Below are 576,716 nucleotides of genomic sequence, written 5' to 3' on the forward strand. Positions count from 1 at the left end.
ATATGGAAGCTCTATGTTTAGTAGGTCCAGAAATCTCCACACAGCTCTCCATAGTGGTTGGACCAGTTTGCACTCCCACCAGCAGTGCAGGAGAGTTCCTTTTTCTCCACACCCTCGCCAACATTTGTTGTTGCTAGTTTTTTTAATATGTGCCATTCTCACTGGTGTGAGATGGTATCTCATGGTAGTTTTGATTTGCATTTCCCTGATGACAAGTGATGTTGAACATTTTTTCATATGTCTGTTGGCCATTTTCATTTCCTCTTCAGATAAGTTTCTTTTTAGCTCTTCTGCCCATTTTTTGACTGGATTATTTTCTTTGTTGTTGTTGAGTCTCATCAGCTCTTTGCAGATTTTTGTGATCAGTCCTTTATCATTAGTGTTGTGTGCAAAAATGTTGTCCCAGTCGGTGGGGTTTCTCTTTGTTTTTGTTATTGTCTCTTTTGCTGTGCAGAAGCTCTTTAATTTGATGTAGTCCCAGCTGTTTATCTTCGCCTTCACTATCACTGCTTTGGGTGATGTGTCTGTAAAGATGTCTTTAATGTGCATAGCATGTAGTGTTTCGCCTATATTTCCTTCTATGTATTTTATGGTTTCAGGTCTTATGTCTAGTTCTTTAATCCATTTTGTTGAACTCAGGACTTTTAAATGCTTCTCTCCAACCGGATGACTGAAGGCAGGGAGCAAGACTGCGAGGAAAAGATATCCAAAGAGACAAGACTTTTTTCCCTTACCCTCTTTAACTGCCACTTTCATGGAACAACATCTCCATCTTGTGATATTTCATAAAGCAGGTTGGTAACAATTTGGATTTTGCTACAATAGGCGATCATTTAGAAGCAACCAAGAGTTAAAATATATTTTCTTGTTATTTGTTACAGAGATAAAATAACACCAAGCCAATAAATTAAAAATCATAGCTATAAGGAAAGAAATGTCTTCTATTAGCAGCTATAGTACGTCTCCTCCCCCGACCCCCACAGAAGGGTAATGCTATTACAACCTCTGACTTGAAAATGATGTCTTTCCTTAAGATGAGTGAAGATCATATATTTTGGTTGCTTCTGCAAGGAACTTTTGTATATCTGAAGGATGGGATAGATGATTTTTCACTGAATATTCTTTTATATTAAAAATGTGAATATATAATCAATTCAAAGCATAAATTAAAAAACTGAAGGGTCAAAAAATATAAATGTATATTTCTTATCTTTTTAAGACAAGTTAGAATCTACAATTATGGTACTACAGAGAATAAAATGAATTCTCTTGGTTTTTCATTTTTAGTTATAATTGCTCTATATCCTTAATTATGAGGCTGTAGCAGCAGAAGAGAAACACAGTCTAGGAAGAACTCAGTTAAGAAATGACAAGCTACCAGGTGCAAGATAGAATGGGAAGATGAACGCTCCACAATGGAACATATGACTATAGGAATGAATATATTTCTAAATAATCCTATGGTCTAGATTTCAAACAAAATCTTTTGAGTCACTTGAAAGAGTATAACTAATTTTTTAATAAGGTAGCATTGACATAAAGAACAAGTACTGTACTGACATACTTTTACTAAAAAATTATTTGTTGTCTACTTGTAATTCAAATTTAACTGAGTGTCCTGTATATTATCTGGCAACCCTAACTGTACAGCCACTGGGGGAAAAAAAAAAAAAATCAGACAACTCATCAATTTACCAGCAGATGGCTCCCCAAATCTAGTTTAAAGTAAAATAGTATACTCAAACAGAAGCAAGGAGTTGTTTCATGGCTTTTATTGTTTTGAATGTTTATTTGTTTGATCTAGTGTGGCTGGATTAGTTTTTTGGGAGAGGGGTGAAAAATTTATTGATTTACATAAAACCATAAAAATACCCTCCCTTCCATGTCATTTTGTAGAACTCTTCATGACCCTTCATTTTAGAATAAAATGGAATTAAAATTAAATAATAATTTAATCTTTAATATTTTTATTTTATATTTACTCAAGCATTTTACTGCTATGGCAACATGTACAATTACAGAGTAAAGTAACTCCGACATTTCACAAAAGCATCTCATACCTATTAGATTAAGTATGCTGAGCATTCAGGCAAGTATCTCTGTGTAAACCCCACCTTCCCCTCTCACATAGTCTGACTTGCTAGGATTTTCTACCATGGAGACATGATCATTGTTCTGGCCCCAAAACACACCCAGTGCTCTTATTGAAATCATTGATTGAACAAAAATTTCAGACATGGCACAATTTTATTAATCTTTCACCAATGCCAGAATTCTTGATCCTTCTCCTTTCTTTCTTACCTGTTTTGAATTTCTTGTATTTTCTCTATCTCACTTTAAGAGGAAGCACTGTTCCTCTAACTAAACCTTGAACTCAAATCTCCTAGGGCCGGAAAATGGAAGGCCAGCACCTCTGAAAGGATGGGAGATTTGAAATGGTATGCACACTTAGCATTGGATAATAATTAGTCACAGTGAGGAAGCTGCTTTACCTAGTGTTCTTTTGACCCTTCTCAAAAGGAGAAAGTATCATTTTTGTACTGGTGTGTGACATCTCTCTGACATTGCCCTTCTCTTTTTTAACAAAGAGCAGTCAAGCTAAAGCCTGGAGCATTTTCACAACTGTTTCCAGCTGGAAAGTGATGACATTGTTTTGCTTTTGTTGTGGTTATTTTCATTAATAGCAAATCATGCTAAATCTTACATTTATAGTTTTCTACATAAGAAATGAATCTGTTTTCATCCTGACTCTTCCACAAACACTTCATCCACAAAACATTTACTGGCACCTATTCTGTGCCACTCTCCTGGGGCCTTAGCTTAAATACAGTACTTTTTTGTCTTCAAGTATGAGTCCATAGTGGGGCAAGGGGTTGGGCACCACACTGTGGGGCAATCCGCAGCCTCCGCAGCAGACCTCTCCTGTCTTGCCCGCTGCTCCCCTCAGCAGTGTGTTTCGGTCAGTCTGCCTGTTCTGTTCCCTGCTCTATCTCTGGTGAATCCTCTCACCCCCCCGCACCTCTGGCCTGTACCCCAGTTCTTGTATGCATGAATGAATAAATATTTCAAAAAAACAAAAAGAGTCCATAGTGGGTAGAGGAAATAGACAAGGTACAGTGTAGTGCTATGATAGAAATCCAAGTTATCCCTCACATTTTCTAATTGGACATGATGGCTGTTCAGCCCCTGCATGGTTGGGAGGTGGGTGCTGCAGGAAGGGAGGAAGGAAGGAAGGTAGGAAGGAAGGGAAAAAGGGAAAGAGGGAGGGAGGGAGGGAGGGAAATGTGAATCTGATTTAAAATTAAATATCAAATAGACAATATAAATGGTTATAGATGGATGCAGGAAAAAGTCATGAAAGTGGTGCTTGGATAACCAACTCTGGGAAATATTATTAGTGCAATCAATTACAATGGTTGTCCAGTGTAATCCTTCCTTCGGCTGGGCCACAAAGGACAGTTAAGGGCTGGGATGATAAGTCTGAATCCATTTTCCTCCTATTCCCAAGATAACTCACAATGTTAGATGTGGTTATCATTTCTGCTTCCAAATGGCACTGTCTCTGAACTGCTGTGTTCTAGAGTTCGGCTCCTCTCCTCCTCCACCCTTTAGGACTGCTTGCTCACGCCATTCTTCTGGGCTTCCAAATTAAGGGAGATGCTTTTTTCCCCTAGTGACTTTTTGACTATTCTTCGATGGTCTTGTGTTAAAACGCACACAATCATATATTGTTTTTCCAAAGGCTTCTTTACATTATCAACTTAGCATTTCCTTCTCAATTTGTTTGGAACAAGTTTTCCACAAGGACTGGGTAGGAGGGCTTTTAAATAAAGCTAACCTTGAGCATATGCAAAGCACTCCTTTCAACCAACTCTCACCCAGCATCAAAGGATGGTGTTCATCAACCTCAAGGAGAATATCTTGCCTTTTGGCATCTCCCTCTCTCCACCTCTGGGGATGGATATTTAATATTTGAACAAATGTATCTTACCCTTGAGTCCTGAGGATCCCTCAGACAGATCCCCTGCCCCCAAATTCTAAGTTGGGTATAGCCTAAGGCCACAATGGAACACTAAATATGAGATAACTTCATAAAATAAAAAAAAATGTGAGGAAAGGAATTGTTGCAAAGAAAACTGTACTAAACAGCAATAATTATGACTCAAGCCTTAATGTTTAAGAACACAAGTTAAAATTCTTTATGCTTCATACGTTTTTTTATATTTCTATAACAAGCTTCAGTGGAACTGAACACATTTTATATGCCTAGATCACTTTGAAGCAAGTGAGCAAATGCATTTTGAATACCTACTTGGTTAACACACCCTAGCTGCTCTGAGTCAAATGCAAGGAATGTTAATTTACAAAAATTTCAAATACCACCCTCTGGGGAATGAAAATCACTCCTTTAAGTTCTTTTGGCAGAAAGCTCCAGGCTACTAACTTTTAATTTTCTACACCAGCCCTGATTTAATGTTCTGATTATATTACAGAGTGTGACTTACACAGAGAGTACATTTTTTACTACCTTGCTTTCACAACAGTCGAATCCACACACCTATCTCTATGGTTACTTTTGTACTGTGCTCACTGAGATTTTATATGCACCCCTCAACCCCTGGGGAACTTCCCTCCACAAAGTGGCCATAAACCAGGACTGAGAGGGAAGGAGGCAGGATTATACACATGATAGAGTAAATAGCAACCATGAATTCACTAATGCACAACTGTTTGCCTAAGTTTTACTTTAGGGAGAGACTCTCTCTTTAAATCTTGTTTTCATACAATGAATTGTCACTCACATTGATCTATCATTTAAAAAAAAACAAGAAGCTCCTCAAATTATGTTTTAAATGACTGTAGTATTTTAAATTTTGTAACTAGCTTTTGTTTCCCATTTTTACCAGATTGCCCTGTGTGTGCTGTGTGCTATATAATAAAATGTATAATGACCTCTAAGATATCTTCATCTTTTTAATCTTCTGTGTGTGTGTGTGTTTGTAAGAAAGAGTGATATTTTGCTAGAATTTGGGACTAAAAAGATATAATATATAATAAAAATAAAAGGATATAATAAAGCTATTTTAAAGTGTATGTGTCATATGCATTGTAAGGGCAGAAGGATAGCAAGAGAAGGAGAAATACAGTATATACACAAATGTTAATAATAAAAACCAAAGGATGCCAAAATACAAGAATATCCACCATTAATTTCTTGAGGATAGGGTTCCTGATCATGTCCATACATTCATCTTTTACTTTCAGAGGTAAGCTTAATGCCAGGTATACAGTAAGAATTTAATTTAATGTTTGCTGCGTTGTATGAGTGATTTTCTCTAGGCATCTCAAAAATGAATATATGCTTGCACCCACAAGATGTAATGGGACTATAGGAAGGGGATACCTGACACTCTGTGAATAATGGAAATGATTGAATTGGTGGGTAAAAGGGGTCTGCATAGAGGTTTATAGCAGGGATTCCTAATTGTTCCCAATTTCTCTACTTCTATAATAACAGTTCCCTTGATTTTTATCTGGACACATTTACCCACACCTTTTGCTGCTAAGTATGCCATGTGACTAAGTTTGGGGCCGATGGAATGTGATCAAAAGGGATGTACACCTCTCAGGGAATGCACTTGAAAGGAATAGGCAGGCCTCCTTTTTCTTCCTTCTCCAGCCACTGGCTAGAAATGGACATGGTGGCAAGCCATTTGGGACTAAGCTGCCAATGGCAAAGTCCTTACACACAGCCTAAAACAGGAGCTGGGTTCTGATGACTTTGTGAAGGACAGTCAAAGGGCCTATAGAACTTGGTGTCAGAAATACACTTCTTTTCTATTGCAGCCATTGGTTATTCTGGGCCTCTGTCACAGTTGTTAAATTAACATGGTAACTGATAGAAACATTAGGAAAACTTGTATAGAGGTGTGCTTACACTCAGTTTCAAGATGAAGTGGGAGTTCACAACGGGGACAAAAGGAGAAAGGCTCTCGAGACTACGGGAACATAACCTATGTCAAGATACAGACATTTGGGGGAATGGTTTTGATAGGGGTTGGGGCGGAGGAGATCGGGTGAGACACTAAGCTGGTATAGCAGGAAATCTGCACACACATATTGCTTATGGCCTGTCTGCTCTGAGTTAATTTTCCAGCCCAGGGACACGAGTGGAGGGGTGCAGGGAGCTAGTGCTATGTGAAGACCAGCCTCAGCACACTAGGACGAGCCTGAGGCCAGGTGTCCAGGAGGTCCATAGGAGCTCGGGGACTGGGCATCACAGGCTCCTGGCAGCAGTGAAGTCCTACTTACTGCTGAACTCTCTTTGTTCAACTCACTCTAAAAAGCCAGCTGGAAATGAAATGTTAAGGCTGTTCTTTAGGGTGCGCCCCTCCCACCCCCACAGTCCCCCATCTTACAGCTTGCCCACTGGCTGATTAAAGTGCACTTTAAAGATTCAATTCCTGTCTTTACTTTACTGGCATTCGGTGGTGACAGGTGGCCCGAACTCCAGTCTTCTGGTTATAGTTTGATGATGTCAAGCAATGATGCTGGAAAGGCAAGGAAGGGCCAGGTCGCAGACACCCTGGCCTTCCTTGCTAGATGATTTGGATTTTTCCCAGTAGACAGGAAGAAACTGTGAGGTAGGTGGGATGGAGCGTGGGAAGATTCACATTAAATATGGAGTGTTAACAAGAAGGCTATCTATGATCGCACTAGTTTTAAAATCCTTAGACTACTACTCTTTTTTTTTTATTTTGTATTTTTTACATCATTTTTCATTTTTGTACAATATGCATTTTCACCTCGGTTATTGTCCGGGTGAAATTCCCACCGCCCATTCACCAGTGATCTATCGCCACGGTCCCTTGTACTCTTCCCACCCTTGTTTTGATCCTACTCCCTTGTCCCACTGGCAGAATGTCTCTGATTTATAATTGTCTGTTGATTTTGATTTTTAATTTATTATAGTTACTTTTTCTTTTTCCTGATCCCTTCTTTGGATCCTCTACATTCCTCCTGTAAGGGAGACCATCCTGCATTTTTTTCTTTCTGGCTTATTTCACTGCGTAGACTACTAGTCTTATTGAAACCTGCTAGACAAGTTTCAAAGTAGAAATACAAATGGTATCTATTGGGGGGAAAAGCAATTTTTTCCTTTCCTTTTCAGTTTTAGAACATGTGTTCTGGAAAGAAAATGTTAAAAGGCTATCAAAGAAGCGCTGAAAATGCACTCAGCAGAAGACTTACATCTCAAGTCACTTGGTTTTATTCTAGAAATAGAATAAAAGAATTTTTTGTTTACGTTCAACAATTAGTATAGCTGACTTATTTTCCTTTGATGCATGAGGATGATTGTCTCTAGGCATCTCAAAAATTAAAGCACCACATTAAAATTGTTTGGGGAGGTTATATTTGTTCCCAGTTCATTCTGTAATTTGGAGGGAGGGGCAAATTAGATCTTTCATTTCAGCAACGTCTTTCTTTGCAGACTTTTTCTGGAAAGGAGAGATGCGGTCTTAACTTCACTAAGACCTTCACAAACTTGCCCTGGAAGAGTCTGTCCAACGTCACGTCCACTGTTTTCAAGAGCCTGTGTAGCGGCAGGAGGACATGGAGCAGGTTCTCTATGATCCAAGCAGACGGGTGAGGGAGGAGTCCTGGAGTCCTCAGTGGCTTTTCAGGCTTATATTGGGATTTTACTGGGTACTCTGCAGGCAGAGGTGGGTTGGGAGGAGGCTGGCAGGCCTCCCAGCCCCCAGCAAGTCTTCCCTCTTTCTGGACTCTCTGCTCTACTGGCGTCCCCATGATGCCACCCTTCCAAGCCCAGTCTCTCAGCACAGGTGTCTCCACTTACGCATGCCCACACCATCAGGCATGCATTCAGAACCACAAGGCTCCATCTTCCATCCTAACTGCGGGAGGGCAGAAAAGCCTGAAAATCACTCACCCTACAGCATGGAAATAAAGCTCGTCTTTCCCCCACTTTTCAGCAGGGCTGCGTCCATCTGTTTAAACACTAACTGCTAAATCCCTGCTAAATCCACCGAGTTGGGTGCCATCAGCGACACAAAATTCTTCAAGAGCACCGCAGGGGGCGAGTCAGGAAAGAGGGGTCACTCGTGTTTCGTGGGTCACTCGTGGGGGGGGGACCCTCGGGTTGGGGTGCTCCGACTGTGCAAGGGCCTTCGGCGTCTAGAGGGCCCAGCACAGGTGTCCGGGCACCGGAGGAGGAGCCGTGCGCCCAGCCAGAGGGCCGCGGGGCCAAATCCCGCGGGAGCGGCCCCTGGGCTGGCTGCGCGCGTCCACTGCGCTCCGGTTGCCTTGGAGACGCGGGTCCAGTGCGAACTGACCGCTCGGGGCTGGGGAGGCCGAGCTCCCCGCCACCTGCGCCCGCGCGCCCCGCGGCCCCGCGCCCCACACCGCTCCGCCTCCGCGTCCGAGCGCCCCTGCGCGTGGCCCGGCGAGGCGCCCAGGCGCGCCCTCCTCCCGGGCACCGGAGCCAGCGGGCGCGGGAGGCCGCGACCCCCTGTCCCGAACCCGGCCGGTGGGACAGGCTGCATTTGAACCAAACGGCCTCCGCGGGCTGCCGCTGCGCTGCGGTGCAGTCCCGGGCTCCGTGGGCTCAGCTGCCGGCACCAGCCGCCGGCGCCCGAGGTGCAGCGGTGCAGCGTCTCGGTCCCCAGAGCCCCGGCAACATCCGCCCCTGGAGTAAGAGGGGAGTCGTGGGAGCGGGTAAAAGGGGCGCTCCTGGGGCTGCGGACGCGCCTCACTGGGGAGCTCCGTCCCCAGAACGGGCCTCGGGAAAAGTTGCTGCCCCCCAACACACACACCTCGCCCCCCTTTTAGAGTGTGAAGGTTTCGCTGGGCCTTTGTCGGGCCCCAGCTCTGGGCTGCACGGATCCGCCGGTAAATGCCACCTTTCCGCCTTTGAGACCCAAGCGAAGGCGGCCTCCGAGGGTGGCCCTGCAGAAATGATGGTTCACCGAGATGAGCTTATCTTTTCTTTCGCAGAGACGATGCTTAAGGGGAAAGGAAAGCCACTTCTTGGAATGTCTGAGTTGTAATTCAGGCTTGAGTTACGGTCCGGGCAAACATGCTGAACCCCACAAGTGAACTGGAGTTTGCAAACCAAGAAGATACCGAGGACATCGCCCAGTTCGCGCCCCTGGCACTGTCAGGTGGCGAAGCATCCAACGAAACAAACATGGCCCCTGTACCCGAAAAGACTGGCTATCCGGACTGCGTTTACGTTATGGCAGCAAATATTTTTCAGGGTATTCGAATGGAAAAGTCACCAGAGAAAGTCCTCATCAAGTACGGGAATGAACCCCTTCCATCCTTGTCGGAGTCTGGGGACGAATCCTTTCAACGTTTGTCCTATGAGCTGGCTTTCAGTACCCTGAAGTGTGAGTAGTACCATCTTAAAGATGAAGTCTAAGAAAACAGTGAGAATTTGCAGAGCTCGTCACCCCCCTTACTCTCCGCACACATGCAAACACATGCTTTGTTGTTACCCAACATGCTTGTCTTTGGTCTGTTGCAAAGGGGAAGGAATTGAGAGAGTTGGAGTAAAACAAGCCCTTTTCACTGCTAATATCCCTGTGCCTGTCCTTAGTGTAATACACAGATATTCAACTGGAGGAGGAGACAGGTCCTTAAGCAGAAAGGAAAATCCATTAAAGTATACAATCATAGTCTTCTCTCTATTTCTTTCCATTCTTTGTGCTTATTTTCTGTTTTGTGAACTTTCACAGAGAGAAAACCAGTAAGGGATGGGAGAAACAAGAGATGGAATAAAGAAAAAAAGGTGCAGTGTTTAAAAAGAGCAATATCAAAATTAAATCAATTCCAATTAAGATGATCCCTTTCAGAGGCAATAGCTTTAATTTTGGGGGAGCTTGTATATTCCTCCAAACTCATTTGCCTGGAGGGTTTTCGGTGCAGTGTTTCAGATCCTCTCGATAGTGGTTAATTAACTTCTGAGGATGATACTAAATTAGAACCAGATACTATAATAACAAGAGTGAGCAGTCAAGGGGTCTGGAGACATTTATTTTTGTACTAGGTATAAACTGAACTAATATACTGTAGTACAATACACTGTAATACAAACTATGAAGTTTTCATTGGTTTGTAAACTGACTGATTATAGTACCAAAAAGAAGTTCCAGAATTTGGAGTATGTTAGGATGGTGGAAATGATGAGCTTTCAAAAAAGACACCTTGAAAGGGAAACACTCTTCAGGACATATTTCCTTAGTATTAGTACTTAATGGGCCTTGCACATTCTACAGGCACTTATCAATTGCTTGGTTGAATTAAAGCTTTCTTTGTTTTTTGTTTTTTTAGTTTCATTCTTTTTCTCCTGCTTGTGATTTTTTTTTTTGTTTGTTTTAAAAATCTCTCTTGTTCATATTTCCTCCTCCAAATTAATCTTCAGTTTGGTTTCATCTCTTCCCTCCTTTCCATTAAAAAAAAATGTAGTTTTGAAGACCAACCAAGCGTTAGACTTTAAATATTGAGTTATATCAATATTTTTTTTTTTTTTTTTTTTTTTGCAGCAGTAAAATACTGACTGGGCATCTAGGTTTGTTGTTGTTTCCTAACTTTAATGACAAAACTCTCTTATAGACTTTGTTTCCCTACTAGAGTATTGAGTCTTACCTTTAGAAATCAATAACTTGAAAAAACTTGAAAAAATTCTGTGTAAAACCAGTGCATTAACTAGATGGCCATGCCATAGTGATATGGTAGTATGCTATCTTTTTCTTTCTCCAAATTTTTATTTCTGTTTTAAGAAAAGGTTTTGTGACTATCTGATCTTTTTTTAATGACACAGAAAACTCCATTCAGAAAATTATTTTCTTAGACCCCCCCAGATCTGGTTTTCCTTGATATGTCCATCTTTTATAAGTTCAAATTCTAAAATAAGATGGATGTTTGTTTACTTGGTACAAGTATTTTCTTCTTTTTTTAAAGATTTATTTATTTATGCATATAAGAACTGGGGTACAGGCCAGAGGTGCGGGGTGGTGGTGGTGGTGGTGAGTGGATTCACCAGAGACAGAACGGGGAACGGAACAGAACAGGAGGAATAACTGAAATACACTGCTGAGGGGAGCAGCGGGCAAGTCAGGAGAGGTCTGCCGTGCCATGTGAGTAGCTCCCTGGCCGGGGATAGAACTCGTGCTACAGTGGCTGTGGACAGCTTCATAGGTTCTGTCTTAGCCCCTTGCACCACCAGGGTGGCCTGTATTTTCTTCTTATAATAATATCTTGCTTTCTATTATCATCTGAATAATTTTTGAATGTCAAATGGAATAAAACTAGAATTCTGAAATGCAGTGGGTTTCTAAGATAATTAGAAACTTTAAAACATTGCTGGGTGTTGTGTCTTTCATCTTTATCTTCTGGATTATTAGTGTTTCTTCCATGTGATAGTTTGTAGATGTAACATTTGTATGGCTTAGGTTCAGGGAATCACTGTTCAGAAAAGAAAAGGCAGGATTTCTTTCCAAAGGTTTTATAGGAGCAGTAAAGCTGAAAAGGTTAATGTAAAAACTAAAGAGAACTTGGATAATGGTCCCTTTTATTGGTGAGTTTCTGGTAGGTAATTAGATCAAATTACCTTTTTTTTTTTTTTTTTTTTGAGGAAGTAGAAGAAAAAATGATAGAAAAATCTCTTCGCTAGACAAATGTGAAATATATTCCTTTGGTAGTGTTGCATGTTTTTCAGTTTTATTGTTTACTTCTTGTTGGTGTTCTTTATGTATAAGCTTTTCAAAGCAGAGAGTGTGTTTATCTGATTAACCTTTTAAACTTTTAAAGGGCTCAGGGTAATGTTTTTTTGAAATGAAGATCTACTAGTCCTGCTTTAATAAATAGCCCCGAGGTCAATTTTCTATTATAGAAGGTAATGAAGAGTAGCACATTCTTACTGAGTGTGACTTCTATCAAGGAAGTAGATTGCTAGTAGCCAGTTTATTTTTTCAAAGACTCTTGGGATATTTCAAGGAATGCTAAATATTAAAAAGGAAGAAAAATTGGCAAAATGATTTTTTAAAAATATATTACTGAGCAACAAATGAAGAGGGAAAGCGAGGAGAGGTGTCCCTGAAATCCTGATCTTATTCTTGACTTAGTATTTCCCCATCCTTCTAGATATACATAGCCGTCAGTGAACTTGCCGTCCCATGAACTGACTGTGAAAAATCTGTTAGTGAATAACATAGCAAATGCTTAATGTATGATTTGGTTATGGCTTTGGGAACTAGTAGTTGGAGCTGGGACAAGACAAAATAAACCATCCTCAGGTTCAATGATTCATTAGGACTCACAGAACTGAGCAAATCTACTTATACTCCTGGGTTACCATTTGTTCCAGAGAAAGGATACAGATTAAAATCAGCACGAGAAAAATTTGTGTAGGGCAGAGTTCAACAGAGACCAGATGCAAATTCCCTAATGTCTTTCCCAATGGAGCCTTCTGGACAGTCCTTAATTCTCCCAGCAACAATAGGAGACAACATGGATGAAGTATTGCCAAGGGAAGCTCAATCATGCCTTGCTGGGCAAGGTTTTTATTGGAGTCAGTCGTGTAGACCATGAGTCATATAGCGCCTATAGACCGTGAGCACTCTCCTGGCTGACCTTACTCAATCCCTAGCTTTTCCAGAGGTCAATCTTACTCAATCCCTAGCTTTTCAAGCTTAAACTGTGGGCCAAGGCCCCATGTGTACAAAGACAATTTAATCAGGTAAGATGTCCACTGGATTATGTATCAGGAGCCAGTTGAGGGCCAAACCTTTGTTTGGAATGTGTGGGGTTTGGCCACCCAGGCCTGCTGATTTAATTGTTGATTGCACAGCTGTTCATTAGGAAAACAATCTAGCTCAATAACCTCTTATGTTCTGAGCATCACGGAGAAGTTAAAGCAATTCTCTTGAGTGACAATAATAATACCTTGTATTTGCATATCACATTGCAGCTCACAAAACCACTTATACCTTTTGATATACCAGTCCTTTGAAAAGAAAGATTCTCACTTAGCATATAAAAAACTTGAGGGAAGCTTAAGAAGAGATTAAATGATATACCCAAACAAGGAAGAAGAGTAAACGATGAAAAAAATCTCCTCTGGTATAAAGGAAGCACCCCCGCACCCCAATTTCTAATTCTAGTGTTTTCTGTGGTTCACATTGTTTTATTTGTATTATGTAATTTTGCATTTGGTGATGCCAGCTTCTTTTCCCTGGTATCTGCTTTTCTTAAATCTTCTTTCCAACGTGTTAGTGACAGTTACTACTTTGTCAAGAAGACTACAGTGATTGTTTCAAGTCTCCCTTTTCCCTCAATCACAAACCCCCACTCATCTATATTTTATAATTATAGGAGCATCTTAGCTTTCTTGAAGTGAAGGTTCTAGAGATCTCTCATATGAAGGAAACTACGAAAACATAAAAATAGGGAGAACCTAGCGGAGAATCAAAACAAGAAGCATGTTCCACTTTACGGCTGGAATGGGAGGGATGATGAGAGAGAGAGAGAGAGAGAGAAAGAGAGAGAGAGAGAGAGAGAGAGAGAGAGAGAGAGAGAATTGGAAATACAGGGGCATTGGAATTAAGAGTTTCCTTCAACTCTTCAACAGACTGAAGAGAAAAGACTTTAATCAGTGGGGCTTGGGGCATAATTGGAGCTGTTGTGCTTAACTAGGATAGGTTTGGAGTCTTCAGGTAAGTCCTGATAACCCACATCAGGCATTAGCAGTATGTTTTATTTAGCCATTCTTGTGTGTTATGAGTGAGATGAGGAAAAGCTGCATAATGTCGTGGTGAAGCGCGTGTAATTTGGTTTCAGACTACCAGGGTCTGCTCTGCCAATTGCTGTGGGGCTGTAACATCTTACTTAACCATTCCTTGTCTTATTTCCTACTCTATAAAGCAGGGATAATGATGGCACCTAATTCACAAATATGTTATGAGAATTAAATGAGTTAATATCTGAAAAGTGCTTAGAACAATGTCTAGCACCTAGAAAGTTCTATCTGAAATATACAGTTACTATTAAAGATTATGGTACTATGTGAGGATGTTACATGAACTGCAGATATGAGAAGGCAATGCATTCCACACAGTATCTGGAACAGGCCAGAGATGATAATGGTTTTGACAAGAACCCTAGAAAAATAGTTCATTGTTGGCAAAAAAACATATTCTGTCTGCTTTTCCTTCACAATGCCTCCTGTTTTGTAGGAGTCCAGCACTCCGATACGCAAAGTTCTACAGCTGACGTAGTCATGTTGTCTTAGAAATTCTTCATTCTTGTGGTGACCATATTTTCCATGACAAAAATTGGAAGTCTTGTGGAGAAACAATGAAGCAGATAGAAACTGGTTTATAAATATGAAGGGTGTGAAATTTCATTTTCCTTAAAAGTTAAATGGGGGAGGGTCTCCCTGGTATCGCAAGGGGTTAAGATGCAACCTATGAAGCTGTCCGCAGCCACTGTAGCACGAGTTCGATCCCTGGCCAGGGAGCTACCCACATGGCACAGCAGACCTCTCCTGGCTTGCCCGCTGCTCCCCTCAGCATTGTGCTTTGGTTGATCTGCCTGTTCTGTTCCCCACTCTGTCTCTGGTGAATCCTCTCCCCCCCCCACCTCTGGCCTGTACCCCAGTTCTTGTATAAATAAATAAATAAATCAATAAATAAAGTTAAATGAGGGATATGACCCCTTGTAGAGTACAGCCACAATTGTAGCTAAAATATTGATAATGGTATGCAAAGGATTTCTTACAAAAACTGTGCTCCTAAATTACCTCCTTTTAATTTTCCCACCCCCCCCAGTTAAAAATTGAAATTCATCATGTGCTGTGCATATAGTTTCCCATAAATGTTAGATGAATTGAACTAGCCTAACTTTCTGTACAAATGACTAAAGCATTTTTTATGTGATGTTTGTGTGTGTGTGTAAAGTTGTATTGTTGTCACAAAAGGAACACATGCAGTCTGTGGTGTAAAAATATGTCCACTTGTTTGCACTTAGTATCTTTGCAGTTATCCCTCTGCCTAAAGTGCTTTCTCCCCCTAGATCTTCACATGGCTGACTTCTTGTCATTTGGGTGTTAGAGTAATCGTCACCTTATCAGTGGCTTCATTTTGAGTTATGCCAAATCTTTAAGTAAGAAATAATACTAATCTAACACAAACTCCTTGAGAGAATAAAGGAAGAAGGAACACTTCCTATTCATTGTGTAAGGTCAGCTTCACCCAGATAACAACATAAACAAGGAGATTACAGTAAAGGAAATAATAAACCAACATCCTCCCTGACTTTAACATGAAACAAAATCCTAAACAAAGTATTAGCAAACTAAATGCAGCAATACACACACACAAAAAATAAAGCATTATAAATTAGATCCTCTTTAGTGTATTTTAAAGGACATAAAGGTTGGAATTCCTTATTTACTGCTTTGAATATTCAGATAGTGCTTCCTTGACTGTGGAGCCTGGGTCACAAAGATTTAGGATTTGTAAAGACTGCAAACATTTCAGCATGGCATTATAATTGAAATCTTTATCAAGAATTGAGCTATATTTCAGCTAGGAAAGTAAAAACTACTGTGACATTGTCAGAAGTATATTGTGATGTCAAAGTTTTCATTTTCTGCCTTGATGTTTTCAGTGACATCTTTCTTGTCTTGCAGATCAAGATATTTTGGAAAGTATATTAATAGACAGCTATATCTATTCAAGTACCACAATAGTAAGTAGACAACTCTATATAGTTAGTTCTTTCATGATAGTTATTTAGAAAGTATTAAAAAATACTCAAATAACTAGTTTACTTAATGCTGAGACTGCTTCAAAATACATCTTCAGCTCTTTCCTGCTTCTAACACTTGCAGTACAGACCCTTCTCCTTTGATTCTGATGAACATACCAAAAATAGTCTTCTTGGAAGCGTTTGGTCTTTACAGTATTTTTTTTTTCTATTTTGAATTCCTTCTATATCTCCTAATACAATGAGACTATGTAAAAATTATCATCCTCCTGATTTCTTATGAAAACTAATGGAATGGGAAATACTGCTATTAGATATTGTTTGCCTACTTCTCTTTGTGTGTTTCCTGTGGTAGCCAGATCACTTGAGCTGCCTTATTATTGTGATGCTGTATGATTTCCAAGATAGAAAATTTCAACCTCGTCTCCTTTCTGATAACGAAGAATCGGTAATGGAAGTTCAAGAAGTGGAGAACCTCCTTAACAGGTAATTATAAAAGTGAAAAGAATGTTTGACAATAAATTGCTATTAGTCTCTTCTTTGGTAAAATATTTAAAATTTATACAGACAAATGTAAAAGTGTGTAAGTTTCTTCCTTTTTCAAGCTGTCCTGAACTGGTTAAATATTCTGTTTAAAATCAAATTGTTTTTGAAAATTTGAATTGTAAGATCCAACTTATAAACATGTGGAAAATCATGAAAACATTAATTTTTTAAATTTTTATATTCCCCATATAATTGCAACCCCCTGATTTTGACCCAAATCCCTCCTTCCCCCCCGCCCCCAAGTGTGTCTCTGGTTCATAGTTGTTTGTTGATTTTGATTTTTTCCTTTCTTATAGTTATTCTTTTTCCTGGTCCCTTATTTAGGTTTTCTAGATTCCTGTTATGAGTGAGACCATCCGTATTTTTCTTTTTCTTTTTGGCTTATTTCGCTAAGCATGATCCCTTCCAGCTCCATCCATGTTGCTGCAAATTGCATGTGTTTATCTTTTTTGAATGCTGAGTAATATTCCATGGTGTACATGTACCACATCTTCTTGATCCAGTCATCTATTTTTGGGCATTTGGGTTGTTTCCAAAGCTTAGCTATTGTAACAGTGCTGCTATAAACATAGGGATGCAGGTGCTCTTTGGAATTGATGTTCTGTGTCCTTTGGGTAAATACCTAGGAGTGGAATTGCTGGATCATTTGGAAGCTCTATGTTTAGTAGGTCCAGAAATCTCCACACAGCTCTTCATAGTGGTTGGACCAGTTTGCACTCCCACCAGCAGTGCAGGAGAGTTCCTTTTTCTCCACACCCTCGCCAGCATTTTTGTTGCTAGTTTTTTTTTTTTTTTAATAATTTTTTATAGAGGCATGTTTTTATTTATTTGTTTGTTTGTTTGTTTGTTTATACATGCACTGGGTACAGTCAGAAGCGCGGGGGGTGAGAGAATTCACCAGAGCCAGAGCGGGGAGCAGAGCAGGCAGAAGGACCGAAGTACACTGCTGAGGGGAGCATGTTGTTGCTAGTTTTTTAATATGTGCCATTCTCACTGGTGTGAGATGGTATCTCATTGTAGTTTCAATTTGCATTTCCCTGATTGCAAGTGACGTTGAACATTTTTTCATATGCCTGGTGGCCATTTGTATTTCCTCTTTGGAGAAGTTTCTTTTTAGGTCTTCTGCCCATTTTTTGACTGGATTATTTTCTTTGTTTTTGTTGAGTCTCATCAGCTCTTTGTAGATTTTTGTGATCAGTCCTTTATTATTAGTCTTGGGTACAAAAATGTTCTCCCAGTCGGTGGGGTTCCTCTTTGTTTTGGTTATTGTCTCTTTTGCTGTACAGAAGCTCTTTAATTTGATGTAGTCCCAGCTGTTGATCTTTGCCTTCGAAATTCATATTAATTTTAAGCACATACAAAAACTAAATTTCATGTGCTGCTGCTATTATTTAAATATCCCCAGGAATTTGATTGGTTCTTGAAAATGATCCAATCCTCCAGCTGGATCCTCTGCACATCTCATGGGACTTGGGATTAGACACTGTTTTCCCCACAGAAATAGAACCATTCATACCTTAGTGTATTTCTATGGAGGAGATAAAGACTCATTTTGAGAGATTCTAGAGAAGAAAGTAATTATGTAGCAAGAATTGAATGAGAATGATTCCTCTTCATGACATTGTGTTTGACCTTTGTTGTTGATGTCTCTCTCAAGGACCTTTTCTTTAATCACACTTACACCTATGTGTGCCAACTTGTATCTTTTTCTCCATTTATTCGTGACTTTGGATTTATAACCCAGGATGATACCTATGATCATTTTTGACATATGCAAGATCTTATATAAAATGCAACTATCATTATAATACTATGTGAATAGGTTAAAAAACAATCACAAAAAGAGGTCACAGTCTCTACCTTTCTCACTTTTAGTGCTCTGACATTAGTCTTAGAATCTGTTACCGCCTTATAATTTATTGGACTTTTGTGAGACAGAATTGGAGAATAAGGCAACTGGAGCAAGAAGACTTGGTAGTCTGTCCTCCCAAACTACCCAGACCTGTGCATCCCGAAGTCTTCCTGATTATAGTTTAGGCACCACTATCTACCTGCTGGTCATCTGGCTCCTTGTATCCCTCATTCTGTAACTTCAGTTCAAAGACATGTGCTGAATTTGTCTACTTTTCCACTCTTACCACCCAAGCACCATAATCCGTCACTGGTACCACTGCAAGAGCTTGCTTGTTTCCCAGCCTGCTGCTCCTACTGTCCCCCAATCCATTCTACACAGCAGGTACGGTGGTCATTTTAAAATGTGATTGTGTGGTCATGAGAGAGTATCTTGGATCAGACTTATCTTCCGACACCAGATAAGTAGAAACGACTAGGAAACTGGACAAAATGTATGAGGCAGAGGTTTTGGACATTAGAGAAGCAGTACAGAAACTTGATTCCTGAGAAAATGAAAACCAGTGAGGTGAGCCCTGGAATCGTTCTGGCTATATGCCTACAGGCACTTTCTAACTTTCATACAGGAAGGGATCCCAAGGGGAGAACCGTAGTTTTGCTAAATTAAGAAAACAGAGATTTAAGTTTTAGAAAGCTGAAATGATCATTTGGTTTTGTCTTCTTTGCTACTGTGGTGAGGTGATTTACATAGAATTTTTTTTTAAAGATTTATTTTATTTATTTATACATGCACTGGGTACAGTCAGAAGCGCAGGAGGGTGAGAGAATTCACCAGAGCCATAGCGGGGAGCAGAACAGGCAGAGTGACAAAGTACACTGCTGAGGGGAGCAGCGGGTGGCAGGAGAGGTCTGCGCGCCATGTGGGACCCTCGCCCAGCGGCCGGGGATCGAACCAGTGCTGTAGAGGCTGTGGGCAGCTTTGCAGCCCAGTGCTCAACCACGCCACCAGGGGAGGCCCCAGAGGATGTTTTGAGTGTTAAATCAACCATGTTTTCATGGGATAAATAATATTTGCTCAGCTATATCCTTTTTCTTGTTTTCCCTGTTCTCTAGCCCTTGTAATGTTCCAGAGCCTCTTATTTGCCAGATGCCCCCCTAGATCCTTTAATCACTCATTTTCTTGTCTCTCCTTCTTTAGAAAGTCTTAGTCTATTTCACTGACCTAGGGGATGGGCTGAACAGTCATCAATATGGTGTCTGCTTTTATATTTGTATGGGGCATTCAAGCTGTTCACTGGAGATTATCTTTTGGCATTAAGAAAAAATTCAATTTGTATTTAAAGAGAATTGCATTTCTGGTGTTAAGAATTAGTAATGACACTCAAAAACGTGTGCTATTTTGTTCATTTAATATAATTTCTGAAAAATTTGAAATCTAAAAGAAGTAAAACATCAAAAAAAAACCTCATGTATTAGTTAGGATTCTTTCTTGGCAACTGTGTCCCCACTCAAACTAAATTAGGCAAAAGGGAAAATTGATTAGACAGCATCTCATGAAAAGATGAACATTGAGACTGCAGGGAGCGTGAGTAAATCCTGTGACTCCTCAGCTCTAGTCTCAGCTTCTACCTGTGCTTTGTTTTCTCTCTCTTTTTTTAAAGATTTATTTATTTATACAAGCACTGGGTACAGTCAGAACCGCGGGAGGGTGAGAGAATTCACCAGAGCCAGATGGGAGAGCAGAGCAGGCAGACTGACGAAGTACACTGCTGAGGGGAGCAGCGGGCGGCAGGAGAGGTCTGCGCGTCATGTGGGACCCTCGCCCGGTGGCCGGGGATCGAACTGGCGCTGCAGAGGCTGCGGGCAGCTTTGCAGCCCAGTGCTCAAACGCTACGCAACCAGGGAAGCCCTTTGGCCTCTTCTTTTTATCCTTTTCTTCCCAGAGTCAGATACTGGTGGGGAGGACTCAGAAGTTTCCAATCTCAGCGCCAAACACTAGAAAGATTGACTTGACTTTGTTTCTATTTGGTATGCTAAAGAAATCTCTTGACCCTGAGGTGGGTCAAGCGAGGCCCAACCTCTACCACTCAGCTATGGCCGAGGACCAGAGTCAGAGACAGCTCCCAAGAAAAGTACATGGATCGTAGTCAGGAAGGAGGAGGGACATTTTTCAGAAGAGGAGAGGTTCTATTCCCAGAAGGGCAGGTGTGTTTAGACTACACACCAGTGGGTTTCTACCATAAATGGAAACATTGGGGATAACTTTGGTTTTGGCTATTCTTTCTTGGGACATACTATATTGAGTATAATTTGATATTACATTAATACAAGTTTATTTCATTCTGACTGTATGAGGAGTGTTGTTAAGAGGAGATAGTCGGGCAATTGTCTGATAACATTCCCATTGTAACAGGAGATGGACTTCTGGATCAAGAATATGCAAAGATTTCCTTTGAGTCAATGCTTTTGCCTTACAGCTATGGGAAAAGTTTTATAGTAATCACAGGATATTTCGTGACAGTAGTAATATGTCTGGTTATCCTAATTTGGATTTGGCCTCAATCTGATATTGTATATTTACATACAAATCTCTACAACTGTATACATACCTTAAATTACTTTTGAAGTGATTAAATTATGGTAAGAGTCACAATCCAAATGTTTGCTACCTGGAAATTTATAAAATGATTTCTCTCTGTACTCCCCAATATACACAACACGTGTGTATATTTTTCCAGGCTTCATGTCTCTCTAATGATTGAATCATTCAGACAATAGCATTTATTATCCTAAATTTAAACTAAGTAGGTGTTTGGAGGAATATTAAATCAAAAATGGTCTGGATGGAGTGGGAGGAAGAGGGAAGTGGAGGAAAGCGGTTAAAAGGCAAACTTCCAGTTATAAGTAAGCCCCAGGGAGCCTCCCTGGTAGCCCAGGCGGTTGAGTGCAGTGCTGTGGAGCTGTCCGCAGCCTTCGCGGCACGGGTTCAATCCAGGCTGGCAGGGAGCTACCCACATGGCACAGCAGACCTCTCCTGTCTGGCCCGCTGCTCCCCTCAGCAGTGTATTTCGTCAGTCTGCCTGTTCTGTTCCCCACTCTGTCTCTGGTGAACCCTCTCATCCCCCTCACCTCTGGCCTGTGCCCTGGTTCTTGTATGCATAAATAAATAAATCTTTTTTTTTAAAAAAGTAAGCCCCAGGGATGTGATATATAGCATGTGACTATAGTAAACTGCTATGTGATATAGAGGCAAGCTCTTAAGTAAGTAAAAAAGTTCCCAAGTAAGTAAATCCTAAGACTCTTATCACAAGGAAAAATATTTTTTCTTTTTGTTGTATCTGTATGGGATGATGGGCACTAGACTTAGTGCAGTAATCACTTCACAATATATGTAAATCAAACTATTATGCTGTATGCCTTAAACTTAACAAGGTGACATATGTCAATTACATTGTAATAAAACTGAAAAAAAAATAATCAGCACTCAGAAACATCTCATGGTGTATAACATAGAACGTTAATTCACAGCCTTTCTATTAATTTATTCTTTGATGGGCATTTTGTATTCTATAATTTTTGTGTCCCTTATTGCATCTTCGAGATGTCAGGCAGAGCATGATACAAATTTAATTTCTTGTCGTTCTAGAAGGTGTAATGTTTGCTAACCCTTCCTCCCCAAGGGCCCTGTTTTTTTTCTCTTCTCCATCCCACCCCTCATGCACACACACACATAAACACATTCTGAGGGGCAAGGCTCTTGCTCTGCTGGGTAGATAGGAAGCTGAATCTTACTGAGCGTTCTACAAGCACACACAGCATTCAGGCTTTTCCTTTATGGTGCCTCTTTCCCATTTCTCATTCTCATTCAGGGTTACAGTCGGGCTTCACTTTTCAGTAGATTCCTACTATAAAAATGTTCTGAAGATAGGTCAAGAGAAACTTGTATTTTCATTGAAGTTTTGGCTGTGAGATCAAGAAAGACCACCCACCGGTCTTCATGGTGATGCTATGTTTCTGTCACTTGGAACTTTGAGGTGTAGAATATTCAGAACCTTCAGCTCCAGGAAGGACTTGCTACAGAGCCATGAATGTTCCTTAACTTAGCCAGACTGTACTGTTGCCCTCTGTGGGAACAGCACTAGCCTATAGTGCATGTCTGCTCGGCGCCATGCACTGTGCTAAATATTTTGCACGATTGGTAATCACTACATTAATAGCAAGGTAAGTTGAACACATTTGCGAGATAAAACAGACAGAGAAAAGAGGTTCAGACAGAACCTGAATTTAACTTCGTATTTGTCTGACTCTAATTCCTCCACCTCTTTCACTACATAAAAATGTTCTTCAACCAGAAATTGATATAAAAATCTAAAAATATGACTAACTCTTTGGGGCAGCTAAAAGTGATGAAAGGAAGCGGGATTTTTGGATTTCTGTTTTAAATAGGGCAAATTTTTATTTCAGACTTCAAAAAAATTGAAATAGAATGATAGAAGGGTATATTAAAATTCTAAGTAGAATTTGTTATTATTTCTAGTGGGAAACTGATAATCTTGTCTTCAATGTAGTAGTCACCAAGAATGAATTTTCTGTCTCTAGTTTTAAGATAAAATTGGCTGCGGCATTGGCAAGATATCGAATCAAACATGATGCCCTTTCAATTTACCACATTCTTCCGGAAATAATTAGGAAACAGGAGCTAAGGGCCTCCACTTTGCCACTTTATGCTTGGATTAATACTTGTAAAATCAGGTAAGAATTTTAAATGAATTCTTTATTCCTATTTAAAGCTGCTAACCTTTCAAATTAATGTGCTAATTAATCATTACCTTTTTAGTGGGTAGGAGTGCACATCTGAGGTAGTAATTGGGGAATCATAGTTTATTTCAGGATCTTATCACCAAATTACCAAAGATAATTACATAAATATGTTAACTTTTCTGTTTCTAATTACCTTTTAGCTTATTGTTGGCTAAAATTATAAGTTCCATTAAGATGATATTTACTGCAGGAAAAAGATGCTAGCGTTAAATATATTTTTGATGTATTATCTTGTAATTGCAACCCAATGTTGTATATTCACAGCCCTGAAGAAGTTTATAACATTTTGAAGAAAAAAGGCTATAATAAGGTCACATCTGTGTTGCATGTTGATGATAAAGTCTTTGCTGTGGATCAACATTGCTATGATGTGTTAATTTTTCCATCTCACCTTAAAAGTGATCTTCTAAATATAGATCTTTTCAAAGATTGTAAACTTATATTTCAGGTAAACTAACATTTGCTTTAATTGTGATTCTCAATAATCCTACTTACCCAAAGAATCCCTCCACTTGAAAATAAAACCTAACAAACTTGTAGATTTTTTAAAAATAAATTATTAGGGAGGTTTATAAGGCCTAACTGTCATCTTGAATGAAATGAATACCTTTACAATCAGTGTTCCTATTATTCTTTGACATCCTTGTCCCATGTCAGGTTGCAAAGAACATATCTCCTCCTCAGACTCCATAGATGGAAGGAGACTTGTGTTTCTGGCAGCTGAAAGGCTGTATCTTTTTCTTCCAAGGGAGATGCAGGAGAAGGTACAATGATACCTTGTCATCCTTCTATCTTTTGAGAAGATGCTAGTGCCATCCAGTATTTGAAAACCCATTATCTCTTTACTATAGTCTTGCAGCTTTGTTGTTTAAGAAGAGTACAATGGCTGTCAATGAAGGAAGTAAATGTGAGGTACAATGTAATTTCATAGAACGAAAAATAAAAGGCCCCCCAAATTAAGTTGAAGTCATGTTTATGACTTTAGTTTCTAATTATTGCTTCAGCTCCACCTTGGTCTTCTGTTCATCCCTTCACTCCACCCATATTCTTGGGCAGCCTCTCTTGGACTTATCTATAGTGGTACCCTAATAACGAAACCCAGTCTGTCTATCCCCCTTTATAAGCTTGTTAACCGTCTTACTTTTAATCTCTTGGTATTGTCAACACTATATAAAAGTGAAATGACAAGTCATAATTTAGGCCAAATAAAGTTAGGATCTTTGTTTTCAATTTAGTTTATATTAATTATCTTCTTCAAGATTCTTACCGAGTACTTACTTTTACCTAGGGCAAAAGAAAGTAAGTTCATGCTTCTAGTCAAACCTTTTGAAATCTAATCATGTCATTACCTTATAGGACAAATCTCGAAGTCTTGCTGTCCACTCTGTAAAGGCTTTACTAAATATGGATGATGATATCTTAATGGTCAATACAGGTTCATGGTACACAGTTGCCCATATGTCAATATTAACAAATAATAATACCTCAAAAATATTTGTGTGTGGAGTGCAATCACAAGCTAAGGACCCAGACCTGAAGAAGCTTTTCACAAAAATGGGATGTAAAAGTATGTACAAATATTTGTTTGGTAATCAATGTTCTACAAGATTTAGAACTGTTAAAAATGTGTGGGTATGTTCAAACGCTGTTGGGGAGACTGTAATTTTGTACCACCACTTTGAAAGACCAGCGTAAGTCACTAACATTATATGTGTATGCATCTATATAACTCCTATGACCCAGCATGTCACTTTCAGGTTTACTACAGCTCTGAATTTTTATCTACCTAAGAATTTTTACCTAAGAGAGGATAGGAACCACTGGGTAGCCAAGCAGCAGAAGAATAGTTTCTCCTTTTTAGAAGTATTCCAGCTAATGAATCAAACAGGGATGACAGAATTTGAATGTGACTACTCTGCAACTGCTGTCCTGGTATTGAAAAGGCAACTTAATGAATGAATATGACATCACTTTTGAGGATTAGTTTTGCTTCCCTCTCCCCTCAAAAAATAAGAAAAGAAAAAGAATAGAAATCTAATTAAAATTCTAAAGATTTTGGGCCTCCCTGGTGGCACAAGGGGTTAAGATGGTGTAAGAGACACTGTGCTAAACCTAAATGCATTATCTCAGTCTTCCCACAATTAGATGAGGTAGGTATTAATGTCCCACCTTATGAATAAAGAAATGGAGGTTAGAAAGATTAAGTCACATAGCTTGTAAATGGTGAAGTTGGGAGTCAGACTTGGTTATTTCTGCCTCCAATGCACATTTCTCTTCACTCCAGCTTACTACTTTAAATGGAATCTGATGTTCAGAGTGGAAAATTTAAATTATGTTTTCATAGAAAATATTAAACTTCAAAACTGTTAAGTGAAGGAGAAAGCATTCCAAGAAGAGAATTCATGTATTAACTTTGGGAAGTTATCAGAGAAGAATAGCCCTTTTCTGACTACATTAAAATGACCTTTTGTGGAGTTGAGGATTTAAAACTGAATAATAGATATAATTACATATTGCAGTGACATTTTTTAATGACTATTTCTACATCAATTTTTCTGTTTTTTTTTTTTTCTTGGTCCCAGATATTGAAATACTTCATGAGACATTTCTTAACATTGAATCAAAGAATCTTAAGTTACAGAAAGTTAAAGTGATTCTGCTGCTACCTCGTTGTTCAGGACTGGGTGTTAGTAATCCAGTGGAATTTATTTTAAATGAACATGAAGGTATTTGTTTTAACTTTAAGCTTCTCAGTCATTGCAATTTGTTGATAGTAGTATTAAAAATAAAATTCTGTAAGATCATTAAAATGACATCAAATATATTGATTAATGTCTGGCTATCGTGTATTTACTGCATATAAATTACATCCATAACCTCACTTAATCTTTACACACTTTGAGATATGAGCAAGGGGGGAGTATTCAAAATATATAATAATTGGAAGGATTTAGGCAATCAAAACAGATGCTGGCCAGTTTACTATTCTGGTATGTATTAGAGCTCAAAATATAGGCATTAAAACTCAGCATCTCATAGATGAAAAAACTGAGGTTCCGAAAAGAAAGATTAGTTTATTTGTATAAGCTCACATGGCTACTTAACAGCAGAGGGAGGATTTAGATCTGAGCTGCCTGACTCTGGAGCCTAAGATCTCAAATGATCCTAATTCGAAGTAGACGATTTCAAACTCAAGACTTCTTTAACCATTAGTATGTATGTTTGCTAATATGAATACCTCAGGATAAATGTTATTTGCTTCTTTAGTAGAATTGAAATTATTAACATTAACGTTTATTGAGCACTTACATGTAAGACACTGAGCTAATCACTTTACTTGGTGGTTTCATTAAATCCTCACAAGAAAATGAAATAGGTAGTTACCCTATTTCTTTTCACAATTATGCAATCTGAGGATTCAAGCGGTTGGCACCTCCCAGAGTCCTTGTACCGGCAAGCGTCATAAAGTCATAGAGCAATGTATATAGAGTTGCGCACTATTATCTCAGCTCATATTATCAAGAAATATCTTTAAATTTATACATGTATTTGCTTCCTTGAATTTTTTTCTTCCAAATTCTAAGCTTGTAAGTTAATGTTTTCAGTTGTATCCTTGTGTGTGCTTTGCTACTGAGATCTGACAACAGCCTACCAGTTTTGACCTTAAAATGCAAATCCTCCCTTTTCTTCCACTAGAGCCCACACTGACTGTAATTTCTCTTCTGCACCTAAATGACTTATCTGGCTAGTTGGAAGACTATGCATAAGTATTTGGATAAAAAGGAAAATAATATTAAAGCTAAATAAAATTACAGATATTTCGTTTTAAAGTTTTTAAAACACTATTTAGTTCTAATATTTTCCATGAAAACTTTCATTAATAGGGAAAATGTTTAAAAATTGATATACTATAAATATGTGAAAATCATTTAATAATGATATATTAAAAGCATTTCTTTGCTTTTAGATCTAGATTTACTTAAAGATCTCTCTCAAGGAGGCATATCAGAAGATAAACTTCACGTTTTTGCTGAACAGCAATATGAACAGCTAAAACATGCAATGAAATGTAAGTTTGTTATCAGTGCAGTCGTTAAATATGCTATAACTCTTAGAAATATTAATGTTCCTTTTATCTACTATAATCAGATGTTGAGGTATGAACCAGAAGTAAATTTTCTAGAAGTCTAAGTACTTTCAAATGTCAAGATATTTATTTTTATCAATTTAATTTTTTTAAAAATATGCTTTACTCTAATTTTGAACGTAGGCTAGAAAGTATTGACAGAGTCTTAATGTTAAAGTGAAAAAATTATGAATTTCTATTATTATACAGTTTTATCTTCTCTCTTTTCTTTGGGTTCTTGATGTAATTTTTATGTTTATTTGTCCATAATAATTCTAGAATTCTACTTTTAATCAAACTATTTCTTGTGGTGCTAAGTAATGAATAGAAACACAATTATAGTCAAAAAACAGATTTCTTGACTTGATGTCTGAGTAACAAAATGTCCTTATGTATTTCTATTATTGCTTCAGTCACTTCATTAGAATGGAGTACCATGTAGATCTTGAGTAACTCTGCCCTCCGTACATAATGTGGAAATCTAGAAGTCTCTGAGAAAATTATATAAAATTTTATTAGTTCAGCACATCTTTATCAAGTGTCTATTCTGGGTCAGGCATCAAACCATGGATGTTAGGGATACGCCTGTGAATAAATCTTGACTTGCAAATGCTCAAAGATAAGTGTGTGGGTATAGAATGGTCAATAATAAAGAAATAGCAGGCATGAAGTAAAATAGCATGCATGCTCTTCAGTAAACTGAAGAGGTCTTCCCCTCCAGTTGATGCTACTAATAAACAGGATTTTGAATATGATAGTGTATATACAACTATGAAATCCATTGGGCTGTAAGATTAGGAAATTGATAAATAATAAAAAGTTTTTTTATGCTTTAACTACTTTAAAATTATAGTCTCATCTTCTAAACGAACTATTCTCTTTCTGATATTTTCTCTATAGCTATATCATTTCCTTACCATACTGTATAATTCTATTCAGCTATGTCTTAGCATCTCAATAAAACATAGAAAGGAAGTTCCCTAGGGGTAGGGATTTTTGTGGTATACCTCAAAGGTCTGAAACAGTGCCTAGCACATAGCTGCTGCTTGATAAGTGTGAATAAGTGAGTTCTAATAAAGAAACTGAGAGTCTAAGTCTCTTTCCCAGGTTCATTAGTAGTCAGTAACAGAATTGGGATCCACATCTAAGTCTGTTGCTCTCTTTTATTTTTTAATTAACTAATCAATTAATTTGTGGTAACTTTGGTTACCTCAGAGGACTAGGTTCACACCTTCTGGAATGTTTCCATTCCTTTGTTTTGTTTTTTTTATATTCCACATGAGCAAAATGATCCAGTATTTGTCTTTCTCTCTCAGGCTAATTTCACTCAGCATCATCCCTGCCAGTTTCATGTTGTCACAGTGACAAGACTTCATGTTTTTTATTTTGTAATAGTTGAATAGCATCCCATCATGTATATGTACCACATCTTGTTAACCCAGTCATCTGTCTCTGGGATCATAAATTGTTTCCATAACTTGGTTATTGTAAGTAGTGCTGCAGTGAACATAGGAATCCATATTTCCCTTTGAGTTTTTGCATTTTTGGGGATAAATGCCAAGGAGTGAAATGACTGGATGACATGGTAATCTATTTAAATATTTTGAGAAAACTTCATTTCATACTGTTTTCCAGAGTGGTGAACTACCAACATATATAGGGGTTCCTTTTTCTCCACATGCTTGCCAAACAAATTTGTTTCTGTTTTTTTTTTTTTTTTTTAATGGGTCACACACACACAAAAAACCAAAAACGTGAGGTGGTGGGCCTTCCTGGTGATGCAAGGGGTTAAGCAATCTGTAGCCTCTGCAGCACAAGTTTGATTCCTGGCCAGCCAGGGAGCAACCCACATGGCACAGCAGACCTCTCCTGTCACACCCACTGCTCCCCTCAGCAGTGTATTTCAGTCAGTCTGCCTGTTCTGTTCCCCACTCTGTCTCTGGTGAATCCTCTCACCCCCCGCATTTCTGGCCTGTGCCACAGCTCTTGTATGCATAAATAAATAAATCTTTAAAAAAAAAAAAACCAAAAACCTGAGGTGGTATCTCATGGTTTTGATTTGTATTTCCCTGATAAAAGTGATGTTGAACATTTTACTCATGTGCCCGTTGGCCATTGTATGTCTCTTTGGAGAAGTATCTATTTAGTTTTTCTGTTTTTTTTTTATTGGATTCTTTGTTCTCTTTTTATTAAGTTGTGTAAGTTCTTTTTGTAAATCATGTGTATTAGCCCCTTATGGGATATATAGTGTCCAGAAAATTTCTCCCATTCAGTAAGGTATCTTTTTGTTTTATCAATAGTTTCTTTTGCTGTACAGATACTTTTTAGTTGGATTTAGTCCCATTTTTAATTTTTGCTTTTATTTTCCTTGTCACTGGAGTTGAGTCCCAAAGACACCACTGAAAATGTTGTGGAGTGTTTTACCTGTTTTCTTCTATGTATTAAATGGATTCTGGTCTTTGATCCAAGTCTTTAATCCCTTTTGAACTGATTTTTGTGTATGGTGAAGAGAGTGGTCTGGTTTCATTTTCCTGCACGTAACTGTCCAGATTTCCCAGCACCACTTGTTGAAGGGACTTTCCTTTCTCTGTTGCATACTTTGACTCCTTTGTTGTAGATTAAGTGTCCACGTGAGTGTGGAGTTTGTTTCTGGAATCTCTGTCTCTTTCTAGAGTCCTCTTAACTAGGTATGTGAGAAGGCTTATAGAAGCATGGCTAAAAGTTATTAAGCTCATGGTAATCTGCAGTCTTTGTGTTTGTAACTAGGTTGAATTTTCAGTTTCTATAGAATCATGTTTACTTTACTTAGTGGCCACAGTCTACATTACTAATAATACACACTTTAAAGGGAAGTCATACAAGCATCTATGGAAATTCCCATCAAAACCATGTTGTGGTCTTAGTCATCAATTAGATGTGTGGAAACAGATTTGTTTAGGGCTTTTAATGGGAGTCATTATAGTAATTACATCTTCTTTAAATATAGTTACTAAAGTTCAAGCAGTTGTTTACTGCACATGTTCAGTATTTCCGGAAGAAAATGAAGCTGTTGTTAAGAAAGCACTGGAATTTCAAGATCTTGGGCTTAAAGTGCAACCTTATAGGTAAGAAAGGAAAGAGTCGTCTAAACAACTCAATGTATTATCTTTGCAATTGAAAAATTATGATTTTGTAATTTGTATAAAGATGTTTCACTTCCTTTTTGTTGTATTTTAATATGACCAAGTAGCCTAACTTGTTACAACTTTAAAGTATTTATATCATGTGGAGCCTTTGAAATGGCTTGGCATACTACACACTAAAAGATTATTATTGGTGTTGTTATTATAGTTGGTAAAGTGAAAGGTATTTTGGCTTAGACTTGATTGGTTTCTGGAAAAATTGGGCCCAAAATTTTTATATCCCAGGATTTAGGTACACCTGTACCTCAGTAGAAGAAAAATAAGTATGTAAAATAACCTTAGAAAGTAGAGAGAAGGGCCTCCCTGGTGGCGCAAGGGGTTAAGCACTGCACTTTGAAGCTATCCGCAGCTTCTGCAGCACAAGTTCAATCCCTGGCCTGACAGGGAGCTACCCACAGGGCACAGTAGACCTCTCCTGTCTCACCCTCTGCTCCCCTCAGCAGTGTATTTCAGTCAATCCGCCTCTTCTCCCCACTTTGTTTCTGGTAAATCCTCTCACCTTTTCCTCCTCCACTTCAACGCCCCCCCCTCCACCCACACCTCTGGCCTACACCCCGGCTCTTATATGCATAAATAAATAAAATAAATCTTTAAAAAAAAAAACCTTTCTGTAAGGATAAAGCATGGTAAAAATGGAGGAACATCCATATTTTATTTCAGGTAAGCCATGATTAATTATTACTCCATAAGGTGGTATAAAATATAATATTTAAAGACATTATAAAGACAGAATAATCTGGGATTTGGGCTAAAATTGGAGAATGTACATTCAAGAGGTGTATAACTACTTTTTGGGGATGGCTTGTTAAGGGAAGTACTCCCTATGGCCTCTGAGAATTATTTCTTAATTCCCAAAGTGGTAGAATTTAGGGTTAAACACTTGTAAGTCAGCTAATTAGCTATGTGTTGTTTAAATTTCTTTTTCATATGCTGGAAACATGCAGCTCATTTTGGATTTTAAACATGATGCGACTTACCTGTGCAACGTATTTTTCTTGCCCCCATTCTAAAACCTGATATTACAGAAATACAACTTTAAAAAGAATAAGTTTTCCCATCCTTTTCCATTCTCAACAGTTGATTTCTAGTCTTCCAGATTATTCAGCACCAACAGTTGTGTACATTTTAAGTTTTACTTGGGTATTGTCAAATTATCCCCCAAAATATACATGCTTTTCCTCAAGGCCTCTACATTTTGTGTTGTATTGATTCTTACCTTGTAAATGTTTTTGCCAGCTTTCCTTTAGTATTTTTATAATATCATCTTTTTACACTTAATCGACTTACTAGCTGTTTATTTTGGTAAAGGCATAAAGTACAAGTCAAGCTTTATTTCCTCCAGAATCCTTTCTCACCAACCCCAGTGATGTAAAAGACACCTTCTTATATATAATCCTGTATATACTTCCGTGAGTGTCTAACTCTGTTCCACTGATATTTGGCTATTTCTACACTAATATGACAGTGCTTTAACTATCATTTTAAATGGTTTTCTTCTCAAATATTATTTTTTTAATTACCAGAACTCCTTCCCACACTTGTATATCAAATAAAACAATCCAAAGATGCACCATGAGGTTAATAACTTCCTACCTGCAAGTCTCGGCGTCCCATCAGCAGCTGGAACGGGGTCCTGGAAGTCCCTTGAACAGCCAGATGTAATCCTCTGCTCCTTCTTATTGTGTGAAGGTCTGGAGGGGCACAGGGAGAACTGGAGGGGCTAGGGGCACCAACCACAGAAACAATATTTTTACCACCAGGACAGACAGGCCGAGTAAACCACTTGACCACCAGCCATATGGATGTATGCATGTAGTCTGTTACAAATTATTTATACATTAAATATATGTAACTTCTTATTTACTGTTACATTATTATTTTTTTTTTAAAGAGGCATGTATTATTTATTTGTTTGTTTGTTTGTTTGTTTATACAAGCACTGGGTACAGTCAGAAGCACGGGAGGGTGAGAGAATTCACCAGAGCCAGAGCGGGGAGCAGAGCAGGCAGAAGGACCGAAGTACACTGCTGAGGGGAGCAGCCGGCGGCAGGAGAGGTCTGCGCGCCATGTGGGACCCTCCTCCGGTGGCCGGGGAGCAGCCGGGGATCGAACCGGCGCTGCAGAGGCTGCGGGCAGCTTCGCAACCCAGCGCTCAACCGCTGCGCCACCGGGGAGGCCCTACTGTTACATTATTGACATATAATTCACATACTGTGACATTCATCATTTTGGTGTATAATTCACTGTATAATTTCCGTATTCAGAAAGTTGTTCAACCATCACCACTATCTAATTCGAGAATAGTGTCATCACCCCAAAATGAAACCTCCTACACATTCAGCAGTCATTCCCTTTGCCCTATTAAGTCCCTTCAAACTCTGGTCTGCTTTCTGTCTCTATGGACTTGCCTATTCATTTCATCTAAATGAAATACAATCTGTGATGTTTTGTGTCTGCTTCTTTCAGTTGGCATAATTCAAGTTTCATGCATGTTGTAGAAAATTATCCAAACTTCTTTTTTAGGCCAAATAGTCTCCATTTCTGTTGTAGGAATATGACACAATTTGTCTATTCATTGGCTGATGCCACTTCAGTTGTTTCTGCCGTTGGGATATTATAAATAATGTTGCTGGAAATATATGTGTACAAGATTTTGTGTGAACTAGGTTTTCGTTCCTCTTGGGTATATGCCAAGAAAAATTGCTGAATCATATGTCAACTCTATGTTCAATGGTTTGAGGAACTGCCATACTGTTTGTCAGTGTGGCTGCATCATTTTACCTTCCCACCTGCACTGTAGCAGTGTTCTGATTTCTCCACATCGTCACCAACACTTGGTCTTACCTGACTTTTGACTCTAGCCAGCCTAGTGGGTGCAAAGTGATATCTCATTGTGATTTTTGTTTGTGATTCCCTGATCACTACAAGGGTTGAGCTGCTGTCCCTATATTTACTAGCCATTTGTATATCTTCCTTGACCAAATGTCTGCTCAGATTCTGTGCCCATTTTTAAGGTGTGCCATTTGTCTTTTAGTTTTTAGGGTGAGAGTCTCTTGTATATTCTGTATATCAGACCCTCATCACAAATATTATCCCCCATCATATTATTGTTTTGATAGTGTCTTTTGATTCACACATTTGTACTTTTGAAGAACAGGTTATCAGTTTACTATGTTGTTACCTGCGCTTGAGGTATCATCTCTAAGTTGTTGCCTAATTCAAGGCCTTGAAGAATTATGTCTATGCTCTTACAAGCATTTTATAGTCCTGGTTCTTGTATTTATTTATTTATTTATTTATTTATTTATAATAAAGTGGCTTTGTTCACTTTTTTTTAAAAATAAGATTTATTTATTTATTTATTTATACAAGCACTGGGTACAGTCAGAAGCGCAGGAGGGTGAGAGAATTCACCAGAGCCAGAGGAGAGCAGAGCAGGCAGAAGGACCAAAGTACACTGCTGAGGGGTGGCAGGAGAGGTCTGCGCGCCATGTGGGACCCTCCTCTGGTGGCCGGGGAGCAGCTGGGGATTGAACTGGAGCTGCAGAGGCCACGAGCAGCTTCGCAACCCAGCGCTCAACCACTGCGCCTCCAGGGAGGCCTGGTTCTTATATTTAAATCTCTGATCCACTTTGATTTTTGTATGTGACATAAGTAGGCTTCCAACTTCCTTCTTTTATATGTGGATTTCCAGCTATCAGGCACTGTTTGTTGAGAAAGCTATTCTTTCTACATTGAATGGTCTTGTCCTTGTTGAAAAATCAATTGACTGTAGATGTATGGGCTATTTGTGTTTTCTTAATTCTATTCCATTGATCTATAAGCCCATACTTATGCCAGAACCACCATAAGAGGCTTTCAAGATCACTAACGGATGCCTTGTTTTAGCAAAAGCCTTTGTAGCATTTAATGATATAATCAAATGGTTTTTTTTCCCTCATCTGATATTTTAACATGATGATGAATTAATGTTGTGTTTTCTAATAGTGAATGATCTTTGAGGGCTAGTTTTGACAGACTGTGTTCTATATTTTGGCTTTCTGTTATCCAGTGAAGGGGGAGGGTAGGGCAGGTGAACAGTGCACGAGGAGCCCAGGATTGCTGGCCCAGTGTTGGTGCCTCTTGTGATAATCAGTAATCACATACACCAGAAACAAATCTCTTGGGCCTCCCTGGTGGCGCAAAGGGTTAAGATGCAACCCATGAAGCTGTCTGCAGCCACTGTAGCACAAGTTCAATCTCCTGGCCAGCCAGGGAAAAACCCACATGGTGTAGCAGACCTCTACTGACTCACCCACTGCTTCCCTCAGCAGTGTATTTCAGTCAGTCTGCCTGTTTGTTCCCCACTCTGTCTCTGGTGAAACCTCTCACCCCCCACACCTCTGGCCTGTACTCCAGCTCTTGTATGCATAAATAAATAAATCTTTACTAAAAAAAGAAATAAGTCTCTCTTGATTCTGGATCCTGCTATCCTCATTGCTGTCAGTGAGCCCAGTTCTGTTGTGTCCTCTTCTGTCAGCACTGACCGCTTAAGGACAAAACCACCACTGATCTGCATTGCTAGGACCCTCCCGTGGCATATTCCTCACTGCTCTGACGAAGGATACATCTTCCAGACCTCCTTTCCACATAATTCTCAAAGGATTTTCCAGCCTTAACAGCACATCCATTATAACAAGCTCATGCCTCTGCAGCTTCTAGTCCTTTCTTCCCTTGTCTGCCATGGCAGTCCAACTTGTCTCCTCATTTAATGTGAGCCATTGTGTAGAAATAGTTTCTACACAATAGAAATAGTTTCCTATTTCTATTTTAAGAAATTACCACAAATGTAGCAGCTAAAGACAACACCCAGCAATTACCCATCTGTCCTGTAGATCAGATGTCTGGTGTGGTGTGGCAGGTTTCTCTGTTCAGGTGATCAGCATGATGAATTCTTTGCTGCAGGCTCTGGGGTGGGGGGAAGTTCATGTCCAAGCCCATTCTTGTGGTTGTAGAACTGAGGTCCTCATTTCTTACTGACCATGACTGCCCTCAGCTCTCAGCTTCTAGGGGCCACCTTCATTCATTGCCACATAGCTGTTCCATCTTCAAGTCAGCAATAATGCATCATATGCTTGTGGTGAGAGTCTCTGATTTCTTCCATTTCTGACTCACAGACTTGGATTTAAAGGGCTAGTGTGATCAGCTCATGTCTACCCAGCTAATACCCAGAGTCTAAGGGTATCTGATGTCATTACAGCTGCAAAATTCCTTCTGTCATCTGTACTAGTTTTCAAATTATCTGAAACTTGGAGGCTTTACAACTATAAAATTTCATTCTTTCACGGTTCTGGAGGCTAGAAGTTCGAAATCAAGGTATTAGCAAGACTGGTTCTTTCTGAGGCCTCTGAGAGAGAATTTGTTCCATGCTTTTCTCCTAGATTCTGGTGTTTGCTAGCACTTCTTGATATTCCTTGGCTCATAACTGCATCAGTCTACTCTCTGTCTCCATCCTAACATGGCCTTCTCCTGTGTGACTCTGTGTATCCTCTCTTTTTTATAGAGATGTGAATATTGTTTAGACACTAATCTCCTCCAATATTTCTTCTTAATGAATACCTACAGAATCCCCATTTCCAAATAAGGTCATTCTGGGGTTTTGAGTGGATACGAACTTTAGGGGTTACACCATTCAATCCATTAACAAATCCACTCTGGCCCCCAAACTGATATTCACCCCATCTCAACATCCTCAAAATCTTCACCCATTCCAGGATAATTCTATATCCAAAACCTCATCTAGATATTTTCCACTTCAAAAATCCCAGCTGTCACTAAATCGGATATGAGTGCAACTCTGGGTATGAATTTATTTTATTATTCAAAAAAATGGACCATAAGCAGAAGTTTGGAAATCATTTTAAGTAGGAGGAATTTCTGTAAAGTAACTTGACTAATCTTAATTTTTGATTATTACCATTAAAAACAACAGCATATTTGTATCTAAAATATGTCATAATCATCTACTATGTAGCCGGTACTCTTCTAAGTACCAGGAATATATCTGAATTAAAACTGACCAAAAAAACCCAGCCTTCGTATTTACATCCTGGAGTTAAATATGTTCCAAATGGGTAAAAACCAATTATTGCAGAGAGCATTCTTTCCCTAACATATAAGTGAATTACTTCTTTTTGATGGTTTCTATTTGGGTGAAGAGCATATGTGAATAAGCCTTAGACATTCAGTTTGTTGGTTACAAGGTTGGCGAGAGGAGCATCCAGCTCACTTGCCTTTTCCTCGGGCACAATGGTCATGTTCATCTTCGTTTGGCATAAACATGAACCCTCCACTGGCTTGGCCCTTTGGCATGTCATTGGAGCACCTGTGTTCCTACCTGCATCCTGAGCGACTTCTACCTTGCCTCAATCACCTTATGGGCCAGCCACATGGAAATATGTGCTCCACCCTGAACATACATTTTCAAGGCATTTGTGCTTTTGTTCATGTTCTTCTTACTGCCTAAACTCACTTTCTTTACCTGATGAGAAACCTACTTAGTCTTCAAGATGTAGCAGCGACGCTACATCCTCTGTGAAGTCTTCATATTTGCTCTCTCAGATTTGACTGTACCTTGTATCTGTATCCTACATAATTGTGACTCTACTTAGCTGGGCATTCTTACTGGATCTTCTTTATTTTTTTGTAAACTGATTTGTTTCTCCAGCTAAATTGTAAACTAAGATTAATTAATATTTATGTGCTTCGCACATGCTAGGCAAATAATGAAGGGATATAAATATTAAATGACTTTGAATTCATAATATTAAAGAGATTATTAATAAGATTTCCTGATACTTAAATCTGATTAAATATATTTAATTGCAAAAGCATGAGAATATAAAATTATGCATGAAGCATTTAGTGTTGGATGAGGAATTAAATATTAAATTTGAAAAATGAAGATTTTATTTTAAACATATTAGTGACTAGAGATTTTTGTCATATACTTTCTTAAACACTACATAACTTATCCATTAACACTAAAAACAATTGATATTCACCCCATCTCAACATCCTCAAAATCCTAACCCGTTCCAGGATAATTCTATATCCAAAATCTCATCTAGATAGTTTCTACTAGTTAAAATGATAGGCCATATTTATATATTGTAATTGTATAAAAAGTAACCAAAAGAAAGTCATACCTTTTGTATTTTGACAACTTTGGGGAGTAAACGTTATTTTGGATTGTACTTTTGAGATTACTATACATAGTTACCTATATTGATTACCTATATTACCTATTTATTAACATATTAACAACACAGGGAAGGTATTTGTCAAAAGGATGTTACTCTTGGCAAAGTTGAGAAATAGAAATGAGTTGAAATATCAGAATTTTTAATTTATAATAGTATTGTACTATTCTAATAGTATTGTACATTTTGTCCTTATTTGGAATTGTTATTGGTTAAACATAATTGAAGAAAATGTGTTGCAATTTACCTTCTTTCAATTAGCAAATAAGCCATTCTAATAATTGACTGTTCGCTCATGTCTACTGCAGGCTAAGTCCTCCTGTTCTTCCACTGTGCTCCGTAGAGGAAATACGTTTGTCTACTGATAAATTTTTCAGAATGGAACCATCTGAAGTTACCAATAGTTGCTTTATTTCTGTTCTAACAAGAGAGGTAAGGAAAAAAAATCCCAACCCATGTCAAACTTTGGAATTAAGAAACAACAAAGCCTCATAAAAAGAACCTAGGAACTTGGCGAGCGTTTTGCAATGGTGTGCTTACTTCATAAATGGCCTAACGGGCAGGAAAAAGAATGATTGCCATCTGGCAGAAAGTCCCTATTTTTATCTTTCATGCTCTTCTGAGTGTTTCTCCCTGCCTGCTCTGCACCCCCACCTCTCCAAGCAGTGTGTCAGCATCTAGTTCTCCTTAAGTCACATACAACAAATAAGCTCTGTAATCCTTTTTTCCCTCTATTAGGGTGACAAGTGGGGACGTTTAAGTACACCCAAAACGTTAATTTGTTGTGGCTTATGGGATGTATAGGGACTAAAGGGCTTAGAAGTCACTTTTTCAAGTAAGCATAATTTTTAAATTTTTTCTGAAATGCTGATAAGTATAACACACACAGTACAGTGACCTCCTTGTGTAGTAACTACCTCTTTAATCATAGCGGGACCCATCTGAGGCCGTTTCTGTGAAGGACGTTTTGGCTCGCGCCGCAGCAAAGGGACTGCTGGATGGGATTGAGCTGGGTAAATCTTTAAAGCGGGACAAGAAGAAGAAAAAATCAAAAATAACCTTGCCAAAATCTTCCACTACCGATAATGACAACCTCCAACTGAAAATTGCTGACTTCCTGAGTCGAGAAAGTAACGCAAATGCTAATGGATCAGAGACATTACCAGCAAAAATTTCTCTTCCACAGAAAAACACAACTCAAGTGGGTCCTTCCTCACAGGTCAGAAAATCTAACAAGGCCACCTCCAGTCCTTTAGTGCCCACACTCATGAAAAACATACCCCCCTCCAAGTCATATTTAAGGCAAACACACTTCACAAGATCTCGACCAGAAGACAAAATGGTTGTCCTGAAACCCATAGAGATTGTTTTGCCTCCAGTAATGTTGCCATTTTCAAGTGCCCCAGGGGTCAGATCTCAGATACCAACTCATCAATTTTACTGTCCTTGGGCTGGACCCAACAGTTACGTTCCCAGCTACTTTTCCACACCATTAATCAAAAAGAAGGAAAAGGCTAAAGAACACTTACCTTCCTCCACACTCAGGCACCCTCGCCCATGGCTTTGATTGCCTTGTGCTTTTTTTATAGAGTCAAGAGCAGCTGATTTTTTTCCCCAAAGCCTGCTACTTCTCTGAGGGTTAGACATCCCTACAAAAGATACCCAATCTTTCGGTCACTTAGTGTTTTCTAAATGTGATACTACCTTCAAGGGAATTAAGACTACAGTGAGAAACAATAATGTAGGCAATTAAGGAAAACAGAATTCAGAGATTCCAACAGCTCAGTGCTGATCTGTTCTAGAATGCCCAGGTGTAGACTTAGTAGCAGCTGTTAGAACTTGACTCAACTCACTCCTGTTAACTTTCAATTTGGGCTTAGGACTCCAGTTTTAAGATGAAGTTGCCACAATTTTTTGTGAAGGTCAATACTGTTTGCCTTTTAACAGACTTCAAACTCACTCTGTGAAGGCAATCTATTAGATAAGGCACAGCTACAGCAGAGATGCTGACCCTCCCACACCCACTGAGATTGCGCTGCAGTATCTAGCCCTTTTCAGTTTAGCATTTTTCAGTCACTACTGAGGTTGATTCCCCACCCCCACCATCAAAATCTTTAAACAGTGGATGATGAGTTTTGTAGTGTGACTGAGGTTGAGTATGAGTAGGCGGAATAGGAAGGTCCAAAGTCCCAGGTGTGGGGAGTTCAGATGATAGCTCTGTTGACAGAGAGACACCTGTTTCTCAGTGGAAGGGCTTCCAGAATTTGAGCACATTGAACATAATCAGCCATTCCTTCCGACAGCCCCAAGTACTGTTGTAGAAAAGTGACTGTCGGCAATTTTCCTACTTAATAGTAATAATTCTGTGGAAGAGCAAAACTGTTGAATACGAGTGACACCTATGATTGAAGGAAGCCATAAAATGTCTGATTCAACTCAAAGATCAGGTGAAACAGTAAAATACACAAGTCATTTCATATGGCACACAGTAATCAACTTTGGAAAATCATTTCTGATGCACAATTAAAATATACTGTAGCACTGTTAATTATATTGCAAGTCAATTCATCTTGAATGTATTATCAATTGCCTACCAAGAATTGGTATGATTATCACTTCTGGGTCTACTGATTTTTTTTTTTTTTCATCATGATGACAGAAATTGTTTGACATTAAATACGTTGCAACTAAAAATTCTATTGTTAAAAAAATGTTGATAGACACATAAAGTTCAAGTTTAAAGTGCTGTTTTCAGAATCCAGTTGTGTTGAACAGTGTTATGTACATTATTAAATGTTCAATTCGGGTGGCATGGTTTTAGTAGAACATTATCTTTAAGGTGAATATTTAGGACTTTACCACCTCTAATATTCTACTCTTTATTTTCTCACTTGCAGTGAAGATTTTGAAATGATTTCATTTTATTAGTAATAAATGTTTACTTTAGCTGAAGATTTTCATTTATCTGTAAAATGTGTCAGTCAAGAAACAAAACTTTTTGCACTTGAACCAGGCCTGTTCTGAATCTCAAAAGTATTCTTATCTGAGTCTTAAAAAGCACAAATGTTTCAAATGTTTAGCTTATTTTACTAATTTCAAAAATCAAAATACTCAAGTCTTTGCTCTAAATATTGTAGCACGTGGTTCACCGTCTTTCTCCCACCCTTCAGCTGGCTTGGAGCATTGCAGGCCTCTTGGGCACAGGCATGCAGCAGAACTGAACTCTGTTCTGCAAAGAGCTGTGGTTTCATTCTATCCTTTTTATCCCTTCCCTACTCTCTTCCCCCGGCCTCAGATTGAATGGAGTCCATCGTCCAAAAGTGTTGATAACAGTTCTGAGTTTTTCACCTTAGGTAGTAAGTTATAAAAAGAAAATTCCAACTGTTGTGTAATAGTTCACATTCTTCTTCTGATCACACCAGCTGCACAAACTCCCGTCATTTTACAACCTTAGCCACTTACATTTTCAGTTCCTGATGACAAGCATCTGGTCACTGAATTACTTTTTTCTCTAAAGGTATATAGAGATTCTGAATTAAACCATTCAATCGTTAAACGCGCAGCATTCTTCTTTGAGAATCTTCTATGAAGTACATGATCTGTTATTAAATACTTTGGTAGAGTAAAAGGGGGAAATACTTAGGATAACAGCAACATACAAGAATTCTAATGAAGGGGAATGTTAATTACACTGACATTTTGCTGAGCCTTTTTGAGAAAAATGCTGCAAAGATAGAAAGGAGCAAAATACCGGTATTTAGATACTCCAATAGCAAATTCAGATATTTATCTTAATTACTTATCACTATATAATACTCGAACCAAAGTGGAAATTTTGCTCCTTGAGAACTGCCTCTGATAGAGTAAAAGATAAAACTACTAGGGGAAATGCAGGATGAACAAAAAGCGGGTACATTCTTCAAATTCTTTTTATCTTCCTCCATTTGCCTAATAGCTCAACCCACTCAGATGCAACAAATTTGTTTTTCTAGTACCTTTCATTTTGGATATTGTACCTGAACAACTCTGTATTCTTTGAGGTCAGGTTTTCGAAGCAATGAAAGACTGTCCTAATATCAGACTGCTGACCCAGACTTGTGTTGGTGACGCCTCGTGTTGGCCTCTGCGCCCACAATGCCAGGTGTCCTTCCTGATCAAATAGGGACAGTGTGAGGAAATACTCAAAATTTAGTGACTTTCCCATCCTTTCCAGGTGGGCATAGGCCATAAATAATGAGTCTTCGCTTACTTAAATGAGTTCTACACAGTTTAATTTGAAAATAAAATAACTGGCATGGAGATACTAAACTTGTAATTCTATCCCTGGATATATATGACTGAGATGTCCGATAAATGAGCCAAACATTTTATGCAGCTAAGTTTATTCTCACAACATGTTACATTTAAATGTGTAAAAGTGGTCAACAGCAAAAGGGCCGAAAGGAAAACCCAACGTTCTTTTCAGGATAAACGAGCTGCTGCAGGTGGCAGGGCGCATGCTCTTGTTGATAAAGTGCGAGCAGGACCTTTTTCCCTGAAGCTGAAATAAATTGAATTTCATGTCACTGTCTATATAACACACGTTAGCTCTGTATTAGGCTAAGGAAGCCTGGCAGACCAGGGAGCCAACGGTCCAACTAGTTAATTTGTGCTAATAGCTGTGAGTAAAATGTTTTTCATGTTGCTTATGAAATCTTGAATTTGTGTTGCGATGCTTATGAAATGAATGTGTCATACAAGAGGAAAGATTTTGAGCTTCTAGCAGAATTGTCTTATAAATGTTCATCCTAAAAATCATAAAATGGATTTTAAAAAAAGTAGCAGTGCCAACAGTTTATCACCAAGAACTTATTTTAATAGAAATGGGTCTAGTATCCCTTCATGCAATCAGACAGACACAAACAAAAAAACAATGGTCCTAATTTGCTATGGGTGAGCGTCTATCCAGGTGGAAACAAACAGCGTGTGGACATGTGTTGATTTTTGCGTTTAGATGAGTTCACACATATTGTGAAGGTTATAAAAATGAAGCACCAAGCAGTGCTTTTAAGTTTGCAAAGTAAAGTTTTTAGCCATAGGCAGGTTGGCTATTCCCCTTGATTCGGCCAAGGAGCACATATATGAGGTGGCAAGTCTGTGTCTATCTAGCTGCTTTTTAAAAAATAAAAGGAACTTTAAGCATTTTGCCTTTTCTTCTACATACTCCAATAAAAATGTAACTACAAATCATTACAAAACCACCTTTTAGGCAATGTATAGTTCACTGAGATTACTTAGACCTGGATACACTGTCAGATGCTATCCAGGAAAGATAATACCTTAACACAATAATGCAGTATATTTCAGTAAAAATAGAATAAATAAAATAAAAATATTTTAAGCTGTATTTAACAGGTTAATTAAAAAAATGATAAGACATACAAGGCATAGTGAACATGGCTGCCTGTTTACCAAATCACAGATATAAAGAATGCATAGATAACCGAAGTCACTACAACATCAGGTAAAACACCGGCATCCTTTCACAGAAAATACACACATTCTTTCATACATACTTTTTGGCCATGGCAGAAAGTGTCTGAACATATTGTGAAACATAATTTTACAAAATTAATTGCATTTAGTAGGCAAAGCTATTTTCAAAACAAAATATCTGCAGTAAAGTTTCCAATATGTAAAGGCTATTATTATTCATCTTTAATGCATCCTATAATTGCATATATAAATCAGTTTGCTACTTAAAGCTAGCTCAGTATTCTTGATCCTGAAAACAAACATACCTTAAAAAAATGAACAGGGGGTTCAGGTAGAGCTTTCCATTATAAAAATGGACTGGTTGTTCAGAATTTTGAAGTTTACCACACTAAGTGTTTCATTGTGGAGATCAAGATGCAAGATCATCGGGACTGAATTTCAAACAGCTTTCGCAGGGCACAGTAAGGATTTTCTTAACGCAATAATTTTATAATGGCACTGGTCACTTCAGATGTAATAGGAGATAGGCTGGTGAGAAGGACAATTCATTTTTCAGGTAACATCTTTTTTTACTAGAACACTAGGGTACTAGCAAACAATTCTACAATGTTGAGAGGGAAGAGAGGCAGGGGCCACCTACTAACCCCATCTTCTCTGGTGGCTACACACCACTGCTTAGGAATCCACCCCGGGGAACATCTCTGGGAAATCTTGTGGGTTGAGCTGGCCATCCTGCGTGGAGACTCCTGTCCCCCAGAGCACACGTGAGGCTCACTGTAGGGAAACCGCCCTGGACTGAGTGAGGACAGTGGTCTGCAACACCACCGCGTCTGCAATCTTGAACACGTCCCCCACTCATTCAAGGAATTCTGGGATTTCCTGACAATAATTGGATCCACCAAGAGTCATTTCTGGAAAGGCTCTTCCTGACTGGTGTGGAAACAGAACACAGAACTGGGAGCTGGGAACCCGGTTCTCTCATTACTTTTATTAGCTCTTGGGCCAGGTCACTGAGCCCCTTGGAACTTCTTATTTTTATTTCTCACATGTGTCTAATACCCTCTATATTTTATAAGGCTCAAATGTGATCTGAAAGTGGAAATTATTTTGACAAGTACAAAGCAGTGGATAAACATAAAGCATTACTTTTATAATGGATGTTGTAAAATGCTCATTTTGACATTACAAAGTAAACAAGGCTAATCTTTAAAGTGATTTCCTTAGCAACTTCCTTTTAAACCAGCATTGTCAGCAAGAGTTTAAATGTGTTTATCTTTATAGCTAAGTTTCTTAACTATATAGAGAGAGGCAGGAAAGTGCCATTTGGGGGAAATTTGCTAAATAGTCTATTGTTCCTAGGTAATGTTCTGATATGAAAGTTTCGAACCTTGCAAATAAATGGGAAAAAATTGAAAAATATATCCAGTAGAGCTCAACAAATTCTAACATTACATAAATTCAAGAAAGGTTTAATTTAATGTAATTTGTTGCCATGGACAATGCGTGATGGACAGACAGCTTTCTGGGCAAAAAGCATTAGGGTAAGACTGAGCTAGATACAGAATCCCAGCAGAATGGTTTAGCCAGGAGACGGACTGACAAAATAACGTGGTGCTGGAGATCTAAAATATAAATGCTGTTCCCTCAACTCCAAATTGCATATTGGCTAATTATCCAACTAAAGATGAAAGGCTTGCGAGGAATATTTCATTTTAATATTGTTTCTGTAGAGAATGGCCATAGTGAACTATAATTCTCTAGCTGCATTGTACAATATAAGGCAGAAGTTTGAAATATGTCCCACCCGAAATGCATTATGATTTTGTTAAATCTTTCTCTGCAAAGAAAGGCTATTTTTTGTTCGATTTTAATTTCTCAAATTTAGTTTTTCAGTTTTCACTTTCTTCCAACATCCCACAAACAGCTGTAGACATGAAATGGTATCCAGGTGTCAAAGCGCTCATCAAGGAAAGCTGCCAGTTGGTTTCTGTATCAATGCCAACAGCCAAGTTTGTCAACCGAAAGGTTCAATTTTATGAAAAACTGAAACAAAAAAGTCACCATCCTATTTTTACAGCAATTCAGTGGTATCTGCTATGCAGTGTCTACTCCAATACTGGAAACAGGGCAAAGTGCTGTAGGACGTAAGAGTTGCTCATGACAGATCCAGTCAAGAGGACAGAGAAACGAAGTCAGGCGTCATTCACTCCGAGGACTCGACATTCGCTCACTGGGAGGGGTGCGGCCACATTCTTCTCTGTGTGTGTGATGTTAAGTAATGGTCACGCTATTTACAATAAGAAAGAGACCTTCCACTGTTCATGATGTAACTTACTGACAGCAAAAAAAATTTAGTCATGCTTCTTTTCATATCATGTGATGGAGGCAAGATGAGAGAACATGCTTGTCTAACACTGTTTGGTTAACGATAAATTCTCTGAAGACAAAGCATCAGCAACTGGATGGAAGGCCGGAGAGCAGTTCATCTTCTTTAGTGTAGCTCTTCAATCTTCAGGTACAGAGTACAGAATCCTCTCACATGGGAAGCTATGGCGTTTCTGTGACAGGGCGTTTCTGTTTCAAAGTGTCAATGAGGGATAAGACCCCTCGTTTTACATTGGTTGTGACTCTTCTGGTCACTGAGTCTGCTGGCGGAGGTGGTGGTCGAACTTTCTGTGAAGGCGGCCTGGCTACCAAGCACTTCTGATATCGTAACTGAAATGGAACAGAAAACATGGCATGGTATTAATAAGGTGTCATCCCTCCTTGTTGAACACGCTTTCAACTCGTCATCAATCCATTTGCTCCCCCAAGTTAACGACTAGCCCCTAAACACAAATCCTAGTGCTTATTGTTTTTTGTCTTAATGTGTGTTGTAAATTCTCTTAAAAGATCACTAGGCTCACAAGGGTGTCCTGAGTTCTGCCAACTTTTTCCTCCATCCCTCTGCACCTTCTACTTTGTTCTCTGCATCGATAGGTTGCAAGTAATAGACCTCGCAGTCGAAGAGCGAGTGAAAAGAGAAAGGTCTGGGAGAGAGTCCTAATTCTATTCTTCACCATCGACATGTCCATCTAGGTACACAGATACACAAGGCAAGTGCCTGTGGCTAAGTGAGAAAAGGCAAAGCTTGAATCCAGGCTCTTAGCACTTTATGGCCCCAGGCATGTTATTCTCTCGGAGCCTCCACATCTTCAACTATAAAATGGCTGAAGAATAGAGATCTTTACAGAAAGCCTTATGACAAAGGAATAATTGTAGAATACCTAAAAGAAGACTAGCAGTGCTAAAGACATTCATCAATGTTTGTTCCCTTCCCTAGTTGCTGGTTTTTTGTTTTTAAAAGAACAATGTATTGAGATTTCAGGATACACTTTACATACAACTACAAAATCCTAATGAGTTAATTTTTTGAAACTCCATTAGTATTGACATCACAGATGGTATCTATCTTTCAGAAATATAGCACAGTCTACCTTCCCCCTCATGCTCACTTTTATATTAACGCAAGATAAATAGCTCTTCAAAATTAGATTAAAAGGTTACAACTCATTAAATGTTTTCTTTCCTTTTCTTCTCAAGTAATTTTTTTCGAATCCAGGCACTATAAAATAATCCCATGACTAGTTTTTAAAAATCAACTTAAATGTTAATAGGATCCATCATACAGTTGGGAAACAGTCTCATTATGTTTATATTACTTTTCCCCACTAAACTATCTACAAGACTGTGTCACAAAGCCCTGTCATAGCCCATAGGCCATAAAACTAGCTCCTTTCAACACAATCAAAGGAAAAACCATTTATCACATGTCTCCTCTATGTAGGGTGTTTTGCTAGGTCTCCATCACAACCCAAACCACACACTTCTAAACACAGATTTATAAATGGGCAGGTGTGGCAATGGGATGGGGGCTGGGGATGTCTAATGTCAGCTATGTACGTCCATGCGAATCAGAATTGTGTCTGGTGAATTTCATTAAGGATGCCTTTCTTGTTTGATTAAAAATTTCATCAAAATATCTATATTTTGTCAACAAGTCTTATTGTAAAGTTCACCAAAATATAAAAACATGGACCTATTCTACACAGTTGCAAAATGTCTGAAAATTAAATAGATTCAAAAGAATGTGTTTAACACCATGTATATCTTAGATGGTATAATTCACATATAGATGTTTCAGATGGAGAATCATGCAGGTTTGAATCAAGAGGAAAGCCTCTGCCTTAGAAACACTGGATTCAGGGTGTAAAGAAGGTCTGATCCTCTGAGTGCCTTGTCCTGGACGGGAGCCACTGCAGCTGGTTGCCCTAATACACTTAAAATAGTAAGCAAATGAGGAAAAATTGTTTGTAAGAGAGAAAATGAGTGTGGAAATTAGAAAACTGTAACCCGTGATAAAGCTAATTATTTAATTGTCATCAGTGTTTAAAATGTATAATTAAGACTGAATGCCATTCATTATGTGACTAAAACCATCTGTTATGATCCTTTTCAATTTTATGAAGTACCTAAATAGTCATCTTCCATTTTCCCTGATTTAACTTTTTTTTTTTTTAAAAGATTTATTTTATTTATACAAGAACTGGGGTACAGGCCAGATTTGCGGGAGGGTGAAAGGATTCACCAGAGACAGAGTGGGGAGCAGAACAGGCAGACTGACGAAATACACTGCTGAGGGGAGCAGAGGGTGCGACAGGAAAGGTCTGCCGCGCCACGTGGGACCCTCACAGGCGGGCCAGGATCGAACCGGTGCTGCAGAGGCTGTGGGACAGCTTCACAGCGCGGTGCTCAACTGCCTGCGCCACCAGGGGAGGCCCTAACTCTCCCATTTTTGGCCCACCTCCCCTTGTTTTTCCCACTATCCCATCTCAATTTCCTATGTCCGGTCTGGGGGGTTCATTCTGAGTCCTCTATCACCACACTTCTTCCCTGAAGCCCTCCCCCTCCCCCCTGCACCTTTATATACATGCATATTTCAGTTGGAATCCTGAGTCCACAACACTTGAGAGGAAATTGTACTTCAAAGAATTATGCTAAGAATGAAATACCCGGGTCTTCCCTCCCGCCTCCCTTCCTGCTCCATTTTGAAGGCATCTTTTAAGCTAAAAGTCAATGGCTCTCTTTCTCATTCCCCATCTTTGCCACATACTATTCTTATCCTTTTCTCTCTGTTTAAATCTAGCAATGCACTGGATGAAAAAACAACAAAATAAACCAGAGCTTCCCCTCAGTTCCTCAAATCACACCCATTCTTGGATTCTTAAGTGTCTTCTGGCTTCTCTCTACCCCTGGTGTGAGGTTAAGTCCAGCCCTTGCTCTTAATCTAGACTTTGCCCCACCAAGACCACCACGACCTTGGCCCAACAAAATACATGTATGACCCCAGTTAGGCTCATTTCCCTCAGCCTAAGAGATGTATGAGCCCTTCCTCCTTCACATCCTAAAATAAATGAACAAGCCTCTCAAGGTTGTACTTCAGACTCCCCTTCACTGTGAGATTTTTCAATTTACTTTCTGTGCCTTCTTTTTCTTTTCAGTCACTTCTCAATCCATAGCAGTCTTATTTATTTATAGCACTTTTTACACCATAATAGAATTTTGGTTCATGTATCTCCACCCCCCTCCAGTCCTAAGCTTCATAAAGCAAGGAACATATCTCAGCCCTACTCCAACTTCCCAGAGTCCAGCCCATAAATGGTGCAGTGAATTAAATGATGCACAGATGCTTCAAATCCAGCAGCCCTCATCCCCAAGACAGATGCTGCTGTATAGCATCCCTCAGCTCTGTGACTCTGGTTTAGATTCTTTTCAACTCTCACCAGAACCAGCAAATTGGATGATCTCCCCACTTTAGTCTTATGCTTCCAACTTATCCTCCACTTTAAACTGGAGCACACTTTAAAAACCTAATACATGGCCTCCATGATGGCGCAGCGGTTGAGCACTGGGCTGCAAAGCTGCCTGCAGCCTCTGCAGCACCGGTTCGATCCCTGGCTGCCGGGTGACTGTCCCAAATGGCACGCAGACCTCTCCTGTCTTGCCCGCTGCTCCCCTCACTAGTGTACTTTGTCAGTCTGCCTGTTCTGCTCCCCGTTCTGGCTCTGGTGAATTCTCTCACCCTCCCGCGCTTCTGACTGTACCCAGTGCTTGTATAAATAAATAATTCTTAAAAAAATAAATAAAAATAAAAACCTAATACAATCAGCCCACTCTCCTGTTTAACGGTCTTTGCTGAGACAAGATACTCTGATGTCACCTTTCATGACACAGACCTCCCTTCCTGCCAGTTGGCTCCAGCAACCCTCCCTGCTGTTGCTAAATATTCCATGCACCCCACATGTGAAGTCTACATTCACACATTCCCCTCATTTTTATCAGAACTTGCTCAGTTCCTGGCATAGCAGGTGCTCAAAGGATATTTACAGAATGGATAACAAGGTCTTTGTGTTTGAAATCATACACTGTGGCACAAAGAACACTAGCTTTGTGACCAGACATCTGTGGGCTTCACGCAGGCTCTGACACCAACTCTGCCCTGGCGGGGACCAGTCTTTCCTTGTTTGCTCACAAATAAAACACAACACTTACTTAACAGGGTTGTTATGAGTTAAAAGATATAAATGAATTATGTAAGAAAAATGTACTTCAAGCCAACTATCTGAAATAAAAATCACTCAATGTACTGCATTTTAAAAAAAAGTACTGAGTTGGTTCTAAACAGCACCAACTCATGCATGACTAACATTTTTTGATCACATACTGAAATTAATTAGTGATCAGGATTTGAGAATCCTCCAATTTGTAGTTTTTAAGATCGACCTTTCAACGCTACCAATCTCTACAGAACTGGGCTCTTGCTTCTCTCAGGGGTCCTGGCCTCCGAGATGGTGAATGGCTGGTGCTGACTTCATGCACAGGAATGAGTGCCTTCCACTGAAGCATTCCTGTAGAGATTTGAAGTTTGTCTTTTTAATTAGTAACACATCTCTAGTTTACAGCATTTAAAATAAAAGCAGGGGGCCTGCGTGGTGGTGCAAGGGGTTAAGTGTCAGCACTATGAAGCTATTGGTAGCCACTGCAGCATGAGTTCGATCCCTGGGCAGGGAGCTGCCCACATGGCACAGCAGACCTCTCCTGTCTTGCCCACTGCTCCCCTCAGCAGTGTATTTCAGTCACTCCGGTTGTTCTGCTCCCCACTCTGTCTCTGGTGAACCCGCTCACCCCTCGCACCGCTGGCCTACACCCCAGCTCCTGTATGCATACATAAATAAATAAATCTTTAAAAACATAAAATAAAACAAAACAAAGGCAGGGGCACAGGCGTGGGATGGGATCACTCACCATGCAGGCAGCCTGGACCGCTTCTGACACGTTAGCAGCGTTGGGCTCACACCAGAAAACATGGCACTCAAAGCGCTGGTTCCCAGTGTCCATGATGAAGGCAAAGGTATGGACGTCCTTCCCCACGCCCATGAAGGACAGGAATCGCACACGACACTCCACAAGGATTTCCTCTTCATTCTGCAAGACACGTTGTTCAGTTGCCCACACTCTCTGGGAAGCCAGCACCTCAGACACATTCAGACCTTAAATCAGGCTTAGAGTGGTGACATGAGGAACTCGTATTAAAACACAGTCAGACGGAATGTAGAGGAGACTTAAGGCAAGTTTCTAAATGTGTCTGGAGAGCCCATAGTTAGTGTGAGCTTTTCATTTTGGCGCTGAATCACACTCTGAACTATATTGACCACACACTGAGCTGTGTTCTGTCCTCCATTACTCTGCTTCAAGCCTGTGAGTTCACAGTGGGTAGAAACATCATCATGCATTCTCCTTCCATCTTGCCTGCAATCAGCATCCAGTGGCTTAAAATCCATTTGCCCAGGTGAACCCACTGGCCACCAAGCCCTCTGGGAGATACTGTAAGCAAGTGGCATACAGTTCCCTCTGGCAAATGATTTCAGTCTCTCAGGTACATGAGGTGAATGAATCAGGAGCTCCACAAAAGAAGCTTCGGAGTCCAGAGGAAAGTAAAGTTGTACAGAGATCCAGACACAACAGGCAAAATCATTTTTAAAAAACGTAAGCTCTGTCAGTTACTGGCAGAACTCTCCAAATGCCAAATCTGGGCCCTGTGTCTAAGTTTCATGGATGATTACTATATCCTCAACCTCTCCGTAACCCAGAGAGGACACCCCTGGGGATCCATGGTCCTTCATACCTTTTCACTGATGACAGTCACAGTAGCATCGGCCACATTCATGTTCACCGATGGCCAATCCTCCTTGTTGGATGAGGTCATGAGACTCTCTATGGCATCGTTCAGGGTATCCATTCCTGTGGGTGGAAGGCATCAGTGAAAAAGGTCCAAAAGCTATTTATCACATTCATAGTTCTCAACCACCCAGCAATATCAGCTATATCCACAAGACGAAACCTATTTTTTAGCTCCACAAGACGAGACCACTCACTTGTGCATTTCACTGCTTAAAAAAAAAAAAAAGAAAGAAAGAAAGAAAAAGAAATGGCAGCTTTTTCAAAAGAGAGACGACTCATGAGAACTTCCAGAGTATAGTGTGTGATGCCCTGCTTGACTAGACCACGGTTCTCTCTCTCTGTCTCTCCCTAGCCATGAGTGTATCAACAGTACTCAAGCAAATGCTACCTTTTTTAAAGCAAAGAACCCAGGGAAAGGGGACCCAACAGAAGCCAGCATTTGCTGGAATACCCTGATCTTCCTTCATTTTACATTGTGCATTAAATGAGGCCAAGTTTGGATGGTGCCTGTATGTGAGTACTATGTGCTATTAAATGGGGTTCTTTTGCTGGGTGTCCCCAGAGTTGTATTTTTTTTTTTGGAGGGGGGTGGACTGGGGTGGTAGGATAGTGACTTATCATACAACTTAAAAAAAAAAATCAAGAAATGGGCAGAAGAGCTAAATAGCATATGGCCAATAGGCACATGAAAAAATGCTTCTCATCAGTTGTCATCAGGGAAATGCAAATCACAGCAACATAAGATACCACCTCACATCTGTGAGAATGACCCATATTAAAAGCACCAGAAACAAGTGCTGGTAGAGGTGTGGAGAAAAGAGAGCACTTGTAAACCATTGGTAGGAATGTAGACTGGGTCCGCTACTATGGAAAACAGTGCAGCAGTTTCTCAAACTACGAAAATAGGTCTACCATATGATCCAGGAATCCCACTCCTAGGTCTCTACTCAAAGAATGCCAACGTATGGAAGTATACTTTATCTAGCCATTCATCAGCTGACAGATATTTGAGTTGTTACCACTTTTTGACTCTCATGAATAATGCTGCAGTGAACATCTGTGTACAGGTTTAGCATGGACAGATGTTTTCATTTTACTTGGCTGCAGGCCTAGAAGCTGAATTGCTGGGTCACAGTAATTCTATGTTTAGAATTCTGGGGACCTGCCGGACTGTTTTCCAAAGTGGCCACACCATTTTGCTTTCTTCCCCGTCATGCATGAAGGTTGTGGTCACCCCTTAAAAGGAGAGTGATGGCTCCCTAGGCCCTTTCTCCCTGTTTGCCAATGGACAAGGATGCAAGCTGGTGCCATGGCCCCAGCGATGGAAGCCCCATGGAGAATGGCAGAGGCTTTCTGCAGCTATGGATTGACCTCTCTGGACTGGGTGGTGTCTGCCTTGTTAGATCCTAAGATTCTGGGGATCACATGTCAGCTCATAGGCAGCTTAGCCTGTCCTCTGCTGCTCTTTGTTCAGGACTCTTTCTATGGTCTGGCTCATGGCAGTGTGAGCCCCTGATCAAGACAAAGCAAAGGGCAGACCCCACCCTCTGGGCGAGGAGAGCGACATGGGTGTTTCACATACCGACTGGTTTGTCTACAGGTAACATGCCCAAGTACTGCACGTGGAACTTCTGGACCAGCTCAGTCTTTGGTGTTGGAAAATCTACTATAGGGAACAAAAAGCAACACGTTTTTCTCAGTGGTTCCCACTCAGACATAAAAAACAGCCATCACGGTGTCACCTGCAATGCTTAGAACCTTCCCTGTGCCATAATATCCTGCTTCTAGACGTAAATGTGGCCGATTGTTCTATGAGAACAGACATTGGGGATCTGTCAATAAAAATCTCATTCAACTTTCATTCCTAGGTAGGAAAGCATTTGAAAGCAGGACCTGGAATCTAGATGGAACAGCTGCTACCATCTCTTTGTTGTGTGCTAATAAAACACAGCTTTTGATGTCCTATTTGTTAGGTGCGGTTGATGCCCAGAGAAGATTTAATCAGAAGGGACATACTGAGAGACAGGAAAAATAATAAATGGAGTCCCCCCAAATATCAACCCATATATTTTTAAAGTAGTTGACCCTTACCCCAGGCTGTATATAAGTTATAAAATCACTGAAACGAATATTCCTTAATCTCACCCAACAACAACAAAACTCATCCTGGCCCTTTGTGCCTAATCCTACTGACACAGAATCAACTCTATGCACAAGGCACCGAGAGTGCATGCTCAGCATGGGTTTGCTGAGTGGAGCGTGGATTTTAAGGAGACCTGAAACCGCAGGCAACCATCTGAGAAGCCTCGGATCTTGACTCTGGGAAGGGAACACAGGGCTGACCTACCTTGCAAGGGCACGTCGAGATTCACATTGGTTCTTTCCTGTAAGGAGCTGCAGGCCAGGGCTTTGGCATTCTTCCGCTCGGCCATAATCTGAAGAAGAGAACAGACAGCATTGGTTACAGACCCCTCGTCTTCAGTTATTTCAGCCAAGAAAGCGCCAGAGCTGATTTCACTTCCCCGTTACATTGACTTCAGTCTATTCCCTGGCTTCCTGCCTTCGTATCTTCGGAGCTACACAGTTTGAAAACTGTACTAAATTTCCTGGGGCTAACAGGTGAAAGACTATTCCTCAGTGTTACAGTTTCCTAATTTGGGGGAATTTATTCTTCCTTAGGCTCACACCTGTACTCAAATGACCCAAGTAAATATCCGTGGCTCTTCCTTGTTTTGTAGATGAGTGATTTTGGACCAGTTCCTGACACTCGAGGACCCTCTAACATGCTGGTTGCTTCTCCCTGGACTTGAGGTGCAGCGCCCTGCCACCCTTTCACATCCCTTCCTGCTCATGCAGTGAGCAAAGAGAGAAGAATGGACCCCCAAGGGCCACCTTACCTTGGAACAGATTTCGTGGAGACTTGTGGCAATGGCTTTTGCTGGTGTGTCACATCGAAATACATGACATTTCAAAATTCTTGTATCTTTGTCTCTTGCTACATAGGCAAAATCTCTGTGCAAACAAAATTTATCAGTACATTAGTCAAAGGAAACTTTGCCAGCACACACTCTGGTGATGAATGTTAACTGAGTTAGCAGCCAGCATGTCAGTGGTAAACAGAGGATGACGTGGTTAAAAAAAAATTAAATTTCAACAGCTACCTAAAACAGCAACAATTTTATGGGCATGAAGAATTTATTTCTGAGCAAAATAACTACAATCATCCCTAAACCTGGTCTGCTGAACTCTGGGAATTACTAACAACACTTCATGAAAACAGAATTTTAGGGGAAATTTCTGTCAAAAGTAGTAACAAATATTTTGATTCTAAAACAGAAAACAGGCTTGGGAAAAGCATGAATTTGCACAAGTGATATTATGACAAACACAGTGATGTAGCAGAAGCAAAACAAAAGGCTCTGATGTGCAAACATGTGTGCAGAGAACGGATCAGACCCACGGCTGCTTGAGAGAGTCGATGGGCAAGCGCAGGGCGGGCGGGAACACAAAGACATGGCAGAGCCCGCGGCCTATCAAAGGCATCGGAGCCTGTGAAACAGGATTCTCACCCTCCAGGGCTGAGGCGACAGCAGCTGCCTCACACTCTACATGGCTGGCTCTGCCACCACGGGGAGCAGGCAGCTGTGCTGGATTTTAGCATCTGTTCTACTGATGAAAAGGATACTGACTGGAACATTACCTGGCTTCAGAAAGACCAGGGAGGCAACTAAATCTCGCCCTGCTATGACTGGAGGATGGTGGCTTTAAGATCAAGTGTTCATGAAAAATCAGTGCCCAGAGGCACCTATCTTGTACTTAGCCTATGCTGCTAAGCAAGGACACTGTAGCCCAAGCCACACACAGCTATTTAATTACTTCTCCTAATAACTGGTAGTCATGGCACACGTTAGATATTTTCCCCAAATGGGGATGTCCTGTTTTCCTTAGGAAGGCACAGAGGTCTACCCTGAAGGCAACTGGCCCTCAGGAAGGTGAAGCAGGGAGAGGCTGGTCCCCACTTCCCACCCCAGCCCTGCCAGGCCCCAGGCAGCCCCACTGTGGCTCCCTAAATGCCCGCTCCACAGCAGGGCCATCTTTACTCAACTCTCCTCAGCCTGTCCACACCTCACCTCAACATCTGCTCTTCCCAGGCTTCCCCTCCTTCCTCATGTTCTGTCTCAGCTGGTGTTCTCCACGCTAGAACCAGGAGGCATTCCAGACTCCCCCCTCACCCTCCATACCCAACCCCCACATCTGGTCTATTTTACCTCCTGAAATATCCTGTACCCTCAATCCCCCACCCGGCCCCCCGTCCTGCCCAACCACCAGCTCCACCACCACCCCAGCATTCTAAGCAGGTCCTCCGCACCTGCCTCTGCTCCTACTCTCCCCACGCCCTTGTAGGCTTTAGGACTTGGCAGAGCTGGGGCTGCCCACCCCACTCCTCAGACACTGCCCTTAACTCTGGGTGCCCTATGTGTCTGCTTATGTCTTTTCCACAACTACTGGAGATACCATGGAGATAATTTGTGCCTAATCCATACTCAAGACACAGCTCAGGCCTGCCCATAACCAGTATAATAAATACTTGTTGACTGAGAGCTTTCTCTTCCCCAAAGCAGAGGGTCTGCAGAACACAGCCCTGCTTCCCGTCAGCAACACTGGCCCCCAGAGGCATGAACGTCCCAATAGTGGGCAAGGGGCGGGTCTGAGCAAGGAGCTGGGCTCAGACTGTGACAGGTGGACACAGTGTCACTCCACACTGGGTTCCACAGGCCTTTCGATCTATGTCTCAACCACCATCAAGGCAACACGCTACTTAAAACAGAAATGAAAGCATCACTTTGGGGGCGGTGCTCTAGGGGGGCCTGTTTTGGCCCCCTTCCCTCTGGCTATTCTTTTTTCTTTGATGAACCATAAATAAGTACAATGTCTAACCACACATACTCTTTTCCTCCATAACTCCAAGCTCAGCCACCATTGTTCCGAGGCTCAGTCTCTCAAAGCTCCACGGACACCCATGGAGAAGTTCACAAGTGCTGGTCTGCATTTCAGGAGTTCCAAAATTTTTTGCACCTGCTCTTCCAGTGCTAATCCTCCAGCATCAGAGCTTGGCCCTCTGCTCCAGAAAGGTGGGTGTCCAAGTGCACTTGTGGGGTCTCCTTCTGCTGCCCACCGCCCTCCTGCACTGTCTGCAGGTCACAACCCTTCTAGTCTGAACAACCCCGGCACATCAGCCTGCCTCGCCCTCTGGCCTAACTGCTTACAGCGCTGAAACTCCTCCAGCTCTGTCCTTTGTGGTTACTGCACAGGTCTCAACTGTGTCTGTGTTCTCTCAGAGAGAGTACGGGACAGCCAGGGGCAATGAACTGGGACTCAGGCCACCAAATTCTAGTCCCATTCCTGATTCCACTGAGCTATATGACTGTACCGGTGTCTAACCTCAATGAATGAGGGGTCAAAAAACATGATTTCTACGGTCCCTCTGGCTGTGATACTCTGATGTAAGCTTCCGAGCTCCATTCTTTCCCTGTGCGTGCTGGCAGCCAACAGGTGGGGCAACTGCAGGGTCTCAGCAGGAGAATGAACTGGCCCCCAAGCAGTGGGCAGGGGGGTGGGGCCTACACACTTCAGCCCTGGCCCTTTCTCTTTTCACATGTAACAGCCTAGGAGTAATTTCTTTTTAAACATTATTATTAATCTTTATTTTCTTCTGGCTTGGAGGAAGGTGATTGATTAATGTCTAAGGGCAGCCACCTGGGACCCACAGAGGAGAAACTTGAGCAACCGTAGGTTTGTTTGGCAGTTTCACTTTGGACAGTGTTGGACAGTTGTTTTACAACCATATCTTCTCCTGTTTCCTGCCAGGCACTAGGCTAATAAAGCAGAGAGGTAGGAATGTTTTGGTCCAGCACAGCGGGAGAATCTAATGACAAATCCTCTAGGGGCTAATCTGCTAGTCTGCTTCCAGAAAGAAAACAAACAAACAAACAAACAGATTTTCTCTGCTCCTCACTGTGGAGGTCAAGTGACTTTGGTATCACCTATTTTATTGCCAAGAAACTTCTCCCGGAGCACCTTCAAATAGATGAGAGCCCCAAATGTGGGGCTTTATGAGAGGGAGCAAGGCCCTCGGTCAGACCTGCAGCAAGGTAAGTTGAACAACTTCCTTTGCATGTGATGAAATACATAGCTGAACTAACCTCATCATTATTCGGAACAGAATCCAAACATCTCTGGACTGGGCATTTTAAAAACCGACTTCTGATAAAGTTCACAGTCCGAATGCCCAGAATCTACAAATATGTTATCTTAGAGGACGAAAGACAGGAATGATCTAGATGAGCTGCCAGCCTGGATTACCTGGGTGGGCCCAACGCAATGACAAAGGGAAGGAGGCAGCACTTTTTACAAGTGAAAAAACAGGAGCAGGACCCGGAGCCCAGGCGGGCAGGCAGCTCTAAAAGTTGGAAAAGGTCAGGCATGCGTTTCTTGTCTTGGAGTCTTAGAAGGAACACGGCCCTGCCAACTCCGTGGCTGTAGCTTCCAAAACTGTAAGAGAATAAATTCGTGTTGCTTTATGCCAGTTTGCAGTGATTTAGTACAGCAGCAATGGGAAGTGAATGCAGCTGCCAGTGGGCTTTATGTTCTCATTAAAGTATGCTGTGATATTAAAGATTCGGGTATAAAAAAATGATTCAATTCACTTCCACAAATACCGTCTGAGCCACTTTTAAGTGCCAGGCACCAGATAGGCAAACACAGGCAAGGCTGAGCTCAGGAAGCCCACAGTATAAAGTTCCAATGACCTCTGAGTTTCCCTGAGGTAGACGAGGGACCTCACCAGAGCAAGGGGCAGCAGACAGTTCAAGAATATTCAAATGGGCATGGCAAGGAAGGCTCTGGGAAACTGTGAGGACTTTGGTCGTGCTGTGCTGTCATTGGAGCTGGTGAGGTCAGGTGCTGTGTCTGCAGGGGCTGGGACAGTCACCCAGAATCTGTGCACTGAGCACCTTTGTCCTGTCAGGTCCACCCTTACCCTGAGTCATCGAAGGCCAGTGACTCCATCTGACACATTTTTAAATTTTCTTCTAGAGGAATAAAGTGGATCGAAGGAAGGAGACCACTAAGGGCTGCCACTATGGCCTAGGTGAGGGAGGAAGAGCCAGGCTAAGTTACATTCAGGAGAAGAGGAAAAGAGGGGACTGACGGGAGAGGTACTGGATGGACAGCACTAGGACTGGTAGTTCTGCTAGATGAGGGGGAGAATTCAGAAACCCTGGGGTCCCTGCTGGGACAACTGATCCCTTCACATTGGGGTGGGAGAGCAGGTTTGGTGAAGGAAGCAGATGGACTCCATATTGGGCATTAGATGTGGTTGCTTAAGATGCATGTGGGTGGGAGGGGAGGGCACTAAGCAGGTGGACTCAGTCCCTGAGCTCAGGCCTGTGGTCTGTGATGGAGGCAAAGACCTGAGAGGCAGCTAAAGACAGGGCAGCAGAGGAGCGTGTGGAGAATAAGACAGACAAAATAAGGCCTGAACCTCCAAGGAAGAAAGGCATCCAAAGATTGAGTAGAGGCCAAGTGCCCTGTGGAAGTAGAGAAAGATTCTGGGGAGGGCAAAGCCCAGGAGAGACTGGCTGTAAAGACACCAGGGAAAGGATGTTTGTGGGGAGTGGAAGTCTTCAGAGCAGCAGCAGACAGACTGTTCATTTACAACAGGGAGGAAGGTCGTGGTGACCTTAGTGTCTTGGGCCCTTTCCTTGGAAGAGGGAGTTCTGGGTCAGGAGACTGAGGAATGTAGGTGTTAAAAGAACAGAGAACATCTATCATTTTTTAAAAAGCTTCTCATTCTGGAATCTTCAGTCATTGAACTCCCATGTCCCACCACACAGCTTCAGCAATGACCAACACATTGCAACTCACTCATGCAGAAACGTTTTCCTGTTCATTGTTAGGACCCTAGAAGACCTTGTGCTCATGCATATGAGCAATTTAATATTTTCTAGAACTTCTCCTGCATTCCATGGGGGACAATAAATTGCTTTATGGTAAACCTCCACAGTCAGAGAATTCCTGTCAGACTATTCTGGCACCATCAGCCATGTTAATTTGGGAGGACAGAGAGGACAGGACAGGGTGCCACTGGGCACCACAGAGTCAGTCAGGGCTCTCTCAGGGGCCTTTTAGGAGCCTTCACCCATGGAGCCCTCAGGGGCTCACCTCCTACCCTGCACTCTTCTTTCTTCTCACAGGCGCCAGTGGCCCTCACACTGCAAAGAGATGGGCTTCTACCCAGGCACCTGTTGGCCTGCATGGTTCAGGGCCTCAGCGGGCTCGTCTATAAAACTACAGAGCTGGCACAAGTGAATTCTCAGGTCCAGTCAGGATTCCATCTTTTCCAACAAAGTCTTCTGCATGTCTGTCTGCCTGCTTGAGACATTGTCCTGACACTCAGCAGCAAGAACCATTTTTGTTCTGTGCTCCAGCTCACTCCATTTATAATGCTGGATGAGGAACCTTTTGCTAAAAGAAGCACCGGTCCCTTCCCTCTCCTCACTCAGGGAAGGGGACACTTTTTCTTTTATACACCAGGAAGAGGAAGGTTTACAGCTGCAGCTTGTTTTGCCTCAGCCTTGAACTGTAACAGGAGTACCTTTCCCGGTTTACTGAGCCCTTGTGTTTGCAACGCTTTTGGTTCCTGTCCTTTTGCTGTTCTCCCTGTAATCACATCCCCAGGGGGCTGGCCTCGGAAGAATGTCAGTGCTCACACATCTTACGTGACAGCCTTAAATTTCTTAATGGCAAAGAAGACAAAACCTTGCTTTTATTGTTCTTAGTTGAACAACATTCTGCTCACCCGGTAAGGTCTTGATCCATCTTTGTGGAATGAATAAACAATTCTTTATCTGAGTGGGTTCTATTGAAAAATAGCAAAACAGAACCACATAACTCTTTCCTAATAATCTCCCCTGCAACACTCTAATGTAAATGGAATTCACTTATGTGTTTATCCTTCCTCAGGAGTTAAGGAGCACATGCAGACCTCTTAAAGGTTATCTCGGTGACCTTTCAAAGTCCCATCAACAGTGCCTGGAGAGTTGCCACCTAGAATTTTCAGTGATATGAAATTCCATTTACATAATGAATCAGCCCGTTCTGTTGCTGGAAGAATCCAGTGAAGCAAAATACAGTTTTATATAAATGATGAACTGAAACTTGCCTTCCTGTCACTTTTGTTTGTTGGATTTAGCTGTGCTTTCTGGAGCTGTCTGGAACCAGCTGACCATGTCAGTTATGTGATAGTCCAGGCAGCAATTCCTCCCCCACAACAGCCTCCCTTTCCTATTAAACTCACTTCCATTCAGGCTCTCCCCAGATCTCCTGCTAGCATCTCTTGCCCAGTCTTCACAATATGATAACGACTCCCACAAACTCGGTATTTACTCAGGTCAAATACATGTTTTATCTGATGCCAGGAATTAGGGGAGACTGGCACAGGACAGGTGTTCCATTAATGGTGGTTATGATAAATAAGGAACAAGAAGTCAAAGAAAAAGCCCACTCAAATACTGTCTCCATAGGGATGTCTTAATAAATATTGGCACCCATACGAGCTATATTAAGACTCAATGAAATGGTCCTTCCCTCCCAGCTTATCTTCCCTTAGAGGGTTTAAGCTACCAGAGTGGTTATTACAGCAGGAGGCAGGTCCCACCTGCAAATAAGGACAAAAGTGCAGCAAAGATTTGTGGTCCAAGCGTCCCATTTTAGTTCATTATGGTAATGAGGTTTCTCTCCTTCGTTTCACCTGCTCACAGCCCAGAGCAGGACTCCTATTTTCAAGACTGCTTCTTCTTTGCCTAACCAAGCTTATTTTCTGATTATACTTTGACAATCTTGTTTCGGGGGTTGGAGGAGGGAGGAGGGAGAAACACCATTCTGTGGACATCACTAGTTCCACAAAGCTCAGGTTCTAGCTTGGTAAACTCAACTTGTTCTCTTCTTTCTTGCAAGATGAAGAAGATGCTAAGTGCCGAAGGGGGCATCTTTGTAACCCGTCGGCTGGGCAAACGCATACACTCTGCAAGAATCCTTCACTGGGGGCTTCTTCTTCTAATATACAGTTTAAATAGTATATTAGAAATTTTACTGCTTACAAATAATCAAGGTGGCTTGGGCAGACCAGAATTTGTAGCTCTCTCTGGAACAGAATCTTGATGCTAATATTCAGAGCAACTGCTTCTCACCTCAGGATAAACATGTGGGGGTAGGAACCAGCCAACATCTGAAAATATCCTCTCCACTGCTTAGACAGGACTCGTTATTTTAGACGAAGGAGCTCTCATCCAAATGCCCAGCTCACTTCCTCCAGAAACTTCTACCACACCTCGAGAGGTCAGGGCCTCCTCAAAAGTGACTGGAAAGTCACTCAAGCCTGCAAATTCTCTTAATCAAACCCTCTGGAAGACCGAAGGGAAAGCCCCACCCAGTCTGCACTATTTCTCTTTCCCTCCACAGCACAGAGCAATGGCGCAGCTTCTGCTAAGCAGAAAATGGCTGCTGGCCACGCCAGTGGGGAGTCACTGAGGGCAACTCACTCACAAAGAGGGGACTGCCTGTGTCTCTTCGCTTTGTCAATTGGTCATCAGTCATTCTTTCAAGGAGAAAAATTTCAAGAGTTTCTTTCCATCAAAGATAGAGTTTGTAGGGCCTCCCTGATGGCGCAGGGGGTTAAGCAACGCACTGTGAAGCAATCTGCAGCCTCCGCAGTACGCGTTCGATCCCCCAGCCGGCCAGGGAGCAACCCACATGGCACAGCAGACCTCTCCTGACTCACCCGCTGCTCCCCTCAGCAGTGTACTTCAGTCAGTCCGCCTGTTCTGTTCCCCACTCTGTCTCTGGTGAATCCTCTCACCTCCTCCCCACCACCACATCTCTGGCCTGTGCCCAAGCTCTTGTATGCATAAATAAATAAATCTTTAAAAAATAAAAAATAAATAGAAGATAGTCTGTATTATTAAGTAATAGAACGAGGAAGAGAGGAGTTGAAAGTGCCAGCCAAATGGGCGGGCTGACATCCAGAGCCTGGGAAACAGACCCACCTGAGAGAAATATCTTTCACTCCAGAATTACAGTCTTTCCATCATTGTGTTCTTCTCCAGGTGGGAAGAATTCCATGTATTTTGACTAACTGGGATTGATATTGAGTCAGTCTTTGGCTATTAGACTAGAGCCAAACCTGATGCCAACAAAACTCTGGAGAACATCGTGTCATCAAATCCTCAATTTAAATCTTCGAGAAACACACAAGGCCCCTTATACCACCTGGCACAACCTACTTATTTCTATCACATTTACTCCCTAGCATGCTCATCAGCCTTCTCTTCAGTCGCTAGTGAGTATTCCATAAACTTAATTACTCTGACAATCATCTTCCCCAAAGAGTCAAACATGACAGAGAAGTAGGGACTCCAGTGCAATTCCATACTGGTTTAAATGTAGCCCACATAGAATGATGATGTCAAAGGTTTAAATCAAACAAAGTTCTGCCTTTCAAAGACAACCATGGCTGTGATGATGGCAACACGGCATGAAAAAGCAAGTGAGCTTTGCCAGACACTTAGAACACCATGAAGGGGAGAAGTGAAAATCGGTTGGTTACCTCTCTCTGAATCCGGGAAGGCATGAGGGAACAGAGCAGAAACAACATGTTAGCATTCACACAGCATCCGGTAAAGAAAACAGTCCCGTTCGCAGCAATGCCGAGCGCTGACATCCCATCTCATTTCCCAACTTTGCTGCAATTAATAGCCTTTTCGTGCTTATTTTAGCTGAACTCTATTCGCACAGAAGTGTGTATTTTGAGCCATGTTACGATGAAGCCAAGAGATGCCAGCTGAGTTTAGAGGCAACATTTCAACCGGGGGAGGTAATCAAGCTTAAAATATCATAGTCAAATACGGGAAGCTGTTTGCAGTAAACACTGGCAGAGTACTTATCTTCATCTTCCAGTTCCACCTGCTCCCAATAAAAAACCTATGGGAACAATGACACAGAAGCAGCCTTACCTGTTTTACTAACACTCCTGACATTCTATTAATAGAGTTACAACATTGTAATAGAGGCAATGTCACTGAAATGCATCAAGAGAGGGCAGCAGAGGAGGAGGGTGTGGAGACAGAGAAGTGGGAGGACTCAGCACATGAAAGTTCCTGGGGGTGGAGGCAGAGATGAGCCAGGGAATAGGGGTGTGGAAGTGGCAAGGTGAGCAATTTGGGGTTTGTGGCCCAAGCACTTTGAGTTCCAACCCCTGAGCTTCCCTGAGTCCCCAGAGTGACTCCTAATGAAGTCACTTAACCTCTGACCTGCACTGCTTGCCATTCCCTTCTGGTAGGTCACAGGCAATTGGAAGGGCTGCAGCGCACAGCCCCCAGCTGGGTCACATGCCTGCACTACACACAAAGCACCTGGCCTGAAGAGGCAGGGGCACGGGTAACCAGGAGGAAAGGAAAAGAAGAAAGCAACTTTCACAGAAACCTGTTCTTTCAAGCACCCTGGGGCCTGGGTCACACAGCAGCCTTGGGGGTCCTACAGAGATGGAACCACGTGGGAGACAGCAAGCAGGCCAGACAGAAGCACAAAGGCATTAAGCAGAAAGGCAGAGCTGTGCATCCTGACACAGAGCAATGCCCATGGGATATTAAGTGTGTGTGGGGGGGTGCGGAGGAGGGACAACACACAAGCAAACACTGCAAGTATGAGGTCTCATAGGAAAAAGAACAAAGAAGCCTGTACATTTTCATCTATGCACAGTAACAAATGTGGAACAAGAAAACATCCCAACTGGTACCTTTACCTAGATGGGGACATGGAGGATTTTTTTAAAAACCATATTTGAGTAATATACAATAAGCACATGTGACTGCTGCACTAAAACGTGCAAATACCTACTCATTGTTTGAGGGGAACCTCTGTGATTGCATGCCTTAGGCACAACACTAGAATAACTCACTACCACGGTAAGACTCCTAACAACTACTTTATTGAGCGCTGTCTACCCTAACAGCAACCTCAACTACTGTTCTCACTGAGGAGAAATGAGAGGTTCAGAGAGGTTGAGGAGCTTGACCAAGGTCACACAGCCAGGATCTGGTGAAGTCAGGGTTCACTAGGCCTACAAGGCTCTGATTCCTGCCTTCTTGGAATGCACCTACGATGGGTGCCACACATTTCTTTGCAGAACTAGCCAATGGTGTGTCTCCCAAATGACCCAGAAAATTGCTATGCACAGCTGTTCAAGAAAGGGCTGAAGGGTGTGGCTAACAACCTGGGTTAAAGATGAATAGTGTAGCCCCAGTCCATTTTCCTGACCTGAGAACTTCTGGATGGGGAGAAGGCAGCTGAAAACCCCCAAGCAAGTCCCTGTGGGCTGAGAGAATAGACAGAGCTCTTCAAATCCTGCTGTAGCTGTGTTCCCTGGGGCATGTGACTTAACTCTTCTCTTTCCTGGCTACACTGATAGCAGGTGGTGTGCCCCTCGGAACCTGCTTCCTTGCCAGTGAGAAGGGGAGAAGGAAACCTGGCTTGGGGTAATCATGAGAGTTCAATGTGCAGAAGAGTCCCTGACAGGCAGGTAGCAAATATCTCCCAAAGAAAGAAGGCCACCCTAGGGGAGTACTGGTGGCCTGCACCTCAGATTGCTGGACACCCCTTGTCACGGGATGAGGCCACATGTCCCTCTGTGCTGCGTGGGCCCCATGCAAGGTCAGTCTTTGAAGACACAGGATCCAAAGATCTGGATTGCAGCCCCAATCTAAAGTAACCCTCAGTATATCCCTTAGCTGCTCTGAGTCTCTGGTTTCCCATCTCAGCCCAGATGCTCTAGGATTCTCCCAGTGCCCAGATTTTTTTTTTTTTTTTTAAGCAGAGAAGGTTGTTTTAAGAGTTTACTCCTACTACAAAGAATAAGTGGGTAGCATTTCTTTAACTAGTTTTCAGTTGATGCCAGAGGCTTTTAGTTTTTAAAATTCTTAATAAAAAGTCTATGCTGGTTCTCCCTGGTGGCACAAGGTGTTAAGTCTCCGCACTACGAAGCTATTGGCAGCCACTGCAGCCTGAGTTTGATCCCCAGCCAGAGAGTTAACCCACATGGCCAGCAGACGTCTCCTGTCTCTCCTGCTGCTCCCCTCAGCAGTGTATTTTGGTTAATCCACGTGTTCTGCTCCCCACTCTGTCTCTGGTGAATCCTCTTATTCCCCCACTCCCACCCTGCATATCTCTGGCCTATACCCCAGCTCTTGTATGCATAAATAAATAAAATAAGTCTTTTTTAAAAAAAGTCTATGCCAAGAGTATGGCTAAACTCTACCCAATAATCTTAACCCTAGAAACTTGAAAATATAATCTGTTTCTTTTGTGTAATTACTATGGGAGTCTTGGATATTTTTAATATAGTGATTCACTTAAGGAAGGAACATTCAGATGTAGCCACTGAGTTTCTCCCTGAAGAAAAAGCTCAGAAAAATGATATTGCAAACTTTTAACAAGGCTAATGCTTTTGAGGTTAACAGAGACTGCTTGACTTTAGTATGGCAGTGAAAATTAGCCTTAAATAGGGACTTCAGCGTGATCTTTGAAATGTCATTAAAAATGTAGGCGAGTCACAAAACAGTGGTACGCACAGTTGTTCCACCGGTTTCATACCTTGTAAATTAACCGAGGGGAAAAACCTCAGCCCAAGTAGGGCTTCTGCATTAGTGGAGCAATTCTGACAGCAGAGGGGGCTAAATTTAGAGCCAAGCACAAACTTACTCCCTTTTCACAGTACAAGATGCCAGTGGGAAGAATTACACCCCAAGATGAGTTCCGCACCTGCTGCACACCCCAGATCAGCATGCTTTTGGTGGCTGTTTCTTGGGAAAATGGATGTGGGAGTAGCTGGCAACGAATTCAATGAAATAATAGAATTTTGCATGTGTAACTGGGCATACAAATGAATAGGAAATGCCCCCCCCCCAAAAAAAAATGCACACCAGAATGACAAAGTCTGTTCCATTTTTTGGGAAAAGGACACATCTCCTAATCCGGGGTGCAGCCACCTACTTCTCATGCAAAGCATAACCGTTCACTTTTTAACTAACTGAACAAGGAAAGCAGACACGCCAGTGGCCTTCTCCATCCATCTTCGCGAACCTGCTGCTTCGTGCTACTTTTTCATAGCTTGTTTTTCATAGCTTATTTTTTGAGCACCTGTGTTAGCCTCATGACCATGTATTAAAAACTATAAGACTTCATTTCATGAAAATTCTCACACCAACTCGTGAGCTGTTATAGAGCAGTCCCAATATTAAACGGGTTCCTGGCTGTGGGTCCTCACCCGCGCGCTTTAAAGGGACTTATGAATACTCTACTACACACACACACAAAAGGTTAATAAAAGGTTTATTTACAAGAGAAAAGGAAATAAGGAAAATGTACAACTCAGGGAGAAGATAGGGAAATAAAGTCTTTAATGCATCCTACCCGATCCGACGACCTGGAAACCCAAAGTCACTCTCAGAGCTGGCCAGACGCTGCGAGCTGGCGGAGAGCCAAAAATGGGGGATCCTCCAAAGCCCACGTGTCTGCCTTTTCTATCCACCTGGCTGCTTAACCCCACCCTCAGGTCCCAGCCACCTTCCCTTTGGTGGTGATGGGATTTGGAGTTCCCAGTGTCTTTGGCTTTGACCTGGGGTGCGGGTGGAGTCCACAAAGCCTGTATGGAATTAGCTTTGGGACATCCTTTTCCCCCTAACAATTCCCTCAGCTACAGGGTTTTGGTTTTTGTTCGTGATCAATTAGCTTCCTGCCCTTGGTGGGGGCCCTTATGAACCATTTTTTCTTCAGTTTCTGCATCTGTAAAATGGGAATAATGGTGTTTACCTCCATAGAGCGCCAGAGGATTATATTATCCTGTAAGACTCACAGCGAGAGGGCACGCCGTGTGGCTCTAATGTACATCCTCAGCAGAGCTGTAACCAGGTAGGGGTGAGGAGGGAGTGATTTGACAAGAAGAATCCTAACCTGTTTTGCACCATGGACCATTTGGAATCTGATGAAGACACTTAAGAAAAACAAAAGGTGCACATCCCCCTAACTTTCTACACAATTTTGGGAAGTAGGAGAGGAAGTCTGTAATCTCATTTGCAGACCCCTTTAAAATCCACACCCTGCAGGCAAAAGACCTCTGAACTGAACTCACATCATGCAAATTCACCATCTGGTCTGGTGATTTTTAGAGAACTCATCTCTGCTCCTTCTCAGGTCCAAAAGTTGAAAGAAGCGCCTTTCTCTGACCACAGGTGTCTTAGCTTTGTAAAGTAAGTCCCCTTCCATCCTTCTGTTTCTATCCCTAAACCCTGAAGCCTGTTAACTGTTAACCCTCAGACACAGGAGAGAGAATTTCAGCATCAGTAAGTGCAAAGCTGAGAATCTAGTGATTTAAGCCATTGAAATTCCTGGCACATTCTTCTAAACAAAGGACTTTCTCATGCCACTGGGGAGAAGATGCAATAGTTATCAGTCAGCTTACTAATGAAGGAAAAAAGGATATTTGAGAGCAACCAGGAAATGACTATTTTTTTTTAAAGTCCATTTTTGATGAGAGTCAGAATTAAGGGGCATCTACTTACATCTGTGCTATATTACAGTTTTTATAAAATCACCAACTTACCTTTCTGAGTATCTGAGAGAAAAGAGAACACACACACACACACACACTTAAATTTAGTTCTCAAGTGACAGAAAACTAGAGCTGTGTTAGGGTTTAAGGTTATGAAGTTTAGGGCATCACCCAACAATGAAGTTATGTAAATGCCACCTAACTGATGAGACCACAGGCTGGCTTCCTTCCTGAAAGGAGAGATGGTGAAAGCAAGCCAAAAAACCACCGATACCCAGAAGGCTTCTCCTATTCACAGGTACCTGTGAATATTTGGAGAGTTTGATACAGAGGAGGGAGGATGATAGGTCTTCACACAGGAAAGTAGTTTCTTTTTTAAAAAAAATTATTTATTTATGCATACAAGAACTGGGGTACAGACCAGAGGTGCAGAGGGTGAGAGGATTCACCAGGGACAGAGTGGGGAACAGAACAGGCAGACTGCAACACGAGACAAGTTCGATCCCCAGCTGGCCAGGGAGCTGCCCACATGGCGCAGTAGTTTCTAAGCACAAAGTGACACAAGCAACTGACTAGACAGACAAAACTTCTGGTTAGAACCACAGTGAGCCTGTGGGTGGATTCCTTTCAACACCACACACCCAGCCCCATCGAGGGCTTCTTGAGGAAGGCATATTCTTTGGTTTGTTTCTAAATTTTTGAGAGGATTTACAGCTCTCAAGATACAGGCAACCCCCATTTCTTTGTGCAGACAGATTCAGAGTACCGGTGTGGACACCACAAAGCCTCGCCGATGTGCTTTCATACAAGTATCCCTGATAGTCTGTAAACTCAATACTAAACAAAAATAGACATCTACACAAGGAAGATTGATTGTTAATAACAGAGTAAGAATAGCAGCGCCTATTTATTGACCCAGGAGGCTCCGTGCTTGGTGCACATTATTGCCAACCTACACAATAACCCTGCAGGGGGAGCATCCAGACTCTTGTTTTATAATCGAGGAATGTAAGAACGGATAATCCAAGGGACCTTGCTCAAACCCTCACAGCTGGAAAGCGGTGATCTGCAAAAGGAACATAAGTCTGAGTGGCCGGACTTTTCTTTGCTGGGTAGTTTTCTTGGGCACCTAAAGTGGCCTCCCTCCAGATTAATTGGCTCTTAGGACCCCACACCTGCTTAGGAGCGATGGTCTCACCCTCCTGGCCCTGTTTCTGTCCCTACTGGACTGCTGGTTCCACCACTGCTGGGCGTGGTGAAAAAAAAAAAAGTGTTGTGTGGTCACGGTAACCTTCCAGGGCAAAGGCTGAGGACTGCAATCTTTACGCAGCAGCCACTTATTCTGTTACTCCTCAGTGTAGCATGGACCACCCTCCCTAAATTCCTTGGCTCCCTAAGTTCCATGGTTCTCTCTCTAATTGGCCATCTCTCCTAGCCACACTGTCTAACTGGCTGGACTCCAGCCACGCTTGAATCTTTCTATTCTCAAACACGCAAGCCTGTTTCTGCCTTAAAGCCTTTTGCACTCAGTGTTCCGGCTACTTGGATGCTTGCTTATTCCCCAGCTTTCCCAGGGAGGACTTCTCCTTATCATCACTGCCTCCAGAAACCCCCTCCGGACTGCCCAGGCACCACCAGCACTCACAGCCTTCTGAAAATACCCTGCACATTTGCTCATGTCTGTCCTTCCCTCTCCCCTGCAAGGAATAAAATCCAAGGGAGCAGGAACCTTTCTGTCTGTTTCCTCAACTCGCCTGGCACAAAGTAGGGAAGCAAAAAGTATTTCCAGATGAATGAATAAATAAATCACTGAAGAGGGCCAACAGAGAACTCTCCTTCTTTCTGATCATGTTGGGGAGAGCTAGAGAATGATGCTGTAAATAGTAGAGGGTTGGTTGTTTTTTTTCTCCTGCTATTGTTTATCACACACTGCACTTTAAAAATGACTTTAGTTCATATTCTGTTTTCATGTCATCTGAAGCAATGTTAATAAAACATATTTCATCTGAATGGGCAGGAGGCAAGTGTTGAGAAGATTATTAATCTCTCGTGACTATTTGAAACAAAGCAGATCTATCCTCTGTTCTTCTCAGGCAGAAACAGCGGTAATGTTTCCAGAGCCCCTAACCAGATATGTTTCCAGAGCCCCTAACCAGATTCCTTCTTTGAGAAATTAGTTGAAATGAAAAACAGCTCCTCTGCTTCTGCAGAAATCAATGTATAAATTTCCCTTGTGTATTGATTTCTACCAAGATTTACCAACTCTCCAGATGGTTATTTTTATATTTTTCCTTTTAAAGAAATAAGCCTTTGCTTATCGTTTAGGGGTGAGGCCCCAGACAACGCACTCTAAGAGTGTAGACACCCGGAAAGTATGAACACTGGCACCAGGAGGCATCCCCACTCCCCCTAGAGGTATTACAGTCTCTTAGCAGGGGTTCAGGTCTCCATGCAGGTTGAAAGAACATCTAGTCTTCCTGTTCACCAGGCTGCTTTTCATAGGCGGCTGGTCTCCTTGTCCCAGCAGCCTTTTTCTTACCATCAAATAAATATAAGCAAGCTTAAAAAGCAAAAATACACTCTCATAACATCTATTTTTACCACTCTGAGTTTATCTTCCTTTTATTGTCCATATCTGTTCATATTTAAAAAAACAGAATATACCATCGTGAAGAAGCTCAAATGTGGGCCTGGGGGTGTTGGCATTATAAGGGTTTGACACAGAAGCACCTAAGCAGGCCAACACCCTCCAAGAATTCTCTGTGGACACTAGTTTGCAGAGTGCTTTTCAGAACACCACAAAGCTGGCCAAAGGTGACCGAGCCTTCTTCCTTTTCTTTCCCTGTTGTCACTATGGGTTTCACTTAGGGTCTCTGAATCCGGAATAGCAAACCATGGCCCCAGGTTCACAGGCCATACCCCCCATCACTGGAACAGACACATCCGTCTGCTTACTGTTGTCTAGGGCTGCTTTTATGCAACCAGGACAGAGCCGAGCAGCTGCAACAGAAACCATATGGGCCACTGAGCCTAAAATATTTCATCTGTATTTTTCATACAGAAAAATTGTCAAGCCCCACTCCAGATGACAACCTGTGCAGCATACAATGTGGACAAACACGGAGTTTGGAACAGCTAAATAATTTGTGGGCCTAGTGGAAAAGGAAAATGTGAGCCTGTGTGTAAAAACATTGAGACTTTTAAGGTAACAGCAGAGCATTTAACCAAGCGTGCATTAAACCTGTGTGACTGGCTGAGCTGGTGAAATAATAATCCTTGTTAGAGTGATAAACTCCAGGGCCAGTTAGTACCCATTCCACCCAGAGGCAGGAAGAAGAACTCTTCCAATTGGTAGTTTCTTTAGAACCCAAAATCTTTTGCTCAACTGAAATCTTACATGGATGCTCAACATGTAAGCCAGATCAATATGGAGCACTACCCCAGATATTTTATTTCAAAAAGGTCACCAGGAGGCCATGAGTCTGCTTAAGAGTGTCTCAGTGGGGAGGAGGAGGAAATAAAAAACCAAATGCACTAGGATAAGCCCTAGACTCCTTGAGAGCAGCATTTTCATGTCATCTGACAAACAGATGCATGCTTTGACATGACAGAATCAGGCCAAATCAGTCCCAACTGTCAAGTGTGCTCCCTGCCGCTGCGCTGCCTCTATCATAATTATTTCAACTGTCATAATTTATTCATCCCCGACAAGCGTACATGTTCTGGGGCAACCCGTCCATGCTTCCAGATCAGAAAGGTTGGCAGCCCTAGTCACTCCAATCCCTAAGCATCTACCTAAAATGTACACTGCAGAAGGAGTATTTCTGGCATCTATCAATCTGTAGACACAGACAGACACAGACACACACACACACACACACACACTGCAAAACCAGACCACAGTTGGTTTCAAAACTAAAGTTCTATGACAAAGTTTTCAAGTTCACTAGGGGAAGTGGCAAACCCCCCCCCCCCGAAACCATCATAGAATATACATTCCTCTACTTTATAGATACAAGGAAATAACTTGTCTAACTCACAGAATACTCAGTGAATTTCCTGCAAAGTCACTAAGGAACTTGACTTCCTAATTTGAATACAAAGAACACATTTTATTTATAACAGGTGTCAGTTATCAACCATTTCTTACAAAACGGAGGAAAGGTGGAGTAATTATGTATGGCTTTAAGCTTAAACTTGTCTTTTTACTAACTTTGATCCTTTATTTTTATGACAGAAGAAACAAAAAGTTCAAAGGTCAGATCACCAGCTGAGGATAGTCAAGGCAATACAGGGTGACAATGTCTTGGAAAAATGGCCAAATACACAATCACTCCTCTGGATATAGCTGCTCCTCCATACAGGAGAAAAAAAGAAAATTAAGTCAAGGTCTTGATGCAATATAAATTCAAAGTCAACTGCTGCTCCTTTGCCTAATAACTTCATTCTTACCTAGTCCCGGTCTCTGTTAATGTGTATTTCCAACAAAAATGAACTCAACCTGCAAGTCCAGGTGGTTCCAGATTACCCTTCTTGCTGCATCTTCTGCAGTCAATCCTCCCAGTGCATCTCCCCAGCTTATTTCTCTTGTCTTCTGCCGCTACTTACTTGATCTTTCCTGGACCAGGATTTGCTCACTGGTCCCCCAGCCTCCACGTCTGTCCCCGACATCTATTCCCTTTAAAGTGTTCACTGAGATCTTTCCTATAAAAAAATAATCAAGATGCTCCATTCGATATCATCTTTCAAAGGCTTCTCTGGTGGTGCAAGGGGTTAAGTTGCAACCTATAACGCTGTCCGCAGCCTCTGCAGCATGAGTTCGATCCCTGGCCAGCCAGGGATCCCTGGCCCACATGGTGCAGCAGACCTCTCCTGACCTGCCTGCTGCTCCCCTCAGCAGTGTATTTCAGGCAATCTGCCTGTTTGTTCCCCACTCTGTCTCTGGTGAATCCATTCACCCCCCACACCTCTGGCCTGTACCCCAGTTCTTGTATGCATAAATATTAAAAAAAAAAAAAAAGGAAAACCCAAATCTTCACCCATAGCCAAAAAGCCCTGTGTGCTCTTGTCCCCAGTGCACAGCACTGAGTGTGACTCGCTCAGAGCACACTACTTGCTCGCTACACACCTGGCTTCTCAGCCTTCAAGCTCAACTCAAATGTCACCTCCTTAGAATGGGCTGCTCCCACCCCCCCCCCCAGTGCCCCCTCTCCCCACTGACCTACTCTGTTGTATTGTGCTTTTGACGGGTCTCATGGAATTTTTATAACTGAGATCATCTTGCTTGCTGAATTTTTCTTCTAATTTACCTCCTGCCTCTTTGAACCTTGTCTGCCCCAACCCTTCAAGTACCTCACAAGATGGCTGACACACACAGATGTTCCACATCTGCTGAACAGCAAATTCACCCACAGATTATAAATATCAAGTACATGGATGGTCACAGTGAAATCCTAGAAATAAAAATGAAACATTCTCAAGTATATTAAATCATATATAATAAATTATCTGCCCATTCAACAATTCATGGAGCTCATCCCCTGCCAACTACCAAGTAAGAGCCAGAGAAATCCAAAGGTCTGTGAATTTCTCAAAAATTTCTGTGTTTCATGCAATTTGCAGCAACATGGATGGGGTTGGAAGGGATCATGCTCAGCGAAATAAGCCAGAAAGAAAAAGAAAAATACCGGATGGTCTCACTCATAGCAGGAATCTAGAAAACTTAAATAAGGGACCAGGAAAATGAATAACTATAAGAAAGTGAAAATCAAAATCAACAAACAACTATGAACCAGAGACACACTATGTGGGGGGGTGGGGGGAGGAGGGATTGGGGTCAAAATAAGAGGGTTGCAATTGTATGGGGAGTATAAAAATAAAATTAAAAAAAATTTCTGTGTTTAAAATAAGCACTTAGAAAAGAACAAGTTACACCACTTTCTAGTATGAGTTCATGTGACCCTGGGAATTTGTGGAAAAGTCTAAAAACCCAGAAGAATAAAAAGTAAAATTTCCAAAAACCCATATGAAGTAGAGCGGGAGTAAATAGGGGTCTTCCAAATGTGTTCCAGGTCTCTAAACTAGGAGTTACCACACTTGGGGGACAGTGGGCAGATGTAAAGCTTTGCTCCGTCAGTGGTACGGGATGAAATTAATTTCTCTGAGCACTGGTTAACATAAAGCAGTGAGATGGGAGCAGGAGAATGAATGTTTTTGAAACAGGCCAGGAATGACACATCCAAATAAACAATGCTACTGTTCAAATTCAGGCCCACTTTGCAGTCCCAGAGCCCTTTGAGAGGTATCCCTGATCAAGGTGATAAGCTGGTTCAAGAAGACAGGATCCAGGGCTTGGGGGGGAAGGTGAACTTGACTCATCTGTTTATAGCTACAGGCCCCGGCTAAGCTGACCTCAAATGGGCAGCAGCCAACAGCAACTCCTTCTGGCTCAGGGTCAACACACTACTTCCCAGGTAGGCCCCTGTCTTGAGGAGCTGCAGTCAGCCTACACCAGCAGGGTGAATGCTCCAGGAAAGGCGAAGATACTTGTTGCATTCCCATTCAATCACTGGTGCCACTGCCCAGCACGTAACAGGTAGCCAACAAGTACATTAAATAAATTGTCCTCATTGCTCAAAAGCTAGGACTTGCTAGAATGCACCAAGAGTCAGAGGGTGAGGCTCCTGACTAACCAGCACCTCGCAACCCAAGCCCTCACTCTGCACCTCACTCACTGTGGAATGAAGGACAATGGCCCTTCCTCAACATAACTGGGGATGCTTTGTGGAAAGTCTTTTTCCCGTTGAGCTGTTTATTCACTTTTCTTTTTGAACAACCACAATCACTGATAACTTTTTACAAAATTATAGACAAAATTAACAATTACGAGTTTAAGACTATTTTCCTCATAGTGTATCCTACCTCTAACTTCTTGGGGAACGTCTCAGGACACCTAAGATGTCTTTCACAAAGCAAATAACTTCAAGACAGATACGGTCTTTGGGAAGAAAACTTACACACTGCTTTGGTGTCAGAACAAGGCTGAAAGAGGCGCTGGCTGCTTAACCGGTTAAGAAAAACAAAAAGAATGTAAGGAAAGCAGGCAGGACCCACCATTCATGAAACAAATCAAAGCCAGGCTGCAGCTGCAGTTACCAAAAGAAAGAAAAAAGACTAATGGAATTGCCGCCTCCTGTACCTCCTCCCACCCAAGGCAGTAATGAAGATTCACAGCTAACATATTAATTAGGGAATCAATAGACGGGCTTTGTTATCATATTAGTGGGGGGGAACAGATAACAGACCAAAAAGGCAAGATTTCCTGAGAACCTGATCAACTCTTGTTGAATTTTTAAAAAGGTTTTTCCTAAAAAAACCCCAAACCAAAACCACATTTTTCAATGCCAAGGGAAGGCACGTGGTAAGTTGGGTGCTTTTCCACATTTTGGGAATTTGAGACATATTCTCACATGCAAGTCACACCCGATATTCTACATCATTTAACAAAAATTATTTGGAAACCCAGCCTCTCTACACCGAGGAACACGGCTTTAATCCAAACACGAGTGCACCAAGATCCTGCAATTATTTTTCCCTCCTCATACACACAAGAAGCCACACATGTGGCTTCACCAGGGGGCATGTGAGATGAATACACTCCTTTACTCACTCACGTAGTAACACTGGCCTGGACAGCAATGCCCCGTGCAGACAGGCTGAGCAGCCCGCCACCAGACCGCTGCCTCCAGCGCTGGCGAACTGGGATCAAAAGACTTGGCACAATCCCCCTGAGAGCACCCCCCTTCTCCATCTCGCCCCCATGCCAAACAACCCTCACCGTTCCCTCCAGCGAAGCAGAAAGACCCCTTTGCGAGCCCTCCAGCCGCCCCCCAGCCAGCCCCTCGCTAAGCGCAGACTTGCGGGAAGGGAGGGCGCAGCCTTTGTCCCGCGGGTCTCCGGCCGGGCTCGCCACCACCGCACGCACCTGCAGACAAAGGCGCGCGGCCCCCTCCGCACCTCCCTCACCTTGGCCTCCGGATGGGCCCCGGGGTTGGGCAGGGGTGCCGCCTCCTGCGCCGGGACGAGGCTGGGGGTGCACGCAGCAGCTGGCCTCCGGCGGTCCCTCCCGCCAGCAGCAGCAGCGTGCGCCTTCCCCTCAAGTTGAAGCTGGTGGCGACCGCGCCTCCCCGCGCCCAGCCCGCCCGCCGAGTGCCCATTGGCTGCAGGGGAGGCGCGTGGGCCGCCACCCGCCCACCCACGCCGCGTCCCGGCCAGGTGCTCCCGCCAGGTGCTCCCAGCCTCCCCACGGCTGGCCTGGCCCAGGGCAAACAAAGAGTGGGGGGGCAATACCCACTCTGGCACCCCCATTCTATGAGGTGCATTTACCTTTGTGTACTGACAGGGCTTGGAAAGTTCATCCTGATCCCACTGAACCTTCCCAGAAAGTTGATGTCCCGGGCCTGGGCATCTGGTTCCGAACAGGACCCTGCCTGATCCATGCCCAGGAGGGTAGGCTGGGGCCGAGGTGCGAGTCAACCCACCGCTAGAAACCCTTTGTAATGTCAAGACAAAGCAGAAGCAAACTGCAGCTTGGTAGCAGAGTAACTGATTCCGAGAGGCAGCAAGTTTTGAACTGAACTGGAAGGTATTTTTTCAGATACCTGCAATTTACACGAAGCAGGAAAGAGTGGTTCGCCCCTGCACACCATTCGGCCCCACCTCTCTAAAGGCACTTTTATTTTTTTTTTTTTTACTGCTGACTTGAAGTCAAGGTGACACTTGGCAGCCTCATATTGTCATCTCTAGCTGAGAATCCCCTCCCCCCATATACCGGGGAGCATAAAATTGTCCAGCTGGCTAACTGACAGCATTTAAATTAGAGTGCTGGCCAGCAATGGGCCAAAACAGAGTTTGAAAAGCAAAGCCAAGGTCTCTGTCTATATTTTCTGTGCACTGAAAGTACTTCCTCTTTCTGTTTCTGGGCAAGAATAAGTTATTTAATGGAACGGTCAGCAAAGTGAAATAGGCAGGGTCCATCGGTCATATTTTCTGCTATATTCTAAGTTCCATACATTCCTTTTATAGGGAGAGGAACAGAAAATACAAAATACACAGGGAAATCAAGGAAGTAACTAGGAGGTCCTGTCTGGATTTAGGAACGCACACCACAAGGGTGCTGTAAACTCTTTAATGTTCATGTTTTAAACAGTTCATTCATTCAAAATGTATTAAGCTTTTCCTACTGCCAGGTTTTTCTGTTGACAGTTATATATGAGGCTTTTCTGGTTAACACTTAACTTTGGCAGCAGGGGCTGGGGTGAGGGAGTTAATTCATGTTGTATCTGAAGCTATGACCAGGGATACCCATTTTTTTTTTTTAATTTGTTTACAATGAACTACTCTGGCAACCACAGTTACTTGAAACACAGCCCAAACTGACTGGGTGTTACAGTGGGCTTGAGACTTGGGGTTCAAGAGCCAGAGACAAGAACAGATTTCACAGGACTGCACCTGTCACCCTCAGAGGCTGACGTTCCTTCCATACACATGATTCTAGTTAGTTTGGCTATCTGATTCTCTGCCGACAGCAGAGTGGAAGGAACAAATCAAATGGGGCAGCCAGATGCCCGTAGGGGACAGCAGTGTGACAGCTGAGGGTCTTGCTGGCAGGGAAGTCATGCTTGACAAGTCGTGCCAACTCTGCCTCCAACTGCTCTCCCAACTCACCCCTCTTTCCAACTCCATTGCCACCACCTTATTTGAAGCACTGTTTTCTCTCATCAAAAAGGCTGCAGTAGTTCTAACACTCATGTCCCTGACTGGCTAGTCTCCTAGCAGCCACACATCTGTCCCCTTAAAAAATCAAATCACAAATCTGAGTGGTCATGTGCCTCCTTTAAAACCCTATAATTGTTATAGGACAGGGAGAGGGGCAGCCCAAACCTCGCAAACCTGCCTATTCTAAATGGGTTCTGCCATCCGCCGCATCAACACAAAACATATGAGACTTTAATGGGAAGGAACTTTAATACAACTAGGAAACAATACAGGAAAGGCAAAGAGTCTAGTTTCTAAATGAAGCACCCAAAGTTACCCGTCCCCTCGTGGGTAAAAGTCCATCCAAATGGGATTGGCCCAGAACAAGGCCCCAAAGCCTGCTACAAGTCTAAAGCATCTTCCAGTGGGGACCCACAGAAAAGGGTCAGAAACAACCAAACAAGCCCAGAAGGAAAAGAGCAAAATCAACATCAAGATAAAAGCTGCCATTGTCACCTCCCCATGGGTCTCACCCACATCTGTGTCACCCAGTCCACAACCAAAAGACAAGCACAGTTTCTTCACGTGTCTCTAGGCTCCATGCGCCTCCTCCAGGTCTCCTGGCTCCATCCTGCTTCCTTCCTCAGTCTCTTCTCCAGTTTCTCCTCTTCCTGCTCAGCTCCAACCTCCCTTGGGTGGGGCAGGGAACCTCCCCCTTTCCTGGGGACCACCCTGTTACATAATGACTTCCTGTTGACTGAAGATAAAGTCCATAGTCATTTCCAATCTCTCTGAGGCCACCTGGGACCTGGTCCTTACTTTGTCTCTAAGCGACACTGCAGCTCTGTTATCTTCTCTTTCTCTCAGCTCCAGCCTCACCTTGCATTTTTGGAAGCTACTTCCCACCTCAGAACTTCTGTAGTGACTGTTCCATCCTGACATGCTGTTTGCCTGGCTAATCCTCACCTTTTAGGTCTTGGGAAAATTTTCCAAACTGGCAGTTTCCCTCCCCTCTCCATTTTCAAAGCACCTCCAACTTTTCCTTCATAGTCCTTGTTTCCACTTGGTGAGTTTCATAAACTTATGTAGGGTCTGGTTTTGTTCCTGTCCAATAAAGAATTCAACCTTGATCAAAGAGAGATCTGGTCTTTGCCCTCAGCTTCTGGGAGGTAATTTCTAAGACCATGCAATGTCATGCATGATTAAGAGGTTTTTTTAGCTGCGGTCTTGGGTCACACTAGGTGGTCTAACAATGTGACTCATGGTGTGGGGTTTTGCATTACTGAGCATCGGTTCCACCTCTGGAGGAGCTAGAGTCTGAGCTCAGTCATACGGACAGTCAACCATGTCTCCATGATGGAGTTCCAGTGAACCGGAGGCCAAGGCTTGGCTGAATTTCCGGGGTTGGCAGTACCTCGTGCATATTGTCACACATTAGTGTGAAAGTTACGTAGTCCATGACTCCTTGGGGAGAGGACAACTGAAGCTCCATGTTTATAAATTTCCTGGACTCTGCTCTATGTACCTCTTCTCTTGGCTGACTTTAATCTGTATCTTTTAGCTGTTAACAAACCATAACTGTGAGTATAATATCTTGTAATGTAGTGAGTTCTGTGACTCTTTCTAGAAAATTATCAAACCTAAGAACGGTTTGTGACATGTTTCCCCTTATAACTGCAGCAGTAAGCACATTTCCTGGCACATAGCAAATGCTTAACACATTTGATAATGACCAGATGTAATAAATTATCAGTTTTCCTATAAGTACTTTAAAAATGAGCATATAGTCAGCAGGTGGTACCTGTACAACTTAATAAATTGCTATTTTGCAAACTCCTACTTCCAGATCAAATGTCACCTTTTTTATGAAAGAGAAAGACATGGTTGACAGTCCATATGACTGAGCTCAGACTCCATGTGACTGTCCCTACGACAGAGCTCAGACTCTAGCTCCTACAGGCCTGTCATTTTTGCCTTTGTGTTCTCTGGTCTATTGCCTGCTTTCATAGGTGTCAGTGACACTGAAACACATGTTTTGGGAGGGACCTTTGCTAGATTAACTATAGCACTGAGGGTGTTGTTGACACAGAACAAGTACACAAAAGGTGTTGCAGAATGAAGGCAATTAAAAAAATTTTGCTTTATAAAAAGAAAAGTTTGGTTATCTGTGAAATTCTGGTACATATTTACAGCTCACTCCCTGGAAAATAAGGTAGTTTGTTACTGTAGTAACTGAATATCATAAGAGTGTTCTACTCTGGTGTTTTTGTCTTTCTAAAAATAAAAATGTTCCCTCAACGTTATTAACCACTTTAAAAATCTGACAAGTTTTAAATAAAAATATGGAAGCAGATTACTAAACTTGAAAAGTCAACTGATTCTCTAATTAGAATGAAATATTACAGGTTATTTACATAATACATTAAGAAAATAAAAAAAAAAAACAACCACTAATCTTTCTCTCGTCTGTATAAACCTAATTGAAAATTCAACTAGCATACCAATAGCCTACGATGTCCCCAAGTCGCATGGAAAAATCAATTTTATTTCCTTCAGACCTGCATTTAAACTAGATAATAACTGCTATAATGTGTAACAACCATAATCCAATTTCAATTTGTTTGATTAGATGAATATAAACATTAAACAAGAAAGTCACGGGATTGTCATAACATTGTTCATGCTGTTAACTTATTATAGAACAAAGCATTTTAATTTGCTTCTAGAAAACATGCTGTTAGAAAATACATAAATATGAATTTGAATGATCCTGAAATATCATCCAATAAGATCCTGCCATTGCCTCATGCAAAGATAAAAACGGCTTTGAACTTGGAGGTTACTTGAAACTCTTACTGAATTCAGCATAAGGAAAACCCTGAATGATTCTTTAAATAGTGGCAATTGTATTTAAAGATTCCTTTGCATCGCACTGCATAATCACTGGACCATACCAAAACAATACCCGGATCAGAAGTTCTCAAATAATAATGTGCACAAAAATAATGTGCACAATAACCAAAATGAAGTTGCCAGAATCACCCTGAGATTGTGGTCTAGAGTGACCCCCTGCTCACCCTGATCTATTTGATTGTGGGTTTTTTTTTTTTTATAGCCTAACTCAGCATCAGGCACTTCCATTTATGAAGTTCATCTGCAGCGAAGTGGTGGGCACCCACACTAACACCTACATGGACATCAGGATTCACCAGAGGGTTACACCTGATGTCAATAAAGTTATGATCCAAGCAGGAGGGCTGTTTGGGAGACCCTGGCCTGATCAATCCCTTTCAAATGCATCCTCTTGGAATTTAATTCAGTGGGTGGGGCCTGCATGTCTAAGACTCCCCGGTGATGCTCATATTCTAGTCCAGCAATTCCTCACTGAGTGACAAGAACTCGGATGCAAATTAGCCAAACAGGTCTTAGATCTATAATGAGCCCTGAAATCAAAGCCAGAGAGCTGTGGGCCAACAGTAATATTTACCAATTTATTTTAAAATACTCTGCACCTGGTGGTAGCTCTGGGCCGAACCCACAGCCACATCTGTAAAAACAAACCTCAACTGCCCCATAAACCTGATCAGATACACAGCACCTTTCATTTGCACTCATATAAAGATGTGACCATATTCTAAAAGACCTCCAGGTTTTACCACAGTCTCTTTAACTTAGCTCTAACAAAACATTTGAGGGGAAAAAATTCTCTTGCCCAATGGCCTGTAGTATTCCTGTACTGCCCGACCAAAAGCAGACTATAATAAATGTATAAAACAAAATTTTTGTAATTGGAAGACATTTTCAAACCCTAGGCAGGGAGCATAGCTCATTTTCTTTATGCAATATTTAGCAGACCGAACCTCCTACCAGAGCAAAGACAGTGGGCCATTCCCCCTAACGTAAAGAGGTTTAATTTCTCCCTCCTCCTCCCACCTCACCCTTTAGTTTCTCACATTTTAAAGTGCTAAGTGGTGGTGGAGACAAGCATAAATGGTTACCCTCTGTGATTCAGAATCCTAATAGAAACAGCTCAACAATGAATTCTTAAAATGCATCCACTCAACCATCTAGAAACTCACCCCTCTCCTTACTCCCCACTTTCTCTCGCTAGCAAGTGGAATCGCAGGGAGGTACAGGGGCACTGAACCCAGGCAGATGAAGACAGTCAGACTGCTGCATGTCCATTTAAGAATGGAAATGGAGGGTCACGGGAAATGACTGCTATCTGGTCATTTCCATCATTAGAGGAAAATCACATTTGTGTTTCTGCATTTAAAACTCAAGTTTAAACTGATACTAAGATGGGGGCAGGAGTGAGAGGGTAAGGGATGGTGGATTGAATTCTAGAATTCTTGGGAATAAAGCCGCCCAGTGATCTGACTTCTGAACCTATAGTTTTGCCTTTTCCTAAATGCCATAAAAATGGAATGATATCCTATGTCGCTTATTAGAATCTTGTTTCTTTCACTGAACATTCTTGCTTTGTCAGTAGTTTGTATTGCTGAGAATTTCTTTGTATGGATGCACCATAGTTTATCCAGTTGATGGATATGTGTGTGTCTATGTTGTTCTGGCTTGGGGCACTTAAAAATAAAGCCACAAAGGGCCTCCCCGGTGGCGCAGCGGTTGAGCGCTGGGTTGCGAAGCTGCCTGCAGCCTCTGCAACGCCTGTTTGATCCCCGGCCGGTGGCCAAGAGTCCCCACATGGCTCACAGACCTCTCCTGCCGCCTGCTGCTCCCCTCAGCAGTGTACTTCGTCAGTCTGCCTGCTCTGCTCTGCTCTGCTCCCTGCTCTGCCTCTGGTGAATTCTCTCACCCTTCTGCGCTTCTGACTATACCCAGTGCTTGTATAAATAAATGAATGAAAAAAAAAAAATCCACAAAGAAGAAAACAAACAGCCCAAGTTTTTTTTTTGGGACCCTGGCCGGTGGCTGGGGATCGAACTGGTGCTGCAGAGGCTGCGGGCAGCCTCGCAACCCAGCACTCAACCACTGCGCCACCAGGGGAGGCCCAAAACAGCCCAAGTTTTTAAATGGCAAAAAATTTAAAGATACTTTACCAAAGAACACAATATAGTTTTCAGAAGCACATGAAAGACATGCATATCCCTCAGGACTTGAGAAAAGTGTTAAAACAAGTTACCAGTTTACAAGCTTTAGAATGCTAAAGTAACCACCACAAAATCCACAAAACAAACAGAAAAACTTGGCAGGACCACGTGTTAGTGAGCATGCTGAGCAACCGGAGCTCTTTCCCCAGTAGGGAAGGGTGGGTTGCAAAGAGATACAGCTACTTTCAAAAGCGGTCCAGCAGTTTCTTAGAATGTTAAACATACCATTACCATACAACCTAGCAATTCACTCCTAGTATTTATGTCAAAAGACGTGAAAACTCATGTTCATACAGGAAACCTGGGAGTGTTCATAGCAACTTCATGATTAACTTCCTTTTAAGATGTGTACGCGACTAACTGTCTTTTAATGGGTTTCCTAAAATTCCTTTGGTTTATTTCAGGACTTGGGCATCTCAGTGATCTTTGAAAAAATAACTAGGAGATTCACTTAATTAACAACCACTTAATGAGTTGCTAGTGAAGAGACTGATTATTTAAAACTGGTCCCACCCTCTTTTCTCTTAAAGCTTCGAGACCGGAAAGCATTGATGCCTATTGGCAGCGAATTTTCTCTTTAGCCTAGTGATTTAGAGCAGTGATTTCCAGAGTGTGGGCCACGGGTAAAATTAGCCTTACTTGAGAATGTGTTAGAAATACAAGTTCTTCCTTCTCCAGACCTACTGAATCAGAATTTCAGGATGGGTCCACTTGTTTTTGCTTTATAAAGACCCACAGCTGATTCTGATTCTGTTCAAAATGGAGCATCATGGGCCTCCCCGGTGGCACAGCGGTTGAGCGCTGGGTTGCGAAGCTGCCCGCGGCCTCTGCGGTGCCGGTTCGATCCCCGGCTGCTCCCCGGCCACCGGAGGAGGGTCCCACATGGCGCGCAGACCTCTCCTGCCGCCCGCTGCTCCCCTCAGCAGTGTATTTTGTCAGTCTGCCTGCTCTGCTCCCCGCTCTGGCTCTGGTGAATTCTCTCACCCTCCCACGCTTCTGACTGTGCCCAGTGCTTGTATAAATAAATAATCTTTAAAAAAAAAAAAAAAAATGGAGCATCAGTGATGTACTAGGCCCACAGATCCCACTTCCCCACTCATGTAGCAACATTTTAGAGGAACAGAGGGGCAATCATTTCATTTAAACAAGACTGATAATTTCTCTTTAGAAGCACAACAATTTACTGACCAATTTTATACTAAGCAATCTAAAATTTGACATGTGAAATGTGTCAGGATTAATCAGAGAGGAGAAGCAAATGCTGGCAGCCCAGTCTACTCTGCTGACTTTTGAGCACACTAATAAATTAAATGAATTCATGATTTATTAACCAAGTGGAAAATATATATTTAAACACTCCTGATATAGTCAGAAGAGTGAACAGTAATTGCAAACTCTGAATCATCTTAGAAGTTGAAGGAACTTCCCCCAAAGGAGTTAAATTACCGCCGGCAAAATTCCTTATTTTCAATGAGTGATCTTTTTAAACACCAAAGAGTGATTTTATTATTTTAACCACCAAGGACCTCTGATTTTAAAATATGTCTCTTATACACACTACCCTGATTTGTCTCCACATTACTTTTCTCTGTTAATTAGAGGACTATTTGGTTACTAATCATAACTTCTAAACAGGGTTAGCTACTCACTGTTGCCATTCTGAGTTGATGTATTTCCTCATCAGAAGCAGAGACCCTCAACATTTCAGTTGACCCGTATAGCTTTATATTATACAAATGCACAATTTTTACCTTTGATCTCTTCAGCTACAAAATGCAAATAATGACTCCTGCCTCCTAAGGCAATTGTAAGGATTAAAATAAAAATACAATAAGATAAACAAATAAAACCAGATATCCTATAATTAAGACTGTGTCTGGCAAATGACTGCATCCAAGCACGGCAGCTGCTATTTCTACAATTATTAATTAGGCTGCCTGAATCCTGCAATGAGCTCTCAATAACCGAACCAGGGAACTTAGTCAAATTGATAATATGGATGATGGAAGAGTTGAAAAGCAAACATCGAGTGAGGCTCTCAGAATGCACAAGACTAGGAAACAACCTCCCACCCCCAGGCTGAACAGCCCAAGGAAAAAGGTGATAGAGCCAGGGCTCAGGGTCAAAGCTACCCACAAGGAGCCCCAGTGGTGTCAGGCCTGGGCTAGGGTAGCAGGAACCTTGAGGAGACAACTAAGACTCAGACACAGAGGGGAGGCAGCCTGGCTTCTCCTTCCTTCAGCCTCTAGCGCCTCCTAGTGGCCAAACCCAGGAAAAGCCTAGAAACAGCTTGCAGGGCCAGCAAGGCCCAGTAGTAGCGAAGGGTGAGTACCCTAAACACTGCTGTCAACTCTTATCGAGGTTAACACATTTTCTCCTAGGTGGGGGGCAATGTTATTAACTGATGAGAAACCCGAGGTATCGAGAGCACATAAAATAATAAACAGCAGGATAAGGAAGAACCAAAATCTTAAAAATGTTTTTATTCGCTCTAGTTGTGTGGCAAACAAAAGGCAGCATTGTTGCAAGTGCTTGTGTCTGATGTTGGCCAAAGAAATCAATGTAAAAATGGGGCGAATATTTTCAAGCACTGCATTCACACAATTTACTCACAAACAAATGAACAGTGTTCTTGGTTGTTCTAAACACAGCATACTGCTCTGTGCAGGCAACCAGTAACAAAAATCAGAGTTCCCTGATTCACAATCAGGTCCTAAAATTGAGTTTTCTAGGAAAGCAATTCGTCCTTTCTTCCTTTAATAGATATTTATCAAGAAATTACTAAATTTCAGCTATATTGGGCATATTCAGAATTGGATCCTTTTTGTTGTTGTTTTACCTTTCCTATATAGAATGTACAGGTAACCGACGGCTCTGGGGGCAATCTGACTGTGTAAGGGCCTAGATGAAGTACATTCCAATAATGACTTGTTCAATAGTTGTGCTATGTCACCTCTCTCCTCCAGCTCCATGTCCAAGGCAGACATCACTAACAGATCCCAGAACTCCTTACCAAACCTGCTTTTGGTCTCACAGTTCTTCTCTACTCAGCCTTTATATAAGAGCTCCTCATGGCATTACAACAGAGGTGGTGAAGAATCCCTACATATTATCACAGCATTAAGATAAAAATTTCCTAAAAATAAGGCAAATGTCTAAAGGCACTGCTTTATAAACAAACTGGGCCACAATTTTTGATACTGAATGGGGATAATGAATATATATGAACCACAAAAGTTTCCAAGAAAGGGCCTCCCTGGTGGTGCAAGGGGTTAAGCACCGCACTATGAAGCAATCCGCAGCCTCTTCCACAGCCTTTGCAGCATGAGTTCGATCCCCAGCTGACCAGGGAGCAACCCACATGGCGCAGTAGACCTCTCCTGACTTGCCCGCTGCTCCCCTCAGCAGTGTATTTCAGTCAGTCTGCCTGTTCTCTTCCCCACTCTGTCTCTGGTGAATCCTCTCACCCCCCCGCACCTCTGGCCTGTACCCCAGCTCTTGTAAGCATCAATAAATAAATATTTAAAAAAAAAAAGTTTCCAAGAAAAAAGGCTGCTATTTCTTGGTTTGTAACTGTTTATTTTTTCTTTATAGGCTTATTACTATGAAGATTTATTACTTATGGCATTTATCATTAAATATATAGTATTTAGTAAACACTAACATTTACTAGAGTTTATATGGACTAACATATCAGGTACTGTACACCATCTTGGAAATAGAAAAATATGAGGTCAAGGTGAAGTGGAAAATGGCCAAAGTTATACTGAAATTGACAGTGAAGGGGAAAGCAAAGAAACAATTGATGCAGTAAAAAGGCCCCATCAGACAAACATTCCCACCTGGTGCAATTAGCAAGTTTACCTTATCTTTTGCAAGGTCTCCTCTTGTCTAACAAGGCTGCAGTCCAAGAGGAGGGGGGACAGCAGTGCGACTTATCTTCCCCCTCCCCTTTAGTGAAACTCCCCTTTTGCTCATCTTCCGTCTGACCCTCAAACTGTAATCTACCCAAGTAACCCGTGTTAAACAGTATAAAAGGAAACTTTGGTGTATGTTCAGGGCCCAGATCTTTCAAGAGAGAACTCTCTCCTGTCTGGTGCCCACTAGTGTGATAATAAAACCTGTACCCTTTTGGTCCTTTCTAGCCTGGCAGGATAGTTTTGCATAACAAAGGAGTGGCCCAATCACTCTCCTCTGTATCTCTTGAAAGGTACAAAGTGCAAATGAATATGCACTGTAGTGCCTTACAAGTTTAAATGGCAGAGAGAAAATACAAGTGTCTAAAAACTTGATACCAAATCATGTTATACATCATTCTGGAGGAAGGCATAGTTCTCTGGCAAGAAACTGCTCACCCATGAAATGAAATAACCCTTCCAGGAAAGGATGATTAATTATTTAATAAACACATTGTATTTTTAACTTCACTGAGAAAAACAAATGGCAAGAGGTGCTCCAGAAACCTCCACAGCTGCCCCTGCCTCAGTCTACTCCTCCCAACACTCTGGATGCAGGGAAGGGAGAGCCTGGGTGTGGGGCAGTGCAAGGGGGATGGCATCTGGCTTGTGCTGGATGCCTGTGCAGGGACTTCTCTCATTTATTATCTCAAGTCAAGCTGCAGGTAGGTTCTAAAGCCTCCATGTTTACACAGGAGAACATTAAGGCCCCAAGTGAGTAACTAGTCCAGAGAACTTCTAAGGACACAAGGATAGCAATGCATAGGGCTGGGTGGTTAAACACAAAGTGCTTCATTGCATACTTTGTAGCTCTCATGAAACACAGATTTTGGAGTTCTTGGTCCTAGTTGCATCCTTTGTGGCAAGCCCAGGGGTTGACACATAGCGGAGACTTGTTCAATTGTTATGCTGTGTCCAAGGCAGACATGACTAGCAAATCCCCAGAGAAATAGACAGGATCATACAACAGGAGGAGGAAGTAAAGAACTGAGCTTGCAACCTCAAGGTAGGGATAAGGACGATGTGACCTTGGGCATGATGAAAGCCAACTTTACAGATCACTTTAAAACACACAGGTACAATTATGCTTAAAAGACTATGATAAAGCTTAAAAATATTGTAACCCTCTGGATGATGACAGCTATTTCTATTCTCCTCCTGCCTGATTAACATACTTTCTTGGTATCATCTATTCTAATAGCACCGTTCCAAGGCCAAAGAGGATAAATCACAACATAATGATTAAAAGTGACTCAAGATTAAGGGACTTAAGATATATACCATCTTCTCTCTTTAAGAAGCCCTCTAATTTGTACAGTACAGACATATTAAAACCTTATCTTTTATTAAAAAAAATTCCCTTATATTTTCAACCCTTGACATAGTGAATTTAATAAGCAGGATTAAGTTTTACCTTTCTTAATAAATCTTTTATAGCTTGTCTTGTGTCAATAAAATAGACAAGGAACTGTTTAGCTAGAAGGTATATAGAGATATATCAAAACATTTTCTTTAGGCAACAAAGACAATTATTCTAGGTCACCAAATTTGTAGGGGAAATGTATTAATATCCATTAGATGGAATGCTTTCAGTAATTGCTGCTTATTTTTGTAATAGGATCCATGTTGGTGGAGAAAACTAGTCTGGCAAGCAAGTACCTTTGGGGCAGAGGTGGTATCTATGACATAATTTATTCTCTAATTCATATAAAAGCCACACTGTCATTTGAATTAGTCAATAAATACTAATTGACTGTAGAGCTATATATTCAATTTGCTTTTCTTTAGCTGCTCAGGGATTTTACAGGAGGGGGAAAAAAAACCTAAAAATACTCTTGTTGCAGAATGAATGCATAGCATTTCTCAATTACTGAATAATAGAGAAGTCAGAAAAAAATCTGAATTTTAAGCACCCTATTGGCTCGTGGGGCATTACAACTGAACTCTGAATTTATTATGATTTATATCCCATTTGCCTCTTAAAAGACTTAAGAGGTTTAAAATAACAGGCAAACATTCTTCAGGCCCTTAAATTAGAAAAGCAAAATTTAAAGCCAAATAGAAGAAATAATTCTGGAAACCAGTTAGGCTAAATATTAGTTTGAACTACATTCAACCACTTCGACCCACAAGAAAACAGTGGTCATATGATTCAATCTACTATTATTACTGCACTTGAGGATTTACCTTGAAACATCCTGGCAAAAAGGGAACATGACAAACCACACAATTTTCACCAGTAACCAAATTCTGTAAGAGACAATATTCACTGACTGCAATGAAAGTTACTGAGAAGAATACACTTTTCAATGAAGGCAGGCGGGTTCCAGAGCTAAGCAAACAAAAGTCTGAAAATATAGCCCTGTTATAATAGAACTCGATATGCAGTTACATCAGAATCCCTGGTGCTCTTCATTGTTTTCTCACCTGGCAGAGCTCCAAAATGCTGATCCTTTGGAATTTTAGGTTTGAAGCAAATGATATATTTCACGCTCACACAGTGGTAAGTGCAGTTCAGCGCCCTCACCAGCTAAGCTGGGAGTTGGGGGCTTTCCCTGAGTGTAAGGCACGGCACAGAGTGTTTTCCAAAATTATTGACCATGGAATCTTTTTTTTCCTTAAACACCAATTATTAAGTAGGTAGAATGTTCTGCTCAAAAGCTTTTTGGAAAAGTTCACCAAGATTAGTGTTATTCAGACTATGGCCAATTAGTGGTAACAGACAACATTGGAAAAGTTGAAAAAATAGAATAGCAAAGAAAAAACTCAAGGGCAGAGTACATAGTGAAGATAAGTATCTTGCAAAATTTGTGTTTTGTTTGTTATATGCGAGCAAGTAAAGGCGAGAGAGAGAGAGAGAGAGAGAGAGAGAGAGAGAGAGAGAGAGAGAGAGAGAGAGAGAGAGAATGATTAGATTGTGTCAAACTCTATCTCTTATGGGCTATATAACAACATAGCTTGAAGGCCAATGGCAGAAAAATAGATGACTATAAAGAATGTAGGGGCTCACATTATTTTTAAAAAATCTTGTAACTACCTTTGTAAAATGTATTTTCATTTTCATGTAGGTAAGCACACACAGAGTAAATAAAGCTTCCTGCAGAGGTGCTGGGTGTAAGTTCCTAGGAGGTGCTGGTGCCCAGAAGAGGGAACGAGAATGACCATTTTAGGAAGGAAACGCAAAGGTTTCAGGAGGAGGCTTTAGGAAATGGCAGGCAGGAATGAGCAGCCAGGACAGAGAAGTTGCAGGGCAAAGGCACCATCCCAGCAGCTGGGTGCAGAGCACTCCACTGCCATCCTGAACCCCAGGTAGAGGGTTCTGGGGAGAGGCAAGTGGAGCAGCAGGCAGGAGTGAAACCGACTGTGCAACGAGGACAGGCAGGGTGGGATGGGGAACATTCCATTCTGTCAGGAGCAGGGAGCATGTTTTTGCCTTCAGAAAGATTACTTTGGTTGCAGTTGGCAGGTTATTTGGAGGAACAATAGGGGATGCAGAGAGAAAGATGTGGGGGAGGAAGGGATTGAAAGGGACAGAAATCTATAAGAAGTTTTGAGAAAAATTAGCCAAATTTAGGAATAAAGCAAAAGGAGGGCCGTGTACCTTTTCAAAATCATAGTGGAGCAGTATTTAACAGCCCCTTCTCAGGGCTGCTTAATTCTCTAGTGTTGTGATGTGTAATAGAAATACAATGCAAGGCACATCTTAAACTACAGGAAGAAGCAAGTGAAATTAATTTTAATAATGTATTTCAATACACCTAGATATTCCCATTCACCATATAGCCAATATGAAATATTGCTACAAGATATTTACATTTGTTTTTTCTCTTTGGATGTCTATTTTTACTCTGGGTGTGTAATTTTACACTTCACAGCACATCTTAATTCATACCAGCTGTATTTCTAGTGCTCTGGAGTCAGGTGATAAGTGGATACTGCAGGGACAGCTCCTTCCTAGGGGGAATGTATCTTTGACTTCCTTTTTACCAGTGATTTGGACTAAGATTTGGAGAAGTCAGTTGTTTAGTTGATGAATATTAATAAATTTAAAATATTTTCTGCAACTTTCTTCCAAAAAAAAAAAGCAAAGCCAAAGGTGAAGGTTTTATGGCCAGAACATTAACCAGCTTTGCATGTGTGTTAGTCATCTATTTTAACACTTTCTCTAGCTGTTATCAGGATTTCTGTTTTATCTTTGACTTCAGCCATGTCACTAGGATGTGCTTAGAGGGTGTATGTGTGTGTGTGATTCATATTTTTTGTGATTCTTAAAAGCACATTTTCTTCTTGGTGACTTTATTATCAGTTCTAGGGGATTCCTAGCCTTTCCTCTATTGCTTTGAACAGTCTTTGGTGTCTTGCTAGGTTCCTAAATTATAAGCTAAAGAAATCTTTGACATGTTACTCACTGTATATTTTTAAAATTACATTTTAAACAGCCACATTGAGGTATAATTGATATACACTAAACTGCCTATGTCTATACAACTTGATAAGTTTTGACATATATAGACCATGGTGAAACTAACACCATGGTTAAGACAGTAAATATATCTATAGCTTCCAAAGACTCCTTTTTCCTTTTTATAATCCCTGTCTTCTATCCCTCTCCAGGTATCACTGATCTGCTCTCTGGCCCTACTAGTTTACTTTGATTTTTCTATAAATGAAATCATAGAGTAGATACTCTTTTTTGGTCTGGTTGCTTTTACTCAGCATGATTCTTTTGAGATTCAATAGTGTTGTTATGTATATAATTATCAATTCCTTTTTATTCCTGAGTTGATGTCCCTTGTCTGGATAGGCTTGTATGGACAGGGGCATGGACAGGACTTTGTTGGTGGATATCTGAATTGTTTCCAGCTTTGGTTATTATTTACTGGATATAAGAGAGTCTGGTTTTAACTTTAGGAAGATTATTCTTTGACTCAGTTACTAGAGAGGTAGTATCACCAGGGCTTGACCCATTCCCTGCATGTGGGGAGGTCAATGAACCCCAAGTAGTTGACTTATGAAGGCTATTCAATGGCAGAGCTATTAACCACAGTGGATTCAGCAGGAGCTGAGCAAAAGAACACTCACGGAAGCCAGTGAATCTAGACCAGAGGTTGGTTAAAGATGACGCTCTTCAGCTGTGACCACACTGCTTACACAATCTATTAGAAGCTGTTACTAAACCCAGAGGACACACGACTTAGTCCTAAGTTATCCAAGTTGGGGCCATGTGTACTATATACGGACTCACGTGATGCAGTGAAGAGAGACGTTTCTTTTGAAAGACATTGGAAATGGCCAACTGAATTCTTGGGAGTTCAGACAGATGCCTACAGATTTAGGAATGACTTTGCACCCTCTTATCCCAGTTGCCATTCCACGTATGTACAAAGGCAAATGGGGGGCTGGGGGAAATGAGTACTTTCAATCTGAACTAAATGCCTGTATCACAGATTCAGTAATCAAGAAGGATTAACTCCTAAAAAAATATGACATGGGTGCCTCTGTTGGTGCTGGATGTAAAATTCCTATTCCTGTGAGCTATTTATTGTTTCCTATTTGGTTAGTCTCCAGGGTCTAGTTTCAGTGCCCAAGAGAAACGCTTGGTTCCACTGAACTAAAGTTTGAGACTGAATATTTTCTAGCTTTGTTTCCAACAAATTTATACTTAGGAATTCTCCTCTAAGGGCAAGGAAGGATTTAGGAATCCAGAGGCAGGAGTCATAAATAATTTTCTAGTAACAAAGGGACTCAACCCCATCGTGACTGGCCACATCACAGCCTGGGCAGCTTGAGGTGTGGATCACAGGCCCAGGATACTTGCCTGAGGGCCAGGGCTCTCTGTGCAGGAAAAAAGAGGTCTTGAGAGTGTAGCCAGAATTACTCACTTGAGGGAGTAGACCAGGGAAAGACAAGGCCTCAAGAAGCAATTAAAAACCTAAAGTGTTGTCTGCAGAGAGAAGAGCAGACCCTGTCTCGTGGACTATTACTCATGGCATTCTCCCTTCCCACTACCTGACCCTTCTGTCTGCAAAACTTACACAGTGCCCCCGGGTACCCCCAGTCGCCTTTAGAGACTATAACTGAGCACCCATACCTCAATATAGCCCACCGAGCACTTTTAAACACATCTTCTGGCATAAAATATATGACCTAGTTATATTTTCTCGGTTTTATTTTTCTTTTACTCACCCTCTCTAACCCCCTTTCCTGGTGTTAGAACCAGTCTGTCACTTTAGAACCACTCTGGTCCTTTATTCATAATCAAAACGATTCTTCTTGGGTTCAGAGAGATCTGATCTTTCCACTGTCAATTATCTGGATCACCAACTCATCAGTCAAGCCTCAGGGGAAACCAATAATGGATGATGTAGATATTTCGGTACAAGAGAGAAAAAATGTTAACTTTGGTACAAAACCTGATCTGCCTTTTCCCTCCTAGGCCACCAAGACCACACCCTGCAGGATTCTGCCTCAGGACTTTTTCTTTACCCTCAGAAATTGGGTCCTTGCTTAAGGACCATGAGTTAAATTTACTCAATTCATGTTTCTTTTTTTAATTCCCTCTCACCTCTTCCTTTTTCTAAAGAGCAGTTCTAGTTTCTCAGTGTACAGCTCAGGGGAATAGCCTAGAAAGAAAGAATTCCCAGTTGAAATTTTAACAAAGAAACATGGCGCTGGTGCCTGTGTCCAAAGGGCATGTGCTGCTAAGAAAGACAGCAGAGAGCCTAACACAGTTGTCTTCTTGCCTCAGGAGAGAAACGAGCAAGGGGGAGAGCAGAAAAGTGGGTCCCAGTGGGGAGTCAGAGCAGCTCCAGCCTCTTGCATGACAGTGGCAGGAAGCCACGGACCCCAAGTGACTAGACTGAAAACTCATTACAGGATTCTTTCATCAATCCTCACTTGTCTTGATTGAAAAAATAACTCCTCCAAATGTAATTCATTCTTAGGCTTTAATTCACAGTTGTGATACTGAAGTGCCATGTCTATTTAATAAGGTCAGAAAAACTACAAATGGGGAGTTTGGGGGGGCACTAAACTTCATGACACCTTAGCCTTTGAAGAGGCATTAACTCATTACTCAAGCCTCACAGGAAACCAATAATGGATGATGTAGATATTTCGGTACAAGAGAGAAAAAATGTTAACTTTGCATGTTTTGAAATTTCTTCTGATTTTTAAAAATATATTCTGGTTCACTTAGGGCAAGATTTCAAAGAAACATTACCACTGGGGACAATACATGACTCTTCCATGGAGACACCAACCTCTCTGCTACCCCAGCCAGCCAGACACCCCACTGCAGATGGAGAGGCTGGGCCCTTCCAGCATCAGTGCAGGGAGGAACAATGTTTAAATCACAGTTGTTGGTGGTGGGGTTTGTGGGGATGGTGGGGGTTCCTAAAACAGAATTTCTTCTCTTGACTGATTCTAGATCTTAAAAATCTGACACAATTGTACCCGCGAGACTCCTGAATGTCCACCTGATGTTTTCAGATTCTTCTTAGTGACTAACTGCTACTGTGAGATTCTAATAAAACAATGGATATATATTTCATCTTCACCCCCAGCTTCTGACACAGTGCTTTCAAAACCCTTATAATTTTCTGAGTGATAGGTTTATCTTTTGTTATGATATTTGCTCATAATCCCTGATTCCTGATAAATGACCTTTGAAAACTCTTGAACCTCTGGTGTCACCAGTGTCTTTCATGGGCTAATAGGTTGTTGCTGTTGTTTGTGGTGGTGGTGGGGTCCTAAGTAGCTTCAGGATGGTGGATGGTTGCCAAAACAGTATGATTAAGGGGTTGAGACTTTCAGCATCACCTACCGGAGAGTCTACAGTGGATGGACATACAATTAATCAACAGTGGATAATTATTTAATCAGCCAAACCAACGTAATGGAACCTCCACAACACCCCTAAACAATGGGGTTGAGAGGGCTTTCAGGTTTTCGAATGCACCCAGATGACAGGAAGATGGCGTACCCCACACTCCACGGACACAGAAGCTCAGTCCTGCTCACAGCCCTCTGGGTGTCATCCCATGTACCACTTCATCTGGTTAATCATTTGCATCTTGTATAAAAAGCTGGCAGTAGGAGGTGAAGTGTTTCCCTGGGTTCTGTGAGCCATCCCAATAAATCACTGAACCTGAGGAGGGTCGTGGAAACCTTACATACAGCTGGTCAGTCAGAAGTTATGGGGCTCCAGGACTCGTGATGAGTGTGTGAAGAGGGGGGCAGTCTTTGTGAGGCAGAGTCCTTAACCTATGGCCTCTGCACTAACTCCAGATAGAGTCAAGACTGAATTAAATCGCAACATAAAGAATATTCTCAATCATTGGGACTCACCCTCAAACCCAAAATCTTGAATGATTACATTTGTGTGAATAGAGTCAAGGTGATGAGTTGTGTATGAAAAACTGTGACTGCCGATTCATCTGCAATAACATGACAGCTATAGCAGTTCATCAAATACTAATCATTATGGAGCCTATAGAAACTAGGCTAGACATGCCCCCAAACTAGCTAGGCCCTGGGAGACGAGTTACGCTTTTTCCTACTCTCTAAGATACTAATCCATGTTCATGTGGGTTGTCAGACTATTTCTCCACTCCTTCTGATCCTGGAACGATGCAAGTATTCCAAGAAGACTGTAGTTCTTTGATGACTGACACACACAATCACTGCAGCCAAGTATGATTGATCATCCTCATGTTGTGTCCAGAAAGGTTCACTCCTTGCCTGGCATGGGACTCAGGAGATGCACGAGACAAGTTGCTCAGGGGTCGTCAGGATTTTCTGTTCTCTCTTGGCACAGAACCTCAAGCCCCCACACTCCACCGTCTGGCGCTGAACATGCTTATGAGAAACCTACACAAGGGACTGACCAGGTTCTGAAATGGGTAACGTGACACACAGAAGACGTTCTTGTTTTCATATCTTCACAAGCAGGCACAGCAGCACCATGAAAGATCTGCTTGGAAATGCCCGTGCATGGGCCTCCCCGGTGGCACAGCGGGTTGAGTGCAGCACTGTGAAGGTGTCCGCAGCCTCTGCAGCGCAGGTTCGATTCCAGGCTGGCCAGGGAGATTCCCAATGGCGCATCAGACCTCTCCTGTCTCACCTGCTGCTCCCCTCAGCAGTGTATTTCAGTCCTTCTGCCTGTTCTGCTTCCTGCTCTGTCTCTGGTGAATCCTCTTACCCTCCCACGCCTCTGGCCTGTACCCCAGCTCTTGTATAAAAATAAATATTTTTTTTTTTTGAAAGAAAATGCCCACACACATCCCTCTGAGGGAAACTTTCTTTGGATGATGACTTACAATGTCTTTCCTTAAAGGTTATTCTAAGCTGAAGTATCAGCAAGCATCCCGGTGTGATTAATAGAAGACAACGAAGCCACTTCTAAAGAGATAAAATATCACTAGCGTGTAAGTCAGCAAAATGGTCAAGTAAATCCTGATGTTTCTGCTTATCATGGGGCTGTATTAAAAAGAAATTAACTCTAGAGGTCAAGATAATACTGAAGCATAGGGAGAGAATTATTGCTCTCTCCCTGAAGACTTTTCTCCCGGAGGCAAGACAGCACATACCCTAGATTAAACTTTCATCAGCAGATTGTGGAATTTCATCAATCTTGCATTACTGTCTGGCTCAGAGAACCTTCTGACTAGATGTCATTAGGAAACTCTCCATCCTCCATAGGGAGAGACACCCCACTCTGTAATTATTCCTAGAAAGAGAAACAATGGCAAATGAAAGAGATAACTTTCAGATTAGCTCAAAAAACCAAGAGGTCCACTATTTCTAAGTCCCTGTCTCTAAAACAGAACTGCCTTTTATCACTAGCAACTTCTACCAGTTTAGAAAGGAAGTCTCTTTGGCACGGTGTTGTGTGCTTAGTTGGACAGAAACAGGGACCACACTGATGTGCTTGCTCAAAAAAACAGCACCCCAAGTGCCTTCTTGTGGCAGACATGCCCTCTGCACGTTGTCTGAGCGGCTGCCTCCTCCAGCCAGTGCTAAATCCATTGAAGGGTCAACAAGGAGCATGTAGGGAGGAGAGAGAAACCACACTGGTTATCTACTTCATTTAAGCTGCATACCTTGCCCAAATGCCGTCAGTTTGTGAAACGTAGAGCCCAAATCATCTTGGTAGTTTGCAAAGAACAAGAGTTCTGTAGTCAAGCTAGTGAGGATTCAAAATCTGGTTGTGCCAGTTAGAAAGAACCCAGCACTATCCTCAATCTGTGAGACCTCAGCTCCACTGTGGATTGGGCCTTTAATGGCTTTTTTCATTAAAAGAAATGTAAGCAGGCAGCTAAAAAGGCAAAAAGGGGACAGGATGACGTTATCAGGGAGGCAGCAATTCCAAGAGGGGGCTGTAGTTTGAAGGGTTGAGGGAACAAAGGGACAGGGTTGGAAGTGCCAAAATGCTGAGCCCCACTCAGCTGTGCTGGCATTTCTAGGCTTCGAGCAGAGGCTTCAAGGGCCGGGGACCCAGACCTTTAAAGAGGGCACACCAGCCAGTAGTGCGGTGTGAAGTTCTGCATTTCCCCGGGCCCTGGGAAAATGGCAAGCAGAGTCAGAACTGATGCGGTAGAAGTTTTTCCAGGATGATACACTAAGAGCAGGAAGCAAGGGAAGGCGCAAGCTGTGAGGGCCCCCGGCCCGCTCCCTCCTCTAGTCCTTTGGTGCCCAGGTCAGCCCACGAGGGCACACTGGAGAGGCAGGAAGGCTCTGTGCAGTGTCCTGGCCCCAGCCTCACAAAGCAGAGTGGAGAAGGGTGGGTTTGGCGCTGAGAGACAGCAGCTTCATACCCAGCACAGGAGGGGATCGATCAGGGGCTGGAAAAGGAGAGGTGAGGTGTTTCTGCAACACATCAGAATGCCAAGGGCTTCACCTCTTCTTCTTAGGTAGTGTTAACTTGGCAACTGTCAGCCTAGCTAGAGATTCCACTTCCCAGATTCCCTTGCAGCTGCCTGTGATCAGAATATGAGCGTTAACTGTGGTGAACAAGTTCCAGAACACCTTTGATTTAGAGACAAGTCGCTTGGTACAGTTAGACAAGGGCAGCCCAGGAGGGACAGATAAGCAACAACCTAGAAGGAGCCGGAGTCCATGTGGCAAAGAGCTGCCCTCCCCACCAGACTGCACTGCCAGTGCACAAATCCAATTTAGCTCACAAAGGTTTAGCTCTACAAATAGTATCAGGGCTGAGTAGGTACAGCCCTGGCAGAACTTTCCTGAGACAAGGTAGGAAAGGAAAGAGACAGTTGAAAGGTTGTTTTTTTGTTTTTTTTTTCCCCATAAGGATTTCCCGAAGTAGCCACAAGGATCACCTAATTCTATTCTGAGTTCACTACTATTCAAATGTTCTTTCTGTAGAGATCAGGGCCATGCAGGACTCCGTACCCCACCCCCAGACCTGGGCCCTGGATTTCTTCTAAACAATTCATTAAAGAAGTAAAAATCATTCTTAACTCAAGACCATACAAAAACAGGCTCCAGGGCCATAATCTGTCAAACTCTGCTTTCAATTCACACCTGTGGTCTTATATACTCAGTAAGAAGCCAGATCCCGAAGGACAAGGAACAGACCATTGAGTGCCCCGGGCTCCTTGCTGACGCAAGTTATTTCAGACCATCTATCTCCTCGTCACGATTAACAGAGGAGCTTCCAGTTTGAACACATGGAAATATCATCAGCCTGTTCCTGCCCTGTGACAACCAGATGACCCTCTGAGGTCAGTCACATTAGTTTCCTAATCTCTGAAATAAAGAGGTTAAGAAAATCAGGACAATTTTCTAATTCACATTGACAGAAAACTTATAATAAGCATAAAATTTAATTTGCATTTAAAAACTTAAAATTTATTACACAAGTGATATGTTTTATAGGATTTTAGAAATTAGTCCAAACCATTAAGAAGAAAATCTAGATTGCCCATAATTACCCCCTCTAGAAGACCAAGAGTAAAACATCGCAGTGTTTTAGCTTTTGAAGCATTTCCCTCCTAGGTGTTAGCTCTGGGGGTACACACACACACACACACACACACACACACACACACACACACACACGTATATAGATATGTGCATATATAGCACATTGTAGCAGGAAGCTTGATATATGAATAAATTCACTTTTTAATTAAGTATGTAAAAAGTAATAAAGAGGTTAGAAGGCAGTGATGACCAGATTACCTTTTCAATTTAAAAGCCCGTGATTTAAAGTTTTGCACATTCTAACTATAATAATTAACCCCAGTATTATTCAAGACCCCCCCAATTAAGCAATGCTTTCAAAAGAAATAAAAAAAATACTAGCAGAAAAATAAGAACATGATCCATAAGTGGCAACAGCCTTTTAAAGCAACTTAAACTAGGGTGTTAGTGGATAAAACCAGTTCTAGGAGAAGAAAATGTGAAGAAAATATTCAGTACACTGGAGACATACTATGTTCTTTAGATAAAAGTTCCCTGAGATTTTAACCAGACAAAATAATATATTAAGTCAAAGATAATCTCATTTGGAAATCTATGAATAATTTATTATACAAGGTGGAATTAAGCAGTGTTCCCCCAAACCAGAAAAGATATATGAAACAGCTTCTAGAAAGAGAGCTTTGCCACACAAACTGAAAGTGTAAACAACAGCACAGGATCCACATTTAGCCTGCGTTGATCCACAAAGCCCTGCATGAAAAGCGCGGGTGCGTAGCCATTGTAGTGGTTGCTATTAATTATGAAGGAATTTTATCTTCATTAGAGCAGGCCCAACAGGGTCTTACTTATAATAGCTATTTATTAAAAGTAACCCCAATTTTTCTTAAAAACAGAAGCAGCAATCTAGCATTGCCACTAACTGAAATTAATGCGTTTACAGACCAGAGCGGCACTCCCCAAAGTGTGTTGCTTGTGCTTCGATTTCCATGAAGAGTTTGCAACATTCTCAGAGAAAAGGGGTCTGTTGCACTTTGTTTCATCCGGTTTCCAGGTGACCCCAGAATCTTTTCTAGGAGCACCTTATCTGATTAGTGCTCACGGGGCAAAGAGCTGCTTGGGAAGATCCCACTTAAGGGGTCTGAAGACCCTCTGATGGCACCACCCGCTCGTTTTCCTTTCTCATGGGAAACAGATGCGATCGGCAGGCTCCTCCCTGGCCGGGAAAACACACTGGGATTGATGTGCCCTTTCCAGTAGATGGGCCAGATCTGCCACAAGGGCAAAGGAGAGGCTCTGTGTAGAGTCCCCGCCATTCAGAGCCTATGTTTGCTGCCTTCTGATCCTTCTGTGGAAAGAATAAGAAGATGATTCCCAGGGTCCAAATGAGTAAGGAGAGAGCTGAGGCTGGGAATCAACAAGGGTCCCTAAAGTTTAGAGTACAGTGGACCCTTGAATAATGTTGATGGGGAAAAAAATCAAATCCAGAAAGGGGTTACCATCTGCGTGGAGTTGGCAAGTTCTCCCACATCTGTCTGGGTTTTCTCCAGGTACTATGGTTTCCTCCCATATCAAGGACATGCATGCTAGGTGAACTGGTGCGTCTCAATTCTTCAGACCTGAGTGAGTGTGGGTGTACTGGAGCACACACCCTGTAGTGGACGGGGGTCCTGGCTCGGGTGGTGTAGGGTAAAGAAAAGGTCAGGCTTTTCTGCCCTCCTGCCATCAGGATAGATGATGGATCATTGAGGTCCTGAATGCATGCCTGATGGCGGGCACCTGGAGTAGGGTGTGGGCAGATGTAGATAGGATTCACCTGGGCTAAGACTGTGCTTTTAAGGGCAGCGTCACGGGGACGCCAGCAGAAGCTGAGAAAGAAGCCCATGAGAAGCCAAGAGAGAAGCAAAGCAGCAGAAGCAAAGCAGAGAACACCAGAGAGCCCAGATAGAGTGAGGATTTGCTTGGGGCTGGGAGGCCTGCCAGCCTCCCGGCCCCCCAGTGCCCCTGCCTGCCGTGTACCTGGTAATCCCAACAAAAGCCTGCAAAACCACTGAGGACTCTGACTCCTCCTTTACCCGGTCTGCATGGGATCAGAAAACCTGCCCCGTGTCCAGTCCTGCCCCTACAGGTGGGTTCCCACCTTGGCTGTTGGGAGAGGCTCTTGCCACCTGAGACCCTGATTACCTTTTATATTTAAGAGCCTATGAATTAAAGTTTTGCACATTCTAACTATAATAATTCCAGTATTATTCAAGACCCCCCCCCAAATTTAGCAGTGCTCTCAAAGGAAATAAAAACAAAATAATACTAGCAGAGAAGCAAGAACAATAGTGAATTGGAAAGTGAATGCATGAATGCAAGTATAACAGGAGAGGTGTTCTTTTTTTGTAAATGTTTGATGATGCCTTCTTGTGAGCAGCAATATGCAGTAGGGCCACTTTTTAAAAATGTCACTATACATTGCTTAGTTTAAAATTGCAGTTGCTACTTTTTAAATTTTTTTTCACCACCACCTCTTATCCCCCTTTGACCTAAACCTCCTGCCTCCTAACTTTGGAAGGTTCACTTCATTGATTTGTAGTTTTAAAAGTATCTTGCTCTGTTGACTCCACTATAGAAATGTGCAATATTTGTGTTTGTGGCTTTGACTTGCTTTACTGTTATACACAATTCCCTCGAGCTCCTTCCATGTTGCTGTAAATGGCAACCGTCCCTCTTTCCTCACAGCTGAATAGTATTCCACTAAATAGTATTCCAGCTGAGTAGTAGTCCATTTACTGTGTGAATGGACCACAGCGGCTTGAGCCAATACGCTACGAGTGGGCACTCAGGTTGTTCCTGAGAACCTATGAGTGATGTGAAGTGAGGACTTCTTGCACCTGCTGCACACCCTGGCCCACACCTTATTTAACACACACAGTTTTAGTTCCAGGATCAGTAACAGAGGTGAGTGCCATGAAATCCCTCCACACCATCTTCGAATGGCGGCCTGGCAGGTGTTCTGAGACAACGTGAGAGGTGGCACTCTGGCTAGGGCCTCCATCACTGGAGGCAAAAATCCCAGTCTAATGGTCCAGAACCAGCCACACACGTGAGGACACCTTCCTCCTCATGGGTGGGAGTGGCGCAGGGCAGTGTGGGTGCTCTCTGGTGCTGCATTTGATTGGAAATACAAGGCTCTCACCAATCCCCACCTCCAGGAACTTTGACCTTTATCTCACAGTCATCAAAAAGAGTCAAAGTACAGGATAGGCAAGAGAGAGGTGGTTAGTGCTTTGCCAGGCAGAAATGCAAATGTGCTTCAAGAAACACCATCAGAAAGTGGGGTGACTCTCTAGGACAAGACACTTCAGTCCAGTCATAACACCCCACAGAGACTCAGCATCTATGGGACTGCAGCTACTTAGGCCGTCCATCCTAAGGGGCTTCTCCAAATCAACCCGAGTGAATCAGCGGGCAGCAAGAAGAGAGATCGCCTCATCACCCAGAGTAACTTGCCCCATAAGGAATTTCTTCAGAGCAAATCAAAAGCACTCGAAATCTTAAAATGCTAACTCCAAACCAACACTACAAATTCTGAAATTATGTGGCTCAGTGAAGCACTCTGATCTTCAAGAACGATTCTGTGCTCTTCAAGCCTCTGGTGTACCTACTTTTCTTACTCATTTTAACCACATCAAGAAATCCCCTAAGAGATTCCATTTTTCTCAGCAAGGAAAGTTACAAAAGAGAATGCGAAATGGGCTCGTTTTTTGCAAGCAAAATGAAACACTTTTATGTTTTATTCATGCAAAGTGAAAACCCCTTTCCTTTGCAGCATTACAAATTGAATTTGCTCTTGTAAATTGCTGTTAAAAAAATCAAAAGCAAGTGTAAAAAAAAAAAAAGGCAGGACTACAAAGGTCCCTTCTTCCCTTCTTCTAGGGAATGAAAACTCGGGGGAAACATGGGGGAGAAAATAGGGACTTTCACTGTAGCACAAGGACCACCAGCCAGCACATGAGCCTGCTGAGGTCGACAGCGGATGTGGAAGCCCAAGAGATTCCTAAATGACACCTATCGGCAAACATTGCATAATAAGCAGTAGTTTAAAAAACACGAATAACCTGGCTCACATTTCAAACACATAACCAAGGCAACGTAACCCAGGTTAAGCTGGTAATACTGGGGTCTCTTGCTGTTCGGTAGGACAACTGAGCTCCTCATGTCTGGGATGGACTCCCATCCTCTGTATCAAATGAAGCCTCGCTGACTTCTCATCCTTTCCAGAACCGTCCTGTCTTTGAAAGGAAGCCATGTAATTAATCACCTCTGCTAGCACATGATGCTTAAACAAGTGAAGAGCTAATATTCGTTCAGCAATTGCCACGTCCCATGACTACGCCATCACTACACACACAGGCACAGAGACTCAGTGTGTGGTCTTTATAATGATGCCCATTTTCCAGATGAGATAAATGGAGTCCCAGGACTTGACTACTTTTGTCAATTCGAGTTTGAATCATTTTTTTCCCCTCCATGAACATGCAACTTTGGGTCTCATTTTAAAGTGGGGGCGGGGGGGTGGGGCCTCCCTGGTGGCGCAAGGAGTTAAGACGCAACCTATGAAGCTATCCGCAACCTCTGCAGCATGAGTTCTATCCCCAGCTAGTCAGGGAGCAACCCACATGGCGCAGCAGACCTCTCCTGACTCGCCCACTGCTCTCCTCAGCAGTGTATTTCTGTCAATCTGCCTGTTCTGTTCCCCACTCTTGTCTCTGGTGAATCCTCTCACCACCCCCACCCACCACACCTCTGACCTGTACCCCAGCTCTTGTATGCATATACAAATAAATCTTTAAAAAAATAAAGTGTGGGGGTAAGCTGAATACTTCCTCAATGAATCCTTTCAATCTAACCTTAAGGAAACACAACCCCATCCTGTGAAATGAATGTCACCTTGGCTCCAGCCTTAAAAACAAACAGAGGATAGGAACCAGGAAAGAAACAAGCATCTGGCACCCTTCTATCAAGCTAAAGAGTTTTAATGGATGACCAAATAGCATCAGGTACTTTCCTTGTGAAATTAATCAATGCATATCAGGCGTCAACTCCATTGCTACAGCTCAGCCAAGCAAGTGAGGGACAGGTGTGTGCCAATAAAATACCCACTCACTCCCCCCACCCCCACCACCCCGCAGCACCCCAGCAACTGGCCCAGCTGTCACCGCTCACTCTGCTACAAAAGCTCCGAAACACAACTGTGCTTCCAGGAAGGTTTATCCAATCACCAGTCAGAGCACACGGCAGCTCTCTTTGTTGTAGACTATTTCTCACGTCTGGTTCCAGCAGAAGGGCTTGTTCTTTGATGGATGAATGTTTAACCATTTTCCCTTCTGGCTTACAAATTGGAACTGAATCAAAAGACCATCAAATCTGCCAAAGCCCAGCCTTAGAAGACAAAGGCGAGGATAAGCCAAGGCAGAGCCCCTTAAAGAGAACCCCACGAGCTGATAAACCAGAATGCTCCGGAGATACAAGTTGAGGAAAGCCATGTCTCTGTCATCTGGGATTTTTCACCCGCTTCTGCAAGATGCTCTTTTCCATTTTCAACAAAGCACTAGTTCAGTGTGGCTCATCCCTAAATGCTTGGAGATCCTTAATTAGGTACCTTGACAGTTGCCAAAGATAAACTATAATTTAAGAGTTAAATGCATTTAATATAGTCAAGTACTTGACATTGGTGTCCAAGTGTGATGTTTGTGACAACTGCCACTTTGTTGGTTGGGCTCTGTTTCCAGTCATGCTGGAGAACAGAAAATCCACAACACATCTAAGTAGAAGCAGTTGCTATAAATAATACATTTTCAGTAAAGTTTCAGAAAAATACACAATGAATGGAATTTTGATACAAGATTTAATGATCTACAGATTGGAATTAAAGACGGTACAACCTCTCCCTGCGAGCAAGCCCTCTAGGAAGCAAACCGCAACAAGAGGACATTGGAAGTGGCCAAGATGCAACTGAATGAAACGGAGGATCAAACAATGAGGGGAAAAAAGGCGGGGATTCAGAGAGCCAGGAAACTTCGATGCATGAGGAAGAGAAATACAGAACCCCGAAAGAGCTGACGAAAAGTTCGAGGTATAGAAATGAGGAAGGGAAGTATCTTGGCGGGTTTATGAGGCAGGGAAATAGAAACATGCTTGAATTTCTTGCATTTCTAGACGGAGTCTAATGCCAACTTTCTTATCAGCGCATAAGAGCAGTGACACCGAACTTCAGAGCAAAGCTAAGCCCAGGGCACTCACCGGCCATTGTCGCGCCCCACGCCCCACACGCGGATGCTCACGATGGGCTGCGAGTGGAGCACTGTGCGGTCCATGGGGTCCACCAGGCTCAGCGTGTCGTTCTCCAGGATCAGGTACATGTCCTTCCCCTGGGATTCAGCAAGAAAACAAGTTACCATCCTTGTGAAGCTCTTCAGCCTCACGGTGCTCATGACTCTAAGGGTATCATTTCAATGGTTAAAACAAGCCACCTCTGGGTCTACAACTTGTTTTCCTAAGAGAAAAACATTCTTTTGTGACGAAAATATTCATAAGTCTTTCCTGTTTACCTCATAGACCAATTTCTCTCTTCCTTGCCAAGTCCTCTGAAATGTATCCCTTGCCTGCTTTCCACTTGGCTCTGAATTTTAATTATTATTAATACGAGAATTTTTAAGAAAAAAGGTTAAATAGTAGATATCTGGAAAATCTGGTCTTTTACCAACTCTGTGCCCAGCATCCTCTGGGCAGACCCTGCCAGGGATCCGTTTGATGGTCTGTCTAGGCCCACAGCGATGTCGTATTCTTCAAAGTTGACACCACTTCATCTCTGCGTGATTTTGCTGACAAACAACAGGCAGAGACAGTGACTTTGCTTTGACTTAATCTCACATCCTCTGGCACGAGCTTTAGGTACACTGGCTTTTCAACTCTCTGACTCACCCTGCAAGCTTGACTTGCTGGCAGACAGGGAACCTGAGGTTTTTAGGGGAAGTCAAGGCCCAGGCTCTGACAGAGGCTACATGGATGGACCCCAGCACAGGGGAGCAGGGGTGTCTTATATTCTGCTTTCTGTTCAGGTTTTCAAGGAATTGAAACCTCTCTTCATATATGTGGGCTCTCTCGGGGGACAAATCGCTAGATTATTCAACTTGACTTCCTGTGCAATTCCTCAGGCAGAATTTTTAAAGAAGTGATTCAACTTTGCTGTACAACTGAAACACCATGTCTCCTGAAGGCCACAGTCACCCAGATGCTGTAGCACTGACGGTAGGGCGGTCCACCTGGGCAGGGCAGTGAGGCTTCTTGGTGACATTCAAATCCCAAACCTGCACAGATAAACTGCTCTTTGATCTGGTTTTTGAGAATAAAGTTTTAGATTTTCATCAAAGGTGCTCAGAGTAAAGTCCTACTGTGAGGGTGGCAGATATGTGCTTTTCTGAGACTTGGCTTGCATATATATTTAAGCTCCCAGTCTATGGCTGTGATCCAGGATGATCTGAAACCTTCCCAAAACCCCCTCCTGGTGGGAGGACTGGCAGAAAACAACTGGGGTGGACTTGTAGCTACAGACCCCACTGAGCCTGGAGCAGCAGGCTGGCTGCTTAGGTGACAGCGCCCCCAAAGCCTTTGCTGCAGAATTGCAGCTCATGCGAGTTGCTGCAGAGCAGGGTGTCACTCTGGGGACATTTCAAGGTCACAGCTGTGTCCAGATCCTGGGCAAAGACCCAACGCTAATTAACTAGTTTGCAGAGTAACATCGAGGTGCAGGTGCTGGGGAGATTCAGTTTTCTGGCTCCTTACAGCAGCTGAGCAACCTGACCCTAAAGCAATAGTTGGCAGAGCCAAGGGGAAGAGCCAAGCTGCAGTGGTGGGCTGCAGCCCCCCCCTCAACCTTCCTCTGAAGGTGGGACTCCTCTTCCCCTGCCTTTGGCAGAGGGATGCACAATCACAGGGCTGCAGAGCTGGAACCCAGAGTCGGGCAGGTCCCAGTCCTGCCAGCAGGTGAGGAGTTTGGCCATAACTGAGTGCCTTCTGGGGGTTACTTACCTCTCCCCAAATGCCCACTGTATCTCGGATGTCATTTTTGCAGTAGGAAAGCTGCCTGATGCAGTTGTTGACAGCGACGCTGCTTTTACCGGGAGCGAGGTCTTCCTCGGCCATCTCCACCCATCCCAGGGAGCGCACAGCGAAACACTAGCAGACAAGTCAAAGAGAAGAGATCTCACTCACTGGTCACAGCCTGACAAAATCCTCCATAAAATATGTGTGATGAGCCTTTAAGTATTTATACAATCATCTCATTTAGCTAATGGATCCTCTATTGTTGGGAAATTTAACTGTGTTTTGCTAATTAAAAAGAATAGTGATAAATATCTTCTTGCCCAACTTTCTATGTAGTGTGTGTGTGTGTGTGTGTTCACAATCTTTCTTAGACTAGATCAGCAGGTGTAGAACTATAGGGCAACGGATAAAAAAAAAATTCTAAGTTCCCATTATCTAGGATAAGGTCATTTTTTTTTTTTAAAAGATTTACTTATTTATGCATACAAGAGCTGGGGTACAGGCCAGAGATGCGGGGGCAGGGGGCAGGTGAGAGGACTCACCAGAGACAGAGTGGGGAACAGAACAAGCAGACTGATTGAAAAGTGCCTCTCAACAGGCACCTTGCAAGGCTTCCAAAAGTGATCTTCATAATAAATGAAGAAAAGCAGCCAAATGTCCCACAGTGACCACATTCAGTCCAGTTCAGCCTTTATTGTTTAGCCCCCATGCCCAGATAGGGGTGCCTCTTCCGAGTTGCAAGTCACACTCTGGGGTCAGGGGGTGGGAAGCATCAAAACACAGAAGGCATCCCACTTAGGGGAACAGTTATGGGGAGGTCCTTATGTACTAGAGGGGAAGCACCCAGGTACCTGTGTGACCCTGCAGCAAAAGATCTGAGCAATAAGGGTGCATAGGGTGTTTTTTACAGATACCTCAAGAAGAGGTCATCCCTGTGACAAATGCAAAAGCCGCCCACTATCCTGTGTCCTGGGCAGGTTCTGGGAGGTGGCAGAGCACGAGCAGCCACACTGGAAGTCACCGGGGTGACTGCGGCCAGTTGAGGGCCAGCTCCTCGCCAGCATCTAGGATGTTTGGCACTGGCTGCCCGCCCCATCTGCAGCGCTGCTTTCTTAATCCCAGACTCAGCCATGCTTCTTCAGGTGGATGTAAACCACAGGTGCACACCTCCCCTGTTTCATTAAAACCCACAACTTCTTGGGCCTGAACCCATCAAGTGCCCCTCTCTGCTTCTCCTGGTGGCTCTTTGCCCCTTCATTGTAGTTTTGCAGCAACTTAGTTAAATCACAATGCCACGTCCCATTGCCTGGCCAGCTCTTTTGATTGGGCTATCTACCCAAAAAAAAGAACAGTGCCCCCCACCCAGCATCAAGAAGGGAAAAAAAAACTTGATAGGAAGAATATCTGTATTATCCCAAGCTACTTTAATAGCACAAAATGGGCACAGCACAGTTGTATCATCTGAGGCAGGAAACAAGGCATTGATCAAACCTCAAAGGTAGTTACTTGTTTCTCACCTCAACCCTCTGAGGTTGCTACTAAGCTACTGTATCCATTTTACAGATGAGGAAAGTGAGTGAAGCACAAGTTAATAACTAGGATTCAAGCCCAGGCAGCTGACTTTTGGGCTCCCCCTCTCCATCACTCAGCTATATGCCTGTGATTGTACAGGTGGGACAGTATCCCATGGGGCCAAAGTCCACAAAGAAGGTTCAAGAACATAGCCAGTGACATCCATTAAGTGTAGAGCATGTAAAAGTAGGGACAGTCTGGATTCAGATGTTGGCTCTGATCCTGGGCAAGTAATTTAGAAGTCCCAATTTTTTTATCTGTAAAAATAGAAATCATAATAAGCTGATAGGGTTCTTATGAGGAAACAATAATATAATACAGGTAGAAAACCACACAGAAAACACTCAGTGAGTACGGCTGCCTGAAAGAGCACATGGACACAGTGCCACAGCCAATGTAATTGGAAGCATCAAAAGAGGAAAATGAAAGGAGCAGAGGGTTTGTAATGAGTGTGACCACATGTTTTAATTGTCCCAGAATAACTCTGGTTTATGTTTGTTGTTCTGGAAAATTATTAAGAGTAGCTTTTATTTAAAAAAAAATTTTTTTACTCTCAAAATGTGCCCCAGTTTGGATAATAAGCTATTAAAGTCACTGTAGTCAAAATTCCAGTGATCTCAGTGTCTGGCATGGAAACCAAGGCTGGGATGAGACACACAGGAGTAGGACTGGAGATCCAGACCCACAGTAGCTGTTACCAAAATCTTGGTTTTCCTGGTGCAGGTGAACCCTGAGGCCCCAGTACGACTGTGGGATGGATGTAAGCTCTTAAAACTAGAAGCCAGGAACACATTTTTCTACTTTCTCTAACTACCTACCACAAAATCCTATACCCCGTGAATACACAAAAGAGTTTATTAAAAATAAAGAAGGTAACAAAAAATACTGGCTGTTTTTCATCTCAGAAATACATGGATTTCAAACTAAACAAGCTCTTTGTTGGCTAAGAAATGGGATCACTCAATGTCACCACAGGACTTTCAGTACATTGTTTTGTCATGCTGATTTTACAAAGCAAGAGCCCTAACTATGCCACTATAATAAATGCATTTAAATGGTCCTTGTGCAGACCTGCTGTTGTCATTTAGTTTCTGATCTGAAAAACCTCATTCCTTTGCAGGCAGCTAAGGTTAGAAGAAACTGGTACATGGGAATAATCCAGTTCCACCAGCGAGCAAGCTGGGGCTGCCTCCCACCCAACACAGCTGCAAACAGCAACCTGCACTGTGTGGTGCTGCCCCCTTGTGGCCAGGGAGGTTAATAACCGCTTTTCTCTAAACTCAGGAAATGATGGTTTATGTCATCGGCTCTGAGAATATGGGAAGAGCTCAAAATATTAATCAACCTGCTTTTAAAATGCTTCTTTTCAATTTTTAAAAAATAAATCAACACTTTCATTTCTTCAACAGCTCTTAATCAAAATGGCAAAAAAATGAGCCATGGATCAAGGTATGGACTGTGTAATGAGGTGTCTGAATTCAAATCTGACTTTATTATGTACCAGATGGTGACTTTGGGCAGGTCACTTCAGGTTGCTAAGTCTTAGTTGCTTCATCTGTAAAATGGGAATAATAATAGTACCTCTACTTTATGGTATTGTTATTTAGAGTACCGTTATTTCTAAATGAGATACTGTAGGTAAAGTGCTTTGCATAGTGTGTGGCATATAGTAAGGGCTGAATAAATGTTTATTATCATTATTGATAAATTTTAACTCTTCTATGTGTGTATTTTAAAGATTTTTCTAGTGTAGGGTAAGGAAAAATGTCAGGCTTTTCTGCCCTCCCGCCATCAGGATAGATGATGGAACCCTGCAGTCCTGAATGCATGCCTGATGGCGGGCACCTGGAATAGGGTGTGGGCATAGGTAGATGGGATTCACCTGGGCTAAGACTGGGCTTATAAGGGCGGCGTCAAGGGGACACCAGCAGAAGCCCAAAGAGAAGCCGAGAGAGAAGCAGCAGAAGCCAAGAGAGAAGCAGAGAATGCCGGATAGCCCAGATAGAGTGAAGACTTGCTGGGGGCTGGGAGGCCTGTCAGCCTCCGGCCCCCCCAGTATGCCTGCCTGCTGTGTACCTGGCAAACCCCAATATGAGCCTGCAAAAAGCCACTGAGGGCTGAGGACTCTGACTCCTCCTTTACCTGGCCTGCATGGGATCAGAAGACCTGCTCAGTGGTCCTTCCTGACTTGATACTACATCTAGTTTAACAGATTTTAGCCAAAGCTACCATGGAAAAGAGAGGTAAAGATTTGAGCACACCACCCGGAGGGCACCCCCAAAACAGAATCCTGGGTCCCATCACTATAGTCTGATTCAGCAGGTCTGTGTTGGGCGAAAGAATCTGCATTTCAGCTGATGCTGATGTTGCTGGCCTGGAGACCACACTTTGAGAGCCACTGCTGTGCATGGTGACCCTTTCCTACAAAAGTCATGCTCTCCCTAAGACTGGTCCTGAGAATAAAACCTAGTGCAAACCCCAAGACTTCCATTTATTATTTGTGATCTTGGACAAGTTGGTTAACTTCTGTTTCCTCATCTGTAAAATATGGATATTAAAAATACCTGTCTCACAACAGCCTATGATGTGTTGGGAGGATGAACAGGGCTAAATGTGAGCTTGCAGCTGCTCCTGCTGCTGTTGTTTGTATGATGGGCACTGAATGGAACAGGGTCCTGGCTTAATGCAAAGGGACACAGCTTTTGGCCTGAGGCTTCCTTCTCTCCCATTAGTTCCATCTTCCCCTGCACTGGAATCAAGTTTTCCTATCTTGGCTGCAAACACTCAACCTGTTTCCCTTCTGTTTCTTTGGGTTCTGTATTAATAGCAAATAATATGTCTGGACAAAACCTTCTGAAACACGTGTAGAGGGACAGAATAGGGTGCCAAGGCTTGGTTTCTATGCCAGCTGGTCCTGAGTTGGAGTCCTATATTCCAATCAGCAGTTCCGCAGCCTCATGAGCACAAGTTTATTGGATTGAAAATGCTAATCACACTATGCTCACAGGACTTCCAGGAGAGCCCAGGATCTGAGGAGGGCTCACAGGACTTCCAGGAGAGCCCTGGATCTGAGGAGGGCTCACAGGACTTCCAGGTGAACCCTAGGATCTGAGGAGCGCAAGGTGCTGGCACATGGCAGGCCACAGCAGATGTTTGCTTGGTGCTGGGTTGTCTGCTCCAGGAGTCTTTATCCTTTCACTCTGTGTTGTCCCACAGGGCTTCTAGTTTCCTTGCCCTGAGCTTTACTGAGGATGAACAAGATGAGAGTGCACTGACAGAAAACTGGGGACCTGGTCCCTGCACCGTGCAGTGGGGTGAGGCTGGGGAGGGGAGCTACGGGAGAAGAGGGTGTCAGCCTTGCCGCTGGCCAGGTGAGCAGCCTCACTGCACAGGACGATGGGGCTTAAATCTGCCAATGTCCACAAAGCTGCACATTCAATAAAACAGCCATGTTCTATCACTGCTGAGGGACAACAGGTAAATGACCCCAGAATCGCCAGGAACACTACATTATAGATGCTAAAAAAAACCTATAAAAATTCACAGAGAAAAGCTAAAATTTGGTCTAGCGCAACAAATGCAGTCTTAATTAATGCTCATTGATAGGAATTACTAACTCCTGAAGACTAATTACCCTGCAGCACCGTAACAACTGTGTGTTCAAGTCAATAAACGTTTATTGAATGCCTGTTCGTTCCTGGAGACAGGGAGAGATGAGGCAGACACAGCCCCACTCTGGAGCAGCTGGGAACAGAGTAGACACAGCGTAATCTAAACCACGACATGAAGGAAGGAGACACGGAGGCACATGTGTTACTGTCATGCCTCAACCCAGCAAGCTTGGGTTCGTGGAGGCCAAGGACCTGCATTGGTTGCTTATGGAAGAAGTTTCTGACTTAAAAAGAGGGAGCTGCAGACAGCTTCCTGAAGGCTGTGGCCCTGAGCATGTAGGATGGGTGGATTCATTCACTGAGCAAATATATACTGACGCCTACCATCTGCCAGGTGGGGAGACACATCAATGAGCCAGATCAAATGCTCTGCTGGGGTACAAGTTGGAAGAGCATCACCATTTGGCTGTGACACAAAGGGTCATGAGCTCCTGCAACACCATCCAAAAGGAGGAAGACACACGGGTGTGTGGGTATAGGGTTAGTGATTATCAGGCTTTTCTGCCTTCCAGCCATTAGCATTAATGATGGATCCCAGTGGTCCTACATGCATGCCTGATGGCGGGCACCTGGAGTGGGGTGTGGGCATAGGTAGGTGGGAACACCTGGGCTGAGACTGGCTTATAAGGGCGGCATCACGGGAACAGAATCAGCAGAAGAGAGAGAGCTAGAGAGAGAACGAGACCATGAGAGAACGCCAGAGAGCCCAGGAAGAGTGAAGATTCACCAGGGTCTGGGAGGCCTGCCAGCCTCTTGGCCTCCCCGGAACCCCTGCCTGCCGTGTACCTGGTAAAATCCCAGTAAAAGCCTGAAAAAGCCACCGAGCACTCCATGACTCTCCTTTACCGTCTGCTCCATCATAGAGATCCTGCTCTGAGCCCTTCCTGCCTCTACAGTGGGGGAAGGGCAGGGAGCTGGGTTTCAAGTTACTGACCTGGAATCATCCCAGATTACCTACTGCCTGGTGTGGTCAGGGACAAGTGATGCAATCTTGCTGAGCCTAGGTTTCCTCAGCTGTTGCAGTGGCCTCCTGGCAGGGGATTAAAGGGGATGGCCTATGCCCAGCATGTTACCTCCAACAGTCAGCCAGTCCATACTGTTTTGCTTTTCCAAGTAGTGATCAAGCATCACTAGGGACACACCTTGGGTGGTTGGGGAAGGGCAGAGGCCAGAGAGGAGCCTGTCTTCTTCATGACAGGCTCCATCCTACCTGCCGACCTCAGGTGTTTTAACCCAGAGTCCAGGCACCTGGGTGAGCACAGATAGGCTTCAGGAAATTCTACCCCCCGCCCCGAAAAACATAGCCCAAATTGTGTGTTTGCCTATTATGAAAAGAGGGTTCAAAGTTTTCACCAGCTGTTCAAAGGCTCTGGGAATATAAAGCACTTTCAAAGAATCCCAGATACTCAGTTATCAAGATATCAATTGAGGTACACACATTGGGGGCAGAGAAAGTTTACCAGTTAGCATCAGAGTTCTTCTTTGAGAAGCAGATGAGGAAAATGTCTAAATGGTTCTACAAAAGGAATGAAGAAGAATTTAGTGGAATACAGAAGAAATCATTATGAAAGGGAAATAGGTAGAGACAGGGCTGCACAACCTCTGGAGAAGCATAACCTCTGAGTAGGCAGGTGTGTCTGGGCAATTTGTAAAGACGGGGGAAGCTAATATCAAGTTTTACAACCGGTAACTGTTTCGGATGCAATGTAAACCCCCTTGATATTAACCGTGATGCTCGAGTAAAGCAGAGCCAGAAAAACCCAGCCATGTAGGGTATGTTCGCTGCCTTTTATATCCTGTGTTCTGGGATGTTTCCCTAAGAGCTAAGAACAGCCTCTGCCCTTTGATTTCCCAGTGACTGCAAGCAGGAGACAGCACAGACCTAATTTCTGCCCCCAGGCAGGTCTTCTGATCATCCAGTTTTTGCTCAGAAATACAGCCTCCAGTACGCAGAGGGCTGTGGCCTCGAATGGCTTTCAGTCTGCTCTGAAGATGCAAAGCCTTTTCAAGGATCAAAACATCTTCCTTGGACATTGCCTTGGTAATAGGGAAGTGTTTAGTAAATCCATGTGTGTGAGTGAGTGCGTGTGAGCACAGGCACACACACGGTGTGTAGGAATATAGATCATTGTCCTCATGGACACAGTTTAAAATAGATTTTCTTTGTCATTGCTTTTCTTCAAGATACAGAAATGCTTTCCAAGCCCAGTGTATCAGTGGGTTTGGCTAGAGTGGTGCCCGGGACTCTGGAGGAGAGTTCGACCCAGTTTTCTATCCGCTGAAGCCAGGAACCAGCCTGATTATAAGGAATCAGCCTGATTAATTATGCAGCGATGACCCGGGCAGCCAGGAAGACCCAGTGAGCATTTCCCCGCTGACCACAGTGAGCGCGTCAGCTGATTCTGCTGTTCCACCCTGACTATGGGGAACACGATGGGCATGTGGGCAGAAAACAAGACGCCTGGCTCTGGGGCTCTGGCTCTGCTGGGCCATTTACTTCATTTTTTTCTGCCCTGTTTTTCAGAACAAGACAAGCTTACTGGAAAAGTCACCCTAACCTACACCCAATGGGGGCTGTCCACAAAGAGGACAGTCATAACCACAGCCAACACCAATGAGGTGCTTTACCACGTGGCAGTTCCTAAGGGTTGAGCCTTAACTGAATGCTCTGGAAACACTTAAGGCTAGGGGGCAGGAACACCAAATCCTTCCCTGTATTTGGGAAATGCCCTGGGCTTAACACTATGATAAGGAATCAAATCAAAGCTATTATAAGTTATTTAACACAAGGGGGGAAAAGCTGTGCAGTTACCACACAGAGCTCTTAATCTTCCCTCATGAGCATGGAGAACCTTGCAGGTTGTTGAGATTTAAAGCTTGAGTGATTTTAAATCCTTAAATGAAAACGTAAGGATTCTTTCAAAGCAGATGTGTCTTTATTTCTTAGTTCCATTCCTAAGTCAGCTCCCGCCTGTGTCATCTGTTCCTAACCAGCTCCCTCTGCTATTAAAAAATGCTTGTCAACTCTCTACTATGACACAACATGGAGAAGAGCGATGGCTTTGAGTCTTAGAGAAACCGAGGTTGGACCCACCGATGTGTTGCAGAAAAGGGAGACTAAGTAGCTGTGCATCCTGGAATGTCCCAGGGTGGGGTTCTGCGTGCACTTTAAGTATTCACCTGCTGTTGGGGGAGGGGGAGAGATTATTCAGGTGAAGCAAAAACTCCCCATCGCTTCCCTGTGAGAGATCTTTCTGGTAAGGACAAGACAGTCCAAATGGGCAAAGCTCTTCACATGCTCTCTAGAGGCTGGAGGGGAGGGGGGCCTTATGGTGGGTGGGCATGGTGGGGTTTTGGAGGTAGGGGGAGGTGACCAGTGCCACCACACTGGGTTTTGACTTTTAAATCATGATATCAGTTTTACTTTAAATTTAAGAAATAAGCCATGCATGTTTGCTCAACAATGAAATCATGACATCAATGTGCCTTAAACATCTTCTTAAGTATTTATTATTATTTTTAACACAATATTCTCACTGGAACTTAGGTGATGAGATTTCAAAAACAGAAAAAGATTCTGGTATAAACATAGATACATGGATCAATGGAACAGAATTCAAAGGGCAGAAATAATTCACATACATACCAGCCCCTAATCTATGATAAAGCAGCTATCACCATAAAATCGGGACAGGACAGTCTCTTTAATAAATGATGCTGGGAAAATTGGAAAGTCACCCATAAAGAATGAAGTTGGATTACTGGCTAACCCCATACACAAAAATAAACTCCAAATGGATCAAAGGCTTAGAAATTAGACATGCACCAATAAAATACATAGAAGAAAACACTAGCGATATATTCCATGGTATCAACAATAAAGGTGTTTTTGGTGACTCAGCTCCTAAGTCAAGGGAATTAAGAACAAACATACAAATAAAATAATGGGATAACCTCAAATTAAAAAGCTTCTATAGCAAAAAAATCACAATATGATTCAATGACCTATTGAACAGGAGAAAATATACAATATATAACCCATAGGGATGAATATCTAACACATATAAAAAATTCATACAATTCAACAGTAAAAAATCCAAAAAAACCTAATTAACAGATGGCAGCAGATTGAACAGCAATTCACCAAAGAGGCTCTCCAGAAGGCCAAAAGACAAGAAAAAATATTCATGTTGCTTCTAATGAGATACAGATTAAAAATACTTAATCTATATGGCAATATCAGGTAGATGTTACTATTCCTATTTTATCGATGAGGAAACTGAGGTACAAGTTGGTTGTTCTGGACTGAATTTTGTCCCCTCAGAATTCATATGTTGAATCCTATCCTCCAATGTGACTGTATTTGAAGGTGGGGTCTAAAGAAGAGATTAAAGCTAAATGAGGTCAGAAGGGTAGATCCCAACCCACTAAGCCTGTCAAACTACTAAGAAGAGGAAGCCACAGAGAAAAGACCCAGTGAGGACACAGAGAGAAGGAGCCGGGCCATGGAAAGAGGCCCTAGGAGAAATCAAACGTGCCCACACCTTGATTTCAGACTTCCAATGTCCTGAATTATGAAGAAATTAGTTTTTGTTGTGTCAGTCACACAATCCGTGGTATTTCGTTATGGCAGCTGGAGCAGACTAACACATAAGGCAAGCAGCCAGCATGATGGGGGCTGGCATTCCAAAATAGGTTTATGCTGATAAGTTCCCAGAACCATGCCACGCTGCTCCTCGGAGCACCAACTATGCTGGTTTTTCTAAAGGAGAAAGAGGGAGGCAGGCACACCCCACTCTACACTGAGAGAGGAGCCCAGAGAGCAAGGAACCCACAACCCCTCACAGGACACTCAGGGCACCCACATCTAGGCCAGGCTGATACCAGAGGTAAGGAACGCCTGGTCCCAATGTAAACCCTTTCACACAGAGAATTCAAAGCCAGGAATACATAGAGGAGAAGGAAATGCCCCCCTGAACAGGAATTAAGTATTTCAAAGCCACCCAGGTCTAGATTTACTGCTGCAGGCTGGTCCTGAGACTACTCAGAGAACCTGAGTACTAACTAGCCCTGAGGTGGTCTGGGTGCCATTGTGCACAATGTCCACCAGGGGGCATCACAGCTCTCTCGCTCTCCCCCTCCCTCACTCCCTCTCTACCCACCCCCCGCCCCCCCACCCCCCCATCCCCTACTTCCTGTACATTATAGTTAAGGAAACTCCATAAGGCAAAGGAAATACACCTGTAGCCTGGTGCCTATGCCCTGGTCCCTCTGGTCACAGCAATGCTGATCACACCGGGTTCTGGAGAAGACCTAGGATTGTCAGGCTCAAGAACAACCTGCCAGAGGGCCCTGAGGTGTAACCCCAGCCTCCAGGCCTCCAGCTACCGCAATCAGCTCTTATCCTTGCACAACAGGGCTTCTGCCATTACAGAAAGGCCAGTGCTATGTGGCAACAACAAGCGGGTTACAATGCCTGGTCCTCAAGAACTCTCCCGAACCTGCTGGGTCAGGCAAACATCACCACATTGTCAGGAACTCACATAAATTTAAAAATAAAATTTGGACTGTCTATTCACTAATTTACAGAATTAAATGTAAGTCTGCCTGATGCTTGGGTTGGTTAGCAGGAGGGTTTGCTCTCTGGAGGAAATCCACTCAGTTTTTGATCACCTGCCCACTGCACTGGCCAGCGAAGAGGCAGGCAGGGGAGCTGACTTCAGCATGGAGGTGGTCAGGACCCTGGGAGAGTCATCCCCCAGGCAGAGAGTCCTCTGGGCTGTGGTTTAATGCATAAATGGCTCATTGTATTAGTCATTTCCTGCCTGGGGAAACAGGCTGGCATCAAGGAGGTTATTTTTATCCAAGGAGAAGTTGAGCAGAGGTGGGTTCAAGCAAGAGACTTAGGTTTCCAGAATATTACAGAACAAATTATGTATATGTATAGATTTAACATGAAGTTGCAAACACCCCATCATTTTACTTGCGGTGACCATTCACTGAGGGCTTAGTCTGCTGAGCATTTTATACACAAAAGGAAGAGTCTGGACTTGGTGGGAAAGCACTAATTTGATCCTCTGCTCAAAAATGTGCCCAGCAGGTGATGGATGCCACAAGAAGGATGCCACTTAGGTCTTAGATAAAGTGCAAATACAGTGGATGCTCACATTGTTTGTGGATCCTGTATTTGGAAATTCACCTACCTGCTAAAACAAATCAGCAGCCCCCGAGTCAGTATGTCCTAAGAAGTGGCCAATATGGCCCAGGACAGCCCAGAGTCGGCACTGATCATCTCCAAGAATCACTATCTGACAGGAACCACAGAACTTTCCGAGGTAGAACAAGGAACAGGTGATACAAAAGGGAACTTCTGCTACTGGAGACACCCAAATGTCAAAACAGCAAGTCTGTGGCAGCCGGCCTCAGATTCACAGTCGCTCTCACAGCCGGAGTGAGAGCCCAGGCGAGTCCAGGCCAAGGCACGGGGCTGGGGGTATGGCGCATCTATTTCTGCAGATCAGCAGCAGACGCCCCCACTCCTGGGAAAACAGCCTTACTCCTTGGAAGTGTGAATGGTATTTTCATTTTCCCTTATGGGAGTCTTGGAAGAGATGGAAAGGCATGTTCTATGGTCCGCACAGTGATTGACACTATAGATTACACAGCTGCTGCTATAAATGGAGAAATGTGATTTGCAGAGTAAGCATAGAGTAAAGTCGTAATGCACACCCAAGCGCTGCACGTAAAGCAGGCCATTTTCTTTTGCTGGGAAAAGCCAGATGGCCATGGGTGTCTAGAGGAGAAGCTGACCTGCAGAAAGGAGCAGAGGGAGGCAAGACACAGGCTGGACTCCGCAGGCTGGGGGCTGGGAGGTAGAGGTCAGAGCAGGGACACTGGGTAGTCACACATCCAGTCTCTGCTAGCAGCAAGTCTAGTTGTGTTAGGGGGAAAAGGATGTCCCAAAGCTAATTCCATATAGGCTATGTGGACTCCACCCCCACCCCAGGCCAAAGCCAAAGACACTGGGAACTCCAAATCCCATCACCACCAAAGGGAAGGTGGCTGGGACCTGAGGGTGGGGTTAAGCAGCCAGGTGGATATAAAAGGCAGACACATGGGCTTTGGGGGATCCCCCCCATTTTGGCTCTCCATCAGCTCGCAGCGTCTGGCCAGCTCTGAGAGTGACTTTGGGTTTCTAGGTCGTCGGATCGGGTAGGACGCATTAAAGACTTTATTTCCCTATTTTCTCCCTGAGTTGTACATTTTCCTTATTTCCTTTCCTCTTGTAAATAAACCTTTTATTAACCCTTTTGTGTGTGTCTGTAGTAGAGTATTCATAAGTCCCTTTAAAGCGCACGGGTGAGGACCCACAGCCAGGAACCCGTTTAATATCGGGGCTGCTCTATAACAGCTGCAATATGGAAAATGCAGTACTCAAATAAACAAGGATATCAGTCTTCACAATGGTTAGCCCAAAGCAGACTCTCTAGGCAGTCTCAGAGGCATTTCAGCACTCATTCGATCCTCTACTCAAAAAATGTGCCCAGCAGGTGACACCACCAAAAAGGATGCCACCTGGGTCTTGGATAAAGTCCTTCCTCTCAACAGCTCAAGTGCAAACACAGGGGATGCCGGTTGTTTGCAGATTATGTATTTGAAAATTCACCTACCTGCTAAAACAAATTTGCAGCCTTCAAGTCAATACTCAAGGTGCTTTTGCGGTCACTTGTGGACAGGCAAAGATGGCAAAAAACTTGAGTTGTTTGACACGTGTATTCCCAGCTGAGCTCGAGCAGGGCGACGCTCTATCCTCTGGTTGAGCTCTCACACAAACAAGCCTCCTTTCAACAGAATGGTGGGTACTGGAGGGGTAGGAGGGGGAGCAAATGGGCAGAGGGGCTGACTGGTTAGTGGTGGATGGTGACTGGACATTTGGTGGTGGGAGAGGTGAGAAAATGTAATCTGGGATTCTCTACAGCACTGTAAACTGTTAGCCCAGTGGAACACACACAAAAGTATGCTTTCCATGGTTTATTTAGTGCCTCCTTTTTTTGTACTTTTGTGCTTTTCATTGATGATTTTACTCTTTAAAATGGCCCCCAAGAGATTAGCAATGGTGTGAAAATTGGGGGAGGGGGAAGTAGTTACTAAAATCAACTTTTTCTGAAGTAATCATCCATTTACTTCAGTAAAGGTTAAAATGAGTCATCTCTCTCTCCCTGTGTCTCCCCCACCCACCTCCTCCACAGCTCTTAGAAGATTCTGGAGTGAAAACAATAGCCAAGAGTCACTGCAGTCACAAGTTACTGATGGCTACAAGTGCATGATCACAAACAAACAAAAAATTGTTTATAGGGCCTCCCTGGTGGCGCAGGGGTTAAGATGCAACCTATGAAGCAATCCACAACCACTGCAGCACGAGTTCAATTCCTGGCCGGCCAGGGAGAAACCCACATGGAGGGACAGACCTCTCCTGTCTCACCCGCTGCTCCCCTAGGCAGTGTATTTCGTCAGTCTGCCTGTTCTATTCCCCGCTCTGTTTCTGGTGAATCCTCTCACCCCCTCCCTGTACCCTGCATCTCCCTGCATCTCTGGCCTGTACCCCAATTCTTGCATAAAAATAAATAAATCTTTAAAAAAATTAAAAAATAAAAAAAATAAAATGGCCCCCAAGAGCTGATGTGCTATTTAGGGTATTTGAGCGCAAAATGTGCTTATGGAGAAATATGTGTGTTAGACCAGCTTTGCTCAGGCACACATTAGATTCAACAATATATATTAAATAAGGTGTCTTCACATACACACGCGTGCACACACACACACACACACACACACACACACACACACAAGGTTAGGACTTGGAAGGTTGATGGATAACAACGCTGAAGAACCAAATCCTGTATCTAATGGGGAGCAATGCTTCAGCAGGTGCTAATTTAGTGTTGGCAGTGCCTGGACAGAACTTTATAGGGCTTGACAGAACCACCACAAGGAAAGAGAATCAACCATGTCTGTCCTTCATTCCACAGCAAGGATGGAGGGGTTGGGGCAGGGGAGGGGGGGCTGGGTTTCCGCTCAGCCTTCTGGATTTTGGTGTAGGAGGGTGTAAGTGGGACCAGGAACAACAAATTCCCGGCTTCTTGTCCTGCTGTGGCTACTAACCGATGACCTTCAGAATGTTCCATGAATTATGACATGAGGGGGTTAGGTGGAGAACTGAGGACAGAGGAGGGTTTGGACTAAAAGACTCTCAGCACATGTCCAATTGTACAGGATCTCTCAACTATTTTAACCCACCCGTGTCCCCACCGGTCCTTCAGCTCCAGCAGCCCTGGCCTCCAGGGCTGTTGTGCCTGGTTCTCTCCCTCAGTAGCTAATCGATGTCATCTTCTTAGGGGGCCTTCGACTTTATTGCTCTCCACAGCAAGTGTTTCCCCTAATGTCCTCATAGTCCACGTCTGGGTTTTCTGTTCTCTTTCCCCTTCTGGAAAGTAAATTCCATGAAGGCAGGGATTTGCTCTGCAGTATCCCCTGCCCCCAAGCGTACAACCCAACTATTAAAAGGAGTCAATGGGTTCCTACATATAAAGTCAGGCTTGGAGGGGCACTGAGTGCCCCGTAAAAGTGAGCGAAGGTCATTATCTTCAATATCATCATCACTGCAACTGATGGTACTTTTTATTGTTGGTTTATAAGGTTTTATTGCACTCCTCACAGAGAACTGAAAAATCTGCAACTTTTTACAAAATGTCTGAGAACTCAGCGAGCTCATCAAGTGCAAAGACCAAGAAGACCTCATTAAAAGCACTGCTGTTACCAACACGAAAGAGAACATTTATAATGGTTGGTTCTCAAAGCTGACTCCTCAGATGTCTCCATGGTACTCGCCTGGGTAAAGCATTTAACCTCAGCACACACCCACAGCACACGAGCCCTGAGGACCCCCACCTGACCAGCTTTGTCACAAGTGATTACACCCACGAGTCTTGCTAACAACAACAGTGAGAGTCTACCAGGCATGGGGTAGAGCCCGTGGTAAAGGTCTCCTTAAAGGGTGCCCTTTGTAACCACTCCTGGCTGAATGTTCCTATACCAACTGGTACTTCTGGTGTCATGCAGAGCTGGGGGTGTCATGCAGAGCTGGAATGCATAAGGACAAACACTTCCAAGATGTTGATAGCAATTCAAAAAGAATTTTCAGTATCTACCTCTAAGAATTTGCTTTAAATTACATGTATTGAATTCATAGGGTAGGAATGATGTGCAGAGAGAGAATAAAAAGAGAACACATTCAATGATAGACTAGAAAAAGGTAGAAAACCTAATCCCAGAGATGACCCCGAATTGAGGAACAGACACAGCTAGGACTTCATCTGAAGTCTGACGTACTGGAGAGACCTCTTGTGGCTTCTCCTTGCTTGCCTGGCAAACCTGTTTTATAAAGACAAATCAATTTCCTGAGGTGGTGACTTCCTGCCTGTTCTTCTCCCGGAGGTGGATGGCTCCTGCCCTGGTCAGCTGAGCCGTGTGTCTCAAAATGCAAAAAGAGGTGTTTCTACTTGAATAAACCAGCTTTGGCCATGTTGACTTCTGTGATGGTTAATGTTCCAAGTGGGCAAGTGGACACTGTGAGTGTGTGGACGCAAGGAAAGATGGAGAGAAGGAAGCCCCTGATTCTATGAGCAAGTGGTCAACCCTGGTGATCACACAATATAAGCAAGGAGAGGAGGGAACCCGAAAATACTGCAAGGCCACGATGGCCAAAATTCCAAGAGCAATGAGTATGCAGATGGAATTCTGTGACAAAGCCCCTGGGATGGAAATGAGGTACAGGAAGTACGTGATTATGGAGGCAAGACTAGACAGAGACATACAGAGGACAGAGGGCAGGAGAACTTCCTATCAGTTCTCAGCATACACGGTCAACACGCCTCGGGCCTGGTCTTGGCCACAGAGTAGACTTCTGCAGACTTCCTTAAGAGGTCAAGGGTCCAGGCCAATTCCTGCTGCCACCTCCCCCTCATTATTTCTACCAATGAGACAGCTGGGGCTTGGTGCCTGGGTCGGATTTGGAGCGAGTCTAGTGATTCCAGATCCTGCCAGAGATTGCTGACTAAGTCCAAGGAGAAGGCCTCATTCCCAAGTCCATCTCCCCTTGCCTGAACTCCTGTTGTGACCCATAGCTCAACTCTTCTATTCTCTGAATCAATTCTAGCTCCACAGTTAGTTTTTGAGACTTGATTTCAGAATTAACCTGTTAGAGTGCCACTAGGGGTAGTCAGAGACCCCAAAACTTGTACTTTCTAAAGCGGTCTGGCCATCTATGTGTACAAAGGCAAAGGATACTCTTATTGTGAAAGATCTTTGATGGAACTAGTGTGCAGAGAGAGAAGAAAATATATTTTTCCAGAAAATAACCCCAGATTACCCATTCCCTCGTGGTTAATGCTCAGCCAAATAGGGGCGGCTGAGGCCTGAAAGCTTGCCAGAAGTTCAAGTGTGACTTTCCATTTGAACAGGAATGACTAGACCAGAGTCCGGGAGTTTATTGTCTAGATTATGATTACCCTCTAGATTATGACTCTGTCTGCAAAATGCAATCTCTGTGAAGTGGATCCCACGACTATGCACCGGAGCTGCCCCACGCCATTTTTTAAGTTGCTCTAGAAAGTCTTCGCGTCTTGAAGGAGAGGATGGTCATTCACACTTGAGCACATGATAGAGGCCCCAACATTTGTTTTTTTATGCCTCCAGGATGTCTTCACGTATCAACAATGCGACAAGCTCTGGGGGTGCCGCTGTCGATATGGTGGGAACAACTCACACAGCATCACCCCCTAATGGCAGTTACTGGGTATAAGCAATCTCCTCAATGGAGGCCCTGCATCCGTCACAGAGGGTGGTCTAGAAGAACAAGGGATCGGAAGATGTTTCACGGGAATATATCTAAATATCCTCGTGGGGCATTGGGAAATTTCTCAGCTTCTTGTGCCCACCCTCCCCACCCCTATTAACTTTTTAATAAGTTTAAAAAAGAAAGGGAGGGCCTCCCTGGTGGCGCAAGGGGTTAAGCACCGTACTATGAAGCAATCCATAGCCACTGCAGCATGGGTTCGATCCCCAGCCGGCCAGAGAGCAACCCACATGGCACAGCAGACCTCTCCTGTCTCGCCCGCTGCTCCTCTCAGCAGTGTACTTAGGTCAATCTGCCCGTTCTGTTCCCCACTCTGTCTCTGGTGAATTCTCTCACCCCCAACACCTCTGACCTGTACCCCAGCTCTTCTACGCATAAATAAATAAATCTTAAAAAAATAAAATAAAAAAGAAAGGGAGAATTTTGGGAAGAGGCTTTATAGGTACTACATTATTTATAATGTCTGCCAATAAGATTGCTTTAATGCTGTTAATGGCAGCAGGCCAGATTTGGCTGTAATTCCCATTTTTTGGCAGTCCCTGTAATTGCCAAATCATTGCAGCTGAAAATCACTGCAGACACAGGGAGCAGAGCAGACCCAGTCCAGGGGCACACAGACAATCGATAGTTTCCTATAAAATGGGAGCAACTCTGATGTCAATGAATATTTATGTAAAACTTTGGAGTGCTTTCTTTTATTTATTTTTTATTTTTTTGCGGTACCATTGGATCCAACACCATATATGATTTAGGGGAATAAGTTCAGATTATGTCATGACACCATGCCCACCATCAAAGTACCCATAATTCTGTGCCATAGTCCACTGGACCTGTTTCCCCCCTCCCCCAACCCCACCATCTCCCTCTGGAGACCTCAGTTCTGCAACCACATTTCTGGGGTTTGTTTTGATCTAGCTTTGTCTGTTTTGTTTCTTTATAGCCACACATGAGTGTAATCATTGGGTCTCAGTCCTCTTTCTAGCTTATCTAATTGAACATAATCCCCTCTGGATCCACCCATGTTGTTACAAATGGCAAGATTTCATCTTCACTTATAGCTGAATAGTATTCCATTGTGTATATGTACCACATCTTCTTACTCCACACACCTGTCACTGGGCACTTAGGTTGTTTCCATAAATTGGATGAAGTCAGCAACCTGATTGTTTATAATTAGTACAAAGCCCGTATTTACAGAAGCCCAACTCTTTTCAACCAAGAGTTTGGAAGCTGAGACTAGATTGGGCTTTAACCAGAGCACTATGAGAACATGTGAATTTTTGAACCACAAAGCCCCATTCCCATTTGGGCAGGAATTCTGCCCACGGAATTGATGAATTGATGAATGCTTTACATAAATGTGCTTGAACATGGCGGGAGTGGGGAGAGTTATTGGTTCCATATAAGAGGTAAAATTATACACACATGCTTACAAAATACAGCCAGTCAAAAAGCCATTCCCAAGACTTGTTTTGCCTAGAAGATGAGGCAACAACTCAATTCCATCGACACAGAGGAAGTTCTTTATACACATCATCACCATCTCTTCTGGAAATGAGATGAAAACTTCCTACATAACTTACATCATCAGGGGCCATTTGCACTTTTGTTAATAACCAAAGTGTTCCCAGACATTTTCCATTTCCATTTTTAAACAGGTCTGGAAAAAAGAAATTTATGCTGCTTACGTTAGTTAAGCTGTGACACCGTGATACTCCAATTGTTAAAATGATTTCCAGCTGGGGACCAGTGACTTGATGGCCTCATGGTCTTACAGAGAAGGGACCTGGGCTGAGCACCCCACACTGTCTCCAGCTGACTTTACACACCAACAAAAATGGATCATTCACCATGACTGGTGGGACTGTTAGCAATTATTACACCAGAATTTTTAAAGACAGTTTTGGAAGACTGAAATGACATGTTATGTTTACGAGGGCTGTAACATGGTCAAAGTATTTCTCTAACATCTTATTTGATCCTCACAATAATATGTTTTCTCAGACAAGGCCTCAGATCACCTCATTTTACAGATGCAAAAAGCAAAGCCCAGAGAGGCCAAGTGACATTCATCATCACACAGCTCATCCCTGACAGAACTGGCCCTGGCACCCAGGTATTCCAGCTCCTACTTCACACTCTGTCCACTGGAGACATGTCTTTGCCTTAGAGAAAGAGATTCTGTTTGGTTTTTCCTTTTTTGCCATTCACTGGGAGCCAAATGGCTTGGGTATGCCACTAAAAACAAAAACACAACAAGAAAGAATTTTATTTTTCCTCTCAACTTTTTTTTTTTTTAAAGATTTATCCATTTATGCATACAAGAGCTGGGGCACAGGCCAGAGATGTGGGGGTGAGAGGATCCACCAGAAACAGAGTGGGGAACAGAACAGGCAGACTGACTGAAATACACTGCTGAGGGGAGCAGTGGGCAAGAAAGGAGAGGTCTGCTTCACCATGTGGGCTGCTCCCTGGTCAGCTGGGGATCGAACTAGTGCTACAGTGGCTGAGGATTGCTTCACAGTATGGTTCTCAACCCCTTGCGCCACCAGGGAGGCCCCGTTCCTCTTAACTTTCAAAACAGTTGACATCTTCAGTGAACCTGAGCTAGTGAACTCCCATAGGGTTGCAAACCTATGCAGCTGCAAGCCCATGCGAAGGCCAACCCACACAGGAGGCAGGATAGCTCAGTGAGTAAAGGCTTGGGCTGTGGAACCAAATGGCCTGGGTTCTAATCTCAGCGCTGCCATGAACCAGCAGTTGGCAAATCACCTAGAATTCTGTGCCTCAGCCTCAACTAAAAAGAGGAGTGAGAGACCATAACTTATGGGGCACGTGTAAGAAGAGAACAGTGGGTATCATGGCGCTGGGGGCTCCCTTCGGACTTTACAGAGGGGCTAGATGAACTGTGCAACAGAAGACCGAGCTTGCCAACAACAGCCCCTTACCAGCTTGGTACAGTCAAGTCCTGTACGTACTACTCACTGAGCCTTAGCTTTCATCATCATTTTATTATCAGAAAGAATGTGAGCTTCAGTTTGCCTTACTAGGTTCAAATTTTACCTTGTCTATATAATAGGTTATCTGAATCTCAATTTCCTCAACTGTAAAATGGGAAGAATAACATGGTTGTTCTGAGAATCAGGTGAGTTACTACATGTAAGGCACCAGGGGGGGTGGGGGGGTAGAAGGGGTGGGGGAGCGGGCATGTGGCTGGAACTGGAGAAATGCAGTGGCCTTCTCCACCTCCTGCCCTTTGGCAAATGGTGAAGCTGGTGGTCTACCTGTTCCACTGTCTCTAGAGCTCAACCAAAACATGGAAGATACATGTAAGAACATCATACAGGTGAGATGAGGCATCAATGGTATTTTATTTTATTTTATTTACTAAGTGGCACCAGTCTGTAGCATTAGTGAAAAGGGGAAAATCTGAGTTCTTTCTAGAAGTAAGCTCTGGGTTGCTGCAGATCTGAACTCACAGCTTGGGGAAAAATTCACGGCTTTCAGGAGCAGGGCTTCCTGAGAAATTGAACATATTTGGCTCTCCACTCCATGTGTTACTCTGCAGCTTTGCTAGAGAAAGGGGTCGCTGGCCAGTCTATCTGCCCATGTGGTTGCAGCAGGAAAGTGGGCCCTGAGTACCCCTCCCTGCTGAATGGGAGACTGTCACAGGATCTCAAGGGACACATGCCTGCTCTGTGCAAGCAGAAGGGGAAGCAAACACTGGCTAGAGATCTGGATTGAGAATGTCTTGGTTCAATAGCTAAACACTCTTAATGAAGTGACATTTAGTCTGAGGGTCTCCTACAGGCCCTTTGTAGTTATGTCCTGTTATTGCTCAGTGAACTGATCTCCAACTTTAATCTTCCTTCTTTAATCCAGCAACCTTGTGCCATGGTTCTTAAATGTGCCATGGTTCTTAAATGAGGTTAGCATTTTCTCTGCTGTGTCCATTCCTCTTGCTCCCCTCCCCAGTCTAAGTGGTCTCACATCACCTTGCACGGAATAGCTGTTGGATAAATAAATGCCAAACGAGGATGGATCAGATGCAGATGGCTGATGGTTAAGGACTATTGCTCTCATGTCTATGCAGAGACTGAAATATGGTCACTCAAAGATGCCAGCAGTTCCATGTAAGCACCAGAGCCGGGGCAGGAAGAACTGGGATCTGACTCCTGTGGCCTTATACTTGGTTGAGATCTTTGCTAGGAGTGAGAGGAAGGTGTGGCTTAGCTAAAATGGTGCAGCCTCAGGATTATAATAATAGGCCTGTAGGAGGAACTGCCCCTTCTCTGTCCATTTTATTAACTACAAATGGCTCAGAAATGTTTGCCTTCCTCCGTACCAATACTGGTGTTAAGTTCTTAGGCAACTATCCCAAAAGAACAGGGTGTGACATATTTGTTGGTGATTTTCCAGTGATCACAGAATGCCAACTTTGGGACCCCAGGTCTTTCCCAGCTGTCTTTTCCCAGAAGACTCAGTCATGTTGGAAGAAGGCATGGCTGCCACTTCTGTCTAGGGCTGTTCAGTTCTCTATGCACGGCCTAGAATTTTGTCAGAATCCCAAGGGGCGAGGTTCACATACCTGTTGCCCTGGCATCTCAGCTGCCCATCCTAAACTGCTGTGGTGCTGGCTACCACTGCACCTGCTTTAGGGGAAGAGGGAAGCCAGTCTGTCCTTAATTTGCCTCTCCAAGCAACTGCCCACTACAGGCACAGCTGGCAGCAGCTGGAAACACCGCATCTCTGTTCAACAACGTCCTGCAAAACCCCGACTTACAGGGCTGCCAATTCCTTAACTACCCATTCAGGCGACTGTAGTGACCAGGTATGAATGAAGGAAAGGAAGCTGTGGTTCTGCCAGGAACACGCCATTGTGCTTGGCCATGTTGGCAAACGGGGAGGAAAATAGTTTTAGAGACACAGAACTTGTCCTCTGGGCTAGGAGGCAAAATGAGCACCCAGGCCAGAGGTTTGACCGATGGCCTTGCTGTTAGATGCGCCTCATGACCAGCTGTGTGCCCCTGGGCAGGTCTCTGTGCCACTCTCTGTTCCTTCCATGTCTCCCAAGGTTTAAATGAGATGGTTCTTACTTTCTCTTCATAAATGTCAGCCTCAAAGTCCATGTGAAAGGGAGAATCTCATTCTGCCAGAAATCAGTATGTTTTGTCGCTGGCTCTGTGCCTTGGCTTCTTGATTCAACTGTGTTGATAATTGTGCCCCTCATTGAATGACGGAAATGTGCCAACGCCATTTGTGGCAGATTGTTAAGTTCCCAAGATGGCAGCAATAAAGCTTCTCATCCTAGTGTTCTCCTCAATGGGATCTTGCCACTCACCCTCAAGAAGTGGGGCCAATTTCCTCACCCTTGACTCTGGGCTGTGCCTGCTCTGATCAGTAGAATGTGGTGGAATGATGTGGCCATCTTCAGGGATAGGCTTATGTATCTTACCTGGTGGCTTAAGTTTCCTGCTTCTTGGAAGTCAGATACCATGTGAAACATATACCTGCCTACCCAGACACCACCACTGCGAGCAGCCCAGTGGCCACCATACAGAGAAGCCCAAGCGACATGGAAAAGATGAGATTCCCAGAAAAGAGAGAGAAACCAAGAATCCAAGAATCACAGAGCCAACAGGGAAGTGGGGGAAGCCATCTTGGAAGTGGCTCCTTCAGTCCAGCTATTCCAGCTGCCTCCCAGGGATCAGAAAGGAACTGCACCACTGAATCTCCCCAAATTTCTGAACTCACAAAATCATGAGCACTTTACAGGTAGATTTTTTTTTCCACCCTGGCCTCCTCCTCAGCCTACTCAATATAAATGAGGATGAAGACCTTCATGCTGATCTACTTGTGACTTTCTTAGCACTCTTCTCTAGTCTACTTTATCGAAAGAATGTATATCCTATAATACATGTAACATATGAAATATGCTAACTGATGTTTACGTGACCAGTAAAGCTTCCACTCAGAAACAAGCTATTAGTAATTAAGTTGTTGAAAAGTCAGAAGTTATATGTGGATTTTTGACTACAATGGGGGGGAAGAAGGGGTGGGTATCCCTGCTCCCCATGTTATTCCAGGGCCAACTGTAAATGGTTGTGGGAAGCTGCTGAGGGGGTCACAGAGCACTTACAAGTAGAAAACAAAGATATTAACAGTGCTGGACAAATTCACATGAGCATCATCTTAATAAATCTCTGTTCTAAAACCTTTTGCAGACAACGAACACAAATTTACATATGAAATTATGTTTGAATCTTCTGTACTCACATTTATGGAATGGGAGAGCTCACTAAATCCTGTTGCTTTGCAAGTAAAATACAGGGGAACAAAAATCTACTATCCTCAAATATACCTTTGGCCAAAGCTAGATTTTAGGAAGGGACTCTAAAGTTTGGGTAGTGGCTGCTTTGGATATTTGTATCTAAACTTCTCTCTGTAAGAGTCTATCTATTCCAGGTCTCCCATGGTGGTGCAGCGGTTGAACGCTGGGCTGTGAAGCTGCCCGCAGCTTCTGGAGCATCAGTTCAATCCCCGGCCACCAGCGAGGGTCCCACATGGCACAACAGACCTCTCCTGCCATGCACGCTGCTCCCCTCAGCAGTGTATTTCGTCAGTCTGCCTGTTCTGTTCCCCACTCTGGCTATGGTGAATTCTCTCACCCTCCCGCGCTTCTGACTGTACCCAGTGCTTGTATAAATAAATAAATAAATCTTAAAAAAAAAAAAAAAAGAGTATCTATTCCACGAAGATCTAATCCCTCATCTCTCTTTTTGCACACAGCACTCAATTGCCATCTTGGTAATAACCAGTTGGGTTCATTTATGTGACTATTGATCTCCCATTTCATTTCTGGAAATAGAGCAGAGTAGGGTGCAGGTTTCATTCCCTAAACATACTGACTTGAAGTTAGGGTAATACAATCTTTCTCAAGTTACCATGGGTATTTATTTTGATAAATCCATCATAAGTTGAAGATATCTTAAGTTGAAGATGCATTTAACATACCTAACCTATGGGACATCACAGTTTAGCCTAGCCAAACTTAGGCTCAGAACTGACATTAACCACAGCTGGGCAAAACCATCTAGCACAAGACCTGTTTCATAATAAAGTGTTGACTAGTTCATGCAATTTGTTGACTATCGTACTGAAAGAGAAAAAGTTGATAGAGTATCCACTGTTCATCTCCATGATCATGGGGCTAACTGGGAACTTTAGTTTGCTGCCACTGCCCAGGATCGTGAGAGAAGCTATGTCACCAGCCGAGGAAAAGATTAAAATTCAAAATTTGAAGTATGGTTTCCATTGAATGTCTATCGTTTTACACCATCATAAAGTTAAAAGACTGCAAGTCGAGCTATTGTGAGTTGGGGAGCCTCTGTAAGAGCTAATGCATAAAGAATGTTTATCATGTGCCAGTGAGGATTCCAAGCCCTTGACATATAACGTATATCCATAATACACCAACTCATTGTTCACAATGGCCATGTGAGATAGGCACTATTTTTATTTTCATTCTACAGATGAGGAACAGAGGGGCTCAGTAACTTTCCTGAGGTCACCCAGCAAGAAGGCATCAGAGCCTGAACCCAGGAAGTGTGAGTCCAGAGTCATGTTCTTAATCATCTTAACATACAGCTTCTCCTTTAGCATTAAGCATTCAATAAATGTTTTTGACTCAATTAATGAATCAATAGCAGAATACAAATCCAAATTTCTCCTACAGATCAAGATTTCTGAAAGAAAAAAACCTGTGCCTCACAAACAAAATCAATTATAAGAGCTACACGCCAACATAAAATCCCATATAAATGCTAAGTAATGATAATGAATTTGCTACACAAACCAGAAATACATCTGAATGAGAAGAGATACTCCCTACCCCCTTCTTGTTTATCTATTAGTGCTAATCTAGTCAGTAGCTACTAATATAATTACTTCATGAAAATCTATGTTAATAGGAACCAAGGGAAGGCACAGATAAATAAAGCTCACAGACGAGTATTAGAATCTCACATTCACTCACCATTCATTGCAGAAAGTTCCTCTACCAAACCTAATGACCCACTGATCTGTATCTTCCCCTTCCCTTTCTCTCTATCTGGGGCAAGTTATAACAAAGGGGTAAGGAGACAAGCAAAGCTTTCACAAAATTCAGTATCTGGAGAAAAATTCCCAAAGCAGCTAAGAACTGCTTGCAAATGCTATAACAACTAGAAAGTACAAGGCATGGAATAATATGCAGTGTCCTATTCATCAGGTCGCAAACATTTCAGTGCAGTGACTTAGGTGTTATATGTGGACCAGCAGCACCAGCATGGCCTAAAAGCATAACAGAAATGCAGTCTCTCACTCAATTCTATAACAACTGAAGCAGGACTTGCCAACATGTGCAGGAAATCAGAAAGAATTGCAAAGGATTGGACCACGTGAGTCTGGAGAGGATGAAAACAAAGGGAGGAATCTTCCCTCAAACAAGGTGCTCCTATTCCCTTACCATCCCTACCACCGACATCTCTGCTACCTCCACCCAAAACATCTAGGCAGCCCAAGTGACCCTAAGAGCGGGGAAGCAATAACTGGGGCTGGGTAGGGGTGTCACTTTCTTGGGTCTTGGAGTCAAATGCATCCGAGTTCCAGTCTCAGTGCTGTGTGATAAAACCAATTATTTTACCTGTTCCAAGCATCCATTCCCCTTCTGTCATATGGGGGAATTAACCATGGTGCCTTGTGTTTGCAGGAAAATTGCAGCATTTGCCAACTTCTTTGAAGATGTTGTTTTCAATACAGTCCACAAGGGGGCAGAACATCTCCTTTACAGAAGTCCAAGTGTCGTGACACAAAGGATGGGCAAGAACTCTAAGAAACTAGTATGGATCTTTCAAAGCACCAAGGTTTGTACAACTGACCTATAAAATTTTACTTTAGTCTTGATCATTCTAACCAAGCATCTGGCCAGCAACATGCTACATGCCATGAGAACAGGAAGGTGCTAAAGGGCTAAGTCTGGACTTTAAAGTGTTAAAGTAGGATAAGCCTAGGGCAGACTGTAAATCAGGGAAACTTTGAAATGCAAGCTACCTGTCCACCCAAAGGTGGCAAGAGGTTGCCTCACTAACAAATGAAACACGAGAGGCAATGACCTACAAAAGGTTTGAATACAGACATTTTCAAAACACTCTCACATGGTAAAGTGGTTCAGAATACACTAAGGAAAAAAAGTGATTAGGGAAAAATATTTAATAATAATGAATACATTTTTAAATTTAAAAGGCACAGGGACTGAAATACAATGTGGTATCTTGAAGTAGATGCTGGAACAGAAAAAAGACATTAGAAGAAAAATTGGTAAAAACAGAATAAAGTGTTAACAGTTTTATCTTACTGCTAATTTGTTAGTTTTGACAGATGTACCAGTTATGTAAAGCAGGACATATGGGGAAGCTGGGTGATGGGTATATAGGGAACTCTACTATCTTTGTAACTTTTCTGTACATTAAAATTATTCCAAAATAAAAGTTTTATTTAAAAAAATATATTGGAAAAAAAAACAACAACCCAGCTAAGAATGGATAAAAACACACGATTCATATGAAATCTCCTGTCTCAATCATTTAAGGAGGGGAGATTTGAAGCAGGAGTACAGCTCGCATGCTATAAAGCTAAGATGAGTAAGAACGAGTAAGCCTGGAGTGATGGTCAGTGACAAGGAGAGGCAGTCTAGGTTATCAGTGATGGAATTACATGCTGTTGAAGCCGGGGCGAAAATCAATTTTGCAATAAGTGACAGAAGCCATAAACGCATAGCCTTTGACCTGAGAATGCCAGTTCTAACAACTGATACCAAAACAATCATTTCAAAGAAAAAAAATCACCTATTTTATGAAGTTGTAGCTGTACTCTGAGAGGAATACTTTTAACCTGCTTATAGCTACTGAGTGCCTGGGCAGATTACGGTGCTATCACTTAAATGGAATATTGTAAAGGAATCATGGATGACAAGTCTGAGAATTGTGGACAGGGATATGTGAACACATTTTAAAAGAGCTCACTACAAGCACTGTAGCATCTTAGAGTGTTCCTGAAAGATAACAAGCCATTAGTGGGAAAAATAGGAAAACATAAATAAGGTGTAGAACTTAGTTCATGATATTGTTGTAGGACAGCCCCGATATTGAATGGGTTCCTGGCTGTGGGTCCTCACCCACGCGCTTAAAAGGGACTTATTAATACTCCACTACAGACACACACAAAAGGTTAATAAAAGGTTTATTTACAAGGGAAAAGAAAATAAGGAAAATGTGCAACTCAGGGAGAAAATAGGGAAATAAAGTCTTTAATGCGTCCTACCCGATCCGACGGCCTGGAAACCCAAAGTCACTCTCAGAGCTGGCCGGACGCTGAGAGCTGGTGGAGAGCCAAAATGGGGGACCCCCCCAAAGCCCATGTGTCTGTCTTTATACTCACTTGGCTGCTTAACCCCACCCCCAGGTCCCAGCCACCTTCCCTTTGGTGGTGATGGGATTTGGAGTTCCCAGTGTCCTGATGGCTTTGGCCTGGGGTGGGGGTGGAGTCCACAAAGCCTGTATGGAATTAGCTTTAGGACATCCTTTCCCCCTAACAATATGACATCAATTTAAGTTCTTAGTTTTGAGAGATAATGAAGACCTTCTTTTTAGGGAAAGCTAGCTGGGGGATAGGGGATAATACAATCTTTGTAACTCTTCTATAAAGCTATCATTATTTTAAAATAAAAAGTAAAAGAGCTCAGAGTTATACACAAACTCACATACATGCTACTAGCAAATATAAAAAATACTGTATAGAAAATTAGGTAGAGTCAAAAAAAACTTTCAGAGTTATAAAAACACTTTGGCGGATGGCGGGAAGGAGGGAGGAAAGGGTGAGAGAGAGAGAAGAAAAAAAGTCATATTCTGTGGCCTATTTCTATTTAGAAACCTTACTAAAACCTCAGCCTGGCTGCGAGGATTCCAAAGTAAACAAATCCTGATAGCCTAAAAATGATTTTTATTTTTGCAGCATGTAAATTTCATTTTAGGGAGTAAGGAAAACATTTTCTGTAAGAATCGTTTTAGTTATCATTCCTCAGGCGCTGGATCTGGAATTCCACGGCACATAAAATTAAACATTTTTTTTTTTCTTCCTAAAGAAAAGATACTGTTTGTTTATTTGGGCGGGGGCACTCAGTTTCCTGGGTTATGACAGACTGCAAGAATGTAAAGTGTTGGGGCCTCCCCGGTGGCGCAGCGGTTGAGCGCTGGGTTGCAAAGCTGCCCGCAGCCTCTGCGGCGCCTGTTCGATCCCCAGCTGCTCCCCGGCCACCGGAGGAGGGTCCCACATGGCGCGCAGACCTCTCCTGCCGCCCATGGCTCGCAGACCTCTCCTGCCGCCCATGGCTCGCAGACCTCTCCTGCCGCCCGCTGCTCCCCTCAGCAGTGCGCTTTGGTCCTTCTGCCTGCTCTGCTCCCCGCTCTGGCTCTGGTGAATTCTCTCACCCTCTCGCGCTTCTGACTGTACCCAGTGCTTGTATAAACAAAACAAACAAACAAACAAATAAATAAAACATGCCTCTATAAAAAGAAAAAAAGAATGTAAAGTGTTTTCTAAAGAAGTAAAGAATTACCACTACAAAGGAAGCTTGAGCACCCAGAAAATCTAGGTCTTCCACTTTTTTGCTTCTTAGGTGCCCTTGGTGACATTAAACTAGATGAGGTGTGACCAAGAAGGTGGACAGGGGAGGGCAGAGGGTGCTGGCGACCGGGGCTTCTCTAAAGTGGCTTCATTGGAATCAGTTTCTAAGCTCACTGACTTCTTCAACCTTGGTTAAATGTAATTTCATTTAAGGTCAGTGGATGATTTTGAAATAGTTGTAATGCTGAAAGAACATCTTGGCCTTGCCCTGCAGGGCTTCCCGTGGCCTACACTTCCACAGGAGTGTGGGATTACCCTGCATCCAGAGAAGCAGGACCCCTTGGTTTCCTCAAAGGGACATGGACCCTTAGAAGTGGCTATACAGCTGGAGACCTGTCAATCACCAGCAGTGTAGGTTAGCTCCACTCTAGGCCCCAGCCTTTTTCCTGGACAAGGCCCAACCTTCATCCGAGGACTGGCTGAAACTACACCATGGAGGGGATGGTCTGGAAAAACCCCAGCCTGTCCCTCCCACATCCACAGTCTAGCATTCACCGCTGTCTCAAGTAGCCCAAGAAAGCTGGTTGACACAGCCACAGTCTCCACCAATGAACTTTGCTTGGGCATTTGCCCTTTGCCTCTGATGTGCAATGCAATAAAATACCAACAGCAAACCCCACATTTCTCTGTATCCACATGTATTTGGAACATTACTGAAGCCACTGACCACCTGATTGGATGGTGGCCCCTCCTTCAAACTCTTACTGAGAATTTTCTTTCGACAGTCAAGTGAGCCTGGACACCAAATGGCTGGGATTCAAATCCTGACTCTCCAACTTACTGGCTGCAGGGAGTAAACTTCAGTTTCTATGCCTCAGCTGGCCTCTCCTACAAAATGGAGGTAATACTTGGCCCACTAAATTTGGGGGGATGAGAGTCATAGGAATACTATCTTTAGAGGACCAAGCTTGGCAAAAAGTCAGCGCTCAGTAAATATTGCTACAATTATTTTATAATGAAGCACTAGAAAGCCTGTTATGTTCCATTATGAACTGGGATGCTTTTGCCTGATGACACATTATGATCATTTAGAGCAGGTTCTGAAACTCTCTGCCCCTCCCAACATGGGGTCCTCCATGCTGACTGGCCTTCTACAGTATGGGGAACCTTTGGAGTCTAGGGCCGCAGGGGGGTTGTCAGAAATATTTGTAGTTTGCAAAAGACTGTTCAAGATTCCGAGGTGTGCTTCCAGGGTTCACACTGCTCCCTCTCAAAGGCTCCATGTCAGTGATCACCAAGAGGCACAGAAAGGACCCCTCTGAGTGTGCAGAGTCCTGTGATCTGCAAAGCTGGGTTTTTTCCTTCCCCAGCAGATCTGTCCCAAAGCCTATTGTCCCAGAGCAGACAGGTGCACTGGCTCTTCCCTGACACTTCCTGCATTTTTTTTTTTCTTTAAAGAAACATTTGCTCTTATGAAAGTTTTCCAGGCTCTCGTATGGGACAAAGTAGGTCATAAAATAAATAATATGTCACACATGCTTTTTTTGTTTAGAACTCAGTATGGCTTCAGGTACTTATGATAAAGCTGAGCCTCCTTATCAACAGGAACAAATTCATTATAGGAGGTGCAACAGACAGGCTGGCAGCAGAAAGGGGGCAGATAAGGAATTCAGTCAGCACTGAGCTGGGAGGAAAAAGAGAAAGCACTGACTATGGTAATATTTCAACCAGGCCTTCCAGCCCTGTTATCAATTCCTTCTCCATTCCAGGAATCACACTCCCTGTCCACTCTTATCAATTTCACACCTGGCTTTAGAGTCATCACTGCCCCAGCCCTTCTGGGGGTAGAAAGACGCAGCTGCCTGCCATTCACCCCTCCTCCTTCAGTCTTTGCTGATAGCCCTTGTAAAACACCTGGTAGCAGAGCAAATTATTCACAGCCCACCTCCCTGGTTCTGAGTGCTTCCATTCCTTGCCATAAAATTTATCTTTAAAGGCCAGCGTGTTAGCAGCAACCCAAGGACTTGTGCAAAATGCCACTGGCTGGAAAGTGACTTTACCCTACCAGACTGTATGAGACGGATGCTGAGTGCTTCATCTAGTTTTTTTTTTTTTTAATTGATGTCACATTGGTTTTCAACACTGTATATGATTTAGGGGTAAAAGTCCACACCTCCTCAAATGTTAGACAACCCATGGCAACTCAGCCATTTCCGGTGAAGGAGCCACGGGCTTGAAGCAGTGTGATGGTTCCCACTTAACTACAAAAGGAGCCTCTTTGCTCTTTTATTCACAGCCACAGATCTGGTCTGGGATTCAGACAAAATATAAAAGGATTTGGTGGGGCCTCCCCGGTGGCGCAGCGGTTGAGCGCTGGGTTGCGAAGCTGCCCGCAGCCTCTGCGGCGCCGGTTCGATTCCCGGCTGCTCCCCGGCCACCAGAGGAGGGTCCCGCATGGCGCGCAGACCTCTCCTGCCGCCCGCTGCTCCCCTCAGCAGTGTACTTCGGTCCTTCTGCCTGCTCTGCTCCCTGCTCTGGCTCTGGTGAATTCTCTCACCCTCCCGCGCTTCTGACTGTACCCAGTGCATGTATAAACGAAACAAACGAACAAATAAATAAATAAATAAAAAACATGCCTCTATAAAAAAAAAAAATAAATAAAAGGATTTGGAAGGCTCTCTTTCATCTCCACTGTATAGGGAGGGAAGGGAAATGTGGGAAGGAGGTTGGAGAGGACAAGATACAGTCTATGATGGGGAGTTTCCAGGCCAGCAACATAATTTGCAAATGAAAATGAAATATGCAAAATGAAAATGCAGGGCCTCTTGCCCAAAAAAACTGGGGAAAAATGTACATACCTTAATTAAAAAATACTTCATTGCTGTAAAAAGTGTTAAAACATACAGCATTTTCCTTTCTTCTGTCAGCCTTTGGGTCTCTTCTTGCAAACTCCTACTAATGTTAATATCTTGACCTCTTCCCATAAATCATAAATATTTCTAATGGCATCTAGAATCCTTTCCAGAAGGTTTTCAATTTGACCTTGCCCAGATCCATGAGAGGAATCACTCTCTGTGGCAGAGATAGCCTTATGGCATATGTCTCTTCTCAATGCCTGGATCTATGGGCTGCAGAATGGATGCTGCATTAGCAGTTATGAAAACAATATAAATCTCCTTATATGTCACTATCAGACCTTTGGGTGACCAGGTGCATTTCCAGTATTTTTAGAAGAATCTTAAAATATTAATATTTAAAATATTCAGTAAACAATGTTGTCAACAGATATGCTGTCCTTTGAACTTTGCTTGTTCTTCTATTTATAGATCACATGCAGGGTAGATTTAGCATGATTCTTAATGGCCACAGGAATTTCAGAGTGTTGAATGAGCACCGGTTTCAACTTAAAGCCATCAGCTGCATTATCAAGAGACTCAGTCTCTCTTGTGAGGCTTTGAAGGCAGGTACTGACTTCCCTCTAGCTATGGAAGTCCTAGATGGCATCTTCCAATAGAAAACTGTTTCATCTATATCGAAATTTTGTTGTTTAGTGTAGCCATATTCATCAGTTGTCTTAGCTAGATCTCCTGGATAACTTGCTGGAGCCTTGATATCAACACTTGTTTCCTTACCTTGTATTTTAATGTTATACCGAGGACTTCGTTCCTTAAACCTAATGAATTAACCTCTGCTAGCTTCTAGCTTTCATTTGGCACCTTCCTTACCTTTTACACTTCCATAGAGTTGGAAAGAATTAGGACCCTTCTCTAGGGTAAGCTTTGAATTAAGGGAAGGTTATGGCTGGTTTGACCTTTTATGCACTAAAACTTTCTCCTTGTTACCAATAACACTCTTTCATGTCTTATCATTCATATGTTCACTGAAGCAGCACTTTTAACTTCAAGAACTCTTCCTTGGAATTTACAACTTGGCAAACTGTCTGGTGCAAGAGGCCCAGCTTTCCCATTCTGGCATGGGACATGTCTTCCTTACTAAGCATAATCATTTCTAGCTTTTGACTTAAATTGAAAGAAATAGGCCTCTCCCTTTCCCCGGAACACTTAAGAGACCACTGAAACAGGGTTAATTGGCCCAACTTCAGCATCTCAGAATATAGGAGGCTGGAGGAGCAGGAGGGATGTGGGGAAACATTTAGTTGTTGGTAAAACAGTAAGAACACACACATTTATCAAGTTCACTGTGTTATGAGGGTGTGGTATGCGGTGCCCCCAAAACAATCACTACAGCAACGTCAAAGATCACAGGTCACCAAACAGGTAGGTTTCCATTCCAGCTTTGTTTGTTACTCCATTTATAGAGAGTCGATTCCTGAAAAAAGTTGAAATACTACAAGAACGACCAAAACTTGACATAAAGGGAGCCTATGGAGTTGGGAAAATGGCACTGATAGATTTGCTTGATGCAGAACTGCCACAAATCTTCAATTTTCAAAAAGCACAATATCGATGAAATGCAATAAAGCTAAGACAATAAATACAACACGCTATGCCGTACTATGCTGCTTTCTGAGAAGTCATGGGGTATGCCCCACCCCCAGTCTCAGCTCCTCTGGAGGTGAAGGGCAGTAGCAGTATCACCAGTGGGGGCAAGAACAGAGGCCTGAGCAGGCCTGGTTTACCAAGAACTGTGTAGGGAGGTAGTGAAGTGACAAGACTATGCATAAGCCAAGGCTCCAGCCCCCTGGGGTATGCTCCACTGTCCCATTGGCCTTCATCGACAAACCACAAAGTCTAAGACAGAATTATGAAGCATTTCAAAACAGCAACCATGCAGCATTAATCCCAAAGAAGGGGGCCCTGGTTCTCAGTGCAGGGCTGTGTATACATGCTGGCAGCATGCCCATAACGCTCACCCTGTTGCTACCCCAGCAGAAGTCAGAAGCCAAAGTTCTTGCTCACTTTCCATCACCAAAAACTCTTTTTATACAGGGATGGTTTCACCCAGCATGGGTGTGAGGGTGCCCAGGAGGAGGTGAGTAGGAAGGGCCTTCTACTGTCTTTTCAGTGGCTCTTTCCATTGTTTTACACGGCAGTGCCTGATCTAGCTATAAAAGCTCCTCAAGTCCACCCATTGGAACAATAATTCTGACTTAGTACCTTGTGTAAAGAACTGATGTAGTGAGATACAAGCAGAGCCTTGATGATTACAGAAGTCCTTTCACAACTAACATGGCCTGGGGACTGACTTTGTTGGGGAGATTAGGAAGGCAAGAAGATCGAGGGATAATTACTTATTATGTAACTTTGAGTTGATGGTTTATAAAAACTGGGCTATTGTCCAAAGTCATTACTTTGAGGCATGATTATAACCTGGTAGCTGAAAGCACATTTCTTACAAACCTTGGCTTCTGGGTCACTGTTGATGCTACCAGAATCATCATCATCAGCATGTGGGGCATTTCTAGAAAGAAAAACAGAAAACTGAGCTTAGAATTTTATTGCAAATCCAGCTACATAAAGCCACCAGTTAGAGCAAATCCTTCCAGTGTCCTACCTGAGTTTCAAAGATGCGTAACGCAGGGTTGCTCCCTCAAACTCTTTTAAACTGGGGTCTGGGTTAACTGTGGCTGCATGCAAATCCTAGGGGAAAACAGAGCTCCGTTAATGGAGAAAGGGCCCATAATACGATTCCAAATACCAAAGGGCAGAGAAGTCCTCCCGTATGGACAGAGAGTACACGTGAGCTTAGGCAGGGGAAGGCATGCAAGGGCTGCTGGATGCAGATCTGTGCTAGCGCCCAGTCTTACAAGACAATGGGGAGTCTAGGGCAATCAGCCTGAAGTCAGTCATAATGAGAGACTCCAAAAAAGGCAACATGTGTGTGAACCAGTGATGCCTAGCAAGAAGCCCCATTACAACGTCCCTGCAGAATGCATGATAGTCACAAAGAAGGAAAAACAATACAGCCACAGCCATGCAAAAAGGACAAAATATTAAGTGATCTGAAATCTAACAGGATACTTGCCTTCCAAATGTCACTATTAATCTTTCCCCCATTCAGAACAGCAAAATCACTCCATGGCTGTTTCTAGACATATAATTATTCACATAGGAAAAAGCACATTGATTGAAAAAAAAATAGAAAGGAAAGGAAAAAAAAAAACACAAGACATGGTTGTTAGCATTAATATTCACAGGATGGGTTAGGGAACAAATTCACTCTAACAGCAACTTGTTAACACATTCTCTCTAGATCTAGATTGCCACTTGAAGACAGGGGCAGGAGGAACATGATGGAGCGATAATTATTTATCAAAACAAGTGACTACTGAACATTATTAGCCCACAATGAAGTTTTTTTTCTAAACATGTCTTAAAGCAAACTGTGCTTTGAAATATGACATGAATATCTAATTCCATAGTGACCTTTTTCTCTTCTATTAACCAAGCAGATCTGTTTTCTTGAGGTAGGGGAGAATTAAGGATAATAATTGTAATGTGTTGAATTTGAAAGCTGGGAATGTCCACGGCTAAAGGTATAAATATATGTATCTTTTATACACACATATATACACACACACACATAAAGCTGGGGGTCAAATTATTTTCACTTACTAGACAAACAAAAAAAAGAACAATGCAGGGGAAGACGTTAGCAAGGACATCAACATCTTGCTGAGACTTAATAGCTCTAAACAATCTAATGTGACTTCTCCTAATTCATTAAAAGCTCCATTTCCTTGCCACATTAACCTCTTCACAACTTAATATTTGATCACAAAAATCATCTTTTAACCATATCTGTGGACAAAGCATAAAACCCTGCTTTGTTGGTAGAACTCTTGCCATAGACCTTTGCATCTAAATCCTCTTTTCTTTCATCTCAGATAATAAGGAAATGTGTTTTTCTGTCTACCATATTGAGTGAACATTAAAATATTTTTCATCCAAGATTTGGAGAAACAAATGAAGATAATAAAACCCAGGGGCATCCTTGTGAATTTTTTCCACAGACTTGATAAGTAAATCTACTTTCTTAGATAATGATTCAATAATGGAAACTTCAATGAAGTAACTTTACAACTTAAGTTATTGGAAAATGAGAAGGGATACTGACCCAGGACTTTTGTTCACAATATTAATACAATTTTAAAAGCCACTCAAAGTAGAACACTGTTTAAAGGTCCTATGTGTTGAAAAACATGCTTAGATGACTCTAGGGGCCTAGGAGAGCTGAGCCAAATCACTGCAAATTTGGATCCAGCATCACAACTGCACAGGTGGTGTTGTTGCACCCCGCTTTTTTTTTGTGGGACCCTTGCCTGCGGCCAGGGAACAAACCAGCGCTGCAGAGGCTTCGGGCAGCCTCGCAGCCCAGCGCTCAACCGCTGCGCCACCAGGGGAGGCCCTCTTTTTTTTTTTTTCCAAAGAATTACTGCATGTTATATTTGTTCAGCAATTTTTTTTTTAGTTTTATTTATTTATACATACAAGAACTGGGGTACAGGTCAGAGGTGTGGGGGGTGAGAGGATTCACCAGAGACAGAGCAGGGAACAGAACAGGCGCTTTGTCTGAAATACACTGCTGAGAGAGCAGTGGGCAAGACAAGAGAGGTCTGCTGCTGCACCATGTGGGTTGCTCCCTGGCCGGGGATCTACCTCATGCTGCAGAGGCTGCGGATAGCTTCATAGGTTGCGTCTTAACCCCTTGCACCACCAGGGAGGCAGTTTGCTTTTTTGACACAAGCAACTGAACTGCAGTTTTTCAAAATAAGTAAGAACTTAGAACACTTAATTATTATTATTATTTTTTAAATAATCTCTCTCACTGAGTATGATATATTAATGTTTTATTGAGTAAAAAAAGCAGGAATGGGCCTCCCGGGTGGCGCAGCGGTTGAGCGCTGGGTTGCGAAGCTGCCCGCAGCCTCTGCAGCGCTGGTTCAATCCCCAGCTGCTCCCCGGCCACCGGAGGAGGGTCCCGCATGGCGCGCAGACCTCTCCTGCCGCCCGCTGCTCCCCTCAGCAGTGTACTTCGGTCCTTCTGCCTGCTCTGCTCCCCGCTCTGGCTCTGGTGAATTCTCTCACCCTCCCGCGCTTCTGACTGTACCCAGTGTTTGTATAAATAAATAAATAAATAAATAAATAAATAAATAAATAAATAAATAAATCTTTAAAAAAAAAAAAAAAAAAAAAAAGCAGGAATGCTGCCAATGTCGCAGCCCTCTCCTTACTCAGCCCCCGAAAGCAGTGAGTAGCTTCCACTGAGGAAAAGAGTAAAAACACAGGACAGTCTCATCCCTCAGCTGAGGGTACCTATGAACCCCTGAAATGTGTAAGGTTTGTGCATGTGTTTTCCTGGGGAGAAAAATATCCAACATTTGTCACATTTTCAAAGAGGCCAGTGACCCAGCAAGGTGCAGAAAGACCATTGTAAGGGTGTTGATAAATACGCATGATAAGGACCTGAAATATCAAATACAAAATAAAATGGCATGCTAGAATTTCTTTTCAAAACAAAACAAAAACCCAAGTCTATTTGGTCCCAAATCATCATCATTGTTTACATGTGAGTGATATTTGTTTTTCATTTGAAGAAGGATATCAGATGGTGAATTAGGAAGACTCAAGATAATTGTCTCTTGAGAAAATTAAAAAGAAAAGGGTGGATGTCTGACAAAAAGAATCTGAAATCATAAATTTTCCTCAAGAAGCACTGTGTTGGGGCTGGAGAGGGTAGAAGGAGAGTATTTTTAAATCAAGGATTCAGAAAAGCCATTAGCATTTCATTAAGATGGTTTCCTGCAAGCACGTGGTTTAAATTTTTAAAATCTATTTATTCTTTAGGTGTAGGGTCCCCTGTAAAGTAAAAGTTAATTAGAGTTGTAAGACTATAGGAATCTAGCTCTCATGCTTGGAAACACAAGTCAGCTGGCAAACCTCCAACAATCGCTTTTTACAGATTTAAATAAACAAAGGCCCTACAGAGTAATTTGGAAAAACTTAAAAATAACATGGGTTCTCCCAAAGAAACCCTTTAGCATATAACTCAAGCAAGAAAAAATGTTACATTCTATGTTATGACAAGGCCAAAGTCCTTTTCCCCTCCTATATTTGAAAATATTTACTTATATCAAACATGAGAAACTTTCTCTCCTTTACCAGTGACTATAACTTTTCTTTTTTTAAATTAAGGGCAATGAAGAACAAAAACAATTTGTCTCCCATATTAAGAACTACATTCTATTCATCACATTTTTTAAATTTTTTCTATCATTTCAAACAAGAATTTATTGAAATTATGTTGATCTTCAATAGACTGTTAAGTCCTATGTAGAAAAATTGTGAAATTTTTTTCTCCTGTTGAATTTCTTTTGGTGTTCTTTTTTTATTTTATTTATTTGTTACATCATTTTTCATTTTTGCACAATGTATGCATTTTCATCTTAGTTATAGTCCCCAAACAATTCCCACCTCCCCATTTTTTTTAATTTTTACTTTATTATAATTAGTCTTTTTCCTGGTCCCTTATTTAGGTTTTCTAAATTCCCACTATGAGTGAGACCATCTGGTATTTTTCTTTTTCTTTCTGACTTATTTAGCTGAGCATGATCCCTTCCAGCTCCATCCATGTTGCTGCAATTTGCAATGAGTTTATCTTTTTTGATTGCTGAGTAATATTCCATTATCATCACATTTTTTAAATGAAGAAGACAAAGTACAACATTTTAGGAAATCAATGTTTCTAAGGCAACCCAATGGATTCTTGGGTTCTCCAAGAAGCCTGCAGTCCCCCAGTCTGTAGGAAGGATGGTGGGGGTGACAGCTGAAAGAACTGAGGGAGAAAGACAGTAAGAGAGGAAAAAGCTGATGGAGTGATAAGCCTCAAGAAAGGCACAACACAAAGACAGGAAAGTAAGAAGAGACCATCGTCCATGAGAGAGACCTCCCAGGTGACAACCTTCGGGCATGCAGCTACAGTCTTGAGGGCTGGCCTGGTGGCAGAGTGGAGCTGAGCACGTACTCTCCTAGAATTGGTCTTGACCTGGCCCAGGCGCAGCACCCATAACCCTGATTAGAGAGTTCGCGCTGGTTCTAGAAGAGCCATGAAGGTCTCAGCTCCTCAGAGATAGCACATCGGTGGGACTGACCCAGCGCCATCATGACCCTTTCCATGTGCGAAGTTCTGACCAGGAGCAGGGGCTGTGTGAGGGTGGACCTGCTAAGGCATTCACCTGTATAACCCTGATTCCTGAGAGCTTTCTTTTTAACTGAAATTAACACAGCCTGTGGTAAAGCCTGGTCCAAGTCCTGCCTCTGTTCTCTTGTGCTCGGTGTCCCCCTCCTGATGGGGCTCCGAAGACGTCCCATTGGAGGCCAAGAGTGTTTTAGCCCTTTACCCAGGAACTGGCAGCTTCCTTACCCTCTACGTTCTCCATGGGGACAACAATAGGCCATTAGTGAGGATAAGAAGTTTGGGGTCCTATGGGGTAAAAAGTGTTTTGAGTTATGCTTCTTAATACCCTTCCATTAAGACTTGAGTCTCGGGCCTCCCTGGTGGAGCAAGGGGTGAAGCACCACACTAAGAAGCAATCGGCAGCCTCTGCAGCACGAGTTCGATCCTCGGCTGGCCAGGGAGCAACCCATATGGCACAGCAGACCTTTCCTATCTCGCCCACTGCTCCCCTTAGTAGTGTATTTCAGTCAGTCTGCCTGTTCTGTTCCTCCCTCTGTCTCTGGTGAAACCTCTCACCCTTCCGCATCTCTGGCCTGTACCCCAGCTCTTGTATGCATAAATAAATTAAAAAATTAAAAAAAAAAGACTTGAGTCTCAAGATATGTGGCCTTGATGATAAAGGGCAGAGCATCTAGAAGTCTAGAATATATATCAAGGAATAGACTTAACAATGTTTTAATGAGCATTGTATCTATAAATGTGTGTATATATATTTTTCCTTCTTTTAAAAACTCTTTCTTGATTTTATTGGATGCAACAATATCAGAAGAATGCAATTATGGTTTATCATGTGAACACAATCCAGAGAAATGAAAAAAAAAAAAAAACCTAGTAAACAGAAGAACAAATGTTTGTGCAGTTAAATCAGTCTATGTGAGTAGCAGATCAATGTAGAAACTAAAAGGGGGGAGTCAGGATACCCGCAGATCTATCAATAGTGCTGGCTTTGCCATCACAGCAAGTCCAACTAAGGGCTCAGGTAGGAAGGTAGTTTATTCCTTCACACAGTGAACATTCTCTGACCTTCGCCACATACCAGTCACTGTGCCAGGTGCTGGAGACATAAGTGGAGGATGACAGGTCCCCACCCACTGAGGAGGGAGACTGACATGCCCTAAGTACTACCCCTACAAGAGACACGGTAGAATGAAAGGCTTTCAAAGTGGAGGAATCAGAACAACAATTCCCAGGACATGTGAGAGTGAGGGCCAGGGATTTAACAGTGAGTGACAACTGGAATGAAAACAGAGATATTTCCTAGAGAACTGGCTCTCTGATACAGCGCCTAGAATTACCTGGAGCTTACGATTAAAGCAGATTCCCAGACCTCACCCCTGCAGATTCTAGCTCAGTGCCCTGGGGAAGGACCGAGGGATTAGCATGCTCTCCAAGCCCAGAGATCACGCTGGCCAGTGATCCAGTGCCCAGGCTGAGAAATTGTGCCCGATGTCCCCTAGGCACTTCTTCAAGGCTCTTTCCAGCCCTGAAATGTCATGACGGTTTGATCTGGTCAAGAAGTTCAGTAAAATGATGAGAGAGTGGGCCCTTCATGCTGCCATCTTATTTCTAAGTGAATATGAAAGTCCACCGTTTCTAACATAATAGATGGATTTTTGCTCCTTCTAGGGCGTCAGTGTTCAGGGTTCCTGCAGACGGCATGAGCAGTGCAGCAAGAACAGTGAATTATGATCGAGAAGAATGACGGTCCTAAGAAATGATTCCACCTTGCCTTGCTTTCAGACCCACTTTCTCCTCTTGACTCACTTCATAAGCAATCAGGAGACACCTTCAGTTAGGAAGATGATATATAAGACATGTCTATGGGCCAACAGCTATTCATAAAAATATTTGTATGGCTCCCTCCTCTCTCTAAAATTTGACACCCAAGTAATTTGGATGTGTTTCAGTGGATTGGGGGGAGATCATCATGGGCCAAATTCCAGCAGCAAATGCTTCCCAGCCAGTTTATAAACTTTCAAAAATACTGCTGGCATGCGCAGAGGAAATATTATCCGCTGAGCTTAGCACTTCTCCAGTGAACTTTGGAATGTGAAAAATAAATTTTTCAAACTGTAAGGAAGGCTTCTGTCCTCCACTTTAGTGAGGCTTAGTCGACAGATTTGGCACTTATTTATTTGATTTTTTTTAAGCCATCTCAGGAAAAAGCTGAATAAAATATGCATTTCCAACATGACATATTACAAGTTTCTTCTCGCCTTTAACATTTTGCTTTCTCTCATGTTTCTAAAGTAGTTGAAATAGATGCTATTTAGGGATCAAAGAAATGGTGTCAGAGAAATAATCATTTCTCTTCAACTGTCATTAACCCCTGAGACAACGTCATTTTCAGGAAAGCTTGGTCTATGACACAGTTCTCCCTTGGGGTGAGATGAAGATTTGAGGTTTCCAGATACCCCTGATACACAGTGCTCTGAAGCCTAGTGTGGCATTGGTGTTGGCACCCACCAACCCCTCCCCAGGTTGGAAGCCCTGGCCGAGCTTGACTCCACCATGCATTAGGTGTGTGAGCCCGAGCAAGATCCTTCACTTCCCTCTGTTTCCATATTGTCAAATGTAAAAAGAAAATGATCACCATAGTAACAGATAAAGAGAGTTTTCTGAGGAGCAGCGAGATAAGGCATGAGCCTGGCACTGAGTTCACTCAATTGCCCTCATGCCTCAGCTTTAATATCTGTGCTGGCATCTACGTGTCCCGGTTAAGAGGCGACTGGGTCTTCCCCGGACTCTTCCCCTTCTTTTCTCTCTAACTGCTCACCCCTTTGGCTCTATGATTTTAATTTTTTGCCTTTTCAACTTGCTTAGTTCTTTGTCTTAATAGATGGCCTCATGTTCAGGAGGAAAATGTCTATTAAGTGAAGAACTGAAAGGTTGATCTGAAGGACATCTATCTCAACTGGTTCATTAAAATGCTGGCAATGAGGCATTCGCTCTCTGAAATTTCAAGGAAATACACACCTGTTAACAAAATTCCCTGGAGGGATAGGACTTAGTGAACACAATGGTGTAGCTAGCAGGAGAGGAGAGCAATAGAGCCAACAGCAAGGTAGAAATTCACACAGTCTGGGACTGAGCACAGGAACTGGCTCCAGAGAGTCAGCGAACTGGTTGCCACCCCAGCTAACATCAATTGAGTGGTTTTTTAACTCACTGAGTCCCCATTACCCCTCCTCTTAAATGGGAAGATCATGGCATCTTGCCTGCTACAGGAGTGTCTTGAAGGGAACCGATGAAATTCACTGAAAGTCATGATAAATCATGAATGGCAAGGGGAGGCTGATTGCTAGGGATGCAGGCAAGGAACAATGGACCCCAAGAAGAGAGGAGAGTGGGTCATGAGACACAGTCAGAGCCTGGAAGGGGCCCTGAGGAGTGGCTGGGATGGGGTGCAAAGCAGCCAGGAACAGAGGGGACCACGAGACAAAAAGCAGGCATCAGGAGGAGGCCCAGGGATGAGAAGTGGACTCTGCTAAGCTGACAATTTCCCCCAGGACCAGCTGTTTCCGTAGCTGCATTCTTCCCCAGACATTTTGCAGACCCTCGAAATAAAGGTCAGCAATATCAATTAAAGAAACAAAAATCTGAGCTACATAAACCCTAGATGCTTTCCTTGGGCTTGACCACACCCACACATTAGCCTCAGAAGGCAGGCTGTAAAAAGGACTTCATTTTTCCTATACATAGAGCACAAGAGGTTCATTGAACAGGAATGGTATTTCAGTTACTCTAATCTCCTCACCTCTGGGACAATGAGAAAGAAGAGGTTGAAATCCTTTAGCCAGGGAAGGTGAATGAGAGGAACTTTGGCCTAGGAGGATTCAGGTACTCTAAGTTTTAGACCTAGCATTGCCCTGATAGCCTACCTCTCTGTGCCTCAGTTTCCCTGTCTGTAATGTATGGACACTGTATCAGACCACCCTGGCATTCTGTGGTGGCATCCCTGCTGGTGAAGATGGTGGAAGGGTTACAATAAAGGAACATGGAGCCCTGGAGTGGAAGATACTCCAATAGAGAAATCAAGAGGAAAGAGACACAGTCAAGGAAGAGAGAAGATCTGTGCAGAGTGAGAACAGAGGCTGCACCTTGCCAGCGTGGCTTCCAGGAGGACACTCCGCAGTACAAGGAGAAATGCCAGATGCACCTAGGCTGGGCTAGGAAGAGGATGCTGTTTCATGCTAAGTTCCCTAAGAACCAGGGCTATGGTGGTTCATTTTTATCCCCCTAGAATACCTAACACAAGCTGAATAAATGAATGAATGGAAATTTCCCAGGGGGTAGGATGTCTACTTTTAAAGATGGGAAGGGTGATAATAGTCACAAATATATTGAGAAGCTTTGCGGGTAAGAGATGTCCAAATGCCCTCCATGTCCTCAAAGTAAAAGAAAACGGGTTGTTTAAAGAGCAAAAGAGGGCCTCCCTGGTGGTGCAAGGGGTTAAGTCTCAGCACTATGAAGCTATGAGCAGACACTGTACCACAAGTTCGATCCCCAGCCAGGGAGCTAATCCACATGGCACAGCAGACCTCTCCTGTCTCGCCCGCTGCTCCCCTCAGTAGCATATTTCATTACATCTGCCTGTTCTGCACCCCACTCTGTCTCTAGTGAATCCCCTCACCTCCCACACCTCTGGCCCATACCCCAGTTCTTCTACATAAAAATAAATAAAATCTTTAAAAAAATAAAGAGCAAAATACTGTGGTCACACAAAGGTAGAGATGCCTAGTTGCGGGGAATCAAACTGCCGTTTTCAAAAATTCCCACTACTTAATGGTGATATCTTCTAACTGTAATTCTCTTGAATATTTCATTACCAGGATTCACAAAGGTTCACTGCAGGCATATTTATATTAATAAATACCACAGTGGAATTTTTTTAATGCCTCAATTCTTTGTTTAAACATCCAGATTTCTTCCTCAGGGATAGCAGGAATTTATGCTGCTAATTATTTCCAAAATAATGTCACTTGTGCTAAATAAACTCTCACTTTTAAAAAAAATAGAAATTAAGCATTTAAGGACTCTCAAGGGTTATTCTTGCAGAGATCCTCTCCACAGAATCAAATGAGCCCAAGGCTAATAAGACACGCAGTAATTATAACACGTCTGGCCAAGAGACATTCTTCTGTGTGTAAATATTTTATGGAGCCAGCACTGTGCAATGGCACCTACAGAGTAAAGTATTGCCTCAGTGAGCCCCAGGGAATCTTAACCACTTCTCATTAATCAGCCCCTCTTACTTTCGGTACCTGGAATTGTGTTTCAAGAGAGTAAAAATCATTAAAAAAATTCAAACATCCTTGAAAGAAGGTGTTAAAACTATTTGCTAAAAGGAAGCATTTACAGTAGTTTCAAATACAGCATGCGTGATAATCAAAATGCTTACCTTGATGGCCGTTGGGGCAGATGCAATGAGTCTAAAGAGAAATCGTTAAGTTACATCCACTCTACTAAGTGATTAAAAGACACTCCATTTTACCTCATTCTCTGGGGTAGGAGATGGCGTGACAGAACTAAGTGACCCCTTCCTACAACCCTGAAGGTCTGCTGGGATGGAGACAGGGCGTTCCCACTGAGTCGTTCCTGTTGGTATGTGCCAATAATAGGTTCCAGCAATGTCATTGATTCTTTTCCAGCCGGGTGGTAAATCTGGATCAGTCTGAAATGAGTGATCGCTCCATATATCTGCTAGGAAATATAAAGAAGAGAGGATTTTGTTAAAAGGGGAAACAAAGTCTAATCTTCTAGGTTCAGTACCAAGGAGGATTCCATAGCAGATTTGTCCAAACCCACATAAGAACTATAGTCATCCTATAGATACAAAACATGGCAAAAAGGGAACAAGGAATAAACTAGAAAGAAAGATTAACCTTGAGGACATGGACATAAAGGTCCCATCAACAAGTGATTTTACAGCTCCAAGAACTCTATGGATAAGCTAAAGTTCTATTAGTCAAAATCAACCACCCAAGCAAATCTGCAAGGTTACACACAAAATCTAATGACTCCCTTTGTGAATCACTAAGATTTACTGGTTGATATCCTACACCATTCCCAGCACTGAGTACAAACTCTAATTTTCCTTAGCCACTTTCTTTAAATGAGTATTGTATTTATATCTTTCATTTGCATTAACAATTCCTCCCATTTAATCTTAAACGTCTACAAAGCAGCAACATCTTGTAATACTCTAGAATTCTAAATTGCACACAGGTGATTCCAAGAATGGTGGACTGGAAATGCCTTAGAATTTAATAAGGGACCAGACTGAGTCGACAAGCAGACTGTAAATACATAAAGGAGGGTTGGTGTGACATACAACAGAGAAGGGTGGGGACTGTGGCAAACTGGCAAGCATGTGCAAAGTCCAAAGGCATTTATGTTCAACAATTAAAAATTTTAACACTGTGGGGAGGGACAAGTAAATATTTCTTGACAATTTCACCCCTGCATTATATCAATATTTTATTACTGAATAACTATTCACTTTTAAAAAAAATCTCATTCGTGACTTTGAATTGACTATGAAAGCAATTAAAGTACTAGAGAAGAGAGAAGAGAAGAGGAAGCAGGATAAGGAATTCACAGAGATGGAGGTATAATGGATCAATGTAGGTAAGTAGAAACACCTAAGAAACCTTAAACCTGGGGTTCACATTATGATAAGAATTAGGGCGCTTTTCTCCATGGCCATTTGCAAGGGGTCTGAGTACTTTACAACAATTCAAATGAGAAAGCATATGGGGCTTCCTCTGTACAAATGTCACTGCATCATGTGGACAGGCATCACCAAGGCTGTCACAGCCACAAGAAGAAAAAAAGGAAACCAAACGAAGAGGCTGATTAAGACAGTGGGCACAGATGTGCATTCAGGGGGCTGTTTAGCATCCCAGACTCCACTTTTCTCATTTTAAATCTGCCAGAGGCAAAACTGCCACTTGTCTCAAATTATGATGGAAATTCCCCTTCCCCCTACAGGAAATTAAGCATGATTAAATAATTTCAAGTTACCCAAATTTTGAAGAAACCACTCAAAACAAGTATGTGTATACACCCCTTTGATGTCCTTTTTAGGGGAGGGTTCTTCTGTGGTTATTTTGTTTTCAGCACCTCAACTGGGGCAAAGAGGTAAAATACACTGAGCTGGGGAATAAGTTGGAGAAAATCCAACCAAGGGCGTTGCCCTGTCCCCCTTTAGTGCCTCCCAGACTATAAACTCTAGGACTAGGAACTGAAAGGACAAAAGAGGCTTCTATTTAACAGCTCTGCTGTTTTTGAAGCAGAGAGCATGAATTTACCCATTAATTTTAGTTGTCTCTATAGATGGGGCGTTAGTACAGATGAAGACTAGCTACATACCACTCTTAGAATATGAAATCTTGTCAGGCCAAAGACAGAGACCAAGATCAGTAGCTTTCAGAGCTGGCTGTCTGAGGAGGTAGCTTGAGGCAGTAGGAGAGGGGTTTTGGGCTGCTTAACCAGATTTGGGTTGTTCAGTCATCAACCAGACCCATGCACTTACATTCTGTTTATATTCTGAGTTCCTACTGAGATTTTTGTTGGAATAGGGGTTATTTTGATGCTAAATATTGGTGGTGATGGTGATAATGGTGGAGGAGAAAGTAAGTCAAACACATCCACATTATTAAGAGTTTCAGATCATTTATAACCCATTCACATTATCCCACACTGGTTGTAAGGTGCATAACAGACATCCTTTCTGTCTTGTTCACCATCATTTTCCCAACACCTAGCATGACAAGCGTTCAAATCTAGTGAGTTGGATGAATGGATATATAGATGGATAGATGGACCGATGAACAGATGTAAGGAAGAAAGAAAGGAAGAATGAATAAAGGAAGAGGAGGAATGAATGAAGCTCTTGGTGTGAAGTGGAACTTGGCACTTAGCAAAAGAATAATTCTAAAAATAATCAGTTCCATGCAATTTCACAAAACAGAGCATCTCTGTAACTCATAGGAATACCAGCTTCTAGTTAGGCACGAAGTCTACTTCCCTTAAGAGTGCCTGTGAATGTTCTTCTGCATAAAGAGAAACATGATACGATAGATCCAAAGGAATTCTGGGCTGGAGGCCAAGAGACTTCGAGTTGAGAGTTTGTTTCTCTTTTTATTGATAGGTTTGACAAGGAAAAGTAAAAAATATGTTTTCTGGGTCACCTCAGCCCTGTTACACTTCATTTTGCTATTCTCCATGGACCCAATTTGCTTTTTTTCTCACATAAAACTATGGACACATCTAAATAAGCAGCTCAGACCTTATTCAATGGGTTACTGAATGGGTCAGTGGTTTTCAACTATTATTAAATTGTGAAGGAAGACAGGGTGCAGGGAAATTCCAGGTCCTTCCAGAGCATCTGACCACAACAATACCATTTTTATTTTACATGTAGGTTTACATATATGAATTTCCTTGAAAAGAGGGATCCACTTTGTTAGTTTGCTTTTCAGTTTTACTCAAAATAAAATTTGAAGCCAAAGCTAATGGATAGTGGGGTCAAGGTATCTAAATATCAAGAAGTTGCTTCTGTCATAAGATTATTCAAAGTATGCAAAGCAGCTGAAAAACGGGGGGTGCCCTCAAATGGCATGACGGAAGGTAAATGGACTAAATCAAGATAGGTCAATCTGCAAACACCAGGTGACGAGAGGAAAAAGTTCCATCTCCTTTTGACTCTCAGAAAATTACTTAGGCTGCTGAAGATAAAAGCAAGGAGTTGACATTGTGGAACGAAATGGTGGCTAGTGATTTCTTTGCTCTTCTGATCTCAGCAGTTTTCTGAACTGAGTGTCTGTCACGCACCCCTTCTTGACTGATCTGCTTAGAGCTTTGAAATCATAACATAGTATTCTATATTTTTAGATGGAATATCCTAAAAGACCTCCATACTGGAGAACTTGTTTCTTTTTGGGTGAATCACTCTGCAACAGTAACCTTCAAACCTTCAATTCAGCTTTAAAGAGCATAAAGCAAACCAACAGAGTCCATCTCAGAGTTACCCAATTTAGGATTGGAATGCAGATCAACTGTGGGGATTACTTAAGGAAGGATGTATAATAGAGTTAAAATAGAGAAAACTATAGAAAGCCTACAAAGTTGGTTTTTTTTTAATACTCTAGTGAAACTAGAAATGAGACGAGTCAGCAAAGACTCTAGATATGGCAGAAATCAGGCTGGTATGGAAATCCAGAATATGAACTCTGTAGGAGTCTTCATGTCTTGGTTCAGCCAGTCAATATTTGAATGACATGGGAGAAGTTATTCAACCTCTCTGGACTTCAGATACGTCTCTGTAAAATGGAAATTAAAATAGTACCTACCTGATTAGGTATGTATAAAACATTCAAAATAAAGGTTGACGCATAAAAGTGATATTCACCATATTAATATTCATTGCTGTTATTAGTATGATTATTATTATAGGTTTCCAAAGTCAATAACATAATAATACATTAAGCTTGGTAAAACTATCATAAAGAAATTTTTTTTAAAAGATTTATTTATTTATGCATACAAGAACTGGGGTACAAGCCAGAGGTGTGGGGTAAGAGGATTCACCAGAGACAGAGTGGGGAACAGAACAGGCACTGCTGAGGGGAGCCACGGGCAAGTCAGGAGAAGTCTGCTGCACCATGTGGGTAGCTCCCTGGCCAGGGACTGAACTTGTGCTGCAGTGGCTATGGATAACTTCATAGGTTGTATCTTAACCTCCTGCGCCACCAGGGAGGCCCAAGGAAACGTTTTTTATATGTCCAAAGGAAAATGCTTATTACAGAATATATGGGATCCAATGACAACATGGTTCAAAGAATAGTGATAAAAGAAGATAATTTCATAGAGACTATTTCCCTGGAGAAAAAACCCAGATTCCTTGAGCAGGCTAAACTGCGAAGAGCTCAGGAGTTCAGACCAGACCAGGTTCTTCCCATCATGCACCATGCCCCTGGCCATTGGGCCTTGGCTTCTCAGGGACCCTCTGTCTCAGTAATATGGAAGTAAAAAAATTAATAGGTCACAACTTTTGAAATAAAGATTTATGTTTCCTGTTGCTTATTCTTAAACAGACTTGTTAAACTTTTCCTAGGTTCTCTCTCAAAGACAAATGATCCCCCAATGAAGATAGTTGCCTTGTATTTGCATGAGTCTGGAGACTCCTGCCCCCTCACCCGTGGGTCTGGAGGAGCGTGGAGAGTCCACAGCTGCCCTAGGACAGACATGCTATGGTGATCCACATTTCTAAAGTGCAGAGAAGAAGGACAGCATTGCATTTATAACCAAGGGTAAACTATGTCTTTATGTAGAAATAGATTCCCCCTTTCAGAGCCCTAGGAATCATCAGTATGACCAGCTAGGGGGAAATTAGAAGGTGAATCAACAGTGGGAAAAACAAAAAAGAAAAAACCCACAACAGCTGCAAGTCTGAGGTGTGAAACCAGCCAACTGACCTGACCAGGGTCAAACAGCTTGTAACTGATGGTGCCCAGGTTCGCTCCAGGGGACTAGCCCTGAGCCTGAACCGCCTTGACTTCCACAGGTACACAGAGGTGAGGATGCTTAATGTAGACTTTACATGTGGTCCTCTTTCTGCACCTGATTCCCTAATTCCGCTGCCTGTAAATCCATGGCTGGCCACTCCTGCTGGCCCAAACATCTGGGCCCACAGATCTACAAACCTCCCCCACCACCCCCAGGAGAAACCTTAGGATCAAAACTCTTACCCTAAGGGTGGAGGGACTGAAGTACCATCTATTTCTCCCTTCTTCCCTCCCCACAAGATCCTGCACCTAAGAGGCTTTGTGGTTTTCCCATCATCCCTGCCTCCTCCTGAAGGCACCGTCACACGCTGACACAGGATGGTGCAGCAGCGGGAGTTGAAAGCCACAGGTGTCCCTTTCAAAGTGCTTCTGCAGCCCTTCCTTGCTTGTGGCTTTGTTCCCTTCTGAGGCAACAGGAACAGAGCCTGGAAGTCAGAGTGTAAAAATAGCAAGGCTGAGAGCCCCAGAAAGTCCCTCTTGTGCTGGGAACCTCTTGAGCCAAAAGCAATACTTGGCATGGGGACAAGGAGTCCATCTGCGAGCAGCAGGGAGCCACTCCTCCCAGTCACCTCTGGCACCAATGCCATTGGCCTGGCTGTACCCAAACTTTCTCAGGGACCCCACCAGCTCTGCTCCTGGTGGGGCTGGTGTGTGAAATAAGCCTGTCTCTAATGAGCCTTTCCTCTGGGCTGGCTTGCAAGAACCCGAGGGTCAAAGAAAATTAGCATCCAGCAGCATTTGGAAATTTCCTCTCTTGCTCTGAGGCCCCAGGAAGGAGGAACGGCTGAGCTGAGTTTCTAAATTTGGCAAGGTCTGCAGTGCAGAACACCGAAGGTTGCCTGAGGTCCTCAGAATGGCATTCACTCCCTTCCTTGACATTGGTGCACCCAGTACCCTCAGTGTGCACCACGCGGGGTGGGGGACAGGGAGGAAATAGGAGACAGATTAATTCATCCGACAAATATTTCCGGTCTACTCTGTGCCAGGTGTTGTTCAAGGCTGGGGATGCAGAGGTCATCAGATAGACCAGGTCCTGCATCAGTAACCTAGGCAGTGGTTCTTAAGTATCAGCGTCATGTGAAGAATCACTGAGAACAAAGATCACTGGGAACCACCCAGAGTTTCTGACACAGGAAGTCTGGGGGGGGATCTGGAAATGGGCATTTTAACAGCTGCAGGTGATGATGCTGCTGCTGGTTTGGGGACCATATTTTTAAGAACCATGGGCCTAGGAAACAGAAAAGTAGTCATTTTCTCCCATCAAACATCATCTAACTACTGTTTCCACAAAATTAAAAATATGAATGGCCATCCCTCCATGTATTCATTCATTAGTTTGTACTGAGGGCCTCCCATAGAAGCCAACTATAATTCTAGAAGCTAGGAATATAGTAATGCATTAAAGAGGTAAACTAACGTGATTGATTGTGTCTAGAGACACAGTGTACTTGGACAAGATGTTCTGGGAAGATCTCCGAGGAACAATATCTCCCCTAAACTAGAAGGGGTCAGCCTTGGGAAGAGACAGGAGAAAACTTGGCAAAGAAAGAGCCATGCAAAGGCCATGTGGCAGGAAAAAGCCTGCTGTGTCATTACAATATAAAAGTCACTTGAGTGACAGCTGAGTGGTCTGAGATAAAGTTTTAGGTCACAGGGGCTAAGGACTCACCCTCTGTGCAAAGGAAAACTCTTGAAGGTCTTGTGTGTGCTTTGTTTACAAATTCAGAAGAATCATTTGCACTATGCTCCAGCCCCTGGAGAAGAAAAAACTCTGTCTTCCAAAGTCTTAGTTGCAGGGTCTCCCAGGTGGCACAGGAGTTAAAGACAGCACTATCAAGCTACTGCCAGTTCAATCCCTGGCTAGGGAGCTAACCCACATGGCGCAGCAGATCTCTCCTGACTTGCCCGTTGTTCCCCTCAGCAGCGTATTTCAGTAGATCTGCCTGTTCTGCTCCCCCACTCATTCTGGTGAATCCTCTCACCCCCGTGCACCTCTGGCTTACATCCCAGTTCTTGCATGCACAAGTAAATAAGTCTTTAAAAAAAAAAAAAAAAAAAAAAAAAAACAAAGTCTTAGTTGCAGCTGCTGCTACTTCTTTGAGCAGTGCTATTCCTAAGCACAGTTAGATACTTTCATCCAAACTATTTGAATTTAGCTTTTTAATTCTTTCTGAAAACCCGGTTATCTGCTTCCTTTTCCTCTTCCCCTCCTTCTCCTTCTCACCCCTTAGTCCCTTTATTTTTTCTGGACCCAGAATTTCATTGTCAGAATGAAGGGTGCACACAAGGGTCTTCATTCCCTGCAGCTTCATCACTGACTTTTGAAGACAACAGCGTGGAGGCAGAGCTCTGGTCTAGATCGCTAATTATAGACTTGCTGAGGGTTCTGAGCAGCATACAGAGGCTGCTTAGAATTTGGTGTGAAATTGTCTTCAGCCAAAAGAACTGGCAAGAACAATGATTATGGAAATAAGGGAACAAACCCCAAAGTGTCCAAAATCTGTGAACTCTCAGAATCCTGAGTCTGCTAGACAGAGGGGAAAAAATTCTCACCCAAAACAGTTTCAGGATCTCTCCTATTTCTTAATATTTATTTGCAAGGCATAATTGAGACTGGAAATGTCTGTCACAGTCTTAGAAAAATTACACATTGTACTCAATTGAGCTTTCCTTTGGTAGCATTTTTTTAACAGTTGTAATAAAACTCTTAACAGTTTTGGAAGTGTTAATTTCCTAACACTTTTCTCCATATTTTCTTTAAAAAATTAATATGATTTTTTGACTATCCTTGAAATAGGGAGCTATTTGTAGTTGAAGATTTTTCTTAAGCAAATATTCCAAGAACTCACTATTTTGATGGTCCTTAAACTTGGGCCCTGAAACACTACATACTCTGTGCATTTTTATCAAGCATTTTGGCATAGGATCAACACAATATTTCTTAATTTAAACTCACTGGAGATAGAGTCGATGCTGGGCTTACTTAGTCTATGCTGAAAACTGGTTTCAGGGCCATATTATAGATAGAAATTCTGGAGTCTGCCAACAGCCTGGGTTTATGTTTCAGCTCCCACACCAGCTAGCTTGTGTGAAACTGGACAAATGGTTGAATTTCTAATGGCTTGTGTAGTCATTGTACAACAGAGCTAATGACAGTTCCTACACACAGGACTGAGGAGGAACAAAGCATCCAGCACAAAGTCGGGCACATAGTAGTTACTCAATAAATGTTCGTTATTGAAGCTCTTTATTGCTTCATTCAAATGTGACTTTAGAGGAAAATATTGTGTAATACAGATTATTTTTTGAAATGGCATCAACAACAGTACATTTCTTCATTAAAAAAAAAAATCTAAGATTTCCGAGAATCTCTAACCACCAACCATGCACATTTACTAACAAGGCAGTATTTAGTTAGGTGGAGAAACTAGATAACATCAGTCACTCACATGTCACTGTAGAGGCAAAGCACCACATGGGGACCCACTGCTTTGACAAGGTAGCCCCTCTTTAGTCAGCATCTGGCTGTTTTATGTAGTTCTGCATCAATTAAGGATGCAGAAATGAAGTCAAAATGAAATGTTCAAGGGTGCAGTATTATTTAAAACATCCTTCTTTGAGACTTTCTGTTCTACCATGTCCTCCTGTAAGTATGTAAATAGGGACTGATCCCCTGTTGATTGAAGATAAAAGGGCAATTATGCCTCTCTGTTCACAGACTATTAACCAAAATCAAAACAGAATACAGAAGCCAGGGGACTCTGCAAAGACAAACTCAAAAACTAAAAGGCATGAGATGAAAGCTGCTAAAAATTACCTGGAGGGAAAATTGGTATTTGTAAGTGTCCATCCATACCTGTCTATGTATAACTAAGGTGAATCACATCACCTGGCTACAGGATATTTTAAGTATCACCAGGAGGTCTCATTCTAAACACCTAAACACATGATAAGACATGTATTTTCTTACTAGTTATGAAAAAAGATAATAAAACCTCTAGATAATACAAAATAAACATAACCTAAGCATTTCCTTATAGACAACACTTCAAGCACCACACAGCACAACTTGCAAGCCAGAGGTTTACCACTTTTTCCTCTCTCCAAAAGATTTTAAAATAAAAACTTAAAACTTGAGTGGAGATTTATATTTTTCCACTAGAGGTCATTTTAGGAATCTTAATTTTTTTTTTTCCCTAAGAAATGTTGGGGGAAAATTTGTGTTACAACCAACAAATCTCCAAATTCCAAAAGTCATAACTGGAGAATGGATACAAATGAGTATGCTCTTGAAATCAGCATTTTTACTGACAATTTTAAAAAGTAAAGATCGTAACCTTTTTTATTAAAATTGCAGAGCAGGGTTATTTGTTTTTCCTCTGTTGTCTGGCTATCCTACTCCCCTGTTAAATGGCAGCAATACACCCTGTTAAATACCAGGCATGATAATTTAGGTCTAGCAGGCAGATTAACAAATCAGGCAACATACTCTTCACTTCCAAATTTGGGTATTTCATGCTTAATCCTAAACCTAGTATTCTAAGAAGATGAATCTATAGAAATTAAGCAAAGGGTAATGGTACAATGTCATTGAGAATGTGTCCAGCTGCCACATCCCCAGTCAACCCAAACTTACCACTTTCCCCTCTGACTATTATTTCACAGGGAGCAGTAGGAGAAGACAAAATACAACCGTGAGCAGGAAACTTTCTTGGCTTCTACACAATTAGACAGATAGAATTACTACTGGCACCACACTCTTTCAAGGTGGACAGGTTTGAAAGTATATTAAATGGAGCCAATTCTCTTTTCCATTATTTTGGCAGGGACTTCAATATACTTTTCTCTTAGAGCTGTAGTCCTTCTCAGTCCGGTACACAATAGCAATGATGACACGGTGGAAGCTATTCCAGGGGTTGCTTTGACCAACTTCAAGGTCATTGATATTGGAATGTCAGCTTCCCAGGACCTGACTTTCCGTCTACATTTAATATTAGAACTAAATATGATTATTGAGAATTTAGGACATTGACACAGTATTTGACAACGAAGCACAATTTTGCCTTTTATCAGCATATCAAAAGAGCAAACTGAAGTAGGTACCATCTTTGCTAAAATTGAATCTATGTGTGAGAGCATATAGAATTATATCCCCATAAATTAAAATGTATATTTTATTTCTGATAAGAACAACAGCATGCACTTCCAGAGTACAACAAAACTTTTAAAGTGCAGTAACTAATCCAATATCATTTGACCCTAACATTCTTATGATACAGGTAAAGGGGATATTACTCCCATTTCACAGGTAGAGAAACAGGTATCAGCCATATCAATAATTTGATCAGGACTAGGAAGTTTGGTTAGGAAATGAGAGCTTAAGAAAAGTTGAGAAGAAATTTAATTTTTCCTCCAAATTGATAAAATTTTAGTTATAAAGACAGAAATTCTTTCCTAAGCATCAAATCTAAGATGACCTTTGCATGTAGGAAACTGTTCTGGAAGTAGAAAGGCAGTTACTGATAATGAAAGTTTCATATTACATCTGGGTGGTTTTATTTTGTAGATCTTGTTCTCAATAGTAATCATGTTGCACAACAGGAAATCAAGCATAAACATTAAAAAAAAATAAAATTAGTTGGATAAACCACTGAGAAGCCTAGTGTTCTGGTCTCATAAACAAGGCATATGTAGTAGACAATCCAAGGTGTTCATCAATCTCTTCAGTGTCTCCTAAGCAATCAAAGCTCTTGCTTGGAAACATGCCACCCAGAATACCGAATACACCCCAGAGTCTCCCTTGCAGCTAGGTGTGGCCATATAAGTAACCTTCTAACTATCAGAATGGAAGTGTAAGGATTTTAATATAGCTCAAAGAGTTTTATAAAATAGCTGGCAGGAGCACTTTTCTTGCTTTCTGGAATGGCCACGCCACCTCGGGCCATGAGAACACAGGCTACATGCTATAGCAGTAAGGCCAAGGAATTTGGGTTCCAAAAGCCTTCGTGAAATAGAACCATCATTTCTGTGAACTTCTACTGCCAGGCTTCTATGTAAAAAGGAAACAAATTTCTACTGTAATAAGTACAGTTAAAGTTGACCCTAACTCATTCACCTAATGGCAAGAAACAATATTCTAAATGTACCTCCTGGGAAAGAAATAGTTTTAAAGGATTAGCTTGGCAACTCCAATTTTAATGCCAAACTGATAGGCATCTAAATCATGGAGCTGAGTTAATGAACCCAGGCTCCTGACTCCCAACTTCTCCAACACACTTTCTAAAACAGTTTACCACTGGAACATCACTTCATCCTTGCAATTCAAGTATTTTAACCTCATCTGCTCTTGTCACAAATACCTAATGGAGACACTGTGTAGGGCCTAATTTCTCATAAACTCAAGAAGTATCTATGGGATTCAAGAACCACAAGTAACATCTTGTCATTCATAAGATTCAGGGCTTCTAACTCTTTGATCTACACCACGCTCCTTCCCCACCCCACACGTCCATCTCTCCAATTCGAAGTCAAAAATGATTCTAAAGGGGAAAGCACAATGGCAAAGTCAATTAGTCATAGCACACCTGGGCAGTAGATTGGTTTTTCTTTTCCAGCAATTAAAGAGTGACAGGTAAAGCTCTTAAGTTTTTCAAAGATGCTGGGGCTACTGACAGAAAAAAGGTAGGAGTATTTGTAGATCCCATCTGCTAGGGATACCATGAAGAATCTTTTCTTTTTTTTTTCTTTTTTTTTTTGTACTTCTCAAAATAGAATCTAGCATAAAACAGTATTAGGTAATTGAACCAAAATTCTAGGAAAGAACAAGTAAATGGAATAATTATTCTAAAACATCTCCAACAATGAATCAGTTCTCCAAGTCTAGAAGGGCTTCCTTTCTCTAAAGATTAGGAATATGGAACTGCTTGGAATACAGGTTTTGGGTCCATAATAACAAGAAGTTTAGAAAAGGTGTCACAGAGATGGCATTAGTCACAAATTAGACAGAGCTGAGTCCTTTAAGGCAAAGATGAGGATTCCTCCTCTTTTTCTTTGAATTAACCAAGGTTCCACAAACCTGTCTCATACACAGTAGGTGCGTAATGTATGCTTTCCTGAATATAAGTGAATGTAGTTGGGTTTAACTCCCTTTTCATATATCATTCCCTGAAACTACAGAGGGATAATACCCATATCAATGAGAGCTACAGGAAAAAGGAGACTAATGAAGGGTAATAAAGAAAAAAAGGAGAAATGGGCGTGGGGGCACATGTGCCTAAGCAGCCTGCTGGCCGAGTCTGAGTCGTCTACTTCACAAGAAAAGGAACTGTAATCACTGTTTGCTATTTTTTTATTCACTCACAAATGTAACCTAGCAGGCCTCCAATTCTATCCAATATGTAAAATTATTCTGTACTACAAAAATGCTCATGAAGCCTTAGCGGTTTCTTATCTGCAGGGCATCTGGGAAGAATTCCAAATTTATTATGCTACAGAAATAGGTTTTTTTCTTCAAGTCCAAATCTAAGCTTTCACTTGTGAAAACTGTGATGCACACAAAGTTTTTGTTCTAGGTGAGCTCCATCTCCTTCTTTCTAGATCTATTGGTTAGTGTCTGTTTGTAAATGATAGTCTATCTGCACTTGAATTCTGGTATGTTCTAAGCATCTTCCTCCTCAGTTCTTCCCATTACTTTCTCTATGAAAGAAATTATTAATAACTGAAAGGTCTCTGAGTGAAGGCTTAGCTCATCACATGCAAATAATTCTTAGATCTCAGACGTGGGTACAGAGGATCATTCTTTGGAAGTAAATGAGTCAGATGTTGTGTCAAAGTCTTCCTTGTTGCAGGCAGAAATGGCAGTGGGGACAAGTGTATGACTGTAGAAACCTTCATCTTTGACAGCTGTTTACACTTTCTTCCTTGAGGAAACAATTTTTGTGTGTCTTCCTGTGTCACAAATGAGTTTTATTTTATTTTTTTTTATTTAAATAATAAATTTTATTTTTATATTCCCCCATACAACTGCACATGCCCCATTCTGACCCCAATCCCTCCCCTCCCGGCCCCCACCCCCCAAAAAGTGTCTCTGGTTCATAGTTTTTTGTTGATTTTGATTTTCACTTTCTTATAGTTATTCATTTTCCTGATCCCTTATTTAAGTTTTCTAGATTCCTGCTATGAGTGAGACCATCCGGTATTTTTCTTTTTCTTTTTGGCTTATTTCGCTGAGCATGATCCCTTCCAGCGCCATCCATGTTGCTGCAAATTGCATGTGTTTATCTTTTTTGAATGCTGAGTAATATTCCATGGTATATATGTACCACATCTTCTTGATCCAGTCATCTATTTTTGGGCATTTGGGCTGTTTCCAAAGCTTAGCTATTGTAAATAGTGCTGCTATAAACATAGGGGTGCAGGTGTCCTTTGGGTAAATACCTAGGAGTGGAATTGCTGGATCATATGGAAGCTCTATGTTTAGTAGGTCCAGAAATCTCCACACAGCTCTCCATAGTGGTTGGACCAGTCACAAATGAGTTTTAATGAATGAACTGAGTGCATTACTCTTCTTTAGAAAACATTACAATGGGAGTTACCTAACCATGGGACCAAAAGTGGAAAGGAGTTGAGTGAAAAAAAATTGCTGTTGCTTTTTCTTTTTAATTCCCTTTGGAGAAACAAAGAGTATAAATTACTTTTAAAAGCAAGAACACATTTTATGGGCCTCCCTGGTGGTGCTAGGAGTTGGGCACCGCACTATGAAGCAATCCGCAGCCTCTGCAGCATGAGTTCGATCCCTGGCCGGCCAGGGAGAAACCCACATGGTGAGGCAGACCTCTCCTGTCTTGCCCGCTGCTCCCCTCAGCAGTGTCCTTCGGACAGTCTGCCTGTTCTGTTCCCCACTCTGTCTCTGGTGAATCCTCTCACCCCCCACCCCATCTCTCGCCTGTATCCCAGCTATTGTATGCATAAATAAATAAATTAAAAAAAAAAAGCAAGAATACATTTTCCTTGTAAATTCCCACTTGTGCTTTTTTCTTTAAGGGTAATAATATTTTTCTTCTACTTTCTGCTTTGGTGACTAATACATTTAAAAACATACTATTATCTGCTGATAAAGCAAGAACTATAAATTTCCTTACTGTGAATAATGACTACCCTTGCACTTGGCCCAGATTCCAACTGATCATCCTGGGAAAACCTGACCTCTCTAATGGCCCTGGGTCTGTTTGAGAGACAGATCTATAAGAATCGAATTGGCAAGCCACTCCTATAAAAATAAGCCATAACTTGATTCACCCTAATGGTCAAAATGATCTGATTCAAGAAACTGTATTTTTTTTTAAAGATTTATTTATTTATTTATTTATTTATTTATTTATTTATTTATTTATTTATTTATGCAAGCACTGGGTACAGTCAGAAGCACGGTGAGGGCATTCACCAGAGCCAGAGCGAGGAACAGAACAGGCAGACTGACAAAATACACTGCTGAGGTGAGCAGCAAGCACACAGGAGAGGTCTGTAGCACCATGTGGGACCCTCGCTGGTGGCCAGGGATCGAACCAGCGCTGCAGAGGCAGCAGACAGCATCGCAGCCCAGCGCTCAACTGCTGCGCCACCAGGGGAGGCCCCAAGAAACTGTATTTTTCAGTGAACAAAATTATAAAAAAGTATATAAATGAGATAAACCATTTATTTTTCAAAATAAGTAATTGAGATCTACCCTGCGACCCAGCAATACTAAGGGTACATTCCATATAGTTCTATCAGAGGGCCCAGGCAAGCATGTACTCTCTGCAGGATCACTTGTGGTGCTGAGAAAAAGGAGACACTCTGGCAGTGCATCATTCTATGACGGGAAGGTAAAATGTGCCAGACCCACACCATGGAGAGTCATGCAGCAGTTAGAAACAACACATTAGAAGAATGCATAGAATCTAGTAGAAGGTATTCATTTTATGGTAAAGAATGGAAACTAGACTTTCAGTGATGTATATACAGTTGCTGACATATAATGTGGTATAACTGAAACCTACAATGTTATAAACCAATGTTACCTCAACGAAAAAATTTAAAATAAGATATAGTTGGAAAAACCTGATAGAATTTATCAATACAAATGCACAAATAAATGGTTGAAGCATCAACTAAAGGAAGGGCTTTTAAAATCAAAATGACATTGGCATTAACAATTTAGAAATTCGATACTCAGTATTCTCTTTTTCTTTCTCTATCATATGTGGACTATTTTTCCTGCACTCTTTTGTATGGACCAGTTGTCACCTGTGGAAGCTTCTATGGCCCTCTTGGATAAGAGTTTTGCATTTTCATCTTTGTATGTCTATCATTGAGAGCAACGTTTCACACATAAGGGATGGTCAACAACTATCCATCAAATTAACTGGAATTGTTTCTAATTTTAGTATATGTGCTGCCGAAGCAAACACTGGAATTGTTTCTAAACGGGCAGATGAAGTTGTTTGGGGAGGAACAGAGTCAGATAACTTACTTTCTTGAGATTAAGAAAATCATGAAAAAGTTTCTAACACTCAACAATGTTTTCATATTTCGAAAACATCAGCATCCCCATTAACATTTACTGAAGTGCTTACCACACCAGCCACTATTCTAAGCACTTAACAGGTATTGATTCATTTCCTCCTTGTAAGACTCCTTTAAGGCCGGTCTTATCTGAACGCCATTTATTAGATGATAAACAGAGAGGGTAAGTAACTGGCTCACGGCCCCAGAGCTAGAGATGGCAGAGCTGGGATCCAAAGCAGACAGCACCACTCCAAGCTCCTAAGTACATATGAGTCAAAATACAAAATTATCTGCTCCAGGAATTGAAGCCATAACAGTAGTGTGTTCTCATATTCATGCCCTGTTTCATGACCCCCACTCTACTGCCTCAATCCAAGCTCTCAAATAGCCTCCCCTGGATTTGAAAATAGTTCATAATTTATTATTGTGACTACACTGCTCCCTCCAATCATACTACAGCTAATAATTTCCCATAGCAACCATTCTCTGCTTCTGTGTACAAAATAAATAGACTTCCCTTAGCATGGCAGTATATTCAATGCTCTCCTGCCATCATTTCTGCTTCCTTAACTATCTGATTCCCTCACGTTCCGTCCAATCCAGGTCAACTGCATACTCAATGGTCTCACAACATGCCATACATTTCTGCATCTCTGTGCCTTTGCTTACACTCCTCCCACGGGCTGGAATCTCCTTCTTCTCTATCTGCCCCCAAACTAAAACCCGGTCACTCCTCAATGGTTGCTTCCTTCATGAGATATTTTTAAATTCCTATTTAAAAAGATTAATCTGTTTCTCTCTGTACCATCACCTCCCTGTAGAAACAAATTATTTAGGGCAATTTTTCACTTCATATTGTGAGTCTCTCCCACAGTTCCTAAAGACTGGAGCCAAGAATCGCACATGTATGGGATCTGTTAATGGATGCTTGTGAGCGAGAACATTAAACAGGAGGTGGAAGTGACTTCTCACAGGGCTTCAAAATCACATTCATGAATTTAGAATTTATGAAACAGCAAGAAAATGTTATCAAAAGTTTTAAGCTGGGGAATCTAATGATTTCAGAATGTGACTGATAAAATGGAAAATAGATAAGATGGAGTTGTTATGCATTAGTATAAAAATTATACATCTTAACAAGTGTTCAAGATGACATGTCAGAGAAATGAAATGAAAATATTGAACCGAAATAACATATAATTACAAATTCTACATCTCTATCTAATTTTGCTATCATATAAATCAGTGATTAAAAACCCAGTCACTGGTCATTTGAAAGCGTCCTTCCTGCCAGAGCCTAACTGTTGTCATGACAACATGACTTCCAGCTGTAGCTCTGTGAACAAGCTTATGTTTAAAGGGAGAGGATGAGGAACAATCAGGTTAAATAAAGAATACACTGACCAATTTTGGATTGTAAAGGAAATGTGTTTCAACCCAAGGTTACCTGATATAATCTCCTTAAATCCCCTAAGTAACAGATCCAAGCTGGAACTTTTTTTTTGTGTGTGTGTGGGGGGGGGGGGGACCCTCGCTGGTGGCCAGGGATCAAACTGGTGCTGCAGAGGCTGCAGGCAGCCTCGCAACCCAGCGTTCAACTGCTGTGCCACCAGGGAAGGCCCCCCAAGCTGGAAATTTTTAATCAATAAAATTGTGCTTAGCATCTATATTCTTTACATATAATAATACTTAGTTCTACACACCAGTCCAGTAATTAGTGAGAGATTTTTTTCAAAACATATTCTGCATTCACACATACTGATATCTTCCTGAATCTTCTTACATCCAAGGCCACCCATAGTTCCCCTGTCCCAACTCTTCTGAAGGAGGTATGTTCATTAGGAACTGATTCCCTGATTGCACAGAGATGGAATGGGATAGTAGCATGGAAGTCTATTATCTCTCCTTCCCTTCCAAGTTAATTAAATGGTGGACATTTTGCATGACTATAATAACTTGAAAAGTCTGAGAAACAGCAATTACTTATGAACAAAAGCCCAAAATGGATAAGAACTTGACCAAAAGTTTATAAACAAAATCAATGTTCTACTTTTCCCCATGCATTGGATGCTAAATTCACCTTGCAAATTCTGCCCAGCCCTCCTTTTTTTTTTTAAAGATTTATTTATTTATGCATATAAGAACTGGGGTACAGGTCAAAAGTATGGGGGGGGGAAGTGAGAGGACTCACCAGAGACAGAGTAGAGAACAGAACAGGTGGACTGACTGAAATACATTGCTGAGGGGAGCAGCAGGTGAGACAGGAGAGGTCTGCTGCACCATGTGGGTAGCTCCCTGGCCGGCCAGGGGATCAAACTCGTGCTGCAGTGGCTGCAGACAGCTTCAAGGCTGTGTCTTAACCCCTTGTGCCACCAGGGAGGCCCGGCCCTCCTTTTTAATGCCAAAGACATTTAAACTAACAGCATGTGGTTTTTTGTTCTTCTTTTGTCCTAAGACTGAAGATTGCCTACTACGTCCATCTTACCTCAGTAATGGTATTGCCAGTGGGCCTAGGGAGTCCCAACACTAAGGCCTAGACACAGAGTGGTTCTTGCCAGGGATAGTTATTACCCCTAGAAACATCTGGAATGTATGGGTGTTTTTGGGATCCTCACAATAACTATGGGACCCAGTTACTGAGTGTCCTGCAATGAGCAGGCAGTCTAGCAAGGGGAATAGACTGCTCTGATGGATCCTGAGACTTTCCTGGTTTTAGCGCTGAGAGTCCTGCATCTTGGGAAACCTCCCAGTTCCAAGAAAACCATCAGTTCAGCACAAATGAAGGACTGTCCCTGCCAAACACCAGAGGGCTTCCTCCATCATGGACAGTAAACCTATTTGCTCTTCTGCCTTCTAAGAATTCTCGTGGTTCCATAACTCATCAGTTGCTTCTCACCATGCTATTTGTTTATATTTTATTTCTCAGAGGGAATGCAATCTTCCTTGAACATGCTTGCAACCTTGGAACCTTGTAGCATGGGTGAATCCTCAAGCCAGCATTTGTGTGAATCAGTCCTACTTTGTAAAGACTATAAATGTCTTCTTATTGCTGAGCATATTTCTATCAATTGATAAATTCTAACAAATGGATCAATGGGGGGGGGGCATTGGCACAATTCCCCCTTAGGAGACTCAAGCTTCAGGAGGAAAGAAAACTTTAAATGCTAAGATTTAAAAAATTTTTTTTTTTTTTTTTTAAATAGAGGCATGTTTTATTTATTTATTTATTTGTTTGTTTGTTTTTGTTTATACTTGCACTGGGTACAGTCAGAAGCGCGGGAGGGTGAGAGAATTCACCAGAGCCAGAGCGGGGAGCAGAGCAGGCAGAAGGACCGAAGTACACTGCTGAGGGGAGCAGCGGGCGGCAGGAGGGGTCTGCGCGCCATGTGGGACCCTCCTCTGGTGGCCGGGGAGCAGCCGGGGATCGAACCGGCGCCGCAGAGGCCGCGGGCAGCTTCGCAACCCAGCGCTCAACCGCTGCGCCACTGGGGAGGCCCTAAATGCTAAGATTTAAACTGTATATTAAGAAACAGATGAGTGTTTTTTTCTAACCTGACTTCTCCTATCTTTGGTTTCCTTCATCGATTTTTTTTTTTTTAAACAAGTAAATTCCTCAATAACTCTTAAGCTGAGAAGGCATGTTATACTACTTACAAGGATGAAAACTAAATTCTCTGCTGAACTCATTCAAATAAAGGATGTGATAATTGGAGTGGGAATCTCTAAGGATTACATTATACATTTTTATGCAGAAATAGTAGAAATTTTCTGTGGGAAAATGGTGAAGTCAGCTGCCTTTTATTCTCTTTAAATTTCCCCATCCTGAAGCTATTAGACAACACAGTTGCTTATAAATTCTGTGATATTTTTCCAGAGAAATGTTTTCCTTATATGGTCATCCAAGAGCACTGTTATTTTTTTTGTTTTTTTTTTTCTTTTTCTTTTCAAAATATCATTTTTTTATTGGTAGATAACACTGCACATGATTTAGGGGTACAGGATCACACCTCTTCTGATATGCTACTAAATCACACCCATCATCAAAGCACCCACAATCCTCCACCATAGTCCATAGGGTCTCTCCTTCCCTTTAACCACCCCCTCCCCTTCCCTTCTGCTAGTCTTGTGTAGCCAGATTTTAGGGTTTGTTTGCTTTAATTTTTCTGTTCTTTTATTTTGCTTCTTTATATTCCACATATGAGTGAAATCATCTGGTATTTGTTTCTTCTCCTGGCTAATTTTGCTTGGCAGAATCTCCTCCAGTTCCACCCATATTGTCAAAAATGGCAACATTCATCTTTGTTTTTTCAACAGTTGAGTAGTATTCCATGCTGTATATTCCATGTGTATATATATCACATCTTCTTAATGTACTCCTCCAAAGTTGGGCACTTAGGTTGCTTCTATACCTTGGCTAATGTAAACAGTGCTGTAATGAACATAGAAGTGTATGCAGCCTTTTGAATGAGTGTTTCTGTATTCTCTGGGTGGATACCTATGAGTGGAATTGCTGATCATATGGTAGATTTATTTTTATATTTTGTGGCACTTCATACCATTTTTTGTACACCAGTCTACACTCCATCAACACTATATAAAGGTTCCTTTTTCTCTATACCTTCACCAGGACTTGTTGTTCCTGGTCTTTTTGATATGGACTAATCTCTCAGGTATGAGATAGTATCTCCTTGTGGTACTGATTTGCATTTCCCTGATGGTATGTGATGATAAGCATTTTTTCATGTGCCTGTTAGCCATCTGTATGTCTGCTTTGGAGAAGAGTTTATTTAGCCCTTCTGCCCACTTTTTAATTGGATTATTCATTTTCTTGTTGTTGAGTTACATGAGTTCTTTGTCAATCTTGGATATTTGTCCCTTACCAGATGCATGATGTGCAAATATTTTCTTCCTTTTGGTAGGGTGTCTTTTTGTTTTAGTGACAGTTTCTTTCACTAGGAACACTGGTTTCTATTTGCTGAGGGTATTTTGGAAGCCCAAAAGAGTCAATACCCCTAATTTAATACCAGAAAATACTTTAAGAGCAAGGGGGAAAAGTCTATTATGTACTATTTGTTTTAACATCTTTTTTTTTTTTTTAATGATTTGTTTATTGGGCCTTCCCAGTGGCGCAGCGGTTGAGCGCTGGGCAGCGAAGTTGCCTGCAGCCTCTGCAGCACCGGTTCGGTTCCCAGCCACCGGGTGAGGGTCCCACATGGCGCGCAAAACTCTCCTGCTGCCCGCTGCTCTCCTCAGCAGTGTACTTCAATCCTTCTGCCTGTTCTGCTCCCTGCTCTGGCTCTGGTGAATTCTCTCACCCTCCCGCACTTCTGACTGTATCCAGTGCTTGTATAAATAAATAAATAAATCTTTAAAAAAAAAAAAGATTTGTTTATTTATGCATACAAGAACTGGGGGTAATAGCCAGAGGTATGGGGGGGGCGGTAAGAGGATTCACCAGAGACAGAGCGGGGAACAGAACAGGCAGACTGACTGAAATACGCTGCTGAGGGGAGCAGCGGGTGAGACAGGAGAGGTCTGCTGCGCCATGCACGTTGCTCCCTGGCTGGCCAGGATTGAACTCATGCTGCAGAGGCTGTGGGCAGCTTCACAGTGCTGTGCTTAACCCCTTGTGCCACCAGGGAGGCCCAACATCCTTTTGTTCTTAATCTGATATGAGATGGCAGCTATTTTGCTTGACATTAAAATTAATACAGGTATTCCTCCAAATTCTTGGTCTAGATGTAAAAAGACCATAAAATCAAACTTTAATTCTTCTGCATATGCCACTATGAGAACACTGACCAAAGAAAACAAAATAATTTCTGTTTCAGTCTCTAAAATTGAATAAATGTGCTCTACCCCACAAAGAAAAGAAACTCCTGGAAATTAAATCCAGTGCTATAAATAGGTAAATTTATAGCCTATTTTGTTTTAGCAGGCTCCTTTGTTAAGAATTCATTAAAATATTCCTTTCAAATAACAACATTTCTTAATATATTTAATTTGTCCAGTCTTTCTATTTTAAGCCACCCACTAATTTTCAGAATCTCCTAAACAGTAAAATAAAAAGGTCTAGTATAAGCCACTATGGCACAGGAATTATTTTGAGCTCAAGGTATTTGAGTTCCCAGAATCCCTTATCTGCCTAAAAGCAAAATCTCCCCAAAGAACTCAGTTGTCATAAATCCCCTCCCTGGGAGTAACTCCAGTCTCCCCTGAGAGATGAGAAGTCCAGCTCAGACGGTCTCCCAACTATCCTATCTCCTTTTTATTCTCCTAAGAGCTGCCTTATCTTTAAAAAAAAAAAAAAAAAAATTGTTTTTCCATAAGTGCCCTTTCTCTCCCACTTCTAAGAAGTCAGGCGTTTTCCCAGAAAGGAAGTCCCAAATTCTAGCAGCCATTTGACTCACATTTCTTGGTGAACTTTCATGCTTCAGAACATAATTAAATCTGTTCTTTTCTTTCCTCTCTTGCTATGTTCTACATCAGTTTAATCTGCAGGCCTCTATTACTGACACTGAGAAGGTAAAGGGCACATCTTTTCTCTGCAAACACAAGGCACTTTGTCACTCGCTCATTCACTCACTGGGCCTCCCCAGTGGTGGGGACTCAATCTGAGGGGGTGGGGGAAGCAAATATTGTTTAAAAATAAACAAAATGAAAATGAAAAAAAAAACCAAATTCCTCTGTTCTTATAAGGACACCAATCATATCAGATTAGTGCTCACCCTAATGACCTTGTCTTAACCTGATCACATCTGTAATGTCCCTATTCCCAAATAAGATCATACACACAGGTACCAGGGTTTAGCATTTCAACACATCTTTTTTTGTAGGACAGTGTTCACACCATAACAATAGCTAATGTATTTAGAGATACCTGCTAGATCCAGAATTGTTTGAGGGTAGATAGAAATCTTCAGTGACCTGCAGTCACAGGCTCTAATCCAGGGCCAATAAATGTGCTCAAATGGACTCAACAAATCAGTAGATCAGTAAATGAATGGCATGTCTAGCCATTAAAAAAAGATTTGTGGTTTTATTTTAGTTATAAATATTATGCTAACAGACACTAAAAGAACTGAAGCTGCCTAACCACTTCCTCTCTGTTACTGAATTGTAAGGAAGGATTCTGAACTTAAATTTGCCTGTACATCTAGTTTGGGCCACATAGAGCACTAATGTCTTCATGCAATCTGTCTAGAGAAGTGATCTTCAATCTAACACAATCAGACAATGTCTACTGAACAACGAACAGCTTTGGCCTGTACTCAGATAAATTCTGAAGATTTGGCTATGAATGGGATATGGTCACTACCTTCAAGAAATGCACGCTCTAGTGGGACCAGAATAACCTTATATATAAATGCTGAGGATCTTATGCTTACTGTTCATTTCTCTGCTTTATTAAAGTGCTCGAAGCCTAATTTTACCTCTTTTCGGTGACTGAAGGCTATTAAACCAAATATCGACTGCTACAATGAGACACTAAACCTTCACCGCAGCTAACAATGTGATCTTTAAGCATTTTAGATTTCACGTGGGTCCCTACCTGCTCCACCCTGCTAAGCTATCACCTTGCTAATACTGGAAGGCTTGGTTCTATTCTTTTTCGTCCTGATTCTTCTTCCCACCACCCACTAAATCTAATCCCTTCTACACCACTAAATTTAATTCCCTGTCTACTGTGAAGCCATATCAGAGATGTGTCTAAATTGAAGTAGGCTTTGAGCAAGGGCTGGAGGCTCTTCAATAACTGAAGTGAAAGTGCCTCAGTAGAGGGACAACAAAGCATCTATTTTTGACTTCTCACAAGGCGTCTGCCCTTGTTTCAGCTCCTAATCAGTAATCTAGCACTGCCCTTTCCTTTCTCCACCAGGGTGGTTTCTATGTTGTTCAGTAATCACAACTAATTTTGTCTAATTATATGTTTAATTATTGCCTGACTCCAGCAAAAGAATTTCAGCTCCCTAAGGTTATAAATGGATCAGATGGATATACTGAGTGGATCTTTAGCATCTTATGCAATAGCTGGTACGTATTTCACAATAATAAAGACCTTTATTTTCTAACATGTATGACTCCTTACCACTCCAGGCCCTGTTTCATACCATACAATCTTAAGGTGGCCTAAAAGGGAAGCGCTTATGCCATGAGATCACCTGTACGGTGCAGATGAATAGCTTTCAGCTATGTAGAGGAGTTGAAAGCAATAAGGAGAGAAAGAAACCTCACTTTCCCCTATATAAGCGAGAAACAAATTCTTTACTTATTTCTTAACCCAGATTTTGGCTTCACTCTAATGCTAGGGAATCTCATGAATATTTTCATTCTCATTTAATCCAAAGCAGCAAATTAAATTACCCAAATGCTTTTTATTTTTTATTTAAAAAAATTTTTTTCCAAAGATTTATTTATTTTTATACAAGAACTGGGGTACAGGCTAGAGGCATGGGAGGGTGAGAGGATTCACCAGAGACAGAGCAGGGAGCAGAACAGGCAGATGGACCGAAAGCACTGCTGAGGGGAGCAGCAGGTGCGACAGGAGAGGTCTGCTGCACCATGTGGGAATCTCCCTGGCCAGCCGGGATCAAACCCACGCTGCAGGGGCTACAGACAGCTTCACAGCGCTGCGCTCAACCCTCTGTGCCACTGGGGAGGCCCCCAAATGCTTTTTAAAAGTGACTTTGTATACTTCCTTCTGGGCAAAATTAATGGGAAAACTATCAACAGTAAAAAGGTTTATAAAACTTCTATTAATAGGATATAGGGCTATTTTTGTTTCACATTAAACTTAGTATTCTCTTGATAAAATTTAGTGATTCAGAGTCAACCACATATTGAAATGTACTAAAATTAAACTTCAATTTCAAATTATTTTTTAGATCTGGAAATTTGAATACAAAGCCAAAAATTCCATTGGTGTAGCAGCAGATCACAAGCAATTTCAACGTTGTGCTTATTTTAATTTATGCAAAATGTATAATTTACGGTAACAACTAAATAGTAAAACTAATAGGACTCAGTCTGAAAATTAGCCAAGATGCTAATTCTTAATCTGACACCAGGTGGCAGACATTCTGTTTTAACATTAAAATTACCTCAAACATTCCCTCAATCCTTTGGTTCAGAGACTGGGGACCTTTGGGGATCATATTACTTCCAACAGAAATCTCCAAATTCTGCAGAAAAGTGTCTACAGATTAAAGTGCTTCCCAGTAAAACATACCCAGGTGTGCTCACAGAAGAAATGGGAAGCTAAGAAGATCAAGACAAGAAAAATACCACAAGTATCTCAAAATGCAAAGTACCTTGCTAGATGCTGAAGGGGAGTAACTCTAAACATGCAAGCATAATATGTACTGTATCCTTACTAGATACTGGATGACAAAAGACTCGAATTTTAACAAAGTCAGCGTACTTTTAAGGAAACTTGTGTTTTGTGTCAAAAGCATCTAAACACAATTTGAAAACAAATCACACACATAAAACACACCGATAAAGTAACTCCTTGTTTCCAGAGGTATGAGGCCCATGGACAAGATATTACTACAGTATGTGACAGGCAGAGGAGCCCTGTCCTTGACCTCAGGGAACCTTTAGAAGATTCTTAAATCTTCCATGGAGATTTAGCAAATTTCCAAGCAACTGTACAAATGAGAGCGACCTATAAAGGAGAGTATAAAATACAAGCTCCATGTTCCAGGGGTCAGGAGAGTGTGATATAGTGATGGGGCAGATGATAGAAGCCTGCTTGGCAGAAGTAGTGGCAAATAGTCTAGCTTTTCTCACATGAATGTGAAAAAAAGGAACATCCTCAATTTGTACTTGGAACCAAGTGATGAGACAGAAGAAATGCAAGGAAGGATCTTAGAAATGGGCAACAGCTGCAACATTTTCTTGATATTAGGGACTCAGCCCACAAACATGCTTTGATAATTGCCAAAGATGTGTGCCCAGAAACGTAAATCAAGAAGTAGTCCTTTGCTTCACCCCAAATCACATAGCTCTAAAGCTGGGTGCTAAGTCACCCATTCTAGCCATACAGCTGGCGAAAGACATTCTGCTCCTACTTGATACATCCACAGTCTCTGAGACAGAGACTTTTTACATCCGAGACAATACCTAGATTTTTATTTGTTAACAGCCATTTTTTAAGCTAAGGGTGAGTCCATCCACCTGTGAGGTCACTGAACAGTGGGTGGTATAGAGAGGAAACTACTATAGAGAAAAGCCAATGTAGAAAAAACTCTGGCTTGTCAATGGCAAGATTCTACTCCAGAAGAACTAGAAAACTTATGCATACTTCAGGAGAATTAAAAAAAACTACCAAATAATGCTCATTATGGAAAAAAAGCAAGGAAAATTATTTAATGGATATCAATCTATCACATAAAAGTCACATAAAAAGGTCTGTAGTGACGCAGTGGTATCTTAAAAGCTTTCTCTTGCTCCTATTTATGAAGACTATACAACCACAAATAAATAATCCAAGCTCATTTTATCCAAGATTCTACTTCATAGTAATTAATTCACAAACATATTGGAAGAAAAAATGTTCTAATTCAAGACAATAGTGGGATGCAAAGAGACCTGTTCATTAAAGTCAATGAATTTCAGATTAATAAAAGAACTTGGAGATTATTTTCTAAAAATCAGAGAGGCCTAGAGGAAAAGCAATGAAAGGGCGAGCAGACTCCCAGCTTCCTTCTGCTCTGTGACCTTGGGAAGCTTTTTCCACTGAGATTTTTTTTCTCATCTGCACAAGGACTGCAGGTAATTAAATGAGCTCTGGGGTTTTCTAGTGCTCTGTAACTTCAAGTTCTGCAAGAAAAGGCTAGATATTTTATTCTGTTTAACAACATTTCTTTTTAAAAAGTTGCAGATTAGAATGTCTTACTGGAGTTTCTAGTCAATTTACAGTCAAGACTTGGTATCCAAAATACAACAAAATACCCTTGGGAATAGGATAGGCAGAATGCTATAATGACAGAAGGTTCCTCCCCCAGAGCACAGGTAAGACCCCGGGTAATGACAATCTATTGCTCTGGATTATGTTACATTGCAAGGTGAAGCAATTTCACAGAGTAACTAAAGGTCACTAATCAGTTTGGGTTACTTAAAAGGATTATCCTGGATGGGCCTTACCTCATCAGGAGAGCCCTCACAGAGGGAAAGCAGCAGCAGATGCTGGTCTTGAAGAAGTAAGCTGTCATGTATACAAAGGATGGGACCACAAGGACCATCTCTTGAGCTGATTGTGGTCCTGGTCTAGCGTTAACAAAAAAGCAAGGATACTAGTCATATAAGTACAAGGAAATGAATCTGCCAACAACTAGGGAGTCTGGAAGAGGGTATGAGCCTCAGGTGAGACTACAGTCCTCGCTGATACACTGACTTTTGCCTGTGAGACTCTCAGTAGATGACCCAGCTTACTTGTAGCCAGAAACCAGCTCTGCAGAAATTATGGATGTTGTTTTAAACCACTATCTTTATAGTAATTTGTTACTCAACAACAGAAAACTAATACAGGATACCTAGAGTTTTGAAGCAAAACCAGGGGCTGTTTTCCTCATTTTACTACCAGCTGATACTTCTTCAGTCTTCTCCAGTCCTCAGTTTCCCAGAAATCACTGTCTATCTCTTTATGACTTTTTGTCCTGTATCGATTTTGGGTTCATTTACTCAACTAGAAGCCAACCTGAGAGAGCAGTAGCCAATTCATCATAGAGCAGAGATAAAAGAATGTTTCTTCGTAGGTTCCATGAAGAGAGAGAGTAGAGCCAACAAGTGTTCAATTAGGGGATGACCAGTTCAAACATATGTAACACCAAAGGAGTCTGGGATACTATCAAAAACAACAGACACTATAGCACTAAAATTAGACACATACCTTCTCACTTTATATACCCAGTATACGGTATTTATGATATCACAGCTTGATAGCTACATATGGGCACAAAATATTTTAAATTGTGTAGTTTAGGGGATTAGGTTCAAAAAAGGCAAAAGGTAGGATATTTCTCAACCTCAGGGTTTTTTTCCAAGTCTATTTCAGCTTCCATTCTCTTTTCATGACTACGGGAGATCTCAGGGTAGGTTCCCAGAATGGGAGGGAAGGAACACCTGTGTCAGATTCATGCATGGACACTTACAAATCATGGCGATTCCTGGGCTTCATCTGAGAAAGTACTGACCCACAATTTCCCTGGGATTGGGATCAGGGAATGTGCACTTTTTAACACACTGAATCATCTGCACACTAAATTTGCAAACCAATATTCTAACTTGGCCAGTTCTATCCTTTCATCATGAGGACCATGAAGTGAAGTAAAGTAAGTTGGGCCTCCCTGGTGGCGCAGCGGTTGAGCGCTGGGTTGCAAGGCTGCCCGCGGCCTCTGCGGCGCCGGTTCGATCCCCTGCTGCTCCCCGGACACCGGAGGAGGGTCCCACATGGCGTGCAGACCTCTCCTGCTGCCCACTGCTCCCCTCAGCAGTGTACTTCGTCGTTCTGCCTGCTCTGCTCCCCGCTCTGGCTCTGGTGAATTCTCTCACCCTCCCGTGCTTCTGACTGTACCCAGTGCTTGTATAAATAAATAAATAAATCTTTAAAAAAAAAAAAAAAAAGTAAAGTAAGTTGTGGAGACATGGTTAGCAAGGAAGAGAACTGGAATGGAATCCGGAATATGAAACCTACTGATATCTGCAGGAAGCTGAAGATGAATCAGGATCTCTGTTTCCCACTCTAATATTCTCCTTCATTAGTATAGATAATTGAGCATTGAAGATAAAATGACTCTGTAGTGACAGCAATATGTAAACACATTAGGGGGAAAATCCATTTCACCAAGGTCTGGGATTAGTAGTATTTTATGGTTTGGGCAAATTCTGATGGTATCCTGAATGCTGAAGTTTTTGAAATTTGGCACCTTCTCAGGTCAGCCCCCACAGGGATTCCTGTGTGATTTCTGTCCTTGTTCTACTGAGAAAGCCTTGCCATGTCTGTGATTTTTGTGTTGACTGAGCCATCGAATTTCAAATCTCACCCAGAGATTCCTTGAGCTGGTAGTTGTGCACTGCTGCCTCCTTCTTTGCCTCCAAGGATCAACACTGAGTTATGAATCTGAGGAGCCATCCACCTGCACTACAGCCAGATGTTTGCTGATCCAAGGATGGCTTGTAAGGAGGGTTCTTTGTTGAACTCCATGTCCAACCACCAACCAGCCCCAACAATGAGATCCATTCTGGCTCATGCTGGTCCCTGCTCCCTGGAGATGACAATGTTGCCACGATGATTCAAGTTGGAGGTCCCTACTTGCTCCAGGTGTAGTTGCTATAATTCTTCCAGCTCAGTGGCATGTTGTTACTCAGCTTCTTTCATGCACAGAGCATACAGTCATGTAGAATCTGCCTTATAATACCTCTTACTTTCACTCAATTTCCTATAAATACCTAGTGTTGTGAATTGAAATGTGTCCCTTCAAAATTCATATGTTGAAGCCCTAACTTCTAGTGTCTTACAACATAACTGCTAGGTGATAGGATCTTTTGAGGTAGACCCTAATCCAATAGGGGCCATTTGGGTAGAACCTAATCCAATAGGATGGGTGTCCTCCCTCGTAAGAAGAGGAAGGACACCAGGGATGCAAACAAGGGAAAGACCAGGAAAGAGGAAGCAAGTTGGTTGGCCCCCTGCAAGCCAAGGCCTCAGAGGGAACCACCCTGCAGGCATCTTGATCGTGGACTTCCTGCCTCAGAAACTGAGAAATAAATTTCTGCTGATTAAGCCTGTGGCATTTTGTTACAAGAGTAATACTACCAGTAGTAACATTTCTCTCTAAATGTAAAACACCTTGCATGACAATGAAAGTCAACAAATCATATATTTAAGATTGCATTCTAGCTACCACTTTCTTTGGACAAGGCTGATTGGTTTTCTGATTCTACCAACAGCTTCTTTTTTTCCCCCAAGATTAGAAAATATTCCACTATGCATGGAATTAAAAACACTCTGTATTTTCCCTGCAAGTGTTCCTATGTTGGTAAGAGTCAACAAAATTAATGCATATCGATCACTTCTGACCACTTTTGCTAAAAGATAAAACAATTTTTAACAATTGAAACTAAATATATACAGGACATGGATTCATTGAAGAAAAAAGCACCACCACCCTCCTCGTTTCCCAGAATAAACCTCAGTAACCCATGTAAACAAAAAACTAGGGCAAAACCGTGGGCAGGACTCCTCCCTGTCTGGACTCTCACCAGGACACAGACCACCAGGGATGGCCTCCTCTTCTTCAGAGATAAAATATAGAAGTTCCAAAAGTTTTTCTACTTGTTCAAATGTTACATGTATAAAAGCAGCAAACGGTCTTGGAGACCAACTGATGACAATTCCCTGGTGTGAACCTGGGTTTTTGTTTTGGTTTGTTTTTTTTTTTTTTTTGAACCTGGGTTTTTTACAGTCACTTTGTCCTTGCAGGGAGTTGACACTGTCCCTGTTGCGTCCTTCCAGCCTAACCCACTGCACAAGCTGGGAGAGGTAAGGATGGAAGGAGATGGGGGGTGGGGGCAGGGAGGGACACATTACCTATGTTCAGGGCTGCAAAAGTAGTAATAGTGGCTGACATTTACTAAGCATTTATCAGGAGTTAGACACTGTTCAATGCACTTTTTGTATATTACTCATTTAATTGTCAAAAATTCTCAGTTGACAGGCCAGAAGAATTTGGAACAGGGAGTCAAGTGGCTTGCCTAAGGTTATGGAGCTAATGAATGGAGGCCTAGGGATTCAAACCCAAGCAGACTTGTGCCATGGCCAAGATTCTTAACCATTATCCTATGTGCTCTCCTTTAAAGACTAATACTAAAATAAGGATGATTTGAAAACATTCTTTCAGAAGTCTACCCTCCCACACATGTCCTGAAAAACACTGTTTTCTGGGGCAAAAAAAAAAATGAAACCCACATTTTTATTATTTCAATGTAAAATATTAGGAACTAGCAAACATTTCACATTCTCTTCCCTGACATTCTAGGAGAGAGATAAATATTTGTTTTCTGTAATGCACAGAAGAGCTAAGCTGACTTAGCAAAATAGTACAGCAAGTCTGAATCTCTAAATCTAAATCTCCTGTTTACTATGATTTTTTTCCAAGCCCTGAATCACAAGGTCTCTTGTGGGGAAGAAAAAAACACATTCTTATTTGCAGTGTTGCTGGTTAGTTCACTGGTTAATGAAATGATCCAGAAAACAAACAAAACCCCTGGATCAGCAACCATCTGGCTGTAGAGCTGGGTGAATGGCTCTGCAGATTCATAACTCAGTGTTGATCCTTGGAGGCAAAGAAGGAGGCAGCAGTGCACAACTACCAGCTCAAGGGATGACTGGGTGAGGTTTGAAATTCAATGGCTCAGTCTACACAAATCACAGAAATGGCAAGGCTTTCTCAGTAGAACAAGACAGAAATCACACAGGAATCCCTGTGGGGGCTGACCTCCTGGGAAAGTGCCAAGTTTCAAAAACTTTAGCATTTGTGCTATCTTACAATGAGCCCAGAATCGGTTATTGTTGAGTGAGTGAATTCAGAGCTACCTTTCAGGAATCTCATTAGACTTGGTTTGGGTGGGGGAAAAAAGAGGACAAAGTTGATTAAAATAAGCATGGACATGGGGATTTTGAAAGAGGCTATGTGCTCTGTGGCCAGGTAAACTCCTCCACCAAAGAGGCTGAGGAGGGCCTCCCTGGTGGTGCAGGGGTTAAAGTCTGAGAGCTATCATGCTATCTCCTGCCACTGCAGCATGAGTTCAATCCCCAGCCAGGGAGCTGACTCACATGGTGAGACCAGCCTCTCCTGTCTCGCCCACTGCTCCTCTCAGCAGTATATTTCAGGAGATCTGTCTATTCTGCTCCCCACTCTGACTCTGGTGAATTCTCTCACCCCCTGCACCTCTGGCCTATGTTCTTGTGTGCATAAATAAATAAAATAAATCTTAAAAAAAAAGAGGCTGAGGACTGAGAGGCAGGTGGGGATTAGGGAGGCAGAGTTCCTTGACATCCCCACTCAAGAACATCTTGATCTATGAAAATAGTCCAGCAAGAAGCAGTCACTCGGCTCAGCATGGAGTGACAGTGTTCTTCTAGTGCCATCCAGGTCACAGGGACCCCAAGATGTGGAATGGTATCCAATAAGCAGCAAGAGGCAGAGAAAATCTTCCCAAATGCTGGGAATTTGGTGTTGCTCATTCTCTTTGGGGGGTAGGGGCAGGCAAAAATTGTTTGTAGTAAAGATGATATGTCCCAGTATCTATATTATGAGAACTAGGAGAAATTAATAATAAAATGGGGTTTACTAGATTAAAAATAAAACAGTTCCTCCTTGGTGAAGACTCTCTTTCACATTCCAGCTGAGACTTTTAACACAAGGAAAAAATTCATGAACCCACTGCTGGTCACAGGCTTGTTTATAATAGTACATCTTCTTGACAGAGGTATCTTAAAAATTCTCTATCTGTAAACCTACTCTACAAAAATATTTGCACATATTCATGAGATGTGTAAGAACGTTTACAGAAGACTGGTTTGTTATGAGGAAAACAAGAAACAACCTCTAGGTCCATTAACAAGAAATAATAAAATAAAAACTTATTTCTAGATTATTAAGAAGCAGAGAAGGAGGTCTATATATTTAACTGGGGATTTTGACCAAGATTTTCTGTATTATAATCCCAGCTCCAACAGGCTCTTGACAGGTGCCTCTTTATAGGTTTACAACTGCAAACGTTGGGACAACAGCGGTTCCTGGATCATGGTTTTCCTGCTTAGGAGTCTCTCACTTTCTGACCTTAGGAAAGTATTGACATTTCTCTGATATAGTGAAATAGTAGTCTCCTTATAATAATAGTAGTCTCCGGATAGCAACAGTAGTCTCCTTATAAGAACAGCAGTCTAATAGGATTCATGTTAGGTTTAGTGGAATGTGCTTTGAACAGGGTCTGCCATAGAGTATGGTACACAGAAGTGTATTATTATTCCCATTATATGTCGTGTCTGTGTGCACACACAGGAAAAAAATACGGATTATTCCATTTATATAATGAAATCAACAAACCACAACCACATCTTTCCCCTGCACACACACACACACACACTAGCACACACACACTAGCACACACACATACACAGTTTACCTCTGAGGAACAGAGAAAGTGGGATGGGGTTGAGAGGGAATTTTGACTGATAAGCCTATCCTTCAGAACCATGTGAGTCACCTAGAACACTGACTTTCTCCAAGTTAGTACCCCCATACTCACTCCTAACACTACATCAAACTACATGCCACCGTTATCTCCAAAATTACTGTCCCCCGTCATTAATAGCTTCTTAATGGTGAATTCAAAATATATTTTTCATTTTACTTCACCTCTTAATGTCTTTCCAAACTTTGACAAGTCTCTTTTTATGGTTCCAGGAAACTACTTCCTCTTGCTATTCTGCTACCTCTCTCTCCACCCCTCAGTCTCCTGGACTATCTTGTATGCCCTCCCCCTGGGTCTGTAGTGATGAAGGCTGATTCCTGGGCCCTTTCTCTTATTCAACTTCTAGGCAACCTCATGAGAGACAAGGGCTCTCATCTGGGAACATTCCTCTCACCCTTTCATGTCCACTCCAGATGCCACCTCCAGGGTCCCAACAATAATAACTTCCCACCTGGTATCACCATTTGGATACCTTAATGGTACCATGTTCTAGTGGTCCTCCCACTTTCCTCATTTCCGATCTCATCCATTCAGTCATGGAAGCCACATGCTTAGTGATATATTCCTCTTCCTCACATCCCGAAATCTAATCTTAGAATATTTACTCTCTCTGTCTTGTGCATCTCCACTCTACCTTATTCAAGTAAGCACAATCTCTCCCTTGGGTACTTAATTGGCTCTTAACTGACTTCTAGCTTTACTCTACTTATCTTCCCCTCAGATATTCTTAATTCAGGATCCATAATTCCCAACGTACTTGTGGAAAAAATTCTAGTGACTCATGGACTTGGATGGAGGAAAATTACATTTTTGTTTTCATTAACCTGAATAAAATTTAGTTTTTCACTCAATCATAAATGTTGGCAACCAACTGCACTGGTGTTAGGAGGATACTAGTATTCCAAATACTGTATGATTTTTGCCACCAACAGAAATCAGATATCAAATTCATATCATATGATAATATGTTATTTATTGTCATCACCACTTTGAAATTACAATAGCCACTCCCCACTAAATTTTATTATTTATATGTTGATAAAGAAGCACATGAATCACTATATCACATATGTGCTTTCAATATTTTGACAACTGTATTTTCAATATACTTGGTCTCCTTTGTAAAGCTATCTACTCTAATTTACAAATTTAAAAACATTATTCTTCAAAGGTATCCCTTAGCTTCATCAGATAATCAGAGGCCAGTTGCATAATAATGGTCAAGAAATGCTGATTTTTTCACACCAGTCATACTTATTTTTCCCAAAACCCAATTTTGATGTCATCTTCACATGACTTTTCACTGTCTTGCAAAAAAGTCCAACATACTTGACAACATGGCCCCCGCCCACCTCTCCAGCCTCACCCAGCACCACTCAACCCTGTTATAGTTACACCACATATCTTTCAGTAACTCAAGCTTGTGACCACCATTCCCCACCCCGGTACCCCAGGGGCTTTGCTCATGTCCTTATCTGCACATTCATTACTGTGTCCACTCATTGACATAGTCAACCTTTACCCAACCTTCAGGTCTTCCTGTAAACATCACCTCCTCAGGAAGACCTCCCAGGGCCTCAGGAAGGCCATCCCTTTTCCCTTGGCTCTACACTCTCAGAACTACCAGAACTTTCTTCCACAGCACTTTTCACAATTGGTAATCGACATTCCTCTATGGATTTATCAGCTCCATGAAGCAGGAACCATAACAGCTTTGGAATCTACTGCTGGCCCACTTCAGGAAATCAGTTAATACTTGTCAAATGAATGAGATTTAAAAAAAAACCAAAAACTTAAATGTCCAAAGATGGAACTAACTAAACTTTGGTATTCTATACCTAAGTTACTAGTTATTAAAAATCATATAATAAAATCATATTTGCTGGCATGAAAAATTTTCAATATATCTAACATTTATTGTACTATTAAGTGGGAAGGGCAAGTTAATAAATGTTCAGTAATTTCATTTTTATTAAGAAAAAATATATGTACATCACATGTATAAAATATATAAAGAGAGACAACAGTGTCACAGAACAAAGTCTGAAAGGATATTCATAAAACATGTAACAGTTATTACCCCTGGGTAGTATTTAGAGAAGCTCTTAATTATATATTTATCTCAATCTGTGTGGCCTAATCTTATCTTCAATGAACATGTCTCTGTTTATGCAGTTAACAAAATTTCAAACTATCTACTTGAGTTAGTTCATTTTTAAAAAATAATTAAACAACCTAGAGGTAGAAAGCTATGTATAATTGAGCTCACTAGGTCCAGCTCAGCAAGGTTAATCTTAGGAGAAAGCAGAATTTTTCAGGAAGCTACATAAAGGATTGTAGAAGCTCAGAAATCACCTAGCAGTGAGCACAGAAAGTCAAATGGAGGCAACTATGACCATGGCAGGACTTTCCAGGTTAGTATTGACTTCATTATCTTGCAACATCCACTTTAGTTATATTGAATTTCATGTTCAATATATTGACTAATCCACAAACTCTAATAACAGAGAAGATAAAAATCATGGCAATCTTTGTCACTATTAAAAAGCAGATATCTTACCAGATACATTGAAATTAAAGTATTTTTTCATTCTGTTGAAGTTTAACAATATTAGATCTCTGAGTATTAAAACAATAAAAAGATAATGTCCCAAAATTAATTAATTTGAGTAAAAATGAATCTTGATAAGAAGATGAGCATCAGCAATTTCTAAAAAGTTAAGCAAAGTAGTATTTCCATATAATTCAAAGTGTGTGACAAAAACATCACTGGTAGTAATTATCAATCTTCAGATTCAGTTTTTATTTCATTACAGGAAAAGTTACTCTGCCTTGCATTAAAACATTTGGCTGGAATGAACTTGCTGATTCATATTACCTTGAATATAGACTTTTTCTACTTCGATAACTTAATAGGTTGTCCCAGGGAAGAAATTAGTGGTGCATGAAGTTTTGTAACAGATTCTAAGTTCTGTTTGAAAACCTTTAAGCTCTATGGGTCACAAATGCTACACCTCACCACTAGGATCAGAGGAAGCCAAGAACTTTAATTGCCCTTTTCCTCTATTTATGATTCCTTCTACCAGCCTTACAAAATAATAAGATTAAGAAATAAAGTTCTGAAGCAATTCAGAATCAAGCTATTACTAACATAATACTGTACATAAGAGATTACTTACAATCTCTCCCCGTGACTGTGCGATCCACTCTCAGCTGATCTGCTACCAGCATCCTTTAGGTTTTTAAATTAAATTTCTCAGCAGTTTCCTATTCTCTTTCATGCCTCCAACACAGTCCCCCACTTAACACAAGGCAAAGAATTTCATGTGTAAACAAGGATTTAGTTAATTAGTCCAAGCACAATCAGAATTTGTGCGGGAGAATGAAGTCACTTCTACCAGACACATTGTCTGGATATCACGTTGCTGAAACTCCATGCATAAGTGGAATCAATGAACGTAAGAGCTGCAAACAAGACAGCCCGGAAAACTGCGTTCAACCACTGAACTGCTACCATTTTGAGAGATGCTGCGGCCTGATCTGATTTATTCCATTTAAGAGACAAGATCCAGAAACAGGGCATTTGGACCATGACTCTACTGTATTAGTCCATCACCCAAAATTGATATTAAGTAGTTCCTAAACAACAAGATCTATCACACAAACCCCTTTCTTTAAAGCACAAAAGGTGCCATTCAAGAAAAAAAACCTTATGTGGATTGTTTTAGAGAAACATGGAAGTGCAAAATGGCAAATAATGAAAAACTATAAAAACAAATTTTGGAGACAAAAGTCTTCCCAAGGTTCTCAACATTCGATATTCCAAAGGAGCACAGAAGGAATGGTAGAAATTGATTTTGTAAAAGGCAATTAAAGAGAGTGCTATTCTCATCAGAAAGTCCCTCCCCTTTTCAACCATAATCAATAATTCAAAGTAAAGCCAAAATCACATCAGCCAGAAGGTCCAAGTAAACTTCATTTTTTGCGTAGCATAGGAGTAAAAGTAAATTAATGTCTGTTAAGAAATTATTACTCTTCAGAGAGTTATTAGGTAAAAAAATTTTAACTCTTCCACGGCTCACCAATAAACTCACCAGGAGAATTCAATGTCAGACTATATGATACTAAGTATATTATATCAAAATAATACAGTTCTCCTTTTATTACTCAGATATTTGATTTGTTGTCAAAGTTTAAAAGATTGATTTGGAAATTGACAGGCACAAAATATACTTTAGAACTTGACGATATAATTGCAAGAAGTTGTTTCCTTCCTCTGAATTTCTTAATCTATGGTTATAAAATAATAAGCTGGAAGTTTTGATAGCTTGATTACAAATTATACCTAGCCAGTGCTTTATTTTAATATGCCTATTCTCTTTAGGTAATGGTTTATATGTACCCAAAGGGATAAGAAGGTCTACTTCATGTTTCACAGGAATTTTTTTCCTTCAGGTTTGACATTTCAATCCAATGACTAATTCTTTGAAATGGATTTGAGATTAGATAATCATCTTTTCTCAAAGTGAAAATCTGAATGTTGTGTGTGGATAGCGTCTCAGTGGGGTATGTGAAGGCCTAGGAAGTCTCTGGTTGGTGATCACAAAAATGGAAAAAGGCAAAGAACTTAGGCAAGTAGATATGTAAATACTACCACATCTGTTTTGAAAATTCTTTAACTGTGAATCAGTCAGTGAGCCAGCAAGCATCTCTTCATCACTATGCATGTGCTGAGCAACCCTCTCTTAGGATGGAACAGAAGGCAATTAGAAGAGTAGAGTAGATAAAGTCTAAGGTCCCTTCAATTTTGCAAGATTCTGTAGTGTTCCCCTACGTTAAGATGAGATTTTACATCCAAACATTAGCATTCATCAGACAAAACCCATCTCTTCAAAACTCAGTTTCTCAGTCTGAATAGTGGGAGTAATTATATCCAGGATGATCCTGTGAACTGAATGAGGTGCATGTGAACAGTTCAGGCACAGAGCAGGCAAGAAACAGACACCGCGACTAAATGACTGTGCCCCAAGGATGGTGGATTCTTGAACCCAGCCATTTCAAGAATTGCGAAGTCATGCCAGAGTCACACACACACAATCCCAACAACTATAGAACCAGACTCGATACAAAATATGTCATTTCCATTGCATTAGTGCTGAGCGCCCTTCTTTCCATACACTCTATACTCAGATGTGACTGAATTACAGCTTAATTCTTCCCCACAGCCCCTCTGGTTTTAAAATGCTAGGGGTCTAGCACATGGCCCACATGCAATGAGTTATCACTTAGTAAAAGCTAATAAATAAATGAAGATGTTTTCTTTTTCTGTCCAAGGTCTTTTTTGGGGATTTTTCAATGTTGATACCATAGTGAGAAACAAATGAATTTTTCAGTGCAATAAAGGAGAGGGGAATAAGGATAGAGTCTCCTTCTCTTTCTCATTTATTGATGCCCAATATTAACCATCAAGCCATCATTATCACTTCCTTAGACTTTCAAAGGAGGCAACTATGCCACGATGCCTCGCCTTTTCCTGTGCCTTTCCGGAGTGTGTGGCAGAGGGAAAACCAAGCTCAGCTCAGACAGGATGCTGTCTCCTTTCAATACTCACTAGCCACCAGGGTGGACATGAAAAATGTTTGCCTGAGGTGGACAGTTCTCTGCAGAAAGGATTCATTTCCTGGAAACTAAACTCTCTGCTTCTAAAATCTATGTTTCCAAAATTACAGCCTTTCTTTCATCACTTGTCTTTTATAAAAACAATGTGTAGATGAGCTTAGTGGAAATCAATAAAACACAAGAGTTTTTAATTTCCCTTGAGTAGGCTAGAGAATAATTTTTTTTTTACCCACAAGCCATCAGAAATGTGTCATTGTTTCAAACCAGCTACGTATTTACTTTGTTAATTTGCTTGTTTGTTTATTCTCTAATAAACAAATTGTAGTGACCTACAGAAGTGCATGCATCACAAAAACTATTAAAAAAAAAAAAACACTTCCTGAATCCTGGCCTCTGCTATGCTATGCTGAGCTTTAGGGCAATCACTGCACCTTAAGAGCTTCCTCAAATGGGGAACTTGCTTACTGTAGGGAATGGTGTCACAGAAGCCACACCCACAAGTTAAATACCATGCAATCAGGTTTTCTAATCCAATGGCAACAAAGATAACAAAGATTGGGTATTCAGGAAGAGCAAAATGCTAAAATGATATCATCTTAAAGGAGATTCAAAAATGTACTTGAGAATTTTATTTTATGCTCTGAAACTGATTCCTATCTTCTTACTGCTCCACCTGATTTTCAATCACATTTTCAGGAATTAAAAAAATAAAAGGGTGACATAGACTCAGAAATGAGACAGACCTGGTGTGAATGTTGATCATTCTCAATGTTTAGCTACATAACGTTAGCCACAACTATTACAGCTTTCTGAAGTTCAGCAAACCTTTCTCTTAAAGAGAAAAGAAAGGAAAAAGGGGGCTTCTTCCCTGTAGGACTGCGGTGAAGATTAAATTCCATCCCACACAGATAGGATCTAACGCACAGTTGGCATTCAATAAATGGTGGCAATTATCACTCTTATAAAGTGACTACTGTCCACAGCATTATAAAAAAGTGAATTTTTGGAAAGTTAATCAAAGATTCTAAAACTTGGTTGAAAAGTGGAAAGATTTGGAGAATCTCAAAAAAAATACTGATGCCAGCATTTTTAAATCAATACTGTCCTCACTACAGATCAGTCACATTACAGAGTCCATGGTGAAAATACTCCAGCATAGATAATTTTTCAAAGCTCTCTGGGAGAGTAAACATACAGTCACAATGAGAACAACAGGATTGAATCCTTAGGCAAAGAAAGTCAAAAATCATACAGACAGAAATTAGAGTGTCCCTGTTGGCCAAGGATTAGGGAGTTATATCAGTAAAGCATTTCATCTTTACAAATGAAAGTATTTTAGACGTGGCTGGTAGCCATGGGTGCATAACTACCAGCCATGTCTAAAATACAATTTTGTGTTATGATGGGACTATTTTCCCATCATTTTTAAAAATGGGAGTGATGTCCATGACACAAAGAAAGCATGTTTTCTATTTATCTCAGTTGCTATCTTACTATTTATTTTTGGTTTTGTATGTTACATCTCTGCATGTAGTATGTCAGTGTGTTACAAATGTATATGTCTGTGAACAAATAAACATATGGTTAGATGTACACTCAAATATCATAAGGAACCATGAAAAAATTGCAAGATACCAGATTTCCAAGACTGAGATAGGGAGCTAAGACTGCAACAGGGTGGTCCCCAGGAAAGGGGGAGGTTCCCTGCCCCACCCAAGGGAGGGTGGAGCTGAGCAGCAAAAGAGGAAGCTGAAGAAGAGACTGAGGAAGGAAGGAAGCAGGATGGAGCCAGGAGACCTGGAGGAGGCTCATGGAGCCTAGAGACATGTGAAGAAACTGCGCTTGTCTTTTGGTCGTGGACTAGGTGACACAGATGTGGGTGAGACCCGTGGGGAGGTGACAATGGCAGCTTTTATCTTGATGTTGATTTTGCTCTTTTCCTTCCGGGCTTGTCTGGTTGTTTGTGACCCTTTTCTGTGGGTCCCCACTGGAAGATGCTTTAGACTTGTAGCAGGCTTTGGGGCCTTGCTCTGGGCCAATCCCATTTGGATGGACTTTTACCCACGAGGGGACGGGTAACTTTGGGTGCTTCATTTAGAAACTAGACTCTTTGCCTTACCTGTATTGTTTCCTAGTTTTATTAAAGTTCCTTCCCATTAGTCTCATGTGTTTTGTGTTGATGCGGCGGATGGCAGAACCCATGTAGAATAGGCAGGTTTGCAGGGTTTGGGCTGACCCTCTCCCTGTCCTATAACAAGACCACCTTAGAAGGCAGGTCTGAAACATGTGTCATCATGAAGCAAAGTTTACAGATTGGGAAGAGTAAGGAAAGCAGGAAGAAGGATCTTATAGCACAAAGGGGAACTGGCCCAACACAAGATATTTATTTGGCAGAGGAGATACTGGGGTCTGGAGCCATAAAATCTACTTTAGTGCCAAGTCCATTATGCTGGCTCTAAAATAATGACTCAGATCAATGTTAACACCAAGTCAAAGAAATCACCAACAAGAATCACTGTTTCAGAAAGCTAGGGGAAGGAATAAAGATTGATTCCTGTCATATTCCCAGAATATACTTTACATACATGCATGCATACACACTTTGTACATATTTTAGCACATAAACTTCCCATATGGTATTAGTTCATTCAATCATTACAGAAATCTTAGGAACAAGGTGATAGGAGTCCTTTTTATACTTGATGAAACTGATGCGCAGTGACTTATACTAACTTGATAAGGACACAGAGCAACGAAGCACATCTGAACTTGAAACTAGGGTACCTTTGGCTCTAAGTATCACTGGTTTCCCCACAAAAACACTGAAATAAAGTAAGCGTATCATTTATATTTATCAACCTGTTTTATAAAAAAATACTTAAAACTGAGAGACTATGTCCATTTTGCTGCCCAGCATCATAGGAATTTCTGTCTGTATCAAAAACAGAATCTGAGAAAAGGTGCTCTTTTTTAGAAAAGTACCAAAAATAAGTGGTGAGAGTCATCCAAAGCTGGTCATTTTTTGTGAAAGGCACTCATGCCATAACTGCTTTTTACTTAAAAAGAAAAAAAAAAAACAAAACCCAGAAGCCAGTAATTTCAAGCCAGAAGGCTCTTGACAGAACTATGGCAAGCTCCTGGGGGAAATGCTTCACCTCAATGGAATCCAGACCAAATATGCCACCAGGCAGGAAATGCATGCCGGGTCCAAGTGCACCCAGATGGACAAAGTCATACAGACTGAACAGTGATCTATTTTGTCCCAAACTACATGCATCATTTAAAAATACATGCTTCCCCATGCTATTCCAAACTGTAAGTGGCATCTTTCAAAAGACTGTGGGACTCAGCTCATTAATGTATAAATAAGGTTTATTTGCTCTATGGAGGCACATGGAGAAAAAGGGAAGCAGGGAAAACCTCCGAATACTGAGGGGAGACTGAGCAGACTACACAGACTTCTAGACTGGATTTTGATTTTGGATATTGATAAAAACTCCCCTGGAGAATGTCATACATTTTGAAACATTCACACCCCTACTAACACTAATCTGTTCTTTCCTTAAGATTAAGAATATAATGTTCAAAACACTTTAGATGAAATTCTAATGGGCTTAAATAATATATACTAACTTATCCTATTTACTTTTTAAAAAATATGCAAAAATCAGAGGAACTACATATGGAGTTCCAACTAATGCTATTTCCTCCTACTTCTTAATACTGAGTATGGGGGTGAGGAGATTTTGGTCTGTTTGCCAATTTCTTTTGGGCAAATGAGCTGAGAAAAGAAACTTAAAATATAGACATGCTCTAGATTTTTTAACCCTCTTCCCAGTCTTGAAAATTCTCTTTCTTTAATTCCGTTCATCCATTGGTCTCCCAGGTTTCTTTTAGAATCTATCGAGCACTAGAGGGTATTTTAACTGAGGATGCTACTCATTTTATGTCATTAGAAAGTGAGCTGAGGTTTCTCTTAAGAATCTTCAGAATGGCCTGAAACCAGAAAGACAGAGAAACCCTTCCAGGAACAGCACTCCACAGCCTGAACACTGCTTCTCAAGTCCTCTCTCTCTATCTCCTGCTCAACCTTCACTGTTTATGGCCTCCACCCCCCACATACAAACTCCTATTGAGAGTAACAGAGTTAAAACTGTCAATTAAGGCTAAAGATGCTAGAGAGAAAAGTTAATTTCTTCAAACTCTACCCTACGAATGGTATTACCTTACTCATAACCATCATTTTTCATGAACAAAAGCAAGCTCATAATTAAACATTAGTGTTCTCCAATTTGGCCTGTACTTACCTACCTGACCACTGTCACACCTACCCTTCATAGAGTCTCCTCTCCAACAAAATTTCTGGAAGCACTAATTCTCACACTAAGAGCAAAAGTTCCCAAAAGGCGCTTCAGAGGGTTTTTGAAGTCAAAATTATTTTCATAATACTAAGATGATATTTATAGCAGTTTTCACTGTGTTGACATTTAACTGATAGGGCACAAAAAATATTGGATGAAATTGCTGATATCACAGCAAAAGGTAAGACGATAGCACAGATTAAACTAGCAATTTTTGTATTCCCAATACTACATACTCCCACTAAAAACAATGTGAGTTTCACCTAAGAATGTCCTTGTTGAAGCAGTAAAAATTATTAATTGTACTAAATCTCAACCCTCAAGTAGACACCTTTTTGATGTAATGCTTAAAGTATTTCTGCTGCCTATCAGGTAGGATGGTTATTTCAAGAAGAGCACAAGGAAAACCCTTTTCACTTGAAAGAAACCAACTATATTTAAATTGGGGTACTATGCAGATGTTTTCTTAAAATTGAAAGAGGTATGCCTGTCATTCAAGGAAAACAACTGACAGTATTTGTTGCCAATGATAAAATGCAAGCTTTCAAGCAAAAATTAAAATTTTGAAAAACTTGTATATTCCACTGAAAGCTTGACAGCTCCCCAATAATTAATGACTTTACTGAAGAGATGGGTGGTAAGATTAACAAATACAATGTTTTCCTATTGTATAATGAAATATGTCAACATTTGGAAGATCTTCATAACTCACTGAACCAATATTTTTCAAATCACCAATGCACAATGTTACAAAATAATGTATGGATAAAACATCCATTCAAAATGTAAGTGTCAGTGTCCCCCGAAAAGTCTATTTACATCGTTTCAAATTCCCCACTATAATTAATCTTTAAGAAACTAACAATTATGAAGTTTTGGTGTAATATTTAAAAAAAAAATCCACAATTTCCTGAAAAGAGTATCAGAATGTTCCTCTTTCTTCAAGTAACTTATCTGTCTGAGATTGGCAGGATTTTCTTCATCCATTTCAACCAAAATAATTTATTGAGACACACTAAAGGTAGAAGCAGATAAGAGATTCCAACTTCCTTTGATTAAATCCTGCATTAAAGAGATTTCCAAATAAAACAATATCACTTATGTCACTAAATTGAAACTTTGGGAAAAAATGGTTAGTTTTTGTAACAGCCTATTTAGTTAACATCAACAGGTTTTTCTTTTAAAAAATAAATAACTTTTAAAAAAATCTCAGTTTTAATTTTTAATACATATTGATAGATATAATCCACATTGACAAAATACTTTGGGATTCTTAATAATTTTTAAGGGTATAAAGGGGACCCACAAGACCAAATTTGAGAACACTACCTTAGTTCAAGTTCTTTTCTTTTTACTGTGCCCATTATTTTCATTTTCATTTTTTCACTTTTTTTCAACCCCAATAATCTTTCAACTCTGTCCTCTTCTTGTATCACATGAGTCTTCCAAGTCAAGAAATGTCATACTTACCTGGAACTTTATGATGCTTAGCTATTCTATAATCCTTGGCAAAAGTCTACCTGATATCACTACTTATGTTTTTGGGTAAATATATTCATTCCACATTATTATTTTTTTTAAAGATTTATTTATTTATGCATACAAGAGCTGGGGTACAGGCCAGAGGTGTGGGGGGTGAGAGGATTCACCAGAGAGAGCGGGGAATAGAACAGGCAGATGGACAGAAGTACACTGTTGAGGGGAGCAGCGGGTGAGTCAGAAGAGGTCTGCTTCACCATGTGGGAAGCTTACTGGCCAGCCGGGGGATCGAACTCATTTTGTAGAGGCTGCTGATAGTGTCGTAGGTTTCATCTTAAACCCTTGCGCCACCAGGGAGGCCCACATTATTTTAAAGGCAAGCATGTCCCAGGCAATGTTTATTCTATATGCTAAAGATACACAGTGAATAAAACAGACCAGACCTGCCTCCTGCAGCAGCCACTTCAGTGCCCTCACACAGAGAACAGAGGAGCACCAGAACCAACATCAGCTGAGAGCACCTGTTCAAACACAGAATCTCCACAATTAAAAAGCTATTTTTCCAGTTTTTTAAAGATCTATTTACATATGCACATAAGAGGGTGGGATGCAGGCCAGAGGTGGGGGTGGGGTGGGGTGGGGGGGTAGGGGGTGGGGGTAGTGGGGTGGGAGGGGTGTGAGGATTCACCAGAGACACAGTGGGGCGCAGAACAGGAAGATCCACTGAATACACTGCTGAGGGGAGCAGCCGGTGAGACAGGAGAGGTCTGCTGAGCCATGTGGGTCAGTTCCCTGGCCAGGGATTGAATTTGCAATGCTGCAGTGGCTGGGGATAGCTTCATAGTGCTGAGACTTAACCCCTTGCAACACCAGGGAGGTCTCCTACTTTCCTAGTTTTTAATGCAGAATTTCAGGCCTTGGTCATGACTTACTGAATCACAATCTGCATTTCGACAAGACCCCCAGGATATTCCTCTGCACATTTGAGATGTAGAGGAATCGTGCATCTCTCTCATTATTGTAAACTGTTTGCAGGCAACGTTTTACCTTTAATTTGTGGTACTGCTAATACTAATAATAGAATTTACTCATCATAATAATCATTCATTCAAACATGAGTACCCATGGCATGAACTCACTTTTAAGGATTAGGCAAAAAAAAAAAAAAGAACAAAGGCAAACAGCTTATATCCTGAAGCTTTCCATCTCACAGCAAAGAAACAATGATTATAATAATAGCTATCAATTCAAAAAATGCTTTCTGTGGGCCAGGTGTTGTTCCATAGGCTTTATGTAACACTTTCATAGGAGAGGTAGGTACTATTATTATTTTCATTTTGGAGATAAATTTTATACTGAGAGCTTAAAAAAGTGATGGCGGTGGGATATCTACCTATAAAACCAGGGAAGTGGCAAGTGCCATAGAGTTTAAGAAATTTAAAGGATTCTTGAGGAAGGAGCCTATGAAGTTCCTTGTAGGAAAGACATTCAGTTTTGGAATCATTCAGAGCACTAGCTCATTCCTTACATTATTAGGGACTCATTGATTGAAAGTGTGAGTGGGTTAAGTTTAGCCTATCATCCTTACTAAAAGGATGAACAGTCCTTACAAATATAGGCCAGTTTGTTGTTTTGTTTTTAATCAATCCAATAGTTCTTGACTCCATTACCAAAAATATAACAGACTTAAGGTGAAATGGTGTATCAGAAGTTGATTCTCTGACTCAGGGCCCTCGTTCTGTAGCACAAGGAGGAAAAATAAACAAAAGGGATAAGATAGCAACTAAAAGGTGAAAGCCATTCAGAAATACTGAGAGGAGCTGAAGCTTGTTCTAGATAAAAGAAGGAAGGGCAGGGAGTTGTGACATGTCTCACTTGTCCTCAGTGAGCAAGGCATGAAGGGAAATGTTGGTCAAAGTTGCCCCAGAAAGCACATCCCTGGAGTAGACACAGAAAGTAAAGAAGGAACTCAAAAACCAGCCCATTTTTAAGAAGTATTTCTAGACGTTTCCATCATCAAGTATCTTGCCACCCCTGGCTCTTGAGCTTCCCTTGCTATACCTCACCAACAGCTGCCCCTTCCCAATGATTTGGAGTTTGGACATCTCCATTTTCTGCCTTTCTAACAACTCCACATAGAACTATGACTACATTTCCTTCTAGAATATCCTGAGAAAGGGTTCTATGGTTTTATTAATAACACTCCACATACCTATGAGGGATTACATAGACTTCTAGCCCCCAGCCATCTTGTACACCTAACCATTACATATACTATCATTTATATGGGGAAAAGTGTCCTAATTAACGTATCAAAGTCAGATTTCAATGTAAGCATATGACCCACCATCGTAATATCAAGATGTACCAATTTGATGCATTCTATATAAAGACTTCTTCAAATGACACCACATACAATCTTCTAATAGGCAAATGATCCTTTTTTTCTTTTTCAGTCAAATCTGTGAATATGAAGCTTTTATCCCATTGCTTTACACCTGAGGATTTTCTAATTAGAAAAATGCAATATATAAATTGCATGGGTAATTGCTAACTGTCCTCACATTTATGAAAATGAACTGAGTGTATGTACTGAGTCAGACTTGAGGCACAAAATTTATGAACCACCCACATCCTAGCTTTTGAAAAGCTAATGCCCCCCCCCCCAACCAGATTAACAGATGGGGAACTCTGAGAAGTCATCTAAAGATGTCTTCGGAAATTTCAAACATGTTTTGCTCAACAGTTCATGTTACACTTTACAATCCTAGCAGAAGGCGTAGGACTGAGACGAAGACTATGATTAAGATAGGTATAGATCCAAGGATGTTGCTACTATGGCATTCCATGTATATGAACTGTCACAGACAAGGCTGACTCTGGCCCAGTTTTCCCACCATAATCATTTCATGTGTATAGAACAGTTGCACCTCCTGACTGTTGGAACAGGGGTCCATAAGGACAATGCCTTGAGTTACCAAGGAGAGGACTCATCTATAAAATATGGCACTGACTGCTGCCTCTTTGGTACGTGAGTTCAGTGGTGAAATTTCTGGATTTACAAGAGAAAGGATAGATCCAGTTGTTGTTGCTGCTGTTAAAAGTTCCCGATTTTGGGCCTCCCCGGTGGAGCAGCGGGTTCAGAGCAGTGCTGTAAAGCTGTCCACAGCCTCTGTAGCTCGGTTCAATTCCCAGCTGCTGCAGACATTAGAGCCAATGAAGTTCTCTGCCATTAATGAAGACTCGGAGTCTAAATGAATTTGCAATGGGGGGAGACTGGGGAGAGTGCCATCAAGAGCAGCTTGCCTTTCACTCTCCCAGCCCAAGCTTTAATTGAAGATATGAACAAAGGAACAAGAAAATAACACACAATTGTGTTTTTGCTTATACAGATTAATAAGTTACTGCTCAAAACAAGTTTTCCTGGTTAGTAGGGAACATGTGCACAAGCCAGTATGTCCTCAGAGAACAGGAGTCAATTCTGGGAAGAAGTTCTGTTTGCAGAACTTCTAACGTTCTGGAATGCCATATGCAGAGTAAACAGGTATTCTCCAAAAACTCCAGCTCCCTTTATGGCAGCAGGCTCCCAACACCCCGTTGGCCAGGGAGATACCCACATGGCACGGCAGACCTCTCCTGTCTCACTCGCTGTTCCCTTCAGCAGTGTCTTTTGTCCGTCTGTCTGTTCTGCTTCCCGCTCTGTCTCTGGTAAATTCTCTCACCCTCCCATGCCTCTGGCCTGTACCTCAGTTCGTGTATAAATAAATAAATATTTCACAAAATAAAAGTTTCCAATTTCTAAGCATTAACATCGAATTCAAAGGTTTCTAAAACATTGTCTACCAGACAAAATCTGTTTGTGGGTTGTTCTATGCAGGCCCAGGCCTTACCCACTCATGGTCTCTGAAGCTTCCCTGGCATCATGTTGGCCAGTCATTGCCCTAAAGTTAGGGTCATAGATTTTTCTTTTATATTCTGCATAGTTCCTAAGAAAACTGCCTATGTTTAGAAAGTAATGTTTTCCAATTAGAGTAAGAAAAACAGCTATTACTGATGTTCCTGTCTGTCTGCTCTCAAGCTTTGATCAAAATGATTAATCCTATATTCCCATGCCATGTTTCCCGAATGATCCTACTCTCCAAAGCTGAACCTTCTGCTCAATGCAAAGCTTTCCTTCTTGATCATGTTTTTCTCCCATGACCATACTTAGTCCCAATTTCAGCTGAGTCTGTGTTTTCAGATTCACCAGTATCAGGTTCATGCCTAAGTGTTCTATCTGTCTGGAACTTTCCAAAATATTTCATTGGACAAAATAATTTTCTTCCTTAGGTTCATGGGATGAGATGAGAAATATTTTTATACAGCTGTTTGGTAACCATCCGAGACTGGAATCTTCCTTTTCACAGAAGAAAAAATAATTTTGGAGCCTTTGGTAGACTTTTATAGGCCATTAATACTGAATCAGAGGACAGACCAGCTTTCTCTCTCAGCATTTCTCTGGCTGTCTCCTCTCTCTGTTTCAGAGGTGACACCACCCATCTAGCCCTTCACCCCTGAGCACAGGTATCCCCATTTACACATATACATGCCCTGTGATCTCTGGGCCCAGGTGTCCATAATCACAAGTGTGCAGGCAGGAACACAGGTGCCAGTCACAGATGCTAATGGTGGGAGGGAGGAAAAAGCCTGAAAACTTCATTTACCCTACAACATCTTGGACCTCGAAGGCACTAAAATCTGATTTGGAATTCACACTGTCTACCCCAGAACACAGTGTGTCCAAGCTACTTTTGGAAACATCTCTGATCTGTCTTCTTGAATTCCTCCTGGCACATCATGGATCCCTCAGCTAGGAAGACAAAACAGGGAGGCTAGTGAAATACTGAAGGGTGTTTTAAAGATTAAAATTAATTTGGCATGGTAAGCTAGCTAAAAGGTGGCCTTTCTATATCCTGAATTTTTTAAAATATTATTTTACATATTTTTACATCATTTTTCATTTTTGCACAATGTATACATTTTCACCTTGGTTATAGTCCCCATACAATTCCCACCACCCTTGTTTTGATCCTACTCCCTTCTCTCCCGCCCCCCTCCACCCCCCGGTAGTGTGTCTCTGTGTCTCTGGTTTATAGTTGCTTGTTGATTTTGATTTTTACTTTATTATAATGAGTTTTTTTCCTGGTCCCTTACTTAGGTTTTCTAAATTCCTGCAATGAGTGAGACCATAGCTCCACTTATTTTGCTGGGCATGATCCCTTCCAGCTCCATCCATGTTGTTGCAAATTGCATGAGTTTATCTTTTTTGATTGCTGAGTAATATTCCATTGCATATATGTACCACATTGTCTTGATCCAGTCATCTATTTTCAGGCATTTGGGTTGTTTTCATAGCTTAGCTATTGTAAATAGTGCTGCGATAAACATAGGGGTGCAGGTGCCCTTTGGAATTAATGTTTCAGTGTCCCATGGGTAAATACCTATATATCCTGAATATTTTTTTTAAAGGAATGGGAGTATAAAAAAAGCAATTTAAAAATCATTTATTGTTAAAATTACCAAAAGTCAATGGATATAAACTATTTAGAAGTTTCATTAAAACATAAAAAGTGTTAATAATACAAACTTAACCAAAGCCTTAACACTCTTGAGCTAATGAAGGCCCAAGTGCTGCTGACCATGTTGACGTGATTCGGTTTGAGCACAGTTTTCACCCTCACCAACTATCTGGCTTGCAAAGGAGCTCCACTTTGCTCATTTCTAAGACTAGAAACCAATCAATGCGGGACATCAAAGGAAACAAATTCCAAGGCAATGCAGATCGATTTGCAATGCAAGGCAAAGAGTGAAAGCAACTGAAACTGAAATGGCCCTTTACCGTGGCTCTGACCCTTGTAGATCTACAGACTCCAGTACAAAGAATGTGTAGCCTGAATGACTAGCCCCCACTTTTCATTCCTCCCAGGAGACTAGATTATAAATAAGAATACTCTTATCCAAATGTTTTAACAATTATTTTATTAAAACTGTGCTTGATTTTTCCATGTCTGTACGTCTACTGGTGTAGAAACCTCAGGGAGCATGCATGCCTGTGGCCCAGCTTCATTGATCTAATCAGCAAACTGATGGAACCTCTTACTCTGTGCTATATACTATGCAAAGAGGGTCCCATCCATACCTTAATAAAGACTTGGTTCCTTCTTTCATGGGACTTTATGTTTAAATGGAAACTTTCCAATAAGGTTTCAAACAGCTGAGAGCAACATGACCAGAGGCCTGGAAACATTTCTTTGGGGGTTCAGAAAAAGGACTTTCAGCAACTCAGAGGATCTAGAAAAGTTTCACAGAGGAGACAACACGTGAACTAAAATTCAACTGCTTATGGGAGTGGAAAGATGTTTTAAAACATAATTTTCTATTCTGATTCTCAACTACCACACAACACACATCCAGCTGAAATGGATGAAGTATAATAGATTCAGCTTCAGAGGGCTATGTGCTTTCATCTCGAGTCTGAAAAGTGGTGAGCACCAGCTGCTGTGTTTGTAAACTATGGTTCAAGTCCCAAGTCACACTGGCCACCTGAGTGTGCGAAAATACCATTCACAAAAGCTCACACATTTGTATCCAACCCTACTTATCATTAATTAAGTTACAAAAGTACTACCCAGGATCAGAATCAGGCACTGGCTAAGATATATATCAAATGAGTCACTAAATACATCAGAACCATGTTGGGATATGCACATGGCCTCTGCTTTTATTCAGTTCGTCATTACTTATTTATTAAGTTCACCTGTTATATCCCCTGCATTGATAATACAAAGATGAAAACAAACCAATCCATGACCTAAGGGTGCTGAAAGTCCTAACTAAAATCAGAGTTCAAAGTATAGGAAACTGACAATTAAAGGAGGAGTCAACTTTTATGTTGCTGCTGTTCTGATAATGATAAGCATTACAAACAATAATAAACACTAATATTTATTAAGCACTTCCCATAGGCCAGATACAGAGCTTAAAAACTCCTCGAAGGTGCTCTCACTTAATCTTCTCAATAGGCTCATGCCATTAGTGCTAAGTTAATGAAGCATTAGATTTGTTTTATTCTGTGCATATCCTGTGTTTGTACATTTCAGCAGTGAACTTAATGTTTAAATGGCTCTTACACAAGATTCACTCTGTATCTTCAACTTTATTAAGGCCCAAATTAAACCTAAGTTACATATTCATACCAACAGAGCACTAAAACCTGTACACAGGTGGCATCAAAATGAAGTGTCTTTCAAACATTTTATGAAGTTAACATAAAACACCAGGAGATTAAGAGAGGGACTACACATATTGAGACCAATCTGTATTTATCTAGCTTACCTCTGGCCATGGAGGAACTGTATCTCTGGCAAAATCCTAACTAGATTATAAATTCTCACTTTTCAAATACCAAAACGATGCAATCCTTTCTTCCTAGAATTGGGATCAAGTCACTCATGAAGTTTTCTAAACTCCTATGAAATTCAGTGATTAAACTGATGCTTTTTTTTTAATCTAATAGTCTCTTCTCAAAGGGTAGAATACATAGGAGAAAAAGAAGAGCAACATATTATATACATGATTGATTTTGCAAGAAAGTTACTAAAATGCTGGAGGGGCCAGTTGGGAAAGAAAGGAAATAGAAAATAGACAATCTCTGGGGAAGGCAGTGTGTTTTATTTTATAAATAGCATTCTAACTTGGAAAGGTTCTACCCCTAAGGTAGAAATGAGTCTATTCTATTTTTCAAGGCTTCCCAAAGAATAGTCTACAATCCAGTTAATTGTGTCATGATTTAGTCATAAAACACACATGCCTATGATGAATACTTAGTTAACACAAGCAAATAAATATGCAAATAGATACACTTCTTATGTAAATATATGACACTGCATACTAGCATCTTAGAGAATATTTGCTCCTATTTTTGTTTGAACAGTATTTGTGTTTATTATCTAAACTATATAAAACACATCCTATGTGCTACATAAATACATAATAAACACTATTTCATTAGAAGTGAAACATACGATGTTTAAGTTCATTGTAATCATTGTAAACATTTAATAGTGTGCTTCACTGAAAAGATGAAGTCAAAATACAAACCAATGCTGAATATAATCGCTTCCTTTATTTTACTCACTAATTTATGTAGTAGTCACTTCCTGATTCATGAACATGTGATCATGAAATAAAGAGGTTTCTTTTCAGTAAGAGTTCACCACTGGTTCTGAGGAAATTCCAAAACAACTTCCAAATATTATTAATAATGGTATTTTGCAACATGGCTGCATACTGAAAAAGATGCAGATTCCAAAGTGACCCTTTTGAAGAAAAGCACAGGCCTGGCATTTTTTGTTTTTTTTTTTAAATGCCACCTCTTTGCTTTAGAGTCACATCTCACATATCCTTTGGAGTACATTTGATTCAAAACATCTATCCTTAGAGACTCATTAAGAGCCATCACCACACTATCATCCTCCACTTTAAAATTCAAAGGTCCCTAAATCCAACTTTAAGACAGAAAACTATACATATCTTCTCAACATGTCAGAAAGCTCTATCCAGTAACACCACATGCCAAACACTGTAATGGGCTCTGTAGAAAATTCCATGCACAATAGTATAATTTATACTAGAACATTTACAATTATATGTATTATATTTTATTGTTATATTTGACCTATATTATGTTATACATTATACTATTTTATATATTAGTATATATCTCTGAACAGTAAGAACTAAGTAAAAATATCTTTAATATAAAACTGAAATCAGCACCAAACACTGTACAAATAAGAGCTGAGCAGAGGGAACCTCATCATAGTAAACGGGGCAGAGCATGCATTGTCAGGCTAAATGGCCTCAGCACTCACTAAGCTAAGACACTATAGATAGCAATAATCTAAATACTCAGCAGCGAGGGAATCATTAAATAAATCTGGGAGCTTGACTACGGTGGAATGGCATGCCTAACCTTAAAAAGCTTGAGGTAGAAAAATGGTATGTCCTGGCCTGGACTGATGTATAAAATATAAACATAGACAGAAACAGAGCATTCCTAAGACAATCTAATGTGAGTCATTATTTTCATGTTGTAACATTTTACTATGGAAATTTTAAACATACTAAATTAGAAAAATCAGAATAATAAATCCTCATGACCTACCTTTAGCAATTATAAATTTATGGGCAATTTTCTTTCATTTTTAATCCCTATTATTTTATAGACAATTCCACACGCAATATTATAATTTATACTAGTACATGTATAACTATATGTATTATATTCTATTGTTATAGTTGACCTATATTATGTTATATATTATACTATTCTATATATTAGTATATTAATATATATCTCTCAACAGTAAGAGCCCTGTAAAAATATCTTTAGTATAAAATTTGGGTAACTTTTAAAATTTTATTATAAATGTGAATATATGCCTAAAATGTTCACTGAAAGAAAGTATTAAAAAAAGAAGGGGGGAGGCAGTAATGGTTATCAAAGGAGAAGGAGGATATGAGGAACAGGGGAGAATTCACTGCTCATTTGAAACCTTTCAGTAAAATTTAAACATACTATACCATGAAATGCCATGCCAGAAAAGGCAGCAGAAAGGCTGCCACACATAGAGGAAAACAGGCAGGCACTGAAAAAGGGAGGCAGAGTTTGGCTAGAGTGGTTTATAAAGATTCAGATACTAGCAGGTCACAATGTCCATCAGCTATGGGATATGAATTCTCTAAATGGGCAAAAAGTAATAGAGTTGTGAACTCAGTGACATTACTAAACATAATTATGATCCAAATAATGTGCAGGTCCAGACATTTATGAGATGAAATGTTCTCATCGTACCCTCTCCATTTACCTTATCTAGCTACACCAGCTGATGCGATCTATCATTTAAAGTATGAGGATTATTGGGGCACTGGTGGTAGGCATGGTATGAAAATACAGATTTGTAGAGGTTTAAACCTATAACTCCCAAAGATACAATGCTGTAAACCTTTATCTCAATCAACATCATTTGAAAAAAATATTAACTTCAAAAATAAGTACATAAAGATATCAATGTGAAATTAATAATAAGAAGAATAAAGTACTGGGATTTTTCCAGCCCTTATGGAAAACAGTATGGAGGTTTCTCAATATTTTTAAAATAGACTTATGATCCAGCAAGCCCACTTCTAGGTATCTATCTGAAAGATGCAAAAACACTAATTCAAAGGGGTATATGCACTCCTGTGTTCACTGCAGCACTGTTTAGCAAGTTAGCCAAGTTACAGAAATAACCTAAGTGCCCAAGGACAGACAGAATGGATGAGGAAGATATGGTGTATACATACACAAGAGAATATTACCTAGCTATAAAGATGAAATCTTACCATTTGCAACAACATAAATGGAAGTAGAGGGGGTTATTCTAAGTGAAATAAGTCAAAAGGAGAAAGAAAAATAGCATATGATTTCAATCATGTGGGATATAGAGAAACAAAAACAAAGGAACATACAGAACTGACTATAGAACTGAAACTACAAAAGGGGGAGTAAGGGCTGCGGAGCAAAGGTGGTTGAGGGTCCAATGGATTATGATGGAGGACTACAGGTGCTTTGGTGGTGGACATGGTATGGTTAACATACATCTGGAGATGGTGAAACTGTTCCCCCAAATTATATACAGGGGTATAAGCCATTGTTATCTCAAAAATAATACAATTTTTTAAAAAGGTGCTCGGATTTTAAAAGGTGCTTCAAAAATACTTCCTTTATTTTTTAAACAAATGAGTGTCTTAACATTTTCCTTCTCTTTTCCTTATCTGTAGATCTTATAATTTCACTCTGCCTTCTAGGTTGGAAATACATTATTTCCTTCCCTACTGGTCTTACCTTTTCTATTTGCTCTATCTGTACCAAATTAAGTAATTCCTAGGACCCACTAGACTAATTGCTGGTCTACATTAGAGAAATTAGCCATTGTGTAAGTGCTTATTTGCAATGAATTCAGGTACAAAAAAGTTTGTTTGTATCAGTTTGAGCATAAATAAGTCCTTTTGAGGACTTAAAAATAGTTGGCTCTCTTTTAATGGGATTATATCAAGCTCCTGGGAATTGTATTTCTTTTATTATTCTGCTTAACAAAATGCAGAATTTTTCAATTGTATAAAGATACAGTTCACCTGCATTTTAACCTTGTGATCAGTCTACAAGTCTACAGGTGCTGTGAGAAGATAAGATTAAAAGTAGCTGACAATTAGGACCCTATCACCATTTTCACTCTTCTGAAAACCTGAAGATGTTATGAATACAGACAAAAGTCAAGAAAGATCATTTTAATAAGAGTACTTAAAATCTTAAACTTCTGAATAGATTTTTTTTAAAAAATGCCACTTTCTTCCTTTCAAATAGTACTTGAACAAGGCTAATAAAATGTTCCCAGTAAAGGTCAAGTGGGAAATGTCTTTAATGAAAAGACTTTTAAACATTTAACTTTTCATCAGTTTGAACATAAATAAGTTCTTCTGAGGACTTTTAAACAGTTGGTTCTCTTTTGATGGGGTTATATCACGCTCCCGGGAATTGTATGTCTTTTATTATTCTGCTTAACCCCCCGTATTTTTCGATCATATATAGATACAGTTCACCTAAGCACTGGCAATGTAGTTTCTCAATTGATGATGTTTCACTGTACTTAAGCACCGAAGACCTACTTCTTTTACAAAAATGATTATCAGAACAAACGATATATGTGTGAGCCAAAATGAAAGCCTTGAGGAATCTACTATTTTCCACACAAGCTGCCCAATTTTACCCCAAGAACCTCATTCTCTGTCTGAAAGTGGATTTTTTGGGCCAGTCTAGAGACTTTATCCATCAATAATGGAAAACACCAAAAGAAAGTGCCACTTGAGGCTACCCCACCATTCCCAGGGGTACCTGTTTCATCCGGGGAACTGGGTGAGGCACTGTCTTGAGACAGCGTTGTCCAGCTGGACTCCTCATCACTGGGTGCCAGGTTCTGGATCCGGTGTAGTGCACAGTCGGTTTTGGCCCCTGTTTTCGGATGATCCTTCTTGGTCTCTGGGCTGGATGACACGGTGGCTACTTGGCCATCTTCAGGGCTGAACTGGGGTTTGTTTGGTTTCTGCAGCAGCAAATCACCATTGCTGATGACGGTGCTGGCCTGGCCCTGGCCTGCCTGGGACTTCTCTTCTACATCCCCATGGCTGTTGCCTAAGTTCTGCTCAAGTTCTCTGGTTGAGGTTTCCAGGTCTGCATAGTAATTTAGAAAGCTCTTGGTTCTCCTGGGTTGGGAAGGTAAAATTTCACAGCCCGAGGAATCCCGAGGGGGTGCCTCTTTCCCCTCTAACTTCTCAGAAGTTATGTTGATGACTGCAGTGGGGCTGACGTTTTTGTTGGGGTCCTGCTGCCCTTGTTCCGCAGCCTTCCGGAGCTGGTTCTCCCCATTTTTCACCAGCTTGATGTTGGCAGAGCCATTTCCCAGTAGGGGCTGAGCAGCTGGATCCGAGAGGCCCATGGCCGCCTGGATGCTAGTCAGTGCATATTTTTTCCTGCATTTGGGGGGCGTGCTGTTCTTGGTTTCTGTGTGCTTGATTTCAGCATTCAAAAGTTCATTGTGGGAGGAACGGAGATTAAGGGTATTTGGTGGTGTGACCGGGCTGTTCCGATTTGCGACGTCTGTGGTTCCGCTGCTGGCCATAAACACCGGCAAAGTGTCGACACCTGAGTCAGCTGGAAAAAAAAAGACTGGGTATCAGACAGCCGCCAGGTTAAACTACTGAGCATAGAGTGTGCACAGACTATTTTGTACAGAAAAGCAGAAGAATTAATGCCTCCATTGCATACATCCGTCAAGAATTAACCCATTTCCACTTTGTTCTCACATGTTAAATAGGAACAAATAAAAGGTTTAATGTGGACCCACAAAAGCCAATTTCTAGAAAAACTAGGAGGTCTGAGGATCTAATTTTTCTTAGAATGAAAATATATCTCTCTTTTGAATTCACATAAAAGCATTTCCTTCTGAGAACTGGTCCTCATAGTTTACAAGCTTAAAAATCATCCCTTTCTAAGCATTTATGCCACATTGACTCTGTAGTTTCTTAGAGCAACAGAAAAGTAGCTCAAAATTCCACTGGGGTTCCCGCTTTTTTAATTAACGTGAAAGGTCACTGTTCAATGATGTACCCTATGTCCAACGTCATTTTTCTCAACCTATTCAGAACCTATTATGTTCTGAATGCCTAGAAAAATCAAACCTCTGTTTGCAATTTGTTAACACACTTGACCTGGGCTTAATGTCCCTACTAAACAGAAATGCTGAAGAAATGGCTTCACTGCTCAAGAACATACACACATAAAACCACTACTTACACCACAGCACAGAGCCCTTGGCTATAGACCTTTTAGAGCCTCCAAAGGAGTCTGAATACATTCCACTGAATTAAAATACCAACTCAGCTGGCTGCAGTCACCATGTGCCTTTGTACTACTCCCAGAGAACTATCTGACAGTTGCATTTATCTGAAATATTGTTCACAGCATTAGTGATTTATTCCACGTGTCTCTTGCTAGGACGAAAGAAAGGTTTCTCAGAATTGAAAGGAATAAAATTGATCAGCAGCAATTCCTAAGGTTTCACATTTCTCAGTTTACAAGGAATGGCTTCTTTCTGATCTGATCCTTTCTGCTGCATAGAGAGGCAAGGTAGTCAGTATGTGTGTGTGTAGCTTCTAACATTCCTAAAATTGCATTGTGACAACTCCCTCTTCCACCCCACAGGCAAAACAGGGACCTCCATAGGAGAGGAAGGCAAGAAGTTTCCCTGTTTGGGAGCTTAGAGGCATCTCTTTCTATCATTAAATACTCAGGGTGGGCTATTTTAGAAGCATCACTCACTCACTCTTCAGTCTGTTCCTTCTAGGAAACTAGACCCACCTGCACATTCTATCCACACCCGTATACATCTGTGCAGCTCACAGATTTATAACCTGTGACCATGTGACCCACAGTGGCAGAAGGGGCTGTAACCCAAAGTGGTTAGACCTGGGCCCTCATTCTTCAGAATTATTATATACTATAAAGATTCCTGCGTATCAGCACTCCACCTCAGCACTTGGGCCTCATTTATAGGAACAGAGAATCTACTGTGTTTCTCCCTTTCAAATGACAGTCTGACAACTAAATTTTTAGAATTCCTTTTTATACTATTCTGGCTACTGTTATCATTTTAAGGAAAATATATGCCTCAATTTGTAATTTATCTGGGACAAAATGGACGGACCTAAAGGTGATTCAGTTAAGTGAAATAAGTCAGAAAGAGAAAGATGGACATCAGGTGGCTTCACTCATCTGTGGAATACAAATAACCAAAGAACATACACAGGCAAAATGCAGCAGGAATAAATCTTGAACTCGGTGAAAGAATATAATGGCTACCAGAGAGAACAGGGAGGAGGGGATAAGGGTAGTTTGGTGGAGGGTGAGTGGGACACGAGCACATATGGAAGAGCAAAGTGTAACCCCAAAATTAAAATTAAAAACAATTACAATTAAACCTTACTCAAGAGTAGCATCTGATATGAGAAGAGCCCTCCTTGAGCCCACATACAGTTTTCCCTGAGACATATGCCCATGATATAAGCACACAACAAGAAATTATATTTAGATTCCTGGGTATTTAGAGTGACATTATTATGAGAAAGCTGGAAATCTGTTGGCTTTTTAAAAAGCATGGCAACAAATTTCTACAGGGCTATTTTACAATGTTAGGTATGAGCATCTAGTGTTGTTTTTAGGGTGAAATTTTTATTTACTTTGTTTGTAACCATAAACATTTCCAGAAAGAATACCATCAAAATTTTTAGATAACTTAATACTTAAGTAGCCTTTATTTCCTGGATGTGACAGATAAAAACTTTCAGCCATATTCTCATCAGCCTTTGGAATCCATCACCCTTCCTCTTTATAATTCCTCTGCTTGCTAGAAATCACAGGTTGGAGGATGGAGAGGGGGTTGAGACAGAATAATGGAGCAATCCAATACAAACTGTATATACTATTTTTATAGATCAAAGTCTAAACATAGTTTGAGTATGTCTTTGCTATCAAATGATGGCATCATTGGGAAGCAAAATAAAATGATTAGTTCTAGGACTAAGGCAGTTAGGTTAATCCGCTGAAGCACACATTTGCCTCCAGGAGTTACTTCATCAGCTAGGATGGGCTCCAAGGTAGAAATAGGTAGAAATAGGTAGAAGCTGGCAAAATCCCAGCAAGATTAAGATGGCAGGAAGGAGTTCCCCGCAAGGGGGTGGCAGTGCCCACGAGGATAAGAGCACAGGACTGGGGCCAGAGTGATGAGGCTCAAGCTCTGTCTGGACTACTTACTACTACTTACTACTACTTACTACTACTGGAGGGTTTCGGACACCTGGTTTTCAGCATCCTTGTCTGCAATATGGGGACACCAGTAGCAGCTGGTTGTTGTGAGGATTAACAAGACATGCTGCAGGGAGTTCAGCACAGCACACACAATGTGAGCGGCCCTCCTCTTATCCAGTGGCAGAGCACAGGGGCTGTTTGCCAAGGTTGTCTCTGGTCTGAGTGATGAAAAGGTCTTGTTGCCCAGACAAGAAGGGCTAAAGAAGTCAGGTCTAGAAGGGTTTCAATATGAAAAGGGGGGGGGGGGGGGAAATCACATTCCTCAGGTTTAAGAGGAAGGAGTTTTTGAGTTTCTTTTTTTAAAAGGAAGAAAAGCTTATAATACCTCTTGAAATCTTCTAATAGTTGGCTGTCTTGTTTGGAGTTAAAAAGCCTAAGAATAAATCCAAACTCTTCGATGCAACAGAGAAGTTACTTAAACTCCCCACTTTAAAATGGGGATAATAATGGTATCTCTACCTCACTGAGCTTGTAAGGACTGAGCAATGGTGGCCAGGCATTAACCGCATGCCTGGCACAATGGAAGAGCTCAGAACCATAGGGACCATTAGTACCCACAGCTCCCTCCCCCTGCACCACCAGGGAGGCCCAAAGTTCACAATTTTTAAAGTACAATCCCATGCTGCTTAGCGTATTCAGAATTATGCATCCATTGCTATAATCTAATTGCAGAACTTTATCACCCCAGAAAGCAAACTGTACTTATCAGCAGTCATTCTTACTCTTCCCTTCCCCAGGCTCTTGGCAACCACTAATCTATCTTCTGTTTTTATGGATTTTGCCCATCCTGAACATTTCACTCAAATAGAATCATACAATATGTGGTCTCTTGTGACTGGCTTCCTTCCCTGAGTACATACTCAAGGTTCGTCTATGTTGTAGCATGTATCAGTGCTTCATTCCTTTTTATGGCCAAATCATATCCATTGTTTGGATTACGATGTGTTGTCTCTCTTCATCAGTCGATGAACATTTGGGTTGCTTCCAAATTTTAGCTATTATGAATAATGTTGCTATGAGCATTCATGCAGTTTTTGTGTGCACATATGCATTCAATTCTCCTAGATATATACTAAGACATGGAGTTGCTGAGTATAACTCATATGCTTTATATATATATTTAACCTTTTGAGGACCTGCCAGACTGTTTTGCAAAGCAGTTGTACATTTTACATCTCACCAGCAGTATATGAGGGTTCCAATTTCTCCACATCCTTGCCAACATTTGTTATTGCCTATTTTTTGTTACAGCCATTCTAGTGGGTGTGAAGTGGTTTCTCGTGGTGGGTTTGATTTGCATTCCCTTTCATTTTTACATTCCCAGAATTTCCAGTGTCTTTTGCAAAACCTTGCATATGAGAGTACTCAATAAATGTCTGATTCATTAATCCATTCACTCATTCACTAAGTATTTATTGAACAGCAACTATGTGTCAGTTGCTTGAACTCAAGAGAACATAAAACAAACAAAATGAATGATGAATGAAAAAGCAAATACCAGTAACTCTGAAGGCAGGTCCTCAGTTCAGAGGTGGCTCTGCTCCTGGATTTCTGGCAGGTGGACGGTGCCTATAATTTTGCAATTACCTCCACACCTATCCATCATGCTATTTTGTAACATGACTTATAAAGTTCCAGTATCAATTCAATAGGATGGATTACTAATCCAGAGCTAGGTATATGTTCAGATTTAAGAATATAAAAAAGTCAAAATAAGGGGGGTGGAAATTGTGTGGAGACTATAACCAAGATGAAAATGCATACATTGTGCAAAAATAAAAAATGATGTAAAAATATATAAAAGAAAAGAAAAAAAGAAAAAAAAAGAGTATAAAAAAGTTAATATTAACAATCAGTCTCCTGCATTCATGATGGAGAAACATTTATTATAGCCTGGCATGTATTTCCACTTTTTCTGGAGAGAGCTTCACCCTTTTTCTTGAGGAATCAGTCTTCTCCCATGCTCATTCATTCATTCAATCAACAAAAATGACTCTACCCCTTACTTCCTTGGGCACATGACCCAAGTCCAGACACTCAGAGCAGCAAATCCCCATGGCTATGGTGACTGCTTCAAGGAACAGCATGTGACTCACAAAGTAATCCTGAGGCTTTTGCTAGAATGATCAGAAGTGTTCTCCTTTCACTTCTTGATAGAGAAGATAAAAGTCTGAGAACTTAAATCTTCATACTTTTGTCTACCCTGCCTTCCCCAGTCACCTCCCTAACTGACCTTACCTTTCTCCACCTGCAAAGTCCCGGCTTAGTTAAGCTATTTAGGTGGTGTCTGAAGCCAATGAGTTACTCATTCATGCTGGTCTCTCCCATGGATACAGGAAGTAATATGTTATTATTAAACTTCTATTTGGCTTTTTTTCTCTTATTAAAAAAATAATAAAAAGCCTAGAGCTTCAAGGTGTCACCATGGAGAGATAACCTATAAAAGTATGAACTTAACAAACAAGTAAGCAGAGTCAAGAGACAGAGAAAGAAGCAAGCTTGAAAGATATTGTCAGCATCCCTGAAACAAGTTGGGCCTGAATCATGGACAACTAGGATGTCAAAGCCTAAAGATTTTTTTTTTTTTTTTTTTGCTTGAACCACTTCTAGTTGGATTTCTCCTTTTAGCAACAAAAAGAGCTTTAGTAAATACAAGAGTATTTTTTATAAGCCTAAAGAAAACCAGGTAAGCCAGAGTCATTTTAATTTCATTTAATTTCTCAAACCCATTCACAAAGACCCCAGCCCTGAGATGTGACCCCCACAACTCAGATCACAATCTGCCAACCAGGGCATAAGGCTGCAGCTGAACCCGCCCACCTGCTCTCTGCTCTGAGCCCGCTAGCCTTCTGCCAAAGAAAAGTCTTCAACAACAACCTGCTGCTCTCCCTCATTTCCCAATTCCTGCCACGCATCTGAAACTGGAAGCTGACCAGGGGCTCAGGAGGTCCGGTATCTGCCCCACTCTCGAAGGACACTTCATGTGTTCTCTGTTTTCAGTCTTCTGCTATGCAATTTTACATTCCCTGAGGGGTTAACTGCAAAGCTTCTACCCTGAGGAATGTTGCCTTTTGAACCAGACCTCAAAGTACTAAGGAAATGAAATAAACTTAGGGTGGTTTTTTTTGCTTTTCGTTTTTTTCATTTAGGAAGGAGAAGCAAAATAAAGCTGGTTTCCTGAAAATTACTGATGAAAGTCGAGCCTCAATGTGACAAAAATGATAAGAACTCCTCTATGAACAAAAGAGGTAAAGGTTATTAGCAGGCAGCTTGGGTCACTGTGTCAGAGAGCTCACAGGTCTAGAACCTGGGAAGTTTCTAAAGCTGGGAGAGCAACTTCTACAGTGATTTACAGGCAACTTTCCCAGAGACTTCAACAGTTGGTCTTACCCACCCAAGGGCTGCCCTCGCCCACTTAACTCGACTGGCTGAGGGTTGAGGAGAGAGGTTCAGAGAAGGTATCACACACATTAAAAAAAAATACAGCTGAGCACAGTCTTGCAGGGTAGGTAAGAGTCCACCATGGACAAGGACGAGAAATAAACCCCAGGTGGGAACGCCTGACATTCCAACCTCACTCCTGGCAGATGTGGCAATTGGTTATTTAGGAAATATGAATCAGAAGTGGTGTAATCAATTAAGAAGACTGTCAAAGTAGTCACTTGGATATTTAATGTTTATGCCAAGGGCATTTTTTCTTTGCCCAATTTCTAGGCTGTTTTCATCATTTAGAAGAGTGTCACTGTCTTCTAAAGATGAATGCATTTTAAAAAAATAGAAAAAGAAAAATAGGGCCTCCCTGGTGGCGCAGGTGGTTGAGCGCCACACTGTGAAGCTGTCCGCAGCCTCTGCAGAGTGGGTTCAATCCCAGCAGGCCGGGAGAAACCCACATGGCATGGCAGACCTCTCCTGCCTTGCCCGCTGCTCCCCTCAGCAGTGTATTTCGTCAGTCTGTCTGTTCTGTTCCCAGCTCTGTCTCTGGTGAATCCTCTTATCCTCCCACGCATCTGGCCTGTACCCTGGTTCTTGTATAAATAAACAAACAAATAAATCTTTAAAAAAAGAAAAAAGAAAAAGAAAAATACCAGATGGTCTCACTCATAGCAGGAATTTAGAAAACCTAAATAAGGGACCAGGAAAAAGACTAATCATAATAAAGTAAAAATCAAAATCAAAAAGCAACTATAAACCAGATACACCCTGGGGAAAGAAGTGGGAAGGGAGAAGGGAGGAGGATCAAAACAAGGCAGGTGGGAATTGTATGGGGACTATAGCCATGATGAAAATGCATACATTGTGCAAAAATGAAAAATGATGCAAAAAAATATAAAACGAAAAATTTAAAAAAATAACTTGGAAAAAATAGTCAAAAAAATATATAGCTGTAGAACTTTATGGCCCAGGCTGATGAATAGGTCAATGATCAAGCTTGGGAATTCTAGTTTAGATTAAAAAAAATGGTGAGCAATAAAGTAATGACACAGGTTTTCTTAAAGAACTGGTAAATTGGGTCTCAAATCAATTCCAAAAGGGAAAAAGGAAACTTTAAATAATGTCAGAATCCTTAAAACAGAGGCAGTTATGTCATAAGCTAAGACCTCTTCAGAAAGAACTTTTAAGTTGAATCTTGAAGGTTCATCAGGAATTTTCCAGGCAAAATAATGGTCTAAATTATTACTTTTTTTTTTTTTTAAGGCTTACTGTAGTCCCAACTCCAGAGTTGGAAGACAAAATTGAAGTTATTCCATATCCCTATTATTGATTCAGATACTCCCTCACTATTTGTTACTTGAATTTTCAAGTAAAAAATGGCTGAAATATGATACTGAAAGAATACTGCTTTCCTGTATTGGTGCAGTATTACATTCTATACCAATGTATGATAGTAGTGGTTGCTATTAAAAACCATGTTGGGGGCCTCCCTGGTGGCGCAAGGGGTTAAGTTGCAGCATTGCAAAGCTGTCCACAACCACTGCAGCACGAGTTCGATCTTCAGCCAGGAAGCTACCCACATGGTGCAGCAGACCTCTCCTGTTTCACCAGCTGCTCCCTTCAGCAGTGTATTTCAGTAGATCCACCTGTTCTGCTCCCTGCCCTGTCTCTGGTGAATCCTCTCACCCCCTGCACCCCTGGCCTGTACCCCGATTCTTGTATGCATAAATAAATCTTAAAAAAAACATGATGGACAACAGTTTCATTATCTTTTATATAATTATCAATGAGTAAAGCAATTTGAGTACCAACCAACAGGAAGAACAAATACATTAGCATAAGAAAATATAGTGACAGTAACAAATTTCTAAAAGTTAGTCAGTTTACCTTCATTTAGAGGAAAACATGTTATTTTATATATTTGCCAGCTTTGTTCATTCAATGTTTCGACACCAAGTCTGTCTTGCAAAGTAATTAAGAGTCCTAAAAGGAACTATTCTTCACATTTAAAATGTTTTTGTTGAAAGAACAAAAGCATTTGCTCTGATTTTCGAAAGTTAACATACGTACTCAAATAAATATTTACCAAGAAAAATATACTCCTTTGCCAAATTATCACAGTATGATTAGATGGTCTTGAAAAATTACCTCTAAGTTTCTAATTTTCCTGTGTGAACGTAGTCTCTCATTTTGTTTTTTGGCTGTTTTTAACAAAAAGGATCTTTTCCTGACACTCATATACCTCTGCTGAGTGTAGTGTTTGTTTTATTAAGTTTTATTTTAGTTCTCTGTTGAAATGGAACATGGAGTGTCAAACAAAGGAAAAAGGAGCTTGAACAATCTTCACAAGCTCAATTTTAGAATTTAAAGAGATTAATATCTCTTTATCCATGGTTGAAATCTATTTATTGAAAAACTCAGAACATGCTGAATGGTACATGTCCTAATAAGGATGGAACATACCCAGATCTATCTACCATGGGAAGTCCTATACTACATTTAATTTGTAAAGTCACTGCAATTGCTTTTTCCTTATGATATTTCTGTGAGGCTGAAAATTAAAACCCAAACCACGTTGTGGGTAGACGAGCATCCATCATGACACAAAGAAAGGGCCATACAATAAAATTAAGATGGCTCTCTTAATGCCTGAAATTAATCAGCACTACATTCAAGCAGAATACAGAATTGGGGAAGCTCTGTTCTACACATACCCCACTATTGCTAAGATGCAGCTTACAGAGACTCAATACCAACACCTCCCTTATTCATATTTAACACTTCACTGGCTTATCAATAGCAGTGCTAGATGCCAACATTTTGAAATTGCTTTGATTTTCCTGTTATACTCAATTAAAATATTTCTTACATTCTGATATTAGCAGACTATGCAATGAATTCTATCTCATTTTAATGATCTACTTTTCTATTACATTAGAAAACCACGTTATTTTAGCAAAGCATACCTTTTACAGCAAAACAATCATTTAACATATATATTTGTTAAGGCTTTAATATTCAACTGCTTCTCTGCATTGAAAGATGTAAAAGTGTATCTGACCTGGAAGTACTTCTGACATGGATCACTGGACGCCAGCAATGGTGCAGGAAATGGGTTATAATTTGAAATCTGAAAAGAGGGATCATTTGAGAAATTAAAACCCCAAAATAACAAAGCACACAAGGAAAAAAACATAGCATTGAAAGTCCTTCCAAACATTGTTTAAAATGTTAAATTTTAGCAAATAGCGTCCAAATTTTCTTTATCATTGGACATAGCACTTTTTTTCTGGGGGGGGGGTGTTCAGGTCATTTTTTTCCAGATTTTTTTTTTAATAAATCAACAAAATTTCCACAGTATTCTGCATGCTAACAGGATTTCCCAAGGCCATGAAAGATACTATTTCTTGAACAATAAAAAATAACTTTAACAATGAAAACATAGGAAAGCTATCTATCCAAATTCCAGGTATTTATCACTAGCTCCGTCCTACAGGCTAATGGGCTTTATCTGTGCGACAGCTAAGCTCCTTAGTAAAGAAAGCTTGAGAAGACACAACATAAGATGTCACCAAAAGACAGCGAATATTAAAATTATAACGCAACCATCTCTTGGCCTGCAAATATTCTACATCAGATATCTTCACCACTGGGAATCTGTTCCCCATGACAATTTTCTTTGGAATCCAGGATAATTACAAACAAATGGCAATATCACAGAAAGAAGTTATACATTGATTATTATAAATTTCTGTTCTCCAATATGTTCAGATTCTTTCTGGCAGAAAACATGAGTTTCCTATATGACACCATTCACATCATTAATGATGATTAGAATGAGCTACAGAGACCTTGTTTCTGAAGACAGACATGCAGGTAAAACACAATCTACACTGACTCAGTGGCAGACCAAATCAAAGAAAGAGAAGACCAGGGCAATCCAAAGTACAATATTCATCAATAAAACTGTTAAAATATTGGTCCAGAAACAAAATGCTGTGCCACACAAATTAATTTCAAATTTAATGTGTACAACCACATGTTATTGGTGATTTTAGCAGATGCAAAACCAAGTATCGGCATATAAAGACAGGGAAGCTTTTCAAAAAGTTTCACTGCTGATTTCCTGCAGATCATTGTAGATCATGTAATCACTGATCCAACAAAGAGAAAGGACATTTATTTTTGTTACTGTTGACCCATTTTTTCCAACACCAGTTGTGAAGAATACATGGAAGTAAAGAAAAACAGGGTTTCTGCTATAGCACAAAATGCAGAAAAAATTTCACTTGAAAATTTTGCTCTGGAATCAGACTGTCCAAAAAGATGATCCGCCAATCATTGCCAGCAAATGCATGATCGTTACAAAGACTGTACATCAGTTACATCAATTTTTCCAAATCACAAGTTTCCAGAAACATGTTTGCCAGTACGCACAACAGAACATGAAGGTCTCAGCAAAACCAACAACATTAAAAAAATATTATCCAGAGTTTGTCTCCTGTTGCACTTCAATCAATATACATTCCAAGAACCACAAAAACTGACGCTAGTGGAGAACTGCTACTGGCTATATACACATTAAAGACAAAAAATAAAAACACTGAAGAGGACTTAAAAGGGCTGATTATCTTTTATATAGAAAGAGTCCCCTGAAATCATTAAGAAAAATATGAGCAAGCTTGTGGGAAAATGAGCAAAGACTAGGAACAAGTCCCAAGAGAAATCCAATAAACAGATGCTGGCCCATTAGGTGAGGACACATCCATATAACAGAGCATTGCACAGTCCTTAGGAAAAATGAAGTGGATTGACCTGAGTTATATGAAAACACCTTTAAAATGAAACACAGAGAGGTGGATACTACGGGTACAGAGCGCGATCAAATTTGGGTAAAATTTTTAAAAGTGTGAATGTTTATGAGTGTGTACACATATGCACACACTTGCATTTCGATACAAAGTTTCTTAAAAGAAAAATAAAGAACTAGACAGACTGCCAGCTACCTAATTAGATACAGAATATGGAAAACTGAAAACATACCTCCTTTTCATTGAGTTGCTATCAAGACTCTCACTTAGAATGATAATCTATTGATTCAAATGCAGATAATGCATAAATTCCATTTATAAAATAGACAAAAACAGGAAAACTTAATCTATGTCAGGACAGTGGATTACCCCAGGGATCAGGAAAAGGGGAGAAGCTAGTGGATAGCCCCTGGGACACTGTGATGATGAAGTGTTTTTTCTTGATCTGGATGTAAAAATTCACCAAGCTGAACTCTTCTAGGCATATTTCTGTACATTTATTATACTTTTATGAAACATTAGAAGAAAAAGTTAAATGCTGGGGTTTTTCTGAAACATGATTCAAATTGTGAAACTTCATATTTGCAGCCTAATTCTAATCTAACCTTTCCAAACTAGTAACCTTTAATGGGCATTACTTCCAACTTTATGATTCAGATAATAACCTGACAACCCGGTCTACTGGCTCACAGTACATTTTTAGTTACATTTTCCCATATTGTGGGTAAGGCTCATTACTCTGGTGTAATTAAAAGGGTGGGTTTATTTTAAACTCTTCTGAAATAGCAAGAGATATTTCCTCTATGCCTTTGCTTTTGCTCTGTGCCTTTTCAGCTCCTTAAATGAATTCTGCAACTCAGTTTTCCTTTTTTGTCTTCAGTGCACCTGAATTTATAAGCAGAGAGAGAGGTGAAGTGATAGATTTCAAGAAAATGAATACCAAGACAGTAGAGAGAAAGCTAAGATAAAGTATATTTATTGGTGTATTTTACAAAAGCTTGAACAAAAACTAAGAATTTGCAAACTTTTTAGAATGTACAATACTTAAATCTTCCTCTCCCATGCACAAAACAAACTGCAACATCTATAAAGTTAACAATTAATATTCTGCTAATTCATATTTTAAATGACCCTGTGCTATTATTCCCTAACCAATATTTATTCCCTATTTGCCACATGCCTGCCCTATACTTGGAGCAAGGAATGCTTTCGTTACCAAATACACATTCCGCCCCGCAACCCCAACAGAAGTTATAGACTAGTCAGGGGAATGGTTATTTACCACAAAATTACTCAAACAAGTACATAAGTATCTATGTTCTGGAGGAAAAGAACTTATTTCTATGAGAAAATGCAAGGAAGAAACATGTACCAGACCAGAAAGTAGGAAACACTTTTCTGAGAAAGTAAAATTTAAATTGCAATTTGATAAATAAATAGGATTTAACAAGGTAAACATTTCTAGACACCTACTATGTGCAAGGCACTCCCTCACCCTGGGATAGAGCACAAATATGTGGAACTCTTTTCCCCTAGGTACTTACAGACTTAAGGAATACATCTAATTAGTAAAAACAATTTCCTGAGAATTCATGGCATGGAGTAATTCTACATAAACAGTAACTTGGGAAAATATAAAAGCACTTAGGTATACATGGTTTTAACAATAATCTATAGCTATGCTGTCTAATATGGTAGCCACTAGGAGCCACTGAAGCTTCCTACACTTGAAAAGTGACTAGTTGCTGAAGGACTAAAACTTTAATTTAATTAGAATTAGTTGAAATATAATATATAAACCGATATTTGACTATTTGGGAGGGTAATATTTAAGTAAGTTTGGAACTTGTTGGGCAAGTGCATCTACTTTTTGAACTATAAATATTATGAAATCTAAATATAGATAAAGTAATTTCAAGGAAATATCTGCATCTGGGTCAAGCACTATAAAAATAAGACATATTGATTTTAGAGACTTAGCATGAAAAAATGTAAAGCAGCTCAGTAATAATTTTAAAATGTTGATTATATGTTGAAACATTTTGGATATATCGAATGAAATAAAACATATTGTTCAAAATAATTTCACCTTTTGCTTTTCAAATGGGTGCAGAAAAACTTTATTATATCATTAGATTTGGTTATTTAAGAGCTGGTAATTTTGGTTGACCAGTCACAACAAGGATGACCGCACATCACAATAATATAAATAGACTGATGGCTGTGTTAGGTTGACTGTATGCGATGCCAGATGGATTTAGAAAATATTTTGTAAGCTTTTGTATTGATATACTTTTGTATTGATATAACATCATTAAGCATCATGCAGTAAAATGAATTCCATAAAAAATAAAATAAATTGGGTACTAGAAATTTTTTAAATTATATATGTGGCTCACATTATATTTCTACTGGAAAAGCACTGACGTAGGGAATGAGGGCCAATTCTGAAACTTGGCCCCAATCAAAATATTATCTAGCCTTCTCACAAAAGAAAAGACAGTCAGCAATGTTACCTGAGCCATAAAGCTAGGAGATTTGCTAGCATTTGCAGCGAGTGCCTCTATTTCCATAAAAATCAAATCGTCCATTCAAAGATACCGGCAGAGACTTATGGCAGCGCCAATAAATGCCCCATATTAAGAATATAGTTGTGACTGTAAAACAAGACATAAAACTACCTATGGGAAAGAAAACCTAGCAGTAATAGCTCTTCCTAGCAGCTTTTTCATGGATCCCATTAACGAAAATCCATAATGCTGATAAGCTTTGTGATGTTCCTACTGGAGTTCAATAATAAGTCCAGTAGCAACACAGAGATATGTACTTACATAGAAATTCCCAAAACAAAATTAAATAAGTAAATAATGACATAAATACATGCTCATATGTTTGTATAGTATAAGATGCTACATCCTTTTAAATGAGACGTGCCAAAGAGAGGATGAAGACATAAATAAAAGTCAGACAAGGAATTTCACTTCACCTGTCTTCCCAAAACACTGCCAAAAGAGTAGAACAATTCCCTTCCATTTACCAAGTTTTGTATCCTGTCCACTCCTTCAGACTTTCAGTGTTCCTAGCAGGCTGTAATTCCTACCCTGGCCCCTAGTGAAATCCCTCCTGACACTTCCACCAGATCTATCCCAGATCCATCATGCCAGATAGCAATACTACACATACAATCACTCCCTCATCCCAAAAGCTCCAGAATAAAATTCTTTCAGGCACTGACAATCTAATACCTAATTGATTCTGGAAGCTCTCTTTTACTTCATTAACCTTCAAGTAGTCACTTTCCTGAAAACTCTTAAGCCAATGCAATCAATCCTATCTGTCTTAATACTCCCTTGCTACCACAAATATTTTATACTATCATGAGTGAAATTCATAAATAAAACCTATCTATACACATAAACTCCAGAAAAAAGACAAATAACAGGTGGAATACAGTTCAGTAAGCAACTCCGAGGCCTACAGTCATTGGCTGCTTGAGTCAATGGGTAGAATTGCTGTGTCTGCAGCCCCTATATGTGCAGACTGAAAGAGGCACAATGGTGAGTTTTCAACCTACATATCATTATTTGCACTGCTGTCAATAATAACAACTTCAAAATGCCAAGTACTGCTAAGAAAATTCCAAAACATATTAAACACAATTAACTTTCAATTAGAAGAAACTCTACTTCTGAAATATAGAATGTATATTAAAAACATAAAAATTACTTTATGCATAGAACTTCCAGACTTGAATCATTATAAACATACTGTTCGCCTACATAAATATTTGGTAAGGTATTTTAAAGTTTTTCAGAGTAAGACATCCTTTGCCATATAGGACTGTCCTGGTTACTTACTGCAAGACATTCATCATTTCTGGTCTCTACACCCAAAATGCAAGTAATGAGCCCCTTTCTACTTTCCTGAAGGGATGTTCTACCCATGCTCAAATTCAGTTTTGAAAATTGTGGCCTCAAACCAGAGTTATTTCCTCCTCTTAACTTATTCAAGACCTAAGTCCTATATGATCTTAAACCAATATTAATGTCTGTAAACTTATTTTACTCAACATAATTGTGGTCCCCATCAGGCTGACAGTTACTATCAGGACTAAACTGGATAAGATAGGCTGCTTCTTCTTCTTCTTCTTCTTCTTATTATTATTATTTTGCTTAGTGCCTTGCAGATATTAAACATTCAATAAATACCAACTTCTTTTACCATTATTATTTTTTTTTCCTACACAGATGACATCTTCTCAGCTAGGTTACAGGCTGTTTGATGAAAAGCAAAATGTCTTGGGGATCTTTGTATGTCCACCTTAAGTACTCAACAAACTTCGGTGGTTCACATCTTTTGCCTTCTCTCCCTGCCCTGTCCTGCCCTCGAATGTGAAAATGTTCACAAATGGACTGGGATTTAAGAATGGGGCAAAGAACTACAATCATGATAGAAACTTTCTTTCTGCCATTATAGAGACTATATTGTCATCTGCCACGCTATGGAAGGGCTGTCAAAAATTGTCAGCTTTCACTTGCTCTTCAGCTAGTTGATAAATACTTTTATTTAGTATTTAATAGACATTGGACTTCAGAATAAAACCTATCTCCAAATACATACTGACACAACCTTACTTTAAGGTGTTAAACATGTTTTCCCTGCAGAACTTAGCCTCTATAAAATGGAGCAGTTGCATCAGATGAGCAGGATTCCTTCCATTCTAACACTACAGAACATTTACTGAGTATTTACCATGTGCCAAGCATTGTGTTAAGCAGGTTCTTTCTGATAATTATTTCATTTCTCACTTACACCCATCTTATGAAAGAGGTACTATTATAGTATCAATTTTGCTGATAGGGAAATTAAGGCACAGAGGGTTAGGTCACACAGGAGGCAGTGACAGAGATGGCATAGGATTCACATCTGTTTGTCTCTAGGTCCTTGACCACCAAGCTCCTGTGGCTCAGGACGCTTTCTCTTAAAGTTGGCTCAAATCACCTAAATTAACTAATTCTGCAAGACAATTCTTGCCACTTTAGCAATCATCATTAGCATTAAAGTTTATGTCCAACATCCTGATGGACAAGTAAACTAAAAACGAATGGGGACTCTCAACTTTGACAAGCAAAACCAAGTCCTCTTTTTCCTTCTATTAATTAATATCTCATGAGAGCAAGAGAGAGCACAGTTGAGAAGTGTGTGAAATTTTAACTCACTCTGGGGGTGGATTGTAACATTAGAAAACAAAACAAAACTTGACAACAAACTTACTTAGAAACATATTTTAAATTGTTGATATAATACAACACAGTTTGCATTAAACAACTAAACTGTGTATAATTTTATGATGCACACACACTGAAGTAGATTTACTAAGTACATATATATGAAATGTTTTACTTTAGTATCTTTTATTTCCACAGAGAAGAGAGAAGAGGTATGGCATATAATATTGGACTCTATCTGAATAAACTTGTTCTAAAACTTATTTTTTGAGATAGTAACCATTACAATAGTAATTTATTGCCCTTTGCATACCAGGGTGTTGGATATCTGCAATTGAGAATCACTATTCAGGAAGAGCCTACATTTACCACTTACATAATTTAAAATAGAGAGGAAAAGTTTGCAGCAAAAGGCCACAGGGACTAATTCTATCTCTAATGTCTCGGTCTTATGCAAAAACACTTGAGGTTGATTTATGAGTCCAGCTCTTTATCTTACTCTATTCAATGTTCTCAAAGTCATATTTCAAAATCAATTCCAAGAACACTATCAAACAAAAGAAAAATATGCAGACAAGGAAAACCCTGTTTCCTGAAAGGTATATCAGGGGAAAACACTAGCAACTGGAAAAGAAATATTTTCAAGACAGAACAGTAAATGTAGACATTTCATTTAAGAAATTTTTTAACGAAGCAAAAGCTTTATGCTTCTCCACAAATATACTTGATCCCTACTTTTTATATTTTCAAGGTACAGCATTAGCAGTGTAGAAATAACAGCAATGTTTAATGCTTCTCACACGTACCAATTTAAAATATACTACAGGGTAGCTGTGGAGGCCAGTCTGCATGAATGGCCTTGGTAAACAACCTCAGTATCTTCACCTATAACTCTGCAATACCTTTCCATTCATTTTGGGCTAGCTCTGTGACTTGCTTTGATCAACAGGAGCTTAGCAAACAGAATCACACAGAAGTTCAAAGAGCATGGGTTCATTTACAGACTTCTGAAAAGATAAGTCTGTGCCGGTTCCACTAGATATGATCTGTGCCAAGGTTATCCTGTTAGAAAGATGCTGGCAGCATGGGTAGCACAGCTGAGTTCCCTTGGCTAAGGTCTCCTAGACAAGCCTAAGTGAACTGATCATTAAGTATATGGAAGAGCACTGCAGAGCTACACACTCTATCTGCAGCTGACAAGCTGCGTAGGCACCTGAGTGAGCCTGGCATAGACTATAAGAATCACCAAGTCAGCCCACATATAGTAATGGCCACCACTTCCTGTACTGATTTTGGGGTGGTTCAGTAAGTGGCATTAAAGGCAAGCGATATACAACAAGCAACTATAAACCAGAGTAGGGGGGAGTGAGGGGCAGGGAGAAGAGGACTAGAGTCAAAATAAGGGCAATTGTATGGGGAATATGACCATAATGAAAATGCATACATTGTACAAAGATGAAAAATGATGTAAGAATTATATAAAATAAAATATTAAAAAAAGGGCAAGCGATATACTAATTTTATCTACAACAATGGAAATGAGATTGTAGAAAAGACAAAGTGGAACTCAGCTGAATGGGGATTAAACCTGAATTGATCCAGAATAGGCAGATGCTAGGTGTAGATCCTACTGTGGAGAAGTTCTTACTTTGAGATTTATGATTTTATAGCACAGGATTGCCTTGATCAATAGAGGCTATACCTTTGACTTTTATTATTGTTCAATTCACAATGCACACTCATTTAGGCTTTACACATTAGAATATGCTATGACAAAGCACATTTTAGGAATTTGTCTTAAGGATATAAAACAACATTATTTCTATCAGGAACAAAATCAGAGACAAGTTTAATGCCCATCAATAAGAAACGGATTAAATGTAATATCATATCTATACAATAGAATACTATGTATCACTTGAAAGTGAAGATATTTATAGAAAGATCTCTACTAAAATTATTTAATAAGAACACTAGTTACAGAACAGTATGCTAAGTATATTGGAATTCCACATACAGTGCTTTCAACTATTCTGTATGTTTCCAACTGATCATGATAAGAAGTTGGAATAAAGGCAGCACATAATACCATTCTATCATAACCTTTAATGGTAAAATAAAACACAGATATAGAAAAATCACATAACAAATAGCTTATTGATTTTCTCTTCTTTAAGCATTTTAAGTAGGTCATTCCATTTTTTTTTTTTTTTTTTTGGCATAAACAGTTTCTGCACAAAAGTCTGCTAGGTGCATTTTTACTAGACTAGTATTTTTACTAGTATTTTTACTAGACTATCCTGGCATTGGTTGTTCTAGATCGATGATCTAAAATCCATGATTTTTTCTTTAAAATTATAGTTTTAAATATTTTTCTCAAGAAATTTTCTTGAAATATAGTATTATGCTCTTTCCTTATTTTGATTCTTCTTCTACTATGTATGTGGACCTTCTTTGCCTATCTGCAACATCTGTCACCTTTTCAAAAATTATCTCCTGGGCCTCCCTGATGGCGCAGGCAGTTAAGCGCTGCGCTGTGAAGCTGTCCGCAGCCTCTGCAGTGCTGTTTTGATCCCCACCAGCCATGGAGCAACACACATGGTGCGGCAGACCTCTCTTGTCTCGCCTGCTGCTCCCCTCAGCAGTGTATTTCGGTCATTCTGCCTGTTCTGTTACCTGCTCTGTCTCTGGTGAATCCTCTCACCCTCCTGCACGTGTGGCCTGTACCCTGGTTCTTGTATAAATAAAATAAATCTTTAAAAAAAATTATTTCCTGCTTTTTTTTTGGTTCCACTTCTCTAATCTCCTTTCAATTTTTTTTTCCTTCTTGTCACCATCTACTACTTCTCTTAGGGCAATATTTATGGTGTTTATTTGATTTTCTGTTGTATTTTAGAATGTATTTCTAAGATTCTTAATTGAGTTCTGTCAGTTGTCTCAGAAATATTTGATTCACACACAATACTCTTCTAACTTTTATGTAATTTTTAAATAATCTCAACTTCTTTTGAAATAGTTTATTTTAACTTTAAATTTTAACTTTTTTAGCATGTCTTTTTGGCATGTTTTCATTGTCTGTAAAGTTATTACTCTTCTTATATATATATAGTAAGTTTGTGTGGGATTAATCTTGTTAGTGTTCTTCACTTATATGAAATTTTATAAAAGTACAAAACACTAAGATTAAATCCTACTTAAACTTACTATTAAAAAAAGAATAAGGAACAGAATAATATATCTAAAGGCAATAAAAACATGCCAAAATGTGTTTAAAAAGATTAAAACTACAATATGCTAGTTATAAAGTAAAAGAGATTTAAAAATTATATAGGACATAAAAGAACAGCATAAATCTGAATTAAACTATAAATCGCATGTTGCTTATATAATCTATTTAATGTCTTTCTCTTCCCTATTTAATAAGCTCCTTGAGGGCAGAGGCTGTGCCTGGCACATGGCAGATATTCAATAAATAGTTCACAAAGAAATGAATTAAAACATACATCAAAATGTTAACAGCAGTAATGTCTGTGTGGCAAGATTTAGAAAAAAATCTTCTAATATTTTGTATGTTGCTCATATGTGTATATATTTTTATAGAGACTGAAGCATTTTCATATTTATAACAAGTTATTTTCAATTTTAAAAAAGAATTTGTACGTGAAATTAGATATATGCATACCATATATCTTTACAGAGAACGAAGGCAAAAAGTAGCCCATCCCACCCTATCCCCAGCACGTATGTCTTCTACCATAATGTAGGCTTTGGGGTAAATGGTGACATGGCTGAATTTTACTAAGGAAGAATAGGTTTTGAGTTTGTGAAAAGAGAGACAGCTACCACCCATCTGCTTCCCATGCTATATTTTACAGATTTTACTCTGTAGCACAGAAAACATGTTAATAGGACTTCTCATGGAGAGAGGAAGGGATTTAAAAAGCTAAGAACCCTGTTGTGACTGTTTGGCAATGCACAGAAAGTGGCTCACAGTGCCTGTTTGGCAATGCACAGAAAGTGGCTCACAGTGCCTGCAACTCAGGGAACAAAGATAACATCTTTCATAAAATCTACACTCTCAAATATACAATCCCAAATATACAATCAAAAAATGCCAATGGTAGTGACACCAAAGCACCAAACAGAACAATCTCAAACAAGAATGAGCTGAAATCTTAATTTGCTTAACTGGGCCTTCATATATCTATTAGAGAAAATAGAAGAGATGAACTGCCTCATAAAGCAGATGGTCTTCTCAAGTTCTTTTTTTTCTTTTTAAACAAGACAATTAAAGGAAAGGAAAGAGCAAGGATATTGCTAAATTGGCCAAGGAAATGATTTCATCTGAAGCTGAATGCCTGAGTTTTTGAAGAAAGGATTGCAAGTTTCCCTATAGAGCTGACATGGGTCATTTGGTAATGCCTACATCAGAAATTGAAGCCACCCTGAGGTCTTCTAGGCAGCCTGGAACACTGTGGCAGGCTGTACCAACAGAGGCCTAAAGAAGGCTGCCAGGTAACCTGCCTTGTTGAAAGAGCACTAAAGTGGGAAGTCAGGGAGCATGGATTTGACTTCTAGATATGTGATTCTGAGGAATAATATCACTTTTGTCACCTTTTCGTTGATGCTTGTAATGGGATTTTGTTGAAATTGCATCTTTGCTGGATAGTAAAGTCCTATCATGCAGTATTGCTGTGAATTAAATTAGGGGTGAAGAAATGAGGACCCAGGTGTGCTGAACCCAATAGAAGAAGAACCTGTTCATTTCTGCTCCCCTTTTAAGCTTTGAGATATTTTATGAGGGAAAGGAAAGATGGATAAAAGTATACCTACAGGGCAACTCAAGATGCCATGCTGGCGATAGGAGCCAGAGGTCTTTTTGGTCCTGGCTGGGGTTCATCCAGAAAACGTACTGTCCCCAAAAGTCACCAGATGACTGCTGAGTCTGAGTTTCTAACTAAACTCCAAGGGATAGAATTTAGCCCTGGGTAATGTTAGATAACTAACATTTGTCAAGAGCTTCCTCTGGACTGAAAGGAATAGCGTGCACAATCTCTCAGCTCTCACACACCCTTGGAGGAAGGCAGCATTGTTTTCATTTTACGCAGGATATGGAGCTATGGCTAAGCTAAGAAACTTGCCTAATGATCAGGCAGCTAATATAATAAGCAGCAGAGTCCAGGCTCCAAACCCAGTTTGAATTTACTGATTCCAGAACCCTTAGTTTAATATTTTACTCTACTACCTCTTCAGGAAGTAGAAAGAGGGCTAAAGGCTGGTGAAACACAGACTCCAAAGACACATTGGCAGAAATGAGGTCTCCCTCACCTACTAGTTCCTGGGGGAGTGAGGGAGACTATCATAACCAAGGGTAGGAAATGGCTTCTAAATAGCACAAATAGCACAAAGTTTTCCTTTTAACTTGCCTCCTAGTCTAGGATCTCTCCTAGTCTCCCCGCATTCTTGAAATTCTTTCTTCTTTCACCCTTGGACTTTTCCTGGTGCTTCATTTCCCCAATCCCTTTCCATGAACTTTACCTTTCAAAATTTTCAAAATCCACTTTACCTTTCAAAATTTACAATTAAATCCCATTTCAACACATTATGCATCTAAATCAACCCTCACTTCCCCACAGAGTGGCTTAGAAGACATCTGGCAATTTTCTTAATGATAACAATTTCTAATACTTAACATCACATTGACTTTTTGCCAGGCATTGTCTTAAGACTATACATATTAACCGTTTCAAGCCTTACAACCATCCTGTGAAGAGGGAACTGTTATAATTCCCATTCTATAGACCAGACAACAGGCAGTGAGCTACTAAATGATTTGCCCTAGGCAAACACATCCAGCAGGTGGTGAAGCTATTTTCTTTTAAATCTCCCTGAATAGCAGCTTTCTCACCAAAAAAAAAAAAGAAAAGAAAGGAATTTACTCCATGTGATTACTATGGAAAAGCATCATAAACACACATAAAAAAGTTGACCACAATTCTTAGATCCCCCTTCTCAACCTCCAGTATTTCTGGAATCATTTGAACAATCTGCACATTTCTAATTAAAGGCGACAACGAGATGAGTACCCAGTGTCCTTGCAGATCTGTCGTGTGTGTCATAAGCCCCCTTGAAGTCAGTGTCACACTCTCAGTGTATATAGCGGGGAGAAGGGCCATGCCTGGACGCTCTGTCAGGAACGGAACCAGAATTCCACGCCACATCAGCACACTGTCTTTCCAGCATTAAGGGACCTGAGCACAGGGTAAGCCGAGTCTTCTAATTCCTTCCCCTTCCCCACACAGCCACTCCTGGCAGCACACAGCTGCATGAACTCCACAGGCAACCTGCGCTTATGTGACTTGCCAGGTACCAGCCCCTGAGAACTCAGGATGGGAAGCCACAGTCAAAGCAAAATTAGGTGCGGTCACATTTACTGACCCGCCTTGCTTAGCCACTGCTGCAATAAGGCAAATCAAAAAGGAGATTCGGAGGAACAAGGGAAAGAGGGAAAAGGAAAATCCCTAACTGCAGAAATGCTAAAGAAACACAAGCCCAAAGGGCCATCAACACGTTCTCTCAGGGACCCACTCCAGGATCTTTTTTTCCATGAGGACTCAGCTACTGATCTGGGAACAACCCGTGGTCCCTTCTCAGCCCTTTGGCTGGAACCTGCCCTCAGAGAAGACACGCCTGGCCAGGATCACCAGAAACTACCCATTTTCTCAGGAAGGCAGGAGGAGGGGAGAAAACTGTACTGGCCCTGACCTAAGGGCAGAGGCCGCTGCCTGCAGCACAGGGCGTTCCTCCTGACACAGGATGCCCATTCACAAAGAAACGCCAAGCTCCCGCCAGGCAAGCGGAAGAGAGGATCACTGCAGGGAAGCTGAGACAAAGGTCGCCCCCAAATGCAAACCACACCCAGTCTTTCTCCAGCTCTCTTACCCAATACTCTTCATGTGGAAGGAGGAAAAGCTGCCTTAGAAGTGGGAATGCCTCCATCTCAAACCAAACTCTTTAAAAACTGCTTAGACCTACTGTGGGCCCGATACCAGACACTAGACCAAGGAATGTGGGAGGGTCCATACACTTCGGAGACTCTTTTTTTCTAGATAGTTTTGCAGGTTAAGAACAACCACACTTGTGGCCTCCCTGGTGGCGCAAGGGGTTGAGACGCAACCTACGAGGCTGGCTGCGGCCACTGCAGCACAGGTTCGATCCCCGGCCGGCCAGGGAGCTGCCCACGAGGTGTGGCAGACCTCTCCTTGTCTCGCCCGCTGCTCTCCTCAGCTGTGTACTTCGGTCAATCTGCCTGTTCCGTTCCACACTCTGTCTCTGGTGAATCCTCTCACCCCCGTTCCCACTCTGGCCTGTACCCCAGCTCTTGTATGCATAATAAATCTTAAAAAAAAAAAAAAAAAAAGAACAACCACACTAGTTGGCCACGGTGAGAAAAGCGGGCTGGTGAGAAAAGCGGGCTGGTGAGAAAAGAGGGCTTTTTGAAAATAAAACAAATCTTCTCACCTTCTCCAATTCAGTTAGGTAGAATGTCCCAGCCCTCTCTGATTCCTTCCCGGACATGTCCAATCGGGGACCTGGCATGTTGACACATGCTGGGGAGCACTCACCCCTGAATTGTCATCCCTCCATTCACACCCTCATTTTCTAGGCCAGCCTTTCCTGATGCTCATGGCCTACAATCTGCTTCCTAACAGCTGGCCTGTCTATCCTCACTCTGAACTTCCTACACACACTGACCACTTCATCTTCCTAAGAGAATTCACCCCTTTCTCACCATGCTCTAGACCACACAGGTGGCACTTGAGGGCCTGACCACCTGGGTTTGAATTCTGTTTCATCACTTCCCATGAGTCTCTTTAGCTAAGTCACCTGATCCTTCCATGCCTCTTGCTGTGACTGTAAAATGAAGGTAATAAGAGTATACACATCAGGGGTTTGTTGTGAGAATGAACCCGGGGCGTGTGGGAGAAGCACTCAGAACAGTGGTGGTGCACAGTGATGTATGAGCTATCACACATCATCACTGAGCTGCCACTGGCAACCGTATGAAACCCCGATTCTATTGGCAGGAGTTCAAATGCCAGCCAATTTGGCCTCAAGTAGCACAAACTCACCCCTAATCTGTATGGATATAAGCTGTTCCCCTACTGCCTGGTTCAAAAGGGGCACCAGACTGGGCTCCATACTTTTCCCACTCACACGCTTCTCCCACATGCTGAGGCCCAGAGGTACGGCCTCCTATCAGTGCCTGACAAGCCTGGTGAGCTCAGATGCTGACCCACCCAGGACTCTGCTTTCTTCCATTCCAGAGGACAACATTGAAGATGTTAATGTACCCAGCAGGATTCATGGATCTGTCCCCAGCAGCCCAAGAGCCACTTTCTTTTTTACCTCAAAGACATAATCTTCTCTGGGCCTCAGGAAACTTCTTGTATGTAAAATGAGGCGGACAGAAAAAATGGCTTCTAGAGTCTTTTTAAAGACCCTTATTTCCTCGTTCCTTTGGAAGCATCTTTCCTTAAAAGAGACGGTACCCAGGGTAACCACATGTGTTTTTACTTTTTAAATGAATGACTGAAAATGTTTGCAGTCTCAAGTTCCAAGGTTATTAAAAAAAGATTTTAATTGCCAAAAACCTCTTTCTCTTTACAATCTGATGACCTTATGATTTACAGTGCCCCTTTTTCCTAACAGCTTAGAAGACAATTACATTTTATACCTTACATTTGTCCCATGATGCACACACTACAGGCCACATCTACCTTTCTGGTGGAAAACAAGGTACTAAACCCTTCACCCAAGTCCAAGATAGTAACAAAGAAAATCCAAAATATTTACCCTTACTCCTCAGTTTAGTAATTGAGAATTCCAGGATAAACTATATTCCATAAAACTATAGAACCAGTTCCTAAATTTCATACAATCACCAGAGTGGAACTTAACTATAAAAAAAAGTTTGAAAAGAAGCAGAAAATTTAATACCATTATCCTGAAATCCAATAAAGCCTGTTGAAGCTTCACATTTTTAAGAAATCAGACTGTTTATGCTATTACCCCTACTATGGCTATAGTTTCCTATAAAGCCATAAATATATACCACATAGTTCACCAGAACACTGACTAAGAGTCTCATAAAAAAGGCCATAAGGAAGATACAGGCCATGAAGTATGGCTCCACAGATCTGGCTACAGCAAGTTCACTCAGATGAGTTCATTTATTTTGAAAATTACATTCCTAAGTCCTAAACTCATCACTTTCATCTGCGAACAACTTTTAATGTACATTTGAACAGCCTTTTCGGAGACAGTTTTCACACAGGCTAAAGGTCAGACTGAATGTCAAGGAATGTTTATGAGGCTATCACAGCATACAGGAAAACACTTGCAACAGTTGTACCTTCATATGAGTGTCAGGTAGACTGGCCTTGAGCTTCCTAAGTATTAGAAAACCTAACTAACACTGGATTCAACAAACAAGCAGTTGGAAGTCTCAGGATTGCTGGTGTTGGTTTAACATGAACAATGTTAGGATGGATATCTTGGTGATGCTCTGGACTTTTCCTTCATGCTTGTTACTTCATGGTGACATGAGGGGCTGCTGTGCATTCAGACATTCATGAGCATTCAAGGCAGAATGTAAAAGGGAAAAGCAACAAAGGGCACTGACATGCTCCTGTGTCAAGTTTTATCAAGACAATAACCACACCTCCATCCCAGGGTTCACTGGTTAGAACAAGGTCACAAGGCTACCAGGAATATTGGGAAGTCAGGGGTCAGGACTGGCATGTTTCTTAGACCATCTCACATTTTACTATCTGGAACTGATCACCATGCTACGCTGAATTGAATCTAGGTTCTATTAACAAAAATGATGCAGAATATGGGTACTCAGTGAGCAATGAATTGTCTCCATTTTAAGTCTTCATCATAAGAACAAGAAAGTCAACCAGAAAATAGAGAAGATAATTAGTATATTTCTAAGTGTTTTCAGAGCCACATGTAACTCTCCCAACCCTCTGGAGAAGGTAAGGCATTATTAGTATCAAAACCAGCTACCACATATAATATTTTATAGATTCAAATGCTTATAAAAATAAGCAAACAAAAATTGTTTAATTTTTAGGTTAATATGCTCTAGATTTCTCTCTCTTTGTAAGTAGGTATAAATTGGCAGACAAATGGTTAAAAGGTAGCCATGAAGTCTTGTGAAAACTGGGGTTTTAAATGATGGCTAAAATCCCTTTCTGAATTCTAAGAAGGTTAGGTTTATATTTCCTGTTAGTTGTAATGAAGGCATTTAAGGCATTTTCCCCACCTGCTGTCCCTTTATCTCATTCACCCCTCTTGCCCACCCATTCAAGCAGGTGCATCAATTTAGCACCCTAGATTTCGCACGGGATCATGCCACTCTCCTATTTAACATCCAATGACTTCTCACTGCTCTTAGGAAACAACCCAAACTCCTTATAAAGCCCTCATGTCAGATTTAGTTCACCTTGTTCTATCTACAACCTCATCTCCCACCAAACTCCATTGGGCCAACCTGGCCTCCTTTTCATTCCATGCTTTATTCCTTTTCCCAAAGACTGGAATGAGTTCTCCTAGTTGTTCACAGGACTAGGCTTTTCCCAGGCCTCCGGTCACAGATCAAATATCACCTCTTTAGAGAAATCTTCCCCATGTCACCCTATGTCAGTTATGTAGGGCGTATCAAATCCATATGGCCTTTCCCATTGACTGGTTTTCCTATTGTTTGTCCCCATCACCAGAATGAAGGGAGGTTTCATGGGACCTTGTTTATTCTCTGCTCCATCTTCAGTACCCAGCATATAGTAAGTGCTCTAGACTATTAGTTTTGCTATTCTACTACCAGGACAGAATGCAGTTGACCTCTAACTCCCACCTACATCACTAACTCCTTATGTGACCACCAAATGGACACTGCCCCCCTGCAGTCCTACCCTGGAATTTCCTGTCTTCTCAACAACTTCTCTTGGAACCCCTTCCTACTCCTGTCATATCTACTAAAGCAGATAGCACAGTGCTTATGAGCACAAACCCTGGAGCCAAAGAGCCTGGGTTCAAATCTCAACCACATTACACTGTGTATGTAGCCTTCAATAGGTTACTTTTCTCCTCAGTGTCCTCATCTGTAATTGACATGGGTATGTCAAACAGTGCTGCACCTCCCCCTGCAGTGACCCTCAGGGCTAATGGCTGTTGCCATGGTCCCTGAGGTCCGGCGTGGGCAAGGAACCATGCGCGCAGGGGTAGAACAGCAAACTCCCTAAGATGCAGAGAAGCCGAATGCCTGCCAAGAGATAATGACCACCAGAAGCTGCCACAAAGATGGTTAAAAGAAATGCTGACCACCTGGAACCTTATCTCGCTTTCTCAAGGCCCACAAACTTTATTCTGCTACAACCGTCTTTCTAAAATCTTTCCTTTTTCTGGTCATAGATTGCTAATTAAAAAACATACGTAATTTAATAATTAGGCTAATGCAAATGAAACATTACTAAACACTGTGTTATAATAGAATTGTTGGTTTAATAATCTTTCTATTATGTGCTTGACTTTAGTACCTTTGATATTAACTGCATCATAATATAAATTCACCCATGACAATTAATTATGAGTAAAAATGAGTAGGTAGTAGTAGTAGTTAGTACAACAAGAATATAATTATATAGAACAAAAGAAAGAGTTAATAGCCTGTCTACTTAGGAATGCGGCTAGGCCCAGATGTATTTTCGACATAGATCACTGCCCTGTCAATGATAAGCTAAGCCTATGAGCAAGCTGATTGCGTTGATGTTCACTGTTTCTATGCCTTTAGAAAACATATATACTGACCACTGACTCAAATAAAGTGCACTCAGATTTACACTCTCCCTTGAAGTGTGTCTGTTTGTCATTTCTTTAGCCAAATCCCTGACCACCCTGCGCAGTCTCTCCACCCTGAGACGGCCTCATTGTTCACTGCTGTGCTAGTCCGCGGCAAAACAGAGTTGGGAAGATTAAAAGAATACTCATAATATGCGTAGAACAGTCTGGCTATGGGAGCACCAGCTATTTATAATAGCAATAGATTGTCAACATGCTCTTTGTTCTCACCAGGATATGCACTTCCCTGGACATTTCCAGGTGATTCCAGTTTATTAGGTCCCTTCCTGACAGCTCATATCATGTGCCTTTCAAATGCCACCCACTGTACCAACAATCTCATAGCTGCTCAACCAATATAATCTGAATCACACTTAGTTCCAGACCTTTGTGTCATGCTGGAGGAAAATGCTGTCAAAATTTGTTTTTTCTCCTTGAACTTGACCTATTACACATATCTTTACCAGCCTTCCTCTCCTCCAAGCTGCTCTATCACATAATTTAATTCTAAATGATAGAGGCTACCTTTGGTCTTGTCTACAAGATGAAAACATAAACTCTTGGAGAGCCACATGCAACTCTTTGGACCCTCCTGAGAAGCCAGTATGGCGTTACCGGTATAGCCCAAGCAGGATCAATCAGTCTATTGATTGACTCTTATTACTCTTCCAGCCGTAACTCCACCTTGTTTCTCAGAAAACAGAAAAAGCGGAAGCCTCTTCTGAGCTTTTTTTAAACTGGACCCTTCAGTGTTAGAAACCGTGATTGCAAAAACAAAAAGCTTCTTCCTCCCAACATCAAAAACAACAGGAAATCCTCTTGACTCCTAATCAGTTCCCAGACACAAGGATAGGATGGTAGCAGATATGCACAATTTAGCCAAGTCATGTTGGATTTATTGCTGTCAAGTTCCAAATTAGGAATATGTAACTTTAGCTCTTCAGGGAATTTCCTTGTTGCTTGGGAGATGGAATCAATTTTCCCCGTCATCAAATACTCTTAAGAAAATTCAATGGAGAAAACAAATATAAAGGATTTAAGTATTTTCCATAAAATTAAATGAGAAAGACTGACTTAAAAGTCCAGATATACCTTTAACAAAACACTTTTTATGGAATACTTACTAGTACATGCTTGCTATTTCATACACACACACACACACACACACACACACACATCCCTGCACACACTCATAATAGGAAAGTCTAGAGGGCACTGAGTCTAACAACAATTGACCTGTCTCATGACTGAAATATGCCAATTCATTCCTTTCAGAAGTCCACGGATTTCATTTTGCAAGGATTTTTGTGGTTTTCATTCAGGTCATTGGAGTTCACTTTCCCCAAGAACAATTCCAGGTTTGCATAAATGAACAAATGTCCAAGAAACCTGGAGAAATAACTATTTGCTTTGGTTTCAAAATTTCCCCACAAAGTTGCATATTTTTCTTCTTCCCTGAGCTATTCCCAGAAGATGGGTCTTAAGCTACCAAAGTATGACTGGGGCATTTCTCACCTGCTACTTCGTTAGCAGGAGGTGCTGTGGCCTGGGAACAAAACACTTCCTCATCTCTCTCTAAGTGAAAGCCTGTATACAGCAGAAGGGATTATCTCTAGGCCATCCCCATCACCCCCACCTTTTCATATGGAGTGTGAGGACAGGATGCTCAGAAGCCCCTATGGTTGTTAACCCAGAAAAGCAGGGCATGAGTTTGCAGGTGCTCACCACACTCTACAGGAACAAAAAAGCTAGTCTATGAAAGAGTAAGAGAAAGTCACATTAGTTCCCTCCAGGGACAATTCTGCCACTTTTTGCAGCATCTCATTCCACATTAAAAGCAGACGCCAAGGGCCTCCCCAGTGGCGCAGTGGTTGAGCGCTGGGTTGCGAAGCTGCCCGCGGCCTCTGTGACGCCGGTTCGATCCCCGGCTGCTCCCCGGCCACTGGAGGAGGGTCCCACATGGCGCGCAGACCTCTCCTGCCGCCCGCTGCTCCCCTCAGCAGTGTACTTCGGTCCTTCTGCCTGCTCTGCTCCCGGCTCTGGCTCTGGTGAATTCTCTCACCCTCCCGCGCTTCTGACTGTACCCAGTGCATGTATAAACAAAAAAAAACCAAACCAAACAAATAAATAAATAAAGAATGCCTCTAGTTAAAAAAAAAAAAAAGCAGACGCCAAGCAGGCTTCTTTCTAGGATGTCAGTTCCTACTACCAAGGACTTAAGCTATGGTTTCTTAGTTCTGCTCTCTTTCTGTAACTGCAGGGAAAAGCATAGATCCAGAGATTCCACGTGAAGAGGATGTTTTCATTACATCATGTTTTTATGTCAACAAAATAAACATTCAGCTCTCCATCTCAGAAGTCGATTACAGAGGAGGTTAAAAAAAGAAAGCATAAATTAACAAAGAACAAAGCATAAATCATAAATTAACAAAGAACAAGGATTTGAATTTGTACCTTCAATTTTTTTTTTTTTTTTAAATAAATCCATTCTAGTGACCTGGACCTTTTTTTTTTTTTTTTAAAGATTTATTTATTCATTTATTTATACAAGCACTGGGTACAGTCAGAAGCGCAGAGGGTGAGAGAATTCACCAGAGCCACAGGGGGGAACAGAACAGGCAGAGTGATGAAATACACTGCTGAGGGGAGCAGCAGGCGCAACAGGAGAGGTCTGAGCGCCATGTGGGACCCTCGCCGGTGGCCGGGGATCAAACTGGCACTGCAGAGGCTGCAGGCAGCTTCACAGCCCAGCGCTCAACTGCTGCGCCACCAGGGGAGGCCCTGTACCTTCAATTTTAATTCCACTCTCCAAAGAACTTTTGTTAGTATTGATATCAAGATAAACTCTTATTTAATAAACAAGAACACAAGCTCTACATTTATGAGTACCTAAAAATATTGGCAGTAGACAGCTCAGCTGACCAATTTCAAGGGTTGGGTTCCCAGGTCACGGTTCTCAGATGAGCGACTGGGGCAGCAAGGGGCCACCCACGAGACTGCACTTCACTTCACCATAAAACTGCCGTCACTCAGGTACAATGAGTCTCAGTAGAAGGGTGTGCAGAATCCCCATCCATCGAATTAAAATTTACTTAACGCTTAGGTGTGGTTAAAGTTCTGTGGAAATCATAGATTTCAATCTGGTGATTCAAGGATCTTATACTTCCTGTAAGCAGTATGTGTGATGAAGTTGCTAATCAATATGGTAAGCCAAGATGACAAACAAAGACTCTGTTGGAAAAACTGAGTAAGACAGAAATAACAACTATTTAAATACAAAGAAAATGTCAAAATCATGAGCAATCAATGCTTGGGCCAGAAGAAAGGATGGAACTCCAGCTTAATGGACTGAAGAGCTGAAGTTTTGAAGACTTACAAGCTATTAGAATAAGGACTGACTGGCAGGTGCATGGCGCTGTTACCTGATGCTGATGGCCCATAGTGAAGAGAGGGGCCTACAGACCGCAAGGTCCATGAAATTGGCTAGGGCTGAGCTACCTGCTTAGGTTGACAGCCAAGGAGGTGTGTCTCAGTAAAACAAGGTACAGAGATTGGAGTGATCCACGTTCAAGATTCCTTTGAAGAAAAGAATACTGGTAGCCACCACAGGCCAAAAATGTCAAGGATACAGAGTTCCCAAGAGCCTTCAGGAGAAACCAGTCCTGCTGACACCTTGGGTATAGCCAAGTAAGACTCCTTTCCCACTTCTTGCCTCCAAGATGGTTAATAATAAATTTGTGCTGTTTTAAGTCACTAGGATTGCAGTAACTTGTTACAGCAACAACAGGAAACTAACAGAGAAGGAAAGTTTAGAAAGGAGGATTTTGTATTTCTACAAAAGTAGAAGAAGCTAACATCAAAATATACCTGGGTTTCCCAATTGGCAGAGGACTCTATGCAGACATGGATGAGGAGGATGGTGAATCAGGAGGGCACAAATCATGGGCTGCAGTGTTTAGAAAGAAGCAGCCCTGAACACAACTGATAGGATACAACTAAACGTGTTCGGAAGTAAGAGTTGGGAAAACTTGAAATGTGCAAGAGGATCCCTCCACCCTACTCCACTCCCCATCAACACAGGGTTAAGTTTTCAAGTAAGTACTTATTTGCTCATTTACTCAATATACACACTTTGAGAACTGCTCTACTTAATTACACCCGTCATGGTTACTCGAACTTTTCCTATCAAGAGCATTTACACGATTACAGCAGGAATGGGGTGACACACCTGTTAAGCTAACTAGATAAACCCAAACATTGTCATGTCAAAGCACTTTTATTGCTGTCACTGCTGTTATGTAGTAAAGGGAATTACCTTTACTTACTTGGTTGTGATAATGCTTGTTTAAATGCTCTTCGTCTTGGCCTATTTGCAGATCTTTGCAGCAGTTAAAACCCAAGGTTAAATACTACTTCACTACCTATTAACTTTCCAAGTTCTATGCCTTGACTATATTTGCTCTGCCTTTGGCATGGTTTTCCCTAGAGCCAAGCCTTGCTTGCAGTTCTCTCTCTGGAAACAAATGTAATGGAATTTTTGAACTACAGGTTGCCGAAATATCATCCAATCCAGCTCCTCAATTTATAGGTGTCAGAAGTGAGATCTGGTGGGTGCTCTAATGATGTGTCCACACCCTCAGCCTAGGAGGGCAGAGCCAGGAAGGGAAGCTAGGCCTCCACCTCTGGGTCCCGGGACTCTCCTAAGGTCACAGGCTGCCACCTCTTAAACTCAGAGTTAAAGGTCCGAGGCTTCTGTCTCATATTTTAAGTAAATTCCCAAAGCTATTGTCATACAAAAAAATTTGGCAGCTTGTCTCTTTAAGGAATCAGACTTCTAAAAAACAAAACTTTTAAATCAGACTTTTAAAAAACATACAATGAAAATAAGTCACATTATCAACACAAGTTCACGACTTTTTTCAGACTTGTAGCACATGTATTAATATGACTGATTTTTGGCCACTGAGCCAATTTTTTCAAACGTTAAGTCTCAATATTAGGAAAAAGTCAGAAAATGATACATACAACAGTGAAGATAGCATCCTTCACCTATCATATTGCAAAATGTTTTTTCTCTCTGTTTTCAGAGTAAGAAGACGTGAGCAGACCTCACACAGGATAATGGAATGGAAACAGATTAAAGTCTTCAAGAATTCAGTTTGGACACACAAGCACTGCCTTTAAAATGTGCAAGCACAGGAAACTGTGATGGTGGATCTAGGGTGCTCCGGTGGTAATAGAACTATGGGGACTACCCTCGGGGGGAGAAATCAAATACTGACCAAAAATGAACAGTGATGTAAGAAAATTAATTAATTAATTAATTAATCAAAATGTGCAGGCAACCCCGTAACAGCAATTTCACTTCTAGATACTTAAGAAGAAAAAATGAGTTGTGGGTGATGATGATGATGGAAGATAGTCCTTCCTTCCCAAAAAATGTTTAGACAAGATTTTTCCAAGATGTCCAGAGCAGGCAGCTTCTATGTGTCAACTTAACTAGTGGAGCTAAGTCAGTGGAGGTTCTGTGGGCTTCAAGAGAAACTCTTACCAAGGGCCCCCTTGGTGGCACAGGTGTTAAAGTCTCAGCACTATCAAGCTATTGGCAGCCATGGCCACATGAGTTCAATCCCCGGCCAGGGAGGTGACCCACATGGTGCAGCAGACCTCTCCTGTCTTGCCCACTGCTCCCCTCAGCAGTGAATTTCAGTAGATCTGCCTATTCTGCTCCCCACTCCCTCTGGTGACTCCACTCAATCCCCCCCACACACACACCTTTGCCTACACCCCAGTTCTTGTATGCATAAATAAAAAAAATCTTTTTAAAAAAGAGAAACTCTTACTATCCTTAAAGAACGAAGATGACTCAGATTTACGGTCTCTAGAAATAAATTTTTATCAAGAAACCTAATTTATTTTCAGAGTAACACAAAGACATCCCCTCTTTGTCACATGAAATCCCCCTCTTGTCTTCTTGGCATGCCAGGCCCTAATCTATTCCTCAAATCAGGATACAAACCATCCATCCATCCATCTCATTGATGCTAGGATTTACAGCCATGTAAATTCTCCATATATTTGTTATTAAATTTGTTCTTTTTTCCCCCCCTACTAATCCGTTAGATGTTAATTTGTTTGCTTGACCAGTCTGAGAAGAACCCAGAGCAGTGGGGAAATTTTCCCCTTGTGCCCCTACTACAATTAATCTAGGAGGACAGCAAAAGATTGGAACACATTAAATGTTTTACAATGGATGACTTAATTATGACATATCCCTGCAATGCAATAAAGCATAAGATCATTAAAAATCAGAAATGTCCATGATGAATGTAGCAACAAAAAGCAGGCCCTAGAATAACACATATGATAGGATCACAATGCTTTTATAGAGGCACAGATGCTACATTCACACACACAGACAAAAAAGACAATGCAAAATGTTTAACGATGGTTCCCCACCCTCACCCCCCTTTGGGCTTTTTGGTGTTTATACATTTTCTAAAATATTTTTTTTCTTGGACAGAAGAAAAATCAAATCTGTTATTTTTAAAATCTCATTGCCTTTAGCCCTCCCTAGCTCCCTCACCCACTCTTCATTCATGGAATCTTATTACTGAAACCGTGAGACTCCCCAGGGGCTCCTCTGATGGGCTCACCTGCCTCTGGACAAGCCTGCAGGACTTCCTCCCACACCAGGAAAACCAATTAAAACTAGAGCAGAAAGGCCCTCTCTTGAGAGACCACGTCATATCCTGGCTGCTGTGGGCAGTTAGACCCACTTAGCTGTTAATGATCTTGAACGCCGCTTGCATGCTCCCAGTCTTAACTCAAATTCCAAATGTTTCCTCAAACCCCAGCTGGATTCAGAACTTCCCCCACTGAACCTCCCCTCTGCCAGAGCACGCCCTCCAGAATTATGTGATCTCTAGGCCAGTGCTTTTCAATCTGTGACCAAATAATGGACGGAGAAATCAATTTAATGGGTCCTGACCAGCACTTTTGAACCATGATCAAAGTTCTCGTTTATTTCGAGGCAAATCAGCCTCCCTTCCTTCAGCAATTTTTCCCGCCTCCCTCTGGAACCGCATATGAATAAGTGCACCGCAGGCTGCAGCTGCTTTGAGTTGCTGCTGAAAGTAAATGTACTAGTCTAGAAAGATGTTTATGATGCTCTGTTGAGTAAACACCATGTGCAACATTACCCTATAAGCAGAGAATAAATAAATACACTAAGAATATCTGAAGCACAGAAGGGTACGGAACAAGGGGGCCTCCCCGGTGGCGCAGCGGTTGAGCGCTGGGTTGCGAAGCTGCCCGCAGCCTCTGCAGCGCCGGTTCGATCCCCGGCTGCTCCCCGGCCACCGGAGGAGGGTCCCACATGGCGCGCAGACCTCTCCTGCCGCCCGCTGCTCCCCTCAGCAGTGTACTTCGGTCCTTCTGCCTGCTCTGCTCCCCGCTCTGGCTCTGGTGAATTCTCTCACCCTCCCGCGCTTCTGACTGTACCCAGTGCTTGTATAAATAAATAAAATAAATAAATAAATAAAAATAAATCTAAAAAAAAAAAAAAGAAGGGTACGGAACAAAATGTTACAAGTGGTTACCTCTTGGTATATAGGGTTGTGAGACCCTAGTTTCTTTCATTTATTTTCTATATTAAACATGTATTATTTGTATGATTTTTATAGTCTTATGACTATCATTGTATTATTATTAATCTTGTCATAAGAAGTGATCTCTAGGCTACGGCTGCCAGACCATTTGGATAAGAGAGGCAAGAGAGAGATGTTCACATCCTCTGATGCTGAACCTTTTTGTCTCTATGCCTCATGTTACCAAAAGCTGCAGTGGGAAGAACAGGTAAGCAGAAATCACCAGGTGATCGGCAGGTCATCAGACAGCCCAGAGGGAGAAAAGCACAGAGTCAAGGCCGGGATGGGGCCGGAGGAGGAACTAAGCTACAGTGCACCTCCGCCTTGACAAGATTCTATGTTGATTTCAGCCTCAGTTTTTCCCTCTATGAAATGGACATTTTAAGATCAATGTTTCAAAGTTGATCCAGCGAGAAGTGAAATACTTCCAAGAAATTCAGGATACAGTGTAGCGTGGTGTCAACCAAAACTAAGGCCTTTCATCAGTGAGAAAGAGGAGGTCAAGGAGGGAAAGACAAAAGAAAGAATCATGGGTGCCTGTCACTGTTTAAACTTTTTAAATGGCAATTTCGTTAAGTCAGAGGGGAGGAAATGTTACAGGGCAGGGCGAGGAGCACTCAAGAACCCCCAAACCTGCCTGTTCTAAATAGGTTCTGCCATTCACTGCATCAAGGCAAATATACTCTCGTGTGTAGGCACTTTAATGGAAAGGAACTTTACTACAATCAGTGTGTAAAACAGAAAAGAGCAAGAATAAAGTTTCCAAATCAAGCACCCAAAGTTACCCATCCCCTCATGGATAAATGCCCAGACAAACAGGGGTGGCCCAAAGCAGGACCACTGAGGCCCAAAAGTCTGCCACAAGTCTAAGGTACCACCTGGTGGGGACCCACAGGAAAGGGTCAGAAATGACCAGACAAGTCTGGAAGGAAAAGACCAAAATCAAAATCAAGATAAAAGTTGCCATCATTAACCTCCCCAAGGGTCTCTCACCCACATCTGTTCCAACCAGTCCAAGACCAAGAAGTAAGTGCAGCTTCTTCACATGTCTCTCTGCTCCACGTGGCTCTTCCAGGTCTCCTGGCTCTCCATCCTGCTTTCTTCCCTCTCCAAGTCTCTTTTCTAGCATCTTCTTTTCTGTGCTCATCTCCACCCTCCCTTGGTTGGGGCAGAGAACCTGGAACCTCCCCTTTCCCTGGGGACCATCCTGTTACAGAAACACCCACCCTCTGAGTGAGAGGGACAGCAAGGCAGGAGAGTAGGGCTGGGGTATGGCCCGGCCAGGCGCATGGACAGCCCAGAGCCTGATCACACCTCTTGGCCTGCAGAGGCTCTGCCAAATGCTCTAGAAAATGCTCTCCAGGGGCTTTATAAGGACACTTATTATTCAGAGCCTCTCTAAAGCCCGAGATGATTCCACAAATATTTGAGCTTCGACCATAGATAAAGCACTGTCCTCTCACAGAGGAGGGAAATGAAAAAGAGCCGAGTGTCGAAGTTCAGGCAAAGCATACACACGGCCAAAATATAAAGAGTAATTTCAGACACAGGCTTCAGGAGGGAGACTGAGGAGAGACAGGAGTACAGGCTTCCAGCCAGGGTGGTTTCTGGGAGAGGGGCCGAGTCTGCTATTCCTTAAAGCCAGAGTGAGGTGTGAGCAGGGTGTCAAAGCTGGCTCTGTGTTCCAGACTCTGCAGCACGACCCCTGGTACAGTGACCCAAAGGCAAAGGGTGTGTCCTGCCAGAGCTGCCCTCTTAGGCTGGCATAGGACACACAGAGGGGTGACACTCCTAAGGGCAATAGGACAAAAAGTAAATGCATTAAAAGTAAATGTGGAGGACTTAAATGTCAAGGCGTCCTTCTGGACAAGTGGGGATGCAGCACACTTTCTCTGCAGGGAAGTGAGGTGGTTGAGCTGTGCACCAATTACATCAACTTGGTCACTATTCAGAGGTCAGATTTGCCTGTAGAGAGACCGCAGGCCAGAGGCCAGGAGACCATTCATGGCAAAGAACAGATCTGGGTGGTCAGGCTTAGTGCAATGGCTGCATCACACAAAGGAATGGATGAGGGTGGACACAAATAGACAAGGATTCAAACTTCCTAGCAATTTCCAGGACCATTTTAAAACTCTAGTCCAAGCTCAAGCACAATTACCACTATGACTAGCTAGGAGAAGTCGGTTATCTCTAGCTAGCTATTGCCTTATTTTGGTGCTCAGCGGATGCCATTCCGCATTCCACCACAGAACAGCATTCTGTTCTGGAAGAACACAGCCTTGAAAGGCAGAACCAAGGTCCCTAAACTAAAAGAAAACCTGAAGCTCCAATTTGCCATGAGAACCCTCAATTCTGAGGGTACAGTGCATGCTGCCAGTCTTAACTGATGGCTCTAACCACACTAATGACAAAATTATAAACTCCAGAGGATCTTCTCCTTGTGAAATACTTTCCCCTCTCCTGGGAACAGCGTGGCCCCAAGCAGACACAGATCTGGCCCAGAGAATCCCAGGCCTTGACTTAGGTGACAGGAGAAAGAGCAGCTGAGGTTAATGTTTTCTACCACAAATACTAGCCACAAAAATGTCAGCTGAAGGCTCCAACCAGTAAATCTTATTTAGTAGAGGAGAATGAAAGTACAAAGAGGGTGGTGGGTAAGAAAAAACCCACAAAAAATAAGACAATTTTAATAGGTTGGACTAAGGAATCAACAACCCTGAAAAATACAGTCTGAGAGCACGAGAGGGTGAACACCACAAGCTAGTTCCTGGGGAAAAAAATCTTTCAAGCCATGTGCTGCAGACCCAGTTACCATCATGTGTGCCTGATGGAAAAGGTGGCCTTCACCCACCTTCTGTGAGAAAAAAGGGCCAATGATGCTCTCAGCATGTCAGGGACCACAGCCACTTCTCCTAGGGATGACTAGCAAGTCCCTGGACCCAGGAAGGGTAAGACAAGAGGAGTTTTCTGTTAGAGAGCTCTTGGTAAAAAATGAGTCAAAAAGAAGCACTTCCTTGCAAGTACTTGATAATAGAAGACTTTGTAGCTTGAAGCCCTTCGGAAAGCTCTGGAGAGGCACGATCAATCATTGACCAAGGCAGTGAAAAATGAAAAGATCCACAGAAGAATCTTCTAAGTTAATTTACTTCTTGCACTCCAAGAGCCCAAGTTTTAGAATTTTAACCACTTTGAAAGAAGTTGCTAAAAATACATTATATTGAACCATATGAAACTAGCATTTTGGTAGGTCAAAACTGCTCAAATAATGATTTCATATGGTTCTAACATAGTACCTGTCTTCCAACTTTCTTTGACAGCAGGGACAAATTTTTTCTTCATAGGTCAGATCATAGATATTGTAGGCTTTATGACGCAAAAAAGAGATTTGCAGGTATTTATATAAGCATTTAGAATGTAATTGATAACATTTAAAAACCAAGGTGAATAGCTACAAAAACAGTCATGGGCTGGATCTGGCCTGTGGGTCATAGTTTCATGATTTCTATTCTACAATACACAGGAGTAAATTTTTCTTAGTATGATCTCTATGAAAACTGCTAACTTCGGCGTCCTCCAGTAATGCCCTCGGAGAATGCTTAAGTATAAAAGCCGGCTGCCCCACCTCTGCTGGCTTTAACGCTGGTGGCGGGTCTGAATCTCCACTCTTGTCAGCTCTCCCTTCCGCTGCTATTTCTAATGACAGGGCTTATTTTAGAAACAGTCATCTGGGTAAGGGTGTGAGGATGGTTCTGACTTTTTCAGTGAAGACAAAACTGAACTATACCTGGAAATAGGATTTTAAAGGTGAGTGTGAATAAATGTAAGTACAGAAAGAGCATGGAAGCAAAGGCACACAGGGGAATTACCCTAAACACACCCTTGATTTGAATCCAAAATTCCAGAGGTCTGAGGAAGCAATAAAAACAAATACCCAAAGAGCAGGCCCAAGGCTAAAAGATAAAAAGGAGTAAGAATAGGTTTGAGAAAACTCTCATGAGATATAAGAAATAAACAGTAATTTTACAGCAATAGTAATCCCTTTATATAATCACTTTATTGTAATCATGAAACAGACAGAAATCACTTTTCTCCTCTGTTAACCAATAAAGACAAACTAGCAAAGTCTGGGAAACCTAAATCTGTAAGACATGGAAAATCATCAAGAAAGGAAGAGCTGAGAACTCTCACACATAGTCAACAATGACATACCCGATGGCTCTCTGTTCTGGATTTAGGAATGTTTTAATTTCAAAGAAATTAAGACAATCTCTGGGAAATGTTATTAATTTATGGTAGGTGCTGTTGGTACTAATGTTACATAGTGGGATGAAAACAGAAAGCTTAAAAAAAAAAGCCTGTATGTGAACAGATGTATTGAAACTGGAAAGGGAGACTGCTGATAAACACGCCGGGTCTTCCAGGGTCACTGAATTATAAAAATCCTAATTTAGATAACGTTTCTCATCACTCAATATTAAAAACTCACCCTAGAGCAATCTATTCGCCTGCATGTCTAAATATCTCATTTAAATCTCATAAACCTTCTGTAGTTCCATGCCATGAAAAATTCTACAATAAAAATTAAAGGGGAAAAAAAGAAATAGAGCCCGATCTCATACGTACATGAGCTGCCTGGGTGACAGGGAGCCTCCAGGTACTGTCTGCCCATAGTGACCAGTCAGCACATTAGCAGGGAGCTCGGCAGTTTCCAAGTACTCGGGAAAGACAGAGGGTTAGCTGTGATGGGGAGAAGGAAAAAAAGTAGAAACAAAACAGATTTAGGATAATGACTACATTTTTTCCCCATTAAAATGCTAATGATGACCACAAATTTCCAGATAACCACGTTTATGAATTATTCATAGTCACATGGGAAATGAAGTCTTCCTGTCACTGCAGGCAGCACCGAGCACAATGATGATTAGCATGTGGCCCCGGCCCTAAGTGCAACAAAAGCACAGGGCACTATGAGTCCCTCCACCAGGGCGGGCCGCTTTGGAAGACCAGACCCTTATTTTGTGGATGCCTTTTCATCTGTGAAAATTCTGTGAAAATTCTGTGAAAATTCTAAAAGCTTGCAAGGGTAAAAGAAATGTTCTGTACTGGGCAGGTAAGACATCAAATTGATTATTTTTTTTTAAACTTTTCATTCAAGTAGAGCATAGGCAAAGGAGTATACACATATCACAAGTGGAAAGCGCCAGGGATTTTCCTAGAATGAACACACCAGATCAAAACCCAGAACATTACTAGTACTCCAGAAATCCCCTTCGTGTATGTTGCCTGTTTTTATAGACATGTGTTGATATACTGTGGTTATTTTTTATTTACAAAACATGCATTGAACATGTATTATAGGCCAAGCACCATGTAGCCACTGAGGCTAGGATGATGAATAAGACATTGTCTCTGGGGACCTCCCGGGTGGCGCAGCAGGTTGAGTGCAGTCCTGTGAAGCTGTCTGCAGCCTCTGCAGGGCGGGTTGATTCCCGGCCGGCCAGGGGGATAACCACATGGCGTGGCAGACCTCTCCTGTCGTACCCGCTGCTCCCCTCAGCAGTGTATTTCAGTCAGTCTGCCTGTTCTGTTCCCCACTCTGTCTCTGGTGAATGCTCTCACCCTCGCGTGCCTCTGGTCTGTACCCCAGTTCTTGTATAAATTGAAAAAAAAAAAACAAACTTAAAAAAAAAGACACTGTCTCTGTCTTTAGGAAAGTGAAATTTAGTAGGGCTGACAGATGCACACAACCGACCCTGTGGAGCAGTGGGGTGGTTGTGATCACTGGGATTCATGTCAAGCAGAGGCATTTAGCACAGACACAGAGGTCAAGGAGGGCTTACAAAATAAGGGGTGCCTGGCATGTCCTCAGACTTGGCAAAGGATTGGCAAACAAAACAACAGAAAAGGCAGAAGAAACTGCATGGTGTCATTAGGGGTTGCTGAACTCTAGGGTGTAGCCAGAAAAGAAGCCTGGAGCCAGAACATAACCTTGCAGACACATTCAGGAACCCTGTCCTGGTAGCAAACAGCCACGGACGGGTCAGATCTGGATTTCAGGTGCATTACTTTCTCTGGATGGATTTCAAAGGGACAGAGTGGCAAGTTGGAGACTACAGAAGCCAATCTGATTGCTGGACATGAGAGGAAGAGTAGGGTTTAGGGTGCTGGAGATAGGCTGGCAAGGGGAGAGGAGGTAGTACTTGGGAAACATCCAGATGCTAAAAGCAGAACAACTTGGTGACTGATAACATGTGGGTGGATGGGAGTGACAACAGAGGAACAGGATCCAGGAGAAGAAACAAATTTAATAAAAAAAAAAAAGAGAGAGAGAGACTCAGTGTAGGGCACCACAAATTGAGGTGTAGAAGATTCAGGTGGGACACTCAGATATTCTTATGCATGAAATTTGAGGAAGAAACCTGAGCAAATATGAAGGCATATAAGTGATCATTAGCAGAGAGTAGTAAAATTATTTCACTGAAGGAACCAGGGCAGAGTGAGATGATTAGGGGATTGTTGATAAAAGCAGAACCCTAGAGAAGATGAACAATGATAGAACAGGCAAGGGGAAAAAGATCTTTTGAAAAGGACTGAGGAAGAATGACAGAGAGACTATGGGATACAAAGAGATGAATAAAGACATGAAGTGAAAATATACACCTTTGGATTTTATTTTTAAAAAACAAAACAGCATTAACTGCTCACCTTGACTGAGGGCGGTTTCAGGGAAGTGGTGGAGGAGAGAACAGAGCCAGTGCAAAGAGGAGGAAGGAGAATGGATGGTTGTTGGAAAGCGTAAATGCTCACAGAAGTCCTTCTCAATGAAATGGGGGAAATCAGGAGAGGGGGGAAGTTTGAGAGTCCAAGAGGGAAGAGATAAGGATGGAATAAGAACCCAAAGGAAGTGAGAAAATGGAGCAGAAGGGGCTGATATTGAAAAGGAAAGTAAAACTAGAGTGGGAATAAAAGCAAATCTGGTTATAGTAAGTTTGCAGGTAATAGTGTTGGGACGTTGGAGGCAATAGACCAGATGACACAAAGGACACACTACTTGGCAGGGCTCCTGCTGAGAAAAAAGTGATTGGTAAATGGTTTGAGAACATAAATATTGAAAACCTTGAGTTCTGGCAAGCTCCCCCCACCCTCCAAATGAAAGCAATCCAACCTCATTTTAAGGCATATAAACATAGATATGAGTAGAAATCAAGGTGTAAAGTGGCATTTGTGAGGTAAGCACACCCACAGGAGAATGTAATGTTATCAAAAAATACTATATAAGCAAAAAGTTTTGAAGAATACTCTTCCTAAAATGACCTCAGGGGGACCTCCCCAGTGGTGCAGTGGGTTGAGTGCAGTGCTATGAAGCTGTCTGCAGCCTTTGCAGTGTGGGTTCAATTCCCGGCTGGCCAGGGAGATTCCCACATGGCGCGGCAGACCTCTCCTGTCGTGCCCGCTGCTCCCCTCAGCAGTGTATTTCGGTCAAAAGTCTGCCTGTTCTTCACCACGCTCTGTCCCTGGTGAATCCTCTAACCCTCCTGCGCCTCTGGCCTGTACCCCAGCTCTTATATAAAAATAAAGAAATCTTTAAAAAAATAATAAAATGACCTTAGGGTGCCAACCTTTCCAAGGGTTTGTATATAGTTTCATCTAGTGTAACCACTACCCAACATCTTTCAAGGCTTCTTGAGATGCTTCAGTTCAAAGACCATTCTTAGCATGACTAACCAAATAAAAATGAAGAAGAGGTAGACAACATTTGAATGTAAAGGCAAGAAGGGGTTGGGGGAGGAGTTGGTAGCTGGTAGCATCTGTCCTGCAGATTACCATAACTCTTAAAAAAAAAATACAGCAATATCATTCCACTTCAGTTTCCTACCCTCTTTTCCACCATGGGTTCTGGCAATTCTAGAAGTTGGTGGAGAGACTTGGTTCTTGGAAAGCACTCCAATAGTGTCAAGAGTAGCAAGGCTCATTAGTAAATCTAATGCTGGAAAACACCCTGGGGAGTAGATTTTAAATTCTTCAGGCAGCATTTGTGTTCTTGAAAACTCTGAGGCTGTGCTACAGTTTGTTTATTCAGTCAACATGAACATCTCCAGGCCATCTTTTGACAGAATTGTAGAATTCTAGAAAGCCAATGGGATGTTCATTACAGTCATTAAGGAATGAAATGGCCTCAAATCTAGGAGATGCCTACTGATTGGGCCGTTCATGTTTGAATCTCCAGGGCCTAGGATATATAGCAAGCAGTCCAAAAATGTGGAATAAATCAATAAACCAATACATAAGTGAAGAATTCTCACAACTAGGAGGTAAGGGGGCCAATTAAATGGTGAGAGCAGAAACAGTCTTTCTATTCCTTCCTTTCCCACCCTAATTGACTCAAAGCCAAGTTGCAAATCACTTTCAATTGCATTAACTTTCCTCTTTGCAGAAAGGAATCTTTACAGCCTCATAAATAAATATCGTGTGTTAAGTAAGAGGATTCAGAAATATAGGAATTATAAAAAAAACAGTATGCCTCTTAAATAGGAAAATAGGTGTGAACATTTTGAGCATACAAACAAACAGCAATTGCCCACTTTACATCTGCCTGTCTTCTGTGGGATCCTTTGGTGAAGAACAGGACATCATCACCCCAAGGGGTGGTGCCTCTCCTCCAAGGGGTGCCTTCACACAACCACTTGCTCAGGTTCATGCCACTGGGGTAACAGATCGTAATGAGATAATCAAATTTTTGAAAATTCACTCAGCTATAGGACTATGCTTTTTGCCCAATGATGTATTTATATTATTCATCACTTCACTTCTTTTAACATAAGCGCTAAGGTATAACTGATTATGCTAAACAACTTTTACACATTACATGGCAGCATACTGTGGTACTATCTGAAAATAGCTTTAGTGATAGTTTCCAAAAGTGAGGAATAATAGGGTGTGTACGTGTATGTACAATACATGTTGGTATGTACTATGTGACATTTTTCTCAACTGTGAAAAAAAATATCTTGGTCTGAAAACCTCAAATCTGTTTCTGCCCATCTGATGAGCAATATTTTGAGGAAGAACAAATCTTTGAGACTGCTATTCTTCTTTCTATTTTTGATTAAGAATGCAAAGAAACCAAGATGAACAATACCCTATTCACTTGAATACAAGCCATCAAGGGAGGAAAGAAATGTGTAAGCCAGTCCACAGTGTTTAGCATGCAGCTTTTTAATTACTATATTTATGGTACTACCCATGATATATTCACTCACACAAATGTGTGCTAAAGGACATTAATTCTCAACAAATACATTAATGTTTCCCTCCTCTTCTACAAATTCTTGTTATGCTGATGTGGGGTAAAAATGTCAAGAATTCTCTCCAAAATAAACATTCCATGTCAACAACCACTAGTTTTACTATCTCCCTTTCCAACTATTTTGTGATATCATAATATCTCTCAAGTATTTGCTGCTATTGACTTAAAACACCCATTTGCAAACAAAATGTTATATTTTGAAAGTCTTTGTTGAGTGCAACATTTTTATATGAAGGCTGGTACAAGCTACTTAAAAGAGTGGTTATGCTCTTCAAAAACAGTATATTCTCTAAATCATTAAATTACATATTCTCTGCATCACTGTAGTTACAATACAACCTAATGTTTGGATTTTAGAAACCCCAAGGAGTACGACCTTGAGAATGTTCAGGATTCAGGGTTTAATTTTAACCATATGGATTAACATCTTTTCTGAAAGATAATGCCTTCTCAGAGAATCCAGAATGTGACAGGTGACCAGAATCATTAATATGAATATCAAATTATTTTGCTCTGTTGGAACAAGAGAACACTAACTCCGAAGAAAAGGAACCAGCCCAGTAGTACTAGGCAGAAGCTGAGTTTCCACTACCATGAAGAGAGCTGGGAGAGGAGCAGCCCACCAACTCAACAGGACAATCTTTGAGAAATAAAAGAGAATTTCCTTTTGAACTTCAATTGCTGAAGTTCAAACACCAAGGGAAACACAAATATAAACTTTTAAGAGTCAAGGGAGAAATTCAAGTTACAGATCTGGGTCTGGAGCCATGTAGTATTGGGATCTGTTTGGAAGACTAATTGATGAAGTATCAAAGGACACAGTATAAGATGCTTTCTGTGTGCACTTCTGGTAACAGGAACAAAGGCTGCTTACAAAGGCCCAGGAGAAGAACCTTCCCAAGCACCTCCACTCCAAGGCTGAAGGTTGCTATGCTCGTGGGAATATTTTGCTGCTTTTCAGCAAAATATTTTGCTATCTCTTCTCCCTTGCCTTTAAGAGTCACGTCTATTGCTGTCAGAGGACCAGGCTTTCCCTTCTTCAAGTCAGCTATGATTTTGGAAACCAAATAAAATTAGAACATAGAAATACCAAGCTCCAGATAAAGCCTGAAGAGCACAGAGCACAGGCACATTAGTGCCCGACTTTGAGTCCACACTTGGGTAGCTGAGATGTGTTTTTGTTTGTTTCTTGTTTCTTTGAGAATTCAAATAGTATTCCCTAAGCAGAACTCATTTGAAGTCACTTAGTATAAAAACAATCAAGCCTAAAACATGCCCGAGGGGTATTTCTTGTAAGTGACCACTGTGACTTAACTTCTTTTAGATTCAGTTAGTTAACTATATGGAAATATACAGAATCATTGACTGCTCTAATGTGAAATCTGTGGAAATGTGGGAACAAACCAAAAATCTGCAGTGGGAAGGGTTTTGCCTCTGGTAAGTGATGGTGGGCCAGTCAATTACCATCTACACTACATCTGTAAAAGGGGTTTGTGAAACCTACACCTTGCAAAGGTATAAATGAGAACAGAAAGAGAGGCTCAGACAATATCAACAAATGTAAATTAAACCTTAACTAACTGGCAGCACAGTACAAACTCCCTGTGATGCACAGAGCTTTATTCAGAGCTGAGGCAGTCCTAATGCCTGGTGGTTTCTTGCTGAATCTCACCACCATATATGGTAATATGTTTGTCCAAATTACCTTTGATTTTCCTTTTGGTTAATAACTAAAATGTTTTTAACTTAATCACTTAAGTAGGAAGTATAAATACTATAGCAGTTTCAGATTTTAAAAAAACCTCCCACTTTTGGTACTTTCATTGTAACTTTCTCTTATCCAAGTTACTTCTTTTCTCTCCTTCCATTTATCTGTATTGAATCTTTGTGGCTCTTTTGTCTCATTTTAAATTAAACCTTTGCAATCACAGTAACTAATATCTTTGTGTTATTTAGCAGTTTATAAGGCACTTTTATACACATTACCTGATTTCCCCTAAATTACTCTCATTGACTTCTCTTTATTTTCCTTTGTCCCACTTTCCAAAACACAGACAGAACCTGAGAAAATCAGCAAAGAAGCAATTTTCCTCCTTCTAAATGCTAATACATTAATAATACATAATACATTTTTGCAGTGTTTTCTAAAGCAAGTTAGACTACATACAATACACCTAAATCCTGACACAGTCAATTCTTCTTGCAAATAATATTTTCCCAGTGATGATCATTTTTAGTTAAAATACAGTGAGAAATGTGTAAATGGACCAACATGTTAAAATAAGACAGAAACAATAAAAATAATAAATGAAAAATAAAAGTAAGAGGCGAAAAGATTTGAAGAAAAAAAATGAAAAGAGTAAGCTGGTTGTTGTTGTTTGAACTTTGAGTAAAATTCCCATTATCTGTGTTACAGGAGCTATTTTTCCCCAAGCTCTGCATTAAATAATTTGATCATTAAATCTGTGAAAACCACAAGGGAGGCGCCCATCTCATTAAAAAAGATGGCCTTTTAAGTTATGATAATGAGAAAGAGCATCTATTTTTGGTTTTAAGGACAGAAGTACTTCCTGCTTGTTTCTCAGAGGCAGCATCACTTATAGTAAGTTTTAGCACAAAACAGATGCCTGGCACTCTTCACCTATCAGGAAGAAAACAGGAACTTTCAAATAGAAACACTTCCTCTCTGAACTTCCACGTACAATCTTGACTTACCAACAAAGAAAATGAGGTGTCTTAAACAGAAAAATACTATTTCTACCATATGAAGGCAAACATTATTAAAAGATAATAAAAGACCTTAAAACACTTTGAATCAGATCAGATTCTTTTATATTCATTTCAAATGATGCAGGATACAATATCTCTGAAATATGAACACACTTCCCTTTTGCTTTGCACTGGTTGAATAAGGTCCATAAGTAATTTTAATTATACTAATCCTTAATATAGCATAATAATATATTGAATGTTGTAAAAGAAATTAGCTGTACTGTTAAAATTGGAATACTACTAGAATTTAAGGAAAAAGTTGAAGGAGAGATTATATTTGGTTCTGATTCTGCTATGCTATTAACATATTCAATAGCAAAAGACGTTGACACATTATAAAACCTCCTAGATTATGCAAGAGATAGTTTGAGTGATTTTATCCTAGGTATAAAGAAAAATGTCACAGTTCAACATTCCTCTACACAATCAACAAGACGAATCGACAGAGAAAATCAGTATCTTGCAGAATATAACTGGGACCACTGGGTAGAATGGTTCTTAGAAAAAATGTTTTTTCCAGGGCCTCCCCGGTGGCGCAACGGTTGAGCGCTGGGCCGCGAAGCTGCCCACAGCCTCTGCAGTGCCAGTTCGATCCCCGGCTGCTCTCCGGCCACTGAAGGAGGGTCCCGCATGGCGCGCAGACCTCTCCAGCCGCCCGCTGCTCCCCCCAGCAGTGTACTTCGGTCCTTCTGCCTGCTCTGCTCCCGGCTCTGGCTCTGGTGAATTCTCTCACCCTCCAGTGCTTCTGACTGTACCCAGTGCTTATATAAATAAATAAATAAATCAATCTTAAAAAAAAAAAATGTTTTTTCCAGCTTGGACAGAACTCAAGTCAAACCAGCAGGAAACTGAAGAAAGATGGATACAATTGGGATTATAGTTGTAGAAAACCCCAGAGGATGGAGGTCATTTCTTTGTAAAGTTGGACATTTTATGTTTCATGTAAGTGGGTTTGAAGTCAGATTTGAAATTTATACTTGAGAAATAACTGACCTTTTTTCCCATTATGTACTGAAATAAAGAAAGGTGACAACTCATTTTGATAGCAAAAATAAGAATCTCTGAATGAAAATGGAAAGCATAGTAAATGGAATCCAGCCTAGAATAAGCAAATTAACTCTTGCTAATGGACCAGACAACCATGATTTAAACTGGAAGGACCAAATCTCAATAATTGATTCATAGGGATTTTCAGTTACTAGTGGTAGATTTAATCATGTGCTTAACTCCATTCCCTCCCAATTTCCACAAAATGACATGAGGCAAGAGGCTCAGAGATTAACTCACAAAGGAAAAAATGGAAGTCGAGAAAATTAATGGGAAAATATTTGGAAAATGGAAAGCAAAATGGACCAATAATGAGAGAATTTTCAGAGTAGAAACAGATGAAACTTAAATGTGTACAGACAGAAGTGTCAGGAAATAAACCAAAACAATATGGGGCACAGAACCTAAGGAAGGTGCAAGTTGAGCACAGTTACCTTAAAGGGGGGCTTACGTGGAGGGGACAGCGTGGAGGTGGCATTGAAAACTGGAGGATTTTGCAAGACCTTTTAAGGAATAAATCTCCACATCTTGCCACAGTCAAGAAGCTTGTTGAGGTCCTCCCTGGTGGAGCAAGGGGTTGAGCACAGCCTCTGCAGCACAAGTTCGATCCCTGGCCAGCCAAGGAGCTACCCACATGGTAGACCTCTCCTGTCTTGCCCGCTGCTCCCCTCAGCAGTGCATTTCAGCTAATCCTGTTCTGCTCCCCACTCTGTCTCTGGTGAATCCTCTCACCCACCACACCTATGGCCTGTGTACCCCAGTTCTTGTATGCATAAAATAATAAATTTTTTAAAAAAGAAGTTTGTTGATTGTCTCTCCTCCTAGCTCAGGTATGCTTTTTACAAAATTTAAACCTGAGAGAGTCAGGGGCCCCATGAGTCATGACCAGGTGGAAGCACCATACTGAAAGAAAGACAGGCGGCTAAGTAAAGATTTGATGACAACAGGAGAGAACAACAGCCCCTGCCCTTTATGGGTTCCAAGAACATTGGTCAGGTAGGAGATTGAGAGACTTTTCTGGAGAAACTAACCAATCCAAAAAAAAGGATCTACAGTTACAAAAAGTGAAAGGTGCTTTGGAAAAGAAGTAGCTATGTTATGGTGAAGCCACCAAATGACAAGAGCCAGAGTTTGTCCATTCACTCCTCAGAGACCACGCAGTCAGTTTTCAGTGCCTTTATGTGAATAAAAATGGAGCGCAAGTGACACCAGGCCTTGCTGGTGAAACAGAGCCAAAGTGGGGAGTAGGAAAATACTTCACCTAGACATCATGCAAAACTCTAAAGGAGTAAAAGTTACTGCATTCATAAAGTAAAAATAGAATAGGACATTATAAAAAGCGGTGAGCGCTGGGTTGCGAAGCTCAGCCTCTGAGAATCCCCGGCCACCGGAGGAAAAACTCCTCAAACTTCGGTCCTTCTGCCTGCTCTGCTCCCTGCTCTGGCTCTGGTGAATTCTCTCAATAGTCTTGTATAAATAAATATAAATCATAAAAATAAAGATCATAAAAATAAAGAATTTATAGAAGGGCAGGAAGATAATAGAGGTAAATTTCTCAAGAGTAAAACAAAAAGACACAGTGATAGAGATCAGGGCTTTTTTTTAATGATAAGTAAACTGAAAGAAAAATACAGAGTAAGAATTCCAAAATACTGACAAATAAGAGTTCCTAAAAAAGAGAAAATACAGAAAACAGTGGGAAGAAAATTATTCTCACCCATACCCACCCCATGAATGAGAAAGCTTCACAATGAATGAAAAAAGTTATACACCAAAATACATTGTGATGAAGCCACAAAACAGAAGGGGATAAAAAGGAAAAAGACTCTAAAAGCTTCCCCTCCCAAAAAAGTCACATATAAAGAAACCAGAATCAGAAAAGCATCCAAAATTTCAATAACAAAATTGAAAGCAGAAGAAAATGGAACACACCCTCCAACTCTCAGGGAAAATAATTTCTAACTTTAAATTCCGTATCAATCATGTGAGAAAGACTAAATGAGATTTTCACACAATCCAGATCCTTTTTTAAAAAAATTACCTCATACACTCTTTCTCAAGAAGCAACTGAGCAATGCACCTCCCCAAAAGAGAAACGAAGAGAGAGCCGCCCATCCAGCAAGCAGGTCAATCAAGGAGTCCCGGCAGACTAGGAAGGGAAAATTCTAGGTCAGCAGCTGAGCAGGAGGCCTCCAGAGTGAACAGCTCAGGATGGAGCAGGCAGGCACAGGCCTTGGGGAAGAATGTCACACACACATACACACACACACACACACACATAAAAGAACTGAGAGACAAGCTGTTGTGTTTAACTTATTTGAGAATTTAGAGATGAGTAAGTCGTACATAAATAGAATAAAAGCAAAAAAAAGGAGCGTTTTGCTTTTTAATATGCTGTGCAAGAAAGTCAATAAAATCATATTGCAACTGCATAGAAAAATATTTCAGCTGGAGATAAAATATTTACAGAGCCAAAACAAATGACTTGAGTTTATAAAACTATCTTCAAGAGTGAAAGGTCTGCGCAGGTAGTGGCCGGGAAGAGACTGGGGAGATAAAAGAGCCAAGCCCCTATTTCTCTTTCTTAATAGGAATTCAATGTTATATATTGAAAATTGAATAAAAGAAATATCAATATAAACAGATTAATTAGTTACATAGAAGTAAATATTAGAACTGACTGAATTGAAAACATCAAGCATGTGAGAAATGGAAAATGACAATGCAAATAAGCAGGCAGAAATTTATAAGCCATATAAGTATTATTGCAAATAATTTTTAAAAGGGTAGAAATGAATCAATAAAACATATAAACCATGCAATTATATAAGACAAATTGATAATGGAAAATTTCATTCATATCACAAGCAAGAAAACAGATAAATCTTAATCTGCTTCTTTGAGAGAAGCAAATTGTTAAAATTCAATTTAATACATTGTATCATATATACACTAAGTCCTGAATGTCCTCCATTAGTTCTTAGGAACCGACTTTAAGTGAAACCACATCTAGCTAAAACAGGTCCCAGAATAACAGTGTTTCATTCAACACTGGCCAGGATAGTTTTTTTCCCTCATCAATGTATAAAGGAAAATACTTTGGCCAACATAATGTTATTTAATTTTAACAATTTGCTGTAGTAAAGAATACATTGGTGAGAAGGCAAACGCCTAAGTCATCAAGTCACACTTCTAGCTTTAGTTAGCTCTTGGTAAAAGGGTCCCTGAACACCAGTGCACGAAGAAGAATAGTCCAGTGTTGTAATCATAGAGTTCATTAACCACAGCTTCAGATGGATAAACATGTTGACCACTCCTCTGCTCCCATAGCCCTTAGTATAGCTTCTTATAGAGATTTTTTACTGGAGTAAGAAAGGGTTAGAAAGTAACAGCAGTTGAATCTTTATTTAGGGCATTCCTCTTCAAGTGAGAATAGATAAGAGTCACATCTTTCAACACAGGCACAAACAGCTAAACCCACACCTTCCTAGACTCCCTTCCAGCTAAGACACCAGCACATGACAGCCTTGGTCAACCTTGAATTTAGAGGTAGAAACACAATGAGGTAGGAACAGGAAGAAATTATCCTGGGTGAGGAAAATTCCAACGTCCATTACCCAGAGGCAGCAGAGGCTGAGGTGACAGAGCTGGTATTCAGTGTCTGTTCCCAATGTCCCATGCTCAGTGACAGGGTCCACCCTGCATGGAAACTAATCATATACAATCTTGGCTATGAATCTGGCTGTGGAGTCTCTATTTGTAATTATCCTTTTCCAAATTCTAGTGGTTCCAGAAACTATCCAATATGTACTAATAAATTACTTATCTGCTTCAATCACTTAGCAAGTCTCCACTGCTGTGCTCTCTAAGACCCTGATTGATATGCTACCCCAGGATGCACAGGTGGAGACAGGTGGCTATTGAATGAAGTTAAGAATGAAACATTATATCCCTTAAAATATCAAAGCAGAACCAAGGACATTTATCCACAGGCAACACAGGTTACTTTTAAGGTAAAAATAAAACTGCTGCTAAAATGTATGTTAAGGAAGTTTTGAAAAGACTCATCTATTCTGCAAATTGTTTTCTCCAGTTAGAGAAACAAATTCCAAGTTTGAAACCACTAACTGACTTCACAACAAGCCATGGGAATGTAATCAGTTTGTGAATTGGACACTGCAACTATTTACATCTGGCAAAAGGCTCATGCTTATGATTCTTATTGTTGTGAGTGGAAAGAAGAGCATTGGGTGAGGAAGAACAATTTTCTGTCTTTCTACTTACAAAAGGACTTTTTGAGAAATGAAACCATTTGAAAACCAGTGGTCAAGAACTACATATGAATATGAAAATGCAAACCATGGTATCCACAGATTTATACTCAACTATAGAAACATCAATATTGCTGGAAAGCTGCATCCATCAGGTCAGAGGACTACAACATATTTATTTCCAAGCCTGAGAAAGCTGAACCCTAGGCAATTTATCTGCATGTTTCAGGCTAACCACACACATTCTGCAGATGAAGCTAGAATTTAAGATAGCTAACTTAGAACAAACTGTTTTTTTTTTTTTTTTTAGAGGCATGCTTTATTTATTTGTTTGCTGGTTTGTTTGTTTTGTTTATACATGCACTGGGTACAGACAGAAGCGCGGGAGGGTGAGAGAATTCACCAGAGCCAGAGCGGGGAGCAGAGCAGGCAGAAGGACCGAAGTACACTGCTGAGGGGAGCAGCGGGCGGCAGGAGAGGTCCGCGCGCCATGTGGGACCCTCCTCCTGTGGCCGGGGAGCAGCCGGGGATCGAACCGGTGCCGCAGAGGCCGCAGGCAGCTTCGCAACCCAGCGCTCAACCGCTGCGCCACCGGGGAGGCCCTAGAACAAACTGTTGATGTGACCAAAAGGGCTTCTTCGTAAAAGTCAAATGTATAATGACATTAATAGAAACATGGATACAAAGCAAGTTTCTCTCTGTGATGCCCCTTGTTTCTGAAAATGGAAGAAGTCTTTCATGGCAAAGCATTGCCACAGTTGTAGTGAATCATACAGAGTAAGATTATACCTATTCCATAAAGAAGGCCTCAAAATAAATGCACAGTCTGATGGCTACATAAAATTTCCCTTCCTGTGATACTTTTTAAAGACTAAGAGGTCAACCCCTCAGTCACAAAAGTTGGGATATAAATCACCTTGGGAAAAAGTGAATTTTAATTCAGTTGGTTATGTAAGCGCTACTTTAAATCCTATCAACTGTCAAACCATCTTTACTTCTGTGAAGTCAGATTCCATGAACTGTCTAATGGACACTGAAATAAGAGTTTCACTCCAATTGTCCAAGTGAATTACTACTCTCACCATATTGTCCGCCAAGTGCAGATGCTAGCTACTCTCACACTGTACCCATGTTAAATTTAAAAAGCTGAGATAAATTTATTTCAGTCAATCCCAGATTGTCTCCCACTTACCCTGCCTTGTTTAATTTGGGGACTCACAATGGCCAGTGATTCTACACAACAATATGTGTATGTATCCATGTAAATGTGCAAGTTAATCACCACATCTCTGAAAAGAACAGACATAATTCTGCTGTTTAAGATTCAGAAATAAAAAGAGAAGGGGTGGGGGATGGGTGGGTGGGGGTAATCCCAAGAAATCAGTCTCAAAAACTGTTTCCAAGGGCCTCCCTGGTGGTACAAGTGGTTGAGCGCAGCACTGTGAAGCTGTCCGCAGCCTCTGCAGTGCCAGTTCGATCCCCACCCAGCCACAGAGCAACCCACATGGCGCAGCAGACCTCTCCTGCCTCACCCTCTGCTCCCCTCAGCAGTGTATTTCAGTCAGTCTGCCTGTTCTATTCCCCACCTGTTCCTGGTGAATCCTCTCACCCTCCTGCACATCTGGCCTGTACCCCAGTTCTTGTATAAATAAAATAATCTTTAAAAAAAACTGTTTCAAGACAAGCTCTTTTAGAAATTTTAAAACATACAGCAGCTTTTTATATACAAGTAAAAAGAGCAAATTCATAGCTAGTTAATGAACCTCAAATAAGAGAAACTTAAATGGCTACTTTCAAAACAGACTCATTGTATCCGAAGCCTGAGTTAATATTTAGCTATACAGAAATGTTTGTTTGGGAACTAGAAAGTAAAGAAATCAGCAAAAGGAAGAGGGAAGTCCTCCCTCTTCTAGGGCCTCTGATGTCTTTGATGCCTAGAATCTTTTCTAGATGTGCTGATGGTTAATGCTGGGAGTAAGTGGTGCTTCAGGACAGAAGCAGCCTTCTAGAGGGCTGGTGAGAATAGGCTTAGGTCTGGCATATCTAATAGTTAATTTTATGGAACACTTAGGGTTCTGTTAAAAATCACAAACAACTTCTATTGCTACAGAAAATTAAAGAATTCCTGTTCCCAAACTTGAGATATAGTGGAAAATGGGAAAATAGAATCCCCAATAAGATATCACAGCAGAGGCAGCAATGATTAGCAAGGTCCCCAAAGAAAAGGGAAACTTCTGGGCCAGGAATCCAGACAGGAAGTCGAGGCTCACCTCAGCATATGAAGATGGTGCTCTTTCCCAGCTGTCTACAAGAAGAAGGCATGAATTTAACTAGGAGACACAATGGGTATTCTTGCAAATCATCTGAGGCTAAATACAGATTCTTGATACCGACTCTACAGGCTGACACTCAGTACTGTGTGTACTGTGACAACTATCCTAAAAGCTTCCAGTCAGCATCCTTCCGACTGACCACACACTGGTCCTTACCTAAGTTGAATTCCATTGTCAGTATCTGCTATGGTTTCCTAAGCCTGGAAGAACACTACCTTTGTGTTATACACTTGGCATTTATTCCAGGTTTAGGGATGACTATCCTAATAATAAACTGAGCAATAGATATTATTATTCTCACTTTAAAGGCTAGAAAAATTGAGGATCAGAGGAAGAACTCATCATCCACAGTTCCGGCCAGTGACAGAGTCAGACTTTAAATTCAAATTAACAGCATATCATAGAATAGTAGATTCAGATTCCCTCAACTTTGGAAATCTACCCCTTACTCAAAGATAACACTGCAGGGAACAAGTAACTTTAAGGTTGAAGATAAATGTATCAATATCTCATTAAAATATTAGTATGTGAAACACTGATGATAAGCATGACTTTAATCCTACACCCAACTCTCACACGGCAATTATTGACAAGGATTCCCTGAATACCTAAAACAGTTAAATCTATCTCTATGACAAAATACTAGTTTGTTTCTATAAATCCACGTATGTGAACATGAAACCAATTTAAGCCTACTTATTAAGAGAAAAACCCCAACATACATTTATTCATGTTCCTGTGGTCCCTAAGCAAATGTCTCATTTGATTAAAATATTACCACCCTTTTACCAAAAGGTACAATTTAACAGAAGATATAAGAGGAAAGTCTGAATTTAACAATTTCCCCTCCACTCATTTCTTTAACCCCTTGACAAAACTTCAGTTTTAAGAAATAATTCTTTTACTTTCTACTTAGAGACAAGTGAAAGTGTATCTAAATTAAATTACCGGGGGCTGCCCCAGTGGTGCATCGGTTGAGCGCTGGGTTGCGAAGCTTCCCCGCAGCCTCTGCAACAACGGTTCGATCCCCGGCCGCTGGGCGAGGGTCCCACATGGCGCGCAGACCTCTCCTGCCGCCCACTGTTCCCCTCAGCAGTGTACTTCTTCACTCTGCTGTTCTACTCTCCACTCTGGCTCTGGTGAATTCTCTCACCCTCCCATGCTTCTGAATGTACTCAGTGCTTGTATAAATAAAAAAATAAATTTAAAATAATCATTCAAAAAAAAATTAAGAAAACTTTAAAATAATTAATTAATTAATTAATTAATTTAATTACCGGACCTCCCCGGTGGCACAGCAGGTTGAACACCTGAGCGCCGTGCTGTGAAGCTGTCCACAGCCTCTGCACGCGGGTTCGAGCCCAACCAGCCAGGGAGATACCCACATGGCGCGGCAGACCTCTCCTGTCTCATTCGCTGCTCCCCTCAGCAGTGTATTTTGGTCATTTTGCCTGTTCTGTTCCCCACTCTGTCTCTGTTGAATCCTCTCACCTCCCACACCTCTGGCCCGTACCCCAGCTCTTGTATAAAAATAAATAAATCTTTAAAAAAAAAATAAATTAATTAATTACATTACCACTGCTATGGAAACAGCTACACTCTAAATCAAAACCAGTGATGCTAGGATGCCAGATTCCCTAAACACAACTCATCATCATCATAACTTTCAAGTGTCCTTTCTCTCCTGGTTACAGCAGTCATTAGTTGTAATTAAAGTTCTTTTTGTTGAAATCATTTACTTCATTCTGTATCTGACTCTTTTCAGTAGTCATTTTCACTTCTTTATATTTTGTATGAGATCAGACACTAGCCTAATACTGTGATTTTACTAATACTATAGCCACACTAAGTTAATTCATCAAAGCAATTTTAATACTAATATGATTTTTTTTTTAAAATAATGCCACCAAATTTCCTTCTTACTAAGGTGGTAATTTAGTTTATCATCTAAACCAGAGCACCTAATATTGAAAGGGGGTGTTTTCAAAAATTAACTGAAAACAGGTATAGCTAGTAATGTACCAGCAAACCAAAACCTATGATGACCCCACATATTAAGAAACCAAATACTAAATTTAAAATCCCAAAGTCTCAAACAATAAGAAACATGTTTGAAAAGGGAGCCTGGACAGTAATTATGTGAGCAAAAAATCAGAAGAGTCAAATTAGAAGACCAAAAAGGCTAGTCTCTCTCAAGTACCCAAGAGCATTTCCAGATTCCCTAATCACAACTTCCCCCACTCTGGTCTGTCTTGGTTATTAAAGCAGTTTGTATATATGAATGAAGTTCATCAGATGTCACTTCTCTCCTTGTTTATCGGTTTATGTTATTGCCATGCTCACATTCCTCCTCAAAATTATCTTAATCTATCCCTCTCCCTAGGAGTTTCCTTTCACCTTTCTTCCCTATATTATTTTCCATATAAGCCAATCAACTAGAGGTCCTGGGCATTGCTTTTCACTATCAAGAATGACTTTATTTTTTATTTTTATTTTTTTACAGTTACAATTGATATTTTATTTTTTTATTCTTCATTCCTGTGTTTAATATTAAAATTGTCATTTATAATGCATTTTTCTTTTTTCTTTTTTTTAAATAATAAATTTTATTTTTATATTCTCCATACATTTGCAACCCCCCCATTCTGACCCCAATCCCTCCCCTCCCGCCCCCCACTCTCAGAGAAAGAATGACTTTAAATTGCAAAGTTAAGCAGACACTGTACCTCCCACATAAAATGAGGAATCCAATGCAGAATCAGAGTCCTCACCAGAGTAATTGTTCAAATACTTATTTGCAAGAAATTGTTCCAAACTCAATAGAGTTTCACTCCACCTCCATTTCTGCATGTCCTAAGTTGTTCCTAGCACAGAGTACAATTGTGGAGTCTTCAAAAAGCCACCCTGCTGTTCACTTTTAGGTAATTTATTAATGTAAAGAAATAAACAATTTTTGTGAAGGTGTCAAATTTCTACATCTTAAAAATTTTATAAAAATTGTCCCTCTCAATACACTGTAGCTTTGGGGGAAACAAATACCCTTCCATCCTATTTCCCCCTTGAAACTGGTGAGAGATTATATCTTTTCTACCACTAAATTTCCAGCACTTGAGATTGTCTAAAACAAAACAGGCACTCAATAAACATCTGTTGAATAAATGAATGAAGGAAGGAATCACGGTTTCCTTTTTTTTAATTTATTTATGCATACAAGAGATGGGGTGCAGGCCAAAGGAACAGGGGGTGAGGATTCACCAGAGACAGAGTGGGGCACAGAACAGGAAGACTGACTGAAATACACTGCTGAGGAGAGCCGTGGGCAAGATAGGAGAGGTCTGCTGCGCCATGTGGATAGCTCCCTTGCAGGCCGGGGATTGAACTCGTGCTGCAGAGGCTGCAGATAGCTTCATAGTGCTGTGCTTAACCCCTTGCACCACCAGGGAGGCCCGTTAGTTACTTTTTTCTTGATTCCAACTCAAGAGCCTCACTCCATCGATTAACTCCTCTTAAAGAGCATCACTGGTATTAACAGCTTTGGGGTCAGGCAAAACCCCAGTCAGTTAATAACAATGTGATTCTGCACCAGTTTTCTAACCACTCTCTGCCTTATTTTTCTTATCTATAAAATACAGATAGTACTATCTAGTTTGTATAGCTTTTTGTGGTATTTGTGAGATTTGAAAACAATTTATGCAAAGGGTCAGGTAAAAACCCAATGTTGATTGAAAGAATAAACTGCTATTCAGTTCCGTGTTTCCAGATGAAAATGCAACCTTCAAATCTAATTGGCCAAAGCTGATCTACATTCAGTCCATCTCTATACATCAAGAACCATAATATACAACTGGAATCTGCCCGCTGTTGAATATCAACGAATTTAACATCTGCTCTTAACTATAGGAAAACAACAATTAGCTCCCAAGTAAATTCAATCAGATTTTACTTTCCAAACTACAGCATCTAAATATCAAGGGATTACCAGTTTACAGCTAACTGAAGCTTTTCTTCAGGGATCACATAGAAGGAGAAAGCAACTCTGGAAATAGTGTTTAAAGTGAAAAAGGAACTCTCGTACCCTGCTGGTGGGAGTACAAACTGGTCCAACTACTATGGAAAGCTGTATAGAGATTCCTCAGACTACTAAAAATGGAGCTACCATATGACCCAGCAATTCCAGTCCTAGGGATCTACCCAAAGGACACAAAACATTAATTCAAAAGAATACCTGCACCCCTATGTTTATTGCAACACTAGGTAAGACTTGGAATCAACCCAAATGCCCAAAAATAGATGACTGGATCAAAAAGATATGGTATATATATGCAATGGAATAGTACTCAGCAATTAAAAAAAAAATGCCATTCACAACAACATGGATGGAGCTAGATGGGATTATGCTCAGTGAAATAAGTCAGAGGGAAAAAGAAAAATATCAGATGGTTTCACTTACAGGAGGAATATAGGGGAACCATAGGAGAGATCAAGGGGGAAAAAAAACAATAAAAAACACAACAAAACAAAACAACAATAAAGAGACAACTATAAATCAGAGACATCCTGCAGGGGAAGGGAAGAGAGAGGGATCAAAACGAGGGCGGGAATATAGTGATGGTGCACCTGTAAATTGGTGGTGGGAATTCTATGGGGATTACACCTGAGAAAAGAAAGCAAACATTGTCAAAAAACATCATCAACAACAACAACAAACAACGATGTAAAATATATACAAATAAATAATTTTTTAAAAAAGAGAAAAATATAGTATTAAAAATCAGCTTTTAAATACTTTTTTTTTAAAAAACCTCTTGCTTTTTACCATGAAGAATGCCCTTACTTTAAATTGCAAAACTAAGCAGTTGAAAACTACAAGAATAGCTTTGGTCTGAAGAGTCATTTTTACCCAACTTTCTTGCTCTTCCAGCAATCTGAGATATAAAACTTCAAAAGGGAATAACATCACAAATCTATATGCAATTTACACTTAGGAAGGAAAATAAACGGCTGTGACAGGCAGGCATAAGTGTTTCACTTCCCCCTCAGGCCAAGTAGTGGCCACTGGGAACAAGCAGCTCCCTGGAGTTCCATTTCCAGCACACCTGAGCTCACTCTACTCTCTGTGGGTCTATGAGAGCTATTTACAGGCCCTTACCTTTCTCTTTGCCAATAACAGCAACAGAGAAAAGCTCTGAAACTTTCCCCAGGGTTTGCTTTCTTTTCTCACAGTTCACTTGTGCTACTCTCCTAGAAAATGAAAGAAGCTAAGAAGTTTGGCAAAGCCCAGAAGCAATGTTGATCTCGAATAACATTTTCCATTTTCTTAAAAGCCATAGTTTCTGTCTCTTCTCAAGCGTATACAGTCGGAGCAATGCCTAAAGTGCGTCCTTAGAGTTCCCCAAAGTTGTGTCCTTAGAGTCACGCTAGGATAAGCCCAGGCTAAAATACTGAAGCATCATCTTCTACTCGACAAGCTCACAACTACAAGGTTCCTCCCATCTGGATGTGCATTTCCTTCCCTGCCTCTTAATTTTCAGTGAACTAGCAAGAGGTTCTTATCACAACCTGTTTTCTTACCCATCTTCAACTTACAGGTTATGTGACCTTCGTTCCTGCCGAAGGTCAGAGAGTGCACAAACTGAGAACCTGGGATGTGAACCTGTAGCTCCAGCAAGGCACAGGGCAGGATCTCTACGATCCGGGCAGACAGGTAAAGGAGAGTCCTGGAGCCCTCAGTGCCTTTTCAGGCTTTTTACAAGGCAGGGCGCCTGGATGTTGGCAGGCCTCCCAGTCGCCAGTGAGTCTCCACTCTCTCTAGGTTCTCTGGCGTTCTCTCATGGTCTCTGCGTCTCCTTTGCTGCTCTGCTGCTCTCGTTCTAGTTCTCGTTTTCATTCTTCTATTCTCATTTTTTCTTCTGTTGCTCTTACTGCTGGCATCCCCATGACGCTGCCCTTATAAGCTCAGTCTCAGCCTAGGTGTGCCCACCTATGCATGCCCACACCCAGCTCCAGATGTCCACCATCAGGCACATGTAGGACGGCAGGGATCCATCATTAATGCCAATGGTGGGAGGGCGGACAAGCCTGATAATTTTCACTTAACCTACAGGCCGTAAGCAGTGAGACCCCAGGGCCTATGATGGTCAGGCCCGAACCAGGAAAGCACATCTCCAATGTCTAAACCTGAGTATAGCCAGGACCAAACAAGAGAGACCATCAGCAAAAGGGCCCCATGGAGTTTGACAAACTGAGGTCTTTATACACATGAATGACAGCCTCAAACATTCTTATGGTCTCAAAAATATCATTTAAGCATTGAGTTTTATTTTTTTTTTAAATATTTTTTATTTATTTGTTTATTTATTTATATTTATACATGCACTGGGTACAGTCAGAAGCGGGGGAGGGTGAGAGAATTCACCAGAGCCAGAGTGGGGAGCAGAGCAGGCAGAAGGACCGAAGGACACTGCTGAGGGGAGCAGCGGGCGGCAGGAGAGGTCTGCGCGCCATGTGGGACCCTCCTCCGGTGGCCGGGGAGCAGCCGGGGATCGAACCGGTGCTGCAGAGGCTGTGGGCAGCTTCGCAACCCAGCGCTCAACTGCTGCGCCACCGGGGAGACCCAAGCATTGAGTTTTAGACCTGCCACACCAATGATGCTGCAAGCACAACCTTAGAGCCTCCATAAAGGAATCGCATAAAGTGCTTTTTGGTCTTGGTTTCAGTTTTCGACAGCAAGCTACAAACTGAATTTTTAGATAAAGTGGCTATTAGGAATTTCCTGAAATTTAGTACTCAATCTAGATATCGAATTGAAATCCAATGACTCCTTTTTAAATTCTACTTCATTATAACTGAAGCTTTAAATAATTTTAAAAATTGGGCCTCCCTGGTGGCGCAAGGTGTTAGGATGCAACCTATGAAGCTCTCAGCAACCACTGCAGCACAAGTTCGATCCCCGGCCACCAGGGAGGCACCCACAGACCTCTCCTGACTCGCCCACTGCTCCCCTCAGCAGTGCACTTCGGCCAGTCTGCCTGTTCTGCTCCCCACTCTGTCTCTGGTGAATCCTCTCACCCTCCGGTGCCTTTGGCCTGTACTCCAGTTCTTGTATGCATAAATAAATAAATATGTAAGAAAATAAATAAATAATTTAAAAATCACTAAATTTTAGGAAACATAAAAATCTTACAGATAATTTGATCAATGTCTATTTTGTTGAACAAGGATTTATAAAAGGGAGAGGAAATGAAGACTGGACCCCATTCCTCAAGATCATACAGTCTGGTAAATTAAATGAAACGCTATATAGAACTATGGCCTAATTCAAGTTAAAAATAAAAGATAAACCAGGATATGTTATCAGAGAGATTCAAGTAGGGTAGTAAGGGAGTTTACCATATAGAAAGATTACTTGGAGCACAGAGTGGTGGTTCAGAGTCAGAAAGATGAGAGTTCCTGGCTGAATGACATTAGATGAGTGATTTAACCTCCTGCGTCTCAGTTTCAAAATCTTCAAAATGAGACAATAACACCTACCTCTCAGAGACTGATGCAGAATAAAATAAAACATGTAAAGTCCTTTTTTTCTCATGTTTTTGTATAAGAAAAAACATAAAGTTTATATTAACATAAAAACGGATATATAATGCATTGCAATATACATAACCCTTGTAGCACGCTTGCAAAGTAATGAGACTTGTGAATTGGTCTTGTAGTCATGTTTCAAACATAACAACCATAAAGTTCTTTCTAATACAGTTCCCAGCACACTCTCATAGCCAGACGACTGCTAGCAGCAGCTTCCAGAATCACACTCACTTTTCCATCTCTAAAGTCTAGTCCTCACTTATCAGTGCCCCTTAACCAGTATGTCCAAGGCCTGACCAGATCTGCTATTCTTAAAGATGAGGATTTAGACTTTGAGAGCATGCGGAATGTGCCTGACATCATACAGTTACTAAAAAGACCACAGGTCCACATGCAGAGGCCTATCCCCGGAGCACACAGTTCTTTCTTTGTCTAATCTCTCATTCTATGAGCATTAAAAGACAAGTTGAGGAACCTCCCTGGTGGTGCAAGGAGTTAAGCGTCAGCACTATGAAGCTATCCAAAGCCACTGCAGCACAAGTTCGATCCCTGGCAAGGGAGTTGACCCACATGGTGCAGCAGACCTCTCCTGTCTCACCCGCTGCTCCCTGCAGCAGTATATTTCAGTACATCTGCTTGTTCTGCTCCCCATTCTGTCTCTGTGAATCCTCTCACCCTCCCCCTCACATCTCTGGCCAGCACCCCAGCTCTTGTATGCATAAATAAATAAATCTTAAAAAAAAAAAAAAAAGCCGTGCATTTTCCTGCACAAAGTTTAAAAGGCACCTATTCTGGACTGGCCCAGGCCCAAGAGACCACAGCTTGGTGAGTAACATGCTAGGTAGTTACCAGTTTCTGCCCACAACAACTCAAACACACCCTTGTGCAGTGGACAATCTGCACAACCTCAGAACACAGCCCTGGATCTTCAATCTCCAGCTTTTACTTTTTCAGTCTGTATTCCATGCTGCCACCCAAGTGGTCTTAGGCAGCTCCATTCTCATTATGTCTGAAAACTCTGAGGACTATTTATTGCTTAGAGCCCCTGAGTCTCTAGTGTGGCATGCCTGTGGCCCCTCATCCGGGCACCAGCCAGTCTTCATCACAAAGCCTGCTCTTCTTTCCACGGGCCCCGTGCTCCAGCTCAGTGCAGTTCCCGCCACTCTCTGCTCAGGCTGCTGGCTTCCATTTCTCCACACCTCAGCACATGCTCGCTGGACACTCTACAACTCTCCCCTTTTTGTCTTCTACCTCCGTCCACAAGACCTATCTCAATGCCAGGTCAACACACTGTAGCCAACACATTTCCTGATTCCTCAGCTGAAATGACGGCCTCCCTGACTGTGTGAATGTGAACAAGGTACCTCCCCCTGGAGTTTCAAGAACCGTCGGGGGTTCCTGAAAAGACTGTGAGAATCAAGTGACTTACTGCTGTGGCTTCCACATTGTTCGGACAGAGTAGCTGTCTTAGGGCAAAATAACAAGACACCTGGATACAGTCAACTGTATCATGTGAGCTAAGAACCTGCTCTTAGGGGAAATTATGACTACATGAAAGGTATACAGGTTTCCAAATATGGAAAGTATGTATGTGTTTGTCTGTGTACACACGTCTACCTTCTTTTTTTAAAGATTTATTTATTTATGCATACAAGAGCTGGGGTACAGGCCAGAGGTGGGGGGAGGTGAGAGGATTCACCAGAGAGAGAGAGGGGAACAAAACAGGCAGACTGACTGAAGTACACTGCTGAGGGGAGCAGCTGGCGAGTCAGGAGAGGTCTGCTGTGCCACGTGGGTTGCTCCCACGTGGGGATCGAACTCATACTACTGAGGCTGCGGATCACCCTATAGTGCAGTGCTCAACCTCTTGGGCCACCAGGGAGCCCCACGTCTACCTTTTTTAAAAAATCAATGGTCTGGGCTCCCTGGTGGCGCAGCGGTTGAGCGCTGGGCTGCGAAGCTGCCCGCAGCCTCTGCAGCGCTGATTTGATCCCTAGCCCCGGGGCGAGGGTCCCACATGGCGTGCAGACCTCTCCAGCTGCCTGCTGCTCCCCTCAGCAGTGTACTTCGTCAGTCTGCCTGCTCTGCTCCCCACTCTGGCTCTGGTGAATTCTCTCACCCTCCCATGCTTCTGACTGTACCCAGTGCTTGTATAAATAAATAAATAAATCTTTTAAAAAAAAAATCAATGGTCTAAGTTTATTAACCTGCAATTTATGAACTTTTCACCCATTTGCTAATTTAACTTAAATAGTATTAGTAGATACCACAAGCTTAAGAAAATAAAATGAAAGAAAAACACTTAAAGATTAGAAAATATAATTCACAACTTATTTTGGAGGGGCTAGGTCAATAAATATCATTACTGGAATTTAACAATCAAACACAGAACACCAGCCCACTGCTTGTCACAAAGGACATGAGGAATAAAAATTATTTGAATTCTGAATTTGAAACTCAAAATTGTTTGAAAGCAAGAGTATATCTCATTCATTATTGAATAATGAGCTCCTAACACAGTGCCTGGCAATAGTTGTGTAACAAATATTGGCTTAATAAATGAAATTCAAGCTGAGAAAGCATGCAAAAGTTTATAAAACGTTTTGCATCTCCAATTAATTTAGATTGCAGTTCGTTCTAATAAATAATATTCCAAAGTCTATGAGATGTTCCTTCTGTACCCACCACCTCGTCTACGAAGCTACACCGGCGCTATTTAGAGTTTCTTGGGAGGGAGCTATATGTAGGTAGAATCCTTCTGGAGGCACAGAAATATTGATGAAGGCAGCTAAGCAGGAGGAACATGTCACCTGCACTGTAATACAACAAAGAGACCAAGGAAGACACAAAGCTTTATACACAGTACCTGCCAGACACTAACACAATTTTGAACACAAGCCACCTATTCAGAACATGACTAACTAGAGTAAACACTATAGAAATTACAGAAGGTGAATCCTGATGTATTCTCTGTGTACAGATAAAAAACCTACACCACATATTTCACATATTTATATTTCTTTCTAACTGAAAGCCAGACAAGCTAAAATGAAACAAAAAGCTAAGATCCAATTACTTCGTGTTCACTAAAAATTATATTGCAGGTAAATATTTATTCTCACAAATAGTCACAATAGAGATAGATATCAAACAATTTATAGTATATACGTTTCTGGTATTAGCATAAAAATAAACATGTATGTGTTAAATAGGATAATAAAAGAGAAGCTATTTTTCCTTATTTTAAAACAATCCTAACTTTGACAATATTACTGACTCCAATTTCTAGACATTTACCCCAAATGAGAGGATTCTAAAACAAGAGGACTTTGAAAATACATTTGTACAGAACAAAAGGGAGTCATAAAGCAGTGTGGAGGTTGTATGGGTTCAGAATTTTTCCCTAAAACCGTGCACTGCTTCCCCAAAAGAAATCACCAATCCACTCGAGCACCCTTTACAGCTTTTAAAGTGCTGTGAGCACGTCCCACATGACTTTGATAAATTGCAGAAAGGACTCCCCCCTTCTCCCTCCATCCCCCATTCTCCCTTAATGCTAACTTCTATAAAACTAGTCCTTCGGGATCAGATTTATGTGGAGCATACTTATGCATTATAACCTCCCACTTCTTTTTTTAAAATCAGAGGTGAAAAATAAACATCCATCTGTGCATATAAATATCCATCTATGACACCAGCTTTAGTAAACAGGGCTCTTTTTGCCAAGGTCCCTCTGGTACCAGGGGCTGTCGCTAACTTACTATTGTGAACAGAACTCCCACAGATGCCTTGCCTCTGCAACGTGGAAAAATAACTTTTACAACAAAGTCACAAAGGGAATATTTTGCTATAATGGATGGAAACTATTTCACCAGAGACTATATTAAACTTTAAAGAGATGCTAAATTATTTGAAAAGCAGTTTAAGTAGCTTTCTTTCTGGGACTAAGTTAGATTTCCTAGCTAAACACCACTGCAAATATCTGGATACTGAAGCCCAGAGAATTAATCTTTTGCCCTTTTCATTGCATTTCTGTGGTCAGAGTGATGACTTCTAACATAATCCTCTTTTAAATATCCCTGGAACAACACCACCTTATAGGATTTCCTTTATTTTAAGGTTAGTATGTGAATACAAGACTACAAAATTCAACGAATAAACTATCATTTATAAAAATCTCATTGACAATAGTATTTCACTACTGCAAATATTCACTGTAACAAAAAATGATACAAAGTCCTTGCTTTCGATGAATTTATGCTTTAACAGAGATTTACTTGATGGTTGACAGGAATTATATTTGTGATGTGTGTATACTCTGTGTGGGGGTGTATAATATTTCTTCAGTACAAATATCTTAACTTTAAACAAACTTCATACACTAAAGACTCTTACCTGATTATAATTATTATAAAATAACACAATTTAATTGTAAGTAAATTTATAGTAAATACAATATAGCAAGAAAAATTGATATTATTTAATGCTACTATGGAACTTCTAGTGCAAAGTCCTTTTCTGTCTTCTTTTGTCTTAGACATGTTTCTGCAGACCCATCTGTACTGTCAGAAATATAGGGGAACTGAAAGGCCCAAGGCATAAAGTTTAATAAACATTCCCATAATTTAATGGACAAATAGTTCTGTTGTCAATGATATTATTTCTGGAGTGTGTGTGTGTGAGAGAGAGAGAGACAGACAGACAGACAGACAGACAGAGAGAGAGATCATACTTCTAAGTAGTAACTACAAACAATGTAAATTGATGTAAGTGATGTTACTATCATTAAGATCGATTTTACCTTTCAAAATATCGGAGAAAAAGACTGAGCATTTTTTTCTAAAAGACAGCAAAATCATTCATACAAAGTGTCTCAATCTGAATACCTTAGAGTACCAGAAGAAAGTTTTACAACAATGAAACTGGTAGATGTACCAGTTCTTCCAAATTCAAGCTACACAAGGGATTTACTGAATGAGTGACTCTACTTATGCATGTACCCTTTCAGACAAGTACCAAATGGGTTTACCTTTTTGGACAAGTAGCAAATGGATTTCACGTGTTCTAAAAACTCAGCTCCAAAGAGCCTATCCAAAATACCTGAAAATCTTACACACCTGGAGCTCAGAAAACTGGACTCACTTTTCTGTTCAGTTATAATATGCTGCTTTAAACTATAATTCATCTATTACACACTTGATAAAAGGTTTGATCACAACCCTGAGGAATGAGTTTTGAAACACAGAAGAAATGGCCCAATGCACAAATTTATACTAATCTCTTGGAAGATTTGTTTTTAAAGTTCTCCTGAGTCCCTTTCCTTGAGAGGACATAACCTTACTAAGCCAGAAAAAAACTAGAAAACTCACAAACCCCTTATTAACTTTTTACAATATAATGACTGAAAAAAAGTAAGTTGGAAAATTACTTACTTTGCCCAGGTCTTTGGTACAAAGCTCAGAAGGCAAGCTCCTTTTGCCCACAAAGTCTGTTAATTGAGCAATCACTCAGTGAGGTCAGGCAGCCAAATACATCTAGAAATCACGTAGAGAAAAAAAGTTAAAATTCAAAGCCGAATTAGAAATTAAAAATCAAAACACCCCATTTGCTATTCAAAGTCTCTACATAATTAAAACAGATTCCATTGGCACAACTAAATAATGTGCTATGTTATTTTTCTTTCAGAATAATACTAACAAGGCTTGCTAAATCTAGATTGTAGTTTGATCTGTCATCTTTTTATTAAAGTTCCTAAAGTAGGAACCAGCAAGGCTTCTTGGCAACTGCTCATGACAAAAATGTCCTTCTCAGGGAGTGATAAAAAGCAAGTGAGGGAGGATCTGCACTTCTAATTATACTGTGACTTGGGAAGAAAGGTCTCCCGAAATCACACTCGCCTGCCCCACCTTCCAAAGATGAGCTCATCTCACAAACACAGAAGTGGTTGTAAATAGAAGTGAACAATAACAAGTTAAAGAAAATGATCAACAACTTCAAAATGACCTTCAAATGTATTCACTTAAGAACATTTCACATTTGCAGGGGAGTGAAAATGATTAGAGTCCTGTTAGTTCTTTTTCTAATAAAACTGAAAATCCAAAAATTCTCCAGGAGAATAATAACCTCACTTAAAACCTAAGCTACTTCTCCAGCAATCCTGCAAATGAATACATAGGTAAGAGCTCATTAATAAGACTGAAAAATTTGAGTAGGGAAAAAAGATGCCACAGTGGTAAACCATAGCCTGAAGTTCCACCCATGAGCTCATCCAATCTGGATCTTATGTTAGATGTAACTCTAAGAAGCATGACAAACTCATTTAAAAGCCACAAGAGATTGAGAAATGGCTCAATTAAGAGGCAGGAAGCACTTCTGCAGTAGACAGTCATAACTGCCAAACACACAGAATTCCAAAAACACCAAGAGGCATCAGTTATTATTGTTGATACTGTTACTATCGACACTTACACAGTTGTGTTGACTCTTCTGCCAAATGCTCCTCTAACTGTTTTAGGTATATTAACTCTATTTAGGCCAAGCAGAATATCCCCTAGACATTACCAAATTACCACACAGTACATTCAGTTCTACTATAAATAAAGCATGTGTTTGTGCCAAGGTTGATATAGGAGGGAACAATTTGAGCATCACTAGACATTCATTCACGTTTGTTTACGCATGATTTGGCTACAAGCAACAAGAGGAAATCACAGGAGACTGTACCCCTAGGCGGAACTCCCCATATTAGATACACAGAATGCACATCACCCATGTCTCAAACATCTATCTAGATGATCTGTTTTGACCAGTGTCAAGAGCCACACCCACCCACATTGGATGTCCCAGCTCTCCCGCCAATTTCAAGTAACCTTTCTTCCACCACTTCACAATCACTCACAAGCAGCAACCCTTCCAAGGCTTTGGTCTACAAGAAAATGTCAGGACTTTGTCAGGATAAAATGATATAGTTATTGTATTTCATTTTTAACCTCCTCATATTTATAAATTTGTGCTCAGTTCCTATCTTACTTTTTATAATGTGTCACTGATAAAGATGTTGGAGTGTTGTGTCCCTGCCCCTATTTTTCCCATAAGTGCTGTGGTTTTTTGCTGCATGATTTTGCATAGCATGGTGGTCTTCAGAAACACATACCTGGAATTTAGCAGAACTGACTGTGCAATAACTATTGTTTTACAAGGATGCTTGATGTTTAAGCCAGAAGGGGTTTAAATTGTGATTTTCATATTTTCTTCAATTAGTGAGGACAGCCGCTTATGTAATCTATTGCATATACATTCAAAATGTTTACAACTACCAAGTAGAGACTCTGAAGGGTCAATTTCAGTTAAGTGAAACTTTTATTTGCACATGTTACATAAATGAAGTGTTACTGCGCCATTGTAACAGACCAAGATGGTGGTGCTATAAAGGCAGATTCTTGCAGAAAAGAGGGCTTCACCATAATTGGAAAGAACAAGTTTAACTGAATTATTTTTCATTCCTTGAAACTAATAAATTGGGGGAAAAACTCTGAATTTATCCTCTAAATGATCAAGAGATGCGCGAAGACATGTACAGAGATGTTTACTATTATAATATCATTCTAAGTTATTTTTTAAATATCCAACAATGGCTAGTTTTTAAATTCTGTAGAATATTTAAGAAAATGGGTAAATGTTTTAAAGCAGTGCTCACTGACACAGCAGACTATAAGGGAGTATGTTTAATACAGTCCCAATTTTGTTTAAAAGTACCTATAACTAGAAAGAAAAAGACTAGAAGTCAATATTTGAATAGTGGCTAAAGTAGTAAAATTAAAGTAATTTTCATTTCTTTGCATATTCCTGTGGTAGTGAAATTTTCCATAATAATTATATTTAAAACTATAATTAATTTAAAATTATATATATATAATTTATATATAAAAACAATAATACATCATGTGAAAATGGGACAAGGGAATTTTGGTGCCTCTTTTTATTTTCACTTTGATTTCACATGTGATTTCAGCCAGTAGAATGAAGTCAGTGTGGGAACGTGGACCCCAGAGACTTCCTTCTTAAGTATTAACAGATCTAGTCACATGTTTTAGCCCCTGAAAATGTTTTCTGTCACAACTCAAAGGTAAATACAGTCACAAGAGGGATGTTTAAAGTACATAAATCTAATACAGAGGTCAAAATATAATTTGCTTTTACTAAGTCATGAATTTAGTAAGCAAATCCTGAAGAAAGACGATTGTTAAGTTACATAATTGTATACAAGTTGTCTTAATGTCTAAAAGAAATTTCATTCTGAATGAAGACACTGTACTCTGGATAAAGCTTATTTCAAATAAGAGCAAAATTAAAGGAATACAAGGAATATACTGGACATAGGGACAACTGATCCCTTTCTTAGAAAATAAAGAGCTTGATCTATATGATGTCCAAAAGAACCCAGTTATACTAAAATTTCCTAACAGCGCAACTTGACTTTGAAATAATCTATTTGTCAAAAAAAAGGTGAGTCACAAGTGTGCTTTAGTTCAATCCCATAGGCTGACATCGCATGAGAACTGAATAATAAGGGGGTCAAAGCACTCAGGGGTCAAAGCCAATGTAGCACTACCTGCCACCACACACCTGAGTTGTCTCAGCTGCCCTCTGCTAACAGCACATTTACATTTTTAGTTTAACCTTCCCAACATACTGTACACCCACCAATCTTTTGATGAGAGCAGTTGCTTTAATCTGATTCTCCATTCCTAAGACCAAAAGTTAGTGATTTTGTGGGAGGGAGGCTTTGTTTCACAAAATTACAAACCATCTGTAACATGTCAGGTACATATCTGAATACTAATCATTTCCTTCTGTACAAATTATAGATGTAGTAGTCTTTTTTGTTAGTTTCACTTCATTTTTTAATTCCAAAAGTATTGACTTCAATAAAAAACAAAGAAAAAGAAAATCCTTATGTTTCAAATTTGCTGGCACTTTTAAACATTTGCTAGGAAATGAAAACAAAAGCTACTAGCTTCATGTTTTGTTTTGTTTGTAAAATCGAAACAGCACACACAAACATCCTAATAATTGTATTATCTATGAAAAGAGATCAGAGAGAAGACATTGAGTTCCAAAAAAACCAGTCAGTTCAAGTTCAAGATTCCCCTCAGAGACTATCATTTTATCGAAAGCATGTTGGTTACTTTGGAAAATAACACTGAAATTCTTGGCTTTTGTGTTTCACCAGTTTCTGCTAAAATGCTGTACCCAGCATTTTAATAATTTGCAACCAAATATAAACAGCAAGTAATTCAGATACTATATTCAATTATGAGTATTCAAAATAAAAACTATAAATTTTAATTTTTAAAAGAAGAAATACAGAACTGTAGCTATCTCTACATACCTCACACTGACTCTGAAAATAAAAGAGCATTATGGGACTTTCAATATGGAAACTGTATTTCTTAAATTGCTTTAAGAATTAGCATATGTATAGCTTGGGGGAATACACTCTCTTTGCATTACCAGATATAAAAAAAGACAACCAATTTTCAGAATCTACCTGGAAAACCAGCATAAATTATTTTCTCAGGCTCTTTAGTCACCCCGGGGGCAGAATTCCAATGTAACCTAAGTTGATCTTTGGCACCATTACACTTCCCCTTTTGCATCACTGGGCCACTTCCAGTGCAAAGCCCAAAGACTTTTCATGGCTTCCTCTGTGTGTGTGTGAGAGAGAGAGAGAGTGAGAGACAGAGAGACAGAGAGATAGAGACAGAGAGAGTGAGAGAGAGAGACAGAAAGAGACAAAGACAAAGAGAGAAACAGAGACAGAGAGATTCACAGAAAAACAAGAGACAGTAGCCAAATAGTCACAACGAAGGGAAAAAAAAAACCCAGTAACCATGACTACATGTAGTCTCTACCCCACCTAAAGAGACATCAGAAAGGAGTTTTTGCTTGAAAGGAAACTGACATAAATAGGAATATAGTCCATTGGTATTGAAGCATTTAGCCTACTTTTCAAAAAACTTTCTCCAAATCATTTCTCTTCTAAAATAGTTAATGGTTATACACTGGGAGGAAGAAGACTGGAAAAAGTGGGGTCCCTGGTGGTGCAAGGGGTTAAGCATCAGCATTATGAAGCAATCCACAGCCACTGCAGCACGAGTTCCATCCCCAGCAAGGGAGCAACCCACATGGTGCGCAGACCTCTCCTGTCTCTCCCCCTGCTCCCCTCAGCAGTGTATTTGTCAGTCTGCCTGTTCTGTTCCCTACTCTGTCTCTGGTGAAGCCTCTCAACCCCCACACATCTGGCCTGTACCCCATCTCCTGTATGCATAAATAAATAAATCTTTAGAAAAACAAAAAGACTGAAAAAGAAAAATGCAGCAAGAGGAGGATGACAATAGATAAAAAATAGAGATGGAAAAGTTCCTTTCTCCTCCACTCAGCTTGAAGAAGAGGTCGTCTCAAGGTTTAAAAACTCCTGCTTTGAGAAACCCTGTGTGGTACAGACATTTCCAATTAGCCAGAAAATGTCCCTCTGTAAGAAGCCACTTCCAGAGAATGCTGAGCACCTCATTCTTGCACAATCACTCAGACCTAGGCCAGGGGCAGGCACACCAACACTCCACAGAAGCAAACAAGTTCCCCAGACCCCATGTATGGCTTTAAGTAGTTGCCTCATACTTAACATGTTTGAAATACAATTCTCCCCATCAAACTTGATCTGCTTCCATTGCCTCTTTTTGTAGACTATCCAGTCTCAAAAAGGCAGCTTTATCTTTCATTTCTGTTCCCAATGGCCCATTCTTCACACTCTCTTCCTTACACACATACTGAAGGCCATGTTGGCCCACACTCCAGGCAGAAACAGCTATCACCTGTTCTTGCTCGATATTCTGTCTATGGCAGTCAGTACTTTTCCCCACACCCCACCAAAGGACAGCCAAGGGTGAGAAAGAAGGCCTCTAACTGTTTGGGAGACTGTGACCCCGAACCTTAGGCTTTCATGAAACACACCGAGGTGCTTTTAGCACTATGGGTATCTCAGGAGGTATCACAATGTCTGCAGGTGAAGCCAGGGCATCAGAATTTATTTTGTAGGAATCCCATCACTAGGCACTTTATGACATAGTTTTGCCACCAGCAATAATGCCATACTCACTGTAGGTAAGTTTTTGGCTATGTTTTCTCATTCTTAAATTACTATAATTCTGTGAAGTATTTTATATTATTTTACCCCTATTTTACATAAGAAATGGATACTCTGACAGGTAAAATAGCTTGCCCAAAGTCTCAGAACATGAAAGATGATATTCAGACCCTAGTCTTCTGATTCTACACCAAAACAACCTGCGCTGTATTGTTATTTACAGTTTTAAACACTGTCAGCTGTCCTTAAATCAAGCATGTGGTCCTTGACGGAATGGAATCTTTTTATGCAACTTTTTGCTCCCTCCAGAACTTATGTTCATAACTCACACTTAGTGATTTATATTTCTAGACAGCCCAGAGACCATTTTCCTTTCCGTCTTGCAGTTCCCAACCCTGCAAAGCCAGCCACTTCCTCCTCCATGCCTCTGTCTGTTTCTACTGCAGCACACGCAAGTTTTACCTGCAGGGCCCAGGACTCTGCACGGATGCCTGGAACACAGTGGGCATTTAATGAATGGTCACTGAATGAAATGGTTATTCATGAGACAGGTGGGCTTCTCAACAGGGCTGCTGTGCCTTCCCGAACAAATACGCCCTAATTTTTATGTTTATCACATCCTAAGGAAGATTATTTTAGGAAAGAGTAACAGTGGGGAAAATGAAGAATGGAGAGAGCGGGTCTTGGCCCCCTTGGGTCCCATCCACTTCATCTGCTGTCCTGGGCCCATGCTGTGTTCTGAACAGGGCTTCCAAATGTTAATGTACCTTTTCCATCATTCATTACAAACTACCATTTAGCATGTTTGGAGTAGAGCCCGAAATTCTGCAAAACTAACAAACTCCCCAAGAGATGTCTATGCTGCTAACTACAAACCTCACTTTTGAGTAGCAAAAAGTTCCAGACAGCTAGAGTGAAATGATTCCCACTTAAGGAGATATAACAAATAGACTAAGATGATTAAACATAAATTCCCAGAATGTTAGTGCTAGTTATCTCTGGGTTCCTTCTTTCTGCTTTTGTATAATTTCCAAGATTTCTATAATGACTCTTGCTGATGGAATAAAAATTTTAAATGCTCCCTATATACATGCATATAAAACAGGACATTTGGACATTTATACTCTGCATAGCTACAGCTTTTTTACATTATAGGAACAAATACTTTAAAGGGCTAGACTTGGAAGATAACAGGCTGGAATTTAGCAATTCCCTATCTACTCATTTTAACATGCAGATTAACATAAAACAGCAATTACCCTTAACAAGCAGTCACCATCACAAGCATTGTTTTTTCTCAGGTTCCTTTCCCTTAAAAGAAAGGGAAAGAATGCATTCAGTCGAATACAATAAAAACAAGCCAAATTAAGGACAAAAGAAAAAAACAAGCAGGATTGCACTGAACCTCTTCCAAGTGGGTCAACAGAATCCCAGGAACCTTGCAAGGGAGGTGGAAATGCATTTCTCCCAGCAAACACCAGGTGGGTGGGTTCCCTAACAAGGCGAAATGAATAAATTAAAGCAGCACTCACTGTACACCTGCAAGTGAGATGGAAAGAAATGATCCTCAGAGGAGGACACGAGAGCCTAACAGGTGAGAATACCAAGAGGCAATTAAAGGGGGTGCAAGAAAACACTCCCCAAGTCCTCTTGGATGCAAGGTTGTAGTCTGTGAGTTGCAGAAGTTGCAGCCCTGGCAACTCATTTTCATGCCCACTCCAATAACCTGTAGCAGTTCTAGGTGCTTGCCATTCCTAGGGGACTATGACCCGGGAAACAGCACCCAACTGACCTGTGGTGAGGCAGGATTATAGAAGGGCTAACAAGGTTCTGTATGCTCCACTGTCCAATGCTTCTCCCACTTCCAAGTAAGAGATCCCGTCACAGATTTCAGGTATTCATACAAGTCTACTCATAGTCCTGACTGTTTGCCTTAAAGAAATGTTGTGAAACTCACTATGAAGTTACTTGCAAGGATTGGAACTTAATGTCTGAAAGATTTATACAGACAATGGGAATCGAAAATAAAAAATCACTTGGGTAAGGTCAACAGACCCATGAAATAATGTTCACCATCGCTTTTAATAAGGGAGATGCAAGTCAAAACCACAATGAGATATCATTTCATTCCCATGAGAATGGTACATTTTTAAAAAGGCTTCTAATAATAAGTGCTGGAGAGGACGTGGAGGAAGAGGAACCCTATTACTCTACTGATGGGAATGTAAATTGGTGCAGCCATTTTGGTTTTTTGGGGGTTTTTTCTTTTTTTTTATATTCCCCATACAATTGCAAGCCCGATTTTGACCCCAATCCTTCCTTCCTCCCCCACCCCCAAAGAGTGTCTCTGGTTCATAGTTGTTTGTTGATTTTGATATTTTCTTTCTTATAGTTATTCTTTTTCCTGGTCCCTTATTTAAGTTTTCTAGATTCCTGCTATGAGTGAGACCATCCGGTATTTTTCTTTTTCTTTCTGGCTTATTTCGCTGAGCATGATCCCTTCCAGCGCCATCCATGTTGCTGCAAATTGCATGTGTTTATCTTTTTTGAATGCTGAGTAATATTCCACTGTGTATATGTACCACATCTTCTTGATCCAGTCATCTATTTTTGGGCATTTGGGCTGTTTCCAAAGCTTAGCTATTGTAAATTGTGAGGTGCAGCCATTTTGGACAGCAATCTGGAGTCACCACACACCAAAAACAAAACAAAACAAAACAAAACAAAAAAACGAACGAACAAACAAAAAACCAAAAAAAAACCAAAAAAAAAATGGAAATACTACTGTATGACCCAGCAATCCCACTCGTGGGCATCATTCTAAAGAACATGAAACAAACTCAATTATTTATATGCTCTCCAATGCTTATTGCAACATAATATTTACAACAGTCAGAACATGGAAACAAGCTTGTGCCCAGTGATAGAGGATTAGATCAAGAAGATGCAGTTTATCTACACAATGAAATACTATTCAGTCAAGGAAAGATGCAATGTTGCCATTTACAGCAAAATGGAAGGAGTTTGAGGGACTTAGCAAATAAAGCAGGATGACAAAGATAAATATTGGACATTCGCATAGCAGCCAATTCAATAAAGCAAAATACTTATAAAAACTAACAGACATTAACAAATGAAGTGAAGTTTCTGGGGCTATGGGGGAGAAAGGGAAGGAAGCCTCCAAGGGCTATAAGGAATGGTGGTGGTAGGAAAAAAAAGTCAGCTTCTTCCTTTGCAATATAGAAATGATAATATCCATCTCACTGTATTGTAAGGTCCAAAAAAGATACAGAACTGGGTAAAGGTGAAAGCATCATTACCACAGCTTATTATTACAAAAAATAATAACCAGATGGATAGATTGGTCGTATTTATTAAAACAGAGAGACTACGGGACCAGTGAATTTTAGGGATGTGTGGGAACCATTTCAATGTGTTAAGTTCAGATCTCTATCAGACATCCAAGTGGAAATGTTGAGTTAGTAACTAGCCTGAAATTCAGGGCTGAGTTCTAGGATTGTGTAAATATGTGAATTTGTGTACCGAAGGTATCAAAACCATGAAGCAGGAGATTACCTAGGAACAAAAGTAGATAAAGAAGAAAAGACTAAGTTTGGAGACTTCAACATGTAGAGAATATAGGGCCTCCCTGGTGGCACAGGGGTTAAAGACAGCGCTATCAAGCTATCACCAGCCACTGCAGCACAAGTTCGATCCCTGGCCAAGGAGCAACCCACATGGCGCAGCAGACCTTCTCCCCTGCCTCCCCCACTGCTCCCCTCAGCAGTGTATTTCGGTACATCTGCCTGTTCTGCTCCCCACTCTGTCTCTAGTGAATCCTCTTATTGCCCTGCCCCCTCTGGCTTACACCCCAGTTCTTGTATGCATAAATAAATCTTTAAAAAAAATGTAGAGAATATAGAGATGAGAAGAATCTGACAAAAGAGCCTAGGAAGAGGTGGGCAGTAATGTGCACAGAAAGCCAAAGGCTCTCAGACAAAAACCTATTCTAAGGAGGACGTAATCAACTATGTAAAAAAACAAAACAAAAAAAAAAAACCCACCATGTGTCTATACAGTACTATGAAGTGTGTGGTTTCCTATCAAGTTTAGACACACTAGATATTCCATTCAACAGAAAACAATAGTGATACAGTGGTTCCTCTAGCACTGTATCACTCATGGCAAGTAGCCACATGCTGAGTTACTATCATGTGATCACTTGAGGGTTCAAAACTGGCATCAATGTCATCATCTTTTTTTTTTTTTTTTTTTTTTTTTGTGGGACCCTCGCCAGTGGCCAGGGATTGAACTGGAGCTGCAGAGGCTGCGGGCAGCCTCATAACCCAGCGCTCAACCGCTGTGCCACCAGGGGAGGCCCAACGTCATCATCTTGATGGGAGAAGTCTGAATCCATCTGGATTACCTTGTATTTATATTCTTAAAATTTAGTATTGTTTTTATTGTGAATTGCAGCAACAATAGATTGGGGAATAGGGACAAACATCATATTCTAAGTGCTCCAAAGTCAAAAGTCTTAATATATTAGCTGGGATTTCAGAATTAAGACACTGAAGAAGTAGGATAATCAATAAAATCTCATATAGGATCTCTTGCTTGGATTCTGGCTTTAAATTGCTTTGTAATGCTAAGGATTTGAGGGGACAAATTTGAGAAATTTGACTATGGCCTATATTAAATGACATTTAGGGAAAACAATTTTGTTGGGTGCCAAGTGGCATTGTTTAACTTACTTATTTTTGGTAGATGCATGCTATACAGTATTTAGAGATAAACTGTAATGATATTTATAATATATTTCTAAAAAGCTTCAGCAAAAATATATGTAAATTTATACAGATGAAATAAATAGGGAAGAATGCTAAGTATTGAAATTAGATGGGGGTCCTATGGATGTTCTTTGCGGTATTTTTTTCTTTTTTCTGCAGCTGAAAACTTTTAGAATTAAAAATTTAAACTCATATCAGTCACAAACATTTATCTTACAGTCTACCTCCCCGGTCTTCCTGTCCTGCAGACCACAGCCACCTATAAGTCATTTTTCTTTCCTCCAGAAGACAGTATCTCATGCCTTCCCTTTCTGTACCTTTTTGCATTATATCCACTCAACCTCGTATTTTTCTTCTAGTCACTGTTCCTTGGGTGAGAGCTGACTTAATCTTTTAGATTCATCTCAAATACCACTTCCTCTAGGAAATTCCTAATCCCCCCCCCCTTTAATGCATCACCCCTCTCCTGACATCACATGACAGTGTGACCTCTCCTCACACTTATCACACTCTGTCTTATGGTAAAGCTGAAGCTGATGTTTACTGAGAGCGCCTCGGGTAGGGAGCCCTGATCCTTTTAATCCTCATTTTACTCGTACTCCACCAAAGTGTCACAGGCTTAGAGAAGCTGGGGACTTACCCAAGCCCCACAGTGAACAAGCGACTTTGCCAGCTACATTCAAATGCACCCCATATGCTTCCAAGCTATTCAGCAGGAGTGTGTGTGTCCTTCACACTGGCCCAACCCTTCCCCAAGACCTCAGAACAACCTGAGGGCAGCCAGAGCATCTTATTTACTTGCTCAACTAATATCTGTTAGAAGGAAACAACTGTTCTATGTGACAGGATAACGTGGTGAGTGAAAAAGGACAACTCTGACCTAAGTAAAAACTAAGGCAATCTGAACAAATGACACACTAGAGTTCCAAATGAGGTATCGATATTATTTCACTGATGGTAACAAATACACCACAGCATGCTGGTTAATATAATAGGGTACAGGGCCTCCCTAATGGTGCAAGCGGTTGAGCACAGCACTGTGAAGCAGTCTCTGCAGCACGAGTTCGATCCCCGGCCGGCTAGGGAGCAACCCACATGGTGAAATAGACCTCTCCTGTCTCTCCCGCTGCTCCCCTCAGCAGTGTATTTCAGTCATTCTGCCTGTTCCTATCCTCACTCTGTCTCTGGTGAATCCTCTCACCCCTGTACCTCTGGCCTGTACCCCAGGTCTTGTGTGCATAAATAAATAAATCTTAAAATATATATATAATAGGGTATATATTTATTTCTTATTTCTCTTAAGTGAACAGAAATACAAGATTTTATAAGGAAGTAATCATGGTGCTGAACTGTTGGGTTAGAACATAGATGGAATCAACGTGAGACAATAATGGCACAAAGGAGGGGCCAAAGGAGAAAGCCTAGAGGGAGCAAAAAAAAAAAAAAAAAAAGCACCATGTAAGATGCAGATAATAAAGGAAACAGGGCAAAAGGGTATATAAGAATTCTGTGCTATTTTGTCAATGTTTCTATAAATCTAAAACTGCCGTTTTGGGGGGAAAAAAGTCAGTTTTTCAAAAGGAAAAAAGACTGTGACGATGAAGTTGGTTTTCTTGACGGGCTCATATACTGCCTCAGAATTCCATAGAATTCCACAGAAGAATGATCCAGTGATACTGGATCACTGCATCCAGCATCCAGGGGTGCTGCTGAAACATGCGATAGGGATAATTTGGGCAATTAATTCAATTAATTTGAACGAGGCTTGCCGAATGAACATGGAGAGTGTGTTGTTAAACTAATCTCATAGATTTAGATCTCTCCCCTCACACGACACTAACACATTTCAGACTCCAGGCTGTCAGCTTCATTCACTGCATTTTCATCAACATACCCCCCACCCCAGGGAGGAATCACTGTACCTACTTCTCAAAGTCAACTCAATTTCTTAAATTAAGTCTCAGAGAACCTCTAGGGATTTTGCTTTTTTACATGTATTTTTCTTTTCTTTTTAAAAGTGAGAGTCCCAATTCCCAAGTTCTCTAGCCTCCTCAAATCCAACTCTACAGACTCCACCATGCCTGATTCTTCCCTAGAGAAGGAAACTTAGCCTTCAGATGTCCTGTCAGGGATGTCTCTCCACTGCAATATATGATTCCCCAGCATCTGTGCTAGATTTCCCCATAAAAACCCCTTCCTATGCAGAGCTAGCCTAGTAAATCACCGTGAGTCACAGTAACTTTATTTCATTTATTTATTTCATTTACTCTGTATCATTTTTATACCTTTTTATATTATATTTCATATATTCTTTTTATGTCAGGCACTGATCAGTAACTCTTTTTTGGATCAAACTCCTAGAAAAGTATAGATGAGTCAGGAAGGACACAGAATATCACAGATAAGCAAATATTTAATAGACACCATTTGATAATATGAACCACAATAATATGTAACAACATTGAGAGTATTTCACTATTTGTGGAGTAAACTGTAATTTAATTTCATAAAAGTATTGTGATCTGAGTGGTAAAGATAACATCATCATTTTATAGATGGGGCAACTGAGGCTTAGAATTGAAGTTAGAATTCATTCAAATCTACTACGGTTGACTTTCTTCCGCTGAAGGATTCTTCAAGGTCTATGTCAACACTTGCTGTATTTTTGCTCTTCCCAGCCCCATCCCAGGTAATTTTCCACAGACTCCTCACCTCTCTGGGGGTGTTCTTTCTCTAAGATTTTATATCTGTTCACACAACCACTCTTAAGCAGGATCATACACACCAACTCAGGACTAGGGCACTGCCTCCCTCACGCTCACAGCCCCACATTAACACGATGCCTGCATGGTGGGTGCTTCCCAAAGACCACCTGAATGATCCCTTGCTGCAAAGCTTACCCAGGGGCAAAAGTCCCCCCAAAATGATGAACTCTGTTCTGGTTCTTGAAAACTAATGAGAAATTCAAAATGCCTATTTTCCCCCTTTACCTTAAAGCAAAGTAAATTATGTTTAAGTTTTACAACATGACAGATAACCTTAAATAGAAAAGTTTTATTTTCCCATTGAGCCCTCAGTGAGGCCTCCAATTTGAGACCATGAACATTCGGGGAGAATGCCACAGGTCTTGGTTTTTACCTCTAAAAAGGAGGAGTAGAAAATAAGTTTCACCATCTATATTGCTTGAGTATCTCTTAGAGGGACACTGAGAGTATCTCTTAGAGCTGACTAGTGCAGACCTGTTTTTCTATAGACTTACCTGTTGGCCAGGTTGACCATTTTGTTATTAGAAGCTTTAATTCTCAGAATCAAAATTACATGAAAATTCAAATATTTTTAAAAGGTCAAATAATTTTTTAAAATTCTTCTTTGCCTTTGATATAAAATATAAAGCTCCTGGCTTCACACAGAGAGTGACTAATTCAGAGTTAGCTGCTCTTGCTTGAAAGGAAACCAGTGGCTTCCAGGGTGGCTGGACGTCACAGAAGTTGCTGAAAGCAACGGTTCCCTGAATGGTACTTGTGTATCTTCAAAATTTTAATAAGTCCAACGGTGAAAAACTAAAACCATTTATGGATCAAAGAAGCTAAAATTCAATGCTCGCTTTGTTTGTGTTTAACCAGAATAACCAAAATCGAATTTAAAACTGGTTTTAAATTCCTGTCTCACTGTGTTTTTTCCTTTTGTGTCCAACTACAAATAAGCTCTTTTAAAAAACAAAATGTTTCATTCTACCATCAGTAACACATGGGCTTTGATTTTTTTAATCAGAAATGAAAGATGGGAGCGTAGTGATCCAAAGCCATCCCCGCATACCCAAGGGCATCCCATGGTGACTCAGAGCCTGAGAGTCAGGAATGTCCTCAATGCCACAGTTCATGAATTGCTCTGCTGCCCTTGCCAGAAATGTGAGCGCACAATCCCAGTGGGCACTGTGCTCATGGGTGAGTGTGTGTGTGTGCACTTTTCTTTTTTTGAAAGAAAGTTAAGTTCTACTCTCCTAGCAAATTTCAATTATGCAGTACATTGTTATTGACTAGAGTCACATGTTTTACGTTTCACATTAGATCCTCAGACTTTATTCATCTTCTGGCCGAAAGTAGGCACCCTTTACAAAACACCCGGTTTCCCTGATCTCCAATCCCTGGCAATCGCTTTTTAACTCTGTTTCTGAGTTCCCCCCGCCCTTTTTATTTACTTATTTTTATTTTTAATTTTTTACATCATCATTCATTTTTAAACAATATATGCTTCCCCCCAACCCCTCAGGTAGACTCCCCATAGAATTTCCTTCATTAATACACCCCCCCTTCTTATTTTTTAAGAGATAAGTGATAGCATGAAGCATTTTTTTTTCTCTGTCCAGCTTATTTTATTCAGCATAATGCCTTCAAGGTCTGTTCACATTGCTGCAAATAGTAGAATTTTACTCTTTCTCATAGCTGAATAATATTCTACTGTGTGTGTAGACCGATGATGGATGGATGGTAGATAGATAGATAAATTTTCTTTATCCAGTCATCCACAGAAGGACACTTAGGTGGTAGTTTCCGTATCTGGGCAACTATGCATAACATTAAAGTGAATATGACAGAGGAGGTATTTCTTTGCATTAGTGTTTTTGTTTCTTTGAATATGTACCCAGAATAGACTGCTGGATCCCATGATAGCTTTACTTTTTTGATGAGCCACCATACTGTTTTCCACAATGACCAAACCAATTTACATTCCCATCAAAGGCCCTTTTGCCACATCCTTATCAACACTGTTGTCTCATATTCTGACAACAAACATTTTGACAGGTATGAGGTGATACCTCACTGTGGTTTTGACATGCATTTGATTAAAATTGTTGAGCACCTTTTCATGTATCTCTTGGTCATTTGCATGTCTTTTTTAAAGAAATATCTATTCTGATCCTCTACCCAGTTTTTAATCAGATTGTTTGGTTTTTTGCTATTGGAGTTGTATGAGTTCTTTATACATATATTGGTATATTAACCACTTATTAGAGAAGTGATTTGCAAATCTTTTCTCCCATTCTGTAGGTTGCCTCCTCATTTTGTAATGTTTTCCTTTGCTGTGCAGAAGTTTTTTAGTCTGAAATGGTTCTAGCACTTAAGAGAACCTTTTAAATGTGTGTGTCTGATCAGGTCAGCTCTCTGCTCAAAACTACCTCTGCCATCTCTCAGAACTGAATTTTTTCTTTTCACCTCTGTACCTCTCTTCCCACATCAACTCATGTTTTTCAAACATGCCAAGTTCACTCCTCCTCCAAGCCCTCCCCCAAGGATTTTGCCCTTGCAGTTCCTCCACCTAGAACACCACCTCCTGGGTATTCACATCACTGATTCTCACTCAACCGTAACAGCTCCAGGAGGCCTTTAACCAACACCACTTCTAAACAACCCTCTCTTGCTTGCAGCATTCCCCTTGCTTTGATTCATTTCACTGTGCTTATTATCTTGATGCAGTACATACGTGTCATGGCCAGTCCTTCCAGGAGAAGGCATGGTCCTTGGGCAGGGACCATCCTCTGCTCCACTGTCTAGAACACTGCGTGGCATATTCAAAATAGTCAGCACTCACTAAACATTTGGTGAATGAATGATCTGGTTAGAAGGAAAAAATAACAAGAGCTGCTGGTGTCTTAATGTCTGCAACGAAGTTTCCAGTGGCCAAGAATATGTTCAGTGGCCTTTCAGAGAAGCTATAAAAGGGAGTCTGTCTAAATTAAAAGAGTTTATGGAATAATCTGCCATCCTGCATGAGGATTTTCCCAACTGTACTTCAAAACCAGTAGAGTACAAAGCAAACAATCAAATATATGAGTAAATTTAAATGATATTTAAGCCAAAGCATCAATAAAGGGGCAGGCAATAAATAATGTACACTTCACGGACCACAGAATGCCTCTTACAACTACTCTACTCCATGGCATGAAAGCATCCACACACAACTCAGAAATGAACAAGCACTGCTATGTTCCAATACAACTTTATTTATGGACACTGCAATACGAATTTCATATAATTTTCAGGTGTTACGAAGTATTAGTCTCCAATCATTCATGCCATGGCTGGTTTGGGGGCCAATCAAACAGATTTGGTTTCTGAGCTATAGTTTGCTAATCTGGTTTAAATCATTTCTACGGATGGCTTTTTTGCTATAGATAAAATAATCTGATCTGAGAGTCTGCTGGATATCTATAATTAATTAAGCATGGATAGTGTACCTGTTAAAAAATAACAGGCTACATAAGCAGTTTACTTGCATGAACAGACATTACCAACTCATTCTCCTTAGGACTGTCTTGCCACCCAGACTATCGCTATTTTCAAACACAAGCTCTATTAGCATCTTTTTCCTCATCTAAGTATCTTTTGCTTCCACCCTACTGCAGAAACTTCATCCTACCCTTTTTCCAATATCAGAAAGGGGAACTATAACAAAATCTTAGGATAAAGAGAAAAGGATGGCTTTCCATGCTTTGGGGCAAGGAAGATTCCAGCATAATGCTTTATGATTACCATGTGTTGCTTATGCTTTGCTTTCGAGTACTTTCAAACACACCCTGTTGTGGGTCCTGGAATGAGAACTATTTTGATTGCAGGTGCTGCTAGAATTCAGGGTCATTTGTCCCCACAAACTATAAAATTTGCTGAAAAGGCTTGGCTGAGAGATGACAGGACCAAAACATTTTACTCCATAATGACACAAAATATTTTAAATTTCATTCAATTATAATGATAGTTTCATTTTTTTTATATAACCCATCAGCAATATCTGAAACTAAGGAATTTGAGGAAGCACTCTTTATGATACTACTTAGAAGAATAGGCCAGACATAGGGAAAAGCTTAACTAAGATCAAAGATGTCTTTCTGACCCTAGATACACAGTCAGGTCAGGAACACTTCGCTTTAGGGACCAGATGTTTTAAATATACTGATGTTGGGTATACTAGAAACCTGATCAAAGAAGAATTCAAGAGGAAAATTCTTAACATTTGTGCCCTTTATTTTCTTCAATCCTAGAAGATATGGAAAAAAAAATATTATAACCTAATTAATTACACACTCCATTTGCAGATCTCTTGGAAAGTGAAGTGAAATTTTTAAATGTTTTCTGAAAGATCTCTGCATTAGAGGTCTCTGCTTCTTGAAGAATTTTCAAATAAATCAAATTCAAATAAACAGACCAAAAGAAGTTAATAGCTTTCCAACTCCTACTGGAAGTAATACACCCTACAGATTTACTGTGAAGACCAGGGATCAAACTAAGCATCACTTAAATTCCAAGCTGCCAGCGACAGTCTCCTGAGAAAGCAGACTTGGCTTGTAACTCTAACATCTCACATCCATGGTCCAATTCACACCAAAGACAGCCATCCCCCAGAGCTGCCCAGTCTCAGCTGGAATCCCCTCCATTCTGCTGAGCTTGGGACTATCCACATAAGTGGAGTTGAAACATCAAATCATAGAAAGTGGTAAGGTAAGCGCCTCTGCTCCATCTCACTCTTAATTGAGTTTCTAAGGGACATGAAAATGCTGACAAGGCATGCAGCTTCACACAGCAATGACCAGAAATGAATGAAGAAGCTAAGGAGTCACCACGGCAGTGGCCTGCCAACCCAGGCAGCATTTAAAAGACACTTTTTTTTTTTTTGAGAAAGCCCAGGGCACCACTGCATCTTCCTCCTCCAGACAGTTCTCTGATGCTGAACGCAAAACAGACAGAAAGTCAGAGTGAGGACATTTCCTTGAACAACCTTGGCTTCCGCTGGGATTAGTTTGCTGAAGGTGCCAGAGCAAAAACAATGGAGATTTATCAGTCTGAGAGCAGGGTGCTGTTATCAAGGTGTTGGCAGAAAAACTCCCGAGGCCTTTCTCCTGTCTTGTACATGGCCACTTCTTGCCATGCCCTCCCAGATCTCCCCAGTGTGTATGTCTGTGTCCAAATTTCCTGGCTTACAGGGACAACAGTCATATTGAATTAGGACCCACATTAGTAACCTCATTTTAACTTAATTGCCTCCTGCAAGACCCTTTCTCCAAACATGGTCACATTCTAAGGTACTGAGTGTTAGGATTTCAACCTATAAATTTTGGGGTAGGACACAATTCCGCCCTCTGCCCTGCTGGAACCACTGCCACTTCCATTTATTCCATTTATTCTTACCAGTGCCAGAGGTCAGACATAATAACCCAACAACTCAACATTCATTTTTTTGGAAAGCTGCCTACCTTTCTTTTATAATGAAGGGACATCATTCCATTCAACAATGTCCCAACATCACTCTGACTTTAATTACCAAAAAAAAAAAAAAAAAGCCATGTATCATTTTCACTACATTTACCAAAAAAATTTCATTATATATCAAATCCAATCATAAAGAAAGTCTGTGGCTTTGGGCACAGTCAAAAGATTTCTAAGCAGCAGCCAGCTGCCAGCTCACATTTTATAAACAACTTGAACTGCAAAAAGATCCAACACCAGGCAAAATCAGGACATTCACTTGACATTCATCAAAACAGAACACAAGTATAAAAAAAATTCTTATGTCACGTGTGCTTTTCACATAAATGTTCACCTCTTTGCATGAAGGATTACCTATGGCTGTGTTCATCTGTACCTCCTGCTCCTGATATCAAAATGGATTTTTTAAAAATTAAGAGATAAAGACTTGTATTGAACCCAAGGGGGTGATTAAGAGTGTCATCAGCAAAATGTAATATTTTAAAATCCTATAGCTGTATGATCATCAAAGCCCTTTTTAAAAGCAATACCCCAACAATATTACTTAAATGATTTTAATCTCAATTTACACCTTCAAACAATTTATGACCTTAAAACCATTTGTGTCCCCCGATTCTACTGTGTTGCTCGTTACTCCATAAACAGTTGTTGAGATGGTCCTATGTAGCAGGCAGTGCTGGTTCAAGCAGTTAGAAATTACGACCACATGTAAAAAAGTCAGGCATCAGTGCAAAACTCACAAAGAAAAAGGAAGATAAGGCAAAAATAAATATTATTAATTCCACTGAGGTATTTATCAAACCACTTCAGAGGAAAAAGTTACCAAAATCTTTTTGAAACTAGAAAAATCATATGGCTTTGTTGCTTTTTTAGGATGAAATGTCAAGTACTAGAAACTGAAATATGTATAGATTATTCTCTAGACCACACCATTCCCTACATTCTAAAGAAAAACTGTTGTCCTCCTGTTATTAAAGGTGGTAAATCGTACCATAGACAAATACAATAGTTTCTAGCTTCCAGCCTACCAAGAGTTAAAGAGTTAAACAGTTATTGCTATTGGAAGAATCTAGGAGAGTCATCTCCTTTGACCTACGACCCACGTTGAAGGTTTTAATTAAGAGAAAAAGCAAAATCTTGGACACAGAAGTCAAAAGATATTTAAAAGGCACATTGGCTTTATCAGTGGATCAGTCATTACTTTCAGTCTAAACAGGCAGGCCTTTCTTAGCAAACAGCTTTCCTGATTAGCAATCAGATTCTGAAGACTTCCATGGCCACCTCCAGCCTTGTGGTCTGAAAAGCAAATATAGTTCAGTCCAAAGCTCATATTTAAAGCAAACAAACTGAGCATAAAGGTACACTTTCAGACACACTTCAGCAAGATGGGATTCTTTGTCCTTCAAATCACATTTGGTAAATATCTGCCTTTTTCCTTCTCTTTTTCAAGTCAATGTTGTAACTAAAAAGCTTTCAAGGGAACGTTTGCTGGCTTAGCACATACTTTACCACTCTTCCTACAAAAATTGCTTACTTCCTCTGCATACAAAGAAGATAAGAAAGCCAACAAAAGACCATTAGAAAGAAACATGTTTATAATATAAAAAATGTGAAACATATAACATAAAAACAGTTTATGTCTTTTTAGGGGAAAAAAGTATATGCCAGCATATGTATCTTCTTTAAAAAATTTATACAAATGGCAATGGTATTCACATGATTCTACAAAACACCTTTTCATTATATGTGTGTGTTCATATAGTTCCAAATCAGCACACATAGAGAGCTATTTCATTCATTACAAATAAGCTATTCTACACCTTGTACAAAAATCTTGGCATAGTTTTAAGTTAACCTTTTATCAAATTGCTGGTGATTTTAAGTTTTGAAATATTATCACCAAATTGCTCTCTCATGGCATCTACATTAGAAGATAATTTAATCTCAAACAGGAGTACCTTTGCTGCCTGTGTTGTAACTAGTATCACAACCGACCGTTTTATATCAAACTGCATCACAGAATTACCAATCAACCCACCACAGACCAAGTCAAGCGACTCTCAACAATGCAGAGTCTATGAATCAAACCAGAAACATGGCAAAGCTGGAGGTTGGCAATCAGAGTTTTGTAAAAGGTTTTGTGTAGTGACCTTTCACTTTTTACTACACTGCTTTTCTAAGACACAACTGCAGGGGGGAAAAGATAGCTTGGAGAATAACATCTGCTGGGTACTTAATCCATTCAGGCTGCTATAACAAAATAGACTAGGCAGCGTATAAACAAAAATCTATTTCTCACTGTTCAAGATCTTAAAGTCCAAGATTAAGGTGCCATTATGGTTGCCTTCTGATAATGGCCCTGCTCCTGGATCACAGCTGGCCTTTTTGCTTTGTCCTCACTCAGCAAAGAGATCTCTCTGAAGCCCCTTTAGTGAGTCACTATTCTTCCCCATGAGGGCTCTACCCTCAGATTTCAGCACCTCCCAAAGATATCACGTTCTCATCACATCATCTTCGAGGCTTAAGATTTCAACACATGAAGCTGCCAGGGTCACAACAATTTAGAGCACAGCAATATTTACTAAGAGTCCTGCCAAATGAAATTATTAGCAAATTATTAGGCAAGCAGTAGATTGACCAGAGGCTCATACCATCAGAGTTGAACATTTTGACCCCTCCCATTGTCAAATTCTAGGGTGGTCCCTTGGCAGTGAGTGCAAAGAAATTCAAAGCCCTCCAACAAGAAGTGTAGAGTGGGGGGTGAGACAATCAGGGGCATCCAAGGCTTACCTTATTTCCTCCTTCTCTAAGTCAGTCCCCAGAGTCTGATTCCTCTGACAACTCAACATCTCTGGGAAACTCACAGCAAGTAGACAGAATTCGCAGCTGTGAAATGTAAGACTCCAGAATGTCCTCTGTCTGCGTTTTTACTTCAGCCTCTGATGGTTTCATTAGATATTCTCCTCAGGTAACAAGGCTTGAAAACTCCCACCCGCTAACCACCTCTACCTCCTACTCATTTATCAAAACAACAAAATGCCACTTCTCCAGAGTAATCTACATCCATATTAACCACTCTGTCCTTGGAAATTTCAAAACATTCTGTTCATCAGACATACTTTGAGCCTTTATTATCTGATGAGTTATAATAATAATAATCAAAAATATATAAAAAGAGAAGTAATGAATTTCCTATAGGTCAGCCAGTTTAAAGGCAGTATTGTTATATATACCAGTATATAATGAAGCATAAGAAAAAAATTCAAATTTAAATTAGTAGATGTGAGACTTGAATAAAACCATTTGGTCTCTCTACACTCTGAGTCTTTTTATCTATAAAACAGAAGCACTGTCTCTCTCATAGGATTGCTGTGAAAGTCAAATGAACTGCCCTCCCAAACTCCTGTCCACTGCCCATTAAAAGTCGAGAACATGCTTAAGTACTTAGCATACAGAATATGCTCAATAAAATGTTAGCTCTCTGAAGAGGGTTTATATTCTTTCATTTTATTCCTCCAACACCTACTAAGTAGGCTTCCATTCAACAAACTGTTAACAACTTCACTTGGAATAACTGAATCACATTGAACTAAGTGACATAAATTCATCAACTCTTACCACACATAAATTAATACCTGGTTCAAGAAGAATGAGTATGTTTTAACCCAATTTTAGAATCACTGAGGACTTAAAGTTGTGGTTGAAACTCCAGACTTTTTATTTCTGAGATAAGGTTTTGGCAGTCATTAATTGCCCTCTTACTTTCTTAGGTCCTGTCACTCTTTAACCAGACACCAGAAAAAAAAACACAGGCTTACAACTGTGACCTTAAGTCTTCAAGAAAATCACCCCATGAAAATAAGCACAGAGCTGTTATGAAGATTCCAAAATCTCAAAGTCTTCAGCTGAACGATGATTATAGGGAAAACTGTTTTCTTCAATTTATAAAAAGGTTATGCTACCAAATTGCAGAAAGTCATTTCCTAATGCAGGCTAGACTGATGTTGACACTCATTTTTTTTTAAAATAAATTACTGGGTTGGATGCTGCCTATGTAAATACATCCAACTGACTATTTTTATCTATGAATGAAACTGAGAATCAATCCTTATTTGAGCACATTATAATCAATTTGGAAATTTCAGAAATTCTTAATAGCTATGCCATAAATATACATTTCATTTGGACAGTATGATCAAAGTAAATATTTTATTCATTACAGGACACTATGGAACTTAGAAACTACTGCTTGCTCTTATATCAGTAATTAAAATAAATGACAACTGACAATATGTCACTCAAGTATGCTATCTTTGAGGGCTTTTAAAGGAAACAATATTATTTAACATAAAAACACAAAGACAAGCAAAAAAAGCAAAACATGCTATATTCCAAACTATGAATATATTAATCACATAAACACCCTGATTATAGATTTACACAAAAATGTGGTTTCTCCTAATGAAAGTGGTTCCATATACTCTCTTTACTCTTATATTTGCTGATTGAATATGGCTAATTTAATCTGATTCTTTCTCTTTTTATTGAGGTCCCATTAGTTTACAACACTGTGTACATTTCAAGTGTACAATTTCTCACCTCAGCACCTGTGTGTATCACCCCACACCTACCCGCCACCAAATGTCCAGTCACTACCCACCATCAACCAACCTCTGCCTACTTCCTCCCCTCTGCTTCCCCTTGTACCCATCATTCTATTATCAGTTTAAGAATTTTTTTCTTTTGTTTGATCTTTTGCCATTTTTTCCTTTATACTCCACAAATGACTAAAATCATATGACATTTGTTTTTCTCCTTCTTATTTGACCTACATAATCCCCTCAAGGTACATACATTTTGTCACAAATGTTAAGATATCATCTTTTTTTTAATAGCTTAGTAGATGTGATTTTGCTTCATCTCCCACCAAATGATTATAAATTGGCTGGAGGCTTCACAAATGTAATTGTACAGCTCAAACTTTGGTAGCAAGATCAGTCTGAACCCCTGACTTCAGTCAACACAAGGCTCCATTCACTTTAAAGTGCAGTTAAGAAGTTACCCTGGCCCAACCATATTTTGTTTCAGCTCCCTGAGAAAAACAAGACCATATCTTCCTAAAACATTATACTATACTCTTCATAGGTGAATAGGTTACAAAGATTTTTAAAGGATACCAAAAAGAAAGGTAAGATTTAAAGGAGTGACTGAATTAAAAGATTCATGATACCCACTTCTGGGATTCTAGAGATACAAAAAAGCTTACCTATGATTTCATTTAAATGAAGAATAAAAAGATAATTTTATGTTGCTTTATGGATACATTTTTTATCTAACACTATCAACCATAGGACTACCAGGGAAAGCAAAGCAGCCTGGAAACAAACTGTGGCTTCCCATCAAGTTGAACTACGAAGGTTCAAATGAAAAGATTACAGAGATGACTGCAAGCAGGAAGCAGATGCACCATCCTGGATAACTGAGCTCTTAGGGGCCGGGAGGCATGTCTTGATCTACCAATGGAAATGCAGAAAACACATTCTAAATCTAGCAGTGCAACTTTAATATGCAATTCAGGTGTGGTGGCAGAAGTCAGTTTTTAGTTCTATATCAGAGATGGGACATGTCTCTGGAATTTATATATTTTTTTCACATTAAAAATAAAAGCCTGGCCTCCCTGGTGGCGCAGCAGTTGAGCGCTGGGTTGCGAAGCTGCCCGCGGCCTCTGTGGCGCCGGTTCGATCCCCAGCTGCTCCCCGGCCACCGGAGGAGGGTCCCACAAGGCGTGCAGACCTCTCCTGCCACCCGCTGCTCCCCTCAGCAGTGTACTTCGGTCCTTCTGCCTGCTCTGCTCCCCGCTCTGGCTCTGGTGAATTCTCTCACCCTCCCGCACTTCTGACTATACCCAGTGCATGTATAAACAAAACAAACAAACAAAGAAATAAATAAAACATGCCTCTATTAAAAAAATAAAATAAAAATAAAAATAAAAGCCATTCCCCACAAAAATTTAATTTTACTAGAAATTAAAGCAAAAGAAAATGGCCAACTAGTATCCAAATATCGCAATAAAGCACTGACTTTTTTAAACTTTTACTTTCCAATCTTCAGACATTCATAATTCTATCAGAGTAGTAGCTAAAAAGATATAAATTTGCAGACTTCATATTTCTAATGTAAGTATTTTAATATCCACACAGTAACCTATTAAGAGCCATACTAACACAAAGACAAAAATAGCACAGGTTAAGTAAAAAGATACAGCTAGCATTTTAATTATACTACAAAAATGTCTTATTTTCGTGAAATGTAAAAATCATAACTGGAAGGCATTTCAAATCATAGATTTTCCATTTAGTAAACTAATAGTTTTGTAAAACATATCTTTTCCTGTCTGAAAAAAGGCAATTCATATAATCATTAATGAAAATTTCTGAAATTCTTGAAATAATATACCAACTCATAAAATCCTTTAGTCAGTAGTTATTGGTAATAATTAAAACAAAGCTAATGAAAAATTTTAAATTTAATCTTTGTTACTCAAATGGACAATGTGCATAAAAATGCTTACCACCTTTATAAAAACCAAAGTATATTTTTATTTAAAGTAATGCACATCATAATGTAGAAAATATATCTAGGTTAACTGAATTCTCTTCTAACATTTAAAATTCCCACAGTTACCGCCAAGAGAAGTAACCAGATACTAGTACTTTTAACAGAGTCACTCAAACAGGAATTTTGAGAGGAATGTAGCAAAGATACAATAGTTAAACAAAAACAAATCAGAGACATATTTCAGCTGAGGCCCATTTCTATTTTAAAAAAAACTATATCACAAAAACATAAGCAAAGCATAGTACTGACATAGGAGAGACACATCAATAAAGAAATAGAATTGAGAGTCCAGAAATAAACCCTCATATTTATAGTCAACTGATTTTCTTCAAAGGTTCCAGGACAATTGTATATCCTTATTAAAAAAAAAAAATTGAACATGCACATATTCAAATCTTATACCCTAGACAAAACTTAACCCAAAGTGGATCAGAGACTTAAATGTAAGGGCTAAAACAACAGAAATCTGAGAAACATAGGAGAGAATCTTAATAGCCTCTGGCTAAGCAAAGTGTATTTAGAAAGATGAAAGTCATGAACTTTCAAAGAATAAACTGATAAACTGAACTCCATTACAATGTGAAACTTTTGAGCTTCAAAAGACACCATTAAGAAAGTGAAAAGTGAAATGACACATTACAGACTGGAGAAAATATATGCAAATCATATATCCAATAAGGGACTTATAGACAATAACACAATATAAAAATATGCAAAGGATTTGAATAGACATTTCTCAAAGAAGATATAGGAGTGGTTAAGAAGCTCACTGATTGAATAACTACCTCAATTATGAGAAGATAAATTTCATAATTGTCATCTTTTGTCCTTTTTGGAAAGCTACATAATAAGATGATTTCATTAAACTCCAAAGCATGTTACTTTGCATTTCTATACCACACTCAAGTTGTAAATCACTGTAAAAAAGTTAAAATAGCATCCAAATTAGACAAAAAAATAAAACCCCTTCTATTCACAGATAGCATACTCTAGTATTTAGAAAATATTAAAGAAGTCTACACTCAATAAAAACTATTAGTACTGATAAAAAAGTTCAACAAGTTCAAAGATCAATATACAAAAATTAATTGTATGTCTATGCACTAGCAGAGTATACTCTGAAAAGAAATTTTCAAAAATGGGGCCTACCCTGGTGGTGCAGCGGTTGAGCGCTGGGCTGTGAAGCTGCCCGCAGCTTCTACAGCACCGGTTCCATCCCCGGCCACCCAGAGAGGGTCCCACTTGGCGCACAGACCTCTTCTGCCGCCCACTGCTCCCCTCAACAGTGTACTTCGTCTGTCTGCCTGTTCTGTTCCCCAGTCTGGCTCTGGTGAATCCTCTCACCCTCCCACGCTTTGACTGTACCCAGTGCTTGTATAAATAAATAAATAAATACATCTTTAAAAAAAAGAAAAGAATTTTTCAAAAATGATTGCATTTATAAAAACATCAAAAAAGTAAAAATATTTATGAATAAATTTAACAAAGTAGTACAAGATTTGTTCCCAAAACACAAAACACTGTTGAAAGAAATTTAAAAAGTGGAAACATTCCACCTTCTTAATCAAAACTCATAATATTGATAAGATGACAATATTCCTCAAGTTGATGGAGAGGTTTGACACAAACCCTATCAAAACGTTGGCTCAACATTCAAAAATCAGTACATATACTCTATCATTTAATAAGCTACAAAAGAAAAAAAGCTTATGATCACACCAACAAAGAAAAAACACCTAGTAATAATCTAACACCCATCTGATAAAACCTAATCTCACACCCATCTGATAAAACCCCTTATCAAACTAGGAATAAAGGGACAATTCCTCAGTGCAATAAACAACACCTAAAAAAAAAACCCTACAGCTAATATTACACTTAACAGTGAGAAACTAGTTGTCTTCCTACTAAGATCAAGAATAAGGCAAGGACAGTCCCATCTCACCACTCCTATTCAACACCATAATGGAAATCCTACCTAGTGAGATAAGACAAGAAAATAAAAGAACAAGAAATACAAATTGGAAAGGAAGAAATAAAACTGTCTTTGTTCACAGATGACATGATTGTCTATGTAGAAAATTTCAAAGCAAAAACAAAACCAAAAAAAAAAACCTCTTGAAATTTACAAGCAATGATAGCAAGTGTGCAGAATACAAAGTGAATACACAAAAGTCATTTCCATTCTTATAATGGAATGGAACAATCCATTAAGAAATGGTATTTGGGGGCCTCCCCGGTGGCGCAGCGGTTGAGCGCTGGGTTGCGAAGCTGCCTGCAGCCTCTGCAGTGCTGGTTTGATCCCCGGCTGCTCCCCGGCCACCAGAGGAAGGTCCCACATGGCGCGCAGACCTCTCCTGCCACCCGCTGCTCCCCTCAGCAGTGTACTTCGGTCCTTCTGCCTGCTCTGCTCCCCTCTCTGGCTCTGGTGAGTTCTCTCACCCTCCTGCGCCTCGGACTGTACCCAGTGCTTGTATAAATAAAATAAATAAATAAATTTAATAAAAAAAAAGAAATGGTATTTGAGCGCCTCCCTGGTGGTGCAGCGAGTTGAGCGCTGCACTTGAAGCTGTCCGCAGCCTCTGCAGTACGGGTTCGATTCCCGGATGGCCAGGGAGAAACCCAATGGCGAAGCAGACCTCTCCTGACTCGCCTGCTGCTCCCCTCAGCAGTGTCTTTGGTCTATCTGCCTGTTCTGCTCCCTGCTCTGTCTCTGATAAATTCTTTCACCCTCCCACGCCTCTGACCTGTACCCCAGTTCTTGTATGAATAAATAAATCTTTTTAAAAAAATTTAAAGAAGAAATGGTATTTGAAGTTAACACTATACTATTTATATTAGTATCAAAATAAATTAAATACTTAGATATATATCTAACAAAATATGTACAGGGTGCACATGAGGAAAATTACAAATCTCTGATGAAAGCAACCAAAGAAGATCTAAATTAATAACCATTCATGTCCCTGGATAAGAAGACTCAACACCATCAAGATGCCAGTTCCACATGACCTGACCTATAGATTTAACAAACTCAAAATCCTAGCAAGTTACTTTGTGGATATTGATCAACTGATTCTAAAATTTACATGAGGCGGTAAAAAGTCTAGAATAGCCATTGCAATATTGAAGGAGAAGAACAATGTCAGAGTATTAATGTGACCTGATGAAGATTTATTGTAAGTTACAATAAGCAAGACAGTGTGGTATTAGTGAAAGATCAGACCAACAGATCAATGCAGTAGAACAGAGAGCCCAGAAACAGATCCACACAAATATAATCAATTAATCTTTGACAAAGGAGCAAAGGCCACTCAGTAAAGAAAGGAGAGGCTTTCAACAAACGGCACCGGAATTACTAGACAACCACAGATAAAAAATGAATCTAAACAAAGCCCTTATACTTTTAAAAAAAATTAGCACAAAAGAGATCATAGGCCTAAACATAAAATATAAACCTATAAAATTCCAAGAAGATAAAATAGGAGAAAACCCATACGACCTTGCGTTGGCACTGACTTTTTCGATAAAACACCAATAGTCCATGGAAGAAATAATTGGTAACTTGGACTTCATTAAAATTAAATTATGAGAAAGACAAAGAGAATGAAAAGACAAATCACAGAAAAGGGAGACAATGCTTACAAAAGATTTATCTGATGAAGAACTGGTATCCAAAACATATAAGGAATGCTAAAAACACAATAATTGAAAATGAACGACTCAATATTTTAAAAAGGGTTAAAGATCTGAACAGACACCTCACCAAGGAAGACATACAGATGATAAACAAGTACACAGGAAGAGCCTCAACATTATACATCACCAGGGAACTGCAAGTAAAAAGAGCAAAGAGATGCCACTGCACACATATTAGAATGGCTAAAATCCAGAACACTGACATACCAAATGCTGGGGAGGATGTGAGGAAACAGAAACTCTCATTCACTGGTGACAGGAATACAAAATGATACAATTTGGAGACAGTCTGGCAGATTCTTACAAAACTAAATATATTCTTACCATATAATCCAGCACTCATGCTCCTTGATAGCTACCCAAGTGAATTAAAAATTTAAGTCCACACCAAAAGCCTGCCTATGAATATTTACAGCCACTTTATTCATAGCTGCCAAAACTTGGAAGCAACCAACATGCCCTCCAATAAGTGAATGAATACACTGTGGTGCAAACATACAATAAAACAATTATTCAGTGTTAAAAAGAAATGAGCTATCAACATGGGCCACAAAAGACATGGAGGAACCTCAAATGCATATTGCAAAGTGTAAGAAACCAATTTGAAAGGCGACACACTGTATGGTCCCAACCATATGGCATTCTGGAAAAGGTAAAACTATGGAAACAGTGGGAAAAAAAATCAACAGTTCAAAGATTAAGAATTCAAGGCAAGTTAGAACTCAGGGGATTTTTGGGCAGTGAAACTATTCTGTATGATAATGTAATGGAGGGCTAAGCATTATCCTACAGTTGTCGAAGCCCATACAACCACAATACAAAGAGTGACCCTTACACACACCACAGACATTAGTAAATGATACCATAATCAATATTAGCTCATCGGCTGTAATGAGACCACATTCCCGCAAGAAATTAACAATCGGGACAAATCTGGCTGGGGGGCCTCACTGTAGCCTCATTTCTTTCTGCTCATTGAGGCTGCTCTGGGTGGCTTCTGTGGTTTAGGACATATTTGTGCCTCCTCCAAGGGAGAAAATGAAAAAGGAAGACAAGGAGAGGAAGACAACCAAACACTGTACACAGAAGTTTGTCACAATATACCCGTCACTGATTCTGCTACGAGCCTCTCAAATAACTGAGAACAATTATTTGGGGCTGTCTCAAAAACACTTTCTGGAATGAACCAAACAACTTTCTTTCCCATCCGACCCCATCAAGTTGTTCTGTCACATACCAACCTGATTTTGCTTAAGCTCTGGTCTGTCTTTTCAGAGGAGCTTTCTTTTATGGATTTTCCATCCAGCAAATGCTTCTGTTCCACAGCTGGGCAGATCCGACCACAGCATGCTCGACTACAGCCCACAGCAGTGCCCCAGAGCAGCTCCAACCTGCAGGGCAAAGGCCAGAACCCATTACAGGGATGCATATTCACAAATGTTCCCTCTCTCTCAAGAGTGCAAGTTTAGCGAAATAACCCCCAAGAGCTTCTAAATGTTTAAAAATCATTAATGAACAGAGATAACAGCTTATAAGGTGTCCTAAAGACAAGACTGAGCTATTCTGAAAAGTATTTAATCATTACTGAAAAGGTTTGGCCAAATTATTATGCCCTGTTTGTGGAAAATTTAAAAGCCAGATGTTTTAATTAACCACAGAAAAGACGAGCTACAACTGAAATTTCATGAACACACTGATCTACCCTGTGGAAAACCACAGGAATGTTCTGGCAAGGCTCAGTCTGAATTCTTGGGACACAGAGGCCTGGAATCATTCCCCCCAGGAACTCGAATAGAAAATTAACTTGCTCAATATGTTTTAAAAAGTAAAATGAAACCCAGATTTAATCTCAATCAAATAAAAAAACATTTCAGGACTTCAAAGGGCACCACCAAAAGATCCAAAAGGGGAGGGTCATAGAAAATTCCAATGTGGTAGAGAATCTAGAAGGTACTTTCAACACAAAGTGAGTAGTGTAACATAAAATTTTATAGGCTAAATAATCTAAGGAGCAAAACGAATCATCTTTCATTTCCTAATAGAGCAAATGATATATGAAACCAAAACTCAACAAGTGAATCACACATATTACCAAATGTATAATACATTCAGAAGAAAGAATCTCTGAACTAACCTATTTTGTGCCAAATCTGTGGCCTGGCCCACACTAGCTACTTGTCAGGCTTCAGCCTGAGGAATCAAGACATCCTGAAAAAGTATAAAAATACCTTATTCTCTCTGATGGTGCAGCCAGCAATCTGGCATAGAAAACTCAAATGAGGGAATCTTATAAAAAGCATTCGTGAACAATTAAGAAATAACAGATTATGAAGTCTGTTAATTATAGTAATAGTTATGACAAAATCTATACACGCTAAATAGTGAAAACCTATTCAAAGAGAGAATAAGACAAATGCTATTTTCAGAAATTAAGTCCACAATTCTATTTTTGTTAAGTCAAAACAGACCCCATCACACACGAGCCAAGCATAATATTACATTAATCTCTACCTTCATTTGAAACTACAGTCTCAAAGCTCATCTCCAAAGGAACACAGCAAGAAGAAAGCAAGATATCAGATAATAAATGCATGGTACAATTCCAATTTTATTCTATAAACTGAGCATGTATAATCTAAAGACACCAAAGTAGCTATTTCTAGGTCATGGAATTAAGAGCTATTTGTATTGCCTTCTTGTTTTTCCAAATTTTGTACAATGAATATGCATTTCTTACATAATTGGGATATCTTTAATTGAGGTTTTTATTAAATAGTATGGGAATACAAATCAAACATGGGATGTCTATACTATAGTAACCTGATTGGTGGTTTTCTGATTACCTGAACAATAAGAGCTAATAATAAGTTAAGAAATTTTTATTTATCTGAACTCAGTAATTTTAAATTTTGAACTTCAAAACCCAAGTATCCAGCAACACTTCCAGGACTGAACAACAGCACTTTTCTAGCAGTAAGAAATTTTTATTTGTTGTTCTGCAAAGTCACAGAGAGAGTTATTTCCCTCCCTTAACTAATAGATGTAAACTTCTCTATCACTGGAGGCACCATACACATACCGCTTAGTTCTACAGAGCGCCTCCTAGTTTTACAATTTCTCAGTATCAAGGTCTTTGGTGAACATAACCACACTCCTTTTCTGATACTCTTAGCATCTCAAAAAACCCAACAGCAGAACTATAACACTGAGGGACTCGGTAATCCATCACTCTAAGAAGTCCTCAGTTCACAAATGAGGAAACTGATACCCAGAGAAGTCAACTCTCTTTCCCGAAGCCACAGAGCCAGGAAGCAGGTCACTTGCCTCCACGCTGACCATGTGCTCCTTCCACCGACAACGTCTCAGCACGCACCCTTCCAAAAACAAATTTATAGGAACCACAGACACGTTCAATTCATACGAGCAAAACCAGAAGAACAGGCATAAATTTGTTTCACAAAAAATGAAATGTGTGCAGGAAAACAAGCAGCGCCTCGACCACAGATGTGGCTCTGCCCAGAAGAAACCCAACTGGAGAGACAATGGTCGCAGTGTACTCGGGAGGGAGGTGTCCTGAACAAAACCGCTTGTCACACCGAAAGCCTCCTGGCCTAGTGCTCACCCACTGATTGCAACACATTCCCAATGCTCAATGCAGGACCAAAGTTTCCAACCAGATAACACCATGCTCCTATGGTGCCACCTGCAAAAAATAGGAAAGATGCCCCCCAGCTTTGTAAATAAGTGATTTATGACATCGAGTTCTTCCTGAATGACCCAAGTCTTGGAGGAAAAATTGGTTTCAAAAATTATGAAAGCAACAGTCAATAACAAGTAAAATAAAATAGTCCCAATGCTTCATACCTTATGCCTGATGCCACCTACCAGAGGGAGCAAGACCTTGTTTTTCATTGGAAATATGGCTCACCACCACGTCTCTCTCAGCTGCTATCTACAGTGAGCACACTATACCAATTCAACACCTAAGATGCTCACAAAATGTGAACAGACTGAAAAGCATGGGAGAGAGTGGGACAGATGGCAGTGACAAACTCAGAAGGCTCCCTGAAAGCCCTTTATTGAGCTTGGTCCTCGTCACCCTCTCCCTACTGTGCAACAGGACAACAAAGGCTTCAGCTGTGTGGCTGCTCATAAAAAAAAGCCCCATGGAGGGATGATGTGATGCTTTGTAACAGCCAGAAGAAACACAATGGCTCTGTACCCCCTCATCTGAGAAGTCAGGCACCTGGCAAAAAAAGGAAATGTTTTTTCACCACCCACAACCACTGCTAAAGTCACCTCCCTTACTCCCCAACATATTTCCATGGCTGGGTTCTGGAAGGAGCCCAGGTTGGCAGTTCATTTCCTTCTTTGCCTTAGTGTTAACACTAAAGGCTAATGTCCACAGTGAGCAAAAGGAATTAGGTTCTTGTTGCTATTCCACCAGGCAATGAAAAGCTATGTGCTGAGTATTGTTCAAGTAGCCCTCTGACGTCATTACCTCTCAAGGTAATGAGAGGAAGCTTAATTTTAGCCATCTGGTAGAATGCACTGACCTACTAATCAAATGGGATAAAATCTGCCGAAGTCACCAAATTATTTTTCTCAAAAGAAGGCCAAACAGAAATTAGAATTAGACCAGATTCAAAGATCTTGAAACCCTTTCCTATTTGGAACCTTGGCTGGCTGTCCTTTGGTCTTTAGCTTCAATGAATGCCTTTGGCAAGATGTGTACCCGGACAGTGCCAGGATTGAGAATCTCAGATGTTTGGTTATCTTCTATTTTTCTATTTTAAAGTCACAGGGAAATATCAGTTCAGCCCATTCAACATTTCTAAAATTTCCACTTCAACATGACCAGAAGACCTGGGAAGACTATACTGGAGAACATTCCCTTCACACCTTGGAGATTTTATGTTAAAAACTTAAATTCACAGTATTCATAAATTTACATCTTACATGTTTGGGAGAGAAGAGTATAAATTTATTTGAAATAATGAAGCTAGTCTTTTTTTTTTTTTAAGAATCTATTGTAGGTACCCATCACAGCCATCCAAAAAGCAGTTGTAGAGAATAACCCAAATTGGTACACAGCAAAGGTACCAATTTTGGTAAAGGTCTTGCCACCCTCACAAGGAAAGAGGATTTCAACTGGGGGAACAGAAAGAGTAAATTTATGCTTTTTAATGTTATTAAAGCTTTCCTAGAAAGAACAAGGGATGAAGAAATTAACACATTTATAAGTTCGGTCCCAGCTCTGCTACTTATGACCCGGGGCTTTCTGGGATAACTAATTCATTCTCTTTAACCTTTGTTTTATCACTCATAAAACTGGGATGTAACCATCAGCCAACTTCATGGAAGTGTCACTGATGAAAACAAATATGAAAGCATTACAGAAATTTTTCATGCACTATGTATTCATTCAACAAATATTTACTAAGAAATTGCAATGCTACCAGATATGGCAATGTGGATACCACAATAAACAAGAAAGCCTGTCCCTTTCTGCAAGGACCCAGGCTAAGAGACACAGGGTGATCTTAAGCAGTCAAGGGCAATGGGAACACGAAGGCAGCCTCTACTCCTAATGCTAGACAAAAAAGGGCTTTACAAGTCCTTGAGGAAGTTTCTCAGTGAAAAGTGGTAAATGTGGTTTTAGCTTTGATGGTCTAACTGTTACCTCTTCCTTTAGTACATTTTAAATGAACACCCACTATGTGTCAGGTACTATGCTAGGTGCCAGGGATTGAGCACTGAGCAAAGTTCTGTCCTAATGGAGCTGACATTTCAATCATTCTTACTGGTATGTAAAATACATGAAGTAAACAGATTAGAGCATCAAGACTGCTTCTGCTGAAATACAATCATTTTCTTAAACCAAATTATCCACACACACACAAGTTAAAAGGATATTCTAATTGATCCAAATACAATAAACATTTTATTTCTTGTTTTAATCTCCAGCCACATTTCACAATATGCCAAATAACTGCCATCACATGAAAGGCACTCTTAGATTTGAGGGATTACAATTTCTGTGTGTTTTGGCAAAAGGCAAACACTCTCCCCATTTTTTCTAGTGCCCTCCCCACCCCTCTGTAAGGAGAAAAAGAACACAGAACACATGCTGGAAACCAGCCAATAACAATCCCGGTTTTAACAAGGGTAATATCAGTTATTTTAGAAGCATTTCCTGCAGTCATTTTTTTTAAGGGTAAAAAAGTTGAATTATTTTTTAGGAACTGAAATTCAATTTTCACATGCCAAATGTCTGCCTTAGCAAAGTTTATTTGAAAAATCTGTTTTCTTTTTAAAAGAAGGGGGAGCTGAGAATTAGGCTATCCAGGACTCAGTCAATCTAATTATCAAAAAATTCAATATGGGCTGTAAGGTGAAAAAAAATAAGAAATTAATTACCAGAAAGCTCACATACTCAACAAATACTTAAGAGCCATTGTTCAAAATATTGAATAGCTAAGAATAACCAGGTGAAACTGACTGCAATGCTACTCAACTCCAGAGGAATTGCTTCCAAAGCAGGGGCTCTGCAAATAGTCCAGTGTCCTGAGACGTACTCTGACAAACTCCATCTGGAGTAGTGTCTGGGAATCTTCATTATTTCTAACTGTCCCCAAATGATCCCTGATGCACAATTCATGTACTCTATTTACTTATTTTGAAAAATTATAATATTTTTACTGTAATAATGAAAACCTGTTTTTGCTAAGTGTTTTCCATTAATCTTCATGATCATCCTGAAATAGATATTACTATTTAACTAGGGAAACTTGGAACTTGGAGACATCAAATAACTTGACTGATGTTACACAGCTTTTAAACCAAGGACCTGGAATTTTCACCCCAATCTCATTTGCCCCAGGTTTTTTTAGCTCTCTGATCTAATGAACTTTAGCGAGCTTAGCTCCTTTTCTACTCTCCAGTCAAAGGATGTCATATGACTACTTGCTTAATAATATACCACAGGCATTAAAGTTTTTGATACAGAATTTAAACCCCAAAATTCAGCAATAATCTCATAATGTAAAAGGATGTGTGAAATCAAACATAAAGTGTGTCCATTTTAGAGCACTGGGGAGGTGTTTTGTCAGATCAGTGAAGTGATTTCAATTACCTTCCATTCGGGGCCTCCCCCGTGAGGCAGTGGGTTGAGTGCAGCACTGTGAAGCTGGCCGCAGCCTCTGCAGCACGTGTGCGACTCACGGCCAGCCAGGGAGATTCCCACATGGTGCAGCAGACCTCTCCTGTCTCACCCACTGCTCCCCTCAGCAGTATATTTCAGTCATCTGTCTGTCCTGCTCCCCACTCTGTCTCTGGTGAATCCTCTCACCCTCCCGGGCCTCTGGCCTGTACCCCAGTTCTTGTATAAAAATAAATCTTTTTTAAAAATTACCTTCCTTTCAACTTAAGATCAGTAAAAGGTACATGTCCGACCTTTGGGAATGAACATGAGATCTTTACCTAGAAAGAAGCAAGACACGGTGTGAAGTCCAATCATTACCAATTACTTCCAAGAGCTTCACACCTGTCACAGTGGCAAGCTTATGTGATACTCCTGTCTAGATTGCCCTGTCCTACTACTCTGATGTGCCAGTTATTTGTCCTTTGAGGCCCAACCCAACTATTACTTGCTTCATGAAGCCATCTCAGATGCCCTGGCAGAAATAATTATTTATGCTTTGTGATTTTCAATGCTTCTCTCATCACACATAGCAAACGCCTGCTTTTTTCAGGAATAAATATGCATTGTCGTATAACACCTCATCTCCTTATTCTTTAATCCTAGATTGCCCACATTCTTTCTGATTCTCCTCCACCTCTCTAAAAGCTTTTCCTAGGCTCCTTGTTAGGCTCCCTTCTACATGATTAAAAGAATATCAATGGGGCCTCCCTGGTGGTGCAGGTGGTTGCACACCGCACTATGAAGCTGTCTGCAGCTTCTGCAGTGCGGGTTCGCTCCCAGCCAGCTGACAAGAATCCCACATGGCACAGCAGACCTCTCCTGTCTCGCCCGCTGCTCCCCTCAGCAGTGCATTTTGTCAGTCTGCCTGCTCTGTTCCCTGCTCTGTCTGGTGAATCCTCTCACTCTCCTGCACATCTGGCCTGTACCCCAGTTCTTGTATAGGTAAATAAATCTTTAAAAAAAATTATTAATGGTGTCCCTAGAGACTTCATCCTGACTCTCCCACTTCATGCAAACATTCCAGGAGAACTTCAATCATGAGGTCAAACCCATCTACCAGTGTATGCTGATCACTCCATTTACTCATCCAATACCAGCTGACACTGTCCACCTGGCCACTTGAGAAGAGCCTATGAAATGCAACCTCTTCTACCCTGACCACTGACCTAAGGCCTTCATCTCAGAGGTGAGAGCAGTATTTGCCCTTGAGGGAGCCTAATTTGGGTTTTATTTACAAACAAAGCTCCCAACTCTGGTTTTACCTTATCCCTTAATGGTTGGTTGATACAACAAAGGAAGGAAATTTTGGAAATAGCTTAGTTCCTGTGATCCCAGAAATGCATTAAAATATGTAAAATATGTTACTTCTAGAATGTAAGTCCTGAAATAATCATCTTCCCTCAAAGTCTACTTTTTCTCCTTTGTTCCACATTTTGCTGGAAGGCATCATGCACTCTCACCTAAATCTAAAAGCCAACATTGCAGTAACTAATAACCTCTCCCTTTCCTTCACTACTCCAAGAGCGATGAGGCACCAATTGCCAATATCTTGCTTGATCAAAAGTGGATGTGCATTTATGTTTCTATCAACAAGGTACCTAGTAGCATCATTTTACTCATCAAGGACAAGTAAGAAAAATGAGGCAGTATCAAAACCAAAATCATGCATTCCATGCATTCTTGCCAAATGAAGGTACTTTATATGAAGGAAGGTCTGAATGTAGGCAAGTGGAAGGAGAGCTGAGCTTCCACGTGGATTCCAAAAGAAATGGAATTTTGGCTGTCGGAACCAAAATCACATTTTCAAGGAGAGGTGCAATTTTGGTTGAACAAAGATATCTGCCATGATAAATCATTATTAATTTGAATTTTATTGGTTGTAGCTTTGCTTGAATTTACTCTATAAAATTGTCATTGTTTTACAGTTATGTGAGAGCTGGAAGCATAAGGAGTTTATACCTAATTTTATATCTAGGCATAATAAAAATATTTATGTCAGTACTGGGGATTTGTGAGCAGCTTTTTCCTTTAAATAAAGAGGTCCATAAATTACTGAGATTTAAGGAGCACTAGTCTTTATATACTTCGCCATCTTTGGTGCATTCATCATTCTCTTCATAAATAAACAGAGAGAAATGGAATACAATAGCACAAGCAAAAAAATCATTTCTAAACTTTCTCTCTAATTGTCCAGCTGTTCAACTCACCTCAATACTGATGGATCTTTTAGAACAGCATACTTTGTTTCTGTCCCTCAATCGTAATGGTTCCAAATATATAAGACAGCTAGAAACACCACTCTACCCAGCTCCACCATCATCTACTTCTAGAATTTATTACACAATACAAACAAACCTGGCAACACCACAGCAATGAAAAATGCCAAACAAAGGGTAGTCACTGCCTTAAGGAAGTCCATTTCTTTGTTGGGTTTCAATAACCGGGAATTTCAGAGAGTACAGTATTGTTCTGAATGAGTTCCAGAAACCCCAACTTTTTTTTCATCTCTGTATTCTTATTCTTTATAGACTGGTGGACTACAGTTCCTTTCACTTCCAAATACTTTATGTTAATTCCTGCTACAGATAAAACGTTTCCAACATATGTGCTCGAGTGTCACTATCTTAGACTTCTCTTCCCCCAGTGTCCAACTGGATCAGAACCACAAGAGAGGTCACAACACACCCACGCAGCCCCTCGCTGCCCAGGGTAGCACCCTGGGGTCCAGAACATTGAAAAAACTTACCCAGAGCCACACAGCTGATGGGTGAAACCCAGACCCCTTTCCTCTGCCTCATCTTGCCACCCAATCTAATACGATGACTCATTTGACTCACATTAAATGATAAGTAATTTGAACTAGAACTTCAAATGAATGACTTTGGTGATAATCAAACTTTTATTTTTAAAAGCAAATAATAATGGTAAATTGAATAATAATAAATTGAAGAGATATACAGTACATACATAGTGTTTCAATAAAAATCTAATGAAAGTGTCTCAAATTCTGAAACCTAATTGCAGGATTCTTACCTGGATGTGTTTTTTGTAGTTTTTAATCTGAGTATATAAATAAGTGGTGGAGGGAGAGGATGAGGTTACTTCTTTATTTAAAGAAAGCTACAGAACATTTTATTGATAGTTTAAAACTAACATGGTGACCACACGTAACTCTAATTCAGCAATTCCCAAATTCAGCTCTGGGGTGGGGCACAGAATATGCATTTTTAACAAGAACAGGCTTGCCTGAAGGCTACTGATATGAAACAGTGATCTATTAATTTTTTTAATTTTTTAGAGATCTAACTGGCTTTATTGAACATTCATGAATGCGGGCAGCATTCCACCTAGATACTATCTGATCTATTCAACTTTTTAAAAAAATAAACTAGTTTGGGTACAATTTCTACCTAATGGAGAAAGTAAGACAAAGAAAAGGGAGCAGCAGAAAGGAGTAAGAGAGCTTCCAAAAGACACACCTCACAGACAGAACAGACAGACAGACATGGTGTTACCCTTCAAGTACGTGGAAAAGAGACATTTCATGGAATAACATAACATTCCTAAACTCTGGCCTAATAAATATGCTAAGACCTACTACTAAGACTTTTTAAAACAAACTCAAAGCAAAATGGTGCTATTGCCCAAAGAAAAGGTGAAATCAAATCAGACTGTTACAGGGTTTGGCAGGTTTCATGTCCACAAGAAATATTTGTTTAACTAAGAAGCAACTCCATATCTAACTGGAAATCTCCTTAACCAAACAAGTGAAATCGTGATTAATATGATCACATCTTATTTTTCTCCAGTGTTTGTTTCCTCGGAGCATCTATAATGCCTGAATTGGAAATGGAACTGTAATAAGTATTGTTTCAACATTTTGGAAAATTCATTATATATTCTTGTAATTCATACATTATGGACAGGGCTTTAATTCTTGTGATGCTTTTCAAAGAAATCTCACCTTTTCAAAGAAATCTGAACTTTTAAAACAATACAGATGATTGACCTTAAACCATGTAATACTGGTAAGCAAAATCTTGTGTTAAAAAAGGTGGCACAGCGGGTTGAGCGCAGTGCTGTGAAGCTGTCCGCAGCCTCTGCAGCGTGGGTTCGATTCTCAGGTGGCCAGGGAGAGTCCCAAGTGGAGTGGCAGATCTCTCCAGTCTAGCCCGCTGCTCCCCTCAGCAGTGTATTTCAGTCATCTGTCTGTTCTGCTCCCCACTGTCTCTGGTGAATCCTCTCACCCTCCTGCGCCTCAAGCCTGTACCCCAGTTCTTGTATAAAAAAATTAATAAATAAATCTTTAAAAAGGACAAATGAAAAAAAAAAGGGAAGGGGAGAAAAGGAACTACAATTCATTGAGACGGGGAAAAAAAGAGTAAAGAAGCAGGAATTAAATGTAGCTCAAAATATAAATTATTCCTTCATAGTCCAGATACTGTATCACTTTTAACAAAATGGAAGGTAGGGGTGGGGTATAAAATCTCCAAATGGAAATGTTCAGAAGGAAATGCTCAGAGCTCTGGACTGTCCTGGGGAAAGTTTGCTCCCCAAGTGCTGCTTATATTCATCACCAGCCAGCTTCATTCATTCATCCACTTTACTTCCTTCTCTTCAGACCCTTTAGGGGTATTTACTTTATTCATTTTATCCAAAAGAAAAGCCTACCTTATGTTAGGAAAGAGAACTTTTATTTGCAAATTAATGTCTCCTGAGAGTCATTCATTAAGCATAGTTTTCTCTCACAGAAGAGAGGGCAAAGTATCTTGGAAGGTTCATAGGCTTTGACAGATATGGATACAAATCTGCCTGCACTGCTTACTCTATGCATGACCTAGAAATGCATCGTTTCAGTTTCGGAGTCCATTTCCTCCTCTATAAAATAGAGGCTCCATCCCATGCTATTTGTGTGACCCTGAACATGTGGTGCAGAAGGGGCATAAGGACAGCACCTAATTCACAGGCTGCTGTGAGAACTGAAAGAGTTAGTAGAGGTAAAGGCATCCCAGTTAGCTACTACTGTTACTATGAAAGCATTACACTCAATTCTCATTGAGGCATAGCATCTACCTTGCAGAGGAGTAGGGTTAGGGGCAATGAGTCCTAAAGGACTGGGCACACAGCAAGCAGCTACTCTTACTGTTATTGTTCACCTGCTGCATTTCTCCAATGGCATCGTAAGTGGATTTGGGCAGATCAGTCTAAGTGAATGATCTCCAGACCATCAATTCTCTGTTCCAGGTTGCAAAGAGCTCCCATGTGAAAGCCAACTCCAAAGGCCCATCTAACACCAGGCTGGTTACAGCCATGAGCACACTGGCCCCTGAGAACTGTGTTCTATTCTCTCCCAAGAACAGATAAATGAAAACCATTTTCCTCTGACTTTCTCAAAGGACCATCCACGCTGGAAGAACACTTGGTCTACCATTTCAGCTACAATGAAAAAAGTCAAAGAAATGACCCCCAAATTTTCACTCCAAGAAGCAGCTAATTCCAAATGCTTGAATAATAAATGAGAGGTTAGAAGGAACAACTTTAAGAAAGAAGGTGGTAAATCTGTTCTACCACCTCCATCTCTACTGCCAGCAATACAGCTGCCTGATGTGTACACCCTTGTGAACTCTGGAGGGGGCCAGGATATGCCAAGAAACAATATAGAATCAATGGAGAGAGAAGCTACTAATTCTTACCAAATTTCCATGACCTTAATAAGGGCTCCCTGCTCTCAAGCCCATTTCCAAGGGGGTCCTACCTGTAACTGAGAAGTGGCTAACAGGAGGGATGGGGCACTGACTCCAGAGCCAGGCTGCCTGGGCTCAAAACCTGGCTCCATCCCATGCTATTTGTGTGACCTTGAACATGTGGTGCAGAAGGGGCATAAGTACAGCACCTAATTCACAGGCTGCTGTGAGAACTGAAAGAGTTAGTAGAGATAAAGGCATCCCAGTTAGCTACTACTGTTGCCCTGAAAGCATTACATTCAATTCTCATTGATGAAGCAGAGGTAACAAGAACACACTCTTCTCAGAAAAGGACGGCTGTTCCCTAAAGCTCTCTACATTGGACTTTATTGTAGACACACTAGAACGTCGTTCTGGTTTCCCTGAAGCAAGGGCTCTGGCATCAAGAGCACCTGGGACGCTTTTCCAAAAGATGCATGTCTGGGCAGCAGATCTCGTTTGCAGCCCAGATTGTGTATTTTGACAAAGCAATGTCACTCTAATGCCCAACCAGAGCTAAGAAACACTGGCTGCGAGCAAGTCCCAACTCTTTGACACCAGCCTTTCTTGGCAGATAGGGATAGTTCAGGAGGTGTTTCAAGGGTACCACTGCCCACAAAAATGCCTCCACTACCTGTTTGGTGCTGCCTGAAATTCCTTTCGCAGGAACTTTTGATTGCACGCATCAGATACACACTTTACACTGGAAGCGGAGCTAACGTGGGCTGAGCATCTACCGAGTGCCAGGCCCCATGGCAGTTATTGTACAAAGGAGGAAACTAATGGGAAAGAGGTTCTGTGGCCGAGTCCAGACTTCACTCCAGGTGTATGTGCCTCTGCACCACATCACCTCCTGGTCTCCCACCTGCACTCAGGAACCTGGACAGTGAGCTAAATCCAGGACACTAAACTGGACCAAAGGAGGAGCACACACCCACACCACACCCCACATCATCTCAGGTGGTACCGAATAAGCTGACATTTAAAGATGCAGGAAGGTATACCCCACTCTCCTCTAACCTCCGACTCTAGGAAAGGATTTCAGGGCAAATCTCAGACTTACCCAGCCTTAGAGCTCCACCTATACAACAGAAATGCATTAGCTTTAAACCTCTCTCCTCTCTTTTTTAATTTGATGACAGGTAAAAAGAAGGAAGAAAATGGCCCCAATGAATTAATGCAAATAGAAATGGAGATATGACTTGATCTACCTTTTAAAAAAAGCTACTTCACTATAAAGTACAAATAAGATTATAATAGCCACAGTAATTTTAGGTAGAATTTTTGAACTATAACACATCATGTCTCAACAGTCCCTAGAATTTGGTATTATTCCCATTTTTCAAAAGAAAAAACTGAGGGCCTCCCTAGTGGCACAGCAGGTTGAGCGCTGCACTGTGAAGCTGTCTGCAGCCTCTGCAGCGTGGGTTCGATTCCCGGCCGGCCAGGGAGATTCCCACATGGCTTGGCAGACCTCTCCTGTCGCACTCACTGCTCCCCTCAGCAGTGTATTTCGTCACTCTGCCTGTTCTGTTCCCCACTCTGTCTCTGGTGAATCCTCTCACCCTCCAACACCTCTGGCCTCTGGCCTGTACCCCAGCTCTTGTATAAAAATAAATGAATCTTTAAAAAAAAAAAAAGAAAGAAAAAACTGAGGTAGGAAATAGGTAAAAATGACTTACTCAAAAACGCTCAGTTTGTAATTTAAGCCCACATTAAAATCTAGCCTTTACAACCCTTAAGTCTAACATGTTATTTTTAATCTACAAAATCACTACAAATTCTGCCCATTGTTACAGAAATATTATTTTCCTCTTCTTAGGAAGTTTCCAGGAGTTATAGAGTACCTCAAAGTTGCATAAAAAACAAAGGGATCATCTGTAAATTGAAGACTCATCCCTGAAATAAATAAGAGAAGTCTGTAAACCTATTTTCAGCTTAATGAATAGAAAATAAATAGAAGCATCCAAAGAAAATGAAGGCAATCAAGAAATAACATTAAGGAGGAAAGTAACAGGCTTAAGGGCAAAAAAAAAATCACAGCATGCTGCTTCGTGGGTGCTGGAAAAGTAATGTGATTTACTGGGAAATGTGCAGGATGAAAAGCCAGGACGGGGAAGTGAATCAGCCAAGAGTAAGACAATGATCCAGGGCCCAAGGCAAACCGGCTATCAGGAATGGGGGTGGGGGGAGTGAACACAGGAGCTGCCGGGGTACCAAGGGGACAAGAGTCTGAGCTCATGGGGCCTGAGAGAAGAAATGACAAGCCCTGTTGCTTAAGCAGTGAGTCAGAGCGCTGGGGAAGGCCAGGCTTCTTCCTGTGGCCTCTCCCTGTAAATGCCAGAGCAGAAGCTCACACTCCTTCTCAATAGAGGGGATGAGTCCTTCAGTACAAGGTAGGTGGGGATGCTTCTCTGCACACTGCACCCTATTCAGCTGTTAAGATGCCCAAGGGCACTTCAGGAAGCTGGACATGGCTACAGAAATAACTGGCAGTCAGATATAGCTCCACTAATGGTACCCTGGCAAATTCCTCAGCAACTCAGCTCAGCAGCATCCAAGGGGGGCGAGCACCTCTTACAGACAAGTTCTGGTCACTCACATCCTTCCAGAGTTACCCTGGTGCCCCCATCACCTGCCACGGAGTGCGGTGAGCTCTCCCATGTGCTCTAAGAGGGAGGAAGACAGAAGAAGCCAAGGATGACTGATGTGCTTAAGTCTCAATGAGCCTGTAAGAACTGGAAATGCAAAATCTAAACAGAGCCAAGGAGAACAGTATCTAGCATTTATTGAACTATTATTATGTGCCAGACACTGTCCAAAGCACACTGCATGTATGAGCTCACTTAATCCTCAAAATCACCCTCTAAGAAAAGTAGGTTAAGTAATGAATCCAGGTGGTGCAGGTTGGGGTTAAGCTGGGATTTGAACTTGGCCTCCAGAGGCCTGAACTCTTAATCACAACACACACAGCATGAACTTTGGGGATGACTAGCCCACTAATTATATGATGCTTCTTTGCTTTTTGGCTGAAGCTCTATCAACTCAAATTGACAACATGTATTACAGAATGCTGCCAGTTTCCCTGGGGAAAAGGGGTGACATGGTTGGAACTATGATCTGGCAGATACATAGCCTGAGTGAAACCACACTCTTCACAGGCATAGCTACTTGATTCTAGAATCTTTGTTCCCGAACACAGGCCCACTTTCTAAAGTACAGCATTCCAGATGACCCCTAACAATGAGGACCCCACTCAATGAACAAACTTGCTCAGGAGAATCCATGAGGCCCAGAAATATTGAATAAGTGGCTCCAAACCATGCAGATCATTGGAGAAAGAGCCAGAGCTAGAATCTGAGCTTCCCAGATGCCAGCATGATGTCCTTTCAATTCTTTACAAACAAGATCCATGTCTTATCCCTTATTTTATACCAGTTATTATAGAAATCTTCAAACACACTTCAAAAAAAATAGAATGAATAAATGAATGAATCCCTATACACCCATATCCAGTTTCAATAATTACCAATTAAAAGCCAATCTTGTTTTGGTTTTTTTTTTTTTTTCATATCCTCTACTTCCCTCTCCCCTCCACAGATCCCTTTCTACCACCAGGTTGTTTGGGGGCAAATCCTCACATTACATCTTTTCATCTGCAAATATTTCAGTAAGTATCCTTAAAAACAAGGACGCTTTAAAACATAAACACATTAACACTATTATATCTATGAAGACAAATAATTTCTCAAAATCAATTATTTGATCAGTGCTCAGATTTCTCCGTATTTTTTTTTTTACGGTTCCTCTGAATCAAACTCTACATGAAGTCTCTACATTGCAACTGGCTGATACCTTTTCAGTCTCTTCTAATCTTTAGGTCTCTCTTCATCTCTGTCTTTTTTTCTAACAATTTATTTATTGAAGAAATCAGACCAATTGCCCTGCAGGATTCCCCGTCTGGATTGTGCTGAGCTGTCCTCTTAACTCCCCAGATGCTCTACATTGTACCTGCATAAAAGGATGCTTGGGCTCACACATGTGCACACATCCCTTGTCTCCTCTCATCTCTCCCCTCTTCCTCCCCTTCCCCCTCTCTGTCTCAAAAGAATAAATTCCATTTAATTGTTGATTCAATTCAACAACTAACTATAGAGTGGCGATGGGCGAACAAGACACAATATAATGACGGTGATAAAGACTATCCAGTTAAATCAAGCCTGACAAATGATAACTACCTGAGAAGGCTCCAGAAGAATGAAGGATGAGGTAGGACAAAGAAAAATGGCTTGGACCCACCTGGAGCAAAGGGCAATATGACAGTGAACAGTTAGAGCAATGTTAACAAGGTAGGAATTTTTCTGACGTATCAACTGGACAGCAGAGCTGGCAGGTAAAAGATTATATGGGGAAAATGTTTGGTGATGAGAGACTCTCAATATCTGCTCAGGAGCTGAGGGTTATGAAGCCCGTTGAATAGAGAGCAGCGCTAGTAGCAGCACAGAGAATGCATTATAGATGAGGAACGCCATCTGGATTTCAATAACCTGGTTACTGGGGCCCTGGACTAGGCAAAGGGAGGTGACCACGGAGAAAAGGAAGTGACATGGTTTGTCATGGAGTACCTGGAGCCACAAGGCTGAGAGAGTAGAAGATAATGGAGCTGCTGGACAGCTTTGAGAAAAAGGAGATGATTTTCTTGATGAAAAGAGAAATTATTCCAATAGTGACTCAATTAACTGCCACAGATTTATATTAAGATCCACATCAAATATAAACATTCTCTACTATTACAGAGACATGGGCTGTAGGAGGAAGGAAAGTAATTGTAAAGAAAAGTCCTAAAAGATGGTAGTTGTATTTATCTGGGGTTAAATGTAAGCAAGTATTTAAATCACAATTTCAATCTCTGAATCCACAACTGATTTTGAAAGTAAACACAAACTGGAATCAGTAGTTTAGGGCTGTAACTTCCCAAGATGCCGACAAAGGGCACAAGAGAAGGTCCCTTTGATTTAGAGACAATCTGAGGCACATAATTTCCCTTTATCTAATTAAATGGCTACAGTAGTTTTTCTTTGTGCCAGACAGAACAAATCCAATTAAGTGCTTATTAGATACTTTCTGTGATGATAAATCCCTTTAAATAAAACACACAAAAAAAGTTTCAATTGTCTGAAAAAGCAAAATAATATCACTGCTCCTTTCATTATCCTCTAGCTTCAAAACCTGTATAATACTAGCTTTAGCACATGCACAAAAGGTAAATTCCACAAGTTTTTAGAACCAACAGAAAGTTGTCATTGAAAAGTTGATTCTTATCACTTAAAAATATTCCTAAATGTGTCCTTAAAACATGACAAGCCCTTAGGTAGGGCAGCATGGACAAGTCCCTTATTAGGTTGCCATGGTAGCATGGTACAAAGGGGCCGGAACAGCACCATCTCCCAAGGAGGCTGTGAGAGGGAAGTGAGGAGTGACTTCCAAGACAGTGCATGATGCTCAGAGCAAAAGTGGAGCTTTCTCATCTCAGTCCTCTGCCTCCTGAACCCAGGTAGCTTGAGCCAAGGACAGAGCTGAGTCACTGTGTTGATCTTGAAACATGAACACCTGTGCTCACTTTCTTTTTCCACAGCTGGCTCCCAGTGCACCCTGGTCTCTGCTCGGCTAACACCAGCTGTGGGCAAGGCAGAGTACACGGGCTGCCTGCTGGCCTGTAAGTAAGTGTGCTTTCTCTCTCAGTGCGCCCTTTCCTATGTAAATGAGTCCTTTTTATTTTTCTCTGTGAGTCCTGCATTCTTGAGCACTCAGTGACCTGCATTCTTGGGCACACGGTGAGGACTCACAACCTGGTCATCTGTGGCTGCTTTCTTCTCCCCATCCATTGGCCCCCATTTCAAAGGGACAAGCTGATTCTCTGATCCTCCAGTACCAACTGGATGACCTTCATTCAATTCTGACTAACCACCTGGAGGGAGCATCAGACCCTACAGATTTAAGGTCTAAAAGATACCCCACTTAAAAGATACCCCACTTTGGACACCACCCACAAACTCCAGGTCCCCAGGTTACCTTTCCTTTTATCTAAGGTGGCTACAATTCAAGGATTCCCCCAACTTCGACCCATCTGGGTCACTAAAACGGTTCACAGAACTCAGGAAAATATTTTATTTTTTAACATTTTATCATAAAGGCTATCACTCAGGAACATTCAAACAATAGATGCATAGGGCAAGGTACACGAGAAAGGGTGCAGAACTTCCCTGATCCCCTGGGTACACCACCCTCCCAGCCCCTTACTGTTCACCAAGCAGGGACAGTCTGTGAATCTAACTGTTCCGGGTTTCTATGGAAGTTTCATTACCTAAGCCCAGTGATTAACTCATTAGTCAATGGTGACCAAACTCAAGTTCCAGTCTTCCTCTCCTCTGGAGTCTACAGTGGGGCTGAATGCTTGAACCTGCTATCCCTGGCTTGGTCCTTCTATTATGGTGCCTGATCTTCCTCTGGAAGCTATCTACAAGTGCTCTCTTACCCTCGGGCAAGGGATCATCTCATTTGCACACAGAGACACTTAAAACTCAAGAGAATTCAATGGTTTATAATAAGCTCAGAGCCAGAAATAGGGAACAAAGCCCAAACATCTATTTTTATTAAATCACAGGCTAAATGAAAAGTATAGAACATAAGTGGTGACTGTGGACTAATATAACCAGAGGTCAGTCTTGCACTTGCCAGTACCAATAACATTGCTGGGGTCACAGGGAAGCACTTTAAGTTGGTCCTACCAGTATGACTTCAGCATTTTTGAATAATGGTTAGTAAAACTCTTTCCCTAGATGTGAACAAAGACATGCATCTTTCTGGAAGCTCTGGCAGCCACTCTCACCCTGAGGAGAACCTCACTGAACAGGCAACTGGCAGGAGAGGTCAGCAGCAAAATAGTGTTTGTCAATACCCTTAACGGTCTATACATGGTTAGGACAGAAATTGAAAATAAGCATGTTTGGAAACATTTACAAAATTTTGACAGGATAATTTGTTGAATTTAACAATTAAAAACTTGGAACATATATTTGTCCTTTGAAATTTTGGTGTTTTTGTTTTTTTTTTTTAATATTTATTTATTTATTTATACATACAAGCACTGGGTACAGTCAGAAGCGCGGGAGGGTGAGAGAATTCACCAGAGCCAGAGCGGGGAGCAGAGCAGGCAGACGGACAGAAGTACTCCGCTGAGGGGAGCAGTGGGCGGCAGGAGAAGTCTGCATGCCATGCGGGACCCTCCTCCGGTGGCTGGGGAGCAGCCGGGGATCGAACCAGCGCTGCAGAGGCTGCAGGCAGCTTCGCAACCCAGCGCTCCGGGGAGGAGCACCACCGGGGAGGCCCTGAAATTTTGGTTTTTCTAGTAACCTATTTCTATTGCATTTTATTAAAAGCATTGATCTGAATTAGTATATGGAGAAAAAGTTTCTTTCCTGAAATAGCTTGAGAAGCTGAGAAGCCCAGACCTGATCAAATCATATCAAAACCATCACTCCTAATCTCTAGTATTTAGTAAGGAAAGTCTGTAGACACACTTTGGGGCTGAAGCTTGCTTGAGTGGAATCTTCTTTCATTTACAATCAAAACTATTCTACCTGACACAGAAAACTAACTACCAAGCCAAAGTAAGATGAGAAAAAGGACAAAGTTGGAGGCATGGTACAGCAAGCAAAGGTACCAGGTACCCAGTATTCTAACCATTAGATAAAACTACATGAAGCTAAAGAAGAACATGACTATTTAATGATATACAATCAGTTAAAGGCTTCGCTCAGCCCTGCAACTACATAGCTACCTTGATGAATCCTCTTCCTTTAAACAAGAACCCAGGCAAACATTTCATTGTTTCCCCCATTTCAGCAACTGCCAATTTTTGGCCAAATGATTTATCTTTAAGCAAATGTCATACACAGTGGGTAGTGATTTAATTTTCCTAAACTGTTGTCAAAGCTTTGCATGCTGAAGCTTCCAAAAAAGAGAACTAGAAAAATGACATTTTAGAGGTGGGAAAGAAACATGAGTTATTTCAAAGCAGCAGCCTGTGATGGTGAAAGCTTTCTCCTCAAGTGCTTCCATAGAATGTTTTCCAAACTGCTATCATTTCAACCACTGGCTTTCACTGTATTTATGCTAAAATTTAGTTGATTTATTTTTATAGTATTTTAGGAGGATGAAAAGCCAAAAAGGAAATGAAAATATAACTGTAAATGTTCTTAAAAAGTAAAGATAAGAACTAGAAATGGGAGGAATAAAAAAGGAGATATGAATGAACTTTCTTAAGAAAACTGTTGATTAGTTTTCTTAACCTTAAGCAATCTTAAACTAGCATGAGGTTGCCTGAAGTCAAAAGTACTTGTATAATAAATAGGTATAACAGCAGGTCACTGGGGGGAAGTAGTCACCTTAAAAAAATTAAAGCCAGGCAACACCCAAGTCCCTTAATACGATGATACAGTCTCTGGCGAGTGAGGTATTTGGGAAGAATAAAGACAGTGGCTCCTTGAGTTTCCCTAAGTGGGGTACAAATACATTTCCCTAGGAGCCTAGGATTTAGAGGCTTTCTATTTTTTTTTCCATGACAACATTTAAAAGTAATATATAATATTCAATATCTACAGAGAAAGCATACAGCTCAACAAAAAAAATCTAATCCAAAAAGTGGGCAGGAAAGTGAAACAGATACTTCTCTGAAAACATGTCTAAATCACTTACTTCTCATTAGGGAATGCAAATCAAAACCACAATGAAATACCACCTCAACACCCCCCAACCCCCAAGAATGGCCCATATCAAAAACAAAAACCAGAAACGATGGATGTTGGAGAGAGTGTAAAGAAAATAGGAGCCTTTGTACACTGTTGATGGGAATGGAGGCTGGTCCAGCCCCTACAGAAAACAGTATAGAGGTTCCTCAAGTACAAATGGATCTACCATATGACCCAGCAATTCCACACCTAGGTATTTACCCAAAGAATGCAAAACCACTAATTCAGAGGGACAGATGCACTCTTGCATTTACTGCAGCACTACTTACAATAGCCAAGTTATGGGAACAACCTAAGCAGCCTCAGAAGAGTAGATTAAGATGTGTTATATATACATAATGTAATGAGTAGTAACTCAACTATTAAAAAAAAAAAGGACGAACTCAACATTTGCAACAATATAGATGGAACTGGTGGGGTAACGCTAAGTAAAACAAGTCAGTAAGAAAAAGACAAATATTGGATGATTTCACTCATATGTGGAATAGAGAAACAAAACAAAGGAAATGACAAAACAATCCTAAAAATACAACTGCAGCATTGAGGTTACCAGAGGGAGAGACCACCAAAGAATGTTAACAGGGCACTAACTAGCAAGATCAAGATCTGAATAAGGACTCCAGATGATAGTATGAGATCACTGTTTATTTCCTGCTTTGGTCATTTTAGAGTGATTATGTAAGATACTAACACTTAGAAAATCTGAATAAAGAATGGAAGGGAATTCTTTGTACTATTTTTACAACTTTTTTGAAAGCCTGAAATTATTTCAAGATAAAAAGTTAAAAATAAGTTAAAATTTTAAACAGGCCAGGAAGGGGACAGACCAACACACAGGTAATCCAGATGACAAGAAACACCTAAATGTCTATAAAATACTCTGTGGGGCAAAGTAGTCAGTTTCCACTGCAGAAATGGCCTCTATGGATATCTAACCAACACAGGACATCAGATTCTCATCAGGCTTCTTATGAAGGTTTCTCTCCAGAATTTGTCCAGACCTCATTCTAGTCCTAATCTTCACTCTAACACTATCCATCTAGTATTTTAGTTTACATGAATTTCTTGTGACTTGGGAGAACAACTTTCAGCTGTGCTGAGAGAAGAATTTTCCAGTTTATCAAAGCAGAGAGGCAGACTTTGGGCCATGGTGACAGAGAAGTACTAGTCCGGTACATTCTGCTGGACAGCCATCTGCAGGTCTGGGTACAACACCCGTAGATTGCTTCTTGCAAAGACAATAGCAGCTCCAACAATAAGATGCACTCAGGTACAATCACCTTGTAAATCAGAGGAAGGTGTCAGCGCCTTTGAATCTTGCAGAATAAACAGGATTACTGAGGACAAGATAGTCAAGGACCAAAGGGCCAAGCTGGTACACAACTCAGCAAAGGCTTAGCAGCATGTCTGAGTTGAATGATTCCTTTAAAAAGCTCCATGAGGACCTGGATCCAGTGAACCAGAATTAACCCTACAAAGCACATACATCTATCCATGTCTTGCACCAACCTAAAACTCTTAAATGTTTCCCATTGCATTTGCATCTAAAATAAAGACTAAACCTCTGGTCATAGGCTGGTGTCCAGCCCTGCCTACTACTACAAGTCCTCAGCCAGCATCTCTCTCCCTTGCAGAGTACAGTTCCTGCATCAGCCTTGATCATCAGTCCAAAGATTTAGCACAAACTGTGCTCTTTGTCTAAATGTCTTTCCACCCCCTCTCTCCAACACACACACACACACACACACACACACACACACACACACACACACACTTTGGCCTAGCTAACTTCCACACATCACATTTATTCCAGTTCCAGCTCAAATATCACTTAATCTGGAAAGACTTCCCTGACCAAGCTTGAGGCCAGGTGAGTGTCCTCTGTTCCATATTCTCATAGCACCCTAAATTTTATCTCCATATGACCTACCACCGTTCTATATATGTAAAAGACTCTTGGTCTCCCGTAGAGTACACAGACGGCAGAACTAAGTGTAGTTTGCAAACCACCACATCCAAATATCTAGCACAGTACTGTGCATTTCAGAAGCTCAGCTCCTTTCAAGGACGAAATGAAACAAAGCATATCAGCATATAAAGGTGGTAAGTACTTGATAAGTAAATAGCTGTTAGAGCTACATCAAAATGATGTCCCCCTTAAATGTACTTGAAATTTACCATTACTTTTTCTTTCACCTCATTAAGGGATGCCAAAAAGATGCCAAGTTGTTATTTTTTTCAATGGTACTTTTTTTGACTGTCAAGTCAGCTCATTTTAGGATACTGAAAAACTTCAAATTGCAAGGTATTACATCAAGAAAGGAAATGCTTCTAAAATTAGCACACTACACTTTTTTTACTCTGAGAGGAATCTATACTCATCATCAGTATATTCTCACTTCCCTCTATGGCCTTCATTGTCGCCTTCTCTTTCAAAATCTTGGTTATTCCAACTCCCTATTTCTACAACGACATTCACTCACTTTTCAAACACTAAGAATTCTATTAACTTTCATGAAAATGTGTTTTGTTTTTTTTTTAAAGATTTATTTATTTGTTTTATACAAGAACTGGGGTACAGGCAGATGCACAGGAGGATGAGAGGATTCACCAGAGACAGAGCAGGGAACAGAACAGGCAGACTGACAAAATACACTGCTGAGGGCAGCAGCGGGCATGACAGGAGAGGTCTGCTTCGCCACGTGGGACACTTGCCGGCTGGCCAGGATCGAACCATTGCTGCAGAGGCTGAGGACAGCTTCACAGCGCTGCGCTCAACTACCTGCGCCACCAGGGGAGGCCTGAAAATGTGTTTTAATGATGGCTAAGATTTCATATGATTTAAAAACATGTTTCCATCTCAACAATGAACTAACAAAAGTAGGAAAAGTCACAGCTATCCCAAGGAGGATTCATAAGAGGATTTTAAATCATTAAAAATTGTCATTTGGTTAAAAGATAAAGATGGGGGATTGAAAAACCAAAATTGATTACTTTTTCAGGATATGTTTCACTATAATAATAGCAGTTAAATACACTTGGGCACAGGCAAAATATTCAGATAATGGGGAAAAAGAAGAAATACTGAGATTTCTTAGGGAATAGAAAGATTCCGACTGACCAAAGGAGAAAATGACAATCCAAGAATGTGCAAATTATTTCCATTAAAAGACAACACTTTAGAGAACTTGGCTCTAGAAAATGTCTTCACTGAAATGGCTACATTCCAGATATATGTATTATATGCAACAATACCTAGTAGTCACATGCAAAGCCATGGAAGTGATTCAAAAATAGGCACATAGGGGAGGAAAGATTTTCCACTTACCCTCTTAGGTTTGATAACTTGGCCTATGAAATAAACTGACAATAGGTCAATAACAGGAGGAAAGGTATGTAAATTTATTAATTTTTAACATTACATGCACAAGCAGCATGGCGTCTGGAATGAGTGAATACCCAAACAGCAATGAGATTTGAGAGCTTTATAGACAGTCTTAGTAAGAGAAGGGAAAGGAGGAGGCAATGAGTTTTAGGGAAGATGGGACCTTAGAAGAATAGACAGAAGGTACGATTGTCTGTTGGAAAATCTCTCTGGGTATAATGTGTGATAAGAGTCAATCTTCCCTGGTTGATGAAACTCCAGAGGAGAGAATTTATAACAACTGAGTTCCTTTGGAGGATTTGTCTTTTAGCAAATAAGTGGAGTTCAGAGAAAGCCTCTCCTCTGTTTGCTGTGTTTCAAGTACTTCAGTTTAAAATTACCAATATACCAAAGTCACATAATTGAGGATGGTGAGCCCTGAACTCCCTTAGGGGATATTCCTATCCTCACCATCATGAGATAAATGGATACAAAATACAGATAAATATGCAACCACATACAACTGACATTTTGAATCTCAAAAAAGCCACAGCCATTTTCCCAGCAGGAATATGTTCATACAAAATTATTTTAATGATTTCTATTGAGCCACCTTGCCAAATTCAGCAGCACATCGCACTCCCTCTGTAGAATTTAATGACTGAGGTTTGAGCATATCTGCAGTTCACAAATCATAGGAGATGCTACTTGAGCACAAGGTTGTTCAAAGTATGTCCAGGGATGGATACCAGTGTGCAAACTCTATTACCAGCAAACAGGTAACCTGCTAGATATGTGCTCCAGCAGTGAGGGACTTAAGTCAGCAGCTAATACCCAGCATTTCACTGGAAGGACTGATTGACCAACTCATAAAAAACTACACCTCAACTAAATTTGGATGTTATTTCTTCCCTTTTGCCTTTGCCTGGGGCAATAGTGTGATGAATTTATCATTGGCTTGGAGTATGTTATTTCTTTCTTGGTTTATTAAGGGACATTATTCTATAAGCTAGTAACTTATTATAAATTATAATTTCTGTAATAAAAATGTGTTAAATACATGATTGGCAAAAATAAGCTCAAACCCAAACCTAAAACCAGGTAGGCCATGTATCATAGGCATAGTTTATGAACAACAACAACAAAAAAAAAAACCCATTGTGGAAACCACTTACTGGCCCTACATGAGAAATCAACAAACAGATGAACGATTGTACACTTTACATGCCCCTATTCAAGATATGAATGTAATATTCATATCTCTCTCGATTTTACCTAACCAGTCCACTGGTCATGATAACCCCTGATAAAAAGCTTAGAATATAAATACAAATTCTGTACTAAATAGTCAATAATTCTGGCTTCCTGGCTCTATTACTGAGCTACAACTGGGTGATAAAATAGGGGAAAATACAACAATCACAAAAAGATAAGGATCCAAAAAGAGAAGCTAACCAAATAAAGAACATGAAACAATATGTGAAACTACAAAGCATGCATCATTTTCTCAGTAACATTATATCCATACCCAGTTCCTGCAGAGAATGTGCTTTTTAGCAGTTAACAGCATTAACCAATTAAAGTAGGTCCCTCAGGGGACAAACTGGGTTTTATCAGACAAAAAGCATCATTTTTTCTGAGACAAGTACAAAGGTCTAGAAACAAAAGCAAAATCAAAATGTAGTATTTTTTAAGAATTCCTTTATGAGATGCTGCAAAAGTTTCTCTATCACAAGAACAACAAAATCAGTGTATTATGGCAATTATAGCTAATGCTGCAAAAAATGTCAGTGATTCTGAGCCACAAACAAAATGAATCCAAAGTCACAGGTTTAGTTCAGTTCTGAACTAAATCTAATTCTAAATCTGCATCTGAAATTCATATTTTTGTAGCTTATTGAACCATATCTCAGAATTAAAATTTTATTGGGGGAAAGGAGAGGGGAGAGGGCAAAGTGAAATGTGTTTTATTGCAGAGAATTAAAGTTTTAATTTAGTGCTAAGAAAAATAAGCAAAACAAATGAAAAAGTATAATAATATGATACAGGAAATTAACATAGGAAAGCTTAATAAAGCAATATGGTGACAAAAACTAAAATTATAGGAAAACATTTTATAGATTTTATTGATATTTAAATTTAAAACATTTGTAATATAAACTCATTTGGAACTAACAGCTAGAGTGTGTCCTATTCCCACTTGACAGTATTAGAACGCAGCTGAATTAATAAAAAATTTTAGTGCCAAGTATATTACACAAATGAAATAGAATGAAAACAATATTTTTTAAAAAGATATGGGTACATGAAGAGAGGAAAGATAATTTTTCCTTCTGCCCTACTGAGTTCTTAGCTGAGACCCCAAAAGACAGATTAAGAGAAAGACAAATTTATTAACACGTACATCTCAAAGTTACAAGGGAACTACCTAGGAGAAAATGAGTAACTTAAAAGGTGGTTTAGAATTCAGACCTAAATACAACTGTATAGGAAAAAGGCAAGGGGAAGGTACGCTTCCTAGGGGGAAATTAATGATTTTTTTTAAGATTTATTTATTTATACATACAAGAACTGGGGTGTAGGCCAGAGACATGGGGGGTGAGAGGATTCACTTTCCCCACTCCCTCAGGTGTAGTCCCCATAGAATTTCCTTCACCAATGCACCTGTGCACCATCACCTCAGCCCCCTATGCTAATTCCTCTCTCCCTTCCTCCCTCCCTCAGATCCCACTCCTTCCTCTTCCCCTGCAGGATGTCTCTGGTTTATTATTGTCTGTTTGTTTTTGTTTTTGTTTTGTTGTGTTGTGTTGTGTTTTGTATTGTTATTATTTTTCCCCTGATATCTTATTTGGTTCTCCTATATTCCTCCCGTAAGTGAAACTATCCAATATTTTTCTTCTCAGTGAAATAAGTCAGAAGGAAAATGTGAGTTTTTTTGGCCAGGGTGCCCAGGGTCTAGTCTCCTCTACTGTGGCAAGAGTTCATCCTCCTTGGTTAATGAAACTCCCAGGAAAGGGGATCCTTTTGGATCTCTCTTCAAGCAGTTCAGGGGAATTATCACACCAGTGTGTTTTGAGAGGGCATGTCCTTAACTCTCATGCAGGAGTCAGCATCTACACACAACGCAGGCGTGCTCCATGCCCTGGGACTAAACACACAATGGGCAGCAAGGTAAACTTTCTATGAGCAAACATGAGCTCTACCTCAGTGAGCCTACTCGGGCACTCACTGATACTCAGCTGAGAGTTACACAGGTTATGAAACAAAGGAAAAAATGGGGAGACAAGCAGCCTGGAAGGCAATGTCAAAGCGCTACCAAACTTCTATAATTCTTCACTGCAAAATGTTTAAAACCACAATATAACTTTAAAAAAGTTTGCTTAAAATAGGTTAATTTCCTAACTTTGTAATTAACAAAATTTTATTTTTTAAAAAAGAAGAAAATGCATAGAGACAAAGAGATTCCAAGTGGTTATTTAAAGACTGCTTTATTGGCATCTTTATCTTTTCTAGTAGAACATTAGCTTTATTAAAATGTAATTAATTTATTTATTAACAGGTGATAATAGAGTGATTAAAAGCTCTTGGAGCTAATTGGCCTTGATCTGAGTCCGACTTACCAGCTGCATAGCCTTAGCTAAGTTTAGTTTCCTCATCTGTAAAATGAAAATTAAATGGTTGGATAACGAGGTCTCAACACCTCATGTGGTTGTGGGCATTCATAGGGGTTAATATCTATACAGCACTAAGCACAGTGTCTCTGGTACACAGAAGAACCTATATAAGTATTTGCAAATATTTTGTTACCCTCATGATTAACTAAAAATAGATGTTCAGTAATAATCCAAATGAAAACCATATAAACATCAAGACCCTAGAAAACATCATGTAAAAATTTCAACATTAAACATTTAAAACAAGTCTAAGAATATGCAATGGCAGATATATGATCTATACAACAGTAGCTTCACCTAACTATTCTCCCAATGCCAACCCTCCATCAGTCTACCTTCTGTTCAGTCACTAAATTAAATATCCTAAAGCAATGCTGGTTTAAGTCACTTCCCACAGGAACCTTTACAAACACCACATAGTATAAGATAAACCTCAAGCCCCAGAAGTAAGCTCCACTTCTGCCCAGACTACAAGATTCTAGCAGCCTGCATTTCACAGGACTTAAAACAATTAGTAGTTACATATTGGAGTGATCATTTGGTAAATACCTTTCTTAACCACTAGAACAAAAGCTCAAGCAGTCAAGTCTGTTTTGCCCACCACTGCTTCATGGGACACGGCCTGCTGCAGGTGCTCAGTAAATCTCTGATTGATCAACAATTCCCATCATCCCTCACTGCTCACAATACCACCCAATGTATACGACCCTTCACACTTTATCAAACACTCTCATATAAATTTTCTTTTCCGGGTCTCACAATAAGCCTCCATGGAAGGCAGGTAAGGAGAAAACAAAGGTCTAAAAGTTCAGTCACCCAAGGCACATCATGAGTAAATGGCAAAGAAACCAAAGTGTGTTGACTCCAAGCCTGAAGTTCCTTCTAGAATACTCTGTCGCCAAGTTAAACACAGTGCAAAATACTCGCACATTGGCTTTGATTTGCACTTTCCAGACTCTGTAGTTTTTCTCCCTCTTTCTCCGCCCCCCCTTTTATAACTTTTCATTCATTAAAACCACTGTTATTTAGGACTGTGAACGATGGGCAACCCCTCCTGCTTCCTTCAGGATCCACCACCTCAACACAGATGTGACACTTCTGCATGGATATTATTTCTTCACTCAACAGATATGAGGTATGAGGTACAGATATGATTCATTCTTTCAATATAATAGTGAGCACCTGCTAAGTATCTTTACTGTGTGAGTTTCCAATGAGAACCCTACAATTAGGATCCTGGTGTGCTAGTGGTCTGAAAAACTAGTTTCAAGAAGAGAATAACAATGTAAAGTAATCAGCTTTAAAAGCAGTACAATTGTTGCAATTCATACTCTTAAGAAGTAAAGCAGGGCCTCCCCGGTGGCCCAGTGGTGCAGCCTCTGCAGCACCGGTTCCATCCCTGGCCACCGGCCCTAAGCATTGTACTTTGTCAGTCTACCTGTTCTGCTCCCCACTCTTTCTCTGGTGAATTCTCTCACACTCCTGCACTTCTGACTGTACCCACTGTTTGTATAAATAAATAAATAAATCTTTAAAAAAAAGAAGTAAAGCAAATTCTAATACACTAACCCTCCAAAATAGAGTAAGTTGTACCAATTTTATATCAATTAAAAAATGAAAATAGACTGAATTTATCTACCTTCATACAAAAATACCCACAGACAAAGTATCCCCATGTCTTTTCCATGAAAATGGTTTTTATCCATCAGGTTTTTTAAATAGTTAACAGCTCCTCTCTAACTTGTCAGCGCAAAAGCAAAGCACACACAATTAAAATGAAAACAACAGATTCAGGGATTCTATTCCTCTGAATTACTAGCACAGAACCACAACTCTAAATACAGCAGCAATAAACCTGCAATAATCCTGGTGAAATATAGTATCAATTAAATGTTGGTGCAAGAAATGTAATGCAGAATTACTGCCATATTAACACTCCCTGAAGATAAATCACCAAAGACTTTAAACAAGTGAAAATCGATTCTATGAATATTTAACATGGCAGACTTTATTTAAAATTTCCCACAGCAGACATACACTCACATGAAAAAGACCTACAATGGGTTAATAGTGCTAGATTATATATAAATTCATATTCATAGATAAATGGTCTGGGAGTCTTATCTTAGAAATGACAATATTTTACAGCCTGGGGGTAGGCAGGGCAGGACATACAAAACAGTACTTAATACTGTGTTAATTCATTGCAGAATTTAATAGAAACAATACCCAATTAATCCTCCTCTTTCTAAATTTCAGTGCTAAATTTAAGAGGCCAATCACAGGTAAGACACAAAGAGAAGTTGTAGGAACAAAACTCAAAAATTTTCTCTTGGAATAAACAAAAACCAGACAAAGCATCTGTCTCCCAGGGCAAAGGTTTGGGCACATGAAGAATTTCCATCAGTCTGTCTGTCTCCCACCTCACTATCCCTATGTGGACACAGTGCTTTCGGACACGGTGGTCCCGCAGGTCTGGAATAACCCAATGTAAATCTGAGGGTGCATGGGTTGTATTTGTTTGCTTACTTGAGGGTCTTTAACAGTGGAACTATTAATAAACTTAAAATGCAGTGGGTTTTGTTTTGTTTTTTTTGTTTTTTTTGTTTTGTATCTCCCAACAGACCAGTGGGCTCACTCCCCCATCTAAGGTCTTCTGATGACTCTGTCTTCCCCACTCCATGATCACCTACCAGAAAGTAATGTACAGATCCTGCAGAGAGGCTAGACCAACCTCACAGAACCTCATTAGGAAAGCTTCCCTTTTATTATATCTAAAGCTCCTCTCATTGTGCAGTAATTCCGCTTCCTTTATTTTTCTCTGTGAACACAATGGAAGGAAATAAACCCTTAAGAGAAAATGTCCCTTTCACAGAAATACATTTGATCAGGTGAATCCTAAGTTAAAATAGGTGCACTCTTAAATAGCTGCTCTCTTTAAAAGAGGAAGATATCGAGATTTAAATTTAATCCTATCATTTACATTTAATAAAAAAGCCAGACATTAATGGCTTTGTAGGAACTAAGCACTTAATATCTCTTTTAATTCTGAAATTGTATAGGTGTCCCTGAAAGTTTAAGTTCACACCTTCACCCACACTCAATTCTAGCAATCAGGATACAGAGCTTTTGCTAAATGGTTTCGCAGGGCAATGGTGGTGGGGGATAAATCTCAAAGCTCTTGTGTTTCACTCCACCCTTCCAGCTGCCCTTTTGGGTCTTCTGCTCCTTTACCTTCATAGACTGGAAAAATGAGAAGAGATAAAATTCAAGGCTGCTAATTATACTTTGCACATAAACTCTAGATTTTAAGATATGTGAAGAAGGAAATTGAAATAAGGCTAAAATTGTTTTTGGATGTAAATTATCCTGAGAGCTACTTATGTATAATTTCTTCATCTTCTTTATTCAAGTAAGTGAATCCTAGATCAATTTCCTTTTAGGTCAAATGTTTTTCCCCTACGACTTCATGACTAATTCTATATAACTCTAACACTCCATTACTCACCCCTTAAGAACTCGATTTACTATACTATTTTGCTGGGAGGAAAGGAGCTAAAACTTGTCTGAGAGTGACTAACATTATGCACTTTGGCATGAAGTCATCATTATGGGGTGGAGTGAAAATTAAATAACCCTGTAAAAGAAAAAGGAAGGGCATCTGAGAGAAGTACTACCTCCTTTCTAACACAGTTAACTGTAGGCTTCCCGACAGTTGTCCCATCACTAGCATCCTACACTATAACTCTGGGGTGAAGATGGGTCCCCACCCTCATCAAGCTGTCAAAGAACTGGTCATAAAATTAAATGAAAAAGTTTCTGCTTTCTCTCCATCCATTGAGCTCACACCAGATTTTTTTTTAAAAGATTTATTTATTTATGCATACAAGAACTGGGGTACAGGCCAGAGGTGTGGGGGGTGAGAGGATTCACCAGAGACAGAGTAGGGAACAGAACAGGCAGATCTACTGAAAAACCTGCTGAGGGGGGCTGCAGGCGAGACAGGAGAGGACTGCTGCACCATGTGGGTAGCTCCCTGGCCGCGGATCGAACTCATGCTTCAGTGGCTGCGGACAGCTTCACAGTGCTGTGCTTAACCCCTCGCACCACCAGGGAGGCCCCCAATCAGATTTTCATCCCTATCATTCTATCAAAACTTTTCTTGTCAAGATCCCCAATGACCTCTTTGCTGCCAAAATCAATGATCCATCTGATCTTCACCCAACAGGATGACTCCTTTGATTGGAACACATTCTTTTCACGCCTTCTGAGACAAACTGCCTTTTCTCTGGATTTTCTATCTACCTCACTGACTCCCCCTACTCATGTTTTCTTTGCTGGTCCCTTCCAATCTTTCAACTCCAGGTTCCAGAATTGCTCATATACCCAACTGCCTACTCATACATCTCTACATGAATATCTAACAGACATCACAAACCTACATCCCTAATCACATTACCCCCAAATAGGCTCCTCCAAAAAGCCCTGCCCATCTCAATAGACAGCAACTCCATTTTTCCAGTTGCTCAAGAGGCTCTACTCATACTCACTCTGTCTCACTCCACAACTAACATAACAGGAAACCAGCTCCACATTATATCTAACCACCCCAACCACTCACTGCAATCATGTCCTATGGAGATGCTGCAATGACTCTGCTTCTACCCTTCCTTGTAGACACCACAAAACAATGTGATCCTTTTAAAACATTAAGGTCCTAAGATTTACTTATTATCTTATGATGCTGACTCTTCCCTCCTAAGATTTTAACTTTTGAGGTTAAGAGGGAATAAACTGTATAAAATACTGTTCAATAACTTGTACTAAAGAGAAACTCTGCTTTGCATTTTATCATAATAGTTTCCTACAGTTTTTCTCTTCATTGACTGTATATTTCAAGCCTCGCTCAAAACATTATTTTTTTTCCTCAGAAAATTGTCTTTCACTTTATTGCGATACTTTAATTGCACTCAGCTCTGGCAAATGATTAAAAATTTATTTTCCATGCACTATAGTTGACGACTCATTCAGAACCAAATAAAGCTGATCTCTATGTGGTCACGCATCTCATGCCAATTCAGTCAAAAAAAAAAAAAAATGAGGCCTGACTATAAAGTAATAAAGCTGGGAGATCATGTGTGGTTGGTTTATAGAATCACTTTCATTTCTTTCATATCACTGAATGATGAGAATCTAAGTGCAAAATGTAAAAGTCATGTTTAACACTCAAAACAACAAAATCACCCCTAAACTGAGGCAGCTATTACTTTCTGGCCTGAACCACTCTAAGACAAATGGATTCAAAACACCCATGTGATTACAGCATTAGAAATGTCATATGTAGACGTACATGAAATATTTTATAATCATAAATATGAATCAGAGTCTTCCTAGTCAGACCTATCTAATTTCATCAACCTTCTGAAATTGCATCTTTCACTAAAGCAGCCTCAAGGCATAAATGCAATAAGATAACATTAATTAAAATACATAAAACCATCCAGGAGTAGCAAGGAGTGTACCATATTTTTTAAAGGGTAGAAATTGAGCTAAAAATAGGTATCACTATTTTGCCAGCTTAAAAAGCTAGGTCTTACATAGTGCCTGAAGCTACAAGTCTACCAGACTTTCTCCAAGGGAGGATAATAATTAGTACATTATTCACTCGTCTGGTATGCGCCTAACTTTGCAAGGTTGTGCGTGCATGCTCACTTTGCAATGTTCAACTTCAGTTCTCTGCTACCTGTTTGTTGTTAAGCAGAATCCAAGAAGTTCCAAACTACAGTACACCATCCACTAACTGGGATGCCAACAATGTGCCTTACAAAAAAACCAATGACTCTATGTAACCCTAATGAGACAATATTATCACTGCTGATGTTTAGTTCGCCCCTGCATTTGGAATCAAAGTACTTCTGATCATAAATCGAGGATCATCACAATATTATCAAAATAACCAACACTGCCTTAGTACTGACAGATCCCACTGAGTCTCCAAAGTAACCCTACCAAGTGGTATAATTCCAATATTCAGATGAGAAACAGAGGTTCAAAGTAACTGAGAAACTTGCTCAAGGTCACACAGCTACCAGCATTGGAACTCTGACCTGAATCCCAAACACCTGACTGCATTATATATTCCACTGGGAATCAATGCAAATGTATGCAAATTTTTAAGGTGGATAGAAATAAAGAATGTAATTTTATCAGCAAATTTCGTGGCTTCTGTACATGCACAGGGATAATCAATGTGACAGTGCTATTCTGTATTATGCCTTTTCAATTAAAATTACTTCAAGTATTATTATCTAAATAACCACAGCACAGAAATGAAATCAGGTCAGAGATGAGCTATGGCTAGAATTTTATTTCTTAATGATGTGAAGACATATAATGATACAAAACAAGGTCTCAGGTAATAGATGGTAACAGTGCTTTGTTTTCCATAATATTAAAAGTAAAAACCTTATCTACATGGTGGGATTTCAGGTGATTTGTAAAAATTTCTTTTTTATACTTTGTTATTTATTGTTGTGTTTTCTCCTACAACCTTTACCATTTCTATCATATGAGAAATGATAAGGGTATTTCAAATTGAAGAAAATAAACAGTAATAACCCATCTGTGCCAATGGGCTAATATTTTATTTAAAATGTATGCTAAGCTACTGATTAAGCCCAATCTTGTCATAAGGAGAGGATAAAATTAAATTTAACAATCACATGCTATGAAGTCAGAGGTGTATGTGCTAAATCATGCAGAACTGTGCACCTCATCTAACTGGGATTCCCAGAACTCCTTTTTCTCACCTACAAAGAGAAAACTATAATACTACCTGTTTAACATGGTCATTGTAAGAATTACATGAGAAACACATGCATTTATGCACATGCATATTCATGTATAAACTGTAAACTGTGTTCCAAACTATTAACAATTCAGATTTTTAAAAATCTAAGCAGAACTACCTGATGACTTCATACAGTGGTAGATATACATGTTGGTTTTCAATGATGCACACCTGAAACTTACATGACATTATAATACAATGTTACTCAATATAAAAAGTAAAATAAACTGAAAGAATCTTACATAGACCAGTGCTCTCATTCCTTTTTTGTGACATGAATTTATATGTTCCTACTTTAGCTTCTTTTATAAGCCAAAACTTAGTGCAAAGGGAAAAGTGTGTGTGTGTGTGTGTGTGTGTGTGTGTGTTTTCCAAATGACATCCTCAGTAGACTAAAAAACCACTACTCTTTAACTCTTTCCAATATATATTTATGCAAAAGAATTTTAACTACATGACAGCCAATTTCAAATTAGATTCCCATTCTATTCACATTAAAATGCCTATAAATTGTGGTGGGTGCTTTCAGTCATACGTCTTTATACACTAGGAGAACATTTGGAGGTTGACTTATAGGAAAGAAAATCTGGAGACAGAACAACCAATTTGCAAGCTTTCCTATCATCAAGGTAAGAAAAAAAATGAAGACATTTGGGGACTGGGGGAAAAAACAGATTCCAGGAATATTTCAGAAGACTGATCTTTTCTGTGGATGGTCTAATTCATGAAGGCAAAAGAAAAAAACTCAGAGCCCGGAAGGTTTCCAGCTTTGGTGCCTGTGAGACGATGGTGCTGCTAACTATGGTGGGGAACACAGGAAGTTTTAACAGGATTAAAAGGCAGACGCATCACACATAGCTGGTGGATTGCAAGGCTGAACAATCACTCAGAAGACTTTTTAAAGCTAAACTATATATATATATATAGATGCCTTACAATGCATTAGTTCCATACTTTGGAGTATACATAACAGAAATGCATGCTAACTGTCCACCAAAAGGCATATACAAGAATGTTCTTAGTACCATCATTCTCAATAGCCAAGAATTGGGAAACCAAATGTCTGTCAAGAGTTGTATGGATAAGCTGAGATAGATTCACATAATGGGATACTAACACAATGGACAAGAATGAACAACTGCTCTTCACAACAGCATGGATGGCTGAAGTAAAAATGCACATATTGCATGACTCCATTTATGTTATGTTCAAAACAGGCAAATTCATCTATAGTGATGGCGGTAAGATGGGAAGTAAAATGGTGCTCTCTGGAAGGCAGTAGTCAGAAAACTGCAAGGGGGCATGAAAAGTCCACTCCCTTGACCTGACTAGTGGCTCCACGGGTTAGTACATGTGCAAAAAGACATCAGCTGCCCACTTAAGATTTGTATACTTGACTATCAACATAGAGTAATTTAAAAATTGAATGAGTAAAGGGCCTCCCCGGTGGCGCAGCAGTTGAGTGCTGGGCTGCGAAGCTGCCCGCAGCCTCTGCAGCGCCGGTTCGATCCCCAGCCGCCGGGCAAGGGTCCCACATGGTGCTCAGACTTATCCTGCTGCGCCCGCTGCTCCCCTCAGCAGTGTACTTCGTCAGTCTGCCTGTTCTGCTCCCCGCTATGACTCTGGTGAATTCTCTCACCCTCCCACACTTCTGACTGTACCCAGTGCTTGTATAAATAAATAAAATAAATCTTTAAAAAAAATTGAATGAATAAGTAAAATTATCCTAGCCCTACAGCACTACAATGACAGTAAATCCCCTCCAAAATAGCCTGCTGACTGCTGCTACCTAACAAAAGTCTCACTGCAAAAGTCAAGCAACAAACTGAAGCCCTCAGTACAAGTAATTGTCACTTCATGTACCTTTGTACAGAACGTAAGAAACACTTAGCTTTCCTAAGAAGTCATTACCTAAGTGCTCTTGGTTGGCTCAGATCCTTCAGATGCAGAATGTGGCCCTGGCATAGCATCAACCCCTCTCTTCCACTTTCTTTAAAACCTATCAGCAATTGTATTGATCTCTCTTCTGAGTTAGTCTCTATATGCTAACACTTGTTATGGGTGAGCTCCTGGGAGATGGGGCTGGGCCCATTCACTTTGTCTCCTATGCACCGGCTACAGTGCACTAGCACAGGGCTAATCCTCCGTAAATGTTACTGGATTTTGTTTGAACAATTCAACATGCTGTCAATAAAATTCCCTTAACGCTTCAAGGCTAAAGATTGAGTACCACAACTTCTTTTATAACCATCCAACTAGGTCCAATCCTGCGCGTTATTCTTTTTTTCATTAAAAAGTTGACTTAGTCTCCCAATATTATCATCATTGACGAAATAAGAATGCGCGACAGCTTCCCAAACTGCTTAGCTTGATTTCACCTCAGTATATTTGTTTTCTAGGACTTAACAAAAGAATTCCCTACACAGGCTATTTCTTATAGTTCTACCTCTGGTCATCTCATCAGAGTAAGTATCAGTCACGAAGGAAAAAACAAGTCCTCCTTTATGTAATCAGCTTCGATCACTGAGTGAGCTTCGGCCTCCAGTGTTCTGTTGTGTAAATGATGCATCAGAGACAATGCCACATTAGCCTTATATCCCTGGCTATAAAAATCTGATTTGATGGCTGGAGTTAGACTTTATTTCCTAAGTAAAAGAAAGCTGCTGAGCTGATAAAAAGTAAGATTCTTGACAATGAAACTATTCACAGATGAAATAAAAACTTACTGGCTAAGAAAGTGGATTTAAAATTTTTAAAAAATGGGAGAGCCCTAGGGCCTCCCCGGTGGCGCAGCGGTTGAGCACTGGGTTGCGAAGCTGCCCGCAGCCTCTGCAGCGCCAGTTCCATCCCCGGCCGCCAGCGAGGGTCCCACATGGCGCGCAGACCTCTCCTGCAGCCCCCTACTCCCCTCAGCAGTGTACTTCGTTAGTCTGCCTGTTCTGCTCCCCGCTCTGGCTCTGGTGAATTCTCTCACCCTCCCGCGCTTCTGACTGTACCCAGTGCTTGTATAAATAAATAAATCTTAAAAAAAAAAAAAATGGGAGAGCTCTAGTCTCAGGTCAGCTACTTAATGCACTAGGATTCTTCAATCTCAATATTCCTTTCTAGATGATCATAGTATATTTACTTAAATAATAGGTCTATAGTCCTTTTTCATCCACCAGCTACCTTAACAATGAAATAGGGGAAAGACGAGAAAGACCTGGGGAAAAGAGCGACTGTGTCTGCCATGTGATAAACCTTCTTAGGCACTTTACTTGCATGTTATCTCCTCCAGTCCTCACCCTCTTCAGGTGGGAAGGGGTCTCCAGTGTGTGATGAAGGAGACAGGGACAGCATGTCCCTGATAACAATTAGAGACTCAGAGCTAGGACGTGTTGCAAGGATTGAAGGCCTCCAAAGCCGCAGACCTTCCCCTAGGCCCTGACCCTCCCACAGCACTCCTCAGCTCTCCAGTGGAGACCTGGGACTCCACAGGCTGCTTTCATCAGTAAGCTAATGTGTTCTTTGTGGAAGCTGCCGTTTTCTGCATCATTACTTCTGCAGCTCTCTCAGGACAAGGCTGGGCACAGGGCTGCTATTGCTGCTGTTACAGCAGCTGTCTGGAAAATACAGCACAGCCTTGGGCAGGGTAGAAGAGCCTGGGTAGGGGGAAGGGGAGGAAAATGGGAGAGAGGAGAGAAGGAAGGGCAAGGATGGAGGGAGAGGGAGAGAGACCATGCACACAAGCAAGTTGTGTGTCTAAAAATATATAAATAGAAAACAAATAAAAATATTAGAAGGAACTGCAATAAGAAGAAAGCAAAGGGCCTCCCCGGTGGCGCAGTGGTTGAGCACTGGGTTGTGAAGCTCCCCGCAGCCTCTGCAGCGCCAGTTCGATCCCCGGCTGCTTCCCGGCCACCGGAGGAGGGTCCCACATGGCGCGCAGACCTCTCCTGCCGCCCGCTGCTCCCCTCAGCAGTGTACTTCGGTCCTTCTGCCTGCCCCGCTCTGGCTCTGGTGAATTCTCTCACCCTCCCCTGCTTCTGACTGTACCCAGTGCATGTATAAATAAATAAATAAATAAATAAATATTTTTTTAAAAAAGAAGGAAGTAAAGATAAATTTAAGACACACAGAACGGCGTTCACAATTCTCTAATATGGGTAGTAAATATATCAGTATCTTGTACATTCGTCTCTACTTATTAGGATCCTTGGATGCTGGAAATATTTTGTTTGGGTAAAATTTATGGATATAGATACACCGATATCAATGTAGATGTATAAATACTCTCTCTCACACAGACATCAGGGAGTGCGTAGACTATTAACTATTAACAATGTTCCTTCAGGGAACAGGAAGAAAGAATGAAGACATTTATGTTTAATACTAAACGCAATTCTGGGTATCTCAAGAAGTAAAGGAGACAGAACTTAAACGAACACTCAAGTTTTCAATAATTACTACAGTTTTATACAGATGTAACCGATTTTCAGATTTAGGTCGCCCAGCTCAGCACCCCATGCCCTTGAATGCAGTTGCATTTGGATGCTAAGACATCATGTTCCCACCTCAGCAGCCCTCCTCACTCCTGCTTGTCCTCCTCTTCTCTCTAACCCTCACTCAGTGTAGGGCTAAGCTCTTAAAAGTCTTCGCATTCTAAACTCTCAAATCTATTGCTCTACCTCAGTTCTCTCCCTGAGTTCCAGACTCTTAGATCCAACTGCCAGGTCCATATCTACAATCTCTATAATTGGATACCTATTAAAGACCTAAAATTATCATACTCAAAGCTGAATTCCTGATCTGCCCTGCCTCTGTCCAGTCAGGTGACTATAAGAAAATATCATAGACTGCTGACTGAAAGACAACACAAATTGATTTCTCATAGTTCTAGAAGCTGGGACATCCAAGAGCAAGACACTGGCAAACCTGGTGTCCAGTTATAGACAGACACCCTCTTCCAGGTTACAAGAAAATGCCAGTTTCTCGTAATATCGTATCTTCATTGTAGTGGGGAGCATAGGGTTGGTTAGCAAGTTCTTTTTATAAGGGCAATAATCCCATTCAACAGGGTTCCACCCTTGTCAAGTCACCTAATCCTAATTACCTCCTGAGGACCTCACCCCCTAATATCATATGTCATCATAGGGTTTCAACATACGAAAGGAGGGTGCAGCTAGGAGGACAGAAACATTCAGTCCATGAAGCTCTAACACCAAAACTTACTCCACTGCAGTAGTCTTTTCCATCTCACCTCAGAGCAGCCTCACACTTCCAGCTGCTTGGACAAATATCCTCAGAATCATGGGTGACCCCTCCCTTTCTACCACATCCAAGCCTTCAGTAAATCCTGGTGACTCCACTTTGAAAAGGTATCGAGAATCCAGTCACTTCTCACCCCTTTCATCCTTATCCAGCTCTTCACCACTTCTCAAACCTGATTACCACAATAGTCTCTTGACTGATCTCGCCAAACCTACCCAGCATCCCTACAATCCTTTTCATCAAAGTCACCGGATGACCCTGGTAAAGTGTAAGTAGTTGGATAGTGGCCCTTGGGTCCAGGCCAGCAGCTTTACATATATATTTTTAAAGATTTATTTATTTATGCATACGAGAACTGGGGTACAGACCAGAGGGGTGTGTGGGGGGGTGGGGGAGTGAGAGGATTCACCAGAGACAGAACAGGGAACAGAACAGACAGATTGACTGAAATACACTGCTGAGGGAAGCAGCGGGTGAGTCAGGAAAGGTCTGCTGCCCCATGTGGGTTACTCCCTGGCCAGGGATCAAACTCATGCTACAGTGGCTGCGGACAGTTTCATAGGTTGAGTCTTAACCCCTTGCGCCACCAGGGAGGCCCATCTTCACATATTCACATATTAAGTCAAGGCCTCTGCGTGGCCTTCAGGATGTTTCACCACCTTCATTCCCACTTTTTACCTCTCTATCCCAACCACTCCTCACCTCCTTCACTCTTCCATGCTGACTCTCCTCCTACCCCTGGAACACCATTTCCTTGAATGTCTTCCCCAAGGATGAACAGCACCAGCCATTGCCCCTCACCTCTCTCCAGTCTTAAGTCAAACACCACCTTCTCTGTAAAGTTTTCTGACCCCTTCCTTCATTCCCCCACCATCTGAAATTGTATTCCCGGTGCCTCTAGACTGGTTCATTTTTCTCTGCATCACTTACAACCTTGAAATGTTGATTACTTATGTTATTTAGTTACTGCCTGCAATCCTGTATACAAATCTCACAAAAGCTCAGTTTTTTGTCTGTGTTCACTGCTGTATCCTCAATATCTCAAAACATATGTGGTGTGAGGACCTCCCTGGTGGCACAAGTGTTTAAGATGCAGCACTATGAAGCTGTCCACAACCACTGCAGCAAGAGTTCTATCTCCGGCCAGGGAGCAACCCACATGGTGCAGCAGACCTCTCCTGTCTCACCTGCTGCTCCCCTCAGCAGTCTATTTCAGTCAGTCTGCCTATTCTGTTCCCCACTCTGTCTCTGGTGAATCCTCTCACCCCCTCCCCTGCACCTCTAGCCTGTACCCCAGCTCTTGTATGCATAAATAACTCTTTAAAAAAAAGCAGCATTTTTTAAAAAAAAATGTGGTGTGAATAGTTATAACTTTGCCCAGCCACTTAGTCTCGCTAACATCTCAAACATCATACGAAGCATTCCATGACCACTATTATGTTGGCTCTGTCCTAAATTTTTTTTCAGAATAATTTCTAATTAAGCATCTTCCCATAAGCTTCACTCGTCAGTCAGCCCTGTGTCTGCGGTTAGCTTGTGCTGCACTGGCAGTCGAGAAAGGCCTACTTGGGTTTTGGGGTTTTTTTTTTTTTCTGCAAATAGGAGAGGCCTAGGAGGCTCTTCCCAAGTGTTAATAATTATTACCTCCAAATGTTGAGATTTCTAATTATGTTTGTGTTTTATTTTCTTTTTGCCTGAGCCTTGTCATAATGAACACATTTTGCTTCCATGATCAAAGAAAACCACAATGGGAAATTACCCCCCATCAAAAAATAAAAATAAAAGTAGGTGGGACCATGGCTGAAAGCATGCATTTGCCATCACAGGTCTGAGAAGGAAGGTCACAGAAATTCCAAGGCCACACACTCCTTCACCTCTGAACACATGCCAGTTGAGGCAGCACCACCAGTGGGCTGTGTTCTGGTGCTGATTTTTTTTTAACTTACATTGGTTCAGAAGATGGACTGATGTCGTGGGGTAATTTGGAGACAATTAACAACAAACAAAAACCATCTTTAAATTGATCGTTGAAAGATACAGGTGGTTCACCAGACTTCAAAACAAAACCATGTTGGCTCAACATGCTGGTATTTTTTTTTTTATTTTGTCTAATCAGCAATCTGCACATAGCTTTATGCCAATGTCTGGCCAATTTTAATCATCTTTTCCTCTGTTTAAATAGTGTGCACTGTCTTCCTTCCACCTTCTAATATCTCAATGTTCAGATGGGATTAGTTGTTTTCAAGAGAGTAGATAGATCCAAGGGGGCAGCACTGATTTGAACCCACAAGAATCATGCAACTCAATGAAGACTATGAAGTGAGACCTCATAAGCCTTCTCTTCTGATAGCAAGTGTGACAGTAAGAACATTCACTAGAGCCAATACTTGCTTAACACTTACTTTAATCTAAGCATTTCAAGTTAACATGTTCTTTTATTCCTCCCAAAGCCTGATGCCCATATTTAAAAGCTAAAGTACAAAGGCATAGAGAGGTCACACAGCAGTAAGTGGCATAATATGAGTCATGACTCTGGGACCTATATTCTTGTACCACCATGAGTGACCACTGGTGGTGCCTGTGCTTGCCATGAGGGTAAGACTCCTTGCCTTTGGATATACTAAGCCTGACACTTTCCCCCTATGCTGCCTAGCAAACTCTTACTCAGCCTCTAAAACCCATCTTTGGGAGCCCTTCCCGGACACTCCAAGAGAATTAATCATATTCTTTCTACATTCTACCACCATTTTCTTTGTTCACAGGCTATTTCTCAAACATGTACAGCACGAAATCAATCTCCCCCGGCTTATCTATGAGTTCTTTATAGAAAGGAGCTCCATCTGATTCATATGTGAACTCTCAATACTTAGTAAATGTCAAAGAATAAATTAATTTACAAACTTGACATCTTTCTGGGTTCATTTAATAATATAACAACATTTATTAATTGTCTACTATTCTAGGCACTTTATGTACTTAACTCATTTAATCCTCATAATCCTACTGAGGAAGGCACTATTATTACCCCCAATTTGTAGATATAAAGGCACAGAAAGTTAAAAATTCTATTCTCATGCTAGAGTTTGGAAGAACCATAATTTAAACCCAGGCAGCCTGGCCCATATTCACTGCCTCCCCACTCACTACATAGGTTCTAAACTGAACTCTTCAAAGTCTAGAGGAAACATTAAACCCAATTCTTGCCCACAACAATGTCACACAGAATCTACCTTTCTTCTTCACATTAGTGGAGGGAATGGGGAATGGTCACCTGCAGAATCTACGAGGGCAAAGATCCTGTTTGCTTGATTTACGCTGGATGCTTATTCGTCCAGCACAGGGCCTATGATTTGAAAGGAAACTCAATCAAGATTTGTTGAATGATCAAAAGTCACTTCTATGTAACTCTGAAATGACTGTCAACCATGAGAAGTACATTCGCCACACACTGGCAACCTGATGTTCTCTGCTAGGCTAGAGATGGTGCTGATTTTTTTTTTAACTTTTTTTTTTTTTAAGATTTATTTATTTATTTATACAAGCACTGGCTACAGTCAGAAGTGCAGGAGGGTGAGAGAATTCACCAAGCCAGAGCGGGGAGCAGAGCAAGCAGAAGGACCGAAGCACAAGCAGTGGGCAGCAGGAGAGGTCTGCGCACCATGTGGGACCCTCCTCCGGTGGCCGGAGAGCAGCTGGGGATCGAACTGGCGCTGTAGAGGCTGCGGGCAGCTTCACAACCCAGCGCTCAACCGCTGCGCCACCAGGGAGGCCCTAACTTACATTTTTTAACATTAAATTTAACAACCAGAAATTTCCCAAACAGGCAAATTCAGAATTTGGTTCTTTAAATAGAGTTGGGAAAGTGATTATCGTTGGGAATTATTCTTTGAAGTGGTTTTCTTGGGTGTTTTATCATTTATAACTAATTAAATGACTACATTTTGCCAGAATCATCTACAAGGTGAAAAGGACTACTTACATTACCATTTAAAAAAAAAAAATCTCAAAATACAGATTTTAAGCCAGGCCACAGGGCAGTAGGCAAAGCTAGTCAAACGCTATAGGGAAAATAATACTACCTAAAATCAAATTCTTGACCTGAAATTCAATCTGCTTTGTAATATTCCATCACTTTTCCCGACTCAAGCAGAAGTAAAAGTACTAAGAGGTTATTCCAAAGGACAGTTCAATTTTTTTAGAATTCTTTTTAAGTCAAATAAGATCCTTCTTCTAGAAAAAAGGCCCACAACCAACATGGTATAATTTAGCAAGCACAATTCTATTTTACTAGCACACCACATTAAAATGCAATTTTCAGATTAATATATTTACAGAACATCCCGAGACCGCCAGTTGCTCTCCCCTGGCGGCAAAAGCTTATCCTCTATAATTATAATGAGTACATCCTCAGGACAGAATGCTCAATGATTAGAGAAATACTGGATATTTTTCCCGAAGAAAAACATCCTTTAAGGTATGTTTCATCCTATAGAAAGTGTAGAAATTTTCTTTGTTTAAAAAAGCAATTAGAAAAAAAGCAAAGCAGTCACCATTACAACCAAATACACTTTGTGCTTCTGACATGAGCTTTCTCACACCGATTGGTCCTTAGACACTTGCTAACCTCCTGGGGAATTCCCAATTTTACAATCAGTTGCTTTTGTGTCTCAAGGAAATATTCACTTAAGGTACCGTGTGTGACTCTGAATGTGAGTGTGTGCGTGTCTGTACTCACACTTTCTGAGTGCTTCCCATGTGGAGGTCTGTCCTCATTACCTACCTTCAGCCCTATTTTATCACTCATGCTAGCTTTGCACCCTTGGACAGTTTTGGCGAGCTCCCCCACTGTATTTAGGGCTATTACAGCAGCGCCCTCACAGAGGTGTGGGGCCAAATGAGAGCCCCCACATAATAACTCATCACAGTGACTGCCCTCTCCCAGGAAGCACGTGATAAATATTAACCTCAACTTCTATAGGACCCTCCTATAAGTGAAAAAAATAGGTAACTTGTTTGGGGTCACCATGCTATGCTGACAGAGAATGACCCAGGATCAAACCCCAATCTGTAAATTTTCCAAGTCTAGCCAACTGCAACATGAAGCATCAAGCACACTGAGGGACTGTCCTCCATATTCTCTGGGGCTAATAAAAAAGAGGGGGGGTGTGAAATCATGTAGTTGATTATCATTACACATATCTCCCCAGCAGCCCCTTTTTTTTTTTTTTTTTTTTTTGTGGGACCCTCGCTGGTGGCCAGGGATCGAACTGGTTCTGCAGAGGCTGCGGGCAGCCTCACAACCCAGCACTCAACCACTGAGCCACCAGGGGAGGTTCCCCAGCAGCCTTTTCTAAAAGAAAAGTATCATCGTAAGTATTTTAATCCTAAAAGGTATTAAGTTTAGGATAAAGGACTGTTTCTTTCTATAGTACAATAGCAAATGTGGATTAATTTTGAAAGCCTGCTTAACCTACTGATTATTATTTCACCAACAGGAAATCAAGAAAGTAAGTACCTGGTGCGCTTTACAGCACACACTTTTATGTTTGTGCAGTAAACCCTCCGGACCAGGTAGGCATCCTTCCCCAGGATGTTTTACAGATGAGGAAAGGGTGGGTTAGGCACGGCCCCCACTGACACCCACACATCCCAAGCTGCTCTGCCTAGACCTAAAGTCTATGCTCACATTAGCACAATACAGTCAAGGCAAAAGAAAGCTTAAGTCACCTCTCTGCTTGGTTTTGAGGGTACACTCAATGGAATAAGTTGGAAAGTGCCACACTTTCTAGCACATCCCTATGAACATTAATTTTACCAAATTAATTCATCTCCAGAGAAGTCAAAACTTGGTCTCACATTGAGCATACCCAATTCAAAATTTCAAACTTGTCTGGATCAATGTTAGAACAGGTGTTGGGTATCAGGTTGAGATGAGTAGAACCTAATTACATACCCCCACCCCACTCCCAGCTCTTGGGGCCTGTGCCCTCCCCACCCCTTAGTGCCTCAGCCCCCATGGTAGACAGCATTGAGGTTAGAACTTTTTCCAGGAATTCCAGCCTAACACCAATTTTTCCTCTGGAGAGTAACTAACAATAAGAAAAGAGTCCTTGAGTCACAAGTCCTGGGTATTCTTTCTTAGATTTAATTTTTTTTTAGTTGTGGTAAAATACATATAACAGAATTGACCTTTTTAACTATTTTTAGGTGTACAGTTCTATGGCACGAAGGACATTCACAGTATCATGCAAAAATCAGTGCCATCCATTTCCAGAATGTTTTCATCTTCTCTAACCAACATACCTGAACCCTCTCCATACTAACTCCCCACTTTCCCCCACCCCAGCACCAGCAGCCCCATCTCTAGTTCTGTCTCTGTGAATCTGGCTTCTTTAGGAGCTGCACTTCAGCACATGCACACAGTAGCTATCCTTTTGTGACTGATTTATTTCACAAAGCATAATGCCAGTTCTCTTTTGTTCCCATTTAATCTCCTTTAAGAAATACTCGCGAAATGCACATCCTTTAGAGGAAATAAAAATAAACATGTGAGATGTATTTTTTCCCCTTTTACTCACTGCTAAAAGGACATATAGGCCTCCCTGGTGGCACAAGGGGTTAAGCACCGCATTCTGAAGCAATCCACAGCCTCTGCAGCACGAGTTTGAACCCCGGCCGACCAGAGAGAAACCCACATGGCGAAGCAGACCTCTCCTGTCTAGCCCGCTGCTCCCCACAGCAGTGTGTTTTCAGTCAGTCTGCCTGTTCTGTTCCCAGCTCTGTCTCTGGTGAATCCTCTCACCCCCTGCATCTCTGGCCTGTACCCCAGCTCTTGTATGAATAAATAAATCTTTTTTAAAAAATTGAAAAAAATAAAAGGACATATAAACACGAAGGGTGCTCGGAGAGGAAGAGACGACAGAAAGTCAACAAAACCATCCGCCAGCCCCCCATGGGACAACTCCATTTTCATTGCCACTTATTCTTTCAAAATCTTTTGCTTCGTCACATGAAATTGTTGTAATTAATCATGTTGAGTATTCTCTTTCTTTCACTAACTATCCATCAAAATGCTCTATCTCCAGTTATTTTAAAAATGAACTTTGAAGGTTAATATTAAGGGGGGAAAATGTGTTTTTGTGAAAATGTGTCTCCACCTAGCTCTCCTAAGGCAGAAATAAGCTACAACTGCCTGAAGTTCCACTCTGATATAGAGAAATTGTCCCTGACAAGACAATACCATATTATTTAATCGTTGGTGCTGCAGAAAGAAGGCAACACCTTCATAAGTGCTCCTGTAAAAGTCATTTGAATGTTAAGCAAAAATGTGTACAAATTTAAAATGTGGCCATCCATCCCACCATTATCTCTCTCGATGGAAAACAGCACAACAGCATCTAATGAAATTCTTGTTTTCTTTACAGGAATAAATAATGCTGCCGCAAATCAACATTCTCCTAATTTTTTTTTCAATCCATATGTCCTCAGAATTAAGGGGGAGGAAGATAAAAATTCAATAAAACTGGCACCTTATTTTTGTTTCATATTTCTACTTGCAGCTTGTTATATATATAATTTATATAAAACAGCAGGATCTAGAATCAGTGAAGGAAAATGACTTGAACTGAAATAAAACTCAAATCAGCAGAAGATGACTTTGCCATCATAAGTTGATGGAAGCAAGACTTCCTTTATTTATTTTAGTAGAAATAACCTCAAGTTCTGGAAAAAAAGACATTTTTAGAAAACGACACTGACCCAATTGCTAAGTCTCATGAATAAGAACGTGTTACTTTTGTTGTACCACTGCACATATATTTTCTGCTTAAATCATTGGAAACATTTCATTTGAATGTGGGATTTTTTTTCCTCCTGAATTTTGAGATACTAGATAATTGAAGGCATGGAGTTCCACTGTAATGGTAAGCAACACCCTTACTGCTCACTGGAAATTTCTTCTCTCATCAAGGGAGACCACGAGCACCATGAAGTGAGAATAACCCAACAAAGGAGGACCCAAAAGGACTGATCATTACAAATTCAAAGTCTAAATTACTTGAACTAGAAGGAATTCACAGGGATTCCAAGCTCTAATTCTGCCTAGCCTTCCAGGCCTGCTTCCTTACCTGAATGGAATGTTTCTGGGGCTGGTCCACCTATACCTGCAGCTTCTTTAATCCACTTCTCAATAAACCCCACTGTACCTTTCTGAAAATTGCCCCAAGCTTAAAAAAATTCAGCAACGTGGGCAGTAACCTCCTCCCATCCCTGACAACTAGCCAAACACTTTTTCCCTCTGATTTTTGCTACTTATATCAATATTCTTTCACAAAGACACATCCTGGGCGCCCCCATTGAATGAAAATTTTTAGTGAGCTTGCCCCACCTTTCCCTTTCCCAGCTTGCTTTGTTAAAGTAGAACCATAAACATTATCAGAGAATAAAACTCTTGAGAAAAACAGATCCAGGCCATCTGCTCTGACTTCTGGAAGGACCAAAACTAAAGATGCCTCTGTGGAAAGGAAATCTAAATGTCATTTTTTTAAGTGGGGAGTAAGAGTCAACAGCATCAGCAAAACCCCACGTCTGACCCTAAGTTTATTTTTCTCATACCTAAAGTTCACCCTTAGCAACTCCAATAGGTCACTCCTCTGCCCTCTGCTTCCTCTGAGGGTCAGCTGACACCCAAGGTAATGGCTACATACCCAAAAGACAATAGAATGAAGTCATAATTTGGGCATCTCAAGTCAAAAATCACTCTTCATTAAATTAACTGAGGCAAAAGCATACACAGAACAGGCTGAATCCTGCTTGACATAACAGTTCCTCCCTGAACATAGTAGATGAGCAATGATCTTTGGGCCTGAACTGCTTTTTATTTCTGGACACAAATCAGTGGCACTGATCAACTGGGGACAAGGTACCAGGAAAACCAACATGAGGACCCTGCTGAAGACCCTGCAGTCGTTGACAATGATCAGAAAGCCACTGAAGGGAGAATGGAAGGTGGCGAGTACGTGTGCATAATGTGAACATTTGTTTAGGTGTGTACCCAGCGTCACCGTTAGAGCTGGTTGCCACAGGTGTGCCCCAAAAAACACGATTTCAAAGCAGATTATGCAAAATAGATCCATGGGCCAGTGCTGAGTAAATGAAATTGTAACAGGGTGGTCCCCAGGAAAGGGGGAGGTTCCAGGTTCCCTGGAGGATGGAGCTGAGCAGGGAGAGAAGAAGCTGCAGAGGAGACTGAGGAAGGAAGGAAGCAGGATGGAGAGCCAGAAGGAGACCTGGAGGAGGCACATGGAGCCAAGAGACACGTGAAGAAACTGCGTTTGCCTTTTGGTCGTGGACTGGGTGACACAGATGTGGGTGAGACCCGTGGGGAGGTGACAATGGCAGTTTTGTCTTGATTTTGATATTGCTCTTTTCCTTCCAGACTTGTCTGGTTGTTTCTGATCCTTTTCTATGGGTTCCCACTGGAAGATGCTTTAGACTTGGGGCAGGCTTTGGGGCCTTGCTCTGGGCCAATTCCATTTAGGTGGAGTTTTACCCACAAAGGGACGGGTAACTTTGGGTGCTTGATTTAGAAACTATTTTCTTTGCCTTTCCTGTATTGTTTCCTAATTGTATTAAAGTTCCTTCCCATTAAAGTCTCATATGTTTTGTGCTGATGTGGCGGATGGCAGAACCTATTTAGAGCAGGCAGGTTTGCGGGGTCTGGGGTGCCCCTCTCTCCGCCCTGTAACAAAATGAACACATTTCTTTGCAGCAAGACTTCTGGGGAGAGAGACGATATAGTTTTCCCAATTTGATGGTAGAAACCTTTATTTATGACCTATTTCTAATGTCTCAGGTTTCAGTGAACACACTTTGGGAAGTGCTACTTTAGAGGACATGGAAGCCAGGTTAGCAGCAAGGACTAGGCAAGGGGGTACAATTAGGTAACATCGATCCAATCATCAGAACTAGTGGGGCATTAGTGGTTCCTGAAGAGATGTTTCAAAGCAAGCCAGCCCTCTGCACCCTTCTCTGGGCCTGAAATTGTTCCTGTTTGTGTCATGATCTTGACTCGGCATCACTCACTGGCCCAAGACGGGGCAGTCACCTCCGCAGACCACTTGATCTATAGGAGCCCATTTAGCACTTTGAATCATATTATTCATCTCTGTCTTCTTTATAGCACCTCCCACCAAGACAGCAGAGAGTGTTTTACTCATTACTGTACCCCTAGGCCTACTGGCACATAGTAAGTGCTCAATAAACACTTGTGGAATGACTATATAAATGAAGTAGCCTGCTATTCCTCCTTCTCTCATGGAAAAATGATTTCTTAAACATCTGGTTACATTTAATTGCACTTCAATATGATTTATTATTTCAAATAAAGAGGTCATGCTTACACTATGGCCGCTAAATTAAATGGCATCTGCATTTCCTTTGGACACATTTTTTCATAATAAGCCACTATAAGGAAACATACTTTTGAGTCATTCCAGAAACAATGGGTTTAAAGTGAGTTTCTCCCCTAGGGCTTTCTGGAATTTGGACACAAAACCACAAAGTGAACTGGCTCTTATGTTAACCAAACCCATACTGAGCTCATTAACAGCAGGCTAGAAGCCTATTCCCTCTCAAGTGCTGGTAAACTCTCAGCACAAGTTGCTGAAAAGGTTCTGGGGCATATTTATTAAAGCCTCCAAAGACAAAAGTCTTTTTATTCACATAGTCATACTTTGACAGACATTTATTGAGCACCTAGGACTTTCTAAGCACTGGGAACACGAAGGATGAAGTGAGTAACCCATGCCATCTCTCAAGGGCTTACAGTCTAAAGGAGAACCAGTCGCCTGTCCTAGGTGGCACCTGTCTTCCAAGTGTGGTCCCCTAACCAGCAGAGTCCATGTCACCTGGGATAGGATACCTGCCATTTTACCAGACCACAGACTGGTGGAGTTGGAAGCTGAGAGGGTGGGGCCAGTGAAGGGTTTTTAAACAAGGGTTTTGCAAGCCCTCAGGTCATCCTGACACAATAGGTGGATAATGACTAAGCTACTTCCTGAAGGAGGAAAAAAAGACTAGCAGGTAATGAAGAGACAGAGGAAGGATAGCTGCAGGCAACAGGAACAGAGGGTAAAAGTGGGAAGGGCAGAGAGCCGGCTCTGTGGTGAGAACAGTGTGGCTCAAGCTGGTGCAGGAGACGGAAGGACACAGGATCATGAAGTGTGCCGGTGCCCTGCAAGGAGCTGGGATTCACCCTGAGAACAGTGAGGAGCCCCTGAGGGGTGGGATGGGCATGCCCAGACCTGCAGAAGATTTCAGGAGATCACCTTGGAGACACTGCAGAGAACAGAGAGTCCTCACAGAAGGCAGCTGCAGACAGCTAGGTGAGAAGGGGCAGGGGTTGGAAGGAAACCGGGGGCACGCTATCAGAAATGACAGATCTCCGAGAGGGTGCTGGCAGCTCAGGTACACCTGACACAGCCACAGAGATGGAGCTGCCAGGGCGCTAAGGGGTGTCTTGAGCATCCCTACCTCTGAGAAGACTTGCCTCACAGCCCCACACCCATCCAAGGCAGATGCTGGTTAAGGAAGCACTGAACACACTGGTAGCACACATCATATTTTATTGTGCTTAGTTGCTCAGCTGTCAGTCTTTCCTTATAGATTGACAGCTTGCAGCAAGCAGAGGCAGGAGCCATCCTGGTCAGTTTCCACTAGCAGCATTTGGAACAGCGCCCAGCGCTCCGGAAGCCAAACTGAATGAATGGAGCTAGACAAGCCAGGAGGCCATGGAGAGGCCACTGTTTTCATTCAGGGGAGAGATGACCTTGTCATGGGGAAGGAATCCTAAAGCTAAACAACCGAATTTCTTAATCTTTTCCTAAGTCTCTTGATAAATTCAAAACACTGAATGAACACCTTTATAAATCAATTATGTTATAAGAATTCAACAGTAAATCTGATCTGTTGAATGGAATCCACAAGCTCATCTTCCTGTGAAAGTCAGAAAGGTCCATGGTTTGAGTGCTTTTGCCAGTGAATCTATGACACAGTGAAAGTCACCTAATTGAGATAACAATTTTGCTTTCTTTTGTTTTCAGAACTACTCTGCAAAGCTTAAAGCAGAGGATGGAGATATTTTCAAATCACACTAACACAGTCTGTGCCTTTGCTTTAGTGTTTAGAAATGATTTCAAGCAGGCAGATAATGTTGTGACCCAATTGCAGGGTATTTTGGAAGTCGCAGGCACCTAACTTGGGGGTGGATCTGGTGGGCGTAGAGGGAAGAGTTACTAAGCAGGCACTACCACCTGCCTCTCAATCCTGCACAAGAATTTTATAAAGAAGGGAGCTGTGACAATCAGGAAGTAATGCAACTTCTCCCCTGACCTGCTTCCCATTTTCTCACCATTCCCAAAATAGACAGAGCTAAGGAAAATCATAAATATATTTCTCAGCCCTCTAGGGGGAAGGTTCATTAAGGGCATAAATTTGGATCCCTGAGAAAAAAGAATGAAAGGCAAAGCTATCAAAAGTCTAGAATCATGAAGGAGAAAATAAAACCTCAGTATAAAAAGGAATCTGAGAAACCAAACAGTGACCACTTCCTACACCAAAGATTCTAGGAGGTGGTATCCCAAGGTCAGCTGCCCTGGACATCCAGACTCAAGCTCTTTAGAGTTAAAAGTTAAAGTCTGGCTTAAAACTAAAAATAACTGCTAAAGCCTTATTGATCTACAGTCCTGATTCTACATAAATCGTTATAACTCAGAAAATCATTATAACAGCCACATCAAAAAGGCATCATGAGTATCCCTATGTATGGATGAGGCAACTGAGGCACTATATAAATGCCCAAGTAAAATTCTGTTGTCCACAATCATATGGCTATTAAATTGCACAGCAGTAAACCTCAAGAGTCTGCTTCATAACTCCCAAACCCCTGCTATCTCCCCGTAAGGCTGTTCTGTGTATGCCCCTTGGGACAGTTAGCATTATCCTGACCTACACCCCCCAGATGCCACAGTTAAGACCTTCAAAAAGGCTTCCAGATGCTGCCAAATGTTCCCTGGAGGACCAAACTGGCCCCTCGGACAACCACTGCTATAGAGATTTGAAAGGCCAACAATCTAAGGCCCCAGAGGGAAGAGCAAATCCTAAGCAATAGGTAGAAGAAACAGGCTTTGACAGTTCTGGAGAGTCCAGGAAAGATGGGAAAGGAGAAAGTATGGGCTTTTCTGTGTGGTGGGACTGTCCACTGGGAGTGTGGTGCTCTGTCTTCTAGGCCATGGGGCCCTCAGTCTTGCAGAGCGAGACCAGCTCTTCTCTCTACTCTCTCAGATCTTCACACTCACATCTCTACGGCAGCACCACGCTCTCCTCCATTCCTCTCCATCTTCCTGAATGTAGCACAGAGCCTGGCACACCAGTTCTTAATAAATATTAGCTGACAGAAGGCAAGAACAGATGTGGCTGAGGTTTCTGGATGTTACTAACTGAATACACCTATGTCTCCACTAAGGATCTGGAAAAGGCATAAATGAATAAAACTTGATTCTTGGGAAGAATAATCAGTTCGGGTTGGATCACTAGAGGATTCTGAGGTTAAATCAGTGTTTCCCAAAGTATCAACATGGCCATGAGCCCATAATTTGTTTTTATTAACCCTCCTCCCTGCCACTTCCCATCAGCAACTAAAACTAAGGTGAATGATAGCAATTCCACTTTTTTTTTTTTTTAAAGCAAATGATTTTTAAGCTTCCTCCAGTGACTCATCAAGGCTCACCCTGGGGGGCCTGATTCTGCAGGGTTCCAAACTAAGCTGGCTGTGACATAATTCCTGTGCTCCATCTGTAGTTCCAGGAATCACCAACCCCGAAAAGCTAAAGCATGCTGTTTGGGCAGAAAGAGGACTGCACGCAAAGAAAGAAATGCTAAGATCTGTCATTCTGAGGCACTGACTGCTAAAATTCACATTTCAATCACTTGTCCTTTCAGCTCTCAGACCTTCATCTTTCATCTTGGCACTTTCCTAGTTATTCTTGGGCTATAATTCAAAAATACTCACTGATTCCCAGAGCACTTTCAAAATTAGCTTCTTCTCTGTTCTTGGGACCTTGGGCCTGGACCAGTGACTCTACATTCCTGGAAGGCCCAGAGGCCCCATCAGCCCACCCATAAGCTCCACCGTTCGGCCTGGACTCTGCTACTCACTGGATCCTGAGGCCAGGGCTCTCTATACCTCAGGCTGGGATTCCCAGATGTATCAATTTCATGGGCCATTAAGCTGCCAAATAAAAACATTCCCATCAATTCATAACAGAGATCATAACCCCAAATTGGAAGAGTACAAACTCAGAGAAAAGGACACATCTTCTAATTGGAAAACACTTATGAAATATTCACTACAGTGTCACTGTTATCATTTTGATAAGGACAATGAAAATGTTACCAACAGACAATAGCCTGTAGGCCTAGCACCAGCTTTGCATATATTAGACACTCAGTTACTTTACAATGTTTGCAAGCGTGGCTCTGATTTACAGGGCAGCGACACTGGAAACCTGCTCCCCATACCACCAGTAATGAGCACTCTTCCCTCCTGCCTCAGCATGGCCTCACTCTTCATTCTCCAGCACTCTGCAAATTCTCTTCCATCTGTGTCCATAAGAGTAATAGATAAGGGCCTCCCCTGGTGGCGCAGCAGTTGAGCCCTGGGCTGCGAAGCTGCTCGCAGCCTCTGCAGCGCCAGTTACATCCCCGGCCACCGGGCGAGGGTCCCACATGGCGTGCAGACCTCTCCTGCTACACCCGCTGCTCCCCTCAGCAGTGTGTTTCGTCAGTCTGCCTGTTCTGTTCCCCACTCTGTTTCTGGTGAATCCTCTCACCCTCCCACGCTTCTGACTGTACCCAGTGCTTGTACAAATAAATAAATAAATTTAAAAAAAAAAAAGAGTAATAGATGACTGGATCAAGAAGATGTGGTACATATACTCAATGGAATATTACTCAGCAATCAAAAAAGATAAACACATGCAATTTGCAGCAACATGGAGGGAGCTGGAAGGGATCATGCTCAGTGAAATAAGCTGGAAAGAAAAAGAAAAATACCAGATGGTCTCACTCATAGCAGGAATTTAGAAAACCTAAATAAGGGACCAGGAAAAAGACTAATTATAATAAAGTAAAAATCAAACTCAACAAGCAACTATAAACCAGAGACACACTGGGGAGAGAGGGAAGGAGGCTAAGAGGAGGGTTTGGTCAAAACAAGGGGAGGTGGGAATTGTATGGGGACTATAACCAAGATGAAAATGTGTACATTGTGCAAAAATGAAAAATGATGTAAAAAATATATAAAATTTAAAAAGTAACAATAAAAAAAAGAGTACACGTCTCCTCTAAGGTCAGGTCCCAAACAGCATTCTTTTTAGTCAAGTTTTACAAGGGGAGGGGGCGCTCTTCCTCCCTCTCCAAGCATTCCTGAAGCATACTTTCCAGTACAGTAACATTTCAGAAACTTTAGGTGTTTCCCAACAAAGAAAATTTTGGAAAATTTCACAAGCAGCACAAGACAGAATGGTTCACTATATGTATAACCACTGTCAAATCGAATGAAGAAAAACCTTCACCTACAATTCCCTATCATTCATTTTTTCCAAGCTCTTTTGCAACCTTTGTCCATAAGAATCTATACATGGGGGGCCTCCCCTGGTGGCGCAGCAGTTGAGCGCTGGCTGCAAAGCTGCCCACAGCCTCTGCAGCGCCGGTTCGATCTCCAACCACCGGCAAGGGCCCCACATGGCGCGACAGAGCTCTCCTGCAGCGCCCTCTGCTCCCCTCAGCAGTGTACTTTGTCAGTCTGCATGTTCTGTTCCCTGCTCTGACTCTGGTGAATTCTCTCACCCTCCCATGCTTCTGACTGTACCCAGTGCTTGTATAAATAAATAAATCTTTAAAAAAAAAAAAAGAATCTATACATGGGGACATTTTTCCTGATTATAAAAGCAATACCTGGTCTAGCACTTGTTCAAAGTTTAGGAAACAATGCAAGGGTTAAACATTGTGGAATAAGATGATGTAGAAAGACATTGTCTCCTTTAACTCTATGACCAAAGGCCTCAAATACCTTTAAACTGGCCCAGGTTTCTTACTTCTTGCCAAGCAGTGACGGCTTGACTCTACCTGCCACCGGTCCTCTCTTACAGCTCTTTTGCCCCGTTTGGAGTTACTGCCCCACCCCAACCAGGGACCCAGCAACCCTGGAGCCAGGTGGCCACAGAAAGCACTGGATGGAGACATACTGTCTATTTAAATGCGGACACTAACTCAGGCTTCTCCTCACCTGCCGTACTAAAGGCTAATGAGGTGAACATCTAGAAAGCAAAAGTACTCTACAAACACCAAGTGGGATTGGTTTCCTTTGCTCTTTGCCCCATCATCATAGCTTGCCAAAAAAAAAAAGTTCATGATCTTGCCAAAGAGAAGCAGGTGCATTCTGACAACTGTCACCTGCTACTACTGCTACAGCAGCCCACCATGGACAACTGCCCAATGCAAAGATGGCACCATCAGGAAATGATGATAATCTTACTCCAGCAACTCAGGGCTGCCTTTCTAATAAAGGCCTAAAGAGAGAAGTTGGGGATATGGAAAAGACTTGCCAAAATTTCACATAGGTGGGCCCAGGACACCCTCCCCTACAGGTCTGGAGGAGTCTTCTTTCCCGGATTATCTGCCTGACCAATAGCAGAAGCTCCCCTCAAAAGAAATATAAAATAATCTTAACTATCTAATGTGTTTTACATAAAATAAGCATTACCTTATCGTTGATCTAGATTTGGCAAGGCCACAAAGAGTTAATTTTATGACAACCATTCTTTGACAAATGAAAACTAAAAGGGAGGGAGGAATGGCAAAAAAGAAAACAAAAGCATTTGACAAAGCAGGACAGACCAGACTTAGTGAAACGCAAAATCAGCTTCATCTAACATTCTAAATGACACCTGCCATTCTCAAATGGCTGCATGGCAGGCCCTCTCAAGTGGGACAGGAAGGAGCCAAGAGACATCCACTTTTTACTGCAACTCCTGCATTTTACAGAAAGGAAAACTGAGGCCCAGAGAAGGAAACCGACTGTGTGACTATACAGAAAATTAAAGCAGCAGACACAAATCTGGCCCAGAACGCAAGTTTTACCACCACATCCCACCAGAATTTTTATTATGGAGAGTCTGTCACTCTGCCTCTAACAAACCATTTCAACTGAGAAAAACACCATCCACAAGTATCAACAAACAAAATACGTACTAATAACATTAAAATTAAAGTGGGTAATTTGAGTTTATCTTCCTTACATTTTAGTTCATCTGTTGGTAGTACAACATGGTTGAAAGTAAATGAACACAAAACAGTTTCCAAATATGGATGGAAGTTTCTGAAAAACATTCAAATCATTTTGAAGACATGCTGTTCCAATCAAATCTAATTCCAAACAACAAATCAAAAATGTTTTTACAAGAGAATGCTTATTGAATAATAATGAAATCAGTTGAAGACAGTCTCATGAGCTAAAACTTTCAAGTCCTGTTGCTGAGTCCACCTCCTGAACATTTATTTCAAAGATACTGACACAGAAGCTGATGTGTGTAAGAAACTTAGTGCCTGGCACACAGCAAGCACTGAACCAATGCTAGTTTCCTAAACCCGGGGTAAGAAGGTAAGTACTGCCCACATACCTATTAATACCTTCTCACAATACTTCCCTAAAAGTCTGTCCTGCACCCTGGGAAACTGAAGGTGTTATAATCACCAGAGTATTTTTTATGTTAAAAGTGTAACTGAAAAAGGTATAGAGGGAGAAAACTTAAAAAAACAAATTTGGATATCCAGAAATCCGGGTAGTCAAAAAGTCAACATAACACTATTCTAATATTATTGCAACATTTTCAGTATTAACTAATCCCTGCTGTAACAGAAAAAAATGTAATTTGATGTTTATTATTTTTCCTTTGGTGGCAGAAAAAGAAAACAACCACCAAAAGTCAAAACATGAGTAACCGTTTTAAAATATTTCATCTTTGTACAAGTGGATTCTTGCAATATTTAGTGGTATTTTCCTAAATAATTGTGCAGTCAGTATTCACATTACTCCTTAAGTTTAAAACACCAGTCTTTTACAGTTCAGCTCCTAGAGTTTTTCCACTGTCACTTTACAGAAGTTTCAGAAAGGTGATCATGCTAGTTCTTTTAATCATTTAGTTAAAAGTATCTTTTGGAAGAGAGGATAAAGGCATTAAGACATAAGCACCTTCTCCAAAAAGGGATCCTAACCTTAGAGACCTTTCTCAAAGGATCTGTGCATATCCCTAGGTACAGTTCAGCCTACAAAGACACTGATTTTTCAGGGTAAAGGTAGTAAGTGGATTGACAGAAGGACAGCAATGGAAATTCTGCATCTGTTTCCCCCCTCGGTGTTCTGATTACCAGCCCACTGTACTCTACTGCCACCTGTGTTCTCTCAGCCTTTCCCCAGCATGAAGGTTTCTCATCTTGACAAATGTCATTTCTTTCAAAACAGTGCCATTTCTAGGACTCAGCAAGTTACAATAAACAATTGTTGAACAAATATTGCTTTCAAGCAACAAACTGAAAACACAACAAAGCTGCTACCTAAGTTCTAAAGAAATTACCCTTCAAGTATTCTGTCTGTTCCTGAAAGGCCAGCTTCTCTTAATCATTGTGGCTATTTGAGGACAGATATGAAATATAAACCCATCACAAGCGGAAAAAAAAAAAAAAAAAACTCAGGATACCCAAATAGAGAACAACAGATCAAGACACCACAGCTGGTTTTTTTTAAACAATGAAATATTAAAACAAATGACAAACCAATGGCAACTTCACAAAGTTTCCTTATTTCTTGGAAATTCAAACACCACTGCAGGCATCATTCTGTGCTTTCACCTAAGTCATCAGGCACAATGGAAAGCCAACTGACTGGGTAATTTCTAAGACAAAACTGCCCTCTGAGAGCCCAGCCTGGTCCCAGCCTCATACACGGACCTTATTTCTTCTCCTCTCCATCTTGCACACCTTCCTCCACCACCACCACTTAAATCCAACCAAAAACGCTTGTGACAGTCGTGGCTTGAGCCTGTGCAGAACTTGATTATTCAACAGTCACAACTCTTAGGTCTGATTTTTCCGTACTTTGTTGGTTTTCTTTTGTTTTTGTTTTTTTTTAATTCAAGCCCCAACCTCTCTCGACCTTTTGCCCCTGACCCCTTGGTTCCAGATCCCTTCACCGATGTCGACAGCACCTTTCCTTGTTTCTCGGGACTCCGCATCTCTTCCCCACGGCCCAGCAATGTTCTTACCGCACAAATGTCACACCTAGCGCTGCTCTAACCTCCATTCCGCCCGGCGGGCCGAAGAGGGGCTTCCAGGACCCGCCGGCCAGCTCCCCGGATTGGGCTCCCTTCGTCCAGCCATTTTCTAGTTAAAACGCTCTCTCTGCCTCCGAGAGGGAAAATGAACTTTTCCCCCTTTGATCTCGCAGCGGCTGGCGTCCGACCCCCCGGAGATGCCAGCCTCGTCCCCAACTCCCCGGCAGGAGCGCGCCGCCTCCCCGGGAGGGAGCGCCCGGGCGCACAGCAGAGGCTGGTGCCAGGCAAGGGGGTGTGCGCTCTTGCCCGCCAGCGCCCACCCGCACTTTCCCCTCCGCAGCCCCCACCCGGGCGTACCCCCTCCAACCTGTCTCCCCCGCCCAGGCCCTGCCAAGCTCGGGCAGCCGAGGGGGAGAAGAGGGCGCAGGGAAGCGGGAGGGATGGAAGTCGAGGAGTGAGTCCGCATCGCGTGCCACCCGCCTGCGCTGCGGGCGCCGGGCGCGCGGGACTCCGCAGCGGGCGCCCTGCAGATGCGGCGGCAGCTGCTGCAGCTGTGGCTGCGGCTGGGCGGCCGGCGGTGGCCGCGGAGCCCTCGGGGCCGGGCGCAGAAGAGCAGCCGGCGGGGCTGCGCGAAGCCGCTCGCCGAACACCGCAGCCGCTGCCCGGTCCCTCGCCCGCACCCCGGGCCGCCCGCAGACCCGGGGCCACGGCGCGCAGAGCAAGCGGGCTCACCCGTGGGGCGCGCGGCGCACGCCTCGGCTCCGGCGCCGGCAGCTCCGCTCCAGACTCGCCCTCCCCGGAGCGCCCGGATCAGCTGCGGGCGCAGCGCACGAGCTTCCTACTTGAGACCGGGACGGGCTCGCGACTGAGCATGCCCGGTGCGGCCCCGGAGGCCCGCGCTGCGAGCGGCGCCGGCGAGATTCCACTTCTCCAGGCTTTGGCGGCGGCTGCGCCTGGAGAGGCTGGAGGGGCCCGGCCGGGCGGGGCCGAGCCCGAGGAAGGCGGGGCCGGGGGCGGGGCGGGGGCCGGGGAAGGGGGCGGGCCGCGCGGCTAGTGCGACCCCTGCAGGCCCCGGCTGCGAGGAGCCGGGATGCGCCGTCCCCAAATCTTGTGGGAAGGAGGCTGAGAGACATCAGTGGGAGCCTTAATGACCCGTAGATGGGGGTCGCGGTGTAGCCGCAAAGCCCCGCCCTGTGGTTGGCATCTGTCTGCACCTGAAGACAGTTGGGTAACCCGTCCCTGGCTCGTGTTTTCTCCCACCTTTCCGCTTTCCCTTGTAACAGGAAAATGTCCCCAGGTGAGAGCGGCCCACAGCCACGCAGCTGTAACTTGCAGGTGAGGGAGATCTCCTTACTTCAGTTTCCTGATCCAGAACCCCAGCACCCGCCTGCCCCCCCCCCCACACACACACAGATCCTAAAAAGTATCAGGCTTTTCTGCTCTCCCGCCATTAGGATAGATGAGGGAACCCTGTGGTCCTGAATGCGTGCCTGATGGCGGGCACCTGGAGTGGGTACACCTGGGCTGAGAGACTGAGTTTATAAGGGCGGTGTCATGGGGACGCCAGCAGAAGCAGAGAAGCAGAGACATGAGAAGAGCAGAGAGAATGTGAGAGAAGGCCGGAGAGCCCAGATTGAGTGATGGCTTGCTGGGGGCTGGGAGGCCTGCCAGCCTCCCGGCCCCCCAGCGCCCCTACCTGCCATGTACCCGGTAAATCCCACTAAAAGCCTGAAAACCCTCCGAGGTCTCCAGGACTCTCTCCTCCTTTACCGGGTCTGCAGGATCAGAAACCCTGCCCTGTGTCATTCCTGCCTCTACATACAGCAAGATCATCTCAGGGAAGAAACAGACCTACAAGAGGAGAAAAGCATGGTTTTCTTTGCACCCCCAGGAAAATTACCTATAGCTCGAATTGTAAGCAAACAAGCAAAGTCGAGGGGAATGCATATAGTAGTGGTAATCTGTGTTCTACCCCAGATGCTGTGAATTATATCCCTTAAAGCATATTAAGGATTGCTCTTCACCAGCGTGGTGGTTGTCAAACCTGAACCTGGGTCACAATCACATGGCAGGCTTGAAGAAACAGATAGCTCGTTTCCACTCCCACACTCCCAAAGTCTGTGAATGAGTTGGTCTGCGTTGGACCCATCCATCTATCTAACAAATTCCCAGGTGATTCTGGTTTTATCTCTGTGAGGATCACACTTTGAGAACCACTACTCCATACATACAAAAGCACCCACGCACACACTGCCTTGTCTATCACTTTCAGGATGATTGTGCTAAAAACAAATGCAAAATAGTAAATGCAAAGTAAATGGCTCCTCCTCACTCATCCTCTTACCCAAACTTCCAGGATGCAGTCTTTCCTCAAATAACAAACTCACACACAAAAATCCATCCTTATTCATGGGAGAACTCTAGAGGGTGGGTGTGGGATTACTTGATTTCTTCATACATCATGAATTTATTGAGTAGCCACAAGGTCTTGTACTATGTGAATTAAAAAAAAAAACCCAGATCCCTGCTTTCAGACCTTACTATTCAGCAAGACAGGCAGATATCCATCAAATAACCACTCAAAAATGTCCTTTCAAGCATGGCATGTGCTAGGAGAGAAATTACAAGATGCTAAGACAGTATAATGGGACCCTGAGGCAGACTGGGTGGGGTAACTGCCCAGAGGGAAGGGGTTCCTGGCTTTTGCAAGCCTACAATTTCCACGAACAATACCCCTCAGACCCATCATCTGGAGGCCAACAGTCAAGACCCTCCAGCAACATAAAATAATGCCACAGAGAAATTCCTATAAACTCATAAAGGTGCTCGCCCCGGGGCTGAGTTTCTGCACGCCAAGCTCCAACTGTCGCGCCTGCGGGCCATGAACAGCGGGCGAAGCCTGTTCAGCCCACTTTGGGGAAAAGCAGACTCGGAACTGGACAGCCAGGTTCCATCTCGGGCTCCCCGGCCGGAGAGGCGCGGGGAGACCAAGACCACCCCCCTAACCCCCGCGTTGGCGCCGGAGTCAGCGCGGGCCCCAGCCTGGCGGGCCAGCCGTCCTCCCGCGGCCCTCGACTCCCCGGGCTCAGGCGGGTCCCAGCATTGCTCCCGGCCGCCCCCTCCCCAGGGTCCCCGGGGAGTCACCCCCACCTCCCCTCCCAGCGCCGGCTCCCCGCGACCGCGAGGAAAACCCGCGGTGGAGTGCGCGGCGGCGGGGCGGGGCGGCGCGCGCAGGCGCAGTGGCCGCCAGGTTGGGCCGAGGAGGCGCCGGGCGCCTCACCTGATGCAATCGGCCTCCCGGAAGCGGGGCGGGCGCCGCGCTCACCCAGGAAACGTTTCCGCGCCCTCCCGCGGCCGCCGCGGCGCTCGCCGGGTGCCGGGGCCCTCGCCGCCCCGCTAGGTCCGGGGGCGAAGGGGGACGTTCGGCCGCCCCCTGGGGAGACCCGCGGGAGGGGCCGGGAAGGCACCGTGGGGCCAGCAGAATCCCTGGCGGCCCTAATCGTGACGTGGACATGGGCGCGGAGCCCTCCCGGCTGCGGGAGGAAATTCCCTTAATTGTGAATTTCCCCTGAGGGCGGCCGGGGTGGGGGTGAGGAAGGCGCGCAGGGGAAGCTTTGAGGCTGCCCTGCTTGCTTGCTTGCTTGCTTGCTTCGTCCTCCGCCCGACACTCATTTTCTTTCTCCCTCATCGAGAGGAACGTTTATATTAATAGCAGTTTGAAGGCAGCGTGGAGACAACTCCCTGATACCTTCTCTGTCTTGCTAAATATGTAATAGCACGTAAGCTCTGCCACATAAAACCTTCCACCGCTCACTCATTTTATAAATAAGTAATTGGTTTCTCTGTACCACATCATTCAGTTTGCAAAGAAAATCATTTCTCGTTTCACCATCTCATGCAATTTTGATGTCCATTGTGAGTGGGTTTTTCCCCTACATGCTGACTCACTCATGAATTGTTTTCCAAGGAAATGAAATATTCCAAGAATATTCCAAGAGCGTGTTTACAATAGCACAGATGTAAAAAATCACCTCTGTAAGTCCTTTAAGGCTAAAGGGGAAAGAAAAGGCAGATTCAAGGAATTTTAGTTGGAGGGATACTTAGATCATTCTAGAATCAAGTCCGGATCAACTCTGATTTTACACAGGATGTCTGTCTCTCCTTAGTCTATAGGGAAAAATGACTTTTCCTTACTTAATAGACCAAATCAGCTGCCGAATTGGCACTTGAACACGTATTTCTCGACTCTCTCATCCAATGGGGAAAAAAAATTTGTCTATACATACAGAGTACAAGGCCATGCTACAACCGCTCCCCATCCGAAGGTTATAAAGTACAAAATCAGTGGCAACAATTGGGATCCTATTACTTGGTCCCACTTCAGAGGTCATTGGTCTTTAAAGAGTCCTTGATCTAGCCAATCACTGTACAACCAATCCAATCACTTCTAAGATAACCAGAGACTAGGCATTACATGCTTCCATTAAAGAGGGATGAAAATCTTCAGAACTTCCAGACATCAAGAAATCTTTTGTATCAACATGTAGAGCCTCTGGTATTTTTGCTTGCTCATGTGGTATATGGAGGTTAAATCATGAGGCATATTGAGGTTAAACCAAGAGAATTTTAATGATCATAACAAAATAGCAGGATTGTGGAATTGTCTCTGTAGTGATTTCAAATACTTTAAAATCGAAGTGAAGAACAAAAATACCTGCAAAACTCTTGCCTGCACTAAGATCACTTTCCAGAACCCTATCTACCTTTTTATCTTGATGAATGTGTATTTCTTTGGAGAATGTTCTGACATTTAGAAATCTGGGAGAACACCTTCCACTTAAGCAAAAATAGAGTTAAGTAAATGTCAAAATACAGAGGTGCAAAGTACAAACTCATCACAACAACGTACTAGTTTGAGAATAACCTTTTCTGGGTTCTTACTATGTGCCAGATACTGGCTGTTTTCTCACAACCAAGCTATAAGAAAGGTACTATTGTTATCCCTATTTCACAGGTAATGAAAGTGAAGTTTAAGAATATGCAGTAACTAACTCAAAGCAAAGTGCAATCAGCAGCAGAGCTGAGATTTGAACTGAGGCAGTTTGCCTGCAGCATTAAATAACACTCCCAACAGAAAGTCTAAGTACAGAGAAAATGATTGTGATTTTTGTTTCATAACAAAGAAAGTGGAGAGTTGTATTTACTCTCCTTCCAAGGACAAGACTTGGTAAAATAACTTCGCACTAGGAAAGAACCCCTTATTTACTGATGAATGGTGGCCCCCAAATTTACAACTAATCTTAACCAAAGATATAAGGCAGGTGATTAAATACCCAGTGATTATGGGGGTGAGGGGAGTATATTGGCAAAGTTCCCCTCTGAAAGAACCCTCTCCATGCCTGGCTGGTGCCTGTACTCCTAAACTGTCCAAAATGTTTGTCACGAACTACAGCTGGTTATTTAGTTTTAAACTAATTAAAATTAGATTTAAAATTTCAAATTCTACATTTCAAGTGCACAATAGCCAAATAACCTAATGGCTACTATATTGACAGTGCATGGAGAAAACATTTTAATTATACAGAAAATTGTACTGGACAGTGATGCTCTAGTCCTTATCCCAATAGTGTGAGCCTTCAGTCCCTCTCCTAATCCTGGGACGCCCATGTTTCCACCTTTGCCTTTGCCCAGAGTTTCAACCCTATGTTTTCTAAACCAATATGATTGTCAGTGTGTAGAATACTACACTGGAATGGAAATATATGGGCTTTAGAATAAGACCCATTTCAATTTCACCTTTTAAATTTACATTCTGTGTGATCTTAGACAAGTTATTTAACCTTACTGAAACTTGACATTCTCATCTGTAAAATGGGTATCTTACTCTTCTTGGCTTTGTTTAGGATTAAATGAAGCTTCTGGTAGGCCTCACATAGATTTCCTTCCATTCCTATTTCAGTTAATGACATCACCAAGTACTCAGCTTTCCAAACTAGAAATCTCAGTCATCTTCAATTCTTCCTTCCTCCTTAACCACCCACATCCAATTAGTCATCAAGCTCTGTTGTTCACACCTCAGGGATGCCGCTCAAATCTGGGCCCTCCTCTCCTTCCCCACTCCTGCTGGCTTTTCATGTTCTATTTCAGAATTCTGCTAACTTGACCTTGGTGACACCCATCACTCTCAGTCCAAGTCCCTCCTCCATGCTACACCAGAGTGAGCCTTCTAAAAAAAGATGCCAATGATGTCATTTCCCTCCTTTAAAACCACTGATGACTTCCAGTGGCTTAAGAATTAAAAACATAACTACCAAACCTAAGGATCACATGACCAAGCGCTTGTCCCATTTTGAGCCTACATTTGGATTCCTCCCCTACCAACTTCCCTTTGACCTTCCCTCTCCCCAGCTCATAACTCTCTAAACTCCTGCCTCAGCTCCACAAGAGATTCCTAGAAAACAAAACAGCTCTTCATATCTCTGCCCTTGCACGCATCCTCCCCAGTATGTATTCATCCTTTTATATCTTCTTTACCTGACAAAATCCTACTTATTCTTTAAGGTGTAGCTTCAGACATTACCTCTTTTATAAATAAAAGTTTAGTCAACGTCTTAGGGAAAAGTAGTCACGTGCTCATCTGTGATGCCATAGATTTAAGAGTTAGATGTTGTAGGCTATGGGATTTTAAATACTGGCTAAACAACATCTCACTAGTGGTTTAGAAGTGACTTATTCTCTCCTAACCTCAATTTCCTTTCCTAAAATGTTGATAGCCACATCATGTGCTTAGTATTACATACTTAGTACCTGTCGTGAGTGTTACATACATGCTAGTTTTACAAATCCACATACTTAGTGTTGGCAAGCAGTGTTGTTGGAAGTATATCATGACATAATGCACATAAAGCTCATCATAATGTGCCTGACTTATAGATAAGCATTCAGTACACATTAAATCACTATATTTATGATCATTTATTCATCTTACCCATTTGTTTCCATGTGGGATTTTTTTACATTTTACATAAATTTTTTACTTTAAACACTTTCAGTTTTATATTTAAATGAAAAATGTTTTTTACAAGTACTTCATATTCATTGAACAAAATTTAGGAAATGCCAATAACAAATCCAGCTGATTAAATCCTGTGTTGTTTAAGTCATTTCTTGGCTATAAGCAAGACGAACCCTCATAGGTAGAAAATTACGGGCAGGTTGTCAGGTAGCCCACTGCAACAGCACAAGAGGGAGAGCCTGACTCAGAAGAGGGGCAGAATCTGCAGCAGTCTGGCCACAAGTGACAAAGACCAGTCACCTGCTGTGACCCCTGTTTCTTAACCCTTGCAAATTAGCGTTACATTCTCTCTAATCAATATCACAGGTGGGAATATTCAAGGTCACAGGTCCATGCCTTAGAAGGTAAAAGGCAGAAAGAGGAAATGTTCACTACCAATCCCCCGGCCCCAGGCACCTTCAGGTTCCATATTGTGAAGTGAGACCCTCCCACAACCCAAACTCCAACTTTAGGGGACTCACCAAAAATATGAAGAGGGTCTTTCCCTTCCTCCACTCTGTCACCCCATAATGCTTTACCTACACTTAATCACTCATTGGCAAACATCATGTCCTTCAGTGCTTTGGTGCCTTTGTTCATGCTGTCCTCTCTGCCTGGGATATACCCCCTGCTTTGCAAACAGACCCATTTATACCTCCCTGCAGGGTAAATAAAAAGTATCAGGCTTTTTGCCCTCCCTCCATTAGGATTGGTGATAGAACCCTGTGGTCCGGAATACATGCCTGATGGTGGCCACTTGGAGTAGGATGTGGGCATGCGTTAAGCGTGTACACCTGAGCTAAGACTGGGCTTGTAAGAGCGGTGTCACGGGGATACCAGTAGAGCAGAGAGTGGAAGAGAACTAAAGAGCGAAAGGAGAAGAGAAGAAAAGGCCAGGAGAGAACACCGGAGAGCCCAGAGAGAGTGAAGACTTGCTGGGAGGCTGGCAGGCCTCCTGGCCCCCCCAGTACCCCTGCCTGCCCTGTACCTGGTAAATTCCAATAAAAGTCTGCAAAAGCCACCGAGGGCTCCAGGACTCACTCCTCCTTTACCCCATATGCTCGGATCATAGAGATCCTGCTCCGTGTCATCCTGCCCCTACACTCCCACACCTTGTCCACTTTTCAAGACCTTCTGTCTTCAGGGTCCAAGATTCTTCCTTGAGTCTACCACCGTTAATGGCTCACTTCTTGGTTCCAGAGCCTGTCACATGCTTTTGTTGCACCTCTTACATAAAATTATATGGTGTATAATTCTTTGTTGTTACTTGATACTTGCTGCTGCTTTGTTTCAAGTTTATCACAGAAGATGCTTGATAAAGATCTATTTAGTGAATAAAGGAAAGAAAAAAGAAAATTAGCTTTTATTAAGGTACTATACTAAGCACTTTATTAACTAAGTAAACTTATCTGTATCACCATTTTATACAGAGAGAACTGAGGCATAGAGGAATTAAGTTACTTTTCTAAGGTCACACAGGTGTTAAAAGTCAGAGGCAGAATTTGAACAAAGCAATCTCAGTCCAGAGCTTAGGCTGTTACCTAATGAGATGTTATGACTCTACTGAAAGGTAGTATGCTTTTATTTTTAAAGCCCTGGTAGCTATCTCAGAAGAGGAGAAAGCCAATTAAATTTTTCTGCAAATTTTTGCTGTTGAAAAATGTACTTAGTAAATTTTATAAACACTTATTCCCAGGTTCTTGAATAATAATGAAAAGACTCTATACAGGAATTCATAGAAACTCAATTTATGAACACAAAACACACAATAAAATTCATCACACTCTGTCTCTGCCCTGATTACCGAGAGTTGGTACAGCAGACACTGCCATTTTATTGACTAATGCCTGTGGCTATAAAGAATGTATGTTCTTATGCTCGAGCAATCTCCTTTACTTCCTAAATTCTTTATTTTGCTCATCATCAGACAGTAGAAAGTTGAATCCAGAGTACCAACGTGTATGGTGTCTCACAAATAATTAAACAGGTAAGGGAGAGAACTTAAATATTTTGTTCATGTTCAAAAGGTACACCATAAATATAACATTCAACATAGAAAAATATGTAATTTTAAACTCACATCAGCATAATTAAATAGGAAGAGGGAATCGGAATGAATGATGCTAAAATGATAAGAGGTTTAAAAAGAACCAATTACTTTTAAGAGAAAGGCTTCCCTCAGACTAGAGATAAATAAAAAATATAATGCTAATTGGCAGAGGAGTTGATAATCTCCTCAACCAAGTCAGAAATTTATAGTTTCCTTTCTGTACTTGTTCCTGCCAAGCACCTCGACTTTTATGTGCCTCACGGCAAGGACTGCAGAGAGAGAGGAAGGCAGAGCAAGAGAATGAAAGCGGCAGAAGGATTGAGAGAAGAGTAGAAAGAGAGCGGGACTGAAATGGATAATGAAAAAATTTTTAAAAAGACCTAAAAATCTCTCTGATTTGAAAGATTATTACTGTAAGTAAACATCTGTCATTAGGTTAAATAAAGCACAGCTCCTTCAAAATATCTGAGAATATAAAAACGAATTTCGGAGGGAAAGGAACATTGGTATAGGAAAAGGAAATATAATTAAAATAACAGCACCGAATAAATACTTAACGTGGAGGTTAGATATTAGGAAAAAAGGTTCTCCATAAGGTCAATTAGATAAAAGAAAAGACTTCAAAGGGATATAACAAGAGTTCTATCTCTTGAGACATTTGAAATTAACTTGAACAAAACATGAGAATATATTTTGTAGAAAGCAATCTTTTCTGACAAGCTGGTAGATTAGCTTTAATTGATTTTCCTACCTCTAATTTCTTTGATTCTCTGAAATGCTATTCTTAAAAGACAAATGAGTTTTCTTTGAAGGTGAATTTTGTCTTTATTTTAATGAACTGAGATATGATTTCTCATAGAAATAGTTTCCAAGCCAATACCTTTGCAAGAAATAATTCTATTATTTTGATTATAAAAATTAAAAATCAAAATTATAACATTTCATAAACATGAATTAGAAAGGATTCAAAATCGGGCCTCCCTGGGGGCACAAGGGGTTAAGCATCACACTGGGAAGCAGTCCGCAGCCTCTGCAGCACGAGTTTGATCCCTGGCCGGCCAGAGAGAAACCCACATGGCAAAGCAGACCTCTGTCTGCTTTGTCCGCCCACTGCTGTCTCGCCCACTGCTCCCCTCAGCAGTGTATTTCGGTCAGTCTGCCTGTTCTGTTCCCCACTCTGTCTCTAGTGAGTCCTCTCACCCTCCTCATCTCTGGCCTGTACCCCAGCTCTTATATGCATAAATAAATAAATCTTTAAAAAAAGAAAAAGAAAGGATTCAAAACAATCTCTAAAATAGCCACTCTCACATTTTGGCTTTCATCAGAACAGTACCCAACTTCCAGATATGAATATCTGTTTTAGTTGGAGACTGCTAATTAGCAAACTACCCTTTGCATCTGAAAGCCACATTTTATTATCTCACCATTTCTGGGGCCCAGGCATCTGGGAGCACCTTAGCTGGGTGTCTCGAGGGCTCCATGACATTTCAGTCAAAGAACTGGGACTACTGGCTGGGACCATGGTTGTCTGTAGTCATCTGGTTCCATGCTTGAGCACATGGTTTTTGGCAGTGCCTGAGACCTTAGTTCCTCTCCATGAGAGCAGCCTGAGTGTCTTCATATAGTGACAGCTGGATTTCCCTAGAGCCAGTGGTCTAAGAGAATACGGGGAGGAATAAAAGAAGAGGCAGGGTGTGTGGGAGGGACACAGAGAGAGAATGAGAGGAACACCAGGACACACCAGACAAAAACCACAATATATCTTAGGGTTTATTTTTAATTTCAGTGCCAATGATATTTTTGATGCATTTTAATCAAATATCTCATTTTTCATGAAAAAAGAGGTTTCAACATTTTCCACAAGAAAACTAAAGGGCCACATTTTAGTTAAGTAATAATAATAATATTACTAAAATAAAAATAAGTTTTGAGAGTTTACTATGTTCTAGGCACTGAATGCAGAGGTTAAGTTCAAGGTCTTTGGCACAAACTGCTTGGTTTTGCCTTATTGACTGACTACTTAGGTGACACTGTGTAAGCTATTTAACTTTTCTGTGCTTCATAGATGTTCCCTCATCTATGAAGTGGGGATAATAATACTTACCTCTCAGAGTTACTGTGAGAATTAATTGAGCCAATTTGCATGGATCACTAGAACAGGGACTGGCATCTAATAAGTATTGTATAAGACTCAGCTAATATTCATATTAGGTAATATTTACAATTACCACTTCATTTAATTCTCAACATGCCCAATGAGGTAAGAACAATTATCTTTTGACTTCATAGGCTAGGAAGTTGAGTCTTAAGTAGATATAGGTTAGTTAAATAATTTACCTAAATGTATGAAGTAAAATGTAATTTATACAACTGAATGTCAGACTGACTTTTAATGGAATTCTCTAGCAGAGGTGGTTCTTTTTTTTTTTAAGTCCTAGATGCAAGTGGCTAGAAATAAAACATGAAGGAAGAATCTAGATTAGAGAACTCATTCACAGCTGTAACTTTTCAGAATTTTAAAAGGAAATTGAGAAAGAAGAGTTTTTAGAGCACCGAGCTATACAAATCACTACATAATTCCTGAAGGAAAAAAAGTGAATATAAATACCAGCTAATCTGGCAAGAATATAGTAAAGAAAACATTTGATAATCTACCAAAAATCTCAAGTCTCACCAACTGACATCGTGATCCCTTTTCTATACTACTAACTTGGCATATTTCCAATCACAATTGCTTTTAGATAGCCATCTGCCAAACACGGTAGACATTGGGCCTATCCAAATATTCCAGTTCTCTTCCTGAGAACATGAAGAACTACATTTCTCACTCCTCTTGGAAGCCAAGTATGTTAGATGACTTGCTTTGTCCAATGAAATATGAGTGAAAATGATGTATCATACTAGGTGAAAACTTTGAGAGCAAGAGTGCCTTTTGCTCATGTCCCGGCGGTGTTCCTTCGGCCTGGATCCTTGAGGGACATCAGAGTTTCTCTCACCTGGTGTTCTTCAGATGGGCATTGTGAGCAGCTAGTAAACAATTGTGGTTTTAAGTCACTGACTTTTTGGGGTTTTTATTACTCCAGAATATTCTCTCCTACCTTGGTATGATTATGCATGGTGTCAAAACCTTTTAAAGAGGAGTTGTGACATCCAGAAAACGACATTTTTTGTCAAATTCGATTATTAGTTCATAAGGTATTTTCCAAAGGTACCTAGAGTTAGCACTTAGCAGTTTACAAACTGACTTGGTCTAAAAGCAATCCAAAGTATAAAACATAATTTCATTTGAGATGAAATTTTAAGGGAAAATATTTGCTTTTTAAATATTTGCTATTAAATGGAAATAATAATTCCCCATATGATCCCCATTCTCCCATAAACTACATATCTCAATAACTGGGAATTGGGAGAGATTTCTCTCTTTTCAGAACTTTTAAAGCCCAATTACTATGTGGCAAGCAGTCATAATCTGACCCATTCACTAGATCGATTTTGAGTCCTCTCTTGGTGAGTTGCCTCTCTTAGTGGCAACATTCATTTAACAAACATATCATACAGTTAGTCAGTGAATTGGTCATTGTGCTAACTGACCTGCCATTCCAAAAAAGTTAAACTATCAGATAACAGCTGATACGTGAACTCAGGCTGGAAATCTGCATATAACTTAAAGTTCTCCAAATCTGTGGGTTCCACAGCATGGATTCAACCAATTGTAGATGTCCAAATCCCAGAATCCATGATTGTGGAACTCCAGGAAAGAAAAATAATCCCCCTAAAAGTGGACCTCTGCAGTTCATGTTGTTCAAGGGTCAACTCTATTTTAAAAGATATAACCAATTTTCGATCCCATCTGTTACCCACTAATATCTTGAAGTCCTTAACCAGTACATCAGAATGTGACCTTATTTGGAAATAAGGTCATTACAGATATAATTAGCTAAGATAAACTCATACTGGAGTAGGATGGGCCCCTAACACACTATGACTGGTGTCCAAATAAGAGGACAGCATGTGAAAGTACAATGATATGGGGAGAATACCTCATAGAGAGGGGGAAAAGGATTTGAGACATGCATCTACAACACAAGGACACCAAGAATTTCTGTCTGTCAGCAGAGGTAAGGAGAGGCAATGGATGGATTTCTGCCTTAATGCCCTCCAAAAGAATCAACCCTGTTAACACCTTCATTTTGGACTCCTAGTCTCCAGAACTATGAGGGAATAGATTTCTATTCTCTTGAGCCATCCAGTTTATGGCATTTTGTTACCATAACCCTAGGAAACCAATATGCTCATCTTCTCCAAATAAATACCTTCATAACACTGTAAAAGAATTTTTTTCTTAACACAAATTAATATTTCTTAACTTTAGAGATTGTCAGAATTATTGAGACAAAAATAAGGTCTGAAAAGTTATGGCAAAATGTTATCATCCCTTTCTGTGGTGACACAGCAAAAACACACTAAAAAACTCTCTTAGATTCAGAGTATTGACTTTGCAACATGTAGAAAGAACAGTAAAACTGAAATATGGGTGTAGGGTAAGGTAAAAGGTATCAGGCTTTTCTGCCCTTCCGCCATCAGGATAGATGAGAGAGCCCTGTGATCCTGGGTGCATGCCTGATGGCGGGCACCTGAAGTGGGTACACCTGCGCTAAAAGACTGATAATATAAGGGTGGTGCAGCAGAGTGCGGTGTGGTGGTAGTGCGGTGTTAAGGGTGGAGGAGTGGAGTGTACGGAGGATTGTTGGAGCGACTACAAACCACGGCGAAGAGCATGTGGCTGCTAGAACCGTTCATAAACCTGCTCAGAATGGGTTGGTTGCTTTACAATGGGTCTCCCCAAATGTGATTTGCAGTAACAAGAAACATACAATGAATGTCTCGAGATTTTGAGTAACTTACCACAGGTATTAGCCTTACACAATGCTGCAGGCTTGAGGGAGGAGGAAAAGGAGTTACATTTTCAGAGTTTCATTTTTGCAAGATGGAGATGAAGAAGTGGTGACGACTCTACAGCAATGTGAATGCACTTAATGCCACTGCACTGTGCACTTAAAAACAGCTTTATGTTATGCGTATTTTATGATAATCATAGAAAGTAAGTTATACTGAAAATATAGAGATGACTTTTAGACAGTAGATGATGCTTTTTCATTGCATGAGAACATAGATCTATACCTCCTACAGTAATCTATATTTACAAAATTCTCAATTTTTCATTAGTATTAGAGAGTACACAGATCTTATTAAAGGTGATCTTCCATATCAGTCAGGGCACTTTGGATTACAGGTGAGCAGACAGAGCAAGAGAGACTGGCACACAGACCTTGTGAGGCCAGGCACGACCCTGTGACAACACAAAGGGTCCAACAGAGCCCGCCCGGATTTCTCTAGTTCCACAGCCTGCCTCTCAGCTCCCAACTGGCCTGCATTGCCCTCTAGAGACGCACTTTCCTGGCCAATAATCCCATCAGCTCTGGCCAAAGTCCTGGAATTAAGAGTCTGACCTAAGTCTCCTGCCCATCCTGAAGCCAGGGGGTTCAGCCCCACCAAAGCAAACGGCTGGGAAATGGTAAGGGTACCTCCCACCCCACAAAATAATGTGTTGTTAATAAATGCTGAGTAGTGAAAGCAACAGACATCCACTATTTGAACCAATCATTCGTCCTCTAAAGTTAATGTGAGATAATTACATTTATTAAGCTATTAGAAAACAGCCTCTATACCCTCAAGCTACTAAATGTCTCACTAGCTGGTTATAATTATCCCAGACATGTCCAAATCTCTTAGACTAGAGAAAATACAGACAGAAATTAGGAGAAATTAATTCAAAAGCTAAATAAAGGAACATCAAAGTAAGTGCTTTTAACCAGGGTTCATACATCAAAGCAGCTAAGAAACTCTGTGATGATTATAGTAGTTTTCATTCCCCAGTTCTCACAACCACTGCAGTAAAAGAGAGGTCTTTCCTAAAGGTCAGCCTGGGGACATGCCTATGTCAGGCTGGTCCTCTTCTCCATCTTTCTTTTCATAGTTACATTTCAGTCTTTTTACAGAAACAGAACATTGTTGTCCCAACCTGAATTTAACTCAGTTGTGTTAATTGCCTCGGGTATAACACAAATTGTGCTAAGCAAAGGCACAGTTCAACACACTGCCCACAGTGTTGAGGTAGCTAAAGATTATAAAGGCTGGATTGTTTTATAAGCCCAGTGATTCCACTTTGCAATTAACAAAATTGAAGATGGAAAAAGTAAAACTGTCAGTTAATAGAAGATTGAACATGGTTTTTGCAAGTAACTTAGTAGTAGCATTGCCACAAAATTTCTTCTATTCTCCTCTGTTCTTTTTACATGAACAAGGTTTCTAAGAGCATATACATACAATATAGTAAAAGAGGAACGAAATTGATGTCAAGCTCTGTCTCAATGGGTTTACTGTTATCACAATCTTCTAGAAACAGTAATTCCTTTCTTTACCTACAAGTGTGTAAATTTAAAAATGCAGCTTCATTTCACTAAAAGATACACTTCCAAACAAATTTTAATTTTTATGTTTAATAATAATCCATAAAATTTGGAACCTATTTGTGACATTTTGACTAACAATACTGGCAATAATAGTAACTCAAACTAGAAGCTATTTCTAAATATTTAAAGACTTAGGTCACAGGTAATAAACATAAAGTTTAATTTCGAGATTGTAGAGAATTTTGTTAGAATGATAAAATACTTTGGGAAATAAAAATACATTATATCGTAATAAAATTTTCTAGAACAAATGGAATGGAATATGAGATAAAGAGTAAAAGGAATGATATAAAATGTCCAGTGAACAGCTGGCTTAAGTATTTTAAAAACACATGATAAAGGGTATCCAATTGCTATGACATTTAATGCCACTGGATGGATTTATTTTTTTTTTTTTTTTTTAAGATTTTTTTTTTTTTTTTTAATAGAGGCATGTTTTTTTCTTTATTTATTTGTTTGCTTGTTTGCTTGTTTTGTTTATACATGCACTGGGTACAGTCAGAAGCTCAGGAGGGTGAGAGAATTCACCAGAGCCAGAGCGGGGAGCAGAGCAGGCAGAAGGACCGAAGTACACTGCTGAGGGGAGCAGCGGGCGGCAGGAGAGGTCTGCGCGCCATGTGGGACCCTCCTGCGGTGGCTGGGGAGCAGCCGGGGATCGAACCGGCACTGCAGAGGCCGCGGGCAGCTTCGCAACCCAGCGCTCTACCGCTGCGCCACCGGGGAGGCCCATCCACTGGATGGATTTAAAAGAGTAACACTTTATCAATATATCTAACTCATCAGAAATTATATTGTCTGAATTAATTTAAACTTATGATAAAAAAATTTTAGATGTCAATTAAAAAATGGGTGAGTGGTACACAGTTGAGAGCCCATGCTAGCCACAAATGTTTGCAAAACTGATAGGAAGAGGCAAGGGGGAAACATTAAAAAAAATCACAAAAATATAATATGTAAGCCCTAAGGAAAGCCACAGACAAGCATATACAATGCTTGGAGATGGCAATACATGTGCTGGTTTGAGAGAAGGCAGAGGTAAGCAGGCTGCCCAAACTGAAGTAGGTAATACTTTATATTGAACACACTCGCAGATTACCTTTTGATTTATGGTAAGTACTGCAACTATCCACTATGATGTGGTAGAAGCCTACTTATGACCAGAAATTCATTTGCTGGGTCCAGTGGAATCAGAATAAGGAGTGAGAATGGTATGATGCCAGGGCATAATGACCTGAGGTCCTGACAGTGGACCATACCCATCCTATGGGGCATGGGGACCCTGCCATGGCCACTGAGGGATTCCAATCTAAGGGCCAGGGTGTACTGTGCTCATGGCAGGGTTGACAGGGACACTGCCAGTTTCTGGCTCTCAGGCTTTTCTTGTATCTGCCAGGCCATGGTTTCTCAGAACCATTATATTAGAACACTAGGAGTATATTAATCATAATCAAATTCCAATCCTGTCTCCATCATTTGACCTTCTGGTCACCTAAATGGACAAATCCATTTCTCAGTCACACATTTATGGACAATATCTAGGGCTTTTTTCAACATAAGATGAATTACATCCATGATGTGAGGATTTTTCTTGTTCCATTAACAGGTAAAATTGTATTCCAAATCTTTGTGGTAATAGGGATGGTGGGGATTTCATTCCCATCCGTAAAACTGGTTATAAATGCAATTATAAAATTAACATATGAGAAGAACAAAATTGAGCATATTACTTACTCAAATTAAGGGCTAATTAAGTTCATTCATACCACCCTGCACTGATCACAGCCACACTGAAGACAATTGGCTAGAAAGGAAGTTTAATTAATTTAGCCCACATTTACTGAGCAACAACCGAAGCATAGAACCACCAGGGGATAGGGAGAGAAGTAAGGCAGACTCTGCTATTGAGAGCTCACATGTAAGCAGGTAATTCTCACACCGTGTGATAAATGCACAATCAAGGAATAAAAAAGGTTTTGAGGGGCACAGTGGAGGAAAATGAGGGGCAGGTTTCAGAGGAGACATTTCATCTCTATTTAGAAGGAAAAGTAGAAATGTATCCCGAGGCAGAATAGTTATTATTCAACAGTATTATTCAATACTGACAGAATACAATTGAGGCTCTGGACCCCTCCAAGGGCACCGCATCTTCAGAGAGCGGTAAAAGTCCAGTGTTCCTGGACCATGGGATGTGCTGGGGACAGTGGAGAAAGTGAAGAAGTTTGGATTTTACCAATCTGCATGGAGAGTGGGGCGTGACTTCATATGGACTAGACCTGCGGCAGAGCAGGGAAGGCACAACTCTCCAGACACCTTGGGGCATGTATAAAAACACAAAAATTTAGAGGCCTCCCTGGTGGCGCAAGAGGTTAAGCACTGCACTATGAGGCAATCCGCAGCCTCTGCAGCATGAGTTCAATCCCCAGCCAGGCAGAGAGAAACCCACATGGCGCAGCAGACCTCTCCTGACTCACCCGCTGCTCCTCTCAGCAGTATGTTTCAGTCGGTCTGCCTGTTCTGTTCCCCACTCTGTCTCTGGTGAATCCTCTCACCCCCCTCATCTCTGGCCTGTACCCCAGCTCTTGTATGTATAAGTAAATAAATCTTTCAGAAAAAAAAAAAAAACACGTATATTTGGAAACCTCAAACCTCCATGAAACTTCTAGGAATCCAGAGACCTAAGCCAGGTCAAGATATCCCTTCCTAGGGGAAGGGGAAGTTGCTGCATGCGATGCCCTTATCAGTGAGAGAAAGCAGAATGCCTAATGTGGGCAGAGTACTTGTGAGACAACACACCTATTTAAGATGGCTACTTTGACCCATGCATCGAGCAGCTCAAAGGGCTTCTCCACTTCGAGGGGACTACAGAGAAGGAGATGACTCTGCATCTGGCCCAGGGGCCCTGAAACCTGTGCTACCCCTTGGACTGCTGGATTCAATGGGTCCCAAGGTGATCAACAAGCCTGTGACAGATGAGGATGCAGAAGCCACCTTTTGCTGGCTTCTTAGAGCAGACCTTTAGGATTTGGGGCTCAATTATGGCATTTTCTCCTGATAACCATTCTCCTTTTTGAGAAACAACTCCTGACTTGCTGTTGGACCAAGCAAAACTGAAGTGCTCATCACATGCTGGGCCCCAGTAGATAACAAAGCCATAGAGCTTATTTCCAGAGCAGCACCTGCCCCAAGCAGAAGTGGCCCATCAAGACTGACCTTTAATGGGTCCTGAGGATGAACGAGGAAGCAGTGCAAGCAAGTGACTCCGATTCCCCTGGCTTGCATTCTTGCTATAAAGTCTCTTCTCTCCCAAACCATGCTTAGGGCCTATGGGAATAAAAGAAGGAAATCATAAATACAAATGATGATCACATCATCAGTTGCAGAAACAAGGACTAAAGTTATGAGTATTTCTTCTTATTTGGGTAAGAATATATTTGTCCATACATTTTCTTTTTTATTTTCCCATTCTCCTACTATCTAACATAATGTATTCAAAGTGGTTAACTTTAACTCTCAGGATTTATATTATAGAATATCAAAGAGAGGTTTAACTCAGCAAAAAGAATGAACGTAAATAACTCTAATATGGAGAAAGTGAAATTCTGTGTTTTCAGCTGTTTGAGAAATAATGGCATCATATTAAGGGGAAGCATGTTATAGTTCTGTGTTCATTTGAAAGTTAAAAGCTTAGAAGAGCAGCCAAGCATGGTCCTAGGCTCACCACCAGATGCTTGGCTACAAAGTCAGAGGTTGTAACTTCACAGAAGTAACAGATTCTCATAATACATTCCACAAGCTCCCCTTTCACAGTCCACTTTAGTGGCTGAATATTCTTGGCTTCTCAGATTTCCTGCAAGCTCTGCCTTGCACCAGTGCTTCAGGGGAAGTGGCTGTGACTATCTGATCCTCCAAATGCACCTCTCCTGACTTTCACTTCCCCAGCTGCTCCCACAAGTGTGTAAGATCTAATTCCCATAATAAATCCCTTGTCTCACAACACTCACAATAGCTCATCTTCCTAACTGAACCTTGAGTGAGGGGAATTTTATTATTATTATTATTATTATTATTATTATTATTTTAGTGAAGTGCCATGCTTTACATCCTTGTTAACTTTATTGACAGTATAGGATTTCTCTCCTCCGCTGTGGTCACCATATCTCTCCCACCACCAAAGCACCTATGTCAGTGAGAATTTTTGAGTGAAGGTGTGAAGAAGGCAAGGGAGGGTTCACGAGGATACTTCAGGAAGAGCATTCTATGCTGAGGGAACAGCAAGTGCAAAGGCCCTGAGGAATGAACATGACAGAGGAAGTCAGTGTGGCTGAGTGTAGTTAGTGAGGAGCAGTGCAGGAGTAGAAGAGGTCTGAGAGTTAAAGGGGGGAAGAAAGGTTAGGTCATGAAGGAAACTGTATATAATGGCAGGAGCATCAACTTTTTTTTTTCTTTTTTTTTTTTAAATTAGGTAACTGGGGTTTACAATACTGTTTATGATTTAGGGAAATAGATTCACACCTCCCCAGATGCATGTCACCACACCCCACCATGAGTGAAATCATCAAGTATATTTTAATGAGCTCAAACTTGTTGCCACATTGAGAATAGACTTCAGGGGGCAGACAAGAGCATAAACTGGAAGATGAAATAACACAGATGAGAGATGTTATTGACAGCAAACACAGATGTTACAGTAAAGTGGTGACAACTTGTTAGAATCTGGATATATTTCAAATATAGAGATACTGGGATTTTCTGTCAAATGGAACTGTGGATGGAAGAGAGAAAAAGGAATCAAAGATGACTCAATTCTTTTGGCTTGAGCAATGAAGAATGCTATTACCATTTAATGAAACAGAAAGGTAGAGATAGAGCCAATCTTGAGAGTAATATCAGAAGTTCAAATTTAGCCCCAACTTTACAATGTCTACTAGCTATATAGAGGAAGTGGCATTCAGAGGAGAGATCTGAGATGGGGATACAAATTTTGGAATCATTCCTTTATAGATGAGAATGGTTAGAAAAGAGCAGTGTTTAGGACTGAGCTCTGGGGCAGTTGGAAATGTTGGAGAGATAAAATGGGATGAAAGGAGTGAGGAAAATCAAGAGCAGACCCAAGTCCCAATTCTGAGACAAACTTCCTTTGCAGAGAGGGACCATATCTTATTGACCTGCAAATTCCTGACATCTACAGTGGCTTCAGTATTTTACAGGTGGTCAGTAAACACATGTTGTAGTGAGGGCCCTACTAGATGACCTAGTGGAAAGGTGGCCCCCAGAGTAGTAGAAAAATATTTGTAAATCATATATCTGAGAAGGGACTTATGTCTAAAACATATAAAGAACTCCTTCAACTCAATAACAAAAAGAGAAATACTAAATTTTTAAAATCAACAAACAATCCAAATAGAAATATCTTAGAAGATTTACAAATGGCCAAATCACACAGGCAAAGATTATTGACATTATTAGCCATCATAGAACTGGCAAGAATATACATTTTTGATTTTTTCCTAAGGTTATGCTTTCATCATAACATAGTGTGAAGAGATCTGGAATTTCTGGACATCCCACAGAACATCATACTGATCCATTACAGTGACAATATTATGTTCACCAAGGTGGATGACCATGAAATGCCTAACACAGAGAAGGCTTTGGTGAGCTCCTGATATGATGCCATATGCAAGGTCATCCACTCATGTGGTAGCTCATCCTCATGGACACGGACAAATATTTCTGGGATAGGTCTGCCTTTCCTGCCTACAGGGCGCCATCAACACAACTATCTGAGGGCTTATAGATTCTTTGCTTCCTCCTGGCATGGCGGCCCCCATAATGTCACAGCAGGCTGTGTGGCCCACTTTACAGCAAAGGAGATATGGCAGCGAACTCAAGTCTAAGGGATTCACTGATTGTATTCCAAACCATGCTACTCAGAAGCTGCCAACCTGGTAAAGGATTCAAACAGCCAGTAACTGACTAACTCTGGGGTACAGAAGCTGCTGCCTTGTCTCACAAGAAGGACATTTCTGCAGAGGCTCAAACTCCAGAGCTTTTTCCCTTTGGATCAAGTTGAGGCCAGACTTTTCCTATTGCCTCACTCCCTCTCCTTATTTTGCTTCCCCCCTACCCTTAAAGGCTTATTCTATGGTAATACTTTTCCATCAATAAATGATGATGCAGGGCCTCCCCTGGTGGTGCAGCTGTTGAGCGCTGGGCTGCGAGGCTGCCCGCAGCCTCTGCAGCGCCGGGGCGAGGGTCCCACAAAAAATAAATAAATAAATGATGATGCATAGAATTCCTCTCTCTGACTCTGCTTCTTTAAAACCTGGCCTAAGAAAACCAACATAAGGACATGCCCCTGAGAGAGGGATCATTCAGGGAAATGAAAACTCATGATACTCATCCAGTACTGGATAAAACATCCAGAGAAATGCCTGCTCCTGACTCTCAGAACAAAGAATCTGCCTTCATTGATTCTTCTTGATGGAACAGACTTAGGAGTTGGGAGTCAGTCTGTTTCCTCAAGCTGGGGTTTTTTTTCTTTTTTCTTTTTTTTTCTTTTTATATTCCCCATACAATTGCAACCCCCTTATTTTGACCCCAAGCCCTCCTTTCCCCGCCCCTCACCCCCCATAGAGTGTCTCTGGTTCATAGTTGTTTCTTGATTTTGATATTTTCTTTCTTATAGTTATTCTTTTTCCAGGTCCCTAATTTAAGTTTTCCAGATTCCTGCTATGAGTGAGACCATCCGGTATTTTTCTTTTTCTTTCTGGCTTATTTTGCTGAGCATGATCCCTTCCAGTGCCATCCATGTTGCTGCAAATTGCATGTGTTTATCTTTTTTGAATGCTGAGTAATATTCCATCGTGTATATGTACCACATCTTCTTGATCCAGTCATCTATTTTTGGGCATTTGGGTTGTTTCCAAAGTCAAGCTGGGTTTTTTTTATACCCTGGGAACATGCAATCACATTCCAGGAGTTATTGGAAATAATAGCCTCCTGGTATGACAAATGTGCTAGAAAATGTGGGGGAAATATTTCACATTATAACAAATGCACATTTATTATGAAGCAGAGTACAAAATGGGCCAAATAGTTTTGAGATGAAACACATGATCTCAAAAGGAATGTTTCTTCTTAGGCAACTGAGAGTGCCTGGATTTCCAAGGTTCTGCTGTAAGGACAACTGGAGTGGGAAAGTTTATGGGCATCAGCAAACAGAATTGGTGATGGCTGCTTTGAACAAGAAAAAGAAACAGACCCCATTCCACAAATCAAGGCAAGCAAAGGAGAAAACCTGGAGTTCCACCAAAACAACCTGCAATAGGTTCTACATACTTCCCCTTGTCATAACTAACATGATTGAGGTTTCCCACTAGGAAGCATTTGACAGGCTTGACCAGCTGAATCCCAGCAGCACTCTGGTACGTGGGTGCTGTGAGAAGTCTCATTTTAGAGATGGGAAAAGGTTCAATTACCTTGGTCAAGGTAATCAGAAAATACATGGCATCCTCATCTCTCCACATTCTGGGCCTTCTCAGCGCTTTGATAAAATGTAGGACATACAAAAATAGACGCAGGAACTTGGTATCTCTAAAATAAAATGTCACTGAAGTCAAAAGAGCTGAAATCCTGTCTAAATGAAAATGTTTCATTTCCCACCTTTTACCCTAATGTCCATTTTATACTTTTGTTCTGTTGATTTCGTGCCTTTCAACCAGATATCTTGAATTGAAAACTTTGTCTTCTTTCTTTTTCTATGCTATATTTATTTCTCTATTATCACCCATATAAATCTTGCTCTGTGTACAACATCTTAGGCCTCATACACTACCTATAAATAAATAAGAGTTAAGTTTGGAAATATCAGAACAATAAGTTTCACAAGTATAAAGACATGAAGAATCTCTTTGTAAAGGTAACATTTGTTTATTTCTTTAGTAAAAATTTGGCAGGTTCCATGTATTCAGTTCATCTGTCTCTAAAAAAAGACTTAGATGCTACTTCAGAGTCTCATAAATAAAGCTCAAATTTATAATCTGGACTTTCAGGACAATGGATGGAGGTTGACTTATCTCTCCCTCATCAATAGCATCATTTAGAAATTGTCTTGTACTTTCTTGCTACTCTGCTGAATTGCTGGGCATACCTCCAGAAATAAGATGCCTAATAATCAGATTCTAAAGATGATTTACATTCCTTTCTGATTTGTAGTTTTTTAAGCCAGGCTCATGTATCAATCAATGTTCCTATTGACATGTTTCCCCAGAGTATTCAGCTTGCATTTGTAATCTGGGAGCTGCTGCCACAGTTTCTTCTGTCTCCTTAAATACTTTGCCCTGATGGATGTAGAGCATTATTTTTCATGGGTTAATTAGCTAAGATTTTCAGAAATTTTGTCAAAATATATGGTGTCTGACATTTACTTTTATATGCATAGAGTACAATAGCTACACACAATGAAAATCATTGTTTAAATTGATGATTTAAAACACTATGAAAGGGCCTCCCCTGGTGGCGCAGCAGTTGAGTGCTGGGTTGTGAGGCTGCCCGCAGCCTCTGCAGAGCCAGTTCGATCCCTGGCCACTGGTGAGGGTCCCACAAAAAACAAACAAACAAACAAACAAACAAAAAAACACTATGAAGGTCTTTTCACTGCCTTTCTGACAAGAATTCATTAATTTCAATACCTGTTTCAGGGTATCGTCTTACTACTTACTATACTGTTTTCTCTCACTTTTAAGCTTGTTTTTCAATATGCAAACAACTTCTAACCCACTAATTAAACTGTAGATACTGAAAATGTGTTCAAGGTTAAACATAACATGATCTCTTAGATGTAAAGGTATCATATATGCCTAATAAATTGGAATTGATTGGAAATCAAGCTGTAATGATGTGGGAGTTTTAGAGAATCACAAGCCAATTTTTTTTGCTCCAATCCCATGCATTTACCTTGACAATCAGGTCACCTAGAATATAAAGTAGTAATAACAAACGTGATGATGAAGATTTACTGCAAATTAATAAAGGAAAAAACTAGAAAAAAGAGTAGAAGGTAGAGAGGGTGGGGTTGGGGGGCCAAAATGCTGAGTGGTTTCAGTTCACCTGTCTTTCTAAAGAGGGCAATAATCTAAGGGAAATCAAAAGCAGTCTCTAGAGAAGTAGACCTCACTGTTCTGAGAAGTTGATAGAAAACGTATGGAAGGGGGTTTTTGCCCAAACATACCACATTGTATCTTCTGTCCAAGGCAAGGTTGAGTTAATGTAGGTTGAGTTCTGTCAATCAAGGTTGAGTTAATGGCTCAGACTCCTGAAAAATGCAATCTTAGTGAATTCTAAAAGAAGTCACAATGCTTTTTCTAATAGCTATATAGATAACCAAGAGGCATGTGGCATAAGTGGTTTCTGTCCAACTTTGAATACTTAAGGGTATTAAAAACTTTTGACAATTTATTTAAACATTTGGAGCTTCGCTTCGGACACACTGAGTCACAGGCAGAAATAAAGTTAGAGGGCCTCCATAGTGGTGCAGGGGTTAAAGACAGTGCTATCAAGCTATCCGCAGCCACTGCAGCATGAGTTCAATCCCCAGCCAGGGAGCAACCCACATGGAGCAGCAGATCTCTCTTGCCTCGCCCACTGCTCCCCTCAGCAGTGTATTTCAGTGGATCCACCTATTCTGCTCCCTACTCTGTCTCTGGTGAATCCTCTAACCCCCACACCTCTGGCCTGTACCCAGTTCTTGTATACATAAATAAATAAATCTTTAAAAAAAAAAGTTAGAATTCTAGGTCCATCTCTTGCTACTGCACAATTTTAGGAAAGTTATATAACTTTCACGAAAATATTTCTTCAACTGTTAAATGTGAATAAGACATAAAAAGGTTGTCCAGATGAAGCCAGACAAAAAAGAGTACCTAAGGTATGATTCAATTTATATAATTGCTAGAAAATGCAAACTGAACTACAGTGACAGAAAGTAGATCAATGGTTGCTTGGGAAACTGGGAAATAGGCAGAAAATGAGAAGAATTACAAAGGGGCACAAGGAAACTTTTGAGGTGGTAGAGATGTCTATGATCTTGACTTGGTGATATACATATGTGAAAACTTACCAAATGACATTTTAATCTTGTAAATATTTTTTGTATGTCAATTATACCCCCAAAAAATCTTTATTTTTTTTTTTAAGAGTCAAAGATTAAATGAGGCACTATGTACAAAACAACTAGCCTAGTATATGGTATAAGTAGGTCTTCAGAATTGTGAATTTTCCTCCCCATTTATATCATAGGCTGTTTAAAGTGGTATGTACTCCCTAACATCCATCAATATTATAAACACTGAAAGCTTCCTGGAAGTTTTATAGCCTGATAAATATTTTCATAGAAAAATATGGGACAATATGAAAATATCTCTAAGGTTTAATTAGAATATGATTTCTGTGGATTCCTTTCAAATATTTATTAGAAGCATATTTTACATCATTGAAATCACATTGTACATGCCATTTTTCCAGTGTGCTTTATCATAAAAATAGCTACATGCTATTTATAATGAATGCTCTATGATTTTCCCAGGGGTAAGAATTTAGCATATATTTTAAAGGTAAAGTTGCCAGGATTTGGTGACAGGTTCAATTTGAGGCAAAAGAGAAAGAAGATTCAGGGAAGAAGCTGTAGTTTGGGCCTAAACAATTAGAAGTTCCATGCAGTGGATAATAGGAAGGGCAGCTTTGGGGAGGAATATGAAGATTCAGGTTGGGACAAGTTGGTATTAACATCAAAATGGAGGTGGGGAGTAGGAAGTTAGTCCATGAGATCAGCAGGGATGTCTGGCTGCAGAGTTTCCAGCATAAAGACAGAATTAGGGCCTCCCTGGTGGTGCAAGGGGTTAAGACACAATCTATGAAGCTATTCGCAGCAGCTGTAGCACAAGTTCAATCCCTGGCCAGGGAGCTAGCTACAGCCACATGGCACAGCAGACCTCTCCTGACTCGCCTGCTACTCCCCTCAGCAGTGTATTTTAGTCAATCTGCCTGTTCTGTTCCCAACTCTGTCTCTGGTGAATCCTCTCACCCCGCCCCCCATACCTCTGGCCTGTACCCCAGTTCTTGTATGCATAAATAAACAAATCTTTAAAAAAAATAAAGACAGTATTAAAAGCCATGAGCTGGATGAGGTCTTCAAGGGCATGGATGTAAAGAGAGAACAGAAGAAGTTCAATCACTGAGTCATGGGGCTCCTGGAATGAGGAGGAATCAGCAAAGGTTATAGAAAAGCAGTGTCAGTAAGGAGGGAAGAACTTTCAGAAAGGTGGGCTATTGTGGAATTCAAGTGAAGAAAGTGTTTATAGGAGAGAATGGTGCTAGATGTTCAAGAAAGAGGGTAGAAAAGAAATCTTGCAGTAAGGAATAGCAAGATTAAGGGCAATTTTGGTGAAATGCTTTGAGCAAAACTATCATTGGAGTGAAATAAGGAGGCTATATAGTAAATAGAAATTTCTCCAAAGATGATATACAAATGGTCAATAAGCACTTTAAAAGACGTTCAACATTATTAGCCATGACGGAAAGACAAATCAAAATAAAAAGGAGAAAAGAGCTCACACTTACAAAGATAGAATCAAAAGGAAAATAGCAAATGTTGGTGAAAGTATGGAGAAACTGGAACCCTCATAAACTGTAATGCAAAATGAGGCAGCATTTTGGAAAACTGTTTAGCAGTTCCTGAATAAGTTTTTTTTTTTATTAAAGTTACACTATGATCCAGCAATTCAACACCTAGGAATATATCCAAAAGAAGTAAAAACAAAAACTGGCAAAACTTTCAGAATAAACTTTTTCAGAATTCTGCTAGGAATGTTCACAGCAACTTTCTCATAATAGTCCCAAACTGGGAAAATAGGCAAATGTCCATTTTTAACAGAACATTTTGAGACCTGGAAAAAACAAGAAATAATAGTCCATACATAGCAGGGGTTAGGGAGGAGAGGGGAACAATCAATGAAAATCATCTTTAAATGATTAATTATAGGTGTTAGCCTTACTGGACAAAGATTTTAAAACAGCCATCTAAACTATGGAAAAAGGGTTAAAGGAAAACACTTTTATTTTTTATTTATTTATTTATTTTTTTAAATAGAGGCATGTTTTATTTATTTATTTGTTTGTTTTTGTTTATACATGCACTGGGTACAGTCAGAAGTGCGGGAGGGTGAGAGAATTCACCAGAGCCAGAGCCAGAGCGGGGAGCAGAGCAGGCAGAAGGACCGAAGTACACTGCTGAGAGGAGCAGCGGGCGGCAGGAGAGGTCTGCGCGCCATGTGGGACCCTCCTCCGGTGGCCGGGGAGCAGCTGGGGATCGAAGCGGCGCCTCCGAGGCCGCGGGCAGCTTCGCAACCCAGCGCTCAACCGCTGCGCCACCGGGGAGGCCCAGGAAAACACTTTTAAAGAACGATAGAACTATAGAAAATAATCTGCCCCTGGAAGTGCAGGGGTTTAGTCTCAGCGTTATCATGTTATAGCTGCTGCAGCCTGTGTTTGATCTCTGCACTCAGCTAACCCACAGCCCTCTCCTGCTGCTCCCCTTAGCAGTGTATTTCAGCAGATCTGCCTATTCTGCTCCCCACTCTGTCTCTGGTGAATCCTCTCACCCCCTGCACACCTCTGGCCTACACCCCAGTTCTTCAATGCATAAATAAATAAATCTTGAAAAAAAATAAAAATAAAGTCCGATGCTTCCCTGTCTTAAAAAAAAAAAAGAACTAAAGAAAATACGAGTGAAGTCTTACTGAAGAATATTAATGAAAAGACAGATGTTATTAAAATGAAACAAGTAGAAATTCCAGACTTGAAGAGTATCCTGCCAGAAACGTGTCTGCTCTGGAGATGAGATTACCCTCCTTCCACTCCAGAGTTTATTGCTGCTGTTGCTTGGGCAATTGCCATTATTTGTAGTAAATATATGCTATTTTGTTATTGTTTGTTTAGTGACATTCCTGAAGCAATTCTGTAGAGTTTCTATTCTTTGTTGTATGTTTTTTAGCAGTGGGTAATCTCTTAGCTCAAATAAAGACACAATTTTTAAGTGAGGACTTCAAAGAAACCAACAGACAGGTCAAATAATGACAATTCATTAGGAATGAAGCTTTGAAAGAGCTACTTACCCTATTCTCTCCTCCACAACTGGGAATGAAGATTATACTTTTTTCAAGACCACAACTGAGTGAGGGGTGGGGATGGGATGAGAATTAGCTAAAATACCACAAAACCTACTATTATAAATGAGAATCACCCATTCTTCATGAATAAATGTTTCCTGCATTGCTTCATACATCTGGTTAAATATCTGAGTTCTGAAAAAGTTAATTTTGACAGTAGCGAGACTTTTTTTTATTTTATAGAGGGGTAGACTTTTGGGGGTTCTTTTGTTCCATTTTCCCTTATGTTGTTCAGAATTTCTTCTTTTATCTTATCAAGAATAGTTGATGTAAGAATAGAATGAAATGCTCCTTAAAAGTGTGGAAAGACTCAACATAAGAACATCTAAGTCTAGGCATTTCTTCATGGAGAGTTGTTTAATTATAACATTTTAACTTTAATAAAGAAAATGTTGCAGTTTCTTTCATAATGGTGGCTTTCTACTTTATTCATATTTTTTCTCTAAGATTTCATATTTATTGGCATAAAGTTTTTCACAGCATTCTTTTATTGCCTTTTAAATGTGTGATGTATATATGACTATGTTCCTATTTTATATCATTGCTATTTCTATTTTTGTATGATCTCTTACCCCCATAACTTCTCCCAGATGACTACTTCATTATTAATCTTTTTTAAAAGCCAACTTTTGTTTGTTGATGATCTCTATTGCATTTTACCATATCATCTATTTCTGCTCATTATTACTTTCTTCTATTTAATAGTTTCCTTGAATTGATTTGTTCTTTTTTTAAACTTTTTAAGTTGGATACTTAGCTCACTAATTTTCCACAATTTCTCTTTTATAATGTGTATTTAATATTATGTATTACCCTCAAATATTACTTTCATTTCATCTAATAAATTTTAATATTTAATATTTAAAATATTACTATGTTTAGTCCTAAACGTTCTCATATTTCATGATTTGAAATTTCTACTGTGAATCATGATTTACTGAAAAGTGTGTATTTTAACTTCCAAAGTTAATTTTCATAAGTCTCATAAATTTTTATCATTTTATTTTGGTATTTAAAGTACAATATAATTCAACAACATGGGCTATGTAATACTGATTCTGTGAAATTTATTGACTTATGTTTTATGATTAGGCACTTAATGTTTGTAAATGCTCCATGAATGCTAAAAAATGCACATTTTTAAATTGTTGGGTACAGAGTTTTATATCTCTCTGTCTGTTAGATTAAGATTAATTGTGGTGTTTAATATTTCTTTCAACCATCTATACGTTGGGAGCAAAGCCCACTGAGCTGGAGGAGAAAGACAAATGTAATCTGAGCTATCATGTGTCAGGTATCCAATTAAAGAAATAAGCCAAAAATGAAAGAGCTAAGCCTTTAATCCCTTAATGCACTGATACAAGCAAGAGGCTAAACTGAGAAAGTGCTTACTCCTCCTGTTCCATTTTGTCCTGTGGAACAGCACTAGTTGAGGTCAGGTGGATCAGTGTAGATGTGGGGGTCATCTCCTCCCATATCCAGAAACAAAAGGGTCTAAAGTTTTGTGGACCCTGGGTTGATGTTAAGGGCAAGGGAGACCAGCTAGGAGTGAAGAAATACTGAGTTAGACTGGGCAAAAGAGCCTTCAAGGTTTTCCTCTCTTGCCCTCATAAGGAGCCCTCAGCAGAAGCTCCTGAAGAAAACCTGTGCCCAAGACTTACAGCAAAAAAGTCTCCCAACGTCTAGAAAGCAGAGAAAAAGTCATCAGAATGCTGCTTTTAAAAAATCTCATCATTTCATGACCTTAATTATCAGCAGAAAATAGCCCAAAGGGCAGAAAGATGGCCCCTACACCATGTCTACTTTTCAAATCTCATATAATTATATAAAAATGCTGAAAATGAATTCATATCAGGAACCTTATCTGGAAGTGAGTCTGGTAAATGTGATTTTTATCTCCTCAGCCTCTGAAACACAAGCAGGCACCCTGGAAAAGTATTTAAGTGAAGCTATCTGTGGTGTCCCATAAAGATCACAGAGAATACATCTTGTTTCAGGACAATACAGTTTGCAAGTAAAACAGAACAGAGTTTTGATGATTCCCTAATTTCACCCTTTTTTGTCTAGTCAGTTATCATTACTTCAGGTGCTACTTTGCCAAAGTGGACTGGGGATAACTCTTTTGCTTCCTTCTTTTAAAAATTTATTGTTTTTTAAAAGATTTTTTTTTTTTTATTTATACAATAGCTGGGATACAGGCCAGAGGCCCGTGAGGGTGAGAGAATTCACCAGAGACAGGGTGGGGAGCAGGACAGGCAGACACCAAAAAACACTGCTGAGGGGAGCAGCGGGCACGACAGGAGAGGTGTTCCCCGCCATGTGGGTATCTCCCTGGCCAGCTGGGAATCAAACACACACTGCAGAGGCTGCAGACAGCTTCACAGCGCTGCGCTCAACCTGCTGCGCCACTGGGAGGTCTCCTTCTTTTAAAAAATTATAAAAATTCTCTTTGTATTTGAGAACAACATGTATAGGAATCAATAAATTTTTTTTTTGTTTTGTTTTAACATTGCAAGTGGTTAGCCTTTGGTGAACGTCATTGACCCTGGCTCAACTGCTAGCGATTAAAGAGACTCATATCACCTTTAATGCATTAGATAAAGAGTAGACATTTGGAATAGCAATGCCATTTAAAATCCCATAGAAAAGTGAATCATACAAAAACCCAGGTCTCACCAACCCTGAGAGACTAAATGCACAGGTTATCTACATAAGTGGGGTGATTGCCTTTGAGTCCTGCTTTGACTGTGCTCTAGAATATGAGGATTGGTCTAGTCAACATGGGATTGTTTTGCTATCAGTGAACATTGTATTTCAAACTCTGTTAAGTGTTCTAAACTGGCACTTGACTGTAGGGGGCAGGAAGAACAGGTTTTCTATGCGCAGGTTTTCTATGATCCCACAGACTGGGTAAAGGAGGAGAGAGTCCTGGAGCCCTCAGTGGCTTTTGCAGGTTTTTACTGGGATTTACCAGGTACATGGCAGGTAGGGGTGCGGGGGTGGGGGGCGGGAGGCTGGCAGGCCTCCCAGCCCCCAGCAAGTCTTCACTCTGTCTGGGCTCTCCTTCTCTCTCTCGGTTCAGCTTCTCCACTTCTGCTGGCGTGTCCACGAGGCCGCCCTTAAAAGCCCACTCTTAGCCCAGGTGAATCCCATCTACATATGCCCACACCCTACTCCAGATGCCCACCATCAGGCATGCATTCGGGACCGCAGGGTTTCATCATCCTAATGGCAGGAGGGCAGAAAAGCCTCTGCAGTGTCAATTCGATCCCCGGCCGCCAGGTGAGGGGCCCACTAGGCGCGCAGACCTCTCCTGCCGCGCCCGCTGCTCCCCTCAGCAGTGTACTTCGTCAGTCTGCCTGTTCTGCTCTCCCCTCTGGCTCTGGTGAATTCTCTCACCCTCCCTCGCTTCTGACTGGACCCAGTGCTTGTATAAATAAATAAATCTTTAAAAAAAAAAAAGAATTAGAACTAATGCTTCTGCTTGAGTGACAAATATGTGGGCTAATACTTTGTCTTGAGTGACAAAAATTGGAGAAAAGCCAACTGAAATGGTCTAGGAGGAAGACCAAATGCTAGGAAGGGAGCTAATTACTCAACACTAGGCTAGAGCAGGAGTGGAGGGGATGTGATATACTGATTAGGTAAACTAGCTTTGCCGTCAGCTTTTTTGAATCTAAATTCTGGTATTAACACTTCAAATCTGACTGATGTGTTAAAAAGCACTTCAACTTGTTATGCTTCAGTTTTCTCATCTGAAAATGGGAGGGTGGCATAATATTACCATCCCCATTGAGTTGTTTTTGGAATTACCAATACCTGGCATTATAGAACTTCCCGTAAAGAAATTGATGAATCATATAAAAAAAAATACCAACCCACTGTCACAAATTTGGACAAAATTGTCAAGTATTATTATTTTAGGGCTCAAGAAATAAGTTGAAGCAAAAAACAAACCAGGAGCTTATATTCACACAAAAAAGTGCTAGACTCGGGGTACAAACAGTGGTGGTATTCTATTCCTTTTTTTCCTCAGGATGCCTCTACCCTCCATCCCAGCTTGGTCAACATAGTTTTTATTATAGTGGGCTGGACTTGAAAAAATGTCATCTTAGAACAATGAATGATGGGCCTCCCTGATGGCACAAGGGGTTAAGACGCAACCTATGAAGCTTGTCACAACCACTGCAGCATGAGTTCAATTCCCGGCCAAGGAAATACCCACATGGCCCCACAGGCCTCTCCTGTCTTGCCCACTGCTCCCCTCAGCAGTGTATTTCAGTAGATCTGTCTGTTCTGCTCCCTGCTCTGTCTCTGGTGAATCCTCTCACCTCCTACAACTCTGGCCTGTACCCCAGTTCTTGTATGTATGAATAAATAAATCGTCAAAAAAAAAAAAAAGAACCATGAAGGATGATACCTTGAGCACCTTGAAAACAATGGAATGGAAAAATGAAAAGACCCTCACTTCTTGATAAGATCATGGAGTCATGAAAACAACACTAAAACTTCCAACCTCCAGTCATCTAGCTAATTGAGATAATAAATGTCCTTGTGCTTTAAATCACTCTTAGTTGGGTAAGTATGTTCTTTGTAGAGGTACTATAATATAGTATAGTCATCAAGAGCACACTACCTATGGTCAAATTTCAGTTCTTATGATTTGCCTAGCCATGTGGAAGGGACATTACCTTTTTGACCTTCATTTCTGAAATGGGAATAATAGCTACCTACCTCATTGGTCATTATGATCATTAAGAGTTAATACATGCAAAGAGTTAATACATCATTAAGAGTTATTTTTTTTTTTTTTTATTTTATAGAGGCATGTTTTATTTATTTATTTTGTTTGTTTGTTTGTTTTGTTTATACATGCACTGGGTACAGTCAGAAGCACGGGAGGGTGAGAGAATTCACCAGAGCCAGAGCGGGGAGCAGAGCAGGCAGAAGGACCGAAGTACACTGCTGAGGGGAGCAGCGGGTGGCAGGAGAGGTCTGCGCACCATGTGGGATCCTCCGCCGGTGGCCGGGGAGCAGCCGGGGATCGAACCGGCGCCGCAGAGGCCGCGGGCAGCTTCGCAACCCAGCGCTCAACCGCTGCGCCACCGGGGAGGCCCTCATTAAGAGTTATTAATGCAAATACATTAAGAGTTAATATATCAATAAGAATCACGGAATCAGTGACTGACATAATGTAAACACTCAATATTTATTAGCTATGATTACTTGCCTAAAGCATGTTCACTGATACTCATGGGACATCCACATGAATGTTGGATTCCTCTAATGATTAAGTGCTTCCTTATATAAAATAATACTTTCCTCTGATTTCTACTGGTTTATTCTACATTCTTAAGCAATCACAGATCACTCTCACCGTCTGAATTTTTTTTTTAAACATTTTATTTATTTATTTATACAAGCACTGGGTACAGTCAGAAGCAGGGAAGGGTGAGAGAATTCACCGAGCCAGAGCGGGGAGCAGAGCAGGCAGAAGGACCGAAGTACACTGCTGAGGGGAGCAGTGGGTGGCAGGAGAGGTCTGTGCACCATGTGGGACCTCCTCCGGTGGCCGGGGAGCAGCCGGGGATAGAACCGGTGCTGCAGAGGCTGCGGGCAGCTTCGCAACCCAGCGTTCAACCGCTGCACCATTGGGGAAGCCCCTCACCGTCTGAATTTTTGAACATAGTATAATATAATTGCTATCCCTTCTCCTCCAAAAAAAAAAAATTCTCCTCATGTCATAGCTTCTCAAATTTACCAATGATTTTCATTCATTGTTTCTCCCCCTATGAAATTTCCAATGTGTCTGTTTCTTTCAAGTGTGGTTTTCAGAATTTTCAGCTGAATGGTTTTTATTGAGAGCTTATTACATGCCATATTGCGGGCATCATAATCCACATATTGCAGTCAATTCAGTGGATGGAATTATTTTCCCTGATGAGATCATGAATAATGTATTCATGTAGCCAAAGGATAGCAAATATCTGGCTATTGTTGTCATTTCCCTTTACCAATCATATATCTGGTTGACACTGCTAATAATCTACAACATTTTTCAGGAATTATCTTAGGCAGTGTACCAAGAAGTCACTAAGAAAATTAAACAGAATTCCTCACTTCTGGTAGAAGAGTGCATTAGCATTATATGCAAATTATGAACTAAAATTCAAATTGCTTATGTACCATTCACAAAGTAAGGTCTTTCCATGTTTACTCTACATGTCTAATTGATTTTTAAAATTTTTTACTTTCTGATCTTCATCGATTAAGTGGTTATAACCAAAGTGTTATGATTGACATTTCCACACATTATATATACTTTGTAATCAGGATCAAGGAAAAAGTGACTATAAAGATCAACTAACAGTACTAGGATAACTGATTTCTAGAGCTGCACACACACAGGTTTCCCCCACTATCTGAAAATAAAGCATTCCATTCGGTATGATTTAGAGGGCTATTTTTTGGGTCTTGAAACACTCAAAAATTATTCCATGTAAATGAATGGTAACGCTTCTAAGACACAAAAAGGAACCTATCAAATTACACTAAACACTATAGAAACTATACTTTGGGATAAGAACTCTGTACCACTATTGCTTTTTATAGCTCTATTGAGATATATTCACCCATTACATTTTTTTGTATATTGACAAGAATATACAACCATTATCAAAATCTCTATTAAATTTTCATAATTTCATTTAAAACTCATTTTTCTAAATCCCATAATTCTGCCATTTATATTGTTTCTTCTCATTTGCAAGCACGTACTCTCACTGGTCTAATAAAACTGTATAAGACAGAGCAAAACCATTGCTTCATGGCTTCAGGTTGGGACAAATTTTTAGGTGGAATAACTTAAATAATCTCTGAAACTAACTCAATTATATTAATAGACACCAATGCAGGCAGCATGAGGAATATCACAGAAGCATTACGCCTGTCCATCCAGCTAGTAAAACCCAAAGAAAGAGGTAAGTGCTGACTGGCAAAACTTGTTCTAAATGCAACCATTCTATTTTTCTAAGAACTCACAAATTATGAATCCTGGAATTTGATTAATGACCGATATCAAATCTCCTGGCTCAAATTTTCATGTTCCTTTTTTTAAAGATCAGGTTAATAAGGATTGTTCGTGTCCAATCTCTGGCATCTCCTCATAAGCTGGAAGTTGTTTTATTCATAGCTGTAATGCTTCCTGCACATAGTAGGCTCTCAAAATATATGTTGAGGAAATGAATGACTGCCTTTAGAATGCAGTAACCGCTTTTACTATTTATTTGGTAATAACTGTCATCTGCTAACTTCTGTCAATCAGCCCTTAAGTGGCACTTCCTTCAGGAAGCTGTCCTGATCTCTTCTGATAGGTAAAGCATGGTAGACTCCCTTTCACACGACTCTTATTACTGAGAAAAACATGGAGGAATTTCCATGGTTTTTTTTTTTCACCACGTTCTACTTTGTGTTTCCTCATTCAAAGCTCAGTGTCCATCCACAGTATGTACTTACTGAGTTATTTGTTGAATCAATGAAGTAAACTGGGTTTTGTAATTTGTCTCTGCCTGAAGGTAAGAACACATTCAATGCACCCAGGTGCTTTATACTACCAATTCACCTGTCCTGACTTTCAAGTCTTTTTTTAAACAAAACAAAAAACAATGTTGTTGAGGAATAATTTACATACCGTGTAATTCATCCATTGAGCTCTTTTCACTAATGTTCTTTCTCATTTTCCATGAAGGTCATCTTTCTAATGGTAAAAATAGGAAGAAAATAAAAATGAAATGTGGTGGAATCTTGGTAGAAAATGGACGCCCAGGGCCCAATTTACCAGGGTTTACTCCTCAATTTTACTTTGTATTTGTGATTGTAAGCAGTTAACCTCTCTAAGCCTTGGATATTGATCCATAAAACTGCATTAATAAAGAGTTACTTCACTGGGGCCTCAGGATTAAATGAGATGACATGCAAAAGATCTGATCCACGGTAGAAGTAATATCACAAAATGTAGATTCCCTCCCTTTCATTATCGATTAACCTGGACTCCTAATCAGTAGATCTGTTCTTTCATCATCATCATCATTCTGTTCTGAGCAGATTTTAAAAATTACCTGACCTTCCTGATTCCTTAGTATTTGGCAAGTCCATTTCATTCTGAGGTTTAGCTTTCCTGGCACTATTCTTACAGATTTTTGTCCCTCTTTATTCTCGGACATATATGTGTTTCTCTCCATCGTTTGAATTTGCTAGTAGAAAAAAAAAAAAAAACCCTCTTCCCGCCCCCCCCATCATTAGAGAACAGAGCTTTCTTTAGTTGCTGTTCCTTTTCTTCTTCACTAGGAGTATTCTATTGTGAACTCAGAATTTTATTTTTCAAAGCTTCTTTTTCTTTCTTTTTTTAATGCTTTTTCTTTTACAGCCTTTCATCTCAAAATACTACCTGTCTTCTCGCTTGAATTGCTTCCTAAAGTCTCTGACCACCTACCTTCTGTGTGTGTGTGTGTTCTATTACGGTCACGTCCCCCAGGTTTCTACCGCTTACCCATGACCGACCAATTCTTCCCCGGGTGTCACATTACATCAGCATTACTAATACAATATCTGCTATATTCTAGACTATGTTTTATTTTAGGCAGTCAATTAAAATCGAACCTCGGCTCTGATTTAATTTAACATGGAGGATAAATAGTCTAAGGTCAAGCACAAACTGCTACGAGATTTGGGAGACATGTTTATATTCATATTAAATAGATACCTGTTGAATTTGGGCTTTTTCTCAATGCTTCACAGACCCTTAGGCTTTGAGTAATTAGGATAGTAGAAACGGTGGGTTTCCAGAAACTTCACAAAAAATTTAATTCCATCCAAAGGACTGCTACCTACACTCAAGGAACACCCACCAACAAAACCCGTCTCCACAACCACAGATTTTCTCACCCGCAAGTCAGACTGCAAGGTTTGGGGGCCCGGCCGTACCACTCTGCACTGCGTAAGGGGGGATTCGTGCCCAATTGGCCACGACCGACGGTTTTCCCCTCGCTTGGTTTTGCCCCTGCTCCCCCCGCGCAGGCACCCACAGTGCGTCAGGCCGGCGCTTTATAGAGGCAGCCTGGGCGGCTCCGCTCGCTGTTTTTCCTCTTCTCCGGTTCGTGGCTCCTTCGGCGACTCGCCAAGATGCAGCTCAAACCGATGGAGATCAACCCCGAGGTGAGCGCAGGTGCACCGCGGCCCGGGGCGCGCAGGGCCGAGGGGCCCCTTCGGCTGGCAGGTGTATCGCCGACTGGTTTGATTTCTGTATTTCTTTGCATTTGCTTTTCAGATGCTGAACAAAGTGAGTGGCGTCTCTCACCGCCTCTGCCCCCCTCCCGCGGGAGCGCCGGGGCGGAGGCGCCCCCGGCCCCGGTTGTTTCGCAGGGATGGAGCGGCGCCCTGCGCCTTCCAGATGCGGCCGGGTGGGGCGCGGTCTGGCCGCCCGCCTCTGCCCCGGCATCTGTGGGGCCAAGTGACTGCGAACCCGGAGGGATGGGCTGGTGGGGGCGGCACCCCGCGAGCGCCAGGCCGAGCCCCGGAGGGCGTGGCGCGGGGCGCACGGACTCGGGTGCCCGGGCTTCGCGGGAGCCACGTGTGGGCCCCGCTTTGTGCTGTGTCATTGCGCCCGCCGGGTGGGGATGGAGGCGGGGCAGGGCGGGGCTCCTCCCAGGGCTCGGGAGGGGTCGCGGGGGCGCGCCAACCGGCCCCGCCCTCGCCCCCCGAGCGCGCCCCAGACAGGTGCCCGCGACGTGCCGGTGCGCGCGCGCCTGGCCGCCCTGTCTCCTCTCCGCAGGTGCTGGCCCGGCTGGGGGTCGCCGGCCAGTGGCGCTTCGCTGATGTGCTGGGGCTGGAAGAGGAGGCCCTGGGCTCCGTGCCAGCGCCTGCCTGCGCGCTGCTGCTGCTGTTTCCCCTCACCGCCCAGGTAAGGCGTGGGGTCTGGGGCGCGCCGCCCCCCCGACGGTGCGCGATGCGATGTTCCCAAACCCGAGGGAGGCGTGGGGGGCATGTTGATAGACTCCGGTTCCCCTCGCCGCTTCGCCTGGTGTCCAGACCTAGCAAAACGGTTCCCTCCCTCCGGGGCATACAGGGTGCGCCTCCCTGGGAGGGAGGGGCAGATACTTTTCTGGTACCTACTCTGGAGCTGTGTTGTAATAGCGTTTATTGCCTCCTTGCTCATCCGCACAGATTGCCTTGAATTTATAAGTGAAGCAGCATTTCAGTTCCTGCATCCCAGTTTCTCCAGGAAAATAACTCCGCCTACTCATGAGATCGCTAGAATCTAGGCTTTTCCGAGCCTTCCACTCCAAGGAGTGGTCCTTAGAAGCCAATTTATTGTTTGGTTCTCAGATTCCCACCTTGCTATAAAATGGAGGGGAATGGCTTGCTAAGTCACAAGAAAACAATGGGGGTTCTCTAATTCTCCACCTCCGCTGCTGAGTTTCCGGTGGACTAGTCTTCCCATCCATCCACTCAACATGCGCACTTGGTTTTTAGCCTTTAGAAAGAAAGATAGAAAAAAAAAAAACCCAAACAACCAATACCTGTGGTTGTGAGGGAGGGAGCCTCCTTCCTGTCTCTTATCTTTTGTCTCTGATCTTGTAGCTAAATGAAATAGGTGGGCATTAGAGCAGTCTTAGAAATACCTTTTCATTTCCCTTTAGATGGTCTTCCTCCTACAAGTGTGCATGGATATATGTACCTCAAACGCTGAACATCAAATATAAAAAGGTAGCTGGGATAATTGTTGTCTTGCGATGTATGGAATCCCACTAATTAGCATGGCATTGTCTACCCATTGCTTTCACTTGACCCCTGATTTGGGCATGGTTGAAATTAGCTAAAGTTGGGACACTAGCTTCACTGAATCTAGACAGAGTGAGGCCCTCTCCTAAGGTTGGGTGTTTTGGAGTCATTGTCAGTATGGGTTAAGCCCTCTGGAAAATTCCACGGCTTGCAAATCCGTGGACTAAGATTACTGGGTTAAAACACTTACACTGTTAGGATGAACCCACTGACATGTTTTGATTATCAAAACTTTTACTTAGAGAATAACAGTTGCCAAGTAACTGCAAGTCAAATTAGCATCCCTGTTGTCCAGAGCAAATGCAGCCACCTCCCTCTCTCTCCAGCCTCTCACCGACCTTTCTTGTTAGAGAAACCATGATGACTCGCAGGTTTTGAACAGCACTCAGGCCAGGCCTCTGGGAGGCAGTGGTGCAGCATGTTTTTACTTCAAAAGCCCACTGGGCTCCTTTTTCTAGATGAAGTCACTCTTGTTTTAGAGAACATTCTGGTTTGAATATTTCGTTTCAAAGAGCTCACTACTTTGTCCTTTAGCACCAGTTCAATATATTAGATCTGGCCATGTAAAACAGCTACTAGGCAGAACACTGCAGGAAATTCAAAGAAAACTTGAGGTTTACAGGTTGATTTCCAAGCAGGCTAATGTTATTTTAGAAAGCATCTATTTATCTAAAAGTTAGAATTTCGAATACTATAAAATCCCAAACAGACCACTTCTAAAACATTCATTTTAAGCAACAATGAAATAATTACATAAGAGTCCCCATGTAAAAGTAAAAAAAAAACCTTAAAGGGTGGTGTTATCCCATTAATCATTTAATTAATGTAGAAAAGTGAAAATCCTTCTCAGTCAATGAGCAGCTCAGGTAATTCAAGGATCTGGTAGATAATAATGCTAGAACTTCCTCCTAGTTAGAATTAAGTTGATCTTGTGGGACAAGAGCTCTTTAGGCACCTGGTGGTGCCACAGACCAGGCTTTAACTTCATTTTATATACAAGCTGCTAGAATTGGAAATGTTTCTGGTCTGCAATTTGAATTTCATTAGTCATGGGGAATTAGCTTCTATACTATTAGCACCCTGCTAATACTTTTCACTGAGAAGTCATACTTTTTAAGGTCTTTAAAACCTAGCTAGTGAAAGCTTAAGACAAGTCCACTAAATTATTGTACACAGAGCTAACAGCTGCTTTAAGGAAAACTATCCAGTCTCTTTCATTTATTCACACCACCTGCAATTGTTTATCTGCCCTTCATTACACCATCTGGCAAAGACAACCTATCACACCATCTTGTAGGATGATATATTTTTGTGAAATTGCAGCCCAATAACCTAGTCTTTTATCTAAAAATATGGGGAGAGGGAATAGTTGAATTTTTTTTGAACTGTATCTTCAATTAAGGCTTTTTTGAAGTACACTTAGAAGTAGATCCTTAAATAGTGAAGTATAAACTGGTTGATGTTCTTGTTGGAGGGTAAATTGACCAAAGCTTAATTGCAATGCCTACGTGAAACAGTTGTTGTTGGTGTGAAAGGGAGGAAAGAATGAACTTGTCTGCTTTTCTGACTTCCTGACGCCATCCATTTCAAGTGGAAAGGTTGCAGTGGTGTCTAGACAAAGCCTTGGGTAGTATCCAAGGCCAGTGCTGCACTGCAGCATCAGGGTGGAGTCTCGGAACCTCTGAGAACCCCATGGGCTGGCGTGGGAGGCAGACAGGCCATGCTCTGGTGCTGGGCAGCAACTCCAACCAAGGCTCCTGGTCACACATCCCACTTGTGTTTCAATTTAGGTGGTAGAACTCGCTGTGCTGCCATCTGTTCTTACATTTTCAGTCGAAGATACAAAAGTGTTTTTTTTATATCCCAGCATGAGAACTTCAGAAAAAAACAGATTGAAGAACTGAAGGGACAAGAAGTCAGCCCTAAAGTATACTTCATGAAGCAGACCATTGGGAACTCCTGTGGTACCATAGGACTCATCCATGCAGTGGCCAATAATAAGGACAAACTAGAATTTGGTAAGTGGGTTTGGAAATTGTTGACCTCTAGTTAACTATAAACTTTAATTCCTAGGGTCTATTCAGCAAAGCCATTGCTTTAGAAATTTTTGATGTCTACTTCTCCAGTTAGAAATAGCAGGTAAATCCATGTTTCCTTTTTACCGGGAAACTTTATCCAAGAAGCCTGGTTTGGTTTCTTCTTGTAGAGGAAGAGTTAATGCTATGCAGTTTTATACTGCTTCTCTGCAGAAGCTCTTCCATTCACAGACAGCTTTGATGGATGTGAAGCAAAGGAAAAAGAACCCTCGAGGGTCCATTATTATAGTGACTCTCACATGTTCCTGTTAAATTTTAAAAAATAAGTGTAAGCCTTAAAATGTCAACAATTAGGACCTATTTTTAATGGTTGTATGTTTTATAAGCAACATAATCAAATAGCTTAGGGCACCTAAACAGATATTACGTGATAAATTCCTGCAGGCAAGCAGGTTGAAACCTTGAAAGATCAACTGAACAAAGTCAGGTCAAGGGCTTTAATTCACCTCTGATGCACAAGGTGGAGGATGTAGAAGAAAAGAGTTTAAACACAATTAACATCTCTAAGATATGTTAAAGTGCATGGCCCATCATGTGTGATTTAGACCAAGAGTCCGTAATCGTAAAAGTCCAGAGTGTAAATAGCTTAGGCTTTGAGGATCATCTGGTCTCTGCCCTCATAATGCAAAAGCAGCCATAGACAACATGCAAACCATGGGATGTGACTGTTTTCAATAAAACTTTATTTATAGAAGTAGGTAGTAGTAGTTTGTCAACTCCAGATTTAGCCTGTGGGTTGGGGTGTCTTAAGAACTGAATAACTTCAATAGTTCATACTATTACTCATAGCAGGTAAATACCTTTAAAAAAATACTAAGACAGGGCCTCCCCGATGGCGCAGCGGTTGAGCACTGGGTTGTGAAGCTGCCCGCGGCCTCTGCAGCGCTGGTTCGATCCACGGCTGCTCCCCGGCCACTGGAGGAGGGTCCCGCATGGCGCGCAGACCTCTCCTGCCGCCCATTGCTCCCCTCAGCAGTGTACCTCGGTCCTTCTGCCTGCTCTGCTCCCTGCTCTGGCTCTGGTGAATTCTCTCACCCTCCCGCTTCTGACTGTACCCAGTGCTTGTATAAATAAATAAATAAAAATAAATCTTAAAAAAAAAAAAAAATACTAAGACAACATTGAGTTGGGAACACACCAGCACGTCCCCAGGGACACACTGAGGGGACCAAGTTGTGGAGCAGGTTTGCAAGGCAAACGTCTTGCTATTTATTAGCAGTAATAAGCAAGCATGATTGATTATGTGACAATGACCAGGAGGAACAGGGTCCAGGGGAGACAAAGGGTAATCAACTTTATGGGGAGCTGGAGGGGACATGCTGGCCACATATACAGGGAGGACTTCTGACAGAGACACTTGATGTAATTTCTGAGCTCCTCCGAGGCCATGGGCACACAATTAGTCACCAGCTACCTAGGTGTCCTCAGCTGCCTTGTGATGTGGGTCATTGTCTTAGGGCAGTTGTGCAGGAGTGCCTTTTCCAAATCCTACACAAATACACACACACATGCACAGAGGCCATACATGCAGAGGTGCAGAGAGAGGCCACATCGGGTACATAGAAAGGTCACAAAACAAAACTCCATCAAAAAAGAAGTGAGGTCCACACTCTACTCCAGGTAAACTTGTGAAATTAACAAAAAAGGCTTGTCTGGTCAGAATATCCAAATCCTCTAGAAGTTGCCTTTTCAAATATTGACTGAGCCATGTTAAAAAGTTATAGCCTCATCCTTTCTATTTTCTTCTGTAGCATATCTCACTTTATTTAGGATACTGTGTTCCTGAAGTCAGCAGAGGCTTAATCTCCGTCACAGACCTGAGAGAGGTTCCTTCCAAATCTTGATTGTTCCATTAGTAGATTTTGAAGTTTAGAGCTGACATTTCAAATTGAGATCTTTTGAAGTGTAGGTTGCTCTGGGCCTGTGTGGTCAGTGTCTCCTAGACTCATCCACACCGAGCATGACAGAGGGCTTATACCAACTCTCAGCCCACCATTGTTTCTAGGCCAGACTGGCTCTGTACATTTCTAAGATCATTATGTCAGTGTCTTATCTGGGTAACAATTAATAAGCTTGCATTTTCCACACCAAAATAAAAATCTGGGTTTGAGAATTGTTATTAGTGTGATTCAACAATGCATCAGGTGTGCATCAATCAGTGATTGTACACTGATTTGTGCTGTAAACACAGCAGCAGACAAGAGAAGTCCTGCTTTTATAGCACTAAAGAAGCTCACAAATGGTGTTTTACAAGTTAGCCAGTTGAAAGTGCTATAACAAAGTGATAAGAGATTTGCATGATGAGCCTCAATTTGCAATTGAGAGAAGCCAGAGGTAATAGGTAGCAGAGGCAAGGATGAGCTGGTCACACTGGAGGAATAGAATCTTCCAGCTTGAAAGTAGGCTGTAGGGGGTAAGTGGAGAAGGAGGCTGAGGGAAAAGAACTTGTCTGTGTGCTTGGAGACCGTAGTAGAGTCAGGTTCTCAAACATGTCTGACTGTGCAAAAGCTTTTGTCAGCAATAAATGTGCACCCATATGCATTATTTATCTGTGCTAATTATATTTTTTTTCTCTTTAAAAAAGAGGATGGATCAGTCCTGAAACAGTTTCTTTCAGAAACAGAGAAGTTGTCCCCTGAAGACAGAGCAAAATGCTTTGAAAAGAATGAGGTAGGAAGAGAACTTACAGAGCATTGCATTTCCAGTAACTTTGGAGGTTTTTGTGCTAATTACTCATTTTTTTTCCCCTGCAGGCCATTCAGGCAGCCCATGATGCTGTGGCACAGGAAGGCCAATGTCGGGTAAATGCAAGTAGAAACCAGAGTCAGGCTGTGTTACCCCTGAAAGATGAGCAGAAGCCTCTTAGTGGAACCTAGTTGTTGTTGTTTTATTCCTAAGGCCAATTAGCCTCAGAAATTCTAGCAGAATAATGCTTTGACCAAACCTGTTCATAAATTAATATTTATGTCAAATGTGAGATTCCTAGTATTGGGTGAATTCAAGCTGCTAGTACTCTGTTTAAATTCAAGTGAGTCTCATAGAGTAACACCTTTCCTAGCAATTGAGTATTCAATTGACTATTCAATTGTATTGTTTGTATTCTTACAAACTGTTGAGGATATACTAAGGAGTGACAGTTTGAAAGACTTAAATGTGTCATTATGATGAGCAGAGCCTGTGAGTCAGCTGTTAGATTTAAGTCACTGACAGTGACATAACTGTTGAGTCTACCACTTTCTGGTATTATCCTTGGAGGAGATACTTAGCTTCCCTAAGATTTAATGTCCTCAGTAAAAAACATGAAACAGCATCTTTATGGAGTTCTGACAGTTAATCTACATTAATGGGTTTAGAATATGGCCTAGAATAGTAGCTGTTGTAACTTAAAATACATACAAGCAAATTGGTCAAGGAATTTGAGTAACAAGAGAATTGATGTTTAACAAATTAAGTTCCACTTATAAAATACTTTCAAAAATAATCTCTTGGCTCTCTTCAGGTAGATGACAAAGTGAACTTTCATTTTATTCTGTTTAATAACGTGGATGGCCACCTCTATGAACTTGGTACGTTTTACCCCCTTTTTGGTGACTAATATAGCATCATGCGTGCTTTTTGTCTTCATTCTTCTTATAATCTTGATAAGTAATTTTATGGCACTTAGTATATGTGAAGTCAGAACAGTTAGGTCTTTTCATGGGGCTGCTTAGCCCTTTAAAATAGTTTCAGGCAACTGACCTGGAAGTATTGTTCCAATAATGAGAATTAGCACAGTTCAAGGTGTGGGTGTTCACATTTTCCCTACCACTTTCTGCTAAAGTATTACTAGTGTAGGTCTCCCAGCATCATCCTTTTCAGTCAAGGAACATTTAGAAAATGATAAACAGGGCCTCCTTGGTGGTACAAGGGGTTGAGCCTCAGAACTATTAGGCTGTCCACAGCCACTGTAGCACAAGTTCAATACCTGACCAGGGAGCTACCCAGATGGCACAGCAGACCTCTCCTGACTCGCCCACTGCTCCCCTCAGCAGTGGATTTCAGTCAGTCTGCCTGTTCTGCTCCCCACTCTGTCTCTGGTGAATCCTCTCACCCCCCACACCTCTGGCCTGCACCCCCGTTTTTTGTATACATAATTAAACCTTTAAGGGGGAAAAAAAAAGAAAATGATAAATGCTCATAGGCCAATTAGCCCATAGGTGGCCTTGTTTCTGTAAAAAAGATCTGAATACACAGGGTAATTGCTGTTAATTGGTGTATTGCAACAAGAAAAAGTATCGATTTTTGTCAAGAGTCCTCCCCTTCCACTAATGGAGACTTACAGCTGTGTTGTCTCAAGTCATGACATGGCCTTGACTTGAGGGCAAATGAGACTTAGGTTTATTGATTAGTCATTGAAGGTCAAAAGTAATCTCAAGGTTACCTTCTCTCTGTACCCCAGAGAGACTGCATCTGACTTCTGCTCTGTGGTCTTTTCCAAAATGGGCACGAGCACGTCTATCAGGGTAGCCATATTGGGTTTATGGACTTATGTAACTTGTCTGCATGTAGGTTAGAATTGCCTGGGTTGGGTACTAGGAATACTTGAATCCTATTTCCAGTCTGTTGCTTCGTAACCAGCCTTTTCTTTGTGGGAGTTACCATTTGTGTTTGGAAGAATCTAAAATGTCCCTTCAGCCTGAGCAAGCACAGTAGCCAGAAAACATGCAGAGAAAATTGAAACGCCTGGCTTTTTTCTTACAGATGGACGAATGCCTTTTCCTGTGAACCATGGCACCAGTTCGGAGGACGCACTGTTACAGGTAATCTTTGGACTCAGTCTCTGTTAGCATCCACATTTTTTTGGCCAAATAGTGTATTCTAAAGTACTATTCCAGTGCAGCTAGTATCAATTATCTGGGTTAATAGCAGTCTTTAGGGCTTAAAGATCATCTTAGTAATTCTACCTTAATTTTATAGCAAATGGTATTAAACAGGTTTCCTCTGAGCAGTCCTGACTAATCTGGAGCGTGTGCTGTCGTTAGTCCATGGTTAGAATTACCCTGAAAAGCCAATGCTTTACTTCATGTGGGATTAAGGTGACTGTCGTTCTCTTGTTAAATTACATGATAGCTGACAACGTGTGGAACAGCAACTCAAGCCTTTCCTAATCCCTCGGAGACTGCTGGATTTGGGTCAGTCTCGTAGGTAACGTGGTGGATTCTGGTTAGGCAGTTAACTTTAGGAGCTCTCATGTTGCCTACTGTTACAGGGTGAAAGGAGCACATTTAAAACATGCCTGACAAGAACTTTTAGATCCAGGGCCTCTGTAACCATCCTGGTACAAATGACTGCAGCAGCCTCTTCTGGACCAGAGTTGGTGGCTTCTTTAGGTCTCTCATCTTGATAACAAGTCATAGTTGAATCAATTTGCTGTTATAAAGAAAAAGTACTTAATTGTGATTAAAAAATGTGCTGTTAAGGTTTAGTTACTTCACTTGTAAAAATACCTAAACTTTTTTGAACTCTGTGTATAGACCAGAGGTCTGCAAACTTATTAAAAAACAGATGGAAAATATTTTAGTCTTCAGGTGGCAGATAGTGCAGCCCAAAGACAAGAGGCTAAAGGAATGAATGACTATCCCGCTGAAATGGGAATAGGGCTAAATTTTGCCCATAGCCTGTTGATTCCTCTGCTGGATGCTGCAGATGCTATTTTTAGTGACGTATCTTTTATAAAACCCCTTTAATGGGATCTAGGTGATACTCAATTTTAATAGATTAGGAAACTGAGGTACAGAGGTTAAGTGATGCCCAAGAAGAGTGACATAATAGGCAGAACCATGGCTCAAATCTAGACTGTGTCTCTACGGTCTGCACTCAGCCACTGTCCAAACTACCTTTCTTTTTTTTAAAAAAAAAAAAAATATACAAGAACTGGGGTATAGGCCAGTGGTAAGGGGAGTGAAAGGATTCACCAGAAACAGTGGGGAGCAGAACTGGGGGACTGAAATACACTGCTGAGGGGAGCAGCCAGCGAGACAGGAGAAATCTACTGAGCCATGTGGGTCACTTACCTGCGCGGGGATCAAATTCATGCTGCAATGACTGTGGATAGCTTCATAGGGGTGCGTCTTAACCCCTTACACCACCAGGGAGTCCCTAAACTACCTTTCTTTATTTACCTGTCTTTGGAACAACATGGACTGGGTGACCTTAAGGTGCTAATGGACCAAATTATGCTACCCTCAAAGGGGAGGCCATTCTACCTAGTTCATTGTTACTTATACCTGAGATATGTTAAAGCTAATTCTTGGATATAACACAGGGTGTACAAGAATAGCATGGAGTGAAAAGTAGACCTGGAGAAGTAGGATTGGGGTTGGGGGGATCTGTATGAGAAAATTGGAATTTACTTCTGGGAGAGAATAAGAACAAATGGCAGGATTTCTGGTTTTTATCCATTGGGGTGAAAAGACAGATCTTTGTAACAAAGCTCTAAGGTATGTTCTATATAATGTGTGACACTATTCTATAAATACATAAAATATGCCCCATTTAGGATACCTGAAACTGTCATATGAGTAGAATTTGAGTTGTGGAGGAGGTAAAGCCTTGTTTAAACTTCTCAAATCAATCTGGACTATCAGTATATTAAAACTTCTGATAGAAGATAACATGTAGCTGGCGGTCTCCTTCCCTTTTAGTTTTTCTGAGTTGTTTCAAAGCAACATGACTCTCCATTGTGGTTGACGAGGGCTGAATTCATTATTGAATTGATTTCTAGATTTTGAGTGCTGATGTTCCATGGCTGTTGTGTCCCCTAAAAGTCTCTCATGTAAAGTGGTTTATGGGACTGTCTTTTCATTGCACTTTACAATGTAATGCCTGATTGAATTCCAAGATTTTTAAACCCTACAATATGGTAAATAATTAGCATTGGGGTCAATTTTATGTCAGTCTTTGTAATCTAGGTCTTAGAATTAGTAACACATCATTCCACCAGCAAAGAACCTGTCACTTGTCTTACTCCTAGAATACCAGGTATTTAGTGCTTTTTGTGAAATCTTGAAAGAAAGTTATCTCTATTCTGGCAGTTTAAGCTAGGAACATTTCTCTTATTTCCCCTTATGGGATAGAGAACAACTTTCTATCTGTAGATTTGAAGAAAAGCTTGCTAGTAATCCAGTTTTGTCAAAACCAGGCATGAAGTGGGAGAAGCACAGCATCTGGTGAAATGGTAATGGAGTCAGAGCTTCTGCATCCAGTCTGAGATGTGGGTGCCTGTCTTTTCTCCATCACCAGACCAAAAAAGAAATTTTGCCTTGAGTCCTGGTTTTCAAGCTTTATGGGAGTAAAACATTATGTTTTGCATAAATTAAAGTTGAGCCTAAATGGTTCCTACTGGTGCTTTCCCTTTGAAACTTGCATTTTGAGGTGTTGCTGTTTGGATTATTAATGGTACGGGTATTAATTGGTTATTCCTCCTTTTCAGGATGCTGCCAAGGTCTGCAGGGAATTCACTGAGCGTGAGCAAGGGGAAGTCCGCTTTTCTGCTGTGGCCCTCTGCAAGGCAGCCTAATGCCCACAGGGAGGGGCTTAGCTTTCTTCTCCTCTTCCCTTCAATGTGGGAATGTCTCCTTACCAATGCATTCTAAAATGTTCCAGTACTTGTAGCACACAGCTGTCCTCCTTCCGTTCTGCAGACACGCTCTTACCCTCAACCATGCCCAAGCACTAGCAAAGCTCAGCTGTCGATAGAGCAGAGTTTGGTGTAAGCTTCAGATGGTGAAGCCTCCCACCCCGCCATCGTATGTCCTGTACCTCAATATCTAATGCTTTAAATGGCTACTTTGGTTTGTGTAAGTTAAGGCCCTGAATGTGGTTTGTTTGTCCTTAAAAGAAATAAAACTTTTCTGCTGATAAGAGTTAAGCCTAAGCTGGTTTTCATTTGCTTTTACCTATGCCCCAACATACTCTATTTTGATAATAATAGACCTGTCTTCTATATACTTATACAGCACAGGTAAGAAAATTAACAAAGATGATGGATTTAGTGTGTTCCTTAACTTTTCTATGTATTTAGATTACTAAATCTGCCTCTAGAATTAAAAATTAAATGGATTTTATTCTTTGGAATAACTTCAGATTTATAGAAAAAATAACGGGGGACACAAACTCATCTTTTTCCCCTATTCACTTAGACAGTATGATAATTTTGTTAGAATCAGCGAGCCCATAATTGATATTTCTGATACCTGAAGTTCATAGCTTATTCAGATCTTAGCTTTTACCTAATACACTTTTTCTGTTGCAGAATCCCATGCAGGGTAACACATTCTATCTGATTGTGTTAGGGGCTCTTCTTGGCTGTGTTTCTCAGACTTCCTTGGTTTTTGATTGACCTTGACAGTTTTGAGGAATACTAGCTCTTTTGTGGGATGCCCCTTTATTTGGATTAGATATTTAATGACTAAGCTTAGGTGTTTGAGGGGAGGAAGACCCAGGGAGGCGTTAGCTTGATTTGTCACCGTTGATTGTCGGCCTGTAAGGTTAATCTTTCCCGTTCTCCATGCTAACCTCGTTGGAAGAAGTTGGCGATGCAAAGCTCACACTTAATGTCACGGGAAGTTAAATTATTCTTGTCATTCTTACGCAAAGGAGATTTGTCTCCTTTCTATATATTTTGTTTAGTGTGAACTCAAGGACATTTTTTATACTTAAGGTTATCCGATACTTCTTACTGCTCACTTATTCCATGAAGAGCTATTTCAGTTGGGTCCTGTGTCCTTTTGACAGACCCCAATCAGTGTATGGTTTTTAAAAAAGTATTAACCTTTTTTTGTATAATATGACATTTGTTTCCAACAATTCATAATTGAATGTAACATTTCTCTAGTTAGAGGAAGTATGGACAGCAGGCAAGAATCCCCATACTGTGCTCTGTCATCTTCACAAGGGCTTTATCCTGTTTGTTACCTAAAGTCCAGATAACTTGGGTCTTAAAGTTTTCAGCTCTGATTCTCTGGTGGTAATATTTCTGATTCTAACTTCTAAGTGAAGGATATTTTGGTTCCCAGAAGGAAAATGATCACTATTAAAACATTCTTTTAATGTGAACATTATACAGAGATTCTAATTGCTTTGAGTTGTAGTCAGAGAAATGCAAGTTCAGTTCTAATTGTGTGTGAAGATTAGCTTAGGGGAAAGAAACAAAGGATTCTTGCTACTTAGAAGAGTTGATGAAAAGGTTGCTTTTGGCTACAGAAATATAAATTACAGATGTAAGAAATTACACTTCATGTATGAGAAACCTATTTATTAAAATGTGTTCAAACTGACTTGCCTTAGCATATCACACCATGGAAGATTATGCGTGATAATGTATGTGGGTGATTGTAACCCTAAGAAATTTTAGTTTTACTGAGTCAGTAGGCATAAAAGCTAGGTAATGTCTACGATCTCAGTGCTAATCACTAAAGAAGTTGGGTCTTTACATAGTGGACTCCGTAAACATAGCTGGTCTATATTAGTCATCAATGTAACTAGCTTTAAAGTTAATCAAGCCTGGGCCTCCCTGGTGGCGCAGCGGTTGAGCGCTGGGTTGTGAAGCTGCCCGCAGCCTCTGCAGCTCCGGTTCGATCCCTGGCTGCTCCCTGGCCACCGGAGGAGGGTCCCGCATGGCGCGCAGACCTCTCCTGCCGCCCGCTGCTCCCCTCAGCAGTGCACTTCGGTCCTTCTGCCTGCTCTGCTCCCCGCTCTGGCTCTGGTGAATTCTGTCACCCTCCCGCGCTTCTGACTGTACCCAGTGCTTGTATAAATAAATAAATAAATAAGCAAATGAATAAATCTTTAAAAAAAAAATAAAGTTAATCAAGCCTGTCTTTGACCTCCACTTGTATTTCTTAGTAACTTTGAAGGCATTACCCTTTCCCACATGTTCATTGTAGAATGTTAAAAAACAATGAAGATCTCTGGAAAAGGCCTGATCTCCAGAAGCTTCCATCTTCCCCACTGCCCTTTTTGAGGCCTCACTCATGTACAACTTGAGAGGTAGCACTGGCTGTTCCGTATGAAGGCAGTATTCTGGAGTTGTGCCCTCATTTATCCAGCATACCCTCCTAATTGACATCTTGGATTTGTCAAAGATGTAGGTATTTTCAATTGACTTCTTAAAATGTTACCAGTTTTGGGCCTCCCCTGGTGGCGCAGCAGTTGAGCGCTGGGTTGCAAAGCTGCCCGCAGCCTCTGCAGCGCCGGTTCAATACCCGGCCACCGGCGAGGGTCCCACATGGCACACAGACCTCTCCTGCCGCCCGCTGCTCCCTTGAGCAGCGTCCTCCATCCATCCATCCGTCTGTCTGTTCTGTTTCCTGCTCTGGCTCTGGCGAATTCTCTCACGCTCCTGCCCTTCTGACTGTACCCAGTGCTTGTATAAATAAATAAATCTTTTTTAAAAAATAAAGTTACCAGTTTTTAGCATTGGAGGTAAAAGGCAAAGCCAAATGATGCTAAGCTTATCCCCTCTATTGAGATATATTTGACATAGAACATTAGGATCAAGAATTCTTCAATGGGCACCTGTGGGTGAGTTCTAGCTTACCTCCGAGTTTCTAAAGTTAACAGACATCGGTGCAATTTACTAACTTACTCTCTGTCTTCTATGGGCTTTATTTCATATTTCAACAAGTTCCCTTGTGAGTTTACTTTAGAACTTAATATAATCTTTCTGTTCTCTTAACCCTCAACTTTTTTGGAACATGTTCAGTTTCCTACAGAGCTTGCCCTGTTAAATAATGACATGTTTGTATGGCAAAGTTGTTTTTCCTTGTCCCTTGAATGATGTGATCTAATTAATCCATTTATTAATATTAACAGTGTTAAGTTGTTCACCAATCTGATTTCTTGACTTGGCATTCACTGAGGAGCAGAGTGGGCTGCTGTGAATCGCCAGTGTAGGCAGGATATCTGATACAATCCTGTAGACTGGGGGTAATGGGATCTCTTATTCAAGATTATGAGGATAGAGCTAAAATAAGGCACCAAGAGCTTAGTACAAAGTGAGTATGCCTTTGGAATCATGTAATATAATGCATTTAATAGTTGAGGAGTGTGTTTGAATTTGTATGGACAAACAGTATGGATGCTTCTAGTTAAATATTTGGATTTGGGCAATGTAATTCACCTGATGGTTTCCTTTCTCTGCTCATGCTTGCAATCAGTCTCCTTAAACTAATACAAAATCAGATTTTATACTAATGTGTCTCGTAGCTTTCTTGGTAATCAGATGTTTTCCATGGCCATTCTCTAAGGGACAGACACTTTAAAATCTTCCATGGTACATTTGCAGTAATCAGTGATCTGATACTAATAAGTTATGAACAAGTCCACACTTTATTCATATTTCTTTAGGTTTCACTTAATGTCCTTTTTCTGTTCCATATCACACCTAGGATGCATGTTGTATATAGTTGTCATAACTCTTTAGGTTTCTCTTGGCGGTAATTTGTTAAAGTAAAACCAACCACACTGACCCAGGTGACTGCTTTAGCGCTGGCCCCTGAGAGTTCGGCTTTCCATGTTCCCCTGGGGCTACTTCTTCAGGCAGGAAGCTTTGCATGGGTGGGCTATGCCATCAGCTCCACCCCTGACCAAGAACCACTTGGGTTATTTGTGGAGTTCTTAGGGATATGCCTGGAGCAAAGTGTATGCTAGGGTTTTGTTTTTGTCACCTCTGATCTTCATTGTCCTTTTTCCTTTTTCTTCAGCCAAGGTGCCTCGTGTCCTTCACTGCTCACTGCCAAACAAACCTCGCTTCCTCGGGTAAGGCCCCACTTCCAGAACAACTTTCCTGAAAGTATTAGTCTAAACTATGGCTCCCAGCCCACAGGTTTACATGGAGAAATCTCACTTTGCAGTGAGAAGAGTCCATTCTGTTTCACGTCAAGACATGAACAATGTATTTACCTTTAGTGGGTAAATGTATTTACCTTTATTGATTTTTAAGAAAGGAATCAGATATGATTTATTTTATTTTTTTAAGATTTATTTTTTTATTTATATAAGAGCTGGGGTACAGTCCAAAGTTGTGGGAGGGCGAGAAGATTCACCAGACAGCTGGGAACAGAAAGGCAGACGGACCAAAAGCATTGCCGAGGGGAGCAGTGGGCAAGACAGGAGAGGTCTGCCACACCATGTGGGAATCTCCCTGGCCGGCCAGGAATCGAGCTCATGCTGCAGAGGCTGCGGACAGCTTCACAGCGCTGCACTCAACCCGCTGCACCACCGGGGAGGCCCTGAATCAGATATGATTTAAATTTTAATTTTATAAAGACAAGATGTTTAAACAGTCTTAGATCCGTTTGCTTTGATTGATGTTATCGCTAGTTATTTAGAAAATAGCATTAAAATGTCCAGCATTTGGATATTGAAGCCCAAATTGAGTAATGGAAGGGGGTCAAATCAGTCTATATGAAACTACTTGAAATTAAAATTAACATTGTTTGGCTGAGTGTTAATACCTGAATTTCCTATTTCAGATCAAAAGTTTTAGTCAAAACTATACTTTGTCCAGTAGGTGGCAGCATAGGAAAGCTTATGGCAATTTCATAGCTAAGTGGGTTTGAATAAAGTTGAGACAGGAAAGAAAAACCAATGTACTGGAGCCGGCTGGCAAGATACGAGAAATGTGATCGTTTCATACTAGCCCATACTAGGTTTGACTAACCAACCCTGCTATATAGACTTCTCAGAGTCAGCCTGGGGAATTGCTTGTTGGGCTTCTCATAATTTTGCACAGATTCTATTTATTTTATCAAAAACAACAAAACTAAAAATGTCAAAAGACAAGATCACTAAATGAATGCTTCCTCTGAGAATGCTGAATTATATATTAACACAAATATACAATATTTGACTTGATGTAGCCAAATCTACGTCTAGCAAAACCTTTTTTCCTTAACATTAGAAAATAGTGAATTAATTATATAATATTAAATTGTTAGATCTTTAGGAAAGTATTTTCCTCAACACCCAGTCAAACAATGTTAATTTTAATTTCAAGTAGTTTCATATAGACTGATTTGACTCCCTTCCATTAAGACAACTGGGTCTAGTACCAATATGGACAATAACAGTGCTATTAACTAATTCCTTTTCCTTTGTTGGTCTGTTTCCTCATTTTTAAATTTATTTTAATTTATTTTCATGTAGAAGAACTGGGGTGTAGGCCAGAGGCTTGGGGGGTGAGAGGATTCACCAGAGAGAGAGTGGGGAGCAGAACAGGTGGATTTACTGAAATACACTGCTGAGGGGAGCGCCATATATGGGTTAGCTCTCTGGCTCAGCTATAGTGGTAACAGCACTGAAACTTAACCCCTAGGCCACCAGAGAGGTTCCCAGTTTCCTCATTTTTTTAAAACATAAAAGAATGAAATGGACCATAAGTTCCTTAAGGTCCTTTACCTCTCTGAGTTTATAACCTCAATCTCCATTGCTCACCCTTGGCCAATCCCTCCTACAGCAAATGCACACTGTGGCCCTGTGACCCTCTGGCCCTCCCTGTTCAGATCATGGCCCTTGTAACCACCACGTGGTTTTGTTTTGTTTAAAGATTTATTTATTTATTTATACAGCCACTGGGTACAATCAGAAGCTCGGAAGGGTGAGAGAATTCACCAGAGCCAGAGCAGGGAGCAGAACAGACAGACTGACGAAATACACTGCTAAGGGGAGCAGCGGGCGGCAGGAAAGGTCTGCACGCCATGTGGGACCCTCGCTGGCAGCCGGGGATCGATCAATTTCAGTAAAGTCCCAAACAAAATAATTCAGTAAAGTGAACAATTTCAGTAAAGTCCCAAACAAAATAATTGCATTCTTTTCTTTGATTTATCTGCTAATAACATCTATGGAAATTTTCCCACAAAAAATATAAAGATGTTTAGAAAATTATACAGAGATTTCTTATGGACACAAATGCTTAGGGGGACACTAATGAGCTGTGTAAGGGGCAGCCTCAGGTGTGAGGCTGTCATCTCAGTCTGACCCCTGAACACTAAATGCCAGTGAAACCTGCCCTCCGTCATTACAAGATTCCATTTTCCAAAAAATTTGTGAGGGGGTTGGGAGCACCACCTCTCAGGATAACTTAGCTAGAGGGACGGACTTTTTAAAGTAGTTTGTCCTGGGAAGAATTCCAAAAGGCACCCTCCCCAACTCCCAGCTCCTGAAATAGAAATACCTTCTTCTCGATGTTCACTCAAACAAAATGTTGGTGCTGTTTGAAGGGATTTTGCAGCTATAATTAAGGTCCAGAATATTAAATAGTCTCTCTGCAGTCGGTCTGATAGTCCTTAAAAAAAAAAACTGGGCTCTTTCTGGCAAAAGAACAAGGGTAGCCCCAACATTCCTGGAGTGGCCCCCTGCAAACAGGCAGCAAGGAAAAGAGGATCTAAATACCACAATCACAGGAACTGAATTTGGCCAACAACATGAATGAGATTGGAAGCAGATTATTCCCCAGAGCCTTCAGAGAGGAACACAGCCCAGCAACACTTCATTTCAGCCTTGTGAGACTTTCTGTCAGACTTGTCATGCTGGACTTCTGACCTACAGAACTAAGTGCTAAGAAATGGGCGTGGAGTGGGGCCTGGTCATTTGTTATGCAGCAACAGAAAACTCACACAGTTTAATAAGGTGATGCAACCTGTTTGCCAAGTCTCTGGATTTCCCTTACTGCTTGAAGAAACCACCCATTTCAGTCCCCACCACTGCTCCACCACTGAAGGAGGTGGTGAAAAGCATATCCATTCATCTCAGTCCTAGCCTCTCTCCACCACCCCTGAGTAAGAGGGTGTGAAGGATACTCAAATGCCAGGAAGTGACGTCACTCCCTCATTCTACATCCTCCCTGGGGGGGGCGTGTGAGGTCACTGGGGTTGGGTCCTCTGGTCCAGCCCACAGCCACGCTTGCTCAGAACACTGCCCAGCTTTCATCATCAGACACCAGCCTGGTGAAATAGAAACAGAAAAAGCCCCATGTCATCTTTATTTTTTAATATATAATTTATTTATATATACTTTACATCATTGTTCATTTTTGTACGTTGTTTGCTTTCTCCTCTCAGGTATAGTCCCCATAAAATTCCCACCACCAATTCATCTGGGCACCATCACCACAGTCCCTTGTGCTCTTCCCTCCCATGTTTTGATCCCTCTGCCTCCCCCGCCCCTGCAGAATGTCTCTGATTTATAGTTGCCTGTTCATTTTTTTTTTTTAAGATTTATTTATTTATTTATATAAGCACTGGGTACAGTCAGAAGTGCGGGAGGGTGAGAGAATTCACCAGAGCCAGAGCAGAGAGCAGAGCAGGCAGAGTGACAAAGTACACTGCTGAGGGGAGCAGCGGGCGGCAGGAGAGGTCTGCACGCCATGTGGGACCCTTGCCAGCGGCGGGGGATCAAACTGGCGCTGCAGAGGCTGCAGGCAGCTTCGCAACCCAGCGCTCAACCGCTGTGCCACCAGGGGAGGCCCTGCCTGTTCATTTTTTTGGTTTTTTTTAATTGTTATTATTTTTTCCCCTGACCCCTTATTTGGTTCCCCTATGCTCCGCCTATAAGTGAAACAAACCTCATGTAATCTTAATCACTTTTTAAAATCTGGCATTTTAAAATATCACAATTTCTTATGTATATCACAATTTCTTCATCCTGTTGTCTGTGGGCATTTAGGTGATTCCATGGCTTGGCTATTGTGAATAATGCTGCTGTGAACATGAGAGAGCATTAATCTTTTTGAATTAGTGTTTTCAGGTTCTAGGGGTAAATACCTAGAGTGGTGTTGCTGGGTCATATGGTATGTACAGTTTTGTTTTTTAGAAATCTCAATACCATTTTCCATAGAGGCTGCACTAATTGCATTCCCACCCACAATGCACCAGGGTTCCTTTTTTTCCCCCACACCCTCCCCAAAACTTGTGGTTGCCAGTCTTTTTTATATAGGTCATTCTCACAGGGATGAGTTAATAGCTCGTGATTTGATTTGCCTTCCTTATATAAGCAATGAACATTTTTTCATGTGCCTGTGGGTCATCTGTATGTCTTCTTTGGAGAAATGTATATTTAGAACTTTTGTCCAGTTGTTTTTTTTTTTTAAGATTTATTTATTTATGCATACAAGAGCTGGGGTAGAGGCCAGAGATGCGGGGGCTGAGAGGATTCACCAGAGCCAGAGTGGGGAGCAGGACAGGCAGCAGTGAACAGGCAGCAGCGAAACACACTGCTGGGGGGAGCAGCAGGCAAGGCAGGAGAGGTCTGCTGCGCCATGTGGGTAGCTCCCCGGCCGGAGCTCAAACTTGTGCTGCAGAGGCTGTGGAGTGCTTCATAGTGCGGTGCTTAACCCCTTATGCCACCAGGGAGGCCCGCTTTTGTCCAGTTTTTGACTGGGTTATTTTTATTGAGTTTTCTTTACAAATTGTGGAAATTAACCTTGCCAGACATGTTCTGGGGTTGTTTTTCTGTTGTTCCTCATCTGTCCCCACCCTTTCCCTCCCAGTCCTGCTTAGAAAATTCACCAAAAGAGTTACTTCTCTCTGAAAGATTCCCTTTTATTCCTTTTGAAAGCATGGAAGTCACATTTGAGAGCTTTTAAGAATTATTTTTCTAATATTGAAACCCATAAAATCTTTGAAATAAATTAAGAATAGCGGTTGAATAAGAGACCAGGCCTGGTTTTCCTAGCTCGTGTGACTTTATGGGCTTCTGTGGGATTCTAAGGATCTTATCTTTAAAGACATTTGGTGACAGTGTAAGGCCAGAAGTTCATAATTATTTTTGCAGAGTTGACTTATTTCATGATTTTACTGGGGAGGAGGGGCGTCTCTAACAATAGTCCAAAAACACCACAAAAGGGTGCATCAAATATATGTAACTCTCCCCTTCTTGCCTTCCTCTTTACCTCCTACTCTTTTTTTTTTTTTACCTCATGCTATAATCTGTCTCTCAAACTTCTAAAACCACAGCATGCATTTTATATTCATTTTTCTACTTAATCTTTCCTTCTGATTACACTCTCATTTTCTCAACAGTTTTGTTAAGGTATGATTTATCTACAATAAAATTCACCCATTGTAAATATACAATTCAATTATTTTAGTAAATAGAGGGTGTGGAGAAATACCAGTCCCACAAATCCAGTTTTAGAACATTTCCATCATCCTCATAGGTTTCTTGTGTCTGTTTACAGTTAATCTCTGCTCCTGCTGCAGGCCCAGGCAATGACCGATCTGCTTTCTGTCTCTACAAATTTGCCTTCTCTGGACATTTCATGTAAATGGGATCATACAAATATAGTCTTTTGTGCCTGGCTTCTTTCACTTAGCTCAAGTTCATTCACACTGTAGCATGTCCCAATAGTTCTGTTCTTTTTATTGTTGACTAGTATTCCATTGTATGAAATACTTCATCTTGTTTATCCATTCATCAGCCGGTGGCCATCTGGCTTGTTTCTGACTTTGGACTATTATGAAGGATGCTGCTCTGACCAGGCATAGACTTGTATTTATGCGGATGTGTTTTTATTTCTTTTGGGTAGATCCTAAGAGTGAAACTGGTGGGGCTCATAGTAAATTTGCTTGTGAGCTGCCCCCAACATGGGTTAGCATTCCTCTCAGCAAGTGCATGCTCTTCTAAAAGTATGTGAAGAAATCAATTTTGTGATATGTATCAAAAGTCTTATGAATATGCACAATCTCATCAAGTAACTCCAGTTCTTAGAAATAAGAAGAGATGAGGTCTCTGTGTGGATGGGGAGCTAAGGGGGCAGGTGAAGCTTCTCACAGAAGCTTTTCACAGGTTAAGCCTGAGAAGAAGGAGGTTGGGCAAACATGTTGGTAGGGAAAGTGAGTGGTGGGTCAGGCAAAGTGAAGTCCAAGGCACAGGGGAGAGAGAAAGTTTGCTTCTGAGTTGAATACTTCAGATAATTGAGAATGGGGTTGGCATGGGAAAGACAGGGCATGGAGGGGCACTGGGAAGAGAGGCAAGGGTCAGATTATGAGGGTTTGGGTTCTATATCTTAGGCAGAGGGGAGTCGTAGGTGGTTTTAAGCAGAGGCACAGCCCAAATGAGTTACATGTTTCCTCTGTGAACCTAACAGAGGTGGCCACCCTCCTCTTTTCCATTCTCCAGCTTGGTCCCACCCTAGTTAGGAAACTAGGTAGCTTATTCTACCTTCTACCTAGCCAGGGAATTCAGTGGTTGCTTCTAATCAGGATATAGTTCTTCCATGGACCAGAAAACTCTTTAAGAAGATGAACTCTCTTCTAGTATCTTTTGGGCTTGACAGGAAGTAACACATGAGTTTGATGATCAGTTAGAATGAACCAAAATTCATTTATTTAAGTAAATGTTATGTCCATACTAGGCAATCCTCTATTTCACTTCTACCTGGTTACATTAGGAATTTTAAGTAGTTTTCCACAGTCATCATGAAGATTTTCTCTGTTTTGTCAGCATCCAAATACTCTTTTCCTATGTTGAGAGCAGAGGGAGAAACAGCACCTTGAATTGTTTTCTGTTAGCTCAAATGCCAAAAATGCACACAGAAGGAAGTCCTGCCAAAGCACTGAACCATAAGTTACCTGACTGCCTCATCTGGCTTCTAGAATTTTGGGAAATGTGGTTACAGGGTTCAACAATACAGTACCTAGTCCAGGTGTGAAGGAGAAAATTGAATGAAAAGCATTGACCGTTCGCCCTCTAAATCACTTACTTATACCACACATCTGTCTCCTGGCTAATTGGAGAACTTCTTGAAACTCGGGCCTTTCTTACTAGTGTCTCCAGCAGTAATCTCAGGGTCTAGCACAGATGGGAAAAATGTGATTGTTGGTAAAATTAATGAATGAGATAGAGGCTACATCTCTTTGGAAATTACAAAATGATGGTAAATCTAAATGTATAGAGGAATACAAACTGCTGCCTAGATAATTATTCATACACATTGATGCATATATATCTTCATTCTACAAGTGTCCCGTTGTCTAGGTTTTCCCAAATAAATACTTTCTCCTTCTACAATGTCAGTTATTAACATCTGCTTCATCTGGCTTAATTGACCTTTTATTTTTTATCCCATTCTCAGTTGTGCGATTTGAAGAAAATGTTTATACTTTCATAGAGTGCTTTATTCTGTTGGTTGTCAGTATTTTTTCCAAATTCTTCACTTGTCAAATTTTATTTATTTGTAATTTAATTTCTCATCAGATCAGACATTCGGAACTCCTCTACCTGTTGGATTTCCCACTCTCCACAATAAGAGAGCATGAAAGTTGAGCACATAAAAAAGTAAATTAAAATTCAGTCTAAAAGTAAATTAAATTTCAGTCTAAAAACACAATAGGAAACCTCAGAAATTTTGTCTGCATGATTGCAAACAAAAAAAACCCAAAAAATAACATACAAAAAATAACCATCATAACAAACACCAGCTGAAAATGGTAGTGTCCGTCAGAGTCAACACTGGTGACCTAGTTTGGCAAAGGAGAACCATTGTGTTCCCACATCCCTCCAATATAGCGCCTGAGTCAGCATTCTGGAAAAACAAAAACAAAAACCACTCATTTTCAAAGAAAGCTTGAACTTGCCAACTTGTGTTCATGAACTTAATAGCAGCACTATAACATTTGCTACAGTTTAATTTTTTTCCTGAAGAATCTATGTCCCTGGGCCTTCATCTAAACTAAAACTGACATTATAGTCCTTACAATATAAAACATTCAGAACCAACCCAGAGTAAAAAGAATGAGCTGATTTTCACAAGTATATCTAGAAGACAATGGATGATGTTGACTGTCATTTTGTCTGGCACATTCTAAGACCCACCATCCTAGGATTTTTTAGTATGAAAACTCAGATTTAAATTAGCCAAAGGCTGAGAAAATACTTGGTTTCTGACTTTGGGTCATTGTGGAGATGGAACAGAAAAACCTTTTCTTGCAAAAATCTAGAAAAGCCATGAGAAAATACTTAAGTGAGTAGAGTTTACAATATATATTCCAAGAACTTCTGCCTTGCATTTCATAATTCCCTCATGTGAGGGTATGTCAGACTCCAAGCTCGCCTACCCCATTGGTAGTTGGGAATATTGCTCAAATACAGCCCAAATTCCAGTCTTGTCTTTCCTCAATTGTAGGCTACAGCTGCTCCCAGTGACCCGTTGGTATTTGTGTTTCACTCTTGTTTCATCCTTTAGATTTAGAAGAATTTTACTAAAATAGATATAAAGTTCTTAACGCTTACATAGGTTTTCATTGGCTCAAAGCATCAGAGGCTGACATTTCTAAATATATTTTTATTTATTTTTTTTTTTTGCAGATTTATTTATTTATACAAGAACAGGGGTACAGGCCAGATGTGTGGGAGGGTGAGAGGATTCACCAGAGACAGAGCAGGAAACAGAACAGGCCGATGGACCGAAGGCACTGCTGAGGGGAGCAGTGGGCGAGGCAGGAGAGTTGCCGAGCTATGTGGGAATCTTCCCGGGCAGCCAGTAATCGAACCGGTGCTGCAGAGGCTGCGGACATCTTCACGGCACTGCACTCAACCCACTGCACCCCCGGGGAGGCCCCAGAAGGTGACATTTCTAATACCCACTCCTTGGGGCCTGTGCTCTCCCTCATCCACATGGTCGTTATGGTAGAAGCCATTTTCCTGTGTGGCGCCACCTCTCACCTAAACTGAGCTAGGTCTCTGCCTTGCATTTACTTTGATTTGGAGAAGTCAGTCTGTTGTGAGAGACCATAGAACCAAATGGAGAGACTGACTAGTTTTAGGGCCTTGATCTCAATCTCTTCTTGGGTTCAGCCACACCCCTGCATGTCTGGTGGTTCTAACTTCTCTTCGGCTGTGCAAATAAATAAATTCTGTTTTCTAGCTGAGAAGTGTTTCTATCACTTGAAACTAACAGATACAGCACCAAGGACAGCATATGGTCATCTCCAGGCAAAGTTCTTTCTCCAGAACTTACTTGAATGATTTTGTAGCTCTAGATTCCATTTGATTGCTAGAAAGTTAATCTGAGTTGCTCCCTTCATTAGAATTTGTCAGAGTAGATAAAATTGGAGAACTATGCTCTGTAAAAATTTCCCTTCAGGTAAAAAAATGTTATTAATGACACTCTATGCAATGATTTTTAAGGAACTTTCCTAACAGTGCTAATCACGTTTAATGTAATTAAAAGAAAAAGGGATACATTGAACATCTCTATGTGAGGCAATGAGCATGCAGAGAAAAAAACATCAGTTCTTTCCCCACCAGAAATTGAAGTTCTAGAGCAGTGATGCTTCAAGTGTGGTCTTTGAGCTGGCAGCCTCAGTGTCATCTTAGAACTTGCTAGAAATGCAATTTATGAGAAACTCAGGTGGACCTAGCATCTGTTTAGACAAGGCCTCCAGGTGATTCTGATGGAACTAATGTTTGAGAACAACTGGTTTAGGACTTATTTATATTTATTTGTGTATCCAATCTTTCTCCTTACTAGTGGCATAATTTGTGACTTACCCTGAACTATAATGTAAACCTATGTCTCACTTTCTGCTTTAATAACTGAAAATGGAAATGATTTTGAGCTTTCTGAACACAAAGTGTAAAAATCCTGGGAATATCTTTCTTCTCTTTGCCCCAGGGCCTACAAGAAAGGAAGGTGTGTACTCCAGGCCTGTCTGAAATGGCTCCAGTTTATCGTGCAGATAAGACAACATATGGAAATATCTGGGAAGGGTTAGTCCCTGCAGGCCTGGACTCCATCTTGGCACCACCTCACTCAAACCAAATATCTGAGCAGGGAGACTGTGCCAGGGTCTCTGTGAGGAGATGTCTGAGAGAAGTTAGTGATATGGGCCCCCAAACCACATCAGAGGGCTTCCTCTTCTTCCTCTATTAAACCTTAACCTCTTGGTGCAAAAAGAGAGACTGAAGTATAGTATAGTAAACCAATAGTAAATCAATAAACATTTTGAAAAAGAGAGATTGAGGGGAAATTTGAGGACCATCTAAAATCAAAGGTTTGTAGAATATAAGAATTTTTACAATCTGAGAAGTTCTAATTAACATTGTCTTTCTGAAAACTATCTCCTAGCTGCCTTCTTTTAGGAAACATTCTAAGTATTCTTTCCTAGGCTTTTGCTTTCTCATTTCTTAATGTTTCTATTTCCGATCATTTGATTAAATAATCTGTGAGTATCATGCGCCAGGTTCTTGAGTACTTATCATGCACTAAACCAAGCATAATAGGATGAATAAGTGTTGCAACAGCAATTTTGTTCTGCTTTGCGGCAGGAACGAGATGAGGGTCACAGCAGTTGTGGAGCAGGTTTGCAAGGCAAGACTCTGCTACTTAAGCAGAAGTTCTTGTGTCATTTATTGAAAGTGCAGAGGCTAGTGAAAGCTGATCATGTGACAGTGGTATGAGGAATAAAGTATGGAGGGTGGGAGAGGTATAGGAGACAAAGTTTGATGAGGGACAGGGAAGGGGACATCGTGACCATACCTCAAGAGACATTTGCGTCAGCAAATGTCATGTTATCACAGGCAGAGTTATCCCGAGACCGCCATGGAGATAGTCACGTAATCAGATCAACAGCAGCCTAGGTGCCCCCGGGCCTGCCTCGTGATACAAGCTATGCTCCTTAGGTAGTCAAGGAATGCTCTGCTGTGATTTGTAGATAGCAAAGAGGTCACAGTTGCCCATGAGTGGCCAGCTAGGAGCCAGCTCGTGGGAACCCACAAATAAGATCTAGTGCCTGTGTTCAAGATGTACATCTTCAATGTTCTCTATAACCAATCAACCATTTGATGACTGAACTACACGTCAGGCATTGAACTAGGTTCAAATGAATACAACATGACCCCTACACTGAAGGAGTGTGTTGTCTGTAGGAGGGGACTGGTACAAAGCAAACATGGTAAGAACTGTCATGGAGGTAAGAAGGTAACAGAGACAAAGTGATTGATTCTACCTGAAGGAGCTGTGGAAGGCTGGAAGGAGAATCTGCCCATGGAGTTGGTTTGGCCTTGTGAAGAGGCGTGGATAGGAGATGGCATGTGACTAGATGTCCAGAGAAAGGGCAAAGCTCATGGTGGCAAAGGCTCAGGTTTCATGACTGAAGATGAAGGGCTAGTTTGTGAAAGATTGTATGTACCACATGACAGGTGAAGGAACTGAGACAATTCTGTAAAGAGTATATGTTCACCAGGGCTTTCTGTTTTTCAATGGAACTCCTTACCCTACCTTCTGGCTTGACTGACAGTCTGGCAAGAAAAAGTATTCCAGGTTGGAAATCTTTTTCTTTTGGTACTTAAATAGCTCTTGCCTGTAAGGCAAGAAAGCTATGAACAGTCTAATAATGTTCTCTTTTATATTACTCTTATCTCTCTAGATGCTTTTAGTATTCCTTCCTTGTCATTACCTTCAACAGTTTAAGTATTTTGGGTCTTGGAGAGTGTTGGTATGGCATTATGTTGTTTGGACCTCTGAGGCTCTTGGATCAGGATATCTGGTTCATTTCCCAGATTGAGGTAGTTCTCAGTGATTATTTCTTTAAGTAATTTTTTTTATGTCTTTCTCTCTTGTCTCCTTCTAGCATACTCATGATACAGATATTATTTTTCTTTAGGGTATCCCAAAGAATTTTTAAAAAGATTTATTTATACAAGAACTGGGGTACAGGCCAGATGCGCGGGAGGGTGAGAGGATTTGCCAGAGACAGAGTGCGGAACAGAACAGGCAGACTGACGAAATACACTGCTGAGGGGAGTAGCGGGCGCAACAGGAGATGTCTCCTGCACCGTGTGGGACCCTCGCCGGCCGGCCGGGATCAAACCCACGCTGCAGAGGCTGCGGACAGCTTCACAGCGCTGTGCTCAACTGCCTGTGCCACCAGGGGAGGCCCCCCAAAGAATTCTTACACTGTTTTCTTTTTATATCTTTCTAAGATTCTAAATCCTCCTTTTTTAAAAATTTATTTATGTATTTTTACATCATTGTTCCTTCTTAAACAATGTTTGCTTTTTTTCCCCTCAGGTGTAGTACCCATAGAATTACACCGTGCATTCAAGCTCTCTGATTCTGTTACTTATGTTTTTTATTGAGATCCTTTATGGTATTTTTTGATTCAGTTATATTATTTAAGATCCATTAATTCTATTTGTAGAAGTCTCATATTTTCTCTTTATGTATTCCTGTTTTTGATCATTCGTTGTTTTTATTAATTCAGTAAGCATCGTTACAATTGTTCCTTTAAGCTCCTCATTAGGCATATTCCATGGTTCTGCTGAATTGAGACTTCTCTTAGGGTATTTATTTATTTTTGCGCCAGCATCTGTAGTATGTTTTTCTGTCTGTCATCATTTTTAGTTTTTACGGGTTATGATAGGGAGCGTCCTTTTCTTGTCTTGATAAATTGGCTTTATACCCTGCCTAGAAGTAGCTGGATGTAATACTAGGCTTTCTAAGATCTTTAGTTGTCTGTTACTTCATACACTGATCCCTCTACATTAGGGTGCTGCTGCAGGTAAGGGGTCATAGGTATGCAATAGGAGAGTAGGACACCAAAAAACCACCCCCAGTGAGCACAAAGGATTAAAGCTTCCTACAGGGTTATGAGTATTTGAGTGGTATAGTGGGGACCCAAAGAAACTTGTTCTCCTAGGCCAATTCCTCAGCCAAAATATATTAAACATCTCATACCAGCCTCCTTCTCTAAGCTGAGCAATACATGTAGCACTAGATAGGGATTACAGTTGCGAGAGGGTCACAAGTCCAGGAATTTGTTCTCTTTGCCATTTGAGTATGAGCCTTATCCTGGGGCACCTTGGCCTGCTGGTAAAAGCCAGGTAGTTCAATTCTGGTTAATATGTCTATTTGGACATTATCTTGGCTTTAACCCTATGGTGGTAAGAAAGTTTTGCATAACACAGCCAGTGTCCACAAATAATAGCCTTTTCTGTAAAGAGACATGGGGGAGCCAATCTGGCTCTTCCAATCAGTTTAGGCTCCAGGGCTCCAACTGTCCTCACTTGGGAGCCATAAGCTCAAGCCAACAATTATCATACTGCATCCTTATACCCATACTTTTCTGGTGGTACACCCCCTGTCCTGCATGCTGACCCTTTGCACCCCCTTATCCAGGATTTAAAGTATAATCCCCAGGTTTCAAGTCCCTCATGTGGGTGTGTGCCTTTGAGTTAATAATAGCTGAGAGGCTCCATGTAGCATCAACCCCTCCCTCATGTGGGTTGTTCTGCACTGATATTGCTCCCAACATAGTTTAATTACAGTTTTTCTCACCTCTTTCTGCTATGCCTTTACTCCTGGTTCATTCAATAGTCATCCATTAGTCATTCAAGGTTGTTGTCTTTGTTTAGGTATAATTTGGCTGTAAATACGTGGAGGATATGAGCCCCACGTCTTCACCCTGTCACCATGTTGCTGGACTGTCATCAGGGTTTCTTTAAGCAGGAGGAGATGTGGTCAGATCAAGGGTTTGGAAAGAACCAGGAAGCAGTGTTGGGGAAGGATTTGAGGAGAAAAAAGCAAGAATGTGTTAGTTATTGTCACTGTGTAACAAATGACCCCAAACTTAGTGACTTAAAACAATGGAGACCTATTATTTCTCATAACTTTGGGAATAATTTGATGGCTCCTCAGTTGGTTCACTTGGGCTAACTCATGTTGTTGCATTCAACTGACAGTTCAGCAGAGGACTGGACCACAGTATACACCGGGATGGCTGGGCCTCTTTATTTGTGTGGTCTCAAGGTCTTTTTCTCAGTGGCTGCTCATCATTCTGTGTCTAGGGCACATTTTATTGCATTCCAAGAAGGTGCATCTCAAGAAGGTGAAAGCCAAAGCTTCATGTTTTCTCAAGTCCTTCCTCGGAGGTTGCACAATTTTATTTCTGCAGTTTTTCTGTCAAAGCCACATGGGAGGAGGGTATTACATAAAGACATGGATGCAGGGAATCATGATTTATTGGGGGCCACACAATTAGAATGTATTTTCCAAGAATAGACAATGTGAGGCTGAGCTTAGTCAGCAGTTGTGCAAGTGGAAAGCAGACATTTAGGAAATGTAGGAATTAGTCATATAATAGAGCATTGTATGAAAGCTCAGATGAGTACTATAGGCAAAGTGCTATTGAAGAACTGATAGCAGGTGTAGTGGATATTCTCTTCCAACCCCTTTATCTAGTAATCTCCCATCCCCTAGCTATTGTGTTGGTTGATAACAACTTACAGCTGTCCCTTTCTTTCAAAAATTGCCGTTGGCTGAACATGAACTATTTGCAGGATAGGGATACACAAATACACACACACACACACATACACACACTCTCACAACCCTGTGACTGGTTGGCATAGAGTACAAAAGGCTAGTTCCTGGCCTCCAGTGGGATTGGTCCACTGGTATGATTTGTGTTCCAGAGTTTTCATGTGGGAGCAAGCTCCAGGCTAATGGCATCCTTGCTTAGATGTTGACCCCCATGATGCTTCCTTTGCTCCACTTCTACTGAGAGCATTCCTCAACTCTGCCTCTAGGGAACCCAACCAAAGAGAGAAGATAAAACACTCAAAAAAGTGCTGGAATTTCCAATGGGCTTTACTTCTCTACACATTTTCAGTCATGTTCTTTTCACCATTCATGCTCATATCTCTACTTTCTATCTTCTACCTTATACTCAGTGAACTGTTTTTCTGCACAACTGGGAAGATTTATTTAAGAGTGCTTAAATGATTCTTTCTGTACAGCTGAATAGACATGAGAACAATAAGGTCTTTAGAGAATAAAGCTAATAAGATAGGCTTAACCTTAAAAATTATTATCAAAATTATAATGTCATAGCTGTCCTTTAGACAAAAAGCAAGGATTATAAGTTTGAAGACCTGACCCTGTAGACATCTGTTATTTTTCTTCTTCAGCTTCCATTCATGCTCTGACAGTCTGATTCCTTCCCTAGGATCCAACCTCCCCCCACTACAATTCTTAGCCCATGTTGTTCAGATGTGATTCATTTCTGACTTGGGGAGAGCCTATAACCTAGCTATAAACTAATCAAAACAGTATTTCTCTGGAGTCTGTGATTGGTTCATAGATAGAGACTCCTGTCAGGCCAGTTAGAGACAATCAGACTATCAGACAGTCATGACTTCCTTGAGGTCTCAGAGAAGGAGTTTCCTGCTTTTTCCCTGTGCTTGTGATCAGGAAGTGTGTACCTCCAGGCGCTACTAGCAGCCATGTTGTCAGTGAGGGGACACTCTAAGTTGAAAGGAGTCAAAATGGAGCAAACAGAATTAAGAAATAGCCACACTGGATCTGGATTTAGTCACATGAACACCCGTGGCTAATTGTACTGTTTTTTGCAGCTACATGAGCCACTAAATATTTTTTAAAAACTTAAACTGGTTTGAGTTGGGTCTTGCCAATTTCAACCAAAAGAAAACCAACTAAAACACAGGAAATTTCTTTTTCTTAGTGAGGCACTTGGTTTATTATACTCAGACCCCCACTTTCTGTTTGCCATAAATATGCAATGGGTATGAAAAATGTAAATGCACATTTAAGCAGGGCAGCAGCTTCTTAATTAGAAAGACTACAAAGAGGAGCCACTGTTGTTGAAATGAAGGCAGATCTGCTGCTAGGGGAGTAAACCACATCGACTTTTATGCTGATCCTGCCACACAATCACCCAGCAATCACCTCGGTGCAGTGTCTGCTTCTTGTTGTCACAGGGCCATGCAATTCCCAAGTGCCCATTTCTGCTCTACTTGCTCTCTTGTTTCCATTGAGTCTTTGTATATTTTTCTCTCCCCCTTTTCTTTTTTATCTCTATTCAGGATTGGAGCTACAAATCTGAGGCGTCCCTGCAAACAATTAAAGCCCTTTGCAAATATAGAAGCCCTGGCCTGGTTTCAGCTATTTAACCTCAAAGTGCTCCCGATGCTTTCCAGGACCAGCCATGCACACAGACTGCTTCACTGGTCACTTTTTGAATACTTTCACAAGTGACCATCAGTCACATATGTCCATACCACCAATTCTCACGTAAGGTAGGTATAGAGTAAATGAAAATGCCTCATGCTTTTGCGCTGTTGGCCTCTGTGGCCATCACCTGCGGCCTTGAATGCAGGAGGCACCTGGGAGGGTGGCTTGGGGTACACATGCCTGATGGTGGACACCTGGAGTATGGTGGTGTAGGCATGCATAAGTGTGGACACCTGAGCCTGGAGGCTGAGGCTACAAGGGCAGTGTCACACACAGGATGGGGTGCGGCAGAGAGCAGTGGAGAGCAGCAGAGAACGTCTAGAGAGGAAAGAGCATATAGAGCTTCACAGGGGGTCCAAGTTGCTGTCTCCCTGCTTCATTGTTTCCCCTGCGTACTATTAAAAGACCTGTGGGGATGATGCCAACAGCTCCAAGTTTCTTTTTAAAGCTGCCTGAACCAGCTGCGAACCTACCCAGCCTGGGATGGTTGCAGAACAAAAGTGTATGCCAAATAAGGTGATAATAAATGCTATGAAGAAAATGCAAAATAGAGTAAGGGAATAAGGGAGGAATGGCCTGCTATTTTAGATGGAAGATCAAAAAAGATGTCTCTGAGGAATAACAAGTGAACAGAGACCCAAACAGAGTAGCATCAGGAAAGAGGCAATTCTCTGGCAGAGGAATGTTCTGTGCAGAAATTTTTCTCCAACTCTCCAGTATCATCAGCTGTAGCTTCTTATCTGCTCCAACATCCTTATAATAGACTCCTTGAACATAGGGAAGCCCTGAAAAAGAGCAGACACCACAGTAGTGATGGGACCTACTGAGAATGTAGGGAGATAAGAGATGCTTACCACAGATAAGGAGTTTGCGCTCTTAAGAAAATACAAGTCACCTAAAAATAGTGTTCTCATCTGAACTGGATCCTGGGATAGAGAAAGAACATTACTGAGATAACTGGTGGAATCTGAATAAAATTTGTCGTTTAAGTTAATAGTATTTACTAATGGTAATTTTCTTAGTTTTGATCAATGTACCATGGTTATAAAAGATGTTCATATCAGACAACGCTGAGGGATGAACATGTGGAGATTGACACTCTCTTTGTAACTCTTGTATATCTAGAATCATTCCAAAACAAAAAATAAAAAAAGTCAACAGAAATTACAAGCTACTACTGAAACAAACAAGAATAAAATAGAGAAATATGCCACATTCATGGACTTTGTATTTTAAAAATTCCAGTTTCCCCTAAAATTACCTAGAGATTTAAAGTAAACCCTCCCTTCTAGTCCCAGCAGGTTTGGCTTATGAGTGGGAATTGATGATTCTAATTTATACTGAAATGCAAAGGACCAATATAGTCAAGGTAAACTAGAAGAACATACTACATAGCAAGAGATACAATAATTTTAAGATAGTGACGATGTTTGGGTAGACAAAGACACTAGAACAGAATAGACAGTTCAGAAACAGACTGTAGTCACCAGATTTATGACAAAGGGACAATAAAGTACTAGGAGAAGAATGGTCTTAAAATAGTACTGAATCAACTGGATATCAACATTGGAAAAAAAATTATGATTTCAATCCTGCATGATGCACAAAAATCAATTCCACATATATTGTAGGCAAACAAAGCAAAGCTTTTAAAAGAAAATGTGGCAAATATTCTCATGACCTTAGTGTAGGCAATTATTTCTTAAACAAGACAGGAAAGCACAAAAAATAAAAGATAAATTAGGTCACATTGAAACTAAGAACATCCTTCATTAAAATATCACATAAATGAAAGCAAAAACTATAATGTGAGAGAAAATATTTCTATTTCATACATCTGACAAAGGACTGGTACCTAGTATATATAATGAATTCCCACAGATCAGTAGGTACTTTTGATACACAAAGAAATATGGGTGCATCTCATCAACATGATGAGTTTAAGAAGCTGGAAACAAAAGAGTATAAACTATGTGAATCCATTTATATAAAGTTCAAAAGTAGGCAAACTATGCTATAGTCATGCTAGTTACCTTTAGACAGAAGGTGGTTTTATAACCAGACACGCAGAAGGATCTTTCTGGTAATATTTTATTTCCTGATGTGGGTGCTGTATAAAGGGATGCATTAATATGATTTGTGCACATATAAATATATGTGTGTGTGCTTGTGTGTATATGTAGTACTTCAATCAATATTATTAAAATGTTATGATTTAGTTGGAGAAAAATGTCTCCTTTGGGATTATACAAAAACTTTTCTCATGATCTGTTGAAGTCACTATTGTATTATCTTCTGCTGCATAACAATTATTCTAAAACTCAGTAGCTTAAAACAACAAGTGATATTTCATAGTTTCTGAGGGTTAGGAATTTGGAAGTGGATTAGCTGTTGTTGGCTGGGTGTATAGTCAACTGAAAACTTGACTGGGGCTGGAGGGTCTGCTTCCCAGCTCACTCATCTAATTGGCAGGCCTTACTCCCTCACTGTTAGCTGGGTCCTTAGGATCTCATTGTCAATCCCTCTCCATGGACTGCCTAAGTGTCTTAACAACATGGCTGCTGTCTTCTCTCAATATCAGTGACCTGGGGAGAGAGTTCATGAAAAGCCACAGGGTTCGTATAGCTTAATTGTGGATGTGGTGTACCATTATTGCTGTGTATACTACTGGCAACCAGATCAATCTTAGTTCAGTGGAACTACTTCAGGGCATGAATACCAGGAGAAAGGGATCACAGGACACCATCTTGGTGATTAGCTCCCAAACCTGTCTTCTTCACCCCCAGCTACTAGAATATTTGTAAAAATTCTAAGATTCCAGGCCTCCCTGGTGGCGTAAGGGCCTAAGACTCAGCTTTATGAAGCTATCCACAGTCACTGCAACACGGCACGGGTTCGATCCCTGCCAGGGAGATAACCCACATGGTTCGGCAGGCCTCTCCTGCCTCACCTGCTGCTCTCTTCAGCAATATATTTCAGTCAATCTGCCTGTTCTCCCCACTCTGTCTCTGGTGAACCCTCTAACCCCCCAGCACCTTTGGCCTACACCCCAGCTCATGTATGTATAAATAAAATAAATCTTTAAAAAATGAAAACAAAAAATTCTAAGATTACAAAACTTCTTATTTCTCCTGTCACAATTTCATCAATGTGCACAGACATCTCTAGCTATTTTCAAATTGGTGAACTTGCTGGTAGGAGTGAGAGGAAACCTGGAAAGAGAGACACATTTACCTATTGCTGTCCTTTGGGACATTTACGCTATGAAAAGATTGGGTTGTCGGGAAAGTCATGATACATTTTGCTTGAAAAACACAGTAAAAATATGCCATAACTTTTCCAACAACCCAATAGCTTTTTTTTTTTTTAAGATTTATTTTATTTATACAGGAACCAGGTTACAGGCCAGATGCGTGGGAGGGTGAGAGGATTCACCAGAGACAGAGCGGGGAACAGAACAGGCAGATTGACCGAAGTACACTGCTGAGGGGAGCAGTGGGCAAGACAGGAGAGGTCTGCTGCGCCGTGTGGGTTGCTCCATGGCCGGCGTGGATCAAACCGGCTTTGTAGAGGCTGCAGACAGCTTCACAGTGCGGTGCTCAACCACCTGCGCCACCAGGGAGGCCCATCCCAATAGTCTTTCAGACCTGTAATTGCAGAAATCCTAACAGGCCTTCCACTCTTACAACCTAAACATAACTTCTTCCTTTAATTGCTGATGCCTGAAAGACCACTAGTAGAAATCCCTGTGATTAGCAAAAGATGGTTTCTGGTCAAATGCGGGAACACTTCAGTAATGGTTCCCAAACTTGGCCGCTCATTATAATATCTTGGGGAATTGTTAAAAGTAAAATATGGAGTTTACCCACCTCTACCGATTCAGACCCTCCAGGGACAGGTTTCCCAGAATTTGCATGTTGATAAAACTTGCCAGGAGATTCTGAGAGAGCTGGCCCAGCACCTCACAATGGGTGCTCTAGTGGTCTTTGGAAACCACAGATAATTATCATTAATATATGTGCATTTCAAATCCTTTCCGGAGGGTGAGTTTCAGTGAAGGGAAGCCATTTGTTCACAAAGAGCCCATTTTCCTTTGCACCTCCATCTGCTCAATGTGCTGAGTGAGATAACACTCCTTGACCTCTTTGAAGGCCTTCTTGCGCCTCTTCCGCACTTTGATTCCCATCACGTCAGCTTCGAAGGTGGAGCGGCTTGTCAGCACCATGGACTTGTGACTGGAGCCAAAGAATCAGCATTATCTCACTTTCAGACTCCGCTGGGAGGGATCTGGGGACTTATGGTTAAGCAGACACACATGACCATCTCGATGCAGCCAAGAGATGTTTCCTCTTTGGCAATGAAAGCATACAATGCCTTCTCGAGTTGCCACTCAACATCCATGAGATTACACTTGGTGAACAGGATGAATCTAGAGATTCTTTTCTACCTATGGAAAAACATGCCAGGCACATTTTGAAAACAAGCACTTGTTCCTTTTTTTTTTTTAAGCTTTATTTATTCATGCATACCAGAACCGGGGCACAGGCCAGATGCACGGGAGGGTGAGAGGATTCACCAGAGACAGAGTGGGGAACAGAACAGGCAGACTGACTGAAATACACTGCTGAGGGGAGTAGCGGGAGAGACAGGAGAGGTTTGCTGCACCATGTGGGACCCTCGCCAGCCGGCCGGGATCTGCAGAGGCTGCAGACAGCTTCACAGCATGGCGCTCTACCACCTGCGCCACCAGGGGAGGCCCACTTGTTCCTTATTTACTTGATGAATGTTTATTGAGCACCTCTGACCTGGTCTTCTCTTGGTCACTTCACTCCAGCCACACTGACTCCGTTGCTGTTCTTAGAACAAACTAGGTACTTTCTTTCCTACCTCAAAGAATCTGCTCTAGTTAGTTGTTCTCTCAGCCCAAAACACTCTTACCCAGTGTAGGGTAAGGAAAAATGTCAGGCTTTTCTGCCGTCCCGCCATCAGAAGAGATGATGGATCCTTGTGGTCCTGAATGCATGCCTGATGGCGGGCACCTGGAGTAGGGTGTGGGCATAGGTAGATGGGATTCACCTGGGCTAAGACTGTGCTTTTAAGGGCAGCTTCACGGGGACACCAGGAGAGGAAGCTGAAGCAGAAGCCGCAAGAGAAGCCGAGAAGCAGCAGAACGAATGCCAGAGAGCCCAGACAGAGTGAAGACTTGCTGGGGGCTGGCAGGCCTCCCAGCCCCACAGCCAGCACCCCTGCCTGCCATATGCCTGGTGAACCCCAATAAAAGACCTGCAAAACCTCTGAGGGCTCCAAAACTCCTCCTTTACCCGGTCTGCATGGGATCAGAAAACCTGCACTATGTCCAGTCCTGTCCTTACACCCAGGTATCTGCTTGTCTGACTTCCTTACCTCCCTCCAGTCTTTGCTGAAATCCATTTCCTCAATGAGGCTTAACCTGGCTGTCCTATTGTACACTACAACCAGCTTCTCCTTACCTTGCTCTACTTTTTCTCTTTTCTATGATCCTTTTAAACTTTTAGCACACTATGTATTTTATTGCATTTATAAATTATTGTTTGAGCTCTTGCTCTTGAATGTAAGTTCTATCGTGGCAGGAATATTTGTTTTGTTCACTATGTGTCCCAAATATCTAGCACAGTGACTGGCACATAATAGACACTTGATAAGTATTTGTCAAATTGATAAACTGGCTGCTGGATTGTGGCAAACAATACAAATATGATTGCTGCCATCACAAATCTTATGATTTACTGGAGGAGACCATTAATGAGCAAAAATTAAAGAAATGCTTATTTGGTAATATTTGTGATAGCTGGGAGGAAAATATATGGAATCCTATAAGAAAGGATTGAGGGGACCAATTTTTAGGTTGTCAGGGATGGTTTGCTTCGAGTGAACAGGAGGTGACTGGGGTAACACACCTGAAGGAAGGAAGCGAGTTAAAAGAAGATTCTCCTAGATTTCAAATTGTTTGTAGATGCCTAGCTACAACATAAGAACTGAGTATGGGGCCTCCCTTGTGGCGCAGTGGGTTGAGCGCAGCTCTGTGAAGCTGTCCGCAGCCTCTGCAGTGCAGGTTTGATCCCTGGCTAGCTAGGGAGATTCCCACACGGCGCTGCAGACCCCTCCTATCTTGCCCGCTGCTCCCCTCCCAGTGTATTTCAGTCAATCTGCCTGTTCTGTTCCCCACTCTGCCTCTGGTGAACTCTCTCACCCTCCCACATCTCTGGCCTGTACCCCAGTTCTTGTGTAAATAAAATAAATTTTAAAAAGAAAGAACTGAGTATGCCTCCAACCTCATCTGGAGGTGCCTCTCTTTTCTCTTGAAGTAAACATTCAAATTAAGTTTCTAAAAATCCGTTATCCATTTACGCTAGCTCTAGTGTCCATATGTGAACATCAACTTCAGAAAACTGCCCTTGTTATAGAAGGCTATTCTTTGGTAAATAACACTCTTCATCTTCTGAACTTCTCCTTAATCCAATGAAAAGAAAATATAAATAAATAAATTTTCAAACCTCCTGGATCAGTCCATTGAATAAGTAAAGTTTAAATATTCTTGGCAATGAACCAAGAATCTCAGGGATATTGTCTCAGAAACTAAACCAAATAAAGACTAAGGTAAAAGTGCTTCATACTAGGAATAAAGCTTTAGTTGATGAGATGAGCAATTCTCCAGGTAGTCTCCCAAGCACTTAAAATAAAGTACTTTTCACATGGCAAGTAAAGAAATGTCTGTGGGGATTCAAAGGTCAAAGTTATAACAGTTTATCACCTGCTGGAGATCATCTGACTGCATTAGGCTGTTGCTTTTTATTTCTCAAAAGAACAAGCATGTTTATAAGAAAACCCACAGGGGCCCTCCCTGGTGATACAAGGGGTTAAGATGCAACCTATGAAGCTATCCACAGCCACTGCAGCATGAGTTCAATCCCGGATAGCGAGCTACCCACATGGTGCAGCAGACCACTCCTGACTTGCCTGCTGCTCCCCTCAGCAGTGTATTTCAGTCAGTCTGCCTGTTCTGTTCCCCACTCTATGGTGAATCCTCTCACTTTCCACACATCTGGCCTGTACCCGACTTCTTGTATGCATAAATAAATAAAGCTTTTTAAAAAAAGAAAGAAAACCCACAAGTATGGAATAATGAATCATTGAAAAATTCTGTGAAAATGATTAGAAAGTCTCATGAGCACTAACAGAAACTTAAAATTTCACTTGTTGGAGAAGATGTGGAAAAAAGGGAGCCCATGATCACTGCTGATGGCAATGTAAATCAGTGTGGCCACTATAGAAGATAGTGTGGAGATTCTTCAAAAAATTTAAAATAGAAATGCCATATGATCCAGCAAGTCTACTCCTAGTATTCATTTGAAAGATATGAAAGCACTAACTTGAAAATATATGTGCATCCCTCTCCCCTAGTTCACTGAAACATTATTTACAATAGCCGAGACATGGATACAAACTGTTTCTATCCATTGGTGGATGGATGAATGGATTAATAAGATGTGTGTGTGTGTGTGTGTGTGTGTGTGTGTATAATGGAATATTATTCAGTCTTTTGGCAATCCTGGAAATCCTGCTATTTTTGACAGTGTGGATGGACTTTGAGGGCATTATACTAAGCAAAAGAAGTCAGATTAAGAAAGACACATACCATATGGTCTTATTGATAACATGGACTTAAAAAATAAAACGTGTTCATAGATGCAGAGAACAGATCGGTGTTTACCACAGAGTAGGGGGATGTGGTGGGCACACTGGATGAAGTTAGTCAAAAGGTACAACCTTAGGTTATAAAATAAATCAATCCAAGGGATAAAATGTACAGCCTGTAACTACAGTTAGCAGTATTTTACTATGCAGTTGAAAGTTACCAAGAGAATAGATCTTAAGACCTGTTTCTCATCACAAGAAAAAATATTTGTGTTGGTGAGAATGTGGAGTAAAAAGAGCATCTATTCATTGTTGGTATTGGTTACTGAGGTAACACTGGTTTACAGCACTGTGTTACAGCACTGTTGGCGGGAAAAGGTTCACACCTCCTTGACTGTATGTTACCACCATACCCCCACAAAGCATCATAATTCTCCTCCCACCTTTGTTCTCACCCTGCTCTCCTTCCCCCTTTGGGATCCTCAATTCTGCTGTCATATTTCTCTGTTTTGTCAGTTCCTTTGTTTTATTTTTTCCTTTATATTCCACATATGAATGAAGTCATTCAGCATTTCTCTTTCTCCTTCTGACTTATTTCACTTAGCCTAATCCCCTCCAGTTCCATCCATGTTGTCGAAAATGGCAGGAGTTCAACTTTTTTATAGCTGAGTAGTATTCCACTGTGTATATATACCACACCTTCTTAATCCACTACTCTGGCAATGGTCAGTTAGGTTTCCTTAACTTGACTATTGTAAATAGTGCTGCAAGGACATAGGAATGCATTCACAAAGCATTGTAAAGTTCAAAACCATCTTCATATTCTTTATTCCTGTCATGACAAGAAGGTTATGAGATGATACTCCCCATTTCAAAGAAAAGAAACCCAGATAAATTATGTGTTTTTCTAGATTCCTGGCTGTCCCAAGTGACAAAGTTAAGACCAGCATCAGAGTTCTGAGTCAGAATCATCCTCCATCATTATGTGCCAATCATCAACCATCCTTGTAGTATCTTGGGCATTACCAGTGTCCTAAGGTGTGATGACCTACCATTAGTTTGATCCTTTAGGTGAAAATATGTGTAGTTGATCAAAAACAAATTAGAATTCATTACTCCTTCTAAAATTAATTTCTAGATCACAGAGGCAATACATGGGTTTTATAAAAATTTTGGAACATACAAAAATATTCAGAAGGAAATAAAATCACCCACCCAGATATAGTGTTGTATAAAAACATCTTGTTCCAATAAAAATTTTAGGTATGTACAAATAAGTGAAATAACCCCATGTACATATCTCATAAAACTTAAGAAAAAAATTATTGCAATTATAACATCCTCATCCTTTCCCTCTCCCTCTATGGGGAACTAATATCCAGAAGGTCATGTTTATAAAATTCCCTGCATGCTCTAAAGTCTAGTACATATGAATATATTTGTACAACATTATTGTACATGTTTTCAAATCTTTTAAAAATAGAATCACACTATGTTAATCTTTGTATTTTTTGTTCTCTGAATATTATTTTGAAGAGTTGAAACCAGCAGCCTCTGTTCATTCATATAAGTGCCTAAGGCAGCACTTTTCAAAATTTGGCACACAAATTACCAGGGTATCTTGTTAAAATAAATATCTTTGTTTCAGTAGGTCTGGAATTCTGAGATAGAATCAACCAGGCTGGTCAGTAATCCCATTTTGAGGAACAAGCCTCTATGGAATTCCTTGGAATACACAAGGCACAATTCATTCATCTGTACCTTTGTTCATGGACTTGCAGTGTTTGTAAGAGCTGTTTTTTTGCCACTACAAAGTTATACTGAGAACCCTTTTTTGTATATTTCTTGGCACACCTGTGCATAAGTTCCCTAGGTGTATACCTAGGAAGACAATTGCTGAATTATAGGGTCTGTTCAATTATATAAGCACAGCTAAGTTGCTCTCCAAAATAGTAATTGCCAGAGATGATGGCCCTACCAGCATCTCAGATTTCTTTTTGTTTTACACCTTTGTAGCACAAGTATTGTCAGCAGTAAATTGTCTTTTCTGACACTTGTTGGACATTTGACTTCTTTGGTCTTTTTTTTCTAATCTTATGTGCTGGCAGATCCTAGTTCATAACTCAAAAATACAATTTTCATCATTTTGCCATAATGTTACAGGGCAGGGAGAGGGGCAGCCCAGGCCCCAGAAACTTGCTTGCTCTAAATAGTTTCTGCCATCCACCTCATCAACACAAAACATATGAGACTTTAATAAAAAGGAACTTTAATATAATTGGTGAACAATACAGGAAAGGCAAAGAATCTAGTTTCTAAATCAAGCACCCAGAGTTACCCGTCCCCTCGTGGGTAAAAGTCCATCCAAATGGGTTTGGCCTAGAGCAAGGCCCCAAAGCCTGCCACAAGTCTAAAGCATCTCCCAGTTGGGACCCACAGAAAAGGATCAGAAACAACCAGCCAAGTCTGGAAGGAAAAGAGCAAAATCAAAATCAAGACAAAAACCGCCGTTGTCACCTCCTCACGGGTCTCTCACTCACATCTGTGTCAACCAGTCCACGACCAAAAGGAAAACACAGTTTCTTCACATGTCTCTCTGTTCCATGTACCCTCTCCAAGTCTCTTTCTGGCTCTCCATCCTGCTTCCTTCCTTCCTCAGTCTCCTCTGCAGCTTCTTCTCTCCCTGCTCAGCTCCACCCTCCTTTTGGGTGGGGCAGGACACCTGGAACCTCCCCCTTTCCTGGGAACCACGCTGTTACAATAACACAACTTAATTTTAATTTCGAATCTATATTTTGCTAGACTGGTAGAAAATCAGTCCTGATCAGTTTGGGATTCTCTTGAATCCCAAATTCTCTTGAATCGGTTTGGGATTTCTTCTTGAAATTCCAGGAAGGTAATATAGTTCTAAGGCGTGAGGAGAGAGACCCTGGGTCCTTCATCTCCCTTTTGTCACTGAGCTATTCCTCATTCCTGACAACCTGATGCCAATGTGTATGTTTTGAGTGCAACCATCTGTTCTTGCCATGCTGGGTGAGGAAATGTCTGCAAGTCCCTCATAAGACCTGGGAGCCTAGATTCTCTAAATCACAATTTCCACAATTCCCTCTCTGAGCTTTTTTTTTTTTTTTTTTAAGATTTGTTTATGCATACAAGAACTGGGGTACAGGCCACAGGTGTGGGAGGATTCACCAGAGACAGAGTGGGGAGCAGAACAGGCAGATCCATTGAAATACACTGCTGAGGGCCTCCCCATGGCGCAGCGGTTGAGCGCTGGGTTGCGAAGCTGCACACAGCTTCTGCAGCGCCGGTTCGATCCCCGGCTGCTCCCCGGCCACCGGAGGAGGGTCCCACATGGCGCGCAGACCTCTCCTGCCGCCCGCTGCTCCCCTCAGCAGTGTACTTCGGTCCTTCTGCCTGCTCTGCTCCCTGCTCTGGCTCTGGTGAATTCTCTCACCCTCCCGTGCTTCTGACTGTACCCAGTGCTTGTATAAATAAATAGATAAATAAATCTAAAAAAAAAAAAAAAAGAAATACACTGCTGAGGGGAGCAGTGTATGAGCCAGGAGAGGTCTGCTATGCTACAGGAGTTAGCTCCCTGGCCAGGATCAAACTCAGGGCTAAGTGGCTGGCAATAGCTTGAGAGCGCTGAGACTTTAATCCCTGCGCCACCAGGGAGGTCCCTCTTCCCTGAGCTTTGTGGGGTCTACTGACACCATGCTGCCAGGCCAGCAATGTCTTCTGGGACCCAGCAGCTTTTTTTAAAAAAAATATTTATTTATTTATTTATACATGCACTGGGTACAGTCAGAAGCGCGGGAGGGTGAGAGGACTCGCCAGAGCCAGAGCGGGGAGCAGAGCAGGCAGAAGGACCAAAATACACTGCTGAGGAGAGCAGAGGGCCGCAGGAGAGGTCTGCGCTCCTACTTCCCTCTCCTTCTCTCTCCTCTCTGGTCTCCTGTTTTCTTCCCAGGCAGAGAGGAAACCTTTCTTTGTATTGAGGATATTTTATGTTGTGTTAAGGGTGGAGCGAGTAAGGAAAATCCTTTCTAATCCTTTTTTTCTACCCTGGCTTCCTTGGTCCTCTAAGGGTATAGGCTTCTAGAAATGTAAAAAAAAAAAAAAAAAAAAAAAAAAAAACCAACCCCCAAAAAACCACTCCCTAGTCTCTTTCACATGGTCATTTCCTTCCCTGGGGCAACAGGAAAAGAAAGACCTAGCTTGGGCCTCCCAGGTGGCGCAGTGGTTGAGCGCTGGGTTGCGAAGCTGCACACAGCTTCTGCAGCGCCGGTTCGATCCCCGGCTGCTCCCCGGCCACCAGAGGAGGGTCCCACATGGCGCGCAGACCTCTCCTGCCGCCCGCTGCTCCCCTCAGCAGTGTACTTCGGTCCTTCTGCCTGCTCTGCTCCCCGCTCTGGCTCTGGTGAATTCTCTCGCCCTCCTGGCTTCTGACTGTACCCAGTGCATGTATAAACCAACCAAACAAAGAAACAAACAAATAGATAAATAAGACATGCCTCTAGAAAATTAAAAAAAAAAAAAAGAAAGAAAGACCTAGCTGCTTGATGGCGGGGAGAAGAGAAGGGAAGAGGATATAGTGACAATGTGAATTGGTCTAACCTATTTGGAAAACAGTTCGGCAGTTCTTCAAAAGGTTAAACACCGACCCACCTGTTCTACTTCTGTGCATACCCAAGAGAAATGAAAATACATGTCCATGTAAAAGCAAACGATCATAGTATCATTATCCATAATAGGCCAAAGTGAAAAAACCCAACTGATGTCCACCAACTGAAAAATGGATTAAAAAATACTTTCTAAGTGTAAATCAAAATCCACAAAAAACTATGAACCAGAGACACTTTTGGGGGGGGGGTGGCGGGAGGGGAGGGATTGGGGTCAGAATGAGGGGGATGCAATTGTATGGGGAATATAAAAATAAAATTTAAAATAAATAAATAAATAAATAGATAAATAAATAAATAAATACTTTCTATCCATATGATGAAATATGATTGGCTAATAAAAATGAATGGCATGGGGCCTTCCTGGTGGCGCAGCGGTTGAGCGCTGGGTTGCGAAGCTGCCCGCAGCCTCTGCAGCACCGGTTCGATCCCCGGCTGCTCCCCGGCCACCAGAGGAGGGTCCCACATGGCGCGCAGACCTCTCCTGCCGCCCGCTGCTCCCCTCAGCAGTGTACTTCGGTCCTTCTGCCTGCTCTGCTCCCCGCTCTGGCTCTGGTGAATTCTCTCACCCTCCCGCGCTTCTGACTGTACCCAGTGCTTGAACAAACAAACAAATAAATAAATAAATAAATGGCATGCAGGTACCTGCTGCAACTTGGCTGAACTTCGAAAGAATTATATGTGGTGAAAGAAGTTTGACATATTAAGTCATAAGACAGTAGAGGTCTGCTGTGCCAGGTGGGTTATCTCCCTGGCCAGGGATCGAACTCGTGCTGCAGTGGGAGAGGAAGCGTTATATGACTTTTGGGATTATGAAGATTGATAGACTGTCATTAAGGGAAATTAGAGATATTTGGGATCCACTGATAATTCTGAACTCTTTGTGCAAAAGGGCAACTATTCCTTAAAACATTCACCAGTCTCTACTCTCAAAAAACAAAACTTGGAGCTGAATGGACTGGCGTCTGGACTGGCTTAGCGAGTCCAAAGTTCTCATGGTTTACATTTATTTTTCCTTTTTTTTTTTTTTTTTTTTTTTTTTTAGGGTTGATTTGAGAAGAAAATGATGACTGGAAGTCTTTGTCCACCATATGATACAAGCAGGAACAAGGGTTTCTGTGTTTGCTCGAGGCTCTCTGCCGAACAGGATGCACTTTAGACATCATGGTTTTTGTAAAGCATTATTCCTTTAGTAGCAGTGGAATTAAATACAGACTGTCAAACTCCATATGATTGTGGACTTGGCATTGGCGTTTCAGTCTTGGCACTAGGAACTATTTCCTGGTACAGGAACCTAAAGGAATTTCTTTCCTGTTATGTTTCAACTGTCCAATTCAACTATCTTCTCTTCCAGGGCATCCATAGAAGCAGACTAAATCAGTTGCGGGGAAACTCCACCCAAGGTTTTTTTGACTGATAGAATTTCCCATGGCACAAAGCTTGTCAGCAAAACAGGAGCCTGAGCATGATTTGGAAGGACCCAAGGCAAGTCAGTTCAGAACTGTGGAGGACCTTGACCTTTGGTTGGGAAGCTCCCAGGGCATTTGGTTTCAGATCAAGTCAGAATTTACTTGGCATCTCTGAAGTAACCCTAAACTGAATAGCTGGTGAAGAAGTCTAAATGGAGGAACCATTTGGTAGTTCATTTCCTTCTTCGATATATTTTAAAGTACATGTTTAAAAGTACATTTTAAAGTATATTTTGAAAGTAGAAATTGCTATAGGATTTACCTCTGGTACTTTGAAAAAGCAAGGAATTTGGGATTTGAAAACCCATGTGCTGGGAAAGATAAGGAGTCCTAGAATTTAGTTCTGTTAACCCTGCTACATGAAAAGATTGTGGTGTTTTCAAAAGAAAATGGGCTTTGGGTTGGTTTAATTTTGATTTTGATATAATGAATTGATTGTTGATATTAAAGTTGGAGGAATAGGTGAGATTTTGACATAAAGGATATTGGACTTGTGTTATTTGTTCTAATATCTCCTTATTTGGCTACTGGTCAGATTTTTGAGTTGAAAACAAAGTCATTGTTAAGGGTTGGAATTGTCACAATTTTGCTTTTACTTTTATATGTTGATACTTTGATTAAAGCAGTTGCACATTCAGTTTATTTTCTTAAAGTTTGTTATAGAAGCAACCAAAGTTCTGCAGATTTGTAAATAAATTCTATCTAACTGTACATAACCTGGGTTACATTCTTGGGTGAATCATATCAACACTGGCAGAATGTTTAAATAAACATTCTAGAGAAGGTTAAACAGAGGTTAAATGGTTTATTCTCCCCCTCATACCAAGTTCCTTAAGCATTTCTATTTTATTTGAAATGTGTCTAATATTAAACCAACAAAAATTTCAAGAACAAAATATTTTATGATCAATCAGTAAAATTATTCCTGATTTGAAAGCACGTTAATCTTTCATTAAGTGCTCAATTTAATCAGATTCTTAAAAGAATCTGTCCCTTAATGTCACAATATAAAAAATGTTTGTTAAAGAGATTTTTTTCAGTATAACATCAACAGGAGTTTGAACTTTTAACAAAGTTTATGGGTGGAGTGAGCATTGGGGTAAAAAGGATATAAATAAACAATTTAGAACACTGGAATTCTTTTTTGATGCTGGAGAGGCCCGGCACCTCTCACTTCTTTCTATGGAAGGCTTTATTCCTTTGAACATGGGTTTGATACACGACCCAAGGGCCTCTGGGCCCTAGTGATTGGTCCAGGGTAGACTTGTGATCCAAGTTGGACCAATTTTAGATTTTCCTTGGAATTTTTCAGGCAACATTTGGAATTAAATAATTATGTTTCCTCTCTGACCAGGGAACTGTCAGTATGTGAGTCCATCACAGTAAGCTACCATATTCGTCTTTGCATGGAGAATGAAATTTTGGATTATGAGAGAAAGAGAGTGATGGACAAATAAAAGCAAACAGAAACAGAGAGATATTGTTGTAAGAGAACTGTGAAAAATGGAAGACTTTAGAGTTACTAAGTCCAAATCTTTTCTTGGTAATACTGTTAGAAATAGCAGGAAACAAACGGTTGTACTTATTATTTGAATGAACAATTGAAATGCTCATTCATTAAAGCTCTTATTGTATTCTTTGTAAGGAACTACATTCCCTAGTCCTCCTGTTGCCTTCTGGGGAAAGATTCCTACTGTCACACTGGTGTTACCTCTTGCTCCTCTCTGTGGCAAGAGCAAGAGATGTGTCTGCCACAAAGGCCTGTGTTCTGTTCTGGTTTGATGATATGCACATGACGTGCTTAGGAAGGTGGATTCGTGGATAGGAGAGCTGGATGTGTTATTACAGAATAAAGCAAGAATCGTAAAATGTTAATGTAGAATTAGTGAGAATATGGATATTAACTGTAAAGTTCTTTTGATTTTGCAGTATGTTTGAAAATTTTCATAGTAAAATGTTGGGAGGAAAAATATGCTTTGCGATGTCTACTTTCACACAGATATTTGATAGAAGTTGTGAAGCAGACAGAGATCATATTGCTTAAAAAGAGCCCTGCTATCAAATATTGAGTTTTGCATATCATGTTGGCCTTACCCCCAAGTGTAAGTCTAGCTGTACAGCTTCAGAAAGTAGCCAAACAGGTTGTGCTAGTGATTGATAGGAGCAGCCATTCTTCCTCACTTGTGAAAGTTGTTGCTTTATTCACTGGCAGGGATTTTGAAAGGAAACTCTCCTTACCAGAAGGCAGAGTAATAGAAACTGGATATTTGGGTGTTCGGAGGGTGGAGGGTGGAGTAGGGAAAGACATTATGTAAATTAATTGAGATAACCCTTGTAAAATGCTTAGCATGTTACATGAAAAAGTTCTCAATAAATGTTAGCTATGATTATAATTACCTTCTTTCCACAAGAGAAAATCATGTATTGGTATTTATTTATTTATTTATTTATTTTTAAAAATTTATTTATTTATTTGTTTGTTTGTTTATACAAGCACTGGGTACAGTCAGAAGCGCGGGAGGGTGAGAGAATTCACCAGAGCCAGAGCGGGGAGCAGAGCAGGCATAAGGACCGAAGTACACTGCTGAGGGGAGCAGCGGGCGGCAGGAGAGGTCTGCGCGCCATGTGGGACCCTCCTCTGGTGGCCGGGGAGCAGCCGGGGATCGAACCGGCGCCCCAGAGGCTGCGGGCAGCTTCGCAACCCAGCGCTCAACCGCTGCGCCACCGGGGAGGCCCTCATGTATTGGTATTTATAGTGGACTGAACTATAAACTATAAATTTCCCCCAAAACATAGGCTGGACTCCGAAACCCCAGGATTTGTGCATGTGACTTTCTTTGGAAATAGGTTCTTTGCAGATGTAATTAAGTTAAAGATCGCCTGGTGAGAGCACCCTGCATTTAGGCTAGATCCTGACTTCAGTGACTGGTGTCCATATATAAGAGAGAGGAAAGAGACATGGACAAGAAGGGCAGGTGAAGATGGAGGCAGAGAAGGGAGCTGCAGTGTCACAAGCAATGGAAACACAATATTGGAAACAAAATTATTTGTAATCATGTCAATCAAAAATTATCACAGTTAACACACTGGTACATGTTCCCAGAAGCCCCTAGAAAGCCCCTAGAAAGGAAGAAGCAGGGAAAACATGTCCTGTAGATCATTAGAGTTGCCCTCCTGAGACCCCCATTTTGGAATTCTGGCCTCCAGAATTGTGACAGAATAAATACCTGTTGTTTTAAGGGCCCACTTCTGTGGTTATTTGTTACAGCAACCCTAGAAATAGGATGCAACAAGGTACTATGTGGTTTCAGTTACAAATGAATAGTATAGGTTAGACAGGGAGTGTGTGGGGGTCAGGTGGAGGGAGACATGTTCAAATCACCTGGAGAATATGTCAAACATCATGTGCCTCCTTTCTAGGGTGGGGGGGGGGTGCCACAGGGGAAGTTTGAAAGTCACTACCTTGTTGCTGGGAGTGCATGGGGCCCTCTACTTGGCTGGCTCTGAATATGGGTAGGAGAATGGTAGGATAGATAATAATTGTGGTACATTCCATGAAAAGCAGATAATTATTACTTTAAAGAAATGCCACTCTATATTTTGTTGCCCAGGCAACATCAGCAAAAGAAAATACATTATCTATATTTAAGTCATTTACATGAGAATAAAATGTTAAGTTATTGACACTAATATTAATTCTCAAGATCTCTTTCTGCAACTGCTGAGAGAAATGGCTCAGTCACCTAACAGTTGCTTACTGAAATGTAGAAGAAAATGCCCAAGTGATGTTTAAGGAAGAACAAATGTCAGTCTTTGATCTAAACCCTAAGTATCTCTCCATTTCTGACCCTTATTTTTCATCCGCGGTCACAAGCATGTTTCAGCCACCATCAGCCAGTCTTCCTTATTTTTTTTAATCAAATTTAAAAATTAGTAGGGCCTCCCTAGTGGTGCAAGGTGTTGAGCCTCAGCCCTATCAGGCTGTGGCCAGCCACCGCAGCATGAGTTCAATCCCTAGCCAGGGAGCTGGTCCACATGGCGCAGCAGAGCTCTCCTGTCTCGCCTGCTGCCCCCCTCAGGAGTGTATTTCAGTCAGTCTGCCTGTTCTGCTCCCCACTCTGTCTCTGGTAAATCCTCTCACCCCTTTGCACCTCTGACATACACCCCAGTTCTTGTATGCGTAAATAAAATTAAAATTAAAATTAAAATAGAGTAACATGAATAATCTGTATCTATTGTGAAATAATTAAAAAACACAGCGATGTTGAATAGAAACAAAATTAAAATTATAATTATGTCAATCAGAAATGATCACTGGTAACACTAGTACATGTCTTCACAGCATTTTTCTGTACAAATCTATGTATCTACATACATAGGAACTTATCTAATACACATATCATTTGAACACTTGCTTTTCTCCCCCTTTAACAATATGTTACAAGCATTGGATATATTAGTAGGTATAGAACTACCGCAGTGATTTTTTTTTTAAAGATTTATTTAACTGTGCAAACAAGAACTGGTGTACAGGCCAGAGGTGTGGGGGGCAACTGGATTCAACAGAAACAGAGTAGGGAACAGAACAGGCAGATTGACAGAAATACACTCCTGAGGGGAGCAGCGGGTGAATCAGGAGAGATCTGCTGCGCCATGTGGGTAGCTCCCAGGCCAGGGATCAAACTCATGCTGCAGGTGGCTGCAGATTGCTTCATAGGTTGCATCTAAACTCCTTGCGCCACCAGGGAGGCCCCACCTCAGTGATTTTTAATGGCAATTGTCCCATTTTATTACTTTAATTCATTTAATGAATGCCTTATTACCGGTGGTGTATGTTGCTGAAATTAGCTATTATTTTAAGCAAAACTGAAATGAACAATCATTATGCACTGAGAGCGCAACCTTTCCTAAGAACTGATGCATAGTGCCAAAATGCCTTCAAGCATGTTTGTTGTTTTATTCTTCTATCGCCAGTATTTGTCAATACCTATTCTCCCACAATCTCACCAACTAGTAATTATCAACCTATTTCATGTTTGCTCATCTGTTGGGCAAAATAAGTGGAATTTTGTTACAATTTATATTTTCAGTGACTACTAGTGATTTCTACAAGATGATGAGACTCATACCAAAAATCAGGTGTACCGAAGGCATCATGTTTTTATTTATTTCTGGATCGACTGATTTTCTCAGCCTTTGCATTCTCATTTCTACTTGGGAGATGAAAACTTAATGTCAGTTCTACACACTTTTCTCTGGGATCACAGCCAAATTCCAAGGGACTAAGTGTGAAGGCACTGGGTAGGAGTATAGGTTTATGTTTTGGGGATTTAAATGACTATGATGTCACCTTTTCCACATTTGCATCTAGTGGGATGGTTTTCAATTTGATCCTTGTCTGCCCTTGCAGAAACAGAGGTGTCTCTCATTCCTGTCCAGGGGAGTCTTCAGATCTAACAGCTCACCTTGCCATTTTTAGGCCTCTTTGGGGCACAGGCATCATTCTGCTGCCCTCAGCACCTGAGGTTCCTCCTGCCTAGTCAGGACACCACATCCCTAAAGCAGCCAGCAGGGAACACTGAGCTGCTAAAAGCCTGGGAAGAGAGAAAGTAACTATCAGTTTAAAAACATCTGCTAATATTTCAGAGCATAATCCTGCCACATTATTGGCCACTTGTACTAATCCTTTTGTGAAATGTCTGTTCTTGTTTTCACTCATGCCAACACTTTCAATTTTTCTCAAAGTACCAGGCTCTCTTCTACTTCAAATATTTTCTCCTCTGCTTAACTACTACTTCCAGTCTCTGTATTGTAATAGTTTTATCTCCCTCTAAAATAACAAAAATCATGCTATATGTAATGGCATATTTATTTGTTTGTGGACAGTATAGGCAATAAAACCTGCTAAGATAATATATTCTCATTGACTATATTGAAATTTTTTTTTTTCATTCTGAACATATTCTAAAACATTTAGAAATATAGAAACAGTTTAAACGCTTGGTGAGAACACTAAATTAAAATAAAGATAAATAAGGAGTAGTGGCTTAATGTGAAATTTCTAAAGTCAGAAAGAATGGAATGAACCTGCAGCTTATTATTTACTAGTTATAGGACTAATGTATTAATTTTTCTAAATCTGAGTTTTCTCATCTATAAAATGGGGGGCATTATAGTAACATGATGTGGAACTGTTGTAAAAGACAGTGCCTGCCATTTAATCAACAAATAGCAGATACACGTGATTATAAATAAACACTCAGGTATAAACTGACATGTTTATAGTCTTCTCCATTGCTAATACTTGATGAACAGCATCTAGTAATTTACGTTAAAGAATTAATGCCAGAGAAGCAAACAAAAATGACTCATATTTATTGTGCTACTCTTCGTGGTAGGCTGGTTAAAAATACTATATTATCAGAGCTAGTTCTCCACTGAGTTTTCAAGTTTATGTATTACTCTCAAGAAGTGGCCATTACATGAATTTGAGGCAGGAATTGTAAATGCAAATATCATAGAGGCCAAGCATTTACTACTAATGAATGAAACAGGCAACGTAAAAGGGCTAAGAAGGAACAGACAGGTTTTGTGGCAAAAGGGAGAGCCACACCCCTCCCAAGGGGCAGCTGTTCCTGTTCTGTGGTTTCGACAATGCAAGAATACAGACCTGGCCATGTCTTCCAAGTTTTTGAGAGTAGTTGGAAATCTAGAGGTTTTTGTTCATGGTTTCCTAATTTTTATATCTTGGCAACTAATTCAAGCATTGTTTTAAAACACTGTACAAGCCAAAAAGCCATGTCTGCAGGCTACAACTGAACCCATGGGTCACCAGCTTATAACCTCAGATTTGCAATGTCATTAATGTTTTCAAGAAGCACATCGAAATTTGGTTAATTTTAGAATTTAAAGTGATGATAAAACATCACACAAACTTCGTCTGATGTAACTATATTTGTAAACTATATTTGCTCAGCTTATCTTGTAAATGTGCATTAAAAAGAGGTGAATTTTTTTAACTGCTCACACAGTGTATGTTAACCCCTTTTATCCCTTGCTAATTCAGCATTGAGATTCAACTGGGTCTGTTTTCAATCCAGACCTCCTGTAGAAATAGCCCCAGGAGTTCCTAAGTAAACTTCGTTTTCCTAACAGGCCTCTACATGATATTAGCTGAAGAAAGCCGTGTAGCCCAACAGGCAGATGGCAGTAAGAAATTAACTTGAACTTCAGCAAGGCTGCGGTTTCCATGGGAACAGAGGAAGCAGCCATACTGCTTGGCATTTGAACTCAATAGGAAAGAGGCTCCCCTATCAGCATAGTGTTAGAAATGGCTGCGTGATTCCACCACTATCCATAGATATTTAGTTTTTCCTCCTAAAGTATTTTCACTTTAATTAATAATAGGACATAAATGTTATACAGGTACATGCTTAAATAGCTTATGCTATCTCAGAGTATCAGATAGCAAGAGAAAGCACAAGCATTTAATTGCTGACATCTGAAAATCATTAATAAGGTTTAGTGAAAAATTTACATTCTTCACTAAGTAAACCCATGACATGTAGAAATCATTGTTTTAATCCTTGTTTTAAAGAATAGACATTCAAGTAAATTTGATTTTCCCATTAAATGTGGTTTTCTTTTAGAAAAGAAAGTTAACACTCATACACATTTTGTCTGAACTTCCAGGCACTCATTTAGGCTGTGGGCAATAAACATATTTGGAGAGTACCAAGTTTTTCTGAACTAATGACTGAAATGAGTGAAAAGACACAATAACTTGTGTTTTTCTCAGGCAGAAATGGATCAGCCAGGAAGCTAAAGACATATGAACTTCATGTTCCTTAACTCTCTCAGATTCTTCCAAGGCCCTGGCTGGCCTTCAGAATGTTTACAGGGTCATATATTTTTGTAAAATTTTTATAACATTTGTAAAAGATATTTCAAGTGCAATGGTTAGATTGATGTCTCTTTCTACTTAGATTTCTCCTCCATTACAATTCCCCTCCTATTGAGTGATGAGGAAGTGCTTGCAGGTATTTTGGGGGCCCAGGACGGGGAAGTTGAGTTGGAGCTATATTCAGTATGGATTTAGTGGGATATGTTTATGTGAGTCACAACTCTGTGTATGGGTATTTTCTTACCAGTTGCCTGATATAGGAACTATATCTCTAGTAATATAACTGAAAAGTTACTTTTGTCCACTTTGTACTGTAATATATACAATGATTTTTTATCATTTGATTTCATTTATTCCTATCACAAATATATAAAGTTTAATGGTAGAAATTTTTTAGTGGGGGAAAAAAAAACCCAACACAAACCAAATGTCAATTTACCATGCTAGAGATAAGAGCAAATAATCTCTTTCTCTCTATAGAAAATGATTATACAAAATGTTGCTATAGGAAAAAGTAATCAAAGAGGACACAGCCTCCAAAAAATGAGGAGGAAAGCATTAGAGATATGCCAGACAGTTAATGAACAAAAAGAGTTACCTTATAATTCCGGATTTTGTAATGTTATGGTATTGACCGCTGCATAAAATTTGTAATTTGTTTTATTTCTTTCATCATTCTAAATATTCTTTTTAAAGCAGTTTTATATTTGTAGTAAAAAATTCAAATCCACTTAAGCCCAGATCTACCTTTGCTCTCATTTCTCCCATCACAATAAAGCCAGGTTTGTTTGGGTTTTTTTTAGAGATTTATTTATTCATTTATACAAGAACCAGGGTATAGGCCAGATGCGCAGGAGGGTGAGAGGATTCACCAGAGACAGAGCAGGAAACAGAACAGGCAGACTGAGGAAATACACTGCTGAGGGGAGCAGCGGGTGAGACAGGAGAGGTCTGCCGCGCCATGTGGGACCCTTGCTGGCTGGCAGGGATCGAACCTGCTGCGGACAGCTTCATAGCGCAGCCCTCAACCGCCTGTGCCACCAGGGGAGGCCCAGGTTTTGTTTTTTTTTTAGGCAAACTTTTCAGAGAATAAAATGCACAACTCTTAAATGTACACCTCATTAAATTGCTACCTATTTATATAACTGTAGAACTTCCACCCAGGAAGATACAAAACATTTCTATCACCCCAGAAGAAAATAATTGTAATTTATCATATTCTCAAGTTTAGGGAGTTAATCTACCAACAAAAGAAGAATATTTTGCGAAGAAAAAGCAATACCCAGAGAACTCAAGCAAATTCTTGAGATAAAATTGTACTAAATTTTTAAATTCAATAAAGACTAGAAAATAAGGTTAAGGAAGTTGCCCAAAACATCAAGCAGAAAGACAAAGAGATGGAAAATATGAGAGGAAAGAAAAGACAAAGAAGAGCAACTCCAAAAATAGAAGCCCTAGAAGAAAGAAAACAAAAGGGAGGAAACTCTGAAAATAATGAGAAGTTTTAGAATTGAAAAATGACATGTCTCTTCAGATTCTGGGGACTTATCCATTGCCCAGAAAAATCAATAGTTCAGAAGTGTACATATATTGCAATATACTTTTCACTTGCATCTCTCTTAAGGAATCTTAACATTGGTAAGGCAAATGCAATTGAAAAATTTAAAAAAAATGAATATGTTTAAAGTGTATTTCACCTTCACTATAGATTGGTTTATACTGTTCTAGATTATATTTGACTATTATCCATTCATTTGTCCCTCTCTCCCTCCCATCAGCACTTACTTGGTGCTTAGCCATAGCAGTACTGGTCTCAAAGAAGAGAACTGATTTTTTACTATACATCTAACCACAGCATTATAGTGTACACTATGAGTGAGTTACAAAGAAGCAGCTAGCTCAGTGTTTCCATTGTCATAAGTGAAAGTCTCCTTTTAATAAATATACTTTATCCTAGACTCAGAGCTTTCTAAACCTAATGACATGTATTTCACTAGTTCTAAAAAGTCTCAACATTATCTTTTGAAACATTGGCTCTCAATCTCCATTTTCTTCTATTAATATAATTGCTAGACATTGTTTTATAGGATATTCATATTCTCTTAAACCCTCCTAATATTTTTTCCAATGCTTTATTTCATATAATTTCTGAAGATCTGTCTTCTAGTTCTAAAATCCTTTTTTCACCATGTCTAAACTGTACTTCAATCTATCCTTTGAGTTTTAAATTTATGACATTTTTCTAGTTGTTCTTTTCATATTCTTTCATATCTGTTGTGTCCTTTTTACTGTATCCTTTTATTTTCTTCTGTTTTGATTCATTATCCATGTTTTTAATCATTAAAAATATTTTATAACCTTTATCTGATACCTCTGTTAAGTGAATTTCTGGGAAGCCTAATTTGGCTCTTTGCTGCATCTCTTGAATTTTGCTTAAGTAGCAAGGTTTTTGCATGTTTTATACCTTTGGATTGTAAATTCATCTCCAGCAGTTTGTCTGTGGGAGTTCTATGAAGCTCGTATGGAGGGGATTTATTGCTTCTTCTAGGTGAACAAGGGGTACTAGAGCAAATTCTAAGTCAATTTATTAGCTTGGTGGACCCTGGTCATGGGAATGTTGTCCATACAGAAGATTAAATTTTGGTCATACACTCTCAAGGGAGATTTATCCATACCCTCCCACCCAGAGCTGAGGTCAAAACAAAGAAGCTTCCTTATTGCCTTCCTCTGTGATGGTGGTGGAATATTTTCTAGTCCATTCTTTCTCATTCTGTGTGTGTATGTGTGTGCATGTTGTTGCTCATCTCCAATTCTCCACATACCACAGACCTAGGTCTTGACTTCTAGTATCAAAATCCTACCCCAAGGTTTATAAGTCTATCAGCCATTGTCTCCTGTGTTTACCACAGGGCTGCCAAGGGTTAATTCATGAGCTTACAAGCTCTAGTTTTGTGCTTCCTCTCCATTTTACACCCTGGGGAATTTCTGTTAATTTTTTTGAGCACAGTTATGCATCTAAAGAATATTTTTTATATTTGTGTGGAATTTATACGAGTTTTGTAACAGGAAAGTTATTCAGTCTGTCAAAGTCTGGAAAATTGAAATTGTAATTCACTTTATTTTGAAATGGCTTTAAAAATAAAAGTAATGATGAATTTAGAATATTTTTCAAAACTCTTTCAAGATTTTCATGTCTAATTTGTTATGCTGATAATCACTACATTATGGGATCATGGAAAAAGAGGTGACTAATTTTGGTTCTGTTCCTAAAGAGGTCACCAGAAAGTGATGTTTAAGACAAACCTTGGAGGAAGAGGGATTTAGTACACTATTTACCACTAACCATAAGACTTCTAAGTAGTAAACATAATACAATTTAGTCTTTGTCCAACTGATGTGCTCATTTTAAATATCAGTGATGGTATATTTAATATATAATGACATGAAAGTTATTATTAACCACTAATTTTTAAGTGCCAGACAAGGAAACAGGTGCTTCATCAAGCAGTAAAACTGAGACTTGGAGTGGTTGATTAACATTTTCACTGATGTGACAAAACTGGATTCAAACTTAAATGTGGCAACTATGAAATGTGCCCTTCAGGGAGTCTAACTGACCGGGGACATCAGCTGTTGTGCTCTGAAGTCCAATGCCATTTTTGCATTGAGCCGCCATAGCCCACCAAGCTGCTCGCAGTCTGTTATTAAATACAAGAGGAAAACTAATTCCTGGGAGGCCCAGGATTCTTCTGGAGTCCAATTTTGGCTCACAGACCTCCTGATGACCTTGCTGAACCTTCCTTGGACTGAAAGGCAGTCTACGACATGTCTACCTGACCTTCCTTCCTTTTCTTTGGTTTGGGTCAGACTTGCATTGTGCTCTGACTGCTTTCCCAGCATTTTCTGTCACAGTTATTTCCCTTATAATATCCTGGCACCTTTCACTCCACATTGGTGCCTGCTTCTCAGAAGACCCAAGCTATCACACTAAGTTTGTCCTCAAAACCCATGCTTCTCTAAAAAATAACTAAAAAGGAATCAATGATATAAAAGTAAGAGTGACAACTATAACACTTAGATAAAGACATGGGTATAAATCTTTATGACCTTGGATTAGGCAATACTTTCTTAGATTGAACACCAAAAGCACAGGCAACAAGGGAAGAAAAAGATACATTAGACTTCATCAAAATTAAAAACATTTGTGCTTTAAAGGACAGTATCAAGAAAGTGGAAACTGAACACACAGAATGGGAGAAAATATTTGCAAATCACATATCTGATAAAGGACTCCTACCTAGAATATATAAAGAGCTCTTATATATGAGAAAATGATAAAATAATTATAAATGATAAAAATAGAATGATAAAAAAGAAGAGTGACTAATAAAAAATGGACAAAGGATCTGAATAGACATTTCTCCCAAGAATGTACAAATAGTCAATATATACATGACAGATGGTCACTGTCATTAGTCATCAGGAAAATGCAAATTAAAACCACAATGAGATACCACTTCACATCTACTGACTAGCTATAATCAAAAAATCAGATAAAGTGTTAGTAAGGTCTTAAAAACACTGTAATTCTTCTGTACTGCTGGTGGGAATAAATATGATGCTGCCACTTTGGAAAACATTCTATAAATTGATGAAAGGGCATGCAAAATGTGGCTCTACCACCCAAAGGCACATGCTTTTGTACATAAACAGGAACAAGGGACTGAGACACCCTGAGCCACATATAAACCTCGAAAACATTGTGCTAAATGAAGAAACGATCCCAGATTGCAGAACTCCATCTATATGAGACACCCAGAAAAGGTGCATTTATGGACATACTAAGTCCATTAGTGGTTCCCAGGACGTAAGACCTTGTAAGGCTTGGGGGGATGGCTACTAAAGATTATGGTGTTTCTTTTTGGAGAGATGGAAATGCGCCTAAATTATTTTTTTTTTAAGATTTATTCATTTTATATTACTCAGCATTCAAAAAAGATAAACACATGCAATTTGCAGCAACATGGATGGAGCTGGAAGGGATCATGCTCAGCGAAATAAGCCAGAAAGAAAAAGAAAAATACTGGATAGTCCCACTCATAGCAGGAATCTAGAAAACTTACATAAGGGACCAGGACAAAGAATAACTATAAGAAAGAAAATATCAAAATCAACAGACAACTATGAACCAGAGACACTCTATGGGGGTTGGGGGGCGGGGAAAGGAGGTATTGGGGTCAAAATAAGGGAGTTGTAATTGTATGGGGAATATAAAAATAAAATTTAAATTAAAAAAATAAAATTACTTGCAAGAGTTTGAAAAAATAAATAAAATAAGTTTCAGATAATCTCTTCCTTATTAATAAATCTTAAAGCAATTATCTGAGAATGTAGAAAATCACCCAGATAACTTAAAGCCCTTTTACTTTAATTTTCTCATATTTTAGAGCTCATTTATGTTACAGTTGTAGCAATTCCATAACTTACTTTTAAAAATTTCAACGGAATTAATGAAACCATGACTAAACGCCAACTAACAGTTTTCATAAATTGATAGAAGCCATTTTACATGTGCATTTGTGACTGTCTTACCAACATTTTTTACTACAGTATTATAATAAATATGCCACTCATGTGGGAAAAAAAAGATTTATTCATTTTATTCACACAAAAGCTGGGATACAGGCCGGAGGTGCAGGGGGTGAGAGGATTCACCAGAGACAGAGCAGGGAACAGAACAGGCAGATCGACTGAAGTACACTGCTGAGGGGAGCAGCGGGCAAGTCAGAAGAGGTCTGCTGTGTCATGTGAGTAGCTCCCTGGCCTGCCAGGGTCGAACTAGTGCTGCAGTAACTGTGGACTGCTTCACAGGGTGTACTCAATCCCTTGTGCCACCAGGGAGGCCTGGAAATGCTCCTAAATTAATTGTGGTGATAGTCACACAAACTAATGAATATACTTAAAAAAACAACAATATACGTTAAATGGGTAGGTTGTCATGTAATGTGTGTGCACGATATTTCAATAAACCTCAAAAAATCCTACTCTTTAAGTACACTATATCCCTCCTTTTGCATTTATCATGAGTACCTTGTCTTTTTTCTCTATGTCCAATTTGATTTTTATTTCAATTCCTGTGAATATTTAGACAGTATTTAGTAATTTTAAGTGAGTTCACTTTTGACATGAAGACTTTTATATAGTTTATTACCTGTCATTCTTTTGTTTTATGAGAATATAAAATTATTTACTTAGTTATCCATTAAATTATTTTTAATGAGATGTTGTTTTACAACACTGTACATGTTTTAGGAGAATGGGTTCACATGCCTTCAAATATATGTTATCACATTATACCCATCATCCAAGCACCAATAACTCCTACCACAGACACCCTTCCAGTACTTGCTTCCCACCCCAGACCCTTCCCTTCTGCTACCTCATTCTGCAGTAAGATTTCAAGGGTTATTTGGTTTGGTTTTGTCTGTTTCTTCACTTTGTTAGAGTACATTGTTTGTGCTTGTTTTTCCTATCAAAAGTTGCTTTGTATTGTGGCCTCCCTGGTGGCGCAAGGGATTGTCTCAGCACTATGAAGCTATCTGCAGCCACTGCCAGACCCACATGGCACAGCAGACCTCTCCTGTCTTGCCCACTGCTCCCCTCAGCACTGTATTTCAGTAGATTCCCCAGTTCTGCTCTCCACTCTGTCTCTGCTGAATCATCTCACCCCGCCCCCTACACTGGCCTACACTGAGCTCTTGAATGCATAAAAAAAAAGTTGCTTTGCATTCTCCAAATAGTATTGACATCTGAATATGGATTTCCTTTGGGGTACTTTTTTTCTTCATTATGTGCTTCAAATTTTCTCCAATGAACATAAATATATTACTTTTATATTTGAAAACTATATTGCACAGCAATGAAAATATGACTTCACTACAAAATTATTTCGTTCTAAATGAAAATTATTTAGTTCTGTTGTGGTTCTTTTGATGCTGTGGTTCTTTTGATAGACTCTTATACACAGTAGGTGCTTAACAATGATTTGTAGACATGGCACTAGGTTTGAACTCCTCTATGCTTGTGAGTCTTTGGTGACAATTATGGACAATAGAGTAATTGGCAATAGAGTTCAGGAAAGCAGATGTTACTATGTGATTACAGTACTTAAAGGCATAACAAATATTTTCACAGACAGAAAATAGTTTAGTTTAAATGCCAATATCAGTAAGCAGGTATTTTAGAGTTATGGTAGAGTTAATCTTACTACTCATTTTCAAATGGATTCAGATGTGTCATTTAGGTCAGCTGGTTCCTCTCTTGGCTACTCTGTGTGGTAAAACCTGCCCAAAGTGGCATCTGGGGTTAGGGTGCTAGGTTATTCTGTGGATTATTTACTTTGCCAGGTTTCTTCCTAGAGACAAGGTCACATTCTAACAATATTTTATTAGTCCTTTCCCTACCTCTGCTTGCCTCCTGGTAATTTCTCCCTTTTTGGAAGGGCAGGATGGAAGGGCTGGTCTGCTGGCCCTACACTGAGCTCCACAGCCAGGCCCAGCTTTGGTCCTTTCTCATTAAGAAATTCTGTTTGCTCCTCACCATGACTCTGCTGGGTGGCCATTTCAATCTCATCTGGGATGATGAAACTGAGGCACAATTTGTAAGTGGCAGAGTCTGGACCAGGACTGGCAAGCAGTGTGGTATGTAGTTAAGAGCAGGTCTGGCGCCAGGTTGTCTGGGTTTGAACGTGGGTTTCACTGCTCACCAGCTGCATGACACCCCTCTCTGTCTCTTGGTTCCCTCATAGGGATGCTAATAGTCTATCTTAGGAGGTTAGAATAGGGACTGAGTTAGACAATTATTTGTAATGCACTTAGAACCGTGCCTGGCACAATGCAAGGACCATATAAGTGTTTTAAGAGTAAATAAAGGAAAGGCTGTCTGACTCCAAAGCTGCTAATGGTGGAATGTAGTTCCATCCCCCTGTTAAAGCAGCAGGGTTGAACAAAAATGAAACTTGGACTCTCAACAGGGAACAGAGACTAAGCTGCTGAGTATCTGTGGACTTCCTGCCCTATCCCACCCTTTTTGCCAGCAGCCTCTCTAAAATATGGATCATTTCTTTATACAGTAGAGTATGAAGCTATGACACACTCTGAGCTGAGGTCACCTGTGGATGCCCATGCAACAGCCCCCCGGCCTGGTCTGTCATACGCCTGGGGATCTGGCCTGCCTCTTCCATGCTGTCTTTCCCGTGAAGTTCCTCTCTCCTTCCACTCTGGTCACACTGGCCCCTGGTGGTTCTTTGACACTCCGCCAAGCTTATTCCATCCTCAAGGCCTTTCCACCCATCTGGAAATGTTTCTCCTGGTAGCTGCCTGGCTAACATGTCTCATCCCATCACCCTGTCAGAGAAACCTTTCTTGGTCATCACTTGGCTTCTCATGCAGAACAGAGGGCATGCTCATACCAGGGTGGCTGGTATTCAGAGATCCTGAAGGGGAAGTGGGCAGGGTGGGGACACCTGAGGGATGGGGAAGACTTTGCCACCAGCAGGCCTGGGGAAGTGGGGTGGGACAAGAGGAAACAGGGAACCATCAGAGAACCCAAGAGAAGCCCAGGCAGAACTTGAGAGGAGTGGTGCTGCCAATCCTCTAGACTTGCTGAAAGGGGCAGCATAACTACCCCACTTCCCCCCATCTCCTACTCCTCCTTCCCTGTCCAGACCAGCCCCCCAGCCAGTGGGAAGTAAGCCAACACCCTTTCCAAGCCATTAGCAGCTTCCCTTTTACCTTCACATGTATCACCTTCCACATTTTTCTTCTTTCTAAACTATACATGTTTATCATCTGCTCCCTTCCCCCTAGAATGTAATCTTCCTGAGGTCAAGAATTTTGAGGGGCCCCCTCCTTTTTCTTTTCTCATCTCTGCTTCCCCAGTGCCTGATGGAGAGCTGGTGCACACAAGCGCCGGTGCAACCACAAACACGGTTAGAGCGAATCCACAGATTGTTTGCCTGGAGAGAAACATGCTTATTAAAGGTCCTATTTCTTCTTTCCTTACAAACAGATCAGGTGACTGGACACTCCCCGCGGGTGCGGGAGAGGGCTGCTCCTCAGACCCCCATCTCGGGCCTGCGGGGCGGCAGGTGCGGCGCGCGGCGGTCACCGCGGGCGCGTCCTCGGGGCCCGCTGCGGCGGTGCTGGCTTCCCGGGGGCCGTGCGCTCCCGAGTCCGCGGGTCCGCGGGTGCGCTCCCGGGTGCGCGGGGACGTGCGGGGTGCCGGCCGAGTGCCTCTCCGGGCAGGAGGGGGACACCCAGTGCTCACTCTGGTTATTTTTAGGCGGGAGCTGGCACCCCTCCCTTGCAGCGGGGAGGGGGCGGGGCGGCCGCAGAAGGTGGGGAGCAGAGGGAGCTCCCCGCTCCTCCGCGCTCGCTCCCGCCGGGGACCCGTGGCGCAGCGGAGCTCGCTCGGAGCAGCTGCCGCGGCGCGGGCCGGCGCGCGCCTTCTCCCCCGGGCCCTGCGCGGGCGGGGCGGGGCGGCCGGGCGGGCGGGGGCCGGCGGGCGGGAAGGGGCGGGGAGCGCGCTCCTGCGGCGGCAGCGGCCGTTCTCATCCCGGCGGCCCAGCGCTCGAGCCGACGCGGGGCTTCGCAAATGGCTTGTCCCGTCCTCGGTCTGGAAGCTCTTCAGCCCCTGCAGCCGGAGCCGCCCCCCGAGCCCGCCTTCTCGGAGGCGCAGAAGTGGATCGAGGTAAGCGCCCGCGGCTGGCGGGCGGCCTTGCAGGGGCGCCCCGGCCCCCGACCCGCGCACGTACGGACGACAGGTCCAGCCTCGCCGGTTCCCCGCAGCGCCCCCGCCCCCCACTTTCTTTTGCCAGCTGCTCTGGGTCACCCGCCAGGGCCCCGGGCGAGCTGCTGTCCCCTGGCGCTTTGGCTGTGGAGTCTCGGGCGAGGGTGGGCGCGATGGGGGCCTTGCAGTGTGGCCGGTGCGGGGGCAGGCAGCGGTCCCCTGCGCCTGCATCCCTCCGTCCGCCCGTAGCGCAAATCTCGGCTCCCGCCGCTTCCAGGCGCTGCCAGCGAAGCGCAGTGCGATTAGAAGCGCTGCAAAGACGCAGGGAGCGCGAGCCCCCATAGGGCTCGCAGGCGCCGCATTTTAGGGGTTCCGCTCCCTGTCCCACCTCCCGCCTCCTGGCCTCCCTCCCCACCCCCCTTTCGGGAGCAGAGTTGGCGGTGTCTCCATGGTGTACCCCCGGGAGCTGCTGATTGTCTTCCTGGCACCGGCTCAGGTGTGATGCTGGCACAGCGCACAGGGCCGGGGAGCCTGCATCACCCACCTGCCCAGCTCGCCATCATCCGCATAGACGTTGCCTAGCCATTGGCAGCCCCCACTTCATCCCAGAGGCGGCGGGGCGGGCGTCCAGGTGCAGGATACCCGGCCCGGCTGGCATATTTCACTTCTTGAATGACTCGGTGGCAGGCCAGGGAAATCACTGGAGCTCTCGGCTCAGTCCTGGAAGCATTCGCTGGGTGAGCCTGATTCTCGATGTCTATCTGTAAATGCTGCTTGGTGGCGATGCGCTCCCGAAATGACGTGTCTGGGGGGGTCAGGACGCTTGGAGGGCACGAGGGGGGAAAGGTGACCCCCAAGGATCCGTGCGAGGAGCCTCTACTTCCCTAGGCGGCCTTTCTAAAGGCTTAGGGGAAGGCGATTTTGACCCTCTTGTCCTTAGTGATGGGCAGCCCTCCTTGTCTGGTAGTTCAAAGGAGGAAATGTGCCGCTAAGTCATGACGGAGCAAAGCTCTTAGTAGTCAGGCTGTGACTTAGTGACACCCCCCTTTGGCGCCATAGATCTAAAGACGCCGCCTCGGTGACTGAGCTACCATGCTACAGCTGTAAACCACAGAGCTGCCAGTGGAAATCGCCCTCAGTAGATTCTGCTTTAATGCTCCAGTAAGAGGCATGCACCTTAAAGAGTTAAATTGCTTCATGCCATCAAAAATGTTAGAGTTTAGAAACATATATGTAAAAATAGGGTCAAAGAAATAGAAGACTAAACTCAAGGCCCTATTGCTGAAACCCACAAGTGTGTCTCATAATTTGGTAGTTCAGGACTAGATGAAAAAAAAACCCTTCACTTTTTTTTTTTTTTAATGTATGTGGCTCGAATGACTTGGGGTGTGACAGGTGCTCTGTCTGTGCTGCATTGTTGGGCTCCCAGGACACACAGGAGTCATTTGTAGTCACAGGCTTGGTGGAGAGTTGGAGAACTGTTTCTTCAGGTTCTTGAACTTTAACATTCTCAGCAGAGATTTGAATTGTGGATGGGGGTGAGTGGAGGATGTAAGAGCAGAACAGTCTTACAGTTCTCAAAGGCATGTGCTTTATTCCCTGTGTCCTTAATGGTAACATGAACATACTCTACTAAAGTACTTTAGTTTAAGTTCCAAACTGGAAAATGCAAAAATATTTGGTGTGCCCAAAATTCTGTGAATTTTGTCAATATAGACTAGGATTGCCCCCACCTGGATCAAGCTCTCTAACATCTTCCTCTAGAAGATCACAGTCTCCTTTGAAGTGGTGGCTAGTTCCGGCTAAATATTACGGTGTGTATAACATCAGCCTTTGACCAGGTTCTACAGGTTTGGGGAAAAGAAGATTCCTTAAGAAAGTAGAACCCTACTTGGCATTAATTCTTGCTCCTTTATCATATACGCCAGTTTGGGAATGTGAAAACCGTAACGGGGAGAGAGTGACTTTAGGATGAAGCAGCCCTAGTGTTTCTGCTCTGAGTGTGCATTATTCAAGTGGCCTATCTCCTTTCAATTGCAGGGTTCAATTTCATGGAAAGGAGAGCTTCCCCTCCCAGGCTGTATAAAAAGGTATTTGCTCCAAAGAGAGATAGAGACTCCCCCTTTCATTCCAGGAGGTTCCTCTTGAAATGTAAATGTTGCTTCTGCAAACTGGAGGAACCCAGGAGCAGTCACAAATGGTTTTGCCTGCAGATGCCCAGTGAACCAAGATTCCTTGGCTAATACAGCAGTCGGGCTAGTATGAGCTGAATTCCCTGTGTGTGGGGGGGGGTAGGGGGTAGGGAGGGTGTTATCTCAAGACAATTGCTTCTCCTTGAGGGACCCCATTGTCTTCTGCAACATCCTCATTGGTAGGGCTTTGTTTTTCATGTTTGTTCAGTGGGTGATTAAATTTCCCTCAGGTCTACCCCCTCCCCCTATTTTGAGTAGTTAGGAATTTCACCCTTTCAGAAAAATGTTCCCTTGGTTGCAGCAGGTTAATAAACAAACTTTGCTGCTTGTCTCTTCAGTTCTTGGTCTTCCTGGAGCCATGGGTAGGTGAGAAAAGTGTGCATTCTTAATAAAGGCTCAAGGAACAAGCTACAGGAGATAACTTGTTAGTGCGGAATTTCTCGCCAGCAGCCGTGGCTATTTGAGGACTGTGTTACCGGGCAGGAAATGGTGACTTGGGAACTCTGCTCCCACCTCACTCCACCCACCAGCTTCTGCCTTAGCTGGCAAAGGTGAAAGCCCTTCTGGAGGTCACAGACCTAGTGGGAAAGCTCGGTAGCACTTCCAGTGACTTTTTATAGCTGCGGGAGCAGGCTGGCTGTCTTACTGTAGGTTTGGGGGGACTCTTAAAGGAAATAACTTCAATAACTTCAAATAACTTCAATAACTACCATTAACTGCCAGCAGGCAGGGGCCTGATTACCTTCTCTCCACATTCCTTTCCAAAGCAAGGAGACTGAGTTCAGCACAGTGGTCACGAAGTCAGACTTTGGAACTGGGTAGTCTGGGTTTGAATCCTGAATCTTTTGCCTTCTAGCAGTGTGACCTTGCAGACTGCATTTCCTCTTATTTTAGCTTTTGTATTTTCATTGGAAGAGAGCACTTGGTAACAAAGAGATATTATTGAAAGCAGCTGTTCAAAAGGTACTAATAATAGCTTACCCACCTCATAGCAGTGCTGAGGATTAAATCAATTTGTCTGTCTACCTACCTGCCTACCTACCTACCTATATTATATTTGTTAATAGTATATTTATCAAGAGAAACTATTCCTTAGCTCAAATATTCGCGTTTCTTTGTTCGGGAACACAGATTAATGACAAACTTTCATGAAATCCAACTCAAAGAAATTCTTTTATTTCCCAAATCACTTTGCTCTCTGAAAGATAGCAGCCTTCGCCTTGTTCTCCAAATCTTTCATGGAATCATAACTTCTGAGAAATCTGCTTATGCCTTCTTTCTTGGTTCAACCACAGTAAACTTTCAGAAAGCCGCAAGCCCCAGGGATGCAATGAATGCTCCAGCAGGATGAAATCAGACTCTTGGCCAGAAGACTACACATTAAATAAGTTAATATGTTTTAAATATGCACAATAATACCCAGTATTTAGGAAGTGCTCTATTAGTAATGATTAATATTATTGAATTACCACTCATATCACTACTGTTTACACTTACTGCTAGTACTACCACTGTTACCACCACTATCATTACTTATACTACTGTTAATGCAGTTGTTGTTTCTGTGTTAATGACAACTTCAGCTGATTGTAAAGAAAATCTTCAAGACCCTAAGTTTCTTGGGCAGTTTTGTTGCCTGCTACCCTCATTCTATTATCCTCTCTTATTAATTCCAGATATCTGAACTAGAAGTTAAGTACATGCTGTGTTAATCCAACCTGCATTAAAAGAGGCTTAGGGATCAGAGGAACCTGTAATATCTACTTATAAAGTGATCCTGGTCATCCATTAAGGTTTAGAAAATGAGTCCTTGGGCCTCCCCTGGTGGCTCAGTGGTTGAGTGCTGGGCTGCGAAGCTGCCCGCAGCCTCTGCAGCACCGGTTCGATCCCCGGCCCCCAGCGAGGGTCCCACATGGTGTGCAGACCTCTCGTGCCGCTGCCCGCTGCTCCCCTCAGCAGTGTACTTCTTCGTCAGTCTGCCTGTTCTGTTCCCCGCTCTCACTCTGGTGAATTCTCTCACCCTCCCCCGCTTCTGACTGTACCCAGTGCCTGTATAAGTAAATAAATAAATCTTAAAAAAAAGAAAAACAACTTAGTAGAAAACGAGTCCTCAATATTACAATATTACGTTGAATGCATAGTCTTTGTTACCAAACTCCCAGCAGAAAGCTCAGTGCCTCTTCTCTTGCAAACAGTCTAATGTTAAGTCATTATGCATAGCGGCTCTCTGAAAATTCATCTCAAATGTAAAGTGTTTTGTTCTGTGACGTTGTGTCAACTTTTGCTAGAAAAAAGATTAGTTTTCCCATTTATTTTCCTTCCTTCTTTCTTCTGTCCCCCCTCATGATATTTATTGAGTTACAAGAGTTTGTTAGCAAGTAGATGGCTCAAATTTTCTTGGCCCCCACCTCCTCTTTGCCCACAACAATATCTGTTCTACTCTGTAGTTCTTCTCTTTAATGCCAAACACTGTTTTGGAGAAACAGATGTTCCTTCAACTTGGTTTCAGTTGTGATTTGGAACAGGTTGCCAGGCCTTTAGGGAGGGGCTGGGAATCTCAACCCAGCACAATCTTATCAACTTGAGAAGTTTCTGAACTGCTTTGACTTTAATCACAGCATGCCTGTGGGACTTGGTGATGAATTTAATCTTGTATGTGACCTAATCCATATTTCTCATGTGTGGGAACTAGTGCTGGAAAGGATCAGGTCATCATTTTGGGTCCTTTTCCCCTCCCATAGAACTGTTTTTCTTATTCAGCTGGGACCTGATTATGAAGATTAAAAGCATCAAGGGTGCCTTAACTCTCCAACACTGAAAGATGTTGTGTTGTCTGACTGTAGGTAAGGTTTGTGGTGGCCAGAAACTAAAGATTTTTGTGATGTAATGCGAGGTGAACATATTCCATAAATTATATAATCATTTTAATTGTCCACCTTTGTAGTGACTTGATGACTCTTTTTTAAAAAAGATTGATTCATTTATGCATACAAGAATTGGGGTGTAAGTCAGAGGTGCCGGGTGGGAGGTGAGAGGATTCACCAGAGAGAGTAGGGAGCAGAACAGACAAATCTACCGAAATACACTACTAAGGGGAGCAGTGGGCAAGACAGAAGAGATCTGCTGCGCCATGTGGGTTTCTCCCTGGCTGGCTGGGGATTGAACTCGTGCTGCAGCGGCTGGCAATAGCTTGACAGCACTGTCTTTAACCCCTGCACCACCAAGGAGGCCTGGGGCTTGATGACTCTTACACCTTTTTACTACAATAAAGATTTAACTTTACCTATGGTTCTCTAGCATTGGATAGAGAACTGAGGAAGTGAAAGAAAAACTATTCTGGCTAGATCAAGAAGGGAGTAATGGTCTAAAGAGATACGTAAATACAGTAAGCAGCATCTTTCTCACAATGGCATTTAAATAGTCTGGCTTGTTTGTATACAAGGGCTGCTGTGACACAATGCTGTCATGTGGTAGGAGAACAGTGAGGGCCCACAGATTGGAGAAAGCGGAATTGGAATGGGGAGATGGAGCTGGTACCTCTTGCCCAGCATCTCCCTGGAAACCAAGTTTGCATCTAGCCAGCTCCACATGTGCAGACTGAGCTCTGACCACCACAGAGAGATAGGATGGAGCATGTGTTCCCAGCAAAACTGCATCTCTTGGTCCCCTGCTTTCCAATGATTGATGACAATGGAGCCATGATGCTGACAAATGGCTGTGATTCTGTGGGTGGCAGTCATTGTTAGGTGCGACCAGGCAGTTCCTGGAAATTATTCTGGCTGCATCTTCTTCTGCTTTGGACCATTCTAAGGCTTAACATGTCAAAGCGGTAATGTGATAGTGAAGGTAATGAAGCTGATGTTTATGATGATAAAGCTGATATTTATTAAGTACTTACTATGTGCCAGACATAGGGCTAAAAACTTAAGTATGCTTTAATCCCTTACAAGTAAGTACTATTACTCTCATTTACAGATGAGAAAATTGAGGCCCTGAGAGATAAAGTGACTTGCCCAAATAAAGAGTTAGAACTTGATCTAAAACATCATTTCTGAACATGCTTTACATCTAAATTGATGTATTCAAAATCTATAGTTAGGATACTGGAGCTTCTAAAAATTGGAACTTGTCTGGGGCCACCTAGTCAGTAAGCACTTGTTAGAAACAGGATTCGAACCCAGGCTATGTGCCTTTGCAGTCCTTGCTATCTGATCCCTCATTTAGATTCCCACATTCAGGACCATATACAAAAATTCCTATGAGGACTATGCTTTCGATTCCAGTTTCCTTTCCCAACCTCTCGCCAATCCCTGCCCCTGCCTGTATGTGGGGACAGACTGTGAATCCCTACTTTGCCCACCCCCACAAGGCGCCTCCTCTTGTGGACACATCACTACAGTGTTACATTGTGTGGGGGGTGGGAACCCCAGTATCTGGTGTCACCATGGACCTCGGACAAGAAGAATCAGATTCTTCACTTTTGCTCACTGCTTGAGAACTCACTTTGCTAAGGTGGAACTGGCAACGGAGTTGTGCCTACTCCCATTTTTTCTCTTTTATCACAGCCGTTGGTCACTGCACTGAAGTTTCATTAGGGAAAATAATTAGTTGTTTTTTTTTTTAAACTTGCTGATTCATTATTGTGTGATTTCTTAAGGGGGAAGTATTCTAGAATATTTTATGTTAGTGATACTAGTGACCATCTACTATGGTCTTTTGGAGTTTGATCTCCAACCCTGTTCCATGGGGGGTGTGAATAAATACATAGCTGTGTGTCCTTTTGACATTTTCTAACAGAGAAGGTGCATCACGCCATATTTTACATTCCTTGGAGACCTTGGGCAAAGACTTAATACCTGTGCAGCCTCTTTTGTTCTCCAAATACGGGCACAGAAGGTTATCTCTTCTCAGTGCTGATGTGTTTGAGTGTTGTTGGCATATCTGCGTAAGTCCTTTACCAGAGTGCCTTCCCCTTTACCTGAGAGCTCTCCCATCTGCACGAGATCTCACCTGGGAACACTTTTGTTGTTAAGTTCAGCCAAGAGGCAGGTCCTTGCGAGAGAGGAGATTGGCAGCCTCTCCTGTAGGTGTCCAGGTCCCATGCCGAAGAGCTGAAGGGTCTGAACAAAGCAGCTCTGTGACTTCTGGGCATACTGGCCGGTAGTTGGCATCCCTGTAACCCCCGTTCAGTGTAACCCTAATCATTTTGGCCTTCTGTTTTACGGTCGAGGACTGAATCACTTAACACTGACTGAATTTTGACTAAACTGCTCTCTTTAGAAATAGTTTTTCTTTTAAACCCTGTTCACTTTTCTGTGACTTCGAAAAATGTGCAGTTAAGAATGTGTGTATGTGGGCCTCTCTGGTGGCGCAGGCAGTTGAGCGCCGCGCTGTGAAGCTGTCCGCAGCCTCTGCAGAGCAGGTTTGATCCTGGCCGGCCGTCAAGAATCCCACATGGCGAAGCAGACCTCTTCTGTCTCGCCCGCTGCTCCCCTCAGCAATGTATTTCGTTAGTTTGCCTGTTCTGTTCCCCGCTCTGTCTCTGGTGAATCCTCTCACCCTCCCGTGCATCTGGCCTGTACCCCGGTTCTTGTATAAATAAATAAATATTAAAAAAAAAAAAGAATGTGTGTATGTGTTTATATTTGCAGCCAAAGAAAAGCATCTGATAGTTTCTTTTGGGAGGGGTAAGAAAGAGCATGACTTCAGTGCAACTTGAATATGAAAGGAAAACATAATAGATCTCTTTTTCCTCCAGTGATTGAGAAATATGAAAATAGCCTAAACTAGAGGGTTTATTAGATGATATGGGAAATAAAATAGTCCTTAAAAAATAAAACAAATGACAGAATATTGGAAAGACTACTGCCTGCATTTGAGGACATGTTCTATCTCTCTGCAAGGAAGAATGATGTCATGGAGCTCAGTTCGCTGTGTAAAATTCCATGTTTGCAGTGTTATAAACAGCACTCCACAAGAGACATCCTCATGTGTCTAAACCGGATGGGATGACTGTTCTATCTCAGGGAATTATCTTGGGTGTGAAGGGAAAAAATGAGGTGAAGTCATTATATAACACACACCTAAGGATATCTTGGCTGACACCTTTTCCCACTAAACTTAAACTGTCAGAAAATTGATCCTTATATCTGTGCTGGGAACTTAAGAAAAAACTGTGATGAGGTTGAGGAACCTCGCTCTTTTCCCTGCACATCTGCCTGTGGCGGTTACGGGTGCAGGTATTACAGGATGCAGCTTGGCCTCCTGGTCAGCCATAGTGTTAGGAAGGTACCCCACCCATCTATCTCTAAATAGTCCATTAGAGGCCATGTAAGAATAAACCTGCATTTTTTTTCAAAGATTTATTTATTTATTTATACAAGTGCACTGGGTACACTCAGAAGTGCGGGAGGGTGAGAGAATTTACCAGAGACAGAGCAGGGAACAGAATAGGCAGACTGACAAAACACACTGCTGAGGGGAGCAGCGGGCGCGGCAGGGGAGGTTTGCACACCATGTGGGACCCTCGCCAGCTGCCAGGGATCGAACCAGCACTGCAGAGGCTGTGGGCAGCTTTGCAGCCCAGCGCTTAACTACTATGCCACTGGGGAGGCCCCATTTGTTTTTTTAAATAAAGATCAACAACAGGAGGTCTGATGACTTTATTTCCTTGAATCAACATTGCTATATAAAAAATCCTCATCCTTTTTTTTTTTTTTACATGTGGGTGCACCAAGTGAGTAATTGAAGATGTATTTATTATGATGCATACACAGTTCTCTTTTTCTCCCCAAAGAAACATTTTTAAAAATTCATATTCAAACTCTTATTTTATTCTTTTTTTTTTTAATAGAGGCATGTTTTATTTATTTATTTGTTTGTTTATACAAGCACTGGGTACAGTCAGAAGTGTGGGAGGGTGAGAGAATTCACCAGAGCCAGAGCGGGGAGCAGAGCAGGCAGAAGGACCGCAGTACACTGCTGAGGGGAGCAGCGGGCGGCAGGAGAGGTCTGCGCGCCATGTGGGACCCTCCTCTGGTGGCCGGGGAGCAGCCGGGGATCGAACCGGCGTCGCAGAGGCCGTGGGCAGCCTCGCAACCCAGCGCTCAACCGCTGCACCACCGGGGAGGCCCCTAAACTCTTATTTTATTCTAATGGGAAATTGAATGATGCCTATGATAGACTTGGTCAAATGGCTTAAAATATGAAAATTATTATTTGGGATGCTTGGCTATCACTCATTTGTAAGTTCACTTCACTGTAAACACTAAGAATAAGCATTAATAGTGAAAATAAGTTTTCAGGGCCTCCCCGGTGGCGCAGCGGTTGAGCGCTGGGTTGCGAAGCTGCCCGTGGCCTCTGCAGCGCCGGTTCGATCCCCGGCTGCTCCCCGGCCACCAGAGGAGGGTCCCACATGGCGCGCAGACCTCTCCTGCCGCCCGCTGCTCCCCTCAGCAGTGTACTTCGGTCCTTCTGCCTGCTCTGCTCCCCGCTCTGGCTCTGGTGAATTCTCTCACCCTCCCGCGCTTCTGACTGTACCCAGTGCTTGTACAAATAAATAAATAAATAAATAAATAAATAAATAAATAAATAATAAATCTTTAAAAAAAAAAAGAAAATAAGTTTTCATATGTGAAAGTGTTTTAAATGAAAAAATTTCATTGCATTAACATTATTTGTTTACACCATTATTTGTGTTTCAGAGATACAGGGGATGTCCTCCTTCAGATTGTTATTATATCACACCTACCACCAAAGCACCCTCAGTCCATCCCTGTGATCCTTTTGTCCTTGCTGTTCCCCATCCCCTCTGATAGTCATGGTTCTGTACAACTTTCTAGGATTTGTTGTTAGCTTGACTATCTGTGAATCCCACATGTAAGCGACACCATCCATTATTTATTTTTTTCCTTCTCACTTATTTTGCTTAGATTATGCCCCATCCATGTTGCTGCACATGACAAGAACATATCTTTTTTGTAGCTGAGTAGTATTCCACTATGGGTACATACCACATTTTCCTAATCTACTTGTCTGTATATTAGCACTAAGGTTGTTGCTATAATTTGGCTATTGTAAATAGTGCTTCTATCAACATAGGAGTGCTTGTTTCCCTTTCCATTAATGTTTTAAATAAATTTTAAAATTCATTTACTGAAAAGTATTTAAAGCTCCATCAGTATACCAGGTATATGCTAAAAACCAGGTTTAGATGGTGAATGAAAGAATCATAATTTCTGCCCTCATGAAATGCATGTTCTTGTGGGGTAGGGAAAGAGCTTAAATAAGAAATGTATGATTGCAAGTTGGAATAAGATCCTTGAAGATAAAAAATGGGGGACTTAAGAGAGAAGTACTTAAGACAGGCTAGAACTCAAAGAAATAGTTAGGCTAAGACCTTTGGAGGGTTCTGGGCAAGGAGAGTCAATTGATGCTAAGTTATTGAGATAAGGGCTTGGGTGTGCACACAGAAAGCACGTACACCTGCTTTTGTTGTGATTATGCTTTGAAGAAAGGCAGAGTCAAAATACTCTCAAAGTTTTCCAGGTGTGTGTGTGTGTGTGTGTGTTGGGTGTGGGAATGGAAACACCTAAGTCAAGAGTAGGGTTTACATGATGATGTGCTGTACCTCTTAGAACCAACACACACATAAATCATGAACTCTTCTCTCAGAAAAATGACAGAGAACTTAAGGATTTATGGTTGAGTGTGGACTCTGGAATTAAAATTCTTGCACAAAACAGGTACTGTAGAGGCTGCATTCTGTTCTCAGGTAAGAAGGTACATGAACCTGCTTGCTTTTGAGTGAGAGGGACAGTTTTATGTATAATTTTGAGTGGCAACTGGTCCCTGAATTCCTCTAAAGGAAGCTACTTTTATTTATTTTTTTAAATTTTTTTATTTTAACATTTATAATTTTTAAAAATTTTGGATAATATTTGCTTTCCCCCACCCCCTCAGATTGAGTCCCTATAGAGTTTCCTTCCCCAAGGCACCTGTGCACCATCACCACAGTCCCCTGTGCTCCTCCCTCCCTCCCTCTGATCCCTGTCCCTCCTCCTCCCCTGCAGGATGTCTCTGGTTTATAATCGTCTGTTTTTGCTTTGTCGTGTTTTATACTGTTATTATTATTATTTTTATACTGATGTCTTATTTGGTTCCCCTATATTCCTGTTATAAGTGAAACCATCTGATACTTTTCTTTTTCCTTCTGGCTTATTTCACTGAGCGTAATTCCTTCTAGCTCCATCCATGTTGTTGCAAATGGCATGAGTTTATCTTTTTTTTTGATTGCTGACTATTATTCCATGGTGTATATGCACCACATCTTATTGATCCAGTCATCTATTTTGGGGCATTTGGGTTTTTTCCAGGTTTTACCTATTGTAAACAGTGCTGCAATAAACATAGATGTACAGGTGCTCTTTTGAATCACTGTTTTTGTGTCCTTTGGGTAGATCCCTAGGAGTGGAACTGCCGGATCGTATGGTAGCTCCATTTTTAGTAGACTGAGGAACCTCCAGACAGCTTTCCACAGTGGTTGGACCAGTTTGCACTCCCACCAGCAATGTAGGAGAGTTCTAAAGGAAGCTGCTTTTAAAGCTAATGAAGTCTTGTGCCATTTGGGAGCGCCATAAGGTGTAAACTCCAGAATTCTGAGAAGTGAGCTTTCTTTCAACCTTTTAACCACCATCTCGAGGCCCCCTTCCTCCTGGTCCAAGCAGAGACTCATCATCACATCACCTTTTCAAAAAGCAGGATGGAGGAATGGAAAATGCAGAGTGCGTTCTTCCCTTGCAAGATGCTCTTTGGAAAATTCTTCCACTCTTTCACTTCCATTTTAGTGCCTAGAACTTTAATAACAGAGCCACTCCTGCTGTAGGGGAAGCGGGCAATAGTGTGTCCAGCAGGTAAGAGTCTGCGTTCTATTTCTCAGGATAAGGGGGCCTTGAGATGGGACACCTCACCCTGAATGCCCGTTCCTCACTTCTGCGGGGACAAATCCTTGATTCCTCTAAGCCCCCCACCCTGAATGCCCATTCTTCACTTCTGCAGGGACAAATCCCTGATTCCTCTAAGCCCATTAATCCTTCCTTCTCTGTGTCCACCTGATATTTATTATTCACCTCTGTCAGAAACATTGTCTATCCCACTATAACCACTGTGTGGTTGCATGAAATCTGCCTTCTTTAATAAGCCCAGAGCTCTTGTGGCTAAGAACTGGCCTTAGTCATCCCTCCCTCCTCCTCATCCATACTGTTCTGCTTCCTGCTAGGGCCCTGCAACCACATTATCCACCACCTGAGAGATTTCTCAGTGAGCCTGTTCCCAGCTACAGTGGCCTGATTGGCACTTGGAGTCTGCTGTGGCAGAGAAAATAGATATTCACTGTCCTGACAGGAAGCAAAGTGTTTGGTTTTTTAAAAGACAGATTAAAAAAAGCAGTTTACTCAATAGTTGCCTGGAGACTGTCAGTGATTGGACACTTGGAAAGTGATTCCACTGTTGGCTTGTTAGGTAGGTGATATCAGTTGAAGGAATTATTTAGGAGGCCAACCTTCCCCTGGGCTTGGACTGTGTGGAACTCACTGCCCTTGGAATTCCTGTCTGCTGGCTTGGAGAGCAAACAACTCTATTCTTTAAATAGAGCCCTGTGCTTTAAGCTCTGTGCTCTGCTCTGGGACTCTCACCTTCTCTTTCTCTCCCCACCTCAAAGCAATCAGTGACCTTCTCTCTCTCACTCGATGTAGAAGTCCAGATAATTTCCCATTCTTAGTATGAGAGATCAGAGTTCTGCTTTGAGGATATTTCCAAAGAAAAAGCACTGAGGAATTTTTGCTGAAGGGGTCACTACTGTCAGTTCTTATTAGTTAGGTATTTATAAAAGGAAAAGACCCCACGAGACTAATGACCAGCAGCTGGCATTAATAAATAACCATGGCTGTGACCACTATTTTTCATGACCCAGTGGTAACGCTGGGAGATTGCTTCCTTTCTGCCTTTTCTATAGAAAATTGAAAAGGAGCTTGTGGAGCTGAATGTTGTCATCCACCAACAGATGTGGTTGCCGCCTGTTTCTGCAGAGAACTTGCAAGATGTCATAAATAGGAGGGGTGGGTGACAAGTGGAATCCTGACTCATCATGTTGCAAGAGTGAACAGAATGTGATAATATGAAGGGATAAAGTAGATAGTTCAGTGCCAAATAAAAATAACATTAGTTAACATAACACGGTTTTGGAGCACTTATTCTGCAGTGCTACCTCTTCTCTCAGTTAATGAGATGACATATCTGTCACCATCCATCCATCCATCCATCCATCCATCCATCCATCCATCCATCCTCTCACCCACTCACCTACCCATCCACCCATCCATCTAATCTACCTACCATCTATCTATCTATCTATCTATCTATCTATCTATCTATCTATCTATCTATCTATCTATCTATCTCTCTATCTATCAATCATACAGCACAGTGCCTGGCATAGGAGGTGCTTCTTAGGTTAAGTGTCATTTTGTGTACATTTCAGTGATGTGGAAACTGGAGCTCAGAAGAGTTAACTGATTTTTCTGAAGTCACACAGAGCTGGGATTTGAACTCAGGCAAGCTTTTGCCAGAGCTGGAGCTGGAGCTGGGAATTGCTATGCTCTAGAAGTGAAAGCGAAACTTCTAAAAAGGCCTCGATCCTAACTCATTGTGAGGCCAAACAGATGACCTGCTCCTCCCCTAACCCTTTTCTTTTGAGTAACAACTGTTTATTAAGCATCATCTATGTTAGTTGCTAAGAAACAGTTATACATCTGTGGCTTTGGAGCATATTCTTTGATACTGGGCCCTTTCATATTTTTTATAAGAGAGATTTTTGGCAGGAGAGTGATGAGGACAACAATGGCAAACCTTTAAAGTTGTAGAATGGGCCACAGCCAATGGGTGGAACTGTTTACTCCCTTTCTCTTCACCAATCTTGTTCCCCCTCTGTATTCAAATAGTCCCGGATAGTGGAAAAAGAACATGTGTATTTAGTGTATTTGGCATTGTATTAGAGGTCCTACATTTGTCATCGTGTTTACTCTTTCTGCAGCAGAGATAGCCACTGCTCTAGTTCAAGGGTCTCCACTGTTTCAGTAAGTGTCAGTCATGATGAGACTGACAGGCAGGCTGGTTAGGACTTGGGGTCACAGTGCTTCTCACTGCGGTGCCTCTCTTGGTCTCCCATCTGGTAAGTAGTAGCTCTTGGCTGCAAGTCCACATTAAGATCTCTCAACAGGGATGGGTGCCTGATGTCCTGAGCAAGCATACTTGCCTCTGCTCTAACTATGTTTCTGTAATGCAAATGATGGCATGGACTATTGGGGAATGGCAATGACCCTTAATAAGGTGCAAGTTGCAATGGTTCATGTGAGATCTTTTTTAGCACCATAATACTCTGCTTCAGCAGTAGTTGAAAGCAAAGTTGCCTCATGGAGGTGAACAAGGGAGGTGACACCTTGTTCTTGCGCTCCATTTGGCTTTGTGCTTATTTAAAGGTCTGATTTTCCCAGGTCTTTTTGCATTTTTGTCTTATCTCCATTTTTCTCTTATCTGTCTTTCCTCACACCCTTGCCGTCACAACCCTTGCTGCTGCTCCACCTCTTGGTGAGGACTCATATTTATTCTATAATAGGAAATTGAGCACCTCTTTTTATCTATGCTCATAATTTTCAGTGTTCTGATTGTTTTTGTTCATGTTCTGGTTGCGAAGTTTAATAATATTCTTTATTTTCCATAAACCCTGTTTTTTTTTTTTTTAGTGTGTGATTTTGCAAAATAAGAGGTTTTTGGTTATTTATTGTACTGAGGGAGATCATTCATTTTCAGGAATGTGCATAACAGATATATTTGCACATAGATGTATAACACAATAGCTTGAAGATTCCTGATGCTCTAGTTTGGGATTCTGGGCCATAGGATTTTTTTTCAGATTATTTTTTATTATTATATGATTCAGAGATATATGTTGACACCTCTGTAGATATATGTTACCACACCACACCCACCACCAAGGCACCTGGAATCCTCCACCATAGTCCATTATCATTATCCCCTCTCTCTCCCCCATCTTTTAACCTCAATTCTGAAGTTATATTTCTAGGGTTTGTTTTGCTTTGGTTTTATCTGAATATTGGTTTGTTTTCTCTATATTCCACAAGTGAGTGACATCATCTGCTATTTGTCTTTCTCCTTCTGACTTATTTTGCTTAGCATAATCCCCTCCATTTCTACCCTTGTCATCACAAATGACAAAATTTCATGTATGACTTTTAACAGGTGAGTAGTATTCCATTGTGTGTATATATACCACAGTTCCATCCACCCCTCTGTCCTTGGGCACTTTCCGTAACTTAACTATTGTAAATAGTGCTGTGTTGAACATAGATGCAATGTACATATATCCCTTCGAATTTGTGATTTTGCATTCTTTGGACAAAATACCGAGAAGTGTAATTGCTAGATCATATGGAAGAGCTATTTTTAATATTTTGAAGCACCTCTATATTGTTTCCCAGAGGTGTTCATTCAGCCTACATTCACACTAACAGTGTGCAAGGGTTCCATTCTTGCCACATCCCCTCTAATGTTTGTTGTTTTCTGGTCTTTTTGATACTGACCAATCACACAGGTGTAAGGTGGTATCTCAATGTGTGTTTTTTTTTTAAAGATTTATTTCTTTATGCATACAAGAGCTGGGATATAGGCCTGAGCTGTGGGGGGGGTTGGTGAGAGGATTCACCAGAGACAGAGTAGGGAGCAGAACAGGCAGACTGACTGAACTACACTGTTGAGGGGAGCAGCAGGTGAGTCAGGAGAGGTCTGCTGCGCCATGTGGGTTGCTCCCTGGCCGGCCAGGCATTGAACTCGTGTTGCAGAGGCTGTGTAAGCTCAATAGGTTGCATCTTAACCCCTTGTACCACCAGGGAAGCCCTCAGTGTGGTTTTGATTTGCATGTTCCTAGATAAGTGATAATGAGCATCTTCTGTAGGTCTTTGTAGAAGTGCCCATTAGGTTTTCTGTCCAGGTTTTTTCTTAATTGAGGTAACATTTGTTTATATTACTATATGTTGTTCAGAGGTGTGGGATGACATCTCCTCAGATGCCTTTCACCATCCCACACCCACCACCAAGGCACCTAAACCCTCCACCATAGTTCATTGTGCCCCCTCATCACTCTGTTTTACCCCCTTCCTCCCTGTCTTAGACTCAATTCCATAGTCAGATTTCTAAGGTTTGTTGTCACTACACTAATTTTTGTTTCATTTTTCTACATTCCATGTATAAGTGAAACAAATGGTAAGAGTTATTTTTTTTTTTTACAGTTGAGTAGAATTCCATTCTTTTTATATACCGTATTTTTCTAATTCACTTCTTTATCCTAGGGCACTTAACATTGTTTCCATACCTTATTCTGTCCATTTTTTGATTGGAAGTTTTGTTTTCTTTTTGCTGTGTTTTGTAGGTTCTTTGTAGCCACTTGTCAGATGTATGATATGCAGACATCTTCTCCCCATACATTAGAGTGTCTTTTTGTATTCATGACAGTTTGTTTTATTGTGCAGAGGTTTTTTTTTTTCTTTTTTCTTTTAGTTTGATATAGTCCCATTTGTTTATTTTTGCTTTTGTTTTTATAAGGAAACTTTGAAAGGAACTTCACATTTCCTATCCACTATCAGAAGACCTTGAACATCATTCCCAGGAGAAACTCCTACTGCCTTTGGAGAGGTAGAGGAATATTGCAGGTTTTTCCCCTGTGGCATTTTTATTTGGGATTATGCACATTGGCAGTAGGTTAAGACAGCAGTCTTCTCCCTAAGGAAACTACAAGAGTTGTTTAGCAGAGAAGCTCTTGGGAGGTGAGTTGGAAATGAGGAAGCTGAGACTCGAGGGTAAGTGATTTGTCTGAAGGTCACTGACTTGTGACGTTCTAGGACCAGTATATCATATTGGCACGTCAACGCATTCATTCATCATATAGTTATTGAACATGTCATAAAACTCAGTAGTACATGAGACAAATATGGTCCCCACCTTTGTGGCGTTACATTCCCCCATGAAAGTCAGACCCTGAATGCAGAATCCCATGTTTGATGCATGTTCAGAAAGGGAGAGCAGAATGTGTGGTAAGGGGGAAAAGCAGGAACCTCCTTTGATCCAAGGGCCCTTGGGCAGCCTGAGGGCAGACTGAGCAGAGACTCAAAGGATGAGCAGGAACTTTCTGGGCAAAGAGAAACAGGAAATTGTGTCTCAGTGGAGGCTGGTAGAGGCTGAAAGATGTGTGAAGATGCCAAAGGAGCATAATAAGGATGGCATATTGGGAGTCAGGATGAGGGAGGCACAAGCAGTGGGAGGGCTGGCACAGGCAGTGGGAGGGCAGCTCACCCCTGATGCAGAAGCTAGAAGTCTCCAGGGCTGCCGAGCCCTCACCTGAGCCATGGCTGAGTCTCAGAGGACAGCACACAGATTTTTCTCCAAACTTCCTCAAATCCTCATTGTTCATGGCAACATTTTATGAGGGCTTCTAGCCCAATGGCCCCATTCCAAACATTTAACTTCTCAATCATCCTGAGAAATACATGCTTACAATTCCTGTTTCACAGAGAAGCAAGAAAACAGACAATAGTCACATGGTCATCAGAGGGTGGAGCTGGTCTTCAAGTCCAGACAGTCTGGCTGCTTTACCTGAGATGGCGGCCACCAGGCTATTGGGCCTGACAGTCATCTCACCAAGAGTGTCCTTGAGGGATATTGGTGAGGGGACAGTAGTGAAGAGCTGGGGTGAGTTGGGACTGGGGGATGCTCAAAGGTGCTGGAGGTGAGTGTTGGCCTCAGACATGCCTTCAGTGCTGAAAAAAAAAGCACTGGGATAAATCTCTTCATCTAGTATACTGCTTGACAGTTGTTGCAACTTGGAAAGGTGAGCTTCTCCAAAGGAGCCTCCAGGCTCCTCCCAACCCACACACTAATGCACATTGGGATTCAGGTTCTCAAGTGGCCTCATGGACCCTGGGTTGTTCTGACCTTCTAGACCACTGCCTTTTAAATTTCACTGAGTTGCGCATTGTATGATGTGTTAAAAGGTTTTCTATTTATTTCATTTTATACACACACTTCATATCAAGCTTGTGTTTAGTAATTTTTTTATTCAAAAATTCTTGTGTATGTTTTAGGTAGTATTCTGGTGGTGGCAACCAACAGAAATCCAACCCAAACTAGCTTTAAAAATGGTGGCTTTTTAGCTGGTGCACAATCTGGAGATAGAACCTCACTTCAGATAAGGTGGACTCAACAGCACATGGGCATCAGCAGGGACTAGGAGCCTCTCAAGCTTTCAGCTGTGCTGCATGTTGTGTGACTTTATAGCCAAGCGTTATGTAGAGCATCTACACCCATTCTACCCCATCCCAGAAAGACCAGGTTTTTCCACTTGAGGGCTGGGCCTGAGCAATTCTGGTCCCATATTCTTCTTATATCCTTTGAGCAGAGAGAGAGGATGCAGCCCTTATCCATGATCACAAGGGGAATTAGGAAAGTTGATCAGCTTAACCACATAGGGTCCAGATTGGTGCATTCCTACAGAAGGTGCAGGTTGCTTCCCAACACGAGAGCCATTAATTCCCTAAAGGAAAATCTGGGGAAAGTAGATGCTAAGGAGGCCACCAACACATGTCACCAACATCTTAATTAAAATAAAATAATATATTGGGACATATACATGGATGGTAAGACCATAAAGAAAAGTAGGAAATAACTAAAATGAAAATATTAAGAACAGTGGCTACTTCATGGAGTTGAGCATGTAATTATAATCTGGATGGGTTCAAAAAGGCATTAATAGATAATGGTTTTATTCTTGTTTTATTAGAATAGAAAATGGCCAGTTCTATAGATGTCTTTGAATATCAAGTATCCAACCTAGCACCTAATTGGCTCAATTAAGGGCAAAAAATATAATTGATGAATCAGATTGATTTTGAAGTGTTGACTTAAAAATAAAATGGGCCTCCCTGGTGGCGCAGTGGTTGAGCGCTGGGTTGCGAAGCTGCCCGCAGCCTCTGCAGTGGTGGTTTGATCCCCAGCTGCTCCCCGGCTGCTCCCCGGCCACTGGAGGAGGGTCCCACATGGCGCGCAGACCTCTCCTGCCGCCTGCTGCTCCCCTCAGCAGTGTACTTCGGTCCTTCTGCCTGCTCTGCTCCCCGCTCTGGCTCTGGTGAATTCTCTCACCCTCCCGCTCTTCTGACTGTACCCAGTGCTTGTATAAATAATAAATAAATAAATCTTTTTAAAAAATAATACTATAACACAATTCAATAGCAAAAATAACTAAAAAAACCCCAAAAAACCAATTTGTTAAAAAATGGGTAGAGAACTGAGAGACATTTTTTTTTAAGAGGTCATGTAGATGTCCAATAGGTACATGAAAATGTTAGCATCGCTGTCATCTGGGAAATGCAAGTCAAAATCACAGTGAGTTATAACTACATACCTGTGAGAATATCTGTATCAACAAGATGAGATCTGTATCAACAAGATGAGAGAGAGACATGAAATGCTGGCAAAGATTTGGAGAGAAGAGTATATCCTTGGCACAGTTGGGTGAATTTAAGGTGGTGCAGCCACTATGGAAAAGTGTGAAGATTCCTCAAAAAGTTAAAAATAGAAATATCATGTGACCATGCAGTCCCACTTCTGGGTATATATGTATGAAGGAAATGAAAACACAGTCTTAAAGAGTTAGCTGCTCTCTCATGTTCACTGCAGTATTATTCACAACAGACAAGATATGGAAACCACTGAAGTATCTACCTTCAACAGATGAATGGATAAAGATGTGAGATAGCGGAATATTATTCAGCCATGAAAAAGAAGGAAATCCTGCACACCTGTGACAGCATGGATGGACCCTGATGACATTATGCTTGGTGACATAACTCAGACAGTGAAAAATAAATATTACATGGTACAACTTATGTGGAATCTTATAAAAAAAGTCAAACTCATAGAAAGAGAGTAGAAAAGTGGTTGCTTAAGGGAAGGGGAAGTGTAGGGAGAGATTGGTAAAGGGCACAAATTTCCATCTGTAAAATGAGTATGTTCTGAGGATCTAATCTAAAACAGGGTGACTATAGTTATATCTCCGTAGTTTGTGATTAGAATTCGCTAATAGAATTTACACTTGATCTTAGCCAAAAGGCCGAGAAGCGATCGCTAATAGAATTTAAATGTTCATATGTATACACATATAAATGAACATGTGAGGGGATAAAATGTGTTAGTTAACTCCATGGGGAACTCCCTTCACAATGTATATGTTTATCAAATCACCACGATGTGCACTTTAAGTATCTTATAATTTGTCAATTATGCCTCAAGAAAGCGGAAAAAAAATTAAAAGGTCCATGCCTCGTACTTCAGTTTCTACTTTAATTGAAGTGTAAAATAACGGTTTTAAAAGCATGTTAGAAATGAAAGTGTTCTGTAGCAGAATCTGATTTGCTTTTCCTATTTAATTTCATCTTCCTCAGGTAAGGGTGTATTTTTTGGAACCTGAAATAGCAATCCCACACAGTCGCCGCTCCTGGACCCTCTGGGGCTGGAGAATGTGCGGCTCTGCTGAGCACTCCCAGGCATGTGGGTTCTTCTAAAAGTGGATACAGCGGCTGTCGCCCACTGATCCTCTGCTTGAGTGACCCAGATTGGCACCACGCAGCTGGGTCCTAGGCAGAGCCAGTACGGGAAAGAGGAGGGTAAAAATAAAAACTGGTTGGACAGCGTGGCAGCCAGTGAGTGAGGTCAGGATGCTTAAAGCTCGCTGATTACTTTCCTTGTCCATGGCCAGGCTGTCAGTTTTTGTTGTTGTTATTATTATTATTTTAATGGGGATAGTGATGTTTAGAATATTTTTCTGGGTTTCTTAGATTTAGTAAAATAATTTCATATTATTTTATTTTGAAATTTTATAATTTCATATTATTTGTCATAAAATGTCATACAACACAGCAAAACAAAGTATATGTAGAAAATATGATTTTTGAGATTCTTATGTATCCTTGTTATTCAACATTCAAGTCTTGAATCAACTTTTTCCCAAAGGTATCTCTTTTATAGAGTTACTCTCTGAAATAAGATCTCTCTCTCTTGCTTTCACTCTGCTTTCTCATTCTCTCTTGTTAGTAGAATGAAGTGAGCATGTCATTACAGCTTTTATAAAAATATAGTTTTCTTTCTTATCTTAAAAAAAAAGAAAGAATAGCAGTGTTTAAGTATGGTGTCAACTATCCAACCAGAATAGGATTTTCAATCTACCATTCTTTGGGATTTTGACATTTGTACTTTTGTAGTATGGATTTGCTAATTTTTGAAGCTGAGGTGCCTATTATTAGAAATTTTGAGTTTCTGTGTTTGGCATTTAGCCAAGCGTGGTTATTGTAGTTGTTGTTTTAGTGCAAAAAGTAGATTCTCAGCTACTGTTGGCTTTGAGCTATGTGAGGTGGTTCTTTTTCCTGTCAAATGCTTTGTGACTGTCTGCATCCTCTGTGATCTGTAGACCAAAAATTAACCCCCCATGACCTTGCATGAAATAAGAATTTTAAAAGGCATTGAATATTTATATTTAAAACTTGGGGAAAGTTTGTTTTAATAATTTATTTAAAAAATAGGAAAACTTCAAAATAACCCAGCAGAGACACTTCTATGAAAAATTTTTCTACAATATTTAAATCATCTTGCTAGTTAATTCTTCTAAGAATTTTCTAAATTTTCATTCATGAAGTAATTCACTTACAAAAATCTCCCAAGAGACATAAAATTACTGAGTTTCTTCTTGGGGTGATAAAAATATTCTAGAACTAGATAGTGATGATTGCCATTTCTTTAGAATACTTAGTAATACTAAAAAATTCTGAATTTTACACTTTAAAAAGATAAATTTTATGGTATGTAGATTATATTTCAACAACAATTTTATAAAGATCTCTCAATATTCTAAGCACTGTTATCAGCCTTTAAGACATGTAAAAAAATGCATGAATTTAAAACTTCGAAGTATATATTAGCCAGCTGTTGGTACAATAGTGCAATGTACACCTCAGTCAGAAGCTCAGTGGAAGGTAGCAATTGTATTTTTCCCCCTTGCTCATAGATCCAAGGGTCACCTGGAGCCGATCTGTTTCAAGTTCTGGGTCGACTGCACTTGGCTCAAGGCTATGGATTGCGTTCAAATTTGTTTCACGTGTCTCTTTGTTCTGCTTGGACCAGAGGCTGCCCAGGGGATGTTGTCCTCATGGCAAATGAATGACAGGTGCACCAGATCCCAGCCAAGTCATGCAACGGATTTAAAGTCTCCTCTTATATCACATCAACTCACATTCCACTGCCAGACCAAGGGATGTGGCCACGTCCAAAGTCAGTAGGACAGGGAAAGACATTCTGCACACTCTGGGAGAGGAGTAAATGTTTTCAGCAGTACTGCAGATTATCGAAAAGTATTAGGAAATTCCACTTGGAACCTGTGCTGGGTTCCTTGGAGCCAGAAAGGAAGAAGCCAGCATTTCTCTCTGGATAGAGATCAGCATCTTTGAGGACATGGGTATTAGATTGAGTCTTGAATATTAATCAAGTATTGACAATTGTATGGAAAAGATGAGGCTAGGAGAGGTGAGAGCAAGGACTGGTGAAGGTCTTCCTAGATTATGGGAGCGACTTCAACAAGTGCATCAGGGTTTGCAGGAGCAAAATACATTCAAGAAGCAGCCTAGCTGCTTTTGGTGGGGGCTGTTGTGAGAAAGGACCCTGGTAATGACCAATGAAGATCTCATTTCAGAACAGAAAGGTCTGAAATTGGGAGTCATATTTGGAGTTCAAAGCTTGACTCTGCCATTCACTAGCTCTGTGACTGTGGGGAATTAACTTGACATCTGTGTGCCTTAATTCATCACTTGCAAAACGTTAAGGGTATTTTCAGTGTTTCCCTCATGAATTGTAATTAGGATTAAGTAAAATAATACATGTGAGCCTATTATAAATGTACTTGACGTATAGTCAAGTGCCCAATAGGTGTTAACTGCTATACTTGTTTTTTAAATGGAGTTCAGATTTTATCTGTAAAAATGAAGAATAACTGAAAAGTAAGGAAGGGACATAATTATTTTATGTTTTGGAAAGATGACCTTGGTGGCAACAAAGGGAATGATTATGGTGGCCAGTACTGAAGTAGGAACACAATGGGTTGTGACAGGAATTGAGATAAGAGGTGGTGATGGAAGTAGAATGAATGTGAGAGATAGTCTAAGGGCATAAAATTGTGAGATGTAGTTACTTGAGTGAATGTGGGAGGTGAGAGAAATAGAGACAAGTTTTCAAGAAGGAAAGGGTAAATAATTGTCAGAAGCTGCTAGGAGGGCAAATAGTGACTAGAAACGTGACTGCTGGGCTTGGTTACTGAAGACTGATGGTGATGGTGCTGGCACTGACTCTGCGGAGGTGGTGGGGTGGAAGCCAGACTGCAGGGGAGTGCTGGTGAGTGGGAAGTGAGCAAGTGTAGGCAGTGAGAACTCTTTTACAGTAGGTCTAATTTCTTGGTTATTGTGGAGTTCTCAATGCTCAGATTTTAAATAAGTGAAAATGTGAGCAATGGACAAGGAGGAGATGGCAAAATTTTTAGTCTGGCCAGTGACGTTTGCTGTGATTTACAGCAAAGCAGGAAGAACAGCCTGAATTTGCTTTTGTGTTTTGTATGTTCAAGAGAGAAGTTGGTAGTAGGGGTTTTGGATGTGCAGAGACTTATGCCTTTTCTCCAAAATCCACTCTATTATTTATTTATTTATTTATACAAGCACTGGGTACAGTCAGAAGCGCGGGAGGGTGAGAGAATTCACCAGAGCAGGGAGCAGAGCAGGCAGAAAGGACCGAAGTACACTGCTGAGGGGAGCAGCGGGCGGCAGGAGAGGTCTACGCACCATGTGGGACCCTCCCCCGGTGGCCGGGAGCAGCCGGGGATCGAACCGGCGCTGCAGAGGCTGCGGGCAGCTTCTCAACCCAGCGCTCAACTGCTGTGCCACCAGGGAGGCCCCCAAAATCCACTTTAAATACAACCAGGGATTACTTGTGGTTGACTAAAACTAATGCTTCCACTCAACTTTATAGACTGGGAATGTAGCAGAGCTTATATAAAAACTTCTTTAAATCTAGGAATTTAAGAAAAAAAGTAATGAAAAAGTTCATTCTTGGATATAAGTGAACTGATGGAAGAGATACATCCCTTTTGGATTAGCAAGTTGGACTACTTCTATTATGGCATTTTCAAGTTGCATTTTTTGTTTTGCAATATATTTAATAACTTCTCTATCCTTTTGAAATTGGAAAAATTCGTTGTATTTTGGGCTGATGGATAATTGTGATCTGGCTTGGTTCCACTTGAGCCAGCTTTGTTTCCTTAATGAATGCACTTCCTTCATCTGTTAATGATAAGCAGGCAAGTGAAGAATTCTTATATGCATATATACATTTAACATCTGTTTCTATTCCACTATGTTTCAGTTAAGATGTCTTAGAAATTAATGCGAAAAAGTTAGCCCCCTCTTATGCAAAGTCATTTTGGATTGAGAGTGTTTGTTGTCTCTGCAACTTAGGCACTGAATAGATTACATTGATAATTCAGATTTTTTTTCCTGGTATTTTGAGTGATGCAGAAAATCATTGTTACTAGTTTCCCTAAATGTCTGTTGTAACATATTTTTTAAAAATTTAATTTTGTGGATGATAACTGCCAAGTTTGCCCTATGGGTGTTTAAATTTGTTACGGAGCTAGAACACACCTTGCATATACAAATATTCTAGAAAGAAGAGCAAAAAAATATTGCCATGGAAACTCAGTAGAATGCTCTTATTTGCTTTTCTGAAAGAAAATTCTAAAACTGGGTAATGAGGTATAAAAGAGCAATGCAGATTGTGTAGCTAGCTTCCAGGAAGTGAGCTCAAAAAAAGAATGAATTTGAGCCCTGAGTAGGTCAGTGTTCTTTTTGGATCTCATTTCCCCTTTCTCATGAGAAGGGGTTATAAAAAAAAGTCTACCAAATAGCCTGATGATTTTTTTCCCTTGTAATGCAGACTTTTGGGAGGCACCTGCAAGTGTCAGAACCAAGAATGAATGGAGAGTTGCTGGGGTTGCTGGGGAAAGGGCCTTACCTTACCACTCCACAATCTTTGTTATCCTGAACACTAAATTTACTCTCAATGTGAGTCTGACTCAGATGATTTTAAGAAACAAGAGAGAAATATCAAAATAGAAATAATATATTGTCAATAAATTGATGCACTGATCAGTAAGAACTCAAAAGAGTGAATCAATCCCAGCACCATTTTTTGGGAGAGACTGGTAAGCAAGCCAGTTGGCAATATAACATTCAATTTTATAGTATGTAAATCATACATCCATAAAGTTTTTTGGGGAAAAAATCATGATCCATGGGCCTCCTTGGTGGCGCAGTGGGTTGAGCACAGTGCTGTGGAGCTGTCCACAGCCTCTACAGCGCGGGTTCGATTCCCTTCCCAGCTGGCCAGGGAGATGCCCACATAGCGTGTCAGACTGCTCCTGTCTCACCTGCTGCTCCCCTCAGCAGTGTTTTTGGTCCATCTCCCTGTTTTGCTCCCTGCTCTGTCTCTGGTGAATTCTCTCACCCTCCCGCGCCCTGGCCTGTACCCCAGTTCTTATATAAATAAATAAATCTTTAAAAAAAAATCATGATCCTCAGTATACTTCACTATCAAAACCTTAAAGAGGAAATTGATAAAGACATCGGAAACAGAAGTTCCCTTCCTATCTGCTCATCAGAATCTTTAGGGAAAACTAAAAAAAGAGTTCTAGGTCTGACCCCAATCTTGGAGTCCCTGCTTTCTTTCAGTGGTATTCCAAGTTGGTTGTTGTGGCCAACTGGGTTGGGAACCACTGATCTGTGTTCCTAGATCCTGAACTATTATAAAAATCAAAGGCATGCATAGTCAATGACAGTCACAGGAGCTGGTTTCACCTTTCCTTCTGGGCTTTGTTAAATAGATTTCCAGTCCCACCCCTTGATTCCCAGTGCTTGTCTTGCAGCCTTTCTTCTCATACTTGTGCTAGACTTGGTGCTTCTTTGCATTCACCATAAGAAATTGACAGACTCCAAGAAGCATCAGCGCCTGGGCTTATTATTATTATTATTACTATTACTACTACTACTACTATTAGAAAGACAGAAAGAAAGCATTTGCAACAGAACAGGCACCATTCCTGTTCCCCTAAGTCCTAAGTGTCCTCTTTCTGCGATCTTTCTGCCAACTTTCTGTTACAAGCCTCTCACTCCACTGCTTTCTAAAGCTTGTATGTTCCTGCTCTCCTGCTTCTCCCAAAGAGGAAGGCTCCTCCGGTTTTTTAGGCTCCTCAGGCTGCATGGCCTCTCTGCCTCCCTGGAATTCTGGGGAATGCAGTTATCTTCATTTTGTTGACCAATTGTTGCTTATTCCTTAAGTCTGGGTGCATGTCCTGCTTAGTTCATCTCAGATCATCAAATTGCTCCAGAGGGAATGTGATGTGGGGGGGTCTGCCGAGTGAGGATGTGTGATGCTAGCTAGCATGCTGTGGGTGTATAGATGGTACCGAGGCTTTGGAGTCTGACTAAGGTTGCCACATTTAGCAAATAAAAATACAAGGTACTGGGCCTCCCTGGTTGCGCAATGGGTTAAGCACAGCACTATGAAGCAATCTCAGCTGCTGCAGCACGAGTTCAATCCCCGGCCAGCCAGGGAGCAACCCACATGGCTCAGCAGACCTCTCCTGACTCGCCTGCTGCTCCTCTCAGCAGTGTACTTCGGTCAGTCTGCCTGTTCTGCTCCCTACTCTGTCTCTGGTGAATCCTCTTAACCCCCACACCTCTGGCCTTTACCTCAGCTCTTGTATGCATAAATAAATAAATCTTTAAAAAAAAAATACAAGGTACTGAGTAGATTTGCATCTCATCTAAATAATGACATTATAAATATCAACATCTTCCTTTGTAATTCAAACCTAACTGCCTATATTTTAGGGGGCAACCATAAAATTTCAATGCTGCATTCTTTGGCACTTCCACTTGACTAGTTAAGAATTCAACAGGTTACTTAAAATTTCTGTACTTTGGTTTCCTTATCTGAAAATTAGGGTATCTGTTACCCATAAATGTGGGCTCCTTTCTTCTTACTGGGCTGACTCTAAGCTCCTTCCAGGAAGTGCTGACTTTAGAACTTTTGCCTACATTTTATTTATCTGTTGGGAGGTTGAGAAAGTCTAGATTGCAGGCTCCAAGAAGAACCCCCTCACTGAGAACATGACTTTACTGTAAAGACATGAAGAAAGTGAGGAAATTGGTCATGAAGACCATAAAGATATTTGGGGGAGAAGCTTCCCAGAGAAAACAGTTTGTGCAAAAGGTCCCGAGGTATCATGTCTAGTATATTTGTTTGTTTGTTTGTTTGTTTAAAAGATTTATTTATTTATTTATACAAGCACTGAGTATAGTCAGAAGCGCGGGAGGGTGAGAGAATTCACCAGAGTCAGAGCGGAGAGCAGAGCAGGCAAACTGACGAAATACACTGCTGAGGGGAGCAGTGGGTGCGGCAGAAGAGGTCTGCGCACCATGTGGGACCCTCGCCCGGCGGCCAGGGATCGAACCCGTGCTGCAGAGGCTGCGGGCAGCTTCACAACCCAGCGCTCAACCGCTTCGCCACCGGGGAGGCCCTCTGGTATATTTGAAGAATGGCAAGGGATGCAGTTTGTCTGAGTGTCAGAGCAGCTACTTTTCTTTGGGCTCCTTTTAAAGGAAAATATGTGCCTTTAACTCCTGGCATCACTCTCAACTTGATGAGATGTTTATACAGTGAGACTTGGGGGACTTGGCATAGAGAGACTTGGCCTGATTGAAGGGCAAGGACGGTCTTCTTCCCTCCTACCCAGTGCCATCTGCTTCGCTGTTCAAAATGTCATTTTCTCTCTTTTATTTTTGGTCAAGCTATATAGCTGATATTGAGTTTGTTAAAGGCAAGTTAGATGTGACTGTGCAGCACAATCAAAAGTGAGATACCAGAAAAGGACTCCTTTTTTTCTCAGGGACTGCCAGTCTCCTCTGACTTTCTTCATTTAATGCCCACTCTCCTACCTGCCTGTGAAAAAAGTGGCAGGAGGCTTGTGCTCTGTCTTTGTTCCCTTTGGGAGAGGACAGTAACATGGCAGCTGCTGCAGGTAGTAAATTCCAATGATTCTGCTGTGCTCTCCAGGAAAGTCAATCTCAAGCCATAAAGTGTGCTTTCGTGGAGGCTGTGGGGTGGTGCACCCAGTTTGGGCATGCCTTTGATATAGGATCCCCTTGTTATAGGGTCTTAAAGGGCAGCCTCTTTACACATGCCTGGTGAAGACTGGGCGGGCTACCCAGATGTGTGTCCTAGTTACTCACTGATATATAGTTCGCCCTGTGATGGAGTCTGCGTGACTGAAAGCTCTGCTGGAAATGAAAGCAAATGAGAACTTCTCCCACAGAATAGAGTCATAGTTTCATTTAAAGCTCTAATACCTTTTAACAAATGTCATGGCTTTAAAACCATGGAACAAAAGCTAAACCCTTTTATCTTGACCTCTGCAGCCTATCAACTGGATCCCTTTCTGAATCATTTAAACTTGTCTATATGAACATAAACTGTAAATTGGAAAGAACTGCAGATGGTAGTACAGAAGAAAAAAAAAGCTTTTCTTTTATTGATTACTACAGTATTAAATGTCATATTATTACATTTATAATTTAAATTATTACATTATTTAAACTATTACATTATTAAATGTATTTTTGGATCTGACTCAGATGTTTTCATTTTTAGGAGATGTATGTACTTTCAATTACATTATCTTTGGAGCTAGTTTTATTATGTCATTAGGAAAAATAACAGCAGTTTTGGAATAACATAAAATGGCCTTGAGTCTGAAATATATGGGCTTAAGTAGAAACCTTATATCTGAGGGCAGCTTTTTAATCCTTGCGTCTGGTACTGAGTGCTTTATCTGTAAACTTAGTTCATGTAGTTTTAGAGTAACTACATAAGGAATTTTCCCTCCATTTCCCAAGTGTCCTATGCCAAAATTGGTTCTGTTTTATGCATTATGGACAGCGTGTGTGACCGGGTACTGTCAGCACTGCCAGGAGAGAAATGTTGAGTCTCCTGTTGTGGTACGTTGAGGAATGAACACTTTCAATAGGAGCCTGGTTGTGGCATGCTGATAGAATCAGAAGTGGGGTTCTTGGGTTACACTTAAACCCTCCCAATGAAAAGGACTTTTTATTATACTATGAAATGAGAATGAAATATTCATTTGCTTGGAACCTGTTAAATTCTTAAATTTCATATAGGTGGTACAGTATAAAGACCTATTGTGGACTAAACCTAATCTGAAAATCTCTATCATACTTCTCTGCAGGCTGGAAAAGCTGTGCAGCTTGAACCCTTGGTCTTGGTATTTAAAACCTTTGGATTTCCTGAGATTGGCAGTGGAAGTGAGTGTAGAAGTAGAAATGCCAAAGAAATTACTGCCTGTCTTGCTCCGGGACCGTTGGCTTAGGTGACCTTTAATTTAAGACTCTTGAATTTGTGTTCCCCTGGAAATCACATGTATCGGGGAGCATCTCAATAGCTTTCTCCTGATTCTGTAATTGGGAAGTATTTAGGGCAGGCCAATAATTCAGAAGGCATCTTTAGTGGCTGCTGGAATCTGAATGCGTGGAGAACTTGCAGCGGCTCGTGGTACTTTCACATTGGGCTCAGAGCAAGGGCACTGCCTGGCTCCATGTCAGAAAAGAAGCTAAGGACCTCGCATGTGCTCTGCTTCAATCTGTATAGACTGAGTCATTCAGACTAAGTTAGCAGCCTTGCTTCTTCCTCTGTACAAAAGGACAAGACATACTGTTGGATGTTTGAGAGACTGACTTGAAAATGCTTTTAATAAAGACAGTGTTGGAACACGTTGGCTTAGGAACAAGGAGTCCCAGGAATGTATTCTTTACAGTTCTACCACCTCTGCCATGCTAAACCAGTCTCTTTAAAAAACAAAAGAGAGGGAGAGGGAAGAGAAAGCTGTTACCTATGTTGTGTGATTGTTGGGTTATTGTTGGGTTATCAACTGTTTTTCTAGCACAATGATTTGATTTGACTCCTTGCAATTTATCTTGGAAAATAGTAAGTCAGTATATTATTTTACATTTTTAAAATGGATTTTATCTATCAGTTGCATGAGTAGAAGCAAACATTCTCAGTGACGCCATAATTATTTTTTATTTCAAGAAAGAAAGGAAAATATACTACTCTACTAAAAGACTCCTCGGCACCTAGGTCTCAGCTGTCCTGCTCTTAGGCCTGCTTAAGTTTGAGTATATGTTTTTCCTATTAAGGTTCCATCTTCTCCACATTCATCCATTCAGCAAAAATACATAGAGCACCTATTCTCTGTGAGGAACTTTTCTAACTTCTGGGGATCCCTTCCTTTAGGGAATTTATTTTCCAGAGAATAAAGACCAAAAAAAAAAGTAGGTCAGATGGTGATAAATGTAATGGGGATAAATAAAGCAGGGCAGTGGAGACAGGGACTATTTGAGAAGGGGATGTGCCGTGTATGTAAGGTGGGCTCATTGAGAAGGTGACATCTGAACACAGGCCTGAGAGGAAGGAAAGAAAGTCATAGTAACAGCCAGGAGGTGAACCCCTGTGGTAATGGGAACAAGAAGGAAACTGGCATGGTGGGGTGGAGGGAGGGGCAGGAATAGGAGATGCCCTCCGAGAGGTCATGGGACCTGATTTGTAGCATCCCCTAGGCTAGGGGAGAGATTTGGGATTTTTTTCCGATACATACTAATGTGGCTGACATTTCTGCTGCCCAGTGTCTTTCATCTTCCTCTGCCTTCCCCAGATGTTTCACCATTCAGGCTTGTTAAAAACCAAAACCAAACCAGCCCACAGAGCAATGTGTCAAATGCAAGTGATTGGAATCTAGTTGTCTGTCTGTATTAAAACACTTCTGTATGTGCCTCTTTTGCTGGGGAAAGCAATGTCTTTTGCTGGGGAAAGCAACGTCTTTTGCTGGGGAAAGCAACATTTGCTACTGACCTACTTAAATCTCTTGAGCTCAGGGCACTTCCCAGTTCAACAAATAGTACTTAAGCTGTTGGGAGGATAGAACATTGATACATGTTTGTTTCATGATTATATTGGATGGTTTTGGATTGTGTATCTGGCTTCAGGGTTTACCTGCTTCAGGGCAATTTTAAAAGTAAGCTCCAGGGAGACAGGTATGTGTTTGGGATAGTGGCTGTTGTGTTTGACTCTCACATTCCAGTCCACTCCACTGTGGTCGCTGCCCTGGCTCCTTATATCCAGCCCCTCCTACTAAGCCTGCCCTGGCTTTTCTGTGCTCCTTGCCAAAAATTGGTTAAGCCTTGGCCCCATGACTCTTAGGGCCAAAGTTGCAGGGTGGGGTGGGGTTCTGTGAAACTCCTTGTTGCTAAGAAAGACATGAAGAGAAGGCTACCTTTTCCCTTCTAGTCATTGGTGCAACTCCAGTTGCTGAAATAATGTAGATTAAAATGGAAACTTGATCCCATTAAATTGCTTTTGTATAATATGTGCACTTTTGCATACATGAAAGAACTTTAATAATTTTGTGCATTCAAAGAGTTGAAAAGCCTCTTTAGACAGTATTAATTTATTCTAATGATCATTACCTTGCTCTTTAAGTTCACAGCAACTGAACTGACAACAGCAGAACTGTGAGGGTAAAATCTAAGATACAAACCCAAGCCCACAAATTCATTTCATCCAGGGCTGTTTCACATAATCCCAGATCTTTTAAGTACTTAAAAGTCATCCTAAAGCATTGGATTCATTTTCTTATCCCATTCATTTACTGAGTGTTCATAAGGACAGGAAATACTGGCAAGTTGAGACCCCGATACACACAAGGGTTTTAAAGTTGCCCAAACTGAAGCCTGTCAAAATCTGTACTTTTCCTTCATCAAATTAAGTTTAGTAGAATCAGAACTCTACTGCTTTATTTATTTTGAAAAAATATTTTTGACGTTTTGTCCTGACTCACATATCTCTTTTAGTAGTTCTAAAGGCTTTGGAGTGGACCTGGATTCTCAAATGGAGAATGAGCAGGTAAAGTAAAAAATTTGGCTGAGACCCTGGGAAAATGCTAACCATGTCTTCTCTACATCTGAACTGAAACTTGAGCGGTCAGAGGCCTCGCGCACAGTGGCTTCGTGCCTATTTCTGATTGCTGGACCTGGAGTGAGCGGCCTGACAGGACTCTGACACAATCAATTCCAAAGGATACACTATTCTCTTTCAAAATCTTCTAGGGAAAGTGAACAGGGAAGTGTGAAATAAGTGTTCTCTTCCCAAGTGTCCCTGTCCCAAGTACAGCATTGCTGCAGGAGACCTGCAGAGACTTAAAAATATTCCTCTCTCCCACTTTCTTCACCCCTAAAATGTAGTAGCAAGCACACGACCCCCAAATGACTAACAGAAACACGGATCCTTTTTTATTTTGGCAAGATCTAGGAACTCCGCATGTTTGGTGTCTAGAAACATAAAAGGATAATTCTGTGAAAGATTCCAGCTAATTAACATTTCCAGGGTACCCATTGCTGTGCCACTGTGTGATGTGCTATTAAGCTTTGCAGAGATAAATTCAAATTTGCCTTTGTTTCCTTGCTGCTTAAAGATGAAAGCAGAAACATAAGGTGTTATTATGAAGGAAGGAGAGTGATTTTCCTGGGAGGCTTAGTACCAATCAGTATCATTACTACTTTGTCTCATTGTTTACTCTGAAAAACATGCTGTTTTACACAATACTGACTTCTTTCTTTATTTGCTTGTTTCTTATATTAAGACTGCTCAGAAGGACAAATAAGAGAGACAAAAACCTGTAAAAATAGAATGGAGTGGGGAGAAGGGAGGGATCTCAAAAGAGGAAGAAATAATAAGCTTTGCCTGGAGGAAGTGAGGAAATGGAAGAAGCTGAGAGGCATTCAATTAAAATAAATGGGGACAATTCTTAGTTAACAGCAGTTAGACTCCTTATTTTAAAATCTTGCATATAACAGCAAATACGATAGATAACTAGACATAGCTTTAAGAGAAGGGGTTATTATATTAAGAGCATTTACTAATGCTAATTTACTAATTAATTCATTTACTAATGAATGTTTGTGTATGCACCCACACTGGTGGGAAATAAGACTATGTATATTATCAGCTAATTCCAATCTTTTTTTACTTTCTAAAAATTTATTTTTGTTTTGAGTTGCGTTATTTTTAGTTCATTATTTTTAGTTCATAGTTCACACCTTTTCAAATGTATTAAGTTATCATTCCATCCCAGCCACCAAGGTGCCCTAATTTTCTACCATGAGTCCATTGGGCTCCTTCTGTCTCCTGTATCTTTCATTCTTCAGGGTTTGTTTTGGTTTGGTTTTGTCTATTCCTTCCTTTTATTTCTCTATATTCTATGTATGAGTGAAGTCATCTGGTATTGTCTTTCTGACTTATCACACTTAGTCTAATCCCCTCAGTCTTAACCATGTGGTTGCAAATGTAGGATTTCATCTTTTTTTTTTAAAAGCTGAGTAGTATTCCACGGTGTATATATACACTGCCTTCTTTTAATCCACTTACTGCCCTTATTTTCACAACCAAATGGTAGAGTTGTTTTTAATATTGTGAGAAACCTTGATACTGTTTTCTATAGGAGCTGGACCAGTCTATAGTCTCACCAATAGAGAATGAGGGTTCCTTTGTCTCTACACCCTCCCCAACACTTTTCTGGTATTTTTGACATTGCCATTCTCAGTGGTCTGAGGTGGGATCTCATTGTGGTTTTGATTTGCATTTCCCTGGTCACAAGTGATGATGAGTAATTTTACATGCACCTTTTGATCATCTGTCTTCTTTGGAGAAGTGTCTATTTCAACGAATTCTACTTGTAACTACTGTTTCCATGTTCATTTTAATTTTTTTTGTATGTGTGTATGGAAGGAATTGAAGCTTAGGCTATTAACTTTCCTAAAATCTCAGATGGTAAATAATAAATCCAAGATATAGACCAAGGCTGTGTCCCTAATAGTTACTTTACACTGCATTCAAAAAATTTGAAGAAATACAATAAAATATACCAGTGAAACCACTCTGTATTTTTAATAGTATTTCTATTAATTTTATAAATGAGATATAGTTGATATTTTTCTTAGTTTAAGTGTACAATATTTGCATATATTTTATTTTGCATATTTGAATATATTTTATTTTGTACTGTCGCATTCACTCCACACAGAGGAAGAAAAAAAGAACTGTAATGCAATTTATTTAGGAAGTATAGAATACCAACAGTAATTAAAATCACTATTATACTATAATGCCAAGAACAGCCTTAGAAATTGTTCAAACATTACTTGGTGTTTTCTAGATAGATATTAAAATACATATTGATATAAAATTGAGGTACAGAAAATTAACCCTCAGATGTGAGTTCCAGGATACTTTTTGATAAGAATGTGAGCAATTATTGACAAATCAAAGCTAAATATGTTTGAGTTCACTTTGAATCCACTTTTTTGTTTAATTTAAAAAGACCTATCCAAATGCTGAAGATAAGTAGAAACTAGATAAAGATGAAGTATCCCACATGGAGATTTTACATATTTATCATGACCTAAATATGTTCCCAATCCCCCAAATAAATAAAACCTAGTGAATCAAATCTAGGAAAATAGACAGAATGCTGTAGAAATGCTTCTCCTGTCAATTAGATGTTTTATTACTGGATTTTCTCCTGGGGTGAGCGTGGAGGTGGAATTTCCCACTTGATTTATGATACGAAATTTAAGACCTAAAGAACTGTGTTGCTTGCTTTATTTTAAGGGACCCACCAGAGTTTTTTTGTTTTTCATTAGGAATAACCTTATAACTTCCATGTAGGTCCTGCATTGATCCTGTATCTTTTTCAACCCAATATGTATGCTTCACTTGATGTGATTATATGTTGAATTCCCTGGGCAAACTTCATTAGTCTCATTAATTCCATGTTCTTCTCAACTGTTGAGAAAAAAAATTAGAATTGGGATGGGTTCTGCTGGATGAAAAATTGGAATGGTGGGAACCTCCTTTCCTGTCAATTCCTTTCATTTCTTCCCTCCCTCATTACATCCTTTCTTCCCCCCCCCTTTTCTTTCTTTCTTTCTTTCTTTTTTTTTTTTTAAGGATTTTACTTATTTATTTATTTATACAAGTACTGGGTACAGTCAGAAGCGCGGGAGGGTGAGAGGATTCACCAGAGCCAGAGTGGGGAGCAGAACAGGCAGACTGACGAAATACACTGCTGAGGGGAGCAGTGGGTGTGACAGGAGAGGTCTGTTGCGCCATGTGGGACCCTCACCGGCCGCCGCCGGGGATTGAACCAGCGCTGCAGAGGCTGCAGGCAGCTTTGCAGCCCAGTGCTCAACTGCTGCGCCACCGGGGAGGTCCCCCCCTTTTCTACCTAAATACTTTGCTTTAAAACAAATTGATGTCAAATATTTGAAAGATAGCATATTTGAGAGTGAATGTGTTGAGGCAGCTAAGGGGTGTTTGATATTGGGTATAGATAAAGGGGGAAAGGGAATGACTTTTGTATGTTTAATAGTGTGTGCATGAGCCAGTTAAGCTAGATTATGCTTCAGTAACAAATAACCGCAGATGTCAGTGTTTGACACAATAGAATTTTTTTCCCCAATCATGTTGTATATCCAATTACAGATTGGTACTCAGACAGACAGAGACTTCCTTCAAGATATCTCCTACACTGATACTTCTTACAATTGAAAGGGCAAGTCCTTGGCCTAAGCAAGTCCTACTATGGAGGTTTCAGGGAAGAGCCACCAACCGTGTGTATGAACAGGAAAGACAGAAAGCAAAGACAGCTGATAATATTCTCTGCTTTTTCCTTGATAAAGAGTTGTACCAATAAGAGTTAAGGGGGATACAGTGTCAACCACTTGAGATCTGTGTTGTCCCTTTAAGTGTATTCCTTTAAAAAAAAAAATCTGTGAACAAAATTTGATAACCAAATATGGAGGTGATGGCCAAGTAAGTGATCCCGGGGTATGTCTGACTATTCATTCTTCTCTTCATTCCTTTGTTCCTTCATCTCTTCAGTAAATATTATTGAACTATCATATATCAAGAACTTAGTGTAAGCCTTGATTTATTTATTTTCTTGATTTTAATTTTACTTGTATCATCTTTGGTGTTTGTTTCTTAAACACATTTTTACCGTATCATTGATCTCTTATATGTGTGTTTATTCTGAATCTTATTTTTCAACTTTCTTCAGGCTGTGGACATGATCTGTTTTCTTTACCATGCTATCTAGATGTGCTCTTACTAAATATTTGATAACCAAGGACTAAGTATAATATATTGGTTGTGTTTTTTTTTCTTTTTAATTTTTTTTAAAGATTTATTTATTTATTTATACAAGAACCAGGGTACAGGCCAGATGCACGGGAGGGTGAGAGAATTCACCAGAGACAGAGCGGGGAACAGAACAGGCAGACTGGGGCCTCCCTGGTGGCGCAGCGGTTTGAGTGCTGGGTTGCGAAGCTGCCCACAGCCTCTGCTGTGCAGGTTCAATCCCCGGCTGCTCCCTGGCCACCAGAGGAGGGTCCAGCATGGGAGGAGGTCCCGCATGGCGTGCAGACCTCTCCTGCCTCCCGCTGCTCCCCTCAGCAGTGTACTTCGGTCCCTCTGCCTGCTCTGCTCCCCGCTCTGGCTCTGGTGAATTCTCTCACTCTCCTGCGCTTCTGACTGTACCCAGTGCTTGTATAAATAAATAAACAAATAAATCTAAAAAAAAAAAAACCAGGCCGACTGATGAAATACACTGCTGAGGGGAGCAGTGGGCGTGACAGGAGAGGTCTGCTGCGCCATGTGGGAACCTTGCAGGCCAGCTGGGATCGAACTTGCGCTGCAGATACTGCGGACAGCTTCACAGGGCAGCGCTCAACCGCCTGTGCCACCAGGCAAGGCCCTGTTTTTTTTTTTTTTTTCTTTAAGCTTCAAAACTCATCTTTATTTACCAGATTTGTAGGAAATCCTTTGATTAATATCAGGAATTATTTTTAAAAATCAGATTTTTCTTTTCTTTTTTTGTTTGTTTTTCTTTTTTAATACAATTTATTTATTTATATATATATATTGCATCATTGTTTATTTTTGTCCAATGTTTGCTTTCTCTTTTTCATCAGTATTTCTAAGCTAGCAATTTCAATTTTAAAAAACTATCCTAATTTATTAATACTTTAATTAGCATCTTAAAATTTTATCTATAATACATAGGGATATTTTTTCCCCCTGTTGTTTTACTTGTGGAGTCAAATGACTCTTTTTCATGCTGCCTAGATGACTCAAAAAAAGTCTGGTATTGCGTCAAGCTATTGTAGAAGGATCTCACGTGGACAGTGAAACATGTCATAGTCCTTGAGAGTAACTGAAAAACATTTTTCCCAGTAACCCCTATCCTATTTGTTCATCTTTGCCTTGTCTTCCACATTGCCATTGCATGGCCTGGCTTGTAATGTGGTTCTATAATTTTGTCTTCCTCAGAACTAGGTAAGCACAAGAAGTATCTTACCTTTGTAGCCTTCACACCTCAAGCCTCACACAATACCTGGTACATAGCAACTGTTATTAGAGGGATTTCATTTTCATTGTATAGAGTGTTTGAACTTTTGAGGCCATGAAATCAAAGTTATTGAATAAAGAAAGTAGCCATGGAACTAAGTCTGAGAAGAGAGATTACATGGAAGATTTTTCGCATGGAATGTTCTGGCTTATTTAGATTGTCTTGACTTGCCTCAAGAGAGCAATTTGTTTCATTTTGCCTATATAAAATGAATGTTTCTGAAATTAAAAAAAAAGGAAAGAACTTACCGATGTAATGAAACCTCATCAATCACTGTACTTTCTTCTTAGTAACTTTAGTATCTTCCTTTCAGGAGAGTGGTTGAAGTAAATTCTTCTGGGACAAAACACAGTGTTTCTGCCTTGAAGAGACATAATTAACTGACATTTTTAAAGCTACTTTATAGGCCTGTTCTGACTCTGGGCAAAAAATATTGCTTGATTTATAGTTTATGAAAAGTCACCTTTAAGAATTTGGGTGGGTGTAATGGTAGCTCTTTTAGTTGGTTAATTTCATTTTTGTTCAGAAAATTATCTATAGCAGCTGAATGATGTTATCAGAAGCCTGACTTCTACTTCAGTGCACTTGGAAGGCTAATGAAGCACAGGAAACCCTTCCACAGTGAGCGGGAAGGCTAGGCTTGTATACGCAAGGAGAAGACACTGCCTGCCGAGCGGCTCTCCTGTCCTCTCCCTCTGCAAGAAGGGAATGATGGCATCTGTCACTAATTGATTTCCCTCGTACTTGGGAAGTCAAAGGTTTGGATATTACTGAGAAAAAATTATTGAAACGTCAAGGATTTTGTTTTGTGACTTGGGTCCTCTGAAGCTTTGTCCTAAAAGAGTCTGACAGTGGATTATAGGACATTTTATCCTTTAAAAAGTCCTAACAGAATGCCTAGTAATCATAACTTCCTTTGGTGCATATAGAGATAATTCTTATTCAAGTGAACTGAAGTGGGATAAATATTCATTATGAATCATGTCCATGAAGAGACTCTCCCAGAGTGCTGTGCTTCAGGAAATTTGATTAAGAGTTATGACATTTCTTCACAAGCCACAGGCATTCTTGGCAGTTTGAAGATCTGGGCATGGATGGTCTCCATGTTTCCTAGGGCTGCCTTTCACTGTGGGTTTTCTGAGGTGTTGTTCTCTGGGTCGCATGTATCAGTTTAGGTCCATGTGCCTCATGGCTTTGGGCTCCTCCCGTGGAGACCAGCCCCACTTTCATGAGAATGGCCCATCTAGCTTTCTCACAAAGAGGCTTTGTGTTGGTCCTTGGGAATTAGGTAAAAGAAAGGAACTCCCTTATGAGTTCAGATTCCACATAGTTGCTTTCCTTCCTCTTCATCTTCTATGTGAGGAATCCTTGGTAGGTGAGTGGAGTTGCTGTCGTCACTAAGCCTATCATTGCCCTCTGAGAAGTTGTGAGGCTAAGAGAGGCAAAACAAAGCGAGATAAAACCAAATAGCCCAGGCCTGAACTTGAATATTTGAAGACTTGAGCCATTAGCCAACTGCTGCTACTTTCCTAGCTTCGTGTGATTCAAAGTCTAGGCTACAAGTGCTCTGGACATTCCAGTTGGTCACTCAGTAAAAGTGGTTCTCAAAATAACTAATTGTCCAACCTTCTTAAGTTGAACTGCAGCCCAGGGCCTAGGAGAGGGGTAGTAAATATGTGTCGAATGAATTGATTATTTGCATTGAGGGGTCAGTTGTTCGGAGAGGTGACACCTTCATGCTGGCATTCCACTTGGTACAGCAAATCACCCATCTTACAAAATTCTCATGAGAACTGACTTCGTGGAGTCTGTATAGTTGGGTTTCTCCAACTTAATGCAAATATGACATGACACCACTGTGTATATTTGCGTGCTTACAACAAGTTGCCCAGCACATGTCACTATCTGATTTCAGGAGCGAGGAAATTGAGACTTAAGAAGAGCAAAGAAACTTGTCCAAATTCTCAAGCCAGAGCCTCACAGCTGGTCTTCAAAATGTGCATGTTCTTAAGCTTAAAAATGTCAGTTTTCCAGTCTTCCTCCTGCAGCCAACTGTATCATGTCTGTTTGCCCTGAGCAAAAGTAAGGAACAGATAAACAGTAAGAACACAGTAGGGTTGTGTTATTGTGTGATTCTGTGGAATCAAAAAGAGTAGTTGGATCAAAAAGTTTGCTTCTGGCTGAAATAACATCTTTAGGTTTTGTAGCCCTTTTTAAAAAACATCTGTGATGATTTGAACTATTGGAAGTTTGGTTGGACTGTACTGAGGGTAAGCTTCCAGGATGGGATAGCTATCAGCTCCAAAATCTATTGCCTTGGAATCTTCTAGCACTTAAATTGATCCTGATGTTTCTGATAAATAGGAAGGCTGATCAGCAATTTGGTCTTGAAATTAAGGTTTTTCTACTTTGACTGCAGTAGCCAATGGTCCAGAAGAATCTGTGTTATCCTGTATCCTGATTTAAGGCATTTAATGAAATTTACTAGCCCTGACTTAGCCAGTTCATATATTGTATGGAAGTCAGTGTGGGCAAGTGTCCTTGCTTCCACCACGGATTTTCTGTTACGTAAGCTTAGAAACAGGACTTGAAATCCTATGATATGACTTTTTTTTTTTCTCAAAGTGGTGAAAGGACTTGATTTATTTTTCATGCCAAAGTAAAAAATATTTGTAAGGAATTACATTCAACTCATTGTTACTTATGAGCAACTGAAATCAGTTCATTAGGAAATATTCAGCAAGCGACATTCCTTGAGGCTCTTCTGGCCTAGGCTATCAGTGGATTAATACAGCCAGCAGACTTTTTCCATGATGACAGCTCAAATTTGAATGATATATACTCAAGTGAATTGAAAATGTGTCCAATGATAACTAGTAATAATTAATATTGGGGAAATATTGACAGATTTGGTTAATCTTTTAAGAATCTGGACTTCCTTGCTATACTTAAAAAGCTATCATTTATGCCTAAATGGGGAAGGGTGATGATTTGATAGCTGTAAGTTGGTTGGGTCTTTATTCAGAAATTGTGTTGAGATTAATGTATGGGTATTTTCTTAAAATAATGTAAAAATACAGTAATACTGTATTAATCTCTTAGAAGTCCATTCTTGGCTCTCATTCAAATAATGTTGCCAGACTTTACAGCTGCAGTGAAATTTAAAACAATGTGAAAATTGCCCTGTTTACTCATCCAAGCAAAAGGGCTAATGCTAAATTAGTTTTTGTGTTACCAGTAGATTGAGTTGAGTAATAGCGTTTTATTCATTCTTTTGTGGTCCTTTCAGTTAAAGACTTTCCTCCAATATAATCATTTTGATTTAACTTCTTTAAAAACTAAAAAGGAAACATCCTAAAAGTTACTCCTTTATTTTTTATCTGCCTCATAATAGCTAAGAAAGAGTATTGTGTTGGGAATTCCTGAAAATGGAGTTATAAAAGGGCTTTGTATCTTATGCTACCCAAGTAAACTAGAAAAACAATTCTCAGATTCTGAATGAAAGCAAAGGAAAAAAAATGTCAGGTCTGATTTTAGCAGAATAGCCCCAGAGGATGAATGCATTTTCATTGTATTGCCTTCCAGAAACAAGAGAGGTGGTGATTCAAGGTCCAATTGATACCTGTATACTTTCCCAGGAGGCTGTGATCATGATTCCTAGCCCTATAGATTGCATCTTTCACAATAATTGATTCTGCTTTCTTCTCTTGGTTAATTCAGCCTTCACATTCTTCTGTATAACTTCTTTTGGTTCCATGAAGATTTGCACTCATCTCATTTTACTTCTTCCATTAGGGCCTGTGTTATTGGTGCTGTAGGAAAGAATGATTTCCTCCTGGCCCCATTACTGTTGTTTTTATCAATGGTCCTTCATTAACTTTTTCAGGAGAATCTGCCCTCAAGCCACTTTACATCTTGACCTGGATGTGATAGCTCTGTTTGAGTGCTCTTAAATCAAATGTGGTGAAAAATAGAACTCCTTGTATTCCCTGCAAAACAGCTCTTTCCCCTTGTGTTTGTGTTGTCAATCACTGCCAGTAGTCCCCTCCCTCTTCCTTGGGATTCAGTGAGAAGAATTTGGTCCCCAGATAGGCCTGGGTGGTCCTGTGATTCCATTTCTTCATAGTTGGTTCATTAGCCCATCTTTGGCCTTAGCTCATTGTTGCATTAGTGAAACAATTCTTCTGATTTTTCTCCTTACTTATTGCAAAACTTGAAAGAATTACTATTACTTTCTTAGTGGGACACAGGCACTTTTCAAAGCTGTAATTCGTTTCCCTCTACTTTGTTAGAATCTTCTGTTTCCCCAGCCTTCCCCCCCTTTTTATTGAGGTGACATTCTTTTACTTACTGTATGGGATTCAAGCGTACAATTTCTCACCTCAGCACCTGTGTATATCATTCTACACCTACCACCGAATGTCAGTCACCACCCACCACTGATCAGTAATCCTCTAGGGAGGAAGCCTCTTATAGCCAAAAGCCCTGATCTGTTCTATGCCCTGGATCCCTTTGATTGTCTGGTGAAACCTGTGACCCCTTGCTAAATAATCTTGGAATATATGAAATAAGATATTTAGTGAGAAAGGAAGTCAGCTGTGTTGGAATAAGTTATGGAAATACTGTTTATGAGTGAGTAATATCTGAACTTCTTTCTTTAAAAAGCTAATGAAATGACAAGAGCCAGTGTTATTACTGTTTTGTGTTTTCTCAGCAAGTTCCTTTAAGGTCTTAAGAGAAATTTAAACCTCACTTTTTCCTCTCTCTCTGGTTTGGCCACGGTGAGATTTATTGCCTGGCTCACACTGTCACCACCACTCTGTGGTCTGCCACCTGCCAATGAGCTCAGTTCCGAAAGAAACAATAGCCCTGCCATAGGTTGAAAATGCCTGTTTAAAGCAAATCCAAGGAATGGGCATTAAAACACACATACAATTCCATCACCAGAAGTTAATAGCTATATCCTATTTAAATTAAATTATTCTAAAAAAATGTTTTCCTCTTCTACTTTGAGACTGTGATCTGCAGCTCTGATCCTCAGAGTTACACACTGGACTTGGAGCAGTTGAGCAGCTATTTATTGGGTATAAATGAGAGATTTCATATGGAGCTTGATTTTCTCATATCTCATGTAGCCAGATATTTTAATTGTGTGTAAGAAAGAGTCCAATTGAAAATTAAAGGATATTAATAAATGAAATATAATTATGTATGGAGGATACCAAACAGCTGTTGTTCCAGGTACTGAATTGTGTATCTCAACTCAAATTTTTCCTTTACCTTTCAGGATTGAAGACTTAGAGAACCCTCGTATCTCTTAGAGGTTACTTAAGCATACCAATGACTTGCAGTTTTATAGTTGTAGGGGGAAATAGAGATAAAGTGGGAAACTCTAATGTATTAATAGTTAGTGCAGTATTTAAAAATAAGGGTATGGTAATTACATCAGTTTAAATCTATATGAATGTGTATGAGAAAGACAGGATGAGGAAAACGTTTTTGTATTATATCCTAATATCATCATATATTAGAACGGTGTGATATAGGTGGAGAAGTGAGTCTTCGAGAGGTTAAATAAGTTAATCAAGAGGCTGCGGGGGTGTGAGGACAGAATCAGGGTTGAAGCATGTCCTGGCTTTGAGCACTCTTGGCCTTTCTTTTCTGACCAAACAGATGGAAGAAGGATCCAGTATGTTAAGGAAAAGAATCGACAGAGAAGGTTTCCTATTGGGGGGCAATGTGGTATAATTGACTCTAGATTAAACAAAAAGGTGCAGCACAACTCTGGGCTACCAGTTTGATAACTTGTATAAGTTAGTGAACCTGGGCCATGAGTGTGGAGACCCTCATACCGAATGTGAAAGGTATTTTGAGCATGAACTTACCTGTCACTTCTGAGATTGATTGAAACCATGTCTATGAAAGTATCCGGCAAATATGTAATTCTGTTCTTTCCTTAATACACTGATATATAAGTTGTTTAAATTTTCCTGATAATGTTATTTGTTTTCTGATGAATGCTGTTTGACAATATCTATTTTTTTTAAGATTTATTTTATTTATACAAGAGCTGGGGTACAGGACAGATGCGTGAGAGGATGAGAGGATTCACCAGAGACAGAGTGAGGAACAGAACAGGCAGACTGACGAAATACACTGCTGAGGGGAGCAGTGGATGAGACAGGAGAGGTCTGTCGCCATGTGAGTTGCTCTGAGGCGGGCTGGGATCAAACTGGCACTGCAGAGGCTGTGGACAGCTTCACCCCGCCTGCGCCACCAGGGAGGCCCTGTTTTGAAAGGGAACTGCTAAGAAAAAGAAATCTTTCCCTGTTAAAGAGTCATAGACCTGGAAATGTAAATAATAACTTTGCTTCCTTAATAAGCATATCTAAACAAGGTCTGGCAGCCTGCTAGGCTGATTGATCTCCCAGGCCATCCTGGAAGATCTGCAGCCTTCCCCTTTTCCTGTGTCAAGAATTTGTGTGCTAACTAACCAACTTTATCAATGTAAAGTGGTTGTGTATAAAAGAAACTCTTTGTCTCTAGACCAGTGCTCAGACCTTATGGGACTACCCAGGTCTGGGACCTCATGCATGAGTAATAAAGCTTTCCTGACCTCACCATTCCTAAAGTACCGCTTGTTCTTCCCCTGCCTGGGTAAAAGGCTAGAATTTATTTCTCCAACAGTTTGACAATATCTTAAAAGGGTATTCTTATTACCTGAACAGGTAGACTTAATATGTTTAAAAAAAAAAAAAAAGCAGAGCTTTTGTGTGTTGTAATGTAACTTCTAAGAGGTTATTATCTGGCCAAATGTTTTGAAGTCTTATGAAGCCATGAAAATATCCTCTGTAGTTTAACTTTTAGGAAGACAGCAAACATGTAAACATCATGAGAAATGAGATGTTAATATCTTACACTATTTGTTATTTATTCTTGTGTCTGTGAACATTTATTTAGCATGCTAGGTTTTGATTTCTGTTGTGGACTGGTTAATACCTGATCAGTTCCACATAATGAGAAGCTGACCTCAAAAAGGAGGAGGATAAATGGGTTAAAAAAAATGGGAGGGCCTCCCTCATGGCACAAGGGGTTAAGCACCGCGCTATGAAGCAATCCACAACTTCTGCAGCACAAGTTCGATCCCCGGCCAGGGAGGAACCCACATGGCGAAGCATACCTCTCCTGCCTCGCCCGCTGCTCCCCTCAGCAGTGTATTTCGGTCAGTCTGCCTGTTCTGTTCCCCACTCTGTCTTTGGTGAATCCTCTCATCCCTGCATCTCTGGCCTGTACCCCAGCTCTTGTATGCATAAATAAATAAATCTTTTTTTTTAAAAAAAAAAAAAAGACTAGCAGAGGTTGCTATGGTTTATAAAAAGGAACTGGCAGGGAGGGGGATTGATTACTGAGGTGTATAGACCAGGAAGAGCTTGTGCAGACCTCGAGGACAATGCTTGGTGGGGCTATGCCTCCCTCTTTCCAGGGAGAATGGGAAACATCATTAGAGGGTAATAAATATATTTAGTTTAAACTTCAGTTCTTTGTTTATATGACAAAAGATTAGATTACAGATTTATTATAACTCGTTCCCCAAAATATCTGGGAGTGAATAAAAAATTAAATCTTCTATTCAATTAACAGGATGGGGGATGCAGGAAGAGAGTGTGTATGGATGATATAGAACAATGAATAATATAAAAAACACCAATGGCTGTCAGAATCCCATAGAATCTTCTCTCTCTTCTGCCTGACTTTCCTGGCAGGACACAGTTGGATCCCTAGCAGGAGGAATGACGATGGAGAGGAAGAGACAACTCATACTACTGACAGCTGATGATCTTAAATTGAGAAAAAACCATTACCCCATCTGCCCCCCTTAAAAACCATTTTCCTCTCAACTTCCCACACTCAGTGAAACAGACTTGTAAGCCCCTAATGCCTGACTTGATCCTCACTGTAATGATTAGAGTCAGATGTTTAGACACACCAGGCTAATATGCTTTGACTTGGCCACAGGCATGACCATAAATTCCTATGACAGATACTGGGCGATTGCCATTTTTGTTATGAACGTAAATTATGTTGGACCTGGAACCTGATGTAAATTATGTTGCTGTGTGGAGTAATCATTGCTGAAGCCTTTGTTGGATATTAGTCCTGATTGTCTAATTTTAGGAGTATGAAATGCAATAAAGGCTGCCAATATCAAATTCAAATATGTGTCTACTAGTCGTGATGATGGAGTTTTAGATAATTGTTCTTTAAAGGAACTTGAATCTTATAGTATGTAAAGAAGCAAAACTTCAACACTTTAAAACAGTATTGCATACGTGTTATACTCAAAATGTTCCAAAAAGAGAATGTTATTGATAAAATAGAAAGCAAACATAACAGATGGACCTGAAACTTGGACTTTGGAATTGAATGTTAGTTTGGGTTTTGGTCCTGCTGTTTAGTAGTTATTTAATTTCTCTCAATCTTATTTCCCCATCTGTACAATGGGAATATCATAGTATAATAATAGAAGATATATAATAATAACATCATATCTGTTTCATGGAGATGGTATGATGATTGAGATGATGCATAGAAAGTCTTAAGCCTGCCTTACTGTGAATGCTCAAGAAAGATTAGTTGTAATTACTGATAATGATAGGAATAAAAAAGTAAGGTTATCACTCCCTACATAATTGAACTTGTAGTACTTCTTGAAAATGCAGATTAACGCCTGTTGTTCTTGATGATAGTACTATAGAATGTATATATTCTTTTAGTGCTCCTCAAAGCAATGTGGAGAATCAGAAAGTTGTCATAGAAGTATACTATTGGGAGGTTATCTGATATTGATTTTTAAAATATCCAATTAAAGTGAAATGCTTTTAAAGCTTTCTGACCTCTGTCTTGTCTTCGTCCCTCCTTGGGAAGAAAGAGAGAAATTTGGTGGCAATAAAGTGTATATGATATTTTTTGCTGGCATAATGATCTGAATTCTTTGAGTTTATGAAATAGTGTGCATGGTGCAGGAGGAAAAGAACAGGGCTAGAAGTCAGAAATCTAAAGCCACTGTGCCCAAGAGTTTGTCTTCACCTTTGGAGGACATATTTTGGTGACCTTTCCAGCTCTTTGTTACAGACCTTTGTCTACATGTCTGGCAACTGGCTTGTGTACATGCCTACTATTATACTTAGAATACCATATGGTTATTTAAAAAAGAAGTTGCCTACCCACTAGGATGAGAGTTTTTGGGGGGTATTTTATGTGTCTTTATATTCCCAGTGCCCGGCAGCCTGGAGCTGAATATAAATGTAATAAAGATTTATCGAATGATTGCATGCCCAGAATCAAGGCATGACTTCAGTCTTACTTGCTGGGTGGTCTCGAGCAATTTATTCACTCTTTTAAACCCACAATTTCCTTGTCCCTCAAATGTGCACTGCATCTGATTTGTCTCCTGCAAATCATTGCTGTGAGCACAGATAAACAAATGTGAATTTTTTTTATAAATTTCAAAATGTTGAGCAATGAAAGATAATAAAAAACTGACCATAATAATAATAATAATATTTAAACCTAAGCTATAATATTTATTGTGGTATGGTTTATAGTAGTGAGAATTGGAAACTCCTATCACTAGGGCATTTGCTAAACAAGTTACTTATGTTACTATCTGAAAGTTGTTGAGAGAGCAGATCTTAAAATTTCTCATCACAAGAAGAAAAATTTTGTAACTGTGTATACTGATGAATGTTAATTAAACATATTGTGCTGATCATTTCCCAATATAGAGCCATTATGTTGTACACCTGAAACAAATAAAATGTTATATGTCAGCAATAAGTAAAATAATTTAATAAAATAAAAAATTATTTTTACAATGAGCATGTATCATTTTATAGTTAATAAAATAAAGCTATAAATGATAGTTTTAAACAAAATACACTTTTGTTGTTGTATTCAAAACAAAACATACCCAAGCTTTCTTCAATAAAAATACTGCTGCTACATATATACATACATATATATATATATATATATATATATATATATATACACACACACACACACACATATACACAATATAATGCTGGACAGCTGATAATAATAATATCAAATTTTGTATTATCTGCCAGGCTCTGTTCTAAACATTTAGCAAGTATCTCATTTACTCTTCACTCTCTATAAATCTGGATGCAATTATTCTCAACTTACAGATGAGGTAGAACTATATGACTAGCATGGAAAGAGACCCAGAGCATTTTGGATGTGGATAAAAAGCAAGTTTGAAGAGCAGTATAGTGTCATATACTTTTGGTAAGCATAGAACAAATGATTCTGATAGATTATTCACCAAAAAAGAAACAGTGGTTATTTCTGGGCACTCGATTTTTATGGGGGAGCTTTTGATTTCTATAGGGTACTTTTCTATTTGGCTTGAAAAAAATTATTTTTACAATGAGCATGTATCATTTTATAGTGAATAAAATAAAGCTATAAATGATAGTTTTAAACAAAACACACTTTTGTTGTTGTATTCAACACAAAACATACCCAAGCGTTCTTCCTGCCTGGCCCCCACCCCTACTGTTTCTCTTACTCCCTGGATCTCAGCAATTCACTTGTATTTCACTTTCATTTGCCATATTTGTGAGAATGAGTGAAGTTGTAGCCAATAAATCATATAGTATGAAATCTCAGTGACTGTAAAAAAGACTAGAACTTTCTAGCCAGACAATTCCTCTTTTATTAAGGCACAAACTCTAGGTTTCTAAAATTTAATATACCAAACGACTCTATCCTAGATTACATGCAAGTTGTAAAACTTAATTAAATCTGTCGCCTTGTCCATTTACCAGGTATGAGAAGGTGCTCAACATGGGTGAGCAACGTTTTTTAGCAGCTGGCATGGGACTCTTCTGGTCACCCACGTACATGTGCAGACTATAAAAAGTCCAGGCTTGCTTACGGAGTCCACCCCTGAGTGTTTATGTGCCAGGGAGCTCGCCAGGCTCCCAAGGGCCATGTGGCTGCAGCTCCTGCCATCTGGTTGGCGAGTCTCCTGGGCCTGACACCTGCACCTTGTTTCTTGTGGGATTCCGACTCTCATTGTAGCCTCAGAAACTTTTGTTACCACAGAATTTTCTCACACTCGCCAGTCCAGATGTTTGCTGAATTCCAGGACTAGTGTGTATGGCCAGGCAGCCAAGTTCCACTTTTAGAATGCTGTTGTGACCACAAAACAATATTAACTCAGGTTTTTGAAGGAACTGACCGACTGACTGACTGACTGGCTGACTGACGGACTGTGTGTGTTGGGGGACAGACAGCAGTGAAGAACAACCAACAAGCAATTTCCAACTGGAAAATAAACATGTACTTTGATTACTAGAGTGTTTGAGTGTTCACAGTGGTAAAGCAAAGGTATCTGCAAGGTTGAATAGTGCTGAAATTTTAAGTCATCAACATTTCACACTAAAATTTACATTAAAATGTACTAGAGTTACACTAAATTTTCTTTTAGCAGCACATAGTGCTTATTTCATCTCTGATTTCACAGTTATCTCACAAGTTTCTTCAGTGATGTGCTTCAAATTTGACATTATTTCTAAACCACACATTTCTCTCTAATGCCTAAAATAAACTCGTTTCCTTCTGAAGATTGTGGAGGCATCTGAATTCCCTCCCACTCTTCCTGCCTTTCATGCTTCTTCCCTCCCTGCCTCCTTCCCTCACTTAAGCATCTCTTCTTTGACAGGTTATTGGCATTGAGGATATAAAATTGAACCATACCGATAAGTACCCTTGCTCCCAGAGAGTGAGGTTCTATTGAGAACAAACAATAAATTAAGAATTTCAGATAACACCAAATACTATGAATAAAACTAAACAAGACAATGTGACAGAGAAGGGAGCTGAGCAGTGGGAAGGGGAGGGGATTTGCTCCCCTTTATTTATTTATTTATTTATTTATTTATTAAGATTATTTATTTATTTAGTTGTTTATTTATACATGCACTGGGTACAGTCAGAAGCGCCAGAGGGTGAGAGAATTCACCAGAGTCAGAGCAGGATGCAGAACAGGCAGAAGGACACAAGTACACTGCTGACGGGAGCAGCGGGTGGCAGGAGAGGTCTGCGTGCCATGTGGGACCCTCCTCCGGTGGTCGGGGAGCAGCCGGGGATGGAACCGGCACTGCAGAGGCTGCTGGCAGCTTCGCAACCCAGCGCTCAACCGCTGCGCCACCGGGGAGGCCCGGGATTTGCTCCTTTTATTGGGTGGTCCAGGAACATTGCTCTGTGGAGTAGAGCTCTCAGCAGAATCCTGAATCATGAAACATTACAGAGGAGACTCCTGGCCAGACTGGGGGCTTCAGCTTTTCCATGTGTAAATGACAACAGGTGGGGCAGGGGGATGAGATAATTCCTATCTCATAGGAGGGTTGGTTGGCATGAATGGAGGCGTATTACTTTGGCACATAATAGCCTTAACTTACAATCATAGTAGGGCTTTTAAAACAGTGTCCCCCCACCCTTATCACCACAGTTTTGCATTTCTGTTGAAGTACTTATAGATGATTCTGTATAATGATATGTTGGCAGTAGGGGCAGAATGAAAGGTCAACAGAGACAAGCCTTGGATTTAGGGAGTAGGAGCAAAAGAATTGATGCCAGAATCTAGCCCAGCCTCTTGAGAGCCATTCATTGTGTTCTATTATTTGCCAACTTCTTTTTTTTTTTTTTTTTATAGAGGCATGTTTTTTATTTATTTGTTTGTTTGTTTGTTTGTTTTATTTATACATGCACTGGGTACAGTCAGAAGCACGGGAGGGTGAGAGAATCCACTAGAGCCAGAGCGGGGAGCAGGACCGAAGGACCGAACTGCTGAGGGGAGCAGCGGGCGGCAGGAGAGGTCTGCGCACCATGTGGGACCCTCCTCCGGTGGCCAGGGAGCAGCTGGGGATTGAACCGGTGCCGCAGAGGCCGCGGGCAGCTTTGCAACCCAGCGCTCAACCGCTGCGCCACCGGGGAGGCCCTATTTGCCAACTTCTTATAGGAGTTGGCTAGAACTTGGTTATTTGACAGATGAATTGGACATTGCACTATATGAACCGCACCTTAGTTTACTTAAGTGGATATCTCCTCCCAGAGAGGGGAGTTGCAAGAAGGCCTGAAAGCAGGAACAGCTTGCCAGCCACAGGAAGTTCCTGAGCTATGCTCAAATCTTGGTAAGTCCTCCTCTGAATTCCCAAATTCTACAGAGCAGAACGTAGAATAGATGGCCTTTACTTGGGGAGATTTGATAGCAGGTGTCACCTTGTGGTTGCCAAGATGAGAAAGGTCCTTATTGCAAGAATGCTGGTGAAAGTATAGTTGACTCTGCATGGACCCGTTTGAGTCTTTTCTTACTAGTTGTAATTATTGTAGACTTTATTTTAAAAGCTGCATTAAAGGCTCACTGAAGAAACAGCAATAACTCATGCTCACATTTATGTAGCATATATATCTTGACCTGAATCTTTGGGTCTTTTTTTGTTGTTGTTATTAAAGATTTTATTTATTTATTTTGTGTAGAAGAACTGGGATGTAGACCAGAGATGGGGTGGCTGAGGGGATTCACAAAAGACAGAGTGGAGAGCTGAACAGGTGGATCTACTGAATATACTGCTGAGGAGAGCAGTGGGTGAAATAGGAGAGGTCTGCTACACCATGTGGGTAAGCTTCCTGGCTGAGGATGGAGCTCAGGCCGTAGGGATGGGCTGTTGAGCTGGTAGCACTAAGACTTAACCCCTACGCCATCAGGGAGGCCCCTGATTCTTTGAGTCATACAACAACCTTGGTGGTTGTTAAGGTTAGCCCACGAAAGTATAGTCCAGTAGTGCGGTGGTGTCAGTAAGGGCTACTGATACTTTGATACTAGACTCTGGGGCTTGAATATAGGTTCCACCATTAGCTGTGAGACCCTGGTTGACTTAGTTAAGAGCTGTGTGACTTGGTTCCTTGTTATAAAGTGAGGATCATAGTATCCCCTCATAGTGCTTTGAGGATTAAGTTAATACATATAAGCCCTTAATACAGTGCTGGCATGTGAACCAGGACTTTATTTGGGGGAAGTTAGAGACACAAGAGATCCCCTGGCTGACTTCAGTAAGCAGATTTACTTAATTGGGACCTAAGATGAATCTCTTGATATCATTTTCTTGTGTTGAAAGTCATCGGTTATTATCTTAAAACATAAACTCAGAGAGTAGTATATTAAGATCTTTGAAATGATAATATTAAAATAGCATGCTAGTGGTACTAGTAGTACTGTTAACTCTGCTTTACATATGGGGAAACTGAGGCACAGAGTAATTACTTTGAAATGTTTCATGATGCTACTTTTGTTGTATTTTTTTTTGTATGCCACCTGCCCTTTCCTATCTGGTTCCCAATTTTATAGTGAGTATGAAAAATATGAGACTGAAAATGATATTTCCAATATTATAATCAAAGGTACATTCCCATATCAAATTATAAAAGAATATGGTTTACAAATATGAACTAGAAAGGGCCTCCCCAGTGGTGCAGCGGTTGAGCCCTGGGTTGCGAAGCTGCCCACAGCCTCTGCAGCGCTGATTTGCTCCCCGGCCACCGGAGGAGGGTCCCGCATGGCGCGCAGACCTCTCCTGCTGCCCGCTGCTCCCCTCAGCAGTGTACTGCGGTCCTTCTGCCTGCTCTGCTCCCCGCTCTGGCTCTGGTGAATTCTCTCACCCTCCCGCGCTTCTGACTGTACCCAGTGCTTGTATAAATAAATAAATAAATCTTAAAAAAAACCCCATGAACTAGAAATGTATGCATCACAGTGAGATCACAGTGAGTGTTTTAGCTTCTAAAATGAGGTTGTAGATTTTTCTCAGCATCCTACTATTTCTCAAGTATACCTTAAACTGCTTTCCAGAAATTTCCTGAACAATTGGGATCACATTTTCAATAGTCTTTTAAGGTTAATGTTACTGTTTTTAAGTAAAAATTTATTTGATGATGAACAGTAAAAATACATGGAGAAAATAACTGTTTTTCTTCAGAAGCAGAAAGTAGCTTTAAAAGCAAAATGTTTAGTGAATGGTCAAATTGGGACTAAAACACAGGTGGTGATATTCCTATGTGGTCTCAGCAGGTAGATGAGGGTATGAAGTGGTTTTCTCTATTAACCCTGGCAGTCTCAACGCAGAGGGGATACGCCGAAGACTTGATAAACATGGCCCTGTCTGTGATATGAAGAAGTGAAGAAGAATCAGCCAATTTATTAACTAACCTGAAGTTATAACTTTTCTTTCCAAGGATAATTGCTTAAGTGAAAGCCTTACGACTTTGACTACTGCTGTCAACAAATGCAAAGTATGAATTTTATGAAGTGGGGAGAGAAAGTTGTAGGAGCAACATGTATCACAATGATCAAGAGGCTGTTTATGGGCCACCCTGGTGGCGTAACGGGTTAAGCACCGCACTATAAAGCAATCTGCAGCCTCTGCAGCACGAATTCCATCCCTGGCCAGGGAGAAAACTACATGGCGAAGCAGACCTCTCTTGACTCTCCTGCTGCTGCCCTCGGCAGTGTGTTTCAGTTAGTCTGCCTGTTCTGTTCCCCACTCTGTCTCTGGTGAATCCTCTCACGCCCCCATCTCTGGCCTGTACCCCAGCTCTTGTATGCATAAATAAATAAATAAATCTTTTAAAAAAGAGGCTGTTTAGATGAATTTTATAAATGAGCACATAGTGATTTGCACTGATACAGGTGTGTTGTCTGGGGTGAGGACAAGAGGGCAGTGCCCTCAGAAGCATCAGTGTGTTGAGCTGGGAGTGAAGGGGGCTGTGAGGTGAGAAGCTGTGCTGGTGGTCTATTGGGAGAGGCTGCAGAGTGGGTAAGTTGTGGACTTCTAGAGAATATTCTCCAAGAAGGAGTAAGTGGAGTTAGTCAAGGCGGGTGTATCCCTGAGAACCTCATCAAGTGTGGTCCCCACACCAACTTGATGTAATTACCCATTGGCTTCAGGCGCCCTGTGGACTCACGGAGATGGGAGGTGTCTGCCTGGAGTTACAGACTGGGGAATATTAAATCCAGACACTTCCCTGCTTCAGTAAAGCCTATTCAAAGCTGCTGATTTTTATCAACCACTCAGGACTGAGAGTATCAGTTAATTTGTCTGTGGATACAACAAAAGACTTAAAATGTGACACTGTGCTCTCTCCTGAAATTTCTCTATTAGAATAAAAGTCAGATGCTGGTCACACAGCTGATTTAATCTAGGATTTTCAGTAGTGACATCTGTTGCTAACTTCCAGAACAACTTATTTCACTTATATTTTGAGTTTAAGGCTATGGATTTTGCAAACATCAAAGATGGAAGCGGGTGATTGCATTCAGGGAATTTAAGCATCAGGAGATGATTTTAACTTGGTTGAGATGAATGGAAGTTGCTGTTTCAAGTTTGACATCATCATGATGAAGAACACAAGCTAGGAAACTGTTACACAAACATCTAAATTAAAAAGATCTTCCCAGGTATCTGTTTTGGGGGCAGAGAATTCTTCCATCCAGGGGGAAAAAAAAATGTGAGCCTTATTCCCTCTCTTAGAATGTAGCCTTAGGTGGGAAGGGAAAGGAAAACAAACTGCTTTGTAACCTTGAATAGGTACCGAATTTCTCTTGGCTTCAGTTTTTTCATATCTAAAATAAGATTAATAGTATTGTCTATGTTGCTGGATTTTAGTGAGGCTTAAAGATGTATAGCACCTGGTACCATGTACAGTGAATGCAAAAAATAAAGTGTGATGTGAAGTGCTGTTCTCAGTCTAGTGTGGTAAGTGGGGCTCACCCTCTTTGTCTCCATAGAGGTGAAAAATCAGAATTCAAGTTCCATCCTTTGGCCATATATTGTAATGGAGGGGCTGAGATTCAAGCTGGATTCCTTCAGACTGCAGAAGTTCATATTCTTTCTACTGCACTCACTTTTTCTGATGATGCTTCAGGTTGGCAGGCCCTGCCAGGAGGTTATTTTTTCCCCATCAGTGATTCAGTGATGCTCTGAGCCTCTGAATTATTAGGGTAAGATTAGCTAGTAGTGCCAACCCTTCCTTCCCTCCCTCTCTCTCTTCTCTTTTTCTCTTGCTACTCCTCCATCTTTCTCCCCTCTACTCCCTGTGAACATATAACTGTTAATAATTTCAGCAGCTATCGTGATTTTTATTCCCAATCTTATTTTACATAAAAGGCAAATATGTATCTTTTGTAACAGATCCATACATGAAAAGAGGTTCTTTTTTTTTTTTTTTTTTTTTTTTTTACACTGGGGTTCCCTTTTCTCCACACCCTTGTCAACACTTGTTCTTTTTTTTTTTTTTTTTAAATATTAAATTTTATTTTTATATTCCCCCATACAATTGCAAACGCCCCATTCTGACCCCAATCCTTCCCCTCCCGCCCCCCACCCCCCAAAAAGTGTCTCTGGTTCATAGTTTTTTTGTTGATTTTGATTTTCACTTTCTTATATTCATTTTCCTGGTCCCTTATTGAAGTTTTCTAGATTCCTGCTATGAGTGAGACCATCCGGTATTTTTCTTTTTCTTTTTGGCTTATTTCGCTGAGCATGATCCCTTCCAGCGCCATCCATGTTGCTGCAAATTGCATGTGTTTATCTTTTTTGAATGCTGAGTAATATTCCATGGGATATATGTACCACATCTTCTTGATCCAGTCATCTATTTTTGGGCATTTGGGTTGTTTCCAAAGCTTAGCTATTGTAAACAGTGCTGCTATAAACATAGGAGTGCAGGTGCTCTTTGGAATTGATGTTTCTGTGTCCTTTGGGTAAATACCTAGGAGTGGAATTGCTGGATCATATGGAAGCTCTATGTTTAGTAGGTCCAGAAATCTCCACACAGCTCTCCATAGTGGTTGGACCAGTTTGCACTCCCACCAACAGTGCACAAGAGTTCCTTTTTCTCCACATCCTCGCCAACATTTGTTGTTGCTAGTTTTTTTAATATGTGCCATTCTCACTGGTGTGAGATGGTATCTCATGGTAGTTTTGATTTGCATTTCCCTGATTACAAGTGATGTTGAACATTTTTTCATATGTCTGTTGGCCATTTGCATTTCCTCTTCAAAGAAGTTTCTTTTTAGCTCTTCTGCCCATTTTTTGACTGGATTATTTTCTTTGTTGTTGCTGAGTCTCATCAGCTCTTTGCAGATTTTTGTGATCAGTCCTTTATCATTAGTGTTGGGTGCAAAAATGTTCTCCCAGTTGGTGGGGTTTCTCTTTGTTTTTGTTATTGTCTCTTTTGCTGTGCAGAAGCTCTTTAATTTGATGTAGTCCCAGCTGTTTATCTTTCTCTTCACTATCACTGCTTTGGGTGATGTGTCTGTAAAGATGTCTTTGATGTGCAAATCCCGTAGTGTTTCGCCTATATTTCCTTCTATGTATTTTATGGTTTCAGGTCTTATGTCTAGTTCTTTAATCCATTTTGAGTTGATTTTTGTGTATGGTGTGAGGTAGTGGTCAAGCTTCATTCTTTTGCATGTAGCGACCCAGTTTTCCCAGCACCATTTATTGAACAAACTTTCTTTGCTCCAATGCATAGTCTTTGCTCCTTTGTCAAAGATTAGTTGACCATAAATCTGTGGGTTTATTTCTGGATTTTCTATTTGATTCCATTGGTCTGTATGTCTGTTCTTGTTCCAATACCATGCAGTTTTGATGATTATGGCTTTGTAGTATAGTTTGAAGTCTGGGAGTGTGATGCCTCCATTTCCTTCTTTTTTTTTCAGTAGAGCTTTGGCTATTCGGGGTTTTTGGTGATTCCATATGAATTTCATCAATAATTGTTCTATTTCTTTGAAGAATGCCATTGAGATTTTGATTGGAATAGCATTGAATCTGTATATTGCTTTTGGTAGGATGGCCATTTTAATAATGTTTATTCTTCCAATCCATGAGCAGGGGATGTCTTTCCATTTCTTTGTGTCTTCTTCTATTTCTTTTAACAGTGTTTTATAGTTTTCTTTGTATAGGTCCTTTACCTCTTTTGTTAGATTTATTCCCAAATATTTGATTTTTTTTGTTTCGATAATAAAAGGGGTGGTTTTTTTGATTTCTTCTTCTTCAGATTTATTGTTTGTGTATAGGAAGGCTACTGACTTTTGCGTGTTGATTTTGTATCCTGCCACTTTACTGAATTGATTGATGAGTTGAATTAGTTTTTCTGTGGAGATTTTGGGGTTCTCTATGTATATTATCATATCATCTGCAAATAGTGATAGTTTGACTTCTTCTTTTCCTATTTGGATTCCTTGGATGTCTTTCTCTTGTCTTATTGCTCTGGCTAGGACTTCCAGTATTATATTGAAAAGCAGTGGTGAGAGTGGACATCCTTGTCTTGTTCCAGATCTTAATGGAATTGCTTTCAGCTTTTCACCATTGAGAATGATACTGGCTGTTGGCTTGTCATAGATGGCCTTTATGATGTTGAGGTATGTTCCTTGTATCCCAAGAATTTCAAGGGCTTTTATCATGAATGGGTGTTGCACTTTGTCGAAAGCTTTCTCAGCATCTATTGATATTATCATATGGTTTTTATATTTCTTTTTGTTGATGTGTTGGATAACGTTGATTGATTTTCGGATGTTAAACCATCCTTGTGCCCCTGGAATGAATCCAACTTGGTCGTGGTGAATTATCTTATGGATACATTGTTGGATTCTGATAGCTAAAATTTTATTGAGGATTTTTGCATCAGTGTTCATTAGGGAGATTGGCCTATAGTTTTCCTTTTTTGTGTTGTCCTTATTCGGTTTTGGTATTAGTGTAATATTGGCTTCATAGAACGTGTTTGGTATTGTCCCTTCCTTCTCAATTTTTTGGAAGAGTTTGTGAAGGATAGGCACTAATTCGTCTCTGAATGTTTGGTAGAATTCATTTGTAAATCCATCAGGTCCTGGGCTTTTGTTTTTGGGGAGGTTTTTAATTACCATTTCAATTTCGCTGCTTGTAATTGGTCTGTTTAGGTGTTCTATTTCTTCTTTATCTAGCTTTGGGTGATTGTAGAGTTGTAGGAATTTGTCCATCTCCTCTAGATTGTTGAACTTGTTTCCATATAACTGTTCATAGTAGTTACTGATTATTCTTTTGATTTCTGCTGTGTCCGTTGTGATTTCTCCTCTTTCATTTATGATTCTGTGTATTTGTGCTTTCTCCCTTTTTTCCTTTGTGAGCCTGGCTAGGGGTTTGTCTATTTTATTTATTTTTTCAAAGAACCAGCTCTTGGTTTCATTGATCTTTTGGATTGTTTTTTTAGTTTCAATTTCATTTATTTCTGCTTTGGTTTTTATTATTTCTTTTCTTCTACTGGTTCTGGGTTTTTTTGTTGTTCTTTTTCTAGATCTTTGAGCTTCGAGATTAGGTTGTTTCTTTGAGTTCTTTCTTGTTTTTTGATGTGAGCTTCTATTGCTATATATTTTCCTCTTATTACTGCTTTTGCTGCATCCCATACATTTAGGATATTGGTGTCCTCCTTGTCATTCAATTCAAAGAATTTTTTAATTTCTTCTTTGATCTCCTCGTTAGTCCAGTGGTCTTCCAGTAGTGTGGCTTTTAATCTCCATGAGGTAGGATAGTTCCTTGCCTTCTTTTATGATTTATTTCTAGTTTGATGCCTTCGTGGTCAGAAAAGATGGTTGGTATGATTTCAATCTTGGTGTATCTGTTGATGTTTGTCTTGTGCCCCAGTATGTGATCGATCCTGGAGAATGATCCGTGTGTGCTTGAGAAAAATGTGTACTCCGTTTTTTTTGGGTTTAGTGTTCTATAGATGTCTGTTAAGCCCAAATGCTCTAGGTCCTTATTTAGAGCTTTAGTTTCTTTACTTATTTTTTGTCTTGTTGATCTATCCATTGTTGATAGTGGTGTGTTGAAGTCTCCCACTACATATGTGTTTTCTCTGATGTCTGTTTTCAGAGAGGACAACAGTTGTCTGATATATTTTGGTGCTCTTTCGTTTGGTGAGTATATGTTAATGAGTGTTATTTCTTCTTGAAGTATTGTCCCCTTAATCATAATGTAGTGACCATTGGGGTCTCTTTTTATTTTTTTGAGTTTGAAGTCTGTTTTATCTGATATAAGTATAGCTGTTCCTGCTTTCTTTTTTGGCCCATTTGCTTGTAGGATTGTTTTCCATCCTTTGACTTTGAGCCTATTTTTATCTTTTGTAGCTAAATGTGTTTCCTGGAGACAGCAAAAGGTTGGGTTTTGTTTCTTAATCCAGGCTGCAACTCTGTGTCTTTTTATTGAAGAGTTTAGTCCATTTACATTTAGAGTTAATATTGATATGTTAGCATCTGTATTTGCCATTATGTTTGTCTTTCCTTTGATTTTATTTATTTATTCTTTTAATAACTTTTTTTTTTTTTTGGTCTTCTTTCGTTGTTATTCGTCCCTCTGAGGTTCTGGCTTTAGGATTCCTTGTAGTATTTTTTGGAGTGGGGGTTTAGTCGCAATGAAATTCCGGAGTTTCTCTTTGTCTGGGAAGGTCCATATTCTTTCTTCATGGAGGAAAGAGAGCTTTGCGGGATAGAGTATTCTTGGTTGGCATCTGTTTTCTTGGAGTCTGTTGACTATGTCCCTCCACTCTCTCCTTACCCGTAGTGTTTCTTCAGAGAAGTCTGATGTCAGCCTGATTGGTTTTCCTTTGAATGTTATCTGTTTCTTCCCTCTTGTCAGCTTCATTATTTTTTCCTTGTCCTGGATTCTTGGGAGCTTTACTATTATGTGTCTTGCTGTGTTTTTCCTTTCGTCGTGGAAGTTTGGTGTTCTTCTTGCTTCTTGTATATCAATTTTCAGCTCCTTCTTCTCATTTGGGAAGTTCTCTTCAATTATATCCATGAATATTTTCTCTGTTCCTACATCTCTCTCCTCTCCTTCTGGAATTCCTATAACTCTTATATTTCCTTTCCTCATGGAGTCAGATAGTTCCCGAAGTCTTTCTTCATTCTTTTTCCTTCGTACTTCTCTTTCCTTTTCTGTTTTGGTTCTTTTTATTTCTGTGTCTTCAAGATTACTTATTCGTTCTTCCATTTCATCTATTCTGCTTTCATTGCTTTTCCCAGAGTTCTTTAGTTCCTCCATTAATTCTTTGATCTCCTGCATTTCTCTTACTTCCCTCTTTAGGGACTCAATTTCCTTCTTCTGATCTATCACTTTTTTAATCATGGCAATTTTAAATTCTCTTTCTGGAAGGCTCAGAAGTTCTTCCAAGTTGCTGTCGTTGCAATCTGGGGAGTGGTTTTCTTTTTGTGGTGTGCTTCTTTCCTGAGGAGTTTTTAGGTTGCGTGTGGTTCTTCTACTCCCTACTGTCTGTTTTCTAATTTGTCGTATGCGTTGGGACACTGTGTTGCTCGGACTGACTGACATCTTGGGTGAACTTCTCCGCTCCCCTCTGGCTCTTCCAGGAGCCATCTCTGTCTTCTGGGGGAGCTTTCTGCTGGTTTTAGGCAGTTTTTACTGAAGAAATGTCCCTGTTCTCAAATGGCGAAGCGGGATGCAGTCCCTGCGCCTCCGGTTTCAGGCACACTCTTCTGCGCACCCGGTCTGCCCCGGACGTGGGTGCCTGCTCCCTCTGTGGGCTCAGACTGCTGGTCGGAAGGGGCCTGGCGTGGAATAACTTCCCGGCTGGCCACTGGGTCCTCCAGAAACCTTCTGCCCTTTTCAAGCAGACTTAAGAAATGTCCTGTTTTATAGGGTGTTAGTGACTTTTTTTTTCCTGGTCGCTAGGTGGCGCCAGAGATCTCTCCTATTGTCCTTGGGGGGCTGTTTTTCGCCTCCCCCCACCCCGTGGGACAGAGAACAGAGCGGGAATGGTAGGGTACACCTCAACAGCTTTGGGGTGCTGTGTCTGCCTTGTGCCCCACCGTCGTGGAGAAACCACGCCCCGAATTTTCGTGCCCCGGGTCTCAGTTCAAAGCCCTCAGGTCCAGGACGCGGGCTGTAGCCCAGTTCAGTGGCGCGGGAATGGCGCCTTTTGCACCGCTCCCGTGCCTGGGCGCCTGGTTCCTGCTCACTCAGGGAGGGACCTTCACCTCAGTGAGGACCTCCGCGCGTCTCCCCGCAAGCCTAGGTCGTCTCCCTGCAAGCCTAGGTCGCAGGCGCGGGGACCTGGGCAGCCGCGATCCAGGTCTGCACTTGCTTTTCAAGCTCCCCGAGCGCGCCGCGTTTCCGCGCCAGCTTACCGGCAGCCCGGGCTGTGTGCGCGTCTCCCGGGGTCTTTGTTCTTCTCTAATGGCGCCCGGAGCCGTTCGCTCACCGCCGCGGCGGATCCTGCAGGGTTCGCCTCAGCTCCCGTTCACGGGGTGTGGTGGCTGCAATAGTTCCTTTCCGCTCCCAGTCCCGCTTGCTGCGTCCTTTGTTCTTGTTGGCCGTTTTGGTTTGTTGTTTCCTCCTCTCTGCCGGTCGGAGAGTGCCGCCTCTGTGGGCGGGGAGGGGAGCAGGGTTCTGCGCTTCCCTCCCTTCTAGTCCTCTTTTATGGCCACTTTCTTCTTCGGGCAGTTCGCTGGCGTCACCCGTTTATCTTCCGTGTCCCAGTTCTCACTGGGACCTGCCGCTTTTCCTCCCTATTCACTTTTTTTAATGGGAGATCTTACTCGCAGCGTCTCCTCGCCGCCATGTTGCTCCGCCCCCCTTGAAAAGAGGTTCTATACCACTTATTATTAAGGAAATGCAAGTCAGAACCACCATGGAATTTCATTTCACATAGGTTAGAATGGCTGTTATCAAAAAGTCCAGAAAAAGAATGTCTTGGTGAGGATGTGAAGAAAATAGCAAGCCCATTCACTGTTGTATATAATACATATTATATAACATCTCCAGTCACAGCAACTTATAATGATTTTTTTGTAATGATTTTTTTTTTGTAATGAAACTTGTGAATGTTCACTTTTGATAAATAAGGACAATATTTAGCTTCAAGCAAGTTCAGGCCAGGTTTTGTCACATGTTGAGTGTTCATCTAACTTATTTTAGGTTTTTAGAGCTCTTGGGATATTTGAATGTGTGGATAAGGAATTTGGACCATAGTCACCCTTTGCAACTACTTCTTCCTTCCTTGTGTTGCTGTTAACTGATTTTGTTTTCCAGTCTGCCTTTGAAAAATTGGATTCTTCTGGGTTAGACAGAGTGGCTATCAATATCATTTGTCTTCTGTTTCCTGCAGGAAATCTGTATTTTTTTTTATGCTCCACTGTCAAAGAGAAAAATCAAAGGAAAATTCTTATTTGGTCTTCCTTGTGGGTGTCTGTGTTAGATCCTGATTAGCTCTGTCTTTCAATTATAAAAATATTCCTTTTGGTCATCAGATTTCTCAGTCCCTCTACTCCTTTATCAGTGCTTGCAGAATATGACATTGATTATTGCTTTGAATAACATGAATTGGGCTTGTTACAAATGGATTCTTAAATCAAGAAGAGCATATCTGTTTTTCTTCCAAACATTTAAAAAGATTTTGAACATAAAACACTGTACAGAATAGTTTGCTTGTTTTAACACAGAAAGAACTTCTAATGCTTCACGTCTATAAAGGGCTGCGATCCCATGATCGGTTCCAGCCTCATTTGTTTCTTTTTTATTCCTTTTCCCATGGGGATGGTTTCCACCCTCACATTTTAATATTCTCAAGGCATCTCTTTCCTACTACTCCATCTAGTTTCTGTTGATGGCTACTCTGCTACCTGCTGCTCTTTAACCAGTCATATAGATTTTTAGTTATTTTCCCCCTAAGCTTTGGTTCTCTGTGGGCATTGGTTTGGACGATCAATCGGCCATCTCTAAAAACAGAGGTCTACCAAGCATGTCGCTTCTTCATTGCTCTGTCTGCTGTTGGAGGCTTTCCTGTGATTCTGTTCACATATGCAGATGCTTAAACTTCTAGTTTCAGGGCTGTTTTGGAGAATGAGGGTTGCTGGGCAGCTGAGAGCTGGATGTCTGAGGTGCTGCTGTTTGGGGGAACATTTATATGCATGTGAACAGTGTTACTCTGAAAGCCAGGCTAACTATGAAATCTGAGAGAGTGAAAAGCTCCCTATAAAAATCCAGGCGAATCTCAGTTCTTTTTATGGTATGTATATAAGAAGTATTTTCTACATTCATTGTAATAGTAATATAATTGTAATATAGAAAGATTTATTCTATATAGACGTTTCATAGGATATTTTAGTGAAATTTATGAATCATAACTGTATCCTGGCAATTTGACTTCAGAAATATTACATGCTTAGAGTAATTCAGATAACTTAGAATTTTGTTGGTGCTCTACGCATTATTGCCTTTCATATTTGAGGAACACTTTGGAGTGGATTGTTCTCAGGCTGTAGTTAAAAAATCCAATATGCACTGCAGTTGTTTTTTACACAGCATTGTCATTTCCTATCAGGGACTCTCCCCTTTAGACTTAGAGTTGGCACGGAAACATTATTCCTTAAAAGAACCAACCCGTTCCCGAGTGTAGCGAGACAGGTTTTTGTAAACAAACTTCTTCAGCCTTGTTGAAATTAGTGGAAAGATCTAGGCCTCATATTTAAAATTCACAGTTATTGAGTAATTGATGTTGCTTTCCCTTTCATCTAAAGTAATCACTGCAGGTGAGGTAGGGGAAAAATACATTCATTTGTACACTGGGCACATAAAAGCACACATGCTTGATGTTTACAGTAAAATTCCAATTAACTCCCAACTCCCCAAGGCCAGAGAGGAAGATGTGGCATGTTAGTCTCTATCCCCAGTGCGTTGGACTACTCCTGGGCACAGAAGGAAGCATGTAGTCTACACGGGTGAGTCAAGAAACAAATGATAATGGGTATCTACTGATTCCATCTGATGATCAGACATCTAAGTAATCTTATAGCTAAGCATTTCTTGGAAAGTTTGGAGAGGGAGATGTTTTGAAACTGATGGCTTGAGATCATGACTGTGTGCACTATTCATTTCTTTTGACCCCAAGGAAGTCTGTCTTACCTGTGTTCTGAGTATCTTTAAAGTTTGTCTTCAAAGTAAAGCTTCCTTTGCCATGCTCACAGATGATGGATTTTGTTTTCCTTCTGCCTGGGGGTCAAAACGGTGGGAAGTCTTGTATTTGTTGGTCTGCTTGGTCATTTCCTCCTCCTTACCTCACTGCCTCTCTCGCTGTCTTATGCAAGAAATCACTTGGACCCAGGCATGACCTCCACTGGATCAGACACAGTTCTGGAAACCTTTGTGTGCACATTTCCTTAAATAAGTGGAAGTTAAAATGTTTGAAAGCAGGGCAGCTGTGGGCTGTTCCAAAACATCAATGTTGATTGTTTGCTTTTCTGAATTTTAGTAAAGGAGTGTTTGCCAGAAGACCTTTGCATTCCTACTCATACAACCCCTAAATTACAAAAATACATACAAAAATAAAACAGAAGCCAGACTTAAGGTTATCTTACCAAAACAGGACTTCTTCCTTCTTTAGATTATGCAAACAAATGAATTCTCCAGTTAAGTTGCAATCAATCATTCCTGCTGAATCCAGTGCAAGTTTTGCTTTATCTTTAATTCATACCACATTGTCTAGTCCTCCGGTCTTAGTTCTGTTTCCTCACCTTGTTTACCTACCAAATGGTGAGTCCATTTAGACAGAAAAATAGTTTACTGGTTTCTTTTCCTCTCCATGTGTTCAGCAGTTAGAAAAAAGAAATCTCTAAAATGTGTGCTGGGGAATAATAAGCAGTTTTCCTTGGGTGGTCTTAACAGCTCAATGGCTATATTGCCCTGGAATCCAAATTCTCAAAGGGGACCTCTTGAGGGCAGGGGGATTGTTGACTTGCTAACCTTTGGGAGAAGGGGATACACATGGAGAGAGAGAGAGCATGGGGTGAGGGCAAAGACCAGAGAGCTGAGGCTAGTCTACGTGGTTTAGAATTCTGGCTCTTCCTCTTGTTAGCAGTGGACCGTGTGCAAGTCACTAACTTCGGTATAATGGAAAAAATAATACTACTTATCCATATCATGGTGGTAAAGTAAGTTACTATTTCTAAATCTCTCAGAACAGTGCCTGGCACATAGTGACAGCTATATGAGAATTGGTTAAATAAATTAAAAAGAACTCAAGGGGGAAAATGCCAGGAAAGATTAGTGTCGAGGATGCCAAGGGAGGGGGTTTTTTGAATGGGAAGTGATAGTCAGTGGGGATAAAAGTGGTAGAGAAAACAAATAGTTTAGGATACAAGGTAGACAATTGGTTGCCATTTGGAGATTTTAAGTGGCTCCTAACCAGATTAAATGTAAATTCTTTAATCTCTCCATTTGTAAAACATGACAATCAGCTGGCTAGGCATATTTTTAAGGTTTGTTTCATTCCAAAAATCCATATATTGGGCTTCCATTTTGAGTGGAATGCTAGATGCACAAGCTAGACTGTCGCTTCAGAGAGGATGAAAATGATGATAGAGCATATATCTGGGACCTAAGTCACTTCCTGAGAGTGAATGAGAAAAGAGCTTCGCTGAGAACAAGACCGAGAAGGGCAGGCATGGAGTCGAGTTGCTCACTTGATGCCTTGCGTATCTCATGGGTTTCTTATATCTGTTCTTCCTCACTCCTATCAAACATTTGACTCCATTTCCTATTTTTTGACTTCTTCCTTCTCTAAGTTGCGTGTGAAAGGGCCTCGTTATTTGAAATCTCTCTACTTGGGAAGGAAGAAAGTGGCATGCCCAAGATGCTAGCAGCAACATAAATAGCAGGTGCAAATACTCCAAATGAGTTCCAGAAAAGGGAGAGTATTTAAGTGGCTCTGCTGAATTCTTCCTGCCTAACTTGATAGCATATTTTTGATATTACAATCCATCTGTGTGCCATTTTCTTATGTGTATCTTTTGGGGGAGGTGTTGCTTTATTGTTTTCATTTTCCCCCTGGGCCCTTTAAATATTCCAATTCTACAAAGCAGTATTTGTTATTCTGCTTCTAGTGCTCTGACCCGTGGGTTAGTTGAATATAAATTGACTGTGTTTAGCCATTGAGTGAAGGGTGCTTATTATGAGGAACCAAACCTATTCTTCTAGCCTAAGATAGGCGAACAGACTGTTCTCTACAGACTTTAGTATCTTTGGAGGTGATACTGACAACAGTGGCATTTGGCAACATGATGTTCTACTCAACTGCTCAGTTTGGTTAAATGTATATATCAGACTGTGGTAAGCACAGTATTCCCAGATTTGAACCAGTATGGAATTAGGAAAAAAGGACCATGAGTTCTTTCATTGATTTTTCCTTGTTCAAGTTGCTTTCAGAATTTTTTTTAAAAATCAGTCAGCCTGTGCTACATTATGCTGCAATAACAAATAACACTCTCAACTTAGTTATTTCAAACAACAGTATTTTCCTTATAGCTATGCTATGTTGCCAGTTACCATGGTGAAGGGAAGGAAACATGGTGAATTACCTCTTGTGGGATTTGGCCTGGATGTAATATTATCTCTACTCACACACATTTCACTGGCTCATCAATGAAAGGCAAGTTAAAACAATTTCTAATGGACAGGGAAACAGTCTTACCATGCTTTTGAAGAGAAATATTTGGTGAGCAGCACACTAACTGCTTCCAACATACTTTACATAAGCAAGATACCATAGTGGATGCTAGGACCATAAGAGTGATTGGAGTGTGCCCTAGTTCTAGATAAGTTAACTTTTTGGGAAACAGCTTTATATATGAATTTCAGGAATATAACGATGAAGCTAAGTCCGTTCAAAAACAATCTGTGTATTAAATGTGTTTGGGAACGGCTCCTTTATTACTCCATTTCTCCAATTTTAATATATTATTTTCTAGAAGTTACAAATAGCTATGAAATAATCTTTTGAAATGAAATCTGGTTAAGCAAATATTGGCTTTACTTAATATTACATAATTTTTGGGTTCTCCTTTGAATCTTTATATATGAAACACAAAGTTTTTGTCATGCTTTAGCTGTCTAAAACTTGAATGTGCCTGAGGAGAATAACTTCTCTATTACATGCTGTCTGAACACTGACAAAATTCCACTGAAAGTCAATTGTTTTTTTTCCCTCCTGTGTGTTCCTCAGTGCTGCAATTGGAAATAAACCAGCATTATGTGGCTTCATAACTGAAAGTGTAGTAATTTGTGCGATGCACAAGCAAATTTGTCATTTAAAACATCATGCATCTGTCTGAATTTAGTGCTGACCTTTTAAACTGCAACTGAGTATCCAGATTGTTATTTCTCCATCCTCCTCAGAGGCATTTTCATTGCTGGGTTCACAGTCTTATGCCTCTTGTTTGCTTCCTAGAGGGTTATGGGTTGTTTCCTAGAGTCTAGACATGAAATGAAAAAGTATTGTGTAATCCATTTCCTGTTCATCCCTGCGAAATTCAGAGGAAGGTCTTTAAGCTTTGAGAACTACCGACACCTCTAGGAAGAGGTAGCAAGAACAGATATTCAGGGCTCTGTTGACATGAGTTGAAGTGTTGGCTGACATCTTGTTACCTGTAGAACTTAGGGCAAGTTGTTTAACTTCTTCAAGTCTCAGTTTCCTTTTCGATAAAATGAGTAACATAGGAACTGTTTCAAAGGTTGTTGTGAGAGTTAGTATATGGTTTATATAAAATGCCAATAATGTCTGACATGTAATCAGCACCTAATAAATATTCCCTATTGGCTCAATATGTACTGGTTTTCAAAGGATTTCATTGCATTTTATCTCATGGGAATACATTAAGGAGGTGAAAGGCATCTAGCTGAATTGTTTTTCCATTGACTTGCCAAAAAAAAAAAAAAAAAAGACTTCAAATTCTTTAGGAGTCCCAGGACAGTGGACTTACCAAAATTTAATCGTGATGTGTATCTGCTTTCTCCTCTGTTCGTGTTTCTCTTCAGTCATCGTCTTGTTGGGTTTAACATAGACAGAGTACTCGAACTATCTTTTTTCAACTTATAAATATTTTCTCATGCTCTTTTAAGTTTTGGGTTATTACTTTAGTGAGCAATGATCAAGGGATGAAGGGATTGTGCTAATATTGCAAGGAAAGAAAACAAAAATTAATAATTTTAATGGTAGCTAGTGCTAATTGAATCTATGCCTGACCTATAGTTAAACTTTTCTTTTTTTCATACAAAAATCATAGTTGATCTTCATACAACCATGTGAGGTAACTATGAGTACCATTTGTATATTACTGATGAAGAAATTCAGGCTAAGAAGTCATTTGCCTTAGGCAACATACTTGGTGAATGCTAACAAGCACTGTAACTGAAATTTAAATCCAGGACCCTTTGACTTCACAATAGCTTGTTTTTCTCCACTGAACTCTATTGTGTAGATGAGTTTGAGTTCAAAGCAGGGAGGTTATATTCCTGGCTGATGAATGCTCTGTGAATACTGTTTGAGTAGATTAATCATGGTGACTAAAAGTTGCAGCGTGTTTTGTTGGCTTTTTATAAATCCTAAACTTGCTCATGTGGGTGATTTTAGGATATAAGTGTCCTTGATTCCTGATGGCACTAGTGACCTGGGAAGCCTGTCCTTTGTATTATTCCCCATATATAACTTCACATTGCATGTACATGTTTCTTCCCTTCCCCCCACATCCATGATGGGAGAGTTAGTAATAAAAAGAAGAAAGGCTAAAGGTGGAAAAATAGAAAAACAAATAGGAACAGTAGACTCCACCTTCTTGCCTAAATTACTCCCTCATTTTGCTCACTCCTAACAATTTTCTTTAAAAAATTGGCCTTGTTATTATAGATATTTGGGTATGACTTTGCAGTAAGTTTTAACACATTTCCTAGGGTAAATGTTAAGGCCTCATGACAACTAATGACTGGGATTTTCCCTTAGAATTATGACTTACTTGACATTGTTCTTAAGTGATAGTGATTTTTCAAGACGTAAGACCTGGTCGCTAAACTCTAGACCAATTGGGAGATCTTAAAGGATCACGTTCCTATTATAAATTTTTTTTAAGTAGGCAGTGGAGACTAGTGAATAATTTTCCAATCTAGTTTCACAGCCCTTTTGATCCACCCCAAATAAAACTGGACAGCATCCCTCAAAGGGTTAATACCCTGGAATTTCACACTTAACAATTGGCATTATGTCCTCTGCATTCTTGAGGAATTTTCTCACTGATGTTAAAAGACTTTGGTTTGTTATGCAAGACAGTGGCCCACTGACTTTGCATATCACATTCTCTTAAATGCAGGGAAATCCCTGCATGCTAATTGGGGAAGAAAATAAGTAGTGTAAGTGGTTCTTTGGCTACAGATGAATTAAATGAGTGAATGCATTTAGTTAAAAAAATAAAGCACAACAAAACTCTTGCAAAGGAGTGGGCATTCTGCTGAAATGGCTGCTTACCACATTTTTGTGACTGTATGTGTCTTACTGCTATGTCACTGTAATCACATCTTTTAGGAAGTGCATTCGTAGATTTGTAGCTTGATTTGTGTATTAACTGCTTTGATTACCTATTACTGTGTTAGAAACCACTCCAAACATGGTGGCTTCAAATAACAATTTATTGTTTCTCAAGACTCTCTGAGTTGACTAACTTAGCTGAGCAGTTCTGTTCCACATGGTGTTGGCAGGCCATTGGATTCAGCTGATGTCCAGTCTAACCTGGAAGGCTCAGGAAGTCCTCTCTCATAGTCTGGTACCTTAGTGTTTCTCACAGCATGTGGTGTCTGGGTAGTTAAACTTTCTCTGGCATCTGACTTCCGAGAGAGAGAGAGAGAGAGAGAGAGAGAGAGAGAGAGAGAGAGAGAGAGAGAGAGAGAGAGAGAGAGAGCAAGCATAATTTGCTAGACTTCTTATGGCTAGGCACACAGGTCCCAGAACATGACTTCTACCATAACCTATTGGTCAAAGTCACAAAAGTCCATTCAAATTCCAGATTCTAGGGGAAAGGAAATAGATTTCATCTCTTGAATGATAGAGAAGACATGTGCCTAAAGAGATTGAGAATTGATGGCCAAAATTGAACACACAGAGGGGAGTACAGGTAGAAGAGAGAAGGCCTTGTCCTGGCTAATGGAAATGCCAAAGGCAGGGCCAAATTTTATCTTGCTTCCTATTTAGGCTTCTTGGTGGAGACTGCTCTGTGCAGTAACTTCAGGACAACTTGGAAGGCTCCTTCAGCAACATAAGAAGATAAAATGGTGAGGACAGGTGGAAGGAGGCCTCAGGGTTAGTCACAATCCTTTCTTAGCCCCTGTGTGTCAGGGCTAAGAAACCAGAAGGAACCAGAAGTTCTTGAGTTCCTTCAAGGGACGGCTCAGAAAGCAGCCGAGTTAAGAGCGGTGGACTTAGACCAGATCTGGGTAAAGCATGAGACCCAGAGCTGGCTGTCACACTACTGGGGAATCTGTGTGACTGCAAGCCCTTGACCACCAAGTCACACATGTCAGCAGCAGATGCCCATGGAATATCCAACAGCTGAGATCTAGCCAGTCTCACCAGGCAGCAGCCCTGAGTAGGTACTGTGTAGCAAGATCCACTGGATACCATGGAGACACCACCCCCACTCACCAAACACCTAGTTACTAGCTTGCAGATAAACAGAAAGAGAGCAAGACCTTTGAGCACCTTATCCTGATGCCTAAAAAGACTGAACCTAAAGGAACTGCCTAAATATTTGCCAGATTTGCTTACATTTAGATCTCCTTCCTTCTGGTAATCTTGTTCATGTCCCAGTCCTTGAAATCTCTGGATATGTTATCCTATATGACAAAAGAACTTCACAGATGTAATTAAATTAAGGATTCAGAGAATGTGGAGAAAACTCTAGTTATGCAAGTGGATCCCATGTAACCACTGAGTCCTTATTAGAGGGAGACAGGACATAAGAAGCAGATAAAAGGAGATAGTATGATGGAACCAGATGTTGCAGTGCCACACTTTGAAGATAGAGCACAGGTCAGGAGCTAAGGAATGCAGATGTCTTCTGAAAGCTGGAAAAGGAAAGGCAAACGCCTGTGAAGTCTGGACAAGGAACACAGCCCTGCCAACTCCTTGATGTTTGACTTCTGACCTCTAGAACTGTAAACTAATAAATTTGTATTGTTTGAGCAACTCAGTGTCAGATGGTAATTTGTTATAGCAGCAATCAGAAATTAATTTTCCCTCCTACTCCCAGCCAAAGTCACTTAGAAACATTGAAACTATGATTTCATTGTTCTTCTGAGAGTTATCATTACTCTTTTCTCCATTTATTCCCCTCGTAATGATATAATTTCATAAATAAGGGCATTGAGGACTAGGGAGGGAAGTTCAGAAACTTTGGCAGTTTGAAAGATTAGTGATTGAACCAGGATTAGAACTCAGTTCTTTCAGAGCCACAGTGAAGCTCTCTGGAAAAGCAGCAAAAGAGTGTTCTTATATCAAAACGTATGAAATAGAAATCCATTTCCAGAGGAAACTTTTAGGATCTCAAAAATTCTATCTTAAATGTCCTATATTTTAGCAATTTCTTATTTCTGACATGGGCTTCTTATAAATCACTTGAAAATAATTGCCACGGCAAGACTCAGTGATCTCCTTAGTCTCACTTTTGAAGACTTTAGTTGATGCCTCAAGAAATAACCATTATACTATATTCACTCCACTTTCAATGACATACTCAGTCTTTGGTGCATGTACAGGTTTTTACCAAGTTCAGTTGTCCTAATAATCCTTAGTGGGAAAGATCATAGAAGAACAACAAATCTTTTCAAACTTAGTTTTCCTACTTCTGATTTCTAATTCAGATGCCAAGAATCTTTGTTCCATCTTGGGAGCCAACTCTGGTGTGTTTTTTTAAATTTTAATTAATTAATTATTTTTACATCGTTGTTCTCCCACCATCATGTCAACCATGAACCATCACCATATTCCCTTGTGTCATCCCTCCCCCTCTAAATGCATTTGCCGCCCTCCTTTGCTGTATGCCTCAGATCTATGGTCAGCTGCTAGTTTTGACTTTTTCTTGACCTTTTGTTTGGTTTCTCTATATTCCACATATAAATGAGACCATATGATATTTATCTTTTTCCTTCTGACTTATGTTGACTTGCATAATCCCTTTCAGCTCCATCCATGTTGCTGCAAATAGCATGGCTTTATCTTTTTTGCTCGCCGAGTAATATTCCATTGTATAGACATACCACAACCTTTTGATCCATTCACCTATTTGGGGGGCATTTGGGTTGTTCCCATACCTTGGCTATTGTAAATAGTGCTACAGTAAACATAGGAGTGCAGGTTTCCTTTTGAATTAGTGTGTTTGTGTCCTTTGGGTAAATTCCTGGGAGTGGAATCGGTGGATTACATGGTAAGTCCATTTTTAGTGTTCTGAGAAACCTCCACACAACTTTCCATAGTGGCTGGACCAGTTTACATCCTACTGGCAGTGTAAGAGGGTTCCTTTATCTCCCCATCCTCTCCAGCATTTGTTGTTTCCCTTTTTTTTTAATGTGGGTAATTCTCACAGGAATGAGGTGGTATCTCATTGTGGTTTTGATTTGCATTTTTGGGAGCCAACTTTGGGGTGATGATTCTCACTTGTTTCTTGCCGTGGATCCAGATACCTGGACACCAGGATGGGTCACCTTGTATTCTGCATCTGCCTGGCACCACTTAGTAGATGGGTGAATGCAGGAAAACTTCCAGGTCCCCCTCTTTTATTTTTTTTTAAGATTTATTTATTTGTTTGTTAGTTTGTTTATTTATTTATACAAGCACTGGGTACAGTCAGAAGCGCAGGAGGGTGAGAGAATTCACCAGAGCCAGAGCGGGGAGTAGAGCAGGCAGAAGGACCGAAGTACACTGCTGAGGGGAACAGTGGGCTGCAGGAGAGGTCTGCGTGCCATGTGGGACCCTCACCCAGCAGCCGGGGATTGAACAGGTGCTGCAGAAGCTGCGGGCAGCTTCGCAACCCAGTGCTCAACCGCTGCGCCACCGGGGAGGCCTGTCCCCCCTCTTTTTTTGAGCGTTCCTGACTTCGGAATGGTGGGCAATTACCCCCTTGAAGGATCGGGATTGTAGGCTTACTCCTGGCCTGATCATAAATCTGGATCATTCAGAAATAATTTCCGTATGTTGGGGACAGCTTGTGTTAAGGATAATATTTTTGAACCAGTTAATACTGCATGAGATTTTTTCCTACCATTGTCATTGTGCTATTTGCAGCACAAGTTCCAACAAAACAGCTTTTCTGTTTTATCATCAGGACTGTAGAGGCAGCATGTAAAGTAATTAAAATCATGGTGCCAGGGCAATCTGTGTGAGAGACACTGTCAGACTGGAAATGGAATTCAGACATTTCTAAATTCCTTTGCATAAGCTTCAGTCAGACCCAAGGAACATTCATAAATGTTTCAGTGCTTTGTTTGTGGAGGATGGGAAACTCAGATGTGGTCGGGATTCAGATGTGTGTAGGAGGTGCGAAACTGGTAGAAAAAAATCCATAAGGAGATATTATTACCAAGTAGAAAATTAGGGTGACAATACATGGTTTCTGGCTGGCCATCTGCAGTTCCTATCTGAAAGGTGACTTTAAAAAAGTTTTGTTGAAGTAGCCTTGATTTATAATATTATATATATTTCAGGTCCATTATAGTTTGACATCCATCAGTACTGCATTATGATCACTGAAAGTCTATTTTCCATCCACCACTACACAGTTAACCTAAACATGAAATCGACAATTATTCTATGGTTTCCATCCTCCACTATGTGATGAATCTGAAATACCTGAGACTTCTAGGTAACATGTCAAATGCTGTCCTGGAGCTTATATCCCTTTATTTATGCTCTTTGTTCTTTCCAAACGTGATCCTGACACAAAAATCTCCTCCTAAGAAGGATTTCCAGAAAGGCTACTGTAACCATGTGTCTGCATTAGAATAAAAGTAAATCCATCTCTCACATTAAAAAAAAATCAACACAACCCATAGTTTGTGCTCATGAAAAATATCTTTGCATGTCTAGACAGTAGTGCTGATCGATTGCCTTTCATTAGGAAGGGATACAGAAAAACTATTATTCTCCCCAGAAACCTTGTAAGGTCCTATGTGACCTAAATGACCTCTCACTCAACTAGTGTAACAGGAGCCAGAAGTGTGCTAGGACCCTGGGCTTGAAGACTGATGTTATAAATCAGTCCTGGCATGACGGAGCTTTCCTGTTTCTACCAGCAACCTCTCAAGGGCTCTTGCTGATTGTCCTACAGATCAAGGGTGAAAAAATTTCAGAACCAGTATGAGTCGTGTCACTGACATGTTGCTCGGCTTCCACCCAGATGGCATTTATTGCAGATAAAAAGGACACTGTGATATGATCAGCTTCAAGGAAGGAAGAATTAAAACACAATTTTACAGGCGAAAATGACATAGAACGATCAAAAGGGAATGTTAATTTGCTGTCTGCTCTTGCCAAATGCTGTGCCTGGGGTGCTGTAGATGGAATCCACAATCATAAGAAAAAGTTTTTGTTTTTCATTTACAGAGTGGCCAGAATGGACTTATGCCTGCTCATTAGAAGTTATCTGTCTGTTTTCCCCTATTTTCCACATATATTAAATTTTTTTCTCTTGTTCTTTCTTCTTCCATGTTCAGGACTGTAAGTCATTAAAACCATTCCAGAAAGCTGTTTTTAAGTCTTCAGCTGTTGTTGGATGGAGTTGAGAAAGTTTGGCTTTCACAATGGCCCACAGCAAATTGTCACATGTGGTTAAGTCTCAGCCCTGCGGTGACCACAGAATTATCATACCCACATCCCGTCCATTGTGCATGGAATTTGTTACCAAAACGTGTCCTACCTAGTGTGTGTGAAGGTATTGGACACTCACTGTGTTATTACAGGATAACTGTTGCCCAAAACAGTTATTTGTTTATTCACACAGATGTGTAACAAACCACATCCAAAACCTATTCAAATGTGGGACTGACCCTTCCTTGTCTCGAATGTATATTGAAACACATTTTGTTGCCCTTTTCTCAACATGGGGCGGAAACAGCTCTTTTAACAGAGACACGGTCTCCTGCATCCAGATTTGCTCAGATAGGAGGACAGAGGTTCAGAGAGGTTAAGTCACTTGCTCAGGTCTCGTTATCAGCTGGTCAGATGGGGTGGATTCGCTCCTGGGTCTGACTCTGATGGCTTTTCCGACTTCCTGTGCCGAAGGACTAAATTTTTGTTTTTTGTTTTTTTAATTCCTAATCATTTGGAATACTGTCCAAATTGTGTTGCACATTGTAAGGCTGACTGTACATGATAAGTGCACAATTTGCATCACATGCAACTCAGCTAAGCCAGTGGCCATCCCTAAACAGATTGACATGTTGCTCAGCTGGTGTGTCCTCTGATCACATGCTTGCATGTAGTGGACATGTCAAATCGCTGTGCAAGTTGCCATCTGCTTATTCATAGTTCCTGTCATCGATAATGCCACGGGCTGGTCGTGATGCATTCACAGGTCACACTTGGAGTAGTGCTGTTTTGGTGTAAGGTGAGGGACCCTTCGTCAGGGGAAATCCAGACTCTAAAGGAAGGGAACATTGGGCGTGAAGTCAAAATGTGCAAGATTGATGCTTTCATGGCAGAGGGTCTGGCTTTCTTTGTTCTCTCCAGGACCAGCCTGAATTCCAGCAGCTCCTGCTCTCATTCATTACACCCAGGTTATTGCTCTCAAGTTAAATAGCAACACATTGCAACCTCCTGTGCAGAATTTCTAATAGCTACAACAGAATTTACAGGTCCAGTAGGGGTTCAGCCAGGGGAGGGCAACAGAACACGCATCCCTGCAAAGTAGTTTCTCCTAAAGTCCTTAGTAATCCACTTAGCGATTTCTTTACTCATGTTTTGAGTATCCTCTGTATACTGGGTACCTTGGTAGATGCTTCATGATTAGGATGGTGTTTCTAGACCTAATTTACTTCTGCTGGAGGAAGGCAAGCAGTAAAAAAAAAAAATGCTTTAAAAATATCATCAAATAAACAGCATTAATTTTGTTATTAGTTGGTCTTCTATAAGTAACAATTTTAAGAAAATGTATAATACTTAATTATATCCTTTATAGGTGATTAAACATGGTATATGTAGTAATTTTATTTTTTAAGGGTATTTATCAGGAAACTAACATCTAATTAGAATAGTGTTTCTATGGGAAGATCGCATCTTGCTGAAATATTTTTGACTTTAACACTTTCCTCAGGAATAAAACCTGTCAGACAGAAGTGCAAAAACTGCCTGTACTCAGCAGAATGGTTTGTTATACAATCCAGTAGTGATTAAATGGCACAGTGTTTGACCATTTGAATTTCTTTGGCCCAAGACGTCATAAACAATTTTCTGGAATCTTAGGGACTACAAAATAAAGGGAAAAAACACCTCTGTTTATCTTTGGTATTATGGGCAGACCTATTTTTATGGTGGCTATCAAAAAATTAATGATTCTCTATAGAGTCTTTACAATGATGTTGAATATGAAGTGGCAAAGTAATAATTTTGGTCTTAGGTCTTTTCCACTTATTGTTCACAGATTCTTTTCCTCCATATTAGATTTTTCATTTTTTTTCTCTCTCATGGTTTGGAGGTATGTTTCACTTGGTGTTCTGTGTCTAAGTGTTAACTACATCAGTCCCTCTTTCTGCCACTGCTTTGCCTTGGAAGTCAAGGATGATGTAGATGGCAAGGGATCTTGAATCATCTGATCTCTTGAATTAAAATTAATGGGCTAGGAGAGAATATGGAAATGAATATCTAAATTATCATGGAAGTCAATGGAAAATTTGCTTCTGTTTGAATGAAAATTCATCAGCACCTTCATAAATAATATCTAGTAACATTAAGTAAAAATCTAATTAATATATTTTTAAAAAATACTGACATTTATTTTAGAGAGCTTAGTTTTCTTTTCCATTGTCTCTATTTTTGAATTGCTGTAAAGAAAGACTGATTAACTAGGGTGTGTGGTCTCACATAACAGTGATTTTTTTTTTTTTCACTTGGATAAAGGCATTATTGTGTCTTGGTTTTAACGGGAGAAAATGAATGTGGTGGGGGGGATTTATATTAATATTTGGATGTGGATTTTTTCTTCCTCCCCATTCCCAGCATGCATGGGATTTGGAAAATGAATTAGAAACAGGATCTTTCACATGTATTAAATATATATACACACATATATATTTCTCAATGGTGAAGAGTTCTGATTTCTGAATAGTGCTATTTCATTTAGAAACTTGTATATAATAACATATAAACTGACTAGTTAACTGAATAACTCATTTCAATGATAAATGAGGACTTCATTTGTATGGGTCACTGTTGTGGGTTGAAATCACCTGTATTTTCCAAACAGATGTTCTCTGTCCTCATTTTAATAACAATGAAGGAAGAGACTTTTTACACCCAGAAGTCCAAATATAACTGCTCACAAAAGCATTCATGTTGCAGTGATGCAATATGGAAATAATAATGGATTGTGTTTTAATGATTTGTTTCCTTTTCCTCCTCACTCCATTTTTAAAAATTTAATTACATTATTAGACATCAGTGGTTTAATTAGGATAAACAATCATGCTGGAAAACAATAACTTTTAACTTGAAGAAAGTAATTGTTAAATAAATGGAAGGGAAAAATATGAAGGTGTGTGTTTGGTCATTTTGTGTGTGCGTGTAACTGTTTGTTTAGCAATTCAGGAAGTAACTTAAATTTTGCCTGCCAGTGTTTGATGCTAGATTTTTATCAAAGGCAGGGACATATCATTTTTCATGTGTGTTTGGTTAGAGATTTGTTTCAATGGAAACACAAGCTAGCAAGCCACAGTCTCACTTTGAGAGGCCGAATTCCCTCTTGAAAGCTTTGTGTCTCATCCTCCAGTGTGAAGACAACAAAAGTCATACTGGATGGAGCTGGAAGGGATCATGCTCAGCAAAATAAGCCAGAAAGAAAAAGAAAAATACCGGATGGACTCACTCATAGCAGGAATCTAGAAAACTTAAATAAGGGACCAGGAAAAAGAATAACTATAAGAAAGAAAATATCAAAATCAAGAAACAACTATGAACCAGAGACACTCTATGGGGGGTGGGGGGTGGGGAAAGGAGTGATTGGGGTCAAAATAAGGGGGTTGTAATTGTATGGGGAATATAAAAATAAAATTTAAATTAAAAAAAGAATCATACCGGATGCCTTTTTCTTTCTGGTTGGGAAGTGCCTCAAACATGACTGACATAAGGACATAAGGAGTTCAGACCACCTGTGAGACTCGAAATTGCTTTTCCTGAATCTATGTTGAATTAAATAACAACATTTGATTATAGTATTTACAGCAAATCAAGGAATATTGAGATGAATCAGTGGATAAACACATTTAATAGTAGTATGAACCTTGTTCTTATTGCAAATGGATTATTATCCAATGAAACCATTCTTCTTTCATGTTATAAATCTTTCCAGATTTCAGGAAGCTGAGGCAGCTGTATTTTTCAAAACCTTCACTTGTGATCCAGAAGAACCATTTCCTAGGAGAAATGAAGATCCGTTAATGTACAGTATTTGTAAGCAATGACTGAGTTTTTTTGAAAACATCAAAATACACCTGGTGAAGGAACGCTCTCCTGCCAGATAAAATGGAATGTTTTCAATTAAGCAAGGGAGCAGCTTGGATAAGAGAGACTCACAAAGCACATGATTCTGGGTGTCCAGTTCCGGAGTGCAAAGGATGTTAAGAGATTTGCCTGCCTAGCTTGAGAACTATTAGTGTAAGCAACTCAGCAGTTTCTTTCTATGTTGCTTGCTTTGTCTTGAAAGATGTGTTCACATCAAACTTATTGATTCAAGGAAATGCCAGCTGACTAGATCTAACTAAAATTGTAATTGATAGAACATACTGCATCTTCCAAAGAAAACCCTGTAAGCAGTGCAAATATTTCTACCTGGATAACTTTGTCAGTGGGACTAAGGGGAATGGAATGCATATGGGCTCAAAGGCTGAAGAGTCCTTCCAGTTTGTATGAGTCTGAATAGACCCCAAAACCCAGACACTCACTTGGTTTAAGTTCTGGAAGATTTTCTTTGTATAAAATTCTATTTTTGATATTTCTACACAGCCATTTGGTTACTTTTCAGATATAGATATCTATATTTATATATAGAAATATAGAAATTTATATATTTATATATTATATATTTATATATTATATATTTATATATAGAAATATATATATATTTCTACCATTTAGAGCATATCATTCATTTCCTTTTAAACTTTTCATTGAGAAGTTGTAAGGATGGCATACAATTACAGAGTTTATTTTGCAGATGAGTATTAATACATGAGCTTGACCTTAAAGGAATGACAGAATGTCACTGGTCCTAGGAATATTTGATTGGTGTCTGGCTGGTTTATAACTTTGTCCTGTGGTGATTCTTTCATTGCCCAACACAATGGCATCAATCTCCTCCTTTCATTAGGGAAGTCACCATGTTGCAACAGCCCAATGCTAGGAACAGAGGCATTAAAACAACCCCAAACTCTTGCCAAGTACAACAACATGAGGTTCATCCCCTGCCTTAATTAGGGACACCACTGGAAACCTCAGTGTCCCCTGAGCCAACCATCAAAGCAATGGGATTTTCAGTCTTGCTCAACATCCAGCATTTGAGTATCTCTTAGGATAATCATTCCTTCCCCAGTGGTTAAGACTATTGTCTTCATGAAGGAATTGTTCTTGTGGACCATAGTTTGCCCAAACCTGTCCATCCACTGACTCTGATATGATCACCAGATCACCAGTCTGAGTTTAAAGTGCTGAATGATGTATCGACAATTTTGCTGGCTTCTTCTGGCTCAGTCTGTTCAGCTCAGTTACCTCGATTTGCTTTTGTAAGTACAGATTAAGGGAATCTTCCGTGTTTTCCCATTCTTTATTAATTTGTAGGAAAGCTCTTTGAATCTCAGTCTTCTGATTGATGATCAATTGATTGTTAGTGAAGGGTGAACTCATCCATCCTTTGATGCCCAGCAATAGTTAGGTAGGAAGTGACTACAGTCTTATAAAATGAGAACAAGAAGGTTTCCATAAAGCAGGAAGGGTCAGAGGCACCTGTGGAATTTTTGTCCTCAGATTTTTTTTCAGCAATAAAAATAGCCACTGAGGCACTCATAGTATTTTCAAGAAAAACATTAAAACTAGATTGTTACAATTAGTTCCTTTAGTTAGGTATTCAAGAAAGCATACAAATATGTGAAGTTTCCCTTATCTGTTTGTCCACTGACATATCTTTCCTTAATATCTTCAAATGGAATTTATGTAGCCTAAAAATGGAAATTTATTTTACTCCGATAACCTGAGATTAGAGTTTCTGTGTATTCTGGAGATGGGGTGACTTTTGACCTTTCTATCTTGCTTTAGTATCTGTTGGTCTTGGCAATACCTTTGTCTTTCAGGATGCATTCCCGGAATGGTTTGGTGAAACAAATGGAATCTTTGGAGGATTTTGGCTCTCTGTGGCTGAGATAAATATATATCAGCTTAGAGTGGGTTCTGTTTTCCTCTATGAATGAATTCCTAGACAATTGCAATTGTGGAAAGAATTAAAAGTTGAAATATAATAGAATGAAGCTTCCCTAAAGGATTATGGTTTGGTCTCAGAACTTTGGGTAATTGTTCCAAGGTAGATCTTCTTGTCATACAGTTTGAGGGTTGCAGCTAGTCCAATTTTCCAAACTGAAGATTAAAAGAACAGCTCTAAAGTGCAGGTTTAGTTGGAACATAGTAGGAAAAATTCCCCATTCTGGCAGGCTTTACTTGCTCGAAGCACCCATGCATGGGACCTGTGAGATTTGGGCCAAACAGGAGGGGGTTGCAGCAGGGTATAAAAGATTCATATTAGCATTGCTATTCCTGTTGCACTTTTGAAACCTTTGGATCTACTACTGCCTGTACTAATGTGTGGTAAAAAAACATCAAAGATTAGATCCCTATTAATGGGGAATGGAAGATTCTCCTAAGAGATTAAAAAAAAAAACTAATGGAACCATAACTTTCAGAAGTCAGCATTCAGAGAACAGCCAGGGACTAGCTGGAATGAAGTGAGTTTTGAATGCTGATTGTTTTATTTTCATACTAGCTAATGAGTGAATGTGCCATGCATCCTCTAACCTTTCTGGAATGGTAAACAAATGGGGAGATGTGCTGAGTAAGTATTGGAAGACAACATGCACCCCTAGGCAATTAACAGGAGTTTAAAGGAATAAGCCATGCTTTTATGATTAAACTTGTTAAAGCTGTATATAAATCCGATTAGCAACACTTCATAGAGAGACAGGTGATAAAATCCCTAATGTTTTTCTTGAACCTTCCTTATTTCTTAAAAAATGGAACATAGCTTTGGAAACTGAATTTGCGTGAGAGGAAAAGGAAAAATGACTTTAGGGTATGTTTGTTTGTGCATGTGGGAGGTGAGCATGTTTCCGAATTTAAAGTTCTGATGTGGATCAGTATAATGGAAACATCAGAGACAAATTTGAAATTAATTACTGTATTTCAAGAAGAGTAAGTGTTAGGAGAGAAGACTCCATGCTTTGGGGTACATTGGACTAAATCCTGATTTCTGCCTCTTTAAAAGGATCACCATTTGAGTCTACGTCTGGAAACAAGTAACAGAATTCTTAGGCAGCAAAATGCTCTTTTTATTATTATTGCAGTGATGTCAATCCAAACTAGATGACTATGATACATGGAATCTTCAAGGAAAACCAAATATTCCTTTTTAATAAAGTAATGGAGTTGGGATTTGCACATCTGCTCTTAAAAAATCTGTTTCTAATAATATGGAACATATGTTAATTGCTGCATCTTTTATTAAACTGAGGGAAAATTCTTGTCAAATGGATTAATTCTAGATCCTGGAAATGTGGAACAATGGAGAAGAGACAAATGCTCATTTGCCTGACCTCTATTGAATAGTGATTTTTAAACTGTAGGGTTGTGGCCCTTATGAGGATAATAAAATCAAACTAGTGGAGTTCTTCTGCCCATTTCTTGACTGGATTGTTTATTTTGTTTTTGTTGAGCCCGGTGAGTTCTTTGTATATCTTTGTGATCAGTCCCTTATCAGTTGAATGGAGTGCAAAGATTTTTTCCCAATCAGTGGGGTGTCACTCTGTTTTGGTTAATGTCTCTTTGGCTGTACAGAAGCTTTTCAGTTTGATATAATCCCAGGTGTTTATCTTTGCCTTCACTATCACTGCTTTGGGTGATGAGTCTTTAAAGATATTTTTGAGATGTATGTCTTGTAGTGAAATGCAAATGGCCAACAGGCATATGAAATAATGTTCAACAACCCTTCTCATCAGGCAAATGCAAATCAAAACCACACTGAGCTACTACCTTACACCAGTAAGAATGGCACATATCAAAAAAACAAGCAACAACAAATGTTGGCAAGGATGCGGTGAAAAAAGGAACTCTCCTACGTTGCTGGTGGGAGTGCAAACTGGTCCAACTACTATGGAAAGCTGTCTGGAGGTTCCTCTGTCTGCTAAAAATGGAGCTACCATACGATCTGGCAATTCCACTCCTAGGGATCTACCCAAAGGACACAAAAACAGTGATTCAAAAGAACACCTGTACCCCTGTGTTTATTGCAGCACTATTTACAATAGGTAAAACCTGGAAAAAACCCAAATGCCCAAAAATAGATGACTGGATCAAGAAGATGTGATATATATACACAATGGAATATTATTTAGCAATCAAAAAAGATAAACTCATGCCATTCACAGCAACGTGGATGGAGCTAGAAGGAATTATGCTCAGTGAAATAAGCCAGAAGGAAAAAGAAAAATATCGGATGGTTTCACTTTAACAGGAATATAGGGGAACCAAATAGGACATCAGTGTAAAAAAATAATAATTATAGTACAAACCACAACAAAGCAAAAACAGACAATTATAAATCAGAGACATCCTGCAGGGGAGGAAGAGGGAGAGGGATCAGAGGGAGGAAGGGAGGAGCACAGGGGACTGTGGTGATGGTGCACGGATGCCTTGGGGAAGGAAATTCTATGGGAACTCAATCTGAGGGGTGGGGGGAAGCAAATATTGTCTAAAAAAATAAAAAAAAAATTGGGCCTCCCCGGTGGCGCAGCGGTAGAGCGCTGGGTTGCAAAGCTGCCCGTGGCCTCTGCGGCGCCGGTTCAATCCCAGGCTGCTCCCCGGCCACCGGAGGAGGGTCCCACATGGCGCGTAGACCTCTGCTGCCGCCCGCTGCTCCCCTCAGCAGTGTACTTCGGTCCTTCTGCCTGCTCTGTTCCCTGCTCTGGCTCTGGTGAATTCCCTCACCCTCCCGCGCTTCTGACTGTACCCAGTGCATGTATAAACAAAACAAACAAACAAACAAATAAATAAAAACATGCCTCTATTTAAAAATAAATAAATAAATAAATAAATAAAAATTGATAAATGTTAAAATTTAAAAAAAATCAAACTAGTGGATTGTGACCAGTATTTAAAAAAAGAAATGAAGTGGAAAATATCAGCATCCGTTGAATATAGTAAAAGGTGAGTACTTTCTCTGAACTTTGTATCAGTGCTCTGTGTGTGTGTGTGTGTGTGTGTGTGTACAGGTGTATGAGATCTTAATTTAGAGCTTTGGAGACTGCTTTAGGCTTGGTTATACCAGGAAATGCCACCACTGATTGAAGAGGTCAGACTGACAGGTCCAGGCTAGGGTGATGTCTGATTTAGAAGAACGACCCACAGCATTTGTGTCCCTTATTCTAAAGCTAGCTCTACCTGCAGTGTCAGCTGTCTGCACTTGACTTTTACACCAAAGATGAAGAAATTCTTTCATTTGTCATAGAACTCCTATGTGTTCCTTCTTCTGTCCTTGGTCTGAACTTACCCAGGCACTAGAAACACCTAAGAGGGCACAATTCATTAATTTTTTTTTGAAAAAAAGATATTTTGGGTAGCAACTTTATTGAGAATTAATTCATACACATATTATTCATCCATCTAAAATACACAAATCATGTTTTTTTAGAGATTTATTTATGCATATAAGAACTGGGGTGTAAGCCAGAGGTGTTGGGGGGTGGAGTGAGAGGATTCACCAAAGAGAGTAGGAAGCAGAACAGGCAGATCTACTGAAATACACTGCTGAGGGGAGCAGCGGGCAAGACAGGAGAGGTCTGCTGTGCCTTGAAGGTTAGCTCCCTGGCTGGCCTGGGATTGGACTCTTGCTGTAATGGCTGGTATAGCTTGATAGTGCTGTGTCTTTAACCACTGAGCCACCAGGGAGGCCCTACAAATCATATGTTTTAGAATTGTCACAGACTTGTGTAATTACAACCACAGTCGGGTTTAGAACATTTTCATCAACTCAAAAGGAAATCTCCCACATTCCTTCTTTTCTTGGGTTGATGGGGCTGCTTCAGCAGAAGCCACATCAAGGCTAACACAGTGGTCTCTAAACTCTTCTTGATCACTTTCCTTTTTAATATGAACATTTTGAGTTGTACTCCCAATTTATAGATACAGAGATACATTTTAAATTATATTTCCCTTTACTAATATATTATTCTAGTATCAAACACACACTGAGTTAAACATGGAGTAGGAAAGGTGAGAGCCGCCCCTCCTTGTGGAATATCTTTAGTACCCCCGCCTCAGTTTGACACCCAGTTTGGTTGGGGCCCAGCTGACCCCTTAGCCCCTTTTCTACCCTCCGGCACTCTCCAACCACTTTGCTACACTCCAGGCAGCTTTCTTAGATACTGAGGTTTTCTTTGTTTTTTTATGATGTTATCACTGCCTCTTAGCTGTTCCATGGACCTGGAATGTTCTCTCTTCTTTCATTCTCTTAGGCAGATTATTTCTAATTCACAAAGAATATGCCCAGGTTTACCTCCTCCATTAGTCTCCCTAATCTCCTGGGCACTGTGAGGTGTTTCTCCTTCTCCCTTCCCTTTACAGCTCATGCCTATTTATTACAACACTTAATTTGTTTTTGTCCTGTATCAGATGATAGGAAATAAATGTGTGTGTGTGTGTATTTTACTATTATATGAGGAGAAAACCTTCCTTTGTACCTGAATCTCTGTACTTTTCTGCTTCCCTCCCTACAATGGATTCCTAGAATGTTGATGCCATTTTTTGTCTTAGTTCAAAAAAAGTCCAGAAGAATAGTTTGGAATGAGATTGTGGAGTGACTTGAATATTAGACTGAAGCAATTCCAAGCATTAGGCCTTGTTTATTGGGATACTGCTCATATCAGTTAGATAATTATCATTAACAGAGTGGCCTAAACAACAGAAATTTCTAGCCTCTCAGTTCTGGAGGCAAGAAGTTCAACATTAGGGTGTTGGCCTAGTTGGTTCCTTGGAGGACTTTGAGGTAACCATCTGTTCCAGGCCTCTCTCTGGCTATCTTCCTGGCATCCTCTTGTTTGTATGTCTGTGTCCACTTTTTTCAGGATGCCAGCCATACTGCCTGGGGGCCCACCCTACTCCAGGATGACCTCATCTTAACTAATTACATCTGTAATGACCTTATTTTCAAATAAGTTCACTTACTATGGTTCTGGGGATTTGGACTTCAACATGTGAATTTGTTGGCGGGAGAGACAATTTCACCTTAATATTGATTGATACAAAATTGAGTTTATATTTTGTTTAGGGAGGTTTGGTACGTGTATAATATTGACTTTGTCCAATTAAGAACTAGATCTAGTTCTCTTTTTATTTAAGACTGAATTATAACTGTTTCAACGATTAAATTTTAGAGATTTACTGAAGTGGGGATACTTAGAAAATTATAATACTTGAAAAATAAGGGCAGAATAGGAATACAGGGTAAGTGTATTTGGGAAATTAGGAATGTATGAGTATCTTGCATATAGTTGGCACTCAAAAAAAATCTGTGGAGTACATTTGCTGAATCACTAAAGGGGTGGAGTAGTTAAGCAGAAAAAATAATTTCACACCTTAAAAGGTGTAAGAAATGTTGCTGTATAATTTGAGGGTACTGAGTTTTAAACTTGACAATTCACTTTTTGTTTCTAACTTATCATAGAAGAAATTTAGGAGCTGAAACACTGTTAGGAGTTTGTATGATTAACTCATTAGCAGTGAGGTCTCCTTTGCCTTTTTTGTTAGTCTTCAGGAATACAGATGATTGAGAATTACTTACATTGCATGGGGAAAAAATTTAAAAACACCCTCAAAAGGATTATTATTTAAATGTGTGTTTTTATGGTCACAAGAAAACTCAGACTTTGTCTTCTGCTAATCCTATTGCATTTCCAAATCCTGGTAGTTTTTTCTCCATGTGAGTCTTCCCTTTCCTAGTTAAGTGATTGATTCAGGAATATTTGAGGATGTGACCTATTGTGTCAACACTCAACATTTCATATTTCATCTCGGATCTTATAGATGATAGTAGAGAGATTTAAAATTTTGAAAGCACAGTCAGGAATTCCACCTTTGCAATTCATAGATCTGCAGTTTCTGGTTTCAAATCATTGCCTTGATATTTTCTACCTACTACAAAGCTCAGTTTAATCCTCTATCTTTAGGGAAGCAGTATACATTCAATTACTTCATCTTTTCCCTCTCTTTCTTCTTTCTTATTCTACATGAAAATTCATCTCTTTAGCTAAGCAGGCACCTGTCCCATCCTCTCACCTTTCCACACTTCTCCGAGCTGGGAACCTCTGCCAGCTTAAGAACTGTTTCTCACAGGAGTCTTGTTTGCCACTTTGCTTCCTCATAAGCCTTAGGACAAGCTTTCTGGGAGAATCTTTTCTTCTCAGGATCAAACAACAGAGCTGCTGCTTGGTGCTTCCTCTAGGCTCAAGCCCTAGACTGCTCAGCCACGGCTCCCCCTCAAGACAGAAAACAGTGGAGAGAAAAGGCAAAAGCATGCTTTTGCTTCTATGGCAACCACTGCCTGCCTCTTGTTAGCTTCCTTTTGAAGTTATTTCCTGGTTGTGAAGGTTAATTTGCATAAAATTACCAAATATCTGGGCTACATGCTTTTAACTGTTCCCTGTCCTCATTTGAAGGCTTTGCCTTATTTCATTTCACAACCCTTTATCATAGCTGTTTGGTTTACACATTACTCTATTTCAGATAACCTAGATTATTTCCCCTGCTGACAGCTTCTAGAGCACTGGAGCATTTCACTGTCTCTAGACCCACATATGACTCTGTGTGAGGTGGTGCAACAGCCTCTAACATGCTCTCATTTGGAAAGTGTCTTTGGCAGACTTGGGAATGATGAATTGGCTGCAAATCTAAAATAGGGTGGTATCTTCAAAAGTGTGGACTCAACAACATGTGATCCCTCACTGGGTCCTTGAGAAAGCCAAAATTCTTTACTTCTAACAATTGTTAACCTACAAATAGCTCTCAGGGACAACTTTAATTCCTACCATTAGTATAGATGAATGTGTCCAGAGGTAGTGGGAAAACAGAATTGTGTGCAGCTTGTGGAGGGAAACACACAGAAAATGTCTAATTGTTAGATAGTTTTGGGGGATTACCCAGAGATCCTCAAACTTGCATGCTTTTATACCCAAATGTGTACTCTTCTGTTGCCACCCAATGGATTGTCTTGAAGGTAAAGAAGCTCTTACTCATCTTTGTAGTACCCTAGTGCCAGTGTCTTGTGTGAATTAAGTGTTTGGTAAATATTTGTGTGAATATTTCAGTGCCTGGTATGTTCTGATAAATCATTCACCCCCTTCTTGCTTCATGATATTCAGTGGATTGACAGCAAAGATATGCACTTATTGTAGGTTGTTGATCAGTGTCCAAATGGTGTTCTGGAAGGACTGCAGAAACCAGAGGACTTTTCACCCCATACCTAGTCCAGTGCTGGGATCACCAGTCTCTTCATCTTTGTCAGTCGGATAGGAAAATATAGTGTCTGTTTAATTTACTTAAAATTACTATTTAATTTTTACTTTACTTTTAGCTTACTTTGGACATTTGTTCAGCTATGCCGCTAATGACCATTAGAATATATATATATATATATTTCTTTTTGTATGATTTCTGTTCTTTTCCTTTCTTCTTTTCCCTTTGGAGAGTGTTTGCCTTATATTGTCTTGTATTGTCTGTCTTGTGCTTCTGCATTAACTGTTTTGATTTTTCACATTGCGTATTTATTTGTTATATGAAGCTTGTTTCTTAGAATAAATTTCTTGTCTGAGTGCCGCCGTTCATACTGTTTGTCTGGAAGGAATATTCTTCCCTTTTCCACCCTTTTTCCCACTTCCGTGTTTCCCTGGCCCTACTTCCGCTGACTCATTTAACCTGGTCACCTCCTACTTAGCCATCCTTCATAACTTGGTTTAAAATATGGCCACTCTGGAGAGGTCTGTCCTTCCTGCCACTGCCCCCAGTTCTCCTCCGTCACTGCCTTCATGGTCTCTACCACCATCTGCAATTACATGCATGTTTAATATTTTTATCTACCACTACAATGTAAGCCCTTCAAGGGCTGGGATAGAATCTGTTTAATCAGTAAGGGAGTGAATGAATTAAACAGCCAAGTGATTCTCTTTGATCACTTTTTATTAAATGAAAATTTAATTTCTATTTCATCAGTTGGTAAGGAAGTTGTTTAAGGACTCCCACTTGCATTTGAAAATAATTTATATGTTTGAAATGGAAATTAATAAAAACAGGACTTTTTCAAATAATCAAGAGCAAAATGCTCTTTCAAATGCTTCTGGGAGCAAAACAGCCGCATATTTGGACATAGGTGTGGCCTGCTTTTTCACCCTGTGTCAAGGAGGCCCCACCCCTCTGGTGTGTTTGCCCAGGCAGGCTTTTGGAGAAATCTGCAGCATGCAAGGTGGCCTTAGAGTATGTGTGAAGATGGTGTGTCTAGTGGCTGTGCACATTTTACAGCCCTTACTAAAAGATAAAGCAGAGATGTAAGCTATGCAAGGCATGTCAACATTCACAGCAGGCTGTTTTCTAGAGAGCACTTGTGAATCCATACTGATTATTAGGCTATTTTCACACATGGCAGGTGTGTTTTAGGGGTAATCCACATACTCAAAGGTGAGGAAATGGAAATGGAAATCCTGACCTCCTCTGCCTGCATAAAATACTTTGATAACACAGAAAATGTATTCCTTGGGCTTTTACAGCTGTGTGCATGCACATGCATGAGCACGTGTGTGCATGTGCGGCAGGCTTGAACGTGGTCAAACAACACAAATCCAATTCTTTGGTTAACTGGGTTATTGACATTAGTGCTACAGATACAGACATGAAAATGTATTTCTCTGTGGGTTTGACTGGTAAATATTTATGTGTAATTTCTTTTATAGAATATAGCTTTCTGAGATTAAAAGAAAAACAGTAGCTGACCATTTGAAAACACGAAGAATAGAGGAGGCTCTATCAATGATAAGTGTTTGAAAGTGTGGCTTTAGATAAAAGGATGACTTGTTATTTAATGTATCATACAATATAGTGAGCACATTCTGGCTTACCACAACTGGGTGTGTTCTCCTTGACCTTAAAAGGAGGAGGGTGAGCCAGGGTGATGAAGTTAGAACCAGCCCATGGGGCAGAGAGGGCAGGGCTACATTGCTCAGAGTGAAGGCACTGCTGAGACTGATCCTTAAAACTGCACCTGGGTATTAGGGGAGGACTCTGTTTCAGCCCAATTATGCAATGTCAACTGCAATAATCTTTAGTTGTCCTTTCATATCAGTTTCTAAGAATGTGGCTTAAACCCTCAGCTATTTCCATGTAATTGGCATATCTATTTAGTTGTCATTTAGATTTATTTCACCACTGTCCAAAATAATTTAAAAAGATAATTGCCATATTGCACACACACTGATAAAGACCTCTCTGAATTGACTCTTCACATGAATCAATCAAAACAATGCTCTGGGCCTCCCTGGTGGTGTAGCGGTTGAGCGCTGGGTTGCGAAGCTGCCCGCAGCCTCTGCAGCGCCGGTTCAATCCCAGGCTGCTCCCCGGCCACCAGAGGAGGGTCCCACATGGCGCGCAGACCTCTCCTGCCGCCCGCTGCTCCCCTCAGCAGTGTGCTTCGGTCCTTCTGCCTGCTCTGCTCCCCGCTCTGGCTCTGGTGAATTCTCTCACCCTCCCACCCTTCTGACTGTACCCAGTGCTTGTATAAATAAATAAAAGTAAATCTTAAACAAACAAACAAACAAACAAACAAAAAAAACAATGCTCTGAGTTTGGCAAATTTTTCAAGTCCTAAACTGTTACTATGGCAATTAGTCTATAATGTAAGAGTTTTAATTATTTTGGTGATATCAGTCTATGCTAAGTGTGGACACTTTAGCTTCAGACAAGATACCCAATGCCAGTAGGTTCTGACTTGACCCTAAAGATGTAGGCATTCCTTTTTCCTTTAGTATTAATAGTATAATTTTCCAGTTAGTGAGTTCATATTTTAACTTTTCTTTATTTCTAATTGTATTTAGATTTCATAGACCCACTTTTTTGGATATATTTCGTATACCCACTTTTTCCTGGATTTCAAATACCCACTTTTTATTCTTGTTTGGGTTCTTATATCAGAGGAATTGTCAGATTGATATATTTTATTACAATAGTAATTCTGTCAATGAGAGTATTTGGTCTGTTGGAGTGTCTGAAACTTATGACTCAATAGCAGCCTGAACTTCATGGATAAGTCATGTTTCTCACACACCTTACTATTAACTTTTGTTTGAGCTTACTATTAACTTTCACATAGTATAGTTCTATTAACAGAGAAAATGAATGATTCATTGGATTCTCTGTTCTTCTGGTTTTCAGATATCTGCAGTACTCTTTGATGTATTTTCTTATTTTGTCTATTGATTTTATTTGATCTTTTGGGGTTTTTGGCGATGTTTTCTTATTCGTAAGAGCTATTGCAAATTCCCTGGGTGTAGCAAATAGTATGTCTTGTCTAATGCAACCAATAAGACAAGTAATTTAAGCTAAAATTAGCTCTATTATTAGATAGATCTAGATTTGAAGCAAAACTGTGTGACCTGAAGCACCTTTTTTTACCTATGTTATAGCTGAGGAAAATAGACTAAGGCAGATGCAAGCGGAATATATTGCCCATATCAATTAAATATTGATGCATAACAAACCATCTGTTCTAGTTACTATACCTGCTTATGAAATTATCCTAAAACTTAGTGACCAAACATGATGACAGAATTTATTCCACTCACAAACCTGCAATTGGGTCAGCAATCTGCTGGGATAGCGTGTCTCTATTCAACTCCACTTTAGCTGGGGCAGCTGAAATATGGGCCTGGAATCATCTAAAACTCACATGTTTTGTGCTTGGTGCTGGAGGTATGCTGAGACCTAGCTGGGACTGTGGCCAGAGTATTTGCATGTGGCCTCTCCATAGTACTTCTATGTGTCCATGTGACTTGGGCTTCCTCACAATATGGGGTTATGGGACTAGGTTTCAAGGACAATGGGCTGTAACTAGGTAGTAGTAACTTTACAGTAATGTTCTGTTATTAGATGAGAAGAGGGTACAAGAAGCACTCAGTCACTGACACTAAGACCATCAGAGCTTGAGGGCACAAAGGGAAAATGCCACTTAGAAACTGGACATAGCAAATCTAAAAGTTAAGAATTCATACATTGGCTTCTTGCTCAGGGTCTTTTGTGGGCCCAGTTATGCTTTAGGATTGTTCGTTCTATTTCTGTGAGAAATGGAATTTGGATAAGTTTTGCTTTGAGCCTGTAGATTGCTTTGGGTAGTATGGGTATTTTAGCCACAATAATCCTTCCATGAGTATGGAATATCCATACACTTATTTGTGTCTTCAATTTCTTTCATTGGTGTCTTATAGTCTTCAGTGTACAAGTCTTTCACCTCCTTGATTAAATTTATGTTTAGGTATTTTATTCTTTTTAATGCAAGTGTAAATGGAGTTGCTTTCTTAAATTCTCTCTCCAATAGTTTTCCATTCGTATGTAAGAAACGCAACTGATATTTGTATGTTGATTTTTTTATCTTGCAAATTTACTGAATTCCTTTATTAATTCACACTTTTTTATAGCAACTTTAGGGGTTTCTATATTTAATATCAAGTCACCTGAAGTTAGTGACAGATTCATTTCTTCTTTCCCAATTTGATGCCTTTTATTTCTTTTTCTTGCATAGTTGCTCTGAATAGCATTTCCAATACTATGTGGAAAGAAAATGGCAAAACTGACGGACCTCCTTCTCTTGTTCTTAACAAAAGTTTTCAATTTTTTAAAAAAATTTATTTATTTTTATACAAGAACCGGGGTATAGGCCAGATGTGTGGGAGGGTGAGAGGATTCACCGGAGACAGAGCGGAGAACAGAACAGGCAGACTGACTGAACTACACTGCTGAGGGGAGCAGTGGGCGAGACAGGAGAGGTCTGCTTCACCATGTGGGATTCTCGCCGGCCAGCCAGGATCAAACTTGCGCTGCAGAGGCTGCAGACTGCTTCACAGTGTGGCGCTCAACCGCCTGCGCCACCAGGGAGGCCCAGTTTTCAATTTTTTGATGTTAACTGTAGGTCAGAATTCATACATTGGTTAAATACAGAGAAAGGGTGTATGCGTTTGTGTGTTCTCTACAATGGGAATGACTTAACAATTCTGTTTAGTTGATTGGACAGATACCTCACAATTTAAATGTTTTCTGAAGTAGCTTAACTTCTCAATTGTCAATTTTTTTTTGATTTTACAGTCTTATCTGCTTAGTATAAATTTGATTATCTTATTTTATACGTATAATTCTTCTGTTTTCTGGAGTGCATAAAAAAAGGGAAGTATGGACTTGAAATTTTTATCTCCATAACTTAGGGAAATCATGTGGCTTTCAACAGGTCCACTATATCACTAGTTTGAGAGGTGATGTCATATTAGTAAGAACTAACATATATTGAGCACTTAGTGAGTTCCAGAAACTGTTTTAAGCATATTGTATAAATAGTTCATTTAATCCTCTCAATACTGCTGAGGCAAGTAGTTTTATTATTTTCATTTTATAGGTGAGAAACAGCGACCCAGGAAGGTTAAGTAGCTCATCTCAAATTATGTAGCTGCTAAGTGCTGGATATGAGTTAAAAAACAAGGTAAGCTAGCAGTTTGGCTCTAGAATCCATGTCCCTAGCCTTGGTGAAAGTAGATTATTGGCACAAAGCCTAGACTTTGTCTTCCTCTGACTTCATTTTTTTCTAAGAAACCACATGATGCTGCATCTGTGAAAAGCTACATAAATGAATTCAACAAATATTTGCAAATCATCTAAGAGTTATTTGCAAAAGTTATTCGGATGCTAATGGTAGATTTTAAAAAATCTTTAAAATATTCACTTTTCCTTTAATGACTTTAAATTTTACTAAAGGCATTAAATTAACAACATAAATAGAATATGAGATAAATAAAATGGGTAAATGAATGAGATTTTATGAAATGGGCAACTTCAGAGAAAGGACTGCACATTGGAAACATCAGGGAATTACTAAATGTTTATTATGCTGAAGTTAAATTGAATTTTCACTAGGTCTTGAGAAGGCATCTGAGTGGTACATTAGGAGTGAGGAAACACTAATCACATACTATGGAACAGCAGATAATCACTGTGGATATAGGTAAAAGAAAGTAGGAGCCAAGACTGGAAATGCGAGTTAAAGCCGAATTTCTGAGCCTTTTTTGAATATCAGGCTGAGAGTTTGACCTTTTTTCTGAGACAATGGGGAGTAATTGACAGTCTCTGAATAGTGTACTAAAGTGGAAGGCGTTTGCATGAATTTGAGTGAAGTTCTGAGGCTTGCTGAGTCACTTGGTTGCTGTTTAACCGGCATCAGTTACCTTCTAGGCTTCATTATTTTCAGTTATAAAATGGAGATAGGGACTCCCTGGTGGCGCAGGTGGTTGAGTGCCTCGCTGTGAAGCTGTCCGCAGCCTCTGCAGCGTGGGTTCGATCCCAGCCAGCTGGCGAGAATCCCACATGGTGAAGCAGACCTCTCCTGTCTCGCCCGCTGCTCCCCGCAGCAGTATATTTTGTCAGTCTGCCTGTTCTGTTCCCTGCTCTGTCTCTGGTGAATCCTCTCACCCTCCCATGAATCTGGCCTGTACCCCGGTTCTTATATAAATAAATAAATAAAACTTAAAAAAAAATAAAATGGAGACAGAATTACTGGGTCATAGGGTTTTGTAAGGAGCAGTGGACTATGATATGTAAAACTCCCAGTGAGATGCATGGCATGCAAGCACCGTATAAATGGTGATTTCTGATGCACTTTTACATCATATATTATTTTGATGATGAAGATGATGAATATGGTTGATTTATGGCAACAATTTTTAGGATGAATTAGAGTAGAAGTAAGAGGAAACTCCAGTTGAAGGAGAGTATGAGTTAGTCTTCAGTAAAGAAAACAAAATCCATATTAGGTACTTAAATGGAGGGAATGTAATAGAGGGATTGGTAATATGGATGGCTTAAGGGCTAAGAAGCCAAAACAGGACAGAATGTAGCAATGGCAGAAAGCTACAACTACTCCAAGGGCTGAAGGGACATTGGACAAAAATAATGTTACCGGAGCCCAGAGACTCCTGCTTCGAGGGAACTGGCACTGTGGAGGGAGGGGCTGACCAAGGATTGTTGGAGCTGTGAAGGGCAGGGCCCACTGCTGGAGGTGCCACCTGAGTAAGCTCGGGGCTGGGTAGCTCCTGGCTTTCCCACTACTCCTTCTTGAGTTTTCACTAAAGCCTCTCATTAACTCAACTTACCTGAAAGCCAGTTGTCAAGAGAGCCTGGGAATTGGAAGTCCCCTGTGCTAAAGTAGAGAGGGGGTGTGGGCAGTAGGGATCTTGATGGAAACGGCAAGTTGATTCAGTAGGGATGAGGTAGTGTCAAGAGGACAAGGGTAACAAAAAAGCAGATGTAGCCAGTAGGGAAATTTCTGAGTTCAGGAACATTCGGGAGATCCTGTGCATGTGGAGTGCCCATGAAGTATGAGACGAGACAGGCATAAAATGGAGGGGCTTCTCTTTTGCAAAAAAAGAAGTTCTAACAACCGAGTCTCATTTACAGTTGCTGTGGATTAAATAAATTTTGTTTTGGGCATTTATTGTTTGTTCAGCACTGGGACAGACACTGGGCACAGCATATTAAATATACAGCCCTACTCTGTCAAGGAACACTTAGTTTAAACTAGAATAAAACAATAATTAAAATCTCTTAAGGGTGCAGGGGGTAGGGGAAGGGGCGCTTGTTAAAAATATGGGTGCCGATTTTATCCCTAGAGACCTGAAGAGATTTGGTGGATGGGAAAGCAGAAGTGGGGAGTGGGTTGAGAGCGCAGAGATGATGCTGGTGTTGGGGGAAGATGGTCACAAATCCTTTCCAATCCATGAAGGCATTTGATGGTTTGGAGGTGATTTTTGTTACAAGGTGAACATTACTAATTCTTCTGTAAGTAGAGTTCATTTGTGAGATGCTTATGTCTAAGAAGGAATAAAAGAGATAACTGTTTTTCTTAGAAAAAAGAGATGAGGAGGCAGGAAAGAGACTGGATTCACCCCCATGTTCAAGTCAGAGGTACCCCAGTTTTTATTTCTGAAGACTGCAAAACTAGCCAGACATAAAAACCTGTGAATTATTTTTCTTCCCTTCCCTTTTAGCTACTATTTAATAAAGTTAAATAATTCAGTCTCCAGGGTGGACTTAAGGTAACTTAACATGATCATGGCATTGAGGAAAGGAGATGGTTATCACGTCAGATTTAGCATTAAGTTGTGGCGTTATCAGCAAGCTCTGTGTTCCTCCCCTGAGATTCTGGCTGTCGATTCTGACACTGTGGGAGTCCAGCGGTGTCTGAACACTCCCACTTTATCTTCCAGCTCAACTCAGTGTTTAGAAAGAGCCACCTGCTACGGTCACAGTTTCCTTTGCCCATCAACCCTCTCTTGATCTATTTGTGTGCAGTTGTAAGTGACTGAGAAGGTGTGTCCTTTTGACTTTTCCTTTCGCAGATGCCTTTTATTTCAGTTTGTAGAGTTGACTGATGTTTAGCACCAAAGTGACATGCACAGTGGCAAGGAAGTGACTGCTCAGATCAACTTCCTGCTGTCCCCAGTTCCCCTGTGAGGCAGGCATTGCACATTGGCCATTTGGAAATTGCAGGTTTATTTTTGTTTGTTTGTTTTTGTTATTTCTCCCAAATAAATACATTTTTTGAGGGGCCCACTTGTTCCTAATTTCTTTCTATTGTTTAATGATCCAGTTGCAAGAACCTGGTTTGTTTGTAGTATTGTGGAAATAGTAAGAGCAAACATTGATATAATACCCCAAATAATTTCACATCCCCTCTTCCAAGCACTAGTTCTTCATAAGCATCTATGAATTCACCAAATCTTTGTAAACACATTATGAGGTGGGGTTTTATGCTGGTCTCTAGCCAACATTGTGACCAGACTGGCTCCTGGGGTTCTCACTAGGATTGCGAGATGCCCTTCAGCCATAACTATCAGTAAACTTTGAAAAAAATATGAAGTTTTATTACTTTTAAGAGCTGGAAATTAGACAGCACACCTGTGAGGTCTTGAACCACAGTGAGATCTTGGTAGGGTGAGGGGAAGAGAATAGAGTGGAAGGGAAAGAGAGATTATAGTGGGGTTGAGGTTGGGAAGTTAGAATTTGTAGGCTCAATTCTTTGTTGGTGAATCTGAAACATAAGAGCAGGAATTTAAAATGTGGAGTGGGAAAGAAAGAAAAAGAAAAAACCCACAAATGGGATCAAATGACCAATATCTAAATCATCTAAGATCTAAAGCAACTGGCACTTTCTCTGGCCCTGTGGGTGGCAATGTGTTTACTTCATCCAGCTCTTTTTGAAGAGGGTGCCTGGGCAGCAAAGTTGAAGTCAGGCACTTGACTTACAAAAGAAAAGCCACTGGCAGGGTTAGCAGTACAGGGAGGTACTATGATTATCTCCAACACACAAGTGACGGAAGTGAGGCAGTGTGTCTAGTGTAACCTGCACACACTAGGAAGTGGATCAACAGGGTTTCAAGCCCTGGCAGTTCAGCTCCAGAAACCCTGCTCCTGGCCCTGCTTCTCTCACTTGAGATCTAGTAAAGCCAGATGCAGTTTGGTTGGACTGACTTCTTTGACTACTTAAAATGACCCAAGAGATTTTTCCTCATTTAATGTTTAGTTCTGTTGTGAGTTGCACAATATTTGTGCTCTTTTGCTTAAAAAAAAAAAAAAGGAAAATATGAAAGCCATAAAAGAAAATCACAGATAGTTTTAGAGAAACTGAGGGTCTTTGGTTCTTATTTTGATGTATTAGTCCTTCAATCACAAGAACGAGAGGATACAATCTTAGGTTACTGACACTCCCTTAGGATGTCTGTGACAAACTTAGACAAAAATAACAGAAAGGAGAGGCAGAAATTGCAGGAGTTGCTTTTAAGTTAGGTGCCTGATTTCTGTTATGTTCTTGAAAGCTTGGCAATATCTTAGGGTCTGGGAAGCCCTCAATACTATAGGATTTATTTTTTTTTTTTTTTAAATTATTATTATTTTTTTTTTTTAGAGGCATGTTTTATTTATTTATTTATTTGTTTGTTTTTGTTTATACATGCACTGGGTACAGTCAGAAGCACGGGAGGGTGAGAGAATTCACCAGAGCCAGAGCCGGGAGCAGAGCAGGCAGAAGGACCGAAGGACACTGCTGAGGGGAGCAGCGGGTGGCAGGAGAGGTCTGCGCGCCATGTGGGACCCTCCTCCGGTGGCCGGGGAGCAGCCGGGGATTGAACCGGCGCCGCAGAGGCCGCGGGCAGCTTCGCAACCCAGCGCTCAACCACTGCGCCACCAGGGAGGCCCTCAATACTATAGGATTTAGACTTGTGAAAAAACTCAGCAAATCATTAGCTCAAGTGACATTTCCCCTTCACATGATGTCCCTTTGCTTGCATGGAAATGATCACCTTAGTTTGAAAATATAAAGGAAAGAAATCCTTAGACCTAAGTGAGACCTAATGAAATGAACATGTGCAGATCATCGCTCTTCATGGGAGTCTAGACCATGATTGATTGTCCCGTGGGACTGTCTAAATCAGTAGCATGTTTTTGGAAGACTTGCAGAAGACCAACCTATTTAGCATTTTGGCCAACATTGCTAAGGGGGCTGCTGCTTAAGGTTTTTACAATTCTCTTTGTCTGATAAATAATTACAAAGGGATCTGTCAACCTGAGCATCTGGCTGATGGAAAGACTGACTTGAAAGCTTGCTGAACTCTGGGTATTTGCAGCCCTAATATCTGGTGTGGTGACTTTATGGGTTTGCGGTGGGTAGAGGAGCAGAACGTTTGGCATCTGTATATTAGGTCCTAGAATGTTCTTTTCAAGTTATTTGTGTTGGTCCCAGTTGACCTGTATCTTTTGGGAAGTAAAAAGGCAACTGGAAAAGGGACTAATTAGATTCCATCTCTCTGGGAAAAAAATCTTTTTTGGTAATTTATAGTTTGAGATGAGAGTTTTCATTTGTAATATAAGTTCTCATGGATTTGACTTATTCTTGAATAGATTGTGTTCCAGGAGATGGCTCAGACAAAAAAAAAAGTTCTAACATCATAAAGGTAAAATAGAAGAAGAGAAGAAAAGAATCCTGCAGGAATCCTCAGGGCATTTGGCATCGTAATGTAGAAGCAATTCAAACATAAACTGAAAGATGTTTTGATTCACATAGGAAAGCATAAGTAAGTCATCAGTGCATGCTCGATCCATCTTGAAATTTTGAACTTTTGTACATGACATAAACTAAAAGGAGCACAAGTTTCATACCAATGACCCAAAACCACAAAGTAATTTACTTTTATTAGCATTGGAGTAAATACCAGTGTTTGCTGGCTTGTGGCTTGAATATGAAACATAAAAGAGGAAAATTCTGTTTGGTTTTTTTCCCCACCAAAACTAATACAGCTGGCAAAAGGCAACATTTTGCCTCACTTGTAATTGCCTGGAAATTTAAAATAGACCTTTTACTTTTTCAGAGTTTATAATAAAATTCCATCTAAACATGAAGTCAGTGATAGGTTTAATTGCACACATTGATCTCCTGTGTCATTTGTATTATCCAAAAGAACAGAGTGATTTTGAGCACCAAGATGGTATGACTGTTAATTCTCTTGGGATGAGGCTGCCTGGAGATGATGATCCAGGAATTTGAACAACTGAATATTGAATCATCTGAATATTATCTTCTATGTTGGTACATTATTTACCCCGTAGAAGGATTTAAAATTGTAGAGAACCAATTGCTTGAATAAATAAAAAAAGAATAAATGCTTTTTTTTCCTCCCCAAATTCCAAGGGCCCCTGGCAGGGTGACTCAGGTGTCAGCCGTTTAAAATCTATGCAAAATTAGTTTCCTTTTTCTTTTTGTGATAAACCACAATTGTGTTATAAACTATAACCTACATCAGAGACTTAATTATCCATTTTTAGGGCTCAGGCAAAATAGGAAAACACAAGAGGTTCCGTGGTTTTACTTTTGCCAGTAAATCTGTGACAAATACCTAGAATCCGGGACCTGGGTATTCTGAGTTGGTGGAAATCTACCATTATTATTTAACAGTGGCATGGTTTTCAGTTAGGGATCCACAAGAAAAGCATCCCAGTGTTGCTCTTACCCACTCCCCTCTTCCCCCTTTTCTCTCAATTCTTTTTCTTTCAGTGGGGGTGTACTTGAAACAATCTGACCCATTACCCTTTACAATATGTTGTAAAATATTCTTCGGACCCCTCTCTTGCCCCCATGAGGCAAGCAAGCAAAACCATCTTCATCAGCTTAAAGTGTGAACAGATTCCACTCTGTCACTTGTGCAGAAGTTCTGCTGCCTGAAGGTAAAGTCAAACTTTCACTCCAGCTGATGACCAATAAGATTAAAAAATGAGTACCCAGGGCCTCCCCGATGGCGCAGCGGTTGAGCGCTGGGTTGTGAAATTGCCTGCAGCCTCTGCAGTGCCGGTTCGATCCCCGGCCACCAGAGGAGGGTCCCACATGGCGTGCAGACCTCTCCTGCCACCCGCTGCTCCCCTCAGCAGTGTACTTCGGTCCTTCTGCCTGCTGTGCTTCCCGCTCTGGCTCTGGTGAATTCTCTCACCCTCCCGCGCTTCTGACTGTACCCAGTGCTTGTAAAAGTAGATAAATAAATCTTAAAAAAAAAAAAAAAAAAAAGACAGAGAAAAAAAAATGAGTATCCAGCTTTTTCAGTGCATCCTTTTTTTTTTTTTTTAAAGAATACACTTTTTTTTTTATAGAGGCATGTTTTTATTTATTTATTTGTTTGTTTGTTTGTTTTGTTTATACAAGCACTGGGTACAGTCAGAAGCGCGGGAGGGTGACAGAATTTACCAGAGCCAGAGCAGGGAGCAGAGCAGGCAGAAGGACCGAAGTACACTGCTGAGGGGAGCAGCGGGCGGCAGGAGAGGTCTGCGCGCCATGTGGGACCCTCCTCTGGTGGCCGGGGAGCAGCCGGGGATCGAACCGGCGCCGCAGAGGCCGCGGGCGGCTTCGCAACCCAGCGCTCAACCGCTGCGCCAGCGGGGAGGCCCTTTCAGTACATTCTTCAGGAAGGAAGATATTAAATTGACATTTTTTCCCCCTCTAGCATCAGCATATTTTTAGGTCAAGACAGTTTAGAATTTAGAAACCCCTCTTATCAAAAATAATAACATTCCAATCTTAATGCAAGTGACTCGCTGGTCCTACCTTAATAAATTAAATTCAAACTTGTGTTTATTGGACAACTCTCACATAGTAAAATCTGTTGAACTGCTTCCTGGGTTCAAATCTGCTCTTTCATTACCTAATAAACTCTTTGTCTAACAATCATTTTTTCCAGTTAAAACCCTTAGCCCAAACTCTGCTTAAGATCATCCCATGACTTCCCATTGTTCCTAGATTCATTTGACATTTTTTCAAGAGCCCTAAAAATGCTAGTCCTTTTCCCACCCACATCTCAAACCAGGTGTTGGACTTTGCTCAGCTTGCTCTCTGAGCTCCTGCTGCAGTTTCTGTCCCGCATCCCCAACCATTTGTCTTTACACCTGCCATTTCATTTCCTGGAAACCTCTTTGCTCCTGTCTTCCTTATCTCCTACTCGTTCTGCCCATCTCATCCCAGGAACCATTTTCTTGAGTAGATCAAGTGTCCGAGTCTTAAGCTCTCCTGGCACTGTATGTTTTTCCTTTCTGGAATTTATAAGTAGTAATTTTACATGTGTGTAACATACTTTAGTGACTGTTTTCTCCCCTCTACATGCCTCACCTTTGTATTTTTTATATCTTACACAGTGTTTTTCTCATACAAGTGCATACAAATATATGTTGAAGTTATGAATGATCTGTAGGGTCACAGTGACTAGAAGCATTCTCATTTACTTGTAGAATTTAGAAATTTGTAAGGGTGGTGCCTCTTAGCTCTCTCTGTTTTCTGGGATCCCAGTCTACTTAATACTACAATTCTGTTAAAGCTTAGAAATAACATATGATCCAGCAATACCAATCCTATATATTTATCTGTAGAACATGAAAACACTAATTTGAGAAGATACATGCACCCGTGTATCTATAGTGCCATTATTCACAATAACCAAGATGTGGAAGCCCAATGATAGATGACTAGATAAAGAAGTTGTGGTGTATATATACTCAGTGGTATACTCTTCAGCTATTAAAAAACGAGAAATACTGTCTTTTGTGATAACATGAAGAGAACTTGAGGTAATTATGCTAAGCAAGCTAAGTCAAAAAATGAATGACGGTAACTCATAGGTGGAATATAAATAAAACAGAGCAAACACATTAACAAAGTACAACAAAAATAACTCATAGACTGAGAAAAATATTGTGATGACTAGATGGAAAGGGGAAGGGGTTGAAAGGAGTGGGTAGGAGTCAATTTGATAGTGTGAGTGGCACTAGAACTTTGGTGATGGGTTCAGTGAACTATATAGACATATTGAGGTCTGATGTTGTACTCCCAAAACCTTATAAGTATTGTAAACCAATGGTCAATCAATAAAATTATATTAAAATAAATTAGATAATAGATGTAAAATATTTTAAAAACTTGGTATATATAATATAGTGTTGACATATAATATTAAGTGTTATTTTTTTCTCTGTCTCCTCTTACATTTACATCTGTTTCAAGAAAAGATGTTTCAGCTACCTAACCAAAAGCTAGCACAGGATACTGCCTGGTAGGATTATTTTTTTAAAAAAAAAGATTTATTTATTTATTTATACAAGCACTGGGTACAGTCAGAAGCTGGGGAGGGTGAGAGAATTCACCAGAGCCAGAGCGGGGAGCAGAGCAGGCAGAAGGACCGAAGTACACTGCTGAGGGGAGCAGCGGGTGGCAGGAGAGGTCTGCGCGCCATGTGGGGGGACCCTCCTCTGGTGGCTGGGGAACAGCCAGGGATCAAACCGGCACTGCAGAGGCTGCGGGCAGCTTTGCAACCCAGCGCTCAACCGCTGCACCACCGGGGAGGCCCATCTGCCTGGTAGGATTTTGGACAATGTTTTGATTTCTATATATCTGTGTTTTTCTGTAGTGCTTAAACTGTAATAATTAGTACCTGCCATGTTTATGAAATTATAGTTATTATTCATAGGAAATAATACCCTCAACTTCCAAACTTTTCTTTTGGAATATTAAATTTTAATTGTATTATTTTTTATTGAGGTAATGTTGGTTCATAACACTGCATATGATTTAGGAGGATAGGTTCACACCTCTTCAGATGTATATAATCACACTGCATCTACCAGCAAAGCACAAATAACCTCCACCACAGTCCATTGGACCCCTCCCCACTTTGCAGCCCTTTCCTCCCCTCCCATTCTGCAGCCTAATTCAGTTTTAGAGGGAATTCTCCAAGTTGCAATTCCCACAGTTGTCTTCTAATCCTTTCGATATTTTCATCCTTGGCAGAGTCCAAGTTTTCTCACCTCTGTGCTGCCATTGGTTACTTCCTCTTTGGAAATCCAGTCTATGAGTCAGTTTCCTGAGGTGGTTCCCACCTGTTCCCACATTTGTTTCCATCTGAGAACTCAGCTTGATGGGTTTCTGAACTGGGTGTCCTTGGTCGTGATTCCCAGGTTTCCAGTGAGGTCCAAACTGTTCTTGGCCAAATGAGCCTCACAAAGGCCTGCCATTCCTCAGCTTGTGGACCCCAGGCCTGGGGCGAAATGACCTCCTTACTGGAGTGCCCTTCTACTGCCTCTTCTCCTCAGCCTGGGCCAGAGTTACTCTTCTGCATCTCTTCTCTCCACCACTTATCTCTCCCTTTTAAGGGACATAAAATTATAATCCACTTTTTAAGTTGCTTTGTTCTACCTACATGACACAGGTGAAACTGGCTCAGTGTATTTTCCTCCCTTTTATTTTCCTTTCCATGAAACTAGTGTTTTATCTTGACCCTTCTCCTCTCTATATCTGAGATTTTCCTTGCAAAACTCATTTTAAGTTTTCTGTTCTCTTAGAAAATCTGAAGCCTTCTTTCCCCATAGAGCAGAGGTCAGCCAACTATAGCCTACTGCCTGGCTTTATACATAAAGTTTTATTGGAACACAATGGCACCATTTATTATATTTGCCTATGACTGTTTCACACAGAGACAAAGGTGGTAAGGGCAGGGTTGAGTAGCTCTGACAGGTAGTGTGACTTGTAAAGCCCGAAAGATTAACTTCCTTTCCCTTCACAGAAAACTTTTGCTGACCACTGCTGTAGCCCTAGTGGTTCTCCATCCTGTCCTCACATCAGAATTACCTGGGAAGCTCATCTCAGAATGATTAATTAATTACAGTCTATGGAGGGGCCATATTTCCAGGCAATTTACATGTATAATCCATAGAACACTGTTAAGGTTCCCTGTTCTTCTTTCCTGATTACTTGGTGAACTCTGCTTTCTGGGTCTCCCAAATGTATGATTATTAGCAAGGCTTAGAAATTCAACTAAGAATTGAGAGTAGGGTAAACCCTGTGCTGTCCGCATCTGAATGCACGTAGGGCATGAAAGACACCTGCACACTGAAGCTCATCACAAATTTCCTAGGAGATAATGTATTCAGAGGCAAATGGTTCAGTCTTCTTTTCCTTTTACTCACCCACATCTGGCTCATCACTATACATTTTCTTTTGTAATTTTGGACTCCTTCGGCTGGTCCTAGTAGTGTGCCTTTGTTATCTTTCAGTTGTTCCAAATATTTTTTCTGAGTATGGCTTCTTTAGTGTTTAATTCCTCATTGCTGTGACTTTATACATTAAATACACATTACACACAATTTATAAAGCACAGTTCGGTGGCGTTAAGGACATTCAGATGTCCTTCCTTTTAATTCAGATGGTGCAACCATCACACCACCCATCTCCAGAACTCTTCATCATGCAAGACTGAAATGATACTCATTAAACAATAACTCCCAATTCCTCTCCCCCAGCTCCTGGTCACCACCATTCTATTTCTGCTTCATGATTTTGACTTCTTTGGACCCTTCATGTAAGTGGAGTCATTTAGCACATTTCCCTTTGTGACAGATTTGACTTACTATGATGTGCTCAGTGTTCATCCATGTGTAGCAGGTATCAGCATTTCCTCCTTTGTAAGGTTGAATAATATTCCATAATATGTATCTTCCACATCTTTTTGTCCATTCATCCGTTGATCAGCACCTGACTTGCTTCTCTCTTTTGACGATTGTGAAGAATGCTGCTATGAACAAGGGTATAGAAAGATCATTTAAAGTCAGTGAAATTCCTTTCTAACTAGGATATCTCTGCTTCTGTCTAAGGGGCATCTGGACCTGGTACATGCTCCATAATCTCACACAAAATGTGGTATTTTTGGAAGGTTAATGGCCAGTAAGCATTGTACATCCTGCAGCTCAACCAGAAAATAGACTATTCCATTTCATGCCTATTTATACCCCTCAACTCAGAGGCCAAAGAATACTCAACAGTGTCCATCTCAGGACAGTTGGAAGCACTGACAACTGTTTGGCACCATACATCAGGTGTCACCAATCCTACTCCAAAAGATGTTGCTACTCTGGTGACTGTCAATGGTTTGATAATTTTCATTTTTTCCATTTGCTTCTCCCATGGTAAAAGTGACAGGTCTTTGGGACTGGACTCTGGTATCTAATAGAGCAAACTTATAGGCAAAAGCTAGTATGTTTGCTTTAGTTTTTACACTTGGGCACAATTATAAAACCTAAAAATATTTGAGAGGTAGTTTCCTTTTAATTTTATTTTTTAAATTTTATTTATTTATACATATAAGAACTGGGATATAGATCAGAGGTGTAGGGGTAAGAGGATATACCAGAGACAGAGTGGGGAGCAGAACAGGCAGATCTACTGAAATACACTGCTGAGGGGAGCAGCAGGTGAGACAGGAGAGGTCTGCTGCGCCGTATGTGGGTCAGCTTCCTGGTGGGGGATCGAAACCTGGCTACAGTGATGATAGTGCTGAGACTTAACCCCTATGCCACCAGGGAGGCTCTCTTTTAATTTTAGATTATAAATGTTTCATTTTTCCTTTTTAGAACAAAGTTTCTGTTTGCTTGTTTATTTAACATTGGTCTACAACACTGTATAGATTTAGGGGTACAGGTTCAGACCTCTTCAGATGTGTGTCACCACACCACACCTACCAAGGCACCCATTGGTCTCTACCACAGTCACTAGGTGTTTTCCCTGCTTTTCTCTCCACTCTCCTACTCTGCCTGGTAGCCTTATTTTTACTCTGAGATTTTAGGATTTGTTTTGTTTCTCTATATTTTACATATGTGTGAAACCACCAGTATTTGTCTTTCTCTTCCTGGCTTAGTTTGCTTAGATAATCCCTTTCAGTTTCATTCATGTTGTTGTAAATGGCAATATTTCATCTTTTTATGACTGCATAGTATTCCTCTCTGTGTGTGTGTGTGTGTGTGTGTGTGTGTGTGTGTGTATCACATCTTCCTAATCCACTCATTTATCATTGGGCACTTAGGTTGTTTCTATAACTTGGCTGTTGTAAATAGTGCTGCAGGGACCATGGGAGTGCATCTATAGCATTGAATTTGTGTTTTTTCATTCTTTGGATAGATACCTAGTTGCAGAACTACTGTATCTTATGTAGACCTCTTTTAGTATTTTGAAAAACTCCATTTTAGAGTATCATTGTATTATAACATTATGTAAGTTTAAGAAAATCAACATTTGTACATACATTTAAAAGTCTTAATTTTCCTCCTTACCTCCCCCTCTTACCCTTCCTTTTTATAATTTATTTAGTAGCAAAACTCTGCCCTAATAGGCATCAGGGTATTCATTATCTCTTTTATTTTTTTAAAGATTTATTTATTCATGCATACAAGAGCTGGGGTACAGGCCAAAGGTGTGGGGGGTGAGAGGAGCAGAGACAGAGTGGGGAGCAGAACAGGTGGATTGACTGAAATATACTGCTGAGGGGAGCAGCGAGCGAGTCAGGAGAGGTCTGCTGCACCATGTGGGTTGCTCCCTGGCCTACTGGGGAATCGAACTCGTGCTGCAGAGGCTGCGGAGGCTGCAGACAGCTTCATAGGTTGCATCTTAACCCCTGTGCCACCATGGAGACCCCATTATCTCTTTTATTCCCATTTAACATGACCCTTTAAACATTTTACCACAAAAAATATTGTGTTTGACTACAAGGTATTTCTATTTCACTAGACTTCTTGGAGTTCTGCTTAATCGTTGGTACGTTTATTATATTACCATTCTAAAATATATGATATTAAAAATTAACCTTAAGAGTTTGGGTAAGACTTTCAGCCCTGCATTATCAGGTATCTGTTTTTCTCTCATTCAGATAAGATCAAAGTTCATGATGACAGTACAGCTACCTTTTAGAGTCCTGTTTACTTTCGTGCAATCCTACTGTTGGTTATTTGGCCAGTGTCTTGTGTGGGTAGCAGCTCAGATTTCTAACTCTGGGCTTTTGTCTGTTGGGAATGTGCATGAAGCACATTTGTAGAGGGATTTTTATTTTTAAGAAACTGAAAAGGTGTCACCTTACCCTAAGAAACCTAGGCAAGGTGTTTATCTTAGTGATTTTTAAACCCTTCTTTCCCATAGATCCAGCTAAGGATTTGTCATCAAGCCTCCACTTAAATATACTTAGATGGCAGCTTTCACCTTAAATTTGTAGAAATGTCACAGGTTCAGCCTGTGAATACACCGGTTAGAAGATCATGATACCTCTTACCAGGTAGAAAGTCAGTAAGCTGTGCCTGTTGGTAGCTGGACATTGCTATTTTTATTACCCCATACAGTTGGAATGAAGCCAACCCATTGAATGATTGATTCCTCCACTTCTGTTGATCTTGTTCCTCCTTCAGGGGAAATAGGATCCTGTGTATTACTTCAGAATATATCAGTGTGGTCATCACTCAAAAATCATACCATGCTGGGGCCTCCCCTGGTGGCGCAGTGGTTGAGCGCTGGGCTGCGAAGCTGCCCGCAGCCTCAGCAGCGCCAGTTCGATCCCCAGCTGCCGGTGAGGGTCCCTCATGGCGCCACAGACCTCTCCTGCCGTGCCCACTGCTCCCCTCAGCAGTGCATTTTGTCACTGTGCCTGTTCTGTTCCCCGCTCTGGCTCTGGTGAATTCTCTCACCCTCCCGCGTTTCTGACTGTACCCAGTGCTTCTATGAATAAATAAATAAATCTAAAAAAAAGAATCATACCATGCTGGTCTATTTTCTACCTCCTTCTTTAAGTCAGTATAGATTTAGATTAAGTAATATAGATTAAGTCAGTATAGATTTCTAAGTCTTTGAAATGTTGTTATCCTGGAATGTCCCACTCATCAATGACTCGCTTGTACTTGTCAAGATGACAGATGAAGTTGACTGTGGGCTATGGCTTGCAATCTCGGCATTTTTCCATAGCATCCAAGGCATGACTGGCAACTCATATTCCAGAGAAACTTTTCCTTTTAGTTTTAACATCCTTTTTCAGGATAATTTCATTGCTGGGTTTAGAAAACTTACAAAAAATCTTCTGGTTGTTAAATGTTTATTTCTCAAAGAAATCAGGTTCATTTCTAAGCAAGTCCCAGGATTTTGTGTTATGATAATAATTCTAAAACTGTAGAGGTCTTGAATAAGAGCCAAGAAAGGAAATAAGGAAGGAAAGGAATATCAAATGGCAGCCCACACTCATTCACCATCCATAGCTCAGTTCACTATTTCCATTGCTTACTTTTCCCCCTCAAACCAATTCATCCCAAAACCATCCTTTTTTTTTTCTCTCAACTGATGTCTTCTAAAGGCAATGTGAAGGGCCTCCCTGGTGGTGCAGCGGTTGAGCACTGGTTGCAAAGCTGCCCGCAGACTCTGCAGCGCCAGTTCGATCCCCAGCCGCTGGGTGGGGGTCCCACATGGCACGACAGACCTCTCCTGCCACCCGCTGCTCCCCTCAGTGGTGTACTTCATCAGTCTGCCTGCTCTGCTCTCCCCCTGGCTCTGGTGAATTCTCTCACCCTCCCATGCCTCTGACTGTATCCAGTGCTTGTATCCTTAAATAAATAAATAAATCTTAAAAAAAAATAAAGGCAATGTGAAGAGAACTACTAATCTCCCCACATCAAATTTATCATCTGCCCAGTATCTGTAACTGTTTACTTAGTCTTCCTTCCCTTATGATGAATGATCTCTCTCTGCTCACATTTAAGACCAGGCCCTGACCTTGTGGTCTACTTCCTCTCAGCTATGCTGAGATTCATCTTTGCTTTCTTAGTTATCATCCTGCGTTTTCTACACTGAGTTCTTTTTTTCTAGTGGGTCATTCCATTAGCAGGTGCCCTTTCTAAACTACACAGCCGTCACCTGCTACTTCTCTGTACCTATTCATTTAAAGGGTTAACTATGCTTTCTGTTTTTCATCCAATTCAGTGTACTCTTATCCTCCTCATTCTATAGAAATCACT

General features: G+C 41.0%; 3 protein-coding genes across 18 annotated transcripts; 2 read left to right on the forward strand and 1 right to left on the reverse strand.

Annotated features, from left to right (window-relative positions):
* The first annotated feature begins 8,609 nt into the window (after nucleotides 1-8,609).
* On the forward strand, nucleotides 8,610-60,510 carry NSUN7 (NOP2/Sun RNA methyltransferase family member 7). Of its 5 annotated transcripts, none has more exons than XM_054688332.1 (14): nucleotides 8,610-8,712; nucleotides 9,016-9,410; nucleotides 15,713-15,771; nucleotides 16,145-16,275; nucleotides 22,786-22,938; nucleotides 23,272-23,455; nucleotides 24,364-24,574; nucleotides 25,590-25,733; nucleotides 26,975-27,076; nucleotides 30,120-30,237; nucleotides 31,839-31,973; nucleotides 37,865-37,988; nucleotides 56,281-56,443; nucleotides 59,567-60,510. In XM_054688332.1, exons 2-14 carry the CDS (start codon nucleotides 9,098-9,100, stop codon nucleotides 59,656-59,658), a joined length of 1,929 nt encoding a protein of 642 aa, XP_054544307.1. In that variant the 5' UTR covers nucleotides 8,610-8,712; nucleotides 9,016-9,097; the 3' UTR covers nucleotides 59,659-60,510. The 5 variants fall into 5 exon arrangements, with proteins under 5 accessions (XP_054544307.1, XP_054544308.1, XP_054544309.1 ...); XM_054688333.1 differs by lacking the exon at nucleotides 59,567-60,510 and adding an exon at nucleotides 57,180-57,310; XM_054688334.1 differs by lacking the exons at nucleotides 56,281-56,443; nucleotides 59,567-60,510 and adding an exon at nucleotides 54,050-54,139 and having other exon boundaries at nucleotides 8,611-8,712.
* Nucleotides 44,830-404,361, reverse strand: APBB2 (amyloid beta precursor protein binding family B member 2). 12 transcript variants are annotated; one of them, XM_054688336.1, is made up of 22 exons: nucleotides 404,104-404,361; nucleotides 402,851-402,916; nucleotides 391,167-391,250; nucleotides 385,145-385,255; nucleotides 374,464-374,674; nucleotides 307,276-307,425; nucleotides 276,956-277,057; nucleotides 248,836-248,949; nucleotides 217,682-217,750; nucleotides 207,661-208,476; nucleotides 151,344-151,552; nucleotides 141,638-141,700; nucleotides 141,167-141,252; nucleotides 141,013-141,073; nucleotides 106,820-106,966; nucleotides 105,032-105,159; nucleotides 54,209-54,323; nucleotides 53,659-53,746; nucleotides 52,894-52,977; nucleotides 51,256-51,371; nucleotides 50,376-50,555; nucleotides 44,830-45,746 (listed from the first exon to the last, which is right to left on the reverse strand). In XM_054688336.1, the coding sequence occupies exons 9-22, from the start codon at nucleotides 217,698-217,700 to the stop codon at nucleotides 45,579-45,581; spliced, it is 2,280 nt and encodes a 759-aa protein (XP_054544311.1). In that variant the 5' UTR covers nucleotides 217,701-217,750; nucleotides 248,836-248,949; nucleotides 276,956-277,057; nucleotides 307,276-307,425; nucleotides 374,464-374,674; nucleotides 385,145-385,255; nucleotides 391,167-391,250; nucleotides 402,851-402,916; nucleotides 404,104-404,361; the 3' UTR covers nucleotides 44,830-45,578. The 12 variants fall into 12 exon arrangements, with proteins under 12 accessions (XP_054544311.1, XP_054544315.1, XP_037386133.1 ...); XM_054688340.1 differs by lacking the exons at nucleotides 385,145-385,255; nucleotides 391,167-391,250; nucleotides 402,851-402,916; nucleotides 404,104-404,361 and adding an exon at nucleotides 376,826-377,056 and having other exon boundaries at nucleotides 151,344-151,549; XM_037530236.2 differs by lacking the exons at nucleotides 385,145-385,255; nucleotides 391,167-391,250; nucleotides 402,851-402,916; nucleotides 404,104-404,361 and adding an exon at nucleotides 376,826-377,056 and having other exon boundaries at nucleotides 52,894-52,974.
* On the forward strand, nucleotides 404,271-415,999 carry UCHL1 (ubiquitin C-terminal hydrolase L1). The gene is made up of 9 exons (XM_037530291.2): nucleotides 404,271-404,373; nucleotides 404,486-404,497; nucleotides 404,990-405,118; nucleotides 407,867-408,017; nucleotides 410,680-410,765; nucleotides 410,849-410,896; nucleotides 411,595-411,661; nucleotides 412,836-412,894; nucleotides 415,567-415,999. The coding sequence occupies exons 1-9, from the start codon at nucleotides 404,341-404,343 to the stop codon at nucleotides 415,651-415,653; spliced, it is 672 nt and encodes a 223-aa protein (XP_037386188.1). The 5' UTR covers nucleotides 404,271-404,340; the 3' UTR covers nucleotides 415,654-415,999.
* The last annotated feature ends 160,717 nt before the right edge of the window (nucleotides 416,000-576,716 follow it).

Source organism: Talpa occidentalis, unplaced genomic scaffold (assembly GCF_014898055.3).
Source record: "Talpa occidentalis isolate TD23 unplaced genomic scaffold, MPIMG_talOcc4v2.1 talOcc4.6, whole genome shotgun sequence".
NCBI classification, from domain to species: Eukaryota; Metazoa; Chordata; class Mammalia; order Eulipotyphla; family Talpidae; genus Talpa; species Talpa occidentalis.

Excerpts from the sequence above, each read along its gene's own strand:
- UCHL1 (XM_037530291.2), top strand. The coding sequence starts at position 404,341 with ATGCAGCTCAAACCGATGGAGATCAACCCCGAG. Across the intron at positions 405,119-407,866 it reads TGTTTCCCCTCACCGCCCAG|CATGAGAACTTCAGAAAAAA; the intron begins GTAAGGCGTGGG and ends TTTATATCCCAG. Across the intron at positions 410,897-411,594 it reads CACAGGAAGGCCAATGTCGG|GTAGATGACAAAGTGAACTT; the intron begins GTAAATGCAAGT and ends GGCTCTCTTCAG.
- APBB2 (XM_054688336.1), bottom strand. Across the intron at positions 141,074-141,166 it reads TACGCATCTTTGAAACTCAG|AAATGCCCCACATGCTGATG; the intron begins GTAGGACACTGG and ends TTTTCTTTCTAG. Across the intron at positions 51,372-52,893 it reads ACCTGTAGACAAACCAGTCG|GAATGGATACCCTGAACGAT; the intron begins GTATGTGAAACA and ends TTCCACCCACAG.
- NSUN7 (XM_054688331.1), top strand. The coding sequence starts at position 9,098 with ATGCTGAACCCCACAAGTGAACTGGAGTTTGCAAACCAAGAAGATACC. Across the intron at positions 23,456-24,363 it reads ATTGTAAACTTATATTTCAG|GACAAATCTCGAAGTCTTGC; the intron begins GTAAACTAACAT and ends ATTACCTTATAG. Across the intron at positions 30,238-31,838 it reads CTTAAAGTGCAACCTTATAG|AACTCCTTCCCACACTTGTA; the intron begins GTAAGAAAGGAA and ends TTTAATTACCAG.